Source organism: Trichosurus vulpecula, chromosome 5 (genome assembly GCF_011100635.1).
Source record: "Trichosurus vulpecula isolate mTriVul1 chromosome 5, mTriVul1.pri, whole genome shotgun sequence".
NCBI classification, from domain to species: Eukaryota; Metazoa; Chordata; class Mammalia; order Diprotodontia; family Phalangeridae; genus Trichosurus; species Trichosurus vulpecula.
The window spans coordinates 9,438,677-9,850,088 of NC_050577.1; the positions used below are offsets into that span (position 1 = coordinate 9,438,677).

Below are 411,412 nucleotides of genomic sequence, written 5' to 3' on the forward strand. Positions count from 1 at the left end.
AACTTAATCATGCCAGGCTCCAGAGCGTTCAAGGAGGAGGGTGCAATGGGTAAAAGTCACAAAGAGATAAACTGAGGCTTGATATCAGGAAACAATCCCTCACCTTGAGAGCTGGGACAAGGATGGAGGTACCATGCATTTATCATCATGATCATCATCATCACGTTCCAGGTACTAAGTGCTTTACAAATATTATCACATTTGATTCTCATGCCACCCCTGGGAGTAGGGATTATAAAGACTGCCATTTTCAGTTAACTAAGGCAGGCAAATGAGTAAACTGAGGCAAACAGAGGCAAAGTGACATTCATAGGTTCACACAGATGGTAAACATCTGAGGCCAGATCTGAACTCAGGTCTTCCAGACTTCTAGAACTTGCCACCTGGAGGCCCCAATTTCCAACACAGATGTAAACAGGGAGGACAGAAACTTTTCATGAACTCCACAAGAAAAAGGTTCTGTCAAATAGTTTGTCTGTTACATGGACAGTTGAGGACAGCATATATTCATCTGTATATATCTAATTATTGGCATGTCTCCTTCATTAGAATGTAGGTGCCTTTAAGGATCTCCTTGGGTTTTTGCCTTATCTTCTACCCCACAGTGCCTGGCCCCTGGCAATCACTTAATAAAATGCTTCATGACCATTGACTGACTGATATTTCTACAGGGGGTGGGGGTTGGGGGCAGGGGCTAGTGGACAGAGCACAGGACTTGCAGACAAGAAGAGCTGGGTTCAAGTCCTGACTATGGGCAAATCACAATGTCTCTGACCCTCTGGCTGAACAGTGAGTTCTGTATCAGTTTTTGTTTTTTTGTTTTTGTTTTTTTAATGAATGGATACATATGCTCTACGTATGGGCCTGCCTCTGGGTAGGAGCCAAGTCAGCCTGACTTTGAGGTCCCCTCTCTAACCTCTGTGCCACACAGCCTCTCCCCTGATCAGCATTATTCATCCCTATTTTATAACTGAGGAAATGGAGAATCAGAGAGATGGCATGACAGAAGCTCCTGAATGCAGTATATTCGAAAGAGTCCTGACTTGGGACCCAGGGGATCCAGGTTAAAATCCTAGCTATACCACTTATTTGCTGGGTGCCCCTGCCTGGGCTTCAGTTTACTTTATAATAACAAGCTGTACCATGTGGGCCTTTCCAGCCCTTTCCAGCTAATAACCTGTGCTGCAATGGCCCTAAGGAGTCAGACAGAGGACATAAATCCAGGTCTTCTAACCTAAGTGGTTCCTATTATCCTGGAGTAAGACAAGCAAGTCTGAAACTTCCTTCAGGCTCTGTCAATGGAAGCACTGCCAGGCCTCTGAGAGGTGGACAGGGGCCCACTCATGCAGGCAACCACGATGAGCCTTTAGTACGGGCCATGGCTGGTTAAGACAGGAATTTGGGAAATGCGAGGAAAGCATCAGGTCTGGCCACTGGTGAAACTTGTTCTGAGCCTGGCCCTGGCACCTCTGAGGATAAATCTTCAATCAGGAAGTTTAGTCAGAAACAGGGAAGAGACAGACCATCCCCCAGAAGAATGGAAGCTCCCCAAGGACAGGGAGGGAGTCTTCTTTTTATGTCCCTCTTAGCCTCTAAAACTAATGGTGCATTGTATAATGTAAAGACTTAATAAATGTTTGCTGAATTAAAACAGAATATTGCAGAATTTTGGTTAATTCTTTTTACAGAGAGAAAAACAAAAGCTCTCTCTCTCTCTCTCTCACACACACACACACACACACACACATGCTCACACACTCTTGCTCTTACTCTCCCTTAAATCCCTCCTTCCCTCCTTTCTACGTTTCTGTCTCTGAGATCCCTCCTCTTTTCCTTCCTATCTGTTCCCTTTCTCTCTCTCTCTCCCTCTTTCCATTTTTTTCCCTGCCTCTCCCATCCTTTCTGTTTCTCTTTATGTCTACCTCTCTCTCCTTCTCTCTCCTTACTCTCTTCTCTCTCTGTGTATTTGTTTGTCTGCCTGTCTCTCATTTTCTCTGTCTCTCTCCATCTCCTTCTCTGTCTGTCTGTCTGTTTCTCTCTGTCTCTCTATGTGTCTGTCTCTGTCTGTCTCTCTTTCCCTCCCTCCCTCCTCCCCTCACTCCTTTCCTTGTTCCCTCCTTCACTCCTTCCTTTGCTCTAAAAAGCAAAGAATCCCAGAATTGCTAAGTTAGAAGACTCATCATCCAACTTAGAAGTCACCTGGCTCAAATTCCATCTACAAAAGCCTAGAAAGGTGTTCATCCAGCCGCTGGTTACTAACCAGACCAATGGTGTCTAACTCAGAAATAGGGCCACTAAGCCATAAATAAGGATCCCAAGGGTGCGTGTTAACTCAGAAAGCCACCTATTAGCATTATCTATGGGTTTTGTGTATTTTTATTAGTTTTGTTAATTTTTTTCTGGTTTGGGTTATACAAGGGAGCCTTGGCACATACAGCTTTGACATTACTGTAGGCTTGGGTGACTGATACAGAGCTGGACGGGACCCTGGAGGTCACCTAATGCCACCCTTTCCTTTCAGAGGAAAGGTCACAAGTCCCTAAGTCACAAGAGCAGTCGGAGGCAAAGGAAGCCAGGATTTGAACTCCAGCCTTGATGTCCAGCCTGGCCTTGACTCTGATACATACCTCTGCTTGGCTCCTAGTAAACTCCACGGCAGCAAGGTTTAATGGGACACTCTGCAGACTTTGGCTAGCCTGAGACCACAGGATGGAACAGGATTATTTGTCCCCTCTGCTTTCCCTCTTCACAGAAATCGGATAAACATCTGCATGTGTTTTAATGATTTCTCCTTGCCCACTATAACCCTTTCTTTTAAGTGGCCTCAGCCGAATTCAAGGGTTTTTTGAAGGGGGTCTCTCCTTCCCTGGAGGCCTGATGATTCACCCTCATCTGGCATGTGCTAGAGGAACCTCAGGTGAGCCTTCCCCATCAACACAGGAAAATAAATAGCTTGGCTACCCCGTAAACATTGAAGAAACCACTGACCATCCCTGGAAGGCAGGTGCCAAAAGCACTTAGGGCCTGGTCCCCCCAGCCTCATAAGTCACTGGGTGACAGTTGGAGCCAGTAACCCAATCCTTATTGGAGAGAAGTCCTGTGGTCTTTGGCCCGGGAGGCAGACACTTCACTGCTTCTCTCTGGCCTGCCTGCTCTCATCCCAGCTGCAGCTGCTCAATGAAGTCTTTGCCTCCTTTGCTGCTCTCTCCCTGGCGGATGCTGCTTCATACACCAAAGACATTTCTGGGGCTCTCTTCATCTCCATCCAACTGATCTCCATCATGCCCTGGCAACATGACCTGGGCAAGGCAATGTTGTTTTCCCATTGAGCACCTGTACTGGAGGGAGTCCTAAAAACCCCACCCATCGTTGGGAGATCTGGGATCTGAAGGATGAGGTCATCTCGGGAATGTAGAGAAGGGAGGGGAGCTCACAGCTGTGCTAGGGAGAGCCTGAATGGTCAGTGGTCCTGGGAAGTGTTTTCTTACTCATTCAAGCCTTTTACAGACATTTATTAAGCACCTGCTGTGTATAGTATGAGAGGCAACATGGCAGAGTGGAGAGAGGGTCACCTTTGAATCAGGACTTTAAGCCTAGGCTCATGCTGGCTAGGGGACCCTGGGCAAGTCAGCCACAAAACCTCTCACTGTGCATGCCAGGACTCTAGGATGCTATCTTGTAAAGAAAGGAATGGCTTCCATTTCTAGAGAGTTTCCACACAGAGTTCCCCAAGCTGAAATCATCCATCACATGAATATACATGACACTGAATCCCAATGAAACCTTTGGTCCGCTTCCAAGGCAAAACCTGTTGCGAGGGACAGGCCAAGTGTTCTGCACCCAAGGGACTACAGTGACCCAAGATTCAGTCTTGTAGCACAAAATGCCACCTGGGTATTTCAAATGGCATGGCCCAGAGATGGCTTAAACACAACATATCCCAAATTGGACTCATGGTATCCCCCGCAATCCTCCCATCACCCAGCTTTTGTTGAGGACATTCCATTCCTCTAGTGCCCTCAGTTCTTAATTTCAGAATTATCCTGACTGCTCCCTTTCCCTCACTCCAGTATCCAGTTAGTTGCCAAATCTTGGTGATTCTACCTCCACAACCTATCTCCCATCTGACACAACTACCTTGGTTCACACTCTCATCATCTCTCACACAGAGTGTTGCAACAGCCTCTGAAATGGGCTCCCTGCCTATAGGCACCTCCCAAAGTGATCTTCCTGAGGTACAGCTCTAACCATTTGACTCCCAACTAACTCCAGTGGCTTCATATTGCCTCCAGGATCAAGCAGAAATTCTGTTTAGCTATTAAAGGCTGCCCCCTGCTTAGCTTTCCAGCCTTACTGGACATTACTCCCCTTCCTATAGTCTTTGATCTCAACACACTGGCCTTTTCTTTGTTCCCCCCACATGATACCCCTCCCATAATTGGTTGTCTCCAGTACCTGAAATGTATTGTCTCCCTACTTCTGCCTCACAGGGTCCCTCCCTCCTTAGCTTAAGCACCACTGACCACCCATCCCCCAAGTAAGACCCTCCCTCCCAAATGACTGTAGATTGAACCACTTTGCACTAATGTCATAAATGTATATGTATGCGTGTGTGTGTGTGTGTATGTGTGTGTGTGTAATAGATAGATAGACATACTCATACTTGTATTTGCTGTCTCCCTCATTAAAATGTAAGCTCTTCGGGCAAAAGGATTGTGTCATTCATTGAATTTGCATGCCCAGAACCCATCCCATAGTAGGTCCTTAATGAGGACTGACCATGACTAAGAATGGAGCATGCCTTGGATGCTGGAGCAGGAGGTGTCACTCGCCCAGATAACTGATGCCCTTTTCTCTCCTGTTAAGCTCAGACATCATCATGGCCAGGGCCTGGGGCCTGTGTGTCTGGACCCTCTTGAGAGCTGGCTGCATCCTTGCCTCTCGGTAACCGCTATCCTGGTATGGCCCGGCCCCTTTCCTTGGTCCTCTCTCTCTCACGTGCCATGTATTTACCATGTACAAGGCACCAGAGATCCAGAGACAAAAAGGAAACAGTCTTGCCTTCAGGAAGCTTACATTCTATAGAGGGGATTCAGCAGATTCCCAGATTAGCACAGGATTCACACAAAAATTACCAAGTGATTTATAAGGGACTTACAAGAGTGGGACCAGAAAAGGGCTCTTGAAAGAAAGCGCTTCAGCAGAACTTTGAACAAGGGAGTCTAAGAACAGGTGTAACCAGAATGGCCTTTGTTTTCTTTGCATGACTCAGCTTACCTCTTTGAGCCTCTGGATGCTGTGGCTTGCTCTTCCGGGGCAGGAAGCCCAGAGAGCATGTCAGGAAGCAGAAAACTTCCTGTGTGATGAGTCATGGGGCTGGCTGAGGGGAGGTGTTAACGTTTACGCTAGGGGGAGGGGCCAGGTCAAGAACCAATGGGCCCTGGTCATTCAGGCAGCGCTTGATGATGTCAAAAACCCTATAAGAGGGGAGAGGACAGCTTGAAGCTCTCTTTTTCCTTTTCCGGTTGGTGTGGGAGCAGCGGCAGGGAAGCGTGACTCTGGGCCAGCCCTTGCTCTCGGGGAGAGCCCAGATGTTGTTAACTATGAATTGTATTGGGTCTGTCTGTTATTTGTAATTTGTTTGTATTTTGGTTTTGAGGTACTGGTTTTTCCCCGGACTAAATGAATGTTTAGAACCTCAGGGTGCTGGTTTTTTCCCCTGAAGTAAGTCAATGAATCTGTATTTGGTCTGTTGATGCTTGTCTGTATGCTCCCCTGAACTAGCTGAATGCTAACTGAATGCTGGCCTTTTCCCCTGAACTAAATGAATGTTGTCTGTATGCTAACTGAGTGCTGGATTAAAGTAAGCTGGTCAACCCCTTCACCGTGCTTTCCTTGTTTAAGTAGATAAAAAGAACCTGTGCTTTCCCGGCAGCCCCCTGGGTCCCGGCAGCGGGGGAGGGATCTTACACCCCCATCGAAGCTGCTAGCTGGGTTGTTAAAACAACAGGTCAGACAGTCAGTCAATAAATATTAAGCTCCTACTTAATGTCAGGCACTGTGCTAAACATTGGGGATTCAAAAAAAAGAGGCAAAAGACAGTCCCTGCCCACAAGGAGCTCACAATCCAATGGAGAAGCTAACAAGTAAACAACTGGGGACAAACAAGCTGTCAGCAAGATAAATAGGAAATAATGAACAGAGGGAAGGCACTGGAATGAAGAAGTGTTGGGGAAGGCTTTCTGTAGAAGGTGGGATTTTAGTTGAAACTTAAAGGAAGCCAGAGTAGTCAGTAGTTGGAGCAGAGGAGGGAGAACCTTCCAAGCATGGGGGGTCAATAAGAGATTGCCTAGAGATGGAGTGTCTCATTCATGGGACTGCCAGGAGGCCACTGCCACTGGATGGGGAGTAAGGTGTAAGACTGAAAGATGAAAAGCATTCCAGGAATGGGGGACAGGCTGTGGAAAGGCAGGAGATTGGAGATAAAATCCCCTGTGGGCTGGGACAGCGTGTGAGGAGAAGCAATTGGGAACCACTCTAGAAAGAGGAGCTGCGGCCAGGCTATGATGGACTTTAGCTGGTATGAGAAGCAACTTTGGAGCAGGTCTCCCTTTGTTTCTTTAATTAAACCCATATCTATTTCCTGCTTGTGATTTCTAGGAAACAATACCTTTAAAGGAACAATAAAGGTGGCCATCTATGTCACTTTAAGACTGGCAAAGCACCTCGAATACTGAAATCTTTTATCCTCCACCACTCCACCCACCTTCACTCTCTTTGCTTTGTCCTCACCACTCCCCAAGCCTAGAATGTATTCACTCCATCACCTCAAGCACTGATTTCTTATGTGACTCCTTCACTTACCAATGTCCTCCCTCCCAAACTGCCTTGTAGGTAACCCACTTTATATTTATTCTCTTTATACTTATTCTGACAAATTTATGTAGCTCAGATCAGCTCTGGGAAAACTTATCCTCATTCCAGCTCATACTGCCAAGTTGGGTCCCCAGAGGCCAGCTACATCACCCCCTTGGAGTTCTAGGGATACCTCTGAGGAATTGGGCATATCCTTCTCATGCCACAGACCCAAGCCCTCATTTTGGCCTCTTCCTTCCCGTATCAATCACCACTTAAAGTGAATGTCTCCTCGATGACATCCATTGATTACTGCCTCTGTACCATTCGACTAACTACCATCAATTAGTTTTTACAAAAGGGATATTTACTGAGAAGAGATAGTAAAGAAAAATGTGCAAAGGATCCAGGACAGTAATCAGATATTTCCCCGTATGGACTCCTGGTCCCATCCCACAATGGTCACAAACTTGAAAGATGAATTGGGGAGTTAGTCAAGGATACAGGTGAGTGGTCCAAGGCTGGCTCTTAACTTCAGTCCTCCCAATATGCACCTAATTTTAGGTCCATCTCAATTTGTCGGGATTATCCTACACAACCAGGAAAACAAGCCAAAGGCTATATTTGTCTGGGAACTAATAGCAGAAGAAACTGTTAAAAAAAAACCACATCCCTAAATAGCTTCTGCTATCCCTGCCTTGGGTATTTTCTCCTCATTTTCCTGATTGATCATCATGGGAATTGATGGGAGTCTGGAAACTAGTCTAAGTGGATTCACAATGGATAGACATGTGTGAGCATTGTCTTTAGTCTATTGCTATGGAGACAATCGATTCAGTGAACATTTATTAATCACCTACTGTATATACCTCAATTTTAAAAAGGCATTTATTAAGTACCTATTATATAGAAGGCAATGGGGAAGATAAAAATTTCAAAAAAAAAAGTACATCTATACTTAAGCAGCTCACACTTTTTAGAAAGCTACATACAAGAACCCAGCCAATAATAGTATCGAATACATCACAAAAGGGATGCAAAATAATAGATAGACAGATGAGAAGCAGAGAGAGAGAGAGAGAGAGAGAGAGAGAGGGAGGGAGGGAGAGGGAGAGGGAGGAAAGAAAGGAGAAGGAGGAAGGGAGAGCAGAGAGAGAGAGAGCATTTATTATACAGTTTCTATGTACCAGGGACTGTGCTAAGTGCTGAGAATATAAATACAACCATAAAGAACATCAGTCTCTGCCTGTCCTCAAGGAGCTTAAATTCTAATAAGGAAAGACAACACACAAAATGGATGGAAAGGAGTTAGAGGGATAGAGGGAAAGGTAGAAAAGTCCAGAGAGTCACGAGCAGAGTCCAGCTGGAAGTGAGTCTGACTGGCCTAGACCTATCCTCAAATGGAAGCTTTCAGCAGAAACTCACCAATCAGCAAGATTGAACTCAAAGACAGCATTTGCAAAGGCAGCCAAAAGGCTTGACTATGACTTCTGAATTGACTGCACTATTAGTGATTCTAGTAGATTCTCTTCTAATTATTCTATTACAATTTATTGCTTAGCATTTTCCCATTTCTATGTAGAAGTCAAACCAGCCATTCCTGGCCTGATTCCTCTTGGTATTCTGGGTACCTCTTTTCAGCACCCTCCTTGATGGAGGAACACCTAGATTAGATCCAAAACTTGAATTATCCCTTGGGAATTGGCAGTGGGGCTGAAATTGATGGACTAAAATGCTCATACCCTTGGACCCAGAGGTGTCATTACTGGACATCTTCCCCAAAGAGGCCATTAATATGAAAAAAGTCCCTGTAGACATCAAAATCTTAACAGCTCCACTTTCTGTAAAAGTCAAGAATTGGAAACAAAGTGGATGTCTATCAATTAGAGAATAGCTAAACAAATTTGGTACAATGATGAAACGCAATATGATTAGGTTATTATAAGACATGGATAAGGTGATGGATATAGAAAAAATCTGGAAAGATCTCCATGAACTGATGAAAAAGAAAGTCAGCCGAGCCAAGGAAATGATACACACAATGATGATGACGACAGAAGGAACAACACACCGAGAAATCAAAATGGAGACTAAAATTTGGGAGAACAAAGAAGAGACAGTAAAAGGCACTGAGACCTGCCTCCTTGGCAGAGCAGCACATCCACATTTGGGGGCTTTTTCAATGTATTCATCAGTTTGGTTGATTTTGATTTTCTCCTTTATCTTTAAAACTATTATGTGTTATATGGGATGGCTTCCTAGGATGAACGAGAATGAGACAGATTGGGAGAAACTTTTGTGACTTGAACAACAAAAAAGACAATAATTTAAAAAAAATGAAGCAATGGGAGCCTTGTTCTCACACTAAAGAGAAAGACAACCTCACAGCAATAAACCCAGGACAAATTATGCAAGGAGAGGTAGAGAACAGGGATTGGCAAAGGCTACCTCCCCACCTTCTGCCACTACCACACCACCCCATGGTCTCTCCTGCCCGGGGTGTGGCCAGCCCCTAGGCTACAGGTTATGTATAGAATGAGCAGCACTAAAGTCAAGCCAGACTGGCCTCAGCATAACTGAAGGGGGAGATGTTGGCCCCTGTCTTCTATCCATTTCACGAGATTATTTTTATCTGTATAAGTGGTTATGCCACAATATAACCATATAATGGTTATTATGGTGATACTGCCAGAGCAGGAGGGTACGAGAGGCAGCCTTGCCTAATAATTAGAATCAGGGTAAATTATCAAATCCACTTCTGTCATTGGTCATTTGCATGGCCCTGAGCAGGGTCTAAGGAAGTCATTAAGCCTCTCTGAGCCTCAGTTTCCTCACCTGTAAAATGGGGATGATAATAGCACCTACTTCAGAGTGTCGTTGTGAGGCTCAAGGGAGACAGCGCGTATAAAATGCTTTGCAAATTTTTCAGGTTCTTTCTGCATATCGGAAAGGGAGGGCAGGACCAGTGGCTGTAGCACAATGTAGATGGAGAATTGAGCCCAGATTCACTCAGCAAGACCTGAGTTCAAATCCTCCTTGAAACTCTTACTGGCTGTGTGATGATGGAGAAGCCATTTAAACCCTCTCGGCCTCAGTTTCCTCACCTGTAAAATGGGGCTACGGATACCACCTGTTTCATGGGGTTGTTTTGAGGAACAAACAAAATAATTTGTGTAAAGTGTTTTGCAAACCTTAGGCCACTAACTTAACTGAAGTCTGGACCAGTCTTTTTATCTACCCTCAGCAAGATTTCCTCATTTGTAATTTAGGGAAAAAAATGGCACCATCCTTAGAGGATTGGTGAGAGAATTAGGTAAGTGCTACAAGTAGGGGGCTCGACCTTCGAGATATCAATATCATCATTGTTAGTATGTACTCAGAAAAGGGAACGGCGCTACTAGCTCCCTCTGATAAGTTTCAGGTATAAGGAAATTGGAAAAGTTTGAAATAAAATAAGTCTGAGGATATATTTGAAAAATAAATGATCGTAAAGGAAAGTCTATGTAAGCGAAAGGAGTTTTCCCCTTACATTCTAAGAAATAATTTATTGACATGTCACAGGTATACATCAAAAGGCATTTAGCAAACACTTGACAAACCAAGGCTGCTAATAATTTGGTGAAAGAGATGAAAGAAGACACTGGAAATGTCACCAAGATTTGGAATGAGTAGACATGAGAAAGCATAAGAGGTTTCCCAAAAAGTTATTCAGAAAGTAAACCCTGCTCTTTAGAAAACCCCTTTTCCAATGTCTGGATCATGGAGCAGACTGGTACACTTGCCCTCAGGGACCATTTCCAGTTGTCCTGATCTATATCTGGCCACTGGACCTGAGGAGATAGTGAGGCTGGTGACTTTGCCCAGACCTCCCTCACTTAAATCCAATTCATTTGCGTGACATCACATCACCTTCCTGATGTCACGGGAAGGACAAACAACACCACTTGCCCTCAGAGAGAAGAACCAATTTCCTGAGCTATATCACAAACACGAAAAGGAAGGATGGTTAAATAGAATGATGGCTTTCAGATCCGCAACTCCTTCAGAGCAAAGCAAATGGTGACCAAGAGCCCACATTGGGGGTGACTGTGCCAATGTGACTGTGCAAGTTGATGTGATTTCATCAAGGCAGGGCCTCCCTTTGCTCATTCAGTCCCTGGACACCTTCATGGATAGCCTTCATTAGTCATCAGGACCCAAAAGATCCATTGACCAAGAACCAGGGCTCTATATACAGAGTAAAACAGAGAGAGGATGATTATGAATAAGAATAATTAGAAGCTGTTAAAAATTCCAGCTCTTTCTAAATAGGGCTGGCATTGGGCTTTCTTCCAGGATATTAAAGTGAGGACACCTGAATTCAAAAGTTCGAGGCTGGAGTCAGGATGTGATGGCCACAGCTGACAGGAAATATTTCCTGCAGGTGGCTGGGCATGAAATCCTAGATTGTATATCCCATGATACCAACACAGCTTCCTCTAAGCATTCACTTAAGGCAGAGCAATCTTCCTAAAGCACAAGTCTGATCATGGTACTTCCCTGTTAAAGAAACTTCAAGGGCTCCCTGGCACTTCTAGGGTAAAATGCTAAGTACTGAGCAGTTGGTGTCTTTCAGTTGTGTCTGATGCTTCGTGATCCCATTTGGGATTTCTTGGCAAAGATACTGGAGGGGTTTACTATTTCCTTCCCCAGCTCATTTTACAGATGAAGAAACTGAGGCAAACAGGGTTAAGTGACTTGCTCAGGGTCACACAGTGAGTATCTGAGAACAGATTTGAACTCAGGTCTTTCTGATTCCAGACCTAGTGCTCTAACCACTGAGCCACCTAGCTGCCTCTAGATATACAATACCTGAATTAAGAATAAAAGAAAATAATACTTTGGTTGGTGATATTTATTATACAATTTCTGGACATTTTTGTGATTGCCTTCACCAGGCAAGAACATTGTCTAAGTAATGCCTCTGTAAAGCTTCTGTGAAAGATTGGTTCTGTCATTGGTATAACAGACATGACCGCTTCTCCATCTGTGCTCCCTCTTTGATCTCTCATCCATATACAATAACTCCTGTTTATCGAATTCAATCCAATTCAATCTGCGCTCTTAAAGCCCATGGCATGTGCCTGGCACTGAACCTTAAAGTGTGCCAAGTAGCGAAGTGATGATCATTCCCATCTGAAGCTGAGGCTAGGAAGGGTCAAGTGACTTGCCTAAGGTCACAAAGCTAGTCAGTTTCTGATGTAAAAGGAGCAACATAGCAAAGGAGACCCCTCGAGGCTCGTGGATGGATCTCAGGGGGTCTGTGAACTTGGGTGAAACAGAAAAGTCCAATTTTCTTTAGGTATTATTGATTTCTTTGGTAATCCTGTGTTTTATTTTAGATGCTTGAAAACATTAAAGAAGAAGGAGCACAGGCTTCAGCGGACCTTCAGAAGGATCCATGCCTCAGAAAAGAATGAGAAGCCCTAGTGTAATAGACAGAGGGCTGCTCTGGTGGTCAGGAAGACCTGAGTGCAAATTCTGCCTTTGACACTTCTTAACACACTCTAGGCACATCGATTTCTTCTCAGGAACTCGCCATGCAGAAAATAAGTCGTTTTCATCAGTCCAGAGGAAGAATATCATAGGGTGGACAGGCAGCCCCTTCTTTGGGGTCTCTGATTCCCCTTATTTGTAAACTTGCCAGAGCCTGGGAAACCATCTGATGGGCAAGGTCATTAGCCCCAGAAAAAAAAAATAAAAGCCTATTTGGGTTATGGAGCTCCTAAGAAATGAACTTGGTTTACGCGACATTGCAATAGCCTCAGGTGTCTCTGCAGCACTTACCTCTGATCTGTGTTAGGGAGGAAGCTCCCACACTGGGAGTTCCCCTTGCTGATGATGCCACAGACGCTTCCTGTAATCCAACCATAGGACATTGGAATCATATGCTGGAGAAATGCCAGATATTGCTCATTTCTCCCTTGGAAGCCTAGCTGCTCCATTCAGGACTCAATCCATGTTTCATTCTTCACCCTTTGTGTTACCCCATTAAAGGGTTCTGGGCTTTGGGACTCTGGAGGTTGTTCTCAGAGAGATGGGCAGCTGCTCCCACTGCCCTAACATTCCTATAAAGAGAACAGCAAGAATACCTCTCAACCCCATGGGCAATGTGTTTACAGATTGATGAGTGTTTAATCCATTGAAAACATGAGGGCAAGGAAATGAATGAAAGAGAATGCCAAACCCGGTTACTCACTCGATGGCTGCAGGATCCTCTGTCACCTGCTCCCCTGAGCCCAAGGACTTCCCTCTTTGTCCCCTGGGAACTGTGAACCTTCTCCTCTACCCAAACACATCTGGCTCGACTGTATGAAATGCTCCCATACTATGGAGAGCGAGGCAGAGTGAGAGTCAGAGGAGGCCAAGTACAGAACCCACACACATCCTGCCTCACCCGCATGTGTATGCCTGATATCCACTGCCTCTATGCCATTTAAAGATGAAACAAATGAAGATTCTCTTAAACTCAACAAGCACTTCCTCAGCATGTACAAAGCACCAGGACTTCTCATTTCCAAGGGACAGCTGGATGTTACCATCTCAGTGTCCCACAAGGACGTCTAATTCCATAGTTCAAACTCACTATTCTTCCCCAGCCCCAAACCAACCTCTCTCTGCTATTCTTCAATTCTTTTGATGGTCCCACCATCAATCAATGAATACAACCAGCATCCATATCCCCCAGATGAGACCTGGGTTCCTCTTTGCCTCCTCCTTCTTGATTACCCCATGTTCAGTCAGTTGCCAGACCTTCTCAATTCCATTTCTATAATATTTCTCACATTTCTTCCTTTTCTTTTCATCCCATGGCAAGTAGCCCAGTTCAAAGCATCTATAATTGTAAAAGCCTTCAAACTGGCCTTCCTCTAGCTCAGATCTGTAACTAGCAAGGGGTAAATTGGGCTTTGCCCCAAGGCATTCACAGAAGGGAGATATATCCTTCCTCCCTTAGAGACTTCCTTCCCTGGTCTTCGCCTCAAGGTCATCCACCCACGTTACTATGAAGAAGTGAGACCAGGATGTCACTCTCTGGGACTTGCTGCCATTGTGCCTCTCTCCTACAGCCCCGGGGTTAGCATGCAGAGCATGTGACACCAAGTGACAGTGGAGAACCAAAAGATGAGTTGTAGATGTAAGTTTCTGGAAGGAAATGGTCTTCATGCTCCCTCCAGATGTTGGGGACACTACGAATGACTTCTCTGTTGCCACCAGTACATCTGCTCTCACCCCAGGAGATAGAAATCCCAGTCCCTGCTCCACTCCATGCCTTCCCCTTCCAAATCCCCCTTTCAAACTGATGGCTAAGAAATATGCCCAACACCTTGCTCTAATCAGTCAATGTCTCCATTCAGAAACCTTCAATCACTCTGTTGCTTAACAGATAAATGACTAAGCTTGGAATTGCTGACTCCATCTAGACTCAGCCTTCCAGCCTTAGCCACTTCCCCTGCCCCCTTTCAGGAACTCTGTGGCCTCACTCCATTGGACCACTCTCCATTCCTTATTCTTGACTTGACGGTTCTCATCTCTCAACTTTTGCTAGCACCATCCTCCCATGTCTGGGATCGACTCCCCATCTCAATCTGGGCCATAATTCAGTGTCTTCTCTGCCATGGAGCCTCCCTCGATCTCCAGCCACTAAGCAAAAGTGGCCTCTTCCTTCTAAGGTCACCTAGAGAGTACTGTGCCTGGACCTTCTCTCCATACTTACCCCTTCTTCCCTGGCTTGTCGTTCCTTCTCCCACTAAACTGTAAATTCCTTGAGAGCAGGCTGGGTCACACTGAGCTTTGTATAGCCAGCACCTCACACACAGTGAGCATTTTAGACATATTTGCTGAATTCAGTAGGACATCTGGCAGGGCAGCACTTCTGACGTCCACAGCATATACTTCCCCAATATTTTGTGTCACTCTTCTCAGACACCCTAGGGCTCCTGCACTAATTCCACTCCATTTCATCCCTTTCCATACCATTCTATATAATTCAATCCAATTTGATGCACTTTTGTTGAATTCTGTTATGCACCAGGTCATATTCTAAGTTCTGAGATAGGAGAGATACTGGAACTGGACCTATGATCCCATTGATATAGGGAACTTGGGGATGAAGAAATGCCCTCCTTCAGTGCATATGGACATGTCCTCTGTGATTTCTAGTCTTTGATAGAGAGCACAGAGAAGGTACAGGACTTGTCCAGGATGACACAGCCAATATGTGTGTTGGGGGTGGGGGAGAGAGCTTGGTTTCAACTTGGGTCTTCCTGGCTCTGGCACCAACTCTTTCTCTATTATGCCTATTAGATACCATATATAAGGGACTTTGCAGACCTTAAAGAGCTCTATAAATGGTTTTGTTGTTGAGTGATTTTTTTGTCATGTCTGACCTTTAAATGATATACATTTTTATATAGTATTGGGGTATGAGGCAGCTAGGTGGCACAGTGAATAGTGTCAGGAAGACTCATCTTCATGAGTTCATTTCTGACTTCAGACACTTACTAGCCACGTAACCCTGGACAAGTCACTTCACCCCGTTTGCCTCAGTTTCCTTATGTATAAAATGAGCTGGAGAAGAAAATGGCAAACCACTCCAGGATTTCTGCCAAGAAAACCCCAAATGGTCACGAAGAGGAGGACATGACTACAACAAGTGAACAACAACAAATCGGGATATGAAGTTTAAAAGAAAGAAGAACCAGCCCCTGCCCTGCAGGAACCTGCATATGAAGTGACTGAGGATGGGAGCAGGGGCTGCCAGTAGAGGGCATCAGAAAGGCCAACGGGAGGAGACAGAGCCTGAGGTGTGCTCCAGTGGGCTTCTCTGGGGCAGGGGGATTTCACAGTTGCAGAGATTTTTCACTGGGAAAACAAACAAACAAACAAAACAGCCTCACTCCTCAGCTAGAAGTGATTTTCTGCATCAGAAATTTCATGACATCTTAGGGCCCTGGTGAGTCCCATCAGGTGGCCCAGTGAAGAGTTAGTTAACTAGAGAAGGATGTGAGAATTCACGAGTGGTCATGGCACCTCCCCTGTTCCCCACTAATGTTTTTTTTTCCCTCTGGGGGCAGTCCTAACTCCCTTTACCAGCAGAGGCATAATTGTCCATGTGGACACATGGCCCTGTCCAAAGACTTCAGGGATTCTCCATTGAAGCTGAAGGGGAATGATGACTTCAGAATATGGATCTGTGGGAAGGATCTCACCTGGACTCTTTTTTCCCTCATCCACTCTGAATTTTTTTTCAATTCTCAGCTTTTATCTCATTTAATAAGGATGCCTCTGGTGGCTGAGCTGGAGCCTTAGACAAAGACATATCAGCCCGAAATAAGAATAGAAGAGAGTTGAAGATGACATCATGGTTTCTGCACACCAGAAGTGACCACAAATAACCTACAATAACCTTTAAAATTAGTTTTTTCCTGACTTCATAAAACAATATTTGAGTTGGCAGGCCCGACTTGGCACGCGCCCCGCAAGGCTCTATTTGTTTTCTGTAACCAGGAAGACACAACGAGTGTTTTCACATAGGTTTCCTCCACGGCTGTGGTTTTGCCATTTTCTGCCTCCCCCATTAGTGGCTGCTGGGGAAGGTTTGTCTTTGGGATGTTTATTAGGAGTAACAAGGATATGAATGAAAAACCATCCCTGTAACAATGCAGGGTGGGTGCCTCCTTCCATATGGAATGCTCACCGGATCTCCGAGTCAGTAGAACAGCCGCCGCCATGGCCATGGGGTTGCTTAATTCTGAGGTTATGTAATAGCATGCAGCTGGATCCGTGCACACTGGGAGACACAGAAGGAAATCAGGCCATATGTCCTTTGATGCGCTAACGAAAACCGAGATGTAGAGAGAGAGCGCAACTCACAACAGCACATGGGGAGAGTTACATCCAGTTCAAATGGGGAAAATCCAGCCCAGTCCCATCCCATCCAGCTGGATCCAAGAAGCAATTGAATTTAAATGTCTACTATAGGTGGGTACTGTGCTTGGAGCTTGGTGTCAAAGCCCAAACAGGCCCTTCCCTCAAAAAGCTTGCTTCAGAGGGGAGGAGATACAGACACAAAGAAGGAAGCATATACATGGCCATGGGAGGAGAAGAAAACATTAACAGTTAAGGAGATCTATCAATAAACATTGATTAAGTGCCTACAATGTGCCAGGCTAGGGATTCAAAAAGCTCCAAAAGACAGTCTCTGCCCTCAAGGAACTTAAAGGGGAGATCAGAGAAGGCTTCTTGAGGGAGGAGAACATGAGCTGAGCCCTGGAGGAAGCTAAGGATTCTAAGAGAAGGAATTGAGAATGGGAATATATGCTAGGCAAATAAAAAAGGCAGAAGAATCCCTTTGGGCCAAAGCAAGGCCATAGATTATCAGAAAAAAAAATACGTATGCACATACATACATGCATATGTATGTATATATGTATATTTCTATTATTTATATTTTATGTTATGTTTTTTCTGTTTTTCTTATGTAACATGTATCATATATTTAATATATAATTTGATAGAACATTTATGTATATATAAGTTCTATAAAAGTTTATGTTTTGTAAAACTAGTAACATAGCCTCTGTCTCTGTTTCTCCTCCCCTCTTTCTCTCTCTCCATCCCACATTTGTAATTTCATCAAGAGGTGAACTCCCAATACGGAAACTCCCTCCAGCAATGAGAATCAAGAATTCCTCCTTAACTCAGTTTTCTGGAGCATTGGCACATGAAGACTTGTCCATGGTCACACTATTGGCTGAATTTGAACTCAGCTCTTCCTGAGTCCAAGACCCAATTCTCTGTCTTCCAGAAAACATTTCATTTCTTACTAGTTAAAAATATTCCTTTTCCTAACAATGTTGCATTTTTCTCCTCTTGTAATCTTATCCTGAGTTGTGGTTCCTTGCTTTGGGGGCTTTTTGCCATCACCCCCCTGGGGGAACAGAGCATTATGGGTCATCTCCACTTTCGGCCATGTGGTACAATGGTTAGACTGAAGCTTTGCTAGGTTTGCCTCTGGTGTTTAACAGCTGTGTGACCTTTTCTGAGACTCAGTTTCCTCCACTTAAAGACGGAGGTAATAATGCCTGAATGACCAACCTCTCAGGGTAGTTGTAAGGATCAAAAGAGAAAATACATCTCAGAGTTATGCTTTGCAGACAATAAAATGTTAAAATTATTGTTCATCTCTATTGTGGTTATGATTCAATGTAATAAAAGCAAAACCAAAAATGATTCCTGAAGCAAACACAGCCCAAATCATTCAGACCGTATTTCTCAGAGTTCCCTCATTCTCACTGCCAACCGATCCTCTCTTCTTCCCAAGCAGAGAAGGAAAACTGACAATTAACCTCGAACTACTGCCCTGACCAAAGTTAACTGGCAATGCAACCCCTGCATGCACAAGCTGGCCGTGCAAAAACAGGAAGTGAGATTTCCCCAAGTAACGCTTAGGAGCCATGAGAAAACCAGCTGGGGCCACCCTCCCGTACAGGTCTTCAGGGCACCAATGAAAGGGTGCACATTTCTGATGCCCTCGCTCACAGAAGGCTGGGCTTGTGGATAGATCGCTTCCAGCCTCGGCTCCTGAGAGGCCGGGGCCCAAGCAAGTGTGGCCCAAATATTTAGAATTCTCTCTTTGTGAACAAACAAATCCCTCTGCTTGGTACAAAATGAAAAATCCCCACAAGTGAGGGGGGCATGGAGGAAGGCAAGATGAAGGAAGGGAAGATGAATCGGGAACACGGCTTGGGCAATTACAAAAACCAGGTTCATCGGCCCAGATCCTCCTTTTCCCCAGTTGTTCTGCTCTATTTCTCACAATACACTGCTGGGATTTGGGATTTTTTTTTATATTTTCTCTCTATGCATGCTCACACATCTGCTCCACATGTGTGACCAACCGACTGGGATTCCAAAGCCAAATGTCCTGTTAAACGGACAGAGTGGGCAGATCATTCCTTGGAGAGCTGAGATTCTGCCTGTGGTGGATGGCCGCCAAACGCCCTGGTGTAATAAAGACAAGCAGTCAGCTCATTGGCATGGCATTGAAATGAACTGTGTCTTCTGCTGAAACCCATCTGGTAGCCATCCCTGGAAGCCTGGTGCCCAACACCTAGGCCTGGCAGTGTCCCTGGAAGGCTGAAAATGTCTTTGTGCCGGCAGCCTGAGAAAGCCGGGAGCAGAGAAGAGGCGTGTGGGGGGCTGAGGGAGAAGCCTCCCGACTTCCCTCCATCATCCCAAATGAAATAAAGCTGGTTGAACAAAGGAAGCCTCACTGGGCTCCCGGGTGAAATCCTCCCTCTCCCACTAAAGAGCAGTGCTTGGCTCTCACCTCAGGCAAAATTAAACAGTCTGGACAAAGAGCTGCCTCACCTGCTCAGTAGCCAGAGTCTTTGCAGCAAATTGTCTCAAAGAGCCACAAGGCCAGGCCTGTCTGCAAAGCCTAGCTCCCACTTGGAAAGGAAGCCTCGTCCGGGCCTGAGAGCCTGATCAAGTAACCAGAGAAGACCAACAGATGGTCCTGAGCCTGGGCTGGAAGCCACTGCCCATCGCTGAACCTGAGCTCACCAGCCAGTCAGTGCCTGGAGGGCGCCAGCCCAAGGGTCCCGTTATTTTTCTGGAGTTAATTAATGTTTAGGATTTGGTGGTAGGAGGCAGTTACATCAGGGCCATTAAAATTAAGCAGAATAGAATGGGACTGAACAAACACTATGCGATTGCAAAGACCAACCTTGGGCCCCGGGAAAAAAAAGAGGAAAAAGAACCCACCTTCCTCCCTTGTGTGTAAGGACATTGGACATAAGGACATGCTGGACATTGCAGACAATGTCAGTCAGACCCCAGGCAGAGTTTGCCAAACTGCTTTATGTGTTTCTCTGTTCCATGTTTCTGTATTTCGTTTTTCTCTACTTCATTTTTCCTCTATTTCATTTCTTTCTCTAATTTCATTTTCTTTATTTCAATATGCACATATGTGTAACACCTATCTATTTATACAGATACAGACATAAAATTCTGGCTTGCTACATTGTAAGATGGAGAAGGCTGCCTTCAGAAATGAAGATAATATAAAAACAGCTGGGTGACTCTGGGCAAGTCACTTCAACTGCCTCCATTTCCCCCCCTGTGAAATGGGGATAGTAATAGCCCTGACCACCCCAAGTTGTTGGGAGGATGATTCAGAGATTTAGATGTGCAGGCAGAAAACCTGGGTGGAAATCCTAGTTGGTCACTTACTGCCTGTGGCACTCAGCCTGTGTGGGCCTCAGCATACCCATCTGGGAAATGGATGATAGGGCCTTCGAGGTGCCATCTAGCTTCAGATCAGATGACCCCATGATCCTCTGCCCTCAAAGCATCCTCCAAGCCTATAAGGACCATCTGGAACACGCCAGGGGCAGGGAAGCACCTGACAGAAAAAGGGAGTTTCTGACTGCTTAGAGACTTCCTTTCTAAAAGTCCTTTCACAGCAAATGCTCCATCATGTCTGGTGCCTTGGCTTTGTTGGTGAAAGTGTCATGGGAATCTATGATCATCATTTGTCCCTGAAAACCAAACCCAGAGGAATTAGATACTTGGTCAAAGAATCCTGGAAAAGACTTACAAGAACTTTGACTAATCCAGCCATTAGCTTTCACGAAGGACTGCTTGAAAAGACTCAAAGAGGAATCAACTCCTGATTTAATAAAATAAAATACTCCATAGCAGGGACTGATTTCACCCAGCTCTTTCCTTCCAGGCCACCTGCCATGGCAGACAGAATGCTGGATGGGGAATTTGGAAGACCTGCACGTGAGCCCTCTTTTGGGTATTGACCAGTACTGTGGTCATTGGCAAAACCTTTTATTTCTCTAACCCTCCTAAAAAGTGAGGCCAACAATACCAGCAGTATAGACTAGACTGGGTTGTTCTAAACTCAAACAAGAATATCTATAAGGCGTTTAATCTTAAAGTGGTATATGAACATACTATTTTAACTTTTCTTAAAACCCCTCAAATTTCAAGACTCTTTTTCCCTCTCTCCTTCAAATTGAATGCTTCACTAGGCAGTTAGTCCATGGTTCCTTATTCTACCCCCCACCCCTTGTTAATGAACAGCTATCCAGGACTCCCTGAAAGGAATGGTATGAGGGCCTATAAAAGTGTGGCTTCCCTCTTCTCTTTTTACGGGCTGAACAGCGAAATTCCTCCCCTCATGGGTCTTATTCCTTCTACTAAGCAAATGTCTTTTTTTCCTCCAAGGTGATTTTCCTCCCAATCAACATTTTTAAAAAAACACCAATAATGGAAAAACAAAACAAAACAATACACACACTTACTTTGTATTTAAAAGTACTGAATATTTGTGGTTTGAAAGCTAGTCACCAGTACTTAGAAGCTGTCCCCTCTGCTTTGATACAGGCCCCCTTCCTACATCACAAGGGGCCTCTGACATGCTTCTCTGAGGCCACTTCTAACCTCACAGGCAGCCACCCAATGATAGGCAGTAGAAGTGATGAGATTCTTTACATCTGTTTTCCTTTTTTGCTGGGTTGGAGTTGATGCAGCCAACATCCCTGTCTCTGTTGTTGACATAATGGACATAGGACTTTGAAACTGTACTTGGACTAATATGTTTACAACCATGTTTATTTTAACAGCAAAGGAGTGCAGGGAGCAAAGTGTGTGGAAAGGAGATTTATCTCTCTCTTATAGATGAGAACACCCAGGCTCATAGAGGAAATGGTCCCTCCCAGTGCAGTAAGGGGATGAAGAGATCTGAGAAGAGTCGTTTCTTCTGTGTCTCATGATATGGAGAAGAATCAGTTGGAAAGGTTGCATCTGAACTAGACCACCATTTCGCAACATCCCCCTAAAGAGCCACCACTATGCCTTTAAGCTTTAGATAGAATGGGGCCATCAGCATCTTATCAGATGCATAAGAAATTCCCCAAGCAGTCTGCCAATGGGTCTTCGTGTGTGAAACCCAAAATCCTTGCCAACTTCTTATCCTGAGCACATCCGTTGCTCCAAAATGCACTGGAGGCATCTCAGCTGGGCCCGCTGAAAAGACTCCTGATTTCTTGATTGGGTAGAAATATAGCCTCACAAACCTTAGCTTGTGGGTGTTGTTTCTGACTTGGTAACTGGAAATCCACTTGAGACTGGGCATGCTAAGGCCGTACCCAAACAATGATCATTTTCATCTCAATGGAAATTCAGTGAAAACTGTCTTGAACCCAGACCTCCTGTTCCATTTCCAGTTTCCACCCCTTCACACAGATTACCCCCACCCACCTGACTCCTTGCCTGGAATGCTCCCACTACTCAACTCCACCTCTTAAGGAATTGTTAGTTATTGTCTAGGCTGCTTGCACGTCAAGTCCAATATAAAGGCTTTTCTGATCCCCCAAGTTCCTAGTACCCACTCCCTCCCTGCAAATCACTTTTTTTTTGTTTTTTTGAGAGCAATTGCGGTTAAGTGACTTGCCCGAGGTCACACAGCTAGTAAATGTGTCAAGTGTCTGAGGCCGGATTTGAACTCGGTCCTCCTGACTCTAGGGCTGGTGCTCTTCTCACTGGGCCACCTAGCTGCCCCCAAATCACTTTTTGTGTACTTTACTTTTACTTATCTAGTTAGATGTTTCTCTCCTTTTATAGAAGACAAGCTTGAGGTGACAGACCAAGGTGGCGGAATAGAAGAAAACGGTGGAGTTCAGGTGGATCCTAGCACTGAACAAGCTGATTATCAAACAACTCACTCCCTTAGATAAGAAGTAAATATGATCCAGATCAGCCCAAGGCAGAGCTAAAGCACACTATGGCCCGAGGGCCAAATCTGGCCCACCACCTGTTTTGGTGGAGCTAAGAATGGTTTTTACATTTTTAAATACAGTAAAACTTTATTTTAAAATGTAAAAACCGTTCTTAACTCTCCCAGGAGAAAATGGGAGGGAAGATGGGGGAACTTGTTAACACACATAGCAGTACTATATGTGAACTTTGAAGAAGTGGGGGAGGGGAGCAGGCATCAATTGAACTTCACTTTCATCTGAATTGGTCAACACATGTGTACATACACACACACAGGGTTTGGTGTAGGAATACATTCAATCCCAAAGGGATACATATAGGAACAGCAAGAGGGGAAAGGTCAGAATAAGAGATAGGAAAGATTTAGGGAGTGATTAGGCATAAGCAAAAATAAACCCTATGCCTGGAGAGGAGATAGTGAAGAAGAAGTTAAAAAGGAAAAAAGAAACTGGGGGAAGGAACAAGGAATTATAAACAGGATAATGAATAGGAGAATAGGATAGAGGCAAATAATTAATTATCATGACTACAAATGTGAATAGAATGAACTCACCCACCAAATTAAAAAAAAAAAGATTAGCAGAATGCATAAGAAAGCAAAATCCAATAATGTGTTGTTTATAAGAACCACACAAGAAACATAAGTCTCAGAGTTTTAAAATAAGGGATTGGAGCAAAATCTATTTTGCTTCAACTGAACACAAAAAGCAAGGGTAAAAATTATAATTTCAGACAACCAACCACAAAAGTAAACTTAATTAAAAGAGCTAAAGAGGACATCAAATTTTAATGAAACCTAACTTAGAAAATAAATTGATTTGAATGCTTAACATATATACACTAAATGGAATAGCTTCTAAGTACTTAAAGAAAATTTTAAATTAATTTAAAAGGAAATAGAATAGATAAAATAGTAGTAGCCCTCAATTTATCTCTATTGACCCCTGATAAATATAAGAAAAATAAATCAGATGAACTTAAGGTCATAAATAGAATTTTAGAAAAAATAGATTAGATTCTTGATTTGTGTATGTGTATGAAAACTGTATGGTACTTTTAAGAAAATTCATGTCTTAGGACATACAATCTCACAAGCAAAAGCAGAAAAGCATAGATGGAATACATAGGCTTTGTGATCACAGCAAAATAAAAAATATATTAAAGGGCCACTGGAAAAAAATTAAAAAACATCTAGAGAGTAAATAAGAATCTTAATGAATTGGTAGGTCAAAGAACAAATTACACAAACAATGGATAAAAGAATGGATAATGCAGTCCATGAAGAGTAAGACATTTCTAAACAGTTTTATTAAAAAGAAAAGAAAAGAAAAAGAGTAGATAAATGAATTTGAAATGTAGCTAAAACCCAACAAATTAAAACCCTCAATTAAGCACCAAAATAGAAATTATGAAAATGAGAAAAATTAACATTTAGCAGCTTAAATTAACAGTTGAATTAATTAAAAATTAAATACATCAATAAGGTAAATTGAATTGACAAAATTGAAAACAAAAATTGAATTAATAAAATAGAAGCCTTAAAAATTAGAAAAAAAATAGTTAAATTGATTAAAAAGACAGAAGAAAATCAAATTATCAGCACCAAAAATGAAAAAAAAATCCCAACAAATAAAGAGGAAATAATGGATATCATTGGTAAATACTTTGCCTAGCTATGTGTCAATCAAACCAACAATTTAAATAAAATAAATGAAGATTTAGAAACAAAAATCAATACCCAAGTAGAACAAAATGCAAAGAATTTAAGTAATGTGATTTCACAAAAAGAAATTGAATAAGCCATAAATTATCTTTCAAAGAAAAAACTAGACCCAGAAGGATTCATAAGTGAATTCCTTCAAACATTCAAAGAACCATTAATTTCAATTACATAAACTACTTGCAAAAATGGCAAAGGGCAGGCTCCTGCAAAATTCCTCCCTGACAAAAACATTGCCTTGTTCCATAAAAAAGAGAGTTAAAGTAGAAAAAGAAAACTATAGACCAATATCCCTAATAAACATTAATGCAATTTTAAATAAATAGCAAATATGTTATAAAATTATCATGAAGATTTGGATTTATACCAGAAGTACAGAGTTGGTTTGATATTAGGGGAATTCTAAACTTAATTAACCATATTAATAACAAAATGAACAAAATTACATGGTTCCATGAGTAGGTTAAGAAAAAAACTTTTGACAAAATGCAATAAATATTTGTTAAAAAAAATACGATTAGGAAACATAAGGAGAAACTGACCTGGATTTTCCTTAAATGATAGTTTTTATTGAAAACCAAGATTTATATTAAATGTAACAGATAAATTAAAATAGCTCCTACTAAAATTGGGTGAAACAAGGCTGTCCATCGTCACTATTTTCATTTGACATACTATTGGAAGTGCTAGCTCTAGCAATAAAGAAAGAAAAATAGTATGGGGATAAGTATATGGAAAGAAAAAATGATCTTTTTTGCAGATGATATGATGGCATACTTAAAGAATCGTCAAAATTAACTGAAACAACTATTAACTTTAGGAAATGTGCAGTGTGTAAAATATATCCATGCAAATCCTCAAATTTTCATTATAACAACAATGAAATCCAGAAGGAAGAAATGGAAAAAATGCATTGGAAATAATTACCAAATGGATAAAATACTTAGGATATATACCTACCAAGATACATAGAAGAACTATATAAACACAATTGCAAACCACTGTTGACAGAAATCAAGACTGACTCATGGAATTGGAAAAATATTAATTGCTCAAGGGTAGGCTGGGTCAACATAATAAATTTGTCTAACTTAATTTACTTATTCTATGACATTTTAATCAAACTACCAAAGGATTACTTTCTAGAAGAATTTAAAAAAATAATAGTAGCTAAATCCATGCTGAGAATCTCAAGGGAAATAATGAACCTAAGTGAGAACGAAAGGCATCTAACCATACCAGATCTCACGTTGTACTACAAAGGACCATTTCCAAAACATTTTTGTACTGGTCAAAAAATAGATCAAACAGTGGAACAGATTAGGCAGACAACATTCAGAAGTAGTATCCTACTAATCAGCAAACACAAAGACCACAATTAATGGGATAAGAACTCATTATTTGACAAAAAACTGCTGGGAAATGGCCAACAAGATGGAAGCCATTAGAAACAGGCCAACACCTCCCACTTTCTACCAAGATAAGCTCTACATTAAATGGGATCTAGATATACAGGGGTGTCCTAGAACCAGCTCAAACTGACTCCCTGGATCCTATTGTTAAATATTCCTTGTGAACATTTACACTTCAGGAATCATTAAACTACAGGTCTGAGCTTGATTTGCTGTTTTGTTGATTATCTAGACTTAAGAAAGTGATGGAGACAATGCAACTTAAAAGTATGTCAGTGGTACTTTCTTCTTTTTCAGAGTCTGTTGTTAAACATTTAAAAGCACACTTCTGCCTAGATATAAAAGGCCACATGAAAAATAAATTAGAGAAACATGGGGTGGGGGTGGGGGGGGGAGATTAGGTGTCAGTTTTATGGACAGAAGAAAAATCCATGGCCCAAACAAGGAATAGAGAGGATGACAGAAGATAAAATGGCTCATTTTGATCACACAGAATTAAAAAGCTTTTTTGCACAAACAAATCCAATAAAGCTAAGATTAAAAGAGAAACAATTAGAAAAAAATCTTTACAGCAAGTTTCTCTAATAAACGTCTCATTTCCAAGACATATGAGAAATAAATTCAAAATTATAAGAATAAAAGCTATTCCCCATTTGATAAGTGGTCTAAGAATATGGCCAAGAAAGGCTATAGGAAAGAAACCTGGGGTACCTATAAAATGTATCCCAAATCACTAAAAATTAGAAAAGTGAAAATTAAAGCAATTCTGTGATTCCACCTCACAAACATCAAATTGCCAAAGATGACGCAAAAAAGGAAAATGACAAATATTGGAATATCTGTGGGAAAAGATACATTGATAGACTGTTGTTGGAGCTATGAATGGGTAAAACCATTCTGGAAAGCAATTTGGAATTATACACAATAAAAGGAAAGTGAATGGATAGGAGTAAGCATTTATTAAGTGACTACTGTGTGCCAGGTAGTGAGCTAAGTACTTCTTAAATATTATTTGATATTAAAAGTTATGAAATAGTACATGCCCTTTGACCTGGCTGTACCACAGATAGGCCTATACCCCCAAAACATATCCAGAAAAGAGGAAAAAATCTTATGTGCATTTTAAAAATATGTATTTGTAGTTGTTTTTTTTTGTGGTGGCAAAAAACGGATACTAAAGGGATGCCTACCAATTGAGGACTATATGATTAAGTTATAGAATATGAATTCATGGAAAACCATGGTTTTGAAGACTTTTATGAACTGATGACAAATTAAATGAGCAGAACCAAAAGAACAGTGTGAAGACAATAAGCCTTGAAACCTGGAAGAATCGTGATCAATACAATGAGCGTCCATAATTCCAAAGGATTGTCGATGAAACTCCCTCCCCGTCCCAGAGAGGTGATGCATTTAGGGTGTAGAGGGAGGCAGAGATGCTTTGTATACAACCAATCAGGCATATTTTTGTTTAATTATACATATTTGTTACAAGGAATTTGTGAATTTTTTCCTCCTTTTTTCAATGAGGAGGGAGGTGAGAGGAATTAAAAACTGCATTCTGTTATTATTTTCATAGAGAGGATGGGGTACATTGCATGCATTTTCAGATGAAGTGAAAATACTGTACTTTTAGTTTGGCCTATTTGTTTTACTTGGTTACAAGAGACCTCTCCCAGGGTAGGGGCCATCTGTGTCTGTAAAAACAGAATAAACCTTTTCGTTTTGCTTTGTGTTTTTTTAAGTCACTTGAAGCAATGCAATGACACATCATATAGATGAGGAGGAAGGAAAACTCAGGTCCTACTCCCACTTCTGACTTACAAGCAGAGATTCTGTGTTTTCCTTCCATGCTCTGGCTCCTTTTGGTCCTTTTCATTCGAGCTCATGAGTGTTTGTTGACAATGCCATGAGGCCTTTGCTTTTTCCATACCCAACCCCACCCCACTCTCTTTATTTCACAACTTTCTGGAATTTTTGCCTTCTTCTTTTCAAACAATAATTAAATGACCACTTTTCCAAAACACATGTAGAACCTTGGAGTCAGGGGCTGCTTAGTTTTCTTTGCATTCCAAGTACCTAGAGCAGTACATAGCAGAGCTGCTGTATAGTGCAAGCCTAGGAAATGCTTATTCAGTGAATGAATGAAAATGAATGGCCCCATTGGTGAGGTCATGGATCCTCTGATGTAGATAGAGCACCCTACAATTCTCAAGCCCAAATCTCACCACCACCTTCTGAACAGACTTTGTCTCAGAGTTTCTTAGTAGCCTTCAAATAACCCAGAGATGTTACTTTGGTTTGAAAGTGGTAAGGTGTTGTCAGTGAAAATTAGATTTCATGGTAGGAGGAAGAGAAACAAATAGATGAGAAATAATGCATGTAGGATGTAGCCACTGGCCATGGGTGAATGACTGTCCCTGAAACTTCAGTCTCATGGACTTTCAGAGAGAATACCATGTGTGAACATACACATATGAATCTGCCTTTCCTCCCAGATTTCAGCTAACCTCCTTTCCACATACTCTTTCCTGCTTCTCCCTTCTGCTCTCCCCTTCACTTCAGAACCTGCCAAACCCAAAGCTAGCTGGAGGGCCATCAGCTACAATTAGCTTTTTTAATTAAAAAGCCAAATTCAGAGTTCGCCCTGCCTTGAGTCATTCATTGCTGGGGAAGCACAGACAATAGGGTGCTGCCAAATTATTATGAAAGACCCATTTTATCATCTAAACAGAAGGGGGAGATCCTGGGGAGGAGGCTTCCATAAACACTGCTCATCCTCACTCTGCCCTTAAACAAAGCAAGTCTGTTGGGCTGAGAGCACACATTCCACAACAGAATCTCTACCATGTTACCTGCTAAAACAGTAACAGTTAAATCAAATGTGTCTTGACTTGGAACAGAACTAAAGATTGTAAATGAAATTTTAAGAAAAACAACATAATATTTTTTTTAAATGACCATGGCTGCTGCTGAAAGATGGCATCTTCCCTTTACAGAGAGGTGGTGCACAGCAGGTGAGGAATGAGGCATACATCATCTTTGCTTTAAACTGACATCTCTGCTATAGAAAGGGCTCTTTAGTGGGGTTGGGCGGGGTATTGAGAATGGAAAAATATAAATGAAATAAAAGGCAATAATATGTATGGAAGATTTTAACAGGAAGTTAGAGGGAAAGGACTCACAATCCTTGGGATGCAGCAGCAAAGAAGGTGGCCATGCTTCCTCTTTACTGACATTTCCATGGACAAAATTATATCTATTTCTGATGCTGGACCACCTGACAAAGCCAAGCTCTTTGGTGGCAAGAATTTTCTTTCCTGGGTCTTCAGTAGCTGCTGCTGTAGCAGCTGCAGGGGCAGTTGCCAGGCTGCATCTCATGGGACCTGCCTCCCAGCATACTGGCTGAGGGCAGTGGACAGAGCACTGAGCCTGAGAGTCCTGAGTTCAAATCCAGCACCAGACATTTATTAGGTGTATAACCTTGGGCAAGTCATTTAACCTCTGTTTACCTCAGTTTCCCCAAGTATAAAAGGAATGATAAAAGCATCCAACAGTCAAGGTTGCTTTGAAGATCAAATAAGATAATATTTGTAAAAAGTGCTTAGCAGAGTATTTACTACCTACTAGGTGCTATACAAATGCTTCCCCCTTTCACCTTAGCATAAGTCCTTACTACAATCACAATGGCTCTGCCTGTGACTGGGCAATCTTTATGGAAATATATACAATTCATTAAGAGGGAAGGTGTCCTCTATCATTTTCCCTCTCCTCTCTTCATTTCAGTGGATTGTTAGTTTTTTCTTGTCTTTGCAGATGTAATTAAGTCACATGAAAGGGAAAATAATTTCCACTTTGAAATCTGCTTGCCAATGACCACACCTCAAAGTGAATACCTTTGCAGAGATGGCGATCATAACAAAATTTCATTCTCTATAGTTACATCATATTTTGAAAATACTCACTGTATATGCACACAGTTTGGGAGGCAGGAGAAGACCTGCTGGTGTCCATCACAGACGTGGAGTGGAGATACTGCCATTGGGGATGACTCTCAGCACCCAGACAAGAAGGAAACGAGGGCTTTACCTCTAACCAGGATGGGACTTTCCTGAAGCCTCCGCTCTGTGTTCCCTGAAAAGAAAGCTTCAATTAAGGAGAGACACTTTGGCATTTCTAGCCCGTAGGTCACAGAGTTGAATGATATCCTTCTTTATCTCTTACGTGAACCAGTCAATCAACAAATGCACCAGGCAGCTGCCTGGGAGGGTTCTGGGAATACGATGAGACGGGGATAACAGCCCGTGCTTTTCAGGAGTTTCCATTCTGTTTGGAGAGAAAACATGCCCAAAATGGGTTTACACAAAAAAAGGTAAAAATAAAAATACAAAGTAGTTTAGGCCGGGGGGCAGGGGAGGGGGACTAGCAGCCAAGGGGAACAAGAAAGATTCCACTGAGAAGGCGGCACTGAGTCTCTTCAGCTGACAATATCTATTTCCGTCAATGCAATGAAGATTCCATCCCAGGGCTGAATTTGAGAAGAGGTCACAGACTCAGCACTGGTTGGTGGTGTTTTAAACTCTCCCAACACTGCAAAAGGAGGAATGAGCAGGAGAAAACCGCATCTTGCAGCTAAGACCTGCAGAGAAGAGGAAGAGGCAGAATCCTTTATCCCCAAGACTCCAAGGCAGCTACCCCCAAATCGCCTGTGCATTCTAACTACCTGGGAGCTAGCTCTGTAAGTTTGCAGTTTGCCATTTCCATGAATGTCTCCAAAACCGTCAGGGTTTTCTCTTTTCCACAAGGATTTTTAAAGATATCATGTCTTCCCTGGTTTTCCATAATACTTTTCCTTTTGTATTGCAGAGGACAAATGAGCTCTCACTCTCTCCATACGGTCCCATCATACAAAGTTGGGTCCACTCCATTGTACCTGTATGATCCACTCAGTAGAAAAATGAGACAGGATTTGGGACAAAACGCTGATGACTAGACAGAGTCACTGTTGACAACAGACATACGTGTCTCAAATTGCCTCCAAAGGGAATACTGTGTATTACTCCCAGTTCTAGATTCTAAGGGCTCGCCTAGAATTTTTGCAGAAACAGAAAAAAAAAAAAGTAGGCTTCAGACAGAGTGGAAAAAAGTCACCGCACATCAGGCCCAATAGACAGACAGACAGACAGACAGACAAGGAAGACTTCTCCCGGAGTGTGGACAGAAGGGAGATTCTGGTCATCCCAGAAGGAGCAGCCCTCCTTCCATTCCTCCCAGGCCTAAGCAAGGGCCAGCCCTGCTAGACATTGAGCGGCCCCTACTTTAGTTTTCTTTTCCGTGAAAAAAAGAGGAGAAATCCCCATTTGATTTGGCACCTATCGAACGAACCCCCCTGCCCACCAGAGTATCTGACCTTGAATGTCTCTGAAAGTTAGACTCCTGACTGGCAGAGGGTCTGGCTCTGGAATATGAGAATTGTCTGCACGGCACAAAGAAATACAGAAAAGGAAGCAGGCTCCAAGAGAACGAGACTTCCATTCTGGAATCTTTGCTGGGAATAGCAAGGCTAATCTGGATTCCATTTCCATACAAAGAGGTTTATTTTACTGTGAACTCTTCATAAATAAAAATGAAGATGTTAATATGTTTTATCCTCTGCTAGACAGGCTACTGCTCTCTTCTCTCTCTCTCTCTCTCTCTCTCTCTCTCTCTCTCTCTCTCTCTCTCTCTCTCTCAGCTCCAGCCCTCTTTAATGCTCAAATGATTCCATAAAGTGGGGAAGCGACAATGGCAGGTCCATATGCAGAAACAGAATTTAGGAATATTTGCGGCTCAAATTTTCTCCCCTCAGCTGCAAGTGGGGCAACCACAGGGCTCATTCCTGGTGTTAGACTCCCTCTAGTGACTGTTTGAGAAACGAAAAGCTAGAAGTTTGGGATACGCTGAAGCAGCCGTCGAATAAAAATATAATACGCTCCATGGTATGCGTATCTTTATTTACTAAGTTATGCACATGTTTTTTTGTACTAACATAAATTATTAAGCATACACAAAATGGACATTTAAAGGATGTGATATAAATGAAATAAACCATATTTTCAATTATTTTCAGTTTATTTATTAACAATACACAAACCAAACCAACAAACATTTCACCCATTCCAGGGGACTTAGCAAGTAGGTGCTACTGTTCACGGCTGGGTAAGGTGAGGTGAGAAATGACTGCCTGCTCACACAACTGCCACAGAGGGCATTTATTTTCCAGTGAAGTCCATGCTGACTACTGCAGGCAGGGAAAGGGGGGCATTCATTTAGCTATTAATTAAATATGCATTATTTGTAATAATAAAAAATATAATTTCTAATATGTATTTGTATTATCTATTCATAATTTATATTTGTCATGCTATTTGGAATAAATATTTGTGGTTTATAATAATGAGTATAATAGAATCTTATATTGATGTTTGTTTACATTATATTTATAATACTATGCTAATAAGCTTATTTATAATTTATGGTACGTTTAATAATAAATAAAGTTATTAAATAAGCATTTATTAAGCTCCTTCTACATGCCAGGCACTGGTGATATCTACACAAAACTCCCAGGGTGATAAAATTCTGTCAGGGAGAAAACAAGTCTACGTAGGGATATAAGCAAGGCACCCAGGAGAGGTGAAATCACCTGAGAGGGGACGACGCTGGCACCTGTGGACCCAGGACAGGATGCCTATAGAGATAGCCGATAATCAGAGGGTTGAAGGAAATCAATGAAGATGCAGGGTGTCGATGATGAGGGGGCTCATTCTAGGAGTGGGGGACAGGGCAAAAGCCTGGAGGTGGAAGATGGAGTATCTCCTGTGAGAACAGGCCAGTGTGGCTGAACTTGGGGATTGTGGAGGGGAATAATACATAAGAAAGCTAAAAAAACTGCAAGGGTGTTCAGAGCTTTGAATGCCAAACCAGAGTTAGGTCAGAAGAAGACACTAGAGATTAGGAGGTGAGTGATGGGGTCAGAGAGCTGTGTATTGGGAAGATCACTCTGCTAGAAGACTGGAGGATGGACAAGAGTGAGGTGAGCCTTGAGGCAGGAGACCCTCTAGGAGGTGATTGTGACAGCACAGATGTGAGGTAATGAGGGTCTCTATTCAGGGGACTGCTTGAGAAAAAGAAACACCCATGAAAGACTCTGTGGAGATAGAAATGATCAGGTTTGGCAGCTACCCCGGGAAGAGCCAGGAGTAAAATGGCCATGCTGCCCCCTTCCCGCCTGCTTCCTTGCCCACACCCATGGATCTCCTCGAGTCCCCCAGGCAATGTCCATTGCAGGAAAGAAGATGAGAGGAGATGGAGTGTCCATAGTCTCCACAGTACAGCCGGGCAAATGACTTCTCAAGTCACACAGCTGGTCAGTGGCAGGACCAGGGGCCACATCCAGATCTTCTAATTCCAGGAATCTTTCTGGGACATCCCAGCTTTTGGGGTTGTTGTGAATATCAAATAGGATAACATATATAAATACGGCTTGGCAAATCATGAAGCACCCTCTGAGTGGTGGTGGTTATTGTTGTGGTTTATCTCCAGAAGGCTGGTCTTAGTTATAGGCAGAAAGACAAAAACCCATCTGCTCCTGGAGGGCAAGGACTGTCTCTTGCCTCTTCTTGTATCCGAGTGCTTAGCGCAATGTCTGGCTGGCACAAAGTAGGCACTTAATAAATGTTTATTGATTGATTAACGTGGACTCTGTTTTCTGCCCGTCCCAGTTGCATGGCACAGTCTGGACCCCAGAGGTATTTCGTGCTTTTCTTTTTCCTCTGTCCACATGGCTGATCTGATCTCCCCTGAGTTCCTGCAGATCTCATTGAGGGGGCCCCACGGTACTCCGGGGCCTGATGCAGTCAGCACACTGTCAGCCACAAACAGGAGCATCTGGAGGACCTCACCATCTATGGGGAATCCTATAATACCAAAGATGAAATTTTAATACTTTGTTATTTAAATTTGTTAAGCATTCAGAGTACATGGGGTGATCCTGGAGAAAACTATTAAGTCAGCACATGCCTTATGGATATTAGAGACAGGTGTTACATATGTGTGTGTATATTACTTGTCATGAAGTGGTTGATATATGGACAAAAGGAGCAGTGGGCTTTTGTTCTCCAGAAATGATGTACCCAACAGAGATTCTCATTTTTCTAAATTCCTTCAGCCTCAATAGAAACTGCCATCATCACTTATGAACCTATTTGTCAGGATATGTCAGACTCAACAGGCATTGAGAATTTTTATATATCTCAGAATCCTCAGCCTAACTACTTAAAAATAATCATGGGCAGTTGAGGTATGTGGTTGAGACATCCTAATCACTGTAGCTTTATGTAATGAAGGTCAGCTTGTGTCAGCTAGCCCCAAATCCTTCCTCTTAAATTCACAACTGTAAATCCAACCTGGGACTCCACAAAGCAGCCGAAGTGAGTCTGATTACACGACCATTTCGGCTCAAGGAAGGAGCCCATCTGTGGACCATTGAGGCTTGGCAATAATGTATCATCACCTCTCCACATTTACTTGACAACTGACAGGGCTCCATCAATGACACTCCATTGAGTATAGCCACATCTTACTGCTGCCACCACCTGGAGAAGGAATGGCTGTCATCACAGTGCATTGCCGAGAGTTCAAACCAAAGTCTTCTCATTCAAAGGCGAGAGACTAAATCTGGATGTGCATCTACTTCCCTGCCCCCATAGTGTGCATTCATGAAAAGAGTCCATAAGATCAAGAAAAACCAACGCACATGCCCTTGCTGGAGACCAAAGCAGATGACACGAAGGTAGAGAAGAGCCATGTGCCTGTACTGCACTTCCTAGTCATCATTCCCAAACCAAGCGCCCACCGCTTTCTCCCAGGGATTCTATCTCCCCAACTGCAGAGAACACTAAACACTTAACTGTGTGTTGTACTGTGGACCCCTTGGGTCGTTTGGTAGAGACTAGAAACCCCTTCTCAGAATCATGTTTCTGAATACATAAAACAAAAATATGGAGGATGACATAGGAAACCAATTATATGGGAATACGGTTACCAAAATGCAACTTTTTTAACCAGTTCACAAACCCTAGGTTGAAGGGACATTTCTGAGACAAAATTCTGCCCAGAATCAAATGGGGATTTGATGGGTTTTGGCCCAAAGAGGTAGGTGAAGCCAGTCTGCACCTTCCTCCCAGGATTGTTGTGAGGACTGAGAGAACAGGTGTAAAGTCCTTGGCGAATCCTCAAGTGCCTTAGGAATGCTAGCTAGTGGCAGCAACAGCAGGATCATTGTTGTTGTTCCTACAACCACCACACCAACTGCTACTAGTATTACCACTACCACCACCACAACCATCATCATCATCAGCATCAGCATCAGCATCAGCATCATCACCGCCACGACCACTGCTGCTGCTATTACTACTACTACTACTGCTACTACTTCCAAGGACATCGTCTGGCAGACCATAGTCTACAAAGCTTCTCCACTGGAGGATGCCTAACTGCTTTAGAACAATAATAAAAATGGGTATTTGTCAAGCACTTCCGTATTTAAAAAGCTTTTTATAGATAGTATCTCATTGGAGTTTCACAACAACCCTATGGGTTGGCATTACAAGGATCATTAACCCCATTTCCCCCAAGATGAAGTAGCCTTAGAGAAGGCAACTTGCCTAGGATCACATGGTTAATAAGTGTTGGAGGCAGGATTTAAATCCAAGTCTTCCTACCCCCAAGGTCCAAGTTCTATTTTCTATGCCTCTCTTCTATCACCTTGTGTGGGTCTACCAAACTTGTAGATTTTCACAAGAACAAGTCCCAGCAGAGAGATATGGAACAACAAACCAAGAATCATTTCCTCTATTCTTGCCATGGGAAGTCAGGAGTTCAGGGAGGGGCTGACAAAAAGATGAGCCTTTCTCCATGTTTTAGAGGTTAGAAAATTGATGAGTGTAGAAAGAGCTGTTTGACTCGACTGACACACTGCCCCTGAACACAAGCTTGTCCTCAGGCTCTCTCTCTCTCCCTCTCTCTCTCTCTCTCTCTCTCTCTCTCTCTCTCTCTCTCTCTCTCTCTCTCTCTCTCTCTCTCCCGGAGTTTCTCTCATGAGGTTTCCCCAGAGGGAAGGTTTTCCATCTCTCTTGGTCTTCTTTTCTTCTTAGGGTCAAGAGGCTGAGAAACCTTTTTTTAGGCCCACCATATTTTATTCCCTCAGATGTCAGATTTTTACCCCTAGAAAGATAAGTAGTCCAACCTTTTTATTTAACATAAGAGGAAAAAGGCTCAGACGTTAAAATGATTTGCCTAAGCTTTTGTGGTCAGTTATTGGCAAAGCCAATACTTGGAGTCATGTCTCTTGAATCCAAGGTTCATTTCACTCTCCATATGCTTTTTGCCTTTTCCATACTCATAAGGAAACAGTGGCTCAAAGTCATGAGCAGCGGCTGACAGAAATGAGATCCTGACAGGATTATGGTGGTGCCACCAGGCTATACTGAAGAGGTAAAGGGATTCTTAGGTACTGGGCTGGTTATAGGGATCCAGGGATGAAAAGAGGGTTTTTCTATTTTAGTTATGGTGTCTGAGGAACAAAAGCCATATTCACGGTATGTGGGGAGGGTGGTGGCAATTCTGCCCCAGGGATCGCATTTTTCACATATCCCCTTTTTGCCTATAAAATATTTCACCAAATTCCTCATACTCCTGTCTAAACAACCAGGTGTCTAATGCCTAAAACAAAGAACCTCAGCCTCTATCCCTTTCTCTAACAGCTGTCCAGATGCGTACATGGAGTCTCTGCAAAGGCTGTCTTTGGTCCGTGAAGTACAGGGACACTACTGTTTTGGAGTGTAAAACCACCTACCACCTATGGAGAATGAATAAGGCACCATTTCTCTGTGGTTTAGTTTCTCATTATAGTCTTTCTTGGTCATATATATGATTTTTGGGAGAAGGTCCTCTTTTCGGTCGTTCTTCCCCTTCCCCCAGTGAAGCAGGGAACCAGAGGTGAGGGGGAGGCAGGGGTAAAGCAGTTTACTGCTGGGGAGAACTTTAAACTATTCACTTAAATAAAAACGAGGGTAGGGGAATAGAGGAGGACCCATCCCCCCTACCAAGGCCCATGATCCTTCTGTCCATCTGTCCCTCAGCCTTGTCCCTCCATCCAGCACCCTACACTGGCATAGGCATCTCATTATACTCATCTACACCCTCCCTCTCATCCAATACAGTTCAGCTTCGCTAGCATCCAGGCATTTCATCTCTTGCTCTGTGAAGATTTGTGTGAGCAGCACCATACAGAACAGCACTGTGAGGATGAGGATGAAAAGGAAGGCAAGAGAGGTGGCTATGGACATGACAGCCCAGAGCAGGGCCAAACACGGGAGCTGCAAGGCTGTGAACGAGGGCATTCGAAGGGCCTGAACCTTCTTGATGTGGGTGACGTAGGGGTTAGGGCTAGGGTTAGAGTTGGAGGGTTAGGGTTTAGGGCTAGGGCTTGAGTGGCATGACCAGCAAGTGTAGCCGTTCACAGAACTGGATGCCATTTAGGGAGGTCACACCCATATACAAGAAGGTCCCAAAGAGCACAGCCAAGGGGATCTGGCACAGCAGTTTCTCCATCATCATGGAGATGCCCACAAGCACAGCCACTAGTAGCCCCATCATGCTCTGATCCTTGACTTCCTGGATCTTGGGCTTGTCTAGAAACTTGTTTGCCTAAATAGAAGTCACTACTTACTGCAAGGGTGCTTTGGTTGGAACTCAGGTGCCATGGGTTCAAATTCCAACCCAGTTGCTAAATCCCTGGGTGACCTTGTGGAAGTCACTTAGCTTTTCTCTGCCTCAGTTGCCCTGTCTGTAAAATGAGTTGAATTTAATGACCTTTAAGGTCCCTTCCATCTCTAAACCATAGACAGTCCAATTCTGGATGTAAGGAAGGATCCTTCTATGACTTCTGTGACCCACCATCATGACTCTCCAAAAGTAGGCCCCCCAGAGTTCACCCTGATTTTCTTAGTCATTTGATCCATATTTTCCCAGGCACTGAGAAGTCTGCAAACTTAAGTTTCTTGGATACAGACCCCTCAGAAGTTACAGTCACCAATGCTTTAATGTATCAAGGACTTTCCTTGCCCATTTCCGGGATGGTCTCTACTTTCTCACTCCTGATGCCCAACCAGCTGCCAAGTCCCATTTATTCAACCTCTGCCAGCCTCATCGTATGTGTCCTCTTCTCTCTGCTTATCTGGTCACCACCATTGAACTACTTGGGCCAGCTTGGGGCAGGTGTGCCAGCACACCCTGGGGAGAACATGTCTCACCACCCTTCCCTACCCAGGAAGTAAAGTGGGCAGAAGCAGCAGAACAATAAATGCCATGAGTATAAAAACCTAAGTAGAAAGAACAGCAGCTCAAACCAAGGGAAATGCTATGAAATTCTAACAATCAAGCTCTGCCCAAGGACAAACGGTAAGAGGGCCCAGCCTGCGCTTCTTTTCAGAAGAGGAAGACGTTGAGTATGAAAGACTTCATATCAAGTCAGTCTTTTTCTAGCTGTTTGCTAGTTTCACTGATGTGTAATTTTTTCTCTTTTTTATTCTTTATTACAAGGGATGGCTGGGGGTGGGGGATGCACTGGGAGATGTAGGTGACAGTAACAAAAGACATCAACACATTTTATTAAATGACAAGTGGGTGGTTGTTAAACAGTCAAATCCCCAGCTGGAAAGAACTAGCATTCTGAAGAGAGAGACCCTTGGGATGCCCGTGAAAGGGGGCCAGGAAGAAGAAACTGCCCATAAAGATACCATCCCAGCATGGACTAGAAGGGGACCTTCAATGGTGGATAAGTGAGCTGAGGGAACAGCTGCAAGAGTGAAAATTAAGAAGGCTTCTTCAAAGTTATTTGTAGACTTTACCTATGGATAAGAAAAGAAAGAAAAAGAAGGAAAGAGAGGGGGAGAGGGAGAGGGAGATGGAAGGGGGAGGGGGGAGGGAGAGAGGGAGAGAGGGAGAGAGAGAGAGAGAGAGAGAGAGAGAGAGAGAGAGAGAGAGAGAGAGAGAGAGGAAGTAGGAAGGAAGGAAGGAAGGAAGGAAGGAAGGAAGGAAGGAAGGAAGGAAGGAAGTGTTTAACCTATTTCAATCCAACTCATCTTGGATTAGCATCTCCTGGGTGCCCAGAGCTGAAGAGAGGGGCAATAATACAGCAGCCCCTGCTTCCAAGGAGTCTTTATTGGGAGAGGGGTGGAGAGTGGAAAGAGAACACACATGGATTTATCATTCGAAATATGTACAAAGTACCTATAGAGTAATTCCAGGGATGTGACAATGACTGACAATTGGGGACATCACAAAAGGTCCTACATAGGAGGAGGTAAACCTTGAGCTGAATTTTAGAGAGAACTAAGGACCCAAAGAGGAAGAGGTCATGAAACAGCACCTTTCAAACAGGAGGAAGAGCTTGTGTCAAAGAAAGAAGTGGGAAACATCACAGAGTGAAGGACTGAGGGAAAGTGTAATCATTCTCAAGGGTATTTATATGTTAATAATAAAGCTGCGATTGTGTCATTTTAGGCACCAACATGTTGGTGGGAGACATTTTGTTTTCTAAGAAGGCCTAGAAATAGGAGACCACTACTTGTTTGTCAAAGCTGTCCTGGTTCTGGGGCTCAGGAAGAGTCAAGAGAGACACTGTGGTATAATACCAGACTCACTTCCCCTTTTTCTCACCATGCAGCTTTGGAGGCTGAAGGCAGTTGAAAATGGACATTTTGGCCACCAGATGGTGCTTCCCTCCCACTGTAATTTGTTTAGAAAGAAATAACATTTTTTTAAAAAAGCTTTTATTTTTCTCCTACAAAAAAGTAGTTCGAGCTTGATATAGACCTGGCAATGTAGTCATTGTGCAAGAGTCAGTATGAAGGAGATAAAGTGAAGGGGAGAGGCAACCTTTGTGTACATACTCCAGAGCATAATAAGATTTTGTTTAATAAAGGCCCACCATAAAAGAATCTGATAGGGGGCTGAGAGGCCATTCTTGGATGCATTGACAACTGGCTTCCTTCCTTAGCTGGGTGACTTTGAGCAAGCCATTTAACATGCCTGGGCCTCAGTTTCCTTATCTGTAAAAAAGAATTGGACTCAGTGGCCTCTGAGGTCCCTCCCAGCTCTAGCCCTAGTATCCTATGACTCTCTGTTCCTTTTTTAACCTGATTTAGGAGATTATCCATCACTTTATGTGGTATTTGACACATGATAGGCACTTAATAAATGTTTGTTGACTGACTCCATTCCCAAGTATTTGAGAGAGCTGATTTTAGGTGGAAAATGCATATTAACAATTAGAACAGGAAGTAGAATCACAAAATTGTCAAGAGAAACGTCAGCTTCCTGAGTGTGAGATAGGGAAGCGGAGGCTCACGATGGTTTGCCTCAAAATCTGGGAGCTTCAGTGCCCTGCACAATGTGTCCAAAGAGCTAATGGGATCTCAGGCTTCTGGGCTGGCCTCCTTGAGGGCAGAGGTAGTTTTGTGTTATCTTTATATCTCTAGGGCCTAGCATAGAATGGGTCCTTAATTAATGGCTATTGGATGGAAGCAAATTGAGTCACAGGATCCAGGAATGAAGAAAGACCAGGAAGATGGGGTAGTGAATAGAAATGAGAACCAAGGGGACGAGAGTTCAAATCTAAACTCAGACACTCACCTCCTCAGCATCCATAAGGGCCTGTCCCATCCAGTGTTGAATTGCTGTCCTTTGTTTTGCAGTGTTTATTCACGGATGACTGAATTACTAGATCTATTTCCTTCTTTGTTAGCATTTTCCCCGTTGCCTAATCTGCTTAAGTTCAAGGTCTTTGAGATTTCTTCTTCCTGAGATCTTTGGTAATTTCAGTATTTTTTAAATGTTTTCCTTATTACTCACTTTCCGACTCCCAACACTCTGATGGTGATTTCCCTAGGGCCTGGATCCTCAAAGCATCTCAGCCTCCTCTCATGTGGGGCAGCTCACAGAACTGGCCCCAGCTGGATGCTGGCTCTTTCCCTCAGGCATAGCGGAATGCCATATAGTCCCCCAACCCCCACACCACACATGTCCTGCCCCAGACGCCTCTGTTCTTCATTTTCCTGGTCCAGTAGCTCAGCCACCTCCCATGCTGCTTTCACAGCCTGATTCTGGATTTCTGCAGCACTGGGGAAGGGGCCGGGGGAGGGGTGGTGTAGAGTTGAATTCTGTTGCCAGCTGGTAGAAGCTCATGGAGCTCAGCTGCCCGGAGCACAGCCAACTGTGGGAGAGGGGTTGCCCTGAGAGTTTGCGTGAGAAGGTAGAGATTATTGATCTTCTTGACTGTTAACTCACTGGATTTTTACCTTGGGTGAGTTCTTGGTATCTAGTTGCAGAAGAAATTGCTTTATCTGTGGCTCACAATTTCTATTTTGAGGAGGTCTAAAAGATCTTGAGAATCAGAGACAATGTCTAATTGTCCATCTCGTTGGTCTCTTGATTCCCAAACTGACTTTGTGTATGTAGGAGGCAGATTTCTCATTCAGCGAAGCTTGGACTCTGGCATCTGAGTTCTGAGGATGGGTTGCCAGAAAGTATTTATGAAGATTAAACGATATCCCTCATGAGGCAGGAAAGATTTGATAAAACTTAGAGAATGAAAATAAATGGGCACAGGGGCTATTAAAAATAGACTCCAGAGCATGTGCTCTTTTGGGCTCTCTTCCCCAGAAAAATGGGCGGCTGAGTAGTCTCAACTCTATTGTATTGTCCTGGGGTGCCTGACATAGTTGTCTTCCCAAATAAGAGCTCAGCCTATACCTGAATGAGATTGGATGGGGACTCCATGGATCCTTTTTAGTACTCTTTGATCCAGTCAGAGTAAAGCTGTTACAAAAGTGTTCTGCCTCCACTGTGATGACTCTGGATTGTTGGTTGTGTGAAGCATGCCCGTGGGGTCCCTGGAGGCCCAGGCCCTGGCTACTTTCTGGGACACCATGGTCCCTTTCTACCAGCTGCTCCTTTATAAATCCTTCCCACGTGTGAAGCCAGCATCTCATCACCACCATCCAGTCATTCCCCAAGCACTCTCTCCGCTTTGCCCCAAATTGGGTGAAACTTAACCCAGAGAAGAGGCTCAGCCTAAGAAACCAACACGGAAAGACTCACCTGAGATTTCTCAGCCTTGAGGGGGCAGGAAGAATAAGGCAGAGATAATGACAGAGGTCTTGAGCTCTGGAGGTCAAAGCATCAACTTCATGTTTATTTTAAATAAGGACGGAAGCCTGAGGCCAAGCTGATCTCAAGAGAAAAGAATGCCACAAGATTCCAGACTTCTTCCCCATATTTCCCAGCTGCCACCCAGAGATGGACAGCTGCTAGTTAGCAGAGAGATGGTCACATGAGAGGAGAGTATATTTTAAAAAATGTCCATGAGAAAAGAAGCCCAAAAGCCCTTGGGTGTTTGGCTGAGCCAAAGCATTCTGCTTTGCACAGAGAGACAAATGCAAAAATAGATGTATTTGACTCCACAGTAGAAGCTGATGGAAATAAAATAGAGATTTAACAATAATAAGCACCCCCCATTAAGGAGAAGCACCAAATGTCCACAGCTGATAGCACTCACAAATCAATAAAGGAGATGCCTTTTTGAGCTCTCAGATGCAACGGAACCAGAACTGACGGTTGTTTGTCCCCCAACCTCAAAGGTTCTGCCTCTTCACCTGAATCTCTCAGGACCCTCCTTTCATTGAAACCAAGGACCAAGTGCCACCTCCTATAAGAGAGCTGTCCTGATTACCCCCAACTCTGATGTCACTGGGGATTTACTCTGGAAACATTCAATCTTGACTTTCCATTTGTACTTCATAATCCACAGTATTGTTCTGAGAAAAAAATATTATAGACCTTCAAATGATATAAAAATGTGACTTAAGATTCCTAGGGGTTTCTTTCTCATTTCAAACTTTATATGTCATTTCTCAACAACCTCTGTGCTACTATGGAAGGACATCCTGTTTGAGGCAGCTAAGTGACTCTTTGGATAAAGAACTGCGCCTGGAATCAGGAAGACCTGAGTTCAAATGAAACATCAGACACTCACTTGCTGTGTAAACTTGGGCAAGTCACTTCACCCTGTCTGTCTCAGTGTTCTCTTCTGTAGAATCAGGATAATAATGGCACCCATCTCCCAGCATTGTTGGAAGGATCAGATGAAATATTTGTAAAGTGCTTAGCACCGTGTTTCACACATAGTAGGAAATATAAATGAAGCTATTATCTATCACATGGAACATAACTCATTAAGATGCCTTGAAATTGTCCAGTCTGGAAGGGTAGAGGTCCAGTTCCCTTCTCCCCCTCAAGGCAACAAACTCCCTCCAAATTTCCAGATGCACAAGGAATCCCATGAGTGGGCTCCCCAGTGTGGGTCCCTCAGAGTTCTGAGCTTGTTCCCCGGTCTTGGCTTCCTTCCAGATCTCAGCGAACATCAACTGTCCAAGAAACAAACCAGAGGAAATGACTCTGAATAGCATTTTTCTGCTCTGCAGTCACCTCAGGAGCTCCCATTCAGCAAGGCAGGCATGTGAATTCCTGAGCTGGACAGCTCAATGAGACATTTTTAAAACTCAGGTGGGATTCAAAGGAATGACTTCCTGGCTGGAGAGAGCCACAGAATAACAGCATCTTTTTAAAAACACACATAACGCAACATGGAAAAAATTCCATCGAGCGACTGAAGATGTTTGAGTAACACAGTAATTTGGGCATCTATTTCCTGCCTCAGCTAATCCACCAAAAAAGAAAGGAATCATGCTTTAAACAAGGGGGAAGGCATATCAATTAACAAGGCAATTTCACTAGTGGGCTTTGTACAGAGATACAACAAGAAAGCATAATTGATCGATCTGCCTAGGCTCAGAGCCAAGGGCTGAGCTCAGTCCCTCTGGCTTAGGCTTCACCAGATCTCATCCAAAAGAGCCAATTATCGCTGCCTCCAGGCAGTGCAGGAATGCTTCCAGAATTAGCGTTCAGCAAACATCTCCCTGCCTGTCTCTGCACAGGGAACTCTTCTTGTTGATGCTTTTGTGCCCCTGGGCTCAATAGAGCTTTGTAGAATGGGAAAAAATAAAATAAAAGGAGAAACAAGAAGGATTCAGATGAAATTTTGGCTATCAATGTAAAACATGACCTTTTCTTCCCTGCAGTGAAAGCTTTTCTCTCTGAAATACAAAGCAGAAAAGGTATGAAAGTAAAAGGTCAAAAATGGAGGCCCACCCAGGGAATCATTAACCACCAGTCCACTTGGGCAGAGATGGGTTAGGACAGTGGGACAGAGATTTTCTCATCATTTTTTCTCTTTTCAAAATAGCATTTATTTTCTCTTTCTCCCTCCTACCCACCCTCATAAAAAAAAAACCCTTATAATAAATATGCTTGATCAAGAAAAACAAATTTCCACGTTGGCCATGTCCCAAAACATTTCTCTTTCTTCATCTTGTATCACAAAGTTGGGGAGCGTGTATCATCTTTAGTCTGTGGGAATGGTATTTGGTCATTGATTGCATTGATCAGAGTTCTTGGTTCCTTCCCATATGCTGGTTATTTCAGTCTTGTTGCTACTGTATAACTGTCCTGCTGGTGCTGACCACCTCACTCTGCATCCATTCATAGAGCTCTTCCCAGTCTTCTCTGAAATTGTTCACATCATCATTTCTTCTAACACCATAATATGTCATTACATTCATGTGCCATTATTTATTCAGCCCTTCCACCAAGGTATAGGCACCTCCTTAGCTGCTAGTTATTTTATCCCTAGTGATCTTTTGTTCTTGTTTTGATCTCTTTGGGGTATATACCTAGTAGTAGCATCAACAGCTCAAAGGGTATGCATACTTTGGTACCTTTCTGGGCACATGTGATTCCAAATTCTTTCCCAGACAGGTGGGACCAGCTCAGAGCTCCACTGACAGCTCTTTAGCATGTCTATTCTCTCATGACTATGGGGGTTTTGCTAACTGGTTCTCTAGCTCCACACACTGTGCTTACTCTTTAATCATGAAAAAAGAATGCTTTCCCTCATGAAATTATACTTTCTTCATGACAAAGGTCCTAAGTCCTTAGAATGCACCACAGGCTCATAGACCCAGAACTGAAGGGGGCATGAGAGGTCATCAAGTCCAACCCTTGCATCTGATAAGTGAAGAAACCAAAGCACAGATAACTTGGGTGACCTTCCTAGGATCACATAGTCAGTCATCAAACATTTGTTAAATACTTGCTGTGTGAAAGGCACTGTACTAACCTTTGGGGATGCCAAGCAGGAGTTGGACCCAGGTCTTTAAGACTCCATATCCAGGCTTTGTCCACTACACAATACAGTCTTGTTCTAAGAAGTGACTAGGAGACAAAATCAAACATTGTAAGAAAATAAGATTGTAAAACAGAGCCATTTTCCTTCAGTCTCTCTCTCTCTCTCTCTCTCTCTCTCTCTGTCTCTCTCTCTCACACACACACACACACACACACACACACACACATACACACACAGTACTGCAGGGCAGTGGGAAGAACTCTGGAGGCAGAGTCAAAGGATAAGTGTTCAAACCCTTTCTTTGTCATTTGTCATTCATATGACCTTGGACAAGTCAACAAACCTTTCTAGATCTCAGTTTCCCTAGCTATAAAATGAGAAGTTTGGATTAGACACCTCTAAGGTCCCTTTCTAGGTCTAAATCTATGATCCTACACATTACACAAAGGTTAGATTTAGAATATTCTGTGTTGAAAACTGTATCTCCAAGCTCTGGTGTAGACCCCATATATCTTCCCATGTGCTTCCTGATGTGGGTGCTTGATCTCTGTATACTGTTTTGCTTCTGTAAGATGGGAGGGCTGCTCTGGACCCAACTACCATGAACACCCCAAGGATGAGTTAAAACTAAGCTAAAAGAAGGGAGGGGATACAACAGACAACCAACTGTGTCTATGTTGCAAAATGAATCCAGATGTTTCAACAACTGCTCAGATTATTTGGTAGCATCCTCCCCGAGTGGAGAATTAATTTACATAATACATTTCAGCTGTAGACACTTTTTAAAAAGGATTCCAGTGTTTGGGATGGGGAAGAGAAAACTTGGTTGATCTTGGACAAGCAGGGACAGCCCAGCTTCACATAACTGGCTGCCACTCAGGCATCAAAAGTATAGCATCTATTTCCCTATTAATTAGGTGGGCATAGATGATCATGGTTATAATTCTAATTTCTAGAATGGCATGAGGTTTATTCAGAGCTTTCTTCACAGTAACCCCAACAAGTAGGAAGTACAAATATGCTATTTCACAGATAAAGAAATTGAGGAATATGGTGGTTAGGTTACCTGCTCAGGGTCATGGGACTGATAAGCATTGGAAGTGAGATTCAGACCCAGGAAGGTATCCTGACTCCAAGCCAGCATTCAGTCAATGATTTTATACATGCCAACCACCAGGGAGAAGGTGTGCTCCCTCCTCTGGTTCTTCGTTTACTTCTGAAAGATGGGGTGGCCAGCTGCTGTTTTCTATCTCCCCTCCCTACTGAGAAAGATGTGAGCTTGGTAAAGCTGTGCTTCGAACAGTTAGGGAGGGTCACCACAAGAGGGCTTCTTATCCCTTCAAGACTATAGGGCTCAGAAGAGCCCATTGAAAACACCTGACTTCTGGCCCCAACTCTGCCATGAACTGGTTGCATGACCTTGGGCCACAGGCTTAAATGTTTTGGGGTGTCTTTCCCCTGAAAAGTCAGGTTGACCTACATAAACTAAGAACTGCAATGCGATGGAGTGTACTCAAGTCATGACTGTGTAAGAGTAGGCAAGTCACTTAACAGACAATAGAGATTTATTAAGGACCTACTATGTGCCAGCCATTGTGTTTAATGTCTCTTAGCATGTTTCCATCATCTGTAAAATGAAAGATAATGATAATAATAATCAGCTTATGAACTCAGTGATAGTAGTAACAACAGCTTGAATTTGGATGATGCCTTAAGCTTTGCAAATCACTAAAAACATTTCATTTTGTCTTCAGAACAACCTATCTTTCACAGATGAGGAAACTGAAGCAGGCAATGGTTACAGGACGTGTGCAGGGTTGCATAATTAGTAAGTTTCCGAGGCTGGATTTTAATTCCAGTCTGCCTGACTCCAGTTTTAGCATTCTATTCACTGGGCCACCTAGTACTCAAGTCAGGGTTGTAGTGGGGGCCAAAAGAAAATGCTTTGAAAACTTAAAGGAAATCGAGAAACATCAGATTCATGGCTTTCATGGACATCAAAAAAGGCATTGACATTGACTGTAACGTTTTTATCCAATGGACCAAAGTCATCCTAAGAGTATCTAAAGATGAAAATGGTGGAAAGGAGGAGTGGGATAGAGAAACCCCAAACAAAAGAAAATGGTCATGGTGGTAGGGAATGGAGTGGAGAGACAACAAACAGAATTAAAAATAGGAGCAATTTGTAAAAGTTGTAAACAAAACTGCTTTTTCCAATAAGGAAAGTGGAACCACCTCCCTTGGACTTTAACATCATAGTCACAGTTGTGCTTACATGGGACGTAGAAACAGGACCAAAGAACAAAGATGGGAAAAGCAGAAGTATTGGATCAAAGAGAGAGATAAGAGATCTATTTTGGAGGTCACTCCACTGTGAGGGTGTTGAAATATCAATATTCAAGGTAACTGATAAAGGCAAGATATTGAAGGTATGGAAAAAATCTCAGACCTTATCAATACTGAAAAAATGACAGAAAAGATGTAAGGTCGTTAAGGTCAGAATCTGTGATTCTATGACCTAGAATTACCAAACCATTTGACTACTCTTCCATCTATACAAAATCTTTCTGAGACCACCATACTGCAACCTGAAGTCATCCATAATGCAGGCATTAGTGGGGAACCAACAGAATTTCCAAAGTGCTGCTCCATAATGGACCATGTCTTTACTGTTTCACAACTGAGTGAAAGATGTAGAAAATATATTCTTCCCTGTACCTAGTGTTGGATTATGAAAAAAAAAAGTACTTGAATCAATAGATCAAAAGTCATCTGTTATCAATACAACAAAATCAATCTTCTTCCTTAAAAAGATCTAACAGCATGAGATAATACTGCATGACCCTCTGATCATAAACATCAGACTAGTCACAAAACAGGGAGATATATGTTTGCCACTGCCATGCGAAAGGTCCAGAGCAGAAAAGGGATTACCTGGGGATAGCAAGGTCCTCCGGAGGCTCCTGTTTGGAAATGACATTTAACTGATCTCACCAAGCCCAGGAATACTGGGCTCCTGAAAGACAGCTAGACTGACCACCCACATAGGCGATTTATTGCCTGGATTAGAACACGAATTTGGATGGACACTCTATAATGCTTCTCCATTGTCATATATAATCATTATGTATATTTGTTATAGACAATTCAGATGAACAATGACCTGGACATGATTGCCTTTGGGAACTAAAACGCTCCTTCCAATACCCTAAGTTTCCTCTTAAAACAAAGGCTTTTTAATCCCAATTCATCCTTTCAATACCAGTGTTGCTTATGCCAAGACATGAGGGGGAGGGGGGAAGGGAACATTTATTAGGTGATGACTGTGGTTTTTCCTACCCATCCAACCACTTTTGTTTATTCTCCTTTGTCAGGTCATCATCTTTCTCCTGCCTCCTAAACTCAAGAACTCCCCAGCATTTTATCCTGGGACATCTTTACTTCTCATACTTCACTATTTTCTCCTGGTGAGTTCATCAGCTCCAGTGCCCTCAACTACCATGGAATGAGAAAACAAACCTGGAGTGCTGGGCAAACCTTAAAAAAGCTCTCTCTTTATCTCTTTATCTCTCTCTCTCTCTCTCTCTCTCTCTGTCTCTCTGTCTCTCTGTCTCTCTCTCTCTGCCTCTCTCTCTCTCTTCTACCTCACAACTCTCATTATCATAAAATCATTAACTTCATGCTAGTGACTCTGAGATTGATCTATCCAGGCTGTCAGTCAGCTGAAAAGTCAAGTCACATCACATCAATAAGCATTTATTAAATGCTTACTGGAGAAGGAAATGGCAGACCACTACAATATGTTTGCCAAGAAAACACCAAATAAGCTAATGAAGAGTCATACATGACTGAGAGGAATAAACAACAACAAAGGCTGCCTCCCTTTGAGGCACCATTGAAGGAACTGAGGATCCAAAGACAGTCTCACTTCACCTGATGCTTTCTGAGGTACCTTTCTGCTTTCACTCTTTAGCCTTGGGCTCATCACTTGTCTCATAAATATCTCCACAAAAGTTCAGCAGCAGCAGCATCTCAGACTTACCGATTCATGATCTCTTGCCGTACATACGCCATACTTCAAACTTCAGTATTTCAGTGGAGAGGACTACCGTCCTCCCAATCACCCAGTTCTATAACTTTGGTGCCATCTCTGAGTCTTCTCTCTCCATCTCTCTCATTCAGATGCCATGTTTTGGTAATTCTACCATGAGAACCACCCCTTCCATCCATCCCTGTCCCCCTCAGCCCATGACCATGGCTGCCTTCCTAAATCAGGCAGGCCTTCACTGCCTTTTAGAGTTTTACGATTAAAATGGACCCCTCACTGATCTCCATGTCCTTAGGCTACCCAATTCATCATCCTTATAGCTGCAGAAATAAGTTGCCTCAAGTATAGGTCTAACATAGTTAGGTTCTCTGTTCAAAGTCCTCTAGAGATTGCCTATGGGCATAAGGTAAAGTACAATCTCCTTAGTCTGGCATTTCTCTTTCCCTCCCCAGTCTAGCTCCCATCCACCTCTAAGCCTTCATTCCATGTTGCTCCCCTTTATGCATTCTCCATCCCATCCATATTGACTGATTCACTCTATCATAAACTTGACCCTCCCTGTCTGTATTTGTACAAACTACCTCTAGCTCCAACCTGAGCCCACAGTCTGGAACGCATTCACTCCTTATCTCTGCCTCTCAGAATTCCTGTCTTTCTTGAAGGCCCTGGTCAGGAGCAACCTCTTGTAGTAAGCCCTTTCTGTGCCCCCCCTCCTCCCTGCTTCTCAGCTTTTCTTCCCCCTCTTTGTCCCTGTACTATCCTCCTTCCTTCCTTCCTTCCTTCCTTTCTTCCTTCCTTCATACAAACACTTATTAAGCATCCTCTATGTGCCAAGGACTAGTCTAGGTGTTGAAGATACAAAGACAAAAAAAATCCTGCTTTTAAGGCTCTTCTACTCTCCTGCCATACTTAGCTGTGTCCATGTGTCCTCTTAATAGAACACTATTGGATCCTTGGTTCTGACGTTGTCATTTGAGCCCAAGTGACTTACGCTTAGGAGGGACCTGATACATACCTACTGACCCAAACTGAAGAAGAGAAGACTGTACATTTAAGCATTTAAACACAATCTAAAGCATTTATTCAAAGATTTGTTGTGACACTGGATGCTTGAGAAAACTACCATTACATTTAGGGACCAGACATTTAGCCTTTAATTGACCAGGTATTCCTAAGGGATGTTTGTTCAGGGGATATGGCTTTGGCTTCTCCTGTCATGGCCACAGATTTTCATTCATTAATTCCAATTTGTTCATTTTGGTTTTTATAACTATAATCGAACTCTTAGAAGAGCACAGAAACAAAAATGACATTGGAAAAGGCCTTCAGAGAACCCTTAATAAAGTGCCGGCAAAAAAGCCAGCCAAAGAGAGCCTTGAACAGAATTGAAATTTTTATTCTCAACTATTTTCTCTTTTGAGAATCCTAGTCAAACAGATTGAATCTGCTTGTCACTTGGAAGTCTTGATCTCTCTGTTGATCTAAATGGATATGTCTGAATGATGCAAAAATGGTGGAACTCCATTCCAGTTCCAAATGAGAGTCAGAAGTAAGTCCTGCTTAAGTCACTTCCTATCCTAAGCCTCAAGTGTCTCCTTGGCAAATGAAGGGAAGGGGAGAGTCTGGATGAGCCCCATGGAATCTTCCAGGCCTGGAGTCAAGGATTCTAGAGAGCCAGCACCAATGAAATTGAAGCTTGCATATTTTCAACAGTAAAATAAAAGGCTTTTTTTCTTGATATATAGTTATATACATATTTTGGGTATAACTTTATTTTACAGCAGTCAGTGTGCTCACTCCACTATACTGTTTTAAACATCTGGTTTGATTTTCTAATGCCCATGGTTGTTCATCCTTGGTTGATGGCAGAGGACCAATGACGACATCACTTTGAGGAAATAACTTTGCCTCTCTGATAAGAGGTTCCACTTTGAAAGAGGCTACACGAAGACACGAAGTGAATGCTGTCTTATCATGGGGTCTTGGAGCTAGCACCACAGGGACCCCAAAGGTCATCCAGTCCTACCCCCTCATTTTATGGAAGAGAAAAATAAAGCTCGGAGACATTAAATGCTGAAGATCACACCAACGTTAAGCATCAGAGATGGGATTTGAATACGGGTCCTCTGACTTCAGAGTCAGTCTTCTGTCTACTACACTAAGGGCAGTGCATGTCAAGGGAGAAGAAAAGGAAAGAAGTCAGACAGATAAGGAAGCAGAAGGTCCATAAGACCAAGTAGTAATGAGAGCCACTGAAACATGGAGGAGATTTGAAAAACAGACAGTGTGTCTTGTATCCTCAGGGGATCACACGGACAAACCTACCTGCCTCCCCCAGAAGGGCCAAGGGGATTCTGTTTGGCCACAAGAGCCTGAAAGCATCTGGTTCTGTTTAGAGAAAGCATGAGTCCACTGATGTGCTTCAGCTCCTTTTACTCCAGGTCATCTCTCTGGTTATGGACAAGGACCTCATATCCAGAATAATACAGTCAGGTTAATAGTTATAAACAGGGCAAATCTTTGGGCCCCTTGGCCTCTTCTGCCCATGTTTCTGGCAGGCTAGCTCCATCCCTGCTGGAGCAGTGAAGGCATTTGAACCAGATGGGGAGTTATAGTGAATTTTTCTTTGCTTTCTTGGGTGCCATGGCCACACGATTTTTCTTTCCCCATGAGCTGGGCATCTCCACTGGGCCTCAGATAATAGGCTCAGCTGGTGACTGAGACCATCCCCAAGCCTCAAGCAAGACCTGTCTGTATATAGCCTTTGGAGCCCAGGTTCACTTTTTCAGCATGATGAGGCACCAGGGGAGGACTTTGGCAGGATTTTTTTCCCAAAGCAAATAAATGGAATGCTTCCAGTCAGGCCCTGCCCCTCTACCTTATTATGAACTCCCCGGCTGCTTGGGGTGATGCCAGGGGATACCAGGTCTAGCAGATCCCATCAAGTACCCCCCCATGACATCCCTAATTTGCTGAGTACCGACTCAGTAGCAGCCAGTGGATCTGCCACTGAGCACCAGCCAAGCTAAACTGGGAGAGGAACCTGGCCACCAGCTTGGGAAGTGTCTTTGGCCACAGCTACCCATGAAGAGCACTGAGGACCAAAGATGTGAGGGGCTTAGAGCAGTCCACATACTGATTAGAACGGGGACTTCAACTGATGACCAGGAATAGAAGAACGCTGGAACGCGGAAATGCCATAGATTCACTGGACAGCCCCTGAGAAGCCACCACATTTCAAAAGAAGAAAACAGCAGAGATCCATGGAGTTCTTGGTGGCTCTTAGCTGTGGAGCTCCCAGACTAGAACCCGAATTAATTTCTGTTCTCACATCAAAAGTGTAGCTCTTCTACAGGGTACAATCCAAACAGCTCTGGTATGACAGACCAGGACTATGAAGCAAAAAAGCTTTGGTATGACTTCAAAACTACAAAAGTTTCATTGTGGCCCCAATGTTGTTGTTCAGTCATGTCCAACTCTTCATGACCCCATTCGTGATTTTCTTGGCAGAGATACTGGAGTGGTTTGCCATTTCCTTCTCCAGCTCATTTGACAGATGAGGAACTGAGGCAAACAGGGTTAAGTGACTTGCTGAGGGTCACACAGCTAGTAAATGTCTGAGGCTGGATTTGAACTCAGGAAGATGAGGTTTCCTGATTCCAAGCCCAGAGCTCTATCCACTGCACCTTGGGGCTCCACTCCGCACCTATTCAGAGGACTGGATAACCAAAATGAGCCTCTCTCAAGGCTTACAAAATCTGGAGGCCTTTTCATCTTATAAATCATTCCCTATGCTAACTCTGGAAGGAAGGCATAACTTTCCATGTGTTCAAGAATGAAAGAAAACCAGGATTAATCAGGACAGATTTTTATTATTTATTTTTTGATGGCAAGATTTGGCCAATGCCTGGAAAGTGGTTATTTTATCTTCATTCATTTCAATAGTCAGAATCAACTTAAAATGGAATCCACCTCAGGGCCCACTCAGGGGAAGAGAGGGAGAGCGATCCCATCAAACCCCAATGACATCCGGAGGCTGGCAGGTGCATTGCCTTCTCATTCCTGGTCCTGTAAGGTGCACACCTCCGGTTCAGAAGGAAGCCAGATGGTACCACTCAAGGCTCTCAGCATCATCTCAGATCCTCATCTAGGGTGCAAAGAGAGAAATATTTGGAAGAGAAAAAGCAGAATTCTGAAACGTGTCCAAAAGTCCTAGCAGTACTAAGGGATTCAGAGAAGCATATGCTTGATTAATTTGTGAGTACGAGGACAAAAGATTTTATTACCACTTGCTTTTAAATCATGCTTTTAATTAACACGGTTAGGGTTAGCGTTAGGGGCCTAAGAGTTATCCAGATCTTTTGAAAGATCTTTCCCCTGAGAAAGGCCCCCAAATTAACTATCTGGACAGTAGCTATAGTTTCCAATTTAATGGATTCTTCTTGCATGTAACCAAACAGCAAGGCCTGAACTGCATACAAATAGGTGCTAACTGGAAGCTTTAAGAGGTAACTTCAGCATGAGAGAAACAAGGAAAGGAAAACCACTACAATTTACTGGGGGAAAACAAGAGAGGCACAGTCATAAGGAGAGAGAAGGGGAGAGACAGACTGAGAGTGGCCTGTCTTCTCTGCGTACATCATGCGATCAGCAGCTGCCCAGTGAGCCCGGCACTTCGGTCCTTGATGAGAGAAGTGATGATGCTGGCACCCTGCCTGACATTTTCTTGTAGCTGTTGTAGATTATCCTGGAAAGAAGAATGATAACAAAAATTAGGGAGCTTTTTTACAAGTGCCCAGTGGGTCAGGAAAGATGCTTCCTGTGGCCTCCAGATGCACCACGAAGCCACTGCTGACATGATTTTAAAGATCAAAGGAGAAAACAGTAAATCACTTTGAAAACTGGAATATGCTGTAGAAATGCTAGATATTAGTTGTTGAAGGTGAGCTCCAATCAGATTTTTGAGCAGGGAGCCTGCTCGGGCCCCACTGCTCCTGGCCTCAGCCTCCTGCCTAAAGCTGGCCTAGGCTGAACCTCAAGCCCCACTCCAGGCTGGGATCAGCCCAGAGGAACCATCCTCTGCAAAGATGTCCCATGACTAATGCGGTCAGCATGCTCTGGAAAGGCAAGGATCAGGGCTGACCCAATACAAAACACCAGCCAGCAGAATCCAAAGGGGCATTTACTTTTGGATCCAAATGCTTGGCTGGCCGATGGGTAAATATTTTAATAGTGATGCACGGCTCCTCTGGTCATCTTGCTAAGTGTCTTCTTGATTTGGGGCCATGGCTGAATGTAGGTGTGAGCAATATGGAGAGTCTATGGAAGTCGAGCTCAAGATGAATTTTCAGCCTGTGTTACTTACAAACTGCCAGGGATTGGGAGAAAGCCTTCAGGGGCACCCAGGGAAGCTCTTCTCTCTAGTTCCTTTGAAGGTCTTAACCTGGTGATGCCACTGCCTGGAAAGGGATTGGACTTGGAGGTATGCCAGCCTCCAGACTGGAAGAGGCAACCCCCTGTCAGATAACTTTATATGGACCAAACAGCTTTATCCAAGAGATAGAGAATGTCCACTTGGGCCCTTTGCCTGGCTCCATTTCCCAGACCTGCTTAGAAGGATACAGGGAACACGGGATAGAGCCTGATCTAGACGCCCTGTGAAAGCCAGTGACCCCATTCCCTGAGATCTCCTGCCTTTGGGCTCCCCCTGGGTAAGGAAGGGTCCATCGCTTAAAGATGAGGCCATGAGCCTACTTCACTGGCTCTAGACCCCCACCCCCAGAGGCCACACATGCAATTACAGCAGATTTCCTTCTGGTGTGAAGCAGATGTGTTGTTTTTACTTTGCTCTTGCTTCTTTTGAGTTTATCTCATGCCTCTTTTCCAGGGCATACGTTTGCCGAGAGGGAACACACAGAAATACCCCAGGCTCAGATCTGCCCTTTGTTCAGGCAGAACTCCCAATGGGAGCTGTAACTAAGGAAATATTCCTTTAATCATCTCTTTAGACAATTAAACTAAATCCTTTCATTACTGGCCAAAGAGAGAGTTTTTGCAGCAGGCTCTCACATCAAGAAGTGAATCACTGGGACAAGGCAAGCCACGTGTATGCCTGGTTTTGTCCTGCTGTCTTAGCCCAGGGGCGTTGGTGGAGCTGGCTGAGCCTCAGGCAGCCCAGGCCACTGACCAGAGAGGCATCAGCGTAGGCTGCTAGAGATCCGACCCTTCTGTAGCATTATCCAGGTGCATCAGGGTATGGGGTTTTTCTCCTTCCTTCCCTCCTTCCTCCCTCTTCCTTTTCTCCTTCCCAGTTTTTCTTCCTTTTTTCCCTTGGAAAACAGATCCTAAAATTCAAGAAACATTTAAATACTGCTCTGTACAGGGCACTGTGCTACACATCAGAGAAACAAACAAAATAATACAGTTGCTGCCCTCAAGGGGCTTTTACTCTTCTTTGGGTGTGGGGATAGAAATCCAGTGGACACACAAGTAAACTGAAAGGCAGTTTGAGAAGAGTGAAGGCACCAGAAACTGAGGAGTAGTGGAATGGTTCCTGACCTGGGACATGAAGGGAGAGCATGGCCCCTCCTTGAGGACTGGCACTATATCAATTTTGTCTTTCCATTACCAGTGTACTGCACAGTCTCTGATGCAAGCGTGTTCAGTAGATAGAGTGGCAGACATAGAGTTAGGAAGATCTGAGTTCAGATTTGGCCTCAGACACTTATTAGCTGTATGACCCTAGTTAAGTCACATAAATGCTGTTTGCCTCAGTTTCCTCATCTGTAAAATATAATATCACCTACCTCAAAGGACTGTTGTGAGGACCAAATGAAATAGTAATTGTAAAGTGCTTAGCACAGTCCTTGGTACAGAGTAGGTACTATGTAAATGTTAGCTATCATCAATGTTATTATTATAACTTAAGATATACTGCTTAACTGAATGCCAGTGCAAAGAAGGCCAAAATTCCCCAAGGAACGATATTATGACAGTGGAAGCCAAAACTGCCAGCAAAGGATAACAAAGATAAAAAAATACCTACCTCAATTTCCCTGTAAGCAACATTTATTGTCTTTCCATCAAGCTGAGTACACGCATATGGTGCTCTGGCACATGGTTGTGAACACATGAGCACGTACACCCACGCACCCACGCATTGTTTGGCCTTCACTTCCAAACGCCATACTAGAATGTTGATGACAGCATGGCAATGATAGATATGAAATGCGTAAGTAAGCCTCTATTCACAGATACTCTGAAAACAGCTTCTCCCCCCAAAGTCCCCCTACATTCTGAGTCTTCCCTGACAGCTTGGCAGGAAGAAATTGGACAGTTTCACGTATACTTAAATTGTTGGGGAAATCCATTAGACATCTTGTAGAATTTATTACAACATGAAACTCAGAGTTCAAACCATCAGACAGTATATTCACTCCTTTTCTCAGTTATTTATAAATTACAGTAACAAAAACTTTTTCGCAAAACAACAGTGAAACAGAAGTTCACGCAGTCAAATAAAGTTCCTTGCTGGAAAACAACAGCAGCTGCACTACAGAAATTTCTAGAATGGCCAAAGTGCCATAACCCAATTGGCCCCTTGTCCATCCAAGATTTCAAAACTCATCAGTAGGCCTGAAAATCATGGCTATTCTCAGGGGAGAGTTTTCTTTGTTCAGTCATCCAAGTCTGAACAAGAGACTAATCGGACTGTCCCAGCCTTCAATAAAGAATCCAAACAGCAAGAACTCCCCAGGTCTGCCTTGGTGTTTCTGCTGGAGAGGTCAGCATTTCACATCCTGGGAATAGGATGAAAAATAATGCTGCCCACCCCTGCAGTCCCTCCAGTCTTTCCCCACCCTCACCCCGACCAAGCTTGGACCCCACGCTCAGGAAGCGGAGAACAATTGCTCATTAGGTGCTGAATGACTCTTTGCAAGGGGGATTTTAAGATGAGAAGAAAGTCAATCAAAACAAATGGAAGAAAAGCTCCTTTTGATCATCTAAAGCTCAGTATTGCCTCACTTAACATTCTTCAATTTAAAATCAAAGTATGAATTATGTCCAAAAATCTATTATGCTTGACAATGTGTCGCCTCCAGTAATGAGATTCCATTCCATTCAATCTCATTCAACAGACATTTCTTACAGGACTACAGCAAGTAAGTCACCTCTGAGGTGCCAGGATGCAAAAACCTGCCCTCAGGGAGCTTCCATTCTAATATATTACATTTGGATAGAAGAAGTGGGGAATATGGAATTGACCTCCAATACCAAATAATAACAATAATAATATTGACAAAATTACAAGAAAAACTTCCAATAATAATATCTATCGACAAGCATTTACCATGTACTAGGCACTGGGCTAAATACGAGAGATATAAAGAAGAACAAATAGAAGCTTCCCTGCCCTCAAAGAGCTTACCTTCAAATGAGGGATAACATGAAAATAACTATGATTGTGCATATGTGCATATAAACACACATGAGATATATATGATGCAAATGGAAGACCTCCTCAGAGGAGAGCGGAGAGGGAACTGACCTTGGGAAAAACCTCTTGCATTAGCGAGGACATATCAGCTCCACAGAAGTCTGCATTTCTCTTCCTCTCCAAATTCTCCTCCTTATAACACTCACCAAGGAATACTTTTTAAAACCATAGCTCCATGGGAGCAAAGGCTATCTCATTCATTGGCCCCAGGCCCCTCTAAGGGACAACCTCTCAAGATGCCAATTCTCTTCCCCACAAATGTCCTGAAATTCCAAGCAGCTGAAAAAGGGCTGGCAGGATGCTACAGAACTCCAGGTTTGCAGATGAAACAATCGGGCCCCCTTCTCAGAGGATCTGGCAGCAGGCAAGTGGTCTGAGCTGTTGGAGAAAATACCCACTCCAAGAAATCACTGATCCTCCGGACAAAGCATCTCCAGAAATTCAGGTCTTGCCCAAGCTGGGACAAAGATTGCTCCAGGCACTAATGGAGGAAGGGGATTTAGCCTCCAGGGAGATCAGGAATCTAAGGAAAAATGTTCTCACTCTCCATTTCTCCGGCTCATTTTCAGAGGATACATTTCATTGTTCCATGAGCCATCTGTAGGAAAGATAATGATCTGATTCTTTTAATGTTTTCCATAAGGATTTGGTTTACAAATGGCACTCACTTTTCCTGTGGTTCTTTCAGACAGTCTTGGTGGACAGACACAGTCAAATGCCCTGGCTCCCTCCTGCGTTCCTCAGGACACATGAATGCGAACCTCAAAGGCTGCGCTCATTTCATAGGTGAGAAAACTGAGTCCCAGAGAGGCCTGATAACAGTGTTCTATAGAGGGAGCCTCATGGGACATTTCTCTAGAGCTGATGACGCTTGTAAAAATAATCAAGAAATCATGGAGGGTAAAGTGTGGGGTTGTGAAGACAGTGACACCTTTAGAATCTGAAAACCTGGGTTCGAATCCTGGCTCTGCCAATTACTGCCACTTTCTCAACCTCGACTCAGTCATTCCCCTCTCTTGACCCTTGGTCTCCTCACCCATAAAATGAGGGGGTCCAAGAGACTGTCTCAAAGGCTTATCTAGCTAGAAGTTAGGCATGTCTGTGTTCTCTCAGTGCTAAAATGCTCAGCCCCAAAGATGGGGTTGCAGGGGACTCTAAGAAGAAAAATCACCAAGGAAGAATGGTGCAAGTCAGAGATTTCCCAGTCAATCCTCAATTCAATTCAGTAAACATGGATTAAGCCTGTGCTAGGCACTGTGCTGGGCACTGCAAATACAGAGCTAAAAATGCAGCAGTTCCTGCCCTGGAGAAGTGTGTGCTCTCTCAGTGGAAACAATGTGCAAACCAACATGCAAAGAGAAAGCACACCCCAAGTAAATACAAAGTAATGGGGGTGGGGCCTGAACTGACCTTCTTCTTTGTCCCCCCTCAAAGAGCTTGCAGGCTAAAGGCCTGTCCCTGGTCTTGTGGAACCATCTGCTCATTCTCTTCTCTCACTAATTTATTTCCTCTCAAGACAGGGCTTACAGAGCTCCTGGCACACAGTGGGGGCACTTACTAAATGCTTATTGATGACAGTTATCAAGTAACCTCTTGTGCTGTAGCCTCTTGGATGATTATAACAAAAATGGCAGTTGTTTATTAGGTTAAGGAGTTGCTGACTGCAATCACTGCATTTCAGCCATTTTTCATTATAAAATCATGATTCCAGGACTCTAGAAAGTTGCGTCTTGCAAAGGCAGAACAAACAGAAGAGAAAGCAGCCACACTGATCCAGGAAGAAGCCGATCTGTTCTTTTCCTCTCAAGGCTGTGGCCATGGGGAGATGCGCATGACCACAAAGGGCTATGGGACCCTTGTAGCGAGAGCAGGCCTTTCATCATCACTGTCATGATCTCATTCCTTCTCAATGGGGCTGAGATAGAAAGAGCTGAGGGACAAGATGCCCCCCGTTTGGATCTCTGTATGGTACCCATTCTTTGGATGATTTTTACATGGGGGAAAGTCTGGCTGTATTCAGCCTCCGGCCAATGGAGACAGTCCATCACTGATGCCCTGCACCTCATCCTGTTCCTGTGTGGTTTTGATTTCCTGAGTACATTTTGAAAGCCTTTCATTGCATGAAGCTTGCCAAGATGAGTAGTTTTGGGGACATCAATTTTAAATGTTATCCCTAAATTTTTACAGGCAATTATGAACAAGTTGGGCCTGTGATGCTGGCCCCAATCCAACAGTTGACTGGTTGAAGTTTCCAGGGGATTCAAGGATCTATGTTTGTAGTAGGGAAATCCGTTATTTGTTAGTCCATTAAAAAGAGTCGTTGTACGACCCTAGCCACTAGGACATGCCTTGCTAAGTATCCAAGTGGGTCAGGATTGAGGTGCTGCCCAGTTGCTACCATTTTCTTGTAAAATCTACATTGGTCTCTAAGTCTGGGTTCCCTAAGGATAATCCTTCTGTAATATCTGGTGGCCATATTCTTATCTACATTGTCATCATCAACTCCTGTTTCCATGAACACATCAGCATGACTTGGACATTTGTTTTATTCTTTGTCTTCCTGGTGCCAGCTGAGTTCATGAGGATATTCCAGCCCCCACCCCAGTTCCTTCTTTTTAATTCCCTTCTTGACCTTCAGCTGTTTCAGACGCTTCACTTGGAACTCCACCACCTCTGGTTACAGTGTCAAATCTAATGGAGAGTATCTGATACCAGTCTTTCCTAGGGGAAGGTAAAGTGACATCTGCTTATTTCAATGGCTTTTCTCTTTTGATCATGTGTGCTAAAAACTTTTATCCATCTTTCCTCCTGATTTGGGGAAAAGAGGTAGTCACTTGCCTTTCTTTAGATGTTTTACTTTTAGGCTAGAAAAGTTCACAGAGGGAGCACAAGAGTCTCCAAGTGTTTGAACAACTGTGCAGGGCAGTGGGATGGGACTCCTTTTGTTTTGTTTTCCAGAGGAGCACTAAGGGAGCTAGAAGGAAAGTGGCAAAGGAACAAATTTAGCCTTGAGGTCAAGAAAACTGCCAATAATTATTCCCACAATGATGGGGAGGATGGCCATGGAGAGAAAATGACTGCTCAGAAAACAAATTTTCTGGGGGTCACAGTGGTCTAAGAACCTTAATCTGCACCAACAGAAGGCAAGGACAGGCAAGGTTTTGGCTAGAGAGAAAGTCGCCAGCCAAGAAAGTAGATGTGACTTTGGGCTGGATTAAATGAGGTCTGGAACCCCAGAACAAGGAGGTGGCAGTTTTGTTCTATCTATGCCAAGGAGAATAACTTTTACATTAACTGCAGGCACATTCTAGCTAAATGGCTCTTGACTATAATCTTTTCTCATCTGGCCCTCCTCACTCATCCCATCTCCCATGAGAAGGATCACATGCTCACTACAGTCACACTGCCCCTGCCTACATCTTGGAAATAGTTGCTCTCTTTAAGGGCTAACTCCAAGGCCACCTCGACCATGAAGTCTTCCTTAAGCTGCCCCCACCTGCAAATGATTTCTCCAACTCATCACTGCAATCTGTCAGGGTTTCTCCTTTGCTCTTATATTCTCCTTTCTATCATCTTTTTATATTTCCTCCCTTGATAGAGTGCAAGTTCTTTGAGAGAAAGGTCTCCGGTCTCAGGCATCTTCATTTTTGCCATAATTTACAGTTGGTAGATATTTTAAAAATGTTTCTTGGCAGAAGAGGGCAGCACATACAAGTTCAGACTGCACAATGAAGAACTATTGTAATTAAGGAATGTCAGGAGTCAGGGGACATCAAACTTGGATTCATCAGGAAAAGCTTCCTGGAGACCCTGAGGCAGGAGACCAGAAGGCAGCCATCTCTGAGTCACAGCCAGCAGGATCCAGAAACATCTGGAGGGAGGGGACGAAGAAGAGACAATGGGGGCAAGGGAAGAGCAGGGAGGCATTCTAGGAGCACTGACTTGGATTCCATTCAGTTATAGGACATCCAATAAGGCGGGCTACACAAACGTGGCAGATTCCAGTTCTCTCAGTCTTTGTTTGGGGTAATAAGGAGGGAAACTCCATTTACAAAGGAACTGAATGCAACTCCTTCATGCCAAGGTCTACCTAAGGAATGGAAATTATGTTTATGGTTATTTCCTGAAAGCTCTGAGAACCATTCATCCAAGCAAATGTGCCTCTTAAATGCCTCATTTGATTTAGACCCATTATTATTTTTTTTCCCCTTCGTTAAGACAGAATGCGAGTAGTGTCTCAACTCGTTGGTCTTTGGACAGAAAATGCACGTTATGAATGCCAACAGTTAAACAGGTAAATTAATGTTACTAGACGGTCTTAAAGTGGTGTGATTCTTAGTGTGGATTTTTTAAAAATGCTTATTTTGTTATAGGATCAGAGATGAAGAGTCGTAAATGATCTTCCAGGTTATTTGGTCTAACCCTCCCATTTTACAGATGGGGAAAGTGAAGCCTAGGGAGGTTAAGTGACTTGGTCAGGGTCACAGCTAGAACATAAGTCACATATATCAAGGTAGCTAATATCTACAAAGCATTTTAAGGATGCAAAACAGCTTACATTTCACTTTTCCTTTCAGTAAACTGGAGAGACAGAGACAGACACTATTTTGTGTGTGTGTCTATGTACACATACATACACGTATATGTGTGTGTACACATTTATGTACATATGCATGCACAACACATATAAACATATATTAAACATAATCTAAAAAATATGGTCATCCACACACACATATCCCCCAAATACAGATAGTATTCTAAAGGTCTATAGAGACGTGGTGTAGGGAGTGATATCGCTGTCACATGTGACTGACCCAAGGAGTCTCACTGTCCCTGTCCATAAAATAAAGACATGTTCTATCTACCATTTGCAGGAGGATGAAATGAAATAATAGAAATATAATCACCATTGTGGCTAAAGGGGGCTCTATGGATGTAACATATTCTTGCCCTTATAAACTCCATATACGTTTTACAATGCAAACATAAACTGAGAGAATTCAATTTCTAGGTTGATTAATGTCATATAACCTAACTAAAAGAATGGGCCACCAGTGATAGCCGAATTTAAACACTGGGGAAAATACAAACACAAGCATTTCCTACTGCACACTAATGGCCTCCAAACAATCTCTGCAGAGCAGATGTAGTTGAAATAAAACAAATATTTATTAAGCCAAAAAGTGATTTTCTCTTTAAGTTTGTATTTTATATAAATACATTGCAGAGGGAGGTTGGAGGGCTTGTCAATTATAGGAAATGCTAAGCCATCAAATGCTAACTCGCTGGAGACCACAAACACACAGTGTGGAGCTATGAAAGCAAAAACAAAAATAAAAATTTAAATCTAAACATACATTGATTTGTTGGTCATAGTGGGAATGGCTTGGCAGGATCTGGGGATGGAGGATCTGTTTTACATTGGGAAATGATGGATGTTTGCTTTCTCTGCCTCTATATTTTTATCAAGGTATGGGGCATGAGCCTAAGTAATATCTAATTTTTGATCCAACATCGCAACAAAGTGAAAATGAGTTTAAATGGAAATCTAATAAGCAGCACATTCAGAATCTCCCATGAGCCCCTGGAGTGCCTACAAAGTACATGGTAAGGTGTTTTCCATTTTTCCAGCCTCAAGTATAATTCTCCAGTTTCCTGGATACTTTAATTTCATAAAGAATAACTTAGCAGAGTAGAAACCAAGAGAATAATGAGCACATTTCTCCCAGATCATACCACCTTGGGAGCAGAAAAAAACCCTCCAAACTCCCAGCTTGAAAACAGTAGTGTGAAAAAGTCTAAAGTTTGAAACAGAGTCCCACCCCAGCCCTGTCAACCCCATGAGGGCAACAGGGTCCAACGTTAACATAAAGTTCAAAATCAAGAAACAGGGTGGAGAAAAATGAGCAAACAACAAGAACAACAAAAAGAACCTGAACATAAAAAGCTACTATCATGAAAGGGAAGATCAAGGCACAAACTCAGCAGACAATGAAATCAAAACAGCTACAAGCAAAGCCTCAAAAAATTTTAATTGGATGCAAGCCCTATAAGAATTCCTGGAAGAGCTAAAAAAGAATATTTCCAAAATTAAGTAAGAGTGGTAGAAGAAAACCTAGGTAAAGAAATGAAAGAAAATTAGGAAAAGACAATTAACACCTTAGTAAAAGGAGCACAAAAAATGCTGGAGAAAATAATACCTCAAAAAATAGAATTGGTCAAATGGAAAAAGAGGCACAAAAATCCACTGATGAAAATAACTCTTTAAAAACCAAAATTGGCTAAATGGGAAAAGAAGTATAAAAGCTCACTGAAGACAATAATTCCTTAAAAATAAAAATTGGGCAAGTGGAAGTTGACTCTATGAGACATCGAGAAACAATAAAACAAAGTCAAAAGAATAGAAAAAATAGACAAAAATATGAACAATCACATCAGAAAAACAACTGACCTGGAACATAGATTGAGGACAGATAATTTGAGTTATTGGATCACCTGAAAGCCAAGATCAAAGAAAGAGCCTGGATATCATATTTCAAGAAATTATCCATGTAAACTGCCCTGATATACTAGTACCAGAAGGTAAAATAGACATTTTAAGAATCTGCTTATAACCACCTGAAAGAGATCCCAAAATGAAAACTCTCAGTAATATTATAGATAAATTATAATGTTCTTCTGGTTCTGCTCTGCTCACTCAGCATCATATCATGTAGGTTTTCCAAGGTTATTATGAAGTCTGTATCTTCCCCATTTCTTATGGCACAATAGCATTCCATTACATCCATATACCACAACTTGTTCAGCCATTCCCCAATTGATGGGCATCCCTTTGATTTCCAATTCTTTGCTACCACAAAAAGAGCTGCTATGAATATTTTTGTACATATGGGCCCCTTTCCCACTTGTGTGATCACTTTGAGATACAGCACTAGAAGTGGTATTGCTGGGTTAAAGTGTATGAATACTTTTATAGCCCTTGGGCATAGTTCCAAATTGCTCTCCAGAATGGCTGGATCAGTTCACAACTCCACCAACAATGTAACAGTGTTCCAATTTTCCCACATCCTCTCTAGCATTTATCATTTTCCTGTTTTGTCATTTTAGCCAATCTGACAGGAGAGATGTGGTACCTGAGAGTTGTTTTGATTTGCATTTCTCTAATCAGTAATGATTTTGAGCATTTTTTCATATGACTATAGATATCTTTAATTTCTTCCTCTGAAAACTGCCTGTTCATATCCTTTGACCATTTCTCAGTTGGGGAATGACTTGTATTTCTATACATTTGGCTCAGTTTCCTGTATATTTTAGAGATGAGGCCTTTCTGTGATGACTAATTGATAGACCTTGCTCTTCTCAGCAATATAAGGTTCAAAGACAACACCAAAGGACTCAGGATGGAGAGATCTATCTACATCCAGAGAAAGAACTAGGGAGTCTCAATGCAGATTGAGGCAAACTATTTGCTCCCTTTTTTTTCTTTTGTTTTTATTTTCATTTTTGGTTTTGTTTCTTCTTTCTCCTGATTCATTCCATTACTCATAATTCTTCTTTACAACTTGACTATTGTGTAAATAAGTTCAATGTGAAGTTATAAGTAGAAGATATATCGGATTCCATGCCATTTTGGGGAGGGGGGGGGGAGGACGAAAATCTGGAACTCAAAATTATGTGGAGCTGAGTGTTGTAAGCTAAAAATAAAAAATCTTAATTTTAAAAAACATTTAAAAATAAATCTAAAAAAAATTAAAGCTAAATTCCAGAGTCAACAGGTCAAAGAAAAAATACTTCAAGAAGCAGGAAAGAAACCATTCAAATGTCATGGAGTCACATTTAGGATCATATAAGATTTAGCAGGTAACATATTAAAAGAGAGGAGGGCTTGGAATATGATATCCTAAAAGGTAAAAGAGCTGGAGTTACAACCAAGAATACCCTACCCAGCAAAACTGAGTATCATCCTTCAAGGGAAAAAATAGATATTTAATGAAATAGAGGACTTTAAAGCATTCCTGATGAAAAGACAACAGCTGAATAGAAAAATTTGACTTTCAAATACAAGACTCAAGAAAAGCACAAAAAGAAAAACTTTGGGAGAGTTATATGAATTCATGCAGAGTGAAGTGAGCAGAACCAGGAAAACATACATAGTAACAGCAGTTTTGTAAGGATAATCAACTGGGAAAGACTCAGCTTCTCTGATCAAGACAATGATTCAAGATAATTCCAAAGGACCCACAATGAAATATTATCGACCTTCAGAGAGAGAAGTGATGAACTCTGACTGCAGATTGAAGCAAACCTTTTAAAAAATTTCTTTAAATTGTTTTATTTTGTTTGTATTTTCTTTTGCAACATGCCTAACATGTAAATATGTTTTTCAAGACTTCACATGTAAAATTGAAATCAAAGTGCTCGCCTTCTCAAGAAGAGGGCAGGGGCAAGAGGAAGGAAAAGAATTTAGAGTTCAAGAATTTTTTAAATAAATGTTAAAGATTCTTTTACATGTAACTGGGAAGTATTTAATGAAATAAAAATAATTTTAAAAAATAACAATTTAAGTGTTCTGCAGAAAATCAAATGAGGAAAGGCTCCATAATTTTTTTCCTTTGAATTATTCATTTGTTCTGATTGGACATTGATATTCTTGTCTGAAGGGTATGAATAACTGAAATGCCAGCAGAAAGCTTAGATGATTTCTGGAGAACAAATGATCTCCTTGACTATGGACGATGCAAATGAGGAGAGGCATAGGGGAGGCTACATAACCCAGCACTCAAACACGGGACCAAAGGCAAGGGAGAGACATTCACGTGACGACAACCATGAGATGGGAAGTGATGGGTCATCAACCACAGTCATGACTAGTGCAGTTCCTAGCTCCCCATAGATGTCCAGAGTAGCCCTGTCCCAGGGAGAAAAATGCACCATCTGGGTCTTCATCAAAACAGGATTTCCTCAACTATTTGCTCTTCTAAAACTATTGTTGTCATTATGATAATTATTAAACATTATGATAAATAAACTATCACCATCACAGGACCAAAGAGTTTTGTTCCACAATTGAGTCAGTGCCTGTCTGAGCCACCATCCTTTTTTGGAAGTTCTGTGGACACACACACACACACACACACACACACACAAACACACGGGTCGGGGGAGGGAACATTAATTTAAAAAAACAGACATTCTAATTCAATTCCACATCACGTGAATTTTTGGTGTTACATCTTGTCACGTCTGGGAGAGGAACAGAAGGGTGGGGCTGTCAAGCTATTATGGAAAGGCTCACTGGCCTGCTGATGCACCAGATAATCAGGGCTGGAGAAACATCAAAACTTGGAATAATTCTTCTCCTTGTCAGGCGACACTCTCTGTGTACATCCCTTTAGAGCAGCTTCCCTTTGTGCCATTAACTCTTTACTCTGTAGGAGGAAGAAAGTGGGTTTTTCAGCAGTAATTGTATAAACTTGTCCATGAGAACAAGCTCAAATTCCTAGTCTTGGACTAGAAATGCTTTAGGCTCCTGGGCCTTCTTCACTTCTCAGGAGAGACCTCATTTGCAGGGAGACTTGGGATCCTTGGGATCCCCATGCATGGCTTCAGAGCCAGCCCTGGGAAGAGTGAGTCCTGGAAACAGAGAAAAGAATCAACATAGATTTAAGAGAGAATTAGCCCTGGTAATTGAGCTGTGGAGAGGCAGAGACCCAGGGAGCCCAGCTGAGCTGCCTTACCTCTGAACACAGAAGCAAAGGAAAAAGGCCAGCCTTGATCCCCTCTTAAGGTCTGGCATCTTTCTCCACAGCTAGCTTTTCTCTGGACTGCCAGGCATCACTCCCCCTGCACAATGCTCTGCTGCCTTGATTGTGTTCTGAACTTATAGGCTCCCTTTTCAAAGGCTACCTTTGGCCAAAGACAAGGCTGCGTCAACTGCCATCAGGAAAACTTCACACTTCATGAAGAGATAACAGGGCAAAGGGGAATCTTGGCACTTAGTTTAAAACCGTATTAATATACCTGGTGGTCTCTGTTACTTGACCCTTGTGTGAGGATTTTATCTGTGATCTCATCAGTCCAACTGAGGGGGAAATAAGTTGGTCATAGCTATACTGACCAGTTCCCTAGAGATGAGAGAGTGGAAGCGACTTGGCTAAAGAGGGAAAGCTGGGGCTTGAACACCATTCTGGTGCCTGCAGTTTCATCACTCCAAATTGAGCTGCCTCTCTATGTATTTGAGCTGACAGATTGGAAGCCCCCTGAGGACAGGCCTGTGATGCTTTTCTGAGTTCCTAGGGCCTGGTACCTAATAAATGCTTGTTCTAAGGTCCACAAAGTACTTTACCTACATTGTTGCATTTGGTCTTTACAAAAACCCTGCCAGGGGAGGTACTGGTATTGTTCCCCTTTGACAGGTGAAGAAATTAAGGCTGCAAAAGAGGCAGGATTCAAACTTGGGTCTTTTCTGCTCCAAGTCCAGTACTCTGCACTCATGCTGCCATGCTGTCGTGGAGACGCAACTGCTTTGAGAAGTAACCCCCCCCCCCAAGGCAAGAAGCCACGGCCCCTTGCGGGCACCTGGATGCTGGCAGCCAGTGGGGTCCCAAAGTCTTATCCCACAGTGAGCCACATCATAAATCTCACTGGATCATGGAGAGACAAAGTCCAGAGGACCTGAGCTGTCTGTGTTTCTATACCAAGCAGCTGACTGATGCTTGCTCAAGATGGGTTGGGGGTGTGCTGTAAATGGGGCTTGCAGGGCTCAGATGCCTGCTGGATTCTAACCCCTTAAACTTCGGGGGGTAAAGAAAGGGCTGACACATTAAGAAAAAGGAAAAAAATGGCAAAGATTTTCTTGGGCATCAAACCAGCTCTTCCCAAACAAGATTTTAATTATTGAAGTATAAATAAAACCAAAAACATATGAATTTCATTTCACTTAATACACAAGTAAACAACCCTCCTCCTGCAAGCCGCCAACCTGCTCTCCTGCCAAGAGATGCAAGAGAGGTTCAGCCACGGAATTCCTGAAGTGGCATCTCCTCCACGCCTTCCCAGCCACCCTCCCCATTCCCTCTTCAAGGCAGGAAGGGCCAATGCAAAGGGAGGCCCCACATCCAAAATATGGAGGGTTTCAAACAACAAATAAACATAAGGCAGAGATTTTGAAGCTGGTTCTGCATCCCAACATTTCCAGTTACAAGAAACAATTCCAGTGCTCTGCAGACTCCAGAGCCAGTTATAAAATCTTCCGGCTTGTTTAAAAGTAGCTTGTTTTCTTTCATGTAACCCAAAGGAATTGGCTAAGACATAAAAGCGACAACTGAATGATTCAACTAGACAGTAATCACCCGCACATTGGAAGATAACATGACAGAAACATAACAGGCAAGATGGGATAAATTCTAAATGGCTGGACCCAAAGTGGTGGGGAGGAAGCTTCCAAGCTCTCTGGGAGGAAAGGGGCAAAAAACCTGCCATCTGTGAGATGGAGCCAATAGTTCTGCCATGCCCACCTTCCATGACTGTTGGGAGAAAAGGGCTTTTTAAGCTATTACTATAGATCCATCCAATTTTAAAAACTTTCCTCCTCACTGGTCCTCAAGCCCTGGTGTTTTTCTCCACATCCCAAATACACCTCCCTTGCCTTCCTGGGTGACCACTATAGGCCCAACCAGACCCATGTTCCCAACTGCCCTGGCCCTCAGCAGGATCCATGAACTGATCCCATGAGAGAGTCCCAGATCTTGAACACGTTTTCCTCCTGTGTTAGTTCTCATCTCTGTTTCCTTCCAGTTTTCTGTAAAGGATGACTCTGCCTCATCAAAGCAGAAGATGTTTGGAGTGCTTTCAAAGCTCCCAGATGACTCAATCCAACATGTTCACTTAGCCACCAACGGCCAAGCCAATTGGCTGGATGTTTTTGGTTTGTTAGCTATACTTCCAAACCTTTCCAGGATTGCTCCCTGACCTTCTGGTGGAGAAGCTCCATGGGGAAGGGGATGGTTGGTCATTCTGAGTGAGAAACTGAGGGATCATAAAGAAGAAATGTGGGTCTTCTCTGGGTGTCTAAGAACAGCACAGGTTCTCAGTGCCTGGCTCATAATAGGTACTTAACAAATGTTGATTGGAGTTCAAAAGGATCTTAGATAGTATCTGATCCAACCCTTCAAATCAATCAATCATTCAATCATGAAGTGTTTAATATGGGACTTCTGTGTGCCAGGTACTGTGTTGGGTGCTAGGGAACACAAAGACATAAGAGAAATAGGCCCTGCCTCAAGGAGCTTACACCCTACCAGAAGGCATTAATGCACATATGTAAGTGAAGATAAGATGAATACACACTACAGACAATGTCATTTTATGAGGGGGTGCCGTGGGGTGATCCTGGTGGTGGGCCACTAAAGATTACCTTCGCACATCCCTGAGAACTATCAAAGGGCAAATGGTCTCAGGCTCATCTTTAACAAAGGGATGAAGAATGACCCTGGTGGAAATACCAATTCCTCAACTCATTTGGGCTCCTTCAGCCAAGCCCTGCCTAGCCAATGCATGAACATACATGTATAAGCATGCAAACCTGTGCACGTGACACACACACACACACACACACGTGTGCCCACACATCCTGTCTACAGTGGATTCTTTCTGCTGACTGACATCCTTCTCCTCCTTCAATAGCAATTTTGACTCTCCTTTTTGGAACACTTCAGAGTTTGGTAAGGGATTACCCTCCCCCCAAAAAAAAACCTATGGAGTAGGATGTGCAAATACTACCACTGCCATTTTACAGAGGAGCTGTTAAGTGTCTGTGGCAGGATTGGAACCCTGGCCTTCCTCTTAGTTCCAGGGGTTAGCTCAGGTGCTGCATGCTGGGAAGGGCAGGAATCCGAGCTGTAAAGGACCTGAGATATTACCTCGTCCAACCACCTCATTTTATAGAGGAGGAAACTAAGTCACAAAAAGGTAAGTGACTTGTTCAAGGTCATGATGATGGTGGTAACAGGGCCGTGACTCCAGGCCAGATTCTCCTCCTGCCTTTCCCCTTCCCCCTCCTCCCTCCCCTCTTCTCTTTCTCCTATCCCAAGTTAAAAGTGGTTCCTCTGTCATTGTATTTCTCGCTTTAGCCTCTGCTATGCACTAGATAATTTTGTATCTTTGTATTAGAACCTGTGTAAATATCTCATCTCACTAGGAGACTAAGTTCCTTGAGCACAGGGCTTTCATTTCTTTTTCATCTTTGTTTTGCAAGGGCTTGTCCCATATAGTGCCTGGCACTCAGTAACCCCTTCAGAAAGATTTGTTCAATAAAGTTTTCAATCAACAGCATAGATGCCTTCCCTCATAATTTTAAAAAATATCACGGGCAGACCGACGGCCCACTGAGGCTTTCAATCTTTCATCTCTTAAAAAAGCATCTTGGTACGGTGGATAAAGTGATGCTGGACACGGAGTCAGGAAGACTTGAATTTGGATTCTGCCACAGGCCTTTTTGAGCTCTGTGATCCTGTTCAGGTAACTTACCCTCTCTCAGCCTCAGCTTTCTCATCTGTAAAATGGGGGTAATAAATGTTTCTACCACACAGGGTCACCATGAAGATCCCATGAAATAAATACTTGTAAAGCTTTGCACACTTTAAAGTGACGTAGAAATGTTAGTTATTGTTCTTAAATAACAAGAAATATCTTTTCACGTGGGTTATGGAATGCATACTGTATGTGGTGTTCAAATATTCTTACGGTTCTTCCTATGTAGGATACGTTTGCAGATTTGGGGCTAGAAGAGGTTAGCTCAGCGGTCACCATTTTATAAATTAAGAAATTGAAGTCTGGAAAGTCAAGGCTGCAGAAGCCGTGCACAGAGCCAGCGTGGGTCAAAACAGGCTTTCGGGCTCCAGTGACTCACCTCCTTTTCTCGGCTCTGTGTCTTTGGTAATGTCTTTAGGTCACATCTTGGGTGACAGAGTGAAGCCGACGCATGCCTGCCATCTGTCCCTCCTGAGGCGTTTATCATGCTGACTCATTTTAAGGTATGGCACTTCTTGAAACAACATACCATCACCCTTTGACCCAGAGGTCCCCCTGGGAGGTACAGATCCCACAGAAAGAAGACCTCCACAAATGCCACTCTATTTGTAGGGGCACTTTGGGTGGCAGCAAAGTCCAAGAAACAAAGGACATGGCCAACGAACGGAGAATGGCTCAAGAAGAAGCAGTATAAAAATAGAACAAAAATCTCTTGGAAATGATGAATAAGACAAATGCAGAGAAGCCTAGGAAGACCTAAATGAGCAGAGGCAAGCCAAAGGGCAGAGCTGCAGACAATATGCCCCATCAACATGACCATGGAAATGGAAAGAACAACAAACTCCCAACTGAGCCCTAGGTAACTCTGCTGGCCATCCTTGACATGAATAAATGAATAAAATTTTTACAAGAACATAAAAACATGTGGAGAGAAGCTAATCACTTCCCCCCTTTTTTAAATTAGTCAGGAGAGTGACCTGATAGGAGTGTGGAGGAAATGGAAGGGGAGCTGACCTTGTGCATACAAGGTGGAGACAGAGTTTGATCTCAAAGCTCAGCTCTGCCACTTAGTAGCTGCTTAAAATCTCACTTGGAGGAAAGAGAATTTAATTTAACAACTAACATTTAAAAATACTTGCTATGTGAAAAGTACCCTTTTACGCCTTCAGGACAAAAAGATGAAAAATGGGCCTACATCTGCCCATAAAGAGACACAGAGATCACTAATTATGCCACCGATTCTAACTTCGCTGAGAATACAGGAGAGGCCGACAGAAGGGCCAGAGAGATTCCAGTTGATAGGGACTCCTAAACCTCCTGAGTCTAGCAAAGTGCTGATTTTTAGAGGGGGCGGGGAACATGCCACCCCACTGGCTCCAGCAGGAGGCCAGCCAAAAGCTGTTTGCCATGATCTAAAGGGGAAGCAGTGTCCTCCTGGTCTGCACTTTTCACTCATGTGTTTCTGTGTTTTGAAGAGTTTTCACACCACCAAGGTTCCCTTGATGAGTTCCTTTTTCCACTGAACAAACTGGATTAGGGCAGGAATTGTTTCAAGTCCTGTATCCGTGGGTCTTAGCACAGTTCCTACCTCAAGCAGGTGCTCACTTAACAAATGGATATTGAATCAATTAGCAGCATGAATTCATGAGCAGCATGAAACAAAGGGGCCTGAACAGTTCCTCAAGTGAACAGTTTCTGTATTTCTCCAAGGAACCCACAGAAGACCAAGTTCTTGGACATAGCGTCTCAATTTATTAAACAAAAAAGGCATCTTGTGGAAGCCAATCTAGAAAATGCAGAAGAGAGGACACACAGAACCAGGATAACTGTTCAAAAGGACAAGCCTTATGAACTCTGAATAATGTAATCGCCAACTAGAGGGTCGAAGGGGAACACTACCTATCTCCTGACAAGAGAGAGGATGGACTGAGGGTAGAGAATGAGACACTACTTTGGAGACAAGGCCCATATATGAATGCCTTTTGTTTGCCTGTGCATTTTTGTTACAAGACTTTTTTTTCTTTTTCAGTGATGAGGTGGGAGGGAGAGAAAAGAAAGCTCCGGATTTGGGTCACACTTAAAGTATCAATGGTACTTTAAGGCATTCACTACAAAAAAAAAGTGAATTAAAAAAAAGGGAATTTGCTCTTGAAAACTTAGAGTATCACACTACAAGAAAGAAAAAGTAAATTAAACTTCAAAATGTGATTTTGTACTCATAAAAAGAACACTAAATTAAATAATGATTTTTAAGGGAAATCAAAGTATAATTTTGTTAGATATTATTTGTTACAAATGTCTTTCTTCTGAATCTATAGGAATAGATCTTAAGCTCCAACTAAATATATCATCCTATGGCTATTTCAAAATGTACAGCCTTAATTAATTCAATACTTCTAGGATTACTGATTTTATCATTGTGTGTCTCTTGTTCCACAAAAATGTACTGCAATCCCGTCTACCTTAGAAAGCTTAGAAAACTGCTCTAAGCTAAGTGAACAAAACCTAAATCCCCATAACTCAGTGGCCAATCTGCTAGTGCTGAAACTCTCCTAACCCAGTGGGTAGGTTCTGGGACAGGAGACCAGAAGTTCATTATTGGACCTTGTATTAGGAGGGCAGAGTTTATAATTTCAAAGAGGATCATATATATGTCTGAAAGGTTCAGAACCGCCGGATATAAGAAATTCTCAAGATAAGAGGCAGAAGAATCAAAGCATATATTTAGGCTCCACAGTAACCAACCCATGAACCAGCATCCCCATTTTGATATATTGATCAAAAGCTTCCAGGCCCAATAAGTACACCTCACAAGAGTAACCAGGAGGCCACAGAGAAGCATGATGGTGTAAAGCAAAATCATATACATGCTTCCCCTCTATGGTAAAAAGATTACCCACTGGCCTCAAGTCCTTGTTCAGCTTCCTCCCGTAGGTCAGCTCTGCTACCGGCAGCTCCTGCTTCAGCTGTGGCTATAGCTATAGCAGCCTCTGGCTCCAACGGAAGCTGTTTTTAACCATCCGGCTTCTGTGGGGGTGTAAGGTACGCTGGGGAAAGCACAGGTTCTTTCAATCTGCTTAAGCAAGGTGAAGGGGTTGACCGGGAAAGCACAGGTTCTTTCAATCTGCTTAAGCAAGGTGAAGGGGTTGACCAGGAAAGCACAGGTTCTTTCCATCAGCTTAAGCAAGGGAAGCAAGGTGAAGGGGCCGACAAGCTTACTCCAATCCAACATACAAACAGCATTCAGTTCAGGGGAAAAAGCCAAACTATTCAAGGGCACTTGTTGACTAAGTGCTAAGGAGCCCATTTTTGGTTATCAACACAGACCTCTACTCAAAATCTTCTCAGCCTGACATTGGTTGGATCTGCCAGAGAAACACTCATGTGACCCTGCTTTGGGGAGCCCAGGATGTCTGGTTGAGTCACCAGAGCAAGAGTTGGGGGAAGGTCTTTAATTTATATTTTAAAAAAGAAAACTTTTTTTTTCTAAAATCCTAGGCTTTCAGTTATTGAGAGCTTGTCATCTTAAGTACTTTTTCACAAAATAAATAAAGCTCTTTTTTTTAAATTGCAAGAACAGGAAAAAAAATAAGGACATTTTCTAAGGAAAAAAGTCTATTTCTGCCATTATGAATAAAAGATGAGTTCTAAACAAATCCTGGCTTCACCTGTATTGAACTCTGCATAGTTTTGAGAAATAACCTAAATTGAATATGAAATTACAACTAGACACATGAATAATTTAAGAGCAATAGTAGGATTTTTCCTGAGGTAATTTACTAGATATCATCAGGAAAAAAATGAGAATGGGGGCTGGTGAGAGCAATGCCTGGCCACCCTCCATGATTTTCTGGAATTTCTTTGAGGACAGTGTATAAGAAAAGAGATGTGCATCTCAAATCAGTGTGGCCATTCGGCTTCTGAGAGTGGCTGTGGCTTCCTGGGAGCCCTAATAGAATGAGACTGAAAAGGACGACATGGCTCTAACTAGACACCAGGAGAGGAGCGGTCACAAACAACAGGCCCAAATGCTGTGCCCCAATGGAGCAAAGAATGCATCCAGAAATGGTGCAGCCCAAAGACCAGTCCTATATGTCCTATGCCTGAGGATACAAGCTAGGGCGAGAGCTCACACTGGCTGCTGAGCATCTGGGAAAAGCCAGAGTCATCGAGAGAGGAGTAAGACTGAAGAGGCATGGCTGAAAAACAAACCACCTCTCAATGAGTGGGGCTTCCTTCCCCTTCTTCCTCTTCCTTTGGCATTCAAAGTAATCAACAACCTGGTCCCAACCTCCTTTCACAGTGTTACCAACTTAGAACCAGACAGGTCCTAGGAGCTCTTCAAGTTCAACATTAAATGCTCTCATCACGCTGATGAAGAAACTGAGAGAAAAGCGAAGGGACTTAGCCAAGGTCACCCAGGTAGGACTGGAGGCAGAATTTGAACCCAAGCCTTCCCACTCCAAATCCTACACTCAGCACCACACCCCACTTCCTCCTTAGTAACTGTAGCTTAATAAACATTTGTTGAGCTTTGGATTTGTTTAATGCAGGAGGTTAAAGAAACTACACATTTTTATTTTGCTTTGGGAAGCAATTGGGCATAAGTGACTTGCCCAGGGTCACACAGCTAGTAATTGTTTGAGGCTGGATATGAATTCAGGTTCTCCTAACTCCAGGGCCAGTGCTCTATCCACTGTGGCACCTAGCTGCCCCCATTTCCCCCCTTTTTTGTTTTTTTGCTTTTGTCTAGGAACTATATTAAAACATAATTAAGCTGCACTGACCCATCTTCTGTATATAGCAGTCATTTCTGGAAATGTCCTCACCCCCTCCTCCATTCTTGCCACTCAGCCCTGCCTATCAGAGACTCAACGACCTTTACTTGGGCTTGCTCTGCTCTGCTGTCCCATGTGAGTAAAGATAGCTCACAATGGATTCCCAAACTACTCCCCCTGAACAGAAGGCTGACCAGTACGGCTAGACAGCCAGTTATCTACAGACGCAGCTCCAAGACTAAATTCTGTGATCCTGCAATGTCTCCATCTAGACCCAATCATTCTGTCACATTCTATGATATAACCAAGTCACATCTAAGAAAGTAAAGTCTAAATGTTGCATTAAAATTAAAAGAATAACTTACAGGTAAAAACTGAAAAAGAAAATACACTGCGACTACTAGAAAAAGTCCTAGACCCTGAATGCTACTGTGCCCTGGGTTATTTTCATATTTAGCGCAATAGCCTGAAGGTCTGGGGATGTTTTTCTGGCAATGTCATTTAAGTGAAAAGAATATATTGAATTTTAAAAATAGCTTCCATCAAAATCTTGTTCAAAAGTGGTCCAGTGAGATAAGAGGACACTCCCACCCACTGATTTTCTAGTGTAGGTGCCTTGGGGAAATGGATGGCAAATCTAAGGAAACTAAGGAGGGAGTAGGGCAGGTCAGGAGACACAGGAAAACCAAGGAGGCCTAAAGAGAGGTCACCCTCAGAGTATATGCCAATCAAAACCCAAGAGAAAGAAGCCCAGGCACTGACATAGTGATTTATGTAACGTGGCACCAAGAGACAGGCAGGTCCATTAACCTCCTGGCCACCAATTTCCTCAACTATAAAATGATAGGCTTGGACTAAGTGGTCTCTAGGGTCCCTTGAAGCTCTCGTCTCTGATCTTATGATCTTGACCGAAGACACAGCCAAAGCTCTGGGTTTGTGTCACATTTCAAATGTTGATGGCAAGACAACTCAGGCACCTGTCATACCTGAAACCATATTCAGAAATGGCTAGGGGGATGACATGAGCCTTGACTCCTGCTGAGGAGTGTCAGTGGAAAGAAACCAACCTTGACACTTTCAGTTATGATAGTTTCAGTCCATGGTCAAGGGTGTTGAGGCTGCTGGGGTACTCTTCAAGACTTCATTGAGTTAAAATGGTCCCGGTGTCATACAATCCTTTCAAGACGATGTTTACCTACTCACCATCACAGGAGGGCAAAGTCTGAGGGCAAAGAAGATGTGCTTCCCAAGGAATGAGCCACTGAGACATTCTGAAGAGTGGAACAAGGCAGCTATTGGCAGTCCTGAAAGAGTGGAGGGGAGAGATTCTCCAAGAAAATGGGAGCTCACAGGTGGGATCCAGGGTAAGGACAACTGGGGCAGCTATTGTGCTCATTCCCATCAATATTAAAAAAACAGTATAAAGAACTTGAGCTTTCCATTTAAAATAATAATAATAACAGATAAGTCTCATTCTCTAGAAGTTTAGCGAGGTACCATGTGGCATGGCATAGAGCGAGACCTTAGAAGGAGAAGATCAGGTTTAAGAGGCAACAGTTTTAACATCCCTTTATAATTCATTCCACCATTCCACCCACTTTGCATTATCTACTTCCTTTAATAAATGGATTTATTCATCTATAACTAGTTGAATTTTTCTAACCTAAACAGAACTACTTGAACTCTATTCTCTCTATGTATGTAGTTCCCATAAACCCAAAGGTTGGCGTACTTACTGTTAAGGTAAGACTGACCTCTCTGGCTGACTCAGTTCCCTCAGCTGTAAAATGAAAATAATTCTAGCACCTACCCTGCAGAGTTATCATGAGGATCAATGAGATGCTATTTGGAAAAAGCATTTAGCACACAGTAGGAGCTATAGAACTGCTGAGTCCCTCTGTCTGGACACCTCATTAATGATGCTGTCGCAGACTGACAATCCTGCTTTCAGCCTATTACTCTCTTCTCTCTAACTGAACCCTGGGCCCATTCCCAAGTCTCATGGCTCTAATAGGTGAGCTTTGCTTCCCTCCACAAACCTTCCTGGCTGTCTCCATGCCATGCATTCCCATTTCAACCATCTTGTTATTTGATGCCTTCCCCATTTAGATATAAGCTCCTTGGGGACACAGACTGTATTCTTGTTTTTTACTTATATTCCCAGGGCTCAGCACAGTGCCTAACACATGATAAGTGCTAATAAATGCTCAACCTATCTATCATTTCTCTCTCTCCCCCTTCCTCCCTCCCTCCATTATCCATCCATCCATTACAATTGTGCATATATGTGTTTTATCCTCCTATTAGATTGTAGAAGCCACAATATCACACCCAGAACTTTCTGGGTCTAGGAAAAGCTTCACTGATAATCACAGAATCTGAACTTCAAACTATAGACCCAAGAGAATGGAGTGCTACCTACCAACAGCTTGGTAGGACACTAGAGAAAGAAGCAATGAGGAAAAGTGAAAACTGCCAAACATCCAAGAAAAGAAATCTATGAGAGATGCCAATGAAAAGGGCCAATGGGAGAAAGGGGAGGATAGAACAGAGTTCTTATAGCCAGGTGGAGAAAACAAAGTGAAACTGGAAACATTTCTTCATTGGGAGGGTTCTTCACACTGTAAAATCTGAATAGCTCACAGTAAGTTCTAAAACAGGCAAGACTAATATGAATTACTTGAATTAATTAAGCCAAACCAAAATACTGTGTTTTGTAGCAGTTGGGTGAAAGATTTGAGGTTTGTATCAATTTTTGCTAGTACCACCATAAGCCACAACATTTTTAGCAAAAAAAATGGCCGCAAAAATCAACAGATTTTAAACAGATTCATAATTACAGACAGACACCAACAAAAACAAATGAAGCATTGAAGGCAATTGTCTAACTTGTTGAACAACAATAAATTTTCCTGGTCTCGGGTCTTCTTAGAAAGGGCTTGGTTTTTTATAATAATTACTCTTTAGTTAAAGTCATCCAGTAAAGTTGTCCTCCCTGGATGAAACAAAATGTAAGATAAGACCCTCTCCTTCCCTCTCGGCCAATTCAAAATTAAGCTTAGTGAGGGGAAAAGAAAGGTTCCACAATTCAACTTCCATTTCTTCAGGGCCGGAACAAGTCTCTTGAAGCTTTCATTTCTACTGCTGCTCTTTCCTCACTGATTCTGCCTCTTTTGGAGGTATTTCCCAAATCCCAAGAACCTCATTCAGAAAACAGAAAAGAGATGAAAAAAGGCCATTGGAGTGACAAAAAAACTGAGGCTGAGAACAGCAGCATGGCTTATCAGTGAGTGTTGGAGATCAGCCAATTTTGTCCATGCCCTAGATGGAGTTCCACATCTCTTCTCATACTCAGCTACAGTGAGCGGTCCCTTCAGAAATTAGCATGGCTTTCATGAGATTTGCCAGATCATTCTAAGATCTTTGCTGAGTTTAACATAGTCCTGGATACACGTGTTACTGGAGGCTGCACAGAATTTGTGCTTAGGACAATCAGATAATTACATTAGGTAATCAATCACCTTCAATTGCTGGAAGAGTACAGTGCAAGTGACTGATTACAAAGCAAAGATAAGCTGCCTTACTTGGAAAAGGGAAGCCTTCAGTTCTCAAATGGGGCCAGTAGCAAGGTTCTGTGTGAGCTGTGGATCCTTTATCAGGGCAGCTCAAACAGCCAGCAGCATTCTTTCTGAATGGCAACTGGTGGTCATATTGTCTCAGCTCTCATTAACCTGTGATACAACTGTTACATCCTTGGTTTATAGAGCACTAGCCTTATATTTTATTAGGAAATTAAAGGCTGCCAGATGTTGAGATGAACTGGAATCTATGGCATCTTAGAGCTACTGTAGAGAGAAATGGACAATGGAGAAAAGAAGGAAGGAAGGAAGGACAAAAGGAAGGAAAGAAGGAAGGAAGGAAAGAAGGAAGGAAGAAAGAAACAAAGAAAGAAACAAAGGAAGAAAGAAAGAAAGAAGGACAGAAAGAACGAAAGAAAGAAGGAAGGAAGAAAACAGATTGGTCTGTTCAATAGGAATATAGAGGAAAAAAAATAAGCCAAAAAGTAGAAAGCCCATTGTCTGGTAGACAGTAGGGGCTAAATTGTTGACTTGACATGAGCAAAACAATACGTGTGATATGGAAAAAGCAATAGATTTAGTTAGAGGATCTGAGCTCAAATCCCAGCTCTGCAACTACCTTAGATTATCTCTTCATCTAAAGCCTATAATCATCAAAGGCCCATCTGGGCCAAATTTAGTCCTTATTTATTTGTTTATTTGTTTATTTGTTTATTTATTTATTTATTTATTGCTTTGAGTTCCAAGCCATCTTGCTCTCTCCCAACCCCACATTAGAGGACAACATTTGACACAGACATATATGTAGAACCATACAATACATAATTCCATACATCGGTTCTTTCTTTGGAGGTGGAGAGCATCTTCCTTCATAGTTGATTTGAATATTCATATTATTCAGAATAGCTCAGCCATTCAGTTGCTCTTCAAACAATATTGCTGTTAGCATAGACAACGTTCTCTTGGTTCTGCTCATTTCATGCGACTCTTTCCATGATTTTTTTCTTCCAGCTAATCTGCTTATCATTTCTTACAGAACAGTAGTATTCTATCATAATCATATACCAGTTCTTTGCCACCACAAAGAGAGCTGCTATAAATAGTTTAAAACATATAGGTTCTTTTCCTTTTTCCCTGATCCGTGAGAAACAGACCTAATAGTGGTGTTGCTGAGACAAAGAGTATACAGTTTTATAACTCTTTGGGCATAATTCCAGATTGCTTTCCAAAATAATGTATCTCCACCAATAATGTATTAGTGTTCCAGTTTTTCTAAATCCCTTCTAACATTTGTCATTTCCCTCTTCTATTTTAACCAATCTGATAGGTGTGGTTTTAATTTACATTTACCTAATAATGATTTAGAACATTTTTTCATATGACTATATATAGCTTTGGTTTCTTCTTCCAAAAACTGCCTTTTCATATTTTTGGACAATTTATCAACTGGGGAATGACTCTTATTCTCATAAATTTGACAAAATGGTCTCTATGTTTGATATATAACGCTTTTAACTAAGAAAGTGTCTACAAATCCCCCCACCAACCCAATCTTCTGCTTTTCTTCTGATCTTGGTTATGTTGGTTTTATTTGTACAAAAACATTTTAATTTAACATAATAAAATTATTTATTTTACATTTCACAGTTCTCTATATCTCTTGTTTATTCATAAATCTGACAGATAACATGTTCCATGTTCTTCTAATTTACTTATGAATCTCCCTGTATTTCTATGTCTTATACCCATTTTGACCTTATCTTGGTCAAATGGTGTTAGATATTGGTTTATACCTAGTTTCTCCCAGACTGCTTTCCAGTTGTGCAAAACATTTTGTTTTACCAAAGATTGAATTATCTCAAAAGTTTAAATCTTTCCATTTATTAAGCACAAGGTGACTATAATCATACACTAATGTGTATTATATAACTGCTCTATTCCACTCATCCATCATTGTATTTCTTAGCCAGTACCAGAAAAATAGTTTTGATCATTGCCACCTTATAACACAGTATGAGATATGGTACGGCTAAAACTTCTTTCTTTACATTTAAAAAAATCCCTTTGATAATCTTGACCTTTTGTTCTTCCATATGAATTTTATTATTATTTTAGGTCAATTAAATAATATTTTGGTAATTCAATTGGAATGGCACTGAATGAGCAGATTAATTTTGGCAAAATTGTCATTTTTATTATATTGGCTTGGCCAGTCATGAATAATTAATATTTCCCCATTTTAAATCTGACTTTATTTTTATAAAAATGTTTTATAATTATGGTCGTGTAGTTCCTAGGTTTGTCTTGGCAGGTATACTCCAAAGCATTTTATAGTGTCTACAGTTATTTTAATTAAAAATCTCTCTCTCTTCTTTTTTTTTCCTTCCTCTTCTTTTTATTTTTAATTATTCAATATTTTTTCACCATTTTTAACATTTTTTTTAAATTTTGAGTCCTCAATTTTCTCCCTACCTCTCCCCCTAACGGAGAAGGCAAGCAATCAAACATAGGTTATATATGTATAGTCATGAAAAACACATTTCCATGTAAGTCATTCTGTGAAAGAAAACAGAACCCCGCCCCCCGCCAAAATCAAGAAAAATAAAGAAAAGCAAAAACATTTTGATGTGCATTCAGGCTCTACGTTTCCCTGGAGATGGACAGCACCTTTCATGCTAAGTCCTACAGAATTGTCTTGGATCACTGTACTGCTGGGGATAGCTAAGTCATTCGTAGCGGACCATCATACAATGTTGCCCTGATCATGTACAATGTTCTGGCTCTGCTCGTTTAACGTTGCACCACTTCCTGTAAGTCTTCCCACGGTTTTGTTGTTTTTAATTTTAGACTCAAAAGCCAAAACACAAACACAGAATGGAGAAAAGAAACAAAAGCCTATCATAAACTTAAATATTGCAACTTAAATTCAAAGTAAGAAATTTAAAAAAAAAAGCATGTCATGTCCATGTCAGAACATGAGAGGATTCAAAATATGTAACAATAAATTTTCACTTCAAGAAAGCCCATATGATAAATAATACATGCTGTGTTGATAAGTGTCCATCTTTTCTTTGCTTCCTGGTATGTTTTCTTTTGTTCTCTGCTGTGCACTTTTTCACTTTGTTCTTTTCTCCCCTCCCTGCCTCGGAAGGCTACAATTAAGCTTGGATATGTTTCTCTATAGCTATAGATATATACATACACATATACATATATAGATGTATACTTTCCCAAACAGATTCTACTCCTGATCTTTGTTTTTATGTTTGTGCATATCTCTGCTTTTCTATCCCTCCTGCCCCCTCTACTTTACTTCTACCTGCTACCTTGCCCTCCTATTACTTGCCTACCCCCCTCCAATGGTCCCTCCCCTATTGTCCCGTTCCCATAAATCTGAAGACCCTTCTACACCCCCTTTAACCTATTCTCCTGCCCTCCCCTCTACAGATTCCTCCCTTGTCCTCTGTCCCCTCCTTATTTCCCTACCATTTTATTTCTTCTGAATTTAGAAGACTTTCCTACTCTTCTAAATATGTATGTATTGTTCCCTTTTGAATCCATTCCCATTAAAAGTAGGTTACCAGAACTACCAGCCCTCCTCCTCCATCTAATTCGTCTATATTGATTCTACCTCTTGCACCTCATTTGTACAAAATAGTTACTCTTTTTGGCTGTTCCTAAATGGTTATACTTTTTAAATTCATATCATCCTCAGGCTTACCTCAATCTTTCTTATGAGCTATCTAATTATTAATAACAATCTTAGATATATGTTTTACATTTTACATATATAAAAAGGAAACAGTCTGTCCTTAGGAATCCCTTAGAATCAGTCTTTGGTATGTACCTTACATTTCTCTTGGCTCTTGTATGCCAAATCTTCTATTAAGTTCAGGTTTTTCTTTTTTAACAGTCTTGAAAGTCAGCAAATGTCCATTTTTTCTTTCATTCAGGATAATGCTTAACTTTGCAGGGTATGATATACTCGGCCAGAGCCCCAGTTCTTTTGCTCTTTGATATATAGTGTTCCAAGACCTGTGGTCCTTTAATGTCTCCACTGCCAGGTCTTGTGTAAATAACTGTGGCACCATCACATTTAAATTATTTTAATTTTGATGCTTTTAATATTTTATCCCTGATGTGGGGGCTTTGGAATTGGACTATGATATTCCTTTGAGGTTTCCTCATAGGATCTCTTTTAAGTGGTGATCAATGGATTTTTTTATATTTCTACTTTCCCCCGTGTTCTAACATTTCAAGACAATTTTCTTTAAATATTTTTTTATATTATTGTATCAAGATTCTTTTTTTGACCATTACTTTTAGTTAATCCACTTCTTTTTGTTCTCTCTCCTTGATCCATTCTCCAAATCTGTTGTTATTCTTATAAGATGTTTCACTTTCTCTTTTATTTTTTTCATTATTCATATTTTGTTTATTTCTTGATCTCTTAAAATTTCATTTACCTTGCCCAATTCTAATTTTCAAGGTGTCATTTTCTTCCTTAAGATTCTTGATGTCCTTGTCCTTTTATAATCTTGTTTTTCTTGGATTATTCATACACACACACACACACACACACACACACACACACATATATATATATATATATATATATATATATATATATATATACATACACACGTAATTTTAGTTTTGCCTCTATCTCTGTCATTTGATAAATCTTTTTAAAGATCTTCCATGCATTTTTTGGGCAGGTGACCATTTGATGTCACTCTTAGGGGGTTTCTTTACTTCAATATCCTCCTCTGAAGATGAACCTTGGTCTTCTCTATTCTCATAATAGCTTTTTATGATTGGATTCTTTCTCCTTTGTTTGTGCATTTTTTTGTGGTAATAGCTTAATTTTTGTAATCACCTCTAGCCCTGGGTTATGGGAGACGGTGCCTCTTGCCCCATATCTTCAGTTCTCCCTTCTAGCCTGGAACCAATGCCAAATCTGTAAGTGCCGACAGCAAGCTGAGTCCTTGCCCCACTGCTCCTGCACTCACTGGGCATGTACTGGTTTTTTCTCACCCCTGCCACTCTTCCCAGTACAGCTGGGTCTGCTGTTCCTTGTCAGGTGAGGTGCCCTCAATCTTCCCTTCTCAGACACCGAACTCCCCTCACTATTCCAGGGGTAAAAGTTCCTGTTGCTGGGGCCAAGGCAGCCTCTCTAATTTGCACTCCCTTCTAAGAGTCCTGCCCTTATCCTATCCACTTGCCCTCTTATTTCTCTGTAAGTTAAGAAGACCTTTTATCTTACCTGATATATGTATCTTTCCCTCTTCAACCTAGTTTTGATGAGAATAAGATTACTGTGCTTTCCACCCTCTACTCCTTCCTCCCCTTCGCTGTAACAGTTCTTCCACTGAAGTCTCTTTTGTATAAGATAATTTACTCCATTTTACTCCTCCCTATCCAATTTATTTGTTAGGACCATTCCATAACAATAACTCAATCCCAAGCCTTCTCTCTATGTATACTTTTTTGAGCTACCCTAGTAATGATAACATTCTTAAATGTTACACATATTATTTCCTATATAAGATGTAAACAGTTTAACTTTATTGAATCCTTTATAATTATTCTTTCGTATTTACCTTCTTATGTTTCTCCATATTCTTTTAAGTCAAATTTTCTGTTCAGTTCTGGTCTTTTCCTCAGGAATACCTGAAGGTTCTTTAATTCATTAAATATATAGATTTTCCCTTGGAGGATTACACTCAGTTTTGCTGGGTAGGTTATTCTTGATTACAAACACAGCTCCTTTGCTCTTTGAAATATAATATTCCTTGCCCTTTGGCTTTTTAATATAGAAGCTGCTAAATCTTGTGTTATCCTGATTGTAACTCCACAACATTTAAATTGTTTCTTTCTAATTGCTTATAATATTATCTCTTTGACCCAGGAGCTTCGAAACTTAGCTATAACATGCCTGTGTGTTTTCATTTAGGGATCTCTTTCAGTCGGTGATCAGTGTTCTTTTTTTTTTAATTTCTATTTTCTAGTTCTAAAGCTTCAGAGCAATTTCCCTTAATTTCTTGAAGTATAACATCTAGACTATATTTTTTTCATAACTTTCAAGTAGTCCAATGATTCTTATATTATTTCTTCTCAATCTGTTTTCTAGATCAATTGTTTTGTTTTTCTACTGATATACTTTATATTTTCTTTTTTTTATTTTGTTTTATTATTTCTTGATGTGTGAAGAAGTTAGCTTCCCCTTATCCAATCCTCATTTTTAAGGACTTATTTTCTTCCACAAGTTTTTGGATTTCTTTTTTTCAATTGGTTAATATCTTTTCATAATTTTCTTCATTTTCTTGCGTTACTCTCATTGTTTCCCAATTTTTTCAACCTTTCTTATTTGATTTTTAAAGTCTTTTTAAAAAAAAAAAAACTCTTCCAAAAACTGTTTTTGGGCTTGTGACCATTTTACATTTTTCTTTGAAGACTTACAAGTAGCGGTTCTCACTTTATTGTCTTCTTCTGAGTTTGAATGCTGATCTTCTCTATCACCATAATAGTTATCCATGGTCAGATTTTTTTTTCCTGTTGTTTATTCTTTTTTTTTTAATGGCCTACTTCTTTGGCTGCTAACTTCATGTTAGGGTTGGGCTCTGCTCCCAGGATATAGGGAACAATGTCTCAAGTTTCAGGTTTTTTGTGCTATTGTTTTGTGAGTTCTCTCTGGGGGTCTTTGACCTCTTGTCCTATGATCCAAGGCCAGGTGTGGTAACTGCTCCTCCAGTTGATACCTTAGTCTGCGAGTGATCTCAGGTATTCCTCTCCACCCTTGAGGAGCCAAGATTAGGGTCCCAAGCCCTCTGTGCTCTTGCTTCCTGTAGTCTCCCAAACTGCTATGTCTGCTTGCCCCTCTGCTCTGGAACTGAAACCACTCTTATGAGTAAGCACAACCAGCAGGGTCCCATATCTCTAGACTGCATGTGCTTACTCCTCCTCACCCCCAGCCATAGCCTTGGACCCATAAGGTCAGTAGTCCTGGGCCCTGCATCCAGTGTCAGTGGAGGGAAATCTTCTCCTGATCAGCCAGACCCCCATGAAATCCATGGTTTGAAGTTCCTAAATCTGGGGCTGCCCTAACATAGTTGTCCCCGGGGCTTGCTGTTTGTTCACTCAGAAGTATCTGCCCAACTTTAAATTATTTCTCCTGCTCTAAAGTTCACTTTGAGGTGTTATTTTAAGTTATGTGGGTGGAATTTGGGAGAGCCTGGTAATTTCCTGCCTTATTCTGTCATCTTCCCAAAATTTCCTCCAAATTTAATCTTAATGATGGTGCCACACCATGGTCTGAGGCATACCATGAGAGCTACCTCCATTCAGAGATTAGAGTTGCACAGAAGCTGTGCATTGTGATTGCCATCTTGTCCCCCATGCCACATATTCTCCCACTCTCCTCTTTAGTCTCTGATGATGAGCTTAGGGCTAGGTTCATCTCCTTGCCAAATTCAATCCTACACATGGGGCCTTAATCCCATTATTTCTTCTATCCTCTGTGAGCTTACCTCCTCAATTATTCCCCTCTTTTTAACAGTTAAATACGTTCCTAACCTGGGTCCATGGACCCCTGAGATGCCTTTTTTTTCCTTGGTGGGGAAGCATTGAACTTGGATGGGCCAAAAATTACGTCCTTACTTTTACCTGTAACTAAAATTTAGCATTTCCTTCACTTATTTTTTTTAAAGTAGCATTCTCAGAAGGGATCCATAGCCTTCACCAGACTGCCAAAGGGGTTTATGAACCACACACGCACACACATACATACACACACACACATACGCTAAGAACCTTGTTTCAGCTCGTGTTCAATTTTTCCTAATCCACTGGTTCCTTCTCTTCTCCCTACCAATTCTTGCATTTGACCTTGCCATTCCCTTGAGCTATCTCTCTCTGCCTTTCCATAGTCAAATTACTCAAGAGAGACCTACTCTCATCCACAACTTTTATTCATTGTTCAGTCCTTTGTCACTTGACTCCAGCTCTACCCTTTGGATGAAACTGCCCTGTTATTATCAAAGAGTTCCAATGCCAAAAGGAACGGCTTTCCTTTGGTTCTCATACTACCCATCTGTGGCATTGACACTGAAGACCCTTGCCTTCTCTGGGACACTTTTTCCTCCCTGTATTTTATTGCGCTTTGTTTGATGTTGCTATCTCCTGATTTTCTTCCTCCCTATGTGACCCCTTCTCAGTCTCTCTTACCAGACAGTAATCTACACCTTGCTCCACTGGCCTTGGCGTACCCCAGGGCTGGGCCTTTTCTTCTCTCTGTATATCAGCTTACAAGGATTCAAGTCCAATCTCTATGCAGATGATTTCTAAATCTCATCATTTATAAAGTGAAAGGGCTGCATTTGATGTCCTCTAAAGTCTTTTCTGAACCTAAGATGCTACATTCTGCACTGACCGCTGGACAGCACCGAGATGCCTCATAGACATTTCAAACTCAACATTTCCCAAATGGAATTATTCTATATGCCCATTCCTCCTCCAGACCCCCCTACTTCTATTGAGGACACCATCATCACTGCAGTCACCTAGTGACAACCTCATAAACATCCTTGATTCTTCCCTCTCAACATTCACATCCACACAGCTACAAAGTCTTGTCAATTGCACCTCCCCAATGTTGCTCCCTTCTGCCTCCCTCTCTCCATTCACACTGCCTGCATGCGTCCCCACTTCAGTTCTGACTCTCCCCATCTCTGGCCTTAACTATTGCCAGAGCTTCCCAGTTGGCCTTGCCTCAAGTTTCTCCCCTAATCAATGTCCTCCGCATAGATGGCAAAGAGCCTAAAAGAGCTCCAAATATACCATGCCACCTCGCTGGCACAGCAATTGAGAGTCGAATTGTGAAGTGGCGCAACCTCTAGGAACCCAAAGGAGTAATCCACTCAGCACAGACCCTCACCCCAATGGGAGCTTGAGGGTAGGAAATGATTTGCTTTGGTCCCAATGCCTAACACAGGCCTGACACATACAAGGTGATAATAAATGTTTGCTGACTGATTGAATGATCGACCTATAGACCCCCCCGGGATGATGGATTCCAAATCTTTAATAACTACTGGGCCAAAAAAATAATACTTTTAATTTGTCCTCAATCTCCTTCAAACTTCAAGGAATTTTCCCCCTAAATCTTTTATTTTGGGACTATGTGAATAAGTCTACTGCACAAAAAGTTCATGGGCCAATATCATCTGGGCTCCTTTCTTGATTGCTATCTGTTAGAGTTCCAAATGGCAACCCTTTCATTTTCTTTTCCTATTTGAACCATTCTATCATCTCCACAACTGAATCATATTTCTGGACTTTTTCCAGATATAGATACTAGGATACACACACACACACACACACACAAATATATACATACATAAATATATACATATATACATATTATGCTATATATCATATAATAGTGTATCTACAGAGAGATACCCAAACTAAGCAGATCCTTCACAATGAAGAAGGGACTCATTTTTCACAAAGGGTAAGATTATGTGGTTTTGTTTCCAGGATTTTTCTCATGGACTTTTAAAGAAGTGATCTGTAACACCTTCATTTATCAAATGAGAAAATGGAGGTCACGCTGGCTAGGGGAGGAAAGGGATCTTCTGGCTCACCTTGTCTAACCCTGTCACTTAGCCTGAGGTCTATGGAGGTGAAGTGACTTATCCAGCATCACACAGGTAGGAAGCAAGTAGCCAAGCCAGGATTCAGAACCAGAAATGTGACGACACAAAATCCAGGCCTCTTTCAAACACTGTATTTCAATTCAACCCAAATGTTTTATACACACACACACATACATATATATGTGTGTGTATGTGTGTGTATTCTTTTATATGTATATACATATATGTACATACATATATACATATGCATACATATATACATACATATACGTGCATATACGTGTTCGTGTGTGTGTGTGTGAGTGTGTAAGCATATGTGTGTGTTCTTCTAAATCCCGGAGAAGAGAGATGAAGAATGAAGAAGACATGGTTTTGGACCTGGATACTGGTAAATCTAATTTTAATACCTTTGGCTGAAGGGTTGGCCACTTCAAAGAACCCTGGAGCTGACTAATTTGAAAATTGTAAATGCATTTTGTATGTGATTCTAAAATGGTACACTTCCCTAATTGATTTGTTTTGAATGTTTGACTTTTCATATCAAGTTTACTCAAAGTGAGATACACCTACATTTAAACAGAAAATAAAAATAACATTAAAGGCCCTTAGCCAATATCATCTTGGTTTCAAAATCCTATATGCCAGAATCCTGGGGCTTACATTGGGTAAATAAGGAAGATTCTCTGGCCTTTGGTTTGTTAACGTAAGTCATGCTTTTATCATTAATTTAACATGTTCTTTGAATTGAGGACATCAAAACAGAAAATTTGCAACAAGAATTTTTTTTAAATAGGCACAAATTCAAATATACAGACAGACGGTTTTAATAAAACTCAAGGACTGAAATATAGGGCAGAGCAGAAGGTTAATGTATGCCTCTGCAGAGACATCGATTAGACGGGTCCTTGAATGTTTTGTGGTTAGGTAAGACTTTATTATGTAAACTGTAGATTGAGCTTCGTGCCTAGTAATTATGGGAAGTGTTATTTGTGAAAGTACCTTCAACCTCTCTGTGATTTCACATCTTCAGCTGGCAACAATTATGGACCCAAAGACCACCAAATAATTCTTCAGTCCCTTTTGGATCAACTGGCTTGACTCTTAAATAAGTAAGTTAGTATATGGAAACATTAGACTCTATAGACAATTAACGAGACATACGTGGGGTCTTACCGCCTTCTTAGAAGAGAGAGGGAGAGAGAGAGAGACAGAGAGACAGAGACAGGGACATAGAGACAGATAGAGAAACTTACACACACACTTTCTCATGGGCGATTTCAACAATCTGGAAGAGAAATGCTCATTCTACCTACGCAGACCACTGCATCCACAGTCACCGTTTCTACGTACAGACCACAGTCATAATCCTAAACTTTAAAAGTAACAGCTTCTACAAATTATTTACTACTCTCTGTCTGCCCAGAGCAATCTTGTTATAGCTAAGCAATTCCCATTTGAACAACCACAAATATCTGTGGCTTTGGTTCTTAATTTCCCATGAAAAACTACTTCCATACTATTTTTTAAAGCTGTACATGGCAATAATTATCTGTTTTCTCAGAGGCATGAAAACCCTCATAGTTCTGCTTGCAAAGTCTTTGTTTACCAAATTTCATCCATTCCATTAAAAGAGTCAAGAACTCCTGGGCTCATTCTCCTGGGAGCCAAAGTCGAGAAGTATAAAGCAGTTTTTCCAAACTGAACTTTCTTCCTCTCAAATCCTCACTGTGTCGGGCAGATATGTTACATGGGGTTAACAGAATCAACACTTATCACATACTTTCTATTGCTGTTCTCTTATAATATTCAAATATTCAATTTTGCCAAAGGAGAACTTCCCCCCTCCCGTATCTTCTCCACAGCCTGGCCCTTACCTGAACGGCCTCGCATTGAGATTTCACTGCGAATTACAGAAATTTCAAGGCCTTCCTGTCCAACTCATTCACAAAAGGATTCCCAGCTTAGCTGGCTGATCTTTATCGTTCTAACAGGGATGTTCGATGAATACAAAGAGAAACAAGTATGTAGAAAGCACAATGTCTGATGAGGTCCCCCATCTTAGGTTTTCTGATACGTGTGTATAAATGTGTATGTATGTGTATACACATATGTATCGGGGAGGGGAGAGAGAGAGAGAGGGAGAGACAGAGAATGAGTGCCTAGTGAACACTCTGGAGCTGCTACTTTCATGTAATCACAGGCCTGTTCTCTATCCTTATTCCCAGGAAGTTGGGGGGGGGGAGATGAAAGATGAATTTATGGGACCTATTTGAGCCTAATAAATACATTAGCATCCACTACAATACTCTGCTAACGGCATTGTTCTATGTAAAGTTTTTCATAGACTTTTTTAATAAGTTTTAATTACTGAAATAACGAAAGGTATTGATGACAAATTATTCCTCGGAGGGGAAATCCCAAGGATAGTGTGCGCAGAGGATAAGCCTTCTTAAGGAGTATGGAATGCTGGATCCCGAGGGCAGGAACATGGAATCTCCCAATTCGAAGAGACACAGGGGCTTGCTGAGTTCTTGCATCTCTGGACAAAACCCTTTCTACAATATTGCCGATACTTCGCCGGCTCCACTTGCAGACTCCAATGAGCGGGAACCCACTGCCACCCGGTGCAGGCAATTTGGGCCACCTTTCTCTCAGGGCATTCTTTCTTTATCTAGCCCAAATCTGTCTGAGTGAAACATCTGCTTACTGGTTCTGGTTCTGTCTTCCAGGGCTGAGCAGAACAAGTATGAGTCCTGGAGTCTATCACCCTGGTCATCCTAGCTGCCCCCTTGTGGATATTATACATACACACGCATGCACACAAACACATGCATGCATGCACGCACACACACGCACATGCACACACACACATGCACGTGCGCACACACAGCATGACATGTGAAGCTCAGAGCTGAATTTTGCTATTGTTGCTGTTCAGTGGTTTCAATCGTGTCCAACTCTCTGTGATCCCATTTGAGGTTTTCTTGGCAAAGATACTGGAGCAGGTTGCCATTTCCTTCTCCAGCTCATTTTACAGATTAGGAAATTGGGGGAGGGGTCACACAGCTAGTAAGAGTCTTAGACCAGATTTGAACCCATGAGTCTTCCTGTCTCCAGGCCAGCGCTCTATGCATTACGGTGCCATCTACCTGTCCTTAGAGATGAATACAAGAATCCAAAAATTCTGACCAGGACATAATGCAGGGAGGTTATCACAAGGCCTTTCTAAATGCAGCCTGAGTTAATTTTACTTTTTTTTAGCTGCTATACCACCTTATTGACTTATATTGAGCTTGTATTCCATTTTGACCTCCAGATCTTTTTCACATGAACTCACCTAGACAATCCTCATTTCCATGGTCTTCTTTGAGCTACAGTGTCCTAAAGAGATTGCCAGGCGAGAAGTCTACACTGCCTGCAATGTAATGGTCACCTTCAGAATCCAGACCTGACCCCATCCCCTCATGCACAAAAACCTTCAGTGACTCCCCACTTCCTATGGGATAGCATTCAATTTCTTTCACTTGGCATGCAAAAGCCTCCACCATCTGGTTCCAACTAACCTTCCAGATTTATTTCACATTACTCTTATCCAAACACTTTACATTCCAGAAAAAGTAGATGCCTCAAACCAGAAACGTCATCCCCCAGTCTGAGAATCTGCCCAGGTTGCCCTTTGTGACTAGAATGCCCTCCCTCCTCAGCCCAACCAACCAGTAGCTTCTTCTTGTTCCAAGGTCTAGCTGAGGCACTGCCTCCTCTGGGAATTCTTCCTGCATCCCCAGAGTTAAAAATATTCTCTCTCTCCTCATATTTTCCTGGAGCATTTTGTCCAGAACTTTCCTGTGCCCCATGACTCCCTGATCTGTGACATTTAACTCAACCTAAGCTAATCCAGTGTCTACCATGTATGAGGCTTTGGGGACACAAAGACCCCCAGAAGCCCATCTTTTCCTGCAGGCAGGATACAACATGTCAGTAGATGAGCAGAAGATGACCCTAACAATGATGGGGATCATGGTGGGCTTCCTGTTGGAGATGGTACCAGGGCAGGATCGCCCAGACAAACAAAAACCACATGGTATTTGCTGGATACCTAAGAAAAGGCATCCTACTCTCATGGCCTATTGGGAACACATCTATTTTCACTGACATCCTCTAGAAAAAGGATGCTTTTCCTGACAAATTCCAGGACTGGAAAGGCAGGGCTCACATTTTCAAGACGTCATGACTTCTTTGTTTTGGGGACTTTTAAGATAATAAACAGAAGAATAAAACCTGCTCTAGGATGTTATGGGAGATGATAATATCATGAATATCGAGCTTGAAGTGACCTCAGAGGCCACTAACCCAATCCTCTCATTTACAGACAAGGAGAATTTAAGTGACTCAGCCAGGATCACACAGCTAATACCTGGCATTCCTGACCTACATAAGAAAGACAGACAAGATGGCGAGCAGCTGGGAAAACATCACTTTACAAGCACTTTACAAACAGTATCTTGTTTTAACCTTACAACCATGGTGACAGGTAGCTGCTAATGTTATTCTATTACCTCTGTGGCGCTCTTTAGCTGCTGAGAGCTTATTCTCTAAAATAAAGGCTCAACTTGGGGCAGGAGTATTTTCTCTAAATATTATTTAGAGATATAACTCCAAGGGCTCAAGGTTGAGGCCCAATTCGGAGACTGAATCAAAGGCAGGCTGGTCTTTACTTTTTTGCTCCTGTAGAGTTCCCATGCCAGGACGAGGACGGGGCTCACTGGAGCACATTCAGGGTATCTGCAAACCTCATTTGGTTCAGAATTCCCATCCCCAGCTCTCATTAAATGAGCACATTCTCATCACTAAAATCTTTGGAAAACAACCAGTGTGGGAAGAAATCTTTTTCATTCTAAGTTTTAATCATTTTTGAAGTGATAAAACAGGGAATACAGCCGTTAAGTCAGAAATAAAACTGAAAATTAAGAAAGGCAATAGGATGTCAATCATTTTAGTATGCACAGATATCTAGCACATATATGTGTCTCTTGTCTTTATGGCTGCAGACACTTGTATGAAAATCAAATTATTCTTCTTTGTTTTTTTGGGGTTGTTCATTTAACGCTCAAACAGCCACAATGTCATCAGTAAGAAATGCTATTTATAGTTGGATGAGGTGGGGGGAAGCAACTTGAAAATATCCTTCAGGTCAGGAAGACAAAAGTAGAAATATATTTGAAATAGACTTTGCCCTTGTGAAATGCTTCTAAAAGTTTTCCCAAAGTTTCTGGTTCATCTGTAAGCCTCTAAGACATAGTCCAACACAGCAAAAGTTAACCATCTGTGCCCATCAGAACTTTACAGGCAAAATCTAGGACCTGAGTACCAACAACACCTCCTCTAACTTGAGCTCAAGCCTGAGAGCAGCAAGGACCAAACAGAAAGCATTTCCCTTCCAAAGCCCCAAACTGAAACCATATTTAGAGATCTTAGTGAAATGAAGGCAAGAAAGAAAGGAAAGTCACCAGATAAACAAATAACAGGTTCTTCTCCAAACTGTCTTGGGAGGTGCCCAGCCGGTTGGGATGATGGGGCATGAATCTCACAGGGGGTAACCTTGTTGTGGTGCTGCTTGCTCCCTGTGTGGCGAGGGGCTCACCCTAAAGGAGGAGGCCACAACCCTCTACATACAGAACCCACTGGAGAGTGACCTAAACTCCAAAAAGACAGACACATTTCCCAAAGGAAAACATTGTGGGCCCCCAGGACACGATCAAAAAAGCAAGAATGCATACATCTGAAAGTCACAGAGTTAAGGGTAAAGGTGTGAGTATTTCTGATAAAACTATCATGCAATAATAATATGAAAATTTTTACACAAAAATGTCTCAAAAATGCCATACTGAAACCTAAAATAGTTGTTGTTCAGTCGTGTCCAAATCTTCATGACCTATTTGGGGTTTTCTTTTTTCTTTCTTTATTTTAGTTTTCAACATTCACTTTTATAAGATTTTGAGTTTCAAATTCTTTTCTCCCTCTGTCCCTCCCCTCCTTTCTCCCCCAGACAGCAAGCAATCTGATTGATGCAGGCTAAACATGCAAAATCATATTAAACATATTTCCACATTAGTCATGTTTTGAAAGAAGAATCAGGACAAAAGGGGAAAACCACGAGAAAGAAAAAAAACAAACAAAAGAAAAATAGAATGCTTCAATCTGCATTCAGATTCCATAGTTCTTTCTCTGGATGTGGATGCATTTTCCATCAAGAATCTTTTGGAATTGTCCTGGATCATTGTATTGCTGAGAAGGGCTATGTATATAAAAGTTGGCCGTCGCACAATGTTGCTGTTACTGTATACAATGTTCTCCTGGTTCTGCTCACTTCATGCAGCATCAGTTCATGTAAGTCTTTCCAGGTTTTCCTGAAATCTGCCCGCTCATCATGTCTCATAGCACAATAGTATTCCATTACATTCATATACCACAACGTGTTCAGCCATTCCCCAATTTATGGGCATCCCCTCAATTTCCAGTTCTTGGGCACCACAAGAAGAGCTGCTATCAATGTCTTTGTACATGTGGGTCCTTTTCCCTTTGCTTTAATCTCTCTGGGATACAGACCCAGTTCCACTTGAGGTTTGTTTGGCAAAGATACTGGTTTGCCATTTCCTTCTCTAGCTCATTTTACAGATGAGGAACTGAGTTAAACAAGGTTAAGTGACTTGGCCAGAATCACACAGCTAGTAAGTATCTGAGGCTGGTTTTGAACTCAGATCCTTCTGACTCCAGGCCCACGGCTGTGCCACCTAGCAGCCCTGTGACTTAGTTCAAACTCTTGGGAGTTTGAACATATCTCCACCAGGAGATATGTACTGTGCAGACCTTTTCCAAATGTATAATTTTATCCCTACACAAATTGAAACAACCAGGACTATGCTTTTTTTCACCACTTTATAGTATGGAGCTTATTTATTTTTTAAATAGTATTTTATTTTTTCCAACTATATGTAAAGACAATTTTTAAGTTCAATTTTAAAATTTTCAAGTTCCGAATTTTTCTGTCTCCCTCTTTCCTCTCCTTCCTCCCTAAGATGGCAAGCAATGTGATACAGAGTATAGTATGGAGTATATAAGGACAGCATAACAGATAATGGATTCTTTCCTCCTGGAAATACTGTCTGCAGTTTGGAGAAATGGCCACAATACCACTGAATAGTGGTGCTTGACTTTATAACTTCTAAATTTCCCTATTTAGTCCTCCTGTTCCTTCAGGCTCCCAACTTAGGATTCATCCTGGACTCCTCACTATCTCTGACCTGTCATATCCAATACGGCACCTAGGCCTGTCAGTTTCACCTAGGCAGCATCTCTTGAGTACATCCTCCTCTCTCTTCTGTCTCTGCCCCCATCCTGGTGCAGACCATCATCACCTCAAGCCTAGTCTATTGGAATAGCCTGCTGGAGGGTCTGCCTTCCACAAATCCTTGCCCACTCCAGTCCAGCCTCCATCCCACTATTAAGGTGATCTTTTTACAGCACAGATAGGACTATGTTACCTTGCCCCCCACTTCCACCTCAGCTGAATGACTCCAGGGGCTCTATTTTCTCCAGGATCAAATATGAAATCCTTTGCTTCACTCTGAAATCCCTTTATGACTTGGCCCACTCCATTTTCCAAATCTTGTTAGACTTCACTCCCCTGCACATACCCTGAGATGCAATGATGCTCTCTGCTCTTCCATTCCCTGATTCTGGGCATCCTCACTAGCTGTCCCCAAGCCTGGCATTCTCCCCTTCCTCATCCCTACTGCTTGGCTTCCCTGCCTTCCTTCGGATCCCAGATAAACCCCCATCTTCTACAAGAAGACCTTCCTAATAACCCTAAATACTGTTGCCTTCTCTCTCAGATGACCCCATTTTATGCCACTGACATTTTATCTGTACATAGCTGTTTGTTGGTTGTCTCCTCCATGAGACTGTGAGTTTCTTGAGGGCAAGGCGCATGGTTTTGCTTTTCAAGTCCAGTATTTCACACAGGGCCTGGCACAAAGTAGGTGCTTAATTGTCTTGATTTTGCTTCAGAAATGTGTGGTCCAAACAGCTAGGCATTTTTTTATGCATTTGACTAATTGAATCAAGTGATTGCTATGTCTCCTAAGTAAACTTTCTCTATCATTCCAGGAGTCTATATAAAATAGAGAAACAAGAGTATTACCTGATGGCATCATGTTATTTCAAAGGAGGATAAACAACCTTTAAAAAGCAAGCTCTAACACAAAAATATTCATCGCAGCACTTCTTATGGCAGCAAAGAACTGGAAAGAAAATAGGGGTCCATCTATTAGGAGATGTCTAAATAAACTGTCATTCATCAATGTAAAGGACTGTTCTTGCACCAGAAGAAATGATAGATATGAAGAATTCAGAGAAGAATAAGAAGACTTATATGACCTGATGCAAAGTGAACTAAGCAGAGCCAGGAAAAGTCATTAAAATAAGAAGAAGGTCCATAGAGGGAAAGGCTTTAGGAGCTGAATCTTCTGAGTTCAAATCCAACCTCAAACATTTACTAGTTATGTGACCCTGGGCAAGTCACTTAACCCTGTTTGTCCCAGGTTCTTCCACTATAAAATGGGGATAAATAATAGTACCTACCTCCCAGGGTTATTGTGAGGATAAAATGACTTAGTAAAATACTTAGCATAGTACCTAGCACACAGTAGGCAATTATAAATGCTTTTTTGTTTGTTTGCTTCCTTCCTGATGGAAGACAAGACTGCTTAAAAGGGAAAGATGAAGAAGTCATAGATTCCTGTCACTCAACAAGCATTTATAAAGCATTTGTTATGTCCCAGGTACTGTGCAGGATGCTGGGGATACAAAGACCAAAAGAAAATCATTCCTGCCCTCAAGGAGCATACATTCTAATGAGGGAAGCAAAGTGTCCATAAATACTATGTAAAGGTAAGTTTGGGGAGGGGGGCAATAGAAGATGGGGGAGGTCAAGAAGGTTCCAAGTAGAAAGTGAATAAAGCAATTTTAAAAAAAATAAGGATTTTTAGAGAAAAGGGGTGAAGAGGGAATGCATTCCAGGCAGGGGGAATATCCATTAATGAAAAGGTATTGAAGCAGATGGCATGGGATGGGGGGCAGCTTATCCTAGCACCCAACAGCTAGAGAAGGCTGGGTCCTAGAGTGTCTAAATGGAAGGACCATGAAGTAAGCCTGAATTGAAGCCAACCTTAGAAGGCAGAGAATGCTAAGCAGAGAAGTTCGTATTTTATCCTAAAGGCCAAAGGAACCATGGAAGATTTGGGGGTAGAATAGCAACATGGGCAAAGCTGTGCCTAAAGACCTGTATTTTGGCAGTTGATCAGGGAGAGGAGAGAGAGGAAGCTAGGAGGCCAGTCAGGAGATGGTCACAACAAATCAACAAGTGATGAGAGTCTAAACCAAGGTAGTGAATTTGTGAGTAGAAAAATGAGGTAAATAAATGTGATCAAGGCAAAGAGGGCAAAATTGACAGGACTTGGCAATGGGCTGGCAACTGGGGCAGGGGGCTAACTAGGAAGAGTCATGGATGACTTTGGGGTGGTAACATCAACAGAAAGAGAGAAGCCTGAAGCAGGACCAAGTTTGAAGGTAAGGTAACCAGACTCTCTGTAAAGAGGCTCAGTTCAGGATGCCAATGGGATAACCCATTGGGAGGTCATAAAATCACAGATTTAGAGGTGAAATGGATTGTAGAGACCATAGCTTCCAACTCCATCATATTAGAGATGAAGAAACTGAGTCTGAGAGCCCAGTGTCACACAGGCACTAAATCTGAACTCAGGTCCTCTGACCCCAAAGTCAATGTTCTTTCAGCTCTATCATATTAAAGCCCAAAGTCCATCCCTGTGTCTCCAGGCATTCAGTAAGCTTCGCCATACTCCTTATTCAATCTGAAAAGAATTAAATTGAATTCACCATGCATGTACACATAGGAAATAAAAGAGATTAATTTCAGCAGGATAATATATTTACCAAATATTTCCCAGTACTCCCTTGATCTGTTTCTTATACCTCAGGTTGGGAGCCCCCACTCTAAATGAACAACTGTAGAGAATTTCTGCATTTCTTTCATTACAAAGACCAGCAACTGTGAACTATGATGCAGAAAAAAATATTAAGTCAGTTATGTTAAAGTGACCATTTGAATTTTTCTTTTTAAAAGGCAATCAAATAAGCTTTTCTATATATTCCATCCTTTGCTCATTTTACTCTGCCCTTATCCAAGCTCAGTAATTGCCAACAAATCAGGAAAATCATTTATCCAACTGCAATTAAACTGCTACAGCTAAAGGAAACAATCCGGTGCCTCATTTATGGTGTGGTCAGGACAATCTAGACTGTCACTGGATGTGAAATCTTCATTGAGTTCTCTGGTTTCTTACATGATGAACCAAAGGAAAACAACCAAACCAATTCAAACAAAAGTGCACACTGAACGTGCGCAAGTTTTGATAATAATAATATAGCATCTGCTATGTGCAAGACGCTGTCCTCATCTGAGACTCAAAACAACACTTCAAGGCAGGTGTTACTATCCCTACTTTACAGCTGAGGAAACTGAGGTAAACAAAAGTTAACTGATTTTGCCCAAAGTCACAAAGCTAGTAAGTATCTGAAGCTAGATTTGAACTCACATCTTCCTGACTATAGGTGCAACGATCAATCAATTGAGCTACGTAGCTGCGTACTTTTCGAAGCTGAAGGACCACAGATGTATCTTGTAAGGAAAATGGCAAGAAAGAGACCTCGTGGTCAACTCCCAGAGGGAGGCTGAGCCAACTGGCAATAGAATATAAATGCTGATAAATCACTGGGCTTTTTAACATAGTCGTTTTGAAAGTCACCTTTATCAGTGTCTTGGAAAACAGAAAATGACCAATTAAGAATTCTCCCTGCCTTTTCTCATTTACCTGCTAAGTGTTTTAAACTGTGTGAGCCACCTTGAGGCCTCCTCAGAAATGCAACGTTTACATGAAATGTACATTAGAGTTATCAATCTTAAAAAAAAAAAAAGATTCCATTCAAAATTCTACCCAGGATTTGTGTTCAGAATTCCTTCTGCCTTACCTCCTTTTCTACTTCCCAAAACCACTAAATTTCTGGAGGGTAGCCACTTAACTGAGTGGAATCCAGGGCTGCAAGGGCCCTGCTCATTTGTCTTTCCATTTGTTGCTATTTGACTTTGAGGAAGTTACTTAAATCTAACATGGCTTCTCTTTATGAAGAACAAGGAGATCTCACTAGAATGCTTTAATAATGCTAAATAAATTACTATAATGCACCAAGAAATTACCAATTATAGCAATTAAATTCTGTCTGATGGAAAGTTTCCATCATGTATTTTAAATTAAGTAATAAAAGTCAATTTTGGAAAAGATGGCATTGTCATATGAACAGTTATCTGATCTCGAAGAAGGAAAGGACATGAGATCACAGACATAGAAGTAGAAGGGACCCAAGAAGTCATTCAATTCTTCATTTTGCTGATGAAGATGCTGCCACGTTCATCAAGGCTAGATGGGACAGTGATTCACAATCTTACATTTCGGAAAATGTTTAAATGCAAAAAATTCAAAAACACTACAAGAAGTAACAAACTTTCCTCAAAAATCCCAAAATCCCCTACAATCTGAGATAGAACCCACCAACTGAACCACTGAAAAAGCCAACATATTCGGCCTCCTTTGAGAGTTGATGTAAGAACGTTCACATTTTCCAGATCGAGCTGCCAAGAGCACTTCCCAAAGGCCCACCTCCGCATGCCAAGCAGAACACTGTGGAATGGCCTTAAGTCGGACAATTTTTATACCTAGAGGATAGATGCCCCTCATTTAGGAGGCCCCAAATTATACCTCTAAAAGCAAAGGTTATCCAACTGCATTTTTATATAAAAGTGCTGTTGCTTAATCTTCAAGGATTTTTTTTTTCAGGACACAGCACAGTTAAGTTAGCCCAAGGCTTTTACTTAAGCGTTCCACCCACACCTAACCCCCAAACAGCAACACACATCATACTTTAAAGTTCTGAGCATTCTCTCAGGCCCTTGCAGGGTGTCCACCTTTACTAGATGCCAAGTTACACTTCAGACACTTCTAACAGTTTACAATGGAAACAATTACCCTGGGCAACGACTACCTGTACTGGCCACGTAGACATAGCCAGGTCTATAATAATGAACAACGATAACGCTACACATTGTGCTCTGGGCCTTACAGACCTACACGCAGCTCGTTTAATAAAGAATATTCCTATTAAGAGACTGTTCTCTAGTTAGCATCCAACAAGATATAATATGTAAGACGCTTAGCAAACACCAGAGCTCTCTGTGCAGATTGATTGTTACTATTATTATCCGTATTATCGGTATTATTACTCTGAGGAGCTGAGGGAACCTTCTAATCTAGGATTCAGACGATAAGGGCAAGCTCTCCCCTCACTGAGGATGAAGACATCACCTTAAATCTCTTCATTGGGGATGGAATAGTTGGCGCAGGCTTTTCTGGGGTGGGGTGAGAGAAATGTCTTTATACTAGACATGTAAAAAGCAGCATCTGTTACAATCAGATTTTCCCCCTATTTTTAGAGAGATCCTGAGAAAGATTTGAGACCAGAAGTCTAACAGCAAACTCTCTTGTGCATTTTGATAACATCCTTTGTCACTGTCCAGATAAGGAGGCCGGGGAAGAAGACCCATCTGCAGAATTAGGCCCGGCAGAATGCTTCTCGCCACATCCTTGTAGGCCCCACGGAAGATGGGAGCTGGAGGTGAGGATGGCTATAGATTTGAAACCGGCTGAATAGCTTTAACGGATTAAATTCAATAAGTTTTATTATAAAACTTTTGTATCCATTCTGATAGAGAAAGGAGCCTCTCCTCCTTGGGCTTAGCTAATCAGCACTGGATAAAGACAAAGATGGTGGCCTGGTCAGATCTGCAACCTGATAGAAAATGGAGAGAGAGAAGTGCATTAAAGCACAGATCTAGAAGCAGGCGGCCAAGAGCCCTGCCCGAGGTTACACGGGGAGTAAGCAAAGAAAGATCCAGGGCTTTCTGCCATGCATTGGGCAGCTGGGAGCACCACAGCGGACAGAGCACAGAATCTGCAGTCGGGAGGACCCGAGTTCGAATCTGCCCTCAGACACTTCCTAGCTGTGTGACCCTGGGCGAGTCACATGGCCTCTGTTTGCTTCAGTTTCCTCATCTTTAAAATGCGGACAAGAACAGCGACAACCTCCCAGGGTTATTTATGAGAACTTGATGAGACGACATTTGTAAAGCGCTCAGCAAATGTTAAGGTGCGTGGGTGTGGTTGTAGTTGTTGGTGTTGTGGTTGTTGTGGTTGTGCTTGTGGTTGTGGTTGTTGGTGTTGTGGTTGTTGGTGGTGTTGTTACAGAATGAGCATCCCAAAGCATCCTCACGAGCTGGAGGAGGGAGATACATTCAATGAGACTCAGCTGGAGACGGAGGAATGCGGAGTCAGGGATGGATCCAGATTTAGAAAAGAAAGTCAGCCAAAGAGACCGCGCGGAGACGCCAGGAAGCCAGAGGGTCTGGGGGGATCAGGAAGAGCGCTGTGCGCTCACTCATCCACACCTCACTGGGTCTGTGACTTCCACAATGGGAGTGATCTACCCACCAGTACCCATAGCGACCCATCCACACCTTCCCATCTTCTACACCTCATGAACGTGTCTTTGCAGGGGATTTACCCAACACGCCGAGGCCTCCTTCTAGGGCAAGGGTTCTTCACCTTTTGGGTGATACTGACTCTTCTGGCAATTTCATGAAGCCCTTAGACCCCTTCTCAGAACAATGCTTTTAAATACACGAAATGAATTATGAAAGAAATCATTTACATTGAAATGGAGCCATCTTTGATAGACCCCCCCCCCCCCCCGATTAAGAACCCTCGCCCAGGGCTTTCGATCTGGTGCCTGTGCAGCCTGGGGCTGTCTGTCTGCTACCTCTTGCTGTCCCTGCATGAGCCACTGTCCTCTGACCATGAGTAGGAGGGCAGCCATCAGACTCTCCTCTTGTTGTCCCCCATCCCCATCTCGTAAATGATAACTTGCCTGGCACGGATGACTGTATGCTGCGGCCCACTAATACCCATTATTTCTCTTGTTTTCTTTAGACTGGTCTGGTCCCCCAAACACTACACAACCTCCTGAGCTCTACTGCTTCTCATAAGAGTCAGACCTAACACTTCACAAAGGAACAACCAAGGAACCATCATCAGGCACTCTGTGATATGCAGTTTGTTGGGCAGCCACTGAGCAGGACCACTGCAAAGGACACCTTGGATGGACCCCCTAGAGGGCTGTCGAGATGGTACTGAATCAAACAGGAAGATTCGAATGGCCCTGGGAGCCTTGGAGAGTTACTTTGCTGCTGTTTGGTCATTTCAGTTGTGTCTGACTCTTTATGGCCCCATTTGGGGTTTTCCTGGAAGAGACACTGGAGACATTTGCCATTCCCCTCTCCAGCCTCTCCTTCCAAGCTCCCAAATGGATTGTCAAGTCAGAAACACAACTTTTCAGGCTCCATATCCATCCAGTCCCCCTCCGTGACTGCAAATTGGGGTACTACCTGTTCTCTGAAGGATTGCAATATTACACTATGTCCCTAGAAGCCCAGTGCCCAGCTCCAGGGAAGCCAGAGTCTCACTCTGCCCAGGTCTGACTATCCTAGGAGCATTCTTGGCAGCTATACCATTGTACAAAGGGCACTGACACAATGGGCTAGCGCAGCAAGAAGGATGATGAGGCTCCCAGTCCATATCTAAGGAGGAATAACTGAAGGAACTGGGAGTTAGTTAATTATAGTAATCTGGTCTTTAAACAGCATATAAGTTTTGCAAAGCACTTTACAGTTGTGATCTCATTTGAGAATAACAGTTAACAAACTGTTTTTAAGCACCTACTATGCACCAGGCACTGTGTACTAACTAAGCACTGGGGGTACAGAAGACAACCCCTGCCCTCAGGGATCTCACAATCCAATGGGGTTGACAATATGCAAACAAAGATATACAAATAAGCTTCCACAGGATGAACAGCTTCTGTGGATACCAAGAATGTTGGTAAAGGGGATTCATTGGAAAAAGACTTATGGCACCATTTGTCTCAGGTTGGGGGAAAACTATATTATTTAAAGTCATCAAGGTCAAACCATGACAAGCTACAAAGTTCAGGCACAGTTGCTTTGTTCATTTGGTGGCACGATTCACGCACAGGTCTGCTCATCATCACAAGGGAATGGATGGAAGGTGGGTCCCATTCCACTCAACAGTTAATGCACAAGTCAAAGGGCTAAACTCTAGGGATGCCTGAGGGCACAGGTGAACACACTTGGAGGGACATTCTAAGGAGGTGTCCTTATGGAAGACTTGATGGGGCTCAGGGGTCAGGCAGGCTCTGTGTAAAGAATGACTGACTAGTAAGCAGAAGGGCATCACTTTTAAAGCAACTTTCCTTCCAAAACTGCATAGATTTTATGTTTGAAAAAGAAATAATTAACATAAATCCTTTGTTGTTCCAAAGGTATTAGTGGAAAAAATATTCTGGAATCAGTTCCTAAATAAGAAAGTATGCACCACACTGGAAAGGGAGCAATGGACTGTGAATGGGAAGATGTGGGTTTAAGTCTTGGCTTTGACATGTGCTGGGTCCCTTCCCCTTCCTGGGCCTGTTTACTTCTATGCCAAATAAAGGGACTGAACTGGATGGACCAAGGCATTTCCAACTCATAACAGACTGAAAGGCCTGAAATAAAACGGAGCCATTGCCAGAGAGTCGAATGAAAGAAGTCCATGACTGTAATGGATGATAACCTGCACAAAAGGCAGAAAACACACTGGGACAAAAAGACTCATTGGTTTGAACATGCCCCAAGGAGCAGGTGGAATTTTTATATCGAACATTTCAGAAGGCATCAGAAACACCCGAGATGTGAATTTGATGGAGCTTAAAATTTTCCAGGAGAACATTAGACACATTTAAAATAAGACAAGGCTTCTGGGGAACCCAAGATTAAGATTCTACTCTAGCAAGGGGCATAACTGCCTCATATAAATCAATAATTACCTCCCAGGGGTGCTGACAAGCAGTGGATTTGTCTCCATGTTAAATAAGTAAGTTCTTCTTTATAAATTAGCAGTTACATTTCCTCTCTTTATAAGAACTGAAGTAATTATTGAAAAAATTCACCTTTTTGGATCGAAATAAAATTAAATGCAGAACAGTAAAAAATCAAAAACCAAAAAAAAACCATCCTTCCTCTTGCTTTAAATGGGATATTACCAGGTAAGATGGCTTGTTTTCCAATGATATAAAGGAATGAACATGGGAAATAGATGATCTTTTTCTACTTTTAGGAGCAAATTTCAAGCTGAAGTCCACAGCATTTAGAAAAAATTTATTGGTTTATTTTTTCTTGATATCTGATGCAAAATTTCAGGTAATACTTGGAATGTTAAGAGAACTAGGAAAAGGGACTAAATCAATTAAAGATGCTCTGTAGGTATTGAGAAGGATAAATAATCTTCCCTCTTTCAGGTAAATGTTTGTTATTCCACAGATCAGAATCTATGTAGCCAATTTCTTTTGATGATGCCAAAAATAAAATCTATTGAAGCTAGAGAATTTCTTTTATCTAGGGATTTCCCTTCTAATATTCAAAGGAAATTTGGACTAGGCTTTATTTTCAATCAATTCTGTTTTCAGATGGAAACACACACAATTTCTGGGAAGACCAGGCTAATTGAAATGTGTTGTTCTTGCAGAGGCATCAACGGTAGAGTGGGTGGAGATGGCTTCAGAGACAGGAATACCTGGGGGCTCCAGTCTTGTCTCTGAGGCATCCTGGCTGTGCCAGCCTCAGCAGACCCTCACACTCTCTGTGCTGTAGGCGGACTTCTCAGAACACAAGCAGCAGAGGGATTCGCTCACTGGGAGGTCCCTACACCAAACCAATATGCATATTCTTCCAGGCAGTCTGCTTGGCATATGCAGCATCTGTTGAACTGCGACAGCATCAATCCTCAAAGCCGATCCCATTTTGACTTGATTTCTTGGTCCCTATCCAACCTGAGTGCCTACAGCTGGCCTAGACCATTGCCCTCTGCTGCCTGTACACTTCCTCCTCCTCTCTGCAGGTTCTCCAGCTCATCTTGCCCCTCCCTCCTAGTCTCTTTGAAAGGACCCTGAGCAACCTCCCGCCTGCCCCCCCATTGGTCCCTGGAGCCTCAGTCTCCTCACACTTTCATTCCCGGTGATCCTGATGGTTGCCATTGACTCAGCTCTCCTCTCGAATGCAGATGAATTCCAGATTCCCTCTTCTCTCACATCTGCAGCTGCAGGAAGCAGTTTCATCCCAACAAGCCCCAGCCAGAAATCACCATCCATTCCCCCAACCTCCTTTCCAAACTTCTGCCGTATCCTTCCAGGCATCCAGATTCAAAAGTTCACAATAATCATCTTTCCCTTTTCCTTCTTCCACATCCTTGAAGCTCATGGGTCAGCAGCAGATCTCCGTGAATAGAACAACACAGCACCTCTCCCCACCACTCCACTCAGGAGCAAGAGCTAGCGAGGGCTCAGGACTTCACCTCGTCCGGATGGCCACAACCGGGTGGCTCCTCGTCTCTCCTCTCTCCAGGTCATGCTCCATCGAGCTACCCAAATGATCCTTCTGAGGCTCAGAACTGACCGTGTGGCTCCATCCCCCTGCTCGGAAAACCTTCAGTGGCTCTGCAGAGACTTTATAGGTAATAGCTACCATTACTATTATTATACTATGTAATAATGTAATATACGCTCCTAGGAGATGTAATAGCTAATGGTCATCATGCATATAGTGCTTCAAAGTCTTCAAAGTGTCTGACATGTTATCTCACTTGATCCTCACAACAACCCTGGGCAGTAGGACCAATTATTCCCAGGCTAGGAGAGAATAGGGCAAATGTCTGACTCTAGGTACACAGCTTTATCCACCGCACCACCTAGCTGCAGATGAAATGCGGATGCCTCAGTGTCTCCACAGGCTGACCACCAACTCCCTTTCCAGAGTTATTTCCTCTCCTGCACTCTCCATTGCAGTCCAGCTGACCAGCTGTCCCTTCTCTGAGTCAAGCATTCCATTTCCAGACTCAGCCTTTGTGCAGGCTGATCTCTGGGTCTACGATGCACCCCCTTTTCACCCTCACCTCTTTGGACGCTACCTTCCAGGTTCAGCCCAGGTGCCACCTCATTCCTACAGGAAATCCTTCCCTGTTCTCACTGAAATTGCCCTTTATTGAGCTATCTGATTGCATCTTGTGTCCCAGAACACAACCTCCATCAGGGCAGGGCCGTGCATCTGTAGGTGCTTAGTGAGTGACGTGGCAGTGTTGTTACATAGTCGTTTCAGTCGCGTCCCACTCTTCTCGGCCCCTTTAGGAGTTTTCTTGGCAAAGATATTTCCTTCTCCAGCTCATTTTACAGATGAGGAACTGCAGACATCAGTTAAGTGACTTGCCCAGGGTCACATAGCTAGTAATCGTCTAAAGCTACATGTGAACTCTGGTCTTTCTGACTCTACACTTAGAAGTCTGTGTACTATGGTGCCACCTAACTACCCCATCTGTAGTGGATAGAGAAATGGCCTTTGAGTCAAGAAGACAAGAGTTGAAGTTGTACCTCACACAATTCTTATCTGGGGAATCATTTACCCTCTCTGTGTCTTGTTTCCTTATCTGTAAAATAAGGGATTGGACATCACAATGTTGAAGGTTCTTCATGGCACTCGATCTAAGATCCTATGTTACTGCACTGCATTCTACCATTTGCAATTCCAACACTCATGGCCCAAGGAAACTCTTGTAAGTAAGAGCTCCCATTATCAAATTTAAAGGACTGTATAGTCAAAAATTGGTTTCACCCGAATTTTAGCACATCTAGCATCAGAGCTAGAGAAGACAAACACACACCAAGTGTATCGATGACAGCGAGAATCCCAGACTGATATTTCTCAAGGGTCTGACTGTGGCATTGCTGAATTTACAACCTTCTTTCTGGAAAATGGCATTTGTGCCCAGTTTGTAAGAGCAGATCTTCTTATTTTAAGTAAAATGAATTTCCATCGCTGATTCTGCCATCTCCTCCAATTTGTTCATATCGTAGAAACTTCAGTCAGACAGAGTGGCAACCACTGGCACAAAAGTTCAAACCAAAGTGAGATTACTACAACCGGCCCTGGGTGCTTAAGTTTCTCCTAATTAAAAGCATGCTATTTGGAAGGCCAATCCAGCAAAGATGGCATCATTGTCAGCTTGCATAAATGCATTTAGGTTAGGAGAGGGTCCTATTTTCTGTAGCACACAGGCAACCTTGAAACCCTCCTCATAATTATAGACTCCCATGGCAGACAACTTTCATCTGCAATAGCCTTTAATTTAGTCAATTATTTGCAATTTAACTTCTTGGTGCTGGAGGTCATTGAGTTGTACTCAACCAGAGGAGCAGCTGGAAATAGGGCTTCCTTGTGTGAGGAGGCAGGTACAGGAAGGCTGGGCTGAGCCATGATCAAAAGCCAAGGTAAGGTGGGGATGTTCCTTTAAAAGGATTTTGTGCCTGTGAAGGGGCATCGCTAAGATTTTCCTTGACTTGGCTTTCTCTATGGCAGATGTTCTTTACCTGGACTCAGTCAACTTGGATTTGTAAATACTTTTATAACTCTTTCAATATAATTGGTTTCCTTTGTATTTGTATGTATTCTATTTTATGTATTTCAAAGCTTTATTTTGGGGAGTCTGTAGGTTTCAACAGACTGCAAAAGGGGTCCAAGACCCCCAAAACTTAAGACACTCTGATCTGAGGCAGCTAAGTTACGTAATAGGACACGTACTGGGCCCAGAATCGGGTAGACCTGAGATCACATTCAGCCTCAAACAGCAGCTATGTGACCTTGGGCAAGTCGGTTAATCACTGCTTACCTCAGTTTCCCCAACTGTAAAATCAGAATAATAACAGCATATACCTTAGAGGGCCTCTGTGAAGGTCAGATGAGGTAATATTGGTACAGCGGTCATTACAGAGTGGAAGTTTAGTAAAAGCTGCTTTCCTCAAGCTTCCCTTCCACACCCCATTCGGCTATGCCTTTGAATGAACTCCTATAGTAGAACCTAGCTCAAGGCTGGCTCAATACGAGGGTTAAAGCGATTCTGACCGGAAGCGTAAGGAAGTTGGTAAATCCAACCCCAAACCCAACCATGTTTCATGTGGGTTTGATTATGAAATGTTTGCATCACTCTACTGATCACAACCAGCTTCTGGGTCTTGTGTGTGTGTGTGTGTGTGTGTGTGTGTGTGTGTGTGTGTGTGTATACAGATGAACACCAGCATCGATATCTACAACACTAATTATAACAATGTCACACACACACACACACACACACACACACATATATCTAAGTATCTGTGTCTGTGCAGAAACACCTGGAAGAAGAATCCAATTCCTAGCAGGTGCTTTTAAAAAGCAATGAAGGTCGATCCGACTCAACAAAACTTCATTAAATGATGTGTTGGAGAGTAGAGGAGACACAAAGTTAAGGCAAGTCCATCTCTACTCAGAGAGCTCACGGTTTAGTGGGAGGAAGGCAAAGTATCCATGCTGCTCAAATACAGATATCACAAACAATTAAACACATAAATCACTTTTTTGTTGCTCTTGAGTCATTTTAGTCATATTCAACTCTTTGTGACTCCATTTGGGGTTTCCTTGGGAAAGACACTGGAATGTTTGCCATTTCCTTCTCCAGCCCATTTTACAGATGAGAAATTGAGGCAAAAAAAGGTTAAGTGACTTGCTCAGGGTCACGCATCTAGTAAGTGTTTAAGGCTGGATTTGAACTCATGTCCTTCTGACTCCAGACCCAGTGCTCTATTCCACATATTACCCAAATGTACAAAATGTTAAGAGGGCAAGAGAATAAAATAAGTATGATTGTCAGCCTTGACGCACACACCAAATTTACATCAGTAAATTGTAGACACAGTACAAATGAAAACAGTACTGGGGGCCTTTCTGGTCAGTCTGACAGAATCGGAACTTAATTCACCTTCTGGGCACTCAACTAGCTTCTTGTTTGAATCAGCTGTTAGTGGAGGCACCCAATACCTCCCAGTTGCTGTCTCTGTCTTCCTTTTATCAGTACAGAGTCATCTGGGTGACTGGTTGGATCCCAGCATCAGAAATTCAGAGCTAGCCATGGAGCCCAGCCCCTTCATTTTACAGATTCACAGAAAGACTGCTTCAGACTGGATGAATCACTACAAAACAAAAGTAGCGCTGAGATGGGACTTCATAATCATCAATTCAGCAACCTCCCCACCTTCAGAGCAAGCTGTGACTATATTCCCCATTTTTCAGCTGAGGCAAGGAGAGGTGAAAGGACTTGCCTGCTGGAACCCCACAGGTAAGGGTCTGAGGCCAGATTTGAACTTAGGTTTCCTGATTCCAGACCCAGTGCTCAGTGCAATTTGGCACCCTCTAGAGGCCACTGTAAGAATGCTAAAACGCAGATCATCCTCTGAAAGGCAGAGGGTGAAGTAGATAGATGAGTTTGTCTGGGGAAGAATTGATAGCATCGGGAGACAAAGTTCCCTAAAATCCTGAATGGGGGTCATAAGGGAAATACAGGCATGTGCCAGGGATCACTCAGAGAGCCCCACCAGGGATGGTTTTCTAGAAAATTTAAAAGCAACAGGTTCAAGAGGCCAGCCCGCTCAGTCAGGATGACCCCAAGCTCAATCCTACCCCAGACCCTTCATTACCCAAGACTGGTTGTCATATTCTATGGAGGAGGAGCCCACTGGCCGGCTCTGCTCTCCCTTGGGTTTCTAGCCACCCTCTTGGTGCCGGGAGGGGGCAAGATGGGGGTTGGCAGCTTCCTAAAATGGGCCTGTGCCATGGCTCTGACCTCTTTTCTTCTGGCATGCTGAAATGCGGCCTGGCTGTTCAGGATATACCCGTCATGGTTTTGATTTCTGCAATACCTCGGGTCAAAAACAAAAACAAATAGCAAAACCCAAACCTTTTCTTTCCTCCCCTAAAGTTGTTTTCCCATGAGATCTGAAGAATGCAGTTGGCATTTGGATCCAGGGCACTGGCAGCATCTGCATTAATACAATGTCCCTTGAAGGCCAAGGGGGTGGGGGTGGAGAACAGAGGAGGTGGGGGGAGTGTAAGGCCAGCATTGGTCAGCCGGCATATACTAAGTAATTACTGTGTGCCAGGCACTATTCTAAGTGCAAATCACCTTACTAATCTGAACTTTAGTTTCCTCACTGCAAAAGGAGGGCATTAGACTCAATTTCTAAATTCCCTTCTAGCCTCAACATTCAGTGATTAGAGAGAAGGGAGGGCTCCTCCAGGGAGGGACGCAGACACACAGGGAGTACACTGATCATCTTCAGGGCACAAGTGACCACTCCATCACAGGGACTGCAATAAAGAAAATGAAAAGAGATCACAGTTTTACATCCATTGCCAAGTTAGGAGGAGCAAATTCCAGAGAGAAAGGAAAGGAAAATGGAAGAAGAGGTGGAGACATAAAGACAGAAGGAAGAGGAGAGAGAGGGAGAGAGCAGAAAGGAGGGGAGAGAGGGATAGGAAGAGGAAGGGAAGAGACAGAGGGAGGGGGAGAGTGAGGAAGGAAAGAGGAGAAAGAGGGGAGGAGGAAGGGGGAGAGGGGGAGGGAGGAAAGAGGAGAGAGAGGAGAGGGAGGAGGAAAGAGAAAGAAGGGGGAGAAGGAAGGAAGATGGAGAGGGATGGGAAGAGGGAGGAAAGAGGAGGAAAGAGGAGAGGGGGAGAAGGAAGGGGGAGAGAGGGGGAGAGGGAGGGAAGGGGAAGTGAGGGAAGAGAAAGAGGGAGGGAGAGAGGGAGGGAAGGGGGAGAGGAAGGGGGAAAGGGAAGGGGAGAGGGAAAAGGAGGGAGATAGGAGGGAGAAGGGGGAGAGGGAAGGAAGGGGGAGAAGGAAGGAAGATGGAGAGGGATGGGAAGAGGGAGGAAAGAAGGAGGAGAGGGAGGGGAGAAGGAAGGAAGAGAGAGAGGGGGAGAGGGAGGGGGAAAAAGAGAAGGAAGGGGGAGAGGGATGGGAAGAGGAAGGAAGGAAAGAGGAAAGAGAGGGGAGAAGGAAAGGGGAGAGAGAGGGGGAGAGGCAGGGAAGGGGGAATGAGGGAGGATAAAGAGGGAAGGGGAGGGGGAGGAAGGAGAAAAGGAGGGAGAAAGGGAGGGGGAGAGGGAGGAGGAGAGGGAAGAAAGCAGGAGAGAGATGAGGAGTGGGAGGGAAGGAGGAGAAAGAGGGAGAGGGGAAGAGGGATATGGAAAGGGAGGGGATGGAGAGAGGGAAGAGGAGAGGAAGGGGGAAGGAATAGAGGGAGAAAAATGAAGCTCAGTTGCAGATTTTTCCTTTCCTTGGGAAGCCATGAAGAATGGTTGTCCTTCTCCATCACTCTAGCTCCCTTCTCCTTTCCCCAATCATCAGTCAAGCCCTACAGGAGCCACAGAATGCTCGCTGGCCACAGCCCATCCCTGACCTCCCAGGACTTCAGGAGAGGCTGAGAGTACAATCAGGAGAGCCATTAGGTCCCTCAGACGAGTGGGCTGTGACCTGAAGCGGTCCCACTGAAGCCTCCCCTTTTACAGGTGTGCTTTCCCTGGTTCTTACCATAGAGCCTCAGACTAGGGCATGCCCTGGGTTCTAAGCTGAGCACCCTTTCTTGCTGTGTGTATTGTTGGACAAGGAGCCCAGGCTTCCCCATTTAAATATATACATGAAATGAATGATATCCAAGGTCCCTTCCAGCTAAGAAATTCTCTGTTCACAAAATCTGGGGACACATTTCTATTAATGGTGTGTGTGTGGGGGATGATTCTTAGATGAAAACACTTCAGCAACACATTCATATTTCTGAGGATACAATCACATAACAGTGCACGACACATACTGTAATTAGACTAATGAAAACCCTGTTGACTGGCAAGGGTTTGATCGTTATGCTTCAGGGATTTAAAAAAAAAATCAAGATTTACTTGGAAAACAAATCAAGCAGTTGGGAAACACAATTAAGAAATATTGGCCAGAAAAGACAATACTGAATATAGGCTCCTTCTTCTAATTCTGTCTTTTGTTCTTTTCCTCAAGAATGTGAAATAATCTTGAAACATCTCCCCCCAGACACACGTATACAAACACAAGATCACAGATCTCACACACACACCACTTAAAGACAAACAAACCAATCCGTAGCATTGGGAGCTTGGATTAAGGAAAGTTGACCAGATAGATCAGCTCACCTTGTCAGAGATTCTGGGGGCAGAGATGGGAGGTGGAGTGTGCCCAGGGCCATGCAGGTAATACAGGTGAGAACATGGGCCCAGGTCTTCCTCATTCTAGACAAAAGCTATCTCTCTCCTATACAGCATCTGCTCTCTCTTTTCAAGACAAAGAAAGACCTACTGTTTCTTACTAAAAGCTAATTAGCTAGCTTTTCATTTTGACTTTCAAACATCTTTGAATTAATAAGATAAACCTCTTCCCTAGGCTGGATGAAAATCTCCTCATGTATTCAAACAGCTCAATCATAAGGAACTTCAGATCTGATCTTTAATTTTCTCACGTTCTTGGTCTTTTTAAAATAATCTCATTTGTGCTAAATAAATCCTCTGAGTGAATATTAAAAAGGAAGCAGCTTTCACCATCCCCAACTGGGAATTTACCGTCTGAACTGCAAAATACCATGCAGATGCTTCAGATCTTTTTATTTTGGGGGGGGGGGAGTACAAAAGGGAGGGGGACAATTATGAATCATCTCCTGACAAAGATAATGCAACATGGGAGTGGAATGAATGAACACCAGAGAAAAAAGGTCCTTGTTAGAAGGCCCCAAAGTGCAAAGAATTCATAGAAACTATGAGCAAACCATCTGGCGTCAATCCCACCAGGTTGACATTCTCCATAAATCTTCTGCTAGGATTGAATGTGTTTGAAGTTTGGAGACAACTTCAGAATTGCCTGAGTCTCCTAACGAGAACGCCCCTTAATTTTGTTATTCAGCCCCCAAACGCTTAATTATTAAGAACATTTCCGGTCTGGAGAAGACAGAAGGAAGGGCACAATTACTGTCCAACATCCAGTTTATGAGGCTTTGGGGGCTGTTTTTCAACATAATCAAGATTTCTGCTGTAAATCACAGCAATCTAGACAGTCCTCCAATGTGGAATTGAAGATGGTTTGGGTTAATTTTTGTTGCTGTTTTCTGTAAAGGGCAGAAATGGTGTTTTAATCAGTTCTTTTTTCTATGAATGCAGCTTTACCCTGAACAAAATAATCAGACACTTAACAGCTTGCTATTTATAGGCTCTGAAATCCTTTGCTGAGGGGTGGCTGCACTGATCAAACTTCAGAGCTCTCTGGAGCTCAGCCCTGGCATCCCTTCATCTGACATGGATTGGAGATGGAAAATATTCATTGCTGTTCCCAAGCATGGAATTACGTTGTCAAGGCCAACAATCCCAGGCTCCTTCTGCCGACTTCACTCTTGGACCTGCTTCAGAGGGTGGGAATGAAAAGAGCCCTGGGTTCAAGTTCAGACTCAAGCCCTTATTGGTCGAACCCTTGAATGAATTAAGAAACTTCTACGTGCCTCAGTTTCCTCACTTGGAAAACAGAACCGCTGATACTGACTCAAGCAACATATACAGCAGAGTTGTTGTAGAGCTCACATGAGGTAACTGGGAATCTCCAAATAAGAGTGACTGTCCCTAAGTGGCTAAGACCTCAGAACCACATCCTGACCCCAAGGTCCTCAGCTTGTCCTGGAAGGTTTCTAGGTTTTCCCCATTTAAAAACAAAAATTGGTAATGAGGCTCTTTCTGTATATCAATAACTAGACAGTTCTGAACAAAAGTCCAGCTGCTTCCAAATTACCCTCTATAGCAAAGGGCTCTGTGTCAATTCCTTTGTTTGGCATTTAAACTCCTTCACAAACTACCTTTCCCATCTCCTGTCCATAGTCCTCTGACCTCTTCCCTCTCACCCCTGCAGGATTCTCCTGTGAAACACAGACAGACCAGAGGGACAATCTGGGGGAGGAGGCGTCACCAAAAGCTATGGGGTGCACAGCCCTCATGCCCATTTGGAGTCCAGATGGCACGACAGACTCACAAAGAGCCTATCCCACAATTCCTTCATGGAGATAGCTTTACACCAGGCATTTCAGTAAGTGGGAAATGCCATCTTAATGAGAAATGATTTATTTTCACACTTAGCTTTAGAAGCTTACCAACTTCAGGATCTACATCATTAATCAACCCTCACTGAGCACTTACCAAGTGCCTACTATGTGCCAGGCACTGTTCTCAGCACTGATAAGATAGATGCCACTGCACAGTACAGAACCTAAACAGATAGATGCAATAAGGTGGCCCTGGGCTGCCTTCCTAATTCTTCTGCTCACTCCTCGTGGCTACCTCTGACTCCTCATCTTTAATGGTGGGGGTGGGGTGGATGACACAGCCTGAGGTCTCCAACAGCACCAAATCTCATGATTTAGGATCATGCCTGGGCTGCAATTGCCTCTGAGGTTTCTTCCAGGCCTGAGATTGTGGGATCCTCTAAAGCAGGCAGGAATTTTCTGCCACGAAACCAAATGGCTCGATGCTGGTAAGGACGAGAGCTCAGACTCTGGAAGCTATCTACACAGCATGTCCCTCCTTCAGACTAGCCACACTAAAGCTCAACAACTATTCTTTACAAACAAGCAACAATGTATTTATAAAACCATTTGTGAAAATCAAGTTCCTCTCAAAGAGACGTAATAACTTCTTCAATGATTACAATTGGTTGGGCTGCCAGACTGAGATGTTGGCATAATTGGGGTGGGGGTTGGGGTGGAGACATTGTTGCTTCTGGAACAAAACAAAATATACATTTTGAAATCTGAATCCGTTAAAGTCAATCTCTCCACAATGGTAGGGTGCCATGCATAAGTGAACTTCAGAAACTGAAAGAGATCGGATGCCTATACTTTTCAGAAGGCAGAAATGGCCAGTCCTGATAGCCAAGAGCAAAGAGAAGATAATGCGGACATCAACCTAGTCCTCTGGCAATCCAGGATCACATTTTCCTACTCACTAAAAAGCAGATGTAGAGAAAGACCAAGGGGACTGATTTACATATGTGTGTGCACATGTGTGCACGGACTAATCAAAACAAAATTTCATCAAGACAGAGAATCACATTAATGAACAGGACAAAGTTCTAGCCACAATCACTGGAAAAACCAAGTGAGGACTTACTGGTGACACGAAGGACACAAAGGGCTGATTTGTCTGACTCGATGGCTTTTTCTGTTATTTCTATTTTGCAACTGTCTTTCTAGTGCCAGTCAGTGAAAGGCAATCAAGGTCATGTTTTCCTAAATGGAGCACATTCCTCTCTAGCAGGGAAAAGCTGTCTTAGTTTATAGTTTAACATTTTTGCAGTGGCCATGCGGGAATTCTCTGGATCTGAAGATTGGGAGTGGGAGAGACAACTTGCTTTGTCAACTGTAACAGGATTAAAAAAAAAACTCCAGAGAGAAAAGTAAACCTGCTCAGGCAAAGTACAGCTAGTTTTTAATTATTCAGTGGCTGATAGGGCAGTGTGTGTATGAGTGAGTGTGTGAGTGTGTATGTATAAGTGTATATGTGGGTATGAGTTTTTATATGAGTATAGATGTGTATTGTGAGTTTGTATATAAGTATAGATGTGTATGTACGTGTATGTGTGTAAATATGTATATATGTATGTGTGTTTAAGTGAATGAGTATACGAATGTGTATGTGGATAGCGTGTGAAAGTGCATTGTGTGAGTGTATGAGTATACATGTGTATGCATGTGTGTGAATGTTTATGTGTGTGCATATATATGTGTGCTAGTGAGTATGTGCATGAGTTTGTGAGCATTTGTGTATTGAGTGCGTAGTGTGTATATGTGCAACATGCATGCATGTGAATTGTTTGAGTGTATGTTTTTGTATACGAGTGAGTATGTGCATAGGGTATGTGAATGCATGTGTGTATGTGTATTTGGATGAGGGTACTGTAGACTACGTGTGTGTATGTGTGTATACTATGTGTATGAGTGTGTGAATGTGGATGTGTTTGCATGTGTGTGTGTGTGAGTGTGTACGTGCAGACACGAAGGCATATGTGTGAATGTGTTTGTGTGTGTGTGTACGTATGTATGCTATGTGTACATGTCTGAGGGTCCAAGTCTGGATGCCTGTTTCTCTTTCCCCCACTCCCCTGCTCTCTACCCCTCCAAGGGACATGAGGGCCTCCTTCTAGGGCCTCTTGCTCCCAGGGAGGAAAGCTGAGCAGCACATTCCTGCTTCAGTGTCGAAAGGGGCTGAGTCATTTATTGGTGCACATGGGGGGAGGGGTGCTGCAGAGCCCACCTGTGGGCTTCCTTTATCTACAGCATCAGGAGCTTCCTTCTTAGAGGTAATGAGGCAAATCTACTTTGATCAGGGCAGGGAGCTTCTTCATTAGTAGAGAGTGCTGAGACAACCTTCAGCACCCAGAATGATCACCTTTATACTCAGTGTTTTAATGAAGGCATGCTCACTGGAAGCCAGATCACGCCATCTAAAAGCTGATGGCAGGTGTGGGCCCAAAGCCAGGCCTTCTTGTCCAGAAAGTCATCACGTCCAAGATCCTCTCCACATCAAACGTTCACGAAACTTGAACTCCCTCCTTGTCTTTCAGGAAAGCTCCAGAGATGCGGAGCTAATGAGTTTGACCTTGGGGTGAGGAAACTATGCCTTGGAAGGAAAGGCTTATCCTTTGGAGCTGAATCCAGGCCTCTTTTCCCAGACCTCCCTCATCTCTCATGCCTTCGGGCATCTGCTTTCACTGAAGGGAAGATGACAGGTGATATAGGGAACCCTCTGCCCTGACCACACCCCACTAGCCTGCATCCATTTCTACCACCAAGGACTCTGAACAATAATTTCTGCTGAAAGGAGGAGTTTATGGGAAAAGCTACATATCAGTCACAAGGACTTCCCATGTTGGGATCACTCTTTGAGCAGCAGCGAACATTCTTGGTTCATGTGCTCAATGGAAGCTTTAGGGAAGAGGTCTATCTGAAATGTATGGCAACTCCCATTGCTGGTGATAGACTGGTTTTAGCAATACTCAGCAAGCATTTACAGGATGCAAAGAAAGGGGAAAACAAAGTCCTTGCCCTCAAGGGTCTTGCCTTCTAATGGGTAAGACAACAGGCCATTAACTATGGAGTCAATCAACTAGCATTTATCAAATGCCTACTATGTGCCAGGCACTGGGCTTAAACCCCAGGTTAGAGAAAGAGATGGAGATCTATAGCTGCCTATCTTCCTGGAGCTCTTTGGAGGCAGGGATTCTTTGTTTGTATCTCCACAGTCTAACAGTTCCTTGAAAGTAGAGATAATTCATAAATGTTTGTTAAAGCATGGTGTCAAAACAATCAGCAAATCAAGAATTTTATGGCTGTGGAAATCAGGATCATGTCACATGCCCTCTCCCCCTTCTCACCTAGGATTCTGGTTCACTTGTCCCCCACTGATCAGTCACTCCACCCACCCATCCACCCATCCATCCATCCATCCACCCATCCATCCATCCATCCACCCATCCATCCACCCATCCACCCACCCATCCACCCATCCATCCATCCATCCCTCCATCCCTCTACCCATCCACCCATCCCTCCATCCCTCTACCCATTCACCCATCCCTCCATCCCTCCACCCATCTACCCATCCACCCATCCACACATCCATCCATCCACCCATCCACCCATCCATCCATCCACCCACCCATCCATCCATCCACCCATCCATCCACCCATCCATCCATCCCTCCATCCCTCTACCCATCCACCCATCCCTCCATCCCTCCACCCATCTACCCATCCACCCATCCACCCATCCCTCCATCCCTCCACCCATCCACCCATCCATCCATCCCATCCACCCATCCCTCCATCCCTCTACCCATCCACCCATCCCTCCATCCCTCCACCCATCTACCCATCCACCCATCCACCCACCCACCCACCCACCCATCCCTCCATCCCTCCACCCATCCACCCACCCACAAAATTGCATTCAGTTTTGCTAAGCACTGGGGCCACAATGACCAGAGGGAAGAATTCCTGCCCTGAAGATGTTCCCTTTCTAATCAGATAAAGATAATGGGGACATTGTCAGCTAGGTAGGCAATGGATAAATTGCTGGACCTGAAGTCAAGAAGACCTGAGATCCATACTTACTAGAGGTGTGATCATGGATAAGTCACTGAAACTACTGGCCTCAGTTTCCACATCTGTAAAATGAGAATAATAACAGCACCTATCCCAGAGGGCTGCTATGAGATGACACAGGTAGCGTGCTTTGTGATCCTTAAGTACGATTTAAATGCTAGGTATTTTATATATGTGCCTGTGTGTGTGTGTGTGTGTGTGTATACATACACACACATGTACATACACAAATACATACATATATACATGCATACATATATATGTATGTATATATGAACATCTTTGAGAGGGGCTGCCCTAACATCTGAAGCACTAGTAAAAAGGTTTATGAAAAATGTGGTTCTCAAGCCAATACTTAAAAAATAAATACACAGGAATTCCATGTAGCAGAGGTGAGGAGGGAGTGTATTCCAGGCAGGGGGTACAGGTTTGGAGATGGAGCACTGGCTTTAAGATGTCCGATATACAAACGGTCTAGGTTAGGAAAGATACTGCGGATTGATGTCTAGACAAGGGAGTTGATAATTGAACCAAGGAGGGCTATAATGTTACTAAAAAAAAGTATAGAGAGAGTAAAGGTCCTAGGACACCGACTGGGGGGAGGGAAACACTCACAGCTTTGTAGTGTGATATGGATAATGAGCTAGCAAAAAAGACTGAGAAGTCTGACAAGTAGGAGGAGAGAGAGAGGAGAATAAGTGGAGGTGCCTACTGGAGGTGCCTTTTTTCAAGGAGTTTGGCTGAGAAAGTGAGGAAAAATGTGGCTGACAGCTGGTGGGATGAGTGAGTCAAGTGAGGTTTCTTGAGAATGGGGGATGCACGGCAGATTTGTAGGTAGTTGAGAAGCAGCCCACAAAGAGACTGGAGCAAAAGAGCAAATGGTGAGGGGAGAAGGGTGATGTCCATGGATTATAAGATAGGGTGAGGGTTCTAGGCAAGGAACAAGGAAGAAGAGTAAATAGTCTTGTTTTGGTTTTTGAAGGCGAGGACCTCAGCTGAGGGGCTGGTGAGAAGCCAGGGATGTTAGAAGCTTGAGTAGACATAGTATTGTTTGGAAAAGCCAGTGAGGTAAGCATGACAGAGAATCGGCTGGAGAGGAATACAAGGATTGCCTGCTACGGTGAGGGCCCAGTTGCATTAAATAACAAAATTTATTGGATCTAAATATAATTTGGAGGTGAGCCTTTCTCTAGCTCATTTACCATTACTAGAGTATGAAGAAAGGCAGATACCATCGTTCTTAATAAAAAAAAATTTTAATTAATTAACTAAATTTATGTTTAATTAAATTGAATATTTTCAGGGTACTAGTACAACGATGATGCCCTGGCTAGGAAAAGAAACTAGACTTTATAGATAATTCTTCAGAAGCCTCCTAAATGCCCAAGGCCATTTTGTACTTCAGCTTTTCAGATTAGACTTTTATAGCCTTAGCCACAGATTAATTTAATCACCCTAAGTCAAGGCCTTTTCAATTAAATTCCTGTTCTTCATATAAAAATCAATACAGAGAAAAATCTATATTTTTGATCCTGTTCTCACACCAAAAAAACAGAAAATCTTCTGCTTATGTATTTTTAACATAATATTTAAATCTTTCTTATTGATTTTAGTTACATGTCTGTGCCATATTTTTTTTCATAGATGCTGACAGTGTGCACAAAGGGAAAATATTTTGTAACTTTGCATTTTAAGGATTAGTCTCTATTGATGTGTTCAAACTTTTTGAGATTGTGAAATATATAGCAATACACAAGACTGATAATGGTTGTTTTTAATTAGAAAGGAGCTTGGGAAATGATGCCACATTTTATTGTTTCTTCTGTTTTGAGAAGCAACATGTTCTCATGTTCCTGAACATCCAACCTTGGTGTCACACAGGGAAAGGCATTGTGGCAATGGAGCTCAGCTCCTTAGGATGGGCACCACACCCAGAATTTCTAACCAGGAACCATGGAACCCCTGGGGCAGATTTAGTGGAATAGGGCTTTGGCTACTCCCAATTAATACACAGCAATGAGCAACTCATCTAACATATATAAATCATGTTTTATTTTCTTAAGACATGAAAGCACTTTGCAGATACACTTTCATTACATGCCTGATCAGAAGACTGATAATAATTGTTTTCAATTAGAAAGGTTCTTGTGAAGTGATGCCATGTTTTGTCAATGTCCTTATGAATCAAGAACACTCACTTAAAATTGTCGAGATAAAATTTGGGGAAAAAAAACCACCCAGGCTATTTAAGACCAATGCTTTTCAAGCACATTTCTGGAGCACTCCACTAGATACTCCCTTCCAAGTTAGTAAATGACCAGTTTTGGATGCGGTAATTCCATTAATTCCTCTTTGCACTACTGTCTTGCCTACATTTTCCAATCTTGTCCACAATAAAAGCATGAGAGATTCATTCAAAAGCTTCACTAAAATAGAGATAAACTAACTCAAACTACACTATAAAGGAGTATTCATTAAAACTATCTAAATGTAGTTAAAGAAAAGTTGACCAGGGCAGCTAGTTGGCACGGTGAGCAGAATACCAGCCCTGGAGTCAGGAGGACCTGAGTTCAAATCCCACCTCAGACACTTGACACACTTACTAGCTGTGTGACCTTGGGCAAGTCACTTAATCCCAATTGCCCTGCCTTCTCCACTCCAAAAAAAAAAAAGTTGACCAGTGAAACAGACTAGATGAGAAAGAAAACAGAGGCAATCATAAGTAAAAGCCAGCATTTGATAAAGTTAAGAACAAAAACTATTGAGTAAAGTATTTATCTTGATACAACCTACTTGTAAAACTGGAAAGCAATTTGGCAGAAATTAGGTTTAGATTAAGATCTTACACCATGTACCACAATAATCAATAATTTTAAAATGGATCTATGACCTGAGTGGAGGAGAAAGAGGAAGAGGAGGAAGGGGAAGAAAAAGAAAGAAAGAAAAGATGGAGGAGGAGGAGGAAAAGGAAGAGGGGAATGGCATGATTAAATATATGCTTTAGGAATAACATCTTGCCACTTGATACATCCAAGAGATCAGAGACTAGAGGTTCTGTTTAAGAAGCTACTGAAGGAATCCAAGACAAGGAGCATGAGGAGAAAGGGATCAAGAACCTTCAACACCTCCAGCCAGAGAGCAAATTCTTAACCAAATAAGAAAAATAAGAGATCATAATAGTTAAGATAGATAATAATGATGACAACAAATTTAGAAGCTTTTGCAGGAATGAAATCAATGAAGACAGAATTAGATGAGAAATGATAGAATAGGAAAATATTTTCGTCAAAAAGAAGCAACAAAAACATGATATCCAAATAAATATCCAAATATATCCAAAAGTCCAAATATATCTGATAAAAATCATATCTAAAATACGAAGAATTGGCAGAACTACGTAACACCAAGAGCCATTTCCCAATAGACAGCGGCCAAAGGACAAGACCGACTTTCAAAAGAACTGCAGATAATAAAGAACCAAACAGAAACATGCTCCATATCACTACCAATTAGAAAAGAAAAAGAAAAAAGAAATCCTGAAGCTCCATACTGTACTATGCGAACGGACAGTCAAGCGAGCAGCACCATAGCACAGGGGATAGGGCATTTGGAGTCAGGAAGACTTGTGTTCAAATCCCACCTCAGACACTCCTGGCTGTGTGACCCTAGGCAAGTCACTTAAACTCTCTGGTACTCAATTTTCTCATCTCTAAAATGAGGGAAATAGATTTGACGGCCTCTGAAGTCTTATCTAGGTCTAAACCTATGATTCTCTTTAAAAAAAAAAAAAGAAAAGGAAAAGAAAGCAAAGGGAAAAAAAAGGGAAACACTCCATGATGGAAAGGTTCTGTTCATTGATACACTGTTGACAGGTATGCAACAAGGTTCATTATGCAAGAAAAATGCTAACCTATATGGGATCCAGCATTCCCATCCCTGGGGTTGGAAAATCAGTATAAGGACAAAAGCATCAATAAATACTTGAAAATAAAATAAAAAATAAGCCACAGATTCCCCACCCATCTTTTAGTCTCATAATCCCATCAAAAAAGGAAATGACCTTAGCCTCATAAGACCTATTCCTGATGAAGTCATGGCAGCTCTTCATTTACTCACCAAGCAACTATTAAGGTTTACTATGTGTCTATCTTTCTGCCTGGTACTAGGAATATAAATCAAAAAATAAAACCTCACTGTTCTCTTGACAGTCCTGACCCATTCCTCTAATAATATGCTCCAGAATATCACCAATCTCACTGGTCTATACTTTACAGACTCCATCTGACCTTATCCAATTCTGCTGTGACTCTCTCCTTCTCCACACGAGAAGAACCCAAGTCCAGGCTACCACCACTTTTGTGTCTGGACTATTTCAACAGTTCCTAACTGACATGCCAGTCTCTAGTCTCTGCCTTCTCTAATCTAGCCTTCTTATGGGTGGCAAGCTGATATTCCTAAAGCACATCGTTCCCTTGCTTAAAAAACTCTAGGGGCTCTCCTTACCTCTAGGATAAAAAAAATCCTCAGTTTGGTTTTATAACCCTTGACAACATCTACTGCCCTATGATACCCAGCATACTTCATATATTCTAGCAAAACAAGACTACTCGCTGACCACAACTTGGTACTCCGGCCTCCATGCTTTCACAAGGCTGCCCTCAAACCTGGGAGCCACTTCCCCACTGCTTCTACCTCTAAGAAAACCCAGCTTCCTTCAAGACTCAATCCAAGAGTCTCCCTGAATCTCTCCAAGTCACCTGGCATCCATTTTTGTATATATGTATCTTTTCAAGTCAAAGTGTTGGCTCTTTGAGGGAGCTTCAGGTTTTATTTGTTGGACACATAGCAGGAACTTCACAAATGCTTAATGATCTGTCAATTGACTGATTGATCCCTTCACCCATCTACTTTCCTTGTCTTCTTTATCCCTGACTGTTTTCAGGGGAGAAATGGCAATGAAGGGAATAGGAAGGAGACTTAGGATTCAAATAGGTACCCAGTCAACTAGTACTTGTAAAGCACTTACTAAGTGCCAGGCACTGTGCTATACCACACTGGGAATTTTAAAAACAGGCAAAAAACCTGCTAATCCCCACTAACGGGGAGGGCATTAACAACATGGGAGAAATCCTCAGAAGCCAACGTGGAATCCAGACATGCAAACACTGTGTTTTCTATATACATGTGTTCTAGCTTCCATCTTTTATGCCAAAAAGTTGCATACCATTTGAGTTGAGATAAAGGAGATCAGGTTTTAAAAAACAGCAACAACTCTATGACCTGGTGAGAACCTACAGGACGCCATGAACCACCTGTCCAAAGGTCCTAGGTTCAGAGCCACCCACTTTACAGGTGAGGCAAGTAAAGCCCAGATAGTGTCACTGACATCATACTGACGAGGACATTGATGATAATGATTATTATTCTAATTACAGCTAGCATGCATATAGCACTTGAAGGTTTGCTAAGTGTTTTACAAACATGAACTAATTTTATTATTATAACAACCCTGCGAGGTAAAACCTTGTATCATCTCCATTTTATTATACGTGAAAAAAAACTAAGGCAGCAGATGTTAAGGGACATGTCCAGGTCACTTGGCTACTAACAGTCAGGTCTTCCTGACTCCAGATACAGGCAGCTAGGTGACACAGTGGAGACAGTGCTGGGCCTGGATTCAGGAAGACTTGAATCCCAATCTGGTCTCAGACCTTCCTAGCTGGGTGATGTAAGCAATTCACTTTATCCCTGCCTGCCTCCATGTCCTCAGCTCTAATATGGAGATAATAATAAGCATCTACCCGCCAGGTTTGTTGGGGAAATCAAATGAGAGAAAACTGAAAGAAGCTTAGCACAGTGCCTGGCACACAGTGCTCCCTTTCCCACTGAGCCATCTGATTTGCCCAATGACACAAAGTAAATAGCAGAGGCAGGAACTGAACTCAGGTCCTCTGCCTCCACTCCAGCACTCATTCTACTGTGCCACACTTCCACAGTCTAGCAGGAGTGTGGGACCCTCTAGCAAGTTAAAAATCAGAAACTTTCCTAGAGCAAGCTGAAGTTTCAGCTTTACCTTACACACGCTAACAAAAACCATGGGTCTCTTCCAACTCTAGGTCTGACAAAGCTAGCTAGAGACAATGGAGAAAAGGGGCAGGAGACCCTCTAACACTGGTTGGTTCTCAAGGTTATGAGATGCTCTCATCACTTCTGTGATCAGTATCTCATCCCAGGAGGGCACCCAGGCACTCACTGCAGAGCCCAAGTGGAATGTCCTAACAATGCAGAAGTCAGACTTCCCCAAGAATCACCTTTTGCATCTGGAAAGCCAAATGTGGCACCTCCCTCCCTTCTAAGTCACCTCTCACAGATGCAGACTGCAGACAAGGGAAGAGACTGGATCTTCACGAATTTTAATCGCATCTCATTCCCTCAGTCTATATTCTCTGAATATGTATGAGGCAATGCCACAGGTTTCTTCAAAAACAAAAAAATATGTTGCAGAATGTACAATGAAGTCGGGAACAGAAGCTAAAGACAACCGGTATAGTTTCTCTTTGAGATAGAAGAATGCTTTCCCAAAGTGTAAACTGATGAGGCCCAAGTGGGAAACACTGCTATGGAGGCGACACATGGCCTGAATTAGGGAGCCCAGGGCCATCTCCAGCCCAGAACAGGGATGCCTAAATAAGAAACCATCTATGATCTAACTGGGAAATAGCCAGAGGGAAGCTCATTAAAATCCCGGCTCTTTGGCGGCCTCAAGGGAGCTGACTTGGACACCTTAATTCAGGCAGCTGGTATCACAGCCAAGAATTAATGTGAGATAAAAACTGTACTGTAAAGGCCAACGAGGTGGGAAGCGTTTGTCAGTCTGAACAAAATAGAAATAATGCCCAAAGTGATTTTTTTTCTTAAATAATCAATTTTCCCAGGTTGTCATTGAGACCCCTGTGTTAGGGAGGAAACGGAAAGTGTGTTTTTGTTTGTTTGTTTGTTTTTGTTTGTTGTTGTGTTTTAAGGGAAGGAAGAAAAAAAATTAAGCGAGAGAAAAAAAATGGATAAACTATCGGCACCATTTTGGTGGAGTATCCAACCTAATAAAATGAAACTGAAGAGAAATCAATATGACTCCTACACTGAGCGAAAAAAATCAGCTGCACCAAAATAACTACTGCTACTGCTACGGCTACTACCACCACCACCACCACAACCACGACTACTGCCAGTACCATTACTACCACTACTTCTCTTCCTCCTCCTGCTGCTGCTGTTACTAAATGAGGTGGTTAGCGGGAAATAGACCGTTGGCAGGTTCCTGTGTAATAACAGTAACAGTAATTTACATCTGCATAATTTGTATGCATTTATGCAGTACTTTAAGGTTTACAAATGGCTTTGCATATGTTCATTCATTGGAGCCTCACAACAACACTGCCTAGTAGCTGAGTTAGGTACTTTTATTATCTCTATTTCTACAGATGAGGAAACTGAGCCACAGAAAGGTGAAGGGATTTGTCCAGCCAGGTCCACACTGCTGGTGTGAGACAGGATTGGAACTCAGATCTTCCTGGCTCCAAGTGCTGAGCTCTATCTTAACAGAGGCAAACTCGAACAGAACTGGAGGCCATTAAAGGGTCCATAAGCATCCCTGGGCACATAAGTTTCTTCTTGTGTAAAACAGGAAGAAGAAAACCCCCTACCCTATGGGACTGTGGTGAAGGCCACAAGACAGAATAAATATAAATTACTTAAATTTCTATATTTTTATATTTTTAAAATTGCTACTATTATTGATTCTAGCCCATGAGAACTGATGAGCGGGAAGGGAAGAGAAAGAGGAAAAGAAGAGGAATGGGGAGGGAAAGGGAAGGAGAAAGGGAAAAGGAAAGAGAAAGCGGAAAGGGAAAAAGGAATAGAGAAAGGGAAAGGGAGAAAGGGAAAGGGGAAGGGAAAAGGAAAAGGAGAAAGGGAAAAAGGAAAAGATAAAGGAAAAGGGAGAAAGGAACAGGAAAGGGAAAGGGGAAGTGGGAAGGGAAAGGAGGGGGGATGGGGAAGGGGAAAGGGAAAGGGAAGGGACCAGGTGAGAGCCTTGAAGAAAACTCAGTCAGGAGCCAGGACATGGATCATGAGCCAATGAAGCAGACTGAGAAGGAGCAGTCAGGAGCAGAACAAGAGAATGCCATGTCATGGGGGAAAAAAAGAACAGAGAAGAGGGAGGATTCAGGAAGCAAGGCCAATCATCAGGGTGAAGGGCTGCAGAGAAATCAAAGCCAGGGCTCCTGACTCTTCCAGTCATACTCTGCTTCCTCTAATTAGAATAAATTCTTTCTCTTTCTTTTTCTTTTTTCCCCTTGTCTACAAATTGTCGTTCTGGCCTCATCCACTTCCTGTTCCTGCTTTATTTTTCTCTGGCAGTACACTGGGCATCCCTCATCCAGGTCTCCAATTATCTGAAGGGAGTAATCACATCCTTCTTCAGACTTCTCCAGACTAAACACTCTTCGCTTCTTCCTATGGCATGGCTTCAAACCTCTTGATCCCACTCCCTCTCCTCTGGGCACACTCACATTCCTCAATACGTCTTTAATTCTGGGAGACATCTGGGATCTCATCCATGTAGACACACCCTTCAGTAATCCATCTTGAAACCTAGACACATGCCGCCATCTTGGGTCAATCTTGTTACGTCCTCCTATAAACTGCCACAGGTATCTGATGTACTTAGTGTAGACCAACCAATCCAACAGGTGTTAATTAAGCTCTCACATTGTTCAAAGCACTGGGCTAGGTGCAGAGTATGTTAAGATAAAAACCCCAAAGTCCCCTGCCTTCAAAGAGCTTACAGTCATCTTGAGGAGTACAACAAATAAAAGATAAGTAGAGGCAATTCTCTTGACACCACACTGATGCCAGTGAAAGATGAGAGCCCCCCATTGGTGACTCAACCATGGGTCACTGCATCTCTTATTCTGTGGCACACAGGACAACAATTGTGAGGGAGTAGCCCATATGAACCAGCTCTCTCACCCCCAAAAATGATTTTATGTTTTCTTTTTTCCCCTTCAGCATTTATACACTTATGAATAGCATTGCCACTTTCTGCTGTTGTTAAGTCATTTTTCAGTCATGTCCAACTCTTTGTGACCCCATCTGGGGTTTCCTTGGCAAAGATATTGGAGTAGTTTGCCATTTTCTTCTTCAGTTCATTTTACAGATGAGGAAACTAGGCAAACAGGGTGAAGTGACTTGCCCAGGTTGACAGAGGTAGGAAGTATCTGAGGCCAATGTGAACTCAGGAAGATGAGCCTTCCTGCCTCCAGGCCCAGCACTCTAGGCACTATGGTGCCACCTAGCCACCCATATTACCATTATCAATACCATTAATTATCACTAAGGATTTTCCCCCCAAATGGTTAATTGCTTTGATACAACTACAAGAATGAAGTCTTGTATCACTCTCCTCCAGAGCAAGGTTCTGGAGCAAATTTCATGCCTCTTAACCAAAAATGAGCTATGGGTTAAACTACACATTGTCCAGCATTCTACTTCCTCTTCCATTCTCTGGGGAGGGTGGGGTGGCAGAACGGCTGAACACCACCAAGGAAGTTATTAAACCAATTACAAGGTACACATCTCCCACTTGAGGGGGGGAAAGGGAAGGCTTCTATTCTTCTTACTCAATCCACATCTGGAAATCCTTGTTACAGAAGGCTCCCAGGGTTCTCTGGCACTATCCTGTACTTCAGGGGGTGCATGGGAATCATTGGGAATGGTTCTCAGAGGAAGGTATCAGGTTCAATATGTATACACACAAACAAGTGAAGAATTGAAGGCAAAATGCCTTCAAAGGCTTGGTGGCTTTAAGTCTTGGAACTGGGTCATTACTTAAGCTTACAATTAAGTACTAAAATTGCTATATTCTCTGAAGTATTTCATTTTGAAAGAAGCTGAGCGTTAATAATCAATTGTTTCAAACATTCTTCCAGCATCTTGTCTCCAAAACCATGAGCATCAAGGCCATTGTTTTCCACTTTAATCATGATTTTGATTGAAACTTCCGCTATTTTACCAACATAAGAATCTTCACTCCACTAAAAATTCCCTTCCAACGACTCATTAAGGCCAGGCGATGAGTCAAGTCTGCTCTAAGTCTCAGCCAGTGGGATCCTGTTGTGCAGAAAGAAAACTCAGTGGCACAAGGGCTAGAGTGCTGAACTTGGAGTCAGGAAGATCTAAGTTCAAATCCTACCTCAGCCATTTACCAGCTGTGTGGCCCTGGGAAAGTCTTTAACCCACTGGCCTCAGTATCGTCATCAGTAAAATGGGAATAATCCTAGCACCTCCCTCTCAGGGCTCTACAGTGAGGATCAAATGACGTAACGTATGTCAGGCTTCTCGCAAACCCTGATGCACCATGGAAATCTCTGGCATTATTGGTATTGTTATCACACTGGAATAGCACTTTTACTTTCTCAAGATTTGTTCCCTGATTCTCCATTAAGTATGCTGTGCTAAGTCTGCACACAGGAGGCCTAGCAGACAAGGTGAGGCCACCCACCACCTACTCTGCATTTCTCTTGCAGCTGCTGATGCATAGGCGCCATTTCACGCATTAAATATTCCAGGAACAAAGTGCCTAAAAGATCTACATAGTGGAAGTGGGAGGTAATCTCAGCAAGTGGGCCTTGGGGAGGGAAGGGGAAATGAAGAAGGCCTCCTGGAGCCCCTGGGATTTAAGCTGAGTCTTGAAGGAAGTCAGGAGAGCATTCCAGGAATGGAGGACAGAGAAAAGGCCCATGGTCAGGCAATGGAGGGCCATGTTTGAGGAGCCCCAAGGCAGTCAGTGTGGCTTAATAAATGCCTGGTAACCCCCAAGGGAACTCCAAATCAGCTCTTTTGTGTTTTGACTACAGGACAATACAGATTATCATCAAATTCTCCTTCTTAAACAGTATATCTCATGCAGAATCATTCAGGAAATCTTAAACAATGCAATGATCTCTTAAAATTCCTTTTCTACGCAGACTTGTTTCCATTTGGCATCAGAAAACGTATCATCTATGAGCCCATGAAGATCACACCTCATCTCTGCTGCTGCCCCTTTAAATGATCAGTTAACTGTAGTCAAATCTGAAAAGTCTGATTGAAATAGAAGACTGTCAATGTACAAACCTATTAAGGACCTATTATGTGTAAGGGGATAGAGAGCTGGCCTTGGCCAGGAAGACATCATGTCAAGTCTCACTTGAGACATAGTGATGGTTAAAATCATTCAACCTCTCAATGCCACAGGCAAATTTCTAAGACTCAAATGACAAGTGGTTGGCAATCCACAAGGTTAGTGGGAGCTCCCTCACTAATGACGCCCATCTCATAGGCCTAAGGCACTTGGTGTGCACACTTCATCCAAGCCCCTGAGTTCTAGAACTCCCTTAAGGCAAGAGTCTCTTTACCAGTAGACCTTTCTCCTTTGTGAGGCCTGACCTCTTAAAGTTGCTGTGAGTATGAGCTAATCCAAGCAGCTGAGGTCTCCTCTTATCCAGTAAGAACTTCATGGTGGTTAATGTTCTATTCTCCCAGTGGGCCCATACCAATTGGGCAGCCACCCTGAATTCTTGTCATTTGGGCCCAAGGAGGTTAAAACAGTTTAAGCTCAACACTGCACAGGTGCAGCCAAGTCAGCTCATCTTTACCAAACAGAGCGAGCAGAAGTGAGTGGGAAGGCATCACGCTAAGCTCTGGAAAAAAAAGGAAAGGTGAAAGCAGTCCCCATTTTCGCAGAGCTCAATTCTAATGTGGAACACAACTCCCAAACTATGTTGGAAGTAAAAGGACAGGGAGACAAAGAGAAGAACCAACAGGCCTCAGCACTAAACCAAAAAAGAAACTTCCTGCCCTGGGGGTCAGGGGGGTTGGAAAGGGGGACAGGGGGTAAACAGAATTTTTTCAATGCTAGGCACAGGAGTTTGTATTTGCTCCTGGGGCTAGACAGAGAGAGCAGAGTCAGGGAAGACAAGAGAGGGGAAAGCATCCAGGTATCTGTATTTTGTCCAGAAGTGTGGAGAACTGTAGAGAAGAGAGAGGATGGGCAATGAGAAGTGGCCATTGGACAGAGGCCCGAGGGCTGCTTGGAGGGAACTGATTCAGAGGAACAGCAGGGCTGGCTCAAAGAGTGGATGCGTGTCTCAATCTTTATCTTCTCTATCTTTCTCTCACTCTCCATCTCTCAAGACATATAAGGAGTTATCTTGAGGGGCTGGAACAGTCCAAGGAAGACTTTTTAAGGAAAGAGGAGATTGGACAAGCTCTGATTATTTTTCAGTCTGCTGAAATGTGTCGGCCATGCAGAACTTTCCATGAACCATCTCTGTTTTTCCTGCCCCCTCTTATATGCTGTCAGGTCATGAAGTTCCTGTCTGATCCCCTTCAGATACATAATCCTTTGTCTATCTTTAATTAGTGACAGGAATCAGCACTTGGTGACTGATGGATTGTTTCAACAGCCCCTCTGGGCTCGGAGGGTTAATGAGGCTGTGGTCCCAACCCCGTTGAAGGGTATTGGAATTGAGGGTGAGGGTGTCCTTGGAGAAGCACTCACTGCTCAGAACATTTTAGTTTAGCTTAGGGGTTTGTGCTGAAATACAGATCCAGGGATTGCTGCTGTGGGCTGGGGTCAGAGGCAGGATCTACCAGGACAGAAGTTCTGCTATCTCTCTAGACAAAAGGGTTCCCTGGAAATTCCCCCTCCCTCAGCTGCCTTTCCCCACCATGGCTGGCTAGAGAGACACTAGCTGGAGATGGGGGTGGTATCTGTCTAACAGAATGAATAAACTAGAGCTTATCTGCATTAACACCTTACATTGGAAAATTAGTCTGTCAATAAACATTTATAAAGTGCCTACTATGTGCCAGGCATTGTGCAAAGTGCTGGGGATACAAAGGAAGGCAAAAGACAGCCCCTGCCCTCAAGAAGCTCAACGTCTAATGGCTGCCACAACATGCGAATAACTGAACAAGCAAACTATAAAGGATGAAGTGGAAATAACAGTCAGATTGAAGGGAAAATGTTAAACTCTAACTGGGAATGAAATACAGCCTTATGGAACATAAAATCTGAAAAGCTGAATGAAAAAAATCTGTTAAAAGTATTACTGTCAAAATAGACTTTATATATATTTTTATAAACAGTGCTCTTTTCCCACTTCATTCCCCTTACCTCTCTCCCTCCCTACCTCCTTCTCTCTCTGTTCTCTCTCTCTCTTTCTCCCTCCCCTCCCTTTCTCCCTCCCTCCCCTCTCCCCTATCTCTCTCTCACACACTCACATACGTACACACATTCATACACACACACAAACACACACATATACATACACTCACATATACACATACACACAGCACTGTAAACACTCCAATGCAGAAGGGCATGCTGAATATTGGAAATATTTTCTTTGGCTCCAGTGAGCCCACTCTCGACAGGCCCCATTCACTTCCAAAGAGTGCCTGCCTCACCAGAGATCCGTGCATTCCATTTTCTCAGGCTTGATCTATTGTTATAAGCATGTACTTAACTTGAATGAGCCCAGTCCAGCTACAACCGGGCTCATTAACACCAATGGGATCTTTCTCAGAGCAGCACTTAATAAATGTCTGTTAAATTAAAATATACTTAAGTGGTATCCCTGGAAAGTGAACCCCATATACGTCTCAAGTCATCAGTCACACAGACTCGTGATGATCACACTAGAGAACTCCATGGAATCAACTTCTCAGAATTTTGGCATCAAAGGCCATTGGGTTTAACTCTCTCATGCTACAGATGTGGAAGGTGAGGAACAAGAGAAGCTGAGATATGTCCAAAGTCAAGTGGCTAGAATATAGCAAAGGCAGGACTCAAACGCCTTAGGACCTCTCACTGCTTTCAATGTTTGGCTCTAGTGATGCTTTTGAGTAGCCCCTACTGCTAACACCCTCCCCACAAATCACCTGGCATCAAGTATGTGGCTACTTGGATTTGTTTGTGCTGTTTCCTCCTAGAAGAATGTAAGCTGCTTAAGGGCAGACACAGGAACATTTTCGTCTTTGGCTCTCCGGGGCCAGGTACACAGAAGGAGCTTGATAACTGCCTGCTGATACAGGAAAGTCTATGCTGCTGATTCTAACTACAAGGCCTTTTCTTCTAAACCCACTGCTTCTCCAATAGATGTGAAGAATTTCCTCCAAATATAAAAACTCTTTTAATTTTCCAATTTCTTCACCAGTAACAAGATTCTGTTGGGGGTTTGTAAGTCATTAATAATTATAAGCTAACATTCAGGAGCAGATTTAGGAATCAGATGCACCAATATCATATTTGCAAGGCACACCACTACAACATGAAAGTAAGGGTCCTTTACCGACTGGGATATGGCTGGTAGTCTTGGGCTCGTTCCCAGAGAGGTTAGGGAGCCTTACTGATCAGCCCGCACTGATGCCTCCTCCCTTCTTGTGACCCATGGTATGGGGTAGAGGCCACAGAAGTGGAGAAGTATCCAGATGGAAGGAAGAAAACTGCAGTGAGCTGGGAGGTGTCATGATTTCTTTAACACATTTTTATAAAGTGTTTGAAATCTTTTTCCACCAATACTTCATGTGACTTGACTCATCAACGGGGCAAATTTTCACTTCATAAAGACAATTCTTTCATTGTTTTACCCTAAGCTTCATGCCAAGACAAACACAAGCCGCAAATCCTTTGGTAAATATTTTAAAAAAGGACTCATGCTCATATGGCTGACTGGAAATACGTCCATGCATGCTGACAATTCCTAGAACTGAGAGACTAAACATCTTCGAAAAGGACTATTTTTCCTGGCACATGTAAACCCTACAAAGGCTGATAAGCCTGGGCCAATGTCTTCAAAACAACATGAATCTCATACGCTTGAGACTGAGAAACAAACAGAAAAATATATATTTCATGAAACTGGAAATTTATAAGGGAGAGAAAGGAACATGAAAGCAAAAGCTTGGGGGGAGAAAGAACCCACTCTATTTTGCAAAACAAAATATCTGATTCAGGTCTGGTGGAAAGGAGGGTGGGCAAGATGGCAGAGCCCACTGATGTTGCTGGAGGGTTGTCTCTTCCTCCCAAATGCTGAGGGGGCTATGCCCCCAAACCAAGTTTAAAAGACTGATTTTTATCCCATGGAGAGTGAAAGGAATGTTCTTCTAATGAGAGGGAGCTAGAGAGACCCTCTGTCTAAAAGGAGGGAGCTAGACTGGACTGCTGATACGACAAAGAGAAGGCTTGAAGCCACGGCTTTGAGTTTTAAAGCCATTTCCACTTTTTCTACAATGTCACATGGTTGGAGTTAAGGCTTGTTTGTTTTTTTAATTTATTGGGAGAAAGTTAAGGGTTTTTGTTTTTATTTATGTTTATTTGACATGACTGTGAAGGATTATTAACATGTTTCTACTAGAGAAAAAAAGTTTAGATTACACATTATTCTTTAAAGCCCCTAGCTTCTCGGATTAATCAAACTAAAAGATATTGACTCTTCAATCTAATAGCTAAGGAGGTTCCATCAGACTCTGTGTGTGTGTGTGTGTGTGTGTTGTACTGTTGACCTGAAAGTTTGGTTAAAGGAGGCAAACAAGCTAGGTGATATGTAAATTCATAATGCTTATTCCCTTAAAGCTAGCAGAGCTAGCTTACTTGTACATACAAGGAGCCAGAGCTTAAGTTCTGACTGTATGAATAAAAGAATGAGAAGGTTTAAATACATTTTTAGTCCCAAATCAGCATGCCTGTGTAACTCAATTTTATGATGCCCATGTATGTTTAACCATGATACAAGAAAAGGACTTTTCTTAATTGACTAGGTTGTAAATACAATAAGATAAGAGAGTTGACAAAGGTCAATTGGAATTACAGCCCAGGATCTTTGTGTTTAATTTACCGTTAACATGCCATAACGCAGTATATGTCCATAAAATATTAAGATAAGAAAAAGTCACATTATTCAAGAGAGTTTCTTGGGTTAAGGGTCGCATCCTCAATAGTCACAGACAGAAGAAAGAATGCTCTTAAGTCAGCCTGATCTGGCCTTGTTGACATAGGAAGAGGTATTCTCTGAGAAAACTCAGAGACAAAGAGGCTGAGTTCCAGGCTCTTCTGGTTGATTATTAGTTCAAGCTCTGGCCCTTATTGAAGTTACTAAATTGATATCATATTATTGTCATTACATATATACATACATACATACATATACATATACACACATATATATGCATATATATAATATATACATAGACATATATACATACATACAATCGCACTCAAATCAATTGCCCAGGTAGAAAATACAGGCACCATGATATGAAACAAGTCAAAGAGCTTAGCTTGTTTCTAGATGGTTGGCATAGGACTGGAAGGGAAGGTTTCTAACTTTATAGTAATTAAAAACACATACATCATGACAAATGTACACAAATAATAAGCTTAATGGATTGAAAATGATGAGGAAATACCTTTTTAATCCAAAATGATCTCATTACAGTACAGAGTCATAAGGCATTTTATCTTTGAAACTAAGGGGTTCTTTACACTGAGAAAAAACAATACCAGATTAAGAAAAAGACGACAAAGATATGAGTTTATGTACCTTGGCATTCCACAAAGTATAATTTAGGGCTTCCCACCCCATTAACACAAAGCTACGATGTAGGTGGCAGAGTCTCTTTTAAAAAAATGCTACCTTCAATACAGTTAAAAGAAACTTACTGTAGTTTTATGGCCAAAAATAGGCTTATTATCTATGAATAAAGACTGTTCAGGCTCAATCAAAAAGGCTCTTCAGACATACTGAAGAATACTTGACAGTCACTGGATTCTGAGATATTATTTTTATTTATGGTTTATTTTTTTAAATCACTGAGTTTGGGGGGTTATAAATGTAAATCTTTTTTTTCTCTAAAATTAGTTATTTGTGTCTACTGTAATAAATAATCTATAATGATTTTCTAAGTCACCTCGTATGTAATTTAATATCCTCTTCTGGGCAATAGATTTAGCAGCTAACATCATCGTTAGCATTCTTCATTTCTAAATCTGTAAACTTAATTTCCAAATGACCAGAAAGGACAGCAAATAGTGATCATTGACTGATAAATGGAAACATCTGGAAACCAAGATCCTCATTGGCTTCACATAATGCCCCCTGGCATCCAGCTACAAAACAATGTTTAAGATTTGTCCATAATTGCTAAGTTAATTGGTGTTGGGCAATGGCTTCTTTAATAAGGATGAAACAGGAACAACATTTTGTTCTGGAGAAATCATGGCAGCTATTGTGTGCTTAGCATAATTTTAATTAGAAAAGTTTGGGAGGGCCCAAAAAAAATTGGGGAGTAGGGAAGAGGATAAAAGCCTTGGAATAAAATTCTGTACTGAGATAGAAGACAGTAACGAAGTGACAAATGTGTTAAACCTTATGATTCTACAGTAAACCACCTTAAAGTGCTACTTTCATTATTGGTGATCTGGGAAGAAACTTTACTAGAATGAAGCATTTGGAAAGGGGGCAGTGTGGCCTAATGGGGGCCAGGTTTGAATTCATCTAACAACAATTACTAGGAGGGCGACCAGGGGTGAATCATTGAAATCTAAAATGTCCCTTAGCAATTTCCTCTTCTGTAAAGTAGGGATAATATCAGGTTAGTGGAGAAACTCAAATGAGATAACATATGCAAAGTATTTTGCAAACCTGAAAATACCACTTGAATGTCAGCTGCTTCCTTTTTTCTTTCTTTTTAAAGGTCAATCAAATATAATGACTGTGTAGGTACTTCAGCCATTCACTTCTGTTTGCTCAATTCTAATTTGTCAAGAGAGTCTGTTACTCCGATAAGGTTTTGCCTACAGGAATGGAATCAGCTGTTAATACTTTTCTCATTTCTTTTCCAATCTATTTCCTCTAGAGCTCTCATTTCATTGAAATATCACTTTTAGACATGTTTTAATCTCTTATATCATCTCTTCCAGGAATTCTGGTTGATCTGGTGAGCCAGCTGGGTTTTCCCTTGAGGATTTGCATATGGATGTTTTCTAGTTAATTCTCTCTTTCTGGGTTTCAGTTTGAGGTATCCCTGGCTCTTTCTCCTCAGGGTCTTGTCTTTTAAATTTACTCATTCTTCTAGCCTTACTTCCTGTTAGGGCCAGGCTCTGCATACTTCTGGAAGGAAGATTGGGGGCTAGCATGATTAGGATCTGTGTTCTTTGGGGTGCTGCCATGGTGATCTCTGTAAGTGTTCTGTTCTTCAAGGATCCCAGGACTGCTCACTTGGGATAGGGAGCTGAAAACTTCTGGGGGGCCTATCTAATCTAATTGTTTGCCCCCAATCTGAATGTCAAAGACTCCTGAGCTCAGTTTAGATCTGAACCACACAAATACAGATGTCTTGCCACAGTAGCCAGTTGCTGGCCCTACTCCTAGCCACTAGGTGGAAGGATATCTAGCCTCAGATTCAGAGCTGTTGGCTGACCCATGGTCCAGACAGTCCACAGTCCCTGCCATGGTTGCTCAGAGTCAGGCCTCAGCCCAGGTTCTTGGGCTGAATCCACAATTTCCCTCTGGAGTCAGAGTGACAAGGCATCAGGTCCACCCCAATGGAAGTCCCTGCCCTGGTTACTTAGCCAGTGAGCTCAATCTGAAATCTTGGCAGGAAAAATGACACTGAGTTTCTCCCTCCATCTCCTGATGACTGCTCCAGCGGGGCTCTCCTTAGAACTCTTGCAGGAGTAGCTATGGTGGAGAGCAAAGTGGTTTCGTGTCCTCCTACTCTGCCATCCTCTTTGTAGCTGAGCTTGACCAGAATGCACCCAGGCACAGGAAACAAAAATGTTTTACATGTAGAATTCACCAAAGAGGAGAAGGTCTCTCATCATCCGCCATGACACCATCAGGTGTCATTAACTTACAGTGTTTCTTTGTTTCAAGGGAAAGTTTAATTCCAAAGGATGGACTTGGGGGACCTAAGGGGCTACAGATCCAGAAATGACTGGCATGTAAACATCAATGACATCCATTAAAACCTTCTTTTAAGTTCATCCTGCCCTTCATGTTAAAGTTAAAGAAACCAGGACACAAAGAAGTCAAAACACTTGCTTACCTTGCTCAGCAGAAGCGGGAAATTCTTCCCATCTCCTGACTCTCGGTATATACCATCACTGAGCTGAAGCTAAACTGGGCTGGCTGGCCCTGCAAGGAGCAGAAAGTTGGCCTGCTTTCTTCCTCTTTCCTTTTCCTGCCTTCCCATCCTCCTTTTGCTGTCGGATACCTTCCTATTTTCTTTACCTTCCCCTTGCTTTTCAGGCAGACATATCTCATACCACAATTTACACTCATTGAAAGGTTAACATATATTTATATTATGAATGACTTCTATGGGTTAACTCATACTGACATATTTTATTTTACATATTTTAAGGCCAAGTTAAAGACATTTCAATCATAAGCAAGCAGGCAAGTTTCAATGGGGAGTACGGTGAGGAAGAGAGCCCTTAAAATAAGTTTCTTTTAAATTTACCTCTGAAGAGTCACATCATTTTGTTCCAGGAGGCTTGGGGAGAGGCAAAGTCTGAAGAGACAGTCCCCATGGTACCATCATCTCCCCTTGTCTTCAATCCCTTGACCTCATCACTACCATTTGGTTCCTTATTCCTTAGGGAGGAGCTAGAAAGACATTCTCCAGCCTCTCACTTTGTGCATTCCTTTCATTAAGAGAGGTTTTAGGGAACTTGCCCACAGATCATTTAAGCAACAATATAACAAACCAGAATTTAGGAGACAATTCCGGCAAGTCACACTGGAGAAGTCTGATCAGCATGTCAACAGCACTAAGTGAATGAATACTGTACGCAGGAAAATAGAATGACCAGAGGCTAGGTGCCCAGTCTTCAACTCTGCAGAAATTACTGTTTACTCTATAATTCTGTACAAGCTGTTTCCTTTACAATCTTCAACTATAACTAAGTCTTGATTACTGGAGAAAAGAAAGAAAGAAAGAGAGAAAGAGAGAGACAGAGAGAGAGAGAGAGAGAGAGAGAGAGAGAGAGAAAGAGAGAAAGAAAGGAAGGAAGGAAGGAACAAAGGAACAGAGTCAAGGGGAAGATAACCAAAAGTAAGGACAATCCTAAAGCTTCAAGGACTTTTGATCCCATGTACTTAGGGTTAAACAAGGAATGACGTTTAGTTAATATCCATGGCAGCACATTTGCATGCAGTTAATGCCAGCATCTTGCAATAAACCTTTCATTTACCTTCCAAGGCTTTCCACGGTCTGCCTCCCACCTATTTCTCCAGGTTTATGTCACATGACAATTTTCCCACACTCTGCACCAGCCCTGCTACCCCCACAAGTGAGTATCCTTGTCCTTCTCACAGTCAGCAGCCCAGAAATGATTGGCCCCACTTCTCCTTGTAATTCAGCTCCACATTCTCTCTAAGGTCACCAGGGCAGTGGAGGGCACTGGATTCAATGGTAGAGGGCTGGAGCAAGTGAATATGGAAGCAGAGACAACAGCAGCAGATGTCATACACACCAGCAGGAGCCAGGGTGGATAGGAAGTGGGTTGGATCAATTTGTTTTATACTTGGTGTGGTGAATTAAGCAGAGGAACTTGTCTTTTGTGAAGCCCTGACCTTGGGGCCAGGATGAAGGACAGGGGCTGCTGGGAGGCAGGTGAGGGATGGCATCTGCAAGGAGCCTCCTCAGTTCTCTTTCATCTTGGTGTCTTCATTCTGAGACGACCCTCAACTTATCTGGTCTACACCTTCCTTGAATATAGTTGTTTGCATGTTGTCTCCCCCATCGGACTGTGTTTCTTGAGAGTAGGAACTGTTTTCTGCTTCCCTTTACGTTGCCAGTGCTTGGTACCTGGCATATTTTGTCATTCGTGTCCATCTCTTTGTGACCCTGTGAACCATACTGTCCATGTGGTTTTCTTGGCAAAGATAATGGAATGGTTTGCCATTTCCTTCTCCAGCAGATTAAAGCAAACAGAGGTTTGACTTGCCCAGGGTCACACAGATAGTAAGCATCTGGCACATAGAACCTGTTTAATAAAGATATGAGAGCTGGCTGACTGACTGAAACATTAAGCAGTATGTGACAGTGCTGGGCTCTGAAATACTGCTTTGATTTCTTCTAAAAGACTGAAGGTCTAGATAAATAAGCAGCAGAGAACACAGACTACATTTTCTCCATGTTCTCAGCAATGGAAAATGGGTATTTGCCACAAGGACTGACTATAACCCACTGAGACAGCCATCCTTGATGGCCTAAAGGCCTTAGCCTAAAAGGGTCAAGGTCTCCCATTGCATCCTGAGTCATCTCCAGTCATCCTGATGAATATCTGGTCACTGGATCCAGATGGCTCTGGAGGAGAAGGCGAGGCTGGTGACCTTGCACAGCCTGCCTTCACTTAAATCAAAGTCAACTGCAAGTCATGTCATCATCTCCCTGATGTCATGGTCCTCTTCAAAAACCAAGGACCAACACAACAATCTCCACCCACCACGTGACCTGAGCTCCAGAAGGGCTTGGCTGCCAGTGTAAGTATGGGGGGTGGAGGGCAGAATTAGCATAAGTGTCACAGAATTTGATAGCTGTCAGGGGACTCACAACCCACAAATGGAAGCATGCAATGTCTGTCTTTGTAAGTCCTCTGAAAGCATGATTGCTAACTTAACGAATCTGTGTAATACTGATGTCATACACAGTAGAAATGGTACTGCTCACTTCACTCTGCATTTGTTCAGACAAACCTTTACAGGTCTCTTTAAAACAGTCTCTCCTCATTCCCTGCACCCACAATGGTGGGTGTTCCAGCACATTCACACACCACAATGTGCTCAGCCATTCTCTTAACTGATGAGCAGACCCCTTAGTTTCCAGTATTTAGGGAACCCTAGAGATTCAACTTGCTATTAATTGAAACAATAACTTCAGAAAAGTATCAGGATAAAAAACAAACCCACAAAAACCAACAGCCTTTCTAAATAGTCCCAATAAAACTCTGCAGGAAGAGACAAAAAAAGAAATTCCTTTCAAAATAACTTGAGAATATCTTGAATGTTCAGGAGTCCACTTATTAAAACACACATGAGAATTATATGAATGTAATGACAGAAATAACCAGAAGGAAAATGTATACAACATCATAAAAGAAAATGACTTGGAAAGACTTCAGAATTCTTTTTTTTTAATTCTTTTTTTTTATTATTTATTTCGTATTTTAGTTTTCAACATTGATTTCCACAAGGTTTTGAGTTACAAATTTTCTCCCCATATCTACCCTCCACTCCACTCCAAGATGGCATATATTCTGATTGCCCCATTCCCCAGGCAGCCCTCTCTTCTGTCACCCCACTCCCTCCCATCCCTTGTTCCCTTACTTTCTTGTAGGGCAGGATAGATTTCTATGCCCCATTCCCTGTATGTCTTATTTCTCAGCTGCATGGAAAAACAACTTTTTGCTTTTGGGCATCTGATTTTAAAACTTTGAGTTACAAATTCTCTCCCCTCTTCCCTACCCACCCACCCTTCCTAAGAAGGCAAGCAATTCAACATAGGCCACACATGTATCATTATGTAAAACACTTCCACAATACTCACGTTGTGAAAGACTGACTATATTTTGCTCCATCCTATCCTGTCCCCCTTTATTCAATTTTCTCCCTTGACTCTGTCCCTTTTTAAGTGTTTGCTTTTGATCACTTCTTCCCCCATCTGCCCTCCCTTCTATCATCCCCTCTTTTTTAATCCCCTTCCCCCTACTTTCCTGTGGGGTCAGATATCCAATCGAGTGTGTACGTTATTCCCTCCTCAGGTCAAATCCGATGAGAAAAAGATTCACTCATTCCCCCTCACCTGTCCCCTCTTCCCTTCCTACAGAATTGCTTTTTCTTGCCACTTTTATGTGAGATAATTTACCCCATTCTATCTCTCTCTTTCTCCCTCTCTCAATATATTCCTTTCATCCCTTAATTTGATTTTATTCTTTTAGATAGCATCCCTTCATATGTATATTCCCTTCAACTACTCTAACACTGAGAAAGGTCTCATGAATTACATACATCATCTTCCCATGTAGGAATGTAAAAAAAAAAAAAAAAGCTCAGTTCAACTTTAGTAAGTCCCTTATGATTTCTGTTTCCTTTTTACCTTTTCATGCTCCTCTTGATTATTGTGTTTTAAAGTCAAATTTTCTATGCAGCTCTGGTCTTTTCACTGAGAAAGCTTGAAAGTCCTCCATTTTATTGAAAATCCATATTTTGCCTTGGAGCATTATACTCAGTTTTGCTAGGTAGGTGATTCTTGGTTTTAACCCTGGCTCTTTTGACCTCCAGAATATCATATGCCAAGCCCTTTGATCCCTTAATGTGGAAGCTGCTAGATCTTGTGTTATCCTGATTATGTTTCCACAATACACAAATTGTTTCTTTCTGGCTGCTTGCAGTATTTTCTCCTTGATCTGGGAGTTCTGGAATTTGGTGACAATATCCCTAGAAGTTTTCCTTTTGGGATCTTTTTCAAGAGGCGATCGGTGGATTCTTTCAATTTCTATTTTACCCTCTGGCTCTAGAATATCAGGAGGGTTTTTCTTGATAATTTCTTGAAAGATGATGTCTAGGCTCTTTTTTTGAACATGGCTTTAAGGTAGTTAAATAATTTTTAAATTATCTCTCCTGGATCTATTTTCCAGGTCAGTGGTTTTTTCCAATGAGACATTCCGCATTGTCTTCCATCTTTTCATTCCTTTGGTTCTGTTTTATAATATCTTGATTTCTCATAAAGTCACTAGCTTCCACTTACTCCTATCTAATTTTTAAGGTGGTATTTTCTTCAGTGGTCTTTTGGACCTTCTTTTCCATTTGGCTAATTCTGCTTTACAAGGCATTTTTCTCCTCATTGGCTTTTTGGAGCTCTTTTGACATTTGGGTTAGTCTATTTTTTAAGGTGTTATTTTCTTCAGTAGTTTTTTGGATCTCCTTTAACAGGTCGTTGACTTGTTTTTCATGGTTTTCTTGCATCTCTCTCATTTCTCTTCCCAATTTTTCCTCTACTTCTCTTACTTGCTTTTTCCAAATCCTTTTTGAGCTCTTCCATGGCCTGAGACCAATTCATATTTTTCTTGGAGGCTTTTGATGTAGGTTCTTTGACTTTGTTGACTTCTGGCTCTATGTTTTCATCTTCTTTGTCACCAAAAAAAGATTCTAGAATCTGAGTTTGAGTCTGAGTCTGAGTCCTTTTTTGCTGCCTGGCCATGTCCCCAGCCAACTACTTGACCCTTGAGCTTTTTGTCAGGGTGTGACTGTTTGTAGAGCATGCTTTGTCCCAAGCTTTAGGGGCTACGCTGCTGTTTTTAGAGCTACTTCTACTCTACTCTCACCACAAGCCCTGCCACAGCAGTGCTCCTCCTCCCCCAAGAACCACAACCAGCATTATGACCCAGATCCAAGCAGGGCAAAGCAATCCCTGTACTCCCGCTCTGATCCACAGCTTGATTCCTCCCACCATATGAGCCAGGGACTGAAAAAGCAGCTGATGCTGGAGCTCCCCCGCTGCACCACCTCTGACACCTTCAGGGCTGGGGCTGGACCACTCTCTAACCCAATCTAGCAGTTTTCCCACTAACCTGCTCTGTAGTCTTTGGCGTTTGTGGTTTGAGAAGTCTGGTAATTGCCACAGCTCAATGATTCATGGCCCTAAGGCCAGCTCCAGGCTGACTCTCGGTCTGGTCTGTCCTGGTGCAGCCCACGCAGGGCTATCCTCCACTCCCAGCACTCCCATCCAGCCCATGCTGGGCTTGAGACCTGCTTCCCTCTGCTATTTCGTGGGTTCTGCAGCTCTAGAATTTGTTCAGAGCCAATTTTTTGTACCAGTGTTTGGAGGGATTTGGAGGACAGCTTAAACAAGTCCCTACTTTTCAGCCGCCATCTTGGCTCTACCCCCAAGAGTTCAGAATTCTGATAAATGCCATGACTAACTGGAGGACCACTGATGATGTTTGCTGCCAACAGCCAAGAGATGATGGCCTAGAGGTGCTCAATGAGACATACATTCTCAAACACGGCCAATGGGTGCATTTTAAAAAAAAACTTGATTATGCTAACTTGTTAATGTTTTTTTTTTGTTTGTTTGTTTTTCCTTTTTGGAGAAAGGGGGGAGGAGGAGAATGGGGAGAGTAATAGCAATAACAAAAAAAAAAAAAACAAAAAAGGAAAAGTGGCAATGAAACATTGAAAGCCAAAGCACAGTAAAGTGCAGAAAGAAATTCAAAGACATGCAAAGAGGCTATGGAAGCAACAGGCCAAATTGAGGAGACACTTTTAAAAGCTTATCTATATGATATTAGCAGTTCCATATATACAGTCTTCTTCTTCAGGTCTTTGCATATGGAAATATTCATGTTTATGGGTTTTTGTCAGGTTCAGAATAACAAAAATAGTGTTTTCTTATTTTAAAAAATGAAGAACAAGCCACACTTTGCCTTAGTTTTCCACAATTTCCACTGAGTTTTCAGGAGAGCTTTTAAAATAATTTCCCATCCTTACTTCATAGTAAGGAAGGAGAGATAAAAGAAAGGAAGGGCTCATCTCTTCAATTCTCCAATGAGAGAAAAGCTAAAAATGAGGATGTGTGATTTAAAAAGAATGTGATTTAAAAGAAAATTAATTAAGTTCATTCAGTCCGGACCTAGACAACTGCAGCTTCTCTCTGGGATGGAACAACCTTTTGAGTGTTCACAATTAACCATTTGTTTGTTTGTTTGTTTGTTTGTTTAGTACATGCCTTCATTGGTTTGGTGGAATACCTGCATCCATTAGCCATATACAACATGTGGCTTCTCTATCATTACCTTCTTGTTTACTACTTCATTAGTAATGGTACAATGGAAATACACAATAAGCATTTCTGGACAAATTTCTGGGGGATTTTCTTGAAGCTCAGGATAGTATTTCTGGGGTACGACCCAACAAGCAAACTTACAGTTTTCTGTTTAATTCAGAGATAAAGACATCTTATTAACATTTCAGATTAACAAACTAAACTGCCCTAGCATGAGTATTGTCACATTGCAAACAGAGGAAATGGGGGATTTCCTGAAGCCTTCTCCAGTCTCATTCTGCTGAGGGAGGAGGTTTTATATTTACCTTCTATTCTATAGGTCCCCCAGCCTTGAAAGATCCAGTCAGTCATTCAACAAATACTTAGAGTGGAACAAATACCAGCTGATCCTATTCAAAACCCTCCATAATCTGGCTCCAACCTCCTTTTCTGGCCTTGTCTTAGACTACACTCCCTTTTATCTATTTCCGTGTCAGTCAGATTCTCAATCAGCCATTTTTATCTTCCCCGCTCCATACCTTGCTTACCCAGCCCTGATCACTTGGCTACAATTTGTTCTCTCCTTCCCATCTCAAACCTGTTGAATGTTTTCTCTCCAAGAAGCCTTCATCCTCATCCTCACAAGCACTCTCTCTCCACCAAGTTCTTTGCCTGGACTGCTTCACTGAACCTACACTCATCACAGCATCACTAGAGCTAGAAGTGACCTTCAAGGTAATGTAATTCAAGCTCTTTTGTATTGCAGAAATTTGCATAAAATATCAGGCAAGCTCCCAGAGGTCAGAGTCTGTGTCACATTTGGTCCTGATAAGAACCTGAATCCTTACTGGGCTTCCCCATCCAACTGAATTGGTAAGCAGAACAATCCAAAGAAATGTAGATGGTGGTCCTTTCAGAGCCTGAGGGTCAGCCTGGTGTCTTAATCCACTAAAGAGAGGGACCAGGTATCAGGGGACAATCGCAGGTCATTAGGATTTCCCTGCAACATGGCCCTAGTCATGGCTTCCCTCCTAAACTGAACAGATGAGCTTGTCCCCTGTCCCTCAAACCAAACTCTCAAGGCCAACACCAGCCCATTCATCACCAGTACATTACAGTAAAGGAGGATTAACACAAAGAACCACATTACTGAATTTCATTCTTCTCATCTTTACGATCCATGGAGTTGGTACAGAAACAGTCCTGGGGCAACTTTTCCTGCTACTGTTCTTTCATGTTTAGTGTTGGGTGAGTGGCTGTACAAGTGGATTAAATGATTGATTTTTGCAATCCAATGCATGTATGGGAAGACAAGTTTGTCCTCTGTTGGCTCACAGAAGTCATCTTTGGGACCATTCCAACACCTGAAAGAATACCAGCTAGGATGGAGCCTTCTTCCTGTTCTCACGAGGTTTTGATCCCTGTGCCCCACTAGGTTTCGATATTTTGAAAGATTTTATTCCAAATAGATTAGAGATCACAAGTGCACACAGTGTAACAGATGCTATGGACAACAGTTCTGACATTTCTGTGGGTCAGTTATTATTATTCCTTTTGTTGTTATAATTATTATTTGCTTGAAATCCTTAATACAAGGTTTATAACCCTTGCATAGCCTCAATTTCCCTAGGACTGCAAGTGCTAACTTTACTGGGCCAATAAAGACACTGCAATAAACATGTATGAGCCTTTGGCCATCTTTTCAAAGATGTTGTTCCCCACTCTTCTTAATGGTCATTTGAATAGCTGCTGCCTTTTTCAAGAACATAAGCTCCATGAGAACAAGGACTATTTCATTTTGTCTGGTATCCCCAAAGACTAGTACATAGTAGGCACTTCTTAAATGCTTGCCAGTCAGTTTATTATTTAAAAAATTTCCAGACCACCACGAAAACTTTGGCACTTCTGTCACTTCAGGTTTCCAGTCTGAAATTCTCACGCAAAAGCAATGTATAGAGGTACACAACGTTTTTATCCAAACATCTCTGATTATGCTTGGATTAACAAAAAAAAATCACTTTAAATAGAGATTAAATGACTGAGCCATCCATGACAACACACCCAATCTCTTTCAGCAGCAAGCATTTCTAGCACACATGGTATCCACATACAATAAGCAGGGCTTCTTATCTGCACTGTGCAATCTCCCTAGTTTCTTTCCTGGGTAGAACAGAGAGATAGAAGCAATCCTTGGGCAGGGAGTGGTGGAAAATGCCTAGCTTGCCATCCTCTAACCAGGCAGATGTGAGAAGCTGAGGTTCACAGAGCCACAGCAGGGTTGGCAGCATGGAAACCAACTGGCTACAGGTCCTGTTCCTGGCACACTGAAGATGGTAGCACTCTCACTGTCCTAGAGTGGCTCAGCATAGAGCCTGCCCCCCCCAACTACATACAGTATTTTTTGTAAAGCTGCTGACTACATAATTAGCATTTGGCAAGAGGGAAGTATAAGTTACTCTGGATGTTGGAAGGAGGGATTTTGCACATCCATATGCATGGAAAAACTGAAGCAGGGACAGAGCTGAAGGCAGAAGTGCTCACTGCCAAGGAAGGCATCTCTCCATGGCTGCCAATACCACACAGGTTGAACCAAACACAAACGGCAACAATTGTTGTGATTTTCTATTGATAATCTGTTTGACGGCAACATCACAGATCAACACAGAGCGCTGTGATGAGCCTGTTTATCAAATGTATGTATTTGTGAAGAGCTTTGGGAAGAAATGAGCCTGAGACTCAGAGTTATGGACAGAAGGAGCTCCCCTGAGTTGGTGGGAAGATGCCCTGGAAAGCAATGGTTCCCAGAAAGCGTGACTGATAGAAGGCAGCCAATAGAAATCAATGGGGGCCTTCAAAAAGCTTTGAAATCAAACATAACTGGCTCAGGCTATGCACTCTAGATAGGATGGTTTCCAAGTTTTGATCTCCTTGTCAATTCTCTCTTTAAATACACACACACACACACACACACACACACACACACACACATATATATATATATATATATATATATATATATATATATATATAATACTCCTATATGCATACATACACACACAGGTATGAATGTGTGTGTGTGTGTGCGTGTGTGCGCGCGCGCCCGTGTGTGTGTGCTGAGAGATGATTCCAAAGAGGACAGGGAGAAAAAAAAGAAAGACCAGTGGAAGGGCCAAGGCCACAGTAAAGATGAAAAGCTGGAAAAACCCCAAGTCACAAGCATAACCACTACTGTCAACACAAATAAACACATGCACAGGTAAACGGACAAACACCTGGCTGTGAGAATGGCCTGCATCACTAGAAGGCTCAACAATGCACAGGATTATAGGCGTAGAGCTGGGAGGGACCTTATATACCATTGAAACCAACTCCCCCATTTCATGGATGAGGAAACTGAGGCACAGGAAAGTTATGTGACTTGCCCAGGATCACACAGGTAGAAAGTGTTTGGAGCAGGATTCATACCCAGAGCATCCCAACTCCAAATAAATGATTCCATCTACCACAACATCCTGCCAGTTTCCTAGTTTCAGCCCCACAACAGTTGTAGGAAGGCAGACTGCAAATCAGAAAGCCCAGACGTGAATTCCAGCTCTGCTTCTGACTGGTTGCATGACCCTGGGTAAATCACACATGCTGCTTTATGTCTGCCTCCCCTCCCTCCTGGAGGACGACTGTCCTGACTGCAAAGCAAGACATGAGCTGCTCTGCTGAGGCCAGAGAGAGCAAGGGCAGGCAGGGACATGAAGACAGAAGTCACCCAAGTACTACTCCACCTTGTCTCTTTTCAAGGTGAGTGACACCAAGCCCACTGCCTCTCTCTGTTTGGCCCCAGTGCGTAGAACTACAGGCAATGGGTACAAGTAGGGGAGAAGCCAACCGGATCTACGGAAGGACTTCCTCACAGCTGGAGTTCTCCAAAAAATGGAATGGGTTACCTCCCATGGTAGTGAGCTTTCTGTCACTAGAGCTCTTCAAGCTCTTCACGTAGAGGGGATTCTTACCCAGGTTATTGACTGGGCTACATGACCTCTGAGTTCCCCTCCAGCTCTGACATTCTCTAGGATGGTGGTTACTAAGAACCGAAATGAGAAAGCTGGGAAGAGGAGGAGGAGGTTTGGGGAGGAAGACATAACCCAGACATAACTTTCCCAGACCTAAACGCCCCCACACACAAGAAGTTCCATTGTTAATTCCTATAGTAATACATCTTTTCCCACTCTAACCATAAATAAAAAACACTATCTTAGAAGTACAAACAAAAGCAGCCTTTGATGATTACATGAATGCTAACAATCGTGTTTTAATAAATTACAATGGGTACTGTGTTTATGAGAAGTTTCTTTAGCTAAAAAAAAGGCAAAAAAACAGAGCAAGGCCTATGGGATAGAGAGTGGCACACCTCAAGTATAAGAATGCCATTGTGAGCTTGAAAAAAAACCTTGGGGGCAAAAAGAGGGAAAAGTAGTTGTGAAATAAATGAACACCTGCAGCCCAGGACCTCATCTGTCAAACACAAAACCCAACTCCTGACTCAAGAGGCCCATTTTCCCCTTCAGTGGTTCAGTACTAAGCTTCAGAAATTCCCTTTCCCTTCAAAGGGGACTAATTCTAATAGTAGCTACCATTTCAATTGAACTCAACTCAATTCAATAGACATTTATTAAGCATCCATTATGTGGCAGGCCTGGGGATACAAATAAGAAAAATGGAGACACTGCCTGACCTTAAGGAGCTTACAGTCTAATGGGGGAAAAAAACCCAGAAAAAATGGAGAGGGTGAAGGAGGCCAGGGGATACGATGTGTTCCTGGAGCTGACACCAAGCACAGTTGCTGATGGACGATGGAGAGTTACCTGGACAGTTCAGATCCCAGCCCTCTCAATTTCCTTAGCACTTGGCACTTTGTAAAGGGCTTTCTACAGGTTCCCACTCTGGATCCCCCACACAGCCAGAGAGGTTGGCCCTATTATTACCCCTCTTTTTTTTTAAGATGAGGAACTTGAGGCTTTCAGATCATCAGTGACCTGCCCAGAGCCACACACCTCAGAAGGGACCAAACAGTCTATGCACTTCACTATTAGGAGAGCAAGGAGAATCATAAATGATACAGCTCAATGGCACTCAAGAAAACACTTATCTCACTTGAAATTCTGTTCACTAGACAGTTAAACTGATCTGGAAGGCTCCACACTGATGGTGGATGGATTCCCACAAAGATATGGTCATTCACTAGGACCATGTGCTAGACAAATAACCAGGTGGTTCCAGTCTTAGAAAATACAAGAGAAATGGAACACAAGTTCACTTTTTGGGTGTCCCTGATACAAATGTATGTATGTGTGTAAACACATGTCTATATGTATGTATATACATGAAAACTCAAAATTAAGTAACAATCCCTATCTCAGAATTGAAGTATGTGTATTCACCAATTCACAAGGCCACTGGCTAATAGAACAAGATCTGGCCTTGAACCCAGGGAAATCTAAGTTTAAGCCGCTGACAGACTTTTTGGTTGCATGACCCTGAGCAAGTCACTTAACCTCAGTGCTCTAGGCAACTTTCAAAGACTTAGTTGCAGAGAAGGTTCCACTCTGCTTTGGCAAAGGAAGTTTCCTCCCACAGAAGTGTCTACTTTCAATAAAACCATGGGTCTGTTTCCTATCCCTGCTCCCTAGCTCTAGTCAACCATATCCAAAATCCTACTAACCCTCTCCCATGCGGAGATCCATGATGACTCATGAGAAATCAGCCTCATCATACACACAGGACCAAGTCAAACTGAGAATGGGTGCTCATTGTCCAGAACGAGCTGGACAGCCGAACGGTCAGTCCACTGAACTAATTCCTAAGTGTACCAATCATGCACAGGCACTGCCCATCGATAACTGATTCCAGATTGAATATGAAGAGAGCGCCAGAAACATACTAAATTGCTAACAGACACAGAAATCGACCATTTTTCTTTGGCTACGGATCTTGGAACTCCAGAATCACCAAAAAATCAAAATGTGCTGGTGATCCCAAGGTCAGCGGAGAGACCCTGAGTGGGTGTGAGCAAGCTGCAGTAGATTACCAAGAGAATCGAAGGAAAAAAGAAGAGATCACCACAGATAAGGCCAACGAGGTGGGCCTGTCATAAATCAAAAGGGAGGGAGAAGAGAGGAAGAGCCCCAGCACAGCCCTGGGTTAAAGAGCTCCAGAATGCTAAGCAGACACTTCCTTTTTGGAGAACTTTAGGAAAACCATGATCTAGAATCACACAGTGTGAGAAGCCAGGGGCATTCCTAGAGGGAGCAGCCATACTGCTGAGATCCCAGCAGCACTGACCTATCCAAGGAGGTAGGGAAATAGGTGAATGCACGGACAGTGCCCCCCACAGAAGTACAGAACCTCAGGTACACCCAATAGTCCCAGACTAGCCTAGCCTCTAGGAAATGCTAGAATGCAGCCTGGCACCTGGAAAAAAAGAATTAGAACAAATAAATATTCTGTGGTTTCCCTATCTGGCTGCATGAATTCTAAGTCCAAAGTAAATTTTACAGTTTTATAGGAAGAAAAGAAACAAGTATTTATTAAGCACCTACCATGTGCCAGACACTGTGCTAAGCACTATACAAATGTAGTGTCAACTGATCTTCACAGCAACTGCAAGGTTGGTGCTATTCATATCCTCCTTTGAGGAAACTGAGGCAAAGAGGTACAGTGGCTTCCAGGGGGTGGGGGGGGAGGGTGTCATATGACTGATAAACATCTGAGTCTGGACTTGAATTCAGCTGCTCCTGACTCCAGACCCCATACTCTAGCCACTGAACAACTTACGGGTACACAAACACACACTGTAAGCACTTAATAAAAACGCTTATTGAATTATATTTATACACGCATATGATTGACTCAGGCTGCCTGTCATATAGGGTTTATCTCCATTTTTACCTGAGACTAACTGAGCTACATTTTATAAGAAAACAGTTAAGTTTCAATATACAAATAAAGAACAGTTTATAGGTATATGAGGTAAATTGAGTCTATGAAGGAAAAAAGCTCCATAGAGCTTTTACAAAAAAAGTGAGCTTAGAATATAAAACTGTTATGTTTTAACCCAGACCAAATGCTCATCTTATCAATCAATCAACAAACATTTATTTGGCACCTGCTGTGTGCTAGGCACTGAGGATACAAAGACTGAAATGAAACAGTCCTTGCCCTCGGGAAGCTTTCTGTCAATTTGTGAGGATAATGAGAACACAGAACTGTGGAGTCCTCAAAATTTGCCTGCGGTCCTAAGAAATTCAGTGACTCGCCCAGGGAGATGCAGCCAGTATGATTCATGAGACGGAACTGAATACAGGTCGTTCTGATTCTCAGCCAACGCCAGGCAATACATCACACTGTCAAATGCTTACCTCAAGCGAGAAACTCTATGGTCATGTGCAACATCAAGAAAGTTTGAACCAGGAAATACCCACACTTCCAAGAATGCCTGTCGATCCCAAAAGAACAAAGCAGGAGGCAATTCAGAGACAAAAGACTCAAATACACACATACACAGCATGCGAGCTGGGGTTACAAAATTCAGATCTTGTGCAGTTTCAGTTTGATTCGAAATCTACAAGTGGTCAACCCCGAATTTCCCACAGAATTTTCTGTCTGAGAGGACTAAACAGAATCCTCTCCTTGGCTCCTGCTGGGGAACTGTTCCAAGTAGGAATGAGAAGAATTGCTCATATCCACCAGAGATGGAGGCAAGATAAAAGGGACTTCACAGTGTTAGGGCCATGCCCTGCCGACTGCTCCGCTCACTGTCAGGCAGTGAGGACCAGGCATCCAGCAGTGCATAAGGGCCGGCAGAGTCTGAGCATCCAGCATCACGTAAAGGCCAGCAGAGTCCTTGGAATCAAAAGACACTGGGCTTCGATGACATCACACACAGTGATGTCCAATGGGATAACTCTCAACATCCTGAAGTTCCATGAGGAAATTAGAGGCAGTAAAGACAAATGCCTATTATGTACCTAGATTATAAAAATACACACGAATACAGATACATAGATATAGCGTATGTGCAATCTATAAAACAAACAATATACAAGGAAACAAGAATCTCTCAGACAAAAGCTAACAGGTTTGGCAGTCAGAAATGAATGTCAAAGAATCCGAGGGAATGAAGGACAAAGACAGATGAGATGGAGGGGGCTTCCAAAGGGATCATTAGGAAATGAAATCCTGAAGGGCTTATGGTATTGGTTCCCATGCTGCTGAATGACCTGACCATTACCATGGTAAAGCAGTCATATGACAATGAATACCATGCCAGACATGAACTAGGGGAGATGATTGCAAACCCTATCTTGAACTCTTATTGGGGGTGTGATCCTCAGAAAATCACTTCAACTCTCTTGGACTCAGTTTTCTCATTCTTAAATGCAGAAAATGTTAGCCCCAAACTTCCAGGGAAGTTTTGAGGATCTAATGAGATAACAGGCAGAAGATGGTTTGCGAATCTCCCAGGGCTCAATAAAGGCTAGCTATTATTATTACTATTATTATTATTATTATTATTGTTATTATTACATTACAGGGGCAAAAGAATGCCCTTCTTCCTTCTGGCAATGCTACCCAAGGCCCAAGCTTTAGAGGAAATTGGAATCTTGTACACACCAAAAAGAACACGGGAGTAAAAAGGCCTCATGAAAAGCTGACTTGACTTCCTCGAGTACCAGAAAACCAACCTTGGCTGGACACAGAGTACCCGGAGATGGCTCAGACAAAAGCAAGACACGCTGGAAAATTTTCTCAGACATTCAGCAATAAAAATTCTAACAACTGAAAAAAGTAACCATAGGAAAAGCTGGATCACCCACTCTTCTAAAGAAATAGAAGATTTTAACATAATTCTACCAATTCTTACTAGAGATTGTGGAAGTAGGCATGACAACAGCAACAACTCCTATGTATAAATCAAGCAAGCATTTATTAAGCACTTACTGCGTACCAGGCTCTGTAAAGGCCACTGTGTGTACAAAGAAAAAAAGTGAAACTTTCCCTGACCTCGAGAAGCTTGGGTTCTACTGGTGCACACACACAGGTTTATATAACATACAGATGCTAATTTGGGGAGTAGATGGAGAACTGCAAAAGGTCTCATGGAGAAGGTGAGACTGGCTGGACTTTGAGGGAAATAAGGAATTCCAAGAGGCAGGGTGAGGAGGAAGAGAATCCAGTGAGTGCAAGCTTGGGCACAGATGGGGAGGGAAGATTGTGAGGGATAGCAAGGAGCCACTTTGGTTGGATTGTAGGACAGTGGATGGAGCACTCAAGCCAAAATCAGGAAAACTGAGCTCAAATTCAGTCTCAGACGCTGACTAGATGACAAGTCATTTCACCTCTGCCTGCCTTGCTTTCCTCATCTGTAAAATGGGGATAAGAAAATCTACTTCATAGAATTATTGTGAGGAACAAATCAGGATGAACACATGTATTTAAAGGGCTTTACAAAACAGAAACGCTAGTGATAATGAGGAGGCAGAGGAGGAAGAGGAGGAAGAAGAGGAGGGGGAGGAGAAGGAAAAAGAAGAAGAGGAAGAAGAGAAGGAAAAAGAAGAAGAGGAAGAAGAGGAGGGGGAGGAGAGAGAAGAGGAAGAAGTAAAGGAGGAGGAGGAAGAAGAGATAAGGGAAGAGAAAAAAGAGATGAGGAAGGGAAAGAGGAGGAGGAAGAATATAAAATGATAAGAACAAGAATAATGTAAAATGCAAAAAGGCTCTCCTGAGATAAAGCTTTATATGTCCTCCAGTCATCCAGCCCAGGGTGTTCCCTCTCTACTTAGAACACCTCCTGAGTCCATTCAGTTTTCAAAAAGCCCCATGTGGAGGCATCTCAATTGGTATGCTAAGGCAAAATCAACTAGTCCTCTATATCTAGCCAGCCCTAGACCACCAGACCAGACCCTGTAATCAAATAAATGCCATAACATCATGATTATTTCTAGAAAGAAGGTGTCAACTGACCTCCCTTTGGATCAGCACTTAGCACAGTATCTGATACACAGTAGGCACTAAATAATGTTTATTGATTGCTCCATCAACTCACCATCTCTATGACTCCCCAGCCATTCTATTTCCTGGCCAACAATTCAATGTATGTGTTGTCTTCCCCTATTAGATTGTAAGATCCTTGAGGATGGGGGCAAATATTTATATCCCTAGAGCTAAGCACAGTGCTCAGTCCACAGCATGCTAAATAAATAGTCTGCCAGGCATTCATTACCCAGTAAGATGAGAAAAGAGAGATTAAACAAGATTAAGTGATTTGTCCATGATGGCATAGCTAATATTTTTAATTAATTTTTTTCAGCTAACAAGCATTTATTTCCTCTCCTTATCAACCCCCTCACTACACTGAAAAAAAAAAAGTCCTTCTAATAAATCTTCAGAGTCAAGCAAAGCCCATTCCCTTCTTGGCCTCATTTTGCATACTTATCCCCTCCCTTCCCTCTTTGGCAATAAGTAGGTGAGGACTTCAGCACACTGGTCCTCTAGAATCCAAGCTGGTCACTGCACCTATCAATCTGTAAAGAATTTCAAAGTTATTTATTTTCACAAGGCTGCGACAGAATAATTGTTCTCATGGCTCTGCTAATATCACACTGAAATGGTTCATATAAGTCTTCTCAGGTTTGTCTGAAACCATCCTCTGAATTGTTTCCTATAGAACAACAGTATCCCAATACGTTCACATATCATCATTTGATCAGCCATTCTCCAATGATGGCACTTAGGAATATCTGAGGGGGGATTACAGAATACTAAGTTCGAAGGCTGGAATGGCCCTCTAGTGCCATCTACTCACCAAACATCACTGAAGGAAGCCCAACTGTAAGATCAGAACCCAGGAAGAATTCTGATGCTGATTCCAAGTCTCTAGCCATTACATCACATTACTATTAATTTACTCAGAAAGACTTTTCCAAAGGTTTCTTCTCCCTATTCAATTTAGTGATTAAGATTAACATGTTAACTCCAGTTTAAAGACAAAAAAAGTAATGAAATCATCCAGTAAAAATTGTTCCAAAGGAGAATGTAAGATTATACATTTCTGTCTTTGTACAGAGGGCATAATATTTTATATTTATTAATATATAATAGAGCAGTAACCAATGAAAAATCATTACTCTCAAAATGTCAGGGTAACTGGTAACAGATTTAAAGATGAAACAGTTCACATTTTCTATATCTTCTATTTGTTTTAGCAAACTGTTCCAATTCTATGTTTATTTCCTAGCTCATTAAAAACCATCAAACATAATTACTCAAGACATATTTTTGCAATTTGCTTGCTTTACATAATCAGAGTTTCCCTTCCATAAAGAGAATTTGAGCCTGGACCCTCAGTCACTTTTTCATATTTCTCCTTTGCCCAAAGTACTGAGATAGCAGATAGACTCTTTCCAAAAAGACAAAGTCAATGCGTACTTGCATGTTGGGTGTTTGCATGTGTGTGTTTGTATGTGTCTGTGTGTTTGCATGTGTGTCTTGTGTTTCTGGATGTGTTTGTATGTGTCTTGCGTTCACATGTGTGTTTCTCTGTGTGTGTGTGTGTGTGCGTGTGTCTGAGCGTTGGTGGGGGTATTATATTCAAGCAGCAAAATAACCCAATTAAAACTGGGACCCAAAAGACAAGGGTGATTTCCCAACCGGTTTCCAAGAAACAGCTCAGGCCAAATGTGTGATCTTTGCTGAGTCTGACTGACAAGGTGATAGCAGAAATCAAAATGACCAATTAAAGCTGAAACTTGAAAGAAAACACAAGTCACATAACTAGGTTTTTCTTCCTCAGCCCCAGTTGTTAAATCCAGGCAGGCACTAACTTGGGAAACAGATGGGGACCACATCCTGACTCCTCCCACAGAATTACTCATTGGTGAGAGCCTCAAAGGTTGCCAATTGTTTTTCCTCGGGCTCACTTTGGGTGGACAATGACAAATCCACAGAGGCGCCAAGGCTCCCAAAGGGCAGCTCACTTAGCGGATGCTGCATCTTAGCCCAGGTGCTGAACTATTGAGAAAGTGTAATAACAGCACAACTGATGATCATGGAGGTAACTTCTGGGGGTGCTGGAAGTTAGGGAGCGCCATTGAGTGAGAGCATCCCGACATGGTCTCCTCACCTGGAAGAGGAAGGAAAAGCATCCTTCTCCTTCTCCTGTTTTAAAGAATGCCCCGTCCATAAGGGCTGAGTTTGCTATTCATTAGCATTTCTCTGCAAGACCTGTAAGGCTAGAACTAATGAAGAGAATCACAAAGGGAGGGAGAAAATGTTAAAACATAATTAACAAGAAGAAGGCAGATCATGGTGATTAGGAGTCGAAATGCCTGGTAGAAATCCTACCTCTGCCTGAGTGACCCTGCTTAAGTCATTTTACTTCTTTGTACCTCAGTTTCCTAATCTGTAATATAAGAGGGTTGGACTGGATGACCTCCAAGGTGCCTTCCAGCGGAAATCTATAATCCTATATGACTCTATAACCTATATGTTATAGATTACTATATCATATGAAGAATACTGATTACATAGAAATAATAATCTATATACATAGATATACATATATAGGTTATTTTTACATACACACACACACACACATACACACACACACACACACACATATATATATCTATATATATCTATATATAGATATATATATCATACTATAATCTGTATTCTACAGGGCAGCTAGGTAGTGCCATAGTGCACAGAACGCTGGGCCTGGAGGCAGGAAGACTCATCTTCCTGAGTTCAAATCTAATCTCAAACTCTAAGTATCAGTGTGATCCTGGGTATGCCTTTTAACCCTCTTTGCCTCAGTTTCCTCATCTCTAAAATGAGCTGGAGAAGGAAATGACAAACCACTCCAGTATCTTTGCCAAGCAAAGTGCAAATGAGGTCACAGAATCAGACACTACTGAAAATGACTGAAGAACAATATATTCTACAATCTAAATCCATAATTCTATGACAGTGATCATGTCAGTTACATCTACCCCAATACCCTAAGAGGCCTAGCCTCACTGAGCGCCCATGCCCCTGGTGGCTTTCTGTTTGAGTCAGGTCTTTGCTCAATACAATCATGGATGTCCACTGAGCTGAGAGATCCATGGCTGAGTCAGGGGCGAGAAATCTGAACTCTATTTTACAAGCATAAAATGCTGTTTGACATAGACAGCACTGCATCTCCTGTTTCTCTGACTTGGTACCATATATTCCTTAATGCCTACAGTGCTTCCTCTCCCTACTTCTGTCTCTTAACTTCCTTGCTTCCTTCAAGATACCTTCCACACAAAACCTGTCCTGATCCCCTCTGCCCCCGTGGCCCATGACCTCCCTACAACCCTGGAAATGACTTGGAATTTCCTTTGAATCTATCTTTGTATCACCACGGCTTGGCACCATGCTTAGTACTTCCCATGGCTGGCACACAGTAGGCACTTAAAAAATGTTGGCTGATGGACTGACTGATTTTATATTTACTTAATTGTGTGAGATATATTTATATATATGCATATATATACATGTATATATACACACATATATGTATATGTATTTTCTCTCAACAGAATATTAAGCTCCTTGAGGATAGGAATTTGATAATGGGGTGGGAGGGAAACTAACAACTATCGTGATCAGAAAAAAACCAGAGGGTTGGCACTTGAGCTAGGCCTGAAGGAAGCTCCAGGTCCTAAAGGCAGGAGGTGAAGAGGCAGAGCAAAATTAATTTAAAATGCTTCAGTATCCAAAAGCCATAAGTAGGAGTCATGTTAAAGGCAAACACAATCAAAGGTTGCTACGTCACCAAAAGTCGCCCTGACTTCCTGCTTTTTCAGAGAAATTAAATGCTATAAGGGACCTCAAAGCCACCTGGCCCAGCCCACAACTGACCAAGAAAGTCTCTCTCCAACAAGGCCCTACTTGAAGAAGCCCAATTCATTTATAGATAACTCTAATTAATTGGAGCTGATTCCTTACAAGCTAAACTTGGCTTTTTGCAGCCCCTCTCCCTCTCTCCTAGATCTTCACTCTGGGACCAAGCAGAACTGGGTCATTGGGCAATTCTTCAGCTATCTTCAACCATCTGCCCCGTATCATTCCTCCATATAGTGACAAGCATGTCTAATGAACTCTCACTGGTAAATATGTTGACTAGGGGAGAGCCATTTGGGATGAAAATTTGTAGTGAATTTGGAAAGAGTATCTCCAACATAAAAATGCTTTCAAACATAATGGGTTATTGGCTCAGGGTGTGATGTGAGATACGCTTTATGGCTCTACCCCTTTGTAATTTATAGGAGAGGGAATTATCCCGATGCCTGACTCTATTTGATTCCTTCAGAGAGAGGAATGTATCTTATTTCGTTTGGCTATTCCCGGCACACAGCATGTATCTCCTCAATGCCTAGTGAAATCAATTGAGTTGGATGACAGGAAAATATTTAGAAATTTAAATGAGCTCAAAATCCTGATTGTGTCTCATTGGGCTGGGCTCCCATCTCCTGCAGTGTGCTTACTCAGAAATTAAGGCTAATTTAAATTGAATTCAGTATAAAAATCAATAGTTGCTATTGAAATAAGCAGGAAACATTCACCAAAAAATACCCTCCCATTCACTTCACCTCCCCCCTTGTTCTTTAGAGCTCTCTCCCACCCCTATGTCCTGTCCCACCTCAAGTATTCCATCCTGTAACTCTCAAAACCCAGTCTACGATAAAAATCCAGGCCTTTGAAAACAAAAACCACTTGGATCCAGTGGAAAGAACAAGCTGAGTTATTCCAGTGCCTTGTACTGTACTCAGGACAAAGTCAATCGACCACAGGCACGAGAAAATCAATGCCTGTTCCCCTCCAACAAATGCAGCCCAGCTCAGTCCTAGGCCACTAGTCCCAAATGTCAAAGGCCTCAAATGGCCAACAAGACAAATTTCATTCATTTTGCTCCTTTGGATTCAAGGCAAGGAGTGTTTAGGAAGCCCCTTCTTTGTGCCCGACAAGGGCTGGGCACGAGAAACATGGTGGCGGCCTTCAAGGAGCCCATAGCCTAAAGGGGAAAACAATAAATGTTTATAAAAAAAAGGTACAAGACAAACCAGATCAAACAGAAGGTCATTTCAGAAAAGTCACTAACAGCTTCAGTAGGAAGACAGGCTAATTATTTTATTTTATTCATTTTACTAATATAGTAAATACTTAAATACTTGAATGATGATTTCACCATTGCCTCAACAGTGTGGGTTACAGGAGAGAGCAGAAAAGCCTGAGCTTGAATCCTACTTTAGACATTTACTAGCTGTGTAACCCTGGGGAAGCCATTCTCCCTCTGCTTCCTCATCTGGAACATGAGAAGGTTGGACTCATGGCCTCTAGGGTCTTCTCTAGTTCTCTATCTATAATTTTGTGATCCTGTCACATAAACCCCAACCCCTCCATTCTTTCATCATCAATTATTTAAGGGGCTGAAAGGGTGAGGGGCCCCTCTGAATTGTGTTCTCAGAGGAGCCTCAGAGGACAGGTCCAATCTCTTCCCAGATCTGCTCTCAAAGCCTATCCAACATGGCAGCATCTGCCTGAACTTGTGTCCAGCAGGACCAGTCCTGGAGACCTGGGGTTTATCTCCAGGCCCCAATGAGGAGGCGAAGCAGAAAGCTAACCCAAATGGTCTAGCTGGTCAACATTCACAGGAGAATGAGCAATGACTTTCTTCCGTGACCTGAACCTCATCAAAGAGGGCATCAGGCAACAGGGCAAAAGTCACTTAAATAAGATTTCATTTGGTTTGTTTGGCATAAATACATCTGTCTATGCTGATGGGGAGGGAGCAGAAGGCCTGGGTAACAAGCTTGACTTCACCTTCTTCCCCTCCATTCACCTTATAGCCTCACTCAGTGGGAGATTATCTGTACCCTGAACGCAACAAGACATGGTCTGCCTTGGTGAGCAGGCCCAGGGTGTCTGCCATGCCTGGAATGCTCTCTCTCCTTAGCTTTGCTCATCCAGCTCTTTCTCTTCATTCTAGGCCAGTGGTGGGGAATCTGTTCTATAAAGTTAGGATTCAGTCAAAAGGCCACTCTTAAGGATCTAGAAGTCCATACGTAGCCTAAAGGCCACCTGTTCCCCACCCCTACGGTTCTAGGCTAAGTTCAGGGAGCATCTCCTCTAAGATTGAGCTTCAGCACCTCAAACTATCCTAGAGCCCTCTGTGAAGCTCTCTCTTTTACCCCCATCAGAGGCAAAGAGTCTACTGATCTGACGACATTCACCTTCACATGTGGTCCGACTAGAATGTAAGCTCTTTGTCTTAGTTTTCATGTTACACACACATTCCCAGTGTCTAGCACAGTGCCTCGCTGATAGTAACAACTTAATAAAAAGTGTTGAATTGAAATAAACTGAATTTTCTCTGGTTGCTTCATCTGATGATGCGGGAAAACAGCCAAAGGAATACAGATGTACAGAATAGGGAGAAATGAGCAAGTATATAGGGAGTGATGGACGGTGACAAAGGTGGTTAAGAAGAAAAGAAAGTAAAGGATAACAAAGTAGAGAAAGGCTGACCACACTGCTGGACTGGAACATCACTGTGCTCTCAGCAACTATGAGTGTGATGGATCCAGAAAAGCATGGAAAGAGCTGCATCGACGGATGCAGTCAGCACAGAAGTCAAGAGGGCCAGGACCACAACAGTCACCAAGACTACAACACAAACAGAAAGCACAAGCCACACAAAGCAGTAGAAAGGAATGTTTTTGAGTCACAGAGAACCAGCATAGCCTAAAAGAAGAGGGAAGAGACGACCCCACACATACACACACACCTCCCTGCAGAGGTCCACAGGCACAGACCACTATGTGAATCTTCAAACTTTTTCAATGTATTAATTGCTTTTCTTACCGTTTTTTCCTTTTTTCTTTGTGAGAGGGATAGAGGGAGAAATTTAGGTGATGTAATTACAAATGATAGCAATCATAATATTTTTCAAAATTAAATAAAACTAAGGGGTGGGGAGAGGGGCTGTGATTTTATTGGTAGAGCCAGCTCATGATGAAACACTTCCTCTATGAACGTGAGTCCTCACCTTCTCCTCGGAGAGCTGCCTAAAAGGCCTTGCTCCTGGGCCCACAGCCAGGATGGAGCACAGGACTCTTCAGACTAAGTCTGAGTAGCTCCTGCATTCAGAGGATGGCCACTCTAAATGGCTTTGGTTAATCTGAAAGCAAGGCCACCATTTTAACCAAGATTCAAATAATTCCTTTGCTTCCTGGAGGCAGGACATCTTTGTTCTGAGCCAGACTAGTGACGTATTTATATAGTTCTATCTGAAAATTACTGTTGAAAGAAAATGCAATTTTTGCCTCTATAAAGTAATCTAAGAACTCAGAGCTATATTTATTTAGGAAAAAAAAGTATCTGAAGAGGTGATCGTTTTTTTTTTCTTTATAAGTGTATATATATATATATTTTTTAAAAGCCTGTCAGAGGTATTCTCAGCGATAATGGAGAGCTTCCCCAAATAAAGAGGAGACCACCCTCAAAGTATCCAAATCCCTTAATTGCAACAAAAAGTCCTGAATATGAAGTCAGGAATTTAACAAAGGGATTAAGGAAAGAGGAAAAATTGGTCCAATTAAATTCCAACACTAGCGGGTCTAGAAATGTGCCTCCCCTCAAGCTTCAGAAATGAAAGGCTAAGTCCAAAGCAAGTGAATCATCAGGCAAACAAGGAAGAAGTGGATTAAATTTACCTCAGAAAGAAGTCAGTGGCTGGCACCTGAGAGGCAAAATCCCTTTTGGTCTGGAAAAGCAACAGTGCGATGATAGAACAGATTGGAAAGGTAAGCGAGAAGGGATTTTCTACCTTCCACACCTTCCCACAGGACAAAGTCTTTGCTCCCCAGGGTTGTGGTGAGGCTCAAATGAGATAATGGTTACTGAGCACTTAGCACAGTATCTGACACATAGTAGGCACTTATTTTTTTTCTTCAATATAAGCAGAAAATGAATTTTTATTAAAAAATCAGAATAAATTCTGAAAGTTGCTTTTAAACCTCATTAGGAAGAAGATGACTGACCATGAATAAGTCATCAGAGGTTGGCATGCCCTTGCCAGTCTTCCTCAAGGATCCTCTTCTGAACATGATGGGAGAAGAAAACCATAGCCTCCCCAAAGAGTACTAAAAGGAAGCCGTGCCTCATCCTAGGGGGCAACTGGGCACAGGAGTCTGTCTTTGAATGCCTTTGCATCCCCTCCATCACAGTTGGCCCTGAAAACAAAACCCAGGGGCTAAGAATTGGAAATCAAAGGGATGCTCATCAATTAGGGAATGGCTAAACAAGCTGTGGCATATGACTGTAATGGAGTATTATTGTGCTATAAGAAATGACAAACAGGATGATTTCAGAAAAACCTGGAAAGACGTACATGAACTGATGCAGACTGAAGTGCACAGAACCAGGAGAACATCGTACACAATAACAGCAACACTGTTAGATGAAGAAGTGTGAGTGCTTAGTTATACTCAGCAATACAAGGATCCAAGACAATCGCAAAAGACTAGGGATGAAGCGTACTATTCGCCTCCAGAGAAAGAACTGATATAGATGGAATACAGCCTGAAGCATGCTATTTTCACTTCCTTTCTTTTATTCTTTTATTCAAATTTTCTTGTACAAAATGACTAATATGGAAATGTTTTATATAATTGCACATGTATAACCTATATCTGATTGCTTACTGTCTCAGAGAGGGGAGGGAGGCAGGGAGGGATAGAATTTGGAACTCAAAACTTTAAATAAAAATGTTTAAAAAAAATTAAAAAACCCAAACAATGTAAATGAAAACCTGTTTCCTTTCTCTAGTTAAAAATACTAAATCCAAAAATCTTTCAACAAACAGTGAAAAATAAATTAAAACATGTCCTGGAGGGCAGGTTTCTGCTGTGTGGTTTTTGTTCCTTCATCTAAAAGCCATCAATAGATGTTGGAAAATCTGCAGCATGTCTGACTTTTTAAAGTTTTTTTTAAATAAATAAAATTTTTAAAATAAAAGTTAGAGGTTTGGAAGCCACTAATGCATTTGGATTGGAATGTTTTGTCAGAGACACAATAAAAATGCAAACTGCAGAGGATGAGATGTTTTTCCAGCTGAAAAGGTTGCAAAAGGCTAGAGAAGTGTGAGGGAGGGAGGCCCCCCCAGTCAGATTCAGTCCCAAACTCTGATGCTGAGAATAGTCATGATCTCAAGTCACATGTGGCATTCTGAGTAGGAGACCCCAAATACTGCACATCTCTGCAAAGAGAAATCCATGTTTTCCTGACCATGCTTCTCTAGAGTTTTCACAGAAGTCATCAGTGCAGACAAGGTGCTCAGAGAGAGAGGCTTCCTTCCTACCAGCATGAGCTGGTAATTGGCACTGTGTATTCAGGGAGAGGAAGTCCGAACCTTGAATAAGCCATGTCCTTGGCAAACTAGCAAATGTGAGTGATGAGAGGCTAGGAAACTTTACTGTTCTCTATATACAAACTGACATGTCTAGAATTAATCACATCTCCCTGATTCTCAATGGAGATTAAAAATATAAATATTTTAAGGTGACCATCCTCAATCAGAAACCTAAAAGGGATTCACAATGGAGTGGATTAACTGGCAGAAACTTTTTTTGAGGGGTGTATTGTTTTCAAATTTTAACTTCCTTCAGTTTGGGTCCAAGCCCAAGAAATCTGAATACAGGAAAATTCTAATAGTACTAACTGAGCCAAGATATTCATTCATATTCTCTTTCTCTCTCCCTCACCCCTACCCCCTCCCACTGTGAGAATTAATGACCTTCTCTCTGGATGAAACAGACTTTCAGAAAAAATAGGCCCAATTTCTTCCATGAACAAGAAGGGAAAAATAAAATTGTTTATGTACACCCGTATATACATGAATGCACTTAACAACCTTTTAAAACAAGATATGAAACTTGACTCTCAAGAAATTTACCATCTAATGGGGGAGGGGAGAATAAAGGTACCCAAATACGTTTGGTACAAGATCCAAGGTTATAGGTCTAAAGCTGGAAAGGACCTCAGAAACCATCTAGGCCAATGGGGAACCTAAGCCCTGGAGAAGTTAAGGGACTCCCCCAAAGCTGTACAGGTAGCGTCAGAGGGAGTTCTGAACCCAGATTGTCTGACTGTGGAACTCACACCCATTCCACTGCACCATGTTGTCTCAAGGGAGAATGAGCCAAGTACAAAGCAGAGAACCAGGCCAAGTTCCAGGAGAAATAAAAGAAGAGTGAGACCCTTCTCCCTTGGCAGGGGTAGAGGTGGTCAATGGTGGCTTCCTGAAGAAAATGGCACCGGATTTGAACTTTGAAGTATGGGGGAGGGTAACTAGAGACGGGTGGGAGAGGGGTGCCCGATCCAAACCTGTGTCATAGCAGAAACAGCCCAGAGACATGAACATTCCAGATGAGGCCGGGATGCAGACTGCCTTGTACATCTTTTCCTTAGAACCACATTCGTGTCTTCTGTTCTCATTTTGACTGTGTCATTGCTCAGTCATTGCTTAACCAACAGTCAGGGCAGAAGTCAGATCCTTTGTTCACTTATACACGTATGTATGCCCTCATTGAATTGTCCAGTTAAGGTCTTTGAGAGCATGGATTTTTCATTTTCATTTTTTGTACCTGAAGCTCCTGGTGAAGCACCTGGCACACAGCAGTCACTTGTTGGATTGACTGAATTCTTTGTCAAGTTAATATTGTCTTTTTATTAAATAAAGGAATGGATTTATTTTAGATGCAATGAAAACATGCAACATCTCCACAAAAGGGTGGCTGGAATCAATCGCTTCTCAGGTGCCTTTCAGTTCTAGATTTAGGACTCCCAGCTCTATGGGGCCACTCCCCACTTCCTCCCAAATGCCAGTTCTAAGCTCCTTTTATTGATCTCTGGCATCTCAGGCTTCTCTGAATTTTCTTTCCTAGCCATCCCTACTCCATCCTGCCTAGTTATCACTGCCCTCCTCCCCCACCACCACTTTGTATTTCTTTATTAGAATATAAGCTCCTTGAGGGCAGCAACTGTCTTACTTGTATGTTTAGCATAGTGCTTGGCAAAAAAAAAAAATGCTTTGCCTTTCTAGATCATCCAACACCTCAGAAAATCGCCTCTCCTCCCCCAGATCTGTGACGTTCTCTCCTAACTATACTTCTAACCTGCAGCACTTCGTTTCTGATTCTCTTCGTGTACCTCAAGCTTTACTTCTATGGCCTGACCTACAAATAGCCCACCAGAATTTTCATTTGCTTTCAGACCTTCATCCCTCAACCGGGATCACAGATTTTTGAGCTGGAAGAGCCCTAGGACATCACCTAGTTCACCCTTCTCATTTTACAGATGAGGAAATTAAAAATGAGAGATGCCAAGAGCCACGTCCAGGGGCACACAGACATGACATGTAAAAGGGGAAGTCCGGGAGAACACACTGTCTCCTCCAAAGAACTTCGAACTTAGCTCTCCAGCCCTGAATCCTTCTGTTTGAAGAGTAAAATAATTCCACAAAATCCAAGAAGCCTTTCTTAAGGGTTATTCTGTGTCTGGGCTCTGTTGTCCCAACAGAAATGCAAAGTGTCCCAGGCTGAGCTCAGCATCAAGCCAAATGCCTCACCTTCAACCTCAAAATGTGAGGATAGCCAAGGAATTTCTAAATGGATGCAATGCAATTTCTCTCTCTTACCCAGGCTTCAAATAATCCACGGCTTTAATTACATTATCATTAAAAATGTCTCTCCTCTCCCTCTCCCTCTTTCTTCTTTCCTTCCTCACCACATCTCTCTCTTTCAATTCTAAGAAAACTTGAATTTAAAAATCTTCCACAAGACTTACATGAACTGATGCTGAGTGAAGTGAGTAGAACCAGAGGAATATTGTACACAGTAACAGCAACATTGGGTGATGGCCAACTTTGTTAGACTTAGCTCTTCTCACCAATGCAACAATCCTAGACAATTCCAAAGGACTCAGGATGGCAAATGCTCTCCACAGCCAGAGAAAGAACTGACAGAGTCAGAGCGCACATCAAAGCATGCTATTTTCTTTTGTTCTTGTTGTCTTTTCTTTCTCATGGTTTTTTTCTTTTGTTCTGATTCTTCTTTTACAACAAGATTAATGAGGAAATATGTTTAATATGACTGTACATGTATAGCCTGTATCTGATTGCTTGCCATCTTGAGGAGGTGGGAGGGGAAGGGATAGAGGAAGGGGGGAAGGAGAAAAAAATTTGGAACTTAAAATCTTATAAAAGTGAATGTTGAAAACAATCTTTACACATAATTAGAAAAAATAAAATACTATTGAGTGGGGGAAAAATCTTCCACTTCCATATTTTACACCTAAGATGTGTTACATATATATATATATGGTCAAGGGACCAGATGAATTAATGAATCAATAAGTAATTATTAAGCCCCTATTCTGTACAAGGTACTAGGCTAAGTTGGGCAGCTAGGTGGCACGGTGGTTGTAACACTGGGGAGTCAGAAAGACCACAGTTCAAATCTGGCCTCAGACAGTTGTTAAGTGCAAGTCACTTCACCCTGTCTGCCTCAGTTTCCTCATCCGTGAAATGAGATGGAAAAGGAAATGGCAAATCACTCCAGTATTTCTGCCAAGAAAATCCCCCCCGCCCCAAAAAAAAGAGAGATGATGAAGACTTGGACACAACCATAATGACTAAACAACAAGAAATGGACTAAGGACCAGAGACACAAAGACAAAATGAAAACATTCCTGCCCTCGAGGAGCTTGTAGTCTATGGGGAGAGATGACACATACGCGTACTAACATACACAATATATACATGTGTATGTGTATATGTGTGTATGTATATGTGCGTGTGCACGTGTGTGTATGTGTATGTGTGTGTATATGTGTGTGTGTGTACGTGTGTGTATGTGTGCACATGTGTGTATAAACAAATGCACAGTAATTTCAAGGGGGAGGCCCAGGCAGTGAGGGGATCAGGGACAGGCTCACGTAGAAGGTGGTGCCTGAAGAGCTGGTGGGTGGAAATTGGGGGAGAGAGGGCCGGCTCCCTATGGACATCCACCAGGGCTGAAGCTAGGAGCCGTCCAGAGACCAGAGAGGGTCCCAAGAGCCAGTGAGAGTCTAGATTGCTCCTCTTCTCTCACCGATGAGATGACTGATGAGGAAAGGCCAGCACAAACGGAATGAACGTGTCTCACACAGAACTGCCATACATCATTTCAGATAAAACGGTCTGAAGTTTGAATCCCAAGCCTCGACTCTCTTTATACACACTCCCTACCCGGGCTTTCTACTTTGGCCAAGGTTGTCTGCGCCACAGAGTCTAGGTGGCATCTTGTTCCTGTGCCCCATTACATTCACTTAGAAATGCCAGTTCTCCTTCACCAACAAGCAATCGAGATGGCAAGTCAAACATGATACTCACTGTTCTTTCCTAGTATGGGGGGTACAAAATAGGTTGATTAGAAGTTCCCAAACAGAGCCTGAAGCAAGATTTTCATCAACATGGCAACATCATGAGATATTCCATTTGAATCCATATTCTATGAAAGACAGGTTCTAGAAGGGGAAAGACACCAGCTGAGTAAGATAAAATAATGAAATCACTCGCATTACATTCAGAGAAATGGGTACATAAATATCCCTACAACTGATCTTTCAGTCTTGGTCAAAAATAAAAATGAAAAAGTTCCTGATTTTCTTTCCAGTTTGGAAAACATCTCCACAAACCTTATCTTTGTTAACCTTCAGACTTTTCCCCAAGTGCGTATAAGAAAAGACTAATTCGCAATAACAAACATTAAACAATCTCAAAAGTGAAAAATATTTGGTTCTTCTAATCATTTCCATATCAAAAAAGTTTGATTGATATGAATAAGGTCCTAGGGGTTTTGGTAAACATACTCAGTTTGGGATGTTTTATGTGAATGCCACGGGGTCCCCTGTGCCAAGGAAAGAATTGTGTGTTTAGTAAATCAGCCAAGCTAATCCCACATCACGACAATCACAAAAAAAATGACAGTTGTACAGTCTAACCTCATTACCAAGACTGCTGATGTTCTTCATCTGTGTTCGGCTCTTTTGAGAGAAAACACCCGTCTGTTCTCCCACTGGGAGAATGTCGCTATCTAGATGACCCAGAACAAACTGTGTATCCTCCAAGACGGGACGGTGGTGTTCTTCTCTCCACCTCAAGATGTTAGCACAGAGGGCCAGAGTTTCTTACAGCATTTATCTGTTGGTCCTAATTCATTGTTTTCTCTACCTTTCTCTGAGTTCATTAGGAAAAAAAATTAACTACCTGGAGACCAATAAAAGCATGAGACATAACTTTAAATACACAAGATTGTTACAACTTAGGCCGTAGAGAGCAACTCCATTCATCTGATCCAATACATATGAAAAATTATAAGCCAAAATCCATTATTATCATTCTTATCAAGAGCGATACAAAATCAACTTGTTGCACTTCCTGTAAGTGCTTACTCTAACTATTCCATATTTCAATATTGTGATGTATTTATGGGCCAAGTGGATGCCCCTTCAATAGTGTTGACTGCAATCCAGCCAAGCTTTCTCCTCCTACCCAATACTTGCCCAAGTCAGTTCTCATAAATTCTTTCCCATCTTTGTTCTAAGTCTTTTTAAGGGGGTGTTAGGGAAGCTCTTTACATCCTCTATGCACCTGGTCCATCTCCCTTCCCAGTCACATAGCTTCTCAATGATGCCTTTCATACCATTTCATGAAGAAGTAAGTCACTGATAAGATGCTGTAGGCTCCTCCTTAGACTGATCTACCACATGCTTTCTCCATTGTCTTCTGGGTCACCTACAATTTTGATTTTTCAAAGAGTCAAAATTATGGTGTTCTACAATTCACCACAGTAAAGTATCATTAAGAAAATAATGAAGTTGAAAATCTGGGTCTGGTGTCAGGAGCAGTTTGGAAGTACTTCATGATTTTCTAGCTTCCAGGCCAAATTCTTTCTCCTGGTCAAATCCAGACTCAACCCATCATCTAACTGTACAATGAATTAATCAAAGATCATTTACTTAGTGCCTTCTATGGGCCAGGACCAGCAAACACAAAGTTAAAAAAAAAACATAAAGAGATCATAGGATCAAAACTCTACAGTGGTGAAGACCTGTAGAAGGCCACCTAAGAGGATTCCCTCATTTAAACATAGGGAAAGTGAGGCCAAAGGGATAAAGTGATTGACTCTGGTCACATGGATCAGTAATGCCAACCTCAGATAGAAACAGGGACTCGCTAACCCATACACAAGGTTCCCCATTGGGCTGCATATTGTCTTAGTTTTAAAATATAATGCTATCATGTTTTATTGGATTTTTATTTATCTTGTTAAATGCTTCCCCTTTGCATTTAATCTGGTTCAGGTCAAATGCCTCTGACAGAGAAGACAGAGGTGGTTTTGAATCCAGGTCCTCAGATGTCAACTCTCATTCACTTTTGGCTCTATCAAACCTCGATGGGTCCAAGTGACTTATGCAATGATGTCCAAATGGTGTGCAAATGTCATCTGTTGATATTTGTCTTTTTGCATGATTAAATTTTAGAGTTTTTTTCACATTTTTCTTCTTTTGAGGTTCTAAGTACTGCCATGAATACTCATGACTACTTCAAAAACCCAAGCATCATTGAGTTAATAGGTATGGATATTCCCTTAACCAAAGGAGAAGCATCTTCACCCATCACTGACGTAACAGTCTTAGGAAGTTGTGAACATGAAGATAGTCACCCTATGGAAAACCTGGTCATGAGCCTCTGTGCCTACACTTGAGACTGTTCTTCCATAATAAACCTAGCGTCCACCATCAATGAACTCTCTCTACCAATGCAGGTTGGAATCTTCTTTGTAACCTAGCAGCTTAGAAATTTGCCTGGGGCACACCTCTTGTCCAAGGTCATATGGTCAATATAGATGAGAGAAACAACTTGAATTTGAATCTTCTTTGGTTTCCATGACAGTTCTCTACCCACTACTGCATAGGGAGTCTCCAATGGCATATAGTAGGCACTTAATAAATGCTTTGCTAATTGACTGCTTAAGTCTAAGTTAATAATATCTTACTGAGTTTTGGAGGATAGCTGAGTCAGAGGCAGGATCATAGAGGCTGAATGGACAAAAAGGGAAAAGTGCTGGGAAAAAGAAGCTTTGAGGAAAGTCCCAAGGCCTGTTTCAATAATATACTCACACTTATGTAAAACAGGCTTATTCACAATATTTCCCAAACCTTCTATTCCATGCCATCTCCACTTGGGGCACCTTCTTCATCCCCTCTCTCCCACACCATAAAATCAGACCCACCTCTAGCATGGGGGTAAACCACAAGCCAGGCTTAGCCTGAACTTGTCTAGATCCAGGCTTCCACACCATCTCTTAGCTATCCACAGGTAGATGCCATGTACCCTGTATGTTCATGTTTTCTCTACCATTAGAAAGTGAGCTTCTTCAGGCCAGGGATGCTGTTTGTCTTTTCTTTATATCTCCAGGATGTAGCTCAGTGTCTGGTACACAACAGGTGCTTAATAAATGTTTCCTGGCTGACTGATTGAAAATGGTGGCCAGAAGAAGAGGTATACAGAATATCTGACAAGGGACTCAATTAAGTTTGATCAGCATGCCAGAATCCAGCTGAAAGGGAGGACATGACTGTCAAAATATGGAACAATTTCCTCCCTCAACGACAGCAGAATTTCCCCATTTTCCACTCCAACGTTACAGTTCAACCTGTAATATACTAAGAGCACTAAGGAAAACAGAGAAAGAACAGATGGAGTACGCTGAGGACGTGGGCAGTTCTGGGCCAGAGAGAACAGCTCTGAAGACATTGAAGGATGTCACCACAAGGACGTGGGCATGGATAATCACTGTGGGATCACAGGCAAGGCAGCTTCCTTCCCAGGGTCTCAAGTCATCCATCATGAAAACGAGGAGGTTGGATTACACAGCCCTTCCACTGAGGCCTCTTCCACCACTAGGACCACGATCCAGGGCTTCTCTCAAGAAGTCTGGAAAATGTCAAATACTTGGGGGAGAAATCATGGATGATACTCCTGGGACAGAGAAAAGTGTCACCAGTAAAATCCCCAACTGCTTACCCCAATCCTTCTCTTCTGTCTCTACAAAATCTACATGAGAATGACCAACGTACAAACTACACTCACCCGGGATGAAGTCACATGAGGACAGAACAGGCAAATGTCCAACAAAGTTCTTGAATAGCAAGTGATTAGAGAGTAGAGAGAAGCCAAGATGCCACTGGGCTTTATTTGTCCTTACAAAAACCAAAACACAAACAACTCAAAAGCAGAGCCATAAAGGAATGGCTGTGGGGCTTTGACATTAATGTCAAAAGCATGAAGAACATAATGAAATATAGAAAGATCTATAAACAATGATGCTAAATGGGGGGGAACCAGAAAAAATGGAATATGCTAAGTGTGACCTTAGAGGAGGGAGAAGAAACGAACTGAAATATTCCAAGATGGAGACAGAGGACAGGATGAAAAGTAGGATGCTTTGAGCATGGAAATTCATCTACTTAAATAGCTGCAAAGCAATCTTAATTGTCTGTATTGTTCTTTAATATTAAGTTAGGAAAAAAATCATTAAAAAATAAAATTCATTTCATACAAAGCAAAAATATCATTAAATAGTTTCAGACTTTATTGATAATTTCGCAGCCACCACCAGCTTTTGTACCACCTGCCACCATTACCACGGAAGTGGGAAGGGCTGCCCAAGGCAAAGGGCCATTTGGCATTTTTATCTATTTTGTGGGAGCCCATAGCAAACCTTCCCACCCCCTGAGAGAAAATTCATTATCTGGTGACTAATCATGATCTTGCTTCCAACTCATGTTCCATGTTTCCATAATTGTTCATCTGTCAGATTTACCTCACTAGTAAGCGTAGCAGACTTGAGAAATACACGATGTAGAACGCCCCTTTAAAACCCTCCAAGACTTAACATGTACATGGGAGGTCCCCCCTGGAAAAGGGGCTGCTGCTTTTACATGGAGGAGTCAGTTCACACCTGGGAATTATACCTGCGAGTATGTTTTAATCTTCCTTCTAAACTCAAAGATTTTCTTTCTTTTTTGTGACACAGTGAATACCCACACAAATTCCCCACTGCTTTCTAAAGACTTGCCTTTTGTCTACTGTCATCTCTTTTTCGAAATTGCACATGGTCTTGAACACACAGAAGCAAAGTGGGATAATCATTTTAATAGACAGCCCAAAATGTTATCATCTTCTGTGAGTAAAAAGAAACTGAAAAATTGAAAGGGCTAAAAAAAGAACAGAAAGAAAAGAAAAAAAGCACGCTTAAGCTTAGCTAGAGAAGATGGCATCTATTTAAATTACTCTTGTTAAAAAAAGACATTGCCTCTCTCATTTTAAAAAGCTCCTTAAAATATTTTATGACCCATAGCTACAATTAATTAGCCACTAACACCTGCCATTCCCCAAACTGTTTGCACCAAATTTCTCTTATCCAAAGGGCAATGGAATATTTCACTTGGTTGGTTCTCTGCTACCTCTAGGAAACCATCAAACTTTCTGAAGTACAAATGATGACGTCGACACACTGGGATCAAAACCATCCTCTCGCTGGGAAGGCAGGACAGGTCCTCCAAATGCTTTGAGACCATTTTCCCCAGTAAAAAGAGGCCACTATCATAACTCATTTCACCTCCAGCAAACTCATTGGCTCATCGCGCTAGAGATGCTGATACCGTTTGTTTCTGCAATCGCATGCTATGCCTTTTTTGTTGCCTAAATGCCAACCACCACTTAAAGGTGGATCAGAACAAGAGGAGGGAGAAAGGGGTTCAGAGGCGGTGTGGCAAGGGGATGGATCAATCTCAAGCATTAGCACACTTCACATTACATGTAGGAGAGGGCGATCTTTCAACATTCCTAAACTGGCTTATTAGAATATATGCTCTCCTATTCATATGTGCATATTTGAGGATTCATTTTCTTGGTTTTTTTCCCCTGTCCCAATCAAAACAATGACATTTTTTGCCTCTAGACAAGAAGTTTTCCTGAAAGTGAAACATGAGCAGACAAGTAGAGTTAGAGCCAAAGATGTTTAAATGTCATTTTAACCTCATATTCTTTAAAGAGTTACACCACTAACCTTCTAGAGCAAGGGGAGAGAAGCCACGTACCTGTGTGAAATAGATGAGAACGCCGTATAAGAAAACATTTCGGTTTTTTACTTCCTTTGCAAAATCCTTCATTTCCATCAGTGCTTTCATTCTTTCACTAAATAATACATTTTGGGAATCAAGAAAATGCACCTGCCAAAGAATACAAGCCAAAAATAGTCAGGGAACCAAACCAGAAAATGCATTGTTTTCAAGTCTCACTCCTCAAAAACCGAGAAACTAAAAGTTGTTCAAAACACCAGGGGAAAGTGGGATATTGCAAATCATTTTCATGAGTGTGTATTAACTTCTGCCAGATGATCCAGGCCATTCAAGTATTACCACATGGTCAATGCTTCTGCTTAATAACCCAGGAGTAGCAAGATGGGGTGACAGTGATTCCCTAAGCTCTAAAGCTATCCATCAGTGGAAGGTTGAAGGCTCTCCAATCTGTGCTCCTTCCGCAGGAGAGTTTAATATTAAGGGAGCTACAGGATAAGCCACCATTAGAAGGAACTATCAGACAACTAGAGGTTCTGTTTTGACTCAATACATTTCCTTTCTGGTCATAGAAGTCCTCCATCATCTTCTGTGGCCCTCCTCTCAGGCTCAGCATGAATACTAATGGGTTGTGGCCTATTTATGACCAGTCCTGCAACTTTTTAGAGCTTTCCTAACAAATATTTTATTGATGCTTATTTCTTCTAACATCAAGATCATTTCCCAGGGGAAGTTAGGTCGCACAGTGAGTAGAGCACTGGCCCTGGGGTCAGGAGGACCTGAGTTCAAATCTAGCCTCAGACACCTGACACACCTACTAGCTGTGTGACCTTGGACAAGTCACTTAACCCCAATTGCCTTGCCTTCCCCCATCCAAAAAAAAACATCATCTTTCAATGACTCCTCCTCCACCTCCAACAGAACTATTCTTTGCAGCAAAGAAGTACTACCAGGCAGAACAAAGCAACAACACATTGGCCACTTCAAGCAACAGAGCTTCATGTTCTAGCTGCAGTCCACCATCCCTCCGCCAAGAAAAGAGATGCATGTGTGATCACTGGTCCCCCTACAAGCAAACTTTCTTTGTATCTATCTTGTCTATACACTTATGTTTGTACATGGTGTCTCCCTGGGAGAATGCAAGTTCCAAAGGACTGGTACTGGTTCATTTTTGTTTCTCTATCCCCAGGACATGGCACCCAGTAGGCATTTAATAAATTCTTGAGATTCATTGATTAGAGTCAATATTGGCAACTACGCTGATGGGGGCTCTAATATCTTTTAATGTTGTTTTTACTTCCATGACTGAGGCCACTGTGAACTTAGCTCTCCTGGTTTTGTTCAATTCGTTGTGCATCAGGTCACAAAGGATTTTACAAATATATCTGAATTCTTCATACCTATTGTTTCTAACTCTGAAATAACAATAACATGCTAGAATTTATTTGGTCATTACCTAATTGATGGGCACCCACTTTGCTTCCCTTTCTTTGCTATAAGAAAAATTACTGTTATAAATATTTTTCTATATGTAGAACCTCTCTCTCTTAGATGTCTTGTAGATAGATAGATAGATAGATAGATAGATACACACAGAGACACCTACCTAATGTGTTATCATAGGGCCAAAGGATCTTTGTAGCTGAGTGACTTTTCCATTATGATTCCATACTGTTTTCTAGAAGCTAGACTTCTCAACTCCACCAGCAGAGTGCAACAGGGCGCCTGTGTTCCCAACATTCCTGTCTTCCAACATTTAGTATTTTTGTCTTTTGTTATTTTGTCATGCAAATTTCCATCACCCTTTGGCTTCCTTTTAACTTTTTTTTAATCGAAGATCATAGGAGTCGATGGTTTGCAACCAAATCATTTCACCAAAATCTACTTATGGTAAAGAAAAGTGCTATTGTATCAGCCTGCAGTTTGGGAACACAGCTTTCCATATGTGATCCAGTCTATCCTCCTTTTCTTTAATTCTGGACTCAGCTCTTTGCCTATATAAGATTCTTATATTTACAGGCAGTGTAGGAATTTCATCCACTTTGTTTTTAAATTGTGGATGGTTAGACCAATATCCTTCATGATGCTGTTGACTTAGCTGAGGAAAGCTGAGGAAAAGTGTTAGTTTTCCTGGGCTAAATTAAATTATTATACTATGAAGAATGATGTTTTGGGAACCGGGCAACAAAGAAAATCATTTTCACTTGTTTGCAATCTGAATGGACGTTTTTCCATAAGAAGGATAAATGAACATGCATCCCCTATCCCTAGACAAAATCATTAGTGGAACCATGTCCATTTATATAATTTTCACATAAGTATGGCCCTCTGAGGAGGGCCTTTGAGCACACATTTGGTTCTATGGAATCAAACGCCTTTTAAACATCAATAAATGTTTTGCTACAACAGATGGTGGCATATACAGAAACAGAGCATTAAAAAGGATCAATAAAACTTTTTAAAAATTAAAATAAATGAACAAGAACTAGAACGGAATGTTTCTACTGTGTTACAGCAATGGAGAGGGCCTAGATACAAATCCAACAAGCAGTAAACATTTGGTAAGTACCTACTGAAGCCAGCCACTGCATTAAATACGGGGTCTCCAAAGACAAAGCAAAACAGTCCCAGCTTCCAGAGGCTGAAATCTAGCTCCTTGCAAGGGGAGACACTAGTGTCTGGGAGCAAAGATGGGGACAGGGACTGGACCTGTCCCAGATGAGGAAACTTCTTCCACCAAAGCAGGTTGGCACCTTCTTGCAAATTCTACTCTGAGACAGGTACCCTGGGTGCCATGACAGCATCCAAGGCCTCAGTAAGAACAGGACAAAGGCAGGATCCAAAGCTACTTCTCTGTCTATGATGCCATAAAGGTATGGGATCAGGGCAATGACTCTATGCCACTAATGTAAAACACGTTCAGAGAAGCTTGTTTTCATACTCTTAGTAGCATAACAAACATACAAGATTTTTTTTAAAAAATCAATTAACTAAGTGGTTTATTTAAAGGTTTGGTTTTCTTTTGTTTTCGTTTTTGTTTTGTTTTCTAGGCTTCTGCATTTTACAGAAACAGTTTGCTGTTTCAGTTATTGTATCTGAAGGGGTATGGGCCCAAGCCAAGACCTTTGCCCATTGCCCCAAAAGAATTTGGGTCCCATTAAAGGGAGAATGATGGAGTACAAGCCCTGGAAACCCCCTCTTTGAACTTTCCCTAAGCTCTCCTTGAATTTTCCCATATGGTCAAGTCTCTGGTGTTTGCCTGAGCCACTGACCCATCCCAGTAATTATCTCAATTGGCATTTCATTGTGGCCTAGCCTACTCTCCCAATTCTAAGTTACCTCTAACCTAGCCCAGCCCTTCGCTCTCTGTTACCTCTGGATGGCCTCTGGCGACTTCCCTCCCTTGATTCCAGCTAGACCCCATTCCACCTTGGTCATGTGGTCCAAGTCACTGGCATTACCCTAGGGTACCTGGTTCTCTTCTATTACCTTCCAGTCACCCCAGACTACTTGTCCATTCCTGTCCAGATCTTCCCACTCCTTGACCACTGTATATAAGATCAATCTCACCTGTATTAAAGGGCTTAGATTCCTTAAGAGTTCAGCCAAATTCAATCTGGCCTACTTGTCAATACAATTGCCACCAATATGGTAGATTCTTAAAATTTTACCCAGCCAGTTGGTGAAGTTCTAATAAACCCTATCTCTGGCTGAAAGAAGACTTGAGTTGAATTTATCCAAGGCAGGACCCACATGTTGTTTGCTCTTGAATTTCAGGGTCCTAACACCCCTAAACCTCAACATATCTACATAATCTTAGCAGTAATCACGTCACAAACTCTCTGCATGTCAGTTTCTTCATTTCTAAAATAAAAGGTTTGGGTGTGAGACCCTTAAGACCCCTAGACCCCACCCCCACCCCCACCCCCTCCTTCAGCTCCAGCACTCTCAAAGCCTCCTCATTGAGTATCTCCCCCTTGTAGAATGCTGAATAAGGTCTTTGGGGAAAAGGCAGAAAAGAAAAAAGGATAAGGGCCCTGAAGACAACATTCAAGTCACAGGAAGCTGGCATTTTCAAAAAATCCTGTTTTGCCAGAATCAAAACTTTATGGAAATGCTTCAAACACAGTTTTTCTTTTTTGTTTTTTAACAGATGTTCTTCCTAATACCACGGAAGACATTCTGTTGCTAATATATGAGCTTCTAAAACCAGCCACGTGTTGCTCAAGCAGACTGGGGGGAAGTGAAGATGAAGGAATAAAGTTAAACCATAGTACAATTAAGTCAGTCAAGAAATGCTTTCAATAACAAGTTACTAAGTGCCTACTATGTGCCAAGTACCATGCTGAGTGCTGGGAATACAAAAGACAGTCCCTGCCCTCAAGGGATGAACAATCAAAAGGGAGGCATGACAAGCAAACAAATAGGTGTAATCAAACTATATATATATATATATATATATATATATATATATATATATACATACATACATACATACGTACATATATATATAGAGAGAGAGAGAGAGAGAGAGAGAGAGGGAGGGAGGGAGGAAGGGAGAGGGAGAGGAAGAAGGAGGGAGGGAGAGAGAGAGGCGGAGAAAGGGGGAGAAGAAAGAGAAAGAGAGAGAGAGAGAGGGAGGGAGGGAGGATAAATTGTTATTGTTCAGTAGTTTCCCAGACATGCCTGACTTTTCTTGACCCCCAAATGAGGTATTCTTGATAGAGATAGATACTGGAGTGGTTTGCCATTTCCTTCTCCAGCTCATACAGCCAGGGAAAATGAAGTGAACAGGGTTAAGTGATTTGCCCAGTGTCACACAGTTAGAAAGTCTCTGAGGCTAGGTTTGAACTCAGGTCTTCCTGACTCCAGACCCAGCACTCTATCCACTGTACCACCTAGCCGCCCATGGGATAAATAGGAAATAAATAAAAGAGAAGGCATTACAATGAAGAGGGACTGTGAAAGGATCTTAGTAAGTCACCCAAAATACCTTATTCAGCAGCTCACTTTTAACCCAGAAGTGGGACAGGTTTTTATGAAGAAAAAGTGAAAAGTTGCAGAGAAATTGGAAAAAAAAACCTCTCTCAGTGCAGTTGTGTGCCTCCAGACACCCCAGATGGCCTTGAATTCACTGTGCCTGAAGTACTCCCCTGCTGGAGATTTGTAGGACTAGTAAATGGGACCCCAAAGCTAAGGCTCCTCTTGGGTCACATGGTGCTCTTATGCCTGCTTGTTCCCCACTCGTAACTTCATCAAGGATGACTACAAAGCTATCTCATTCATAGGAATAAGAGAAGAGAAGGAAAAAGTTCCTCTTCTTTTACTAAGCATCAGTGCCTAGTAAACCCCTGCACTCTGGTGGTTCGGGGCAAACTGGTTAAACCCTTAACATATGGTTTGCTTCTTTGCAGTGTGGGTGGGCAGATTCGAGCACAAAAGGGTTAGAAAAGGCCCCTTTCTTTGCCCATGCTATCCCCTCATGGGTCATCTCTGCTCACTCCCACAGATGCTTTGGATTTGCTTAGCAACACTTAATAAATTATTAGACCCATGTGTATCTCTCTTAAGTATTTACATCTTCCAAAAGTGTTTGTCACATGTCCCTGAAGATAGGTACGTTAATTAAAGAGGCAAAAATTAATTATCAGAAACAAATGCTTTAATCAATCAGGAACATTCCTTACTTGTACTCCATTTATTCCCTAATCCATCCCCATAAAAAAGCCCAATGCCTTATATCACAAAGAGAAATAGACTGGGATTGACATGGCTAAGGACAATGTCTATTAGAGAGCTTAAGCATTTACCTAAGGAACAAGCTACTCCGTACCCACCAAGGAAGAAAGATTGAAAAAAAAAATACAATGCTCTGGAAACTCTCCAAGACTGAGCTGAGAGGAAGGGAATGGCAGAAAGAGATCCAAGAAACCCGAACCAGTGGTTCATCCAAACAGGTTTTCGAATATGCCTGGAAAGATGAATGACCAGGACATAGAGTGTGTTCATTTCATAGGCTGGCCTCTTCTTGCCTACAGGGAACAGAAAGACTTTCAGTGGCTCCTCCCATTGGCCCCTGTACCATCAATTAAGTTGGGTGTCTTTGATTGAGTTTTATTAGGTGCTAAGCCCCAGGTCCAAACCCCTATCTATTAGATGCTAAGCCTATGTGGGCGTGAAGCCCTCAGGGTCCTAAGGGGAGTTGCTAAGACCAGAGCCAATAGTAAGAGCTTAAGTTCTGGTCTCTCAGATGACATTTGATGACAGCTAAAGAGTGCATAAAAAGAGAGAACAGAGCTATTTGCTTAGGGATCTCACTCTTGGTGGTGTGCTAATGTGCAAATTCTGGACAGCTGTAGTTAAGAGTCCTCCAGTTTGTAAACCAGGATGTTCGAACTTTGTTAAACTCTGGTAACTATGCACTGAAATCTGAATCAGACAAGATCTGTCTGTTGATGTTTGTAATTTGTTTGCATTTGCTCTGAAGCTCAGGGTGCTGGCTTTTTCCCCTGAGCTGAGTGAATGATATTTGTATGTTGGATTAAAGTAAGATTGTTAACCCCTTCACGTTGCTTTCCTTGGTAAAGCAGATCCAAAGGACCTGGGCTTGTGTTGGTTTTTCACCCCCACAGCAGCTTCTGGCTGAATTGTTGCAGCAGCCCCCTAAGCTGAGTTGCCTTGCACTGAGACCAGCCTGCAAGGAACCTGGATAAGCGAACTGACGGACAAATTCACACTTGGTCAGACCCTGTCCGCTCCAGTGATCTGGAACCCTTGTTTCTCTTTCTACAGACACCACTCTTCTTCCCACTCACTAATTTGCATCATCCCTTTCAACTCGGCCCTGCAATGTCCCACTCTAAAGCCACCCATGGTGCGCTGTACATCATCTGCTCCACAGCTAACCACCTTGCTTTCATCTGAAATATTTTCCTTTCCATCTCTTTTCATCAATAATTCTCACTGATAGCTGACTCCCTCCTGGTGACATGACCACCTTGGCCTCCCTTTCCAGCACTGGCTCCACTTGCACTCACTTCCTGGTCAAGGTGGGGGAGCCAGAATACCCTTGCTCCCCATTGGCACTACCAGGTTCTCCCTCTACTCTCATCACTCAGTGACCTCTCTTCCTTCGAGGTTCACACAACCCATATCCACTATCTCATCAAAATTCTGGTGGGTGTTGTCCACGGCCCTCCAAAACATTTTCCTTTCTTGGACCCATTTAGCAACTGGCTCACCGTCTTTACTTTTCAACTCTTGTCTGCACATCAGGAGACTTCAATATGCTTATTAACACTCCCTTAAACACACTAACCTCCTAGTTCCTCAACGTTCCCACTTCCCATGATCTACTCCTCCACCAAACCTCAGCTACACACAGACGATCATATATGTTATCTTGTTACTGCTTAGTGAGATGCCTAGTGATCATGAACTCTGAACTTCCCTAATTCTGTATGTAAACCTGCCTATATCTGGTATCCTTCTACTTCTCCCTCTGCTGTGGAACTCCAAATACTCTTCTTCATTCTCATCATGACAGACACTCACTCAGATCTTTCCTAGGCCATATACTGTACAATGGCTACACTCTCCTTTCTTCTTCATCCTGACCTCTTGGTGATCCAGTTCAACTCTGCAGTGTCCCCTTCTCTCACATCCCTTAGACTTGTATTACTGCCACCATCCATTGTCTTTGGTCCTATTAACATGATGCTAAATGAAGGTAGAGAAAAATCCCAAAGCAATGTTGAATGGATCCCCTACCTATTGATATTACCTGATCTCCACTAGGCCCTCACTGAAGGAATCCTTCTACACTGCCCTGACTGAGACTCTATCCTACTCCCCATAGCAGCATTTCCAAACTGTTTCATCCCTCCTCAAACCTCCAATCATTTCCCCTCCCCTCATCCTCTCAGGTGAGGAACTTTCCTCATATTTCACTGAAAACACTGAGAGTTCTCCACATATCACTCATGTATTCTGTCCTCACCTCCCCTTTCAACCTTGTCTCATAAAGGGGTGGCTTTCCTTGCATAAATGATTCAATTGTCCATCCCATGTTCTCCAGTAGATTGCCCCCTCCATCATCTTCATTCTCTCACTTGTCTTCAATCTCTCCTTATCCAGTGACTCCTTCTCTACTGCCTACAAACATGTCCAAATCTGCCTCATCCTCAAAAACCCTCTCTTCATCTATCCATTACAGCCCTATCTCTTTCCTTCCTTTCACGGATAAACTCCTTTCCTCTTACTCTTTTCTTAAAGTTTCCATACTCTGGCATCCAGTGTCATCATTCAATCAAAATTGCTCTCTCCAAAGCTCATAATGATATCTTAAATGCCAAAGCTAATGGCCTTTTCTCAATCCTCATCATTCTTGATCTCTCTGCAACTTTTGACATTGCTAGTCACTCCTGGTCCCTGATTCTCTCTTCATCCTGGTGTTCACGCCACTACTCTATGCTACCTAGATCACCACTCCTTCTCTATCTTCTTTACTGGATTCTCATGCAGATCAACCAATAAAATAACCATGGGTGTCCCATAGGGCTCTGTGCTGGGTCCTCTTCATTTCTTTCTCTATTATATTCCACTTGGTAATCTCATTAGCTCCCATGGATTTAATTACCATCTCTATGCTGATGATTCTTAAATCTACTTATCCATCCCTAAATTCTTTCTTGACCTTCAGTTTTCTATCTCCAGCTGTCTATTGGACATCTTGAAACAGATGTCTTATAGATATTTTAAACTCAACACATCCTAAAATGAACTTATTAACTTTCTTGCAAAATTCTTCCTAACTTCCCTCTTATTATTGAGGGTACTACTATCCACCTAGGCTCACAGCCCAGGTTTCGTCTTTGACCTTTCACTCACCTCCTCCCACACCATCTCCTCACATATTTTCTTTTAATTTTTTAACATTTTTATTTAACATTTTAAGTTCCAATTTCTATCCCTTCCCTTCCTCCCCTAGGTTATACATGTGCAATTATGTAAAACATTTCCATATTAGTCATTTTGTACAAGAAGACTCAAATGATAAAAAAAGAGAAAAAAAAATGAGAAGACAGAAAGTGACAAATAGCATGCTTCAGTCTGTATTCAAACAGTAGTATTTCTTTCTCTGGGGGCAGATGGTATGCTTCATAATAAGTTCTTTGGGATTGCCTTGGATCACTGTATTGCTGAGAATAGCTAAGTCATTCACAATTGTTCATCGAACAATATTGCTGTTACTGTGTACAATGTTCTCTTGGTTTTGTTCACCTCACTTTGCATCAATGCATGTAAATCTTTCCAGATTTTTCTAAAATCATCCTGCTTGTCATTTCTTACAGCAGAATAACATCCCATTACAACCATATACCACAGCTTGTTTAGCCATTCTCTAATTGATGGCCATCCCTTTGATTTTCAATTCTTAGCCAACACAAAAAGAGCTTCTATAAACATTTTTTGTACAAGTAGATCTTTTCCTTTCTTTGCAGCCACATATTTCTTTTAATTTTATTGAGATTTCCTGGTTACTTTTACATTACATTTATTTCTAAATAGATCTCTCCACCCTCTTCTACTCAAGGAATCAGCTCTTGTAACAGTGATTTTAAACAAAGGGGGGAAAGCAACTTTGTACTACTAAACATATCAATCATATCTGAGAATCTTCAATATTCCACAGCTGTAGTCCCTCACCTCTTCAAAAAGGGAAGGGAGGTACATTTCCTCATCTCTTCTCCAGGATGAAGCTTGGTCATTATTCTTATACAGAATTCAATTTTGTTTTGAAACTGTTGTTTCTTTATATATTGTTCTAATCATTGTGAATATTATTTTCCTGGCTCTGCTGTTCACAGACGTATTCCCATGCTTCTCTGAATTTCTCATGCCACTGCTTCTCATGACAGAGTAACATCCCATTATATTCATGTACCATCGGTTTTGGGAGCAGCTAGGTGATACAGTAGACAGAGTGCAAGTCCTGGGGTCAGGAATATTCATCTTTGTGAGTTCGAATTTGCTGATGCTGGGTGAGTCACTTAACCATTTTTGCCTCAGTTTTCTCATCTGTAAAATGAGCTGAAGAAAATGGCAAACCACTCCAGTATTTCTATCAGGAAAACCCCAAATGGGGTCACAAAAAGTCAGATATGACTGAACAACAAAACCACCACTGGCTTGGCTATTCCCCAATAAGTCAATGGACATCTGCTTTAGTTCTAATTCTTTTCTATCAGAAACAAATGTGGCCACAAATAGTTTGGTATATAGGTGGCCTTTCTGTTTTTAACCCCTTTAGCGTATATGCCCAAGAGGAAGATCTCTAGATCAGCACATACAGGCATTTTATTTCCTTTATTTGAATAACTGCAAATTGTTTTCTGAAATGGCTGAACCAATTTCCAACTCTAACAGCAACGTTCAGGTGCCTGTCTTTCTGCATCCCCTCCACACTAATTCCATCTCTCCTTTGCCTAGTCTAGGGATGAGACAAAAACTCATAGTTGTTTTAATTTTCACTTTTCCTATTGCTAGTAATTTGAAATAGTCTCTTATATGATCATCAGTAGTTTATAATTCTTCTTTTGGGAATTGGTGTTTGTTCATATCCTTTGGCCACTCTTCCACTGGGGAATGACAGAGTTTTCCATATTCAATAAATATTTCACAAGATCATAGTTAGCCAGTATGTTTATTAAGCACTTAATATCTGGCTTTTGAGTGGAAAGGGACTTTTGGGAACATCTTGTCCAACACTTTAATTTTTCAGATGATAAACATGGCATCCTGAAAAGGAAAATGACATCCCAACATCACCCTCCCATTTAGTGGCAGAGCTAAAACTGGAACAGCAATTGCCAACTTCCAGCTCCATGACCTCTGTACTATGCTGAGTCTCCTCCCAGCTAGAATTTAATACTACTTATAAAGAAATGAACAAGTCATAAAGTAAGCATTTCTTTGTATTGTTTCACAAGGTGATTTTTTCTGTGCAAATACATTTTTTCAGAATTGCATTGTGGTTTTTAAGAATATATTATGTCCAAAGTTGAGTTAATTGATTAATGACTGCTAAAAAAAAATTTCTGTTTCCCTCAAAGCTATGCCATCTGTGGCAAATTTTCTGAGTTAGAAGTTGAAAGAACTCAAAGAATTCCTACTGATTAATATAAGACATTGATTTATTGGGCTGACTATTCATCTACAACATATAAATTAATCCCCTTTTTACTTGAGAAAAGCAAAAAAAATGGTGTTAAAAAACAAAAATCCTGAATGTATATGGATAAAAACAAAATGAAAACTGACACAGAAATACTTTACAAATTCATTTAGCTCATGGCAGTTTTTCTATATTGGAACAATGGTGTCACCTATGAAAAATGCTAGTTTCTACAGCTGAAAATGTGCTCATTATCAGAGAGGCAATTACCTTCCATTATTATTAAGGTTCTCCTCAGACCACCTAAAACATGAGGGCTTAACCTGGGTCCCTAAGTTTGGCTGTTGTTATTGTTGTTTTAATATTGTAGTAATTATATTTCAATATGTTTGGTGTCCTTTGTAATCCTATTTATTTCTGCTTTTAACAACATGATTCTGAGAAGGGCTCAGACTCCCAAAGGGGTCCAATATTCAAGAAAGATTAAAAACTCCTGGTGTCTATGAACATTTGGATGGCATTAACTAAAAAGTTTAAAAGATTTATATCCTTGGCCTTAATCCAAAATTAAATATTCCTTATTCATTCTCCTCATTTTCCTGCTTATACTTTAAATGCCAAATATTTTCTGTTTTAACTCCTTTTGTTAAAATGAAATTTTTAAAAGGAAGCAAATGTTCCTAAGGGAGAAACCATGATCAAGGCATGCCAGAAAACACAAAGGATTGAGAAACGTGCCCATGATCAGAACAGGGCCAGAAAGAAGCTGTTTGGGGCCAGATTCATAGAATTCAGAGAATGCCTTTCATCATTTTCTCCAACCTCTTCAGTTACGACGGCCACAGGAACCGAGCAAGGTTTGACAGCAGGAGTTCAGCAAGAAAATATCGCCAAGCAGCACAGAAACTCACATTTCTAATCTTGCTGATTTTTTAAAAATTTCACATAATTAGCAACTTACTAATAATTCAGTCATACGATAGAAAGAGCTATGAAGAAAATAATAATATCAGAATAAAAATTCTCGGTGAAAGAAAATTAGTCCCCACTACAATGCCTCTACCATTAAACCAGAATGTCATTCTTATTTTGTCTTAATAGTCCAATTTGGTTTAAAAACAGACTAGTGGCCATTGGCATTCTCACACTCCTTTTCCAATGTTTCCTTCTCTTCACCCCTGATCCAAACTCCTCAAATTTCATCCAGCAAATTGCTTCCTACAATCACCCCTCACTCTTCAGTTTCTCCCCATATCCTTGATCCGTCCTTGCAACCTACACGTCTTTGTTCTCTTCCTTAAAAATCCCTCACCTGAACCCTCCCCTTCCCCTTAAAGCTTTAGTCTTCCCTTTCCCCCTTTCTAAGTCAAACTCTGAGAAAAATCCATCTATACTCACTACCTCCACATCTTCTCACTTCTCAGCCACCTTCAGTATGGCTTCCAACCCCACCATTCGCCTGAAACCATTCTCTCTAGAGTCACCATGGATCTTTAATTGCCACATCTGCTGGGCTTTTCTCAATCCTCACACTTCTTGACTTCTTTTGAGCACTGGACACTCTTAATGATCTTCACCTGGTTACTCTCTCCTTTCTGGGTTTTACTAACACTGCTCCCTCTTGGTTCTTTCTTCCTACCTGCTTAGTTTCCTTTACTGGATCTACCTTGTACCTCCTATCTGTGAATGTTTCGCAGAGCTCTCTCCAAGGTCCATCCTGTCTCTTTCTCTCTCTCTCTCTCTCTCTCTCTCTCTCTACACACACACACACACACACACACACACACACAGACACTTACTCTCAGTAATTTCATTATCCCTCATGGGTATAATTATCATTTCTACACAGATGAAATCAGGATCTATAAAACCAGCCCTAACCTTACTCTGAATTTTCCAATGCCTCATTACAAATAAACTATTAGACCTTTCAATCTCTATGTCACATGGGCAACTCAACCTCAAACTGACTTTCTTTTAATCCAAACCAACCCTACTTCCAAATGTCCCCATTTCTGGTGAAAGTGCCTAAAGCCTCCCAAGCACCTGAGTTTATCACCACAGTCTTTTTTGACTCCTCATTTTTCCATATTCCAAGTTTCTGCCTCCAAAGTATCTCTTTCATCCATTCCCTCCTTTCTACTCACATAGCCACCAACCTCATTCAGGCCTTCATTACCTCTCAATGGCCTTCTAACTGATCTCCCTATCCAAGTCTCTGCCATTCTCCACACATTTGCCAAGCACTCCAAACATCAGTGTGACGACACCATTTCCCTGATAACAAACCTTCAATGGCTGCCTATGGCTACTAGGATCATCATTTCATGAAATCATCAAGTTCTACCTGTTAAAACTTAATAAACATTTCTCCTTTTCATGCACTCTACATATCGTTCAACCAAACTGGCTTTCTTGGTATTTTTCACACACAACATTCTATTACCAACTACCTTAATGATTCTGCCCTGGCTTCCTGATTATCCAGAATGCACTACCTCTTTAACACCTGAGGTTCTTTCAAATGTCAGTTCAAATGCCAGTCCCTACAGGAGGTCTTTAGGGATTATCCCTACCCAAATGCTAGTGCATCTTCACAATTAACTCGTCTGTACTTCAGACATAGTTTAGATTTACTTACATGTGTGTTGATGGCTGCCTATTAAATACAAGCTCCTTGAGGACAGGAATATTAAATTTTTGTTTTTGTGCCTGGCGCACAGTAGGTGCTCAATAAACGTTCCTTGATTGACTGATGTGGCCCCATCACATGACCAGGCCAGTCGTGATTCATCCAAATATGCTTATAAACTTTTGAAACAAACCAGGTTACAAAATGCTGCCTCTAGTCAACCAATCTCTCACTGACCATACCCCTAGTTGGGCTCTACAGAGCACCAAAGAAATTTGGTGCCTATTATCTGCCCACAGGAAGGAAGCCCAGAATGGATCTGAAGAGACAGAGCAAATATACTTAAATACTTAGCAGGATTATAGAATATGCTCAACATGCAAAGGGGTCCTAAAGGATCCATAGTGATTATGATTTTATCAGTAAAGGAATCTCCCAGGTGAGGGAGCCTTAGAGAATTGCCCAGGACAAAGAGATTAAGGCAATTACCCAGGGCCACACAGCCAGTAATATGTCAGAGGCAGGGCTTGAAAGGAGGTCTTGCTGTTTTGTAAATGTGTTCTCCATGCATGACATGATGCTCCCCCCTTCCTAAAATTGCTCCCAAATAGGGTGTTATCTCATAAATATTAACTAAACTATATATTCTAGCAGAGAGAGAATGAGAAGAGAGAAAAAAGGAAGGCCAAGGGAAGCTGTCTGTCCATCTTTTCTCTCTTACTTACTCCTCTTTTTATTCTTTGTCTTCCTTGCCTTTCCTACCCCTCTGCCCCCAGCAGAAGAGGGAGGAAGAAGCCCTGCTCTAACTCAAATGACCAAAGCAAAGACATCAAGACCACAGAGACTGGGCCAAATGAAGGGAAGCTGGAATTTTCAATCAACCAATCCATGGACACTCCCTCTAATCTTTGAATTTTAACCATCCAGGCCTTCTGAGGCAGGACTTCTCAGTTCCCATGAAGAAAACCTGAAAATTAGGCAAAGGAAAAGTAGCCTCCCCTGATGGGGGCTACTCTCTGACAGTCCAAATCACTCACCTGGCCTACAAAGGTGAAAAAATTTTAGAGATAAGTTAGTCTAATTCCATCCTTTCCTCTTCTCTTTTTACTCCAAACTTCTCAAACCAATCAAAACTTTCATTCCCTCTATGCTAGGAATTGATATGATTACCTGATTAAAGCCAAGCACAATGAGGAGCCATTTGCATTTTTTAAACAGCCCTGGGGAAGCTTTGCTTCTGAATTTATTTATACACTATCTAGCAAATGAGTTATTTCTGAGCAGAACTTTTTGCTTCTCCCTGCCTAATCTATCTGTTCAACCCCACTCAAGGGCCCAGGAATGAAGCAAACTCATTTTAGGGACACATGGCAGGGCCTAAGTGGTGAACTAGAAATAACAAAAACCATGAACCATTCATAGTGAAAGGCCCTGATGTTACACATATGCATAGGCAGAGCCAGCTTCATATTGAATGGTTGAATCTCAACCATCTGGAACAAGGAAGCAAAATCTCCAAATTCAAAGGGCAAGAGGGTATACTGAAGAAGAACTAATAACTAAACGATTATACAGGATCCTGTGACTGGTTGATATATCTGTCCTAAGAAAAAGAGTTCTCTGATTGGCTGACACTACCTATAAAGACTGGCCCCCATCAGCAATCAATGCAAAAAGCACTTGAGAAATGGTCTTCATGAGACCAGCCAACCTCTTTTTGTTTTGGTGGGGGTGGGGGGAGAGCATATAATTAAATTATTTTAAATGAACAGAAATCTTTTTTCTTTTTCTCCCAACTCCTACCTCATTGGGAAAAAAAGGAAAAAGAAATTTCTTATAGTAAACATTAAGTCGAGTAAAACAAATTCCCTTGTTGATTGTTTAAATATATATGTACGTCTATATATATACATATATACATATGTATACACAAGCATGTATGTGTGTGTGTGTGTGTATCAGGCTGAACCCTGAATCCACCACCTCTGTGGAATGGATCGCATGTTTCAACATCGATCTTCTGGAACCATGGCTGGCCGTAGCACAGATCACAGTTCTCACAGACTGCAGAAGTCATCAGAGTCAGTGTTGCTGTGGTGTGATTGTCCTCTCGTTCCTGTTCATTTCATTCTTCATCAATTTATAAAACTCTTCAAAACTATTCACTTTCATAATACCTAGGTTATCGTGCGAGTTGTTCTTATGGTTCTACTCACTGCTCTACACGCTCCTTAGTGACTTTTTACGTATAGTTCCAAACTGCTTTCCACAATGGTTATGCTCATTCACAGGTTAGCCAATCAGTGTGCCCATACCCATGATATTTGTTACTTTCCTGTCTTTTTCTATCTTCGTCAATCTATGGATCTGCTGTGGAATTCCAGAATCACTTTATTTTATATTTATCTAATTATTGGTGACTTGGAGCAATTTTTTTTTCACATAGCTGTAGATATTTGTTTCCTTGAGAATAACCTATTCATATGCTTAAGACCCTTTTTCAATTGAGGAATGGCTCTTATTCCTTTAAATGTGAATCAGTTTCTTACACATCATGGAAAGAAGATGTTTATCAGAGAAACTTAGTGAAAAGATTTTCACCAATGGATTGCTTCTCTTTTAATTTTAGATTTATTGATTTGTTTTTGCAAAAAACTTTTTTTTAATTTTATGTAATCAAATTTATCTATTTTGTCTTTTGTGAGCCTCTCTATTCTTGTCTCATCATGAACTTTTCTCCTATCCAGAGACCTGATAGGTTTTATGTATATACAAAAGCAAATTAATCTAGAAGTTTTTTGTTTGATAAACACAAAAATCCTAGTAATTGAATAAGGACATCCTATTTGATGAAAACTGCTGAGAAAAATTGGACAGAAATATGGAAGAAATTAATTTTGGCCAAACATCTCATGGGTTATACCAAAATACACCCCAAATGAATATGTGACCTAGATTTGTCCTTCATACATCATTCACGTGCACAGTTATTTGCATATTGTCTTCCTTTTTAGACTGTCAGCTCCTTGAGAACAGTCTAACGGCAAGTCTGTTGCCTTTCGCTGTATCCTTAAACCCCAGTACTGTGTGTCATATATGGTAGGTGCTTAATAAATGCAGACTGATTGATATAAAAAGTCGTATCATAAACAAATTAGAGAACCATCTTCTCCTTCAATCATATACTTCCCTGAAAACATCTCATATTCCTGTTCTTTTCTAGAGTCCCTCATTGGTTAAATGCTCTAGCTTGCTCACATATACCAGATAGTTTTCCCTTGCCCTCTACACATGTTCATTTGCAACTGTTCAGATAGTGACATTGGCAGAAAATTGGTATTAAAAAAGATAGGCCCTGGGCAGTGAGGTGGCACAGTAGATCGAGCACTGGCCCTGGAATCAGGAAGAACTGAGTTCAAATTTGGCCTCAGACACTGTGTGTGACCCTGTGTAACCCTCGGCAAGTCAATTAACCCCGACAACTTCAAAAAAAATAAAAGATAACATAGGAAACTTGTTAAATTTAATCAAAGGATTCCTTTTAATTTCATACCTCTAAACATTTACATCAACAAAAGAGAGAGCTGATCAATAAATGGACATGCAACTAAAAAAATAATGAAATCGACAAATTCAAAAAACTAAATGAAACCTGAGAATAAAAATTCTGAAAATCACCAAGAAGCGACAAACAAAAAGAAAAGCCCAAATGAAGCTACTGAATCAATAAAGTAAGAGCTGTTTCTTTTTTCTTTCTTTTGACACCACACTGGCCCTGATATCTGAGGACCTGGCTCCAATACAAGGTCTGATGTTACCTACATGACCTCGAGTCACTCCATTTCTTCGGACCTCAGTTTCCTCACCTGTAAAATGAAGTGATTGGACTAGATCATCTCTGAGATCTCTTTACACTTTTATTATACCCTCAAATTCAACGGCCTTGTGTTCTAAGCTCTGTGTGTAAAAAGTCACAATTTTTTCAAATCTCTTTTTAAGACCCAAATACTGTATTTACATCTGGAAGTTCTAACAACATCTCAGAAACTCAATCATTTATTTAGCGTAGTCATCAGTGGAGACAGTGTGTATGCAGTATACTTATCTCAATTGGCCTCCGAACCACCGATAGTGTTCATTCCTGAAAGACTGTGTTGTTCCAAGGTCTACAATGATACAACATTGTCAAAAAAACATTTGTGTTGAAGAGGTAGATTTTTGGGTCAAGGAGCCCCTTGGGGGAGTCAAAAGCCAAACATAATCTCTCAAGGGTTATCCAGCCTACTCTCTTATTACTCAATTTCTAAAGTCAATTAATTGTTCATCATTACATACATATACTTACACACTGACTGATGGGCCATACAAGTGCAAACCATAGTGGGAATCCAAGGCATTCTTCGTCTAGTTAGTTTCTCCTACAAGCTTGGTTAGGCTAACTGAATGACCTGAGAGCGCACTGAGGAAGCCCTTGAATGTCCCAAAGGATGTATCCAGTACAATATCGACCACAAACAGGAACATCTGGAAGACCCACCCAACTGGAGGGAGCCCCTCTTTCCCTGTAAGGCAGCTTTCTTTCAGTGGTAAACACCTTTGGGAAGTACATCTGTGTCATACATCTCGAATGTAGTTAATAAAAAGACTGTCCCTTAACGAAGTCATCCCCACAGTCTTGCTATTCAAAAAACTTTGTGTCATTTTAATAAGCAAAGGACATGTCTTGCTGGAGAAGGACACTAAGGCTGCATATTGCCTGACCAAGTCAAACACACTTTTCATTGCACCATTATGCTATAAGTCATGTTTTAAAATTCTTCCATTATCAAAAAGAAAATTCTCAACATTCCTTGAAGTTTCTATATTTGATCTTGATCTTCTGTGACTAAGCAAAAGATACCATATCCTTCATTTCTGCAAATCATTTCTCTTTCTACAATGAGTTTCTATGTAAAACAAATAACATTTTAAAATATACCCTATCAGTAAGAAGGATTCAGCAGGTACATGTATATTTACACATAAATACACAGAGTTGTATTAACCTAATATACATATTATAAAACATGCACAAAATCAAAAGGTGCCAAAAAAACCCAACTCATAAAGATGAAATAAAGAATTGCAACCCAGAGGTCAAGCTGGGTATATTTGCATATGACTCTGATCATTAAGAAAGAGGACAGCCACTTAATCCTGTGTGCCTGCACAAAGGGCAGAGTTGAAAAAAGCTGGAGAGAGGAAGGACCAAGCAATCCTCTTGCTTTCAGCTTTGAGGGAGGGCAAGCACAACTCCTTTTTTTCATTAGGGAGAGACCCCTGGAGAAAGAGAAGAGATGTTGGGGAGCAGAAGATATGATGAAGAGTTGGTATCTCAACATGTCCCTAATTTCCAGCTTTCTTCCCTAGAAATTTCAGGAAAATTCCTTTTGAAAAAAAGGAATTCTCTCCCTGCCTCTCTCAGACATCTCACTTTAAATGGAAAATCTCCTTTACTCTGCATGTTACCTGGCATACTCCAATCTGTACAACTTGGATTCCTGTTTGTTATCTTCTTGGATGGATGCCACACTACTATTCTAATGGTACATTGTGCAACTAACACGGTGGGGAAGAAGTCAAGTCTTCAGAGAGAAGGAAGAGATATTCCCTCCCCTTTAAGATAACCAGGTAAGTGGATTGAATAGAAGAATGAAACAATTTCTCCTAGACTTGCCATGTTTAGGGAGGCAGAGAGATAGAATTCAAGTTCAGTACCCACCCTCCAAGGACAGCAGGGCAGCCAATCTTGGAGTCCATTCTCCTGCCTTCTCCAAGCAGGAATTGCAGTCTCCTTGAAGAGGTGTAGACAAGATTTCAGATTCCAATTTATTTCCCCTTGTGAGCCCAATTTAGAGAAACCCATGTGAACATACACATAATTTCTGTGGCAATACACACAGCCTCCAAGATAGTTTATATTTTTGAAATGTTATTAGTAACATAAAAGCATTTGGTTCTCAGTTAAATCACTAATAATGACAATTTTACCTAGAGCAATATGACTGAATATGCTTCATTGTTTGAAATTTTCAATATAGAGCAATTATGTATTCCAACACTTGGTTTTAATTGCTTTTAGACCTGAAAAAAATGCCTCACAAAGTGAGTAATGTTTGATTGGTTACACTGATAATAATGAGGTCCTCTTTGGTCAATCCCATCCACCATTTATGCTAAGTTTATGCCTGAAAGTGGCTAGTCAATTTCTATGTTCCCTGATGTCAATCACTTGTTCTTACAAAACTAATTAGAAGGTACTGAATTTTTATATTTTCAACAAAAGGATCCAAAATCCACTGGAGTCCTTCAGAACATTTTTAAAGTTTAGAAAATTAGATTTCCAAATGCAATTACATAGGCAGACCTTTTGTGACTTTCAGAATTTTCAACAATGAAAGCTCAGTTGTTAAATGTCTTGCCAATGATGACAGCTTCATATGATCATTAGCTAACAGCTCAAGACACAATCTATATGAAGGACTAGGCTGAACATTGACAATATCACGCTACATCTCTTCTGCCCTTTGCAGTTAAACTTCTACAGTAGGTTCCTGCACATTCTCTCCTCTCACTTTCTTCTTAACCCCTTATAATCCAGCTTCCAACTTCACCTTTCCACAAAACTTCTCTCTAAAGTGACCAATGATCTCTTAGTTGCCAAATCTGACGGCCTTTTCTCAATCTTCACTCACTTGGCCTAACCACAGTCTTTGAAATTGTTGGTCACTGTCTCTTCCTAGATACTCTTTTCTCTAGAGGTTTTTGGGATACCATTCTTTTCTTGTTCTCCTCCTACTTTCCTGCTTCTCCAGATCACACTAGCCACAGGTGTCCCTCAGGTCTCTGTCCTGGGCCTTTCCTCTTCTGCCTCTATACTACTTTACTTGGTGACTGCATTGGCTCCCATGGTTGTAATGACCATCTCTATGCTGATGATTCTCAAATCTACCCCTCATATCCCGGTCTCTCTGCCAATCTTAGATCTCACATCCCCAACTGCCTTTCAGATATCTCAAAACAGGATTCCAGTAGACACCTTAACTCAGTATGTCCAAAACAGAATAATTTTCTTTCCTCCTAAACCCTGTCCCCCTCTTACCCTCCCTATTAGAGTAGAAGGCACCACCAGGCTCCTACTCCCACATGTTCACAACCTAGTTCATCTTGGACACCTCACTATCTCTCACACTCCACTCCATCCTCATACATCCAAGCTGTTGCCAAGGCTTGTCAATGGCACCTCTGCCATACCCTCCTATCCTCTGAGGCAGGCTCTCATCACCTCATACCTCCATTACTGCTGGTGCATCTGGCTACCTCAAGTCTCTCCCCATTTCAGATCATCTTCCATTCAGCCTCTAAAGGGATTTTCCTGAAGTGCAAGTCTAACCACGTCATCCAGCTACTTAGTGAACTCCAGGGGCTCTCTATTACCGTAAGAGCAAATACAAAATGTTCTGTCCAGTATTCAAAGCCCTCTGTAACCTGCCCCCTCTGACATTTCTAGTTGTCCTACCCCTTACTCCCCAGGTATGCACCCTTCGATGCAGTAACACCGGCTCCCAGCCAGACCCTCCATCTCTCAGCTCAGGGCATTATTCCTGGCTGTCCCCCATGCCTAGAATGCTCTCCCTCCTCTGCTCTGACTAATGACCTCTCTGGCTTCCCTCTAAGTCCCAAACAAAACCTTATCCTCTACAGGAAGTCTCCCCTAATCCTTCTTAATTCTAGAGCCTTCCTCTAATTAATCATTTCTTATAGCTTGCTTCATATGTATTTGTTCACATGTTGTCTCCCCCATTAGACTGTCAGCTTCTTGAGGGCAGGGACTGTGTTTTGCCTCCTTTTGTATCCACAGTGCTTAAAATAGTGCCTGGAACACAGCAGGTACTTACTAAATGTTTCTTGATTGACACGAATCCATATTTCAAATGATATTTTGGTGGTCCTGTATCCTTGTCAAACTTTACTCAGATATGATTAAATCATAATTGTTTTTTTCTTCATAATGTTGCTGACAAATAGGTGTAGTGTGTTGACTCTTGTCATATTTTCATTTACTTTTGCTTTTGTATTGTTAGTATTATCTTGAGTCCATCATATCTGTGCTAGAATATTTCCAAGCCACTTGTCCATTTTTAAAGGCTGCTTTAGTTAAAAACTAGGTAACATAATCTGTAAGTCTCCTTCATTAGGAACTCACAAATTCCAAAATCTTAATACATCGGAAGAAACATATGGAGTGAGCGTGCCACTATCAATCCCTCCATGTGGTACACGTTTTATCCTTTGCCAGGGCATCTTATGTGCATGACCATCTGGCATATGGACAGAGTGAAGATTCTAGTATCAATCAATATATTAAATATCAATAAAGCACACTTATTTTTAAAATAAATAATCCAAATTGAAGTTCTTATATTTTCTTCCTACATCCTCAATGGATTATGTTGTACCCCCTCCTTACCACTATGGAAGGCACTAACAAAGAAAAGCACAAAGTTCTTACAAATAACAATTTAAACAACTAGTATTAACATTATTAATGTTTTGATATTACTATTACTTTAGTAGGGAGACATCAAAACACAGTCACCTTAGTTAGGAAGACCTGGGTTCAAATCCTCCCAAGAAACACACTGTCTGTGTATGACCCAGAGCAAACTTCTTAACCTCTTAGTGCCCCATGTAAACCTAATCTGCGTCTAAGCTGCAGAGCAAGTACCAGTCTCCATAGGCAGAGTTAGTTTCTTCACCTGAGACTTCCCTATATCAATTAAATCTAATGTCTACTCCAAAAAACAACCAACAACAGAAAATCATTAAAGCAGCTTGCATTAATAAGTACTTTGATGTTTAAAAATTACAGACATTATCCCAGTAGGGACTCAAAGTTCTATAAAGCAGACAGCCTAAGCAAAATCCACATGACTTTACAGATGAGGAAACAAACTCAAAGAAATGAAACATCCTCCCCAGGATTGCTCAACAGCTTGGAAGGATTACAAGCAAGATTGGAACCCACTTCCTTTGGACACCAACATGGCTTCCCCTACACCAAACTGAACCCGCCTAACTTGCCAACAGTTACTAACAGTTTAGATAAACTAGAAAAGAAATTATTTTAGAACCCACAAACCTCCTGTGCAGATAACCTGTTCCATTTGGGCTGAAAAGCATTTGATTTGCTGCCCCAAGCAGCAACAGATCCATTGCATTAATATGAAGGTTTCTGACTTTGTTTTTGTTGTTACACAAGCTAACTCGCTTCCAATGGCAGAACAGAAAATCACTGGCTGCTTCAACTAAACTACAAATTTCATTCAAGGAAGGGAAGGAGTAAAACTCCTAATCCATGGCTGTCATAAGTATTTCCCAGCAGAAAAGAGTTTCAAGTAACAGCAGTAATTTTCTGAAGTGCAGGGCTCAAGAGCCCTCCACAGGCCACAGAATGATCATTCATATTGGTGCCATAAGCAATCCCTTGGTCAGGGCTCCCCTGGGCTTTTCCATTACCCATAAAAGAAACTTGAGCTTGCACGTGTCACTCTCAGTCTACGTGCTTATATAAGATATACAAACAGTCAGTTCTTTTCACTCCACACCCTAGGTAAGAATTATTTTATCAACTCATATCTTTCAACTCAAAATGAATTCTTGCTATGACCTCAGATGCAAAGAATTTAGAATTGTTTAATGGTTATTTATACTGTTGATTGAGCCAGGGAACACCAGGGGCTTATCCCATCCCCTAAAAACAAGTAAAAAAATGGTATAGGAGGAAGAGTGACCTTCCTGACACTGATGGGTTATTATTTGTTTCGTTTTCAGTAATGTCCCCAAATTGTATGCTATTTGGAAAGTTGCTAAAGAGAGAAGACTGATCTAAGCCATCCAAAAGAGACCAAAGGGAGCTTAAATATATGTGTACATATGTGCATACACGTGTCAGTATATATGTATTTATATACCTAGAGAGAGAGAGAGATACATAGAAGGAGAGAAAGACAAAAAACAGGCCAATAGATTTTCCACCGCCAAGGAAATGAGGCAACCATGAAGCCAGAGAAGCATGTGGCCTAGGCCAGTAGGAACAGGACTAGGGTTTGAGTTCTACCCCATGGGCACTTTGGAGAGCCACAGTCCCTAACTCTTCTTGAAATATTCACAAATTAACAAAGGGAGCCATTGGACAAATATTTCTTAAGCACCTGATATGACCAGGCACTGTGCTAGGCCCCAGACACAAAAAGGCAGAGATGAAACCAAATCTATGACTTGAGACTAAAACAAAATGTAGAAAAACAGGCATTTCTGTTTGGTTAGATTTTTGCACAACTGTATGGATGAGTTTTGTAGCCTTGGACAGAGACTGGGACTGGCTGGAAGGGCTGGGAAGAGCCGTCAGCAGGCAAAAGACGAGAAGGTACGGAGCAGCGGGTCCCCATCTCTTAGGAACCAGGCCCAAGCTCCATCCTTCCCTCTGAGGGCTCCACAGACTCCACTTCCAAAAAGAGACCATGGGCACTTTCTCTGCAACACCAAAGTTCTCCTTTGAGAAGAGCCATTTGCACATCCATGTCTGCAGATAGATGTATAGTTCAACTATAACACCTCAAGCACACATGGTGCTCTTGGTGGTAAACACCCTCTACTCCCCCACCAATGTCAGAAGATCTTGAAGAAGGATCCTTGGCACACACAGCACGGAGGCCTGTTAGAGGAAGGAGGACATAACATGGACAACACACTCACACAGAATGGGCAGCCTCAGAGGGGCCTGCAATCTGCATCACTGCAGGGAACAGCTGTATTAAGATGACCACAAACCCACTGCAGTATTGAAAGGGTTAAGCTTCCTTCCATCAGCAAAAAATGGCATCTGTCCATTGACAACCATTTATTAAGCACCTACTGCATGCCGGACACTGAATTTGACAAAGACAAAAACAAAACAGTCCCTAACCTCGAGGAGTTTACATCAATGAAGCAGCTACTAACTTCCAAGTGCTAGATTAGGGGGTGAGGATTTGGATATAAAAGAGAGAGGCCTTGCCCTCAAGGAGTTTACATTCCTATACTCTATTAAATGGTAATCCCGAGTTGCTGAGATGGAAAGCTTCATCTCCCTGGGACCAAGCTGGCGCCAAGACTCCCCAGCAGAGCTTGGTCACAGAAGTCCTCCAGTGAGATGTGTCAGCCACATTACTGAGCACTGGGGATACAAAGACAAAGAGACACACACACACACACACACACACACACACACTGAAAGTCCCTACCCTCGAGGAGCTTAAGTTCTATTTGGGAGAAATAACATATCCCCATTCAATACTCAGGGTTATGATCTCACAGATTTGGAAGCCCCCTCCAATCACAGCTCATCCACACCTGCCCATCCTGGGTGGCTCTTGTCCATGTCTTCCCATGACTTCACCAAAGGAGCTACTCCCCACATAACAAAGGCCACTGTCGCTTGCTCCTGACATCAACGAAGCACCAGTGGGGTGCCCTGCACATCCGCCCACCTGCCATCCCTCACCCTCACCCTCACCACAGGAGCAGCCCTGCCTCTCCTATAATCTATTTCCTTGGACACGGAATTTCAACCTTTTCTGGTATCATGGGCCCCTTGGACTCTAAGTCTGATAAAGCCAATGGGCCCCTTCTCAGAATCATGTTTTTAAATGCATAAAATAAAACGGAAGGGAAAGAAACTAAGTGTATTAAAAAATATTTATCCCCCCCCCCGTCCCCCGCCTCCCCCACCAACCCAACAAAATCCCAGACCATCCTCCCACCAACCCAGATAAACAACTCCTGTGTGGAGTTCTCCCTGCCCTCCCACAACGAGTCCATGGCTCCTCCTGTTCACTTGTATATCTGCTCACACTCCCCACGCATCTCTCCCTAGGCCCCTGCATAATATGTATTTTTAATTCTTGGGAAATACTGCATTCTGCATCTCACGGCCATACTGGGATGCTACAAGAATCCTAGTGTTTAAAAGATGACCCTTCGTTTCAAGGAGAAACCTGGGTCACTGAAAGCCATTCATTTCACTCTCCTGTTTAGCTGTGAGTCTGGCCAACTGTCGCTCAGAATGGTCTGATCTATACGCAATACTAGTGGGCAAATGCGAGAGGTTTTCCCATCAAATGCTGGTCATAATCTGGGTGACATAGCATAAACCAAATATATACCTGATAATTTGGGAGAGGCCTTAGCAGCTGGGTTAATCAGATGAGACTCGTGGTACTTTAGCTGAGCTTAGAAGGCACAGGAAGGGCTTACAGACCTGGTTCAGTTCCAGTTCTACTCATCACTCACTATGTTGCCTTGCCCACATTTCTCCCTGGGTCTTGTTTCCTCACGTGTAAAATGAGGGAGTCAGGCCAGATGACCTCCCGTGTCCCTCGGACCTCTAAATTCTATGCCACTATGAAAGTCCTATTAATAAAGCTCCTTCCTTTCATTGCATTCTCTTTCCCAACTTTTCATCTAGATTTATGTCCTAATGGAATCTGGCTGTGTAGGCAGCATGCTAGCTCAGGCCACGTCTATATGGTGCCAAACAGCTGGTCAAGTCAGTCTGGGGGGTAGGGATGACTGTGATTGTCTGTCTTAATTAATCAGCTGTTTGACAGAAGTGACCTTTCTAGTAAGAGCTAGTCACTTGACAGTCTGGTTTGGACATCTCCTTAAATCCATCAATAGCACAAATTGCTAAAATCACCAGCAATTAAAAATACAAAAAGGCAATGGAGCATCTGAGTTAGGGAGGGAGCATTTCTTTTTGGCAGGGGTCTTTTTTATTACTTGGAATCCAATGTCTCCACGGTCAATTGCCTGATACACCTGGGTGTAGGTTACTACTTGAGCAGACCCTGGCCTCCCCCCACTCCAAAGGCCTGCATTTGCAAACTGGACTCCATCTGATCAGGGGAGGAGGAGGAGGCAGCGGTACGGAAACACCCTCATTTACCTACCGAGACAACAGTAACAGGATAGAAAAGGGAAGGGGCTCTGCTTCCAAGCCCATCCAGCAGCTTCACGGTTTGGTGAAAATCAGCATTCATTGTCTAAGGAAACAAACAAAGCAAAGCCCGTGGATGACTCCAGGAAGTGAACTGGGGAGCTTAATCAAAAGAAATTGTGTTCAGAGGTATTAGCTGAGCTGTATGTAAGAATCAGGAATAGGAAAACATAATATGTCTTTGCTACCCAACCACATGAGCCAGTGGATGTCTGGACACTCAGATACGACTAAAACCAGTGTCCAAAGAAATTCAACCCACTTGTGAAATGGGGGAGAGATCTAGGGAAATGTACTCGTTTCCAAGAGGATTTACGCTACAGCTTGCTTTCACCCTTCTTTTTGCAGTTTATGTGTGTACACATATAATATAGATGTATGACATAAGAAATACAGATATATGACACTACATCTATATTACATATGCCCGCATACACAAAGTAAAATAGAATTGGAGAGATAAAGAGATGGATGGAAGGATGGATGGACGGATGGATATCTCCCATTCTATTTTTCCAGACAGGCATGTGTTTTGAATCACTTGCACTCAATACTTACATTTATGCAAACAAAATTATAGCACTCTCCCAGGGAGACATTCTGAAGACCTTGGCCATTTGGACACAGAGCTACAGATGTGCCTTTAACCTGTCACGGAAAACAGGGATATTAAAAGCCGCGTATACGTACAGGCACATGCATAGAGGTCAACAGCGGAGACTTGCCCGATAAGATGCACAGAGAGTCGGCTAGCTGGCTTCCAGAGACGACCTACCCACGGAGAGAGGACAGTGACTGTGCTATGACCTTGGAGTTGTGCCCTGAAATGCCTTAGAAAGCATCCCAACACAGGTTTCTGACCCTGGTGGATTTGGGCTGGCCTTGAATTTTGAGCTGCCCAAATTCTTCTTCTCATAGGCACAACTTTAAATTATGCCTCCCTGAGGAGCAAGAACAGCTCAGGAACTCAAGAACTCCATGTGGCATTCATGAAAGCTGGGTGACAGGGACAGAGAAGGAGCAAAGGTCAAGGGAGAATGTTTGGCTTTGTTCTGGGAACTAGCCTGCTCATTTAAGCTAAGGGACTTAGGTTTAATTCAGGATTGTTCGTGCGTGCGTGTCTAAGGCAACAAGAAAAGCATAAACCTTTCCCACACACAAACAGGAATCCAAGGGCTGTGGAGATGAGTTCTTAGCCCAGGATGATTTAGCGACTGGTGGACTGGGGTTTGGAGGGGAGGGAGGGATTATCAAATGATGCCTCAATCTATCAGCAGGCATTTTATTAATCACCAGGCACAGGGGACACAAAGAAAGCAAAAATCATGGTAGCTGCCCTCAGGGAGTTCACATTCTATGGAGGGAAACTGGACCAATAACTACATCCACACAACATGAGCCTTGACCACCATTGTTTATAGAGGACTTCTCTGGCCGCTGACACTTCCCCACACTCCCCACCCCACCCCTTCTTCCTATTGAGTATGAGCCTATAAAGGAGGGATGCATAAGGCAGAGATCCAACTACCCCTCCAGTATTTGGGGGTGTAAAGCAGTACTCTATGGCATTAGGAATTGAAAGAGAAATGTTTCAAATTCCACTGAAAGGCAGATTGTTATGCGGACAAATGAGGTGGTAAGTCTTCCATCTTGTTCTGCCTTGTGTTTCCAAAGCCCTATCCAGGGCCTGATACATAGTAGGTGCTGAATAAGTGCTTGCTGATTAACGGATGCCAGGGCTTATGGGATTTCAAAGACAGTAAGGTCTATCAGACCCAACCAAGCCAGAAAGGATTGCAGCATCAGCCTGGGGATGGACTGTATGTCTTCCAAGTCCCTGTGATATAGTGGAAAGAGCCTTGGCTTTGGAGTCCAAGGACCCGGGTTCAAAACCTGCCTCTGACATTTTAGTTTGTGGTTCCTTGGAAAAGTTATTCCCTAGGTCTCAGTTTTCTCATCTTTAAAATAAAGGACAAGATCACCTCTGAGAATCTGCCTAGCTCTACCCTCTCACATCCTATGCCCAAACAATTGGCCACAAAGGATGGATTTTTAGGCCATGGCAACCCTCCAAGACAAGCTTATCAAGGGTCCGAGGTCTGTTTGCATTAGTAAGGAGTAAAGGTCAAGAGACAAAGCACGTGAAATCACAGATCCTTGAAAAAGCCCAATAAATAAGTTGAGGAGACACCCAGAGAGGTCACTTTTCTGTAGGTCTTGAAAACTGCAATAAAAGACCAGCCTTTGAAGGCTGACACCTCCCTCCTTCAACCACCCTCACCCCATTCTAACTCATCCCTTTTAGCTGAGTTCCCACAAGGTGCTATAGACGGAACCATTCATGAGGAAGGGGGAAGTAGCATCAGAAAAGGGAATTTAGGGGGAGCTGACTTTGCATGAGGTTATAAGAGATGTTTGAACTGGCATGCAGAGTTGATGGAAGCTTACACCCTGTCCCCCACCTTTCTCCTCCTCCTGATCTTCCATCGGATCAGCAGCAAAGATGGGAAGGTCTGAGGAAACATTCCCCCCAGGTTCCCCCTGCCAACCCACACACACACCCCTAGCATTCCTCACACAGCAGCACCTTCCATGGCAGGGCCAACCAGCCCCACCCTCCCCCTCAAGGGTATGAAGCAATGAAGATGGAGTCTGCCACCCAGAAAGGCTGCCAACTCTGTGCACCCTAGCACACAATGAGAATCTAGCTGCTGAAGGAAAGCCTTGGTCCTAAGTGCTGACTTCACTGCTTAATTCCTCTGAAGAGATGGCTCATTTTCATCACTGAACACTTTCCCTTCAATGCCCTCCATCAGGTTTTCATCCCAACCACTTCTCTCCAAGATCTCCATCCAACTCCCAGTGGTCAATCCCAACAGCCTCCAATGGCCAACATCTTGACTTTTTCTGCCTCCAACACAGCTGATTGTTCACAGCCCCTCCTGGACAATCTTCTCTAGTTTTCCTTTTCTCTCAGACAGCTCTGTTCCCATTCCCTCCACTGATTTGGCTTCCTTCTCTAGTCTCTAAAATGTGTTACATCCTCAGCTTTTAGCTTTTCCCTGGCATCCTCAGCCACTCTCACACCTCTAATAATCACCTTTTGGTTCCAACATCTGTGTGCTGAGCCCCAGTCCTGCATTCTCATGAGCTCACTGACTATCCCCATCTGGATCTCCTCCCCAGCTACTCACATTCAACCTGTTCAAAACAGAATCATCATTCCAACTTCCCAATTTCTATCTATGGCCAACAATCTTGACTCAAAGCCTTAGGGTCTTTTTTCAATTGCTCCTCCATCCTCATACCACCTTGCCCCACCATCTCCAATTAACTGAGACTGGGGTTGGCCTGAAACCAACATAAAAAATCTGACCTGTAAAGTCAAAGTGCTGGGAATCAGATCCCACCTTGAATGCTTACAACCTGGATGACCTTGGGAAAGTCACTCACTTCTCTGGGCTTCAGTTTCCTCATCTGCAAAAGGACGGAGTTGGAGCAGATAGCCTCTAAGGTAACCTCCTGCTCCAGAGCTGGGATCCTAGGATTTTCTTTTTACCTCCATAGGTCTCCCCCCCCCTCCCTCCCCCCCACCTCTGCTCCACAAGCTACAGTCACTCTTTTCTCCTGTGTTCCTTGCTTGTCTTTGAAGGCTCAGTATTAACGCAGCTAAACCCAAACTATTTGCCATATGCCATCTCCCACCAACCAGAACGTGAACTCTCTTTTCCACACTTGAGAAAAAAGCTTCGCAATTTGCTTAAATGCATCAATGTCTTTTTTGACAAGTTAAATAAGCAAAGTGCAAATCAGAAAAATGGCAAGTATTCCCTGGGTTATGCTTGAATGTGGAAATTCCTCACTGCCATGAGGAATGGGAATCGACCATAACCACACCCCCTCCCCTCAAAACAATCCCCGATTGGAACATCTCGTTCTCTGAATAAACTGGTACACAGAGCACTTAAACAACATTTACAATAAACTTCCTGTATTTGTTGGAAAATTAAAGAAATGCACAAAGCAGCCTCACAAGCATAACCAATCAGCAGGAAAGTGTGTTCTGAAGTCTGCCAATCTGCATATTCAAAATGCTCTCAGTCACAGGCCATCCTTCTTGTGGTCCAGGTTTTCACCCTTGAAGTACCGCCCCCCCCCAAGTCTTCACCCTCACTTATCCCACATGTCCAATCATTCACCAACACGTGTCAACCCTGCTTCCATCCCTTGTTCGAGCTGCTGTCCCCTTTCACCTGGACTCCAGTAATATCCTACCTGGTTTTCCTGCCTCCAATCCCTCTCCTCTCCAATCCATCCCCCATACAACTGCCTAAGTCATAGACCTAGAGCACTGCCGTACCCCACCACGCCACTTTCCAAGCTGTAGCTGCTCCCTACTGACCATATCTAGAATAAAATGCAGATTCGTGTTTGGCCTTTCAAGTTTCCTACACAGGGGCAGCTCCAACTTATCTCCATGGGTGTGCAGGGGATAGGCAGTTCACCTAAGAAACATGGCAGCCAACTTAACCAAAGCAAGAGCAACACTGTTCTAAAGCTGAAAAGAACTGGAACCTGTTCCCTACTGGATTCTGAGCCAGAAGGTCATTCAATCAGTATCCAAGTTATCGCCAAAGTACTATACAGAGTTCTGGACTCAGAGTCTGAAAAACCAGGGGTTCAAGTCCCACCTCTGACTTGTACTGGCTAAATGACCCTGGGCAAGTTATTTTCTCCCAGTGCCTCCATCTCCCCATATGTAACAGAGGGGATTGGACTCCATGCTCTCTATGGTCCCTTTCAGCTCTAAGCCATAATCCTACAACCCTTATCAGGGTAGAGATTATCTGGCCAGTGACCTTCTATGTAGCCTGAGATAATCTGTGAGCCTCTCATACCCTCCCTAGCCCTATCTACATGGAGCCAAAAGGAATGGCTGAGAATGAAATCTTTGCTCAACCAATCAGCAGCCTTTATACATGTTTTAACAATCTGGCTAGCAGCTTCTGTGGGGGTATAAGATCCACCCACAGCCACCACCCAGAAAGCTGCCAACAGCACAGGTTCTTCTGATCTGCTTAATTAAGGAAAGCAAGGTGAAGGGTTTGACGAGCTTACTTTTAATTCAGCATTCAAATATCATTCAGTTAGTTCAGGGGAAAAAGCCAGCATCCTGAACTTCAAAACAAAATGCAAACAAATTACAAACATCAACAGACTTTGTCTGATTCAAATCCCAACACATAGTTACCAGAGTTCAACAAAGTTTCAGCATCCGGGTTTACAAGCTGGAGGGCTCCTTAGCTACAGCTGCCCAGAATCTGCTCATCAACACCATCTCCAGAGCCCCACACAAATGGCTCTGTCCTCCCTTCTTATAGGGCTTCAGACATCAAACATCATCTGAATCACCAGAGCTCAGGCTCTGGTGATTGGTTCTTGAGTTGGCCCCTCCCTTTAGGACCCTGGGAGGTTCACATCCACATGGATTATGTTAACACCTAATGGGGTTTGGGCCTGGGGCTTAGCATTTAGTAAAGCTCACTGAGATAAATTGAGTCACTCAGAGAAAACAAAGGCCATTCTGGTTACAATACACAGATCAAAAAGGACCCAAGGTCATTTCCTTGTAGAAAGATGTACTGCAAGAATGAATGGATGGATAGATGGATGGATGGAGGGATGGATGGATGGATGGATGGATGGATGGATAAATGGATGAATGAAAAAGCATTTGTTAAATTCTTTGTGTCAGGTACTGAGCTACTGGAAATATAGAAAAAAGCTAGCCAAGCATTCCTGGCCCTCAAGGTGGCACACTGGATAGAGCATCCTGGACTAGAGTCAGGAAGACCTGAGTTCAAATTTGGCCTAAAACGCTTAATACCTGTGTAGCTCTAGGCCAGTCTCTTTACCTCCATCTGTCTCAGTTTGCTCACCTGTAAAATGGGGCTGATAGCACCAACCTCCCAAAGTTGTTGTGAAGACCAAATGCAATCATATTTGTAAAGTGTTTAGCATAGTACCTAGTACATAATGGGCACTACATATAAATGGTAGCTATTATTACTAATATTATTACATTGTATTAAGGAAATAAAATGAAGACAGAGCAAGGAGGGGAAGGGAAGGAGGTGCAAAGTGATAGCACCATGATTTGGAGGAGGCCAGGAAGGGAGGGATCGGGTGGCCAAGGCTTGTCTGTGTCCATAAAAGGTAAGGTGAAAGCTTGCCTTTCAAAGCCTCTGAGGGGGAAGGGGGTCTGAGTGGGTGGGTTGGGATGTGGACTCTCCCACTCTGTTCTCTGCAATATACATTGCTCCATACAGTCATAAGCTGCCCCCCTACATAGAAAACTTTGGATACCCAAGGACCTTTACATATTAAGGAGATGTTTCTAAATCTTTAGGAATTTCTGTTGCACATTTTGGAGAAGAAAATGGCAAACCACTCTAGTATCTTTGCCAAGAAAATGCCCAAATGGGGTCATGAAGAGGCAGACACAACTGAACAACAGAAAGTCGTTCATATCTGAATGACTCCAGATAGGAAGTTATAGATCATCACAAGGAATTGTAAAAAAAAAATGTATTTGACTTGCATCTTTAAAATTTAATGCCAAAAGTTGTCTTATCTCTCATGTCTTATGCACTCAAAGAAAATGAATTTACCCCAAAGTTTTAAGGCTTCAAAGATGCCACACTTCTTGAGAGGAAACACCAAAATTTGACCTTAAGTCTCAAAAACTAAAGAAACATTTACAACCTCTTTTTTTTTTGGTTTTTAATTTACATGATTCTCACATCACCTTAGAGGTTTGTTTAGATCAGAGGCTAAAATGTTAGGAAAGGGAAGACCACGACTAAATGCAGACAACCTGGCTATTCACTCCTGCACATACATTTCCATCTTCCCTCCCCAACTCTGAATCCTCACTTCCTTCTTCTTTGTTTCTGTGAAACCCCTGAAGGTAAAACCTATAATGAGGCATCTTACTGTGCATAAAAATCTTAATGAAGAATTATTTCTTATATAAATACCACAATTAACGAAGAAAAATCTGAGCCCCAGTAGGGAGTTATTTGTAAATGTTGTGTCTCTGCATGCCCAAACAAAATATTGCTATTGCAAGCCTTCAAAACATACACATAAAACAAATTTAAATGTTTACATCTGTATATTTTCCTTCCAAATGAGGTTACTTATATAGAAAACAGAAAGTAATTTTTTAAATCAGTCAACTTTCCCAGGAAATTTTGGGCATTAATACTATGATGCTACTGAGTCAATTAAACAATATGTACAGTCACAATTAATTTATCAATAACATAAACTGAGATCAAACTATATTTAGGAAAAATAATTATTAAAAAAATCAACATTAAAAATTCAAAACATTCAAAAAAATTCAAAATTTTCCAAAAATGCTGGGATTTTTTAATTTGAATTGAAAAAAGTCAAAACATTCCAAAAAACTCAAACTTGACTTTGGGAAATGTCTGAATTTCTGTGTGCCTACAGACTAATTTCAAGATGTCCTCAACTATGAAGACCCAATTAGAGATTTTAAGGAATGATGTAATTGTCATTCATCAATCACGTAGATTTTTCAAAGCATGCTGCGAGATCAGAACGGGAGCTCCTTAAGGGTAAGAACTATTTCAGTTTGATGTCTGAATCTCTAATGCTGGTGCTTCACAAATGCTGGTGGAGTAGACTTGACATTGGCCCACAGTTAGTAATTTACATTTTACGTTTACCAGTCAACAAGTATTAAGTTCTTATTAGGTGCTGGGCTCTGTGCTGGGTCCTGGGGGACATAAAGCACAATGAGGGAGCTCATATTCTAATTAAAACAAGTATGGATAAAAACAGAGCACAAATCGAAAGGGAATAAATACAATTCAATACATGTGGTTAAACCCAAGATAGTTTAGGAGGGAGGACACTAGCAATTGGGAGGGGGGAAGGGATATAAATCAGGAAAGGCTCCGTACAGAAGGTGGTCAAATATTTAAACAAATGAAAGAAACAATCATTAGGCACCTACAATTTTCCATTTACAGTGCCCTTCAGGTAAAGGTAAAAAGTGAGACAATCTCTGCCCCCAAGGTACTTATGTTCTAATAGAAGGAGACAAAGCCTGCTGGGGCAGCTGGGCCTGAGAAGTCAGAGGCTCTGCTTGCCTGGAGCCTTGAGGGTGGTCCTTTGATATACTGCAGAGAAGATGAAATCTGAAGGGTTAGGAGCACCAGGAGGGAGGGAGCAGCACTGCCTGGTTACTAAGCTGGAGATGGTGAGGCCCTTAAACTGAACCTCTCGACAGATTGAGAAGCCGCCATGGCCTGCAAATCTGTACTCCGATGCAATCCCCAATTGTTGTCCCTCTACTGGTTCATTATTATGGCCTTTCATAATACCAGCTCATTTATTTAGCACTTGCATACTTGCAAAGCTCTTTAGTTACATATATTAGTTCCATTTGGTAATTTTCTATCTTTCTTTCAGGACCCTCACCATTGAGTGAGATGGTGAAGCTCTCTCATGGAATCTGGATCCTGGCCTTTCTGTGAGTTAAGTGGGATGAATGGGCGTGGGGACCTTTCCGCATGGCTCAGGGCTTCTGATTGACAGCTAGGCCTAAGTTTCAAGTTACTAAAATCACCTGAACCGTGTCCTCGCTAAAGAAGGATAAAAGTGTTTTTAAGAGTTGGCATTGGCTAAATTGTACCTGGGGTAGTAGATTTCTGCCTTTAGATTGTGAGCCTGGACTCCACCAATGAGAGTAGAAGGTCAGTGGTGGTGTGGGGGTTGTTTGCATTAGGGTATAAAGCTAAGTTCTGCCCTCTGGGTGCTGCCTCTTCCTACCAATTGTCTATCAGTTCGGAGACCACCCTTTCTTGTGAGATTATAATAAAGAAGTTTTCTGTTTCTACCTCGAAAAACCTCTGATTCCTTTAATTAATAACTGGTGGGTGATCTCACCCCACACACCATGTATTGAAAAATGTCCACCATGGGATTAGACATTATTCACCAAAGCATATGGATGATGACTAGTCTTCAACAACCACCCAAACCATCAACAAGCATTTTTAAACACCCACTATGTGCCAGATGCCTGGGGTACAAACGGGTGAAACATCCCTGAGTTGGAGGACATTTCCTTCCATGATAAATACAATAAAACCCCAGCAGAGAGGGAGACTTTCTGGATGAGAAAGTTCTCTGGATAGTCGAGGGTTTAATAAGGAAGGGGGTAAGGGAGGGAGGGAGGGAGAAAACAAACCTTTATATGCCACCTACTATGTGCCAAGCACTGTGCTAAGAACTTTACAAACATTATCTCATTTAATCTTCACGCCAGCTCTGGGAGGCAGCCCTTATTATTATCCCCATTTTATAGTTGAGGAAACTGAGACAAACAGAGGTGAAGTGACCTGCACAGGGTCAAACAGCTAGGGAGTATCTGAAGCCAGATTTGATCTCAGGTCTTCCTGACCCCAGGTCTGGTAGTCTGTGTACTGTGGTGTGCCACAGTGCCATCCCATCTATTTTGTATGTACCTTTTATGTGCTGATTTATAGATAGATGGAGGGATGGATAGATGGATGGATGGACAGATGAACAGATGGATACATATAGACAAAGGCAGATACTGTGCATTTCATCTGTGCCAGACACTGTGCTAAGACCTGAGGTACCAACAAAATCAACGTAACAATCCCTGCCCTCAATGAGCTAACATTCTAAAGGGGGAAGATAACACCTAAAAGAATTCTAGAGAGCAAGGAGCTGGGGTGGGGTTCACTGCTAGTGGGAGGCAGCCTGGTGTGGAAACACTTGGGAAATATCCCAGGAGCAGGGGTAACCATTCCCTCCACTTCTGCTAGATTTATGGTTAGTTTACAATCTTTATTTTTTACATAGTTTTCCTAGGTTATACAGTTTATACAGGTAGGATAATAAGGATACAGAAGCAAAAGTGAAGTTAATTAGATTTTCCTTGTCTTAGTTTAGGATTAAACTACATTCTTTTACTTCCCCTACTTTCCCTCTTTAACATATGCAAATTATGGAAATCAGTAGGTCTGGATTCTCGACCAGGACCAGACCCTAGATAAGCTTGAACTGGTTCAAGCTGTTTGGCCTCTCTAATTCCCCTGAGGCATGTATGTGCGTGAGTACAAGCCTCTGACCTCTCACCTGACCGACCTTGAGGCCTGGTTTCTGCTAAAGCTGGGGTGGGGTTGGGGGGGGAAGTACACCTTTAGTTCTGTGGAAACAAAACTCCTCCTCCCACTTCTTACACTATTGTGCTGTAAGAAATGGTAAGGGAGATGGCTTCCAAAAAACCTGGGAAGATTTGTACGAAGTGATTCAAAATGAAGGGAGCAAAACCAGCAGAAAAATTTAGGCAAGAACTGACACTATTATAAAGACAAACAACTTGAAAAGGCTTAGCCATTCTTCTCAACCCATGGGAAGTGCCAGAGGCTACCACAGAGAGAGCTGAGGGAGGGCTTCCAAGTGCCCCAGAGGCATTGTTTGGACATGGTTAATAGAGAAGTGGGCTTTCCTTGACTAAACATACTTGTAGCAAGTTTTGTCTTACTTGCTTTTTCCATGGCTGGGAAAGGGGAAAGTGAGAACAAGAGGATGTAAAACCGAAAATAAAACCTCATTTCAGAACAAAAGTAAACTCCTGGAGTGCAGGTACCGTTTTTTTTGTAGGTGAATAATAAATGCTCCCTGACTGACTGAGGCTTGGTATGAGCCCCAAAGTTGAGAAGTGAACAGCTCCAGGAAGACAATGTAGTATACATTATTATTTTTTTAAAAATCTATATTAAAATGAAGCCAACCACTCCCCAAAGGTAATGGCTGATCTTGGCTGCAAGGAAGCAGTGAGGAAATGCGGCTCTTTCATTTCCTTGGGATGGTGGGAGACTAGGGGTACACAATGCCTTATATACTGTCAAACCAGATCAAGGAATGTGTCAGTTGCTTTTGTTTCCCTTTTTGTCAGAGGCAAAGCTCACTGGGCAGTGGTACATCTGGAAATCATGGTGATGTAAAAGCAATAGGCAACCATAAAATGTTTAAGGCAAAAATATAATATTAAAATATAAAAATTACATAAAATCAATGAAAATCAGGGGAATTTAAATCCCGTTACCCAGTCTTTCAGAAAAGCACAACATCATAACTCTCAAGCTAGAAGGGTTCTCAGGGCCAATGGGTCAAACCCCTCACTTTATGGGGACCTGAGACCCAGGGAGGCTTGAAGGCTCATTTTTCAGGTTCAACTTTGTCATGGATTTAAAAGTTTGTTTTTTTTTAAGTATAGTATAAAACCAGATCAGAGAAAGTGTTTAGTGCTGTCTCTGTGTTTCCAACAATAAAATCAGCATCATGGTAGTTTACACTTATGAATAACTCACTCAGATCTAAATGTCAGGGAATACAGAATTCAACTTTTTCAAATTAACTCTCTGGTTTATTTAGAAAGACTAGTCTTTCCATTGGACCACTGTCTTGGGAAGATAAACTAAAGTCTAAAAGGTCAAGATATTTTTAAAAAAGTGAAAATAAACATGGTAGGAGAGGCCACATTTCAGGAGGATTGCCCCCCAGGCACCTCCCCTGTGGCTTTCCCCTGGCATACAACTTCTGTGATATACACATTCACAATTGTGTCCCAGACTCTGGACAAGTACTTGCACTAGCAGAGTTTGGGCTTTATTAACTATACTATAAACCTAATAAATACCATCCTCTGAAACTCAGTGGTCTAATGATTGATATTCTGCCTTCACCTCTGGAGAACTGATCAGTGGTCCTGGCCAACATCCCAAATTAAATTACTGTAATAGTCCTCAGCCATCCCTGGTGGCCTTCCAGCCAATCACCACAAACCACAAATGGAGCCCATTGAATGCTGTTGGCACCAGTGGGAAGGGGAGGCCCAGGAGTGCGCTGCCAAACAACTGATAGATTTGCAGTGCATGATTAGGACCCAAATGAACACAAGAGTGTGGAAATGAACAGCGCCCAGGCAGCCAGGCTTCTTAGGCAGTAGCCTCTTCTTTCAGGAGGGGTCTGCCCTCGTTTTCTTTGCAGGGCTCATTGTCCATAGCTCCCTGAATTGTTTTATCTGCCTTGACAAACAGGACATGGCATGACATCCCCTCTGGCGGGGATTGCTGATGTGGATAGACAGGAGGTACCTGGTGAGTGCTCATCCCATGGTGTCAGAGGACCCAGAGGGCATGAGAAGACTGATCAGCAGAAGTTACAAGGGTAGAATTCTAAGATTGACATAAGGGCAAATTTAATTCGAGCTACCCAGAGGAGGAAAGGACGCGGTGGCTTCTTCCTACATGGAGGACCACAAGAACATTCTTTAGTGGGTTGGTTGCAGAGGGCATGTTCCTTCAGGGATGACTTGGACTAGATCAGTGATGGAAAACTCAAATAGAAAGGGATCTCTGAAGGCCACATGTTGATGTAAAAACCACCATTTAACATTCTCTATAATACATTGTATTTTTATTTATTTTGTTAAGCATTTCCAAATTATGTTTTAATCTGATTCAGGCCCCACTCCAGAAGGCCACTTTGGGCCCATGAGTTTAACACCACTGGACTAGATGGTCCTTGAAATCACCTCTGAAATTCTGAGTTTTTTAATTCATTACCTATATACAGAGAGACATTAAAAATTCACACAGCTTTCTCCATCACATTTCATTGTCAAGAAACGTGATAGGAGGAAATGGATCTCATCTCCTTCCTATTAGGTCAATCCCTCACTACAATAAGTGTGTTGTTCTATTGTGTAATCTATATTCATGATTTTTCAAGGATATGAAAAAAAAGGGGGCTAAGCTTCTCCTAGGCATTGAACTCATAGGCAGGTGACAGCCACCACCTTTCAAATGTATTAGTCCTGAAAAATAGCTCAAATTCCATAGGATATAAAAAATAAGAAGCAAAAGCTAGAGAAATAACAAGGTCTCACAACCTGGAAAAAAAATGTATACGTGTGTCTTAGTGCTTGGTCAGCTCCCACACTTGTGCTGTGCCAGTAACCACTTCCAGAGAGCCGCTATATGGCTAATGTGAAACAAGACTTGAAGATGCTCCTTTAACTTGTGTCCCCAAATCCCAGCTCAACGTGAGCATGCCCCAACTTCCTCCTTTAGTTTCAACAGCATCCAGCCCTTTTCATTCACCCTCAGTGAAACAACTGGACTATTGTGTCCTGTCTGACATGCCACCACCCATCTCTGCCTGAAGGTTATTGGATTTCCACAGCAGTGATGTCACCCCTCCTCCCAACACACACACACACACACACACACGTCCTCTTTCAAGCATGGTAAAATCACCAAGGAGTAAAAATTTCAGTTACAATACAGGGGACAATTGCTGTCACTAAAAGCCACGATGACCAACTTTTGAAAGAATCAGGAACTCTGAGCAACACAATGACCAACGTTCTGAGGAGGAAACGAGATACCTGCCTCCTGATAGGGTGGTGATGGACTCATCAGGGTGCAGACCAAGATAGATCTGTTTTGGGTGTGGCAAATGGCCATGCTTATTTCTAAAGATCTAGGGGTTTTCTTTTTTTTCCCTCAATTGGGGAGGAGGGGAACATGAGGGGAAAAAAAATCTATATTGGTAACTGAAAACAAATGTATAAACAAGAAAAGAAAACTGGCAATGGCAGAAAATGAAAAGCAATTCCCATGTATCCCTAGACCATGGTCACTCCTCTGGGCCATCCTCTGTGCTTGGAATAGTTCATGCTCTGTCTGCCAAATCATAATCCTCCCCTCCTTCAGCATTCTCTGTTCATTCCATGTTTTCTACACTCTCCTTAAAAAAGGGTAAATGGAGTGAGGACGCTGCTCTCCAAACACTTCTGCCACATAACTCATTCCCTAGGAAATCCAGAACCAATAAACACATCCCCTCTGGGGTCCCTCCAGCCCCTCATTGAGGAGCCAAAGATCTGAGGAACAGTTATAACAGGGCAGCTTTCATCATGCCTGAATGTTCACTATAAACTACCAACATTTATGAAGCACCCATTGTATACCAGGCCCTGCATTAGGTGACAATGGTAGGAAGACAGAAATGGGACCCCGGCCACAGCCTAACAGTGTACACATCAAACAAACATGGAGGAAGACTGGAGCTCAGAGCTGTCCCCTTCTCCACACCTGAGAGTCTTACAGATTTGCTGGGAGCCCTAGAAGATGAAGTGACTAAAACAGCTTGTATGGGCCAGAGGCAGGACTCAAAGGGAGGTCTTCCTGGCTGGCTCTGTTGTCCAGACTATGGCCTCTCATATAAATAAGAGGCATTTTGTTCTGGAGAAGAGGCATTGAATGGTTTCTTTTTAACCCAATAAGATTGACTGGGGTCCACTAGGGCCTCAGAATCTGACCAAGTAAGTCATTCATTGTCTTCATGAGGACAATCTGAAAATGTGTGATGCTGTTTACAGATTTCTCGCTGCTTTTAATTACATATATTAGGCTCCTTGTTGGGTGGCAGTTCTACCCTCGGCTGCTGCCTTGGACCACACAGCTGCTCTGACCATGGCTCCCAAGAGCACTCAGATGTTTCTGATTAACACTGGTATTCTGGGTATGGAATTCTGACACCAGCCAAATGCTAAGATGTATGTTTCATTACTTTACATAGAAAGGAAAGGTGTGCTTCCATGCTGGTTGGCAGGGGACATCAATGCTTCCAAAAGGAGCATGATTTCAGCATGAAAGGGTGTGAACACAAGGAGTCCTAAACTATCTATTAAAAAAAGTCATTGAGCACCATCAAGTCACAGACCTAGAGCTAGAGAGGGCCTCAGATGGTGCCTAGAGTGGGGAGAGACTTGTCCAGGATCACACACATTGCAAGTGGCAGAGGCCAGGACTAAACCCAAGTCCTCAAGGATGCCTCTTTCATTTATCTCATAAAGCAAAAAAAGAGAAAAAGATATATATGTAGTATGTATGTATATCTGTATATGTGTGTATATATATATATATATATATATACACACACACATACATCTATCTCTATTTCTATCCCTATATCTCTATATTCATCTATATATATGTATATATATAGATACATAGATATATATAAAAATTGCTTTTTCTAACTGGCTTAGAGTTGGAAGTCACTCTGAGACCAACTAGTCCAAGCATGTATGAACATGAATTCACTACAAGACTCCCCCAAAAGTGGTCATTCAGCCTCCACTTGAAGATCCTAAGGGCCAGGGGACACCCTTCCTCTCAAAGACTCTAGCCAAAAAAAAAAAATCCCTATATTTGGTCCAACGGATGAAACTCACAGAAAAAAAACCATGTATGGATAAGCACAGCCAAGAAGAGATCTTGTTAGCCGTGCTGCCTAGACATGTTGGTGACTTCTCTCTCAGAAAGCATCAAAGGTACAGTGTGCCACCTTCTCCACACTAGGGACCAGGGAAATACCTTCCAGGACGTGTTCTCAGGGTCATTGTGGGACCATGCCCATCAGCCTTCTCCTTTCCTCCTAGGTCTCCACTCCCCACTCCCCTCATTATCATTCTCTGGCCCCAGTCTATATCTCCTGCTGTGATCAACTCCATTCCCAAATGCCTCAATTTCACCCCCACTTTTCAACTCTATCTAGCACCAACCTTGGCCTGAAACGGAAACTCAGCTGAGATGCTTATCTTTTCATGAAAAATAAAGGATAGATTTTTTTTCTCTTCCCCAGTCAGAGAATGAAAAACCTAAGATACTTAACCTAAGTAAAAAAAAAATTACTTTTTAGGCGATGGTATCTTAACTTAATTAAATCAGTATTTCTTAAGTATCTACTGTATCACCATGGATACATGTGATACAAAGACAAAATGCAAGCAGCCTACATTTTATCAAACAAACAAAATGGGTCTATATAAGGAATAGATACAAAGTGGTTTTAAGGTCATTTCAGCAGGAGGAGGGGGCAGGAGCCGCAAAGGAAAACAAAATCATGTCTTACCAACTCCATGGCCAAGGACTTACTTCTAGTTCCTTTTGCAGCAGTCCTTGAAGAAAACCCAGGCATCCGGCTTCTTCTTCTGTGTCCATGACAACACAAATCTGTTGTGAAATCTTGTCTAGGATTGAGGAGGGGGAGAAAGAGCAAGATATCAATACAATGAATGTAAAAACTCAATCTTTTGAACTCTACTTTCAACTCCCACAAATAAGCTGTTCAAAGAAATGGGGAAGGAGTCTTGTTTTCATACAACAGCAGGGACAGTAGGACTCTATGCTGTCAAGTTCTCAATTCTTTTCTTCCCATCAAGTCAGTAAATACATGTGATGTATAAGTACCCAGAGAGATGAGGAGATCTGGGAGAACATATGAAATGGAATGTCTTAGGGATGCCACTTTATCTAACTTGGAAAAAGCATTGAACTGGAAAGTCAAAAATAGAGCTTCTGATATAGCTATTTTTCACTTTAAGTCACCAGGCCTCTCCGGAACTCAGTTTCCTCCTATATAAAAAAGAGGTGGAGGAAGGGTAAAATAGGTGAATCCAAGGCACTCAGGATAGATGGCATCATAGAAATTACTGAGCTGGCAAACTCCTGATTCACTTTAACTGTCCCTGATAGATGCTCTTCTAGCATCTGCTGAAATATTTTTATTGATGGAGAATTCATTATCTAACAAGCCAATTAATTCAGTTTTTTGAAAGCACCAATTAGCTGTTTACATTGAACCAGATTCTGCCTCTAAACATCTAAGTCTACCCTGCGCAGAGACAGAGGACTTGGGAGTGGAAGACCTGAGTTCAAATCTCACCTCAGAGACTAACTAGGTATGTGACCCTGGAGATGTCACTAAACCTCTTTCAACCTGTGTTGGTAACCAAAAATGGGCTTCTTAGCACTTAGTCAACAAGTGCCCTTGACTAGTTTGGCTTTTTCCCCTGAACTGAATGCTGTTTGTATGTTGGGTTGGAGTAAGCTTGTCGGCCCCTTCACCTTGCTTCCCTTGCTTAAGCTGATGTAAAGAACCTGTGATTTCCCTGGCATACCTTATACACCCCCCCCCCCCCCCCCCCCCCCCCCCCCCCCCGCAGAAGCCGGATGGTTAAAAACAGCTTCCGTTGGAGCCAGAGGCTGCTACAGCTACAGCCACAGCCGAAGCTGAAGCAGGAGCTGCCGGTAGCAGAGCTGACCTAGGGGAGGAAGCTGAACAAGGACTTGAGGCCAATGGGTAATCTTTTTACCATAGAGGGGAAGCGTGTATATGATTTTGCTTTATACCATCATGCGTCTCTGTGGCCTCCTGGTTACTCTTGTGAGGCGTACTTATTGGGCCTGGAAGCTTTTGATCAATATATCAAAATGGGGTTGCTGGTTCGTGGGTTGGTTACTGTGGAGCCTAAATATTCGCTCTGATTCTTCTGCCTCCGGCGGTTCCGAACCTTTCAGACGTATATATACATGATCGTCTTTGAGATTATAAACTCTGCCCTCCCAATACAAACCTCAGTTTCCTCATCTATGAAATAAGGATGATAATGGCGCCTTCTTGCCAAGGTCCCGGAAGGATCGAATAAGACGAGCCTTTGCATAATGCTTTGCAAAACGTCAAGCACTACAGAAATACTAGGTATTATTGTCGTCCTCTGGAATGACACCAAATTATAACAACACGCGTGTGTTCTTAGCCCATCGTGGTGGGGGGTCTGTGGATGGATTTGGGGGGGGGGTCCATGAACTTAGATGGGGGAAAAAGGGCATCTTTATTTTCACTAAACTCTAGCCAAAATTTAGTGTTTCCTTCTATTATGTTTTTAAAAAGAAAAAAAGACCTAATTCTGAGAAGGGGTCCACAGGCTTCACCGGACTGCCATCACGAGGGTCTAGGACCCACAAAAAAGGTGAAGACGTCGAATCCGCTGGCCACAAAACAACCCTTCTATTATTCATAACAGCTATGGGACTTCTCAAGTCTTCTCTTCTCCAGACAAAATAACCCAACTGTCTTCAATCTGTCATGCTGAGGAGGGATTAACATTGTTCTGCTTGGCCTCAGAGGGCAGAACCAGCAAGTGGTGCACATGGACATCACATGGATTTGTTGTGCTTGGCTATGCATCTCTCTGCGGCAGCTAGGTGGCACAATGGACAGAGCACCAGGCCTGGAGTCAGGAAGAGTCATCTTTGTGAGATCAAATCTGGTCTTAGATACTTAGTAGCTATGTGACTCTCGGCAAGTCACTTCACCCTGTTTGCCTCAGTTTCCTCATTTGCAAAATGAACTGGAGAAGGCCATAGCAAACTACTTCAGTTTCTTTGCCAAGAAAACCCCAAATGGGGTTAGAAAGAGTTAGACATGACTGAACAACATGTACATCTGTTAGAAGGATTGTGCCCCCCCCCTTTTATCTGGGGTATATGGATGGGTAGGACAAGGAATGGAGAGGATCTGGGAAGTGGGGAGCTGTCATATTGGAGAGGGAGGGAGGGGAAGGGAAGAGAGGGAGAGAGGGAGGGAGACAGAGCAAGAGAGCGAGAGAGGATATAAAGGATTATTGACTCAATTTTCAAAATGCCCAGAAGGGAATAGCAGGACAATCAGAGGGAAACACAGACAAGTAGGACAGCTTTGAAAAGCAATATGTTGAATTTATTATTAAGCTGTAGGCAATAAATTTATGGTTTCACATATGTTCTCCTTTTATATGGAAATGTATGTCTGTCTGTCTCTCTCTTTCTCTTCCTTTCTCTCTCTCCCTCCCTCTCTCTTTCTCTCTCTCTCTCTCAAATTCTAAATTAATCAAAAAAAATGAGAAAAATAACCAAGTGCTGCGCAGATGATTTTGCCTTGAACACACACCCTAGAGGTGGATCTGGAGGCACAATACCACTCTGGGGTAGAACTCAGGCCTAGAAGGAGTTGGGGCTCCCAGAAAGGAAATGAGAGGATCCCAACACAAATGACTTCAAAGAAGAATCTAAGGCTCCAGAGCTGCCCAGGAAAATGGCCAACTTCTGCTTCAGGCTGGAGGAGCAAGAGCAGGTAACTAAGAAGGGATTTTCTGAAAGAATGTGAAAATCCATTGAGAAGAATGTCAGGAATGACAGGACCCAGATCACATGCCCTTTGATCTATGCCCGAGGCAGGAGAAAGGTCAAAAGAGACCAGGCCTATGGCAGCCCAGGACTGGAAGGACAGGAACCCAGGTCTTCATTTGCTTTGATTTTCTCTCTGACAAAGGAAATGTTGCTGCAGGCTGGAAATAACAGAGGAGAGAGAGCTAGCAGAGAATCAATGAAGTCGGTGAGGTGATGCCCAGGCATCCAAGCCCAGAGAAACAGCATCCCAGGACATGGAAAGAACTGGCCAAGGTGACTACTGAGGTCCCGACAAGGATCTTGGAGGAATCATGGAGGAGAGAAGAAGGGAGATGCCTCAGGTCTAGAAACAATTAAATATTCCCTTTTTTAAAAGAGAGAACGATGAAAAGGATTCTTCCAACTACAATCCAGGGACTCTGACTTAAATTTTTGGCAAAATTCAATAATACTCTATGGAAAAGATTTTGTGAAAACTCAGAAAAGAAAGCAATGATCCCTCCAACCCAGCATGGGTTCACTAAGATGATGTCATGCCAAGACAACCTCAATGCCTTTTTGAGAAGGTAACTAAACTGGAAAATAAGGGCAATGTTGTACACAGAACTGGATTTCCCCAAGGCATCTATCAAAGTCTCTACTTATACTCATGCATACAAGATCAGAGAGAGGTAGGTTTTTCTCCTCCCCACGTGATGGTTCCTTCTCCATCTCCTCTGTATCATACCCTCTAACTTCAGTTGTCTCTCAGGGGTCTGTCCTGCATTCTTTTCTCTTCTCCTCTTACACTCCTCCTATACTACTCAACTTGGGAATCTCATCAGCTCCCACAAATTTAACTAGAATCTCTATGCTACTGATTGTCAAGTCTACCTTTTCTGCCCCAATCTCTCTGCTGACCTCCAATCTCACATCTCCAACTGCCTTTCAAACATCTCTATCTGGATGTCCATTGGACATCTTAAACTCAATGTGTCCAAAACAGAACTCACTGTCTTTTCCCCAAAACCCTCCCCTCCTTCCTTATTACTGTAGAGAGCACCCCTATCCTCCCAGTCTCTCAGGCTCACAATCGAGGAGTCATCCTGGATTCCTCACTGTCTCTCACTCCCCCGCCCCCATATCCAATATGGTGCCAAGGTTCGTTGATTTCACCTCTGCAGCATTTCTTGAATGTGCCTCCCTTCTTTCCTCTGAGAACAGGGGCTGGCAGGTCTGCCTACCTCAAGTGTCTGCCCACTCTAATCCAGCCTCCATTGAGCTGCCAAAGTGATTTTCCTAAAGGAAGCTCTGACTATTCCCCTATTCAATAAACCCCTATCTCTCCCTATCACCTCCAAGATCAAATATATAATTCACTGACTGGCATTCAAAGCCCTTCATAGCCCCCTCCCTCACTTCTCAGTTTTCTTACACCTTACTCCCTAATACATACTCTTCAGTCCAGTGACACCAGCCTCTTGACTATTCCACAAACAAGATACTCCATACTCCATCTCTCTCTGCTCAGGGAACTTTCTCTAGCTGTCCTCCAATTCTGGAATGCTCTCCTCCCCCTCCCTCCAATCTGACTGCTGACCTCCCTGGCTTCCTTTAGGTCCCAATTAAAATCCCACCTTTTACAGGATGCCTTCCCCAACCACTCTTAATTCCAGTGCTCTCTGTTCACCATTTCCTATTTTTCCTGTATATAACTTGCTTTTCATATATTTGCTAGTATCCTATCTCCCCCATTAGACCATAAGCTCCTTGAGGGCAGGGCTTCCTTTTGCCTCTTTTTGTATCCCCAGCGTTTAGCACAGTGACTGGCACAAAGCAGATACTTAATAAATGTTGATTGACTGATTGACTGAGGTAGGCAAGGTATCAGAATGGTGACGATGAACTGGCTGAAAGAAAAAGCACCAAAAAATGGGGATTGGTCTTAACCTGGAAGCGAAGTCTACGATGAAATGGCCTTGGGCTTCTGCCTTGATCCTGTTCAATGCAATATTTTTGAAGGTATAGATAGTATGTTTGTCAATTTTACAAATAACACCAAGCTTCCAGAGGTTGCTCTAACACCCTCTGATTGCATCTGGCGATATAATCAAGATCCAAGAACTTCTGGACCAATTAAAATGATGGGCCAAACCTAATGTGATGGAACCAAATTATCAGCTTCCTTCCACATGAGACCATGAATACAGAATGAGGGAGGGGCACGTCTCATGTCTTTGAGCTCTAAAATCATGACATCCTGGACCTAGAGATGGAAGGCGCTTCAGAGGCCAGTGAGTCTATAGCCTTCATCTGACAGATAAAGAAACTTAGGTCCACAAGGTGAACTCTTCAAGTGTTAGGGGTATTATCTGAACCTGGGGGCTCTTAGCACGACACCATGATAGAAGACTGAAACACAAGGCCACCATGAGTCAGTGGTGTGATAGGGCAGTAGGAAAAGCTAATGAGCTTTTAGGCTCCATTAATGAAGAAATTAAAGATATTTATTAAGCAGTTATTGTGGCCAAGCACTAGAGTTACAAAGGGAAAAGCATAACAGCCCCTCGCTCAAGGAGCTTACATTCAAATTGGAGGAAAATGAGCTTCTATAGCTTACCCTGGGTCACCCTGCAGGAGAGCAGTGGCCAGGGAGGATGAGCAGGCCCTTAATGGAATCAATTGACCCACCCTTTCCAACAATGTAATAATTCCAGAGCTAGAAACTAGGGAGAGACACATGCAATCTGACTCTCTCTGGATCCTTGATCATCCAAAATTCTTAAGTCTCATGACTCGATAACTTCAACATAATTTTAAACATCCTTATGTCTAGGCTAAAATACCTAGGATTTTAGCAGCCTCTCTCAGGGAGAATTAGTTAACAGAAAATTATTGGCACAATGCCAGGGACTCTGCTGAAAGAGACAGAGAAAGATAAAAATAGGCCCTGCCTTCAACAAGTTCCCACTCTAATTGGGGAGCCTCACAAATAACTAGATATATACCAGAAGTAAATATACTGTTTGTATATATGTATGCATGTGTATATGTACACACACACAGAATGTCACAAAAGTCTTTGTGTAGTTTTAAGCTACTAAAACTTTTCTTTTTTCCCCATACAGACAGAAAGACAGAGAAAAAGAGGAAGGGAGGGGAGGCAGAGAAACAGAAACAAACGGATACAAAGAGGGAAAGAAGGAGGGAGAATGGAGAGAGGGAGAGAGAGAGGTGGGGAGTGGGGAGGAGAGAAGGGAGAGGGGGAGAGAGGGAGAGGATGAAGATCATCTGAAAAGAGAAGGCAATGGGAGCTCACTGAGTTTTGGTGACTAGCATATATATTGTATTCCAGATAAGGATACAGAAAGGTTTGACTTGGGGAGGAAGAGCCTAGTGATGTGGTTCCTTTCCAGCTCACTTAGTATTTTCTGGGTATCCTTGGTCATGGCCACACACTGGATCAATGTCTTCATGGAATGAGCTATAACAGTTTCCTTACGAATCATTTGCAACCGGAAAATGTGGGGCCCCACTGATTGAGGAAGGGCTGAAAAAACTTTAGTATATAAGCATAATAGAATTTTACTTTGAACAATGAATTGAGGATTCCAAGAAACAAGGGAAGGCTTCTAAGACCTGACAGAGAGTGAAGAAAGCAGAAACAGGAATGCAAAATACATGATGACAACAAGAAATTGGAAAAGACAAAAAAAGAGGGGGAAAAGACAATGGAATTGGCATAACCAAGTTTAGCCCTGAGAGAGACAAGAAAATGTACCTCCCTTCCTTCTTTGCAGAGATAAAGGCCCAGAGACATGGATGTGGTAAGAAATGGTTGATGTGCTGATTAGTTTTACTAAACTGCTTTTCATCCCTTTTATTTCATTTGTGTAATAAGGGATGACTCCCTGGGTGGGGGAGGGGGACATATATCTGGGAATAAAAGTGACATAAGAACAAAAGTTTTCAATAAAATGATTTTTTTTTCACTTTAAGAAAATCTAGGAACTCATAAATAAATGAATGACAAGACAGTGTGCTAAGCACTGGAGATTCAAATACTCAAAGCGGGCCAATCCCTGTCTTCAAAACTAGCACATTCAGAAGATGTGACCAAAGGGGGTCAATTTTAAATCTATTTCAAAACAATTTTACTAATTTCTCTCCTTAAAGTTATTATTCAGTCTCTCAGCTCTGTGTTTCTGTTCTGGGAAGGCTCAGGGATGGTGAGTCGAGTCATGCAGCCATTGATTGGATGGTAATGTTGATTTGCTTATCATTCCCAGAGCAAGAGGTGGTGGAGGGGGGAAGGGAAGGCATGAAGAACCTCATCTAACCCTAACTGACATGGCAGGAAGAGGGCAAAAGAGCCTCAGGCTAGAATGCTTCAGGAATGGCAAAAGAAATAAAGGCGTGGATGTGGTGGAGATATTAACACCATAAGAAACGCTCAAACAAACTCCAAGCATAAAGAATTCCAAAAAGCATGGGAAGGCTAAAAAAAAAAAACGGATGTAAAATGAGCAGAAATAGGACAATAAACAACAATACTGAAATTAAAAACAGACAACAGAAACTGAGTGTAGTGAAACTCTAGTGACCCCTTATATTGTGTGACAAAGTAGAGATGAAGAAGAGGGAGATGGGAAAAACCACTGGACCTCACCAAAGAGATTCGAAAGAGATTAATGGCAAAGCTAAAACAATGTTAAAAAGCACTCCGGGAATCAATTTTCAAGATCTCTCAAAGTGGGAAAGACTTCCTAAAGATAGAAAAAAACTCGCTTGCATTACAATGACCAAAAGAGGCAAACAAGACAACCTCAGCAGCCATTCAGCCCAAATGACAACATTCTCATCTCTATAAAATTTCTCAGATAATAGCCTATTCATACATCACATAAAAATTGATGATAGGGAACAGGCAGGCTCCAGAGACAATTTTCTACAAGAGACTACATCTTCATAGTCATATAAGGGAGTGGGTGTAAAGAATACAACATCCTACTCTGTCTATTGTTTGTTGATTACAGAAAAGCATTTGACTCAGTAGAGCCTGGAGGGCTCTCCTCAAACTAGGTGTCTTAAATCTTAAATCATAAAAATCTTCAAAAATTCCAAGACAGATGAGACCACAGGAATAACTCTGTTCAACAACCCACACAGTATCAGTGACATGGGAGGCACTAGACAGCAGGACATATGCTCACCAAATGTGTTCGGCAGCATCTGGAAATACCCGTTGTGAAAATGTCCATTATGCAAAATGCAAAGGCTCTTGAAAAAGGCCTTGATGAAGAGTTTCTCCAGATACCAACAGCTCAATATTATCCACAAACAAGAACTAAGCAAAGGTCTCCTCAATGAAACCCCTGGTCATTCAAATGCGAACAATACCACTTTCTTCACAGGAAAAACAAAGTGGATGAAAAGCTCCTATTACTCCAATCATAGCACTCAGTTTGATGGCTAACCAAGTGGGTTGGTCCATCAGGACTTGGATCTTACACTGGCAGCACTAACAGACAATAAACTGGGCTGGGAAGTATAAGGATGAGGATGGACTTGATCATATTTGGGAAACTACACAGCTTATCCCATGATCCCAAACAGAGAATACTATGCAAATCTGGTTTATACTTCTCCAACCAAAGAAAAGCTCATTATCCCTAACCTTTATTTTCTACCTCTGAATTCATTCTTTGTCTAAAATAAACTGTGAAGTAGAACACTGTAAAATGATTCCTGAAAATCCCTGGTCTACGTACATAACGTGTACCCTCAGAGCACTGGGTAGGATGCCTAGAGTGGCTGACTGTCCTCTGGCATAGAGACCATCTATAATCAGAGGCTCCACATCTTGGCCAATGGTGCTACAATGTCACCTTTGGGGTCCTCAGATGGATGACACTCTTGCGATAATGATTTCTATCCAACGAATCAATTAGGACAAGAAAACATATCCTGCTTAACCTGGTAACTTAAAACAGTTGGTCTGTTTCAAAAACAAGGGTGTGAGGTGGAGACCTCACCTCTATCTCCCTTTATTTAGTTCTCGCTCCCAATACCTTCTATTAATCGGTCAATGAAGAAGGATATCTCAGCCACCAACCATATGCAAGCTAGGCAATAGATACAAATGTATCCATTCTTGGCCCTAGTGGAAAAGAACACGGATACACAGTTCTATATATAACACATACAATGTAAATGAAAGGCAAGGGTTGGGGAGGAGGGGCAGGGAAAGGAGGGGAGGAGGGCCTAGCTGCTAAACAGAGGTGGAAAGGCTTCATGGAGGGGGTTGTGCTTCAGCTAAGCGTGGATTCTAAGAGGCTAAAATGAAGAGGCAGAGCACCCCAGGCATGGCACAGCCTGTACAAAGTATGGAGACAAGAAATAGACTGTTATGTGAAAAGCTGGGTTGAGCTACAGAGTACCTAAAGGAGATAAACGTATAGTAAATGTGGCAATAGAGATTAGAGCTGGCCTCTGAAAGCCTTGGAATGACAAAGGAGCCTGTTCTTAGTCCTAAAGGCAAATGGGAGCCATGGAAGTTGTTTCAACAATCCGGCTAGCAGCTGTTGTGGGGTGAAAGACCAACATGAGCCCAACAACAAGCATGCTGCCGAAGCCCAGGTTCTTTTGATCTGCTTTACTAAGGAAAGCAATGGTTAAGGGGTTAACAAGCTTACTTTAATCGGGCATATAAATACCGTTCACTTAGTTCAGGGGAAAAAACCGGCACCCTGAACTTCAGGACAAAATACAAACAAATTACAAACATCAACAGACAGACCAAATACAACTCATAGCTACCAATATCTAGGTTCAGCCCGGGAGTTCAAAACAAGGGCTGGCCCAGAGTCACACGCGCCACCACGGCTGTGGGTAAGAGCTCCAAAAAATAGAAAGTCAACCCCTGGTTTTATATCTTTTTCAGGGTCAAGGGTGAGTCACACATGCGACTCACCCACGTGACCTAGAATCGTCACAAAGAGGCGACTTAAACTCACGTGGTCTAAAAGCCTCTGATGTCCCAAACATGTCACTCAAACCCATGTGTAAACTAGACCCTCCCCTGAGGCAAGGAGGTCACCAAGGACTCCCAATCTAATCAAGGAAACAAAGGCCAAACTCTTCAAGGGCACTTGGTTGAACTGAGTGCTAACAGCCCATTTTGATTGCCAACACAGAAGTTTATTGAATGGAGGAGTAGCACCATCAGATGTGTGCTTTAAGAATATATCTCTGGCTGGCAGCTGAGCAGAGGACAGACTGGCATGGTGCTCTAGGAGAAAGAAGAACCACTGTTGTCGCAACCCCATTATCACTAGAGCGAGGTTCTAATTAGTCAGAGGAATGAATCCTCTGAAGTGGTCACATTTTTCAAATTTATACTGCACTGGGTTAGAACAAATGATCATCTTTTACATAATTATAACTTCATCTAGTGTGAATGCAAATCCATGCAGTCACTCCAGGGGAGTTATCATTTGCCCTACTTGGGACATGGCTATCCATTAATCCATAGTCCTTCCCTCTGGTCATTCTAACACTTGCTCTATATAGCAAAAGGAAACCTGCCATTGATGGTGGTCTGGGGAATATGCCACAGGTGAAAGATTCTAGACCGCTGCACCTCTAAAGCCCAGCAGAAGCTGGTCATATGCATTCTTCAGTTGGCAAGTTCATGGGCTCTGGGGGTCTCTGAGGTTAATGAAGGACTCAACCTCCATCCCAGGGCCCTCCTCTCTTCCCCTGGTGCTCTACCCATGAATAAAAAAAATGCTTGTTAGACTTTCTGGGGAGTGGGAACTCATGGGAACTCAGGCTTCCATTGCCATGCTGTTGTTTTCTTCCCACACATCTAAAAAGTCTAACACAAGAATTCAGCATCTGTTCAAGAAAGGCTGGAGGCTAAATCAACAGTGATTTTACAAATTGGGAAACAACCTCAAGACTGTCCTGGCACCATTTCAGGAGGAAACCTCCATGGGACCTTTCTCTCTGATTACTCAAGTCAGCCTCTCTCACTTCGAATATGTGGAGGAAAGGGCATCAGAGGGAAGGTCTACAGCAAGGCAAGGAAGCTTCTCGAGGAGATGCCAAGGAGGGAATTTCCTCCTCTGGGAATTCTTTATCCCTGTGGCCTCGCAGTTCCCATCCAGCTCCCTCATATTTTGTATATACGTATATGCCAATGTCTTGATCCCCCAGGTAGAACATAAGCTCCTGGAGGTCAGGGGCTGCTCTGGTTTATTTGCAAATGCTTAAGACTGAATGATCAATGCTGGCTCTAACAAAGGTCAATGGTAACTGAACTGACAGAAAACAAGTGAAACAGAATTCTACCCTGACGTCTAGGATCTGGGATGTACAGAATACTCCATCATCAGAGAAGCCAAAACTACAACTCATCTGTGTGGCATTTAGAAGCATATGAAGTGCTTTCCTCATCACAGCCCAGTGGAGTTGATAGAATAAATACCCTTTGGTCCATTTTACAAGTGGAAAAACAAAGGCTGAGAGAGACCATGCGACTGAGCTCCCCCATCCAGTGGCTGGCAGAGACAGGATTTGAACCCAAAGTCCCGATCAAAGTTCGAACACACTCTTTGAACTCTGATCAGGACACATGGAAAAATGAGGAAGTTGTGTCCCTCAGATGACAGCAAGTCTCATTTTAACCAGCCAAACACTCACAGGAACTGTTCCTCAGAGAGAGGCAGTGTTTGAGTTTTAGGTGAATAAAACCCTGCATCTGGGATTTCGTTGGCATGAGGGAACTCTAAGGTGAAAAATCTCCTCTCCCACAGCAGGCTGGCACCTTCTCTGCAATTTGCCTGAGGCCCCAAGAAGGTCAACCTTCCCAGGGTCACCCAGCCAGGATGTGGCAGAGATGGGACTGAATGTGAAAAAGAAATTTGGAACAAAAGCCTAGCCCAGCACTCTCATTTCACTATATTGACAGCTGTTACCTGAGCATTAATGCCCAATTCAGAAGATACTGAGGTTTTACAATTTCTATTAACATTCTATGCATTGGGGAAGAGGAGTATTCAGAAAAGAGCATCATCCCCACCCTCCCACTGCCTCCCACATGGGAGAATCTATAAGGAAACCTGCCGACAAGGTACCCACAGGGAACACGGGAATGGGATGAATCCAAGCAGTATCTCTAAAAATAAAAAAAAGGAGTTTTTACAAAGGACTAATTCAGACAAGAAGGATGAGATGGACCAATTGAGCCACAAGCATTTATTAAGCATCCACTATTTGCCAAGTACAGTTATAGATGTTGGGAATACAAAGACCAAAATGAAACGTTCCACTTCTCAGTGATCTATGGCGGAGGCAGAACAAACTGTGCCCAGATACGTGGATGCACAAGATACACAAAGCCCTTTGGCGGAGGGGACTGAAGCCTCTACTGCTAGGGCAGGAAAGGCTCCGGCAGGGCAGGGCCCAGAAGGACCCCAAGGTTTCCAACTGAACTTGGAAGTCTAGAAGGAAACGACTGCTCTTAGCCAAAGAAGGAAACGGGAGAATGCAGGGAGTGGCTATTGAGGAGAGGCAGGGAGAAAGAGCTCTGTTCTGGATGATGCCACAGAGGAAGGATGTGGGGAAGGACACAAGACCAGGATCTAGCTAGGTGCATCCCATCCACCCCTTCACCTCGACTCATGTTATCAAGTACCTTCCCACATAGACTGGGGTCACAACGAACTCACAGAGTTGTAGAAAAAGCCATGATTCATTATTGAGAGGAGAAAAGTCCTTTGAAGTTTAACTTGAAACTTAACAAAAAATGTACAATTAATAGTAGGTGGCATTATTATATACTGATAGCTCAAAGCTATCAAAGAGCGTACATATTGTTGTAAATTCTCACTAATTCTCCCAGCACTCCCAAGGGCTGTATACTGGGCCACCACTATCTCTCCTTTATGAACAAAACAACTTGGGCATGAGGCAATTAGGTAAGCAGCCCATGATCATAGGGAGAATCAGCAGTAGGTCAGAAACTGGAAGCACAGGGGCCAAATTCTGAGCTCAAGCTTGACTAGTATCTCACTACCACTCTGTAAGGAGTAACACCATCTGAACTTGAAAATGTGGCCTCTTTTTGGCCTTTCTATGCTAACCATTTATTTCATTATTCTCTTCATATCCCCAAGACTCCAGCACATGCTCGGGAGTTAGGACCCTAGGCCCATCTTGCTTGGTGGGGGCCTGTGGAGAACTTGACATTACTGCAAAGGCCTTTGGGTAGACGGGTATTATTAACCTGAAGAAACTATGGAGAAACATGTTCCCATGGGAAAGAATGTTCTCCCTAGGCGAGAAAATGAAAGTGATTCTGTTCCAAGACCTTGTTTCTAAAACAATTCAACTTCAGTTAAAGTGTCCCTTCCAAAAAAAAATAAAAAAAAAATAAAGTGTCCCTTTTTCAGCCTCCTTACATTCCCAGAATTGTATTATCCGCTCCCCACTTTTCTTTCCCCCCTGGACCACTCCCAACTCATACTTTGTCTCTGCAGACCAGCTGTAAGAGGACTGGCCATGCAGCCATTCTCCATGGGCAGAAGAATGTGCCTGGGAGACCTGCACCCATGATTGCACTCCAGGTTCCTTCAGGGCATCACAAGTAACAAAAGTGCCTTGGCTAAACCAGGAAAATGCAGAAGCAAAAGTGAAATCTTAGACAATGTTTAATGAACATCCCACTGATTGACTGATATACTCTAGCTTAACCACCATAAACACCCTGTAACACAGGATGGGCAGGCACTCTTTACTTCCATTATGCAGACAAGGAGATTGAGTCAGCAATGTCATTAAGCTACTGGCCCAAGACCAGAAAACTAGTATGTGGAAGAACTGGGACTTGAACCTGGCTCTGGAATCAAAGGACCTGGGTTCAAATCCTGTCTCTGATGCTTACCACATGTGTGACCTTGAACAAGTCTCCTAACCTCCCAGAGGTCCAGGTCACTCAACTGTAAAGTGAGGGGGAGGGGCCAGATGGCCCAAGATCCAGTAGCTCTAGGTCTGAGATCCTATAGTCTCCTAATTCCTACGCCCTCCCACCCAGGATTCTTTCCACTAAACTGCCATGACTGAGAATCCCCACTTCCCTCCCACCACCATTCTTGCTCTTAGCATGATATGTCAGCTACATACAGAAACATCTGCACTAAGTTGTAGGGAATTTTTGCTGTCAAGGAACTTACAGGCTTTAAAAAGGAGACACAGAAAATACTCCAGTGAAGAGACTCCAACCTAAAGCAATTTTGTAAATAAACACAAAAGGAAGGTTTGTCAAAGGGGGAGCTCATCATCATGCAGTCTGGGAAGCAAAGGGTGGGCTTAGAGCCCGTCCCAGGGTGCTAACAGCATCTCCATGCCTTCTGAACATGCATGTGTGGTGGGAGGGAGGGATGTTCAGGAACCCCAAGGGTCCCCAGCCATTTGGCTGCTTTACTCTTGAAGCAGCGGGCAGTGGCCAATGGCCAGAGGAGGCATAACAATTCCAATCATGTTCTCCACACCAAAGAATGCCCCACACCATCACTTGGGGCTTGAAAGGGCTGCATCTGACACCTTCCTTTGAAACTGTCTCAAGTTTCAGTCAAGTGTCAAGATAAAGGCATGTCTTTTCTAGGCTCTTGGGCCATTACTCTCACAGACTAGATCTACAAAGCCGAGCCCCTCTTCGGCTCTAACACATGAACCAGCAATCACGTGTTCCCATCCCATGGAAAAATTCCAGCCTTGCTCTCAGTAGAGAACATGAGAGGTGTGAAGAATCTACAAGTTCAGGAAGTTGGCCAGAAAGCTGACCTTCCTTCCATGCTCTGAGAGACACTCTTCTCCCTGAGCCTGGGATGTTGGCCCCATCTTTCAGAGCACACAAGTGGTTTTTAATTCCTCCAAGGATTAGGAAGCAAAGGTCATGGTTGCTTTTAAGGCCAACTTCACAGGGACATAATATTGATAACATTCCCAATCTATAAGCTCCTTCTCTAGCCTGGCACAGTTCAAGGGCATTTTAATTCAGAGCAAGTAAAGTCCAGATTTGTGCTTTTGACAGTGAGATTCCATGGGGGCCCCATGAGTGACCAGGATGATGCCAGCACTAGACATAAAAGACGCACTGAGCACTTTCAATGAGTCCTTTAAATCAGTGGGCAAACAATCCAGAAATCTGTCTTCAATTTCCTCCCAAACCTCTCCTACTATGAGATTCTTCCATCAGACTTTATTGGCCAACATGGTGACTTACCAAGCTAAAACATCTCTATCCCTAGCTGAGAAAGAAACAATCACCAAAGTCCAAATTCAGCTCAGATGCTCCAAAGTCTAATCTCTTTGCAATGTGTGAAGAATATCTTCTTTCCTCCCCTTGAAGGATTCTGGAGCACTTTCTGCTGAGTACTATATGTCTACACCACTGTCTTAAAGCTAGTGTTAATTTTCTAATAACAGACACTTAAAATTGGCATTCCCGAGATGAGAAGAAAAAAACAACTGGAGACACCATTTTGGATCTTAGGGGCATCTAGCTTAGACCCAGCCATACAAAGAGACCCAATGTGCCCTAAGTGGTTTGAAAGAGAAAACAATCTGGGGAAGAAAAGAGAAAGCAAACAGTGAATGAGGGAAAAGAGACCAATAAATGACAGACAGCTGCCCGGCAGCCAAACAAAGATGCTCAATTTCAGATTTGTGAGAAAAATAGATGTTTGTGCTGCCTGGACTGGAAATGAAGGGTCAGAGAGTTTGATGGAGACAGCAGGAGATCCCAGAATCTGCATGTTTCAACTAGAAGGCCAAAGCATTCTCGCCCCAAGGGCACTGGGACTCAGGCAGATTCTTTGAGGATGTTTTCTATGATCAGATCTTGACTACATTTTTTAAATGAGTCACTGTATGGAGGATGAGCTTTCCTGTACTCAGAAAGTCAGAGCAAAAAGCAGACAGATATGTGCCACCTTGTCTCCTGCACAAGTTTGTACCTGTTTCAATATTACTATTTTCCACATTTATAATGCCTTACTTTCTTTTTAACCTTTCATAATATGTGATCTAGTCTATCTCTTCATCTATCTCTGTCTCTCTGTCTACCTCTGTCCCTCTGTGTGTGTCTCTGTCTCTCTTTCATCTCTCTCTGTCTGTCTCTCTTACTTCATTTCTCTGTCTCTGTCTCCCTCTGGGTCTGTCTGTGTGTGTCTCCCCACCCCCCACTCCCAAGGGGAACAAATAGCTGAGAAAGGCAAGTTTCTAAAGTGACTCATCAAGATATTTACAAGTCCCATTCTCTACTTCTGAGCATAAATGGTATGTTTTTATTTTCCTTACCTACACCAAAGTTTGGAGGAGCTGCTGGATTAGGGGCCATCGAGTCTTAGCTGTAAGCACTCTCTCTCTTACTGTTTTGGGAACTCTGTAGCTACTGACATGCATCAGCTAGACTTGCTTTAGAATAAGGGGGAAAAGCATATCTACAAAATATTCAATAATAACATTAGTTCCCACTTCCCAGGACCATAGTCCTGTGATGATGTACCAATATTATTCCTACTGTAAAGCTGAGGAAATTACGGCTCAAAGAAAGATAGCCACTTGGATCTGGCACAACTAACCCCGTGTTAAACACCTACTATGTGCCAGGTACAAAGAATACAAAGAAAAGCCCAAACCAGCCCCATCCTCTACGAGTTCACATATCAATGGGCTAAGAGAAGATGCCAATAAACAAATACACTCAATTCCCACATGCAGAGAGCTATTAGATGTCAGAGTTGGAAGGCAAACTCAGGTCTCTCCAAAACTCTTCTTTGTGTTTTTCCAGTACAATACCAGGCTGGCTCCAGAGCCAAAGGTGCAACAGATCGCTTCTAGTCTCCAGCCAAATAGTTCTCTTTGGTATGAGTGGCTTAAAAGGAGGATCCAAATTAATCAAACTGCTACTAAATCCCATTGCCTCCCTCCTGTCCTTGCTAATTAAAGCCTGACGCAAATGTCCTTCCACTTTGTTACAGACTCACAGAACACACTAGACAGCACTATCATCAAAGAGGCAAAGAACAAACACTGTATTGTGCACAAATAAGTTATGCTAATAAAATGTGAAAAATTGGAAAACGAGGCCAGGGAGACCAAAGTCAGGAAATGTCCAAAATTAAGGCCCCTGAGTAAATCATCGGTGTCACTTTACATTGTCAATATACAGTGTGAGTAATGGAAATCAATGCCTGGAGAAGAAAGGCACCAAGTAAGTGGGGGCTGAGGGACCAGAACCTGCCACAGGGCCATAGACACATATAGAGAGCACGGATGTTCAGGAGAAGCCAGAAATCCAGACAGTGGCATTTCTTGGGTCCAGCTTCCTTCATTTTTCAACCTGATCCAAAGTAATTTTCTTTTTAATAAAATAAAAAAATAGTTTGAAGTGACTCAAGAAATAAAGGCATTATTTTCTTCATATGCAAAATGTGCCTAGCTCCCAACAATGCAGAACCAATTTTATTCATATGCCATTGGACTTTACTCCTTCAGTGGAGGCTACAAATTCAGAAGCAAATTGAGCTACGTTAGCAATGCATAAAGGAAGCCCATCAATTGTGCAAATACAAGCATGAGTTTTAAAAAATCTGTAAAGCAATATCATTTGGTTTCACCTTAAAAAAGCATCTGAGCATGCTGACAGACTAGAAAAGTCTAACAGTGAAAGGCGGCTACATGTTTTATTAATATAAAAAAAGGATTTTCTGAATGTTAACTTCTAAATCCCCTGCCTTTATATTTTGGTGAAATTAAATTTCCAGTAATAGAGCCTGTAAACATCCAATAAATGGAGATTATTAATGAACAGACAAAGACACAGACTCCTTTCTCAGCCATTAACAATGGTGTCCATCTGGCTAATCAAAACTGAATACTTTTAAGTGGGAAAACATCCCACCTTCCATATTTTCATAAAGTAAGTGAAACAAAGGCCCATTAATCTCTTTTATTGCTTAAAATCATTGACTTTTCTAAAGCTATAATCAGGAAAGAATAGAAGAAAACTCTAAAATACTATTCATTGAGTTGCAAAGTGGGATCCATCCAAAGGATGAAGGAATGATGGTATAAGAAAACAAAAGCAAACCTTTTTGAAAATTTCATAAGGACTTTTCTTCTTATAAAAAAACTGAATATTGATCCTTTTGCCAAGACATGGTCAGCATATTAAATTAAGTGTGGTTTGGGACTGTTTGGATTGCTTATGTAAATCTAGTTAAAGTACGTTACTGCTGGCATCTGCAACCACTCTCAGAGTTGGGGTAGGTCTGAGCACGCACAGCGGGCCTGGGTGGGCTCGACAAGTTTGTTCAAAAAAAAAGGACAATACCTCTTTGTTAAGTGGCTGTTTACAAACTTATCAAATCAAACTCTAGACCCACTGTTTTATCTTAGTGCCGCCAATTTATTAACACTTTCACCAAGAAATGTTTGTGTTTGGAATCTCATTCACAGAGAAACTCAGAATGAAGCAACACACACACACACACGCACACACACACGCACACACACTGAATGCCCCGGTAGAAAGGGGGAATTTAATGAAGAATATTCTTTAACAAACTTTGACATATAAAAAATTCATTTCTAATGCTGTGAATTACTCCCCTGTGACAAAGTATATACAGAATTCTTTTCAGTACAGACAGCAACTATATGAATAAGGAAGATAAGGCATATAATATTCCTCATAAAACAAATTCACCATTTCTTAGACATACACAGTCTGCAAAAGGCAGTTAGACTCTTGGGAAAGCATAAAGCTTAGCTAGCTAAGCAGCCTCAGAGCTCAGGAAGAGGCTGGGACATGCCAACTTCCCCTTCCAAACTTTCCAGGCTGCTGCCATTTGCCTTTGCTCCTCACCCTTCCTGATCCAGCCCTACTGGCTCACTCACTGCTCTGCACATCATTAGTCAGTCAATTAACCAGCATCCACTAGGTGCTTACTGTACCCAGCATTGTGCTAGGCACCGAGGATGCAAAGAGAAGGGGGGAAACATGGTACCTGCTCCAAAGGAGCTCCAAGTCATTTGTCTAAAATTTCATTAAATATTTCCCAATTATTTAGAAAAGATGTTAACATTCATTTGAGTTGAGTTCCCAGTCTTAAGGAGGAGCCCATATGCAAGAAATGCTAGATACAAGGCAAAGACAATATAAACAAATATCAGAGAAAAGAGAGTGGAGAAGTGGGGGACAGGGATGGGGAGCAACAAGGCAAAGACCCCGCCCACTTCCAGTGGAGCCACAATCAAAGGCCCACTGCCAGCGAAGTGACAGCTCAGGCGAAGACCAACATGGAAACGTTTGGAACAAAACCAACGGGGCAATTTTATTTCATGTGCTTTATGTATGTTTGTTGCAAAGGTTTTATTTTTCTTTTATCTACCCTCAATGAGGGGGAAGGAGAGAAAATGGATTTTTGTTCACTTAAAAATTAATTTTTAAAAAAGTTGCTACTTGATAGTAGTATCAGACCAATAGGAGATTACACTCAGTAAATTAAATAAGGGGGAGGGAGAGGAGAGAATGTTCACAGCAGTTTTTTTAAAAAGCCCTTTTTAGTCACCATTATTATTATTTCATTCCTGAAGGGTTCTAGTCATAGCTAGATATTGTGACAGACATCAGACACCTGGAACAAGGCATATACTACACATTAAATGCATATGTGCACACTAGAGATGTTTCCTTTGACCAATGCTTAACCACAATTAAAAAAATCATTATGATTACTATTACTGATATTTTCATAACACTTTAAGTGTGCAAAGTACTTTATTATCTCAACTAATCCTCAAAATAACGTTATGAGTTAGGGTTGTCTCTATACCCATTTTAAAGCAGAATAAAGTGAGGTAAAGAGAGGTTCTGTACCCAGGGCTATATAGCTAGGTAGAGTCCAAGTCAGGATTCAAACTCAGGTTTTGTTGACTCCGAATCCAGCATTATATCCACCAAGCTTGGCTGCCTCAAGGTAGCAGTTACTCATTAAGCCTCTAAAAAGATATGTGTGTGTATGTATATACATGTGCACATGTGCATATGTAAATATGTCTGTGTGTATGTAGTTGTATGTGTTTGTGTGTATATGTATACATATATATATATACACATATATAAAATCAATCTATATTGGGAGGCACAAAGCATAAAAACAGCTCCATCTCTGACCTCAAGAAGCCTATAATCAAACTGGGATGCTGATAAGTCCCCAAGTGAGTAAGAGATAAGATAGAATCCAGATAAGGGGAAGGGTAGCTTGATGTAGAGCCATAAGACACTGGAGAAGGAAACATCACTTTTAGCCAGAGAAATCAGGGAAGGCTCCATGGAAAGGAAGCCTAATCTAATCCTCAAAGGCAGAAGAATAAAAAAATAAAAATAAAAAGATGCACAGGGAGCACCCTCCAAGCATGGGGGAATAGCTGGGGCTGAAATATGGTAATATTTACTCCCTGCCAAACCAGCTGAGGAAGCATTGTCCAACTTTGCAGCCCTGGGGAGTTCAGAGGGGCTGTGGCCTAAAACTCACCTAAAGGAAGTCCTCAATTGACTATGTCCCATTATCCAAATTTGGGGCCTAAAATCATCATTTTGAGGATCTCACCATTTCAATAAAAGCACCCAGATCAGAGAATAAGAGAATCCGAAAGCCCACAGCCATGCTCTGGGGGCAGAACCAGGAGCAGGAAGGCACATTTAGGCTTGAGATGAGGAAAGATGTCTGAATCAACATCCAAGACTTTATTAGGTACTATACAGGTACTACGGTAGGTGCTGGGAATACAAACACAAAGTGAATTCAGCATCATATATGATGCTGATTAGTAATTGTCAAGATTCCCTTTGCTCTCACACATTGCTAGGCTACAGAACTTAGAAACATGTGCCAGATCAGCAGGAGGAAAAGCAGATCACAGAATCCCCATGCCCAAAGGGACCTTGGAGGCCAAACCAACAAGCCATGGCTCCGTGCCTGGCATAGAATCAGACACCAAGCCAGCAAGCATTTATTAAGTGCCTACTGTGTGCTAGGCAATGTTCTAGGCACCAATGGTACAGAGAAACATAAAGATAGCCCTTGCTCTCAAGGAGCTCACACAGTACATACTTAATCAATCTTCTACTTAGCTTGCTATCCAGCCCCCAACTCACTTGACTACCCACCTACTTAGCTACCTATGCCTGAACAAGAGGCTGCTGTCATTTCCTAGATGGGTGACCCTGGATGGGCAAGTCACTTCACCTTTTGCCTCAGTTTCTTCATTTGCAAAAGGGGACAATGAGAGTACCTCAGGGCTGTTGTGAGAACCTAATGAGATGATAATTGTCAAGTGCTTGGCACATAGTAAGGACCATATTAATATTAACTATTATTGGCCATTAGTATTATCGTACCTCTATTTGGAGAGCTCTAGCAAAGAGATGCAGCCCTGAAGCAGCCCATTGCCCTTGGGCAAAGACCTCCTCTCCAGAATCTTGTCCTAAGAGAACCCCCAGGCCTCCTTTTCCTTTCAGTTATGCTCCACCCCATCCCCCATATTCCTGGCTCTGCCTTCTGGGGCCCAGACAAACAAATGCATGAACCTGGGAATGTATACCTCAAAAACTCACAGCTGCTTCAGCTATTATGTACCTTAATGCATTTTTATGTTTATTAAGAAATTCCTGGCCTTCTCAATGGCCTCCATTCAAGTTCCCCCCTGGCAGTGTCTGGCAGCATTCCCATGGGCTATTTCTACTACCCTGACAGTGCAGGGGGGTGTCTCTCTGGGTCCTGTTCAGCAGAGGTTGGCAGGCCTTCAAGCTGTCAGCCCGAAGAGGACCAGCAACACTGGCATCTCCTGGTGCTGCCAAGTGAGTGTCACAGTGCCAGCCTAGAAGGCATGTCCAGGGCTCACTGATCTCAATCAGCTGTTTCTATCTGACCAGATGGATAACTTTCCCCAAGCATGAAAGAGCACTCTGGAATCTGAAACTAGTATGAGGACAAGCTTCTCCCCCAGAGAGTGATCTCCAGTTGTACCTAGAGCCGTGAGGGGAGACATGGGCACTTACGCCCATGGTAATTATTTTGCCAACATGGGTACAGAGTAGCCTCACAGGGAGTGGGCCCAGCAGCCAGGTGACTTGCTTCCCAGAGACACTAAAATCAAAGCACAAGGATATGAAATGAGTTTTACATTTCCTCCTGCTAAGAATTTAACCAACCACATCTTTGTTTAGTCAAGGCCTCATGGGTAATGTCTGCAGCCCACATTGCCAGGCCAACATGTAAATATATGTCAACATTTTGATTTATATACTATGGATGATCTGTTTACACACAGAGAGAGACACACAAATTATAGCTCTTTGGTGATTTGAAACTCAATATACTTGATGGAGAAAGAATTTAGTCATGAACTCCAAGGAAAGGTTAAATACAAGAGTGTGTTTCCTACCATCAGAATGAACCTCAGGCCCCTAAATGTCAAGCCAACTGACAGCTTTCTAGAGCTCTGTCAAGCCATGAAATACTCAGATCAGAGCTCCAGAATCCTGTTACAACTTGGGGAAAATTTTGTTTCTCAGGTTGCTTCCTAGCAAAAGGTCTGATCCACTCACGATAATGAATGAATAAGGGATTCAAATTAAGAGTCTCTGCCCTCAAGGAGTTAACATTCTAATGGGGGAAGACAACACATAAAGAAGAAGGGGGAACAGGATGGAAAGAGAGAGAAAGAGCATTTATTAAGCATTTACTATATGCCAGGCACTGTGCTAAGTGATGATATGAATAGGTAAGAATAAAAGAAGCATGCCAGGCCCTGCCTTCAAAGAGCCTACAACCTAATGGGATAGGAGTACCCAGAAAGGGGAGCCAGAAAGCACAGGGGAAGGGAGGAGGTGCTATACAGGACAGCTGGATTCTAGGCAACATGATAATAGCCAGAATGCAGGCAGTATGGTGTGGAGATGGCCAGGAAGTGCCATGATAAGTGCCCAGCTAAATAAGGCTGAAGCTCCCTGAGTGTCCCAGAAGCACTGTCCAAGGTGCTGGTGAAAAGGGGGTAAGGATGATGGCCAGAGGACCAAGAAGATGGTTTGGAAGTGGATGGAACTTGACACTGAGGCCTGATTCCTACTTATTACATAGTTTCTTTCTCGCTTGCCTATCCTTCAGTCATCATGCATGAGTTGACTCTACCACAGGTGCAAGTTAGCAGACTGAAGGCACTAAATTTGTTTTAGACTTTGGTAGGTGGCAGCTCTCATCTGTTAGTGAATGAAGAGAAGTAGCTTTTCCCAGGGCCCCACAGTGGACTCTTATCTTAAACAACCTTCCCCAACCTTGAAAGGGTAATTCATCCCTTTAAAAAAGCATTCAATTTATCCAAAGTCAGAGGTGTAGATTGAAGTAGGGACATTGAATAAGATTCCTCCTCAAGTGGCACTCTTATGGCCTGAATGGGAGAAGCTCCAGGTATAAGCATAGCTCTTTTGTATACCTCCCCACCCACCCCCATCTAGCACAGTGCTAGCCACACAGGCATTACTTAAGCAATACGCGTTAATTGACTGCAGTCATCATCCTAGGTATTTATGCCTGAACTATGATACAAAAGAAAAAAATGAATGAAAAAGAATCATAGAATTATGGAATTTGAGGATCTCAGGGGAAATCTGGTCCAAAAAGGCCTTGCTTTCAGAGCACACACACACTGTAACTCCAGGGGAGAGCCTTCCAGTGGGGAAATCCAGGACCTTGACAGGCAGCCCACTCCACTCCCAGATGTCTCTTATCGTTGGGAAGGTTTTCCTGACATCCTAACTGCATCCCATCATACCTGGTTTTGCCCTCTAAAGCCAAGCAAAACAAAAATCAAATCTCTCTTCCACATATCAGCCCTTCAGATTACCTGAAGACAGCTATCATGTCCTTTCTTCACTCTCCCAGAATCTCCCTTCTCCAGGCTAAAAAGCTCCAGGTCTTCATATGTCACAGGCTCGAGGCCTTTGATTCCCCAGGTTTCTCCTCTGATTATGATACAGCCTCTCATTGTTCCTCCTAAAGCATGGCCCTCAGAATTGAAGAATCATCAAATGTTGGCACCAGAAGGGCCCTTCAAGACCATTTAGTCTAACTCCCCCATCCTACAGATGAGAGAGTAAGACCCACCAAAGTTAAGTTGGCTTGAACTGATCATACATTAAAATTCAGTGGCAGAGTTGGAAATAAAACCTAGATCTGATGCCAAGGCTAGTGTTCTTTCCATCATACCATGCCAGTAATGGAAAAGAAATACCTCTAGAGGAAACAATACCATTTATTTGACCTCAAAAACACAAAGTTTCAGATATACAAGGTTAGGGTTAAAGAGAATTTCAGAAGTCTCTAAGGTTCAGCCCTTCATAGGGCAGTGTCTGTTCTCTCTCCCTAGAAATGGGGGAAGCAAAACATTTCACATATTGACAAGAGGCTACGGAGGGCTTTACTTACTGATGTCTCACCATTTGAAAGCATCGATGAAGTAGCTGAAAAATCCATTTAAAAACTATCTATTTTGTGTCTTTTGATCATTCTCAAGTGTCTCTCCTTTTGTGAATGTGCCATAATTCTAAGTATTTCCAAAGCCACAAATATTTCTCCCAAAAATTAAGAACCATGAGCAGCCAACATGCTCACCACGCTCTCTTCAAAGACCGGTAAGATCGGGCTAGAGCAAAGCCCAGCTTGGCTGCCAGTTGGCACATCTACTTGTTACTAGGAGTCAAGATTGGAACTTCCATGTTGAATTCTGACCTCACCTCCATTTGGGAAACACAAGTGACTGCTACAAGGACAAACATACCTTTAATTATGGATTCCATAGCATATAGATCTCGTCTGTAGGTCACCTAAAGGACAGAAAAATCTCATTAGACTTCACAGAACAGGAAGGAATGTACAACCAACAAAACAATGCCCTGGAGCACATTCTTGATACCAGAAGGGCTAGAAACCAATGATAATGTCAATGTTTTAGTTATATAAATACTACTGGCAAGCCACATAAAAATTATTTCTGAATTCTGCAAAAAAGAGTTTGAAGACTGTTTCCAAGCCTTTGGACATTCAGAGAATTTATATGGCAGCAGTCACAAAATGTTTATTAATAAAAGAATTATTTTTTCTAAATATTTTCCACAAACCCTAGAAAATGAGTTTAGCCGTCATTAAGCCAGCATTCAGAAGGCCGTGTTCGGGGTATCATCATCGAAAAGCAAGTTCTGATGACAAGGAAATGTCAGCATCACAAAAATCACCAGATTGTTTACTCAATTGCAATGAAATGCTTCTTAAACGTCAATCCCACATAAAGGAGGATTTCAGCCTGGAGAGAATGAATGCTCCTGTGAACACCCAAGTTAGGATCACAAAGCTGGGAAACCTTGAGGTTCACTGACATTCCAAAAATGTAGCCCGGTGGAAATAAGCAGGGACCACAGCAAGATGTCTGCCACAATGCCAAAGCTTTGATAACAACTTCCCCATAGTTACCTACACTTCACACGAGGAAGGTCCCAGTTCTCCAAAGGTCTGAGCTGGAACAGTTGTAACAGCTGACATTGATGGAGCACTTGAAGGTTTACAAAGCACTTTACAAATATTATCTCATTGTATTCTGACAACAACCCTGGGAGGGATGTGCTATCATCGCCTTCATTTTACAGAGGAGGAAACTGAGGCTCAGGGCATTACCTGGCTTTGCCAGGGTTACAGTCATAAGTGGCTAAAGATTAGACGTCAACAAAGAGTAAGGTCTCGATAAATAGATTGGATATGTAGATTTGAGAATGATTAGCACAGGGATGATAGCTGAATTCATGGCAGCTGATGAGATCACCAAGTGAAACAATATAGAGGAGGAAAAGAGAGACACCCGCCATCATGACCTGCATGCGAATCCAGCAAAGCAGTCTGAGAAGAAATGGTCAGATAGGATAGAGAACTGGAAGAGAGGAGTAGATACAGATAGAGAATACATACATTCTCTCTCTCTCTCTCTTTCTCAAACAGTTGAGGAAAGATCCCTCAGGCACTCCATTTGAAGCCTCCTTCCAAGGTGACCTTGGGCCAGAAATGACCAGTCTTTAGGTCATTCAGTCAGTTGCAGAGAATAAAATTACTATCATTAAAATTACTATCACTAAGTAAAAAGAGCTTTTTAAAAACAGTGCTGAGCACTCAATATAAGCATGTGATTATAAAAGTGAGTCTTAATGTTCAATTTGACATTAGCTGAAGTCAGCCTTATGAGCAAGAGATTGGCTTCTTTACCTAAGGCTATTTCCTCCTTTCACGTTAGATAATTAATGATATAAACAAGAGAGACAGCTAAATTGCTTTTCTTCTATAGATTCTGGCCTATAAACTTTTACATGCCTACCATTGACAGATTAAGTCTTCTTTGATTTTTATTAAGAATCCTGTATGAAAAGCACTGTTGGATTCTTTAATAATCCTTCTCAAAATCCATATGCTGGTTAATTAAAATAAATTATACTAAAAGTCTGAACAAATACCAGTGTTTCCACAAAAAGAACCAAATGTAATGTCTATCCTTCTAGATAGAAAAAAAATGAATAAAATAAATGAACAGATGAACACATTAACAAGGACCTGTGATTTTGTAAAAGCAGGAACTTCCTCCATCAAAATAGATTTCAACCCACCTGTGCCTTTATAGTCTTAGAGAGTTACCTGAGCTTCAGGGAGGTTTAGTGACTTACCCATTGTCATAGAGCTAGTAAATTGCAAAGGCAGAATTTGAACCCAGCTTTTCCTGACTCCAAGTCCAACATTCTATACATCTAGCATTTCTGTGGTGCTTGGAAGTTTGCAAAGGACTTTACAAATATAATCTCATTCTATCCTCATAACCCTGGGAGGCAGGTGCTGTAATTATCCCCATCTTATAGATAGGGGGAAACTCGGAGTGGGGTAAGTTAAGTCATTTGCCCAGGGTCACATAAGTAGTAAATATTGGAGTCTGAATTGGAGTTCAGGTCTTCCTGACTCCAAGCCCACTATGCTAACTACTACACCACCTAGCTGCCTCATACTACATTTTGTGTGAGATATATATATATACGCACACATATATATATACACATACATTTAGTGGGTCAGTGTGTGTATACACATACATTAAATACATAGTATATATGTATATTGTGTGTAAATAGATATGCATACACACACACACATTGGGGCAGCTGGGTGGTACAGTGGATAGAGTGCCAGGACTAGAGTCAGGGTTTTTAAAAATATTTTTATTGAGATTTTCTGTTTCTTCCATCATCATACGCCTTTTCCTCTCCCCAAGAACCATCTCATATGACAAATAGTGGAAGAGATTTAGGGAGAAAACAAATCAATTATTTTTATTTGTTTAAATAAATATTTCCCAATTACAAGTAAAAAAATTAACAATCTTTTTTTTTAAATTTTCAGTTTCAATTTATGAAGAATACTCTCCATCTTGAGGGAGAGAACTGATGAACTCTGAATGCAGATAGAAGCATACTTCTGTGATCCAGCTTTATCTGGCCTCCTGGTCGGTCCTCACCTATGAGGCTCCAACTCCTGACTCTATCTCCTGGAATCCTTCAGGACTGATATCAGATCACACACTAGTCCAACAGCCTTGTCCAGTTATGCCCCTCTAAGATGAGCTTTCATTTACATTATATATACAGTAACATGCACATGCCTAGTGATGCATATATTGTCCTTCCATTAGATTAGGGTTTTTTAAAATAATTTTACTGCTATTTTCTGTTCTTTACATCATCATATGCCTTTCCTTCTCCCCAAGAACCATCCCATATGACAAAAAGTAGAGGGGTTTTAGAGAGGGGGAAAAAATATTTATTTAATTAAATATTTCCCAGTTACATGTAAAATTTTCTAACCATCTTTTTTTTCATTTTGAGTTCCAATTGATCTCCCTCCCTTCCACTTCTTTCTCCTTCTGAGAAGGCAACTAATTTATTTTGATTATATATGTGAGGCCATGTAAAACATATTTCCATGTTAGCCAAATTGCAAAAGAAAACACAAACAAAAAAAACAATAAACATAAAGAATGTTTTTTTTTTCTTAAAAGTATGCTTCCATCTACATTCAGAGCTCATCAGGTCTCTCCCTGGAGATGGAGAATGTTTTCCATCATGGGTCCTGTGGAATGACCCTGGATCACTGAATTGCTGAGAATAGCTAAGCCGTGCACAGTTGGTCATCATATAGTATTGCTGTTACTGTGTACAGCATTCTGATTCTGTTCACTTCACATCAGTTTATGTAAGTCTTCCCAAGGTTTTTTTCCTTCTAAAATCATCCTGTTTGTCATTTCTTTTTTTTTAATTTAATATTTTTTAGTTTTCAACATTGATTTCCACAAGATTTTGAATTACAAATTTTCTCCCCATTTCCACCCTTCCCCCCCACTCCAATATGGCATATATTTTGATTGCCCTGTTCCTCAGTCTACCCTCCCTGTCACCCCATCCCCTCCTTATCCCCTTTCCCCTTACTTTCTTGTAGGGCAAGATACATATCTATACCCCATTGCCTGTATATCTTATTTCCCAGTCGCATGTAAAAACAACTTTTTTTCAGCATTTGTTTTTAGAACTTTGAGTTCCAAATTGTCTCCCTTTTTCCTTCCCCACCCACCCTCCTTGAGAAGGCAAGCAATTCAACATAGGCCATACATGTATCAGTATGCAAAACACTTTCATAATAGTCATGATGTGAAAGACTAACTATATTTCCCTCCATCCTATCCTGTTCCACCTTTATTCAGTTTTCTCCCTTGACCCTGTCCCTTTTCAAAAGTGTTTGCTTTTGACCACCTCCCCTGCCCCAATCTACACTCCCTTCCATCATCCTGGAATATTAACTAAGTTGGGACTTTTTTTTGTTTTGTTTTGTTTTTTGGCAGGGCAGTCGGGGTTAAGTGACTTGCCCAAGGTCATACAGCTAGTACATATGTCAAGTATCTGAGGCTGGATTTGAATTCAGGTCCTCCTGACTCCAGGGCTGGTGCTCTACTCACTGTGCCACCTAGCTGCCCCTAAGTTGGGACTTTTTTTTACTGTTTTAGAATGCTAAATTAATTGTCTTTGATTGAGCCTTACTAGGTGCAAAGCCCCAGGCCCAAACCCCTAATTACTAGGTGCTAAGCCCATGTGGGCATGAAGCCCTCAGGGTCCTAAGGGGAGTTGCTAAGACCAGAGCCAATAGTATCTGCCTAAGTTCTGGTCGCTCAGATGACGTTTGATGACATCCAAAGACTGTATAAAAAGAAAGAATAGAGCTATTTGCTTGAGGCTCTCACTCCTGGAGGAGTGTTGGCATAGAACTCTGGGCAGCCACTCTAAATGCCTCCTGGCTTATCAACCTAGATGTTGATGGTTTCTTGGTAACTATGAATTGTTATCTGGTCTGTTTATATTGTGTATGTTTGCAATTTGTTTGTATTTGCTCTGAAGTTCAGGCTGCTGGCTTTTCCTCCTGAGCTAAGTGAGTTTATATGTATACACTGGATTAAAGCAAGACTGTTAACCCCTTAACATTACTTTCCTTAGTAAAGCAGATAAAAAGAACCTATGCTGGCAGCATTGTTGCTGGTGGGCTTGTGTTGGTCTTTCACCCCCACAACAGCTCCTAGCTGAACTGTTGCAATACATCCCCCCTCTCTTATCCCCTTCCCCCCCTACTTTCCTGTGAGGTAAGATACCCAATTGAGTGTGTATGTTATTGCCTCCTTAAGTCAAATCCCATGAGAGCAAGATTCACTCATTCCCTTTCACCTGCCCCCTCTTCCCTATCAAGAGAATTGCTGTTTCTTTCCACTTTTATGTGAGATAATTTACCCCATTCTATCTCTCCCTTTCTCCTTCTCCCAATATATTCCTCTCTCGCCCCTTAATTTTATATTTTTTAGATATCATCTCTTCATATTCAACTCACCCTGTGCCCTCTGTCTACATATATGTATATTCCCTTCAACTCCCCTAATATTGAGAAAAGTCTCACGAACTACAAATACCACCTTTCCATGTGGGAATGTAATCAAAACAGTTCAACTTTAGTAAGTCCCTTATGGTTTTTCTTTCTTGTTTACCTTTTCATGTTTCTCTTGATTCTTGTATTTCAAAGTCAAATTTTCTATTCAGCTCTGGTCTTTTCATTGAGAAAGCTTGAAAGTCCTCTGTTTTATTGAAAGTCCATATTTTGCCTTGGAGCATGATACTCAGTTTTTCTGGGTAGGTGATTCTTGGTTTTAATCCTAACTCCATTGACCTCCAGAGTATCTTATTCCAAGCCCTTTGATCCCTTAATGTAGAAGCTGCTAGATCTTGTGCTATCCTGATTGTGTTTCCATAATACTCAAATTGTTTCTTTCTGGCTGCTTGCAGTATTTTCTTCTTGATCTGGGAGCTCTGGAATTTGGCGACAATATTCCTAGGAGATTTCTTTTTGGGATCTATTTGAGTAGGCGATCTGTGGATTCTTTCAATTTCTATTTTACCCTCTGGGTCCAGAATATCAGGGCAGTTCTCCTTGATAATTTCTTGAGAGACAAAGTCTAGGCTCTTTTTTTTTTTGATTATGGCTTTCAGGTAGTCCAATAGTTTTTAAATTGTCTCTCCTGGATCTATTTTCCAGGTCAGTGGTTTTTCCAATAAGATATTTCACATTGTCTCCCATTTTTTCATTCTTTTGGTTCTGTTTTATAATATCTTGATTTCTCATCAAGTCACTAGCTTCCACTTACTCCAATCTAATTTTTAAGGTGGTATTTTCTTCAGTGGTCTTTTGGACCTCCTTTTCCATTTGGCTAATTCTGCCTTTCAAAGCATTCTTCTCCTCATTGGCTTTTTGGTGCTCTTTTGCCATTTGAGTTAGTCTATTTTTTAAGGTGTTGTTTTCTTCAGTATTTTTGGGGTCTCCTTTAGCAAGTCATTGACTTGTTTTTCATGATTTTCTTGCATCACTTCATTTCTCTTCCCAATTTCTCCTCTACTTCTCTTACTTGATTTTCCAAATCCTTTTTGAGCTCTTCCATGGGCTGAGACCAATTCATATTTTTTCTTGGAGGCTTTTGATGTAGGCTCTTTGACTTTGTTGACTTCTTCTGGCTGCATGTTTTGATCTTCTTTGTCACCAAAAAAGATTCTAGAGTCTGAGTCCTTTATTGCTGCCTGCTCATGTTCCCACCCAACTACTTGACCCTTGAGCTTTTTGTCAGGATATGACTGCTTTTAGAGTGGAAAGTGCTTTGTCCCCAGCTTCAGGAGTTTTGCACTGCTGTTTTCAGAGCTACTTCTACTCCACAATCACCAAAATCTCTGCCACACCAGAGTTCCTTCTCCCCCAAGAACTGCCAACCAGGACCACAATCCAGATCCAAGCAGGGCAAAGTAAGAGAACCCTGCCTCTGTACCAGCAAAGCAACCCCTACACTCCTGCTCTGATCCACAGCTTGATTCCTCCCACCATGTGGGTCTGGGCCTGGAAGCAGCCACTGGAGCTTCCTGCTGCTGCCCTCCAGGCTGGGGCCATACTCTGCACTTCTCTCACTCAAATCCAGCAGTTTTCCCAGTAACCTGCTCCATTGTCTTTGGTGTTTGTGGGATGAGAAGTCTGGTAACTGCTATACCTCAGTGATCCATGGCCCTCAGGCCTGTTCCGCCTGACTCCTGGTCTGTCCTGTCCTGGTGCAGCCTGCACTGGGCTGTGCTCCGCTCCCAGCAGGGTGTGATAGACCCTTCCCACTGACCATCCAGGCAGTCTTGGACTGGAGACTTGTTTCCCTCTTATTTTGTGGGTTCTGTAGCTCCAGAATTTGTTCAGAGCCATTTTTCCAGGTGTTTGGAGGGATTTGGAGGAGAGCTTAAGTGAATCCCTGTTTTCCAGCCACCATCTTGGCTCTGCCCCCCATTTGTCATTTCTTATAGCACAATAGTACTCCATCACATTGATATACCATAGCTTGTTCAGACATCCCCCAATTGATGGGCATCCCCTCAATTTCCAATTCTTTGCCACAACAAAAAAGCACTGCTATAAATATTTTTTTTGTACAAATAAGTCCTTTTCCCTCTTCTTTGATCTCTTTGGGATACAAACCTAGTAGTGATATTGCTGGGTCAAAGGGTATGCACAGTTTTATAGCCCTTTGGGTGTAGTTACAACTGTTTCTCTAGAATGATTGGACTAGTTAACAACTCTACAAACTATCTGCAATAGTTTCTTTCATGAACAGAATTTATACATGTTGATTCCCCCATCAGAATGTGAACTACTTGAGACAAAGGCCTATTTTTTTTTCCCTTCTTTGTATCCTCTGTTCTTAGCACAGTGCTTGGCACATAGCAGGTGCTTGATAAGGACTTGATAAGGACTGATGTGGTCCTACTATCTGTCATCTTATCCAAATGGACTGGAAACTCCTTCTCACATGGAAGAACTGAGCCTTAAGTGATAGGAGGCTTTCCATTTGGCCCCTCCTACTTTTTAAGTTCTTTTCTTCAGTAAATTCTCTCAGGAGGTAGACAGCATCTTTCATCATGAGGCCTTTGGAATTATGGGAGTCATTGTGTTGATCAGAGGTACTAAATCTTTCATTGTTGATTATCTTTACAATGTGGTTGTTACTGTGTACAATGTTCTCCTGGTTCTACTTACTTTACCATTGCATGAGCTCATACGAGTGTTCCCAGGTTTTTCCAAAACCATCCCCTTGATCATTTCTTACAACATAACAGCATTTGTGAAAATAATAATAAAATGAAATACCATAACACTCTATCACATTCATGTACCATCATTACCTGTTGAACCATTTTGCAGTTGATGGGTATCCCTACAGTTTCCAACTCTTTGTGACTCAAAAAGATCTATTCTAGACATTTTTTGTGCAGATGGGTCCCTTTTCTTTCTTTGATTTCTCTGGGTTATAAACCTAGCAGCTGGATCACTAGATCAAAGGGTATGCACAGTTTAATAGCTGTCTGGGCACAGTTACAAATTGCCTTTTAGTATAGTGGGACCAGTTCACAGCTCTATCAAGCATACATTAGTGTGCCCACTTTCCCACAGCCTCTCCAGCACTTGCCATTTTCCCTTTGTTGTCATCTTTGCCAATCTGATAGGTATAAGGTGGTACCCTCAGGGCTGTTTTAATTTGCATTTATCTAATTATTAAGCATTTTCTCATATGGCTACTGACCCCTTCTTTCTCGTTTCTTTTCACTGATTCTCTTGATATTCTTGACCTTTTGTTTCTCCAGATGAATTTTGTTATTTTTTTCTAGTTCTATAATTATTTGGTATGGCAATGAATAACTAAATTAATTTTGGTAGTACTCTTATTTTGATTATGTTGGTTTGGCCTACTCAAGAGCAACTAATATTTCTCTAATTATTTAGATCTGTCTTGATTTCTGTGAAGCATTTTGTAACTGTGTTCACGGGGTTCTTATGTGTGTCTTAGCAGGTAGAATCCCAAAGATTTTATATTGTCTACAGTTACTTTAAATGAATTTTCCCTATCTCATTCTATGGGATTTTGTTGGTAACATACAGAAATGTAAATGATATATGAAGGTTTATTTTATATCCTGCATCCTTGCTGAAGTTGTTCAACATTTCAATTAGTTTTTTAGTTGACTCTCTAGAGTTCTCTAAGTAAATCATCAAATTATTTGCAAAAAGGATAATGCTGGTTTCTCTTTGACTTTGCTCATTCATTAATTTCTTGTTGTGCTGCTATAAGTTAGCATTTCTAGAACAATACTGAAAAATCTTGGTGATAATGATCTTACTAGACAGGCTTCAAGATTATCCATATTGCAAATAATACTAGCTTTTGGTTTTAGAGAGCTATTAGTTAGCATTTAAAGGAGAGTTCCATTTATGCCTATACTTTCTAGTGTTTTTAGCAGGAATGCAGATTAGATCATTTTCACTCCTTGATTTTTTCTAGCAGGGAGTGGAGAGGGTTCTAGAAGCATCTCTGAATAGAAATGGAACTCAACAAATAATAGCAACAGTCAAAAATCCCTTTCATATTTTTTTTCACAATCTTTTTTTCTGCATCTATTGAAATAATCATGATTTTTGGATTTTTTGTTATCAACATAGTCATTGATCCTTATAATTTTCTGGTTATTGAGCCAGTCTTGTATTCCTGGAATAAATCCAGACTATTCATAGTGTAATATCTTTGTGATATGTTGCTACAGTATCCTTGCTAATATTTTATTTAAGATTTTTGCATTGATATTCATTATTGAAATTGGTCTATGTTTTCTTTCTCCTTTTTGACAGCCCCTGGTTCAGTTATCAAGATTGTATCCTACCTTAGAAACTGTTCTTTTGATTACATGGAATTTTTAAGTTAGCAGGAACTTCAGGTTGATCTGGTTCAACTCTTCGTTTCACAGGTGAAGAACCAGGATCCCACAGAGACTGGGGACTTATCCAAGGTGACAGCAAGACCTTTGAGGCAGTGTTCCTCTACTTGGTCCATGCTGCCCCTGGAATTAAATGGCAATCACTTGTGGCTGGGGACAATCTACAATCAAATAGCCAAACCACATCTCCTAACATGCAGTCCAGTTAGCAGCAGATATAAATAACCACTGGTGGACTGTTCAGAGATTCCAGAGAGTCTCAACTCAGACCAGAGTGACCATATGGGTCCAAGTTTGAAAAAACAATATGGAAGGACTTTTGACTGGTTATTGGGCATATTTGTTAAGTTCCATTTCTATTCAAAGATGCTTCTAGAACCCTCTCCATTGTCCCCCCACCCCCATCCCGCCAAAAAAAAAATCAAGGAGTGAAAGTTACCTCAGCTGCAGGTCTACTCATTTCCCATTTCTTGAACCTAACTACAAAGTGAATGCCTGCAATGGGCTGGGCTGCATACCTCCTTCCTAGTCATAAGGAGAGGATCCTCAGGGGGAATAAGGTGGGGGAGCTGGCACTGGGAAGTCACAGCAAGAGGAAAAAGGAGCATCAATATAACATTGAAATAAAAAGAATTTTCATACACAAAACAGAAGCCTCTGTCTTTAAAACTGTACTTCATTGTATATTTGACATAAAACTCTAAAGCATGGCCGCTGGTGTTCAAACATGTATGTTTGTGATAGATTGTGTCTGACATTGTGTGCATGTGAGAGCATGCCAGCCTCACCCCTATTCCTGACAGACCCTCCCTCTGCAGAGCCCCCAGATCTCCAGGCCCCAGCAGGCTGGCTGCTCACTACTTCTCGCTCACCACAATCAACCTTACGATGGCTACCCTCACTTTATTTCTACCCTGACTATATATAAATATACATATATGTGTCTGTACATGTACATGTGTGTGGATAGAGAGAGAGAAAGGAGGAGAGGGGATTGGAAATAGAGGGAGGGAGAGAAGAGGGGATGAGAAAGAGAGGAAGGGAGAGAGAGAATGAACAGAAGAGAGGGAGAGAAGAGGGGATGGAAATGAGGGAGAGGGAAAGGAGAGAGAGAGAGAGAGAGAGAGAGAATAGGAGGAGGAGGAAGAGGAGGAGGGGGAGGGTGAGGGAGAAGGAGAGAGAGAGATCTGTTCCCACACTGACACAAGCCAAGCACAGACTCTCAGGCCTAGGAACACTCTAACTTGGCTCTACCCTGCTCAGCCTGAGCCAGGGGGTGGATATCATCAGGCCACATCAAAGGGACCATCATCAGAAGAACATATTGGCATTCTTGAAATAGCCAAGCAATCTGCAGCCATCCGACAGCTTTGAGCAGCTACCTGCCCCCACCACTTAGTAGCTGTGTGTCTCTCAAATCAAATGGTCTCAGGGCCCAACAGTTGTCACCTTAGAGATGCTATTCACTTATTCCAAAGATGTTGCCATTTTTGGAATGACTATCACAACCTTTAGCACATTCCTTTTAGGATTTTCAGATACCAGAACCAGAGTGTTCTCCATGACGGCAGAATCACTGCATTAACTCGGTCACCTTCTAAACAGCTAGGTGGTTCAGTGGATAGAAAGCTGTATTTAAAGTCAGGAAGACCTAAATTCAAATCCAGCCTCAGATGCTTACTAGCTCTGTGACCCTGGGCAAGTCATTTAACCTGTATTTGCCCCCATTCCTCAACAGTAAGAGGGGGATAATAATAGCCCCTACTCCCCAGGGTTGTTCTGAGGATTAAATGAGATAATACTGGTAAGTTATTTAGCCAGTGCCGGACACGTGTTAGGTGCTTCATCAATGCTCACTGACTAACAGATTACAAAAATGGAGACGCTAATACCTGTCCTGCCTAACTCAGATCCAGTGAGATAATGGTAAGCATTTTGTAAACCTTAGAGCACTTTGTAGCAATGGCTATTTGTCTCGTCTTTGTTTTTAAAGTTTCAATTTATAGTCACACCTTGTGCCCCAGATGCCAAAGCACCGACAAAGAGCCTGGGCTCAGGAGACAGAAAAGGAGACAGAAAAATGAAAAGATGATTTAAAAGGGAGGACGACAGGTGGGATACTCAGGAGGCACCGAAGGAAACAAAAAGTCCACCCCAATGAGACACCCAAATGCCTTTGCAAGTGAGACGCACCCTTTTCCAAAGGCAGGAGGCTGTACGGGTGTCCCTCCTGTCTTGGTATTAAGAGATTCCCTGTTGCCTTCAGAAGCCTCATCATCTCTGCAGTCCTAATTCCTAAGGGGGGACCCTCAACATTTGAGCAGTGTTGATCCCTCTGGGTTCTGTGGGTTGACATATGTAAAATGAGTCACCACAGTACCAAGGGCAGCATCGTGGAGAAGACAGCATTGTAACAGTGCAGCTGGCATCTGCTGCCCAGAGAAGGAGAGGACAGCCTTGCCCACAGCAGCGATGAGCATTTTACAAAAGCAGTGAGCCATCTGGGAAGATGACCAGTGGAACCACCCCCCCCCCCCCAATACTTGGCTGCCTCCAGGCCTTTCATCTAGCCAGCCCAGAGACCATGGCGAGCACTGAGCAAGAGAAGCATCTGCTCAACAAAGGGAGGCCAGTATGGCAGCATGGAGATCCCAACTACACAGACAAGGAGAGTCTAGCAGACCCAGCGCTTCTGGCCTTCGTATGGGCCCAAAGAGGCTCTAGCAGACCCAGCGCTTCTCCTGGCCTTCGTATGGGCCCAGACAAAGAGGCTCTAGCAGACCCAGCGCTTCTCCTGGCCTTCAGATGGGCCCAGACAAAGAGGCTCTAGCAGACCCAGTGCTTCTCCTGGCCTTCGGATGGGCCCAAAGAGGCTCTAGCAGACCCAGTGCTTCTCCTGGCCTTCGGATGGGCCCAGTGAATAAGACTACCAGTCACAACAAGCACAACAGTGGAGAGGGCCTGGGTTTGCATCTCAGCTCTGTCACTGGCTACCCAACCTCCACAGTCTCAGTTTCCTCATCCGTAAAGTGAGTGGGTAGATGAACCGATCATTAAGGTCTCTCATAGCTCTATATCCATGATCTTATGATCAACTGATCATCAGTAGAGTATGAGAAAGAGCACATGGTGGGGGTGGGGTGGAGGCAGCACCCCTATTTTTGGGCTACCAAAGGGTTCATATCTGAGTCTCAATACTCTCTAGGCCTCACCCAGAACTCCAGCGATCAGGCAGGACCAGGGACTGACTCGTCTCACCTGCCCCGGGTCCATCCTCCCCTCCTCACTGGTATGAGCCCTAGGGCAGAGCTGACCTGGCAGGGGAAGGGAAGGTGAGACCCTCAAATGGGCATCCCCCTGCAGAGGAAGCTACAACCCCCCCCCACTCCCCAACCCTCTTCTTCAACAGTGCAGCTATTACTGCTGTGAATAACAGCACCCCATCCTGCCACCTTTGGCCAAGCTCCTAATTCCAGGGGTCCAGTCTCAGCTGCCTAGGCCAAGCTGAGCAGGAATCGATGAGAGGATTCACTGACTGAGCTGGATTTCATGTGAATCTTTCCCAAGAAGCCAGACATGAAGAAGCCCAAGTGAGCCATCCCCGGCTTGCAGGCAGCAGTGTCTGGACACATCTTGAGACGCTTGCACATACGTCAAGGACAACAAAAGATGATGACATGGGCATGACGTGGACAATGTGCGAACATGTCTCTGACTCCACTGGACTTGGCGGTCACACAGCCCACATTGGCCCCACTGAGACAAGGCAGGGGGCACACAGCCCCCATATCATCCACTGAGGGCTTCTGAACTAAGGAGAAGATAGATTTTTCTAATCCATACTTAGCTGCGCTCCCTTTGACACTGGGCTGAGCATTTCCTCACCCCAATTTCCATGGCCACAATGGGGCTCCTGTCTACCTCGGCCATGCCATCTCTCCTGCTGATGTGATTTCCTCCCTTTCTTCAAGGCCCAACTCAGGTACCGTCTTTCATGCCATCCTCCCACCCTGCTATGTCTACAGACTGAACAGGAGCATTCTTTGTTCTTGCTCCTATTAAGTAGGCCAAGAGGAAGGAAGGAAGGAAGAAAAGAAGGAAGGAAGGAAGAAAGGAAGAAAGGGAGAGAGGGAGGGAGGGAGGAAGGGAGGAAACAAGAAGAGTCTTGTTGCTGCCCCACCCCTGTCCCCTGAAGCTGTAGGATGCCTACTGTATGCAATCCACTGAGCACCTTTTGCTGGTCTCTGCTGGGACTGTCCCAGGGTTCACCCCCTGCCCTTGACCCCCCTCTCCTCTAAGGCCTCACCATGCACCCCACTATTCTCCTCCATACCAGCTGCCCTTTCCATCTGCCAGGGACTGAATCTGACCACACTCCTTCACATACATGTTTGCTCCCCCATCTGGAACATGATCTCCTCAAGAGCACGCATCCTCTTTATTTCCTACGTGTATCCCTAGCATATAATAGTGCTTGGCACACAGTAAGTATTTAATAAATGCTTTTCCATTCCACTTCATCAATGAGGAGTCAAAGGCTCTGAATTCAAATCCTGGCTCTGGTACTTTCTGCCTGTCTCATTTGGAATAAGTCCCCTGAGCTCTCCAGTCCTGAGTGTCATCCACCAGAAAATATGGAGCTTGGATAAGAGAAGTCTCTTCTTGGTCTCCAGCTTCTATTGCTAAGGGGCTTTTCAAAGTTCCGGATCCTTCTGTCTACAGAAAGAACATGGCAGGGGCTTTCCTTCTTACCTTCCACAGATCAGGAGGGCCTTCCACCAGCTTGGCCTTTGTATGGCAATACTTCAGAGCCAAATGCAGGCATTCTGTCCCAAACTCCATGTCGTGGTCACTGCACTGCAGGGGGAAAAAGAATAAATCAAGACCAAATAACATTGTCATTGAGGGCTACAAAATTAGGGCATGAGGGGAAATCCTATCATGTTTCTGAATGTGTAAAATAAGGCACAGAGGACTACAATGGGAACCTAATATTACTGACAACAAAAGTGTGGGGATCCCTTGCCTATCAGTGAACCCCTGGCCCAGATAATCCATGTGCTGGTGGTGAATGAGGCCCAGTGTGTGGAGACTTTCCCTAACACCTGAAGAAAGTGAGATGGGCCATTGTCAGAAGCACAAAAGTTTCTTCCCTGAAAACATTTGGGCACTGGATAAATAGAAGACACCCTGTTTCCAGAGCCCATAAGCTACCTTTGCAAGCAAGCTTATCAAATGCCTGAAGAATATCAGAGGGTAACCATATCCAAGAGATTTTTTGTTGGGACAACAAAGGCCTCCCAGGAAACCACAGTTTTTATCTTGTATATCACCAAAGTCTCTTCAGGTCAAGATGCTATCATTGGTTGGACTTTTGAGACACCAACGAACATGATTCTGTTTGGAAGAACCTGCTGCATTTGGATCCCAAAGAACACAAAACTCCATTATCCCAAACTTGGCCAAGGAGCACAAATTTCTCTGTGGCCATAACAGAGTCTAGATGGGCCTTTGCCCATACGAAAGGGGACGTCTGAGGAAGGATAATGCCAAGGCTACATCAATGCAAATTCTGTTTACAAATTACCAACTTTATGCTTGGCATGCCAACAGAATCATATCATTGAACAGAAACAGTGAGAAAGTGGAATAAACAAATAGGCGAGACCAGGAGCTCAGACTCCCGCATTCAAGGGCATCCAGTCAAACCCTTTCACTTTACAGACGAAGAAGCAAGGGCCCACAGAGAGCAATGACTGGCCCAGCATCCTGCCTACCATGTGCCAGGCACCAAAGGTGCCAAGACAAAAGCCACACCGTCAGTCCCTCGGGAAGCCTACATTCTGAGTGTGGGGAAACTATCCAAAAGCATCCTGGGACAGTCTCCTCTCCTTGCTGCCACCTCTGGGTAATCAGCTGAAGAGCCACCTTCCCCAAGGCCTCTCCCAGCCTCCCCATGGGAGGGTAAAGACTGGCGGCGTTGGGCCTCTCTCCGACCCCAGACTTCTTGGGCTCCTTCCCTGCAGCCTCAGCTGAAGGCCCAGCTCCCACAAGGCTCTTTTGCCAGTTTTCCTTAATTTTAGCATCTCCCCTCCGAGATTATCCCCAATTCATCCTTCCAGACCTTGTTGTTCTCATGTTGTGCTTCCTGATGAACTGTGAGCTCCGTGATGGCAGGGACCATCTTCTCTCACACGTAAATGCTTGGCACAGTGCCTGGCACACATCAGATGTAATTAATGCTTGATTAACATATACATAGAATGATAATAATAATTAACAACATTTCTATAGTGCTTACAATGTGCCAGGCACTGTGCTAAGCACTCTAACAGAAAATATATTCAAAATAAATATGAGGACAAAGGCCCAAGTAGCTGGAGCAAATATTGGAGGGGAGCTCTGAAAGCAGCAGGAGATTCTGAAGGGAAGAAGTGAGGAGGGAGGGCATTTCAGGCAGGGGGCAGAGCCAGTGCAACGTTCCCAAGATGGGAGATGGAATCTGGTGTTTGAGGAACTGAGCAAGGCCTTTGTGGGTGGATTGTAAAGTATGTGAAGGAAGTATTACATGATAAGCCCACAAAGGTGGGAAGGGGCCAGCCTGTAAAGGGATTTGAATGACAAAGGCAGGTTGTATTAGATTGGAGAGGTGATAGGTAATCCCTAGAATTCATTGAGTAGGGCAGGGATACAGGCAGATCGGTGCTTTAGCGAGCCCTAGGGCAGCCCCATGAAGGATGGACAAATTAGGAAGTTACCACAGTAGTCCAGGTGAGAGATGATGAGCCAAGGCCTGAGCTAGGATGGTGAGTGGCCTCTATGGCCAATATGTAATTATGACTACGATGAGCACCTGCAGGATCAGATAAGAAGACTATTTCTACCCAAGGATCCTGAAACTGGCTGATTCCTCAAAAGAGCAAACGTCTAACAACCCGTTTCCAGTGAAGCCATCCATCTTTCAATGCACTAAAAATGTATTTTTTTTTAGTTCTTGTCACTAATGCCTATGAAGTGCCACTCACTTAAACCTAAGTTCTCACTACTCCTACCCTGGTGTGGATCAAATAATTCCTACATCTGTTATTCCCGTGGACTGGACATTATTCATCTCAATAAAGTTTGGTGTCTGTTACCCTTGAAATTTCCCTTCCTCCATCTCAAAGTTTACTGTCACTTTTCTATCCTTTCCTTCAGGAAAATTAGGTGCCACATTGAAACATTGTACTGGAAGGGGAGAAAACGATCTGGGTACCAGGAAGAGAACTTCTAGTCTTGTTTTGTTTTTTTCCCACAGCTAGGAAAGTCTGAGGAAAACACACTTGGGAGGGATTGTCTTTGCTTTCTAGTAAGGGCCTGGTGCCAAGAGAAATCTCACACATCCTGAAAGGAATCAGGACAAAAAACCCTACCTATGTTTGCCGGGGGGTCCAGGGAAGTGGGAACTGGGAACATTCTAGTGGCCAGGAAGCTATCACTGGAAGAACATAGGCTCGGCTCCCCCAACATGCTCCAACCCTGTATGACTTCCCCAAACCCCAGACCATCCCCACAAACATCTCCATCAAAGCTGGTCCCTCAACTTTAGGCTCCCTCTAGGCAAACATGGCACTCAACAACCACTTAATTCCCTAATTATTGTGACTCTAAAGGGCTTGTATTATAATCCCACTTACAAATATGGTAAGTTTTAATGATCCATTTGAAAACTGTTTTCAAATGCTTTCTGAAGGGAAAGAAAGAACACAATAAATAGGGTATGACGTAAGATTAATTTTTCAGGTTAATTCATCATCATAATAGCAGTCAAATTCAATAGTTTATAATGGAGTATGATATATTTACAGTGGTCTCAGTATGCCCTTCCAAATTCAAAGCATCCAACTTTTAAAATTGGAAATAAATTAAAATTTAATTATGATCAAAACTTTGGAGCAATTTGTTAAGACCATACAATACACATATGTATGTATTTGAGGCTAACATATTAAATCCCTGTTTCCATTGCAGAGAGTTGGAAATTTCCATTCTCTGAGTTAACACTCATATGTGATCATCCAGGAATTGCCTATAGTGGTCCTTTGTGATATGTAATCTGATATGAAGAATCTTGGAACCTGGCACCATCCACATAATGATTTCAACAACATAATTTCACAACATGACTTCATCAGTACAACATTGAGAGGAGGGAGAAGGGTCCCCATCACACTGAGCTGACCCTTGCAGGAGACCTAACAGAAGGCCATGGACCAGAGTCACACAGGATTCAAGGACTTGGTTAGGTGGGCTCTTAGGAATCAAGGGAGTCACTATATTGATGAGATTGCAAGTTTACCTAATCATTCCAGGATCTCAGCAAGGTCTCATGGGAAAGATGCCCAAGAAAGCACAATAAATAGTGGATGAAAACTTACCCTAAGACATGCATCTACACGTATCTCAGTGTATAATCATATCCTAATTTCCATAATCAAAATCTGCTTCAAGTAAAACAAAATAGGCTTACTTACATCCAGGCCTACTGGGCGCACCTGCATTCAATGTATTACCATATCAAAACTCCTTCTTGAAGCAGATACTCTACCTCCTCATATACTACTGGTATTGGGCAATGTGCCGGAGAATTGCATGAGAGACAGTTATCCAGCAGACCTTGTTCTCAATACACCATCAGATTATTTGTTGAATAATTAAGATGAGATGATTTTAGCCTCCGACCATGCCTAAGGAGAGAACACTGACGTGCCTGTCACTAGATAACAATGGGTAAGAGCTACAGAGGCAGACAAAGCTTCTCCTTCAGGTAAGGATGCTATTGCAAATGTCCTTGGAAGCTGATTTATATTTTATTTATTTCATTTTTATCTACCCACCCACACGCATTCCCACCAGCCCCGCCCTGCTCCATCAGAATCCATCTTGAATGTAGGCCAGGAAAGAGCTAACCATCCTGTGAAGGAAAACTCTTGAAACCTCCCCAATGACTGGCCTACTTCACAACAAATTCTCAAGGAAAAAAATAAGAAATTGGAGGAAATTCACTCCAGAGAGCCCAATGATCTCACATTTAACCATTATTATTAGCCCACTTTCCTACCCAATTTTTCCTGCCCCCAAAAAATAAGAGCAAGAGTACATACAAGACACTATGCCAGGTATGGAAACGGAAAGACAATGACGGAACAAGGCCTGTCTTCAGGGAGCTTACCAGGGAAAACAACACGGCCATGATTACACCAACAGGTAGATGGATGAAGAGTTAGATGAGAGAGGGAGAAATATGATATAGACAGATACACACATGGCTAGACAGACAGACAGAAATCTCATAGAGAATTCATTAAGGCTTCACATACACCAGGCACTATACTAAGTGCTGACAAAACACATACAAACAAAGAAGAGAGGCCATACCCTGAAAGGGCTTACATTCTGAGCACAGTGGAATGGTTTGGAGTTATTCAGCAAATGCTGCAGAGGCCTAGAACCAAGTTAGTTAAGGCCAGGGATGGACTATCCAAGACCATGGTGATTTCAGGAGTCACATTCAATTTTCTGGTGAAGAAGAAGGAGAGATGACAGCCCATATAGACAGCAAGTACACACTGTCACAGCACTAATCTCAACTAACCATTCTCACCACATTCCCTCCCTCCTTCCAATGTCTTTCATGTCATCCATCAGAGGCACTGATGAGTTTTAATGGCGGTTTTAAAAGCTAAACATGGAATGCACATAGTAAGGACATAAAAAAATGCTTGGGGAAGTTAGGCAAGACCAGTAAGAAGAATTAAGCTAAGTAAATAAACCACAAATTCAGTGATGACCTCTGAACAAGAAAGGGCTGTAGAAAGTTTGTGTAGCTTGTAGAAAAAGCATCGTGTTAGTAGTCAGAAGGTCTGAATTCAAATTCTAATCTGACCACTGCTTGTTTACATGACCCTAGCAAAGGCCATTCAGGTCTCTATGCCTCCATTTCTTTATCAACAGCAAGGCTGTCCAACACACGGGCTGTGCGCCCCCATGAGGCCCACCTGTGCGCAGAAATCAACATAAATGCTTTAGTTAAAGCATTTATGTCAACTTCCATGGCCACAGTAAACACAGGTGAGCTGCATAAAATAGCACTGTGGGCCCTGATCTACAGAATGGGGAGGCTGGATGGTTCCCAACCTGGAGACTGGGGAGGAAGGACAGGGACAGGGTAGAGGAGAGGCAGTGCATCAATCTCATTGAATAGTTCAGTTTAATAATGAAGAAGCATGCCTTCCATAGACTGAAAAAAAGGAACATTCCTTAAATATGTATGATATACATAAACATGTGTATGTGTATATATACATATACATATGTATATACAATATATATCATGCGTACCTACATGTGTACAATATGTGTGTGCATATACACATACGTGCATATATAGGGATCCTATATTATATCTATATAACTAACAATGATATATTATTATGACTTTATTACTAATAAATGCTCATTGGACAGGATTTTAAAAAAGTAAGTATCGGAGATGAGGTCAAGCTCTACCATCGGTCATCTTTGGGCCAGGGGTCCCTGGGCACATGCAGAGGAATAGGGACTGGAGGGAAGAAAGGGGTCAGAACAGATGCATTCTCTGCTTTTTCTCTTTCCCTCCTTGGTTCTTTGTCTTCCTCTTCTCTTCCCTCACCACTTCTCCCCTATAGAATATAAGCTCCATGAGGCCAGGATCTGTTTTCATTTTTGTCTTTGTATCAACAAGTATTAATTTATTTATTAAGCACCTACTATGCACCTAGCATTGTGCTAGGCACTAAGGTAGAGGCGCTTACATGCTAATGGGAGAGAGAGAGGAAATGTGGTTGAATTGTGTTGATCAGTCTTCGCAGCAGTCTATGTCTGCTGATGGTCACTGGACAAAAATTTCACATTTATTAATACAAATAGCTAAGTGAGTATTTCTGACAGTCTCAGAACTGGGATTCTTGGCATTCCTTAGCTCTGCCACTATCCCTATAGCAGGGAATGGGAGCCCCCGGGACTGAAGGCCATTTTCTGTTCCTCTTTATTCCATGGGTCACCATCAAGCTTATTACTCATTGAGCATCTGACCTCTTCATTCTGAGCCAGGCTTCTCCCAGACACACTGTAAAATGACCTCTGAGATCCCCTCTGGCTATAACCCTGGGTCTACTTTGCCCCCTCAATATCAGGAAAAACTATAAGGAGATTCATTGTACCTTTTGTTGGCTTAAAGAGGATCCTTTGGCCATTTTCCCTGGGACTCCGTCTCTAATGGGCCAACAGAGCACTCTGTAAACAGAAAATCTTTCCTGACACTCACCAATGGAAGCTTTGCAATATTTATTAAGCAGCCTCCATCCTGGGCTCAGACAGAAACTTTGAAAGAGTATTGCAAGTTACCCCATTAACCAAGCCGAGCCTGAAGGCATAGGCAGCCATGATGGCACCATCCTGGGACAAAACCCAGGGCTTCTGCCCCACTCACCCTCCACTGCCTCCCCCTCATAGATCACATTCCTTCCTTGGTTAATCACCATCATTATTTGCCAAGTGCTGACATTTTCCTCCATGCTGTTCAATCCATGCAAAAGCACATTCCTTCCCCCAAGGATTATCATGAAATTAAGCAGACCTCAAAGGCAAACATGCTTAGTCCAAGAAGGCTAAAACAAAGAGGCAACATTTTGATTAGTTTCCAAATGATATATCAATTAGAAGGCGCACATGTGAGCTGTCAAATGCCAGATACAGTATTCCAATGGATGTACCCTGTGGGTCTCCCCATGGTCAGGTTAGCAAGAGTCTCCCAAAATATCCACAGTGCGAGACACACAAAGATCTTCTAGTCTTCCAAGTGAGCCATTGATGAGGCATGAAGACCCAATCATTTCTAATTATAACCTCAGCAGAGAACCACTGAAAGCTAGAAATCCTTTCATAGAGTTATTAAAATGTTTTAAGAACAATTTTAAGGAAACTAAAGCAGAATTGGAGGGTGAGGGGCAAGAGGAGGTAATTAATCTCTGTCAAGTACATTTTTAATAAGTTTTGTGTGTTTGTGTTATATCGTGGGCTTTTTTTTAATCAGCACATACTTGCCAGTTCTTGCCACATCTTGTGGAGTCTGCTAACTCAATGTATGATTTTATTTATATATTTTTAGCAAATGTAGTTATAGTGAAAGATGGCAGATTGGTAGCCCCAGGGACAAAGAGCTACCTTTCACCAAGCAGCAGGTACAACTGCCAGCCAGGCCTTCTGGGTTTCCTTCTCCATGTTCTTTTAAAACAGAGGTCCTTAACCTTTCCTGGGTTTCATGGACCCTTAAGGCAGTCTGCTGAAGTCTATGGACTACTTTGCAGAAAGAATGTTTTTAAATGCATAAAATAAAATACAGAAAATTACAAAAGAAACCAATACATCAATTTTTTAAATACTCATTTTTTTGCCAAAAGCTCATTAACCCCAGGCTAAGAATCCCTGATTTGGAGACATTTCCAGCCATGACTGGTCTTGGGGCATTCTGCCCGCAGCTATACCACTTTGGAAGGTAGGCATCTTTCTAGCCCCTTAAAACAAAAATGACCCCATACTGATACCAGCTGTGGCCTCTCTGTCTGTTGCATTAGGCATTTTAAGTGGCTTCCTTAGAAGAAAACACAACCCTCCCTGCATACCACAACAATGTCTGCATTTCAGAAAAAACCTCCTCCCTCAAAGCCATGTGGAGGAGAAACTTCCAAGGTCCTTCCCAGCCAGCTGAGCAGGGAACAATTGGTACCTAAAGAGGAGACATCCTGGTTTGCTTTTGTAGGGTTTTCATTTAATCCCATTTCTGGAAACTTCTTCAGGGCCCAAATCCCCTCAGGATGACTTGTCTTGCCTGCTCCTGTGGCTTCATCAGAGGTCCTGGTGGCCAGGAAGGGAGGGGGAAAGGCCAGCTGCAGGGCAGTGAAACAGCTGGAAAGTAACCTGCTGCTGGGAGGTAAGAGGGATGGGGTGGGAGTCAGTAAGGGACAGGTAGGGCAAGGGGTCCTGGCGTCCCCTAACAGATCCCACGCCCAGGCTCTCAGCACACATACCAGTACAGAAGGGCAGTGATGGAAGGTAAGGGGGATGGGGTGGGAGAGAATCAGTGAGGGCCAGGTAGGAAGAGGGGTCCTGGCATCCCCCAAAAGACCCATATGTCCAGGCTCTCAGCGCATGTACCAGTACAGAAGGGCACTGATGGGAGGCTGTTGGCCACGTTAAGCCTCAGAACTGAAGGGGGCATTTGCTGAGCTCAGCCTGTTCCTTTCTGGAATCAGTGAGGGTGGGACACAGGAGAGAGAGCAGGGATACAGGACAGCCCAAGATACGGGATGCCCTGAGGAAGAGAGGTTACCATGACCCCTGCCTCCCTCCCTCTCTCTCTCTCTCAAGAAAACCAGTCAGGCAAGAGCCCCAGACTCGAGATCTGCCTGTTTTTCTTAATTCCTTGATGAAGTATGAACCCCAGGGGGATAAGGACATGACAGCAGGGCTCAACCTTCTCTTCACTCCCCACCTTTACTGGGGACAGATTCTGACTGGGTCTGATGCCTCCAGAGGCTTGGTAAAGGAAACAGGAGAAAGGGTATGGGTTCAAATTCCACCTCTAACACTGACTGAGGAACCTTGGGCAACACACTCCACCTCAAAGGCTTCAGAAGCTTCTGGACCTGAAAACTAAGGCAGCTGGCCTCTGATGGGGGGAGGGGCCCTGGGAGTGAGGGCCCATGATCCAGATCGAGTGACAACACGAATTGTTGACAACATCTACAAAGCGCTACGTTTCAGGTACCATGGTGGGCGCTTTACAATTAGCATCTCATTTGATCCTTCCTTGGCACCTATGTGGTAGGTGCTATTATGATTCCCATTTTACAGAGGGGGAAACTGAGGCAGAGGTGAAGTGACTCACCCAGGATCACTCAGCTAGTAAGTGTCTGAGGCTGCATTTGAACTCAGGTCTTCCTGACTCCAGGCCCAGGGCTCCGTGCACTGTGGCGCCCCCTAGTGGCCTCCTAAGCTCTAAAGTCATGCCCTGGAAAATCAGGGGTTAGGCTAGGTGGCTTCTTGAGGTCTCAAGCTATGATCCTGTGAAGGAAAGTCAAAGTATTTTACCAAACACTGACTTAGAGACTCGGACTGGAGGAGACAGTTCTCATCATCAGTCAATCCAAGCCCTCATTTACAGAAAAGAAGATCACAGCCCAGAGGAAGGAAGTGATTGAGGCGTCAAAGGGAGGCGTCTGCTGGAGGCACTCACAGCTAAATTTTCAGTCTGAGCATTGACGCACTCAGCAGTCGTAAAACACCGCATATCCTAGCTCGATCCATGGCGTGGCTGATTGGCCAGGCTTAACAGAGAAAATGATTCTAAAGCAGAGGGAGCTTAAGAGTGAGGAGGGTTTTTTTGAGAGTGATTGTTAAACATTTACCAGCACACCCCTAGCCCAAAGTCACAGGATCACAGGGTAGCAGAGTAGGAATTCGAACCCAGGCCATCAGTATCCAAAACCCATATTCCCTCCAGTATACCATGATGCTGAATTTAGCTTTTAGAATTACTATCTGTCCACATGGAGCTCAGGTTTGTCATCTTAAAAGTCTCAGCCGGGCTCCAAATAAGCATAGGAAGTCTCTAATAAATAAAAGAAAAACCACATGGGGGTTGGCCACCAGGTCACTGGATGGCCTTTTCTCCTCCAGTCCTACAGATGTCACTCAATAGCCTCCCACTCCAGGTGCAGCCCCAACAACTCTCTTGAAAAAACTCCAGCCTTCTTCACAGCACATCATTTTTGCTTTGAGCCAAAAGGAATTTTGCATAACTTTATTCACCTTCCCTAAATTCCCTCCAAAATTCAGGTTGACTAAGATTTCCTATTTTAACTTCCTGCCTCATTATGCATGAGATAGAAAACCACACATGCATTTTGCCCTAGAGGGGGGGTGACATGAAGGAACTGCACATATGCTCGCCAAAATCTTCTCCTAGAGAAAACAGCTTCCTACTTCTCTAAGACACTCCCTTCAGCTCAACCTTCAGAAACCCAACCCACCCCCACCCTGTCCTGCTTAATTTCCTTTACAGGGTTTATATAAGATCCTGGGGAGCCCACTTTCCCAAAGGCTTAATCAAGTACAGAACAAATTAAACAGTCCACTCTTCAGAAGCCCCTCAATCTTGCTTCATGTTATATATATGTGTGCACATAATATGCATCCGTATGTAGATGTGGATGTTTATACACGTGGAAGCACACATACGCAATGTACATGTATCATCATGTAAATAGTTGTGGTGTACATATAACACATAATACATGCATGCACATGTGAATACACCAATATGTATATACTGCATATATAATTATATGGATGTGTGTATATATAGATTATATAGATACAAATAGATAGATATAGATATGTATTATAATACATAAGGACAGGATGCTCTCACCCATTAATCAGCCATGTGGTGTGCTGGGAATCAGGAAGATTTCAAAGCCTGCCCGGACAAGGATTGGCTGAATGACCCTGGGCAAGTTACTGGCTTTCTCCAATCCTCTGTCTCCTCATAGGTAAATGTGGGATGCTTGTAGCCCCCCTGCCCTCCTAGGCATGTTGAGGCTCAGTGAGGTGGCAGATGCAAAGCCCAGCTCAGCACATTGAAGAGCACCCTGGCTCAGAGCAGGAAGACTTGGATTCAAATGTCTCCTCTCATGCAGTGTGACCCTGGGCAAGTCACTGGCCTTCCTTGGCCCTCTGTTTCCTCATCTGTTCAACCCTCTTGAAGAGGCAGAAGTGAAGGAGCTCAGCAGTGAATGGGCTATGTCTATGAGCCAACGCCAATCCCAAGCTTGCTTTGTTGAGCACAGGAAACAGTACTGCAACTTTTGTTTTGAAGCCATATTGCTTTTCCAAGTGGTCAAATACCAAAGCTCTGGCTTTGAGCAAAAGGGGAACATCTGGGCCCAAAAATCCACTAAAAATGGCTTTCTGGAGAAGAGGGCCTGAAGCAAATCCAATAAACCAGCCCAGCAGTAGCTCTGCAGCCTCCAGCATCAAGGAGAAAACCTAAAACCTTGCCAGAAGCCTCCAGCTCCTCAACTCACTCTAAGGGCATCTGTGAAGCTGAAATGAAGGGCTCTTTAAACCAGTTTTAATGGTTGAGAGTGTCCTAGAGGCAGACAGAAGGAGGCCACATCAAAGACCCCACACTAGAATGAAATGAGCTTCGGGAAGGGTTAGGAGCCTGCAGAAAAGTGAATCTATTTCCAGAAAGATTTACCAAGTGCAAGAATTTGTGCCAACTCCTGGCCAGTGCTAGAAAGTCTTTGTCAAGTGAGGCTCCCCAGAAAACTTCCAGGGCAGTCTGACCCTCAAGGCAAAAGAGGAGTGATGTACAGGGAGGCAAGCCAGGTGGGGACTGTAGCTCCCAGGGATCAATAGGACTGATCAGCACCAAGGACAGGGGAAGGTGGAGGTCAGTACTTGGACAAATCCATGATTGCCCTGAGCTCTCCCTCCACTAACAGAGACCGCGCCTTATTCCTGCCTCCCAGTCTGGTGGGAGTCTTGTTCATGCTTCTCGGACAGATCACTGCCACACCATGAGGCAACATCGTGTAACCTGGACAGTCTTGGATCCCTTCCCCATCCCATGCCTGTCTCATTCCTTGGTAATGTTTCTTCCAAAGATGCACACTTCATTGCATTTGCCAGAACAACTCAGCATGGGTGCCTGTTCAGGTATAAATATCAGTCCTGAGGAGCCAGAAGCAGGTTCATTTAGAGGTAGTACCATAGCCTGAAGAGAAGACCACATAAAGTCAGGACAAACCAGGTTCGAATCCTGCCCCAGACACTCATCAGCTCTGTCCACCTGGGGAACTCACTTCACTCTCTGGGCCTAAATTTCCTCATCTGTGAAAGGAGAGGGGTAGCACTTAAGGGCCTTCTAGCTGAAAATCAATGATACCATGAGGCCATTCAAGCTATGGGGATGTCTGTGGACCAGCACTAAGACGGCAGACCACAATTATACTATTGACACGATCAACGACACCACGAGGCCATTCAAGCTATGGGGATGTCTGTGGACCAGCACTAAGATGGCAGACCACAATTATACTATTTACATGAGAGGTAACCTCGAAATGGTGCTTCCAAGGTGGCCAAGTGCTTTTACATGGGGCCTCTGGATGAACCCGCTTCCTGTTCCTCACTAAACAGGTGCCCATCCTCAGCAATTCTGTGAGCCTCATGACAACACTCATAGGGAGAAGGGCCTCCATTTTACAGATGAGTATGCTGAGAATCAAAGGTAGTCACACTGTTTGGGAGTGTCTGAGGAGAATTCTGACGCCAGGGCTTTGTGGCTCGGTTGGGTGGACACAACACTATGTTGGACAATCAAGACCACATGCCTCACAGCTCCTTGCCGCACATATGGAGGTCATCTTAGGTTCTAGCATTCAATCAGCAAGCCATCATTAAATGCCTACTATGTGTAATGCATGGGCTATACCAAACCCAGATAGAAACTGGGGCCACAAATCTGTCTGTAAGCATCCCTACAGCTACATATGGGCTTAGATTTAAAATGTCACCCATAACATCCATAATGTTACCTACTTTACTTATTTTGTTAGATACTCCCCATTTACATTTGAATTTGAAACTGAGCACCTGAGAGCATTGCAACACGGGCCCAGCCCTGTCTGACCCCTCTGGTTGGAGGCTCGGAGCTCGGGGTGGGGACCAAAGACAGAGTCAAAAACTGCTTCTCTGGAGAATCATAGTAACCCATCCTGCTGTCCAGGTAAGCTCCTACGGCTACAAATAAACATATAAATTAAAATAAATTCCAATCCTAAGTCACAAGGCAAAAAGGCTGGGGCCCAGCACACACAGCCCCAGTCATTCTGTGGGAAAATTTAGATTAATGAGAGCAGCAGACTAATTATCTAATAATTATCTTTTTAAATAGAGGAAGATTGAACATGAGGAAACCAAAGAGGAAGCATGAAAAACAAAGCTCCCCAGGGGTTTTGCATTGGAGACGAAGAGACGCTCCTGGGTGTCCTGTCTTTCTGGACACCATTATCAACACAATAATCATAAATCACTTTTCTATTATGCAATAGCTTGAATAGCATCACTGATTTTGAGCCAGAAGGGGCCTTCATTGCTACGGAGAGTTAATTTTGAAAGCTGGCGTGTCTGAGACTCCATAACTTTGAGCCAAGTGTCTGATACAGCAGAGCATTCTGAGCTGGCCTTTGAGAATAGGAAACCTGACTTCAGAGAATGGTTTCCTCTACAAGGGAGCTGGCAGCTCCTCAGCTGAAAAAGTGTAGTTCTGTCTAGGACCATGCCCCACTGCCCCATCACTTCAGGCCACACTGGACAGGATGTATCTTACCCCAGATCAAAATCAGCATCATCTCAGGGTTCTGAAAAACTTTAGGTCATGCGTGGTGACCAAGAAAGGGGAAAAAGGACCAGCAGCACCCAGTTCCTATTAGCCTCATCTCTGCCTTACGGGCATACCCACTGCAAAGGCTGGTGGCTCTCTCTCTCAGAGCATCTGAGCCAGCACGGAGACACCCCCTTGGAGGGTACCTTCATCAGGTGCAGCCAACAGTCATATCTGGTAGCAATCCGCCGTACACAAAAACTGTTATGGAAACAATCATCAGCTGGGAGTACACATAGAGCAAAAGACATCGGATAAATACTGGCTGAGTGGAAGGGTCACAGGGGAGGTGACTTTAATAATAGGACTTAGCTGAAAGTAGAAATCGAATACTCAAACTAAATGAATATAGGGACATTATTAGTCATCACAGGCTCATAGCTCTCATTGGAAGGGACCTTGAAAGTTACTGAGGTCCACCCACTAATTGTACAGAGAAGGTAAGTGAAACCCAGAGAGGGTAACTGACTTAGCCCAAGGCACAAGAATGGTGGCGTACAGAGCCAGAGTTCCAATGCAGAGCCTGTGGTGCTAAGTCCAGCCCACTTCCCACTGAATCACACTTCCCAGCACAGAGAAGACAATGCTTGTTGACTGAAACCAACTGCTATTCTTCTATTCCCATTTCTTTAAGGAAGACTTTGATTTTCCAAAGAAACCCCCCTCTACTAATGGGAATCAGAGGACCCTCCTTGCCTAAGGGACTGGTCTTCAAGTCTTCCTGTGGTTGGAAAATTAATGACCCTAACCATGTCTTCCCCAGTAATAAGCACTGGACAACAGATGCAGCATTGGGCAGGGAGTGTCAGACAAGGCCAGTGATTTGTTTTCCTAAACCACATTTCCTTTTCGTGAGGTCAGACTGTACTATGGGAGAGAGGACAAAGGGAGGGGAACAAGAGTCACAGGCAAGTGACAGCAATGTGTTTTTAGAAACAGCATCAAAAAAGTTGGTTTTGTTTAAGAAAAATAAATGAGTCGCCCTTGCACCAGCCCAGTAGTGATCCTCTCCACACTTCCCTAGGCCAGCCCTCAGGTGGCAGACCTGGGCATCACTGGGCCCACCAGGCTAGACAGCTAGGTAAGGCCTGCCAGTGTGACCATCACCATGGAAGACGGCATCGGGGAGGACCCAAAGAGAGAACTCAAAGGGACATGAGGAAGAATACCAGCTCTGGAGTTAGAAGAACGGGTTCAAATTGCATCTCAGATACTTACTACCTGTGACCTTGGGCATGTGACATGACCTTCCTAGGCCTCCATTTTATCCTCTGTGAAAGGAAGGGAGGAGCCAGACAGCCTCTGATGACCCTCTCAGCATTAGCTCTGGAGTACCCTATTTCCATGACTTCTGAGTTTTAAGGAAATTGTTTCCTTTGAGGAAATGAATCCATGGGCTTTCTCCTGAAGGTTTAATAAGAAGGCTATCTCTATCCAGAAACAGAAAGGAAACAGCTTCTCAGATGTCACTGAGTGATGTCCATCCTGGCCTGACACCACAGGGTCGCCATGTTAGCTAGCTTCAATACCTGTAAATGGAGCAGTACCAAAGGAGGATGGGCTCCCTCCTCAGCAGAGGACTTTAAGCAGAGGGTGGATGTGAAGCTGTCAAAGGGACCTGTGCTCAGTACGGGGTAGACTAGGAGGTCTCTGAAGTCACTCAGCCATTCCTTCACGGAGCATTTACAAAGCACCTACTATGCCTGTGGCCTGTGCTAGGCCCCTAGCATCTGGAGAAAAGAAGGAAACCGACCCTGTGCTCAAGGAACTTACACTCTATTTGGAGAATGCACCACATACACAACTTAGCAAATACAAAATAATTAAGGGAAAGAGGACTTCATTTTGAAGGAAGCAGAAAGCGAGGAGGGAGGGCACTCCAGGTGTGGGGCACAGGCTGTGCAAAAGGGCAGAGACAGAAGATGGCATTCTACGTAAGAAGAAAGGCAAGGTCAGTGAAGCTAGAACAGCCAGCCAGCCAGCCAGCTGAGCGTGGTAATGCCAGCAGGAGGAGGGGGCCTCCAGTGCTTCCTGATCAGGGAAGTAAGAGGGTCAGGGCTGGAATATTAACCCGGCAGCTGGGAAGAGAATGGGCAGAGGGCCCTTCTGGCTGGGAGATCCCACAAGAATAGGAACTCTAACCAAACAATACATAATTAATTACACATCTGAAGGTAAGCTCAAACCTTCTACCAGAAAACTCGCTTTTTTCAAATTTCCAAAGATTCTCATACTTGAGCAAACATCCAACCCTTTTGACAATGGAAGGATGGCTGAGTATTTTAAGGGCTGAGAATGGGTTAACTCCCTCCTGGAGCAACCACTAGCATGCGCAAGATTTGTCTCAGTAGCAGGAGCCTTGGTAAAGAAGAAGACACCAACAGGAGAGAGTTGCCTGGGCCTCTTGGCCCCCAGCACAAATAACAGCCATGACTTACTCTGGGGAAGGCTGACCTCAGCTCAGCATTCCCTTCCTGCCCTTAGAAGCCTTGAATCTCTGGCAGAAAGACAAAGGGCCCTAACAGGCATTTCTGGACTTGAGAAGCCCAGCACAACCATCATGCACTGCCACTAGTACCCAGGGTAAGGTAAATTGTTGAGTGAATAGGCAAGCATATATTAAGCACCAACTATATGCCAGGCACTGTGTTGGGTATGGAACATACAAAGGCAAAAACCAGATGGTACCTGACTTCAATGAGCTTACAAATTCTATAAAGGGAAAGAAGGGGGAGAGAAGAAGAAGCATTTATTAAGCACCTACTATGTGTCAGGAACTGTGCTTTACAAATATTTCTTATTATCATGAGATAATGAGACAGAAATATAGCCCACATAATCTGTGAAGATACTTATCCCAATTCCCACTCGTACAAACAGGCCTTGAACATTACTAACAACAAGGCTAGTGGATGGAATTTCAGCTGAGCTTTTTAAAACCACAAAAGATGATGCTGTTAAAGTACTGCACTCAATATGCCAGCAAATGTAAAAAACTCAACAGTGGCCACTGGATTGCAAAAGATCAGTCATAAACCTAAAGAAGGGCAATGCCAAGGAATGTTCAAATTACTGGCCAATTACACTAATATACACACACCAGGAAGGTTATGCTTAAGATTCTGCAGGCTAGGCTTCAGCGATATATGAACCAAGAATTACCAGAACAGGTTGGTTTTCAAAGAGGCAGAGGAACTAGAGACCAAATTGCCAACATTTGCTGGATTATGGAGACAGCAAGGGAGCTCCAGAAACTATCTACTTCTGCTTTATTGACTACACTAAAGCCTTCGCCTATGTGGATCACAACAAAATGTGGCAAGTCCTCAAAGATATGGGAGAACCAGATCATCTTACCCGTCTCCTGGGGAACCTGTATGTGGGCAAGAAACAAGAAGAGAATAGAACACGGAACAACTGATTGGTTTAAAATTGGAAAATGAATAAAATATATTGTCACTTTTTTATTTAACTTTTATCCAGAGTACATCACATAAAACATCTACCTGGACAAATCAAAAGCCAGAATTAAGGTTGCCAAGAGAAATATCAACAATCTCAGATACACAGACAATACCAGTCTGATGGTGGAAAGTGAAGAGGAATTAATAAGCCTCTTGATAAGGGCAACAGAGGAGAGTATATTAGTTGGATTGAAGCTTAAAACAAGAAAAAAAAAGTCTTGGCAACTGGTCCCATCACTTCCTGGTAAATAAAGGGAGAAGAAATGGAAGCAGTGTCAGATTTTACATTCTTGGACTCAAAGATCACTCCAGATGGTGACTGCAGCCATTGGAAGGAAAGCTATTGCAAATCTGGACCACATACACAAAAGTAGAGACATCACCTTGCTGACGAAGGTCTGTATAGTCAAAGCTATGTTTCCAGTAAATGTGTGGTTGTGAGAGTCAAACTATAAGGAGAGCTGAGTACCACAGAATTGTCATTTGTGAATTGTGCTGGAGAAAACCTTTGAGAGTCCCCTGAATAGCAAGGAGATAAAAATCAATCAAAATTCAAAGAAATTCATTCAGGTGATTCACTGAAAGGTCAAATACTGAAGCTGAAGCTTAAAGACTTTGGCCACGTAATGAGAAAACAGGACTCACTGGAAAAGATCCTGATGTTGGGAAAGATTAAAGGCAAAAGGACACCAGGGCAGCAGAAGATGAGATGGATAGATAGTGTCATGAAAATAATGAATATGAAATTGGACAGTCTTTGAGAGAGAGTAGAGGATAGAAGGGTCTGCTGTGCTATGGCCCATGAAGAGTTGGCCCCAAATGAATGTCTGAACAACAGTACTACAGGGAAGGAATATTCTGCTCCATGTTATATGTAGTGAAGTTCAACTCTACAAACAATTAGTAAGTGCCTGAGGTCGACACGTTAGTTGTTGTCCTTCATGGTCCAAAAAGACCAAAATGACATCACTATGTTGGAGTCAAGGTACAGTGTGTCTGGCTGTGACTGATCAGAGTAACATAAGCCTGGAGAGCTCAGCTTCAGGTTGGGCACAAATAGTCCATATGAACATCTGGAGTGGACCTGTCTCTAAATTCGTGCATCTCACTTTTCTTCTGGGCTACCACAATTCTGATTCATTCATAGAGCACAGGCACATGATGCTGGGAGGTTCTTTGCAATTGATTCTAAAGTTCTTCAGAGAGACCTTGAGAGTATCTTTGTATCACCTCTTCTGACTTCCACGTGTGCATTTGCCTTGTGTGAATTTTCCATAAAATAGTCTTTTAAGCAAACAGACATTTGGCATTTGAACAACATGGCCAGCCCATCAGAGTTGCACTCTCTGCAACAGAATCTGAATCCTCAGCAGTTCAGCTCAAGAAGGGTTCCTCAGTGTCTGGTACCTTATCCTGCCAGGTGATCTTCAGAATCTTCCTAAGACAATTCAAATGGAAGCGATCCGATTCCCTGGCATGGCACTGGTACACTGGCCAGGCATACTACAATGAGGTCAGCAATGGCTCCGTAGACCTTCAGTTTGGAAGGCGACCTGATACCTCTCCTCTCCCACACGTTCCTTCAGAGCCTCCCAACCACTGCTCCAGTAACGGATGCATCAACCTCATTATCTGTGTGGCCACATTTGGAAACTATATGCCAAGGTAAGTGAACTCATCCGCAGCATCTAAAGTGCCTCCATTTGCTGTGAATGACAGTTCCACACACAGATGTTACAGGGCTGGGTGGTGAAGAATCTGTCTTCTTGCAGCCTTTTCAAGTTATATAATTTACTATCAGTGTGGTCGCTAACCTCGATGCCGTTTTTGGGATTTGACAACGTTACTGAAAACATCACGCTAAAAAGCATGGGAGCAAGGGCACAGCCTTGCTTCACTCCATTGGTTACTGGGAAAGAGCAAAAGTACCATCCATTACCCAGAACCCAGGCAAGCATGCCCTCATGAAACTGCTGCCCAATACTGATCAACTTCTCCGGTCAACCAAATTTTCCAGGATCTCCCACAAGCTGTCATGACTGACAGTACCAACGGCCTTGGTCAGATCAACAGATGTTGTGTACAGACTTCTGTTTTGCTCCTGGCATCCAATGGTCTTCTATTCTGCAGGCTACTATCAAAGCTCAGGTACCTGTTTCCCATCAGTCCAGAATACCCTGAAAGAACATCTGATGATAACACAGGCAGACCACATGGTGTTAGGGAAAGGAAGAAAAGGGCCGCTGGGACATCACACTCTTGGCCTGAGGATCCTTCGAACTCAGGACCCAGTGTAGCCAGAATGGACTTTGTTTTCTTTGAATGACTCAGCTCGCCTCATTGAGCTTCCCTGGACGCTGGGGCTTGCTCTTCCGGGGCAGGACCAGAGCTTCCTGTGTGATGAGTCGTGGCACTGGCTGAGGGGAGGTGTGTTAACGTGGTCTATGCTGGGGGAGGGGCCAAGTCAAGAACCAATCGGCCCTGGTCGTTCAGGCGGCACTTGATGATGTCAAAAACTCTATAAGAGGGGAGAGGACAGCTTGAAGAGCCTCCTTTCCTTTTCCGGTTGGAGCCAGAGACGCCTACAGCCGAAGCTGAGCTGCCGGTAGCAGAGCTGACTGGAGGCTAGTGGGTAATCTTCTTACCGTAGAGCGGAAGCATGTATACGATTTTGCCTTATACCATCTCGCTTCTCTGTGGCCTCCTGGTTACTCTTGTGAGGCGGACTTATTGGGCCTGGAAGCTTTTGATGAAAATATCAAAATGGGGACGCTGGTTTGTGGGCTTGTTATTGTGGAGTGTAAATACATGCTTTAGTTCTCCTGCCTTCTGCCTAGAGAATTCCTTATATCCTGCGGTTCCGGACCTTTTAGGCACATATGAGATTCTCTTTGAAATCATAAATTCTGCCTTCCTAATATACCCAGTGATTCTCATCACTCCTCACTCAGTCTCAAGGCCTGAGCTCTTTAAGTCACCTTGGTACAAGTCCAAGCTCTAACCCATGGGAGACTCACTGGCCTTATGGGAGAAGTAGCTACAGTAGATGGAGACATTTAGGACAATGGATGGAGAGCTGGACTTGGGGGCAACTGGAGAGATGGGAGGGCACCACAAATTGCTAGGGCAATAGAAGAACACAGGTAAAGAGGCCTGGAAATATCCCTTGCTTGAACCACAGCTAATGGATGATTTCTATATTTAAAAACATATCTTAAGAGAAGAAAAAAAATGACTACTGGCAAAAATCTATATCTATATATCTATGTCCACAGATAAAGATATTCTAGTGAACCTGAACATGGCATCTCAGAGGTTCATTTTTCATCAGAGAAAATTGGTGAATGTGAGGGGGACAGGGACGAGGAGCGTCACGAAAAGGCAACGGGCACAAACTTGCCAAACAGGGGAATGCCGCTAACAGGCCTCCCTCTCTCTCTCTACCACAGCAGAAGGATAAGAAAGCTTTCACTCCAAAGCAGCAAAATCATGAACAAAAGAAGAAATATTGCCTTAAAATGGGAATACCTGGAGACCCAAGAGGGAGAAGAACAGGGAAAGATCGGGCTTTAAAACCCAGATTGTCACAGGAATGTTCACAGCTAAGCATTTCCGGCCTAATTGTCCCCCAACGCTTCAATGTCATTCAGAGACTAAAGACATAACTGAATCACAAATCTAGAGATGGAAGGGCTCCTAGAAAGCCATCAAGTCCAATCCCCTCATTTTACAGAGAAATAAACTGAGGCTATTGTGAAGAACAAAATACAAATTCATGTAAAAACATGACTTGATTTTAAGTAATTTTTTTTTTTTGCCCTCAGAGTCCTGAGGCACACCACCAGAGACCTCTCTTCAGACTGGTAAACTGGATGATACAAAATGGTAAAACGGAGATCCATCCAATCTCAGGGCTGGAAGGCACCTCAGAGGCCACCAAGTCCAACCAGCACTGGAATAAGAATCCTGGATCCAGGGCTGGAAGGAACTTCAAAATCCACTGAGTCCAACCCCTACATTTTACAGTGGAGGAAACTGAGGCCCAGGGAGGATAAGTGACTTCCCCAAGGTCACAGGTATAGTAAGTTTCAAGGGAAAGATGTGAACTCCAGGCTCAATGCTATTTACACTATTTTTTTTTAAATCCCCTTAAGGGAAACTCCTGAGACATCTCATTCCATTTGGGATAACTTCTCTTGATGAGTTTTTCCTTATTTTAAGCCAAAATATGACCAATGCTGACTTCCTCCCAATACCCACTTTCTCTGTGGCTAAGGAAAACAAGTCTAATCTATGAATTAATAAGCATTTAGTAAGCACTTACAACATTCCAGGCACTGTGCAAAGCACTGAAGATACAAAAAGAGGCAAAAGACAGTGCCTGCCCTCAAGAAGCTTATAATCTAATGGAGGAGACAACATGCAAACAAATCTATATCGAAACCAAGCTACATATAGAAGAAATAAAAAATAACAGAAGGAAGGCACTAGAATTTAAGAGGAGTTGGGGAAGGTTCAGTCCTTGCTTCCTCATGAATACACTTCAAATACTTCCTTTCTGGGCGTGGTTAGCCTTCTCTTACTCGAGGGTTTCAGGTCTCCTAGAATTGTTTGTCACTCGAATTCACGGAGTGCCTGAGGGCTCCAATCAATATCCTTCATCCACAAGTTATCTCACATAAAACAATCTGCTAGTCTGCCACGATTTATTCTCAGTGAACCCAAACTAGCCTCCAGGGATCACTACTTCTTCTGCCCCTTCAAAATGTCCACAAACTATCCACTCAGTAATCCATTCTAGAATGTTTCTGGGGATAGATTTCAATATCGTTCATTTGTGGAATCTCCTTTTTTTTCTCCTTTCTGAAAATGGGGACATAGCCCACTTCCTATTCCATTTACCCTTGAACCAAGTGTTCATGAAGGTCAGATGGAGGCACCAGGTGTAAAAGAAAGAGGATATCTGCATTTTATTGCACTAGTTCATGTCAAAGTAACCATTTTCCATAAATCACAAAAAGGTCATCCTAATACTTTATTAGAAGATGTAACAGACATCTGCAAGAAGTTTATTGCCATGTGACCCAGAAAAATGAAGATACAATGTAACTCTGCTTGTACGTAGCAGTTTATTCGTTATGAAAACATATTATGTGATTTGTTTGAAAATTAAAACAAAATAATATAAAATAAAATCCCTCCTGACATTTGGCAGTACTCACAAATGTGGATAGTTTCATGATGGCGTTGACTGATAATAGCGGGATCATAATTGGAATTTTTTTTTTAAAAAGAGGTAATTGTATCATTACCTCTGAGGTCCCTTCAAGCTCTAAATCTACGGCCCCCTCAACCTGGTGACCGGGAGGACAGCGGTGCCACCAACAGAAACACAGAAACGGACAGCTGGGAAGGAGCAGCTGCTTTAAGGCGTCAAAAGAATGAATAGGTAGAATTGTCCAGTAGGCGACTGAAAAGAAAGGACTAGAACAAAGCGGAGGGTGTGAGGATAGATGTATAGGTCTATTTGGTATCAAGATAATCACATTGTGTAGTAGGTTGTTATTGAAGGAAGAGAGGGGAAAAGGAAGGAAGGGGAAAGAGAAGGAGAAAGGGAGGAAAGGAAGGAGAGGGAGGGAGGAAAGGAAGGAGAGGGAGGGAGGAAAGGAAAAAGGGAAGAAAGAAGGGAAGGGAGAAGAAAGGAGGAGAAGGGAAGAGAAGGGAGAAGGAAGAAGGAAAAAAGAAAGAAGTAAGTTTGTTAAGCAGTTTGTAGGTGCCCAGAACAATCTTGAGGGAAGACAACTTGAGACCCTACCATCTGGCATCTGCCAACCAGGCCTCAATATCAAGCAAAAACCCAGTACCAAGCATTATCATGCTCATCCCACTTTCCAACTGTCTTCTTAGGAAGGTCACCTCCATTATCAGACTACCCTCCTACCCTGACTGTCCATGCCTTACACAGGCACTGCAGTGATAAGCACCAGGCCTAGGGTGGGTTGGGGAATTCCCACATGAGAAAACCCCCTCTAGCAAGGTAAATTGTCACCTTCACTGGAAAATTGAGTATTACAGAATGACCTGGGAAATTAAGTCACTGGAGACCATAGGGCCTGGCACATAGTAGGCACTTAATAAATACTTAGTGACTAACTGACCAAATAGAAAGAATGAACCTCATAAACCAACTAATCCAAGTTACTCATTTTACAGATGAGAGAACTGAGGCCCAGAGTGGCTAAGTGATTTACACAACAAATTCAGTGCTTCCTATGTGCCAGGCCCTAAGCTAAGCTCTGGGGATGCAAAGAAAGGCAAAAGCTATTCCCTCCCTCAAGGAGCTCACAGTCTAACGGAGGAGACAAGGACAATAACAAATATGTACAAACAAGCTATAGACAGAATGAATAGGAAATAATTAAAACAGAGAAGGCACTAGGAATAAGAAGGGCTAGGAAAAGCTGCCTGTAAAATATGAGATTTTAGTTAGGACTTAAAGGATACAGAGATAAGGAGGCAGAACACTCCAGAGATGGAGGACAGGCAGAGAAAAGGCCCAGAGACAAGAGAAGGAAGCATCATTGGTAGCCGAGCCCCCGGATTGTCAGGAGTAAGGGCACCCCAGTGAGCACTGACCTGGACTAAGGACCAGAACTCAAGGCAGACTTCTACTACTTAGAAACTTTGAGCTCAGGCCCAGCTCGGACCTCTCTGAGGCCAAGCTACTTTGTCTATCTAATAAGGGGACTGGGCTAAAGGCCCCTAAGCCCCCTCCCCTGATCCTGAGAAATCCAAGCTGCTCTTTGGGACTCTACAAAGCGGTTGGCTTCTCAAGGTCCCTAAAATACTTAAAATGCTAAAGGGTTGCCATCTACATTTGTTACTTAAATATTATGGCAGGGTCACATGGGAATGAAGGTCCCATCTTAAATGCTTCATCATCTCTCTCCTTCCTAACCGCTCCCACCACAAAAAACCAACCTTTTCTACCAAGAGATACAGCAGACTGGTAGGAAAGTTATTATTGATCTCTATCTGGACTGAGCCAAGTCATCGGCAGCTTCCTGATAACACTGAGATACGGAAGGCAAGTACCAGTTACTTTAAAGTGAGTCACTGTCTCTAAGAAGAATTAATTCCATGAATTCTATAAACATCAATTAATCACCTATTAGGGAGATGACACCAGGCCACATGTGGAGGGACAGAAGATGAATGACTCACGGTTCATCTCCTTACAGGGCTAGCAATCTCCTGGGAGCATGAAATGTACATACAAACAACCATGAAACCAAGAAGAACATGAAATTTCATGTTCCTAAAGGGAGTGGGAATGAGCCATGAGATTCCAAAGAATCACTTCCAGCGAAAGAGGGGTAAAGAGAGACAAGGAAGGAAAGGCTTCCCAGAAATGGCATTTGTGCTAGGCCTCCAAGAGTGGGGAAGATTTTCATTGTCGAGGTGTAAAATGTTCATTGTCGAAGGCATTCCCGGAGTAGGGACTGAGTGATGAAAGGCATGGAGGCTGGAAACTGTGGGGCACATTTCAGAAAGTAATATAATCTAGCCAAAACAGAGAGTATGTAAGGAGAAAGACTTAGAGGTGTCAAGCAGCCTGGGGTCCTCAGGCAGAGAGAAGGCCTTTCTAGGCCTTTGTTCAGCAGGTCTCTGAGCAAGAGAATTCCCTGAAGCTTTCTACTGCAAAGTTCTGATCATAAAATTGTTTTCAGCAAGATACCTACTATTTGCAACTCATCAGTGACCATGCCTTTCTCTAAACTGAGTCCTGATGGGGTAAAAGGCTTTTTCACAATTGAGGGGACATTTTCTACCCACCTTAAGCAATCCACTTTAGACATGAACATGCAACCTTTAGAGGAAAAAAAGGGGGGCCTCGAAGGACACATATTTGCACTCTCCCCATATGATGTTCTGCTCCTTGGTACAACCCAAGGACACGCTGGAACACGATGCTGGGTAATAGCTTCGAAACAAAGGACACAGATGCATTCCACAATCCATCAGGATCAGGTCCTGTGGAGTCAGTGGGCTCCCGACCACGGCTTCCTAATGCTCTTAATTCTCTTAAGATACTGCTGCAGGGAATACAGAGGCAGCACTAAATAATGGAGCGTCCCTTCAGGAGCAGCTGAGCAGGCCCAAGAACACTCAGGACTTAAGCTCCAAGTTTAATTTGAAAAGTGGCAATGAAACATGAGACCACCTTGGAGGGAAAAGGAAAGAAAAATCTCCTTGTCTAAGAAACTCGCCAAAAAAAATAGAGGAAGCTATTCTTAGAAAGGGTGGACCTGTCATTTAGTAGTACAGTTCTCGGATTTCCCCGAGGGCTGTTATGGGAGCAAGAAGGTGTGTTTCCAAGAAAAGAATTCCAGGGGCGTTCAACTCAGAAGTTTAATGGGCTCTTTACTGATTCTCCTCGATGAATAGAAGAAGGGAAGAACTTTAGGTATTAGCAAAAAACTAATTAGGTCCCCGTGTTCAGGAGTAGTAGTAGTAGGAAAAGAAGAACTAGCAGAAACAGCAGTAAGAGCGGTAGTAAAATAAGAAGCAGGAGTAATAATTCAGTAATAGTAGTAGTAAAAGAAGAAGCAGGGACAGCTAGGTGGTGCAGTGAGTAGAGCACTAGCCCTGGAGTCAAGAGGACCTGAGTTCAAATCCGGCCTCAGACACTTGACACACTTACTAGCTGTGTGACCTTGGGCAAGTCACTTAACTCCAATTGCCCTGCCAAAAAAACAAACCAAAAAAACCAACAAAAGAAGAAGCAGCAGTAATAGTAGTAATAAAAGAAGTATCCGTCATAGTAGTGGTAAAATATGAGGCTGCAGCAGCAGCGGTGGCAGAAGCAGGCTTAATACTACAAGCAGACGTAGCAGTAAGAGTAAAAGAAGTGTCAGCAATCAGTAAGGAGAAGCCGCAGTGGCGGCAGAAGCAGCAACAGCAGTATTAATTAGTAATAACAACAATGACACATAAGTCATGCTAGAGTCTGTGGAGCACCTGCTGGGCAGCACCTCACTGGAAGCACCCCAAGTACCCACGGGCACTAGATTCTCTTCATTACAAAGATGAGAAAGCTGCAGCTTCGTGGCTCTCTCAGTGAAGGTCTGCAGCAGGATCTGAAGGAAGGTCTTGCCTACGAATCCAAAGCCAGCTCTCTATCCACTGCACCGCCTTATAAGTAACATGGAATCAGACCTCTGAGCCCAGGGCACAGTCAGCATTTGGACAAAATCCAAGAGATGAACAGCTAGTTCCATAGCTACCATTTACATAAGCTCATTAAAACTTTCAAAGAGCTTTACAAATATTAATTTATTTTAGCCTCACAAAAACCCTGGAAGGTAGAAGCTATGATTATCCTCATTCTACAGATGAGGAAACTGAGTTAAACAGAGATTAAGTGATTTGCTGAGGGTCACACAGTAGATAAAAACCTGAGGCTGGATTTGGAACTCAGGTCTTCCTGACTCCCTGATCCTCTCCCACCTCACCTCGATGCCTGGAAGAATGGAAATCAGGCTGACAGAAAGAGAATCCAGGGACTGAGGAGGACCAAATCCTTCCAGCCTCTCATTCTGGGCAGCTTCATTCCAGTCTTTGTGGCTCCACTTAGTAAACACCTGGTGATGAACTGATCGTAATCATAACATAGCTCTCCACACGTTGGCTCATCTGGTCCTCACAAGAACCCAGGGAAGCAGGTGATATCACTGTGCCCAGTTTTACAAATGAGGAAACTGTAGTTTAGAGACGTCAAGTGTCTTGTCCAAAGAAGTATGGCTGGGATGTGTCTGAGACAGGATCTGGATTCGGGGCTTCCTGAATGCAGCACTCAATCCACTGCACCACCAAACTGCCTCTAACCTAAGAAGCTGAAGAAGAGCCCTTTTACCTGACAAAACTGGATGGACAAATCGAGCTGTGTGCACTGCTGAACTCAAATTGGTCACATAGCATTTACAGAGCTTGTTTTTTTCTAGAGATAAGTATCACACAAAGACATCTTTAGGCCATGGCAAGCTGTTATCTTTGAGTCAGGCTTTCCCTCACAAGTAGAATCCTCCTCTTCCTCCTCCTCCATCATCTCAGGTCATCATCCTGGTGTTGCCATGTGTGCAGGTGTTGGTGCTACATGTCTATTTGTGTGGAGAGGCATAGTTAATTCCATGGCAATTTCCAAATTTCCTTTTTCTGCTGAGGGCAGGCCGGACCCCAAGGTAGGATGCTTAAATTCTCAGGCTCATCTCAGACCTTTCTCTCTGCCTCACCATGAAAGGGTTGATCAGTGACCCTCCCCCCACAATTCCTCTTGCTTCTGCTTGTTGCCTCATCTCCCCTCCCAGTCCAAAGCATCCTGGTTTGGGTCCTCATCCCCATACATCAGCACTGCTGCTGCAGTCCCTTCCTGCCACCATCATTCTCCACCTCTCTAAACCCTTTCTCTTCTCTGCCAAGGTAGCATGGAAATCTTTGGGATTTGTTCCTCAATACCAGATTACAATAGTGCCCCCCAAAACTGGCCTGCCAGCTTCCACTTCAGTTTCTCCCCATCTCTACTCGAGCTTCCACACAGCTGCCAAAATCATCTTCCTTAGGAGTATGGCTGACCCTCCCCTGCTCAAAAACCATTGGTGGTTCTCTACTGCCTCAGAACAAAGGCAGATTTCTATACTCTTAATTATGCATGTGACTGATCCCAGAAGTGTCTTGTCCCATGTTACCCTATGTCACCTATATCACTGCCTCTCTGGTCCCACAGGTATCCTGTGAAAAAGGAACAGCTCATAGGTACAAGCATTTTTTTTTCTTTTTACAAAACATAATCCCAGTATCAGGCTACATCCAAGATCACAGGGCCATTTTGGCCCAACTATACCTGAACAAGGATTCCCTGTACATCTGTAAGAGAATTTAGATTGTATGTGGTGCTCAGGCAGGACTAGCCCCTGTAGGGTGAGGGCTGCTAGCTAATCCACCTTTGGTGTCCACCTTTCACCCAACTCTCACCTGTGGCTCCAAGAAGCTGGAGCCTGCGCGGCAGAGGCCACACCCAATAAAATCGTCTTGGCAGATGGGCTAAGCCAGGTTGAGGGTAACTGATAGGCTTCAAATCTATCGGTGAATTGGGAGGTGCCTACCCCCAAGCATGTGAACACCTCCCCTCTAGAAGGGGCAGATGGGAACAATTTGTTCCAAAGGCCATGAAAGCGGTTGAGGTAGGCACTGTGGCGAGCTTAGAGCTTGGTCAGAGTTTGAATCAAAGACAACAAGGTCATCCACTGCATCCTGACGTTTGTCCTGTCACCAGACTTTGATGACTAGAAGAGAGAGTGAGCTTGACAACATTGTGTAACTCTGCCTCACTTAAATCCAATTCACACTCAAGATCTCACCCTGAAATGTCATTGGTCCTCTTCAACAACAAAGGACAAATGAGAAGAAGGAATGTGCTACCTCCAAATTCCAGTTTTGGAATCACTCTAATAAAAGGAATTTTTGTGGGATTTGTTTTCCTAACACCAAGCCTGACTTTGCCTCTTGGAACCTTCCCTCCCATCCCTTCCAATTCTGCCCTCAGGGTGCAAACAGAGAAAGCTTAATCCTTCCTGCCTCTGACATCCCGGTGAGTCCTGGAAGATGCCATCATTGCCCCCAACTGTACTCTGTTCTGAAATAAACCAAAGCCTCAGATAGCGAGGAATCAAAGCCTTTCACCGTCCACTTGCTGTCCTCTGAATACTCTCCAATTTATCAATTTCCTTCCTAATCATGGCACCTAAACCGAGGACAATTCAAAAATCATCTGACCACAAGAATTTTCAGAGCAAGTTTATCTTAATGCAGCCCCAAATCACTTCGATGGGTCTTGGCTACCACTGCCCACTGAGGCAACCAGTTTTTTCAAACAGCAGTCTAGCCATTCTTCTCCTATTTTGTGGTTTTGACGATTTGTTTAACTCACGTCCAATGTTCAACCCTGTCAAGGTCTTTTGGACCCAGGACTCTCTCATCCAGGGTGATCACTATCACTCCCAGATTGGTGTCATTTATAACTCTGATTAGTGGGAAATTGATGCTTTTATCCAAGATACAGAAGAAAGTGTCAAATGGTATGCAGGTCAAGCGCGGATCCCAGGCATGCTCCACCGGACATTCCCTTCCATCCTCACAATAAACCATTATGAACTAGCACACGGAAGAAGGATTTGACCATTTTCAGCCTGGCCCAGAAGAGAGAACTAGGAGCAATTCCTGGGAGACAAAAAGTTAAATGACTTGCCCAGGGTCACCCAGACAGTAAATGTCTGCACCCAGATTTGAGCTCAGGTCTTCCTAACCTCAGGCCCAGCATTTTAGCCACTGTCTTACCCAGATGTTTCCTTAATGCACCACCTAGCTGTCTCTTAGATGTCATCTAGTCCAAGCAATTATATCTTAAGATTTTCAGAAAGCCAGTACGATGCCCTGAGGTGAAGCGATCCTCTTTGGAAACTCACCTTAGGAGGAGAAAAAGGAAAACCATGGTGACTGAGTGGCCAATATCCAAACAGCCACAGACCCCCTCGAGGACAAAGAGATACACTGTGGTGTGGCTGGGGTCCCTTCCAATCCCTCAGTTTTAGGCCATTCTTTCATGATGCAGTCTTCCCCAGTTCATTCTCATGGGAATACCAGTGATCCTACCCAAATATCCACTGTCCATTTTCATGGCACTTCCAGGACTTGAGTGTGCAGTAACAGGGAAATCAAGGTCTGGGAGAAAAGTTCTGGACACAAACAACTCCCTCATCTCCCAGACTCAATGAAGCCTGACTTTCATCATGGGAACGCAGAAATGCAATTGTCTCTAATGCAACACTTGCACTAACAGGAAGCAGCCACAGCATCACCCCAAGACTTCAGGGGCTGCAGAGGTGACTACAAGCCCAGACCCTCATAAATCATCATTACAACCAGGAAAAATCAGTTCCTGTTCCCTGAAGAGGATTAATGGAGGCCTGCCAGAGGTGGATCCCACAGAACTATTTCAGACATGACTAATCTCAACAACAATAGCTGTGCCTGGAGATGCCAACATTCAAATCACCAGAGAGTTAACAGTTCCTTGTGTTGAGTTATGAATGACTTTTCTAGGCAACAGATCAATAGGCCAGGACTCAGCTTGAACCACGAGTTCAAAGCTCAGCTTTCTCTCTCATCCATTTCTGGCAGTAGATGAGACTGGACTGTGATACACTCAAGATGAAGGTTATGCCACTGACACAGACATCTGGGAAACCACACCAGCATGTCCGAGACACATCTGCCTCCCCTACCCGGGTCCTACTTGTGTGAACAAGAGGAGTGAAGAACTCTTAAGAGAGCTCTTCATCAATCACTTTAATCTTTAAAAAGAAATTTACAAGAGATTTCCAAATCTCTAAAGAGCCATTGGCTCAAAAGAGTTGGAAGGAAGGAATTAAAAAGGCACAGAAGTCCGTGAAGAAAGGAGGCCAGATACTTGCACATTCCTTGGGAATAGAGGCAAATCAATTTTATAAATTTTAAAATCATCACTATTATTATTATTATTAAAAATAGGCTGATGAGTTTGAACTTTATTTGGGAGGCAATTAAAAACCAGTGAAGGGTTTTTTGGCTTTGGAGTTAACAGGATTAAGGATGTGCTTTAGAAAGAACAATCCCCCATCAGTGAGTCAGACAGACTGGAAGAAGAAAGACTAAAGACAAGACAAGCAGTGAGGGGGCTGCTGCCATTCTACACGGTGAGCACCATTAGCACAAGGGTAGTGCACCCAGAATTTGGTACATGGTTAGCACTTAAAAAAAGCTTGTTCAAATTGTTTTACAGTAATTCTGCATTTCTAATTATGCCCAGTACCTGACACTGAGCTGTCAACACAGTAGGGACTAAGCAATTGTTTATGGGATAGAATTAGGATTTGGCGAGTTCTCTTTTTCAAATCTGTTTCATAGGAAATTGTCTCATTCAACAATCCCAAAGTGCTCTTTGTATCCAAATTCCAAGTCTTAATACCAACATTTTCTATGTCCGTGAACCACAGAATACCAACACCTCTGGAAAAAACCAACACTACAAGGGTCAGTGGTGGGTGGAAAGAAGCTCCATCATTCAACCAGTAAAAATTTTTCGGGGGCGGGGGGGGGGGGTGGTGCGGGAGTGGGGCAGAGCCAAGATGGCAGCTGGAAAGCAGGGACTTGCTTAAGCTCCCCCCCAGGACCCTCCAAACACCTATAAAAATGGCTCTGAACAAATTCTAAAGCTGCAGAACCCACAAAATATCAAAGGGAAGCAGGGCTCCAGCCCAGGACAGCCTAGATGGTTTCTGGGAAGGGTCTATTGCATGGAGCTGGGAGCAGAGTGAGGCAGAGCCCAGCGCAGGCCATGCCAGGACCAACCAGAACGGGAGCTGGGAGGAACAGGTGCAGTGCCCTGAATCAGTGAGCTGTGGCAGTAACCTGACTTCTCAACCCACAAATACCAAAGACAACAGAGAACATTAGCGGGAAAAGCTGCTGGGACAAAGTGAAAGGAGTGTCCGGTCAGCCAACTCCAGGAGGTGGCAGGGGTGGTACAGCTCTGAGGTTGCTTCTAGAGCTACAGCTGCAGTTGCTTCTGGCCCCAGGCCCACCTGGTGGGAGGAATTAAGTGGTGGATTAAAGTGGGAGGGCAAAGCCTGCTTTGCCCTGCCTGGATCTGGACCACAATCCTGGCTGGCATTTCTTGGTGAAGAAGGAGTGCTGGTGTAGCAGAGCTTGTTGTGTAGAAGTAGCTCTGAAAATAGCATCGCAGCCCCTCAAGCTCTCTACTCAAACTCTCAAACTCTCTACTCTACAAGCAGTCATACCCTGACAAAAAGCTCAAGGGGCAAGTAGTTGGCTGGGAACATAAACAGGCAATGAAAATAGCCTCAGACTCAGACTTTGGAATCTTTTTGGGGTGACAAAGAAGACCAAAACATACAGCCAGAAGAAGTCAACAAAGTCAAAGAGCCTACATCAAAAGCCTCCAAGAAAAATATGAATTGGTCTCAGGCCATGGAAGAGCTCAAAAAGGATTTGGAAAAGAAAGTAAAGGAAGTAGAGGAAAAATTGGGAAGAGAAGTGAGAGTGATTCAAGAAACCATGAAAAACAAGGCAATGACTGGCTAAAGGAGACCCCAAAAATACTGGAGAAAATAACACCTTAAAAAATAAACTAACTCAAATGGCAAAAGAGCACCAAAAAGCCAATGAGGAGAAGAATGCCTTGAAAAGCAGAATTAGCCAAATGGAAAAGGAGGTCCAAAAGAACACTGAAGAAAATACCACCTTAAAAATTAGATTGGAGTAAGTGGAAGCTAGTGACTTGATGAGAAATCAAGATATTATAAAACAGAACCAAAAGAATGAGAAAATGGGAGACAATGTGAAATATCTCACTGGAAAAACCACTGACCTGGAAAACAGATCCAGGAGAGACAATTTAAAAATTATTGGACTATCTGAAAGCCATAATCAAAAAAAAAGAGCCTAGACTTTGTCTCTCAAGAAATTATCAAGGAGAACTGCCCTGATATTCTGGACCCAGAGGGTAAAATAGAAATTGAAAGAATCCACAGATCGCCTACTCAAATAGATCCCAAAAAGAAATCTCCTAGGAATATTGTCGCCAAATTCCAGAGCTCCCAGATCAAGAAGAAAATACTGCAAGCAGCCAGAAAGAAACAATTTGAGTATTATGGAAACACAATCAGGATAGCACAAGATCTAGCAGCTTCTACATTAAGGGACTGAAGGGCTTGGAATAAGATATTCTGGAGGTCAATGGAGCTAGGATTAAAACCAAGAATCACCTACCCAGAAAAACTGAGTATCATGCTCCAAGGCAAAATACGGATTTTCAATAAAATAAAGGACTTTCAAGCTTTCTCAATGAAAAGACCAGAGCTGAATAGAAAATCTGACTTTCAAACATAAGAATCAAGAGAAGCATGAAAAGGTAAACAAGAAAAAGAAGTCACAAGGGACTTACTAAAGTTGAACTGTTTTGTTTATATTCCTACATGGAAAAATGATGTGTGTAATTCATGAGACCTCAGTATTAGAGTAGCTGAAGGGAATATACATATATATACTGACAGAGGGCACAGGGTGAGTTGAATATGAAGAGATGATATCTAAAAAAAAAATCAAATTAAGGGATGAGAGAGGAATATATTGAGAGAGGGAGAAAGGGAGAGATAGAATGGGGTAATTTATCTCACAAAAAGTGGCAAGAAAAAGCAGCTTGTTGGAAGGGAAGAGGGGACAGGTGAGGGGGAATGAGTGAATCTTGCTCTCAATGGATTTGACCCGAGGAGGGAATAACATACACACCCAAATGGGTATCTTACCCCACAGGAAAGAAGGAGGAAGGGGATAAAAAAGGGGGTGTGATAGAAGGGAGGGCAGATAGCAGGAGGAGGTAATCAAAAGCAAACACTTTTGAAAAGGGACAGGGTCAAGGAAGAAAATTGAATAAAGGGGGACTGGATAGGAGGGAATAAAATATAGTTAGTCTTTCACAATATGAGTATTGTGGAAGGCTTTTACATAATGATACACATGTGACCTATGTTGAATTGCTGTCCCTCTTAGGGAGGGTGGGTGGGGTGGGAAGAGGGGAGAGAATTTAGAACTCAAAGTTTTAAAAGCAGATGTTCAAAAAAAAAGTTGTTTTTGCATGCAACTGGGAAATAAGATATACAGGTAATGGGGTATAGATATATATCTTGCCCTACAAGAAAGTGAGGGGAAAAGGGGATGGGAGGAGTGGGGTGACAGAAAGGAAGGCTGACTGAAGAATGGGGCAATCAGAATATATGCCATCTTGCAGTGGAGGGGAGGGTAGAAATGGGGAGAAAATTTGTAATTCAAAATCTTGTGGAAATCAATGCTGAAAACTAAAAATATTAAATAAACAATTTTCAAAAAGACTAGCAAAAAAAATTTGTGTGGGGGAAGTGTCATAAAAGATATCAAAGATGAGCATGATTAAGATTATGGCGGGCTAACCATGGAGCAGGATGGAAAAACAACAGATGGGCTTCCCTAGTGCTGGAACGGCATCCATCCATGGCATACAGAACAAGGCCTCCAGCAAGCTGCAAGAGAGTTGTGGGAGAGTTGTGGGAGGGCACCTGACCTGGATGAGAAGGTGGGGATGGGTCATAAGCAGCATCACTGATGGGAGGGCCCACATTGATGGGTCCAGAAGCACCAATGCACCATTAACCTCAGATGGGAAAATCTGGCTACGAATTCATGTTATCACTGGAAAGTTCTCTATACCCACCAAGTATAGGGACAAGAACTACTTAGCCAAATCTCAGATACAAGAAACCATTCTTACTACAGATGTCCCAAGGAAACACAAATAAAGATTTCTGTGAGCCAGCAAATCAGTCCTACGGGGGGGGGGGGGGGGTGTTAAAAACACAACCTTTTTCCCAAAAAAATATAAATTCAAGGAAACTACCCTGATCCTCACTAAGCTTCTCCAAAGATGTCATCAAACAGCCAAAGATCCAGGATGTGGGATTGGCTGTGAAGGTTTACCAATAATGTTCTCAGGGGAGAAGTAAGCAGAAATAATTGTGAATTTCAGTTAACAAGAACTTATTAGGCACCTACTATGTGCCAGGCATTGTGCTAAGTGCTGGGGATACAAATAAAGGCAAAAGACAGTCCCTGCCCTTAAGAAGCTCACCTACTAAAGAGGAGTCAACATGCAAACAACTATGTAGAAAAAAAAAGTCACATAGAAGATAAGTTGAAAATAATCAACAGAGGGAAGGCACTAGAAATAAAGGGATTGGCAAAGACTTCCTATAGAAGACTGGATTTTAGTTGGGACTTGAAGGAATCCAGGGAAAGCCAGGAGTCAGAGATGAGGAGAGAGAGAATTCCACATGTGGGGGACAGCTGGTGAAAATAACCAGAGTCAGAAGATGGAGTATTTTGCTCATGAAACAGCAGAGACCATCATCACTGGACCACAAGTTGTAAGGAAAGACTAATGATGAAAAATGCTATCCCCAATCAGAGAAAGAACTCCAGAGTCTGAATACAGAAGGAAGCAGACTATTTGCTCTCCTTTCCTTTTGTTGTCTTGTTTTGTTTCATTTTTCTTGTGGTTCCTCCCATTAGTTCTAATTCTTCTTCACATCATGACTAACGTGAAAATGTTTAATATGAATGCATAAATAGAGCCTATATCAGATTGCATGCTGTCTTGGGGAGGGGAGAAAATTTAAAACTCAAAATCTTATGGAAGTGAATGTTGAAAACTAAAAATTAATTTTTTTTTTAAAAAGGACAGAAATGTAGGGAGGATCAGGTTGTAAAGGACTCTGAGTGCCAAAGAGGAGTTGATATTGGATCCTGGAAGTCATCGCGCACTGAATCCTTAGGTTCGTTCTAGAACTGCCTTAAGGATACAACATGAGATCATGAGATGATGATAAGTATAACCTTTTCATGGGAAAAATCAATCTTGGGATCAAAGACCTGACACTTTAGACTTCCATGTGGTAGGAAGGGCCAGAGATGGACTCTCATCCGCAGGAGGCTCCATTCACTGGTCCATCATCTTCTCACTTACCAAGTCAGCGTGCAGAAAGGTTTACTCAGAATGCTACACTTACATTAGGATACTATTTTTAGATACAGAGATCTGTATTTTTGATATTCCAATTACTTAAAAGTTTAAGCTTCCCTTATGCTAAAAGGTGATGACCACTTAGAAGAAAATGTCTCCTAACCAGAGAAATGTGATCACAGCTTTTGGGCTTCATTCCAGTTTCTTTCTTAGATGCACCTGTGGTAGGAGCTAGGCTTGCTTTGTGCTGGGGGCTTCCCCCAGGAAAAGAGGCAGGGCCACCATTCTTGGATGCATCTGACTTCTCTCAGGGCCACAACCTGAATACCAGTCAACTCTCCTCATTACCCACAAAGCTTTGCGTTTCATTTCCTTCCTTTTTCTGTTGTCACTCTTTCCTCTCTGTCACTCAACCTCTGTCTGCCTCAGTTTCCTCCTCTGCAAAATGGGGGTAATAACAACACCAATCTCCCAGGGTTGTTGTGAGGATGAAAATGAAACAATATTTGTAGATGTGTTTTTTTAAAGTCCTCTCTAAATATTAGCTATTATTGGTATCATTTAGTAGAAGAGGCTTAGCCTGAAAGTAAGGTGGGGGGTGGGGGGAAGGTGCAGGTAAGCCTTAAAAGCTTTCCCTTAGCTCTTACTGGCTCTCCAAAGAATGATTTCCAACAAACTGTCTGGGTGCTGACCTGGGAGTGAAATAGCACTTTATCCCTTCTAATCTCTGCAGTTACATTATTTTTCCCAATTAGCAAAGTTGGATTTTAATTGGATTTAAAACAGGCAATGAGGGCTTGCTGTGTTGTGAATGAATGGATGAATAAAGCATTTAGTAAGCGCTTACTATGAGCAAAGCACTAGTCTAAAATGCCTGTGGTTTACAGAACTTAACTTTTCTGTCTTTGCAACATCGCTGCCTCTCCACTATTATTTCTGCCCCAATCCCCTCACCAGGCTGACAGTACAAATTTCAAGTTCACCACCAAATAACTGTGCAGTGTTCTGTGCCACTGAACAGGTCACACTGAAAATCCTAAGAGGTCAAAGGGGGGCGGGGGAGAGACATGCTTTTACAATCTTCTTATGTTCAGTGGACATAATATCACAACTACTGAACAAGAATCAGAGAATGGTTTGGCAGAAAATCGGTTCAAAACTGCATTACACACCATATCTCATTGTAAATTTCTAATGGATTAATGACCCAAACAATCACAGTCACATTACTGAGAAACTGGAGACAAAAGGGAAGGTCTTCTCTTTCACAGCTAGGGAAAGAAGAAAAAAATCCAATTCAGACACAATTGAGGAGATTATCGTGGATGAAACTGGAACAGTGTCATTGAAGACAAAAGACATTTGCACAAACAAATTTAGCAAACCTCAAATCAAAGAAAATAACTTGGACTGTGAGGGAACACTTGCATTAAACATCTCCAATAAAGGTCTGGCATCCCAAATCTATAAGGAACTGACAGAAACATGGAAGGTTAGGAGTCATTCCCGAATAAAGGAGTGGTCAAGGGATGCAAGTAAATAGTTTCCAGGGGTTAAGTCAAAATTACTGACAACAATCTAAAAGATTTGTCAAGGTCTCTAATAATCAATGATATGAAGATTAAAAGTATCACCTTATACCCATCAGACTAGCAAAGAGTGAGGGAAAACCAAGTGCTGGCAGAACTGGGGAACAGGCACGTTGGTTTGCTGCTGGTAGAGCTGTGAATTTGCTCCAGCTGTTCAGACAGAAATGTGAAACTCTGCAAGAGAAGCGACTGAGCTGAACGTACCCATAGACCTCAGGATCATACTACTGGTTCATGCCACGGGAAGGTTCATCACAAGAGAAGGGTAACATTCATAATAGCATAGTTTGCAATGGCTAAAAGCTGGAGATTAATTTTGCTATTTGAATTTGGTGTAACACTGTTTTACAGCTGGGAGCTAAGGTTAGGGTTAGAGCTATTTCCAAGAAATATGAGAAGACTTCTATGAATACCGCTGCCAGCCATGAAATTGTGCAATCAACAAATATTTTAAATTACCCCCATTGGGGCATGCCCACCTTAGCCATTATTCTAAGCACTCACTGGCTTGCAGTTTAAATTTGTCTTACAACCTCTACATTGGTCAAACTTTTCTGGCCCTTAGATTCCTCACATGTAAAGTAGGGACAGGGAAGGGGTGAAGGGGAAGAAGCAGGGCCAGACTAGAAGACCACCAGGGTCCCTTCCAGCTCTAATCATGTACGATGCAATGCATCATGCTCTCACAGTCCACAGCTGACCACTGTCACCCAATACCAGCTCAAGAATCTCTAGCTCCCCCGTTACTAATTGCTCTTCAGGAGTTCCTCACCACCTTTGCACCTCCTCTCCAACCCTCAGGTGCTAAGCCCTAATTTGAAATACAGTCATAAGAGCTCAAGGGAAGGAATTTCTCTATCTCTCAGCTCCAAAGCTATTCATTTTCATAAGTCGGCTTTCCTTTCCAAATAACATCACAAAGGGCACAGGATTTTAAGAGATGTAACAAAACATACTTCCCTTGACATCTTTAAGAGTCCTTTTTGCTTCCTGCTTATTACACAGTAAATGTTTCTATTGTGTATAATTTCCCATGCATTCCATTCTCCACCTTTGCTTTTCTTAACAGAAAAACAAAAACATAAGAGCTTTTCAGTAATCTCCTGTAACTGAAAGATTAGTTTCCCAGGCCCGCATTTTTCTATCATACACAAAGCTTTGAATTCAGGACAAACCACAGGAAGGAAGTAACTAGCACCATTATACCACGGCTACCTTCCTGTGCCTACTCTCATTCTGTGTCCTCTATTTGCCTCCTCTCTTGTTCCCCTTCTGTTGGTCTTGCAGACGCTTGCTGCTGGACGTCATCCACATGACATTAAGGCTGGTTTTGTTTGGTTTACTTTTTTAAGTTGTCTAGCACTTTCAAAGACTGAAGTTCCAATCTTGTTAAGACACAGTCTCTGAAGAACAAGGGACAACTAGGGAAACGCTTAAAAGTAATTTGCCAACATGGTACACTGAGGCTTCTGGGATGGCACCCCTTTCCTCAGCCTCCATTTTGGAAAATGGTGACTTCCTTGGCCTCTGAAAGAAATTAGCATTTTCTGCTACTTGGAGTTTCTTATATTCCATTCAATCTGACAAGTACTGAGAAAGTGCCTACTATGTACAAGATTCTATCTTGCCACTGAGAATAGAAAGACAAGAGTCAGACAGTCCCTGTGACTATCTCGAGGAGCTCATGTTCTACTGGGAAAACAAAGGCCAAACAGATAAGGAAATGAAAATATTTACAATGTCACTGAAGAGGTATAGGGGTGGCCCTAACAACTGAGAGGGATGGGCAAAAGACTCACATAAAATGGAAGCAGTAGAGCTAAGCCCATGTCAACCTTAAGAACACAGCAATTCACTCATGTGTGTCCCCCTTCACCATGCAGATCATGGCCCCTCTGAACCTTAGAAGTTGGTTCTTCATAAGTTACTGTAGCCAAAAACCCTCTCCTGCCAATTGTGCTCAATCTCTCTAAGCTGGGCAAGGCTATCATCAGAAGACAAGATACACAGCTGATCACTGGGCCCATTTCTGAAGCCTTTCCAGCTTACTAGGACCTGCCTGACCTTGTCTTCCCATTGGGATGCTTGCACTGGGGAGGTGTTCTTCTCCAGGCTGCTCTGTGGGTCCTCCCACCCCCTACCGTCCCCTGCAGACTCCCCTCCAAGCCATGAGGCAACTCAAGGACTACCTCCTAAAGGAAGCATCCCTTCCTGACTCCCCCAAGCATTAGTGCCCACACACAAATAGGTTCACGCACAGATGATGAATGAATGGAATGCATTGTATCCATTCAGAACACATTTTGCATCGAATTTGTTATGGCAAACTGCTTGAGGGCAGGGGCTGGTTCACGAGTCTTTGTATCTTCAGAGCCTACTATGGTACCTGGGACACGGTGGGCATTTGCCACACAAATACCTGGTGCACGGAATGAGGAGTTGTCTGTCACCTCACAAATGTCATTCTGGAATATTCAAAGAATTAAAGATTTAGGGACAATCGAGTAGAAGCCTTCAAGTGCAGGATGGTCTCTTGGGCTGAGCAAGGGGGAAGGCCCATTAGAAGGAGTAAGGACCTGAGAGCTCAAAGACAATGGACCATGTACCAACATAATGGGCCCCATAGACCAGCCAAGGAGAAGAATGTCTCCCCAGTGCAGGCACACTCAGCGGTTCCCGTTAAGCTGCTATCTACTTCAGGACAGAGGATGGATCAAAGTGGGGAGAAGATCACCGGGCTGGGATCATTTGCGACTTCCCCAAGGAGAGAAGTTACTGCAAATAACCACACTAATAATAATAATAAAAGCTAGCAAGTACACAGCACTTTAAGGATTGCAGAGCGCTTTACAAATATCTCATCTGATTTTCACAACTCTGGGAGGGAGGGGCTATTATTATACCCAATTTCTACAGTTGAGGAGACGGAGGCAGATAGAGGTCAAGTGACTTGGCCAGGGTCACACAGCTAGCCAGTGTCTGACACCAGATTCAAAGGGAAGGTCTTTCCTATCCATGTAATCAAAGGACACAGTACTAACTCTACCGGGCCCCAAAGCCAGAGAATCTAGGATACAGGAGCGGACTAGAATGGGAGTGCAGGAAAAATGTTCATCTTGACAGGCAGGGACCAAAGTGTGCTAGAGGACATGGTGGGGCACAGTTCTGATGCCCCTACACCCAAAGGGAAGGGTTAGAGAAGCAGGTTATAAAAAGGCTGAGGCCAAAATGACTCCATTGGCTAAACCCCTATGATGTGACCTAACATTCAGGCTACACAAGCCTGGGCTGCTTCACACTGTGTAAAACTTGGGGACTTGTGGAGGGTCGGGGGGAGAGGTGGCAATAATCAGGCAAAAGATAAGGTGGTCCTAGTGTGTGTGAATACAGTGCCAGCCATGATAAGATGCAGAAACAGGTGGCAAGGCATTCTGGGACCAAGGAAGCTGAGGCACAGAGGGGCTGAATGGGCAGAGAAGCAGCTGAAATCACTTCATTTGTCTCTTTCCCTCCTAGTCAAAGAACCGGGCCATGAAGAGCCATAAAAGCTCAGTGATCAGCCCCACCAACGTGACTCGGTTCATATGCGACACATTACAACTTGGAAATGGTATTATGCTCCTCGATAACAATGTTCCCAGGGTTTTATGACCCTAGAGAGTAAGAATGCCCGGTAGGAGACCAAGCATTGGCAGCCAGAGGCACAGGTGAGCTGGCAAGCCAAGTCCTGGGCTTCCATCAGCCAACAAGCGTTTAGTAAGCACTGCTTCCCTTGTGAGACACTGCTTGACCAGAAATCAGTCAATCAATAAGCAATTATTAAACAACTATTGCTGTAAGCCGACCACTATGCTAAGTGTGGAGGATACAAAAATAAGGCAGTCTCAGCTCTCCAGGTGTTTACAATCTCTCGGAAGAATCAATATAGACACAGATAAGAAGATGCAAATAAATACAGACAGACAAATATAAGGTTCTGGGAGTGGGGAGGGAGGGGGAGATACTGACAAGGCTGAAGAAAGCCTGGAGAGAAGGGAGAGGGAACCATCTTCACAAGCCACATCTGCATCACGTCACTAGAAGTACATTGGAAAGTGATTCCTATTGCATCCTGCTTCTGGGATTAAATCCATGGCATGACTGGCTTGTCAGGAAACACGAGATGATCCAAAGCACGACAATGGCAAGTCCTCATGGTTGGGGCCCCTCCTTCTGCTCCAGCCACTCTGGCATTGTGGAAAGAGTGCCAGGCTTGAAACTGGGAGATGTGGATTTGAATTCTACCCCACGCAGTGACTGAGGGCCCATGAGAAGGTCACTTAGCCTCGCAGAGACAGTCTCCCCATCTGCGAAATGGAGACAATCCTCTCCACCTTACAGAGTTGCTTCTTTTTCCTAATCATTCCTTCATCCTTCACCCATTTAGTCCACTGAACGCTCTTCTTCCATCCCTGCTCCTTGCTGCCTCACTTCTCCTCAATGGGTTTTCTCTTGCCATGGCCAAGTACTTTCCTTCTAGCTCTATCTTTGCCATTAGTGTCCTCTGGCTCCTGTGCTGTCTCTCCCAATTAGAGTGTGAGGCTCTTGAGAGCAGGGAGTAGACAATTTTTTTTTTCTGTTTCTACCCACAGTGCTTAGCATAGTGCTTGCCAAACAGGTGGTTAACCAATGATCTTACATGCCCATCATTCATCTGCTCACATGTTGTAGCCCCTCAAGTGAATATTAACTCAGAGAAAAAGTAGTAATGGAATTCATTTAGAGGGCTTCCAAGTCTCTCTGGAGCAGCCTCCCACTCAGCTGCAGCCATCCCATCCGGTCCTCATCACTTGCCCAGCTTCTCCATTCTCCCACTTCCCTAGCAGAGGGAGGAGTCTGCCCTGACTCTGAGAGGGAAGGGCACATTGAAGCTCTAATTCAGAGGAGAACAGATCACTGGGGGAGGGGGCGGCAATGGCCATCACAATTCCTAAGATGGTTATTCTGAAAGTTCCTGCTTTGTGGGTCTGTGAAGACAAAAAAGTCATTATTCGTAAGAAGTTCATAGGATCATGGATTCAGAGCTAGAAAGGACCTTGGAGGGCATGTGGTCCAGCCCCCTCCTTTTCCCATCTTTTCAATGGGTTTCCTGTCTTATGTCAGAAAAAGCCCAAATGCGTTGGCTGCAAGGACTGGATACAGGCTCCATTTGTTCAAACAATCATTGGGCTTTGCCCCCTGTGCATGGGGTGTGGGTAGGCTATGGGATATGAATGCCAGTTCCTGTGCTCTAATCCTTTAATTCTGTGGTTATTATGTTCCTTTACCCAGAGGCTTAAGTGATGAGAATCTCTAAGAAGTGGAGAGATCTTTTTGTTTTTTTGTTTTATTTGTGTATGTTTGAAAGAAATAAAAAGGATTTCTGCCCTTTCTACATGAGTTCATACTTAAGGAATCCCCCCTAGAGCTTCTCTCCAGACAGAAGTCCTTCCACCTTTCCAGAGGACCGCTCAAAGTCAGAAAGATAAATGGTATCGAATGGTCCCTGGCATCCCATTACACACGGAGTACAGCTGGTGCTTAAAGAAATCCCCGTCCAGCACCCAGGTCACATTAGGCCTCACAATCCTCTGCTCTGTGGATGACACTGGAAGTGGGGACAGAGCCCCATAAGAGACGGCAAACTGGCAAGGGGCTTTGTATTGGGGAACTGCTGGCAAGACCACCCCCATCTTCATAGGAAATGAAGGGTCTTAGCTGAGATGGACCTTGTAGCAAGAAAATTAGATCCTTCTTTTACCCCAGAAAGTAGGCCAGCATTTCCTTAACTGGTGAGTAGATACCGTGACAAGACTCCTCCAGACATGGCCTCCTTCGTTTGGGTCTCCTCTCCCTGATGTTTCCTGAGAGCTTTTATTCTGTTCAATTATTTGGCAATTATTTGCACCCCTGGCTGTGGACATAATTAGCGGCACTAACACACAGCTGAACCATCGCCAGGATAAATCCAACTTGGTCACCGTGAACAACGTCTCTGAGGCATCCTTAGTCTTTCTGCCCAAATCTTACTGAAATTGTTCACAGTGATACTCATTAATGAAATAGGTTCCCAAAGTAGTGATCTTTCTTTGCTTCGCAGCTTCAGTTCTCTTTGTTTTTAGGTCCAAGTATATGATGTGGCTCCTGCTCCTCTGCACTATCTAAGGCGGCTAGATGGTGCAGTGGATAATGCAGGGAGAAGGCCAATGTGGTGAACGTGCCATCTCAAGGCCACATGTGGTCCTCAAGTGTGGCCCTCTGACTTAATCCAAACCTCACAGAAGAAATCCCCTCAATAGAAGAAATCCAAACTTCAGAGAATAAATCCTTCTATTAAGGGGATTTCTTCTGTGAAGTTTGGATTCAGTCAAAGGGCCACACTTGAGGACCTAGAGGGCCACATATGGCCTCAAGGCTACAGGTTTCCCACACCTGCTCTACACTCTCCAATTAAATTAACTTTAGGATTCAGTAAGTGTACAATTCTCAGTATACACAAAGGAAAGAGAGAGACACAAGTCTTTAGCTTAAATCCAGAGGTGACACTGAACCTGTGGACAAAGGTCTCATCAATAGATAGCCTAGTCTTCTCCAGGTAAGACATACAGAGCATAAAAGTGCCAAAAGGAAGGCTGAGCTAAAGACATCTAGCTGTTTCCTGGCATCTGGAAATCCAAGCTGAATGGAAAGAACACAGGTAAAATAACTGAGACCCAGGTAATACCAGGGCAAATGTGCACTTTCAAAACTATAAAATGAACCACAACAGATTGGGAAAGGATTCCAACAAAAACCAATATAATATTAGCAAAACACAGAGCTCATTACTCTAAGTAACCATAAAAAGATGAACGCCTCCTTGCCAAAACAGAGAAAAAGGAATGATAAGCATTCTCAGAGCAACTTCTAGAACATTAAACATTAAAAAAAAGACAATAGCCTAGTTCCAGGACCCCTTCTATCTGAAACCAATCAGAGATGAGGAGCACGAGATGGTTAGAATACCTAGCATCAATAGATCTGCTCACAAAATACTTTACATACCTTGTCTAGGCAAGCAAACCAGCCTCATTGAGGGCAGCAAGGTGCCCTAACCCTCATTCTGAAACAAGAGGTGGTCAAACCATTACCACCAGCTCAAATACCATGGTGGAGGATGCCAAGGACCAGTTGTTCAAGAGCTTTAGAAATATCAGTGTCACGCAAAGCCAATGCAATCAAGATTAGAAGGGAAGCAGAAAAGTGAGAAACAATTTTTACAACCACTGTCTCTGATAAAGGCTTCATTTCTACAATATATAGAGAACTGAGTCAAATTAAAAAGAATACAAGTCATTCCCCAATTGTTAAATGGTCAAATGAGCAGGCAGTTTTCAGAGGAAGAAAAGCCATCTATAATCATATGAAAAAATGCTCTACATCACTATTGATTAGAGAAATGCAAATCAAAACATCTCTGAGGTACCACATCACACCTATGAGACTGGCTAACTTGACAAAACAAGAAAATGATAAATTTTGGAGAAGATATGGGAAAATTGGAACACATGCATTGTTGGTGGAGTTGTGAACTGATCCAACCATTCTGGAGAGCTATCTGGAACTATGCACAAAAGGCTATAAAGCTGTGCATATCCTTCAACCCAGCAATATCACTACTAGGTCTGTATCCCCAAGAGATCATAAAAACAGAAAAAGGATCCACATGTGCAAAAATATTTATAGCAACTCTCTTTGTGGTGGCCAAGAATTGGAAATTGAGGGAATGTCTATCAGTTGGGGAATGGCTGAACAAATTATGGTATATGAATGGAATGGAATACTATTGTTCCATAAGAAATGATGAGCAGATGGACTTCAGAAAAACCTGGAAAGACTTACATGAACTGATGCTGAGTGAAATGAGCAGAACCAAAAAAACCATTTTACACAGTAACAGCAATATTGTGCGATGACCGACTTTAATAGATTTATCTCTGCTTAGCAATGCAAGAATCTACAACAACTCCAAATGGCTCATGATGGAAAATGCTATCCACATCCAGAAAAAGAACTATGGAGTCTGAATGCAGATCGAAGCATGCTATTTGCGCTCTTGCTCTCTCTCTCACCTCATTTCTTCTTTCCCATGGTTTCTCCCATTGGTTCTAATTCTTCTTTACAACACAACTAATGAGAACATATGTTTAATATGAATGTATATGTAGAGCCTATATCAGAATGTATGCCATCTTGGCATGGGGGGAAGGGAAGGAGCAGGGAGAAAACCTGGAACTCAAAATCTTATGGAAGTGAATGGTGAAAACTAAAAGTTGATTAAGTTGAAAAAAGAAATATCAGTGTCTCTAGACCATTAACCCCACCTCCCTGCCCCAGGCATCACTGAGGGGATAGCGAAGGGGCCCACCATCCCACCAACTGCCAGTGACGAGCAGGTAGCTGCAGCACCCACCACTACCACCATTGTGACCAATGGCCCTGCTTCAAGAGCATTCCCCACAGCCATCACCCAGGACAACAACTTTTGAAAAGATGGAACGTGGCACCATCCTCTGGTGGTGCGACAGCCCACCCCACTCCCCTCAGCAGCAGCCCTACTGGAGACCTGGAAAAAGCTCAGTCATGATTTCCTGAATCTCTGCATTTGATTTATACTCCAAGCCCAGCAGGTAAACCCCTAGGTAGCTGGGTGGTGCAATCAGTCAGTCAATAAACGTTTACAAGCACCTACTAAGTGTCAGAGGTCTGCGCTAAGCACTAGGGATATGCACAGAGGCCAAAGACACGCGGGCCTTCCAAGAGCTCAAAATCTAAAAGGGAAATAGCTAATTAGCAGCACGGCCAGTAGGGCCCAGCTGCATCACTGAGATGTCTTGGAGGTTATCTAGGTCTCAGTATTGAACCCCTCTATAGCGCTCCCTGACAAGTGGTTATGCAGTTTCTTTTTGAAGACCTCTAATGACAGGTAACTCACTATCTCACTTCTGACTCTCCCAGACTTTGCCACCATGACTCAGCTGCCTTTTCACCCTGAAACTTCCCTCCATACCTAGAGTCTCTTCATCCTAAAACATCCCTCTGTGGCGCCAGCCCCTCTCCCCTTGGTGAGCTCCTTCTGGGAGCCTCCGATGTTGTGATGGGACCAGAGTGTCCAGGTTTCATTCCCCTCCCAGCTGTGATTCTGACTCTCAGGACTCTGACCCCTCTCACAGGTACTTCTGCGATTCCCTTTTGTATGTGGTTTTCCCCACTAGAATGTAAGCCCCTGGAGGGCAGAGGCTGTTTTTTTTTTTACCTGTATTTAATCCTCAGCACTTAACACAGTGTCTGGCAAAGAGCAGGTGGTAATAGTAGCAGCTGTCTCAGGGTTCTAGGCTTGGTTCCGGTCCCTGATGCTGACTCGGATGCCACTTGCCTCATGCGGCCTTGAGGCCAAGGGTTCCCCATCCCTGCAGTCACTAGGGCCCATGCTTCATCATCCTTCATCCTCCCAGTGCATCCCTTGGTCTGGGACACTAGTTTCTCCCTAAAACATTTTGTGTTGTACTATTTTGTACTGTGATTCTCTTTGGGCATGCCACATTCTTTTCCCAGGGGTATATAAGTTTCTAGAAGGCAGGAGTTTGCCTTCATCTCTGTAGCATCTGGCTGAGCCAGCACAGGAAGTGCTCAAGAAATGTTGGTGGAATTGGAGACAGCACGGAGGAAAGAGCCACTGCTCTAGGCTACAATATAGTCAGAGGATGTGGGTTCAAATCCTATCTCTGTGACTGGGGGCCTCGGTTTCCTCATTTATAAAATCAATGTGACCGAACTCCATGGTCTCTGAGTTCTTGCCTTAAGAAGTAGAGGTGGGGCAGCTAGGTGGCGCAGTGAGTAGAGCACTGGCCTTGGAGTCAGGAGGACCTGAGTTCGAATCTGGCCTCAGACACTTGACACACTTACTAGCTGTGTGACCTTGGGCAAGTCACTTAACCCCAATTGCCCTGCCTTCCCCCCTGCAAAAAAAAGAAAAAAGAAAAGAAGTAGAGGTAAACCAGGCTCAGGCACACAGGCCCCTTAAGGAGGAAAGTCTGGCAGAAAAGAGAAGATGAACAAGAAAAATCTCTATAGAAGGATATTCTTTGGGATTCCAGAGGACTGGCCTCAACTCCCCAGACCTATCTCAATAAGAAGAATTTGCCCACAAGTACCAGGTGTCATGGATTACAGTAAACTAGAAACTCCCAGAGGCCAGGGAATATCTCACTTTTGTCTTTACACCCCAGCGCCTGGCAAACAGTAGGTCCTCAATTAAATGTTTAGGAACTGAACTGCACCAAGGCACAATTAGTCAATCAATAAACATTTTTAAGCCCCTACTATGGGTCAGGCACAGCTGTAAGCACAAGGGACACAAAGAGAGGCCCTCAGGTAATTCACAGTCTAATGAGACAAGAAACAAACAACTACAGACCAACAAGCCAGATATGGGATTGAGTTAGAGACAATCAAAAGAGGGAATATGCTAGAATGAAGGAGGATCAGGAAAGGCTTCCTCTAGAAGGTGAGACTTTCATCAACCCTTGAAAGAAGCTAAGAAAGTCAAGAGATGGAAACAAGGAGGATTCCAGGTATGGGTACAGCCAGGGAAGTGCCTGGAGTCGGGAAATGGAGTTTCTTGGATGAGGAACAGCAAAGAAGTCAGGGTTACCGGCCTTGGAAATAACCAGGGAGTCACTGGAGTTTACTGAGTAAAGGGTTGACATGATCAGAGCTTTGCTTTAGGAATATTTCATTAGTAGCTAAAAGGAAGGAGGAGTGGGGAGAGACTTGGGACAGGTAGACCTTCTGCCCCCCCCCCAGCAGCTCTTATAATAGTCCAGGTGTGAGATGATGAGGCCAGCGTCAGAGGAGAAAAGGAGGTGTATTTGAGAGATTCTGCAAAGGTGAACTTGACAGGCCTTGGCAACAGGTTAGACAAGGGGGGATGAAAGAGAGTGAGGAGTCAGGATGGCCCCTACCTGGGAGTCTGAGGGACCAAGAGGATAGTGTTAGCATCTAGAGTAATAGGGAAGAGAGGAGGAGGAGAGGACTTAGGGGAAAAGATAATGGGCTCCATTTTGGACATATTGAGTACAAGATATCTATTGGAATCTGCTTTGAGATGTCTGAAAAGCAGTTGGAGATGAGAAATTAGAGGCCAGTGGATTAGAGCTAAATATTCTGAGAATAATCAGCATAGAGATGGTCATTACATCCACAGAAGCTGATGAGATCACCAAGTGAAGTAGTATAGAGGGAGAAGAGGACCCAGGACAGAACCCTGAGGGACCTCTACAATTAGAGGGCATGATCTGGAGGAGGATCCAGTGAAGAAGACAGAGAAGGAGCAGTCAGAGAGGTGGGAGGAGAGAGTGGGGTGTCCTGAAAACCTGGAAAGAAGAGAGTATCAAGGAGGACAGAGTGACCAACAGTGTCAGTGGCTGCAGAAAGGTCAAGGGGAATGAGGACTGAGGAAAAGGCCACTGGATTTGGCAACTAAGAGATCACTGCTAACTTTGGAGAGATAAGAAACGTCTTTAAAGGTCTAAGGTAAAACCAATTTTTTTTTTTATCTCCAAAGGACAGAAAGTTAGCTTATAGTAACACAATCTCAGCTCCAACATGGTTTGCCAGGTTTTGTTCAAAAGAGGTAAGTCTGTTGTTTTTAATAAAGTTTTCAACAAGACAAAAACCAAGCATATCCCCTCGAAAGTCTTCACTTCTTACCTGACAATACGCTCTGTAGATCACATCAAACAGGAAAGCCTGTGGCATTTCACTGGCTCGGTGCTTGGCCCGGTCTAATGACTGCTCTAAATAACCATCTGTAGATGGAGAAATGACCGTGGATACAAGAGGCCGGATAGCTCCTGCTGCCTATGGAATAAAAAGAGAAAGCAGCAAGTGATACTTTGTACCTCGAGAGCTTGGAGAAGGAGCCATCTGCATTCCTGACATCATCAACAATCACTCAAATTTGGCGTCTTTCTAGTGGGCTCCCCCAAAGAAACATTGTGTGAGGGACCTGCCAGAATGTCCAGGAGCCAGCCCCACAGCAAGACCAGCCAAAAGTGAAAAGGGGAAATAGAAGATTTTCCATCTCAGGTTTAGCATTTGTAATCACTGACCATTAAAAAGCCCACTCCCTAAGGAGGCTGGGGTGTTCACTGATGAGAAAGAAAGCGTGTTGGGAAAGAGCCCCAATGCAGTGTGGACAGAGCTATTCACAAAAGCAAAAGTGAACTAATGGGTCATTTACAAGATTTCAGTGACACATTATGTAATTTGGGAAATTTAGGACACATCTTCCGAGTCTCTGAGATGGGAATCAACAGCAACATGAAACATTGGCTGTCTCCGAGCCTTGCTCTAATTTCTAGGAAAAGCTAAGGTTTTTCAGGCATTTCCTTGGCCTTTACTCCCCCAGCAGGCAGTCCCTCTCCCTCTGTGTTCTGGTGGTAACTGAGCCTTATTAGCAGATGCATGGAACCTTCCTTTTTTGGAAGACAAGAGGTCAACCACATACACCCACACAGCCACACTCTGCCTTCGAAGGAACGGAGAAGCAGAATTGGTCCAGACCTCAGTCATGAGACAGGCTAACCCCCTCATTTTACTGAGGACCAGAAAGACAAAGGACTTGCTCTCAAACACAATAATTATCAGAGAAAAGACCCGGACCGAGGTCCTCTGCCTCCAGAGCTGGCATCTCCACTATGCCACAGTGCCTCCCATGATCCTCTAGTCTAACCCTCTCCTGTGACAGATGAAACAGTTGAGTCCCAACAAGATGAAGGAAAATCAGCCAATCATCAGAAGTTAGACCGAAGCCTTTGAATCCAGAGCCAGGGTTCTCTCTGTCATACTATCCCACTTCTATGCTCCGACTTCCTCTGATCTGCGTGTGAGTCTTCTCACATCCAACGGTAAATGTGTGCACAAAGAGTGAAGCCTTACAGCAATGACTCCTCAGGACGCAGGACGTTACCGGACAGGCTGCCTCCAAACAAAGGCCATGCTCCGAGGAGTCCGAGAAGGCCTCACCTAACCCAAGGCGAGGCTCTATTCCAGCTAGCAGGCAGACGCAGGGCAGGGTTTTCAAGAGGAAACAACAATGAGCGAAGTCATTAAATTGTAACTGTTCTCATTTGTAGAATTACTTGTCTTTCTAAGTAGTCACTATATGGATAAGGGCTTGCACATGCAAGTAAGCCTGGGTCCATGCCACAAAATATCATTCACACGGGAAATTCAAACTTGACTGCAATATTAGAAACAACAGCACAGATCTGGCGTCATTGTTTCTTCCTCCTCTTCTTCCTCCCCCTTTTGGGCATTTCTTGGCAGATACTAGAGTGGTTTTGTCATTTCCTTCTCCAGCTCATTTTATAGATGAGGAAACTGAGGCAAAGTGAAGTGACTGGCCCAAGGTCACACAGCTAGTATCAGAAGCCAGATTCCAAGCCCAGCGCTTCATCACTGTACCCCGTAGCTATCCCCTAAAACTGTAAAGCCCTATACAAATACAGTAAGCTGAGCTCCCAGTGCTGTACCTTCCGCACAGCCTACACTGCCCTCATACTTGCTGAATGAATGACCTGGACAGGAGAAGATGACACAGGTGAAAAGTCTGACTTCATGTACCCTCTTTACATTTGTGTATATAGAGAATGCAAAACAACAGCGTTACAGGCTAAATTCAGCTGGGGCCATGACCCAAATATGATTGTTTTTTAAGGGATAAGAGTGGCAATACGATGACCATATTTAAAAGCATCATCCTATGACATAGAGAAAGGAAAACAGTCTATTTCATTGACTGTCCAAAGAAAAAATGACAAATAAACCTAGAGTTCTACGACTGAGAGGCCCTTCATTCACGGGAACTCCCTGGGGTTTGGAGTCCCCATTGAAGGGCAGCCCACTTACACATGTCTCAACATTCAGGAAGACTACTAAGGGGAACTATTGGACTAGATAACTTCCAAGGTCACTTCCAGCTCAAAATCTTCAATCCTATGATCTCTGATCCAAGGGACTCCCCTCTACACTAAATTGATAAGATACAAGTAATAACTATTTTATCAGAGCGCCTTGCAACAAATGTGCACAGTCAAGAAAAAAAAATTCCCCAATAGGCCATGTCCAAAAATGTGTCTCATTTTCCATCTATATTACCATTTGAAATTCTTATCATACATTAGTTTATTGGCAAGTTATTATTAAGTCTCCTTGGGAAATTACCAAGATGAGCTCTGACTCTAAGCTCAGCATCTAATGACTATTGTCTTCCCTTCTTGATCCACTCAGATATTTCCAAATCCAAGCAAGGGAAGTCATCAGAGCCTGTGAGATGAAGGACCTCTCCCTTCAACCATCCATGTCCAAAACTTCAACAATCTTAGGCAACGATCTCTCTTGCAGGCAGCAACATGTAGCTCTCTCTTCCAGACACCCAAGATCATGTTAATCATGATGGCCCCCAGAATAAGGCCTCCCACCTCATAAGCACCATCTCAATCTGCTGCATTGTCCTCACTGAAAAACTCGTTAAAAGTTTATAGATTGGCATCTTCGAAGATAAAATAATCACTAGTAATTACAAGATTAAAAAATAGACTTTCACTGTATTCTTTGAATAACATAAACTGGATGGAAATTTCATTTATTAAAAGCACCTTCAGCATAGCTTTATTGGCCCAAAGTGAGCAATCAGTGGCCAAGCAGAGCTCAGAAAATGTTTAAGCTACCATTACATAAATGTAAATACTTCTAAATTATGTATTAAAAAATTTTAGCAATCTTTTTTAAAAATGTTGAATTCTAAATTCTCTCCCTCCCTCCTGCCCCCCTCCCACCCCTTGAGAAGGTCAGCAAAATGATGACATTTATACAGAAGTTACGCAAGATCCATTTCCATATTAGCCACGTTACAAAAGAAAACAGAATAAAAAAGTGCAACGAGAAAAAGAAGGAAAGTTTAGAAAGTCTGCCTCAATCTGCATTCAGAGTTCAGCAGTTCTCTCTCTGGAGGTAGATATGTTACCTTTTTATTAACCATATTTTCCTCCTGGAGAAAAGAAAAGAAAACACAGTACTATTCCACTTTCCTTCTAACTGGCGTCAGAGTGACTGGAGCTGCCACTTGTAGATATAACTGAGTTACTTTCCCTGAGAGAAAATCATCACATACTAAGTTAACAATGCAATCATATGGAATGGATTCATTAAGAGTGCTGTACTTGGCCAGACCTGGGCTTGGCAATGGGTAGACGAAGGTAAAACTGAAATAGGCCTTCGAAAACCTTGTATTTTATTAGGGAAAATAACAAACACCCAAATAAGTAAAAAGCAGCACTGTGCTGATTCTCTCCCATATTAGAGTGGTAGGGATAGGGAATGGATTGGGGCTGGTCCTGTGAGTGCAGGATGACAGGAAGTCCTGGATGAAGAAATGCTCCCTACCAATTAGGGCTGGCCACTTACAGTCCTACAGAATAGACTGGGAAGTTAAGGGGCTTGTCCAAAGTCTTGCAGCCAGTATGAGTCAGGGACAACACTAGAACCCAGGTTTTCCTTTCCCCAGAGCCAATCTCTGACCACCAGACCACCCTGTCTTTCCTATCACAAGCAGCTGGTACAATCTTTGTCTTATCCTATAAGTAGTCACTGGCCCTTGGCAGACCATGTTGGTTCTGGGGCTTCTCTGGGAATTCACAGCCCTTCCAGGGCTTCCAATGGCTCCACAGTAATGATAGCCTTGTGTTCTGAATAAAGAATCAACCCTGACGCTCAAGCCCTCAGGGCCCCAGATTAACCAGCCTTGTCCTGTCCCATGGCCAAACTGTGCATCAGTGGGGTCTCAGAGGAGCCCAAGGAGAAGCTGGAATCCTTGGGGTCTCAGACAGAGCCAAACTAAGGGGAATGTGGCCATCTGCCTTGCTCTGATGTACTTGAGAAAATACAGTAGAGAGGAAAACAAAAAAGCTGACTGATATTCCAGATGTATGCTGGCCAGCACAGAGGACTGAGAGACCGTGACCTCTCTTCTATTCATGCCAACCAAGACTGCATTCTCATTTTGGGAGCCAGGTCTGGCTGATACTAGAATTGCAAACTACTCAAACCCATTCACAAAATATGGCAGCCAGAAGAGACCTCAGTGACTACCTATGCTATTTCTCTGCTCCCATCAACCCATTTTATGGACAAGCAAACCAAGGCCCAGGCAGGTGTAGTGGTCTACCTGAGATCACACAATTGGCTACAGCTACAATCCTGACCTCCTGACTCCAGTCAAGTCCACAGCTCAAGTTCTTAAGACACAAGGGAATTCACTTTCCACTCCCTTGATTCCAACTAAAGGTGATGCCTGATACTGTGCGGCTTTCATTTCTAATTATAATAAGCCTCCTTATCATTATTTGGCCAGGACTTCACAGAGGGCTAAGATAGGCACAGCAAGTAAAGGCACAATACACTAGCACAGGAAGGGACCTTTGGGCGGCTCCTCCAACAATCACAGCTCTTCCAAGTGGGCAGGAACCTCGGGGCTCTTCAAGGTCAGCTGAACAAGGATCTCCCCTACAGTGCAACAAACCAGTTGTCATCCAGCCTTCAATCAAAGGCCTCTGATGAGAAGGAATGACGAGGATGATGTCAATAAATATTAATGTAGCACCTACTATATGCCAGGCACTACGCTCAGTGCTTCACAAAAACTGTCTCAGGAATCTGCCACCTGCCCAGGCAATCCGCTGTCCCTTCGGATAGTGCTGATCATTGGGAAGTTTCCTTGCTATGGAGTATTTAGCCATTTCCATCCACTGCTCCTAGTTTTTCTCTCTGGTACCACAGTGAATAAGTCTGAGTCCTCTTCCCAACCCCTCAATAGAAAACTAAGTCCAGAAGAATCTAAGCTGCTTACTCAGGTCTAACCTGGGAAGGTACAGTGTAAGAAATTAGGACTGAAAGGGAATTGAGAAACGACTAAGCCCAACCCCCTCGTTTTACAAATGAGGAAACTAAGGCCCAGACAGGAGAATAAGCATCTTTAGAGAGGAGAACACTAAAGTATGATGACCTTCCACAGGTCACACAAGTAGTGACTGCACACAAATCTCTAATGGCAGGATGGCCACTGGCTGGAGACATTACAGCGGGGATGACCGGTCCCTCCATGGACCCTCCCGACATTGATCTAAACCCAAATCCTCTGATTCTAACTGTAGGGAATGTTCCACTAGATGCCTCTTTCTCTCTTTAAAGACTGCTCCACAAAGTCCAGGCAGGTCCATGATCTCCCATGCTGGAAGTAAGAATCCTTACTTGTCTCAGGAAGCCTCTTCCAATACTTCTTAATGCCATGCCCATTCCTCTGTGGATTAGCTCCAATGTATCCCATTCAGAGTTGCTTGCAGACCACTCCCCCATTAGACTGGGAGCTCCTGGAGGGCAGGGACTATCTTTTACCTCTCTTTGTAGCCCCAGCACTTAGCACCGTGCCAGGCACATGGTCGATATTTTATAAATGCTTGTTGACTAACTGACACAGCTTTCCCCAGTCTGAAAAGGGATCTTTGACTAAGAGCAGGGGGTAAGAAGACACCAAGAATGAAGTGACCCAGGGGTCAAAAGTCCTGGACAAGGAACCAAGTGAAGGAGGACAAAAGAATGCTGAGCCTCACACCTTCTCAGCCCGATCTACGTTTCCCAGCATTCCCCCATTTCCCTCCTTCGGTGCCATTTAGCGGTCAGTGGCACAGGACACATGGGAAAATCTCCATACAACTAGAAGGAAAGAGACAAACCCCTAACCGAATTTTCCACTAATTATTTTCATCCTTTATTGTTGTTATTGTTCGAAGCCCTTGGAGGGAGAGTGTTCTAAACCCACTGGCAGGAGATGGTCACTGGGGAGCTGGAGGCACAACCCAAGCAATCAAAGGAACCGTTTCAAGATGAGCCCAGAGTTCGGAAGCTTAATCTGCCTAACGAATGATGAAGCGGCCTTCTTAATAGAATCAGGGGCAATTTCAGAGAACTCCTTCAGGCATGATTTATGGGCTTTACTCAAGACACACATACAGTGTGACAATCCTACAAGGCCATTGTGATTAACATGAGGAAATGGAGCTGTCCAAGACAAGGGATTTGGCTGGCTCTGGAGGGAACTCCAGAAGCAACTGGGCAGATCAGAAAAACAGTTGGTTTTCATTCCTCCCTAAAATGTTGAAGTTCTCTGTGTTAGGGTCATGGATCTGGGGTGAGAAAGGTCACTCATCCCACATCCTCTTCCTAAACCTAGGAAGGACTGAAGCCAAGAGAGGGCTCGAGACTTTCCCCAAATCACCAGGCACTTGAGCAGCAAAGCCGGGATTCAAAGCTTCTGACTGCAAAGTTTCTATTTTGTTTTCTAACCATGTTCCTGTGAAGCATTACACATCCCTAGTCGAAATCTCATTTGCTCATCACAATGAAAACAGTAGCTGTAATCCCTGACTCATTCCAAAGGGTGCCCTAAAGTAGCAGGCAGCCTGGCACAAGGGAGATTTGGGTTTGTAATCAGAGGAACTAGGTTCAAAACTCAGTTGTGCCACGTAAACTTACAAGTCACTGGCCTTGTTGGGGCCTCAGTTTTACCATCTGTAAAAGTGAAGGGATTGGATTGGTGGAACAGCAGTGAGACTGCAATGCAAGTGCTCCTACCCCGGAGTCCACACACCTTCCCCCAACAAGGAGACCATGGAGAGATCCCAGGATAATCCATGGCCTCGATGAGGGGAAAATAGGACTTTTTCATTAATAGCAATCCTGTGTAGTTTATTTTGTGCATTTAGAAACCTGACTCTGAGAAGAGGTCCATGGGCTCAGCAGCTGGCCACCAAAGGAAAATGTGACATGAAGAAAGAAGTCCCCTGCTCTAGAGCCATTAACCCCCTAACGGTCACACTCTCATCCAGTTCCTGGCAGCTGGGAGATCACAAAAGGAAACCACCAAATGCTCACCGCTGGCTTCCCACTCTTAGTAACTACTTGTATCCAGTAACAAGAATAGGGAGGGAAGGCAAATGAGCACTCATTAAGCACCTACCGTGTGCTCGGCACTTAAAGATCTCTCTTGATACTTACAACAACCCTGGGAGGTACTATTATTATCCCCATTTTTACATTTGAGGAAACTGAGGCACACAGAGGTTTAATTGACTTGCCCAGGGTCACAGAGTTAGTAAGTGCCAGAGGCCGGATTTGAACTGAGGTCTTCCAGACTCCTCCCTCAGAGCTCTACCCACTGCCCCACATAGCTGCCTCTTTCTATTCCCCTCAGACTTAGCAAGGTAACATACAATACAACTTCCAGCAATCTCTTACTTGATGCCTCGTCAGAATTACATATCAGTGTAGCTAAAAAAACCAAAACCTCCAAGGCGTGAGGGTCAAGGTTCTCTCTGCTCTAGCCCTGCCGCACACCCCTCCTCCCAAACCCTTTCTCTTTTTGGAATCGTTCCTGCTGAAATCCTCCCGTTTCCCTAGTGGTTCCCTGCCTGGGACATCACAAGAGGATGCCACTACAGCATGGCCTGCTAAGGGCCACATCCAACTCCTGGCCTTCTCTGGCCTCCCTGAGCTGCTCTGAATGAATAAATAAGAAACATGTGTTTGTTGAATGAATAAATAATCCATGTAAGGAGGAAAGCCACTCATCTAACTGGGCAGGAATGAAGAAAATCTGGTATAAACCATGAGCCCAGTTGTAGGAATGTGGGAGTCTTCTCCCTAGAGCATAGAATTCTCCACCTGCCTGGCAAGCATCGCATCCAAGGCCCTGGGAAAAGTTCTGCCTCTATTCCCTGCCCATCTCACATTGGAGGTATCCATAATACTCTCACTTTATTCAAGGGGGGATGGTGATGCCTTGGGTTCCACCCCTACCCTTGTATGTTCAAGTCCCACAGTCTTTCTGCAGGCCAATGATAATGAGGATACTGCTTTCAGCATCGAATATTTCTTCTCATTCTTCTATGAAACCCTGCTGCCCTAAAATCATCACACCAGACAGACACAGCCACCTACCCCGTGATCTTTCGCAGCAGTGACCACTCTCACGAGGACATCTTCCTCCACAAAGGGTCTCACAGCATCATGGATGATCACAACCGTCGGGGTGGGCAGCTTGGAATGGGGGTGGTCTCCCGCCAAGGCCTTCAGCCCACTGAAAATGGACTGATGGCGGGTAGCGCCAGCTTCAACCAGGGTGACTCGCTGATGTTGGTACCGCCGGATGATGGCTGTCATTGTCTCCATGTTCTCACCGGTCACAGCTACAACGATGTCTTTTATCCAGCTCACCCTAAAAGAAAGAAGACAAGAAGTCACGTTACAGACAAATGGGCCCTTAGAGGCACAAGCAAAGTTCTACGAAGATCACTGAGCCCAATTCTTGGCCACATACATCCAAACTTGTTGATGCTTCTTTCCTCAGAAACTGACTGTCTGTGTGGTGGTGTCTGCAATCCCTTTCTGTTCCCTGACCTCCCTCTTCTGCCTGCATCTTAACTCAAATGAGAAGGCACAGGCAAAGTGCTTTAGAAAATCTTAAAGCCTCATATAGATGCTAACTAGTTTTTATAGGGCCTCTGCCACAGAGAGGCAAAAGTCATGAAAGGGGAAAGACTTGGTCCATTTTATTAATGAAGGGCAAATCCAAGGAAGGAAGGAGCTGGATGGCAAAGGAAGCCAAACCCAGTGTCACCTGATGAATTCTCTAAGACCCAGGCACCCCAGGGGACCAGATACACAGACCACCCACAGGCTCAGGACTTCCCAGCTGAACTGCAGCAATTAGGCTGTTCCCTGGGAACGTAACTGGAAGTGACCTGGAATCATACAAGTAGCTAAACTGTCCATATCCTTTGACTCAGAGACCCCATTTACAAGGAGGGCAAAGACCAAAAAGTCCAACTGAGGCCAAAATAGTCCAAGGAGCATTTTTTGTGGAGAAAAGAACTAGAAACAAAGGAAGTGCCCATTGCTCGGGAGATGGAGGAACAAATTTTAGGAGAGGAATGCAAAGAAAGCAAAGTAATCAGAACCAAGAAAATGTACCCGACAACCACAATCACACAAATAAAAGCATCCAATTCAATATAGGGAGGCTTTCTAAAGTGCTAGACCCAGTGCTAAGTACTGGCAATAGAGATAAAAAGGGGATAGTCCCTGCCTTCAGGGAGTTTACTTTCTACCTCACAGAGCAAATAAGAAACACCTTGTTGGTTCATTTTAATACACAAACCTGTAAAAGCTGAGCCCATCAGGGGACTGGCAGCCCACAGGGATGGGTCCGCAGAGGCGGAATGAGCCAGCCAATCAATGTCAACGAAGACTAGCAAAAACAACAGTAATGATGGATGTTTACCAATCTTTCAAGTTTGCAAAATTCTTTCCATGGATGATCTCACAGGGTCTGAGCATTTACAGCCTCCTAGAAAAGGGCCACAGGCTTACGTGATTCCAGGTGAATAGACTATACACGAGGTTTTCATATAGGTAATACCTGCAGGAAGCCTGTCTCATGTGCCCTCACTTTCGATTAATTATGGAAGGGTACTGGGAGCTTGGTAAGTCTCTGCAATTGGCATCTTGCCTATGATGATACCAGCAGCAGCAGCAGTAATAGCTAATATTTATATAGGACTTTAAAGTTTATGTATACAAACATATATATATATATAATGTTATCTTGTTTGATCCACCACAATCCTGTGAGATAGGTGCTATGATTTTTTTTCCATTTTATAGATGAGGAAAGTGAGACAGGCAGCCCAATGACTTGCTCAGGGTCATATTTCCAATAAATGACTCAGGTATCATTTGAACTCCAAGCCTGTGCTCATTCTATCCACTAATACTTCCTTATTATGTGCAAACAGTAAGTAAGATATGCCTGCCCTGAGCAATGCCATCATGAAGCAGCAACCCCTGGGAGTCAAAGACAAGGAAAGAGAGCATAACTTACCCCCTACATATTCATAAAAACACTTTTTGTGAGAGTCAAAAACTGGAATTGAAGAGGTACTCCCTGAATTGAGCTATGACTTAAGAAATATGATTGTGCCCCAAGATGTGACAAACGAGGAATTCAGAGAAACAAACCAGACGCAGAGAAAAGAAAGCAGAGAACAGATGACAAAGAAGGTGACCCACACACGACACACACCAAGGCAGAGAAGCCAGAATGAGGGGAATGACCAGTCTTGGGGGCAGCACAGACCATGCTGCACATTTTTCTCTTCTTAGAAGAGAGGCTGGAGACCATGGTGAGGAATAAGTGCATCCCCTGGCAGATGGGACACTAGTTTTGCTTAAATACTGTTCTTTGCCATGAGACTGTTCAGTGGTAAAGTGGGGCAGATCCAAAAATGACAAAAAAAAAGGGATAAATAAAAATAAATTTTAAAAAGAAGAAACACTGCCTCGGGAGGGCCATGCAGCTTTCCAGGATATGATATTTTTTACATAATTCACCAATCACTGCCACCATTCTCCAATAAAAGCCCCACAGAAGGGAGTGACATTATTTAGAAAGGAAAAATTCCCTTTAGCAGCAAAGACTGAACACCAAGTGGGAACACTACATTTTTGAAATTGGCCTTTTAAAATTTTGCTCCCCCCCCACCCCCAAATCTACAAAAAGCAAGACATTGTCCCTCTGGGGTAGGGAATGTGGAATTAAAAACGCTATGAGAAGCAAGCATGGAAGACCTAACTGTTCCTTACAGAAAAGGAAAGGATCAAAAAAGCCCTTCCCCTAAGCCAGGGCCTGTCTCCAGCTGAGAGCCATCAATGCATTCAGTGGAGATCCAGATCCAAGCCCAGACCTGCCAGCCTTCATTCCTTCTTCCACCAGCGTCCCCACCTCGTGGACAGCGCCTAGTCCTCCCAGAAGGCTCTCACCTCCAGGATTCCTCTCATTTTTATAACCCACTTGCAGCTGTTGAGAGGTAGCTTGGCATGATGGGTAGGAAGCTGGCCTCTCAACCAGGAATCCTGGGTTCAAGCCCTTTCTCAGACCATACTGGCTGTGGGACCCTGGACCCTGGCCAAATCACCCAGCAAATTCTCAAATGGCATTGTTATAAGGAGTTCCTTCACTGAGAACCTGCTATTCCAATAAAATCAAAACAAACAAACCATTTAGAGCCATTCTATTTCACAAAATTTACATGGGTTCCCCCCTTTCAAAAAGCCATTTTTGAAACTAAAACCTCTCTAGGGAAATGACCACCTTAACCCCCCAAATTCCAGATCTGGATTTCGATACTTAGAATGGGGTAGCAGCGGGTAGAGTGCCATGCCTGGAGTCAAAAAGACTCATCTCCTTGAGTTCAAATCTGGCTTTATATACTTTCTAGCTGTGTGACCTTGAGCAAGTCACTTGGCCCTATCTGCCTCAGTTTCTTCATCTGTAAAATGAGCCAGAAAGGGAATGGCAAACCACTCCAGAATCTCTGCCAAGAAAACCCCAAATGGATTCATGAAGAGTCAACACAACTCAACCACACAAGCCACCCTTTGGGCTCTTAAGATTTGCTTGTCCAACTGACTACAAATCTGCCTAAATGTACTCTCCTACAGTTCTTATACCTTTATCAGGTTCAGAAGACCTACATCACCTGAACTTGGGGAATGTTTGGCTAAGACCCAGAAGTTCTCTTGCCAGTGCACTGCCCCGGCCCACCAGACCAATCTCACCTTTTCCAAGGTTACCCATTTACCAGGATTTCTTAGTGAAACCATGCCGGACCATGGTGAGGCCCACATCTCTGGATAGGTGCCGAGGTTGCCTTGTTCATAACCCATTCCACAACTTTCAGGGACCTGATCTCAAATTCAAGAGTCTAAAGATTCTCAAGCAAATTCTCCTCTCCCCTTTTTTTCTCCTCCACTCACCCTTCTTCTTGAACCATAAGAATATTGGATGTCTCCAGGCTTCTTCTTCTTGTTTAGTTGTACCTGATTCTTTGTGACCTCTTTTGGAGTTTTCTTGGCAAAGATATTGGAGTGCTTTGCAATTTCCTACTCTAGGTTATTTCAGAAATGAAGAAACAGAGGCAGACAGTGTGAAGTGACTTGCCCAGGGTCACCCAGCTGGAAAGTATCTGAGGCTACATTTGAACTCAAGAAGATTGAGTCTTCCTGATTCCAAGCCCACAGCTTTTCACCACCTAACTGCCATCTCTAGGCTTAGGGCACCCCTGGAGTTCATCATTTCAAGGATTAGCGGCTGTGCTCACATCTCTAAGTTCTTCCAGTAGATTAGGATATAACTCACTTAAAGGAGCAAGGTGTTCTCTTGCCACCTAATCACCTATGCGGGGGCGGTGTTAGTTAAATCAATCATTCCCCACTCAAACCGTACCCCCTATCTACTTAAAGTAATTAACAAGATGCTCTCCCTTTATCAGGTGAGAAACACCTCTAGTGAATCAGTAAGTCAGAGGCATTAAAATATATTGGGGAAAAGTTGTTCAGCAGTTTCAAAGGAGCAAGGGCCACCGGGTAAAATCGTTTTCACACAGAAAATATATTTGAATTGGTTAGAGAGTCAGTCACACACCCTGTGATACTGGACTAAAAAGTAAGCCAGGTCAGAACCTGGAGGTTCCCACAGCCTGCCTAAGGGTAGAACAATTCCAGCTAAACCCTGAGAGGGTATGGGGGTGGGGGGAGGAGCTCTTCTGCCCTACCCACTTCTGGATCAGGTGATAGCTTTGCCAACTTTGAAAGGTCAGGAGATTTGGACTTCTCAACCACATTTCAGAAGCAGCATGGGCCAATAGCAGTGTCTTCCTCAGTCACTGAGCCAGCATCAGGGCTGTGTCACGGATGACGCTGAGGCCCAACAGATAGCACATCAGGCCTAATGGGAAAACCATGACTAGCCCGATGAAGGAGAGAGCTCTGAGCAACCCCTTTGGCACGGGCTCTCTAAGCTTGAACCCACTTTGCTCTGGACTCTGCACGTACTTGTAGGTGCCTGGAACCCCAGTTCAGAGAAAGGTAGATGACCTATCTTCACCATATCCCCTTACTAAATACCTGTTTCTAATATTTGAGCATGGCTGACTAACTGATAACAACTGATAGTCCAAGGGGAAGGGGTCATACCAGCAGCAGTATTTGAAATATTAGAAGCCCCTCAGGACTGCTCTAGAACAGGCCTTCACAACTTACAGTGGCTCGGCCTCTTATGGCAAACCAAAGGATTTCTGGCGGCCGTCAAAAAATGTAGTGGAAAACATCCTTTGCATGAAGAGGAAATCCTTTGGTGTGTTGCAAGCAGCCCAAGGATTGAAAGTTGTGCAGGCCTGCTCTAGAAGTACCCAGTCCACCTCTTAGGACCCAGGTTACCAGTGCAAATAGAGGTTGAGGAGTCACATCAAGTCTATGCTGCTCCTCCATGAGGCTTTAATATGCTCTTTCTAAGGCTAATTTTGGGGCAGCAAGGCAGAACAGCAGATAGGACTGGACCTGGAGTCAGGAAGACATGAGTTCAAATTCTGCCTTAGACCCTTACTAATGATATGACTCTAAGTAAAGCATTTCACACCTCTCACCTCGTTTTCCCATGAGGATAATAATGGTCCTTCCTTCTCAGGACTGTTGTGAGAATGAAATGAAATGACCCGGGATGTCCTTTGTGAACCTTAAGTCACCACATAAATGTGGCTTTTAATTATGATGGTGGTTATTACTTATTTACAATACCATCTTCCCTAGATTCAGAATTGTCCTAAATTCACAATAATCCTAACGATATTTGTAGAGTGCCTACTATGTGCTAGCCAAGGTGCTTCCCAGATACTGTCTTATTTCAGCCTCACAACCACCCCGGGAGGCAGGTGGTATTACCACACCATTTTACAGATGAGCACGTCTGGGGTACACAGGTTCTGATAGGAGCATCATTCGATACTGATCGTCTGATACAATCTACCAATTGCACGACATCAGACAAGTTGAGAAGTCTTGATTCAGGACTTGGTACAGACTGTGGGCGCTTGTTCTTAAATCAGGAAAATCATTTGAAAGCTAAACCCTGTCCTGAGCAAGCTTCCCCCAAAGGGACCCGTTCTAACGAGGGTCAGCTGGCCGCGTGAGCCCAGGGTGCGTCCATTTCTATTTGCAATATTCTCTGAACAAGAATCATCAAAGACAGCGGCGACTCGGGGGCCCTGACAAACCACCTCCCCCGGTACCGCAGGCAGCAGCTCTGGGTTCTAGAGCAGGGCACATGGAGGAGCTGGGCCTGCCTTTGGGCGGGAGGTTTGGGTTCCTTATGTTCTTATGTCTTGCTGCTGTTGTAAATTAAGGAAAAATGGGGGAGGACAAATAAGTACCGGGCCTTTTTCCTGGTTCTCCACAAATGAAATCTTTCCAGAGAGCAGCCTCCGCTGGAGAAGAGGGAGTTCTCTTTTAAGTGGCTCCCGGCTTCAAGCCACCCAGGCACGGCCCTTCTGGGAAATCAGGGTCAGAGAACTCCAAAGCTGAAGAAGCCACCGCCTCTAAGGTGCTTTGGGTTCCCAAGTCCCGTGGGTCCCAAGGGGAAAGAGGGGCTGAGATCGCAGCCCCGGGGATGGTCCCCAAGTGTTCCCCGAACCGAGAGCAGGCGGCTCTTCCCTGGGAGCGGCCATTCCTCTCCCCCTAGGCACGGAGCCCCGGGACAGCCGCCCACCCGCCCACCCACCACGAGAGGCAGCCGGAGGGGGCGGGGAGGGGACAGGGTGGGGGAGATCCGGAGAGTGACAGGTGGGGGAAGGAGGAGCGAGGGGGAGGGGCGAGACAAGGAGCAGGCGGAGCCCCGCCCTCCACGCACGCGCGCACGCAGGCTGACACTCGCGCCCCCGCCCCCGCCTGCCGCGCCGTTCCTACCTCTGTAGAGCCTGCAGCGTGTAGCTGATAAGCGGCCTGCCGAGCACGGGGCAGAACTGCTTGGGCGTGGGCCCGCCCAGCCGTTCCCCGCAGCCCCCCGCCGGGAGCACGGCCGCCACGGCCACTGGGGGCCCAGGGGGGCCGGAGGCCGGGCCCGGCCGCGCTGGCCCCGCAGGCCGCAGCTCCCCACCGCCGCCGCCGTCCCGTGTGAGCCCCTGCTCCATGGCGCGCTGATCGCGTCGGGGAGGAGGGAGGCGGAGGCTGCGCCGATCTGCCCGCCCGAGCCCGGCCGCCCGCGTCCGCCGCCGTGACCCACAGAGACGCCGGCGGCTCCCCGCGCCCGCCGGCACTCGGGCCTGTCAATCACGCCTGGCGTGGGCGGGGAGGGCCGGGGGCTGCGGCTCTCCTCCCCCCACCCCGGCTGAGGTCGGCCTCCCTTCCCCCTGCCCGGGGACTCGGGCATTGGAATTCTGGGAAAGCCTCAGTTTCTCCCCTAGACCAGCCTAGAGAGCCATCGGGGAGCGGGCAGCGCCCCCTCCTTTGCTTCTCACTACACACACACACATACACACACACTCCCCCCCCTCCCCATCTCCGCTGGGACTTTCTCTCCAGAAGTAACTTTGTATCCGGTTGGTGTTTTGCTTTCTCTCTAAAAGTTGGATCGCCTTAGGTGGCTTCCTGTCCCACACGTTCCTGTCACAATTGAGGAAACTGAGGCCCAGAGACCTTGAATGCCGACACAACGTTTAACCTGGCTGGAAAGTAAGGTACTAGGCAGAGACTGTCCTCTTGTGCCAGGCTGACCAAATGTTGCAGTGAGACCTCCCGACAAGTCTGAGAGGCAGATGCAGGATGATAATAGCTTTTACATAAAGCTTTAAAGTTTGCAGAGCATTTCATGATTATCCCATTTGATCCTCACAACAGCCCTGCCCGAGTGGTGGTATTCTTGTCTCCCTTTTACAGATGAGCAAACAGAGGTTAAGCGATGTCACACAGTAAGTGTCTAAAGCAGCATTTGAACTCAGATCTTCATGGTTCCGGGCCCAGCCCTCTATACACTATATGCCACCTAGGTGAACGTGGTTTTAGTAATAGAATTTCCTGAATCTGCCCACTTCAGTAGAGTCTAACCTTGAGCTTCTTCCTCTTTCTCCTCATCACAGGATTCGTTTTGTTCAAGACCCTTTCTGTTCTCCCTCCTCTGCTACTCCCACCCGCTAGCATCTACTCTCCTTGAGGGCAGGACTATCTAACTCCTGTCACTCTTGTCTTTATGTGGTTGGGGCCTTGCATAGTACCAGTAAATGCTTGGTGAGTGAAGGGATTACCAGACAGGAAAGAAGATCATGGGGTCAGAGCTGAGAGACCTTGAAGGTCAGCTGGCTCACCCTATAATCACTTAATAAATCAGAAATGGAACGAAGGAGAAAATGAAGGCATGGCTGAATTAATTAACAAGCATTTATTGAGGACACATCAGGTCCCTGGCCTTAAGCTAAACAGTCCTGCACATACAAAGACATAAAGAAGGCAGTACCTACCCTAAGGTACCAACCGCACACTTAGCAGAAGGCTGTTTGGGTCTAAAAATGCATCAAAGGGTGAGTGGATTATTGGAGTAGCCCAAACCACACAGTGAGGTTCCTGAAGTCAGAAGTAAAGTGTATGTATGTAAATACCAGCATCATCAAAATATTCATTTATTTTTAAAATATTTAAATTAGATGATTTTTAAGGGAAAATTTGGGGATTGTTCAGATACCCTTAGAACACTCCAGAATTCAAAGAATTCAAGTCAGAGATGATCCAAAGAGAGGGAAGGACACACAATCGGAGTGACCAATAACCAGATAGCAAACGTCACAGATGAGGAATTCCCCAGAAGAGGTGAAATAGTCATCCAAAGAAAATGAGCAGCTCATTACCTGGAGACAATGAAGGATGATGATGGGGAACCCTTGGGTTCCACCGATAGCCACTCAGTGTCAAGAGGAGAGGAAGGCCCCAGCATTCTGGGGGGAGCTGCAGTGGGAGAACATGGACTAGAGTCTCGTAGAATGATGGGTGATGGCTGAGTTGTAATTCACCGTTGATGTAGGGCGAGGTATGCATTTATGGATGTGGAGAGATCATGGCGGCAACACTCCTAGAAGCCCACAGGTTCCTACGTCCTGGCCGCCTCGGGCTGGAACACCTAGACAGACAGCCCTGCCTCCAATTCACCGCGTCCAGAGCTGCTCTGAGTTGGGGACCTGCTGGGTGGCAAGGCCAAGCACCGCAGGCCAATGACCACAAGCAGAATGATTTCAGTCTTTGCCACAGCTGAGGCCTAGAGTTTTCCCCTAAGGAGGCCATGATGCCCAATTCCAAATGGGTAGGTTTTACCCACTTGTTCATACAGTTCATTCCAAGCTGATGGAATATATTCTGATATCAATGATTTAGCTCAGTCAACTCCCACACCTGCCAAGCTGAATGTCTGAATAAGTATGGAAGCAGCTCTCTATGTGTGCCTATGTATGGGGAGGGGGGTGGGGTAGTCAACCAGAATTAGGAAGCGCCGTCCCAGGCACTGTGCTAAATCCTAGGGATACAAAGAAAGACAAAAGCATGGTCTCTGCCCTAAAAGAGCTCACATCTAAATGGAAAAAGGCAATAGGGAAACAACAGAGGCCATAGCCAATAGATACAGGGAAGAAGGAAAGTAGTCTCAAAGGGAAGGCAATGGGTGGGGATCACGGGGAAGGAACCAGTAAAGACCCCCTGCAGACAGTGGCCTTTGAAGTGTCTAGAGGGTAGCTGGATAAGGTAAGAGAAGAGAGGAGGAAGAACATTCTGGGCATGTGAAACCTTAATGGAATGGGAAGATCTTCCCTGCCCATTAATAGGCCTCACTGGAGACCATTAAGGAAAGCTTGCTTAGGGGAAGCTTGCTTATAAGAAGGCTTTCACACCTTTTGTTAATTTCTAATTAGGCACTAAATCAGGAGGATTATGACGCCTTCTGGCTCTGAGAAGTGTGTATATACTCTGAGAGGAGTGCTTTTGCTTTGGGGATTTGCTTATGAGAAGGATCTTGTGATTCCCTGGTCTAGACTCTGAGTGGCTGTATGTTCAGACCTCTCTGCCTGCTCCAAGGTGAAGGCTCTCTTGTTGAGTGTGTAAAGTGTGGAGCAATATTGCTTTGATTCAGATAGTTGCCCTGTCTGTGGGTCTTCATGCTAATTTCTCTTCTCTGCATTTTCTCAGACGTTCAGGATGCTGACCCCTCCCCTGAACTAGTGAATGGAATTGAAAGAAGATCATTGACCCCTTTAAAGCTGTCTTTCCTGGTAAAGCAGATAAAAGAACCTGTGCTAGCAGCCATCCTGGGTGTGCCAGTGTGGTTGCCACTACAGCATGGAAGACAGCAAGGGCTTAGGCAGTCATGAACAGCACATGAACAAGTACGCTGGAATCAGAGTGTTGAAGGGAATAAAAAGTAAGAAGCCTGGAAAGTAGGAAGGGGCCAGGTGGTAAAGGAATTTGGAAGCCAAATGAGAATTTCAGTGGAATTTATATTTGATTCAAGCAGTAACAAGGAATTACTGGAGTTTGCTGAGAAAGGAGGTGACCTGGATAGACTTTGACGTTAGGTAATTCAGTCTGGCAGCTGAGGGGAAGATGGACTGAAGTGGGAAGAGACTTGAGGCAGAGAGACCCTCCACCAGACATTGACGTTGTCCAGGAGAGAGGCAATGAGGGCCTGCACCAGGGTGGAGGCAGTGTCAGAGCAGGGAAGTGGACGTATTAGAAATGTTCCAAAGGTAACATGGACAAGTCTTGACAACAGATTGGATATGGGCAAGGGAGTGCACAAGGAGAGCAATGAGAGAGAGTGAGGAGTCAAGTAGAACACCCAGGTTGTGAACCTGAGGTCACCCTTGCCAGTTAGAAAGAGCTTTAGGAAGGGTAAGAGTGGGAGGAGGGAAGGGAATAAGTGATTCTGTTTTCCTTATGTTGAGTTTGAGATGCCTACAGAACGTCCAACTGGAGATGTCCAAAAGGCAATTGATGATGCAAAATGCTAGCTCAAGAGAAAGACTGGGGCTGAATACAGATTGCTGAGAATGATGCGTCTGCATAGACACAACAGGTGAACCCGTAGGAGCTGATGAGATCACCAAGCAAGATAATAAAAAGGGAGAAATTGGGACTCACCCAATTAGTGGGTAGGCAAAGACCTGGATGAAGAGCCATCCATAGAGCGAGAAGAAACAATTGAAACAGGTAGAACCAGGAGAGAACAGCGTCACTGAAACCTGATGAGGAAAAGATATCCAGGAACAGTGGTCAAGAGTGATGAAGACTGAGAAGTGTGGACTTAAATGAACTAATGCACAGTGAAGTCAGCAGAGCCAAGGGAACAGATGCTCATAACATCTACAGTGATGTGAATAGAATGAACCATCACCACAAAACAATAACAAAAAAAAGGAATGTTACAAAAAGTAGAAAGAATTCGTTTAGTCTCCAAAGAAGAGACATCATGGAAAGATACTTCCCCCCACCCCACTCCACCCAGTAGGGAACATTGGAGAGAATATATACATATATATATATATATATATATATATATATATATATATACATATATATATACATATATATACATATATATATACATATATATACATATATATACATATATATATACACATATATATATATAAAATGTGTGTATGTATATATAAATATATTGATTAGTATTACTTAATTTCTTTTCTCTTCTTCCTCATTTTCATTTTTTTCTTTTTAGAAATACTTATTTTAAGAAATGGCCTTCGGGGGGGGGGGGGAGGAGAGAGACCTCAAGTATTCTAGAGCTTCTGTAAGTAGGATGTCAATAAAACATTTTTTAAAAAGTCAGAAACTTTGGAGAAAGCAATTTCAGTTGAATGATAAAACTGGAAGCTAGTTTGTAGGCATTTAGAAGAAGCAGGGTCTAGAAACTCTGAGTAAATTCAACTTCTTTCAAGGAATTTAGCCAGGGAAAGGTGGGAAGATATCAGAAGAAAGCTCTTTGGGATTGTGGCTCGAGTCATGATCTTTTAAAGATGGAGATGGACAAGACATGGCTGTGTTTCTAGGTCACAGGGAGTGAGCCAGGAGATGGGTTTATCAGCCTTAGGGAAAGACTGAAGAGTAGAGAATGGGGAATAATAGGAACAATCCACTCCCACATCAAGTAAATTTGTAATGGAGGATTATTAATAAATTTCTCACTTAATACGCCCCGTCCTCACCAACTGAGTTGCACTAATATGAATTGGCGGGCCAGCCTGGGAATGTGCAGATTGCTACAGATTTATTAAAAGCTACAATTTTTCATCTGCACAAAATAGAGAACACAATGTTTCCCTCACTGTCTTTTGGTTGATTCCGATAATTGGTTACATGCCATGTATCCATTGGGTAAAAACTGTGGTTTTCATGGGGTTTTTATATAACATTAAAGCCGATTTCATCACGTGGCCATGCTGGCTGCTGCAGAATCCATAAGGAAATGGGTCCAATGATGGAGGCTGTCCTGGGTGGGAATGCTTCTGTCCAGCTCTCAGGCTCTGGCTGGGGAGTGAACCAAAGCATCACCAAATGTCACAAAAATGGTAGGAAGGAATGAAACGAAGGAAGGAAGGGTACTGGGAACCTCTCCTTCAGTGTAAGGTCTGCCCTCTATGGGTAAGAGCTGTGGGCTCTCCCTTGACCTGAGGAACATTCTAGAAACCACATTCTTAATGTGAGGTATTATCTAAGTTTGAGTTTATTCTTGGGAAATCATTCTAGTGTTAATTCAAGTGGAATTAACTGGAACTCCTCAGCCACTCCCCTCATATCCCAATTATCCCGTGGTTTAAAGGTCTTTGCTGAGGCCGCTTGGGTGTTGATCCTCTATTGTAAGGGACAATTTAGAGAGGCCAATGATTTATACCCTGAGGGCCATTAAGAGGAGAGTCACACAGACTAATTCGTGTTAGATGGAGAAGCCCCCAAGTGTCAAGGCTGATGCATCTGAGCTCCTGTTGTGACCTAATGTCAGGAACTGAACTCATGTAAACAACTCCTTTCTGGATCTTTATGACTCTGACATACATGAAAAGTATGAGAAAAGTGAGGGAATGATCTGGAGAATCAAACTTTTTACAAGGTGGGGGAGGGGTTACTTTGTTTTGCATTTAAAAAAATTCAGTTCAAATCATTTCAGTGAGGCCTTACCTGGCAGACACAGGTGGAACAAGAGGAAACAGCGTCTTTGGAAGGAAAGCTGGGAATTCAGTCTCTTAATGCTCTGATGTAGGTACGTGGCTTGAAGCCCAGCACTGCCACTTCTTTACTATGTAATAAAATCTTTTAGGCAATAATAGTCTAATTAATGTATTGTTTAATGGAGTGAGCCAGCCTTGGAGGTATAAAATCATAGGTTTAGAGCTGGATGGGAACTCAGAGACCACCTACTCCAGTCTCTTCATTTTTCAGATGGAGAAACTGAGGTAAAACGAACTGTCTGAAGGCACAGAGAAAATAAGTAGTGAAGGAGTCAGAATGACCAGGTAGAGAGTCCCATCTTTGATACTTCTTAGATATGTCACTCTGGCTAGTCACTTCATCTCTACAAGCCTCAGTTTTCCTCATCTCAAAAATGGGCATCATAGTGGTAATACCTACATAGAGTTGTGACAAAGCACAGACAATCTAAAGTCTAAAATGCATCTGCAAACCTTCAAGTGCTATATATGGGAAAGGCATTGTTATTTAGTCTGGACCAAGATATCTGGCAAAAGACCAGAGTAGACGAGAGAGAGAGAGAGAGAGACAGAGAGACAGAGAGACAGAGAGACAGAGAGAGACAGAGATAGAGACAGAGAGAGAGAGAGAAAGTCACTTGTGCCAACAGCGTCACCCCATGCCAGGATGTGTCAGAGGTAGGACTTGAACGCCACGTTTTCTTGGCTCCAAGGAAGGATTTGGATCCACTCTGCCACACGTTATTACCTCGTTCTTCTTATATTTTTCCAGAGAGTTCAAATAGAAACGATTGGGGGGAAATTTGGTATTCTACCCTTGTTCTTCTACATTCAGTGTTCTGGAATCTATTGCACAGGCAGATAAATGACACTCTTTTGCAACTGAATATAGGGACAGAAGTTCCTTTTCTCTAAGACCAAAAACCTAGTTAGGATAGTTCCAGGAACAGAGAAGATGACAGGGATGACATAGCATCTCATCTCTTCCCACGTGGCTTTGATTTCTCCCTCTAGTTCTCTGTTTTGAACATTTTTGTTGTTCCATGTCACTTGGAGACTGTCTAGAATGGTGGCATTTTTAAAAAAAGGTTGTTCTTACATTTTCAAGGATCAATGTTCTGACTGGGATGTGGTGGGCAGCAGTTTTGGCTGTGATATTATCTTTGTTCTAGTAGGGTTCCTTGATCGTGTTCTCAAGAATCGTGGAGGAATTTGTTGCTGCCTGTTAGTTCATGAATGATAGTGAGCTTCTGTTGTACAGCTCTGGGGACCAGGTCGTGACTTCCTTGCATCCTACAGTCCTGGCTTGCACCACTGCTACCATTTTCTTACCTCATCTCTCTTGATAAATAAATCCAGATCCCTAAGGATAATCCTTCTGTAATCTCTCATGACAATTAACCTGATTTTCCATTACCATCACCACCCTCTCCATTCTGTAAATGAATCCTGGAGATTCCACCCATGGTTTGAAATTTTGTTGTCTATACAGAGTATCGTTTGAATTCTTCTTGATGTTGCCCAGAAAGAACCTCAGGATTCCACTTGGGGATCTACGCTATTTCATAAACGTTTATTGATCGTTTAATAGGTTGCATCCAGAAGTAAACAACTCTCAGTTACATTTCACCAATCCAATGAACATATATATCGAATAGCCTTTATGATTGTCAGGTGAAATAATACTTATTTGTTCCAAAAGTAGTACTCAAAGCTTTGAACCAGTTTGTCATATGCTTCAAGAACATCGCTCAGTCAATCATCTTCCTTTTAGAAGAGGAAATGTTGACATCGTCATGAATTCATTTCAGTTCAAGACACTGGACAAGGTCAATAAGCAAAACTGACTTGTCCATACATTCCATAAGGAATACGTTAAGAGAAAATGTCAATTTTATTTCCTTTTTTTCAGATGTCTTTGTTCCATATGGATGCTACAAGATCAAATGAGATGAATTTACATGGAGCAAGCTAGGCTAAGAAATAGAAAAGGTGGAGGAGACCAAGAGCCTAAAAGGGGGTAGCAAATTTGAAGATTACTTGAACCAGGCTATTGTTAAGTCATCATCTGAGAGCCCAGAGATATTTAACTTGCCTAATAAGTAGTTGTGGGAAGTTGTAGATGGAGAGCTGGCCTAGAAGTCAGCTACCTTTGACAGATCCTGGCTATGTGACTAAGCAAGTCACAGTGGCCCAGACAAGAGCCTGTGATAGAGAGTTTCCTCAACAGTTGCTCCATATACCAATAAAATCATGAATCCAGTCAAAACCAAAAATGGATACAAAAGCCATATTCTCCTAGTGAAGCTATCAGAAAGTATGTCTGTTGTTGGGCAGATTAGGGGATTTTCAAAAAAAAAAAACCAACAGTCATAGATGGGCAATGCTCAAATCAGTTTATCAATGGGCCTTTATTAATCATTTACTATGTCTCAGGCACAGAGCTAAGGGCTGGGGCTATCAAGAAAAAAGGAAAACATGCTCTGCCTTCAAGTATCTGATATGGAATAGAACTGACAACCCGGAAGATATGGAGGTAGATACATAATTTAATTAAGGTTTGAGAACTCACTAGCATTCTGAGATTTATAGTTCAGAGCAACGATTATTCCCTTCTGGTCCTGGGAGTCATTGGGTTGTCATGATCTTGGAACCAAAAACGTTGACTTGGGTTGAGCCCAAGAATTCTGGAAAAAAGATGCTCCCAGTGTTTGAGAAAATGGATGGAGGGAAAGGTGCTGAGACTACTGGAATTCAGGCAGCAGAAGGACTGCATCCTCAGCACTCCACTCCCACCTCCAGGTCTTAAGGAATGGAGCTAGAAGACCTGAGCTGCAACTGAGGAGGCATGGGGGTGGGGTGGTCTTGGAAATGGTGGGGGGTGGGACTGGGAGAGGATCCCTGAAGGCATCTGAGAACAAAGAACTGAGACTGTAGCTGTTGGATGTCATTGCCTATTCAAGAAGGAGAGGAGAGTTACAACTTCCCCTCCCAGTGTTTGTCCAGTATCTAAGCCTCTTATGGACTCCACTGAATTCTTTTATCTAAGTGTTTCCTGTATCCTGATTTTGTTTCCTATGTAAAGACACCCAGCCTAGGTCATGAAGGCGCCTATTGTATGCTGAGTCTATGCTGAGAAAAGAGAAATAGAAAAAGTAGCTGGAAATACACCAAATTTAAATTAGGACAGAAGGCCAAGCTCTGACCAAATGTTAGTAGTTTTCCTAACTGGGGTCTCTATTGCAATTGTCCGATACAACCTCCACAGAACAGCAGACAAGTGAGCCATTATATTGCTTCTAAGTTAATAGGGTGTATATGAGAGAGGAAATAATTGAGACCTAGGAGACTTCAGCTTTACCCCCTCTCCAGAGGGAGGAGGAGAAAGATTCAAATCCCAGACACTAAGTCTACCCTCCATTTTTTTTTTAAAAAACTGGGTTTTTAAAAGATTTTTTTGATAAGTGAATTTCCACATAACCTGTTTTTTCCCATGTGACATATACAGAAAATGAATGTGAAGTCATTTGGGGAGTGAGGGTACTAGCTGCTGGGGGGAGGGGGGAGGTTAGGAGGGACTCCATGTGGAAGACAGAACTTAAGCTGGGTATGGAAGACAGTCAAGGCTTCCCAAAGGCAGAGGTGTTCAGGAGTCATAGAAGAAAGCACGTTGGGCGAGCAGTCAAGAGACCTGGATTCTGGTCTCAGGACTGCCACTTGTGAATACCTTGGGCACAGCTCTGCCCACCATGGCTCTCAATTTCCTTTTCTGTGAAATGAGCAGGTTGGGCTGTCAGGGATTCTTAATCTTGCTGCATGAACTGGTTTTTTAAAAATATATTTTAATAACTGAATTTCAACATATGTGATTTCCTCAGGAAACCCATTTATTTCATTTTATGTATTTAAAACCATTATTTTAAAAGGGGTCCCTAGGCTTTACCAGGCATCAAAGGTTACACAAAAAAAAAAAACCTGGACTAGATCATCATTGAGGTCAAAAGACCACAATTCTCCAATATTTCCACCACCTAATTGTGTGGTACGAAAGGTCAAATAATGAGAGAGGCGTCTTTAGGCAAAAGCAAAGTGAATTTATTTTACAAACCTCGTGAGATTTGGGTGTCATCTTCACTAGCATGAACTAGTGGAGGGAGGCAAGATACAAAGAAAATGTACCAATAGATATACCCTTTATGCAAAGATTCCCGCCCTCGTCTATCCCTTCTCACCATTGGCTGGGAGGTGGGCTTACAATCTAGGCATGAAAATACAAAACCAATAATCCATACATACTTTCCTTATTTGGCTACTGATGTGGCAATGATATGGCTAAGGTAAAGAGAAGGAATGAGGAAGGAGAGGGGGACCTTCCTGGAGCAGAGAACCAACAGCTCACATTATCTCCCTATTTGGTAAAATTCTTGTGCTAGCACCAAGAGATGGGGAAGGGAGGGGCACCTACAGCTTCAGGCCCTGACTTTCCAGAAGTTAGGTAAGTCACTACAAGGTTAAATTCCAAGGCTCTCCTACTCCCTCAGACATTCACCATTCCAGAAATATGAGAAGAGAGTAGCCCCTATATTCTTACCCTGTGAAGTCTTCACAAATTATATCCCTCTCACTCATAACCCGTTCAGAATAGGGCAGCTAGGGGGTGAAGTGGCCAGAGTGCCAACCCTGGAGTCAAGAAGACTCATCTTCCTGAGTCCAAATCTAGTCTCAGACATTTATTAGCTGTGTGACCCTGGGCAGGTCACTTAACCCTGTTTGCCTCAGTTTCCTCATCTGTAAGGTGAACTGGAGAAGGAAATGGCCAACCACTCCAGTATCTTTGCCAAGAAAACCCCCAAAGGGGCCCAAAAGAGTCAGACATGACTAAAATGACTGAACAACAACAATGAAACCCATTTGGATAGTGCTGATAGGGCAGGATGAGATTGGGGAATCCCAATGTGCCTCCTAGACCAAGGCACAGGCCATTGTGAAGGATGATAGCTGGGCCCTGAAGGTTTCTCCTCAGATTCATCTGGCTCTAGATATGAGAGGAGTGCAGTTGAGAGGTGCCAGAAGAGAATCCATAGAAGAAGGTTCTAGAAGATTGTGGTGGGGGGACTTATTTAGGAGATAGCTGGAAGGTCTGTGGAATCTCTGAAAGAGGAGAGCAGAAGGAACCATCAAAGAAAGGACCTTGGTCATCAGATAATCCAGCCCATATCCAGACAAGAATCCTCTCTGAATCCTGGCAACAGCTGGCCATGCAGACCTTCCCAGGAGGCCTGCTGGGGCTGTGGAGAAGCAGAAAGCCTCCTCTCAAGGAAGCTCTTCCAGTTTCTGCTGGGTCTCTGTAAGGAAGTTTGTCCTGATATCCCACCTAAATCTGATTCTAGTTCTTCCTAGTTCTGACATTTGGGGCCACACCATCATCTACATGACAGGTCCTCGAGTACTTGAAGACAGCATCCAAACCCCTTCTCTCCCCTACGTGGAAAGGAAGAACTGTTAAGCATTAGGAGAAGGACCAAAATCTCAGAGAACAAAGCGATGCTCTTGGTTCAGGATCAAGAGCCCTGTATTTGGACTCAGAGAACCAAGGTTCAAATCTTGACTCTGCCTCAGTGCATGACCTTGGGCAAGTGACTTCCCTTCCTTGGGCTTCAGGTTCTTCAACTGTAAAATGAGGGAATTGAACTAAGTGACCTTGAAGGTCCATTTGGGTTCTGAGGAACATGGGAGATGCTGCAGGTCTGCACTCTGGACCTGCTCCACAGAGGAAGAATGGAAGTTCTACAAACCTTAGAGTCTTGTGCTTATGCTAGTGGGGAGCACCATCTATGCCCAAGGTGGAGAGTGCCAAGAGGAGGATTATTCCTAGGGTTAAAAGGGCTCCAGGTTCCCTGGGAGAGGGAGGACATGAAATCACAGCCCCTATGGGGACTGAGGGGCTATAAATACTGCAGGACAGCAGCATGAAGAATGGGCCAGCTTTCTTTGCCCTAGGGTACTACTGCCTATTCTGGGGGGAGACCGAACTAAATCTGTTAGTCATCTGATTGCAGAGGCAAAGTTAGTTTGGGAAGATGAAACACGGCGTAGTGGGAAAAGCACTGGATTTGGAATATTGGATTTGGGTTCAGGGCCTGCCACTTATGATCTGGGTGACTTTGGACAAGTCACAAAACTTCTCTGGGCTCAGTTTCCTTCTCTACTATCACTAGATTGGCTGGAGGGGAAGTTGTGCCAAAGGAGAATTCTGGGATTACACATGAGCCTGGATGCAGATAAATCAAACTTACAGATGGTTTTTTCCGAGAAAAAAAATCTGTGAAAATTTCCTGCAGATCACCAAGCATCTACTCACAGGTCCTTCCTAGAATATAAGCTCCTTAAGGGCAGGGACTGTTGTACTGTTATCTCCGCCCCTTACCCCAGACCTTGGCACAGTGCCTGGTCCAGAGGAAGCAACCGTACATGCATGCTTGAGGGAGTGACAATACCTGAGGACTATCTTCTTTTATCTGTCTCAGGAGCTGCACAGAACCAGCTGTCCCCTGCCCAGGCAAGGCAAATGGGAGATAAAAACCCTACTTCCCTTCAGTCTCTACTTAGCAATCACCTTCTGCTGGCTTAAGGTCCATTTTCAATGGAAGACACCAAGTCACTGGAAGTAGACATTCTACCCAAGACATCATGGGAGACTAAGCTGAGCAGGAAGACAAACCACATTTGGGTTCCTCAGTCTCTTGATTTTATGCCCCTTTTTGCCTTACTCTTCTTGTATCTGCCTTACTCTTGTTTGTATTCAGTGTCTTCCTGCCCTTTTCCTCTTGTCCAAATCTGCTCTCAAGAAAGAGCCTGAGAAAACTCCTTCATACTAAGGAGTAAATGACAGGTATACATTTAAAATGCCATCATCCCCCCCACCCCAACCCTCTCACCTTCCCTCCCAGCTATTTGTAGTTTCATAGGCATAAGGCCAGGAGCTAACTCAGTGAAGTCTCTGCTACGGGGTTCCCAGAGCCCCCGAAGCCATGCACACAGGCAGGAGTAACCAATTCCCATTAGTGAGATGTTTAACCCCGAGGGATCTTCAGAAGAAATCTTCATCTCTGAGCAGTCACATATCTGCATGTGGGTAGGTATACATACAGCAGGATGGGTCATGCTTCTTTAGAATGTCAGCATGGAGAGGGAGGGGAGAAACAGCTGGGTTTAGAGTGCTCCACAGGGTTGTCATGGAGTATGTTAGAGAAACTCTCTGAGAATTAGACAACAGCCCAGCCTCCTGCTGGGGCCAGTGACTCTGGACTGCCACCCTGCCACCAGAGGATGGGCCACAGCAGTTCAGCAGGCTTTCCATGGTGAAGAGGGCTGTAACTAAAGGAAGCAAATGAAATCCTAATAAAGCTGTCCCCAGCCCAACATTCTAACCTCCTTATGGGCCCCACTGAACAGCGGGCATGTCCTGATCTAACCACACAATCTGGCTTAACCACACCTCAGGCCCCCAGACTCAATATAGCCACTGCCCCCAGATCTAATTCACATATTTGAAACAACCACATCAACCATTTAGCCCAAGAGAGGACTACAATACTTAACTATCCATCTGACCAGAGAGGACCACAATAGCTAACCAATCAGAAAGCAGCACAACCAGGATGTTTGACCATAGAAAGGACCCCTCCCATTACTTAGTCTGTAAACAAACCCCTCTTGCCTTTTTAATATTCATAATTTCTGTTGCGTAATCAGCATCAATATACTAGAAATGTGCCCGTGTTGTCTTACTAAGTTGCTGGTTCCTCTTGGAACCTAGCCTGCTTATGAGGGGCATCAATCCTCAGTAAATTCCTGTATTGGATTAGAGGTGGTCTGAGTGAAATCTTCGAGAGGGTGCCACCAAAACAGACCATGAAACCACAACAGAGGGATTAGCTTTATCTGAGGGCACAACTAGGATCAGGGGCAGACACGAGGAAGGTAATTGCAAAGCAGGTTTAGGTTTCACATAAGGGAAAGGTCCAGTCATCACAGCCATGTCAAGCAGGTACAGGCCACCTAGAGAGGAATGGCTCCTTCCTGCAGATGGAGGACTTCCCGATGGACATTGGGTGGCCACTTCCTGGGACCCAGCACAATGCAAATTGGATTCATTGGCCTCTGAGCTCCCTCCCCTCACTGAGACTCTCTGACTAACCCTACACACACACACACACACACACAGCACACAGCACACACAAATATTCAGCTGTTGCCCCCTCTCTCAGATTGTTTTCCGTCTGTCCTGCACATACCTTGAATATATCTAGTTATTTACGTGCTTTTTCCCCTGAGGGCAGAGGCTGTTTTGGCCTTTCTCTGTAACCCCAGCACCTAGTCCAGTGCCTGGCACATAGTAGGTGCATAATAATTTCTTATTGACTGACTGACAACAAGCTCCTGGCCAATGTGAAGACCCCTCTCATTTCTCCTTGACCTGTATACTGTTGACTTTGTAGGCTTTTGTGGTCCCCCTCTGCTTCTTTTGCATTCAGAAGAGCCAAAAGGGAAGGGGGTTGATATGGTTGAAATGCTTTTGAAAGCAAGGAATGAATGTGCAGGGAATTGTGTCTTTGTCTGGTGTGGGCAGCTGCCAAACCCTGACCCTAGTTGCCAAGCCAGGGACTGGTTCCCCAGCCTTGATGGGCCTTTGGGGTTCCTGGTCCTGTTCAGAACTAACCCTTAGGAGATGGAGCCCACACATTTAGATACTACTGGGGCTGTAATTCCATTGAATTGTGGGAGGTTTCATTTCTATTCAGCACTGAGACTCCACTATTGTTTGTCCCTGTTGTTTTATATTTTAAATTTAATTTTTATCTGGAGTTAAACTATTTCACGAGACTGTCTGACTGAAACAGAATCAGACTACAAATATGAGAAGCTTTTGAGTAAAAAGAGATGCCCAATACAAAGAAGCTTTAATTAATTCCTTGTTAAGCCTACAAACGTTTGAGGAGAGGGTTGCTTCCTCCAGCCCAGAGCCTAAGGCCTTCCAACTTTGGATGAAGTATCACTGGCTCTCAGTACTAGGAGGTACCTTGAGCACAATCTCCTATAACCTGTGTCTAAGCAACAGTCTTGTCTATAATTTCCCCTGCAAGTGGTTATCCTGTCTTGGCTTGAAGACCTCTGTTGGTGAGGAGCCAAAACAAGCCTTTCCTCCAGAGGCCACCTATTTCACTTCTGGAAAATTCTGATTGTTAGGAAGTTTTCCCTTACATCATTCATTCATTGAAGAAGCATTTATTCATTCATTTACTTACAAGGAGCTGGAATCTGCTTCTGCTGCATGAACCTATTGTTCCTTCTCTCCTCTGGGGCCAAGTAGAAGAAACCGCCTCCCTCTCCCCAAAGACAGGTCTTAAAATACTTGGAGACAGCGAGGCCCTCTTCTCCAGGCTAACCACAGCCAGCCTCTTCCATAGATCCTTTTATGGTTGTGGTACCTATTTACCCTCCTCCTGAGATTCAGCCCACCCCCTGACTCTGGATCTCTAGCCCAGCAGTATTCCCATACAGGCACTCCCCAGGCTCACAACCAGGCCACTCCAATGAGCCACATCTGAGGGGGCTTTTTCAACCATGCCCTCACAATTCCAGAACTGTTCTGTGGGGTAGACACCAAGGACTTGGTATATACCAAATCTCACTAGCTGGTTGCAAAGGCTGGAAATGACCTTAATCCTCCCCTCCCTCCCCCACCCCCCACCCCACACGCTCCCTACATCAGGGTTCACCTTGGGCCACTTCTGACTCTTCCGAGATCTGCACCAGGATTCATTCCAAAGCCACGCTCCCTGACTCACACCTTTTCAGTTCCCAGTCATTCTATAACCACACACACTCTAACTTCACAGACTTACTTCTCTTCCCTCTCCCAGTATTCTTCACATACAGTCACCAACATCACTCAGTTCCATTTTCCTAGCCAACTTGTCCTACTACTCTTTCTTACTACTATCCCTTTCCATGCTTGTAATCATATCAAAAATGCCTCTAGACCCTCATGGTCCCAGACCGAGCCCCACCCAACCCAATCACCCAGCTCTGGTTTCCTAGCCAATCTACTGCACCAGTTATCCTTGTCAGAAAACCAGCCAGGTCAGGCACTAAACACTTACTACACATCTACTGTGGGCCAGGCACTGTTACAAAAAGAGGCAAAAGACATTTCCTGACCTCAAGGGGCTCACGATCCAATGGGGTAGATGACAAGCAAACAAATACGTACAAACAAGCTGCATACAGGATGAAAAGGAAATAATTAACAGAGGTAAGGCACTGGATCAAGAGAGTCAGGAAAGGATTCCAGTAAACACTGGGATCTTAGGGAAGACTTCAAGGAAGCCAAGCAGGTCATTAGTCAGAGCAGGAAAGGAAGAGCATTCCGGGGATGGGGGACAGCCAGAGAAAATGCCCAAAGCCCAGAGGTGGAGGGTCTTGTTCATGGAACAGCCAGGAGGCCAGCCTCACTCCCAAGTTGGGGAGTAAGGTATAAGAAGACTGCAAAGGTAGGAGGGAGCTAAGCTATGAAGGGTTTTGAATGCTTATCAGAGGGTTTTGATTTGATCCTAGAGGCAATAGGGAGCCATTGGAGTTTATTAAGTAAACACATGACATGGTCAGACCTGCACTTTAGGAAAATCCTTTTGGTAACTGCATGGAGGTTGGATTAGAGTGGGGAGAGACTTGAGACAGGCAGAGCTACCAACAGCTATTACAATAATCCAGGTGATGCACTTCTCAGATTGCCTAAAGTGACGAAACAGGAAAATAATCAATGTTGGAGAAGATGTGGGAAAATTGGAACACTATTGCATTGTTGGTGGAATTGTGAACTTATCCAACCATTCTGGAGAGCAATTTGGAACTATGACCAAAGGACTATAAAACTGTGTATACCCTTTGACCCAGCAATACCACTAATAGGTCTGTATCCCAAAGAGATCATAAAAAAGCCAAAAAGATCTATATGTGCAAAAATATTTATAGCAACTTTTTCATGGTGGCCAAGAATTGGAAACTAAAGGGATGTCTATCAAGCGGGGAATGGCTAAACGAGTTGTAGTATATGAATGGAATGGAATATTATCGTGCTAGAAGAAATGATGAACAGGCAGACTTCAGAAAAACCTGGACTTACATGAACTGATGCTGAGTGAAGTGAGCAGAACCAGGAAAACACCGTGCATGGTAACAGCCACATTGTGAGTGACTAACTTTGGTAGACTTGGCTCTTCTTAGCAATGCAAGGTTCTAAGACAACTCCAAAAGACTCATGATGGAAAAGGCTATCCACATCCAGAGAAAGAATTATGGAGTCTGAATGCAGATCGAAGCAGACTATTTATTCTCTCTTTTTTTTCTTCTTTTTTTTTCTCATGGTTTTTCCTTGTATTCTGATTCTTCTTTCACAATATGCCTAACGTGGAAATATGCTTAAGATGATTGTACATGTATAGCCTATATCAGATTGCATGCCACCTTGGGGAGAGGAGAGGGAAGGAGGGGAGTTAGAACTCAAAATCTTATAAAAGTGAATGTTGAAAACTAAAAATAAATACATTTTTAAAAATAACCCAGGTGATGAGGGCCTACACCAAGGTGGGGCAATATCAGAGAAGAAAAAGACATATAGTCAAGAGATGTTGCAAAGGTGAAATCAATAGGCTTTGGCAACAGATGGGGGCGGGGCATAAAAGATAGTGAAGAATCCAGGATATCTTCTAGGGTATGAACCTGGGGGACTGGGAGGATGGTGTTACTTTCTGTACTAATAAGGAAATTTGGAGCAGGGGAATTTGGAGGGAAATATAATGACTCCCATTTTGGACATATTGAGTTTAAGATGTGAGCCCGACATCCAGTGGAGATATCTGAAAGGCAGTTGGAAATGTGAGATTGGAGGTCAGCAGAGAGGTTAGGGTAGAATAGATAGATTTGAGAAGCATCAGCATAGAGATGGTGAATAAAACTATGGGAACTGATGAGACCACAAGTGAAGCAGTAGATCAGAGGGCCCAGGACAGAACCCTCAGGGACATGTAGAGTTAGAGGGAGCAATCCGGAAGAGGAGCCAGCCAAGGAGAAAGAGAAGGAGTGATCAGATAGGAAGGGCACCAGGAGAGCACCCTGTTGCAAAAACTTAGAGAGAAGAAATGTCAAAGAAGAGAGAATGATTGTGTTGGTAAGCAAAATGGGCTCTTAGCACTTAGTTGGCTTTTGTTTCCTTCGAGTAATTCAGTGTATTTCATTGAGCCTTACTAGGTGCTAAGCCCCAGGTCCAAACCCCTATTAGGTGTAAAACCTATGTGGGCGTGGATTGGTAACTAAGGTGGGGCCCAAGGTGGTGCTAACTCAGGGGAGGGCCTAGTTTACACATGAGTTTGAGTGATAGGTTTGGGACATCAGAGGCTCTTAGACCACGTGGGTTTAAGTTGCCTCTTTGTGACGATTCTAGGTCACATGGGTGAGTTGCTGTGACAATTCTAGGTCGTGTGAGTGAGTCGCATGTGTGACTCACCCCTGACCCTGAAAAAGATATAAAACCAGGGGTTGGCTTTCTTTTCTTTGGAGCTCTTACCTACAGCAGTGGTGGCGCATGTGACTCTGGGCCAGCCCTTGTTCTGAGCTCCTGGGCTGAACCTAGATGTTGGTAACTATGAATCTGTATTTGGTCTGTCTGTTGATGTGTGTAATTTGTTTGTAATTTGCTCTGAAATTCAGTGTGCTGGTCTTTTCTCCTGAACTAAGTGAATGATATTTGTATGCTGAATTAAAGTAAGCTTGTCAACCCCTTAACGTAGCTTTCCTTAGTTAAGCAGATCAAAAGAACCTGTGCTTTTGCAGCATGCTGGTAGCATTCTTGTTGTTGGGCTTGGGTTGGTCTTACACCCCCACAACAGCTGCTAGCCGAATTGTTGAAACAGTGATCCACAGCCTCCAAGGCTGCAGAGAGGTCTAGGAGAAAGAAGATCAAGAAAAGGCTATGGGATTTGGCAACTAAGAGATCCCGGGTAATTTTGAAGAGGACAGTTTCAGTGGAATGATAAGGGTGGAAGCCAGATTATAAAGGGTTAAGAAGAGAGTTGGAGGAGAGAAAGTGGACTCACCTATTGTCAATGACCTTTGCAAGAAATTTAGCCTCAAGGAGCAGAAGAGATATAGGACAATAGTTAGTGGGGCTGGAAGGATTAAGTGAGGGTTTTTCAAGTAGGCAGTAGAGGAATCAGTAGATGGAGGGATTGTGGAGGGATGTGATAGAATGGTGATGACAGAGGGTCAATCTGGTGGAGGAGGCAGGCTGGAAGGGGCTTGCTTGTGTAGGCAAAGGACTTCTTTATGGGCTGGGGGTCTATTATCCAACTATTCGAAGCTATGGACTGCACAGTACCTTCCCAGAGCTTCTGGACATGGCCTCTGAGGCTAACACCATCCTGTGTGTGCTCCTTATGTCCAGCCCTTTGGTGTAGGATTAAGGCTTCCAACACCTTCGAATACCACCCACTACAAAAGAGTCTCTCCAGGAAAACAGACAACACAAGGATTGCAAACTGCTGCACTAAGGAAGACCAGTAACCAGGCTTCTCTGAGCTGTCCCCCAGAAGTGTCTCCTGGCTCTCCATCCCAGCCTGAATGAGCTCGAGCTTGTATGATGTCCAATAAGAAGGGCTGGGACTGATTAGTACTTGGATGGACATCTGTCTAGGAAAGACCACATGTTTAGGCTATAGAAAGCAGAGTCAAATTGAAAAGGTTCAGGATTTGGAGTCAGAGGAACTGAGTTCAAATCTAGACTCTGCTACTCAGCTCTGGGACTATGGCAAGTCAGTTTCTCCCTCTGAGTCTCAGTTTCCTTATCAATAAAATGAAAAGGTTGAACTAAATGCACTCTGGGCCCCTCCCAGCTCTAAAGTCGTGATCACCTGACCTCTCCTCTTCTCCCTCCTCGTGATGGTCAAAGAGGCCACGATCCCTCCAGCAAGGCTGGGACTGGCCACCTTGGGAGGGGCCTTGAGCCACTAAAGGCTCTGGAAGTTGCATTTCTTCCCAGCTTGCCAAGAGATGAAGCTGTGGTTGGATCAGAACTACTTCAGGACCCAGATTTTGGGTGCCAGTACCACGCATCTCTCTCTCTCTCTCTCTCTCTCTCTCTCTCTCTCTCTCTCTCTCTCTCTTTCTCTCTCTCTGAGGTACAAGTGCCAGGCATGGCAGAAACAGAGACACAGAGAAGAGATGAAGGGAGGGAAGAAAGGGGTATAGAGAGAAGGAAAAAGGAGGAGGAGAAGGAAGGAAGAAGGAAGAAAGAAAGGTGCAGCGAGAGCATGTAATCACAATCTTAAGAGCAGCAGAACTGATGAAAGACAACTTCCATGGGGCTGCTTTTAAGCCCTGTAGCAGCTGGAGCCTTTTCACTGGGCAGAACCTCAGTTCATTAAGAAAACTGAGCAGGGAAAGACTGAATTATGTCTACTTGAAGAAACTGCTGGACCCAGGGTGAATTTCTTCCACTCTGTTTTACCGTTGCAGGGCTAGATGCGCACTTCTGTGACTCTGAACCTTAGAGACCTTCTGCTTCGACCTCCCCATTTCACAAAAGGGAAAACTGATCCCCAGAGCCTTGTAGCAGCTGCTAGTTAAAGTGGCGAATTCAGACAAGAATTTTTAGTCTCTCAACTCCTAATGTTGCCTACTCTCCCCCTGCCATACTGTCGTCATTTATGGAAATGTTACATACGAACAACAGCAGCTCCCTCCCCAGAGGACCTGCTATTCATGAGAAGCCATCCAAAGTGTCTCTTTGTCCTGATCCCTCGTTTCCTGCCTCTAAGTCCTTCCTAATTCATAACCAAATGGTCCCACTGATCCTATGCTGACTTAATGTCTCAGAAATGTTTCCTTTGCCGTTGGACTTCATTAGAGTTTCTTTGAAAGTCTAAATAAATTAAGTATATGGGTTACCCCTTGTCTATTCATGTACTGACTCCTTCAAAGAATTCTAGATGAGTCAAGCTTCATTTCTTCTCTCTTTTTTCCTCTCTCTCCCTTAACTATGCTTGCCTAGGTGATCACACCCTTTGTTGCAGGCTTCACCAGAATGCCCCATAAGGAAGTGAACTTTACCAGTTGAGGGTCCTCTCTGGAGCCTTTCTCAAAGGGAAGTCACCTCCTATATTCCCACTCTGCTTCAATATCAATATTGATAATATTTATCAGTAATAAATTTGGGGCAACGGGCCATCATATTTTCACTCTTGTTCAAGGCTTTATGGAGGCAGGAATTTTGTGCACACCAATAGAAAGACAGGAACTGGGATTTTACTGCCCTAGGGAACTCTCTGAAGTGGAATCTACTTCTGGCAGCTTCGGGGAGCATCTTCTCTGCAGGTTAGATTCTCCTGAAGCTGCCTGGGCCACCAAGAGGGTTGCTTAGGGTCCCAGGGCTAGTTTGTGCCACAGGTGGGACTGGAACCCAGGTCTTCTGGGCTTCAAGGACAAGTCTGTCTTCCTTGCCACACTGTCTCTTCTGAATAAATGCATCAGTCCACCTACACAAAGGAAAATGCTGTCAATAAAATTAGGGTCACTTTTTAAAACATTGTAATTCTGTGTGACATACATATGGTTTAGATCCCTTTGTTTAAAAAAAAGACAAGTTGTTATTCTGCTTACTTTTAAGATAATAAAAAGCTTTCCAATGAGGTAACATCTGAAATTGGCTTTCAAATGCTACTATAAATTTGAAGTGGAAAATTTTTCATTGAAATGGGAATTTTGTACAAATTAGAAATGTCATTAAAGTAGGGTTCAAGTGAAGAGTTCAGTGTAGGACAAAAGTCTTCTGTTCTCCCTGAATGGAAACTTCAAACAATGTTTTCACAAAGTGCTACAGTCATTGCAAAAGAACAAATTATGTTAATATCTAATTGGGAAGTAAAACAAAGATGGCGTCTCAAAGGCCAGCTGCATAATTGAGTTTCATGTGAATTTAGTGGACACAGGAAGAGGCCAGTTGTTTATCTTTCTGTGCACTGAGGGAAAATGTTTAATAAACCACAGACAGGAAGAAGCTCAGAGGTGGAAGTAACCTCAGCAGCAGGCATTGAGTCCAACTTACATAAAACCAGAATTCTATATAACACACCTGACCAGCGTTCATCCAACCTTTGCTCAAATATGTGAAGTACTGGGAAACCCACTCCCTTGTTCTGAATCTCATTAAGTATTGTTCTGAGGCAGGCTCCCTATTGGAATTCAGATTTCTCGGATGCCCTCAGGGCTGTAACAGAAATCAGAAATACGCCCAGAGAGGATGACCTAGGATCATCTCCCTCCCCTCATTCTCTCTTTCACGCTGCCCCCCCCCCCCATATCCAAACTATGCCCAAATCCTAGTCCTGATCCTGGCCAAGTCTACCATAGTAACATTTTCTCATAAAAATTCTCTCCCTCCTTAGGCAGGGCAGCCACCTCAGTGAAGGCCTCACATCACAACTTGAAGATTTGAATTGCTGCCAGTTGGTCTCCCTGCCTTGACTCTCCCTGCTCCAGCCAATGCTCAACTCATCTGACAATGATCTTCCTACCCCTGCCCCCCACCCCCACCCCCACCCTCTTTCATAAACTCCAGCTGTTCCTTCCCACCTCCAGGATCAAATGGAACATCTTCTGTTTGACCTTCCCAGCCCTTTACAACTGGTTCACCCTACTGACATCTTGCATGGACATAGCCATCGGCATCTTGTCTTCCCAGTAGAATGTGAATTCTTGAGGTCAGGAACCATGTTTTTGCTTCTCATTTTATGCCCAGTGCTTGGCACATAGTAAAGGTTTATCTATGGTTGCTGATTGACACACTTACTTTCTCTGAAACTCAGATGAGCGTCTTAAGTTTCTCTGTTAGGTTCTCATGTGCATCCACCCAGTGAGTCCCCACAGCAACCGTATCCTAGATACCGGATGTGTTATTGATGGGGAATGGCATATACTCCCAGATACCACTGCACTCCCTTCCAGGGGCTCCAGAACAGTGCTCTGCCCAGAGGTGGTACTAAGGCTGTAAGTGCTGAGTAGAAGAATGGAGAGAAAGGGGGTTTTGGGTCGGAGGCCTAGCATCTCTGGGCCTTCCATCTAATCCTAAGCCATACTTCTGAATTATTGACCATCAGTAAGTATGAGGACATTAGGGAAAGGATGACTGCCCAAAGTCTGGCCAAGCAAGACCCTGCCATCCTCACAAGTTGGAAGTAAGGCTCTAAGATAGTTGAACAACGCTAAGTCCCCCTGTGTGGTTGTCTTCTGTGTCCAGAATGATCTGTTCTACCAAGGAAGGTACATCATGTAGTCTAAAAATGTGGACACATCTGAAATAGGCAGTAAATTGACAAAAATATGTGGAATGCACTTGTGATTGGAAAACATTCTCAAATTCCTTCCTTTGACTTATGAGGGAAATGGAGCACAGCCAGAGTTGCTCCTGAAATGTTGGTCTGCACAGGCAGACCCTCGTAGTCAATGGATCTCCAAGGTGAGAAGGTGGTCGTCAAGGAGAAAAAGTGCAGAGTATTGAAAATGCACCTTCAGGCTTCTTTGCAACATTGGTAGTTGGGAGGAGAAGGGGTCTACAAAAGGATTCGTGTTTCCCTTGGGGTCCATGTCTTCTGGTGAGTGAGACCTTGGCTTGGGCCCATTCTCTTCTCCAAGAGAGTTGGAGTAGAACTCCTCCCTCAGCTGCTAGTCTATTCCAACTGAAAGGAACTAGGACCTCTGGACCTCGTGAACTCACAAGGTCATTTCCAAGCCAGGACCTGGACATGGGCATTCTAGGACATATACTTGTTTTCCTAAGATCAGAAAGACAAACATGAAAGAGGCAGCCCAGACCCAGGCTCAGACTTCCTACGCTCTGCCATATGCTCTGGACCACATGGAGGCTGGGATGGGGCATTGGCCAAACTGTCCCACCTCCAAACTTTAATAGGAAGCAGACTGAACTAGCCCTAACACCATCTGCAGCCTGAAGGGAGGAACACTGATGGAGAGGTGACTCCCTAAATAGATCATTTGGCTCTTCCTGCTCCTTGCCTTAAAGTACCCAGTGTCCTCAGTGCTAAGTCAAGCACAGATGCTTGAACAGTCTACTAGTGTTTATTAAACACCTACTATGTGCTAGGCACTGTGCTAAGCTCTGGGGATGCAAAGAAAGACAAAAACAGTCATTGTTTGGTCAAAAGCCCTCAAACTTTGGGATCTCACGACCCCTTTACACTCTTTAAAATTGCTGAGGAACCCAAAGAGTTTTTGTTATGTGGGTCATAGCTATCATTATTAGAAATGTACTAGGGGCCACAATGCACAGAATTCCAGGCCTGGAGTCAGATTAATTTATCTGAATTCAAATCAAGTCTCAGACAATAGCTGTGTGACCCTGGCCATGTCACTTCACCCTATCACCTCACTTTCCTCATCTGTAAAATGAGCTGGAGAAGGAAATGACAAACTACTCCAATATCTGCCAAGAAAATCCCAAATGGGGTCACAGAGAAACAGACACAACAGAAAATGACTCAACAACAACAGAAATGAAAACTGACAAACGGCTAAATATTAACTTAAAATAATGATAATGAAGCCTTTCCATGTTGATATAAATAACAGATCTGTATGAAAATAGCTATATTTTCCAAAACAAAAAAATCAGTGAATGTCATTGCTTAATCATTTTTCCCCATCTCTCTCCAATGCCTCGACTAGTAGAAGATTGGAATTCCCCTATCTGCTTCTGCCTTCAAATCTATCGCAATATTCTGTTTGGGTTGAAATGTATGAAGAAAATCTGGCTTCACACAGATATGCAGTTGAAAAATAGGAAGAGAATTTTAATAGAAGATGCTATCACCAAGGGGATGGGCCCAAGCCCATGTCTCTTAATATTATTTTGAAAACAGTTTTGCCTTCATGGATCCCCTGGAAGGGTTTCAGGGACTCCCAGAGGTCCTGGAACCACATCTAGAGAACCCCTGATCTAGACATGAGTGGATCTGCCTGTGGGCTTTGGAGAAGAAGCACTTCCTCACCCTCTTTTAGGCTCTTCTCAGATTTCCATTCCATCTTCCATGTGGGAAAGTCCAGGCAGTGACACACATTTATTTACCAGGCAGAGAATGACCATACTATGACCCAATCAGAGAATGTGCAGTGTTGGAAAGACCCTTCAGTGGGTACCCAGTCATATCCAGGCTTAAAAGAGAACCAACTCCCTCAATTACTTGATTCTTTTCTTAGTATTTCTATTTCTTTACTAAATTAATTTAATGCTTTAGCTATCCTATTTATGCATCTCTTATATGGTCTCAAAATAGATTTATACTGGGTGGAGGCTCAGGCCACAAGCTGTGTAAATGATCATTCGAAACAGTCCCATTGAACCTGGGTTAGTGAGGGATTCCAGACTTGTGGGGGACCCATGCTACAAGTACAGATGAGAAGCTCACTTGGAGACCCTAACAAGTAGACAGTGGGGCAGTGGACAGTGGGGAGCTCCCCTCAAATCATCCATTTAAGGAGGGTGCCGGGTGGCTAATTGCCCACCTGGCTGCCCTCCAGACTTTACCATTCACCTGCACTGAGGATTCTCCCCTTGCTCCCCCACCCCCAATCATCTTTGTACGCATTATCTCTGCCATTATCCTGTGAGCTCTTTGAGGCAGGGACTGCCTTTTGCCTTTTCTTGTGTCCCCAGCACACAGTAGGTATTTAATAAATGTTTATTGACTGATTATTTTCCTAGCTTTCATGTCTCACCCATGTCAGATTATTAATGAGGATTGAAAACGTCAATGAAAATGGAGGAGGAGGGGAAGTGGAGGAGGAGGAGAAGGAGCAGAAGCAGCAGCAGCAAAACCCTTAGGCGATGCTTTACTAAGTGTTTCAGGTCACAAAGCATCCTTCTTGCCATGACCACGTGCAAAAGGCAGCTTGTGTCTTCCCATCAAGCAGAGCAGAAAAAGTGAAAGATGAAGTGATTTGCCTAGGGCCATATAGATAGTAACCACCAATCAGCAAGTCAACAAGCATAGTCAAGGCCAAAGTCAGCCCCTGCCCTCAAGGAGCTCAGGGTCTAGTGAGGCAAACCACTAGGCACAAATGAGGGCGAATTGGAGATAATCAGGAGAGCACCATCATGAGGAGACCTGGAAGAGTCTTCGGGAATTGGGAGATTTCAGGGGGAACCTGAAGGAAGCTGGGGAAGCCAGGAGACAGAGATAAAGAGGGAGAACGTTCCAGGCATGTGGCCCAGCTATGCTGGGGCCCAAGACATGGAGAGTCTCAGGGCTCTGGTTCAAACCCAGATACTCTCATTCCCAGATCCAGGCTGTTTCCACTGCTCCACACTGTCTCCTGGCATGGCAGGAATCCCCTGGGTGCTCAAGACTGGATTAAAGACATGGTACCAGAAGAGACCAAGGCAGCAGCTCGTGCTCAAAGAAACCAGTCTGTTAGCTTCTAGTGTCCAAGAGATCATTGGTTGGGAGGCAGCCTAACAATGGAAAACCGCAAAGGCAAAGAGGAAGCCGCAAGCGCAGACCGTGGGGCCAGCCAGGACATTTGGGAAGGCGGGAGATGCCTTTGCCGAAGCATTTCCTAATGAATCGGGGTTACATATCCAGAAGATTGCTTTGCCTATGACACATTAGCAGCATGTTTGAAGCATATTTTGTATTGTTTTTTTTAATACTGTTTATAATTACAAAAAATAGGACTTTAGTGCTCACAAATTAATTTGGGGAAGGAGTGATGATAAAGGCTTAGTTGTTGACTCATTTGCACCCTCAAAGATGCCAGGGACGTTTCGCTGTCAAATTGGCTTTCGTTAGTTGACTCTTGGGCCACCCTTTTCCACAAACTCCTGATATAGTATGCAATCTAGAAATATTTATTTCAGTGACAGAGATGACAAAATGTCCTTTTTGCAAGACTGTCTTCTCAAACAACTTAAGCAATAATATAGACAGGCCCCCTAAGTCCAAGGATATGGTTTTTTAAAGGCAATGATTTTGAAGTTCAAGAAGAGACTGATATAATATTCATCCACCCCATCAATCTGGGGGCATATTATATGAGGCCTTCGAGGCAATACGGTCACCTTTGTGGCAGCCTTGTAGGCCCGTGGCTCCCTGGCAGTCAGAGCTAGAACTGGAAGCTATCATACCCTGGTTGTGATAACTTCCCCAGATGTGTCTGGGACAAAGGAAGCAAGGAAAGTGTCTTCAAGTGAGCTTCTAAGGCCAGTTCATTTGGTGGTGGGAAGGACAGAGGTCCTAGGGAGACCTTGGGAGACTGGAACAGGACAGCTGGAAAAGGAAGCACGTCCCCTTAGGCAGCTGTTGAATGGAAACTTTCTAAACTCAAAGGCTGAAAAGCAATGTCAATGCCTTGTAAATTATTGTGCCCTGGATAAGGCCTTGGTTCTTCCATCTTAGATGAGGTTCAGCCTATTGGCCTTTCCTGTTAAAATAATTAAAATAACTGGACATCTACTGATGAACCATATATGGACAGCAGATGCTGGGGCAGTAACCAAATGACTGGTACAGTTAGGTGGGCACTTCAGCTAACTCTCTCATCTTACACAGGCAGAAACTGAACAGAGAAACTGTAAATGAGATGAGCAGAAGAAATTCCCAAAGCTTTTTGAATGGAGCGTGCCCATGGCCTGCTGAGAGATCAAAGGGCCATGTGTTCTGGTCACTGCCAGATTCAGCCATGAATCACTTCAGTCCCAGAAAATGTGGTGGGGACAAGGAAGCAAAATAGGGAGTCTCAAACAAGCCTAAGCTTTAGTGATCTTGGGCAAATCATAGAATTTCCCTGGGTCTCAGTTTTGTAAAATGTGGGATGAGATAACCATCAAGGTCCCTTCCCTCTCTAGAGCAACAATCCTGTGTAATTTTGATCACAGCAGCCAGCCACAGAATGGTCTTTCCTATCTCTGGCACTCTCCCACCTTCCACCTCTCATTCACTGACTCCTTTCCCACTGCCTACAAACATGCCTACAAACATCCTTAAAAAGCCATTACCTGAAACTATTGCCTTCTCATTCAAAGCCAGACTCCTAGTAAAAGGTACCTATACTTGCTGCTTCCCTTCCTTCTCCCTCCCACCTGCTTCTCAGCCCTTGCAATGGGGCTTCTCACCCCATAGCTCTAATGACATTGGCCTTCTCCAATCTGAAATAACAAACCAGGAGGCTTTTCCCAGTCCCCATCCACCTTGACTTCTCTTTCTCTTCTGACACTGTTCCCCAACCTCTTCTGCATGCTCTCTCTGCCTTTGGCTTCTGAGACAACGTGTTTCTCTGGTTCTCCTCCTTCTTGCTTCTTCTCAGATCCCACTGCTGGATCTCGTCATGCACTTCTCACCCACTAAGTGAGAATGTCCCACAAGATTGTTATGGCCATTGTTTCTCTTGCCTTTTTAAAAAAGTAATCTTGTCAGCTCCCAAGGGTTTCATTATGACCTCTCCACACTTGGACGATTCCCAGATCTACTAGGCTCATGCTCCACTCCCTCCTAAACTCCAATCATTCATCCCCAAATGTTTGCCAGGCCCTGCCACCTGAATGTCACAGAAGAAATCGCAAACCCAACCTATCCAGAACATAAGTCAGAATCTTCCTGCTCACTCTTCTCCAACATTTCTATCTAACCCTTCTCCCAATTTGCCTATTTGTGCTGAAGGCACCACAACCACCATTTTAGACCCCTACTTTTCAACTTGAGAATCTGTCTTGACTTTTCTCTCTCTCTCTCTCTCTCTCCACTACCATCAAATAAATTATCAAGTCCTTTCCTAGTCTCCTCTACATCTGTCCCCTTCTTTCATTCAAACAGCTACCGTATTATTTCAGAACTCTTGACTGGAAATTCTAGTTTCTCTTTTCTCTTTTCTCCACAGTTCTGACAACACCATTCCTCTGCTCAAAAAACTTCCATATCTCTCTATTTGGGCCAGGCCTAACTCAGGCCATTCTAGTAATTCAGGCTTGGGATCCAAATGCAATGAAACTTGTGCAGATCATAAAATGCTGTAAGGACAACCTTATTAGTGATGACTAAAAGAAGATAATTCCTGGTTAAATTCAAACAAAATACTATTCACCTCCACTCTGGCATTTTGTCATGGCAATCAGGAACACTGTCAGAAAATACCAATAGCAACTTTTTTGGGTGACAAAGAACTGGCAATTAAGAGGATGTCCATCAACTGGGAAATGGCCGGATGAATTATAGTGTATGAATGTAATGGGATACTATTGTGCCATAAGACACGATGAAAGGGACAGATTCGGTGAAACCTCGGAAGACTTATGTAAACTGATGCAGAATGATATGAGCAGAACCAGGAAAACAATTTATACTGTAACAACTACATTGTAAAAGCAAACCTGACCAATTCAGTGACTAACTAGCATTCTGGAGGACTGAGGATGGAGCCAGCTACCTACATCCTGACCAAAAGATCATGGATTCCAGATGTAGATGGAAACATATATTGTGGATGTGACTAATGTACACATTCATTTTGCTTGGCCATGCATGTTTATTAAAAGAGTTTTATTGTACAGTAAAGGGAAGTGGAAGAGAGAGAAAGTAAATGTGTTCATTGAAAAAAGTCAAATAACAGTTATGCTAAAAAATTCTGCAGAAAAAATTTGTGCTGAAAACTTCAGAATCCTGACTTTATACAGGATGTACCTTCTATACCACCGACGACAGTCTTCTTTCTTATTTAAAGGAAAACTGCTCTAAACCATTTAAAATAAATATTTCTTTTTTTTTCCTACCATACTCTCCAGTGCCAATAGGGAAAAAAAACAGAAATCATTCGGCCTGGTATTTAAGGCCCTCTATAGTCCAGCCCCAATCTACTTTTTCTGCTCTCACATTTCCTTTCTTTTCTTGGTCTCCCTTCCAACCCAAATGGCCCACTTTATATTCTCTGCATATGACATTCCTTCTTCCATCTTCACATAGCCTGGCCCCCATATCTGGAATGTCTCCCCTCTCACCTTCTCCACTTAGAGCCCTAGCTTCTTACAAGACCTAGCTCCAGTGTTGTTTTCTACAGGAAGCCTTTCCTGGTAACCTTCCTCGAATTTTCTTCCATTTCTTTATCTGTATAGATGCTGCCCACATCCACTCTCCAGTAGAATATAAGTTCCTAGAAAGCGGACCTGCCTTGCTTTGCTATTTGTATCCCCAGTGCCTAACAGTGTCTGGTAAACAGTAGGTGTTAATAAGTGCTTGTCCAATTAACCAACCAGTCCAGTGCTCTTCCCACTATACCAGCAATGAATTCTTTCCCTCTCATAGGAATAGTGAGTAGTGGGATCCAGAGAGCTGGCTTTAAAATGTTGGTTGGAATAGTCTATAGAGTGATGTGAGGGATGTGGGGACATGTCTTCCCCAAAACATTTCCCCCACCAACCTATCAGGGTGCTTACCATTATTAGCTATTCATTTTTTTTTGCCTTGAAGCCATTTCATTCTTCAAGAGTTCCTTACTATGATGCAGACAGCTCTGGATGGAATAATGTCTTAAGCTATTAGCAATTAGCACTTTTGTGAGGATTCATTTATCACGTTGATTTCTATTAAGTGACAGTAACAACGCAAATACTTCTGAGATTAGAAAATGAAAGTCAATGGAGGAGAGAAGTGGGAGAAAGAGAATAAAAGAAGTTGTGGAAGGGTACCTAAGACAAACTTCACTGGAGGAAGGCCAGTCATAGACTTAAGAGTTGCTCATTGAGTATTTAGCTTGCTAGTCCACAGGCTGTTAGCCATTTTGTGTAATGAAAAGACGCCAGAGCAAAGAGTTTTAAAGTTAGTTGACTCCTTTCAGGTCATTTAGTCCAACATCCTCATATCACAGATGAGGAACTGAGGTCCAGCCAGATCGAGTGGTTTGCCTGATATCACAAAGGTCTTGAATAGCAGAGCTGAGATGAGGACCCAGGCTCCTCAGTCCAGATTCATGGCTCTTTTTGCCACACTGGAGCATTTATAGATCCTTAGGAGCCACAATATGCAAAGTGAGAAGGCCCCACTGAGTCCAACATTTTCACTTTACCAAGGAGTCACTGGAGTCCTAGAGAGAGCAAAGAGCTTGCCTTTGGACCCAGAAGCCATTCTTAGCCACCTTTGTTTTCTTTGAAAATGGTTAATAAAATGGTTAATGAGTCTGAATTGTAGGCACAAGTATGGTTTTTTTGTGAGACTTTCATGAAGTTTTCCATTTCATATTTACTTAATGTTCCTTTAACGTACCTTTAACCTAATTCCTTTAATAGTTTCACCTTCTTTCTTTACATTAGCTTAAACAGAGATCACTATCGCTGCCATCAGAGAGAACTTGAGCGTTGCATTTTCCCTTTGAGATGGCTTGTGTCTCATCAGGCGATGTTGTTACATCCAGATTCCACTCAATGAATCAGTGAGAATGGGGGGGGGGGCTGGGGGGGGAATGGAAAATATTCATTTGGGTTTTTTTTTTTTTGGGTGTGTGTGCTTTTGCCCAAAGCATCTGGCAATGACAGCTTAGTTGCACAACCCTAGGGCTCCATTTTTAATCATTCTTCTAAAGATAGGTGATTTGTACTTATTAAAGAGAAACATTTGCAAATTAGCCAATCCCACAACCATTGCAGTTGACAGAGCTCTGGATGCCACTCTCTGTTTCCTTGTGTTTAAAGGATGAAAGGCAGCACAAAGAGCCTGGTCTTCCTTAGGACTGGGGACTTGGGAGGGAGTGGACTTTGAAAAAAAATCATATTGTAATCTTGTAATTCCTAATGCACTAAAATTCTAAAGCCTGTTAAGACATTCACTTTTTTGATCCAGCATTAAGTCATTTGTAGTTCTGCAGAGTTCTGATTGTACTATAATTATTGTTAATATGCCTACTATTCCTACTTTGAATTTTTGCAGCATCTTTATCTAAGAAAGTTCAAGCCTTCACTGCAAGTAAAGTGGGTGGCATATCTATCATGGAATCTTGGGATTGGAAAGGTTCTACAAAGTTATCTACGCTGCAAGGGATATGTAAGAGCTGAAAAAGAATTCTCCGAATCTATATATCCAGAAGCCCTAGAAGATTTTCTACCTTAGTGAAGCTAGTCACAAGACAGATTTGAAGGACTCTTGCTCTGCGGATTGGGCTAGTTTTAACTCACAAAAGGGTAGACTGCCTCACAAAAGAGCTGCAAACACTCTCTGCTGGGGAAGAGGCCACCTAGTCTATGTGGCAGATGTAGCAGATGGCTGCTCAGCGGATGAGACCAGCAGCCCAAGTGAAGACAGCAATGTAGCTGATGTTATCAGCAGCTCTATGGGAAAGAAGCAGGTGTCGTCTTCAGAAACGGTGTGGAGATACGGCTGAATTGCCACCGTAGACACACGAATATCTTGCTTAGCATTATTTGTTTTCCACAAGCGACACGGGACTTTGCGACAGAGTTTGACCCATAAGCCTCTGGGAGGGAAAGTGGATTTTTCCTTGTTATCTATCTACCTTGCTATTCTGTTTAGCTAAATCCTTTGACTCAGAGTTATTATTTCTTCTAGCTTGGTCTAGTAAAGGATGAGAGATCACAAGCTGCAGCTTTAAAAAGTTATTGACCCAAACTGTACCTTGAGCCTGGGTGTAGCTTTCAGGGAACCACACTGATGGCGTATGTTAGGTCCTATTCTGGCCCTCCGTTGATCACCTGTCGGACCATCTCATAGATGCCTCACAATATTATAAATAAAGTACTGAAGACAAAACCCCCAGTGAAGGCTAACACATTCAGTGTGGCTATAGCATGGTTTAGATTCTAGAGACTGGATCAGGAGAATGAGAAGCTAACTCATGCATTCAGGCCATGAAAACCTTAATGTCACCTTCATTTTTATATGAAAATGTTTTCCAAACTCTCAGTGTACAAATAGACACCTGTGTAAATGAATGAGTCCCTGAGTTCTGGGAAGTTGGAAAGTATCTCAGAGTCCAACCAAAGCCATAAGAACAGGCACCTATCTCTGAGAGGTCAGGTACGATAAACTGACAAAGTCCCCCCTTTCCTCTCCCTGTAGCCTGGTGGTGCAATGAATAGAGTGTTGGGCCTGGAGTTAGGAAGACCTGAGTTCAAATAAGACCTCAGACACTTACTAGCTATGCGACCCTAGGCAAATCATATAACCTCTGCTTGTCTCAGTTTCCTAAACTGCAAACTAATAGCAAAATAATAGCACCTGCCTGCCAGGGTTTGGGGAGGATCAAAAGAGATCTTGTTTGTAAACCAGCTAGCACACTGTTTGGCACATATTACGTGCTTAATAAGCCCCTGTTTCCTTCCTTTCTCCTTTTCTCTCTCATCCAATTACAATCCTGAAAGATCTTAACACACAAATCACAGATCTTGGAACACAGATAACAAATTAAACCCTATTACAGAATTAACTACTTTTAAACTGAGGGGCAATTTGATGGTCCCTGTGTTTCCCTTCTCTGGTACTTTACAGAGTTTATATTAAATGAAATGGTAAGGAATACGATCACAATTGCTCTAAGCCCCCAGTTAGGAAAATTCCTTTAGTTTAGGCAGAGATTTGATTATCTGCCTTCACTCATATTCCACTTCATCTTTAGCTAAACTCTGGCCTCTTTTGGTTGAGGCAAAATTCGGGTTTCTGGAAACATTTGGATAAAGAAGCAGCAGAGGCCAGCGTGGAGTCTGTTAGTAAATAGGCACCAGGTGCTCCAGCTGCTAAGCGGCAGAGCTGAGATTTTGATTCTCTCTCCTGGATTCTTTCCACTGGACCAGCTTCGCCCACAATACCAGCCTACTCTAGGCAAAGCAATCAGACAAACAATAAAAATGTATCAAGTGCCAGGCACTGTGTTAGCGCAGCAGGGTGAGCCATGAGATGTTCCTTAAATGGAGGTTTTGGAGTTCACAGCTCCACCCTTCAATCAGAGGGACAGAGGGTGGTGATGATACAAGTGAAGGACAAACTGGAATGACTTCATAAGGCTTGTGCCAGATGCTAGATACGATGGCCAGAGCTCTGAACTTGGGGTGGGTGTATCTTCTGTGAGTAGCTGTGTGAGACTAGGTAAGCCCCTTAGCCTCTCCAAGCCTCTGTTTCATCTATAAAACAGCGGTAATAATGCAACACTAAGCTTGTGGAGAATCAAAGACTCCTCAAAGTGCTACTTGAAAGCTGTTCTGCACCCCTCAGAGGCCGGAAAGCTCTGGAAGGTCAAAGCTCTAGCCACTTTCCCTTCTAATCACCTGCTCATTTTTTGTGCAAGCAAGTTGTCTTTAGGACTGTTTCCTGATCCTTCTCAAATCCCACCTTAGAGCCTGTGGGATTACTCAACCTGCTCTAGAGGGATCCTTCAGACATCTAAACACACACAGATGTCCTCCTCCTCCTTGGGCTATGTTGAGTCTTCCTACTGGTTGCTGAGCCTAAAAAAGTAGATAGGGTGCCACAGCAGACAGGAAAAGTGGCTTCTGCCTGGCAATGCTCTTGACTTCCATACTCTAGGCAGTTCTTTATGTACTCTATTTCAACCAGAGGAACCAGCCACCCTTCTCTACCCAAACACAACGGCTGCCACTGGCCATGTGGAGCAGGGACTTGGCTAGCCTTGCTTGCATTGAGGTGTCTGGCTTCCTCTGCCTCTTTTGCATTTCTGTCCTTTAACAAAAATCTTGTGGAAGGCTTCTGAATGTTGATGAGGAGGATTAGCTCAGTGGAGGCAGAGACAAGGCAAGGAAGAAATCACATAAGAGAGAAAGGAAGGCATCCAGAAGGCAAATTCTCCTTGGTGCTTGAGCAGACACTGTTCAGTGGAAGGCAAATGTGAGACAACTGATTAGCAGCCTTTCAGAAAACTGGGCATGTCTCAAGGAGGCTTGAATATCAGCCTCCCAAATGGTTGTGCTACTAGTGAGACGTGACCAGATTCTGTTCTGATCCTTCTGACTTGGTATTGCTTTTAGCATTCCCTTTTCTGTATGGCAGGAAACTTGCTGTTCTACATTTAATTCATACTTGTACATCGACGATGTACAGACGTGGAGTCTAGGCTCACTTCTATCATTAGCCACTTTCCTCACGAGTGGGAGATAGAGCAGGGTGTGGTGGTACATACCCACGGGCCCTGCTACTGTCAGGCTATGGCTGGTGGATCCCCTGCGTTCAGGAGTTCTGAGCTTCAATGTGGCTAAAGCTGTTTGGGTGACCATGCAGCACCAATGTAGGGAGCCCTTGGGAGCTGGGGCCACCAGGTTGCCTGAGAAGGGTCAAGACTTCTAGCCTTGATGAGCTAGGAGTTATAATAACAGCAACAACCACTTAGCTAATGCATATGTGTACTTATACCTATGTACGTATACATACGTATACATGTATGTACATATACACACATACATACATACATTATATATTTACATATTTACACACAGGTATATATTCCAAGTAAGTACTATTATTATCCCCATTTTACATATAAGGAGACTGAGACAAACAGATGTTGAGTGATTCACCCAAGGTCATACAGCTAGTAAGTGTCTGAAGCCAGATTTTAACTCAAATCTTCCTGATTCTGGAACTAGTACCCTATCCATTGTACCACCTAGCTGCCCCAAGAGACCAAGTCTTCAAAAAGAATTAAAAATGAGGATAGGAAATAAAGAGGAGAATAAAGCCCTGATTAGCCTAATTCTCCACTGGAAGGAGAGACAACTCCAGAGCAATGAACTCAAGGCAAGTCATGGTGCTGGCTGGCTAAAGAACAGGGATTGGTGAAGCTCACCAGCTCCTGTGGCTAGATAGCCGTTGTACTAGATACTAGCAAATTAACCTGTCCAATTCAGAGCTATGGAGAAGTGCCTTAAATAGTGGTGTTCCTTTGCATCGTCAAAGGGGTGTTGAAGAAAGAAAGCAAATGGTATCAAGACGAAAGTCAGGAATGTGGCTAAGATCCACCAAAGTCTCTTAAATTAGCTAGTTTGCACCATCATGACCCTCTACCTAGCACTTTGTTTATCTCACTGGGAAATATCATTTTAGGGATTTTTTTTAGCACATCGAAAGTGTGATGACATTTTTTTTATCCCAATATAATCAATAGTTCCAGGAGCAGAAGGGTAAACACAAGCACCGTTTATCATTTTCCAGGCTAGCCAAACACTCTTTGGCTGTCCTACCTCAGTGAGGAGATGAGTCATCTGTGAAGCTCCACCCTGTTCATCTGCTGGGTAATGGAGGGTCTTCAGGGGAAGGATGGTTCTTTATGATAGTGTGAACACATTGTATGTGCTATGGCCCAGTTTCATTTCAAACATCCCCCATCTACCCAGCTGAGTTCTTAATGTAGGAATCTAAGGACAAAAGCCAGTGCCAAAAGAGAGAGCTGGGTGGTGGAACACGAACCCAGGAGCTTGCCCTTAATAAAAGGGTACAGGGCAGGCTGCAGTCCCCTATGGCACAGGCATCCCCTGCCTTGCAGTTAGGCACCAGGTTCTATTTTTGTGCTGCTCTAGATGGTTTTCCCATCTCTTGGCTTCTCACAGTGACCCAAACCAGCAGAACATACAGCTCACAGGCCCACAGAAGCCAGCCAGCAGGAGCTGGGTGGGGCATGGTCAAGGCACCTCCTATTCACCACATCTGCAAGCTTCAGCTGCATGACATCAGGCAGACACAATCCATACTCCAAGCATGAGGGGCGATTCCAAATACAAGGCTCTTGCCCTGACCCCTTTAAGGAAGCCCTCTTTGCTCTCAGCTCTTCTGGTCTTGACATAAGACAGCAAAACTACCAGGAAAGTTCTGATGAGTGAGTCTTGCTGCTCATTCCTTTCTTGGTCCCTTAGAATAAGTAAAGGAACTCTTGACATTAGGAGCAGAGCCCTGGATTTCTCTGTCCTCAGTTCAGATTTGGAAGCAATGTTATAGGAGCAATCAGATGGGCACCTTATAGCCTGCTAAGCAAGAATGGGCAGAAGTCAGTCAGTCAATGAGCATGCCTACTCTGTGTCATGCACAGCGCTAAGCACAGGAGATACAAAAGGAGCAAAAGACAGTCCTTGTTCTCAAGAAACTCACAAACTAAAATAAAAGACACTTTGATACCTTCATGGACCTAAACATCCTTTCCTTTCCACTGCTAAGTAAAATGTCTTTTGTCCTCTGGCAGCTTTCTTCATTACCTGTGGGCACGCAGTCTTCCAGATGAACAGGTGTTCCAAATGTATCCTCTGCCTTTCTGATAGTTTAAAAAAAACTCACATTATTTATTTGTTTTGAACATCATTCTTTTCCTTTTAAATGTTGAGTTCCAGATTCTCTCTCCCTCCCACCTCCTCCCCCACCCACTGAGAAGGCAAGCAATATGATATCAATTATACCCATGAAATCATGAAAAGCATATTTCCATATTAGCCATACTTCAAAAAAAATCTCGAAAAGTAAAGAAAAACTCTACTTTCCTTTAACTCAGGGTTTGTCAATTCTCTTTCTTCGGGTGGATAGCATTTGTTCATCATAAGTCACTTGGAATTGTTTTAGATCATATTGATCAGAATAGAGGAGTCTCTCACAGTGGATCATCATCACAACGCTGCCGTTACTGTGTCCAATGATCTGGTTCTTGTCGCTTTACTTTGCATCAGTTCATGTAGGTCCTGCCATGTTTTTCTAAAACCACCTCCCTCATCATTTCTTGTAGCACAGTGGTGCTTCATCGAAATCATATGTAACAACTTGTTCAGCCACTCCCCAATTGATGAGCATCCCTTCAATTTCCAATTCTTTGTTACCACGAAATGATACATATAGGCTCTTTTCCTTTTTCATTGATCTCTTTGAGATACAGACTTAATGGTGGTATTGCTGGGTCAAAGGGTATCCACAGTTTTAAAGCCCTTTGGTCGTGGCTCCAAATTGTTTTCCAGAATGGTTGGATCAGTTCATAATTCTGCCAATAGTTCATTAGTGTAACAATTTTTTGCTCATCTCCTCAAGCATTCGTCATATTTGATAGGTGTGAGATGGTAGTGATGCAATTTGAGAGGTTCAGGGACCCCTTGGGGACCGCGGTACAGGACAGGGTCTTCTGGAAAGAATTTAAGGATTCAAGCATTCTGTAAGTGAAGTGGGTAAAGGTTTATCATAATGCTAATATGGCAGCAGAGCTCCTTAGGGAACCTGCAACCTAACAAGAATGATGCTAAAGCTTTATGTAGGAAAAGTAGTGGATTATGTGGCAAGTATGCTAATTAGGTGATAACATACAACCTTGGTCACAGGTGTCATTCACTACCGGAAACAGGGTGGTGGGGGGAGGGGGAGGTTTCCCAAGGGGTGTGTTACACAAGCTAGCTTCAGAAGTTGACGTCTGTAGCTCGACCTTTCGACTTCTGGATCGTATATGCTAACTGTGGGATTCAATTCGAGATGGTTCTACTGGTACAAGACAGTCCTGTTCATACAAGGGAAATTCTATAGAGGTCAGCTTGTTCCTGTAACAGGGAGAGTCAGTTTGTCTCACTGGGGCCACTCATGAGTTATGGCTAGACATAGTATCTTTGGGCTAGGGAGAAAACTGCCAGCAATAGTGTTTTGAGGTTAGGGAGAAATGTGATCTTGGAATTGGGGTCCAAGCACAACCATCCAAGCACCCCATCAGTAGCTCAGAGTTGTTTTAATTTGCATTTCTCTAACCAGTAGCGATTCAGAGCTTTTTCATGTGACTGTTGATAACTTCGACTTCTTCTTCTGAAAACTGCCTGTTATGTCCTTTGACCATTTATCAATTGGGGAATATCACTTATTTTTTATAAACTTGACTCAGTTCTACACTCAGCCTAGCAGTATCTGAGGAATGGTGTCTTTATCAAAGAAACACGCTACAAAAATATTTGATTTTACTTCATTTTCTATGGTATCTTTTAGTGAAATGTAGCTTCTCTGATTACCTTTTTTCGCTTTGCATTGTCTGAGATCATGATTGCTCCCTGGTTTTTTTGCTCAGCTGAAGCATATTCGATTCTGCTCAAGTCCTTTATTTTAACTCCATGTGTGTCTTTCTAGTTTCTGATCCATTCTGCTATCTGTCTCTGTTTTGTGGGTAAGCGCATCCCATTCACATTCAGTTATGGTTACTAACTGGGTATTTCCCTCTATCTCAATATCTTCTGTTTCTTCTTCTTTTCTTTCTTTTTCTATCTTATCCCTCCTTAAAAGTCTGTTTTGCTTCTTAACTCTCTTAATCTGCCCTCTTTTTTATCATCCCCCACCTCTTTTCTCTTATCCTCTTCCTCCCCTATTTTTATTGGGTGAGTTACATTTCAATAAACAACTGAATGTGTGTGTGTGTGTGTGTGTGTGTGTGTGTGTGTGTTCTTCCTTCTTTAACAAATTCTTACAAGAGTATATTAGGAAGGCAGAATTTATGATTTCAAAGAGAATCTCATATGTGGCTAAAAGGTCCGGAACCGCAGGATATAAGGAATTCTCTAGGCAGAAGGCAGGAGAACTAAAGCATGTATTTACACTCCACAGTAACAAGCCCACAAACCAGCATCCCCATTTTGATATTTTCATCAAAAGCTTCCAGGCCCAATAAGTCCGCCTCACAAGGGTAACCAGGAGGCCACAGAGAAGCGAGATGGTATAAGGCAAAATCGTATACATGCTTCCCCTCTACGGTAAGAAGATTACCCACTGGCCTCCAGTCAGCTCTGCTACTGGTTGTAGGCGTCTCTGGCTCCAACCGGAAAAGGAAGAGAGGATCTTCAAGCTGTCCTCTCCCCTCTTATAGAGTTTTTGACATCATCAAGCGCCACCTGAACAACCAGGGCCGATTGGTTCTTGACTTGGCCCCTCCCCCTAGCGTAGACCAGGTTAACACACCTCCCCTCAGCCAGCCCCATGACTCATCACACAGGAAGTTCTCTGATTCCTGGCATGGTCGCTGGGCTTCCTGCCCCGGAAGAGCAAGCCTAGTGTCCAGGGAAGCTCAATGAGGTAAGCTGAGTCATTCAAAGAAAACAAAGTCCATTCTGGTTACAAAGAGTGAGGTTCAAGCATTGCCTGTCACTCCTATTTTCCCCTCTATTTTAAAAGTTCTTCCTTGCATTCGTCTTTGTGAGAACATTGTCCACATTCTACCTCCCCCTTCCTTCTTCTCCCAGTGCATCCCTCTTTTTCATCCCTTAATTATTTTGAAAATCATTCCAATGTAGTTGAATCATACCCATGCCTTCTGTCTATGTAATGTCCTTTTAACTGCCTCGATGATGATAAAGTTCATAGGAGTTATATGTGCCATATTCCCACATAGGAATGTAAACAGTTGAGCTCTATTGAGTCCCTTATTACTGCTTTCATGTTTACCTGTTTGTGCTTCTCTTGAGTCAGGATTCACACAGTACTTTGTACTCTCCTGGCTTAACCAAGTCAGTTTTGAAAATTTATGACCCCAAGAGGAGAAGAGGATCAAGCAGATTTCACAGCCACGTTCTCCACCCAAGCAAAGTATGGCAGACCAATATATAGCCTTACATTGGCATTAAGAAGACAAAGGCTGAAGACGGAGTGGAACTGAGTTGGAAAACAAATATGGCTGGTACATTGCTAGGAGAAGGGGTACAAAGTTAGAAGATTGAGGCAGATATGATGAAGACACAGGGACTAAGCTGTGATTGGAACATTCTAGAAATGAGTCCTGAAAGCTGAGCAGATGCTCTCCATTATTCTACCTGTGGACTGTATCCTTTCCCATAGGAACACATTTCCCCATGGTTTCGTTAAGTTATCAATACATAATCTACCCCCAGACTGTGGCAGGATGGTCAGTCTCCCTAGACACATAAGAGGCAAGATAATAAGCCAGGCCTGGAGTCCTGATGCACAACACAAGTATTCATTTATTCAGTAAGCATTTATAAAACAACTACTGCATGCAAGGCACTGTCCTGTGCAATACGAATGCAAAGGGAAACCCAACTCAGCCCCTGCCCTCACATCACTTAAATCACTGGGGTTGAGGGAAAGATGACACAGGCAAAGAATATGAGGCAGAGAGAGATCCAGGGGATGCGGAGACATAGACAAAGTACTGGAGGAAAATTTGGAGAGGGAACATGGGTGCCATGTCCCATCGGTATTTCTTTAGGCCCATAGTGGTGCCATGCTAATAAATTATCTTTTATTACTTGACTATAAGGACAGGGCCTATGTCTGAGTTTTCTTATCTCCCTTAGACCCACAACAAATTGCTCAGTAGATTGTAGGCATTTATTAAGTGTGTGTAGGGTTGTGTTATGTTGTCATAAATGTTTGTTAACTGGAAATGACAGAATCACAGAATTTAGGTTGGATGCATATCTACTTTTACCCAAACCTAATCAGAAATGTTCTCTACAGCTTCTCAAACATGTGGCCACTCAGTCTTTGCTAGGAGATCCCCAATGAGGAGGGACCAGGGATGTGCTGAGAAGTGTTTGACAACCAGGTTTCCAGAGGAAACAAAGTACCCATTTTTTAAAGTATAACCTGTGTTATTAACATTTTATCCACTGCTTTCTTAAGTCCATACAATCAACAAAGCACTAAGCCACACACTAAGGTGTGTGGCATCTGCCCATTTCTGAGGTGTAAGTGATCACACTGGAAATGGAACTGTCATTTCTTGTGGGCTGGTAGGAGCTGACTCCAACAGAGAATCTAGGGAAGCCCATCCATTTGGGGCCAGTTCTTATGGTTAGGAGGCTTTGTCTGTCATCATGCCCAGGTCTGACCCTTTGTATGCTCCCCACATTGCTTCTATTTCTACCTCTGAGACCAAGAAGGAAGACAAGCCCCTCTTTTATTCAGAGTCCCTTTTGATACTTGAGGACAGCAATGACATCCCCACAAAATGTTCTCTTCTCTAGGAGAGATGCGTCTCGCTCCTTTAACCATCCGATGCATCACTCAGTCACCGAGCCTTTCATAAGCCTGTTGCCCTCCTCTGGTCTGCTCCAGATTGTCAAAATACTTTCTAAAATGTGGCATCCAGAACACAGGAGACAATACATTTTTTTTATTTGTGAAGACAGTGACTTATAGAGCTGAGAAAAGGAGGTCTGAGGCCAATCCCCCTCTCCACACCACCAGATCTCTAACTAGGAATTTTCACATGTGGGGCAAACACTATAAACTACAACTAAGAAAGAGAGGGGACCCCAATTTCCTACAGCTATGAAATCTGTTGCACACCCAAATCCACTGAGTTTTTAGTACTCCTATGCCATACTTACAGTGTTTCTATAAGATTGAACCTCACCCCCTCCCAAAAAGAAACAAACAAAAAACCCAACAAAACAAAACCCTACACAACTTTGCTTGATAATTTTAAAGAGGATTCCAAAGGTACTCTCAGTTGACAGGGGGAATCCCTCCCCAAAGAGGAAGACAGATACCTCATGATGGAAATGCTCCCTACCCACTGTCCTCCTCCCTTGCAGGCTCACTGCTAGCAGCCTGAGCCCCCATGACTGTGAAGAGTCTTAGCCTTGAGACAGAGCAGCAGCAAATAAAGATTCCCCGGAGTAGTTTGGTCTGGGTCACTTCTCTCACCAGCCACTCCAGTACAGTAACCCTTCCTCCCACCCCCGCCCCGGCTGCCCCTTTCTTTCTTCCCTGGGCTTGTACAAGCACTATCAGTGTCATCTCACTTTCCTGCCCTGAGGCAAAGCCTCAGCCCAGCCCTGATAATGGTCCTGCTCCCTGTAGGAACATTCTATTTTCCCTTTACTCCAGTTTTAAGCATGAAGAACTTTCTGTGAACAATACCCATGTGTCTAAGGTACAAATATGCTTGGAATGAACAGACTGAGCATTCATCCATAAAAAGCTTAGTGAGAATGTTAAAGATGATGCAGAAAGGAAATTCGTAATTAAGTGTGAAACGTGGCCGCCATCCTTCCACATGTGTGCGCAACATGTGTCCCAGCATCCCCATGGTCTCCTCCAGCTCCTCTGAGGGTCAGTATTGGAGGTCACAAGTTCAAGCCTAGATTTGCCTTCTATGTTTCACTAATGTGTTCATGTCATAGCCTGGTCACAACACGTTTATCACTTTGAGACAAGGGAGGGGAGTAGGGGGATGACCTGTCATTTTGGGTCTGTTTCCAGGGAAAGAGAAAAGGAAGGACTGGGAGGGAGCAGCAGTGGCCCATTGTCCCTAAAAGCTCTGTTTAAGGAAGATTACAGTGAGGAAGTCACAATGAAGCTGGGGACCTTTCCTGCCGGCGTTACCAGACGGCAGTCGCAAACTGAGTGGGAGCCAGCTGTGAAGACAATTCATGCATGAAACAAGTTGTCAGGGCAAAGATGATGATACTTAGATGAGGAAGTGGAAGAAGGGAGGAAGAATTCTGCTTAAGAAAGAATAAAGTCATGAAATATTACAAGATAATTTTTAACAGGAAAAGTATTCACACAAGGTCAAGTCCTAAGGTTTGACTCTCTTGACTCTGGTAGGGAGTAGGTAGAGGTAGGGAGCCTGGAGAGAAACGTGGCAGCAACTTTATCAATGACTTGAATGAAGACAAAGATGGAGAGCTCATCACACCTGCAGATGATTGAAAGCTGGCAGAATAGAGAGGATAGAGGAGAGGAGAAGAGAAGAGAGGACAGGAGAGGAGACAAGGAGGGGGGGTGAGGAGAGGGGAGGAGAGGACAGGACAGGACAGGGGATGTGAGGGGAGGAGAGGGAGAGGAGGAGAGAGTTGACAGGTCCAGGATAGAGAAAAATCGGGAAGGACAGACGCTTAACAATGAGCAAAGGTGAATTAGGTGAAATTTAATAGAAACACAAAATCCTCCATGTAGGATTGTAAAAGATCATCTGTGCAAGTACAGGACAGAGCAGATGTGGCTATACAAATCAATATTTTTTGTATTTATATTTGTTCTACTATTTTTATTTATTCTGTGTGTATTTTCTCTCTTCTTACATGTACACATATTGTTTCCTCCAATAGCGTGTGAACCCCCCGAGGGCAAGATCTGTCTCATTTTTGTCTTTGGTCCAGTTCCTTGCATAGTGCTTGGTGCACTAAATACTTTCTGATTGATTCATTCACATACAACAATTGGTGCAAAAGAGATGGAGGAGGTGGTGGTAGTGGACCACAAGCTTAATAGGAGTCAACAGTATAACATGTTTTTCTTGGTCCCAGAAGACACATTTGGAAGCAGTGGGTAGAAGAGGCAGAGGGGCAAGTTACAGAACAAAGGACACTTCTCACATCTAATGGTAGTCAAGCATTGTCATTTCTATTTCCATTACCTATCCTACATATATCTCTCTCTCCCTCCCTTCTCTTCCTCTCTCTCTTCCTCTCTCTCTTCCTCTCTCTCTCTCTCTTTCTCTTTCTGCCTCTCTCCCCCTCTCCCCCCCCTCACGTATCCCCCATCCCAGTCCATTTCCCTACCACCTGTCTCAAGTCTCTCTCCACACCAAGCTGTCCTCCAAGCAGCTATCAAAGTCCTACTCCCTAATATAGGTCTGACTGTGTCACCACCCTGCTCACGAAGCTCCAGAGTTTCCCCATTGACTTTAAGATAAACTTCATACTCCTCGGTTTGGTCTTAAAGCCCCTCACAATCTGACTCCAGTTTATTTGTTTTCCAGGCTTATAGACCATTTCTCATGTTCCTACACTTCATTTCTGCCAAACTAGCCTGCTATTCCCTGTGCACCAACTTCATCTCCCTTCTTGGGGCCTTTGTATATGCCACTCCTCATGCTTGGAATTTCCTCCCTCAGAAGCTCCACCTGGTTGAATCCCAGCTTCTTTCAATACTCAATCCATATGTCACCAACTAAGGAAACTTGTGCTGACTTCCCTAGTTACTCATACCTGATAACTACATACCACTGTGGATGTCTGTATTTTGTATTTGCTTTCTGCACACATGTTGTTCCTCATCCTGTTCCCTGACCCAATCAAATCAAAGTTGCCTGAGGATGGGGCTTGTTTTTGTCTTCCTTACCCCAGCACCCAGGACAATTCCTGGCATACAGTAGGTAGTAGATAAATGCTTTTTGGCTGAATGAAGAATATAAGGAAAAATTCCTTTACAATGACAGTGAGTTCCTCATCCCTAGAAGTCTTCAAATGAAACCTGGGTGACCATTTCTCAGGAGTAGTAGAGAAGTGTGAACTTCACACTTATTCACACAGGAGCTAGAATAGATCCTTTCCAATCCTGAAGTGTGCTAGAATTTAGCACAGCGCCTGGCCCATAGGAAGCACTTAAGTAATGGTTTATGTATTTACCTGCCTGCCTGCCTACCTATCTATCTAGCTTCCTGAAGGCAGCTACTAGTTTTCTCACTGTGTTCATATGTGTGTTTGTGTGTGTATCCTCAGTGTTTACCACCAGAGCCTGGCACATAGTAGGTACTTTATAAATGTTAGTTGGCTGTTCATTGTCTGCTTATCTCCCTTTCTAGCTACCTAATGTATTCGATTCCATTGAAGTCTCTATGAAATAAAGAAATGTACATGTTAACTTTATTACATATTTAAAAGGAAGATCAAGTTATATATAATAGATTTGCAGTTTCATGTGCAATCATTTTTATGCCATAATATGGAAATTCTTGTTTTATTCCATAAATTAAAAATAAAATAAATATTTTATTAAAATGCTTATTGAATTGAAAAAAATTCTGTGTTTCCTAGAAAATAAAGAAGCCTTAATCCACACATCATTAAAACTAAGAAAAAAGAGCTATAGAAGGATAAAGGGAGGGGGATGACAATGTACAAATATTGGACATTGCAAGATTTTATTGATGCTCTTTGTTGCAGAAAAAGTCCCTTAATAATTTGATCATATAAAAAAGGTCAAGATGAATTATTCAGTAATTGGCTTTTCCTTTGTGTTCAACTATAGCAAATCAAATAACACTTCCAGTCAGTGTAGAAAGCCTATTAAATAGCTTACTAAAGAGGAAATGCAACACAATCGTGTCCTTGAGTTAGGAAACCTTTTTAATGATTTGTTTCACTTGTCTAATACAGAAATGAGCAAAAGGAAAGAATTTCCACATTTAACCCAGCAACCAGTAAAGTCACTCTTTTGTTAGTGACATCAAAATTTATAACAGACATTTACCAATTTTATAAAAAATAGATGTTTCATCATCACTAGACAGAAATTAGCAAAGAGACTAAAAAGTAGGGGAGGATAAAGATCTCCAATGAGACTGAAAAGCAACAACGTGCAAATAAAGACATCTCTGAGCATTAGTTTTTCAACCTGTTAGATAGGGATACTGGTAACTGGAGGATTCACCTTATAGACTTGTGAATATCAAATGAAATAGTGTAGAGGAAGCACTATGCTATGTAAATATGTGCTATTTTTAAGTCATCACCCTCCACCCTGAACCCCCATCCCCAGTCAAACATAGGATCAATGAGAGCAGGTACTTTGTCAGTTTCGCTTCTGGGTACCCATTAGGAGACAGCTGTGACACCACAGGGGAAAAGACCAGGAACAGATGCTCACAGCAATTCTGAGGAGCAGTGAGGGGCAGTGTCAGAAGAGGGCTAGGGGGAAGCTTGTGAAAGTGAAGCAGAACATCTGGGAAGCAGACCTTGATGCTGGCGGCTAGAGACACAAGAGCTCTTCCAGCCAGGGCATAACCCTAAGAGAGTGAGCTGTCTGCAGAGTATTCTGTTTCCCACCAGTGGAAACTTTTGGAAACTTCTACCCTTTGTATAATGAGGTTTTTCTCCCTTGTAATCTACTTGCTATTCTATTCCAGATAAGACATTTTCTATTTGATTTTTGGTTACTATTCTTTTTTTTTCTTTTGATTGGGAGAAGGAAATGGCAAACCACTCCAGTATCTTTGACAAGAAAACCCCAAAGGGGGTCGTGGAGAGTTGGATATGACTGAAGAACAACAGGACAACATTCTTTTGACAGGGAATGATGAAATGGGGGCTTGAGCCCTATTCTAGAATTATGATAACCTGAAGCACTCCGCACTGAACCTGGCATAGTGAGAAGTTTCACAATTATGTGGGACTCATGTCCTGTAAATAGTCATTACTTAATGTTTGTAGAATTGAAAGGGAATTGAAAGTAGGCACCAAGGTCTCCTTATAGCATTTCTTCTAACAATCCCACCTTGTGCCTGCTTCTTTTAGTTTCACATACATTAGCTGCTGTGGTGTTTTCTTATCGACTAGTTTTTATACTTGTCCTGACTGGGAGAACTGGGCCGCAAGATGGCATCTTACCTAGGTCCTAGTTTCTGTCTTTCCATTTCATGTCTTATCTATCTATCTATCTAGGTATCTATCTATCTATCCATTAACCCATTTATGTGCTCTTCCATTTGTAAGTTGATTTGTTCATTTGTGTGTTTATTTTTGTAGTTATTTTGTTTGGAGCTATAACTTCATTAGTCTAAAGGGTTCCCGGAAAGGCAAACCCCTACACTAACTCAAATTATCTATTGTTCTAAAAGTTCTAGTCTTGAAGATTTGTTTGAGCACTGAGGAATTGTCATGGTGCAAGATCACATAGCCATCTGTAGAGGCAGGATTTGAGGTTAGGCGTAAGGATGGAAGTTTCACCCTTCCTTCATTTAAACAGAAGGCCCAGACTTCTTGATTGAATCAATCAGAGATGTGACCCAGGTGTGAACAAGTCTTCCATCATTGAGAAAGAGCCAAATGCTTTGAAGAGGCAGGTAGGTAGCTCAATGGATAGAGTGCTAGACCTGGAGTCAGGAAGACCTAAGTTCAAATCCATCTCAGATATTCACTAGCTATGTGACCCTGGGCGAGTCACTTAACCTCTGTTTGCATTAATCTAATGGAGAAAGAAATGGCAAACCACTCCAGTATTTTTGCTAAGAGAACCCCATTCAGGGTCTTGAAGTGTTGGACATGACCAAACAAAAACAACAAAATGCTTTGAGCATTGGATGAAAGAAGATGCTTAAACAGATTGGCTGAATCCATCAGACACATCTCAGGGCCTATATATAGACAAGCTAGACAATTCTAAATCTCACCTTTCAGATTAGTGATGAAGCAGGCCCAGTCAAGAGCCTGAGGGAGGATTATGGGGGGAGAAAGGGCCAGAAAAGTATCTGTTTCCCCTCTTCCAGCCTTAAGACATCCCAGGCACGTCTTCTAAACTGAGTCAATTTGGGAGATCTATCAGAGCCATCAGAGAGGTCTCACTGCCAACAAGAGCTGATATTAGTGTTTCATAGCAGAATCTGAGAGATACAGAGGGAACAAACTAGACACATGGATCAAAGCCAGCTTCAGGACTCTACAAGGATACTGACCTTCAAAGGCCAGGTGAGATCCAAAGGGATATTTTGTCATCCTTCTCTGATTTCTTTTTCCCCTATTCTAGAGATGGGGAATAAAGTCCCTTCTCCTAAAGTCACCAGACCTAAACTCTGAATGGTTGATGAAAATATGTAAAATAAGACAGAACTTAAGAGAGGACTATATGGCTGCCATATTGAAACAATTAAGTTGCCTCAGGAAAGCCTTTATCTCCTCCCATCCTTTCAGAAGGTTCTTTTCTTGGAACTCATCACCAACTATAAGCCTGCATGAGAATGAAGCCCTTAGCTAGCCACAATGAACCAAAGTGCAGACACAATGGCATTTCATCTCCTCTCATGAATTCTTCCAGGAAACAGACTTTCAGATCATAAAAGGGGGAGGTTTTCATTAGTAGCTTGTTGCTCACTGACCTACTTGCTCCCAAATTTGGGGGTGAAAAGTTCCCCTTTCTTCTCAAGCTTTTCATCTCTTCTTTCAAGCCCAGCCCTCTCCCATCAGAGCGGAAAGGCCAGCTAACTTGCCCATGACTCTGACCTGGTCTCTGAATGGAATGATGGGTTCTCTTTGTTTGCATCTTGCATTATTTCTAGTCTTGTCTTCATTGAATTCTTTTAAGGGTGATAAATGGCTTTTATTCTTCACAGTTCCCTGCCAGAACCCTAACAAGGACTAGAAAGTAATACCTCTTATAAGGACACTTTGCAATAACTTTTCAGTAGCAATGGAGTGTGGATAGACTTAAATTAATTTAGAGGACAGTGAAGACCACAGAGTAGCATATTCTGAGTTGGAAGAGGCCTTTGAGTTCATCTTGTCTAATACCTTCATTTTAGAGATGAAATTGGGGCCTGTAGGAATGAAGTGATGACCAAGATCACAGAAGCAGCGAGGGGCCAAACTGAGTATTTACTGAAAGAATTTGTAATTGTCTTCAGAAATCAATCATTCACAGAAGTAAATGGATCTGAGCAGGTAGAGTCAATGAGATGTGATGACTGATTGAGTGCCAGGGATGAGGGAGGGGGGAGGGGTCAAGGATAACCCCCAGGATACAAACCTGGGGGAGTGGAAATGGGTGCTGTTCTTGGCAGGAAGAGGGAAGTCTGTAGAAAAGCAAGTTGAGAGGCAGAGATAACCAGCTCTGTTCTGCATATGATGAGTTTCTGCTGCCTGTGATGCTTCATGGTGGCAGCTAATGATTGGTGATGGAGAACGCGACTTTTCTTGACTTGGTTAGGAAGATCTTCTTGAGCTCTCCCCAGAGTTTCTCAGCTTCTTCATGCCCTACTATACACATTGCCACAGGAGCTGCCATTATCTTCATGGAAAGGGGTTTCTTTTTTATTTATATACTTATTTATTTGGGGGGGGCAATTGGGGTTAAGTGACTTGCCCGAGATCACACAGCTAGTAAGTGTGTCAAGTGTCTGAGGCCGGATTTGAACTCAGGTCCTCCTGACTCCAGGGCCAGTGCTCTACCCACTGTGCCACCTAGCTGCCCCAAGGGGTTTCTTTTTTTAGGTCTGACTTTTGCTCACATTAATCGTGAGCCCTGAAGGTAAGCCAACCCAGAGTCCTGTGAAATTGCATTTGGATGTACAATGGAATTGAGAAAAGCCAGTGAGCCCTCCTTCCACTTAGCAATAACTTCTTCTAGTCCCTTCTAGTAATGATAATAATATACTTTAATATAATGCTTTACATTGATAATATCATGTGATCCTCACCACAACCCTATGAAGTATGGGGTAGGTGGGATTGTTATTTTCACTTTACAGAGGAAGTAACTGAGTCAGACAGAATTTAAGGGACTCACTCAACATAACATCACCAGAAGAGGTCTGAGATGGGCTTCAGCCCTGGCCTTCCAGATGCCAAGTCCAGTTTTTCAGCTTCCACGGCAGCCTGATATCTATGTGTTGGGCATTGGACAATGGTTACAATAGCTGAGTTACTGTTTAGAGAGAGCTTTAAAATTATGTTATTCTTAGGACTCTCAATTCCTTTTCATTCCTCTGCTACCATCACTACACGAACACAAGACAGTCACCTGAAACTGAGTGTCATTGTGTTTTGATCCATTTCCAGGGTCAGAATGACCTAAGAATGTAATACTTATTGGCCAACCTTTTGGCACCAAACTTCTTTCTCTCTTTTTCCAGGCCGCTTCTCAGACAGCTGGTCTAGTCTCTTGCCAAGATCACACCCAAAGCCTTCCCAGCTTGGTAGGTTGTCCTCTGCTGACCTCAAACTCATAAATTTAGAGCCCCCAGGAATGATAAGGAGAGTTAGACTTTCATACAGATTTATAGTATCACGGAATCTCCCCATTACAAGGGACTTCCAGAGCCGTCAAACAATACTTGAACTAGTCAGTTGTCCATTGACATCATACCCAATATGTCATGGATGGTCCGAACTTTTCCTCAAAATCTTTAGTAAGATGCAGTCCAATAGGTCTTGGGGTAACCCATTTCAGTGCTGGATTGTTTTAATGGTTAAAAATATATTTTTATACCATACTTAGATTTATCTCAGATACTTCTACCTATTGTTCCTGATTCTGTACTCTGGGGATAAACAGAGCATGTTTCACTCCTCTTCCACCCAACAACCCTTCATATATTCCTAGATGGCCCCAGATACTCTCCAATTCATCAGCATCTTTACCAGTGTAACCCAGCTTCCACCTAATCTTGGGAGATAGGGGTAGATCACATGCTTCTGTGAATGCAGAGGGGGATGTGATTCCTGGTTGTCAGAGAGGATGTTAAGTGCAACACAATCCATCAGAGTTTTTCAGAAGAGACATGTAAACAGAGGACCCTCTGTGGGGGTCCAATGTCATCCTATGTTCTGGAACTTCCGGAAACTACCAAGACAGGCTTCTTTGGGGAGAAATGATTGTTCTTCCTAACTTCATTTGGGACAAGATCTCATCTTGCTTCTAGACAAAGTGATCATTTACTCTGCGTATTTATTGATATGTTCTAATCTGTATAACTTTTCTGATTTTGGTTTCCTATTTTGTTTGAACATACAGATTAACTTATTATACTTGTGTATGTGTGTAATTAAATTAGTATTTGGGGTGGAGGGACTAAGCAGAGCTACCTTCCCCTTTAAAAGCAACAAGAGAAGTAGCATTTGTTCTGTACCTAGCATACTTCTAAACCAGATATGATTGAACTTTTTAGTCTACTAAGACCCTGAGATCTTTTTCTACTGGCACTTAATAGGCACTTAATAAGTGCTTATTGACTGACTATCTAGCTAATCTTCCACCACCTTGTACTTGTGCAGTTGTATAGGTTTTGAATCAGCTTACCCTTAAATACAAAGGTCATGGCCCCCTTTAGTGGGTCTTAGTAGTCCAAAAGCTCAATTGTATCTTTCTTGTTGTTTAGTCATGTCTGACTTTTCATGACGCCATTTGGGATTTTCTTGGCAAAGATATTGGAGTGATTTGCCATTTCCTTCTCCAACTTATTTTACAGATGAGAGAACTGAGGCAGAAAGAGTTAAGTGACTTGCCCAGGGTCCTGAGTCTAGGAAGTGTTTGAGGCCAGATTTGAACTCAGTGTGATGAGTTTTCCTGATTGCAGGTTTGGCACTCTATCCATTGCACCACCTAGCTGCCTTTCCTCAAATCTAAGGGTAAACAAAACAAACAAAACAAAACAAAATCTGCTTCTCTGGTTTCTTTTGGTGGAGAAGGGAGCCCTGCTAAGCCCCTACTGCTAGTTATACAAAGACTCTGGAACCTTTCTCAGAATACATAAAGTAATATACATAGGATCACCAAAAAGCACCCCCCCAAAAAAACAAAGAAACCCAATTATATTGAAATGCAGTTATCATTTTTTTAAAGTTCAAGACTACAGCTTAAAACCCTCTGATTTAATGAGGTGACAAATTTGGTCAGTTGATTCGAACTCCTTTGAAAGTAACTAAATCAACCTTTGTGAAACATAGCTCAGACTGTTGACCACCAAAGCCATGCTGTTTGAGTAAACCACTCTATACAGCAGTCTTTTCTGTGCAGCATTTAAGTCTCTTCCAATAGAAGGAAAAATTTCACTTTGGTCTTTACCAGTTGAGAAATTTGGAAAGGGAAGGATTAGATTTATTGCTGATGAACCCAAATGAGAGAAAGTGGCACAAGGTTACAGAGAAGGGAGATATAATATACTGAAACTATAGTCATAAAAAGCTGGATAAAGCTCAAAGGATAAAATTTATTAGAGATAGTTTAAAAAAAACCCAAAACATTACAGTGTGAGAACCTATATGCTTCCATATTCTGCACTGCCTTGATGGCTAATTCCTAATTCCTAGGCAATTCCTTGTATAAAAACCACCCATGAGAAAGACCAACAAGTTGTAAATGACCAGAAGTCACTAACTTAATGAGGTCTTGTCACATAGAGAAACAGCATCAGCGAAGGGCCTTGAATTCAACAAATTCAACATAACAAGCATCTGTTAAGCATTGGCTACGTATCAGACAATGCAAAACGCTACTAGGTGTACAAAGACCCTCAGAGAACTTCCATTTTATTGAGGACAAGTGTGAAGGAGCTGGGAGTGTTGAACCTGGAGAGGAGCAGACAAGATGGCCACCTTCAAGCATCAGAAGAGAAGCCAAAAGAAGAAAGACTGGATTTGTTCTTTTTGGCCCAAGAAGGAAGAGGGAAGAACCATGGGAAGAGCTGTGAGGAAGCAAAAAGAAAAACTCCCTAAGAGCAAGATCTGTCCCAAAGTGGAATGGGTCACCTTGGAAGGTGCTTTCCCATCCATGGAGGTCCTTGAGCACAAGCTGGATGCTTTCTTATTGGGGATGTTGGGTAGAGGACTCTTGTTTAGCTGTAGATGGGACTAGATGCTACTTGAGGCTACTTGAGGTCCTGCCAACTCAGAGGTTGGTGATGCCAAAAACCTTATTGTTGGTTCTTTCCATCACTGTCACAGGACTTCCTTCCTACTAGGAACGTTGAACTCAGGTTGACTTAAGACACTTCCATCAAAAAGACCGACTCATTTTGCTTTATCAATTAGGTGTCCTTTATCATTTTCACTCTCCTTCAAGCTAGCCATAAACGTTAGCTCTGTTTATCTGTGCTGGTGAAGACACTATTCCTTTGATGGAGGTGACAACCGTTTGCTCACAAAGATTTATTCAGAAACTCTTTTCCTAATGCAGACAGCTCTTGCCACTGTTGAGAATGAAAATAAATATGAGGGGGAAATGTACTGGGAAATGGGGAGACTGCTGATGAAATGAAGTGTGAAACTCATAGGCTGCTTTGCAAAAATCTTGAAACTTTCTCCTGTATCTGCTGTCAAGAGGAGAAATACCTCGGCATGCCTGCCAACTGTCGGTCGGGAGCATCAAAAGATGTGCCTTCTGGTCTGTGGTGGAGCTGAGCATGCAGCTAGCACAGCAGGACTGCTAGGAATTTATTTTTAATCAAGTTTCCAAACCTGGAAGGCACAGACTCTTCTTGCCACTGGTGTTCTTGCAGCCTACACCACCCTGCAGTGATTCCACAATGTTAGCTGTACAATTTACAAAGCCTGCAAGCACCAGGACCCACTACAGTGTCAGGAAACATGCAGCCCAGTGGGGCTGACAGAGATCTGAGCAATTGAAGGTCTTTTAGGATAGATGCTTGGGCAAGTTTTTAACATGTAGGCACACACACACACACACACACACACATGCATGCACACACCTAGTGACAGAATGTCTGCTTGGCTCCTAAATCTGTCGACACATTTCAGTTTAACCTGGAGCTATGTTTATGTGGATGTCAGTGAAACAAAAATCAAAGCCTAGTGCCTGCTCACCAGGGAAGGAAACGTAGCTGAGGAAGAGAATGGGGCTTTCTAGCACAGGGAGCTCCTTGCTGGTCCTCTCCCAGATGCTCCAGATGAAAGGTGCGTCCTAGCTAGCCTTCCCTCATGGAATGTTTGAATGCTTCTTCCTTAGTGCTGAATTTCTGCAGGAAGGATGCGAAGGGCCAGTTTTGAGTTCTGCAGTGATTTTTGGAGGGGCTATGAAACTATTTCCAAGAGTGTGCTGACTCCAAGTTGGCTTTACACCCCCCAGGAGAAGGGAACTTGGGTGTGATACCTCTGATTTGAAGGTCGTAGCTACAAGATACCAGATTTTTACCCAACAACGTGATGGTGCAGATAGCTGGGTGTGCAGGATGATAGGTTGGCTCTGGACTTCTGAGGTTGCCCCCGGGACCCAGCCCTCTTCCTATGACCTCCAAGTTGAACCCTGTCTGCCCCAGGGCAGGGCCAGGTGGTAAGAGACATGGAATTAGGTGCACTGGATCATCAACTATTTCTCAGAAGAGGTATTTTATTACTTTCAAGTGTATAGAGAGTAGTTTGACCTCATTTAGCAAAGTGTTACTGAGGAGGTCATTTCAGATCTGCGAGAATGAATGGATGTGAATGATTGATGTGGATTTTTGGTATGTGCTTACAAAATCTCTCCCCTTCCCCTTCCCCTCCCCTTCCCCTCCCTATTCTCTTCTCTTCTCTTCTCTTCTCTTCTCTTCTCTTCTCTTCTCTTCTCTTCTCTTCTCTTCTCTTCTCTTCTCTTCTCTTCTCTTCTCTTCCCTTCCCTCCCCTTCCTCCCCTTCCCTCCCTCCCCTCCCCTCCCTCCCCTTCCTCCTTCCCCTCCCCTCCCCTCTCCTTTCCCATCTCTCTCTCTCTCTCTCTCTCTCTCTCTCTCTCTCTCTCTCTCTCCTCCCCCTCTCTATCTTAGCCCTCTCTGTCCCTCTCTTTCTATCTCTCCTCTCCTTTCTCCTCTCAATCTCTCTCTCTCTCTCTCTCTCTCTCCCCTCTCCTTCTCTCTCTCTCTCTCTCTCTCTCTCTCTCTCTCTCTGTGTCTGTCTCTGTCTCTGTCCCTCTTTCTCTCTCCTCTGTCTCTCTCTCCTCTGTCTCTTTCTCCTTCCCTCCCTCTCCCTCCCTCCTTCCCCACTTCTGTCTTAAGCATTTCTGTATTTGGAGTCAGAGGACCTAGATTTGAATCCTAATTCTGTACCCTGAGTGACCTTGGGTGTGTCATTTGCCTTCTCTAAGGCTCAGTTTCCTACTCTGTAAGATGAAGGGTTTGGGTTAGATCACCTCTAGGGTCACTGATAGCTCTCAGTCTACTATTCTGTAATTTGCTTAGAATTTTGGAACTGGAATCCCAAAGATCTCCTAGTCCTGCCCCTCTCTTTTATGGAAGAAGAAAATGAGGCTCTGAAGAGGGAAGTCAGTCTTCTAGTCACACAACTACTCAGTGGCCCAGGTGGGCCTGGGACCCAGCTCTCCTGACCATTAACTCCCTTTTCTCCCTTCTGACACATCATCCCCCCCTTTTCCTCAGTGTGGGTTATAACAAGACTAACAGATGATGTTCACAAAGGGCTTTCAGATCCTTTGTCTATACCATTTACCTGACTCTCATAATAATGCTATGACATAGGTGCAACAGATAGATTATGTCCATATTTCAGATAAGTAAACTGAGGCCCAGAGAGATTATATGACTCACCATGTGTCACATAGCTCATACGAGACATGGACCCAGGTTCTCTAGAGTCAAATTTAGTTTTCTTTCCCTACACCATGTTACCTCTCAACAGGAAGTCTCTTGAGGATCCAGGGATCACCCATCCCAAATGACTCCACTGTGCATCTGTGAGGAAAGATGTAACACTTCTCAGTGTTCTTCAGTGTGAATCTCAGCTTGACCTCAAATCTAGATTGTGCACATGGTTTGTAAGCACTGGCGAACATGCATTCCTGGACTAGTCCTTATCTTGATTTTTTTTTCTTTTACTCAACACAACAAATGGTTGAATTCTGAGATGCTGGCGAGTCATCGGGGACAGTGAACAGATCGCTAGATTGGGACTGAGAAGCACTGGATTTGAGTCCCAGCTCAGCCTCTGACCAATCTCTGAACCTCAGCTTCCTCCTTTATAAAATGGAAGGTTCTGTTTGTTAGCATGCAAGGTCCCCTCCAGTTCTGATCCTAGCATTTCAGACTGTCGTGTCCTTAGCTTTCTCCACCATATCCCATTCAGTTAGCTTGTCCCATGTCCACATAGTGGGACAAGACAAAAGATTGCTTGACTGACTGAATCTATTGCCTTGGGACCGTGTAAATATAATCTTGACTCTCCCCACATCCCCCCAAAAGCATCTGCCTACTCTCTTTACCTCTGTGAAGCCCCACTTTGGATTTTTTAAAACTAAATTGACTAAGAACCTCCTCATCAAACTAGAACTACAAAGATGTGAATTGGAATCCCTTCATGATGCCCAGAATCACTACAGTGTGTGTGATCAAACTGCCCTTCTTCTTTCCCCTCCCACTCCCACATCTCACACACACAGAAAGACAGAACTTCATGAGTCACCTAAGACTTTCCCAACCCTCACACCCACTGCCATCATGCTCCCTTTTAGCTCAGAAACTATAACCAAAATGTTCCTGGGACTTGCTGACAACTAGGTAATCTCCCCTTCTTAATGAGATTAAGTGCTGTAATTCATGCAGACTCACACACCTTCTGACAGCCACCAAGGCCAAGAAATCTTTAAGTCATGTTTATTTTTGCAGAAAGAAGTCAACGCAGTTGAAGGCCACTGGCCCTCCCTTTGAATTGCACAGATTAAACAACAAAAACTATGACATATTTTAGCTTTTACAAAGCATTTATATAAAAAAAATCCAAACTATTGAGAAGGTTCACAATGAAAAATATATAATATATTTATATATAACAAGAAGACTAAGACATTTATCTTACATATTTACAAGATGAATACTCATTTTTTCCCCTAACTCAAACCACAAATCATGGGAAATATTTAGGTACATGAAAAGATACAAATATTAAAAAAAATGAACATTTGGAAAAAAACATATCCAAGCTCATTAAATAATTACATTGACAAATAAATAGTTATTCTGCTTCAGTTTGCAGCTTCTGCCATGCATTTCTGGCATACCATACCATACCATGATAACTGGAGTTGAGCATGCGAGTCATGATTTCATACCATGAACTTTGGAGAAATCACTAGGTCTCCTGTGGAGCAGAAATACCCAACATTCATTAAAATACTTAACAGGGGCACTATTTCTTGACTCGTGAAACGTTCCCATGAAAATCCACAGTGAAGCACCTTTCTAAAAATAAAACACAAGTGAAAATTCATGGTACCAATTCTTCCCCTTTTGGGTTAGATCAGGGGCAGGAGGGGGTCACAGAAGGGCAAAGCTAGTCTTTCAAAAATCCTGTACATTTCAATTTGGTGATGGGTTTAGAGGAAAAATGGTGCTTGCATGAACACCCATCCTGAAAAATCAGAAAAGGAAAAACAATTGTCCCCAAGAAGATCTTTATGTATCATCGACCTTCTTGGCTCGACCGAAGCAACAAGCAGAGATTCGGAAGGGAGCACACAGCGATGGAAGTCTTCAGTCTTGATGCAGTTTGACCTGTAGAATACAGGCTCACAGATCAGTCCCGGGCGAGAGCTGCCTGACTCCCTAGCTCAGGCTATGCTTGCTAGCTTTGCTGGCCCGTTTCCTCTCTTTGTGGTGCGGTACAGGTTTTGCAGGTGACATACTCTCGTAGTTGTGGCTGGACTCATTGTGTTGTCGAGTGTACCTCTTACACTTGCAGGCAGTGACCACGGTGATCTTGTAGGTCCGAGTGCTTCCGTCCTGGCACTGGAGCTGGATCCGCTGGGTTCGTGTCTTGTCATTGACACACCGCCATTCCTGGGAGCTTCTTCGGCTCCAATACTTGGTGCCAAAGCTTCCTCCAATCCAGTTGGGGAGTACGGGCAGTGGCAGACACTCCCCAGCACACACCAGCTCCTTGAGGGGATTGATGCTGGTACACTGGCCATCAGAAATGTATTTGGTAGAACGCAGCTCTCTGCAGCCAACTTGAACTCGACCTGCAAAATACAGAGAAGGGAGAAGGGCTGTGGTCAAAGGCTCAACAAGAAGGAGTCCCAAGCCAAACCTGCAAGACCAAAAATTCTTCTCCAGTGATGGTGATGCAACACCAGAGTAAGAAACAGCCGAAATGTCTCTAATACTTACAAAATGCCTTGGGGTCTGAAGTTTCAGAACTAAGCTGGAGGCAGTATGGTAGAGTGCACAGAGCACTCCTGGATCCAGAAGGCCTTGGGTTCAATCCTCCCCCCGCCTTTATTATTCATGTGTGTCCGTGGGCAAGTCACTTAAAATCACAGGCTTAGAGCGGGAAGAAACCTCAGAGAACATCTAATTTAACCCCTTTGTTTTATAGAACTTAACTGATTTGCTCAGGGTCAGTCAGTACGGGTTTGAGGTAGGATTTGAACCAAGTCTTCTTGTTTCCAAATCTAGCACTCTATTCACTTAGCCTCCCGAGTCTCCTTTGTAAAATATGGGAATTGGACTAAATGGGCTGAGATCCCTCCAGCTCTACATCTGTTACCTTGTGATCCTAATTGCTTATTCTAGTATTAACTGGAAGAAAAATGCTCAGCTGCTAAAACATGTCTAAAAGTGTGTTCATTAAGCAGTCACAAACATCCATAAACCTCCTTGTCCTTCACGTGATGTGATTGGCTGAAGTGCTTTATTCATATGTTTGGTACAATTCGATCTCCCCATAAAGAGGTGATCTTGAATCTGCCCTGCCTTGTTGCTTGAATTTGGATGAATCATCCATCGTGTCTCAATCTGCCTCTCTCCTCTTTGGAATTCGATCACTGAATTGGAGAATCACACTTATCCTCACGAATTTCTAAGCTGTCATTTTGGCCAATAAGAAATTGTGATGGACAACGTCCAAATGCCCAAATCAGGAAGGGTTGGTTGCCTAACAACGTGACTTCAATTATCCTGAATTTTATTACAGCAAAGTGTCCAGCACAGCCAAGAGGACAGAGCTGAGGGAGCCATGCTGCTCATTTCCTGAATGTTGTTTGCAGAAAGTGAGTGAAATCAGTAGTCTTGTTTGGTGATCAGAATCCACTGCCATTGCCAATGTTCCCAGTGCAGTAAGCCTAACACAGTAACAGATCTGGAAGTGATGTATGTCCATTACTTGGGCACCAGAACATACAATGGATACCCTTGGTTTTACAGTCAAGGAGAGACCAAGGCAGGGAAAAAAAAGTTATGGAAAAGGAAAGCTCAAATGTTAGAAATCATTCGGGACCTCCGAAAGGGTTTCCACCTGTATCCCTCCCAACCCTGAAAGCTAACTACAAGGCAATGACTGTGGGGTATTCCTTCATCCCAGAAATGTGACCAGGGTGAGGATGTTTCTCATTAGGTGAGTGCCCCAAGGTGGCTTCCCTTCCAGCAGCTGTGCTGAAGAATGGACCTGGCATCGGCTGATAGGATGCTGGAGCCTTTTGTCTATTGTGGCTCTTTGGAAATAGGCTTCCCATTTTTGCAGTGACAGTTCACTGACGATGAATGTTTTGTGCCCTGCTTAGTAATCTTGTAATAAGCAGAGATTTCCTGTGCACTCAAAACCACCCAGGTTCAAGAAAGTTGACACACCTTAATCTGTGTGGAAAGACATGATTCTCTCTCTCTCTCCCTCTCTCTCTCCCTCCCTCTCTCTCTCTCTCTCTCTCTCTCTCTCTCTCTCTCTCTCTCTCTCTCTCTCTCTCCCCCTCTCCCCCGGCCCCCTTCTCCCCCCCTCCCTCTCTCTCTCTTCCCCCCTCCCTCTCTCTCTCTCCGCTCCTCCCTCTCCCCCCCCCCCCATACACCCTTTTTTGCTACAACTTTCATGGTAGAAGCTTCTCTTGTGACTGGAGGATAGATTTGGGGGGCGGGGAGGAGGAGGAGGAGAAGAAGGAGGAGGAGCAGGAGGAGGAGGGGCTATGGCTCCAGGCAGGACTTTCTCTATACTCTGTCTCCTGTCTCTTTAAAAGCAGTCTGGGTCAGGCAGGGCAACTCCCCCAAGCAGGAGCTCCACGAATGTCACACCCAGACAGTGAAAACAAAAACTAAGGATGCCTGGAAATAAAATGAATGGAAGAATAGGGCAGGCCCCCTCTCCCCCATTCTCCCACAGACATGGAAGGTGAGAGAAGTGGTTCATGGACTAAATACTCAAACAAAATCTGAAACCTCCCCCTTAAAGTTCTTCCTTTATACTGAAATTATCAAAACCTTAAACTATTTTGTTTGATAGCTTTCAAGCCTCTTGTGCATCAGATATTAGAGACTCATAGATTTAGAGCTGGTCCAGACCTTCAAGGTCATCTGGGTGCAGGTTGAGAGGCACAAAGAACCTGCTCCCTCATTTACAGAGAGGGAAACTGAGGCTTCAATTTAGGCTGCTCACTCTGCTTGCCCAGAAACAATCTTTTCTCCTCCTACTTTACACACAGTTATGGTCAGATGTCTTTAGCCTGTCCTTTCTGGTTGTATTAATGTGCCTGGGATAGAGAGACTAAGTGGAGGAATTAACGAGTGTTTATAGCAAAGTTCATTTTATTATTTTTTAAAGAAGAAAGAAATGTTGATTTTGTGCAGCTATGTGGGTGCAGTTCTCTTCTTGGGATCAGGGTGCTCCACCAGAATTTGCACTTGTCAGTCGGCACTGGAGATGCCAGCACACGCACACACACATAATTAACACATGCACACTCACACGCAGAGACACAGACATGCACATACAGAGACAGACACAGATACACAGACAGACACAAACATACACACACACTCTCACACATACACAGACAGACACGGACACACACACACACACACACACACACACACACACACACACACCCGGAGTTCTTTAGGGGGAGTGCCTGGCCAGACCACCCTTTCCCCACACACGCTGTCCCGGAGTCAGCTTACAAAGCCCCTCTCTGTGTTCTAGGCGCTGTCAGTCCTCAACAAGGAATGCAGGTTTCTAAACGCAGTGAGATCACTCCCAGAAGGGGTCCGCGAGCGCTTAAGGACCCATCCCCAGATGTGGGCGGGAACGGGAGACAGTGCCTAGGCAGCCCGGGTGGCAGGGGCGGGGGGTGCCCACACAGGAGGTCCCCACCTTCTCCTGGGCAGCTCCAGACCTCTGCCCCGCAGCTCGGAACCCTAAATGCCTGCGCCGCCGCCTCGCACTTACTGCTCCCGGGTTTCAGTCCTGCATCTGCCTTCCTACAGTCACGGCTGAGAGCGGCCCCAGGCCACTTCCCTCGGCTTCGCCACACACACCCCGGGTCTGTCCCACATCCCCCCCACCCCACCCCAGGATCTCCTCCTGCCGGGCTCAGCCCCTCGCAGTGACTGCCCCCGGACACAGCCCGCACTTACTGCTCCGCGCGTCCAGCCCTGAGGTCGCACTGCTGCCCGGGAGGCGGCCGCCGTGGCGAGCCTGGTTCAGGGCACTGCTGTTCCCGCCGCCGCCGAGGCCGATAGCCTGGGCTCCCCCAGATGACCCCGCAGCCGCCTTCACCACGTGCGAGTACAGGAGCTCGGTGGCGTCGTTCTTGAACCCACAGCCGCCTCGGACAAGGACGCACGCCAGGAGCACCAGCGCCCCGGGGACTGTGGGGACCTGCATGGTGATCAGAGACGAGACCGGGCGAGACGGCACTGGACGGGACGAGCTGAGAGTGCGGCGGGGGCGGAGGCGGAGGCGGCGGCAGCCCACCCAGAGGGCGACAGGGCAGGAGGACAGGAGGGCGGAATGCAGCCTCCACTCCCAGCCTCCCTGCCTCCCTGCCGGCCTGCGCGTCTGGCTGTGCCCTTCTGCTCACTGCCCGTCTGATTGGCTTAACATGGGGTCTCCGTCTATCCGCCCGCCTCCCTCTCCTGCCTCCCTCTCTCTTGACCCGTGTGCCCGATGCCTAGCACGGTCTAAGTGGGAACTTTCGCCTGCCTCGCGTCATTTATAGAGACGCGGGGGGCTGGGGGAGGGAAGCCGAAGGGGGCGGGGCGGCGCTGGCCCGCCTTCAGGTGTAAAGTGGCCCTACTGCTGGAAGAAGGGGAGAGGGGGCAAGCAGCCCTCTCTCCCTCCTTTCCTCCCTTCCTCCTTAACTCCTTCCCTTCTGCCCCCCCTCGCCCCCACCCCCTTTCTCCAGGCGTGACCCGGCAAATGCATCTTACCAATGAAAGAGTGGGCTGGAGGAGAGCGGGAGAGGAGGAGCCTCCGATCCAAATGCGCCCCGAGGGACAGCCGCCCCGCCCCTGTCCCCTCCTTGTATTCTCTGGGACGTCTGTGGGCGCACTCTGCCCTCTCTTCTCCCCTCTGTCCTCTCCCCTCCTCGGCTGAGCCATCAGACCAAGGGCCCCCTACCCAAGCCCTCCCGGAATTGTATCTACAGGATGAGGCTGTCAGACGGATGGCCGAAAAGCTCCAAGTTAACTAGACACAGTTGGACTGCTAAGACCCGACTTTTAAAAAGTTCAGTGTACACAAATCAAAACTGCCTCCAGATTCCTGGCAGTAGGCCAGCTTTGATCTCCGAGAATGGTGCGCGCTCGGTCATTTGTCGCCCATCCTTTGTTGGGAATAAAGAGGACAATCCATCCCGCGTGCATTCGTTTGGACCAACGGTGATCTGGCCGCACAGCGCAGCGGGGCAAGCTAGGGAGTGAGAGGACCCCAATTCAGTTCGTGGCTCTGCCATTTACTCGATGCCCCTCTTACCTCTAGCAAATCATTCTTGGGTTCTCGGTCTCAGTTCCCTCATCTGGAAAACGAGGGGACTGGCCTTGGAGATCCCTGTAGTACAGGATTTGGGATCCTATTCCTTTGTGCACCTCATGTCCTCATCTGAGCTTCCAAGTCTGTCTGTGATGTCCAGAATTAATTTCCAAATTCAAATCCACAATCCCACTGCATGGCAGGGAAGCAGATTCCAGCTTCCTTTGGGATAGCCGCCTTAGTATTAGTTCATAATACCTCTCTTTAGCTCTTCAAGCTTTGCAGTTATTTCTATACATCCTCTCATTTGAGGCTCACCAGGACTCTGGGTGGGAACGCAGGAGAGGTACAATTGTTACATCCGTTTAACAAAGGAGGAAAATGAAGCTGACTGGCCCAGAGACAGGGAGAGTGAATATCTGGGAAGAGGTTCAGAAGTCTGGACCCAGACTCTAATCCCCCATCTCTACCCCTGCCCCACCAATGTACAATCCTTCGGCTTCTGATGGAGAGCAGAAAGAAATGGAGGCTCGAGGGATAAAGGCCCTACCCTCTTCTTCCAACCCTTTCCAAAAGTCATAAAGGTCCAGCTGCTCCCGGAAACCTTCCAGCTGTGGAGAACATCTGCTCTGCAGGGTGAAGACCATTTTGTTTAGTTGGGCCCATAGTTGGGCCCAGAGTGGCTGCTGGGCTGAAGGCCTGGTGGTATGAGGACTTTAGTTTTCTCTTTTCTGCTTAGCACTGGACCTACTAGTGTGCACTATCGTGTATAGTTAGGATGGGAAGTGGAAACCTGTCCATTTTCACTAAGAGTTTTAAAAAATAGTTTCTTTAAGAACCTTTAATAACAGACCATCCATTTAGAGTTGAAAAGCTCAGAAATCATCTAATCCAATCTCCTCATTTTACAGATAGAGAAATTGAGGCCCAGCAAGAAGTTACTTGCCCAAGGTCACACTGGGGGTTAAGTGACCAAGTCAAAAAGGGCACCTCTCATTTGAAATCTAGCTTCATTCCATCACATCACACCTGCTGGCCCTTGGCAAAATTCTGCAAATAGGCCACTGGAAAGCAATCAACAATCCCCCCTCTGATTTTGACAGAGACCCGCTGATACCTTTCCTCCACTGGAGTGAGACAAACTCAAACTTTCCTGCCAAGGAACATTCCCAAAGAGTGCTATGACATCCGTGTGAATACCCGGGGGAATGGGCAGAGATAGCAGCCTTGGAGAAACTGGTTCTCTCTGAGCAGCGACCATCAATAAGGCTGGTAATAATTGAGGAAATGTTGCCAATGAAGTCCCTAAGTAGGGTCACTATTATTAATCTCAAAGGCTCTACAGAACTAATGAAAAAACAGCAATTAAGCCTCATCTAGGTGCCAGGTACTATGCCAAGCACTGGGCATTTAAAGGCCAAAACCATACAATTCCTGCTCATATTCAAATGAGTTCACATTCTAATGGGTGAGACAATACAAGTATGGGACCAGAGGCTAGGGAAAGGGGTGTCTGGGGAAATACAACTATGATGGAGCGATCCAAAGGGCAGTCAATTGACAAACTTTTCTCATCAGAAACAATGGCTGGATGGCAGGATTGTGGAAGTGGAAGACATGGGAGGAGGGACACACACTCTGCAACCTGATGAAGGCGAGTTAGCCACGGAACCAGGAAACTCTGATTGTCTATTGACTGTATCTCACCTTAATGTGAGAGAAGTCAAACTTTTTACTGTTGAAAGAGGATCCCCCCTTCAATGTTACTGAGAATTCACTCATGATATTAGCATCATAACAGGATTACAGTAATAATTCATTTTAAGCATCAGGGCAACAGAATTGTCCCAAAGGTCCATGTTGGTCCTTCCTCTCCACCTTTAGAAAGTTTGTTTTAGACAAATAGCTATGAGCTGTTACAATCATTCTGAGCCCCCAGTTAGGAAAATTCCTAACATTTAAGCAGAGATTGGTCTCTCTGCCCAAATGAACATTCCTACCTATTTCTAGTTGAACCTCAGTCCTTTTGGTATTTGAGGCAGATTTTAGGTTACTGGAAACATTAAGTTAATGAAACAGCATGATAGATTCTAGTATCTGTGGATAAACAGGAATGGAGAGAGGAAGGTGGAGAAAGAAACAAGCTTTTCTTGGGACATCCTTCAACTCTGAGGTGCCTTTGGAGCTGATGACTCTGCCTGATGTCTTCCTTCCTTCACAGCTCAGTTCTCCCTGTGTACCTCAGGAGTGTTCTGGAATGCCAAGCTTGCTCTAGCATCTCCAATCCAGACCCTTAGAACCTCTCCGTCTGGTTTGGATATAGCCCCCCCTTCCCCCAAATAATCTCTTCCCCTCTCCTCTCTGTTCTGAAGAAATACACTTCAAGACTCTTTACCTCTTCTTTTGTATCTCACTTTTGTCCTGTGCCATTGGTATCTGTCCCCAGGTCTTCGAAGGATGCTTTATTACAATGACCTCTCCCTGTCTTGTCTCCTGCCTGGAGAGGATGACTCAGGGGCTTCTGATCTGCAGTTGCCAGACTTCTTTCTACTAAAGCAAATGGTGGCCATGCTCACTCTGATGTTAGGTCAAACAGCAGTCATTGTAAATAGATAACGTATGCAGAGAGATTTTTAGTTTATAAATTATTTTACCAATATTACCTTAAGTAACTTTCACAATAGCCCTGAAGGTCTGTCCGTAGCATGGGTATCAACATCATTACTTTGGAGGTGCATCCTGAAGGTAAGAGAGGTAAGTGACCAGGGTCACAAGGGAAGGAAGGTTCATGAACTCAGGTCTCTCCTGACTTCTCGTCAGCCTCGCCTTCCGTAGTGACCCAGTCACACTTGTGCTTCTCGGCCTTCCCTGGCCATGTCTAAACCAATGTGAGGAGTAAACAAAATGAATTAAAGGACCAGAAAGGGCTCATCCTCAGACCCCAGCCCTCTTTCTTTCCTTCTGACATATTAGCTCAGGGTCCTATAGGTATTTCAACTGATTCAAGGCCTTTTGATTTTGACTTGGTTTTCTCATTGATCACACAAGCAGCTTTCTCCCATCATGCCCCATAGAAGAATTTAGAACACAATCAAATGATATGCAAGTCAAATAATAAACAGTAACTGTGGATAAAGATTGGGAGGGCTGCCTCGTTTAAGATCTTCAAATATAAGTATTTTAGCTGAATAAAAAGCCTTTTAACTGCCTTTAGACAAGACATGGGAATGAGACGAAGCCTCTATTTTTGGGTCTCAATGACCCCCAGGGGGTGATTGTGTTCCATAGTGGATGGGAGCCAGCCTTGGGGCCAGGAAGACCTGGGTTCAAGTCCACCCTCAGACGCAGTGGCCATCGGACCCTGGGCAGGTTATCTAAGTAAGCTCCTTTATGGCATGTTTATTGGAGATGGCTTCCTGGTGCTCCAGGTTACGGATGAGTTGCTGAGATACATATTTGGAGAGAAAATATTCCAGAAAGATTAGGGATGAGCTGAAAGAAAGTTTTCTGTTGGTGAAAATGAAACAACGATCAACGATGATAGCTAACATTTAGAGAATGCTTTAAGCTTTGCGAATCACTCGATCCATCTTATGTTGAGGCAGCGAGGGGGCTCAACAGCACACAGAGCTCTGGGTCTGGAGTCAGGGAGACCTGAGTTCAAATCCAGCCTCAGATACTTACTAGCTATGTGACTGTGGGAAAGTCACTTAAGCTCTTTCTGCCTCAGTTTCCTCGCACAGTAAGTGCCAGATAAATCCTTATTCCCATCCTCTTTCCCTCTTTACAACAACTCTGGAAGGGAAATGCTGTTACTATTACCGTTTTGCAGATGGGGAAACTGAGGCATGTAGAAGTTAAATGATATGCCCAATGTCCCACAGCTAGTAAATGTTTGGAGTCAGGTTTGAACTCAAGTCTTCCTGACTCCAGGTCCGTAGCTCTACCCACTGTGACACCTAGCTGTGTGCCCAACTGAAATGCTCACATATACAGTTTTCCTTATTTATCTCTTAAAATGTTTCATAGAAATAGAGACTCAGAACCAGAAGGGACCCTGGAGATCATCTGGTCCAATCCTATCATTTTTCAGGTGGTGAAACTGAGACCCGGAGCTGGGAAATGACTTGGCTAAGATCTATTCGGATAAAAAGAGGGAGGGGGAGAGAGAGCGAGAGCGAGAGCGAGAGAGAGAGAGAGAGAGAGAGAGAGAGAGCGCGAGAGAGAGAGAGAGAGAGAGAGAGAGAGAGACAGAGACAGAGAGAGAGAGAAACTGAGAGAGGCTGAGAAGATAGAAAGGAAACAGTGGAGGAGGGGATAAGAGAAATGTGAGAACTCTTGTCAAACATTTTTCTGGTTTCTTGTTTTCTTGAATTTGTTTTTTTTTTCTAATGGATGCTCTAAAATGAAAACCTGGTGTTCTGGAAACAGAGGGAGAATGGAGTCACCGGCCCTGGGATGGAATCCCATCTTGGAGAAGGGACTGGCCACGGCTGGCTTCTTCTGTAAATGAGGAGCTGAACTAGGTGACTCCTGAGTGTCTTCCAGCTCTGAGTCCATGCTCCCAAGGGGCCCTCGGGGAAAGTGTGAATGTGATGCTTCAATCAGAGAAGACAGGGCTCACTTGGAAACTGTCTTTTGGGGAGAGTTTCATCTTACACCAACTCACAGTATAAATTGTCCCTGGGCCTGACTCTCCAATGGATTTATACAGAGGCCAGTGTTAGGGAAAGCCTCATGTCTCTGACAAGGAGCCAGGGAGGAGCAGGAGACAGACAAGGGGAAGGCCAGGCTGGGTGGGGTCTTCTGGACCCAAGGGGAGAGCTCCCGGTCCGACAGGCACTACACTGCCATACTTGGTAGTCAGAGGGAGAGAGTCAGCTTCCCAAGCGGAGCCAAGCTCAGCTCAGTTCAGCTATGCATGGCCGGCCGCACCCAGGGGTGACGTGCCCTCCAGATGCTTTGCCAGGCCTGGCTGGAGCCCTGACAAGGCGCCTCTCCATGAAGCTCAGTCTTTCCCAGGCCTGAGACTTCCAAGAGAGCCCAGGAGAAGGTCACTGCCATCACCCTCTGACCTCTGACTGAGGGCAAGCCTGCCTCCCCAAGGAAGAGAGTGGCTAACATGCTTTATCATAACTATTTCTTAAAAGTTATTCTCTCTCGAGCAGATCTGTTTGGAAATCCTGGCAGGATTTCAGTGCTTTCTTTAACAAGTGTCTGCCAACCTGTTCTTTGATCCAGAGAAATAATCATATAATTCAAAACACAGCCAAAAGCCCTTCCAAGAAGCTTCAATCCTCTTTCTCCTGACCAGCCTTTTCACTCTTATCCAGAAAGCCTTTTCCCTCACACCATAGGTCCAGGGAGGAGCCCTGGCTCTTCCATGGGAACAAATAAGATGATATTTGTAAAGCCTGGCACACAGTAGTTTCTTAATAAATGCTCATTACTGACAGACTATTAATGAAAGTGAAATGTCCCTTCCTCCTCTTTTCCTTGTTTTCTCTTAAAAAATATTTCACAAAAATCCCCAGCTCAGAGCTGAGAGGGAGCTAGGAGGTCGCCTGGTCCAACCCCATAGTTTTACAGAAGACAAAACTGAGGTCCACGGGGGGAATTACATTGTTGAAGGTCATCCAGTTTGGAGGAAGAGAAGAATCCAACTGGGCCCAAATAGGGCGGGAGGAGAAAGGCCATGCTTGTGGCCGGAGAGACCCTGGTGGTGGTGTCATGACTGAGCTAAGGTTGGTGCTTTGAGACAGCTGGGATTGGAAGGAAGCTGCCATCTACCCTCTCCAACATTCCCCCAGTATCCTTAGGCCCATGCTCTGGGGCCAAGCAGCGCACACTTAGTCCAACATGTTAACAGGAGGGAGAGACCACTAACAACAACTTTGCTGTTGTTCAGTCATTTCAGTCACATCCAATCCTTCGTGACCCCATTTGGGGTTTTCTTGGCAAAGATATTGCACTAGTTTGCCATTTCCTTCTCCAGCTCATTTTATAGATGAGAAAACTTAGGCAGACAGGGCGAAGTGACTTGGTCAGGGTCACACAGCTAGGAATAGTCTGGGGCTAGATCTGAACTCGGGAAGATGTGTCTTCCTGACTCCAGGCTTGGCTCTCTGTGCACTGTGGCACCCCCTAGCTGCCCTATGGGGATAATGAAGGCTTCATGTAGGAGGTGACTTCTCTGAGGCAGGGGGAACAGCTTGGGCCGAGTCATTTGCAAGAAGTCATTCAAAGGCAGAAACTGGAAGGATGAGTTCAGGGAAAAGCAAATAGGCCGGTGTGTTTGGAACATAAAGTATGAGAGGGAGTAATGATAAGGTCAATGAGGCCCAGATTGGGAAGCTCTTTAAATTAATGTGCTTTGTTTTGGAAGCAATAGGGAGCCACATACTGTCCTAGAGGACAGGGGTGACATCGTCGGGCCTCTGCTTTAGGAATAACTCATTAGCAAGGGCACCAAGGATGGAGAGCCTGGGAGCTGAGAGGGAGCCCAAAGGTCAGAGGCATGGAGATGAGAGATGAGCAGTGTAGGTGGATCATGGAATACACAAGGGCAGAAAAGTTTAAGAAAGTGGGAAGAGGCCAGACATAAAGGGGTTAAAAGACAAATAGCAAAACATCGTATCTGACCTTGGTGCTTACTGTAAGGTGGGGCAGTGACATGGTCAGATCTGCACTTCAGGAAAGTCCCTTTGACAGCTGGCAGGATGATGGACTGGAGTGGGGAGAGATTGGAGCTCAGTGAGAAGGTGACTCCGTCTTCCAAGGAAGGGGTGATGAGAGCTGTGTCGGGGCGGGGGGGTGGGTGGGGAGGCACTTGTGGATGGAGAGAAGGATGCTTCTGGAGCCATCTTGCCAGGGTAGAAAGGACCAGTCTGGGTGTCTGATCTGCATATAGAGTGAATGACCTTGATGAGGGGAGGCTGATGTGGGGCTGCAAGCTGGGGTGAAGAGGAAGGGGAGGGTGCCCCCAACAGTAACAGGAAAGTTCCAAAGAGGGAGAGATACTAATGTCTGCTTTGGACAGAGGATTGTAAATCAGAGGGGAAGGGACTGAAAGGCTGTCTGATCCAACCCTTTCAGTCTTCAGGTTTGTAATCCGAGGCCCTGGCGCCATCCAAAGTCTCTTGGGTGTAAGTAACAGAGACGGGAGTGTTCTTTCAGTCTTCTCACACTGCATGGGGACTTTGAGATGCCAATGGGGCATCCAGTTAGATGTCCAAAAGGTGATGCTGTGGCATTATATTTCAAGAGAGAGACTGCAATTGTGCATGGAGCGCTAGGATGACTGGGTGGTACAGTGGGTGGAGAAGACCTAGGACCGGGAAGCACATAGTAGGTGCTATATAAATGTTAGTTATTCTTACTAATTGTTATTATCTGCATAGAGATGACATGCCCACTGGGAAGCCACTGCAGGAGTTCAGCTAACAAGTGATGAGGGTCTCCCCTCGGGTCATAGCTATGAGAGCTCAGAGAAGGGATATTGTCTAGGGAGAAAACACAAGAGTTGGATGTGGGGGATGACCAATAGTGAGAGTCAGAGATGATTCTGTGGTCGCCATATTGGCTGATTGGGAGGATGGTGGTGCCCTCAGCAGAAATGAGGGAGTTGGGAGTAGTGGTAAGGTTGGGAATAAATACGATGTATTTTTCTGGTTTGTACAATTTGAGTTTGAGACTCCTATGGGCCTTCCAGTTGGGGACATCCAACAATTTGGGACTCAAGAGAGAAATGAGGATTGGGTGTGTACATTTGACAGTCAGATGCATAAGGGAATTCCCAGAGCCCATGGAAGCTGATGAGGCCACTGGGAGAAGCTGTAGAGAGAAGGCTCAAGACCGGGCTTTGGGAGACACCCATGCTGCACAGGAGAAAGGGTTGTTAGAGACTGAGAAAGCAGGATTAGATACCTAGGAAAACCAGGAGGAAGCAATGTCATGAAAACCCAGAGAGGGGAGAATTCTAGGAGGAGAATGGGGTGAGCAATGACAGAGGCTGCAGAAGAGAAGGACAAGGAATGAGAAGAAAACATTGAATAGAGGAGTCATCATACATAGTTCATGGTTTATAAGCTTGAAGAGAATAATTTGAGTTGAGTGATAGGGATGGAAATACAATTACATGATGTCAAGAGGAGAGGGGGAGAAGAGAAGGGGAACCAGAGGAAACCCTCATAGACTCTGGGAGAATGATGGGAAAAGAGATGTAGGAGAGTGGCTTGAGAAGATGGGAGAGCCAAATGAGAGAATTCTAAGACTGGAAGACACTGATGCTTGTTATAGTCAGCAGAGGAGGAGCCAGTAGACAGGGAGAGACCAAAGACTAAGGGGGGTAGAAGGAGACCATTGGAGAGGCAAGCTGTTAGAAGAAATGGAAGAGAATAGGGATAAAGGTCCCAAGTAGAGGTTAGACCTTGATTAGAATAAGAGCCACTTGTTGGAGCATAATGGGCTAGGAGTGAAAGTGGGATGGGGAGAAGAGAAAGCTCTCAAAAGATTCCCTTTATTTTCTGATTTTGAAAAGATAGCCAGGAAAGGCAGCTGTTTAGGATGCTTGAGGGGAGACATTTTATGTACCATGTCCTCCTCTAGGCAAAAACTTCCCAGTTTCTCAATTCCCCATTAAAGGCAACTCAGTCCTCAAATGTCATGGTCTTAAAGTCTCCCCTGACCTCCCTCCTTTAAATGCACTTTAACTTAATGGTCTTCATAAAATGTGTTGCCCAGAACTGAGTAAAAGCCCAGAAATGTGATCTGATCAGGACAGAGTATATGGGGACGCCTCTCTCCCTTGCTCTGAATACTGTGCCTCTTTTAATGTAGGGTTAGGATTAGGAATGCATTCAGGGTTAGAAACTACAAATACCATTGTCTTCTTTCTGGCTTGTCACTGTTGATTTGTCTTAACCTGAAAACCTTCAGTTCTTTTCCATATGAGCTCTTATCTTTCCATGCCTCCCTGAGCTTGTTCATGGAAAAAGTGATTTATTTTTGCTCCAAGTGTGGGAAGGAAAGGGAAGAGAAGGAAATAAGCATTTAGAAAGCAGCTACTGTGTGCCAGGCACTGCACTAAGTGTCTCACAAATGTCTCCTTTGATCTTCACGACAGCCCTGAGAGATAGGGGCTGTTTTTATCCCCATTTTACGAATGAGGAAATTGAAGCAATCAGAGGCTGAGTGCCTTGCTCAGGGTCATACAGCTGTTATATGTTTGGGACAAGATTTTAATTCAGATCTTCCTGACTTTGAGTCCAGTGTTGGGTCTGCTCCTGTCCACTACCCGCTGCCGTTAGTAGGAAGAATGATGTGCCTTCTTTTCTGTCCAAGTTTGTGGATCCCCCTGAATTCAATGTACAGATCCCCTGGGTCTGTGTGGCCACTGTCATTTCTCCTTTAGTTTCTAAGCTGATCGGAGATAGAGGGAGGAGAGTAAAGAGGCTCCCAGGGCAAACAGGGCAGCACCTTTAACTTCCTTAAGGTGTAAAGAATATGGAACCTTGAGCAGGAACTGATGACTCCTACACCCCATTGCACAAATACATGATAATGGCTCCCGTTGGTCAAGAACATCACCAGACTTGTTACTCATGGCACCCCTTGTGGTAGGGAGTATGGCTATTATTTGCCCTCATTTTATAGTCAAGGAAATGAAAGAACTTATTCAGTTCACCACAGTCAGCAGGTGTTTGGGCTGAGATCAGAACTGATGTCGCACCTGCCTCCAGATCCACAGCTCTGTCCTCTGCATCGTGTCTCCAGCAGACATCACTAAGCACCTATCGTGCACAGAGCACTTTGCGTCCAGGGACATAGGAGAGGGAGAGGACTTGTGCACAAGCTATCTCTCACCTTCTGTCTCTCATCTGCCGCCAAGACCTGTCGATTTTACCTTTGTGGCATCTCCTGACCACACGCCCTCCTCTTCTCTGCCATTGCTCCCACCCTGGTACAGGCGCTCATCACCTCGTGCCTGGAGTACTGAGGTAGCTGCTGATAGTCTGCCTGCCTCAAGGCTCCCCCAACTCCAGTCCATCCTCTCTTCAGCCGCTCAAGAAAATGTCCTAAAGTACAGGTCTGACCGTGTCACCCCTTCCTCAGTAAACTCCAGTGGCTCTCTATGGCCTCCGGGATAAAACACAAAATACTCTGTTTGACCCTTACAGTCTTTCATGACCTAGCCCCACCCCACTCCCCTCCTCACCCCCCCCCCCCAGTCTTCTCACACCTTACTCCTCCCACATACTCCTTGATCCACTGACATTGGCTTCCTGCCTGCTCCACCAACAAGACCCTCCATGTCTCAGCTCCAGGCATCTCTTGGCTTGCCCTCATGCTTGGGGAGCTCTTTCCTTCCCTCCAACTACTGACCTCTCTGGCTTCCTTTAAGTCCCAACTAAAATCCCCCCTTCTACAGAAAGCCTTCCCAGCCTCTCTTAATCCTAGTCCCATCCCTCTGTGAATCACTTCTTCTTTATCCTGTATGTAGCTTGTTTGTACCTATTGGTTTGCTTGTCCCCCCTCTCCATTAGATTGTAAGCTCTTTTGCCTCTTTTTGTATCACTAGTCCTTAGCATAATGCACATAGTAGGTGCTTAATTAATATTTATTGGTTGATTGATAAAATAGAATTGGAGGTCTGTACTTGTGATTTCACTGGTTTAGGACTCTCTTGCTATGGATGCAGATTGGCACTTCATCTGCAACTTTCAGTCTCAGAGAGGTGCCTGAGGCCCTGAGACATAAGTGACTTGTCCAGGGTCATAGAGCCAACGTGCACCAGAGACCGTGCTTGAAGTCAACTCTTCCTGGCTTCCTAATTCTCACATTGCAAAAGAACACATGAGGATAATAATGAACCAAAATGAAAAAAAAAATACAGAAAAATTGCAAACAATGTCTTGTGAAGTCTAACGAAGTTTTTCTATTAAATGGGAAGATCTGGGCAGTCCCATGGAGAATGTGGGTTTGGAGCTAGGGTTTAAAGGACAAATTTGCAGCAAGTGTTAAGTGGAATGAGCATTCTGGAAATAAGAAACAGCTTGGGCAAAGGTCCGGAGGTTGGAGTGTGCAAGCTGTATAAGGGGGGCTCAAAGCAATTCGCTTCTTCCGTAGTATAGGTTATGTGGAAAAGGAGAGCATGAGACAGAGAAGATGGGAAGGGCAGGATTGCTCCAGATTAGGGAGTGATTTGGATGCCAGCATGCAGAGTTTGGACTTCAGTCAACGAGGACCCATTGAAAGATTTTGATAGCAGTTTTGCAATCAGATCTGTGTGTAGGGATTGAGTTAGGAAGAGAGTTTGGAACCACAATTTCACTGACAGGGAACTCCCAGATCAAGGAGCTCCTTCCATGTATGTAGGTCAGTACCTTCTCTGCAGCTGTGACATGTCCAGGGTCACACAATCAGTATGTGTCAGAAGCAGCATTGGAACCCAGGTCTTTCTGGACTCCAGGTCAACTCTCTATTCACTATGCCACATTGTATCTGCAAGTGAAAGATTAATCTGGAAGTGCCATAAAGTCAGGGCATGTGAGTCAAGGTGGGAAGCTTACTTAGGGCAGTCATGGCCAAGAGCCCACCACGTGGCTCTGGAAATATTGAAGTAGGATCCTGCATCTATGGGAGGAAGGGACTTCAGAGGCCTAATGCTCCCATTTGCCAGATAAAGAAATTGAGGCCCAGAGAGGTTATGTGATTTGTCTAGGGTCACACATGGTGAAAGCATCAAAGGGGAGATACGTGTAGGAGACAGTACTGAGACACAGTCTAAAGACTTGGTAGCTGACTTTACGTGGAAGGTAAGAAAAAGAGAAGAGGCAAAGGCAGCATCAAGATTTTAACAAGAAAGGCTGGCCAATACCACTTAGAGAAACAGGAAAGTTGGGGCAGGTAGAGGTCTAGGGGGAAATCATAAACTGAATTAAGAACATGATGGGCTTGAGACATCAATGGAACTTCCATATGATGCTGTTCCTCAGGGCTCTCTGGGCTGGGCTGGGCTGGGAATGAGGGAAAGGCTGAAACTGGGCATATCTCCATCTGGGCAGACCACGAGTACCAGGGCAGTCTTTTGGAATGAGGGATCAAGACCTAGAGACCTGGGCACTGAATTGAGGAGCCTATGGCATTCTAGGATCAGGCAAAAAAAGGATTTGGTCAAAAGTTGAGCATGAAGTTGGCATCCTTGTAGAAAACGGAAGGTGTGAGTTTCATCCATAAGCCAAGTTTGTCATGCCCAGCATTTCATGGGCAGATATGTCTTTGTGGCCCTTGAGGTCTTACCTCCCAGCTTCCCTAGGTGAATTTAGCTCTTCAGCTCTCAGTTGCTGCCTAAGCCACTCTTCTTACCATGTACCTGGCACGTAAGAAGTGCTTAATAAACACTTGCTGATTCATGAAGTGTTGATTATTCTTGAGGGAACCAGGAGGCAGCCAACTGCTGGAGACTCCAATCTGGAGTCTGGAAAAGAGTTTGGGGCTGGAAATAGATAAACATTAGCCGAAGCCATGTGATTGAATGAGTTGGCCTAGGGAGAGAGGAGAGGGCCAAGGACAGAACCTTGGAGAATACCAACATTGGATGGGGAAGCACAAAAGGAGCTAGCGAATGAAACAGGGGAGATGGAGAGGGGTGGGAGATCGTGGCATCATGGAAGCCAAGGGGGGGATGGGAAGTCTGTAGACCCAAAGGTGGTACAGACATTGTGAGTGGACAATGTGCTGGGCCCAGAATTGACCAGAAGGGACAAAACAGGATTGGGGACAGCACACAATCCTAACTTTTTAATACCAGCACACTCCCAGTGGTATCCAAGCCAGGGCTCTTTCTTGACCAGAAAATGTCCTGAATTGATTTCATCTTCACGGGCTATGTAGGCATGACGACACAGAATATAGGTTTTTTTATTATCTCCCACTGCAAAGTATGAATTAGAAACTCTTGAGGCAGAAGGACCTGGGTTCAGTCCCACAGGCAAAGCTTTTAACCTGTTAGCGCCCCTGGCAGCTCTCCAAGATTTGAATTCTCAGGGAAGTTGAGGACCTGCATCAATGAAAGGATTGTCCTTACCTGACTGTGCTCTGAATGAAAAAAGGCATAGTCTCTGTGCCCAGTCCTGTGTTCCCAGTAAAGCTACGTAGTGATGAGGCTTTAGAAGCATCCAAATGGTCCAAGAACAAAGGAGCAATGGAAAGGCATTAATGGGTAAAAGGAGACTGTAGCCTGATTCCAGGGATGACTTGTGTCCATGAGTAAGGATCTGAAAAGCATCAGAGAGGGTTTATGGAGCCAGAACAGGTGAACCAGCCAGGAGGGGAGGGTGAGGAGTAAAAGCTGTACAGTTTGAAGGCAACTCTAGGATCTGTGAAATATTACAAAACCCAGAGGAAGACAGGTCTCTAGGATGTTGGGCAAATCCTTGATGGAAAATTTATGGAACAACATGGACAAGATGGGTGCCTAGCTTTTAGTAGGTACTTAATAAATGCTTGTCAAAAGAAGGAAGGAAGAAAGGAAAAAAGGAAGGAAGGAAAGGAGGGAGGGAGGAAGGAAGGAAGGAAGGAGTAAGTAGAATCATTCAGCATGTGAAGGTGTGAATGAATTGTGATCTGCGCCAGTGGAGACAATATCTATAACCATGGCACCATGGATTCATGTAAGTATTAAAAAAGGACCATGACAAATTCATAGGGATAGAGATGGGGTAGGACCTGTGATTCAGTAGGTATAAAGAACTCCCAGATGAGGAAAGTCCCTCTATCAATGCGAGTTGGCATTTTCTCCACAACTTAGGGTCTTAGAGAGTTACTTAAAGCATTGAGAGGTTAAGTGACTTACCCAGGGTCACATGAATAATTTGTGTCAGAAACTGTACTTGGAGCCAGGTCTTCTTTACTCTACGGCCCACCCTCTGTCCATAAGATGCTGCTTCTTTTTCTTGACCAAAATCTCTTAAAGTTGAATTACAAATCTCAGCAGCCCAAGGTAGGGAGGAAAATATTACTCTGTGGAATTCTCTTCACCAATGCCCAATAGCTTTCTTGAGATCTTCTGGCTTGTCTTTTTTTTTTTAACAGAGGACCTCCTATGTCCTTTGATTTTGCCAACTTCCTTCAGGCTCTCCACTTGCCAGCACATCTTTTTCAAAAGTTCAGTCCACACGTGCAATCCAGTCCTTTTCATCTCAGTCTGAATGTCAAAGGTTAAGATGCTTTGGATGACAAGATGTCACTCTGACATCATCCACCGACAGTTCAGCCTCAGTGCACAGATACATGGAACTTCTTAATATAGTTTGGCGTCCTTTCTTTTGAAGATTTTCCCCTCCAGAATTTCTATGCATATCATGGAATCATGAAAGATATTCTCAAAGAAATTCAGCTTTTCCTTCCCGGATAGTTGTGATATAAGAAAAATGGGCATTTCTGATTCAGCCCAAAACTCTCAGTAGAATACAGACTGGAGCTATGCTTATATTTACTGAAGTTAAAAGAAACCAAATCAATAATATGGATGTCAGTGTTGTTTCAGCCAGGAAAGCTCTCAGCTGAGAGGCTTGAGAGACACCCTCTGGTGGAAGAGTGAAACATAGTAAAAGTCCAAATTGACTTCTCAAAGACACTATGGCTATGTTCTGTTGGGCTCAAGTCAAAGTGGAAAACCTTGTTCTATGTCATCGAAGAATGAAGAGCTTATTAATAGTGAATTCAGAGGTTATTGTGACCTCACTTATACGAAGCAAGCCCCCTGCCCCACTTGAAGATGACTAACCTACACACACACACACACACACACACACACACACACTCATCAAGGTGGGTACATTCAGCTGCCTCACATGCCTAAGGAACCCAGATGACATTGACTTCTAAGGGAAGAGATTCTGCCAAGAGGCATTTCTGAGTTCTGGGGCTGGATTGTCTTGGCAGGTGAGGTCAGGCACCTTCTCTCCTGCGACATTTCATGCCTGCAAAAGGTTTTAGCCCAGCTGCTACTGCAGGCTATGAACATTTTGGGGTGATGAGACAGTTTCATCAAGACAAAAAGCTTGATCTTGCCCAGTTCATCATTTTTTTCCAAGAAAGAACAGCAAAAGACCATAAATGTCATCTCAGTACTCAGCCTGAATCACTCCCTGGGGATGTTGAGACCTGTTGAGAAGGCAAAAATCGGACTCTTTTAATTCATCCAAGTCCCACGGTGGCCTCATCCATTGAAGCTCATCCAGTTGACCAGGCTCTCAAGCACCAGCCTCTGTTGTTATTTTGACATAATCATAATACCTGACATGTACAAAGTCCTTTAAAGTGTGTCATGTTCATGATTTCATTTGGTCCTCACAATAACCCTATGGTATAGGCAAAACAGGTATTGTATTTTTCCCATTTTTCTTCATTTTCCAGATGAGCAAAGTGAAGCTTGGTCAGGATCAAACAAGGTCTGAGGTGGGATCTGAATTTAGTATTTTCTTGATTCTAAGTACAGTGCTTTTCTACCTCCCTCAGTATTTACTTCAAAACCTCTGTGACGTCATCGGTCCAATGAGGAAGACAGCCACTTTTCCTGACTTTGTAGATGATCTTTATCTTCATACCAATCTGTTGCTGATGGACCTTTTGGGTAATACAAGCCAGGCTTGTTTTCAGACAGCGGATATCTCAGCTAGGTAGAGCCTCAGGAAGACTGAGTTCAAATCTGACCCCAGATAATTACTAGCTGCTCTGCACTGGACAAGGTACTTATATCTGGAAAATGGGGAAAATAGGAGCACCTACATCTGAGGATGTGAGAATAAGATGTGCTAATATTTGGAAAGTGCTTTGCAGACTTCGAGATTCTGTGCAAATGCTAACAGTTATTTGTTGGTGAAGCCCATATTTGAAGGTTTTTCGGCTCAGTACAGCTTGTGGTGGCTCCCATTGTACTGGCACCATCTTCAGGAGCCTGGGGTAAGCTTCATGCCATGATGAAGAGCTGAGTGACGACTTTGTTGGACAATTTTTGAAATGCTAATGCCATGTAGCTGGTAGTAGACAGTAAGCTCTTTGAGGTCAGAGACTATCTCCTTGATTTTCCTATTTCCTCCAATGCCCAGCATGGTTCATGGAAGGTACTTAATAGATGTACAGAAGAATGTATGCTAAAGAAGGACTTGTCACCAGGGCTGTGGTCCCAGAAAGACCCACTGCAGGAGAGAAGGAATGGGATATCTTTTTTAAATGTTTGTTTATTCCTAACATTTTTTTCCTTTTAAATTTTGAGTTCCAACTTCTCTCCCTCCTTACCTCTCATCCCTCCCCCACCCACTGAGAAAGCAAGCAATATGATGTTAATTATACATGTGAAATCACATAAAATGTATTTCCATATTAGCCATATTGAAGAAAGGAAGGAAGGAAGGAAGGAAGGAAGGAAGGAAGGAAGTGAAGGAGACAGAGGAGGGGAAGGGAGGGAAGGAAGAAGGAAGGAAGGCAGGAAGGAAGGAAGGAAGGAAGGAAGGAAGGAAGGAAGGAAGGAAAGAAGGAAGGAAGGAAGGAAGTGAAGAAGACAGAGGAGGGGAAGGGAGGGAAGGAGGAAGGAAGGAAGGAAGGAAGGAAGGGAGGAAGGAAGGAAGGAAGAAAATTATGCAGCAACCTGCACTTAGAATTTATCAGTTCTCTCTCTGGAGGGTGAATAGCATTTTTTCATCATGAGGTCTTTGGAATTATCTCAGCTCATTTTAACGATCGGAGTACACAAATCTTTCACAGTTGAACATCACTACAACATTGGTGTTACTGTGCACATTGATCTGGTTCTTCCTGCTTCATTTTGCATTAGTTCATACATGTCTTGCCATTTTTTCTGAAACCATTCCCCCTTTGTCATTTCTTATAGCACAATAGTATTCCATCACAATCGTATACAACATCTTGTTCAGCCATTCCCCAATTGATGAATATCCCCTCAGTTTCCAATTCTTTGCCACCAAAAAGAACTACTGTATTTTTATACATATAGGCCCTCTTCCTTCTTCTTTGATCCCTCTGGGGTACGGATCTTGTAGGGGTATTACTGGATCAAAGGGCATGCACAATTTTATGCCCCTTTGGACACTGTTCCAGATTGTTCTCCAAAATAGTTGGACCAGTTCACTACTCCACAAACAATTCATTAATGTGCCTATTTTCTTTCATCCCCTCAAGCACTTGTCATTTCTGTTAGGTGTGAGATGGTACTTCAAAGTTGTTTTAATTTGCATTTCTCTAAGTAATCGTGATTTAGAGCATTTTTATTATGACTATAGATAACTTCGATTTCTTCTTCTGAAAACTGCCTGTTTATATCCTTTGACCATTTATCAATTGGGGAATGGCTCTTATTTTTATAAATTTGACTTAAGTGACTATACATTTGAGAAATGAGACTTTTGTCAAAAGGTAAAAGTTTTTGATATTACTTCATTATCTACTGTATGTTTTAGTAAAATGTAGTTTCCCTCATTATCTCTTTTAATTGGGTCTAATTTTGCTTTTGCTTTGTCTGAGATCAGGATTGCCACAAGGGATATGATTTTAAGGATAACAGCAGTTATCCTTCAGGCACTTGGGGCACAGACAGAAATGAAAACCAGTCCTTACCCTTGAGGGGCTTGCATTTGAATGGCAGAGATGAGATACATATAGATGGTATATAAAAATCATACAAAGCATACCCAAGATAACCATAGAGAGGATGGTGCTAACAGTTGGGGGAGTGGGAAAAGCCTCCATGAAGGTAGCACTTCATCTGAGTCTTGAGGAAAATCAGGGATTACAAAAGGCTGAGATTGGGGAGGAAAGCATCCAAGGAAGGCATCAAGGACAGCCAACACAAAGGCATGAGTGAGAAACAGCCAGAGGGATAATTTGGCAGGACTATGGAGAGCATGAAGGAGGAGTGCAACAAGGAGAGGAAGGTAGTTTGGGGTCAGACTATAGAGGGTTTTACAAGCCAAACAGCAGAATTTGCATTAGATCCATCCTGATGCTATCCTAACAGAGGACTGGACTGAGGGATTCCCCAAGAGAGTGAGCTCTTAGATCAAGGATGAGTGTTGACAAGGGAATCCTAGGGAAGAATATTCTAGAAAAGCAATCTTCTCTGGAGGCAAAATTTGTAGTTAAAGAGGATCTATCACTGTTGCTACGTTTGTGAGTTGGTTTAATTTGCAGAAAGTTTTCAAGAAATTATTGTTCTCATAAATACTTGATTGATTGGTTGGTTAGGAGAGGCTACTTTGGAAAGGGGTACATTGCTTCATGGGAGGTTTAGAAAATCAGCATCACAAGCATTCATTCTCCGCATTCTCTTCCCTTTTTGGTCTTTGTGGAGGATTCTGAAGAAGTTGTCCCACCTTCCTTCTTCCTGGGGTGATGTTGGGGGTGGGGAGGAGACAGGAATTGTATAGAAGTAGAAGAGTGGGCAGCTAGGGGGCACCATGGTGCACAGAGTGCTGGGCCTGGAATCAGCAAGACCTGAGTTCAAATCTGGCCTCAGATACTTAATAGTTGTGTGACCCTGAGCAAGATACTAAACCTGTTTGTCTCAACTTCATCATCTGTAAAAAGGGGAGAATAATAGTACATATATCCCAGGGTTGTTGTAAAATACTGAGACATAATAAGGGTTATACACAGTTTTGCACAAGTTAACATATTTTCTCAAGAGAAGGGGGCAGACAAAGAAGTGTGTCCCAATAAAGCTCAGAGAGGATAGATCTGGGTAGGAAAGCTCAGACAGGGACTCCATTTACTTGGTTAAGTTCATATATCCCATCCCTATCCTTCCAGGAACACTAAATCATTCCAACTCAATTAAATTTAACAAGCATTTATTAAGCACCTACTATGTACAAGGCCCTGTGCTAGGTACTGAGATAAAACAGTCCTGCCCTCAAAGGGCTTGTATTCTATTGGAGGAATCCCACGACATCAGAGAATTTCTCAAGATCCAGTAGATGAAATGGATCATAACTAATTATACTATGAAAGGGTCCAGCCCAAGGTCCCTCAGAATTCATCTATGAAGGATGAAGGCCAACATCATAGGATCACAAAATTAGAGTTAGAAGGAATCCAGAAGATAAGGCAAACTTCTTCATTTTACACATGAGGAAGGAGGCCCATGGAGGTTAAGAGACTTACCCAAGATCAAAACAGTCACCAGTTGTAGAAAACAAATACTTCTATCCTAGCTATGTATGGGCTGAGATTCTAGTCTTTTACACACACACATGCACACACAATAAAAGCTGAACATTGATACGTGGCTGCATTTACAGAGATAAAAGTATGTACTCATACATATTGCAGTCATGATCAAACACGTTGCTATGTACGGCCCAGGCCAAAACAAGCTAATGAGAGGGGGTGACTGACTGTTTTGTAGCTGCTCATTTCCTGTCTACAGGTCTTTGTGATTATACCTGCTAAGCAACATCAGAGTGTTCACCATTGTTGGATGCATCATAGCATTAGAACTGATGACCAAAAGCATTGAGTAACATAGGGTCTGAGCATGGAGTCTAAAGGCACTGGCTGCTATTAAACAAAGGGCCTTGGCTAATCAACCAGAATCTGCCAGAACAAAATGAGGCTAGGTCCGGGGCAGGAGGACAAGGCCTGGGGTTGGTGGGATAGGCATGAAAGTTCATCATTGCCAATTCCTAGATGTGTAACCTTGGGTAAGTCAAAGCATCACAGAACCTCAGAGTTGGAAGGGACTTTGAAGACCATTTGGCCTGACTTGTAGTTGAACAAGAATTCTCTCTACTAAATCTCTGGCAAATGGTCATCCAGCTTCCATCAGAAGACCTCCAATGATGGGGAGCTCTCCACCTCTTGATATGGCCCATTGCATTCTGGGACAGCTCTGACTTTTGGGAAGTTGTGTGGGTTTCCCCCACCCCCCAATTAGCCTGATTTGCCTTTATGTGATTGGCATCATTCTGCCCTCTGGATCCAAAGAGAAAAATTATCCCCCCTCTTCCATAAGAGCCCTTCCAATGCTTTTGAGCAGATAACCTATCATCCCCCAAAGTCTTCTCTTTTCTTGGCTACTTTTCTGTGGTTCCTTTCACCCAGTCCTCATATGGCATAATCTCAGATCCCTTCTCCCTACTGTTTGCCTTCTTCTCAACATTTTCCAGTTAACCAATGTCCTTTCTAGAATTAGATGCCTAGAGATGAACTGCCAAGTCATTTCAGCTCCCAGAGACTGTTACCCCCAATTAAGAAACAGGGATAATAATACCTGCCCTGGGACTCTCTCAGGACTGTGGTGAGGACCAATGAGAAATTCTGAAGCCCCTAGGGCCTTACACACTGGAGATCATTGTGACTGAAATGAGATAACTGGGGTAACGTCCCTCTTCATGTAACTGTCCACCAGCTCCCATCTATCACTCACATATCCCCAGAAATACAGGTAGCCAGTCAGGTGGAGGTTGTAAACTTTCTGCCGTCATCGAGCAGCTAACTGATGGAGTTAATTCAAGGCATCTGGTTCTGTTTGGAATGAGCACTTACTCCAGATCAGAGAAGACGGGTTCAAACCCTGCTACTGTCATTGATTGCCTGAGAAAATGACTTTCATTCCTCCCCAGTCTGCACTCCAAATTTGCTCTACCATGTCTGAGAAGCCTCTTCATCCTGGCATCTTCCTCCAGCCCAGATGTACTCCTGCAGCCTCTCCCTCTGATTGGGTGGCTACTCCCAGAGCCTTCGTTTAAGGAGGGCTCCTTGGGCAAGCATGTCTTCACCTTCACCTTTCAGCTCCCTTTTGTGGGTTATCTCTCCCTATTAGAATGTAAGCTCCTTGTGTACATGGATGGCATTGACACTTCTATTTGTGTTTCCTGGGATTGGCACACAGTAAGCACTTAATAAATGCTTGTTGACAGACCGATTCATGGGGCCTCCATTTTCATATCTAGTAAATGAGGGGATAGAGTTGGAAGATCACAAAGGTTCTAGTTCTGAATCTACTTTGAATTTTTATGAGAAAAGATTATCTTACTCAAATATGCCAGCAAATAATTGGTTTGACTTGAAATCGAATGAAAGAAGTGCCTTCATTGAAGCAAACAGATCCGTCTTTGGCCATTGCATTTTTGCTGTATGATATTAAGCTATAGTTGAGAATCTCAAATCGCAGTCTCACCAAATCCACCTTACACTGTAAATTCACCTTTCTGTTTCAGAGCTTCTCACCAGCTTGAGGGAGGAGATTGCTCATGCTCAGGCCCTCTCCTGAAGTGTGTGTTCCTTTCCCCAATGCGCACTAAAACCACATCACATCACCCATCTGAAATCCACAGATCCTCTCCCACACCCATTCATCCATCCATCCATTGCCAAAGCTTCTGCAGCTGCTGCAGAAAAAATAAGCCCCTCCCCTTCCTTTCTCATTTCTCTATCCCTCCAAGGTTTGCAAAGCAGGCCCCCAAAGCAAACCATGCCCCTCCCCGCCCCCAGCAAGGTGCCTCCCACACAGACCTCAAAATTATACAAGATTCCTGGAAATCAGTAACACCAGAGGGAAGTTCATTGGATTGCCCTCTGATTATTCATTCCATTTTTATTGTACCTATAATTTCATTACTGTAGGCAACCCCTTTTACAGATGCAGATCAGTAATTATTCTTCACTTATGATCTCACAAGATTTCCTGGAACATTAAGAGCTTAAGTGACTTTTTCAGGATCACACACAGGCAGTAGGTAGAAGAAATGGGACTGGTCCCCAGTCCATCCTGGCTCTGAGGCAGGCCCTCGACCTCCTACTCTACATTGTCCTAACATCATGGTAGGCATAAAACATGGGAATGTAGGATCACCACAGGTGTTTGCTAGTCACACGAAAGAAATCTAGTATAAAATCTAAGGTGAAGAGAGATTTCTGTGGGTTATGGATTCTGTCTTCCAGAAGCTCCTGTCCCTAGAATGCCTGGCATATAATAAACACTTAAGAAGTGCTTGATTGATTGACATGGTTCTGGCTGTATCTAACCCAAGGATATTGTCAAGCCTCTTCAGTGAAATCCATGATCAACTCAAAAGAATTTGGCTTAACCATCCACATAGGAAAAACCAACTGGATGCAAAACATCTATTGTGCAGACTGTGATATATAGTTTTATAAAAATATGTAGAATTCATCCTGAATTCCATGTATCAGAGAGAGGTGACACTCGTATTATTAATCCCATTTTTCTTCTTCTTCTTTTTTGGAGGGGGAAGGCAGGGCAATTGGGGTAAAGTGACTTGCCCAAGGTCACACAGCTAGTACATGTGTCAAGTCTCTGAAGCTGGATTTGAACTCAGGTCCTCCTGACTCCAGAGCCGGTGCTCTGCTCCCTGCACAATAACAATAATTTCTGTCACACTTACCTCCCCATCTTTTTGGGAGGGTCCATTCCACGTAAAGTGCATTGCAAACATGAAAGGCCCTTATGGGTGTGAGCTTTTATGACAGAATCACACAGGATCCTAGAACTGCAGGACTGGAAGTGAACTTAGTGAGTCCAGGCCATACCTTTAGAAGCATCCCTTCTATAATCAGGGAAGGAAGTGACTCTTACCCGAGACAGTCTTTTCCTCTGGCATAGCTCTCATCCTTAGGAAGTTTCTCCTGAACTCAAGACTCAGTTAACCTCTTTGTATCTTCCACCTAGCTCTGCCCTCTGGGACCAGGCAGACAAAGTATGTTCTCGCTCTCCAGGGACAACCTGGGCACTATTTGAGGATCACATTATGTCTCCTGAATGTCTTCTCTAGGCTAATTTCCCAGGGTTCCTCAAGCCATCCCTACACTTAGTGTCTTCTCTTGTCCTCGCACTGACCCCCTCTGGAGGGGCTCTAGCCAGTCAGAACCCCTCCTACACTATGGCACCAGAGTCCCAGTGAGCACCTGACCCAGGCAGGCGGCAACGGCACACAGAATTTCCTGATCCTGGACCTCTGCTCCTGGTGGGCAACTCTGGCTATGGAGGCACATGGCTGGCTCCCTGGGACCCTGGGAGCCCCTACAACCAATGGGTGGTTTTGAAGCAGGTGGGAGTCACCACAGTGCACAGAGTGCTAGAACCTGCAGTCAGGAAGCCCTGAGTTCAAATGCTGACTCAGACACTAACTAGCTATATCACTTGGGCATCTCTGCCTGCCTCAGTTTCCTCCACTATAAAATGATGATCACAATGGTACTTACGCCCAAGGGCTGTTGTGAGGTTCAAATGAGATAATGTTTTCATAAAGCCCTTTGAACACTGTAAGGTGCTATATAAATATTGGCTATCATTATTATCTTTCGACATAAACTACGGTTTAGCCATTACCTCTGCATCTTGTACTGGTTTAAAAAATAATCTAAGTATATGGATTTCCATCTGGCCCAATTACATTTTGTCTTGGTAGATTTGGAGCACTGTTGAAGCTGTCAAAATCTCTCCAGAATCTGATTCTATCATCTATCCAGTTGGCTATCACTCCCAACTTCATATAATCTGCAAATATGACAAACATGCCAGGTTTAACTTTAAGTCACTGATGATTAATCAAAAAAATAAAAGATAAGGCCAAAATTGGGGGGTCACTCCACTGGAGACCTTTCTCCAAACTGACATTGAAACGTTAAGGACTTATTCATTTAACTATTTCAAATCAACCTTCAATGGCATGTGTTAATTATTTAGTCAACAACTTTGTCATCTTCTCTAACAGAGTAGCAAGAGCCATTTTGCTGAATGCTTTGTTAAAATCTAGATCGTTTTTGTTGATCACCTGCACCCATGTAAGATAGATAGACAGACAGACAGATGGACAGACAGACAGACAGACAGAGAGATAGATAGGTAGATAGATAGATAGATAGATAGATAAATAGACAGATGACAGAGACAGAGATAGATGATAGATATAGATAGATAGATAGAGAATAGTATCCTGACAAAAAAGGAAATTAGTTTTGTATGACACGACTTCTTGTTACAGATGTGTTGGCTCTTTGTGACATTGCCTCGGTTTCTAATCATTTCTTTCTATTGAATTCTAAAATTCTGCCAGGAGTTGCAGTTGAGCTCATTGGTCTAACACTATTCACACGCCATTCTCTTCCCTTTCGTGAAAATTAGCACATTCGCTCTTCTCCAATTCAGTGATATCTCTCCTAAGCTCTCCTAACAGTCTCTCAAAGATGATTTGAGTATCTCAAACATTATGTCAGCCAGTGATTTAAATTAATAAGGATCTAATTCACTTGGCCATGTTGACTTGAAGTCATCAAGAGCAGCAAAGTGCTCTCCCTACTTTCTTGGGCATCACTTCTGAGTTAGCCATCTTCATCCTATCTTTTCCCATCCAAAGGTCATTCTGTTTGGCAGAGAAAATAAAGGTAAATTAAGCATTGAATATATTCACTTCCATTCTAGTGTCATCATTCTCACCTCCCAGTGTGTTCTATTTCCCCAATAGAGCCTAGCCCTGCCTCTTCTTGTCCTTCACTTTACTGGCCAGCCCTCTCTACTCCTGACTTGTTGCCACACGTATAAGACCATGACACGCTTTTGTAGTCATCCTGATACCTGTCCTTGATTCCAACTTTTCTACTTGTCATTTAAAAATCTAAAGTGGTTGACAAGTTTCCTGAGCATCCACATTGGTGCCTTTAGAAAACTCTCTTTTTCCATTATTTTTGTTTATTGCATGGTCAACAAAGTTGACTAGACAGGGTAATGAATCTCTAATGGTGAATTTCAAGTAGTGTGGCACCAATTTGGGCCATGGAGAGCCCTCCCAGGATCTCTCATATCACATAGTCAGTTGCCTGCCTAATTGCAAAATCAATCAGTTATAAACTGGGAAAAGATGATTGAAATTAGTGGCTGGAAACCTTGCCTTGCATATAAAGCCCTCCTGAGATCCACATTCTGGCTCCCTTTTCATGTTGATGCCACCACACCTAGTCTAGGTCCAGAATTAATTCCCCTATTCACCAGTGCCACCCCAGGTATCAGTATCCCTTGCAGTCATGTTGATTGTAATGATAGCTGACTCCTTTAAGCCACCCCTACTCCTCCCAGTCCTGCCTGTCAGCAATCTGGGATATCTTCTCCAGGACCTTGGATTTCCTCAAATAAAGCCAGACCTGCTTAAACTCTAGAATAAACAGCAACATGAGTATGGGAGGAGACAAAGAAACATCAAGCTTCCCCAGAATTTAAACTAAGTTTCAGAGCTTTCCATGTATGGGAGGAAAAACTCTGATTATTCCCTGTACTTTGGAGAAACCCAAAGGATGGGGGATTATTTGGCATGGAGAAGAAAAGACAGAGGAGCACCCCAGTGATGGCCTTAGGCAGATACGTGGTTCTCATTCAGAGCTGGCACCCTTCAGCTTGGCATTTCCACAGAGACTTTTGCAAGAGGAGACAGAGTTTGGTTGCAGCATGAAAGAATTTTGGTTAGATGTGAGAAGGATATCCCTGACAAGAGAGGTTGTTAAACACTAGAGTTACATGGCAAGGTGGTGGAATTCTCTGGAGGTCTTCGGGAGTGGAGGGCACACTCTCATCTGTCTGGAATGATTTAGGTGTGGCTGGGCTGGAGGGAAAGAAGTTGGACCAGAAAACCGGCAAGGCTCTGAGCTGAGTGTGGGATTCTGCAGCTATCAGCCCCAGAAATAAGGTCCCCTGAGGTACAGTGCACACCCTGACCCCACGGTGAATCCTGGCAGCCCTTCGAACCCCAAGACCACACACGTATGCTGAGACAAGCACCCGTCAATGACAACTTGCCACCTCTAACTTCACACCACGTTTCACATGGCTGTGTGTGTGTGTGTGTGTGTTTGTTATCTGCTCTTGTATGCTTCCTCTCTCATGTCTGACCTTTAAGATCAGAGCCTGTGCTGTTGAGCGCCACTCAGCAAAGCCTAGTAATGAGAAAACCAGCCTCAATGCTAGGAAGACCTAGGTTCAAGAATCCCTTTTGACACAAACTGACTGTGTGATCCTGGGTAAGTCCCATAACCTCCCAAGGCCTCCTGGAAATGCTCTATGACCTTAAGTTCCTGGAAGGAGCAGACCTGCATTATTGAAGGGCATTCCCTCACCTAAGAGTTCTCTATCCTGAGGAAATCACAGGCCTGGTCTCTAACCTACTCTCGCTCATCTTTTTTCCCATTTATATCACCTCCACCCCATATATAGTGTGTTAATTTCCAATGTACCTAATATACTTGTACAAAAAAGAAAAGAAAAACCTCAACTTATTTAAAGAGGGGGAAAAATGAGTCTGAAATTGATACTTAATCCTCCCGTCACAGCCTTCGATGTGTGTGTTCTC

At 43.2% G+C, this 411,412-nt stretch overlaps 2 protein-coding genes and 1 pseudogene across 3 annotated transcripts; all 3 read right to left on the reverse strand.

The window, feature by feature from the left end:
• Positions 1–37,023: 37,023 nt before the first annotated feature.
• On the reverse strand, positions 37,024–49,243 carry LOC118850195 (annotated as a pseudogene).
• Positions 49,244–53,069: 3,826 nt separating this feature from the next.
• CRPPA (CDP-L-ribitol pyrophosphorylase A) lies at positions 53,070–321,640 on the reverse strand. Of its 2 annotated transcripts, none has more exons than XM_036760933.1 (11): positions 321,550–321,640; positions 314,692–314,968; positions 306,346–306,495; positions 257,077–257,181; positions 242,706–242,751; positions 217,740–217,834; positions 202,216–202,305; positions 201,611–201,703; positions 174,793–174,924; positions 53,856–53,964; positions 53,070–53,364 (listed from the first exon to the last, which is right to left on the reverse strand). In XM_036760933.1, the coding sequence occupies exons 2-10, from the start codon at positions 314,920–314,922 to the stop codon at positions 53,857–53,859; spliced, it is 1,050 nt and encodes a 349-aa protein (XP_036616828.1). In that variant the 5' UTR covers positions 314,923–314,968; positions 321,550–321,640; the 3' UTR covers positions 53,070–53,364; position 53,856. The 2 variants fall into 2 exon arrangements, with proteins under 2 accessions (XP_036616828.1, XP_036616827.1); XM_036760932.1 differs by lacking the exon at positions 321,550–321,640 and adding an exon at positions 321,018–321,096.
• A 57,795-nt stretch (positions 321,641–379,435) lies between these two features.
• On the reverse strand, positions 379,436–383,948 carry SOSTDC1 (sclerostin domain containing 1). The gene is made up of 2 exons (XM_036761669.1): positions 383,699–383,948; positions 379,436–380,322 (listed from the first exon to the last, which is right to left on the reverse strand). The coding sequence occupies exons 1-2, from the start codon at positions 383,946–383,948 to the stop codon at positions 379,907–379,909; spliced, it is 666 nt and encodes a 221-aa protein (XP_036617564.1). The 3' UTR covers positions 379,436–379,906.
• Positions 383,949–411,412: the final 27,464 nt, after the last annotated feature.

Excerpts from the sequence above, each read along its gene's own strand:
- CRPPA (XM_036760933.1), bottom strand. The coding sequence starts at position 314,922 with ATGGAGACAATGACAGCCATCATCCGGCGGTACCAACATCAGCGAGTC. Across the intron at positions 217,835-242,705 it reads TATGGAATCCATAATTAAAG|ACAAGATTTCACAACAGATT; the intron begins GTATGTTTGTCC and ends CCTCAATCCTAG. Across the intron at positions 201,704-202,215 it reads ATAATTTTGTTTGCATAAAT|ACAATGAATGCTGATTTTCA; the intron begins GTAAGTATTGAG and ends TTGTTTCCTTAG.
- SOSTDC1 (XM_036761669.1), bottom strand. The coding sequence starts at position 383,948 with ATGCAGGTCCCCACAGTCCCCGGGGCGCTGGTGCTCCTGGCGTGCGTC. Across the intron at positions 380,323-383,698 it reads AGGGCTGGACGCGCGGAGCA|GTCGAGTTCAAGTTGGCTGC; the intron begins GTAAGTGCGGGC and ends TGTATTTTGCAG.